Source organism: Chelon labrosus, assembly GCF_963514085.1.
Source record: "Chelon labrosus genome assembly, chromosome: 12".
Lineage (NCBI taxonomy): Eukaryota > Metazoa > Chordata > Actinopteri > Mugiliformes > Mugilidae > Chelon > Chelon labrosus.
Genome location: NC_140345.1, coordinates 23429881 through 24006596, shown reverse-complemented (window position 1 = coordinate 24006596; position 576716 = coordinate 23429881). Strand labels below are relative to the sequence as shown.

Genomic DNA, 576716 nt, shown 5'->3' with positions numbered 1-576716 from the left:
CTTCAGGCTCAGTTAAACTCATGTGGTGGGGCGTTGTGGTCTGAGGCAAGTCCGGGACACCCTGTACAATTTCCCACACATAGTTCTTTATTGTTTACACACACCGGGGTAGGTTGGTTGGCGCAAACCCCGGTACTTTTGCACCTACATTAGGAACATTTTGTCTATATATATATATATATATATATATATATATATAATTCTGTGCCTATAAGTGCACTTTCCAACTTTAGCATTTTTTAGTATTTAATTGGATTTGTGCCTGTTTTGTATGCACGCTTTTATATTTAATTTTATTCGTCCTTTTTAAATTTTTAGTAAGCTTGACTCGGGGACAAGAATTCCAATGTACCTGTGCAAATAAACGCTATTCTAATTTATTCATTAAAGCCTTTTTGTTAGAGTAGTGAGTCCGGCTTTTCTTTGGTTGTTTTTGTTATAGCAGGTAGCAGACAGACAGGCCGAGGTTTTTCTAATATTGATTTATTTTGGCACGACTGCTTGTCTCCTCCTCTCCTTAGAGCTTTAGTTTGTGGTGTTGCGATAAAAGTCATGCGTTCGTTATATAATACTGACCCTGCTGAATCGTGAGCTGTGGTGGTGCTGTCCCACAGGCAACGTCCCAACAATGCGTAACTACAGGTTCAAGAAGATGCATTGCATCTGCAAGATAACAGTATTTCTATATGCGCCTCTGTAATTATGTGGCTAAAACGTTCACCTGTGGTGGGATTTCTGTGCACTGTGTTGAGTTGTTTTAGTTTATTTTTACCTTTTTTATACTTTTCTACTCCAGTAAACAATGGCAGCTGGAGCTGAATGGATCATGTTTGTTTTGGTGCGCAGTAACTTTTACTGAAATCCCATTTCATGTCAGAAAAAAACAACACGTTTTACTCTAGAAACACTTCTAAGTCTCTAATTTAAATGTGATGAACGATTAAATCAAATTCAAGATTCAATAGAAAGACTTCTCTGCCCGGCCAGCCTTAAGCAGATGGGTTCCTCCATATGAGCTTAAGGTTCTGCTCAAGGTTTCTTTCTGTTAAAAGGGAGTTTTTCCTTGCCACCGTCGCCTTAGTACTTGTTCTGGGGGTTTCAGACCAGATTTACAAACAATACAAAGGCCGAATGGGGTCTTTCTGTGTGGAGTTTGCATGTTCTCACTGTGTCTGCGTGGGTTCTCTTTGGGTACCACGGTCCAAAGAAATCGTTAGGCTTGTTAGGTTCATTGGTGATTCTAAATTGGCCGTAGGTGTTAGTGTGAATGGTTGTCTGTCTCTCTGTGTTAGCCCTAAGATAGACTGGAGACCTGTCCAGGATGTACCCCGCCTCTCGCCCGATGACAGCCAAAAACAGGAAAAATCTGTTCAATTTAAAGCTTAAAACCTGAGTTTTAGAAGGTTCTCTGTGCGTTGTGTTACAGATACCGTCAGGGGAAGTGAGGCAGCGTTGAACGAACTGTTCAGGAGTCTGATCTCAGCCTCCTGTAGCATCTTCTCGACGGCAGGAGTGCGAAGAGGTTGAGTTCTGGTGGCTCCCTCCTCTGATGACCTCGATCCTGCACTGTCCCGTAGTGAACGGAAGGCTACACTCCACAAATGAACTGTCCAGTTTCTGAACCACGCTGTGGCCAAGGTGATGGTGACACTCTCAGCTGTACTTGGATTTTGGTCAACGTACCAAAGTACAGTCTTTACCGAGATTTTTCCAGGAGCTGCTGAGCATTGTGACTCCAGGATCCCAGGAATTTGAAGGTTTATCACCTCCCTCTCCACCCCAGTCTCGCCAAAGTATACTGGGAGGGGCTGCTCCTTCTTCCTTCTGCTCGGATCAATAATCGCCTCTTTGGTCTCTTCTCCACTTAAGAAAAGATTATTTTCCTGGCCTCTCTTCTGTATGCTGTCTCCACTCCCCCAGTGGTCAGTCCATTGATTGTCACATTAGCATACTAATGCCACTGGAATCCCCTTGAACAACTGCCTAAGTGGCTTTTTCAGTTGAAGAGCCATTTGGAGGAGTGGTAAAATATCCCACGTCTCTTTTGTTTCAGCTTTGTTTTAGACATACTATGAGCTGGATGATCTTCCCATCTTCACAGATGTACTGTACATGGCATTATTGGATAATAATAATGACGTATCAGTGCACATTTAGTACATTTATAGTTTAAACTACTCTGTACCAGTGGCTCAAAAGCTATTTAATCTGTCTGTAAGCGCAGGGCGCTTGGACTCGATGTGCTGCAGCAGTTTTAAGAGCTTCATTGCCTCATTAGACCGCTACTGTATCTCACTAACTGTTGGACTAAGGCCATATTTTAGGTACAACCACACTTTGACATGACAACCAAAACTAGACATGGATCAACCAAAAAGAGAAGGAAAAACAACCGCAAAGAAATCCACCATGACCCCAAAGACAACAAAAGACAACGCAAGAGACATGCAGTGAACACGAAGAGGTGCAAAAATACAGAAATGAAGCTCTCCCAAAACTAAAGACCTTATTCACAGTGTCACAGAGTTTGCAAACATATAAATATAATTTTATCACCTTGACGTGAGTCCCACAAGCTCCAATTAATAATTAATGTGAAAAATGATGATCTGCGTCTACGATCCAAAACCTGGCCTCAGAACTGCCCGACCCTAACCCCTTTAAGCGACACCGCCGCCGTATCTATTCTCTCTTATCTTATCTCCCACATTTGCGTTGAAGCTTCTTGGAACAGGTCACACTTTCTAGGAAAGAAATCAAGCGGCAGAAGAGAACGAAGGATGCTTGTGAATGCCGCAGAAGCTCCGCGGAGCTGGAGGCGACACGGTTTATTGCGTCACGTTGCATACACTCAGGCCTGGGTCAGGGTTGCACGCCGTTTGTGGACTTTACCATTCTTTAATGATTTTATTTTCAGCTGTATGATAAAGGCTGAGCGATTTAGGGCCTCGGCAAAGCCAGCGGCTCCACTTTTTCCACTGTAAGCATGGATTCATTAGTGTGCATTCAATTGTGTGCAACCAATGCCGGACTGTGCACAAAGCGGGGCAACTGCCCCAAAGACCTAGCGATAGCCTCACATGAAATTTGCACAGACATCATCTTCATCACCATCACTGCAGCTGGCGTTGCTGCTCGCACTGTCCCAGCATCCACCTGAACTCTGGCCTCCCCCTTCGTGTTTGCTCTCTGGCCTCCTGTTACACTCACCAATAAACTTCCTGAAACTGACTGAAATCGAGGGATTCTGTAACTTTCCACAGTACATGCAGATTCTAGTAGTTTTCCACAACTGTAGAGAGAGGACAATGTTCAATCTACTGGTCTTGTGGCAGCGCCGCTTACAGCCGAGTGGGTGTTACACAACGTTGAGTTCGTGGATGCCACATGTGCGTTTAATATCACCCCTGCGCTGGTTTCTCACCCCAGACCTTCTGAGGAAGTATATTTCAGGGGAAAGAATCCGTGCATGTGTGGGTGTTTGAGTGAGATTGCAGTTAAAATGAAAAAAATAATTGTGGTGCACCACAATCTCCACAGTAAAACCTAGTCATCTTCTAAATGCCATTTCTTCAGGTTAACTGAGATAAACAACTAAACAGTTTAATAAACTAATTTATACTAATGTTATGTAGCTTTTCACTTAAAATTTTCTGCCATTCCTTCCTAAAAGCAGTCTGCAGGGATCATCAGAAGTTCCTTTTGTGGACTCTTTTCTTTAGCAGTGAAAATATATTTGATTTTTATCTAGAATTCCAGATGGCTTAAGGTATTCGCCAAGTAAGAAAATGTAAATCTTACAATGGAACTGGTTAAACAAAAGAATCACTGTACTTTTGCAACTGAATCCAAAAGCTTTTAAAAGGAAGAATTTGTGTTTGCTGCATAATCTTCTTTACCAAAAAATAAAGCAGTAAAACAAATATAAGTAGGCTGAAGGAAATATAGAAAGCATTAAAAGGAAACTTTGCTGCGTGGCGCAGATGTTTTCTAGTCACTGTGCATCCAAAAGCTGTTACTGGGAAATTCCATGACATCAGGAGAGTCCGTCCTTCTCCGTATAAATACAGGCATCTTTCTGCAAAGCCTGCAATTTTCTGCAGGAACACAATAGAGCAGCATCACAGCTGAGACATGGCATCGAGTGTGGAGAAACACATGAACAGTAAGTGTTAGACTCATTTTCTCTGGACAGCTAGATTGTGTTTTAGTCAAACTATGTGCAAACAATGCAAACAATTGTTGCATACTGTTACTATAATGTGCATTATTACAGGATATATCATTTGCATCAACAACCACACACTGCATCTTGTGACAGTGAAAATGTGCACAGCTGCTCACCACTTATCGTATTAAAACAGTTTAACGAGTGCTTACAACAAATCTGACATGCCCTTCCCCGGGCGCGGCCCTTAGAGGCTGCAGCCCGCTGCTCCGACTGCACACTTGTAGAGCTATGAAGTAGGTCAGAGATGCAGCTTGGGACCCGGGTTCACCTCCCCCTGTCTGTGTCCATAGCTGAGGTGCCGTAAGCTAGCACCTAACTCCCAAATTGCTCCCCTGGGTGCGGCCCTTAGAGGCTGCAGCTCCGATTGTACACACTATTGTGTGAACGACTCAAAAGCAGAAAGATAATTTCCTCCTGTGGGAAAAGGCTGTATAAATTATTATTATTATTATTATTATTATGTTTTTCATAATTCTACAGTGACTCACTGGTGGTACGTGGTGGAACAATGAAATATATTTTAAATATACACTATAAGAATATATTAGTCTTGTGGGAATGTTACTGAACAGCATATAATAGCACCTGTGGGTGTTTTTAAAACATTATAGAGTCTGTATCATTCTATTTTTTCCCAGTATGATACAAGACATCTCAAACCTTAGACATAAAACTGTTGCCTGCACAACAGCTGCATTACATACTTGTATTTCAGGGAGTGCTGCGTCAGGACTCGGCTCCTTCCAAACACTGAAGGCATAATGGTCTCAGTTCAGCTCAGCGAAACCTTAGAGCACCAAACCATAACATTTACAGTACACCCTAGGGCCCAATAAAGCTCTATGACATCATCAGACATCAACTGGTGGCGTGACACCCAGCTGTATGGCAAGTTAAAAGTTCAAAAAGATAAGCAGCAGCTTGTATTGATGGGGTTAATCGGTTCATGTATTCCCGACAATTTGGATGCTCGCCATGACTAACATCAAAAGGCGGATCCAGATCAGAGGTCAGGAAGCAACCTTGACTCTCACATCACAGCGGTGTGAGAGCGACAGCTAAATGGAGGGATGACACTGACGGGACGCAAACGGAATATTAATATTTCAACTGCGATTTTATTTAGGAAATGAAAGCATTTAAATTAAATAGAGATGCAGATTATGTGTGTCTAATGGACGTTACAGAGTCAGCTGTGCATGCACAATAGATTTTGGTTTATATGGTAGTTTTAGACGTTTTAGTTACAGCAATGTTTGAGGAAATTCCAGAAGACAGAACATCCTCAAAGCAGGACAAATGAGCGAACGTGTTGCAGCTACTAGTCAAGCACTAGACTGAGCACAGGACACAGAACAGAGTTATTTTTATTTTTGTTTGTCGTGTTTTAGGGGTGAATTCCTGTGAGTCTAAGTGCTCCCCAGCTGACACGTCCGTCATCAATGGATCCACCGTGGACGTGCACACAGCCGAGAGCTTCATCCACCAAGCCATGGAGCTGATTTTGGACGAGGCAGTGAGAAAGGGCACTAATGTGCAAGGAAAGGTAAAGACCGGGTCATCCTGCTCTTCTTTCTGCAAGGTGTCACCGCGTACTGTGCATGGCTTTAATAGCACCAATAAACTTTATATCATTATCTGATGACCTTGACAGTGAGGCATTTGTCCTTGAATAGGTTTGTGAGTGGCAGTCCCCCGTGGAGCTGAAGGAGCTGCTGGATCTGGAGCTGAGAGACGCAGGAGAGTCAGAGTCCAAGATCCTGCAGCGCTGCGCGGATGCGATCAGATACAGCGTCAAGACTGGTAAGTCCTCTGACTCAATGAGACATTTATGACCTAATAATGGTCTCATCTAGATCCAAATCTGTTAACAGAGAGAGAGTACAGTAGGAAAGCAGAGGAACAATAACATATCTAAAAAAAAGAATGATTTGCATTTATATGGTGGAATACAGTGTAAGGCAGTATTCCTAACTCATTCTGTTCTGTTTGCTTGTGGTACTATCTAGAGTTGGCATGTTTTTACCCTTTTTTTAATTGTTTAATTGAAAAATTAAATGCTTAAACAACTTCTAGCATCGACAATAACATTAGCAACACCTGATAAGTTGTTATCTATTTCAAATTAACCCCTGGTCATCAAGGCTGATTCTTACGGACAAGGGGTAACACTATGACCTGTGTCCAGACCAAAATGCAACCCAAGATGTCTGCAGCGTTTTTTTTAAAAGCCATTCTTAAGAATCCTAAAATGCTGGAGCAGTGTGGTCGCTACTTATACTCATGAAAAAAAAAAAAAAGCCTACATGTCTTTGTCGTGGGAGGAAACTGGCAAAGGAAAGGCATGAAAACTCCACTGGCAGCTCTTTCTTTTTGTGAGGCATCAGCGTTGAACATGCTGTGTAGACTGATAGAAAAATACTACTAAATGTTCACTGATGTTCTATGCTCACCTTATCTTCAACTTTAGACTAGTTACACATAGATGGACTTAAAGCAATGACACAACTAAATGTATAACCTGCATAATCCTTTGTTTAACATCTTTATGACCCTTTATTTACCATCTCTATGTTTGGATTTAGAATGTGTTCTTCTGCCTTCACAAGATCATTCATTGCACTGAGGATGTTGCAAGCAAGAAATGATAAAGGACTGATAGCACTCACATCACCATGGAAACCACATACCAAGATTTTCTGTGTTAAAACTGTGTGCATAGGGGAGGTAGCCCGAGGAGCTTCTCTCCAGAGAGGACTTGTAATTAGACTCTCTGTGAGTCACTGATTAAAGAAACCTTTTTGACTTTTGACCTGAGTCACTCAAAGTTCTTTTTCTATCATAGACAGACTAGGTCTAGGTCAAAGTCGTACACTAATAATAGAATTACAATATTGTTTTTTAATCTGAACTTTGTGGGCTTTTGAAATTCAATGAGTGGAGATCAGTAAGCGTGTGCATCACCAGGCCAGATGGAAAACATCCAACGTGACATTTTCGTTTCAGTCTTAGCAAAACAGTCTCAAAGAGTCAGTGAGAACAGTGTCATTGAAGGTGGCATCTTCTATTTATTGTCATATACACAGCAAATGTTGTACACTGAGCAATGAAAACTGAGACGCAAATTAGATTTTTTGCAGAAGTGATCAGTACAAAATGTAGCAATCAAGGAGAGAGGGATTTAAAATGTGCAGACACACTTTAAGACAATAGTCACAGGACTCTATTATCTCTGTAGGTCATCCTCGTTTCTTCAACCAGCTATATGCGGGGATGGAGCCTTACTCCACCGTGGCAAGCTTCATTACTGAAGCAATCAAAACCAGTCTGTGAGTCAAACAACCCATTGTAATACTGTAAGTCACACATGGAAATGTTTCAGTCCAGTGGCTTTCACATTCCCGACATCGTATCAGACTTTGAAGTCACACTGACACTGAACATGCTGTATCTGTTAGGTACACATACGAGGTGGCTCCAGTCTTTACCCTGATCGAAGACGCTGTGCTGAGGAAGATGATCGAGGTGATTGGCTGGGAAGAAGGAGGGGACGGAATCTTTAATCCAGGTACGCCGACCGGCAGCACCTATCCTATCCTATCGAATGCTAATGAATGAGGCCTCCAACATCGACACGCAACTTTATTACTTTGTCTTGGGCTCAAATTTCTTTCCAGGTGGCTCAATGTCCAACATGTACGCTGTGAACTTAGCCAGGTACCGTTACTGCCCAGATATCAAAGAGGTCGGCCTCTCTAATGCTCCAAGACTGGCCGTATTAACATCACAGGAGGTGGGTTTCTCTGGGATTCTTCAGGGTTAAAGCATAAGGGCGGCAATGTTTGGTTATTAACTGGCTTTTCCATCCATATATAGCATAATTTTAAATAAAGAAAAAAAAGAGAGAATATCTGAAAATACACCAATCAGCCACAACATTATGACCACGGACAGGTGAAGTAAATAACATTGAACATCTTGTGACAATTCAGTGTTCTGCTGGGAAACTTTTGGACCTGGCATTCATGTGGATGTTACTTAGACATGTAGCACCCACCTAGACCAGACCAGGCACCCCCACCCCACCCCATGGCAATGACACTCCTTGATGGCAGCAGACACACACACAAAAACACTTTAGGAACAAGTAAAAAACACATGAAGAACAGCACAAGGTGTTGACCTGGCCTCCAAATTCACTAGATGCCAAACTGATCAAGTATCTGTGGGATGATCCACAGAGGCCCCTCCCCTCAACCCATAGCACCCAAAGCCCCCCCACTAACAACATTCTGTTGCCAGACACCACAGGACTGGAGGCCCTCAGAAGGCCCGTGTCCATTCTCTGATGAGTCACAACTGTTTTAGAGACACAAGGAAGACCTACACAATATTAGGAAGGTGGCCATAATGTTTTGCCTGATTGGTGTATGTATTACTGAATCCACTCCTAAAAGGAATTGAACGCTTTGAATTGAAATGTGTTTCCGAAAGTGTGATATATTTGTTGTGGTAAATGAAGCAAATCTCATTTTGTTGACATGCTCTTGTTTAATCTGTCCAAGGGTCATTACTCCATATCCAAATCAGCCGCTTTACTGGGAATTGGCACCAAGAATGTTTATGTGGTGCCGTCTGATAAGAGGTAACCTTCCTCTCAAACATACCCTATAATCCTGCCTGATATGCTGTTTCCTCCTCTGTGAAGAGTTAATTGAAAACCACTCTAAAACTTCTATTACCTTATGTGTGTGCATGTGTTTTCAGAGGAAAGATGATTCCCTCCGCTCTGGAGGAACAAATACAGCTAGCGAAAAGTGAGGTGAGGAAGACGATTCATATTTCAGACTTTGTTTCATGACTTTTAAATCAATGCAAAACTAAAGTGTGTATTATTATTATTGTGTGTGTGTGTGCAGGGTGCAGTTCCCATCATGGTAAACGCCACGGCAGGGACCACGGTGCTTGGAGCGTTCGATCCCATCGAGGAAATCGCCGACATCTGTGAGAAGCACAACCTGTGGCTGCACGTTGACGTGAGCTCAGTGATTATATCGGTTTTTATTCATCGCGCCTCTCCGTCAGCGCTCATCATAATCATTACCTCAACTTTCTTTTCTTCAGGCATGTTGGGGTGGAGGAGCTCTTGTGTCTAAAAAGCATAAAAACTTGGTAAAGGGAATCCGCAGGTAAACATAGATTCAAATTGAAAAAGACAAATCGATCGGAGATAGCTGTGTGGTTTTGTATGGAAGTGCATTTGTGCCATTAGATACTTAGATGATCAATGATCTTGAGTGGTCTCCAGCCACAAAACACTGACTGCAGCCTCACTGTCTACTGTGTTTCTTATGTCGGACGTAGAGTTGACTCTGTTGCCTGGAACCCTCACAAGATGCTGATGGCGTGCCTTCAGTGCTCCGCTTTCTTGGTCAGAGACAAAACAGTAAGTCAAGCTCCCTTACTACTCCATAAATCGTCTTCTCATCTGTTTGTGACTATTAGCAGGATAGCGGGATGTGTCTAGGTCTTCAACCAGAAGGAGATGAATGTTTTCTTTGTGACGTCTGTGCTTCCTCAGAGTCTCCTCCAGCGCTGCCACTCTGCCCGGGCCTCCTACCTCTTCCAGCAGGATAAGTTCTACGACGTCAGCTATGACACAGGGGACAAGTCGGTCCAGTGCAGCAGGAAACCGGACGCCTTCAAGTTCTGGCTCATGTGGAAGGCTCTGGGAACCAGAGAGCTGGAGCGAAGGGTGGACCGAGCCCTCGCCATGGCCAAGTTAGTCCGAGGAAAATATAAGATCTATGTATTCCTTGACCGTAAAATCATACAGTACATAAATACACACTCAAGATCTCTGCCAATCCCCAAGCCCCTACAACAGTCCACTTACCATGTATGGATGCATACTTGCAGGGGTTATAAATCTGGTAGGCTGCTAAGAGTATAAGCTCCACAGACAGTCTGAGCTAAACCCTGATTTGTGTGGCATCCGGAGGTTAAATGTGCTTTTATTTCCAGGTATCTTGCTCAAGAGATCAAGAAAAGAGAAGGATTCCAGCTGTTGATTGAAGTAAGTCTTTCAAATTCCTGCAATAATTTCAAACCAAACCTCTGAAGATCACATTGCTGTTTGTCATGAACGTTCTGTAACAGCATCTCAGCCCTATCAGTTCAGTTGCATCTTTTATGTTGTCCGAAAGGATCCTCTGAATTTTTTTTTCTCTGTTACAGCCTGAATATGCTAACGTTTGCTTCTGGTACATTCCACCGAGCCTGAGGAACCTTCCCGAAGGCCCTGACCTCTGGAAGAAGCTGCACAAAGTAAGCAGAGAATTACTGAAGAGTGGTACCTTTGTATCAGTATCCAGATTTTATGCTTGGATCCAGTTGTCGTGAGCAGTAAATCAAGGAGCAGAACCTGCAGCTGCAGCCTTTGGGCTAATACTGTGTGCACCTGTGGTCTGAGTCTGAGAATCTATAGATAGTTAGAACCCCTGTTGTATTGTTCAAAGCAGAAGTGATTAACTGCATAACTACCTGCAATGCACTCAATGCACAATTTGGCATTAACAACATATGTCCATATGTGCATTTCTATTATACACCCTGAATGTGTGAGTAAGTAATTGCGGTGTCCGATTTCGTCCTCTGCAGGTGGCCCCGGTGGTGAAAGAGCGCATGATGAAGAAGGGCAGCATGATGATTGGCTACCAGACCCATGGCGACAAGCCCAACTCCTTCAGGATGGTGGTCGTCAGCCCTCAGGTCAGCAAGGAGGACTTGGACTTTGTCCTGGACGAGATACACAATCTGGGGAAGGACTTGTGAGGGACGAGCTTTTTCCGATCAGCTGTCACAGATGGACGCCTGGGGACATTCTCCAAACGAGAGCCACTAACAGCAGCAGTAATACGAGCGAATGTATCTACCATGACAACTAAATGATTTACAAAGGTATATTTAAGAATGTAAGTGTATGTTTTTGTCCACAAGCAAATGCAAGTGATTTCACACAGAGTATTTGACCTTTAGCTGTCATATACTGTACATTATACGTACTGTATGAACACTATCTAGAGCAATTTAACATTCAATTGGGTTTCTGTGGTTTCTAGGTGAAGGTAAGCTCCATACTTACTTGAATATTTCACCGTGTTCATCTCTGACTGTCAAAAATAAAAATGAAAATGAAAAGCAGTAACAGGCCAGGTAAGCAAAACAAAAAAAATGCTGTTTCGACATTCAAAGCCCATTAAAAACTTTGCTACATTGCTTCATCTAAAAGTGATCTGTGCAGCTATACATGTGTAGCCAAGTATTTGTTTGTATGTCATTTTTAATAAAGTCCTCCATAAAAAAAAGAAATTTGCAGCTCGTTGATATTTGATTCAAACAACACAAAACTTACTCTGCAACGCTTGAGCTGCACTACACTACATTACACTTTCCCAGATCTGAGATGGACTGTGTGAGCTACATCGATCAGCCACTACATTATGACCACTGACAGGAGAAGTGAATAACATTGACCATCTTGTGACAATACAATGTTCTGATGGGAAACTTTTGGGCCTGGCATTCATTCATGTGGATGTTACTTAGACATGTAGCACCCACCTAGACCAGACCAGGCACCCCCACCCCATAGCAATGATACTCCTTGATGGCAGCAGCCATCCCCAGCAGGATGCAGCCTGACACAGGTACACACACAAAAACGCTTTAGGAACAACTAAAAAAAAAACATGTAGAACAGCACAAGGTGTTGACCTGACCTCCAAATTCACTAGATCCTAAACTGATCAAGTATCTGTGGGATGATCCACAGAGGCCCCTCCCCTCAAAGGCCCCCCACTACCAACATTCTGTTGCCAGACACCACAGGACACCCTCAGAAGGCCCATGTCCATTCTCTGATGAGTCACAACTGTTTTGGCGGCACAAGGGAGACCTACACAACATTAGGAAGGTGGTCATAATGTTTTGCCTGATCTGTGTACGTGTATGGGGTGTGTTTACAGGCCACTGAAAAATGCATCATCGAAATCTGGAAACGTTCAGTCACATATTACCTCACAACAAGAATTATTTAATGGCATAAATGGACATCTATACAAAATCACATAACTATCTTCTATCCTGATCGGTGCATACTGCTGGCAAACAGAATAAATAGTCACAGAATACTTCATTTTAATGGTGGAGGGTCTCTCTGTTTGGATTTAAACACATGGACACGTCCAGGGGCTGTTGATTTATTTCTATTTTTTATTTGAGACACATATTAAAAACTATTAACAGTGAAAAACTGCATTATACAAAAACAGTAAGAGAGCTAAAACAACAACAACAACAAAAACAGCAGGTGTAAATCTGCCTTTCTAGATCTGATAGATTCCAGCATGGAAATAGCTTACATTAATTGATTCACGTTCACATCGTTTTAACTGATTGAAAGAGAACTTAAAGTCAGTAATTGTAAACAGGTACTCTTCAGATACAAACTCTGCAACTCTACAAAGTCCGCTGCTGTCAGAGGAGTAAAGCTGATCGTCCCTCACAAGTCCTTTCCCAGGTTGTGTATCTCGTCCAGGACAAAGTCCAAGTCCTCCCTGCTGACCTGAGGGCTGATGATCACCATCCTGAAGAAGTTGGGCTTGTCGCCGTGGATCTGGTAGCCGATCATCATGCTGCCCTTCTTCATCATGCGCTCTTTCACCACCGGGGCCACCTGCAGAGGAAGAGAGAGGGCCCTGTTATGACTGACAGCCCCGACACACAGGAGTCAAAGGTCAACAAAATAAAGCTCCTTACAGCTTGGAGCTTCTTCCAGAGTTCAGGGCCGTCGGGGAGGTTCCTCAGACTCGGTGGGATGTACCAGAAGCAAACATTTGTATATTCAGGCTGCAGAGAGAAAGGGATCAACATGGATCTCAATGAAATATTTCCGTCAAATAACAATAATGACTATGAATACCGTGATTTCAGTACTTCAGGGTGAAGTTGTGCATGAACTTACTTCCATCAACAAACGAAATCCTTCTCTTTTCTTGATCTCTTGCGTTAGATACCTGCAAAATCAATCAAAGCACGATGTTTGGGTTACATTTTTATTCCTACATCTGTACAACATAACCCATTCTTAGTCCAGTCTCTACTCTTAGGTACACCACTTGACCACATCAGCAACTTGTGTCATGGCTCGTGTGCTTAGAGTTTATCCACAAGATATTGGATCACCTGCTGGTAAAAGTAAATAAATCAAACTTCATTTGACAAATAAAAAGAATGGTGTGATTGTAAGGTGTTAATAAAACCTGCAAGATCTATTTTAACCATAAGATTTATAAATCTTTATATATTTTTTTAAATCATATTTAGCTGCAAAACAAATGTCTGACAATTCATTTCAAAATGTAAGCACGCTTTCCACCACTAGGGTGCACTGTGCACCAGTTGACTTCTCTAAATCAAACTAAACCCGAGACTTGTGCTTAAGTTTTTATCTTGCAGATTATTGAATATTGCTAGTCGTGCCCATACAACTCACTGCATGTCTTTACAGGACTGCAGGGTATTTACTTTATTTATTTATTTATTTTTATTTATGAGGTGTGTTCTAGTAAAATGCAAGTGCACAAATTCTATCTTTACTCTCTTGCAGTCAGGTTTCCATACTGTCACTGAGGGTTGTCTGCAAAATGTGTGTGTGTGTGTGTGTGTTTTCCTTGGACTAACTTGGCCATGGCGAGGGCTCGGTCCACCCTTTGCTCCAGCTCTCTGGCTCCCAGCGCCTTCCACATGAGCCAGAACTTGAAGGCGTCCGGTTTCCTGCTGCACTGGACCGACTTGTCCCCCGTGTCATAGCTGACGTCGTAGAACTTATCCTGCTGGAAGAGGTAGGAGGCCTGGGCAGAGTGGCAGCGCTGGAGGAGACTCTGAGGAAGAGGAGGGTTTATAGGGCGCATAAGTGAATGAATGCACATACACTGTCGTCAAGGCAAGAGTAAACCAATGCCAGGAAGTTCTCAGAAGGGTGTTTGTCACCACAAAGAAGGAAAGAAGTTCATCAGAAGAAGCGTGCACGCACAAGAAGAAACTGTAAAGCTTTCCGGGCTTTTTTGGGCCTTCTTTGCTTTGTGAGGGGGGTTACCACATTTAGTAATAAGGCCAACGATCTCAGAGCAGTGGGCTGCTACTGCGCAGCACCCGGTTTGGGGATTAGATGCTTGATCAGGGTACCTCAGCCATGGACATGCGGGGGACGCTAACCTAACCTAAAGCTGCTTCTCTCACCACCTCTCCACAGCTTACCAGTAGGTAACAAAGGGATTATCATGTAGGTATTCAAATGCATCATGCTTGTTTTGTATATAAATTTTTACCCCACAATTTGGAAAGCAAAGTTCCAGCAATTTGTTTCAATGACATTGTCACAGATATGGACAACAGTGTTTCTATGCATTGTAATGTGTTAGGTATGACGGATGTAAACTGAGTAAACTTTGAAAAACAGCTAAGTTTGAAAGTTGAAAGATTCAAACCTTGCGTGCAATTTTTTGTTTTTTTCCCATCTGGCTCTTAACGCCGACCGGCGTCCAAGCTGAACCACTCTTTGTTTAACTTGGTCAGATGTTAATAATCAGGTCGTTAGGTTCGTTCCCAGTTGGAAACACCACAACCCCACCCACATCGTGCACAGCCACAGCTGGCTCAGAAAACAAGGCAAGAAGAAAAGGAAGAAAAAGAAACAAGAAAGAACTGTCTTCAGCATGAAGAAGAAGAAGAAGAGTCATGCAACTGACGCAAGTTCTCTGAGAGGAAGAAGATTCTTGCTTTGAAAATCTGTGTGCAAGGGGTCACACCAAATACCTGACATTTAACATTCTCTTTTTTACATCTGCTGCACTTTGCATTAAGTTAATTCATAAAACTTGCATAGTCCTTTGGTACAGTTGGTTTCTTTCTTCTTGATATAGTGATAATCTTGTTAGTTTGCTCTTGGCCCTTCCGTGCCTAATCAGACTATTTCTTTTATTGGAGTTAGCATGAATTTCCCTCATTCCTAAAAGTCTCATATACACTGCCTGGCCAAAAAAAAGTCACCACCAAAAAAAAAATAAAGATCACACACTCTGATTGTACAGGAAACAGGAAATTCACACTTTTCAGTTCCTCTGTTTTTGATTGAGTGAACCGAAAAATTAACAAATATTAAAGTACTGGGCTGCAATGTGTCTCTTTAGTCTTGTTTCTCTAACTTACTTATCTCTCTTACTTGTTTTCACAATGTAAATATATATAAATCTATGTTTGCGTATATTTTTATAGCTTTTTTTTCTGACAGTGAAGCAAATCAAGTGTTAATTCTCAAAAGCTTATATAGGTGCAGTTTTACAGGGCTAGAACTGTTCAGAAGCACGGAGTTTGAAGGCCGGAAACTGCGTTATCAGATAACAAGTGAACATGTTCTTACTGTTTTGTCTCTGACCAGGAAAGCAGAGCATTGCAGACATGCCATCAGCATCTTGTGAGGGTTCCAGGCAACAGAGTCGGCCCTTATCACAAACACACAGAAGAAAATGTGCACACGGTGAGTGTTTTATCGCTGCTGGAGACATCCGGCATTCTGCTTTACTGAGATGTAAAGATGCCTTTTCAACGGCAGAAAAAGTTCAAGGAAATGACAGCTCCTTGACAGCTGTGATGTGATCTCTCTGTTTACCTGTGGATCCCTTTGACCAAGTGTTTATGCTTCTTAGACACGAGAACTCCCCCTCCCCAGCATGCCTGAGGAAAAGAAAGTTAAAAGAATCAGAATGATGGGCACTGATGGGTCATTCCAGGAAATAAATGGGCGATTTAATTATAGAGCTCACATCGACGTGCAGCCACAGGTTGTGCTTCTCACAGATGTCGGCGATTTCCTCGATGGGATCAAACGCTCCAAGCACCGTGGTCCCCGCTGTGGCGTTCACCATGATGGGAACTGCACCCTGCACACACACACGCACACACAATCAAGGACATATTTTCTTGCACACTATCTCGAGCACCCAGAACCGGGAAGAAGAGCGCCTCACCTCACTTTTTGCAGATTCTATTTGCTCCTCCAGAGCAGATGGAATCATCTTCCCCCTGACAAACACACAAAACAATTCATGATGCAAATGGGAGTAGGCAAACAGTTGGATAATCAGCATCAAGTCTTGACTTGACAGTAATTTCATTCCCACAGATGGAGAGATGGGAATCGTCACAATGGCTGTCAACCGTCAAATGAGTCCCATTCAGGTCTCCATGTTCTCAGAGGAAGAACTGGCCCCTCAGGTTGGATTACATGGGAGTGTCAATTTACCTTTCATCAGACGGGATCGCATAGACGTTCTTAGAGCCAATTCCCAGGAAAGATGCTGATTTGGAGATGGAGTAATGACACTGGAACAGATTAAACAACGGTCAGTGTTCAAACAGAACCACAACGGAACCACAACCAGCACAAAGTAGATCTTTGGAGTTTTATTCCACTGTTTAAAAGTCACGGTCTTGAAATGAGCATTGCTCCTGAGACCTGAGATTAACTGAGATCATTAACTAAGTGAATCGGTCGCTTCAACTTTAATTTTGTGAAAAAAGCTCTTCTTATAAGGATAATGAGAGTAAAGGGTGAAGGATAGCTTCAATAAAGACATTTATATCAAGAATATTATTATATCATTTTTTCATTTAAGCAAAAGGCCTGCATTTTTTTAATTTTATTTTTTTTTGCTCAGGATTTGGAAAATGTCACCAGGGAAACTATTTCATAACTTAATCAATGTCTACGATTTCATCAAAATTAAGGCGCGAGTATATTGTGCAGTGGCATTTAGAAAACATACCTCCTGTGATGTGAATATAACGAGTCGCGGGGAAGCACTGAGCCCATTCTCTTTAATGTCAGGACAGTGACGGTACCTGGCCAGGTTTACGGCGTACATGTTTGACATCGACCCACCTGAAAGGAAAACAGCATTCCAGACGTTATGTGTTGACACAAAGATGTTAAAGTATATGCTCAGCCCTGATCTGATTTCGATTCCTAACACACTGCAGTTAATGTGTTTTGAATGGAAACATGATGGCAGAACACATGACTGTTCTGCCATCCATCCCACAAACACGATTGTGAAGTTTTTGCATATCGGGCAATGATGAGACCCATTACAGACAAGAGATCCAACATCTGACAGAGTGGTGCTCGAACAACAACCTTGCTCTGAGCACCAGCAAGACCAAGGAGGTCATTGTGGACTACAGGAGGTCCAGGAAGACAGAGCACGCTCCTCTCCTCATACAAGGGGAGGCGGTCGAGCGGGTCAGTGACATCAGATTCCTGGGCATTCACATCACATCTGACCTGATGTGGTCTGTCAAGACTCCACACCTGGGGAAGAAGGCCCAATAAAGGCTTTTCTTCCTCAGGAAGCTGAAGAGGGCTGGACTCTGCTGTCGACTATTCACTAACATTTACAGGACCACAATAGAGCCCGTCTTCTGTCTCGGTGTGACAGTGTGGTATGGGAGCTGCACAGGACAAGAGGGACTTAGCTCCGGTGATAAGAACTGCACAGGGGATTGTGGGGGGGGGTTCTCTCCCAGATTTGTACTCTTTCAACACGAACCAGGTCCGAAAGAGGGCCAGCCGGATCGCTGCAGATCCCACCCACCCGGGCCATGGACTGTTTGTACCTCTTCCGTCATGGAAAAGGTACAGAAACATCAAAACCACAACCAGCAGACTGAGAGACAGCTTTTTCCCCAGAGCTGTGAAGTCAATCACCCCCCCATCCCACCCTGCATACACGCACATCCAACCCTCCCCCTTGACATGGTCGACCAACAAAGATCACTCCAAAAGGACAAAGACACTGCTCTCCAAAAAGAACATTTCTGCCAGTCTGCAGTTTGCTAAACATCATGTGGACTAGACAGAAGACTATTGGGAAAATGTGTTGTGGATGGATGAAGCCATGGTAGAATTGATTGTTTTAAATGAGTTTGGAATTGAAGCAACACTGTATCCCAGCATCAGAACCTCATCCCGTTCATGAAACATGGGTTGTGGTGATGTCCTTTTGTGGGCCTGTTTTGCTGCATTTGGACCAGGACAGTTTGCCATCATTGGTGGACCAATGACGTCTGAATTATACCAGAGAATTCTAAAAGAAAATGTCAGGAAATCTGTCCATGAGCTGAATGGACACTGTGTGAACTAGAATATGACAGCGTACCTGGATTGAAGATCCCATCACCTCCTTCCTCCCATCCCACCAGCTCCATCATCTTCCTCAACACAGCTTCCTCCATCAGGCTAAAGACTGGAGCCACCTCATACGTGTACCTAATGGAAACCACACATACACTGGTGTTCAAGGAAAGTGCATAATATCATGTGCAGGAAAAATTGCATATTACTGTACTTAGTTACGACTGTATGGGGTAATATTACTTCTTTAAATTCCAGTGAACACATACTACAACAACATTATATCACATTTTGGTTGAACACTGGATGTGCACAAATCCTTGTAGGATTTCTACACAAACATTTGTCTTTTACTATGAGTGGTGTGACTCACAGACTGGGTTTGAGGGCCTCAGCGATGAAGCTTGCCGCCAGAGAGTAGGGCTCCATCCCAGCGTAGAGCTGATTGAAGAAACGAGGATGGGCTGGAGATAAAAGAAAAAAAATAATTAGAGCGGGTAACAATCAGATCAATGTGGCGTTGAGATGTGTGCCAATTTCACTGTACAAATTTGGACAAGGTGTACTCTTCTTGTTCTTTCTAGATTGGCGTATGCAGTATGCAGATGTGGAATTGGCGCTCTCTAAGGTCTGTTAACATGTGCTAACACGTTAACTAGCAGCGACTCTGGAAAACTCTCGGAGTAACAGGCCACAATGAAAGAAAGCGGGCCATGCGTGACCTATAGCGGAGGAGGTGGATCAAGGAAGCTTTTGGCTCTGGCTCCGGAGGAAGGATAAGGCGTGGGAAAAGAAGGATCCTAAGCAGGCTGCAGGGAGTGGTAGGGTAACGTCCCTACTGCTGCCCTACTACCCAGAGATGTTTCAGGAATAATGGGGCGAAACATCTGAGAAAGGTGGCTCCCGGCTGACGACATTGCAGCGAGCACAAAGGCGCATCGGCGACTGACAGGAATGCCAAGCAGGTGGGTTCACCTGTGCTTACATCTATTTAACATGTGCTGACAATAGCCAGCATGAGAGATTGTTCATAGCACATGGAACGGAAAGATAAGCCCCACCCATAAAGAGGGTCGCTTTATGGCTTTTGGTTTGCAATAATACCATTTGTTCTCACAAAAGAGACGCCTGAGCTAGGGCCACAGGATGCAAAATTCCCACAAAGAGACGTGCAACAACCGCAAAGACACTCAAAATGACCACAAAGGGAAGACGCACAAGGGGCCAAGAGGCGATAGCGGAGGGACACCAGACATAAACAGACACAGATGCTAAACAACTACCAAAATCTACCAGGAATCAAAGTGTCTGCAAACAGACGTATTTGTTTTGAGGCTCTTTCACTCTCATTGCTGTGCTACTTGTATGTAGAATAGATGAGGAGCCTTTAGCATGTCCATGTAAAGCCTGTTGTCTCACAAGCTACCCATGATTTAGTTGAGAGTAAGTGATTGTGCAGATTTGGTACATAAATGACCATGCTGCTTGGATAGCAGAAGAGCAGAGCTAGCCAGTCATTAAACTGAAGTCTCTACATTCTGATATCATTTTTTTTTTACAATTTCAGGACTTACTGGTCTTGACGCTGTATTTGATGGCATCTCTGCAGCGCTGCAGGATCTTGGACTCGGACTCCCCTCCTTCCCCTAGCTCCAGATCCAGCAACTCCTTCAGCTGCTCAGGGGACTGCCACTCACAAACCTGGCGAGCAGGGGTAAAAACATCTCACAGAATTTGCTGTATAGGTACATATCTACAACGGAGGGAGCAAACGCCACCATTCCTACCTTTTCTCTGACATCGGTGGCCTTCTTCACTGCATCCTCCATAATGATGGCCATGGATTGTTGAAGGAAGCTCTCTGCTGCAAGCGGATTCACCATGGGACCGTTGAGGAGAACGTCGTCGACGACAACCGGAGAACGTTTCAGTGGATGTCCAGGGTCGTTCACCAGTCCTTGGTCTTCGCTGAGATTGTCCCCTGAATAGATAAAATAAAGGTTTTAACATCAGTGGCTCTTAAACTGTTTGATCAGATACAGATATTACCAGAAAAATGAGGTCTCGGTCTTCTCGACACTAATAAAGATAGAGCTCAACACTGTCCTCTGGAGTCGTACCAGTTTGTTTCTTGAGATTGAATGATTACAACATGTCGTATCGTCTGCCTTTCTGTAAGACACTGCAACTTTTCCCTAGAAAGTAAGTGGTCACCCTACATAAATCTAAAGCTAAGATTTGACCGTGCTTTACCTGGAGCTCTGCTTCATCACATAGCCTACACCCATCATATTAAACTTTCCATGTCCATGCCATTAATCGATATCATAGTTGGGGTTCGGTGCAGTTTACAAGAAGCCATTTTTAGATGCTTGTCATATTAAAGACTATTTACTTGAACCATCAGCAATTTGCATCATCAATCAACAGCAATTAAACTGTAAAATTATTACAGTTATTTATAATAATTCATCTGTTCTATCAGTATTTAGATGTAGTCATCTGTCTTTAAACTATCCAAAAAGAGAAGAAAATAATCTCGCATCCTTACCCTTGACGTGTCTCTCCATGTTCAATGCCATTTCTTTTACGCAGCTGTATTGTCAGTGTTGGTTGCCGAGCAGTTATGCAGCATTTATAGCTTTGGCTACCTCATTATGACGCTTCAGCATTTCAACACCACGCTGCATCATAACTGGCTGACTGCCAGTAGCTTCAGAAGCTAATACACCTTTCAGCCTGGAATGCTTCAAGTAATTTTCCATGTCAGCAATCAGACAAGTCTGTGCTCACTGAGAAATGTTTTATTAACTACTTCTCTTGGAAGCCAGGAAAACTACCAGCTGGCTGCCTTACCCACAATACAGCATTTCAGTTGTTCAGCCAGCTCTGTTATATACGTTTTTGACAGATTTCTTTTTCTGTTTTGCGTGTGGCTGTGTCATTACGACCTTAATACTGGCACGTAAATGAGCTTGCACAGAGAAACCTGAATGAACGCAAATGTTTTCCAGAAATATTCCATCCTCTAATTAATTAAAACTGTGTCTTTGTTTCTAAATCAAAACAAAGACGGAAACCCACATGAGGGGCTAAAAGGAACACGGCGATGGGACACAGGTCAACGTAAGACGACTTTAAAATAATCCATTTACGTGGAGGAGCCGGATGTGTGCTGTTCTGAACTTTAAGTTGCATGACTCATCTATTTGCTCAAGTGATGAGCAATCAATGGAAGAACACTGAGGTGAATGAATTAGAGGAACAGAATGTGAAATTCTGGCACATTACCATTTCATCATGTGGCAATATACGCTGTTTGTCACTAGTGTGGTTAATTTGCAGCAGCAAGTAAAGCTAGACATCTCAAGCAATGGCCCAAAAATAAAGTCTACACTCTGTCATGAGCCAAAGCCTTGCTAATAATTCATGTATTTTACTACACAGTACATGTTCTGACTCGCTTTCACAATAATCAACGTTGTGGTTGACAGCAACACACTATCCCACAGTTTATACTATTTCTGACTTCTGCTCCGTATCACAGACCAGTAAAATCAATTTCAAGTGAGCAAACTGAGCAAATATAATAGTATGCTGTGGCCTTAATTGCGTGCTCTAAACAGATTTGATTTAACAAAGCAAATATAGTTATTACGGCCAACTAATGGTTAAAGTATATATACATAATTGTAGGATTACATTCCTATTTGGAGCCTTTTTCTTTTAAAGTACACCTGTTTCCACAGAAAGAAATCAGGCTTTCATTTAATTCTCTCTGCACTTTTTTTTTTTTTTTTCACACTAAACAATTCTCTCAGAAACGGAGGATTTGAGCAAAGCTGCCCATCCATGTATTCTCGCTTTTCGGTGTCTATTTATGACACCGCCCGCATTTGCATCTTTTGTCCACCTGCCTGCTGTGTGTGGGTTGCCCGGTAAATGTTCAAGAACAATAAGGGATCATGTTGAGTACAAATCCAGCTGATTAGCAGATCGGGAGGCTTGAATATCTCGGCCGTGGGCCGACAAGGCTGGACGTCCTCACCACGCCTCAGCTTTTTTGCAAAGGCTACCTAACCCTGATGTTGAAAGGAAGTGCGTCACCCCTTAGAATTGAAATCGCCTGAATAGACTAAGTGCTGTATGTGGCAATAGTTCTCACAGATTGCATTAGATGAGACATATTGTTGTGAAAAACTACTGAGACAAAAACCCCTCAAAGGTGTGGTCTTAATGAATTCAATCATTCTTTATGCACAAGCCTATTTTGCGTAAGCCACGTCAACATATTTTGATTTACCTCTCTGCACACACTCATTGTACCACCAAGTAGGACAAAGTACACCAAGAACAAAAAGAAAACTGTTCTGTAGCTTGTCATGATCTCAAACAGAAATGCTACAAGATGTTAATGCTTATTTTTCTACTAAATACGACGCATATTCTGCACACAGACGCCTGCAGCAACATTCAGTACTGAAAGCAAAAAGCTGACATAGGTTGTCATCAGGTGGCTGAAATGGGCATTGCAGGTACAGGAGACTTGGGCCCCAGGTATATGCACAGTGTAACACCGATAAAGATCATTGCTCTAAAATAAAAATCATTTGAACATACACTATATTACCAAAAGTATTCGCTCACCTGCCTTTACTCATTCTATGAACTGAAGTGCCATCCCATTCCTAACTCATAGAATTCAATATGATGTCGGTCCACCTTTTGCAGCTATTACAGCTTCAACTCTTCTGGGAAGACTGTCCACAAGGTTGAGGAGAGTGTTTATAGGAATTTTTGACCATTCTTCCAAAAGCGCATTGGTGAGGTCACACACTGATGTTGGTCGAGAAGGCCTGGCTCTCAGTCTCCGCTCTAATTCATCCCAAAGGTGTTCTATCAGGTTCAGGTCAGGACTCTGTGCAGGCCAGTCAAGTTCATCCACACCAGACTCTGTCATCCACGTCTTTATGGACCTTGCTTTGTGCACTGGTGCACAGTCATGTTGGAAGAGGAAGGGGCCCGCTCCAAACTGTTCCCACAAGGTTGGGAGCATGGAATTGTCCAAAATGTTTTGGTATCCTGAAGCATTCAATGTTCCTTTCACTGGAACTAAGGGGCCAAGCCCAGCTCCTGAAAAACAACCCCATACCATAATTCCTCCTCCACCAAATTTCACAGTTGGCACAATGCAATCTGAAATGTACCGTTCTCCTGGCAACCTCCAAACCCAGACTCGTCCATCAGATTGCCAGATGGAAAAGCGTGATTCATCACTCCAGAGAACGCGTCTCCACTGCTCTAGAGGCCAGTGGCGGCGTGCTTTACACCATTGCATCCGACGCCTTGCATTGCACTTGGTGATGTGTGGCTTGGCTGCAGCTGCTCGGCCATGGAAACCCATTCCATGAAGCTCTCTGCGTACTGTACTTGGGCTAATCTGAAGGTCACATGAAGTTTGTAGCTCTGTAGCAATTGACTGTGCAGAAAGTCGGCGACCTCTTTGCACTATGCGCTTCAGCATCCGCTGACCCCTCTCCGTCACTTTACGTGGCCTACCACTTCGTGGCTGAGTTGCTGTTTTTCCCAAACGCTTCCATTTTGTTATAATAGAGCTGACAGTTGACTGTGGAATATTTAGGAGCGAGGAAATTTCACGACTGGATTTGTTGCACAAGTGGCATCCTATGACAGTTCCACGCTGGAATTCACTGAGCTCCTGAGAGCGGCCCATTCTTTCACAAATGTCTTGTTTCACAGTCTGCATGCCTGAGTGCTTGAATTTATACACCTGGGGCCAGGCCAAGTGATTAGAACACCTGATTCTGATCATTTGAATGGGTGAGCGAATACTTTTGGTAATATAGTGTACATTCTGGATATTTGTTCCTAGCAAATAAAATGTATGTGTGTTGAATTTTAGAACAAAAACATCCTCTAATGGAGCTCCGCCACATGAGGCACAGTGTCACAGTGTCACAAAGGAAACATTTGAATATTTCATATCAAGATAACGTGTTAGAAATATTCAAAGCGCATATGCATATTGTTGTTATATATAAAATCATAAAATGTTTGAGTGAGGAGCTTGAAAAAAATGCACACAACATAGACTACTACTAGAGTTAAATCCATCCCAAACGGATCCATCTTGTGCAAGTGAAAATACGAAAGCTTGATCACACCTTCACTTAAGTGTATGTGTATGGTTTAACACTGAGCTCCCAGCAGAAACACATGAAACCACAAACGGCTTCCTGTGTTTCGATAGCAAGATAGTCAGTGATTCTGCAGAAAGGAAGTGTACAGTGCACAGATGTGCCTAATGAATGAGTCTGGCTCATTAGTCGCAAAGGTCACTGTCAAACACCTCATTAATTACTCTAATAGCCGGCACTGTTAAAACATGCAAAATGACATTAGTTCAATGGTTATTAATGGCGTGCTCGTTTAAGCATATTATCAGTCTTTTCACACGGGAGGCTGCCAGATGTGACGTGACAGCTACGATGGGCCGAATGATATTTTGGGAAACCTTTTTGTTTTTTTCTTTTCTGTCCTCACATGTGTAACGGCAGAGTAGAAATGCAGAAGTCGTAGATGCTCAGCGGAAATGAAAGCCGTTTTCATGAACAAACCGACACACTATTCACGGTGATTGTTCTGATAGCCGATCACTGAAAGAAGATGCGTGCTCAGGCTTGAATATTTAACAGCTGTTTTTTTTGGGTTTTTTTTTAAAAAACAACACAGTTCCTCGACCATCTGATGAGAAAGATGAAACCGATCCATCTTTGGTGTTGTTTTCACAAATACCACATTATGCAAAATCAGTGTTGTGGACACACTAGGCTGAACTCTCAATCTACACCGCCTTTACACTCACTGGGCTGTTTCTCTTGCACATTTACAAACAGAAGTATATGAACAACTTTAATGAAGCTACCTTGGACATTATGCATGGAGCTGATTTTGGGGTTTGAGATGTTACGAGAATTTACAGGTCATCTTCAAATGTCTTCTCTCCAGTAGTGTGCAGCAGTGTATTTGCATGCACCATTGGCCTACAGTGTACTATTTTGTGTTTAAATAAGAAAAGTTAACATACAAGATAAATTCTTATTCAAGATAAAAGTAGAAATGATTCATATACAGTTATTTACCATAGATGGCCTCAATCCCTTTCTCTGCTTTTCTTCAGGCGAACCTTCTAAGACAATATATACAGTATTGTTGAAGGTGAAACAGTCGGTGTCGTGAATGGCATGGGAGGACTGCGGCAGACATCACCTGCCTTCACAGTACATAACATGGAGGCAAGGCAGTTACAACACATTTTATCAGAAGTAAACTCAGCGTGGGTGCTTTTTATTAAAATTGCCACTTCAAACACCCACCAGTCCAAGGACAGTAAACACCCCACATGCACCACACAGGCATGCACATCACTCACTTGACTTTTTTTAAGAGACTTAGCATGAGCACATTTTCTGTCTCTGGTTTTTAGGACCCACGAACATGGACAGATTGTGAGACAATGGGTTCCATTTAACATCTCTTTGTGGTCTTTGTGTTCTCATTAAAAGTTATTGTTGTTAAGCCCCTCTTTGCAGTTATTTTTATTCCCCTTAGTGGTTGGTTTTCCTCTCTGTGTAGCTGTGTCTCCTTGCAGATGTTTTTATGTCTTTGCAGCCTTTTAGTCAGCAGGTTTTTCTTTTGGGCAATTTGCAGGTGAATCTCAGTGGGCGTCCGGATTCTTTAAACTCTTTAAAATAGTTTACATACTTAAATATAGCACATTTAAAAGACTGAAATTACAAAAGCCGAAAGAAATGCATAGCTGATGTTAAGCCATTATACTTTAACATGTTGCCAACCTGGAAAATTAAATTTGAGAGGACCGAGGATTGCTCCTTGTGGAACACCATGATACCACTTTTGTAAAGGTGAACGCTGCACAAAAAAAAACCACTCCTCTTTCTAGTACTGTTATTTAATTACTAAACGTTAACCCTATCAGGACTATATGTGAGTGTGGTTTAATCAGATTAACAGTTACCAAAGAAAGTGGCAAATGTCATCAGATTTTGACAGGATATGTGTCACAGCTCTTCAACTGTGAAGAGAGCAGGGAGAAGACTGAGAGAAAATTTGTGTCTGGTAGACAAACTGTCAAATCTTCAAATTTCAAACTTTTTGATGTGCTCTTTCAATTTTAAACGAATGCATAATGACAACCTTTAAGACATCTAAATGCGTACACAAATATATATAATTCATACATAAATGTTTGGATTCTCTCATTTGCAGTAAAACATGCAAACAAATGATAACTTACAACTTGCAGTCACAGAGCTCTCTGCATTAAGTCATGTTCAACATGGCAGTACAATATGTAAGTTATTTTTGTTCAGGAAGCCTCCCTTTGCTTCAGCAATACTTTGAGTTATCAACCCCTGGAGGTCCTCTCAGAGCAGCTCCTCTGCCTCAGGACTATCCCTCTCCTCCTTATGAGAGGATGGATTTTAACCAAACTTCTCTGTCTGTCTACTTGCATCCAAGACACAGATTTAATGGTCTCAGACTCCCCAAGCTGCTAGAGGAATCTGCTGTTGTTTTATCCGCCAGCAAAGATGTTTACTGGTAGAGAGAAAAAGTATTGTAGGTTTGTGGACTCATTGCTCGACCAAGTCACACATGGTATTGAGTATTGAGCTACATTTTTCTTCGGCTGAACCGCATGGTACTCCTGTTCCATAAAAAGTTAAGAAGTTATAGAGGTTGTGAAAATCCTTATAGCAGACGAGTTGTGAACGGGTAAAAGGTACATTCGAGATACACATCTGATTCTGACACAGATATATACAGGCTGGTGATGTTATTCTCCTGCAGTAGCCAGACATGGGCTCAATCAATCAAAGAATAAAACTAGACAAAATCAGATCTTCTAAAAACAAATGGTATAAATGGTAAGTTTTGTGTAAATGATGGCAAACTAAACGTTGTTCATAAACTTTTAAAGAGTTAGCTAGAATAAGTGTAGAGGCTAAATAAAACGTAAACTGGGTGGTAATGGTTGAAAGTGTTAATCGTATTGCATAGTTGTGTTAGAGTGTTAGAGTGTTAAAGTCTGAAAATAGTATTCTTCCTCTTGGTCACAAGAGTAAATTTGGGAAATTCCTTCAACATCTTGCAGATGAAACCTGGACAACTCAATGGCATCCAAACAAGACTTCCCAACATCTTAGTGATGTGTCACGCACAAAAGAGCCGGCTTTAAGAGCAGATGCTTGGTAGTGAATCCCATTGAGTAGGAGCTGGCTCCCCACTATTTTTTTTTTCCTTTGCTCATTCATCTGTGCTGTGCTCAGAGAGGCGGACAGACGCTGTGGCTGACTGATTATGACAGTGAGAAAAAGAGTATGGGGGCATGTAGTTATGAGTGACACCCGGAAACGAAGCAGCCTCTGACTGAAATTTAAAGACCACAACACTGCACAAGAACTGTTTGCTTACAGAGTTTGGTTTTGTTTTTACTGTGTGTGGATTTAATTGCAGTGTTCTGTGCATTTGTTTGCACAATTAAAGTTTGTATTGAAATGTTAAACAAAAGTTAGAATGCTTTTGTAAGAGAATAAAACTGCACAAAATGAGATAATTATTAAGCTCTTCATAAAAACATTGAATCCAAAAGGGCTTATCAACACACAAACCATGTGTATCTGCTGTGTTGAGCTAAAATATTAGGCTATAAACAATACTAAATAAAGAGCCGATCGGGAGCCAAAAGAGCCGGGTCCTCATTGGGAGCCGTGGCAAAAGAGCCGGCTCCCATCACAACAATATCTGTCTGCAACAGCTCGTTACTTCCGGCGTGAATGAGTAGCCTGCTTAATCCGGGGCCTAACCTTGGCCCGGAGCCTCTCTCGTGTCACACCGGCTCTATCTCTGCCAGTTTATTCAATATTTTTCCTGTGACATTCATTTATTTCATTGGCTCGTGCAGGCCCCGGCGCTCCTGCGCTGTTCGCGCGCCATACGCTCTTCGCGCTGTCCGTCACCTCCCGTCTCTCGCGTCGCTCTCGCGCTAGAGCATCCTCGCCGCTCGTGTGGCTCGCTCATCACTGGTCGAGGCGCCCGTCTGTCAACCCTGCCCCGCCGTGGGATTGGGCTTCTCCCGGAGCCGCGTCCCTCTCGGCCGTACCTGTCTCGACGTGAGAGGCTGACAGCTCTTCCTGCTCCACGCGCTGATCCCGCCCCCCTCTCCCCCCCTCCTCCTTCATCCAGCTCCAAGGAAGGAAGGAGGAACTGCTCGAGCCGCGTGTGTCACTTCCAGTGTGCTGCTGCAAAACCGCGTTGCTATGTGACTCCCTGGGATCATTTAGCTGTTTTTTCTTTTGCCGTCGGTGGGAGGCAAGGTTATAAAGTTTGGAATCGCCACGGGTGTTTTTTGGGGGGTGTGCGGGGCGCGTAGGGAAGGTGGTGCAAGTGGTTTCGGAAGTGGAGCGTGGCAGAGAGAAGGAAGAAAGAGGGGGGTGCTTTTCTTTCCTGTGTAACACCAGATAGCTCGCTTTGCTTTCTTTTCTTTCTTCCTTTCTCGCTTGCTCGGGACTGACGTAGAATATGGCGGAGCATCACCCGGTTTCCGACAGCAAGCACAAATCCTCGCTGAACTCCGGAGCGTCGTACTCCGGGAACGGGCGCAGCAGCACAGCGGTCGCGGAGAGAGGCAGCAACGCCGGATCCGCAGCGGCAGCAGCAGTAGGAGGAGGAGGAGGTGGTGGTGGAGGTCTGTCCGGCGGCCTGTCGCAGCCGGCCGGGTGGCAGTCGCTGCTGTCTTTCACCATCCTGTTCCTGGCCTGGCTGGCCGGCTTCAGCTCCAGGCTCTTCGCTGTCATACGCTTCGAGAGCATCATTCACGAGTTTGACCCCTGGTGAGTTTGTCTCCACGCACACGCACGCACGCACACACACAGCTGGGTTTGAGGTTGTTAGTCGAGGCGGGCTGCTACGTTATGGACATTGAGCTCCATGGCTGCACTGTCAGGAAGTTTCTTTTAAAACACGGCTCTTATCTCATCTCGTTACGCGCCACAGATAATAAAAAACGACGTCTTTGCTGACACAGAAACCCACTTAAGTCGACCTAATGTAGGAAAACTGCACGGAGAAAGCTCGTCTTTACTTACTTATGTGATTAATTATTATTGTCGAGTCATCAGACAATCATCTTAAACAGAGCTCGTGTCCTTTTGCAGGCACGAGGCTTCCACATGCTGTGTCTTTTCCTTATCTGATGCTGTTAAAAAAATAAAAATACAAGGTGAACCCAAAGTAATTCAGCCAGTATACAAAGTCGTGCAAGGCGTGTGAATGTGTTGTAGTACTTTACAAAGCCTAACATTGGAGGAGGGAGGGAGGAGGAGGAGGGGGGAGGAGGTCATGCTAGAGTAAATGAGGACAATAGTGACAGCTTCATCTGACGCGGCCTGAACCCGGAAAGAAGCAGCCATGAGGTAACCTGGCTGGAGTCCTTGTGTGGCACAGATTTGTTTACCTACCAGATCTTCTCTGTCCTGACTTGTTTATTTTCAGTTAAACCACCTCTGACTGCAGGCTCTCGTGGAGTTTGTGCGCCAGCAGCGTGCTACGGGGAACATTTCACAATGCATGTAGCAGATTTAAAGTTGTGCCCCATCCTGCACGTCATTCCTGCAGACCTGTGACGCTATGGCATCGACATGACACCCCTCTGCTCTGATTTTAAACCGTGTCTGCGCTTATTCTGTGCAGTTTTGTTCAGGTTGCATATCCCCAAAATTGCAGCGGGAACATTTTCCAGCTTAAATTGAAAGCTTTGGCAGGCTCGTGGAACACGGCGCTGGTTTTTACTTTACAGGTGTGAAAAGGGTTCTGCCTCGCCTCAGCCAACAGTTGTTCAGTGAGGTTAGCAGCCTGTTCAGTCAGGTTTTGTTCTTTTTCATGTTTCTGTTCCCGTATAAAACATATATATATTAAACTTCGCCTGAGGTTGAACAAGAAAGCACTCTGTCTAACCGGTGTTGATGCACGCTATATACAATGAACGTTATATATTTACTGTTTCATTTATTTTTTTTTTATTCTTTGCCAGCGTGGCGTCTGCCAGAAATTGTCCAAGCTTTTTTTTTTTTTTTTTTTAATACTCCAAGGGACTGTTGCCTGGCCCCAGCCTGCATTGCATCACTGAAAGCATTTAATGATTATTCTGAGACCAGCAGTGTGGATTAAACTGCCAGCTTCATGTCTGTCTGCGGAATAAAAGAGGAGGCTTGAAAGCTTTTGGCTGGGCGAGAATCCTTCAGATTTTATTTTTTTTTCTTTCGTTGTTTGTCGCTCTCTGAAAGCCTAACATGGCATGACATGGAGTGAAATTTATTCATACACTGCTTCATTGTTCTATCAGTCTCCCTTTGCTATCAGACTGGCAGCATTATGTAAACTAGATGGCTGGATGGCAGAGGTAATGTGTGAAATCCTGTGTGTGTAAAAAAAACCGAAAAAAAATAACGAGGTCAGCTAATATTTGTCATAAATGCCACTCTTGACTAATGTAAAAAGTAATCTAGACTTTTTTTTTTACTATGATTTAAACTAGATCACAGAATGTAGTACGCTTTTTAAGATAGTGGTTGCAGGGAAATCCCCCTTTTCTCGAATGGGGAAATATCTTGTGTGTGTGAGCGCACGTGCGTTTTGCGAAAGGGAAGTAGAGTGTCTTTGCCTGTAGTAAACTCCCGGATAGAGTTTGAATGTACTGTTTTCCCTTCAAACAAATATTCTCAGCCTGCAGAAGGAGTCCGATTACTCAGAGGTCAAACTACTGAAGCCTCAAGGTCATCAAGCAGGATCTACAGTAGTTTCTGATCACTGTTTCCTCACTGCAAGGTGCCTGTCGCTTATCTTTTCGAGGAGATCGCAAGAGAGCCGAATGTCACGTCAACCGTGTTTGTTCGCTGTCTGTTCCTCTCTCTCTCTGCCTCTCTCCCATGCACATCCTTTCCAGCGTCCCTTTGATGTGACTCGTTAATAGTCCCTTTCCTTCAGAAGTTCGACATCGAGCTGTCACAACTGACGGCAAAGCGGTTTCGGGACTGACATTAGGCAGCTGGCCTCGTGGACGGTTAGCTGCGCTTTGACTTCGGGCTGTGTTAATCATGCACGGAGCGGCATCGGAAAGGAAAATTAAATAAATAAATAAATAAAACGGCTTCATTAGTACCTATGTCCGCGTCCGGTGCACCAAAGGTCGCTCGCTCGTGAGCCGGACCTCCCTCGGAGCGAGGCCCGCCGTCTGATCATCAATGAATTACGCGCTCGCAGGCAAATTTAACTGCAGATTTGTGCCACTGCCGCGTCTAGTTCTCATGTGACGATATGTTATCAGTGCAGACAGGAAACCATTCAGCATTCGGTGCCGTTGACCGAAATGTGTAGCGAAACTGAACGAGGAAACAAACAGTGAAACGCCGCGGCGCTTATCTAGTCAAATTTGAAATCTCGTTTTCAAATTCTCAGCGTGGACAAATGGAAGTAGCTCTCTAACTACAGGAGGGGTTGAAATGAAAATTAGCACAGACATTTATGGTCCCCAGAGTATTAAAGCCATCGGTTTGCCTTTTTTTTCCCCTCTAGTGCCACCGTGAGGTCGGCGCGTGGTCTCGAATGAAATCTCTCCGGTGATCCCGGTTTGTGCAAACGTAAAAGTCAAAGCTCACAGACACAAATGCAAGGATGTAGCTCTCGATGGTTTAGATTTAAATAACTGAAGGACCAGCAAACTTGCCAAAACACATTATTGTAATTGCAGTGGTAATTATCTCTGGCCTGGCCTAAGCTGGGGTAGGGGTGGTGGAAAAAATTGCCCACGTACAAGCTCCAGATGTGATTAAAATTACTGACGGCGCAGGTAATGTTAAAAATCACCTCGCATCCCCAAGAGACTGAATCATTTCTGAATGGGTCTTTATCTTGTTTTAATTAAAGTAATAGACACTGAAGGTTGAACCAGATTATACCGAATAAATGGATTCTCTTTGATTCAGGTTTGATAACGTTGTATTAACACTGAGGCCGAGTTTGGACCTGACGTGTACCGAGATGGGCGTTAATGTGTAACGCATGCAGAATGAACAACGATGGACCTCGTTATCTATAGACACAGCGAGATAATGTCCCGTCTAATACGAGGATCTTGTTCTTTTTGTCCTAACATTCATAAACGGGCAATAATAGGAAACGGCCTCGTGTTTATTGAGGACGGGGTTGATGGTCTGTGTGCCGTTATTGCGCCCCGGCTGCAGAATGGGTTATCAGTCGTGCCACATTACGAGTCACTCAGAGAGCTTCGTGCTCTGTAATGAACATGCATCAGGTCCAGGTTGGCTGCTGTTGTACATCTGTCTGGAAAGACTCGGCTCTTCCTCTTTTCCTGAGAGGGAAAGGTGCTTTTTGAAGGCTTAAAATGAAATGGGAGGCAGGCTGGGGTGGAGAATTGAAAAGTGCACGCTTGAAACAGAATAGGGAAGCAGATCCCACGTTTAGCCCTCTTGGCTTCATTTACACTGGCTGTCTCTTCAGATCTATTTCCTTTTCCCACTTGTTTCTGCTTAATCATTTCATCCCTGCGCTGCTGTTCAGGTCAGATGACAGAATAAGTTATATTCCTTTATTTTTTTGTTATCCCCACGTTTCGTGACGGCAAAGAAGCTTTAGTCCTCCTCTCAGAACCACTGTGTAAAACAAAAATTGGATCCGAGTCAGCAGTGCACCGCGAGGCCCTGTCTGAATTTTTTGGGGCGATGATTCATGAGAGCGAGTGCGGGGCCGTTGTCTCCCGTTAGGCGCCTTCAGCGGTGCATTCTGCTCGGTCACGCGGGTCACAACCGTTTGCGTCTCCGGTCAGGCTGAGCCGTTCCACCTGACACCCGATTCTTCTGTGGCAGCGAGTCCTCCAAGCGTCGGTGCTTTCACCGGGGCCGGGCCAGCAAATGCGCTGGCTGCTAGTAGCAAGCGAGGAGATGAGGGGCCAGATAGGCTGCTTGGCTCGCACGCAGGCAGGCTGACAGACCCACAGACCCGCTGGGCGGCTGCGACCTTGTGCAGTTTGGACTCCACACTCATTGCACATGTTTTATTTCCTGGTAAACTGACGCCTTTATTTTTTCCAGTTCGTGGCGTTGATTTTGAGTTTTTGTTTTGGGTCTGTCTACGATATAAATCAATACTGTGCTACAGCCCTGTAATGAATCCTACTTTTATGAAGCTTTTACCGTTCATTTGTGTTAGCTGTTGAGAGCTCGGCATTAGCAGGGGCCGGATACTGCATTACTGCAGTAATATGATGCCTACCACAGAGGTAAGCTTATTACAGTTATCACAGATACTACTTCCAGTAATTCCTGTTTTCATCATAACAGCACTGAGGAAAACTGGCACTTTAATCGCAACACGTGCCAGAAAGAAGTTGACTGATGCTCAAATATATACAGCTGCAGAATTTTTCATATAAAACGGTACCGAGGCTTAATGTCATGCATAATTAAGGGCGTGTGCAGCTTTGAGTGACAGGCTGGTAGCTTCAAAACTGCACTTTGGCAATCCTGTGCAGAGGAGAGTGGTGAACCAGCGACCACGTAGAGACGGAAATGACATGCGGTCGTGTGAATAAGATAAAAAACCGTAAGAGTATATAGTTTACTGTTAAATGAAATTAAGTTGACCTATACGAGGGCGGTAGGGGAAACACTGCTGTGGGTGAGGTCATGGGCCTGTACATCTTTTATATACAGTCAATCATGTAGTGCCAGTCACAGAAAAGATCTAATTTCTCTTCCTTTTTTCAGCCCTTTTTTGTTTTCACCTGCCAGAACATTAGGTAAAAACGAATGCGTTTCAATATAACACTAAATCTCTCTTTAAGACTGTTCTAATGCTCAGTCTATGTTGATAAAGCGTCAGACAGGTGGTGATTCAACTGTACGATGATTTTGGAAGGATGTGGTTTGCGGTGCCGTGCAACTGGATTGAATTAAAAGCTAAAGTGCTTCTGGTATTTAGCCCAACCCACCGACTAAAACGGGTCTTTCAAAATAATGGAAACAATACTATTTGATAGTAATACAAACTGGAAACACAGATGAATCAATCTGCTGAATATCATAACCTTCATAATGGTGATATTTAGTGCAGGGCTGCTGTATTAAAATGCATTCACAACTAAATGTTTTTGCTTTGAGGTATTGCACGAGCATGCCTTGTATAGGTCTTATGATCTGACTTAAGAGATGAAGCAATCTAAAAAAAAAAAAAACTGCAAATAATAAGAATGAATGTAGCCTCTTGTGGAATAAAGCCAGCTAACAGCACACGTACTGACGGGGAGTCTGTGATTGCAGCGCTGCATGTTTTAAACTGAACAAAGCCAGATTCTGTTCTCTTCGAGACGTTGTCAGATTAGCCATCTTGCAACATCACCGCCTCCCTCATGCACAATAAAACAACTGCTGCCGCCGCGTCCCCGTCCCGCGGCGTACGGCGCCCGGATGGCACGAACGTTAAAAGAGCGCCGTGAATTCGTGTTTGTTTTTTTTTCCCGACCTGAAGCCCAATTCCGTTAAGTAATTTGTTTCCCTCCAGGAAATGCCTCGCCGCCGCGTACATGTGGAAGATTTCCCTTTATTCTGCTTACATAATGGTTATTCTGCTGTTTCATTATGCAACAGGCAGAACGGGGATGAGTCATTTTAAGCTATCATTCAGAGGGGAAGGTAATATAGCCTGGCGGTAGTGTAAACACAACTCTCTAACCACACTTATGTCCATTTATTTTAATAGAGGAAGGCGTACTATATATATATTCATATTCAGCTTAAAGTAGTTTATTTGAAAATGCATGAAAGTGTTTTTTTCTGTTAATATATCTCAATGTTAAACTACAAGATTGCAATCAGAGGAAGTAGATGCAGGTTTCACAGTGGATAACGCTGTGTTTGTATGTGTTGGACTATGCACTGTGGTGCTGCTGCTGCTGCTGGAGCTGTGAACTCTACGTCATCGCACGCTGCAGCCAAGCCAGACGGTTCCCCTTTCACCGCTGCGCTTTCCCCCGTCCCTGCCGGCACGGCTGACGCTTATCTGTGAGATCTGTCAACTTTCTTCCAGGCGCGGCTGGGATGCGCTTGGATGTGGCACCGGCTGTGTGGAGGATATTAACCCGAGAGCTAGATTTTCTTTGTCCCAAAGTACCAGACCCGGTATAAAGCGCACTGACAGGCGGTGATGATGAAACGGCAGTGCAATAAACTCCCTTGTTCTTGTCAGACGTCTCCAGACCACGTCTTCTGTTTTCTGTTTTTATTTTTTTGTTTTGGATTATTAGAAACCACCCTGGTTTTATTTCATAGCCTCTTTGCTGTGCTTTAGAGCTGCCCATGTGCAACTAATACAACTAATCATGTAAGCACAACTAAATCCACGGGGATAATGGTGATTCATCCTCAAATCATCGTCATGTGATTGATGATCATAACATCTGCTCCAGTTACGGCAGATGTTCTCCATCCGTGCAGCGTTCCGATCGTTTTTACCTTTCGACATTCCTGCAAATAACTTTACCAACAAACAAAGCAGCTTGTGTGATACAGAGGGAGGAGAAGTAAGGCTCACAGATGCAGTAGAATGTATTTTTTATCAGACACGGGAGGCCTGTGTGGTTTTCATTTCTAACAACTCCCTTAAGGATGCCTCCTTTACACTTAAACAGAGTTAGATTCCACTGGACCCACACCACTTCTTGGTTGACCTCCAGGAAATAACTGGAGGCATGTGGCATGAGTGTTAGGAGATCTAGCTTCGTGACGAGCGCAGACACGCTCATAAATATACAGACACACACGTCTCTGAATGTCAGTTAACTTGTTTTCCCATTCACCCCGGCAGCCTCAACTCTTTGAGCTTCCTCTTCTCCTCCTGTTCTGCCGTGTTTTCCCCCCTCGTCGGCTGCTAATTGGCTTCTCTTTACGTCTCTCCGGGACCTGTCTCCGTCTGTGTGGAGGTGTGTTGGTCTGACCCTGCTGGCATCCGAGAGGAGTCTAAGGCAGGAGCTGCTTCTCCGTCGAACTGCTGCGGAAGCAGCCCTCGTGATCTTTAAAGGCAGAGCAAACGGTTTTCAGCTCAAACTAGTTGCTGTACTATGATTACAGCTGGACTTTTTAGATGAAGGGATGAAGGACTTTTTGTTTCTGGTCATAGTAATAGATGGTTTAGACTTCTGCGTTAAATTGAGACCCTAATGCCGTAGCATGACATGCACCTCCCCAGAAATGTACCTACGCGTTGCGGCAACGCCGACCGCAAGAGCTGTGATTGGTCCACTTGGTGGTAGCGTGTTTCCGCTTCAGTATTTCCAGCTGCTTCTCCATCGCCACAATTTTCAATCAATAGAGAGGGAACATATTGAGGAAGGTTTAACTGAGGAGGTTCGGAGATACAAACATTTGTACGACTCGTCTTCGGCGAAATTTCGTTGAAAGTTTCAGTCGCCATTGTTGAGAGTGAAGCAGGAAGTAGGGAAAAAATTAACCCAACTGGCAAAAAAAGACTAGTTTTTGGGTGGTGTTTTTACAGAGCGAGCCAGACTGACGAGCGCAAACATATAAATGGCTCGCCCCAGCGTTGGCTACGTGCGGAAGTTGCGGCGTCTCCGTCCCGCAGTACTCTAAAAGAGCCTCAAGTGTCTGCAAATGTTTTTCCATTATCGTGTGATGGGTTTTATTCATTTTTCTGAGTGGCTGTGTTTCCTGACCATCCTTCTGTCTCGTGCTTTTCGACCTCTTCGTATTTTTAGCCGCCCTCTCCCGCATTTAACTAACGTGCTCCCTTGAACAATCACACCTGCCTTTTCAGTTGTAGAGGTGTAAACGTATGATTTCTTTAATAAAGAGGTCAGAGTACTTGGAGTTTCCCAAGGTTTTATTGAAGTTTCTCTTTTTTTTTTGTTTAAAGCGCCCCTCAACTCATTTACACATAATGATTAGCAAGTAAGAACAGCTCTCTGTGGCTTGAAGGGAACTCTCCCAAAATATAAAATAAGACAAAGATACCCTCGTGAAATCCTTAGGCTTTCTATTAAGTCTTTGACTCTGATGACTGTGTTATAAATTGGAGCTACGTGCAAGTTTTTTGCAAGTAAGTCTCGGGAAGTCGAGGATTCGTAATCTTTTAATTCTTTTTAGTGTCTCGAAGTCAAGTCGTCCTGGCTTCTGCTGCTTTGATTTTGGACGCTTGTGGAGCAATACTATCGGCATAGTACCTTTAAAGCCCTACAGTTGTTAGTACACTGTGTTAGTTCATATTACGTGAGCTGGATCTGACAAAATGTTAACGCCGTACTCACCAGTTGTGGAGCTTTATTGGTCATCTCCATCTTTGCTGCTCCCATGATTTTTCAAATTGCATTATTTGTTTTTTGTTTAAACAACCCCAAACTAAGCCCTGAACTTATGTTTCCTTATGTAAAAGTAAGCTAGTGAGGTGAAGTATACATATTTTAACATTGAAGCAAACCGTACTATATCCGTAACAACATTCAAACAGGAAACCTTTGGTCATCAGATCGGTTTCAGCCAACCCCGACCTTTTTGTAATAATTTATTTTAGGTCTGTCCGAAACCAAAACCACGTCCCTGTAGCGCGAAAACCTCTTTGTCCTCCTCTGTTGTAACAGTGATTGGTTAGTGTTAAAGCTGCCAAAAATAGCAGAAGAGAAACTAAAGTCACGCGGCTAAACATGTCTGCTGTGTAGAAGTACTTTACTCTGGAGTATGAAGTTTGTCAGACAGAAATTTTGTCAATTATGCGATGTAGAGGTGGTAGTAGGAGATTGCTATTCGGGGTTCACCCCCAAAAATGTAACGGAGAGGGTTACGGAGTTTATGACCAGCCCATTTCTGGAGCTGAGGTCCGAGCTGCCCTCTCTTCGCTGCTATACTGATAAGAATTGAGTCATGCTACGCCAGGCTAATGAAGACTGTCAACTGAAATAAAACATCATGCATTTGGTTTTTGGTTTTAAGAAAATATCCATAAAATCTTACAACATTGTGGAAAGCAGCCAATATTTCAGATCATTTGAACTCAAAGATAATAATGTGGTGAATGGACGATTTAACAAGGTCTTTATTTTGAGTGATTGACATTATTCTTTGAATTCTACTTGTGGCAGTGTGCCTCCGTGCGGCTAACGCATACCGCACAGTATATACGCTCTCTTCTAATCACTTTACAAAGACATTGACTACACGCAGGGCTTTCCTTCACAAGTTATGCAAACGCCACGCTCACTTAAAACGTGGAGTGCCATATGCTGGATCTTTCCTTGAGCTCACACTACATAGATTAGACTACATTTTTAACTCCCAGGGTATGCCTTCTGTAGGATTTGTAAGGGAACTCTGTGGATGGTTTGCATGAAGAATGAAGCAGCCGGTGCAAAGAAATGTGCCCAAACATTGATTCGCTTTTTATTTCAATACTTAGGGGTACTAACTATGGATACCCCCCCACCCCTCCCTCTTGTCTGCGTCTGTCCTTCTGCTGAAAAATTATTTTTGTGTACGGTCAACTTTTTAATGTGTAAATTTACATCCTGACCAATTATTGATGGGTCTCTTTCTTTCAAGTGTTAAATATAAACCGTCTGCTGCTGAGCGTCCAATTCGTTCTCACTTCACTCTAGTGTATCGGCTCTATCTGCCACCATCACATGAGTGGACAAACAGCTGTGAATGAAATTTCCTTGCTTTGATCACATGCAGGGTTGGAGCTTTTGTTTGTGGGTCCTCTTACTCGGTATTAACATAAACACAGTAGAAGAATTTGACCGACTATCATGTTAGCGATAAGGATAACGATAAGCTTCTGCAATGTCACAAGATTTATTTCAACCCAGTGTTGCATTCATTTTCCACCAAGATCTTGTATTGATGATGGGAGAGTCTGACCACTGTGCAAAGCCTTCTCCAGCACATCCCAAAGATTCTCAATGGGGTTAAGGTCTGGACTCCGTGGTGGCCAATCCATGTGTGAAAATGATGTCTCATGCTCCCTGAACCACTCTTTCACAATCTGAGCCCCATGAATCCTGGCATTGTCATCTTGGAATATGCCCGAAACAATCCATTGATGGAATAACCTGGTCATTCAGTATATTCAGGTAGTCAGCTGACCTCATTCTTTGGGCAACACAGTGTTGGTGAACCTAGACCTGAGCAACTGCAGCAACCCCAGATCATAGCACTGCCCCCACAGGCTTGTACAGTAGACACTAGGCATGATGGGTGCATCACTTCATCTGCCTCTCTTCTTACCCTGATGCCCCCATCATTCTGGAACAGGGTAAATCTGGACTCATCAGACCACATGACCTTCTTCCATTGCTCCAGAGTCCAATCTTTATGCTCCCTAGCAAATTGAAGCCTTTTTTTTCCAGTTAGCCTCACTGATTAGTGGTTTTCTTAAGGCTACACAGCTGTTTAGTCCCAATCCTTTGAGTTCCCTTCTCATTGTACATGTGGAAATGTTCTTACTTTCACTATTAAACATAGCCCTGAGTTCAACTGTTGTTTTTCTTCCATTTGATTTCACCAAACATTTAGGAGATCGCCGATCACGACCACATTTCTTCCTCCAAGACGATGGTTCTCCACTATCCTTCCAGTTTTTAATAATGCGTTGGACAGTTCTTAACCCAGTTTTAGTAGTTTCTTCAATCTCCTTAGATGTTTTCTCTGCTTGATGCATGCCAATGAATTGACACTTCTCAAACGGACTAACATCTTTTCCACGAACACAGGATGTGTCTTTCGATATCGTTGCTTAAGAAATGAGAAGCTGCTCATTGCATCAGTTGGGGTTAAATAACTTGTTGCCAGCTGAAAGATAATCACCCATGCAGTAATTATCCGATAAGAGGCTCGTACCTATTTGCTTAGTGAAATCCAGGTGGTGACTTTTTTTTTGGCCAGGCAGTGTATTATTTATTTGACATAGTTTTACCCCAAAACATAATTCCCCTTGCGCTGGCGAGGAACTATGAGGAACTGTGTATTGTCCATCTGTCCGGTCAAAAGTCACTCTGATTCACAGAATCTGTTTTTGGCCCTAATTCAATATGACAGATGCTACTCATGACAAAGTGTCTCACACATTGTTCTGCAAAAACAGTTTTCATTAGAACATGACTGGTTAATGGAGGCAAAAGAAATATGCTGTTGGCTCCAATTCACAACAAGACACAATTTTTAGAAGTGTTCTACAACTTCTACAGTTGACTAATTCATGGCAAGCTAATATTCATTATATAAAATTTCATCACACAGAATGAAGGTCATAAAGCCCTTTAAGAGGACCCGCCAGCACATGCCACCGTCGCAGCAGGGAACTCCATTAATTTCAACTTCAGTCATTTTTTTAATAATTAATTTAAAACATCTCTCCTGGAAATACATGCATATGTGTTTTTATCAAGGTACAAGTATCGCCCAGGCTTGTTAATTACAAAGGTTGAAATGAGACGGTGCCGTGGTTGGGTGCTGAAAAGAAGCTGCACAGTGGTCATGACTTAACCAAGGCGCTGAACTCGATGAGAGGTTTTTACTGCAGCTCATTTGGTTCTTCTGTGTCACGGTGTCAGTGTACTTTGCCCATCCATTTTTAATTGGTTACTCGATTCTTCAGGTTCAAAAAGGCTTCTAGGTCTCAGTTTAAATAAAATAAAGATGCTCACCAGCTGATTCATCTAAACCTGCGCTGCTTGTTTGTCGGCTCAGTTCCTTCACTCCTATCCCATTTAGTAAAGAATTAGACTTTGGATTGTCAGAAGTGCATTTGTTCAGGTGATCATGACAAGCATTTATTGCCGTAACATGCATCCCATCTCCTGTTGTTCGTCTTTTTGCCGCCCTTCCTTTCACTGTCACCCGTTTCCATTTCATCGAACATCTGCTCATGTACCCTCTCTCTTCCACGTCTTGTTCTGTCAGCGAGGAGAAACCGACAAGCTCCCTGCCAGCTCCACGCAGACAGACAGACAGACACTGAATGGGACTGCATGTCTGACCGGGTTAGCTCCGAGTTATCTTGAACAGCAACAGTTTAGGCAGAATGTGCTGCACTTGCAAATTGTCCCTTTTCATTGGGGGAAAAAAAAGTAATCTGCAACCATTTCAGTCCTCACACTATCTGCTGGGATCAAATGAGTGTTGTTGGGCCGTGTGTGTGTGTGTAAGTAGTAAGGATTTGCTATGGTTCATTTAACGTGTAAACAGATGCGGTCTGCCTGCAGGCCTCTCTCCTTCCCCGTGCTTCAAATGAAGTCCCTAGTCTGCCTCTGCTTGCTCTACCAATGTGAAACTATGTGAAAAAAGATCAGTTTAAATTTGTTGATGATCATATCTTGATTTATATTTCCAGGGTAAACCGTAATGATCACACTGGGGCCGGTCTCTGCATAGTTTATCAGATTAGCATCTGCTAAAATAAGGCTGATAGAGCTCTGGTTATTTCGCAGTACAGCACAGTTAGCTCTCCAGTGCTGCATTTCACTGTACATGGGAATGAAAATCAAATAAATAACACACGAATGCACCAATGAGCAACTCCAAATCTGGACATCAAGACTGGTGAAATCCACAGACTTTCCATCTACCGTGGTCTCATAACGAATCGGAAATATTTTTGCACGATTAAAACCATGTTTCGCTTACGTTGTTTTTTTCCTATTGCTCCCGAAAGCATCTCTCTATCCCTCCCTCTCCTCACCCAAAGCCTCCACACACACCTGCTGCTCACCTGCTCTGTACTGAATATAACCAGACTGCAGAGGAAATTGCACGTAGCATGTGAAGCTAGATTGTTCTTAAATTTGTTCCTTATCTTTAGTATCTCTGTTATTACAATAATTTAAAGACGGAGTGAAACAAAACCCATGCTCTTATTTTATGTGCATACATTGCATATACCGTATAAATAGTTTTTAATAGTTGGGATAGCATCATAATTATGGGCTATTATTAAGACAGACCCTACTCACACACTCAAAAATAACTATAATAATAATAATAATATAGGCCAGTCAAAGTTAAATCTGGTTGTTTGGGTTGTGTGTTTGTCCCAGTCTGTGTGCCAAATATTGTTTGTCCAGCAGTGTGATGGGATCTTTATCGAGCCGGTTGCATCAAGTCAGTTTCGGCCTTCAGGAGTACGTCCTGTGCCTCCGAGGAGGTTCGCGTATGGTCGGTCGTGTGCACGTTTGTCTACTTCACACAAGTTTTCATGCATGGCTTTAACAAAACCACAGAGGCTGACGCACCTTTTATACACTCGTTTGTCAAAACTTTAGGTACCCTAGAGAAAACAAATCCCTTCTCACATAACAGCCTCTTGAGTACAATGAAGTTGTCCAAACAATATAGAAACAGGTGTCGGTGCAAAATAAGCCACAGGCTGCACAATGACAACACAGTTGAATCAACAGCTCGCTCAGTTATTTCAGATTTAGTGCAGGATTGTTGTATTAGAAGGATTTGGTTTTCACTAGTGTACTAAAATGATCTGGACACTGAGTGTATGCTGACAGGCTAAACGGTGAGGTTTGTAGATGCTGATCAGGACGTCCCTAATAGATGCAGTGGTAACAGTTCACCCATAATAAACTTAACAACTAAAGGTGTTTTTTTTGCATTCTTTTTGTTTTTAATAACTCGTCCCAGGTCAACCCGATCTCTTTTAGGCTCTGTAGCTCTACACGCACTTCCTGTCGGCATTGCACGCATTGTTGTGTCATTACTTTACTTCTTCTCCTGCCTTTTGTTTTTGTGTCAGACCACACTTTACACCACACTGTTATGTTGTCATGTTATGATGCTAGTCAAAGTCAGCTGTGGTAAATTTGATTCAATAGAAAACAAGAACCGCCATGTTTTCTGAATTTTGGATGTGTGTGGATGTGGAGTATCAGGACGTGTGACCTTAAGTGTGTTGCCATAGCAGATACCCGGACTTTAGACTTGCTGCCAGCTTCAGTTGTGGTCAGACTTTTAATTAACTCATTTTAAACACAAAAACGTACCACCATGTGTAATAACTTTTGCAAACAGGAATGAATCCAGCTATTTAAGTGCAAATAAAAAAAAAATACTGATCATCATGGTAGGTTTACCAAAGAGGAATTTCCAATTACATGGACAACATAATAGATACCAGACCTGCACTGCCTAACTAGGTTTATGTTGTCCAATATTGACTCTGTAATTGTGCCTCTGCCTTGCAGCAGCAGCAGCAGTTGCACAATTATCTTATCTTTATGGTTTCATGGTTAATTGATTGGTGAACAAGCATCAGGCATAACATTATGACCACCTTCTTAATATTGTGCAGGTCTCCCTTGTGCCTCCAAAACAGTTGTGACTCATCAGTCCCCAGAATATTGTTAGTGGGAGGCCTTTGAGGGGAGGGGCCTCTGTAGATCATCCCACAGATACCTGATCAGTTTGGGATCTAGTGAATTTGGAGGCCAGGTCAACACCTTGTGCTGTTCTTCATGTTTTTTTGAGTTGTTCCTAAAGTGTTTTTGTGGCTGCATCCTGTTGGGGATGGCTGCTGCCATCAAGGAGTGTCATTGCTATGGGGTGGGGGTGTCTGGTCTGGTCTAGGTGGGTGCTACATGTCTAAGTAACATCCACATGAATGAATGCCAGGACCAAAAGTTTCCAAGCAGAACACTGATTTGTCACAAGATGGTCAATGTTGCTTACTTCTCCTGTCAGTGGTCATAATGTTGTGGCTGTTCGGGTGTATGTAATAGTTTAGACTGCAAGAGTTAAATCCTGCTTTCACATAAATGCAGGACTAATAATAACATGAGATCTACAACAACTTAACAGCTGACACTTTTCTGCGTTGAGTAAATTTACCGTTTATCACGTTTTAACGGTTTTAATGCTGTGGCTGATCGGTGAAGATAGAGAGGTGGGTTGCGTGTAATTAAAATGCAGCCACGCAGACTCGGAGAGGTGAGAAAGCTGCGGTCAGCGGCGCAGCAGAAAACTACAGATGAGTTCTGAGGCCTGTGCTTCTTAGATATTCCGCCCCACTGTTCCTCGGCTCAGATCAACATGAACGGCGTATTAAAGGCGAGCGTCTGGAGCGCTAACTTTCCATCAAAGAGACGTTGTTACCCAGATTACATGCACAAACAAAGCCGGGAATTATCATAATGGCGTTGCCTTCTTTTCACAGCTGATTAATTTTTTAATGTGACAACAAACTAGAGTCTCCGCGTGGCGTCACTGATAAATATTTATCAGGATTACACATTCTTTGTCCCAGTTTGATAGCTGACAAAAAAAGACAAAGGAGCTTATTTGCGCCGTGTTATATAACATTACCAGTCACTGCTCAAGACAATAATTGAATTGGAAAATTTAATTAAAAATGTTATTTAGTCTCTCTCTACTTAACTCGAGGCTACTCTTTTACTTCTTCACCTTTCTTTATGCTTTTTTCCTTGCCTCTCTCCTTTCGCTCCATCTTTTATGTCTCTTTCCTCCGTCTTATTCACCGTGCCGTCCCCAGCCATTAACTTCCATCTACATTAGTCCATAGAGTTATTCTAACAAAGCATTCATCAGCTGCCTATGTATGTCTTCGTGCTCCCTTTCGCTCTGTCGTTCTTTGTGACTCCCGCCGATGTTGGTGAACAGGACGGCGATGGTTTAATAAACGGATTAAAAAGATCAAAATAAGGAGACAGAAATGCTCATTGGGTGCGGCTGATTCCTGGCTGGTCACTGCAGGAGACGGCAGTGAATACACCTCATTAAAATCTTATCTTGGAGCAGAGTAATATCTTTTTTTTTTTTCATGAGGGTTTCCATTTGAAAAGTGTAGATTTATGTCAGGCCAGCAAATCAAAGCCATCTCCCACATGGAGCTGACCTGCAGCGATATAGTATTGCAGGTCTGACAGGTGTCTGTTAAAACTGCATAACGGGATGCCGCACAGGAACTCAAGATTTCAAAAGAACTGTCGGTAACTGTAGCATCCATATTATGTATTTTCTTTTCTGTTGTTTGGAGTATTCATAAATGTGAACAGATACTTGATCAGTTTGGGATCTAGTGAATTTAAAGGCCAGGTCAACACCTTGTGCTGTTCTTCATGTTTCTTATTTCCTTTATGTGTGTGTGTGCCTGTGTCAGTTTGCATCCTGCTGGGGATGACTGCTGCCATCAAGGAGTGTCATTGCTATGGGGTGGGGGTGCCTGGACTGGTCTAGGTGGTGGGTGTTAACATCCACACCACTGACTACCAGGTCCAAAAGTTTCCCAGCAGAACACTGAATTGTCACAAGATGGTCAATGTTCTTCCTTCCTCCTTCTCGGTGGTCACAATGCTATACCTGATGGGTGTATATATTGGATGGATTGAACCTAAATGATGTGGGTTTACCTGTAGATGCCCACCACCACAGCATGGTCTCTCTCTCTCATAGGGCTCCAGTGTAAGCTGTTCCTGTGGTTTCACATTCTCAGCACTCATCTTCTTCACTTCTGAAGCAAACACTGCTTCTGGAGCTGCTGTTGAGTCTATACAGTTAGCCTTAGGAGAAAAGAAAAACCTCCTCATGAAAACAAAGAAATGATCAAAACATAGAACTATGTGGCTTAATTAAGGACCTGGAAGTAAAATGTACTCTACATGAAAGCAGCGGTCTTGTTTCACTCCTCATCCCTTTTAGTCCGTTGAGAATCGGTCCAGCACCTAACTCCAAATTGTCAGAACTGGTGGACACCAATTTTTTCCATTTTTGAATCACAATCCAGCTTAAAGTAGAGGTGTGAACGCACCCAGGATGTCTGAGTAGCATCCACACAAATACCAGGTCCAAACGCTTCCCAGTAGAACATTGGATTGTCACAAGATGGTCTCCTGTCAGTGGTCATAATGTTTAAACATTTGTCTTGCATTTATACACGGTAAAACTCTTGTCACTGAATTTAGCTCTTTTTCCACTGCAGTATATCTTCACGTAGCCTTGAAGTAAATGTGGTTCCTTTTCTTAGTCTGACGTATCCCCCTCCCACCGACAGTTTACCAGTCAAACATGTTTCATCGAGCCCCAGTTGAGGGAGAAGAGAATCTTCTCTTTCAGCCTGAGAGCCAAATGACAAATAGGACAGGCTTGCCCCAGAAACCAGACTCGCTGGAAACATGTTGCCTCCTTCATCATGTGGGCGCCAACCGTAGATAAGCCCCTGACCTCTAATTTAAGAAACAAACCAGGCCTCTTTGTGGTAGAAACTGCAATTGCTCTCGTTACTTTAAATGTATTTGCATCACCTTTGCACCTCAACCTGAATGCTCCACTGTGTTTCATAATGGGCGTCATTATACTTTGCACTCTGACAGCACTTGCAAATTTGTCACACAGCAACCGTCTATTAGTATCAGTGGCCTGCTTTTAATATGAGGATACATGCAGGAGCCGTTTCTGCTGCTAAAGCTCTGTCTCGTTTATTATTAGGAATTTGACCTTAGTCTGAATGGAGGCAGGGTGTAGGAGATTCAGGATATAGGCCGAGAGAAAGAGAGTAGGCGATCGGTCCGCCCAGACTGTGAGACTTTTTCTTTTTAAAGAGAAAGATATTCTCTTTAAGAAGATAGTTGGAAGTTTGGACAAATCATTTTCTTTTTCACATTTTTTTTTTTTTTTGAAATGAAAAGAAGTAGAACACATTCACTGCAGCAAATTGACATGGAAAAATCTCCAATAACTGCCTCCATGTCCCTGGGAGCTAGATTTCATGGTCTGCATTAAATAGAGCACAGCGCATATGCACTCACACACACACACTCACACACACACAGAGTCAGACCTGCAGTATCGTCTGTGTTCTTAATACACTTCATGATTTAATGGAAGTCTTGCAGAGGAGCTGATACACAGCAGTCACAGTACGCCAGTCCCCAGGCTAAGGCTGCACTCATATGAAAGGAAATGGATTCATCACTCAGCGCTAAATATGAAAGACTAAAGCAGACACTTCAAACAGTTCAGAGCCTGTTTGCAACCAGAGGAGCAAATTTGACAAGCACAATCTGGCCATATATCAGGTTTTTATGGATCACAAAATGGGCAGTGTGTGATTTAGTTTTCAAAGTTAAATTTGTAACGCTGACATTTGCTGGAAAATGTTGTGTGCAGTAACAACATGGAGGCCTCCAAGTAGACTAGCAGCGATTCATCCAGCGTTTGTGGAAATACTAAAGATGAAGCCCATACTACTGTGACATGTCAGTCCTGAAACACAACAAAAGTACTACTGCAGTGCATCTGAAAAGGAACGGTACAAATCCTGTGGACAGCAGTCAATTAACAGCTTCACCAAACGGCCTGCGGTAACGGAGAGATGGAAGCTGCACATCAACAATTTGTTGGTGAATTTCATTGTGAAAGTTATTAGACCTTTATCTGCAGTACACGGAGAAGGCTTCAGAAAAATATGGCCTTTTGTGTAACCCAGCTACACTATCACGTCTCGCAACACTGTGGAGTCCTATTAAATTCTATTGATGGTGCTGAGGTGCTGCCTGTTTTTATACAGGCTATACATATGCAGCTCACAGTATGTAGCACATGAGCTGTCTGTTCTCGGCATATGTATATCTGTATGCAAGAATGCAATAATTGGAAAATATTGTTTGGGGAAGTGAATGCACAGAGAGAGCAGGTTGCCTCGAAGAAAAGCTTCACTTCCCAAGTAAGGTTTTGTTCTTTGCGGTGTGACCACATCACCTGTGCATTCACGCTGTTCGCTAAACAATAACTTTAACCTGATATGCGCGGTGAGTAACGGCACTGAGCAACCAGCTAATTGGAAGTCGATTTTTGCAGTGGTTGGTCAGTTTGTCTACTGTCACCCATGGTGACAACTAATCTTCCATCACATGGGAACTTTATCCACAAGCAAGTCTCTTGTTCTTGACTGTTTAATAACGTGAAAATAGCTGATGACCTCAGATGACTTGACAGGCATGGTGGAGCCGCTAATTTGTTCATCCTTAGAGATCATAAAGCCTCATGTTATGGGTCAATTAATGCACATTATATCACTTTATACTGGACTCATTATAGACTTTATTTCCGTAGAAGCTTTCCACTGTACGCTTATTAGTTCTATGCTTGGCTACCTGTGTTTTAATGAAGTGAATATATGTATTTGTTGAGCTCTCTGGACAGTTGGCAGGCTCGGTTTGTTGCAGCGACTGAATAAATAAATAGAACCACACCGCGTGGTGTCATTCATCATTTAATTATGTGTTTGTTATTTATCTGTCAGTTTGGGAGTTATTGGGAAGTACACGTTGAAAGTTTCAGTATCTCTGCTTGCTAAAGAAGACATTTTTGGACCACAGTTGCTGCATTTCAAAACTGTTACCAAAATTTAGAGCAAGTCGAAACCCTGATGGGTGAAGTAATCTACGATGTCAGCCGTGTAAATGCATCGATGTGTATTTGCAGTGTGTACGTCCATCCCCATTTATGGCGACTCCAGCTGCCAAATATGCAGAAAATTAGAGAAAAAGTTCAAACCCAGAAGTTAAAGTGTGAGAATTCTTGAACTAGACACCAAATAATATGCACACTGAGTAAATATTGCCTGACAGCAACCAGCAGCTATATGCAGGCACCTCAACAGAGATCATATGTTGGCAACCTCAAAACAACAAGATAATGGCTAGGATGGTACCACTAGTTTCCAGTGTACTTGCAAGTTGTAAGTCATTTTCCGCTAATAGGCTTCTAAAAGGCCTGTAAGACCAAACAAGAACATTATAGATGATTAATGCTTCTGGTGTTCACCTCCCCAGAAATGTAACTACACGTCACGGCGACGCAGACCACAAGAGCTGCGATTGGTCCACTCGGTTGTAGCGTGTTTCCGCTTTAGTATTTCCAGCTGCTTCTCCGTCTCTGCAATTTTCAAATTGATTGTTTTGGAACACATCGTATAAGCCAACACCTGTAAAAGCTGCAGTGTTGATATACAGCGTGCGTGGTGTTTGAAGGTAAGCTGGTAGACCTGCACTGTTTCGTGTTCAAGGTGTGGCTATAATCCTTATTTCCAGAGAGTGTAATATAACCCATGCTCTCTGTGTTTCTGTATGTGTGTGTGTGTCTAATCTCCTATTATCTGGTCCTGAGGCACCGAGATGCATTGAGCAACTGGTTTGAGTAGCAAAGCAACTCCTCATTAAATAATCATCATGACTGCAATGGGCTGAGACGGTGGTGTTGTTGTTAGCGCTGTTAGCGCTTCTGACTTGACCAACCAGCACTTCTGAAAATGAACTCCAGCCAACCCAGTGAACTCTGCGCTCATTAAGGCATCGCAATTACTTCAATCAAACCGTCTGTAACTTTTGCGTCGTGCAAATGAAAGGTTCTTCATTCTGTGTATGTGGCTAGAAATTATAATCTGCAAAAATCCTCAAAGAGAAATGAAGTTATGAATGTTGGCAGTCTGTACGTGCACATGAGATCTGGACATCCTTTGACTTCAAAGGTCAGAAGAAGTTTATAATCAATACAGCGCAGAACTTCAAGCTTCTCTGAATCTTCTCTGCAGCATCTCACGCTCCCTCCCCCCCGTCAGACTGCTGCTTCAGTACCTTATTTGACTTGCTCCAAAACTCCAGAAAGACACTTTTCCCTAATGCATATTTGATGGGGTCTCCTGTCCAGGGGAGAGGCCTTTTTAACCAATCGCCAAGGTAAGCACTTCTTGGAGGATAATGTGTTCCCCTCCTTTTTTATTTAATTATTTTCAGTTTTCTCTACAAGAGTGTGTTTACTCAAACGTGACTGAAAAAGACATTTAAGGTGTAATTTTACGCCATTATCGCCGACTTTCGAAGCTGCCCAACGGATCGATTCAACCCCGGCTTGTTGATTTTCAAGAGCAACATATTCTCCTCGAGTCTGTCGGTTGAAAACAGCAAAATGTCTCTGTAGAGAAACAGTCAGCCCCTCATGCTGAGATCTATGAAAGAGAGCAAATGCACATTGTGGACAGAATAAGAAAAATACATGGAAGGGAGAGACCAAGCACCACAGGGAACCCACAGTTGTGTTAGGCTGCTTATCAGCACCATTTCCACTTTGTACTAAATTTTCCTTGTATTTTCCTTGGTTTAGGATACTTTCCAGATGCAAAAGAAAGAGAAGAAGTATATCCATCATGTATTTAAAGAACATTTAAAGGCAGCCATATAGAATATAGAACTATAAGTTGAAGTAAAGTCAGACTTATTGTCCAATTATCATACAACTGCAGCTCAGAGATTTTCAGCCTGGTTTAACTAGTTGTCAAAGTTGCAATATCCGAGCCATTCTGACTATCGCTACTATTATGAAATGGTTGTACAGACTGGTCAACTTCATTGCTGTGCCATGACGCTTTAAGCATCATGTGGACTAGTCGCAGATCACATGACAATAATAACATGGACGCCTCCGAGTAGACCGAAGCAAACTAGCAGAGATTCGTCCAGTGTGTGTGGACATACTTCACTAAAGATGAAGCCAATACTACAGTGACATGTCAGTCCTGAAATGCAACAAAAGTACTACAATCATGTGAAAAGAAACGGTCCAAATCCTGTGGACAGCAGTCAGTTAACAATTTCACCAAACACCCTGCAGTAAAAGAGAGAAGGAGGCTGCACATTAACAATCTGTTGGTGAATTTCATTGTCAAAGTTATTAGACCTTTATCTGCAGTACACGGAGAAGGCTTCAGAGAAATACTGCATTTTATTTAACCCAGCTACACTATCCCGTCTTACTACGCGCTGTGCTACTGATGGGGCTGACATGCTGCACGTTTTTATACGGGCTATACATATCTGCAGCTCACAGCATGTAGCACAAGTACTTAGATCAAGAATATAGATTTGATTGTTGCAAAGCATTACTTTCTACTGTGTTTTTATTGGTGACATCATTGGCAACTAGTTGGCGTCGACTTAAAAACAATCTGAAGTCGCGCAAGCCCTGGTAGTAAGTAGTAGCAGCTGCAACAATCACCAAATAGCTTTAGGTGTAAATAAACTGTTTGATGACAGAACACCAGACTGATGTTTCTGGTGGTGTTTTAGGTCCAAATATAAATGAGTAGTTTTCTCCTCAGGCTCCAGTGTCACGGTCTGATCTCATGTTCATAGAAACCGAAGCTTCTCTGGACTCCGTTTTTCTTCTATCAACAATGATACAGACCGAATGAAGCCATAAGGACTGAAACGGCGATCAATACAGATGTAAGGAATCAGACCATGATTAGATGAGGGGAACAGTGGTCACGCTGGTACGCTCCCTTTTTTAAAAGTTTTCTTCTTTTTCTCATCAGTTTGTGAAATGGACTCGAAGTGCGGAGAATCAGACCATGAAATAGGCTACCAGCCTAAATGACTTTTTTTTTTTTTTTTAAGAATAGGACTTCTGAGATGTGCTTGATTTCAGTCAAATAATTTATCATTTGAACACACGCACATAGGGAAAAGAACAGCAGTTATTCAGAGTATTCACGTTGAACCCCGCCATCTGTTGATGATAAGCTCTACTCCTCCTGTAGGCTCATCACACAGACCTATAGAAGTACAAACTCGAGATCCTCTTCACCTTAGTCTATGATGTTTGGTGTGAGCCTCCTCTCCTGACTCTCTCTCCGACTAAAGTGAGTTTTTATTTTTAGAGCTGTCCCATGGTAAAAACGTAATCTTTCATATTTGCTTCTGTTTCGAGCCAAAAGTACCGCCTCCCTTCCTTCCTTTCGTCCCTGTCCTCGCCCGTGATCTCTGATCTTGCCTATAGCCTAAGACATGTACACCGAGCGGACAGTCTAATCAGTTTAGCTGGGAAATTGTTTGATTGGATTTATTTGATTTATGGAAAGCGATGGGAAAGTTGTGAGCGAGTTACGCAATTGTTGGTTTGTATCTATACTCACCCCTGGGTGGTGTTGTTTTTTTTTTTGTTTTTTTTTTTTAATCAGCCAATCACGCTCCTGTACAGTCATCCCCATTGTGTCTCCTCGCTTGCCCCTGCTTACTGCAATAAAGGATTTGTGGGAATTTGATGAGACATCCTCAGATTTTAATAAAAGCTTTTGTGTCAGATCCCACTCCTCCCTTGGGCTTTAAACCGGCTTAATATTTACTCTCCGCCTCTGACTTCCCCTCCCCTCCAAAGCTTTACCTAACCAGACAAAATATCTGGGATGTGGGAGACCGTTATTCTTTAATACTCCTTTTTCTCCATATCTCTTCTTCTCAGCTTCTTTATTTCTCTCATATGCACAATTTAACTTCTCTTGCCGTTAATTGCTCTCACGATTTTTCACGACTTCCATTCTTGCAATGCGTAGTCGCACTTTGCAGGTGGATTCTGATGAAGCAGTGAAAAGCAAACATTTTGCACGACTTAACACTGCCAGCTATCCAAACACCAGCAGTGTTTGTTCTCTCACGGCGTTTTGTGTCACTGCAGGCCCGGCTGTTGCCGAACAGCCTTTCCCCGGCTTTTGTCTTTTCCTGCAAAGAGACTTAAAACTGAACTCGAGGTTGTCACGATTCTCGCAGAACTGTGCAAATGATGGAAATTTGACAGCTCCGCTAGCTTCATCCAAGTGGAAGCTTTCTTCCCTGTGGGCTCCGTTCAATTGACTGAAAGGAGCTATTCTGATTTTTTTTTTTCCAGTTCATAGCTTTAAGCCTCAAGGAGAATTTCCACATATTCTCTTATTCAAGCTTGTCAGCTTTGAGACGCTGCTTCATGCGCTTGTGACATTTAATATCACCGTTTCACACACCGTATGCCGCCGGTCGGACGACAAAAGCAACCTTGTAGACATTTAGTAGCTGAATTAAATAAATAAATAAATATTCCACTGGCTCACTGCCCAATTGGAGCAGACTCAAGCGTCAATCAAAGGGGAGCTACATTAATTTACCCCATCAGGTGTTACAAAAATAAAGCTGTATAAATGCCAGAGTCATGTCTGCGTTTTATTTTGGGACTGAAATGACTTGAGGATTGGGTGATCAGCTGATAATAATTTTATTGTCATTTTCCGGTGCTTGTCTGTGCAGTAGGAGGATTTGCTGCTTGTCATATTCTTTTCATCTTTCTAAATGTTCCCTTGTTCTCCGGGAAACTCTTAATTGTCTCGTTTTTTTTAAATTATTTTCTAATCAAAATCAAAGAATAATTGCCAGATTAATCAATAATGACTAAATTATCTTTGATGGATGAACAAATTAACCAAATGTCTTAAATTGGCTCGGTATTATCAGATACTATTTTGTGTGTTTGCTGGGGTTGCCGGATAATTCAGACTCCTACTCTCCATCCTGTTTCTTCTTTTCATTTGGCTTGAGCCTTTCCTCCTCACGTCCTCCTTCTGCTCCTCTCTACAACCATTTAAATCTCCTCCTCATCATCATCATCATCATCATCTTCTTCTCTCCATCCCATTCTCCATCCCTCACTCCCCTGGTAGATCGCTCCTCAGCCAAGACTGAACACAATACAACAGTTTAGGAGCACAGAACCCCCTCTTTATTTTTTTTTTTCTGTCTTCATGGACTGTGAAATTAGGTTTTACTTAAAATGGGGCCACTGGAGTTTGGAGATGATGATGAGAGTGATTTAAAGGATTGTTGTTCGCAGTTATGGACAGATGGAGAGGCGGGGATGAAGTTTCTTTCATGTTGGCTGCTCCCATCTCATCATGCGTTTGCAGAGCCTCGTTCGTTTTAGACAACGTTGCCACATAGTTGCACAGAAAAATATATTTTCTGTGTGTCTTAGCCTGAGGGGGGGCCTCTGACCCGTGCCCACTCATCTCTGTGGCTTGCACTCGACCAGCATGCTATGAAGCTGGATAAACTTTCTCCCACTGCCCCTCCGACCTCAACGTCCACCCAGCTGCGATGTTGTGAAACCATGGCTACCTGTGCCAGCTCAATCTTTCTCTCGGGGGTGATTCAAACCAACCTGACTCTCTGTCAACGGCTCGTGTCTCTTCCTGACCTCATACTTTGTGAGTTATGTGAATGGTTGTCATTAGGCAGTGGATCTGTCAGTACAGCAGTTCACAAACCTCAGCACAAACCGCACATTATTTCTGGGATGACCTCGGAGGAACCTGTGCTCGCTGTATAAAAGAAAGTCTTCTTTTAAAAGCTAGGTAATACAAATACAAAACCAAGGCCATAAACCTGCGTGAGAGACGGTGTCTCATTGGGCAGGAATATCTGGAGCAGGCTATATATTAACGTATTCAATGCGTGTTTAGTTTATCATCTACTGCTGTGTGGTTTCTGTCTAATCCAGTAAATCTCTCTGTAGATTTGACTGTTGCCCTAAAAGCCTCCAGAGTTTTATTTCTGTTTGCTTGATTAAGAAGCCCCAGCGGAGGGAAAACTCAACGGCATATCCTCGTTTAGTCCTTTAAGAATTAAAACGCATTACATGAGCCAGTGGTTAAATGAATTACTGATACACAGAAGGTCAAGTGTTTATTAGTTACACATTTTTAGTGTTAAGTAGCGGGGATTATAAACCCACTGGTTTATATCACACCCACAGAGTCGCCCTCCTTTTGAAGGGAGGTGGAAAGTTCAGCTGGTTAGCCTGAGGCACTAATCTAACGTGTGTTAATTCATATTAGCTTTGACTGATGAAGAAATTTGATCGTTTACGTAAAAATGAACTAATGCCCCACTGAGAATATGTTTAGATTTTCAAAGTAAATTCACTAAATGCAGAAAAAGTGTCAGCTGATATGTTATTTTAACTCTTATGATAGTCTAAACTATCATATACACCAATCAGCCACAACATCATGACCACTGACAGGAGAAGTAAATAACATTGACCTGGCATTCATTCGTGTGGATGTTGCTTAGACATGTAGCACCCACCTAGACCAGAACAGGCACCAGTCCAATTCAATTCAGTCAGTTATATGGACTCAAATTATTGTAGAACTGCTTGATATTGTTGATATTGAGTCGTTTGGATCAAATAAATGAATAATTTCAGGGACCTGTGCGCTTCTTTCCTTCATACAGTGTATTTTTCATGCCTCTACTGCCAGCTCCTGCTGCTGCCAGCTGCTCTGCGGTAATCCAATTTCTCAAACTTCATGGAGAGTAGAAACATGGTTTCTTAATTTGGATTAAAGTCCCAAGTATAGGATTAGAGAGTTCCACGAAAAACTGTGTTGTTGCTTGTGGAGAAACGTTATTTCCTGGCACGTTGGACGAGACCACACAAACACGACAAGATCTTCAGACGCGAGTTTAAGTCTTGGGATGAGTAGTAGCTACATGTGCTGCACCCAGAAACGCTTGATAACAAGAAGAGCCAGTAGTGTGTTGTGATTCTGCAGCACATGCAGTAGCAGTAGAGGCAGTAGTAGTAGTAGTAGTAATAGTATTTGTAGTGTACGGCTCTTGAGTGCAGGGAATTGGAACAAATCAAAGATGTTTCGGGAAGTGTCATCCACTGGCCGTGCACAGGATATAAGGAGTCTCATCTTCAAGATGCTTGTTTCTGCTGTAGAAAGCACCGGCAATAAAAAAAATAAATAAATAAATAGTTTGGTTGGCGTGAGGTGGCTTTGCTAGTACTTTGCTAGTACCGATACGGGGGTTTCCCAGGCTTTAAATCTTAACAAGGTCTTAAATAACCAGTTTTCCTGAAGCACGGCCAGCGCACGAAACAAAATGTGAAACATAAGACTTGAGTCACGCTGGTTGGCACGACTGTGGAGCCGCTCTATAAAGTGGTTATTTGCTGTTGGAGCAGTTTTAAATGGTTAAAAAAAGAAAACCGTTACTGTCATGGAAGTAACATCTGACTAGGATGGCAGTAGCTGCTGCTGCTGGTGCAGTTTACTGCATGGTATCTTAAACAGGTAGTCACAATCCATTATTCTCTACAGTGAAGTGTAGAGAATAATGGGTATAACCGTGGGTATGTCCTTGAGTGGGTTAAGTTTTTTTCAAAAGAAAGGTAACGTACGTGTGCGAGGACCAATAGTTTTTATTTTTTCATTGTGTGGAAGGTGTTTTTACGTCCTCCTTTGTTGGATTTATTCATTCTCCATGTGTCAGCCTTGACTTTGTTGGACAAAATGCACAACAGTTTATTTCTTTTGGGCCCTTTTTGTGTAAATATATTTACACGCACACCTATTTTATTTGTTTGCTTCCTCGGTTGCTGTGTTCATTGTTCAGCTTTGTGTGCGTCAGTGTGTGTGTGTGACAGGAGTGTACAGCTGTGGATTAGTCTCTTTGATGCCTCCTGGTGTCGGGCTCCCACACACCAATTGAGAGCAGCGGGGAGCAGGACCGTCCTGCAGAGGCTGCCGCTGCACTGTCTGCCTGTCCTTGGGACACAAAGCAGCGCGGGTCATTAAGAGGGGACGCTGCCCTCACTTTTTGCTGCTCTTTGGCCGCCTGCCACGTTTAAAGATGCACCGGAGCAGCCGTATGGCGTACAAATATTGAAGAGGGAAGTTTCGATAATGCACGGCGCCAACACGCACTTCTGACACCTTCCTGTTCTGATCACACACAGATTAAAACTGAATCTATCCGCCCTGATTAATAGATGCATAAACAGACGTTTGTGTTTTCTTTTTATCCACGCTTGAGACTGCTATGGGGTTTTACTCCCTCAGCCCACTCGCCACTGCACTGCAGCGTTTTAAAATCCAAAAAAAAAAGGTGATTTTCAAACTCCACAGATAAATAAAATAAAATGATGCATTGGCCTGGAGGTATTTCTGCACATACACGGCATACAGGGAACTCAGTATGTATGAATACATTCAAGTTCAGCTCTGAGATCTTTATAATGCTGTGAATGACTTTTTGGATTCAGTAGGCGGCTTCTACAGGTGTTGCCATGGCGATTAGTCAGAACGATGCTGGCGTTTTTTTTATTTATTTATTTCCATTCATTGCTTCAGTGTCCTCCCCCTGGGGGCCATGCTGGGCGTTACAGTGGGCCCACATGTGGCCTTTGGTTTAAATGGATTTACCTCGGTGCAGTAAAGCTTTCAGCTGCGTGTGAATTATTAACAGACTATAATTTATCTGGGTAGCGTTTATTTACCTAATCACCATCGACTGAGAGTGATTGGTGTTTGCTTTGCAGTGCCGTGCCGTCGAAGACATATTTACATTTAACCAGGAAAGCTGCTGCTAATGGAAACTCCGCGCTGTGGATGTGCAGAATCTCCAATGCACGCGCCTCGTCAGCAATATATTAAAGTGAAAAACTGAAGTAAACAGCACATCGGGCTTTTCTCAGTGGGCTTTAACAAATGGACGCCTGAATATATTCTCCGTACACTCTGCGCACTAAAGCTATTAGCTAAGAGTGAATAATGAACCGAGTTCAGCCAGCCACTAGAGGTGTCGTACATCTTCTATTTGTTTTATTAGTTTATCATCCGAGCACATGGGGGCTGACATAAGTAGGACATTATCTGCTGTTCTGTTTCAGGAGTATTACCCTGCACTCTGAACTTGTTTTTACACCTTGTCTTCATTCTTGGATCAAACTTTATGGGGGCACTGTTTACTGATTATAATGTAATAGACTCGTCCCCCTCTGATCCATAACCGGGGATTCTACCGCCTCTTTTTCACCCATAGAGATATTGAGAATATTTTCTAGTTCCCATCAATATTACAGCGATCCAGCATAACATTATCACCACCTTCCTAACATTGTGTAGGTCTCCCTTGTGCCTCCAAACCAGTTGTGACTCATCAGAGAATGGACATGGGCCTTCTGAGGGTGTCCTGTGGTGTCCGGCAACAGAATCCTGTTAGTGGGGGGCCTTTGAGGGGAGGGGCCTCTGTGGATCATCCCACAGATACTTGATCAGTATCAGTAGTAGTGAGTTTGGAGGCCAGGTCAACACCTTGTGCTGTTCTTCGTGTTTTGTTTTAGTTGTTCCTAAAGTGTTTTTGTGGCTGCATCCTGCTGGGGATGGCTGCTGCCATCAAGGAGTGCCATTGCTATGGGGTGGGGGTGCTTGGTCTGGTCTAGGTGGGTGCTACATGTCTAAGTAACATCCACACCAATGAATGCCAGGTTGGTCCAAAAGTTTCCCTGCAGAACATTGAATTGCCACAAGATGTCTCCCATAATGTTATGCCTGATCGGTGTTATCTGGCTTTGTAAGATGGCAATTTATACAGTTTTGACTGTTGGATACTAATTTGCTTTATTACACTTTTAATATAACGAATCTTGATATAAAGTAGTTGTATATATTTACGAAACTCAAACTTTCTTAGTTCTGCTGCTTTGAACTTTTAAACCCAAACTGTGGAATTGACTATTTTGGTTTAATAGCATGACCTGGAGTCAGGAAAATAAAACGCTGCAGGCATCTGTGTGATTCAATCACGCTGCTTGAAGAACATTTATTTATTTCCTCCAACTTGAGTGGTAACCAGATTTCCTTATCTGAAGCAAAACTCCTACAAACTCTTAAATGCCTGATACTAGAAAGGCTAGCTGGCTTCTCTCTGGTGAGTCTCCGCATTAAAACAACTCCCCTCTATTAATGAAGTTGGATTTCACAGGTGAGACTGAATGTTTTAAGCCAGAGAATCAAGAGCGTGGTTGGTGAATGCTTTAATCTGTCCACTGACTGAAAGCTTTAGGATGTCGCTGGTTTTCTGGGACAGCAATTTTAAAGAGGGAAAACAAGAGGTATTCTGTCAGACCGGGCAGGAATCACAGCACCACAGACGCAGTGGGTTGCGCGTTCGTGTTGTGTGCATGCACCTTTTTCTCTTTTTCAATCAAATGCCTGAGTCTCAAGAGTGAGCATGAAAACCCGCACACATACCCTCAATCTAGCGCTCGCTCCTGAGGGGCCTGAGCGAGCCATATGCTGCAATCCCTCCATCATATTTCTGTTTCTCATGGAGCGACGGTTTGTATTGAGCACTTTAATACTTGCGGAAAAGCTCAGGGGACAAGCAGACTAACTGCCGCGTGTCAGCACAGTCTCTGTTTGAAAGCTAGGGGCTAGATGCAGGATTTGTACAATAGCAGCACTCTATCTACCAGACCCGTCTAATTATAGATGGGGCTGCTGTACTTGGATTGTTCCCCCTTAAAGTCTCTGCGGCTGTAAACAACAGGCAGACAGAAGGCTGGGGAGGGATGAAAAAAGGTGGAGAACAGACAGGTAAAAGTGAGAATGTGAGAAAATGAGGGCGTGTGTAGCCACTGGAGAGAGAAAACTGCCATGAAACCCCGTGTTTGTTATGGTGTCAACTGTGAAGTTGTAGAAAGATGTTTTTTTTTTTGTCGTTTTTTTGCTTGTTTCCCAACAAGCTTTCAATTAGCAGTAATAGTTTTGCCACCACATCAATGTGTTCCTGCTTCCCAGTCCCATAATGATCTGTTAATGACGTGCTGTACTGGTAGTATCTCAACAACCGAACTGTTAATAGCTTGATTTTTTAGCTGCAGCTAGTATCAGGGGAAAAAGACATCTTTATTTTTTTTGGTTTCTACTATAATTAGATACTGAAATGTCTTTATTCCTTTTCTTTGCTCCCTTTAAAGGGGAATTACTGTTTTTTACAACCTGGACCTTATTTCTGGCATAAAATACGATCATTTATAGCTTTGGTGTCATTTGGAGTAGTTCGGAAGATAATTAGATCAGCATATATCCATATAGTGGGAGTGAGTGGGGCACCGAAAACACAGCCTCTAAATAACGCATTATCTGCCGCGATTTCACCAATATTCTGTTGTGATACACTAGTGCTGTTCTCAAATTATCCAAACAAAATGACCACTTGGACGAAGTTCAGCTTCCATGGGCTTCCTTTACGCAACCTGGACTTACTCAAGCTCTGCCTCGTTGCACTGAAAACGGACTTGAATACTCGAGTGGAAGCATTGACAGGTGCGGATGATCGGGTTTGCAGTGTTCACTTCACTCCGGATGATTTTTCCTCCAAAGCCAATGAACGAAGGCCAGAAAGTGCAGCGTCTGAACCTCAGGAAGACCTCAGGACAATTTGGAAATACGCAGAAACTAACCATAGCAGTAGCAAATTAAGGGTAAACTAGCCGACCATCGTGGGTGCGAGCGGCGCTCAGAGATGACATCATCCAGGTCAGTCTACAGACCCTGGATAATGATAACAGGTAACTCTGGACTCAATGGGGAATAGCACTAGCGTATCATAACAAAATATTGGTGAAATGAACGAGTTTCGCGGCAGATAATGCGTTATTTAGAGGCTGTGTTTCGGTGCCCCAGTCACTCCCACTATATGGATATACACGGATGTAAATATCTTCCAAAGTTTTCTAGATATTAAATTAAATGATCCTCCAGCTGGCAGCAGCTTGCTACCTGTGGTACTGATGTTGCCAGGCATCTTTAAAGGCTCTTGTAACTCCTCTCTTTTCCTGCTCCTATCACATAAACTCCTTTCTTTAAGTTTGTCAGGAGAAGTTACACAGCCTGCACTTCAGAAAGTTGCTATTGTTTCGTCAGTTCTGCAGTAGTGCAAAATCATTTCCACGCTGCAACCGTGCTGTGACCCGGGCTTACCTCCCGACCTCCCTCGGAACTGTTATTGATGTTTGTTGTTGCGCTGTTTGTACTTTTTATATCATGTTTGTCTGCAGCTTGTTTGCAGACCCAGTTTAATTATGTTTAAACCCACTGGAGCACAGATTGTAGGCGGTAATAGTACAGAAAGTACAGAATTTACATTTCCACTGCAGCACGTCAAATCCTAAGTCTTATCCATACCATGTGTTTAAACCACAAGAGGTCTTCAACATGGGGTCAAGGTACTGCGGGGGGGGTCACCAAAGTTTTGGTTGATTTTTTTATACTTTTATATTATTTTACAGAGACACAATAAGATCATTCACACTGTAGATGCTTTAAGGCAGTGGACCATAAAGACTATAAGGTCACTGTTACTCAGAGATAAAATGGAAACATGATTCCTTATTGGCTCAGGTCCATTTCTTGTTTACGCTGACAATTACAAATTAGCCAGTAGAATCAAATTAGAAATTGAAGCCCAATGTGACTAATTTAGTGGATAGTTAAGGTTTTTTTCATATACTTGTGTGTGCTCTGTGCCGACACTCAAGACTTAAAGCAGACATCATGTGTCATGAACAAAGAGGAACAAGTAGAAAATGGAGGATGTGAATAGAGGCCCATGTCCAAAATCAGGTGTAATACGAGAACACCGGCTCTGCGTTTTATCTCAGTTCACTGTCTGATATGATATGTCCCAGCATTTCTACACAGCAGGGCTGAACAGTACTGTTTTTGTGTTTGTCTTGGAAGTTTTACCTGTCTGAAATGGAAAACACACTGATTAGGCTCAACATTACGACCACCTTCCTAATATTGCGTTGGTTTCCCCTTTTGCTGCCAAAAGGCGAGGCATATACTCCGTGCGCCGGTTCAGCACTGTCCTTTCCTTGCCCCACTTTTGATAGATCCTGACCACTGCAGACAGGGGACACCCCACGAGAGCTGCAGTTTGGGAGATGCTCTGACCCAGACGTCCAGCCACTACTATTCGGCCCTTGTCAGACTCGCTCAATTCCTTACGCTTGCCCAGTTTGCCTGTTTCTGACACATCAACTTAGAGGACAAAAACATGACTTTGCGCCCACTAACGATGTGCCGACTAGCGATGAAGAGTTGAGCCGTGGTCATAATGTTATGCCTCACTATCACTAGGATGAAATACTGCAGCTAGTAGCGCTTATGCTACTTCCACGATACATTCCCATCAACATTGAGCATTCATGGTATTGAAATTTATTCTTATGGTACACACTTGCATCGAGTTGCCACAGAAACATGGCCCCCGATTGGTCGACAGACGTCGTTTAACTTGTTTTTTTTACTTTCAAATTGATATATTTGCACTTTTAGATTAAAAGCTGAAATCTTACATTTGCTTCCACATATTCCCATGGTTTATACTGGATTTGTTTTCCTTTTTCTATTTGAAATGAAACCAAGACTCAGATGATAGGTTTGTTCCAAATTGAACCAATTCCTTTTACTAAATAGGTTTAATAGATGCATCGAGTCTCATTTGCATAAAAAAATAAACTAATAATACATAACATAATTAGTTTGATTTGGTTAGTCTGGTTGAAGCTTAAAACCAGACTGAAGCTTAATGTCTCTAATGGGACACTAGTGTCTTCTGTAAGCGCTCTGTTTGGTCTAACAGCCTCCTCTCTCTGTCTCTGTCTCTGTCACAGGTTCAACTACCGGTCGACTCATCACCTCACCACCAATGGCTTCTATGAGTTCCTCAACTGGTTTGATGAAAGAGCCTGGTACCCTCTGGGTAGGATAGTAGGGGGCACAGTAAGTATTTCTGCTTATGGTGAGACTTGGGGGTGCATGACTCAGGAGGCTGGGGAGCCTTTTTTTTTTTTTTTTTTTGTGTGTGTGTACTTCCTACTCAGCTTCACCCTTCCTTTGTCCTTATTTCTCAAGAGTGACGTTACTGTGATGAATCTTCAGTCATCTTCAACTCGCTTTCACACACACGCAGGCAATAAGCTGGATGGTTGAACAGCTCCCGGGGGACACTCAACACAGTAGATCTGTCTTCTTAACAGATAAAAGACAGACAGACAGACAGGCAGACCGGGGCCACTCTCAACACGTCATTACACTACGACTCATCTCCGAGAGCGTGTTTCCTTCGCCTCTGTATATTTATAACCTCTGTGTGATCTCTTTACGGGTTCGAGCTAATCTGTCACCCAGTGTGCACTGTAGCACGTTCACTTTAACCGACAAAACAACAGCTTAAATGTCTCCTTCACATCATATAAAACTTAAAACGACATGAAGAATAAGAATATTCCACGTGACAAGCTGCAAACACTAGTTGAAGCTGTGGCTGTAGATCTGCTTGTATTGCTGTACCGCTATAAGAGAAAACGCTATAAAGTGTTTGTGAATCTCCAGCACCGTTCGCTGTCATCAGCACTTCAGCTGGCGATGTAACGACACAGGACGGTGCAAGCACTAACCCTGTGAGCCATCTACAAGCTTGTAGTGTGATTTATTATTTTTTCTCGTCCTGTTAGCCGCCTGTGTTGATGATGTGATTTTACAGTCAGAGAAGTGAAAAAGATCTAAAGCAGCATTTACGATTGCTCAGACTTCATGCTCCCTTATCAGTCTTGCGCTTCTCGTTGCTTCAAATCGAATGACATGCTGGGAGAGGAAAACTTGTCTTGTTATATTCAGTCTTGACATTTTGGCAATAAATGATTTGGAAAAATAAATCTGCAATCTGCAAAGTCTGAATCATCACTCCTCCTCCTCCTCCTCCTCCTCCTCCTCTCTTCTTCCAGGTTTACCCAGGCCTTATGGTGACCGCAGGACTCATCCACTATGTCCTCAACCTTCTGCACATCACCGTCCACATCCGGGACGTGTGCGTGTTCCTGGCTCCCGTGTTCAGCGGCCTGACCTCCATCTCCACCTTTCTACTGACGAGGGAGCTGTGGAACCAGGGGGCGGGGCTGCTGGCGGCCTGCTTCATCGCCATCGTCCCCGGCTACATCTCCCGCTCCGTGGCCGGCTCCTTTGACAACGAAGGCATTGCCATCTTCGCCCTGCAGTTCACCTACTACCTCTGGGTACGCCCGTTAAATACTTTATTAATCTTCCCGTCGCGCTGCTTCTCCATTTTGCAGCTGTTTATAACGGTTTTCATTGCTGCTTCAGCTGGCAGCTCTTTGTCAATAGTTGAGGGATAAAATTAGATGGGCTGCATTAGAAAAATCATGTCTACGGTGGCTTAAAGCTACAAAAATCAATATATTTCATATTAATGACAAAGCAAAAGACGCAAGGTGCTGCTCCACAGAGAATTATCACCCGGCTAAGCACCGGGGTAGCCTCACGATCGAGGTGAATTGTTTCACTTCATTATGGAGTCTGACATGGATCAAGGCCTTCTGCTCTGGAGGGACTGATTTTGTCAGTGGCAAGTGACAAATCTGTTCACACAAACACACAGCAGCAGCAGGAGTGTTTGCTCGGAGCAGTAAACTAAGACACGAGCCAATTTTTAGAGTTGTTTTTTTGCTGTTAGTTAACGGATCTCTGTAGCTGCATTGATCTCATCTGCACCGGTTGCCACGCTTGCAGCGTTTTTGCAGGCGCTGGCACAAGAAGATCAAAAGTCTATTTCTTTTTTTTCTCCCCTTCTTCTTGCCTACAAAGCTGTGATTGGCACGGTTGTATTTCCAAATGGGGAGTAACTGTTAATATGCTGAAGCAGGAGAAGAATAAACAAGGGAGTGGATGTAGCGATTCAGAGGTCGTGTGTAAATTATGCACTTCACTTCTTCTAGTTATGTTTTGTAATAGATTGCAAACACATTTGCACAGATAACTTTATTAAATAATGATATAAGTTCCCCCAATTAACCAAAGTATCATTTAGACCAGAGTCGTCAAACTCATTTTAGTTTGGGGGCCAAATACAGTAAGTGTTTTAGTGCAAAGGAGTACAAATACGTCATGAAAATGTTGGATATCCTTTTGCAAAACATCTTATAAACAGTCTGACATTTCTTAAGAAAAATATCTGCAATGCCGGCGCATTGTCTCTCATGTGCCGTTTAGTTCTGGGTCTCGGTGTCGCTTTAAAGAGCCGCTACTCGAAAACTAAAACATACGAACCCCTAGTGGTCAAATTAGGAATAGCAGTTGCTTTTATTGATTGAGGTAATGTCTTCAAAGTCATTTTCACACTTTGCAAATTCATCTTGCGGCCAGTTTTGGCTGATGATAAATATAATTCGTCAGTCTGGTTCTCAGTGGTTTGTGCATGGGTTCACATGCACTTATGTTGTCCTCGGTGAACACAATCAACCACGGCATTTCAAGAATACTTTTGAGATTTAAAAGAGGAATCCCCTATCTCTGTTAATAAGAACTGACGTCAATGCATAAACTGGTGGTTTACCAAGGTGGGAAGTTGTAGAACTGGTTCTCATTTCTGTTCCCAGGCTTTAAGCAGACCCAAAACTGCCCCATGAATAAGAAACGCATGAGTACACACACGGCTTCTAACTCTTATTAGATTTGAAGGATGCTCTGACTAAATTACGGAAAGTCTCCAGTGCATACACCCTCCTCATTTTTATGGTCTTGCATCTCGTCCTCTTCCGTCCACCACATCTCATTGGCTGAGCTCCTCCCATCTATTCAACCAGTCGCAGCAGCTCCCACCTGAGCCTTCGTTAAGTTCGGGGCTTGTTAGGCCCTCGTTAGCAGCAGAAGGTAAAGATGCGTAGGGCACGGGGCTCTGGTTTGTGTAGGTCGTTAATGAGAGGGAAACATGATGAATAATTCAGGCAGTCATTCTGGGCAACACGTTGAAGTCCTCAAGGAAAAACAGAGCAGCTCAACTTAATGGAAGCTGTTGATGTAGGTTTGATTTGCATGTATAGTTAATGCTCTAATGTGTAACCTGCAGGTGAAGTCGGTGAAGACTGGATCGGTCTTCTGGGCCATTGGATGCTGCCTTTCCTACTTCTACATGGTGAGAACACACACACACAAACTTGATGTTATACTTAAAGGGAACGTTTGGTGGGAATACTTGAGTCCTAATCTGATTAAAGCACAAATTATCAGTGATACCAAGAGTAAAAGTATTTAATGAACTTTTTAATTTAGGAAATCACTATCCTGTCTAGACCTGTCTCTATAAAAGTTGCCCCGACACTCAGTGACATGTTATGGGAAAGACAAACGGCATTCATTACCTTATTCCTCTAACTTTATGCCATCATATTTCCTCCTCCTACTGAAAGTAACTGTAAGAAGCAAAAATATACACCGATCAGCCACAACATTATGACAGGAGAAGTAAAGAACATTGACCATCTTGTGACAGTTCTGCTGGGAAACTTTTGGACCTGGCATTCATTGGTGTGGATGTTACTTAGACATGTAGCACCCACCTAGACCAGACCAGACACCCCCACCCCATAGCAATGACACTCCTTGATGGCAGCAGCCATCCCCAGCAGGATGCAGCCTGACACAGGCACACACACAAAAACACTTTAGGAACAACTAAAAAAAAACATGAAGAACAGCACAAGGTGTTGACCTGTCCTCCAAATTCACTAGATCCCAAACTGATCAAGTATCTGTGGGACCTCAACCATAGGACCCAAAGCACTAACAACATTGTGTTGCCAGAGACCACAGGACACCCTCAGAAGGCCCATGTCCATTCTCTGATGAGTCACAACTGTTTTGGAGGACCTACACAATATAAGGAAGGCGGTTATAATGTTGTGGCTGATCGGTGTGTCCCACACTGAGTTATTTAAATCCCAATGTTCAATTTCAGCACCGTTCCTAATAGTGATACCGAGACTTGATAAATACAGGTCCAGGACCATAATCTAGAGGGAGAGTGACTTGTAGAGCCACAGAGTCTGAAACGTTAAACAGTCAGAAATTATCAACATGCCACTCAAGAGTCACACCGATGTCCATCAAAACACCAGGAGAGGTTTTCATGAGACAAAGACAAGAAAAGATCTTTTGGAGGAAACCGTTTCCCTCACCTGCCCGTCATTCAGACTAATGTATCCTCATGCCTTAAGCCGTGACACCTTTTCTCTGGCAACCACACACTCCGTTACACAAAACAGCACAAAGCTTAACAAAAGGAGCATGTGTGTGTGTGTGTGTCTGTGCTCTTGTCGGTGTGTGTGTGTGTACATGTGTGCGGGCGCTTTTGAGGATTCGGGGACCAACAGCATAATCTGAATGGCTGCAGTTAATGTTGCTGCTCATAATGATTTCACAGCTCTCAGGTGGGCTGTACAGCTTTGCACCCTCTCTCTTATTGCAACCCGTCTCATTATGGAAGCATGTGTGTTGTGAATAAGAGAGAAAATACAGCCACCCTTCAGTTCCCAGCCTACAGGGATTCGTGGGCTGGTTATAATACTGATTATGTATCTACAGCATTGCTGAGATTCAGCGGGGATCAGAATCCCATTATGACAAGAAGCTGAAAAACCAACCATGAATAGTCTGTTTATTCGTGCGTGCGCATGCATCTATCTCCGTGCAGGTGAACCTGTTTGCATGCATAATCTAAACTGTCACACCCCTCCATTAATGACTGTTATAGAAAAATCTAAAACTAATTAAAAAATGTTCTCATTAAATCTATTGTGTTTCACAGGTGTCGGCTTGGGGCGGTTACGTGTTCATCATCAACCTTATTCCTCTTCACGTCTTTGTCCTGCTGCTCATGCAGCGCTTCAGCAGGAGAGTCTATATCGGTGAGACGCAACACAAACTCATACACGACTTCTTTACGTGCACGCGTTAATTCAAGGGCAAAATAGACGACTTGGGAGTTTACAGATGTGCTCATTTTGAATTCACGGTCGCACGTGGAGGGTAAACAGAAACACACGGGGAAAGATGTTTGTACGTTCATGCAGCTTCACATGCAAACTGTGTTTTCTTTGCCTGCAAGAGAATCAAAACTATGTTCAAGTGCGTTGAATAGCTTGTTATTCTTTGTCCTTTTTGGCTTCTATTAACGCTGTTACTGATAATTAACACCATACATTAGCAGCTGATGTTCTGTCGGTGTACACCAAACCCCCGCAGAGGAGCAGACGGCGTCTATGATAAAAGTAAGAGATGGAAAGTGGAAATGCAGACGGCAAAAATAAAAAATAAAAGGAAAAAAAGATTAAAGCCGTCTGTCTTCAAAGAGATCGCCTCATCGTGCGCTCTGAACTCACCCTCTCTTATCACGAATCATGTCGTGACCCCCACCGCCGGCTCGCAGCTTCCTACTAACACCACGTCACCGGACCATTGTTTCAGATCCAGATTCTTTAGCCCATACATACACCGTGCTGTTTCGTAATCCTGCGAATATAATCGCATGTCAAGGCTTAAAAAGGTGCTGGAGGTTAACTTGACGGGCGAATCAAAGAGAGGCCGTCCTGAGGACTGCTGGAACTTTGGTCAAGTACAAAGAAGGAAGTCTGATGGGAGATGAGACAGGGTGACTGGTGGTTTCCGCATCTTCCAGTAGGATTTGTTGGCGTAATGAATAATTTAACATCAAGCACCCTCCCTTGGTTTCCAGCTTCCTTCATCCTTCTCCCCGCTCCGATCTTTTCCCCCTCACCTCCTGTCTCTCTCTCTCTGAAGACTGGCACTGTGCATTCTGCCTGCAGAAATAGAGTAATCGAGTTGGTTCAAAGTTGTAATAGCTCACCGTGGTCTGTGATGCATACCTTGTATTTGAAGTCCGGTTCGTGACCCGCTGTCACGCGCCACTCCCCCCTCGCTTCATCTTTCCTGTCTTATAAAGCAGAAACACCGTAATGAAATCCCATTGAAATTTCATTATCGGCAGCATGTCCTCCGTGGCGGAACAGAGAACTTAGAATAGAAACCCCTTTGATGGATTCCTCCATCGCCTAATGGGCATCCGTTTGGCTGCTGGCTCCCAGTACCACTCTGGGCACTCCGTCGCAGCGCTCGGCGTCTAGAGACCAGGTACAATGCGTCGCCCGCCGGGACGTTTTAACGGAGCGGCGCCCGGCTCATTAGTTGCACAACGGCTCCTGTAGCGTGACTGAGTTATTAGATTAGACCTGATGAGAGATATTTGGATAAGTAGGAGACCACATATGCTCCTCTTTGAAGCTTGCATCCTGTTTAGTGGAAAATATAGACATCTTTAGTGACTGTCAAAGTTAATGACGTGGAAAAATGCAGATTATTGTCAGTTTCCTGGCGGAGGAATAAATAAACACACAAATTAGTGGTGCATTAGTGTTGAGGATGAGACTGGTGATGTTTAATTCCTTTCACAAAATTCAGCAAGGAATGTACACTAGTACCATGTGTACACGGATCAGGCATAACATTATGACCACTGACAGGTGAAGTGAATAACGTTCACCGTCTTGTGACAATTCAGTGTTCTGCTGAGAAACTTTTGGACCTGGCATTCATTCATGTGGATGTTACTTAGACATGTAGCACCCACCTAGACCAGACCAGGCACCCCCACCCACTCCATAGCAATGATGGCAGCAGCCAGCCCCAGCAGGATGCAGCCTGACACAGACACACACACAAAAACACTTTAGGAACAACAAAAAAAAAACATGAAGAGCAGCACAAGGTGGCATGATCCACAGAGGCCCCTCCCCTCCCCTTATTCTGCTGCCATCATGGAGTGTCATTGCTATGGGGTGGGGGTGCCTGGTCTGGTCTGGTCTAGGTGGGTGCTACATGTCTAAGTAACATCCACACAAATGAATGCCAGGTCCAAAAGTTTCCCAGCAGAACATTGAATTGTCAGATGATGGTCAATGTTATTCACTTCTCCTGTCAGTGGTTTTAATGTTGTGGCTGATCTGTGTAGGTCTGAAGAGGCCTTTAGTTATAGGAAGTGCATAAAGCTGAAGTGCCATTCATCTGCATTTACTACCGTTAAGCTTATGTTGGCACACTTGCAAGAGCGTTTTTCAACATTTCATATGCAGGTCTTCTGCTACTCATAGAATGAATACTTTATACAACTAATGCTGGTCTTCCACTAATACTAGACTAACAAAGTCATTCTATAGTGAATCGCCTCTCAGCATGATGCGATACACTACCGACAGCTTCAGCCACAAAACAAAAACTTACCACAATTGAACCACGTTTACATTCCAATGTCAGTTTTACAAAGGATTCATCTCAGAGCTAACTCTGTTTGATCTGTTAGATTGAACGGACGCCATCAACATTTCAGTCGGCTGCAGGGCTGGTGGAGGGGGGTGTTTTCCTGCGTTCATTTACCACAGCAGCCCGTGAGACAGCCTGAATCAGCAGCAGTCTTTATTTCCGTCGTCCTCGCACTGACTTTGCCATCATCAGAGGACGGCCACGGGGGGAGAGTGGGACTGGGTCAGACACTAAACAACCTCGGCTTTTACATGTAAATAAATGATGCTGCTTTGTTGGCCCTCCTGAGTGTCCTCTCTAGAGGACTGCAAGGGGAGGAGAGAAAATGTCTTCATATTTGAACTCTTTTCTCTTCGCTCCCTCCTATTTGGTTTTGTCTTTTTTTCACAGCGAGATATACATCTATTATTGTGATTATTATTGTTGCTGCTGCAATAATAATTATGTCATCTTGTGCAGGCAGCAGTGGAGGGAGTTGAGGTTTGATTTATTGCCCAAACGCAAATTGGTGAATAAACCCCCACAGACACACAAACACATTTCAGTGTTGACGCTCCAGCCTTACAAATTAGATCTGCTGCTTTTGCTGCTGAGTGACAACCATATTGCTGTCAAGCCTTCGCTCAACGTGGAACGATTACTCATTTAATGTTCAGCTTTAATACAATGGCTGCTTAAAAGTATTATTGTGCAGTAAAAAAAAAAAAGAAAAAATCCAATGATTTACTGTAAATCGCGATTTAAAACCCATCTCAAAACAAAGGGGAACTATTGACTTCCCTCCAGTCTCGTGCCTGCCTCATTTTGTTCCATCTGTTTATTTTCTACAAGAGTCTGCAGATCTACAGATTGTAAATACAGCATAAAAGGCACACGTGTTCAGCCAGGCTCGGCTATGAATATACACTGCTCAAAAGAATTAAAGGAACACAAAACTGATGGGTTAAGGACCCTCTACGTCCCTGTCCAGCTCTCCTTGAGTAACTCCTAGAATCTCCTCCTTTCTCTTAAGAGTGTCCTGGGAGACACAGCAAAGCTTCTGGCAATGGCACGGCAATGATGTGCCATCCTGGAGGAGCTGGACTGCCTGTGCAACCTCTGTAGGGTCCAGCTATCGCCTCATTGTTTCCCCTCTAGTGCACATGTTAATTTCATTAACACCAAAGCAGCTGAAACTGATTACTAACAACCCCCTCTGCTCCTTCACTGACCAGATCAATATAATAAGGCTGCAGTCTGTTTGGGAGAATCCACCTGTTTTCTGTGCAGTAGGCAATATTCGACCCACTTATCAGGATTAGGGGCTTTTCTTATTGAGGTTTGGTTTTAAGTGAGTCTGACCCCCGGTGCCTTGTGTGAAACGGTTTTCAGGTTTAGTTGTGCCGCCGACTCCCAAGTGTGAAAATGGTTTGAACTCTGAAGCTTAATCTCTCTTAGACTGTCAGTCATGATTTAGACTCAAAAGGCATTTTGAGTCCTGTGTACTGTGTCAAGGACTTTCTGAGTTTGTGTTTGCGGCACTCACCATAGCACTGTCTGCATTTATTCATTCATTTTCTGCAACCGCTTGTCCTCTGGAGGGTCGCGGGGAGTTGGGAGCCTATCCCAGCTGTCATTCATAGGCGAGAGGCGGGAGGCGGGAGGCGGGGTACACCCTGGACAGGTCAGCAGTCTATCGCAAGGCTAACATGAAGAGACGGACAACCATTCACACTCACACCTACGGCCAATTTAGAATCACCAATGAACCTAACGAGCATGTCTTTCGACGGTGGCAGGAATCTCTGGCAAAGTTACATCGAACATATTCGCACTGTACAATTATTTACACACAGATAGTTCAACACAGAATAGCAGAATCAACACATCATCCCGCTATTTAAAGAAAATCTTGACTCCAGATGATCACTGCTGCGTTTATTATCAAGATAGATGTGCCAATGTTAGGTCGGTATGAACTCCGGTTTCTGTTCTGCATTTGAGAGGCAATTTGATTAATGTGGAAGGGATATGTTCATATGTCGTCTGTTGCCTCAAGCCTCGGGAATATGTAAAAAAAAATGTAAAAAATGGTCCAATTTATAAAAAAAATAAAAATAAAAAAATAATAATATAAAATTGTATATTTTAGCAGAAGTCACTCAAACAAGAGAGAACAGTGTGTTTAGAAAATGCAGTGTGTGTTCTTTGCAATAAAGAAACATGTCAGCCGGTGCAATGCTGTGGAATAAGACATATCAGGCTTTGGATGAAGGCTAGTATGTCACAAGTGTACGTTTATTGTTTTCTTACATTTTTGGGATTTGTTGTTGACGACAAGAATATAAAAAATCCACCAACGTGTTTCATTTATAGTCTTGTATTTGTCCTCGGGACTAGTTATACCTGGGGACCGCCAGTAATTTGTAAGTATTGCGGAGGTCGTCTGTGATCTTAATCCCGTGTGAATCGGCCGTGCCCGTAATGTGCAACCTCATCTTTTCCGTAAATTACCTACCCTATTTCTCGTAACACAGGGGTCCTGTGATAATATCGGCATCTCTGGGATTTTTCCCAAGACTTTTGTTTGGTTCGCGGCTTTTTGCTGCCTCTCATCACTTAAGAATTATGAAGGATGTGCTGTAAATCAAAGTTTGGACAGATGTTAGGGTGCAAAGTCGGGATGTTGCCAACCTGTTCACCCATTTAGACAGATGAAATCCATTGATTAAGCATAAATATGTTTATCTGCAAAGGTGGGGCTGATTTAAATACTGACAGGCCGTTCATAATTTTTCTCAAGTCTCATCTTCTTTTATTTTTAGAAATATATTTTTATTATTAATTAGTATTCGCAAAATAACTAAATCTGACAAAAAGTGTAAAATGTTCTCCGACGGATAGTAAATTAGAGTAAAGCACGAGTTTCCTTATCCTGTGCGAATGCGCCACTTGAAACACAGACGTGGGGGGGGTCGATTCTGAATCACATGACGTCCCCAGGTAAAAGTAGTCCCGTGCAAATAGGACTTAAAGGGGAACTACTGTTTTTTACAACCTGGACCTTATTTCTGGCATAAAATATGATCGTTTACTCACCCATATAACTTGTGTGTAATTTGTATTTGTTCGGGAGATAATTAGATCTGCGTATATCCATATAGTGGGAGTGACTGGGGCACCGAAACACAGCCTCTAAATAACACATTATCTGCTGCGAAACTCGTTCATTTCACCAATATTTTGTTATCGTACGCTAGTGATATTCCCCGTTGAGTCAGGAGTTACAAAATATTGGTGAAATGAACGAGTTTTGCGGCTGATAATGTGTTATTTAGAAGCTGCGTTTCGGTGCCCCAGTCACTCCCACTATATGGTTATACGCAGATCTAAATATCTCCCGAACGACTACAAAATACACAAAAGTCATATGGGTGAGTAAACGATCGTATTTTATGCCAGAAATAAGATCCAGGTTGGAAAAAACAGTAGTTCCCCTTCAATACGAGGTCCAGGTTAATGTAGGGGTGGTAGTGCGTGTCGCCACTGATATGTGCTGTCATATAATTGAACCTATTTATTTGTCACCGGTCTTAACTGCATATTTTCCTCCTGTAGCCTACAGCACCTTCTACATCATCGGCCTGGTGCTGTCCATGCAGATTCCCTTCGTGGGCTTCCAGCCAATCAGGACCAGTGAACACATGGCCGCAGCAGGTCAGTAAACAATCACCCGGGGTAGGAGTGGAAATAGCATCTGAAGCCTGTCGTACTGTATGTGTAAGGAAATAACAAATAACAGTCTACCTCAGATAATAATTTACATAATTTAAAACACAAACGCATCCTGTGACACATCAAACAGTAAAGATCAGATTATCCGCCGTGTCTGTTTCTTTGTTTGTTCATTGTTCCGCTGTGTTTAAACAAGATCTGTCGCCTGAGTGAGATGTACTTGTCTCCGCAGGCGTGTTTGTGCTGCTTCAGGTCTACGCCTTCCTGCAGTACCTGAAGGACAGACTGACCAGGCAGGAGTTCCAGACTCTGTTCTTCCTGGGAGTCTCTCTGGCGGCTGGGGTGGTTTTCCTCTCCGTCATCTATCTCACATACACAGGTTGGTTGTTTTTAGAGGGTGGGTTGAAAACCGAGAGAGCAAAGGGGCTGACTTTAGTTGTTTTGTGGTATGCATATGCACCATTTGTGCACAATTTAACACATCAAAGAGAAAGAGTGCAAATAAAAGAATGCTCTGTCAGACTGTATCGGTTTTCATGATTGTTATTAGTGGGTATTATAGACAAATCTGTGCTGTGAAGACTTAACGAACAAAGGTTGTTGTGAATGGTTGTTACACTGATGTGCTGTAGGTCTGTGGGCAGGTCAGTCTTCCAAAATGCTCTGTGAAACCTGGGTGAGGTTTTCTAAATCACTGTTTGACACGTCGCGGGTCAGAAATACAGCATGTTCTTACTAAACCATTACGCTCGGTTTGTTGAAGCTGCATGACATTGCATTACACGGGGAGGTCATTCTTTTATGTAGCCTGGCCACTTAAACATAAGTGGGGTGGATATCATAATTAAACATCACCGCAAACTGCAGCCTATAAAATTAATCGTACAACTGAATCAACAGCTCTCATTCTAACCTTCGTCAAAGAGAGGGTTTGCTCCTGCACATTTGCATTGTAATGCATTATTTTTCATGCATTACTTTTTGCTGGATGTACCTAATAATCTGAATATATATAATCACATACACACACTTTTTTTTTCTGCAGAACAGATGCTTCACTTTCCTGCATTTTTTTTTTTTTTTTTTTACTATTGACTCCACTTGAGTACTTTGACTGAGGTCCCTTTAACTGGAGCCACCTCTACGATGCAGCATGTAAACCAGCTGCTGGTCATGAGGAGCTGCAGCCACGTCTCTGTTATCTGTACATGAAAGGACCGCCCGCTGGCTCTCTGTAACGGCCGCGATTAGTTTCTGTGTTCTCATTTTTGCACCGCACCGTGCATATCTGAGAGCAATTATGTGATCGATACGTTCACGAGGAACGCCACAAACCAATTACTAGTTCGACCGGTGCGTGACAAAACACACAGATCACTGACGGGCCGCAGCGGTGCGTCTAGTCTGCCTAGGTCAATTTACGTGTCGTTCACTGCATTTGCGAGTACATTTACTTGTGTGTGTTTCACCTTCAGGGTACATCGCTCCATGGAGCGGGCGCTTCTACTCCCTCTGGGACACTGGGTAAGTCACTTGATGTATTGTGCTTCTGCAAATTACTTTAAATCTCTACAGTAGCACTTTCACCTGTAACTGTGTAAAGATGGATAGTGTTGGAGTTGAAGGTAGGTATAGGTTGAAGGTATAGTTAGTTTTATCAAAGATTTCATTCACCTTATCAGCTGTTCTAATTTATTTGGCCATGTTGCATCTCAGAGCATGTGTTTGACCAATTATAAAAGGGATAATGATTATTTTTTTTCCATTTTCAGTTACTTTTTTGGTTTTTAAAGCAGCGTTTTTGCATTTTTGTCACTCCTGACAGAATAATCCAAAGCACTGCAAGTACTGTGTCTGTGTTTCTGGCAGCCAAATTTATTATTATTTTTTTTTTGTATTGTCATCACAAACTCATTTAACCCGTCACTCTGCCACATCATAAAAATCCCAAACAGATAATGCTCCACTTCTCCTCTCCCAGATCTGGGATTAAGAGAAGCGCCAGACTGCAGCATCAGCTGTAAAAAGTGTAAAACTCTCACTGCGCGTATGTGCACATTCGTCTGTGTCTGTATGTGCACACGCCTGAGTGATTTATTCTTTATTTTATTCTTTATTTTTTTTTGAAGGAACGTAGGTTTTTGCTGCAGTGCAGTAAAAGTAAATGGGGTCATCCTCGGACCCAGGATGACTGACATCAGCCAAACTTTACTTTCTCACTTGTGTGGATCAGCTCTCCTAGGTTTAATATCGACACGAGTGGTTCATTTTAGAGAGAGTCGTGTTTGAGGGAACTGTTGCTCTTGTTTTGATTAAAGATGGTCCCTGTGCTGTCTAACCTCCCTGTGTCCTCCTCCGTGTTGTCCGCAGCTACGCTAAGATCCACATTCCCATCATAGCGTCGGTATCCGAGCATCAGCCCACCACCTGGGTGTCCTTCTTCTTTGACCTTCACATCCTCGTGTGCACCTTCCCAGCGGGCCTCTGGTTCTGCATTAAGAACATCAACGATGAACGTGTCTTTGGTAAGAGCATTTAGACTGTTGGACACTGTTGGTAGCGGTGCTCATGAAACTCTTTAAGGCTGTCGGACTAGAAACACATCTCCTAAGGCGTTTCATTCTGCAGTCAGTCTGAAAAGTCTAAAAAGCTGATAACAATAAAAACACATGCTAACACACTGAGGTCGTATACTAAATTAAAATTTAAATATTCATAAGTGACCAAAGTAGTATTTAAAGAATGCTAATGACTAAATATTACGTAAAAATAACCTTTTAGAGGTGCATTTTAGCCACTGTTTAAATCGGTTGATCTCGTGTCCATCATGCTACAATAGGAAGTTGTTATTTTTGACAATGCTCAACACTGATATTACACCACAGCCCGTAACTTGTAGCATTACAGCAATTATTTAGCTTTCAGTTAACTTAAAGTTCAAGCAGGATATGTGTTTATATTTTTTTTTTTTAGAAATTACGCACGTAGCCTGCTCCATTGTGAGCCATTTATACTTTTGCTCTCGTCAGTCTGGCTCGCTCTGTAACAACTCCGCCCAAACACTAGTCGGCGCTGTGTCTTTTTAGCCAGTCGGATTCATTTTTGTTTCTACTTCCTGCTTCACTTTCAACAATTTCGACTGAAACTTTTGCAGAAATTTCGCCGAAGACGAGTTGTGCAAATGTTTGTATCTCTGAACCTCCTCAGTTAAGCTTTCCTCCATGTGTTCCATCTTTATTGATCCAAAACAATCAATTGGAAAAATGATGTAGGTGCAGAAGCAGCTGGAAATACTAAAGCAGAAACGCACTAATTCATTCATTCATTCATTTTATTTGGCACATAAAATACAATAAAAGCACAACAGTAACAATACCAAAAGTGTGTTAACAATACGCAATTAAAGAAAGAAAAAGCATAAAGGCATGCCAGGGAAACCCCGAAAACCCCCAAGGGGCTTGAATAGGAGGGTTCCCCAAAAAGAACATTTAAACTTTAACTAAAGAAAAGCAATCGAGACATAAAACAGAATTTTTAAATGACCCACTAAGCGGACCAATCACAGCTCTTGAGCTCTAGTTACATTTCTGGGGAGGTGCACGTCAGGCTACGGCGTTAGGGTCCGGGCTGTTGCCGTAGCTACAGCATCAAATTGACGCAGAAGCATGAACTGCACATATTGTGTATGTAAATGCAGAATGATTTGCAGACCATTTCAACACTCTACCACCCTCTATCCATAAAACAGCACAGTAACAAATCAACATATCAAGCTGTGAAATGAAGACATTTTATGTTTTGTCTACATACATTTGATGCAAGCAGCACATTTCAATAAAAGGTCGGGGCAAGAGACACAAAGGTCTGAACAAAAGCACACGGTGAAACATCTCACCTCTGTTCATTTCACTGTCAGTGGGTCAGGAACTTGACTTGAACTTGAAAGCAAATAGTTCAACAACAGTTTAAGAATAAAGTGTGTGTGCTAGCCTTTCGACAGCTTTCAAACACATAAAGTAAGCAGAATTTAACTCCTGTCTGTGTTGAAAGGTGCTTTTTGTCGTCTTTAAGCTGAGAAAACTCTAACAGGTGCCGTTATAAGAACCAGTATGATTGAATGTGTTATAGTTCTGTGTTAACTCTGTCTGGAACGGCTCCAACATGTTTTAAATTACAACAATACATCATTTAATGGATTGCCTGTAATTTTGCAGCGACACAAAGCAGTCACTAGTCTGGTTTTCTGTTACTGTTTAATGAGATCTGCTGCTCTCACTTTGTTTTAGATGCGATTCTTCACAATTAATTACATATGCAATTATTATGCAACATTATTTTTATTTTTTTTAATGTTTTGATTTCTGTAATTTATATCATGTGGAGTGTTGTTTGTCATCATATTCCCGTATTTGCCACAGAGCTAATTATTTTCCACTGATATCAGTAACACTTGAATGTGTGACACATCTCGGCAACTCTTTCCAAGCTCTGAGGATATCACTGACGGATAATCCACATCCATTAGGAAAGCTTTTTTTTTCCTTTCTTTCAGCGAGCGTGTGAATGTTGTGATCTTAAACACGAACCGGTGGAGGAAGTCCAGCTCGCGGGCTCCTTCTGCGTCTCTTTCCTCTCCGATTGTTTGTCTTGTTACAGTCATCATTCATCTCATTCACAGTGTCCCTGCTCTTAACACAACATACAACGTGCTCTTCAGGGAAATTACAAAGTGGTAAAAGTAACCACAGGAGGAAGGGGAAGGGAAAAAAAAAGTGGTTCTCTCTGTAACTAATTTTCTCATCCTGGACTTTGCATATACACTCAGTCCTGGAACAGTCTGGCACTGTGCAGCGTTTATTACCGAGAAACTTTAGTGGACTGGTAGAGGAGGCCACAGCAGTCTTTTTAAAACTGTCAGCATTCTTGAACTCACAACAATGCTTTGCGAGTATCACATATTTAAAAATACATTAAAAAAAATACATGTATATACTATGCACAGCAATCAGCCACAACATTATGACCACTGACGGGAGAAGTAAAAAACACTGACCATCTTGTGTCAATTCAGTGTTCTGCTGGGAAACTTTTAGACCTGGCATTCATTCGTGCGGATGTTACTTAGACATGTAGCACCCACCTAGACCAGGCCAGGAACCCCCACTGCATAGCAATGACACTCCTTGATGGCAGCAGCCATCCCCAATCAGGATGCAGCCTGACACAGGCACACACACAAAAATGCTTTAGTAACAACTAAAAAAAAAACACGAAAAATAGCACAAGGTGTTGACCTGGCCTCCAAATTCACTAGATCCCAAACTGATCAAGTATCTGTGGGATGATCCACAGAGGCCCCTCACCTCAACCCATAGGACCCCAAAGCAGTAATAACATTCGGTTGCGAGACACCACAGGACACCCTCAGAAAGTCCATGGCCCTGTGGTTATAATGTTACGCCTGATCAGTGTACGTATCCCAAGCCTCGGCCTCCTCTGGGCTGGATCCACAGAGGCCCCTCCGCTCGACACGTAGGACCCAAAGGCCTTCAATTAACAATAACGTGTTGCCAAACACCACAGGACACCCTCAGAAGGCCCATGTCCATTCTCTGATGAGTCCCAACTGTTTTGGAGGCACAAGGGAGACCTGCACAATATTAGGAAGGTGGTCATAATGTTATGCCTGATCGGTGTATATGTTTGCAGACAGGCGTACAGTAGCAACAGCATAATGAGACCAAACACACGTCAAGGCTTTAAGAAATAAAGAAAAAGCCGACGCTGACTGTCATGGACATTGTTTAGTTTATGGAGCCCTTGAAAATTGAGACAGACAAATATTCTTGGCATCGTAAGAAGCTTGAAGAATTTGAGATCATGCTGGGATAACAGACTTGAACTAATGAGTATCGTCCTCTCAGCTCAAGTGCTGCAAAAGGAGGACGAAGTGTTACTAAGGATGACCAGAAGGGCTTGGGTTAGACCTAAAGTTGTATGAGCATGTTGACGATGACGGTGATTCCCGTGGGGACACGACTGAACAAAAGCCCTCTCATACTAGGAAAGCCACTGGTTTTCTTCTCATTTAAATAAAACCCAACCTGACTTGTTTTTAGTAGTTTCCCACAGTGTTGTAAATGATTGATAAAACTGAAATGCTCCCTGCAGATGCGAGCCTTAATGGATGTTTCTTTCAGCTTGTGAAGCGGTTCAAAGGTTTGAACTACTTGCTGACATGAAGTGCAGTCATCGTCCTCCCTCGGCTGATTGAACCTCCTTTTCTTCCGTGCGCTGCTTTCTTGTTTACTCCTTTCTCTCAACAATTTTTATCTTCCTTTCTTCTCGCTCTTTACCTGTTGCCGCCTAATCACTTCAGAGACTCTCTGATCTCATTTTAGCTGAGAACACTCCATGAATATTGCCACACATGCACATTTGAGTTTGTGTGCTGTATACTTCCTTCTGCCGTTACGTTTTCTCTTTTGACCCTGTTTCCACCTGCTATACTAGATCTACCCTGTAATGTGTTGGAAAGGAGTGCATACATTGCATTTGTGGTATAACTCAACAGCATTCAATTTAACATCCTGATCTTTCTCTTTCACCAGTGGCCTTGTACGCCATCAGTGCTGTGTACTTCGCCGGTGTGATGGTGCGTTTGATGCTGACTCTCACTCCGGTAGTGTGCATGCTCTCGGCTGTGGCGTTCTCCAGCGTCTTCGAGCACTACCTGGGCGACGACTTGAAGAGACAGAGTCCGCCTGCGGAGGACAGCAGCGACGAGGACGACAGGAAGAACGCAGGCAACCTCTACGACAAGGTCAGTGTCGGGTCATCCGAGTGTGACGCTCTGCACTCCCTATCCTTGAGGCTCTTTTAGATAGACGCCATAACCTACGTACATAGCCAATGCTGGTGGGAGCCATTTATACTTGTGCGCTCGTCAGTCTGGCTCGCTCTGTAAGAACGCTAGTCGGCACTGTGTCCTCTTTTATGGCAGCCCTTCCTGCTTCACTTTCAACAATGGCGACTGAAACTTTCGCCGAAATTTCTCCTCACGAGTTGTTGTTGTAGAGTCTTATGGCCTGAGGGACAAACGACCTCCTCAACCTGTCCTTGAAGCAGGACAGAGACAGCAGCCTGTCACCGAATGAGCTTCTCATCCTGACTATGGTGTCATGTAGAGGGTGGTGGACATTTTTCATAATGGACCGGATTTTGTTCAATGTCCTTGCATCTGCCATTGATGTCAGGGACTCCAGCTCTGTCCCTAACACAGAGGCCACCTTCTGGATCAGCTTGTCCAGCCGTGAGGTGTCCTTCTTTTTAGTGCTGCCTCCCCAGGACACCACAGGGTAGAAGAGGACACTGGCAACGATAGTCTGGTAGAACATGTCCTGCAGCTTCCGGCAGACATTAAACGACCTTAGACGGCTCTGACCTTGTTTGTATACTGAGTCTATTTTAGCTGACCAGTCCAGTTTGTGATCCAGATGTAGACCCAGGTACTTACAGGTCTGAACCACCTCTACACACATGCATGTGGGGTCCAGACCTCCTTAGCTGCATTGAGCTGAAGGTGGTTCGCTTCGTCAACATTTTCTTATCAGTCTTATGCAAGTTTTTTTTATTTATTTATCTTTTCCAGCTGCAGTCGGCAGCTTGTTTAAGAGAAAAGGCTCTTAAGAATCCACTGTATCCCGTAGGTGGGCAGGTGACATCTCGGCAGACAGCTAGCGACCTGCGATGGCACCCAGCTGTCACTTTAATAAGCCACACTCTCAATTGCGCATAAGTGTGAGCCCCCATAGAATAGAAACGGCTGAGTTGTATTAAAATTCACATCTCGTACAGCAGCTTTCATGAATAAGGAAATTAGCTATTGAGACCAAAAATGTTTTAACATGTTTTTTTTTTTTTTTTAAGGTAAAGTTGAACATTTTGTAGCATGGTGGTGTTTGGGGACTGATTTGCTTTTGAAGCCAGCCTCACTCGCCTCAGCTTCGGCTTCAGTTTTCAACCACAGAGGTTAAAAAAAAGACCTCATCTAAATATGCTTCGTTTTACGTAATCATCATAAATTTTATTAGAAGTCATTGTTCTGAGATAAATGGTTGTTTAAATTCAAAACAGGACGTGCAGTTCAAAGAAAAACAGATGTTTCTGCAGATGTGTTCTCTCACTAAGCTTGTCTGACACTGGCGAATGATTTTTACATGAAACTATTTTAAAAATGTGGAAAAAGCTCCATTTTCTGGTATACGGACTTTTATCGCCAAAACAATACGTGCAAGCAGCAATTTCCGGCCGAAAATGGCATTTTCGGGTTTCGTCCGAAAATTTTTGGTGCATCCCTCGTTCGAATCCATCGGCCGACTGGGGCCCTTCTATGTCTGTGTGGAGTTTGCATGCCATCCTATGTCATCTAATCAAACATGAGACACGATAACAAAAGCAAAAAAAATACATGGATCATATAGTCATAAGTTATGCCTATGAAAAGATGGTAAAATGTTTTATTTGACCATATTGGATTCTATCAGACAAATAAGGCTGAGGATGCAGTACTGTGGAAATAAGGCACTGCCAACCTATCACAGCTCCGCTGAAAGGTGGTGTGAACGTGATGCCGTAAAACAGCTACAACAGCTCATTGTCTGCCTGAGTATCCTCTCGGAGGGAACAATTAACTGTCCTCGAGTACATTAACGGCTCATTTTTTACTGCGCCTACGTCCTGATGGGAGTTTCAGTAACCTTCGCAAATGGTTTCTCCGCAGGCCGGGAAGGTGCGTAAACATGTATCGGAGCAGGAGAGGGTGGAGGAGGGCCTGGGGCCGAACATCAAGTCCATAGTCACCATGCTGATGTTGATGCTGCTCATGATGTTCGCCGTCCACTGTACCTGGGTCACCAGCAACGCCTACTCCAGCCCCAGCGTCGTGCTGGCATCTTACAACCACGATGGGTGAGAACTGGGGTTTGATCTCTAACAGGAACAGCGTGATTTTCAGCAATTAATGAGACAACACCCGAACTATTGACAGCTACAGTTGGGTTTGTTAAAGGGTTGTCACCTCAATACAGGGTCAGTTCAGACTACAAGACTCTGTCATGCCTGTCTCCTCTCTAATACAATGGAAAGTGACATATAAAAAATTTTTGTACAACTTCTCTCTCCAGAATTGGCTGCCCAAACATGACAGAAACAATATATACGGATCAGGCATAACATTATGACCACTGACAGGAAAAGTAAATAACACTGACCATCTTCTGACAATTCAATGTTCTGCTGGGAAACTTTTAGACCTGGCATTCATTCATGTGGATGTTACTTAGACATGTAGCACCCACCTAGACCAGACCAGGCACCCCCACCCCATAGCAATGACACTCCTTGATGGCAGCAGCCATCCCCAGCAGGATGCAGCCTGACACAGACACACACACAGAAATGCTTTAGGAACAACTAAAAAAAACATGAAGAACAGCACAAGGTGTTGACCTGACCTCCAAATTCACTAGATCCCAAACTGATCAAGTATCTGTGGGATGATCCACAGAGGCCCCTCCCCTCACTAACTGGCCCCCCACTAACAACATCCTGTTACCAGACACCACAGGACGCCCTCAGAAGGTCCATGTCCATTCTCTGATGAGTCACAACTGTTTTGGAGGCACAAGGGAGACCTACACAATATTAGGAAGGTGGTCATAATGTTATGCCTGATCGGTGTATGCCTACCAACCACATGGTAGTTCAGTGGTTCTGTTTACCGTCTTACCCCCCACCCCCCCACACACGTGTTTTCACCACACTCGTCTGTAACTGTCCTCGACAGCTCCCGCAACATCCTGGATGACTTCAGAGAAGCCTATTATTGGCTGAGGCAGAATACGGACGAGCACGCCAGGGTGATGTCGTGGTGGGACTATGGCTACCAGATAGCAGGCATGGCCAACAGGACCACGCTGGTGGACAACAACACGTGGAACAACAGTCATATAGCACTGGTGAGAGATGCCCCCACCTCTTTTTCTAAATGCACGCTTGAAATAAAGTGACGCTGCACCAGCAGACATGAAAGTCTGTTAGCGGCTTTTTGTCCACCTTCAATCTGTCTTTATCAAAGTGCAATATTAAATTCTGCGGCGGGCCTCTTTCAGACATACAGTGTTCGTCTCCCCAGGACATTTTCACATGCAACACATCTAACATATAAAGTAGCTGGGAACCGGGTGCTCATCTGTTGTCTTGGCGTATTACACCACCAAGTGGACACAGGGTTGTATCACTGCCCTGCACTGCATGCATGCATGAGAAAATGAGAAATTGAGTTTTTCATGAAGTATAAATGACCAAAACGAACTTTGTTCTTGTTCAAGCTTCTTGCAGAGCTTGTGACGAGCACTGTATGTCTTCAAGAGACACTCCACAGATTTGATACGGCACTTTGTTTATCATATAATATAATTCCACACGAACGCTGCAGGTCGATAGTGTCTTTCCTCTTTGCAAATGCCCCCAACATCTGACGTTTAAATTATTTACAGGCACTATGAACTCATTAAATCTCAGAAGTGGAAAGCAAACGCGCAGGTTAACAACAGAGACATGTATTGTATTTCATGGTTTAATAAAAAGCTGGATACATTCTCATAAACATGCAGAACCTGTATATGAAAAGGATGCATGCATGCTTGTGACATACAGTATTATCCATAGAGGAAATGCCGAACTGTTTGTTTCCTCAGTAACTCAACATAATTAGAATTACTCTGGGGTTATACTGGTTCTTATCTCAAATAGAGAAGCTTTAGTCGGTTGATGTCTCTGTTTTATTAATAGTCTGCAGCCAGAGGATAGTGGTCTACATACTAACAGACTAATTTTCACTTTGATAAACACACTGGTCCTCTGTTCCATTGAGGCGGTGTGTAGAATCGGTGTTAGCACGATGTGGTTTTGCGTTTTTCACATGGTTTCGTGTTCCTCCAGGTGGGTAAAGCCATGTCATCCAACGAGAGCGCCGCCTATGAAATCATGAGGTCACTGGACGTCGACTACGTCCTCATCATCTTCGGAGGGGTGATCGGTTACTCAGGCGACGACATCAACAAGTTCCTGTGGATGGTGCGCATCGCGGAAGGGGAGCACCCGAGGGACATCAGGGTGAGAGAGCCACGGGGACACCTCGTTGACATGTTGCTTCCATTAGACACAATCTGACCTTAACCGTCATAACTTCATGAACTTTATCTCCCTTCTCAACCCAGGAGAGTGACTACTTCACCCCCCAGGGAGAGTTCAGAGTGGACAAAGCAGGCTCCCCCACCCTGCTCAACTGCCTTATGTACAAAATGTCTTACTACCGCTTTGGAGAGATGCAGGTAGGTCTGTTTTGTAGATCATGTGCCGCCGGCTTCATGAATCCTTGATTTTAACAACTTCATCCGCTTTGTTTCCCGCTCAGCTGGACTTCAGGACGCCACCGGGCTTCGACCGCACGCGCAACGCCGAGATCGGCAACAAGGACATCAAGCTGAAGCACCTGGAGGAGGCCTTCACTTCAGAGCACTGGCTGGTCAGGATTTATAAGGTCAAAAAGCTGGAGAACAGGGACCGCGTGGAGCACAAGCTGCGGAGCACCGACAGCACCCGGCAGAAGTACACCTCCAAAAAGGTACGACGGCGCCCTCTCGGCCCAGGCCGACGCTGGTACGCTCCCAGCAGCGGTTTGTGTTATGAGCCACTCAGAAGTCCATAACAAATCTGTCAACTTAACGCAGAAGTCTAATTCGCCTTTAAGAAGAGTATAAATGGCATTAGAAAGCGATAGCAACAGACACAGGCTGCAGATGTTGAATGCATGTTTGGTTTTTCTCTCTGCAGACGGCCAAGAGGAAGCGGGGACACATCAAGAACAAGCTGTCCCTCAAGAAGGGTAAGAAACTGACCAAGAAATCTTTATAGGACGTCCACCACCATCAGAGGCAGACTGTGGACGGGGGAGGGAAGAAAAAAAAAAAATAAAAAATCTTACACGCAGAACTTTAACAAAAACACAGCAACAATTAAAAATAATCCACCGATCAAGACGAATACGGAAAACACCGGCGGTTCTCCAGACCCCCTCCTGTGACCCGGAGCGTCCTCACCCGGAGGCCCGGGCCGGAACTGTTACCATCACCCAGGAAACCGCAGAATACCCCCACCTGACCTTTGACCTTGACAAGCAGGGTCGAGGAGACGGAGGACGGGACCGCGCCGGTTTTAACCTGAGGAACTGTGACCTTTGACTCGCTTTTCTTTTTGTACTTGAACATTTTTGGGGGAGGGATGGAGACGACGGAGCATGAGAGATTAGCTGTCCTTTTGCCGGGGACTCTTGTTCGGGAGGGTTCTGGAGGGTGGGGGGGGGGTGCGCTCTATGCATCGCATCAATCACACAGATAACAGAAAATCAGCCATGTCCCAAATTCAGCGCCGCAAGCCCAAACCTTTGAGCAAACATCCTGATACACATTGACGGATCTAACCTCACACTTCTGCACTGATGGGTCTGATTTTTAAAGATAATTCCTGTTTGTTACAGCACAGCTCATATTTTCGTAGTTTTTATCATTCTGTATAAAAAAAGAAATACCACATCAGACAGGTTGCAAACAAACCTCTAAGTGTTGTGAAACCTGCTGCTCTTGAAAGAAACGTGCAGTGCTTCTCCTCGACCTCTTTTAGATTTAGCAGCCGTCACAGAGATTTTCGCAGCAGTTTAACTTTTAGACTCTGCTGGCAGATGGAATCCCCAAAACACTGATTAGCCTTTCTGAGAATGCAGATGGTAAAAAACAGCAGCATGTTGCATTTTATTTGTTTGCAACCTGTCTGAAGAGGCTGCTCGTTTCTCGACTCCCATTTGCCCGGATGCAAGTTATCGACAAGCAATGCATACAAGCGACAACCGGCGGCGTGAAAAGGACACTGGAGCAAACCAGGATTGTCCTTTTTAAGCGTTGGTTATCATCTCCAGAGTTCACACTCTGCACCAGTGGCGAACCCAGGTTGAAGCTCAGTCATTAGCATATCTGTTTTTTGGGAAGCAAAGAAGTACAGCTTATGTTTTTTGTTTTTTTTGTGTGTGTTTTTTGTTTTTTTATCAGTTAATAATGATTAATCAATGAATGTGTTGCTCACACGGTCTGATAATACCCGTCTGAATGCGTGAGCAGCGTATGAGTCCCAGGAGTAACACTGGACTGGCACATCAAGGTAGCGCTGCAGGCTGCAGGGTCACTAGATACATTAGACCACTGCTGCAAATCATGTTAATACAGCTCATGTGCTTGCTTTTTGTTGCTAGCAGCTTACGCTAACAGGGTCAAGCCTGCCAGTGTTACGGTCGAAAAGCTCGTCTCGAAAAGTCCGAAACCTCTGTTCAGCTGCCAGATGTGAAGGGGGAAGCGACACCCAGCTGTTAGCCCACACTACCTGCCGTCACGCCCCAGAAGGCGTCCATGATTTCATTCGGTCTCTCTAGATAAGCGTCTCCCTCCACTGGTACATTACCAGGGTCGAAACACTCACCGCTCAGCCTCTGGTGAATTCATTCAAACGTCCTCTGAGATCTCAGCGGTCACAGCATCGTCCCACTCCAGTGGTTCCTTCTAATTGGCTAAACTCCCGCAGTTTCAATCATTTCTTTCTTCCCTCTAAACCAAACCTTCCTATAATTTAATCTGCCTTACTCGGTTTCTTAAATATTCCAAGAAACGCGTCTTAACCTTGCGCTGACTCCGTCGTGAGGCTTTGTCAGCAGAACACGAGCGTTAAAAGAGGATCCGGTTGGAGAGGACAGCGTAGGCCTTAAGATATAACACGATTAAGATCATATCATTTCCAGAGCTGCGCGGTCAGCGGCTGTATTTATTACATGGACGATGGAGGTTGCAGTGACTAAAGCCAGCGCAGCGTCCGATCACCTAATGCAAGGATTTTATTTGGTTTTGATTTTCCAAGTCAAAGGTACTTCCATCAATTGTAATGATCTGGATGCAGGTGTGAGAATGAAACATGCCTTTTTGAATAAAGAGGTTGAAATAACTTGTGTTTTTATTTCTGGTTTGTATTTTTTTTTCCCTTTTGACCTGCAGTTGGAAGAAGAAGTAGTTACCATGTTCGTTCACCCTTTAGTTTATCGTGTTAGCATACAAGTTTAAGTTTGAACGGCAGCTTTCCACTTTTCTCTGTACTGCAGACTGCTGTGCTCTGAAAGGCCCTGAACAGACGAACCCAGTACTGACTATAGAGAGGGTCTTTCAGAGGTTGTCTGCATGCTGGATAAAGGAGTGTACAGTGTGTAGTTCTCTGGATAAATAACTAGCTGTAAAGCTCCTCTCTCAGGGTTGTGACCACTAGGCTATATTAAATTCAAGACATATCTCCACCTCCATGACTCTGGTTGCTAACGGCTTCACCATCTAAGGTTGACAGCCCCCATTTCTGCCCCATTGTGGCTTTTAACCTTGGCAGTAAGAGGTGTCAATCATCCATCTTTACATCCACTGGTGGGCAACATGGCACAAAGTGAGAACTACGCGATTACGATACAGTCGTTTTAATGGTTTATATACCAAATGTCACAGCAATAATACAATAAAAACAAAATCCACATTAAAAAGAAAAATCATAAAACCGCATTGACAAGAATGCATAGTTTCTAGATGAACTGTCACAGCTCCTTTGTCGAAGCCAGAATATATTCATACATCCGGTGCGCACGGCCGAATGTATTAAAAATTCTACAATGGACACGCCGTCAACAGACACGGTTACATTTGATCACGGATACAGATGGACGGGAAGCAACACAGGGATCTTGGCAGTTTCACTTTCAAATCAACTCTAGAGTCTACACATCAGGAACAGAGAGAGAGAGGGAGGGAGAGGGCGATCCACATGACGACCTTACATTTGTCACTGAAAAGGTAGTCACTGTTTGGATTCACTGTTACTCTATCAAAGAAGGTTTTTGAACTAACCGTGAGGAGAAAGATGACCGGTCAGTGTAAAATTAGGCGACACCCACCGATCAGTTTGTTTCAGGAATCAACCAACCTGGCTCTCTACCTTATTAGCTGCCTATGTTCAATTTAATGATAAACAGAAACCAAGTTAATTTATTGTGGCGGTAGCTCCATATCTCCAAATGTCTGAGGTGAGAAGACCTACTCTGTATCCCCTTCTTGTTACTTTCTGATTTGCAGACGTCAGAGCAGCGCTGCTCATGGAAGTCAATTCAACTCCTGCTTTTAAAGAGAAATTAATTTACTGCTCCAGCCTGGGATTTTGATTAGAATAATTAAATGTGCACCGAATGGAAAAAAAACACGAATTATATCGGCTAATTATCGCTGGCTCGATGAAAGGGAAATTAATTGCGCTCTCTGCACGCTGCTGTCTGAACTGTTTACACTTGGCTAAGAAGAAAAAGATTTGAAAAGGAGAAAAAAATAAACAATTTAGATATCCAAACAATTCCTTACGAGCGCAATAAAAATCAACGAGCTCCTAAAATGTGATTTGACCTGCAAATTAACCTAGGAAAACCTCCTTTATGGGTCTTTTTTTTTTTCGTGAATGTAAATGAGCATTAATTAGCTGCAGCAGATGGGACCTCTCCCTGGTGACGTTGATCATTTCAGCTGCTGGCTTTAAATGACAAGCTGCCATCGTCACCTGTATGTTTTCAACCGATAAAAGTAACAAGGAGGAGAAAAGAGTTCCAGAGGAGATTCTTTAGGAGCCTAATGAATCTGAATGTTATTGAATCAGAGATAAAACTAAATGATTAAGCTCCACAACAGCTCCTGTATTTGATTCTGGTGATGTGTAACTGAACATAATTGTGGTAATGCTCTGTACTATGATTTTGTTTGAAATGCTATGTTAATTTCTTTCTCTTACAGTAGCTCACTCAATCTCCACAGTTCCTCTTAGGCAGACAATCGGTTTGTGGGTGTCTGGGTGTCCTTCAGTGGACCAAAGAGTAAAGTAGTAAATCATCCCTGTTGTTCAGTGGAACAATAACAGAACTTGGAAGCAAATAGATTCTCAACAATTTGTTGCCTATAAGGTACTAAAATGAATGAATGGAACAGTCTTGAGTATCCATTGGTCTAAGACATGCAAAAATACTGGCGCTGTTCTTTAATAAAAAGAACGGCCAGGCTGCAAGGTGTCTGTTAACTTTTACCCCATTATTATTTGTCAAATGTTTCCTTTAATATTTCAGCGTCGTGGTTTTTTTTTTTTTTCTGTCTCAGGGGTTCATGACAGTCTTATATTTCAGCATTAACATCTAGTCATCCTCTTCATCCTCATCCCCTCCAAATGAAAGGAGGCTGTTATTTTTGACTTTCTTTCCAGACTTCACCTCCTTCTTCTCCTCTTCCTCCTTCTCCTTCTCCTTCTTCTCCTCCTTCTCTGCGTCGTTGCTCTTCTTCTTCTTGCTGGAGCTGGCACCGATGCCCTGGAACTTGTCTGCGGAGGAGCGCTTGGCGGGCTTCTTGAAGAGGATTTTACCGTCAGGAGGGGCTTCGTCGTCTGTGGGTCAGAGGGAGGTGTAGGTGAGTGGCAGGGGGGTAAGTTTGTGTAAAGCCAGAGCCTCGACAAAACATAACTCAAACCGTCCTCTACGTCAAGTTACATAATTTAATCGGTTATTCAGTCTCACCTTTGTCTGCACCTCCTCCAGGTTGCACGTCATCCTTGATCTTCTTCACCTCCTCCGCAGTAAGGTCTCCACTTTTAAGGACCACGACTTGAGGCAACTCGTCCTCTTGATCGCTCCCGCTGTCATCGTCCAGCGTGGGCATCACCTGGCGCTGAGATTGGGAATATGAAACACAGAGCGTCAGCCTACAAGACAAATCATAATTCACCGACCACAGATGAAAGAAGTAATTAGGAAAATGGCATAGTTTTAGAGAATGTGTCGGTGTCCTGTGCAGAGGTGGTCTCTTCTTTCAGTTATTTAGGAATGAGTGGATATTATGTTAGAATCTCATAATAACCAGAACAGATGAATTCATTGAATTGCACTGGGGGCTGTAACTTCAGACCCGGTTTTAACCTGTTGTTGTTTATATTTATATTTTATAAAAATTAGTAAGCCGAATTATCTATGAACGTTTAATTTTTTTGCTATTGACCATTCGATGTAATGACATTTACCAATAAGTTTTATTTCCAAAGAAAACGTAAAAACCTGAGATCCAGCATTCAAGTCTTGAAGCTTTTTTCCCCCCAGCGATTTCTAAGTGGATTTGTGAATGTTTATTTGCTGGCTTTTATTCGTATTGCTTGATAATGGCGTAGAATGAGTAGATAACACTAAAATTAAATTAAATACGTAGATAATGTATCAGTTCAGCTTAGTTTGACTCAGATTTTTGGCACTAAATCTAACTTCCTGCCCCTCTCACCTGGTGTGGTATGTTTACCCCAGTGTTTCCCGCTGCATCTTACATCTGATAGTTTAAAACAAATCTATCCGAACTTATTGCAGACGAAAATCTTTCGCTAATGCTGTAAACAAAAAGAAAAAGTAGCCCCACTGTACCAATGCTGCGGTAATGCTCCCATTATGAATGGGACTAGTGATGCATTATCTAGCAATTATGAACTCTACGCTCATCATTATGAGATACTATACATTAATCACACCGATTGTGTGTTTTTATTTGCACGTGCAACGCGCTTCATTGCAAAAGAGAGAGCTAATGCTAAGATTTAATACATTAAATGGAGCGAGCGTTTCGCGGGCCCGGGGCTGCTAGCTTACACGGCTAACGAACAACCAAACAACGTTACCTTAGTGTCAACATTCGGTCCCTCTTTGTATCCGACATCATTTTTAAACTTCTTCAGAAAAGACGGTTCCTCCGGCTTCACCCACGCAACGCCACTGGCCTTATTTTTATTCATTGCAAAGCGGGAAAAAACAAAACAAATCCAGACAATAGAGACCTAAACTGATTTTCTTTGGACTAGCAAAGCCTTTTCAACAAAATACAACATACGTCATCGAGATGCGCCGCTGCGCGTCGAGCGAATTCTTCGAAAGCAGCTGTGATTGGTGGATGTGCGAAGCTGCAGTCAAGGTGACAAAGACGTTACCGGAAACACGCATTTGTCTTCAAAATAAAGTAGAAATATTAAGGAGGACGTGATTAAAATCTACTGACTGCATAATAATTTGCCTATCAGAAACACCCGAATGTTATTCTCGTGGTAGTTGTTTATACCACACATGGAGGTCAAATTGATTTTGATATAGTCAAATAAAGTTGTGCAGCTGTACTGGATTATTGTAAATACACGTCGTTCGTTGAGCAGGCTTTTATTGTGAAATGTCACTTCGCCGGTCCACATCCTCTAACTCTCACTTGCCGCTACTGTCACCTGGAAGTGTCAACGGCTCCTGCCTCACACAGTAAAGTGTCTCGGCGTCCTCAGAGATGTTTTCGGGGTCTTTTTACGCGTTGATAGCGGGGTTCCTGGGTGCTGCTGCCTCTCTGTCAGCCAAGCTGTCGCTCGGTGCGGACTACCTGAGAGAGATGTGTGAGTCGGGACTGAACGGCTGGACCGAAACACACGGTGGAGCTGCTGCCTGTGACTGGGTGACTAAATATGACATCTCTGCTCCTCTCCACACGTTTTACTTTCTTTTAGAGGATTTAAAATATCTCACCATGCAGGGTCATACATGAACATTTTGTTACAAGTACAGTAAATCTGTTATATATGTAATTTCTTTCTATATTTGTCTGTTAAAACGTTAGAAGCTGCTGTTTCATCTTCTGTGGTGTGTTAGCATGAGCATACACTCATGGTTAATCACGATAAAAGAGTTTGAACTCGTTTGCAAATCTTGTAACACCGGTTGAGCATCAAAACAAAGATGGCAGCTCTCACAGCCAGGCTACAAAACAAATCCACAACTTTAAACTCCTTTTTTAAATGATGTAGTCGAAGGAGAGTTATTTATTTTTTCCTTGTTAGAAGAAACTTAGTGAAAAGTGCATTTGTGCTAGTACACAAACACTAATAAATGGATGTAAATAATATTCCAGCAGCTACTAATACAGTAGAAACCATTAAAGCTGTCATATAATAATAAAAGAAGATTTACAGGACACTATTGGTGCAGTATGATGTATTTAATCTCTTTAACGAGAATGTGGAGTTTACTTATTTTTAATTTTAGATTACATGTTGGTGTGTGACTTGTAACGCCTTGTAACACATTAGAAACACATTTTAACACTTACCTGATTCATCTGTAGCCTATAGTGTAGATATTTAAAAATATAGTTGTTAAGACTTTCAGAGATGATTCACAACCAATGACAGGAAAAGATTAACAGTAATCATGTTTGTAATTCATAATAATAATAATAATGCTGTTGTTGTTGTTGTTGCTTTTCCCTGCACTTTCAGCTCCACATCCCCCTGCGGCTGCTGTGTGGAGGCCTGCTGTTCGCCTGTAACGCTGTCATGTGGACCTTCTTCTCCAAGGCTCTCAGACACTGTTCCTCTTCAGCCAGGGCTACAGTCACTACCACTGCCTCCAACTTCATCTCCTCTGTAAGCTCCCTGCATACACACGTGGCACGCTGACGTTTACCTTCCACTTTATATAACATATACCCTAATTGGCCACAACATTAAAACCACTGACAGGAGGAGTAAATAACATTGACCATCTTGTGACACTTCAGTGTTCTGCTGGGAAACTTTAGGACCTGGCATTCATTCATGTGGATGTTACCTAGACGTGTACCACCCACCTAGACCAGACCAGACACCCCCACCCCATAGCAATGACACTCCTTGATGGCAGCAGCCATCCCCAGCAGGATGCAGCCTGACACAGAAACACACACAAAAACAGTTTAGGTAAAAAAAACATGAAGAACAGCACAAGGTGTTGACCTGGCCTCCAAATTCACTCGATCCCAAACTGATCAAGTATCTGAGGTCCCTCCCCTCAACCCTTAGGACTCCACTGACAACATCCTGTTACCAGACACCACAGGACACCCTCAGTCCATGTCCATTCTCTGATGAGTCACAACTGTTTTGGAGACACAAGGAAAACCTACACAATATTAAGAAGATGGTCATAATATTATGCTTGATTGGTGTTTATATATTTATAGAAAAAAGTTGTAGTGAAAATATTCAGTTGCTTTTATTTTATTCATATTGAATCTGCCTTGTTGGTGTGTCAAGGCCGTGCTGGGGAGGCTGATCTTCGGGGAGACCCATGCAACGTTGTGGTGGGTTGGCATCTCTCTCACTCTGTGTGGACTCCTGCTGCTCCATGGCTCCGCACCTCAGACGCTCCCGCAGGAGGAGGAGGAGAAAAAGGACAAGTGACGAATTGCTTGGCTTCTCGCGCGAGTGCTGCACGTGATCTGAAGTTGCAGTCACAACAATCTTTGAGAACTGCAAAAAAAAAAAAAAAGTCTCCCTCAGAGGGACATACTGGACTTTCCAAAGCACATAGAAGTGGAAATGTTGCTCATAAAGGGAGGTAAGTCAGTTTCTTAGGAGCTTCTTGCACTTAGGAGATTGCTTGTTGCTAAGCCATGTCTCAGAATGACAGGTGTTATTGGATTTTTACTTTGATGCCACCTCGTGGTGATTTGAAGAATAACACTGGAATAGACTACTACGCACTCATAACTTCTAATGTGAAGAAAATAAAAGGGATATTGATTGCTACCAATGCCTAAAATGGATCTAGAGAAAGCCAACATTTCCCCCAAGAAAGATAAACTATTGAAAACTTGCTGTTCTGTCTGAACACCCAGGCCATTTATATTAATTTACAGTATATACTGAAAGTGGCCGCAATGTAACACTGTGATGATCATACAAACAATGGACTAATATATGGAACAAGAGCATATATGATCTGATATACTATATGTATGGACCATTGGATTATTGTGCTGGAATATACGTACCTCTCTACTTCCTTGGAACACATAAGGTTGACTGTTCTTTTTGTTGTTTTTGTTTTTATTATCATCATGCTTCACATGTATGGCATAGCTCTGTACCCTTTGTGGACGGACATGCGCCTCCACAGAAATGTAAGTACCTGTCGCGGAGACCATGGAGACCACAGCAGCTGTGACGGATCTGAAATTCATTTCCTCCTCCATGTATCTCAGTGGGCGGAAAAACCCTCCTACACACCATCTACCACTCAGACGTCTTCTCTCTTCTCTGCTTTGCAGTGATTTAAGTAAAATTGTTCAACAGTTATTAGGTCAAACTCCCACATCAGGGTTTCCCATACAATATTAACACTATGGCAGCCTGCCAGGTTCAGATTTACTCAGCCGTGGTCTCATAACGAATCTGAAATGTATTTGCAGGTTTCCAGCTTCGAAAAGCGTCTCTTTAGCTTAACTTTATAAGCGCTAGCTAGTAAAGTTAGATTGAAAGTCAACAGTTTACTATAAATTGGATTTAATTGCTGATACTTTATTAACTCTTACATACATCTGCCCATAGAATGCCACCCCATAGACCCCCCTCCCCCCAAAAAAACGATCCGCCCAGTTCCAGTTGCCATTGTTTGACACACAGAGAAAATCAACACAGCTAACATGCTACTGACGATTTGCATTTCAGTTGCATAAATACAGAATCAATGCTTATAATGGTGTAGGTATGTAGTATATGTTGCCCCTGCATAGATCCAGCATAGATGCATAAATCTAGCTTGAAGCTACGACAAGGAGGTGGTTAGCCTAGCTTAGCATAAAGACTGGAAGCAGCCTGGCTCTGTCAAGGTAAAACAGTAAAGAGATTTAACAGTAAAGTTAAATCTCAGCTTTTGTTCAAATTCCATCAAATCTGTGGATTGGGAGACTTTAAAAAAATGCTGGTAGGTTGATTTTGTTGTCTTTGTACAAAGCCAGACTTGTTCATCTTCATGCTGCAGTAAGCTAACTAGCTGATGGCTGTAGTTTCATAGTTAATACACAGATGAGCTGAATGAGCTATTAGCTCATCAACATAATCAAAGTCTTGAGACACATCTATTTGTAATGCACAGATTAAAAAAGGAAACATTTCCATTCATTTGTGAATTTAAAAAAGTAACCCACACCGACAGTTTGTTAAAATAATGTAAACACGACGAGAGAGGAGTGGTCCCATGATAATATTCAGCACCCATTCAGTAGTTTGAAGCCCTTATCCAGCAGTTTCACTGATTACACAATAATGTCCCCTACATTTAGTCAATTTATTTTGCACCGTGCAGCTGAGTTTGAAAAATGGCAACTTGACACAGATGTCAAGAGTCGAGATGAGTTTTTAAACAAAGTGAGTCACTCTCAAACATTTTCTCTTTAAAGACAGATAAGGCACAAGGTGAGTTTAAGTCTTTAGGATGAAAAAAAAAAAAAGGCAGCAGAGACAATTAGCTTAGAGTTCCTGTTAGTGGTTTCCTCCTCAGGCAGCTCAATGAGATGAGTCTTTAAAGTCCGTCACCTCCTCTTCTCCCTCAGATGCTTTGGTCACGCTGGCAGGAGCTCTGAATCCTCGCAGCTCATTCACTTCAGCAGTCGGTGATGATCTCTGGAAATGCTGCAGTTTCTGGCTGCAAGAGTTAAGTCGTGAGAGATAATTTCCACATGATGCCACACTGCAGTTACAAAAGGCAAATACGTTGAAGTCTGATAAAAGTTGCCCTGTTCGTAGTCTTTTACATTTTAAACAAAACAAAACAAAACAATCCTTTCACTGTTTAGAAAGCCACTATATAGATTTATGTCCACAAATTCAAAGATGTCTTAAAAGAAGTCTTGCTCACCGGGCAGCTCTAGTTGAGTGGTATCTCAATCACGTCCTCCTCGATGATCTCCCCCTGTGGGACGGTGATGTGCTCCAGAGGCCTCTTCTTGCAGCTCAGCCCCGTGAAAGGACTGCACCAGGACATAGAGAACGGGTCCCCGAACGCCATCTTCATGGCCTCCCAACACGGCACCTTCCCCCACTTCCCCGTCTCTCCCTTCAGACGCTCAATTCCCTGAAGAGGACAAGACAGTGAGGCTCTAAAGGTTGACGGAGCGTTGCCGATTCAGCACTGCATGCATGATCAATCACAACATGAAACTGACGCTAACGCCAATGTGGCAACAACACGTAATGATTTTGCTTTCTGCGCTAGTCGCTCAGATGTCCAGACTAAAAAAAAAATTAATAAAATGAAAACATAGGCTTGGATCTTAAATACTCATTTTGCCATGTGTTTGTTCAAAGAGTTACTGATTAAGGTAATCATTCCTCCTGTTCGTACTGACCAGGAAGCAATACAGACCAAGAGTAAAGAGACTGTAAAATCATAAAATGAGAAACAAAACTCGCCCTGCTAATTTTGTTATCTACAAAAACAACTTGAGTATCTGCTAATTAGCAGTACAAACAGAGCACAGCCGAGGTTAATAGGCTGCTAGTGTTTTAAATAGCTATTGAGTCTGAGCCTTAGCCCAGTTTGGGATCTAGTGAATTCGGAGGCCAGGCCAACACCTTGTGCTGTTTTTGTGTGTGTGTGTGTGTGTGTCTGTGTCAGGCTGCATCCTGCTGGGGATGGCTGCTGCCATCAAGGAGTGTCATTGCTATGGGATGGGGGTGTCTGGTCTGGTCTAGGTGGGTGCTACATGTCTAAGTAACATCCACATGAATGAATGCCAGGTCCAAACGTTGGTCAATGTTATTTACTTCACCTGGTTTTAATCTTGTGGCTGATTGGTGTATATAGACATTGATTTAAGTTTGGGGATTGTATTAGGTTCAATCACCAAAACCATTTTGATAATAGATTCATTCACTACTTAAGCAGCAAACATTTTTAGAAATTAAAGAAATCTGATCTATCATCTTGATCAGGGAGCTTTAAGTGTATTTGTAGGTACTGCAGATTATATTACTCATGCAAAGAGCCAACCCAGCAGAGTGCCACTGTACAGCATATACCACTGAAGCTCTGAGCGGCTGATCAGCAGTTACCGGAAAAGTTTAGCTGCCATTATTGCTGCACAAGGGGGTTTACACTAGACACTCACAGATATATACAAATGATTCATTTTCTTGAATAAGGAAATGCAGAAGTCATTAATTTTTTTGTTTGTTTGATTGGGTTTTCTTTATCGACTTTCAGGTCAATTTCTTCGCATATATATGTAGTAATTCTGGTATTTCACATATTTAAGAATGAGCAACAGTAGCTGGAGCCTATTAACAGCTTTGACTTGATTGTGTTTTCTTAAGCGTAGTCAAGGATGCGTCGCTTAAAGGCCAGTACAGACAGGAGATGTTACCGCAATCAAAAACTTTGAATGTACATTAATACATGCGATTGTTCTATGACGTTTTAAGCCTTTTTTTTTTTTTTTTTTTTTATAAGAATTGAAATGAAACATGCCCAAGATGACAAAGTACAAAATGACTCGCATGCACTTCAAAAATAAAAGACTGGCACATACATGTGTCATGTCACATACAGAGCTCTCTCTCTCTCATTCATTCATTCATTCATTCAAAACGTTTGAGTTAGAAAACGGCACCAACGAAAAAAAGAACTGAAAGCACACCGACTGAAAAGCAGCATGCTTGTGACGTGTTAAGCTTGATGAGACAGCTAATGTGACCTCTTTAGCAAGCTTACCTCTCTGTCAAGATTATAAAGAGCTGTCTGCTTCAGAAAGCTTTTGGCAAAGTGAGTTATCAACCAAAGCAATAATGCATGAGTGTGGAGGGGACACTGCATGGGGGAGAGGCAGATTACAGACAGTAAAGTGGGAGAAGAATGGAAAACAGGGGAAATGCAGGGTCTGTGGGTCACATGGACAAAAAAACGGTATGCAAGGAATATAGAGAGGGACTCTAACATCGTTTAAACACTGAATAAAAAGAACATTTGGTCGAACGTCCTCAACAGTTAAGGAAATAAACACACACCAGAATAAAGAACAGTTGTTGCATTGCAGCTGAGAAGAATTTATTCTCTGTGCAGGTGCTGAAATATCTTCAGAATATTTAGAAAGAATTCATATTTCTGTAAAAAACAAATCTCCATCATCGCTCTCACCAGCGAGACTCGGCACCATCACGCCGGCAGTGTATCGCGTACACCACCAAGCTAGCCTTCACCCGAACCATGCATTCAGAAACAACAAAAGATCCATACAACGTCATGTAAACAAAGAATAGAAGAATAAAATGCACGCTTTGGAACAGAGCAGTTCACATATGGAAAAAAAAAAAAAAACAACTTAAAAGATAAATACAAAGTGCAATTTAGCCTGTTTTTTAGTATTTGTGTAAATGTAAGTGGTGAAAGTTAATACTGTTAAATGCTTTGATGTAGTCGGGAATATCGCAGAGAGACGGTCCAGCTGCTGCAGACTTTTTTTCTGCAGGGCTTCCCTTTTTACTTCATACAGGATTTAATGTTTCCTACAGCAAAGACTATTTTAAATCCGAACCAGTGTTTGATATCACAGCTTTCCCCAAATAATCATTTTTTTTTTTTCTGGATTTGGCACACACGACATCAAAACACCACATGGGCTTAGAGCACACGAGCTGATTCACTGGCAAGTGTTCATGCACACGGAAACAGGGAGCGCTGGTGGGACGCTAAACCCTTCTTCACAAAGAAAACGGAAGAATGAACGTTTGGTACAGCGTCACCCATTGTCGGGTCTGTCAACAGGATTCTAACGACCACGTTTTTTCTGTTTACCGACAGGTTGAGGTTTACAGTGGTAAACAAATTTGACTGAGAGCGTTTTAATTCCCACGAATGATTCGGTAAAACTTGCCACGAGCCAGCTGGCACTCCCGACTGTGGATTTGATTTGGTGGAACAAACAAAAACCTCCTGGCCTGTTTTGGGCAAAAATAAAACGCATCTCCGCTTTCTAAGCGGGGCTTTGTGTCGAGCATGTATCAGAGAGGAATCGGGGACAATGTTCCACACTTGGGCAACACGTAGATCTTAAAATCACTCCAAACACATGGTTAAACTGAAAGTGTGACATTTTTTTTGGTCTTTCATGTTGTTCTGTAAGAGGGATACCACAGAGCCTGTAATATCAGACTCAAATAATTTATGCTTGGAATTTGCAGCCCTCCTGGACTCTCAAGGGAAAACCTTTCAGTAGTGATTTAAATCAGGGATGCACAGATGCAACATCAGTGTCAGAGCCGATAGTGGCCTTTTAAAGTCGACCAGGTGTCATGAAATCAACAAAATGTTAATATCCTTATAAATATTCAGTATTTATGTGGGGAGAGAGCAATGAACTGGTATTGGAGTGGGAAGGATTAAATGTCAGAATCAGGAAAGAAACAAGTGGCATCGGTGCATCCCTATCTTACAAAGATGAGTGATACAAGCCAGAGTTGACTCTTAGCACAGGGACAAAAACATGCTAAAATTTGCCGCATTTAAAATATTTTCACAACCATAATAGACCAAAAATGTATGTGTGTCATAAATGTGTCAGAGTAAATAAAGAAAATCTCCCAAGATTAAAAATAAATAAATAAATAAATCAGTTTAAAGTGGATAAATTAGCCCTGGAAGCCAGCTCAACTTGCTCCGCCCACAAAATTTTTGTGGCAGAAAGTTGGTCTGGAGTCGCTCTTGTTGGGGATCTGATTATGTTACGATAATGATATAAAGGGTTGGGCTTCTGATTATGATCTGCAAGGATCGGGCTTTATGTGGCGACGTGTTACAGTATCAGAGCGCTGTGGAGTTGGATTTGTTTACAACAAATAGCTCTGATTGGTTGGAGGACTTTCCAGTCGTGACCAGAGGTTATTTTTTTCTGTGTATCGTTTGAAAGACCCCATAATGAATTTTTTTTTTTCACTGCAGCTTAATTATCCAAGACTACTGCATGTGATTACCATATTCTCGCCTTTTTTTCCATTTATTTTTCTTTTAATTTATGGGAGATTTTCTTTAATTAGCAGAACACAAATACAACTCCATAAAATCCACAACAACGATGACAAACCGCCGACGTTTGGGACCATTTAAAAGGGTCGGCCTGAGCAATGGATCCATTTTGCAGAATGGCTCAGACGATCCATTGTAGCGTGGACCCATTTAAAAGGTTTACTTTATCCACGTCTGGAACACACTACTGACTACTGTCTGTCAAGAGGAAGATTTAAAGGGTCAATTCACCAGAATTACAAAAGACGTTGTCCATTCACTGTCTAGTCGTTGGGAGGGGATTGGGGAGGTGGGCTGACTTATACTTTTTCAGCCAAATTGCTAAAAACATGCTGCATATACTAATATTTAAAAGCAAGTTCTACACTATTTGGCATTTCTAATAGTAAGACTCTTTGTTACAGTTGACATCAGTTTATTAATTATTTTTTTTTTGTTTACCTAAAACGTCATTTCCGTGGTTTTCCACACTGGTAAATGCAGGACCCATAAAAAGACGTACTAACAAATGATCTGCGTGGCCAGGCACCACCAGGACTGCACGATAAAATATGTTTGGGTTTTTTATGTTTTTTTTTTTTGTTTGTAATATAGTTGAACTAACCCTTTAAGTAGAAACAAGAGGAAACACAGGGCAAGAAAAAGAGGAGGCTTCCGATACAACGGGAAGAGAAGTAGATTAGAAACAAAAACAGATTCATCACAGTGTTTGCAAACAGGACTCAAAAAACGGAAAAGGGGTTTCTTTTTCTCTGCAACTCGACTCACTCAAGGCAACACAAAAGTAAACGTATAGCGCACTCATGGCATCACAAAATAAAATTTAAAAAAAAAATAAAGCACATGACTAGCTGTCCATGGCTAGCGTGGGATATACAGTGTAAAGAGCAGTGGGAGCAAACGGACTGACATAGCTGAGCTCAGTGGGGCGGGGCTGGGCTGGGCTGGCCTCCCCCTCCGCCTCGCTCACACCACATACTGGTAGGTCTCTGCCTTCCCGTGGTCAGGGGTGGAGAAGGGGCTAAACCACAATAAGGAGAATGGGTGTCCGAATACCGCCCTCATGTTCATCCACTTAGTTTTTTTAGCCCATCTTCTCTCTTCCTTTTTCAACTGCTCTATGCCCTGAAAACGAGAGACAACCAAACTTCAATTGGTGTTTTTTGCGACCCGGTGAGTCAATCACAAACCAAATTCCAAACACCCATTTTGTCAGCAAGAACAGGTAATCTGGGCCGGTACTTCAGGCTTTGAGTGATTTTATATCTGCTGGTGCTCTGTTGCCTCCCCCCGTCTGTGTGTTGTATATTTCCTAATATGTACAAGCCCTCTAAGCCCCTATGATCAAATGCCACTCATATCTCTGACCTAGAGTTGCAGACAAAAAGAAGTTCAGAGCAGGAAGAGGAACAGAGTTTGGCGAGCTACAATCCACAGGCCCACCATCACAGTAGGCTCTATAATTTTAGCACAGCACCAAACTTCACGTACGATAGTGATTCCTTCTTCAACTGATACATGGACAAAGTATACCTTTGCTGGGACAATAAATACATTCATGCATCTTTATATTTATATATAGTGCTGAAATCTGAACATGTTCAGTCTCTAAGGAAGACGTGCTCAGAGCCTACAGGTTAAATGTGGAGTGAGAATGACGTTAAACACTTCTACCACATGGCAACGTTGCGTATTAGCGATTATTCTCATCCGTATTATCATGTTTATTATTAATGAAGTGAATGCAAACATATGTGACATAATTAAAAAAAGCTATCTTTATGTTTCTCCACTGAGAGCTGCTGTAAAGCCTTTAACCTTTAACAGCGCAGACCAGGAAATCAGTCTGAAGGAGACAGAGGGCTGCAGTCTGGGTTATGGGGTTAACATCTGAATCACATATTGTGCTTTTGAGGTAACCGCCAAAGCATAGCAGACAGCTGAGTACCAAATCCTACAACTTGGGCAAAGAAGAGGAGCCTTGAAGATGCGTATTTGAGCCTGAAATAAGACCCACACACACCGTTATCCTCCATTTGTCATGGGCCAAAGCCACTCAGTCAACAGTTGTTGGCATGTTTAACAGAGGATGGATGTAATTTAGCCAAGAGAGGATGGATGTGCATCTGTATGAGAACAGATATTTCAGACGGATTTTCCGGTTTAGCAGAGCTATTTACAAATCTATACAGCATCCTGGAGTCTTTACTAAGACTCATCTGCGTAGGCTGCCTTGTTTGCCAAGGCCAATGTGAATTAAACGTGGCCAGCCTGCAGCTGCTGTGTTCTGGTTTATTTTCTGCATGCCATAAGTCTCAAGTCAGATGGCTACATAAAGTGAAAGCTAGCTGCTGAGCTAGCCCCAGCTAAAACTAATGCTAAGCTTGGTAATATACATTGTACATCCCACTGTGGGATGAATTAAAGGATTATCTAATCTTATTCAATCACATTTCTTAGTTTCAACATTTGTTTCTGATTCCCTTACACAAAAGTTGTATTAGTTACATGCCTGACAAACTTTGAATCCTGCATATAGAATATATAATCAGCACCAGAACAGATTTCAGATGTTTTGCCAGCACAGAAAACAAATGTTTCCAGTATGTTTTACCTGCTATAATTAGAGATCAAATTAAACATTTATTCCACATCTTGGTCAAAGTTTTTCTCTAGCTGTTATGGGATTTCAAAGCTAATCTAGTCATCTGATGGCTGAGTATGATACCATGCTAGAAACATGATCAGCTGCTATATATCCTTAAAAGTTGTCACTTCTCATATAAACCATCAGTTTCACATCAGCCCGAAGCAGCAGTGGCAGCACACTGTAGTCCACGTAGTGCAATAAAATGAATAAGTACGGCCGCTGAAACCTCACATTTACCTTTAAGGCACTCAGTTTGTTCCTTTTTGACAGTCACTTGCTTTTGAAGGCAATGCTGACTGTGAAAAACTGGAAGGGAATTTGCTGCGGACGCCACTTGACTTGTTAATGTTGCATTAGAGCTAGAAAGCTAAAGATGATCCTTGTTTTTAAAAAAAGAACAAAGGGTGAGAGCAGCAGGGTTACGGTCTGAAGAGCAGGAGGAAGAAGGCAGAGAAGAGCAGAAAGGAGGAGGCAGAGGATCGAGCAGGTCACTAAATGGGTCACTTACGGTCTCGTCGGTACAGATGGAGTGGACTTGGGTGCCGAACATCACAGAGGTGAAGATGAGGAAGAGGAGGCCCTCAAAGCACAGGAGTATGAGGAGGATGACTGTTGCTGGAGGAGAGAAGGAACTGCACTCTGGGGGATGGAAGGATGTGGAGGCAGAGACGTGAGAGGGCAAAGAAGAGGATCGAATGAGGAACTACTACAGTGCTATCAAAGAAACTACAGTGGTCTACTGGTGACTGGAGCAGCTCTACAGAGAGGGGTCAAAGGTCTGAAGTCAGGTATGTGCATCTGTTATCTTGTAGAAGACTAGTGTGTGTGTGTGTTTGGGATGAAGAGAGTTATACTGAACTGGAATCTAGAAACAAGATGCACTTATTTACCATGATGGTCTCCATAACATAGAGGTACAGTTGTTATAGTAGAACGCAAAAAGAAGTTAAGAAAACGAATCAAATCCTCAAACCGAAGCACAACTACATACTCTCATGTATACCGTGACTAGACTAGGCCTGCACCCAATTCATATAACACCCCTAAACCCACCAGAATCTATAATCACTGCACCCCTCGACCCCTACTACCACGGAATTAGTCATGTTATCAGCACAAGAGCTGACATACGGATAATGAATTGTGAATCACAGGCACAGAAGGTTATAAACGCCTACGTGACGATCAAGGGCTTTGAGCTCATTTGTAGGTGGGAACATTAAAACTTTGAGAAAGGTACATTTGATTAGCATTTGAGTGTAGGGCTCTGAGTAAGAGCGATGACTCATGCAGGAAAACACTTCTATCACTGCAGGAACAAGTCCTCGTTATGAATTATTTGAGACGGCAGTCAACTTTTTTGCTAGAATCTTCTAGAAAAAAGTCCTGTAGACTTCTCTGATGCTCCCCGAATTATTTTGAGAGAATATAAAGGCCCTACATCGTAACCCAGAAATGTTATAGGTCTAAAATGCATTTCCTCGTACACACCGTACAAGCAAAGAAACTTTTCCCTATAATCTGTGCTGCAGAGATTTGAGTGAAAGCAACTGTTAATCCGCATTTAATAGCTTAAACTACAACATGAGTGGCTCAATTCCACTCGCCATTGTGTGAAGGACACCGTGAAACTGAACGCAGCTGACAAGTTCACCACCTTGGGCTTTAGCAGCGTAATTACAGAACAATACAGACACATTTATGAACGCTTTCGACGGCCTAACCCCCTTGCGCAGGCTCCATGTAGACCACTTGCAGGACTATGAACCAAGCTTAAAGGACGTTCTCATCCTGACTGCGTGCCTCAGTCTGCTGATGTGCTACCATAGACTGTATATAAATATGGACAATGCATCCCCACGTCCTTGCACTGGCCAAACTGATGCTATTTTACCAGGGATATGGGCAGCGCCATCTTGCGACTTTGGAGCCAGAGCCAGGTGGTCGTCATTATGTCACATCCTGTTTCCATAGCGTTAAATAACCAACTAAAATGAAACTTATCCAAAAAATTGACACTTGAACATGCATCATTATTATAATAGCTACCGAATATGACAGAAACCATCCTTGAAAATTTTTTATTTGACGTGTACTTTAGTGTTTTAGTTCGGCCCAAGTCCCATCCACTAACATAGAGGGGGTGGAGCTTATGACCTATACTGCAGCCAGCCACCAGGGGGAGCTCTACTTGCTTTGGTTTCACTTTTGAGGAGCCGTTGGGCAGTCCATATTTATACTGTCTATGTGTGTGCTACCCACAACATGCTAACAATGGCTCTCAAACATATATAGATTACACAGTCCTGAAATTAATTCCGATCATTCTGAATGATGTAGTATGTGTTGCTGTTGAACTGTATAGAGCTATATTGACAGGGGTTTCAATTATTTTGACCCACCTATTTTATCTCAATTGTATATATTTTTATTTGTTTTATGTTTCTGATGTACAAAGGCGCACTGTAAGATTTCAAAGGCGCACTGTGAGTTCATGATTGTGGTTTTGTTCTTTTTATGAGCGAAGGGAAATGAGGCTATCGAAAAAAAAAAAACACTCACTTGTCCAATCATCTTCAAAGCAGTAGAGGAAATGGAAGACCACCATCACCAGGGCGTGGAGAGAGACGAGTGCAATGTACATCTAGGTTAAAAAAAGAAGACACAAAGAGGAACACACTTGACCACACACGCCAACTGCAAACAGACTGACAGTCAATGTGAAACTGCCAACACTACTGATTTGTGACGCACTATTGCGGCACAGTGTTATATGGCTCAAAAATGCGCATCCACTTACTGTAAAAAGCACAAAGTACTTCTGGTTGTTCTCCCCAACACAGTTGTTGACCCACGGACAGTGGTGGTCCATCTTTCGTATGCAGCGTTTGCAAACACTGGAGGAAAAGTTAAGTGTCAGTTACAAAGATTTAAATTCGACGAACATTAGATGAACATTAGTTCTCCAAGGACAACAAAAAAAAAATTATGAAACAAATATTAACCCATAAAAGTTTGGTCAACAAATAAAACATATAAGATTAGACTAAAAGGAGACTGACAAATAGAGACATGCACCAAAAACTGCATTTATGTTCTCAAAGGTTTAGCTTCTCCTCTCAACCTAAACCCTCAGAGTAAGGGCCAATACTGCCGGGAGAGCACAGATGACAAGAAGGCTGTGTTTTGAAATGATAACTAGATTTACTTTGCTGAGGAGAGTCACTGTGTTGTTATTGCAGAGCAGAGTGGGTTGGAAGTAAACAGAGCCATCCAAATAAACCTGGTCTGGTCATAGACGAGAACATGCTTGTAATCGTGTTCACTAGGGCTGGGCTTAAAAAGAAAAGTTGATTCTCAGATTCAAGGCGATTCATTTCATAGATTCGCTATCGATTCAGTCCAAAGTGATTTATTAGGTATAAGCCTAAATATTTCCTTAATAAAATCTCACCGCCATCTTACAAGAGCAGTTTCACATGAATACATTGTAAAACATTACAGCCCCATTAAATTATGTCAATGTATTTCCTCTCTTTAACTACAATCACCATGATTTTCTTTATTCTTTATGTAGCTTGCTCTATCATACTCTGCTCTTTCCTTCCTGCAACCACTCCCTGACACTACTAAAGAAACAAATACACATTAATGTCGTGTGTTTTTTTAAATTCCTTGAAATTATGACATTTATTTTCTCTCTGACCTATCCACCATCCAGACGTCCACAGGAGGACACAGAACCACAGGGGCCGTCTGTATCTGTTTGCAGTAACTATTTATTTAATCAGATAACATTTAATCTACATATACTGTAATAATATTTCCTCACTGCTTCTCTTTTGTCCTCTCTCTCACAACCCTCACCTCTGCTATGTTGTTATTGTTGCAGTCGAATCAAATCATGACCTTCTGAATCAGAAGCAAATCGATTCAGGCAACCGGTAGCGATGCCCAGCCCTAATGTTAACCGTGCAAAACAAACATGGCGACAGCTGGAGCCACAAAAGGCGCATGTGACAAAAACCAGACGATGACTAACAAAAGTCAAATGACTAAAAATGTGACTAGAAACTGAATTGTTAGAGTGAAACCAAATCAAAATCTGGTGCCCAAGGACAGCGCTAGTAGAAAGCGAAGAGGATAACATCACAAAGGGAGGACTCTCTCTTCATAAATGATCCAAAGTCAAAAGTCTGACTTCACTGCACCAAAACACAGCACTTGATTGGGCCCGCGATGCCAAACGCTGCAGTGAATATTCCATGTCCTTTTTGTCCTACCTGCAGTGGTGTGCTCGGTCAGGCTTGATGCTGCAGCACTTGGGACATTTGTAGACCACCTGCCCTGGTTTCAGCTGAAGGCTTTCTATGTATTCCTTAGTAGCATTCCCTTTTGGCACGGCCCCCTAAAAGGGAAACACGCATATAAAGCGGTTGACTGTGCAGCTCATCAATCACTATTGAAAAAGTAGGCAGAGGCTAAATGTATTATCATTTATAAAAGGTCCAGCAGCGTGATTCAGGACCACACAAAGCTAAATATCATAAACTTGTCTGCATGGCATTGAGAATTAAAGCTGTGTACATGTATAACTACCAAAGAAAAAAGCAAAAAAACACTTACAGGGTCAGTGCACATGGCCCTGAGGTGTGAGGCGAGGGCAAGGAAGGCAAGAGTGTTGAACAGAGTCCCGTTCACGATGCTGTACGTCAGATTCTTGGAGGGCAGCAGCATTACAAACAACACCACAAACTCTGCGTAAAAGACCAGCAGCCAGGTGATGACGGCACACACGATCCCGCAGGCGTCCTTGATGAACCACATGGCCGAGGCGGAAGAGGCGGTGATGACGTCTTTGGAGATGGGGATGCGCTGCTCGACCTGCAGACAGGTGGTTCCCGCCCCTGTCCCGGCCTGCCCGCGCCCGTGCTCCACGTCCCTGCATCTGTGCACCGGGCTCTTCATCCTTCATCTAAGCTGGATTCCTTCAGGCTTCAGTCCTGGTCACCGCATGCTGGGGGAGTGGAGGGTCACAAGTCATTTATTAGATCAGAATTTGTTTAAGCCATGTCAGTCATATTGTACGCAAGGCCAGTATCAGAAATCTGGGGTTTTATTGGCATGAAACTTAAAAACAAAACCACAAAGTTTGCATGTGTGTCTAGGTCGTTCACATCTGTAGCTTGCTGATAGATATTGGGGTGGTGAGGTATGTCCTCTTTTCTATGAGCTGTATTTTTCACTCAGAGACGCCATTAAGCTCTTAGGTGACAGTCATTCATTTTGTTAACTGGTTAGAAGAGAATAATAACAAACATTTCTCAACAGTGATGATAGTCTGTCTGCTGTAACTCAGAATATTTGGCGTCTGAAGTGCTGCAAGTAATTTTTAGGAGACTGCTTTAGGATTTAGAGCTTAGATGGGAAGGTCCATTGTTTGAGTCATTTGTCATTTTTATGTGTTTGCTTTATCAGGCTCATTTAACATCTTTGTGTTAGGCTGTTGGCTTGAAAAAAAAAACAAGACAAGACAAGGCCTTGGTCTCAGATGTTGTCTCTTCCCCATTCTTCCTTTAAAGACTAAGTAGCTGAAATGACGTAATAATCAACAGATTAACAAATAATGTAAATAATCAATCATTGTTTTGCAGCCCTGTCACTGTTAACACAGCACTGTGTACACACACCCTGCTACACCTGAATCCAAGTAACACATGACAAAGCAGAAATGCGAATGATGGCAAAGCCCTCGGATACAGGAAACAGACTGAAAGTAAACTTTCCGGTTCTAAATATTTCTGTGAACAAAGGGAGGATACAACCTTGTCACGCTGAAGACAAATTACAAAACCACAAAGCAGCTCGAAGCATCCCCTCAACTTTTTTTTTTTTAATTAGTATTATGATTATTAAAAGAGTGCACAAATATTCAGCTAACAAACACGTGTCAACGCTGTGGGGGATCTGATTTGTACTGGGTTTTCGTTTAATGCAAAAAAAACCAAAGTGATTCGTCAAGGCAAACATTTGGGCGGCAATCATACATCCTCTCCATCCTGGTCTAGTGGTCAGACGTCTCGTCTGGCGAGGAGCCGGAGGTGAGAGCTGGTCATCCGTCAAAGCTTTGTCACTGCAGAGGTCAAACACAGCAGAGAGAGAGCAGCACGGTGGTGGTGGTGGTGGTGCTGCGCGCCTCTGCAGACTGACTCAGTGCTACAATACCTGGAGCTGGGTGAGGCATCACGGATGAGTGGAAGGAGAGGTGACTTGAGAGGCGGTGGACTGTGACCCTGATGTCTGAGCTAATCATAACCTGGTGAGCTGATACTCTTTTATTATTATTTTTCCTTTCTTCCTCTGGCTCTGGAATACAATGTCCCCGTGTGAGTTAAAATCTTATTTAAGGTGATTTAGAGGCATGATCACTGGTATCAGATTAAAAATCGGGTTGTCATCGCTCTTTAAATGAGATGAGAAGGTGGGTCAACGATGCCCTGTCTCATCTGTTTCAATAGGTGAAGGTGTTTTCAATTTTGAAGGTGTTTTTAATTTGACTGCCACGTATGAACGGCGAGCTAACGGCATCATTTATAGCCAGGTACAGCCGAAACATACATTGACTAGTTATGTCTAATACACTAAAACCCAGTGAAGACATCTTAAATGACAGTTAGTAGGCCTACATAGGTCTGAGACAGAAACCAACACATTCCGTTCCAGCTAATGCTAACTGCTAAGCTAAACGTCTCACAGCGAGCATTTACACTGTTTGCATATTAATTATCAGCGTCGTTCAGCGCGGTAGACGGCAGGGGACGCCTGCGTGCCTCTACTTCGGATTAATTGTGATTAAAAACCCGCTGAATCTCACCTGAAAGATGAGCATCCCTCCGGTCGCTTTTCTCTGCTGCTCGGACGGTTGCTCCTCTCGACGACGTTCTCCTCCAGCCCATTCACCAACAGCAGACGTCATGACGTAGAGGGAGAGAGCCAATGGGATCACAGGAAAGGTTTCCAGCCTCTTCGCGTCAGAGGACACGATCAGACACACCTATTTTTACACCTGTCTATCTTGTTCATCCTCACCGATCAAGCATAACATTATGACCACCTTCCTAATATTGTGCAGGCTTGCCTCCAAAACAGCCTGTGAAGCTTTCCAAAAACACGTACCTATAATAAACACAACAGCTATCCACTCATAGGAGCTGTTTTGCTAAATGCACCAGGTATTTCCATTCAAGAAATTTTGCTATCTGATCTACACCAGCATACACCAATCAGGCATAACATTATGACCACCTTCCTAATATTGTGTAGGTCTCCCTTGTGCCTCCAAAACAGTTGTGACTCGTCAGAGAATGGACATGAGTCTTCTGAGGGTGTCCTGTGGTGTCTGGCAACAGGATGTTGTTACTGGGGGCCTTTGAGGGGAGGGGCCTCTGTGGATAATCCCACAGATACTTGATCAATTTGGGATCTAGTGAATTTGGAGGTCAGGTCAACACCTTGTGCTGTTTTTCATGTTTTTGTTAGCTGTTTCTAAACCATTTTTGTGTTGTGTGCCTGTGTCAGGCTGCATCCTGCTGGGGATGGCTGCTGGCATCAAGGAGTGTCATTGCTATGGGGTGGGGGTGCCTGGTCTAGTATTTTTACTTAAACTAATTAACTTGACCCTGCGATAGACTGGCGACCTGTCCAGGGTGTCTCTCGCCCGATGACAGCTGGGATATGCTCCAGCAGACCCTTAACGGGAATAAGCGGGTACAGAAGATGAATGAATGAATGAATTATTAACATGATTGAGTTGGTGCATTGAAACATATATAAAATATAAAAAATTGCATGTATATATAAAATATGGACAAGAATATGTTGTCTAATTACAATGCACCCAGCAGATATGCAATATCCTGCACACTGAGAAAGGGGTTGACACTTACATCAGTTTATTTCCCAAAGAGGGAGGGAAAGTGTGTGTATATAATCAGAGACAACATGGCTTTGTGTTTATAATGGCTGCTCATTTATCTTTGATTAAATCCTGTTTTTTTTTTTCATTTTGAGGTTCACCATGCCAGCCAGCCTGTCTTTGACTGATGGCGCCAAAGCGATAAAAGTGACTGTTCCATTTACCACCGGAGGCAGTGGTGTGGTGAGATTTTAGGATCAACTTGGGCTATTTGCTCTGTACCAACACGACTAATGGACTATTATGTTAAGTGCAATAAGAACCAGATTTTAGGCTTTTGACAAGGCTCAACTTTATATCATTCCAGGCAAAATGGGTCAATGTCTCACTTTAGTCTGGCCTGCCTCATTCTTTTTGTTTGTCTTTGTATGGACAAAAGGTTTTATTCTTGACATTGTTTTTGTTTTAAAGGTTGATGTTGATCGGCTCGGTTTAACAGTCATCACTAGAGGGCAGCGACGTACAACAACCCTTCTGCAGAACAGTACTACTCATGGCTCTTGGCTTTGGGCAAATAAAGTCCACAGACCTGTAGCCTTCATGGATTCAGGCTAATGTTGCTGCACTTTCTGACTGACACCAATTTTAACTTGTAACTGCTTATGAAGTGCTCCCCGTGATTTGGCACGTAACTGCAGTGCTCTTTCTCTGGATTAACAATTGATAATGCACTTCGAATTGCAGCCTTTGCACTGAAAAGCATTTTTGAAAAAGGCAGAGTACTATAGCAGTCAGCCTAAATACCCCGGACTCGACAACAGATCAGAGGTAAGACCGTGTAATCCGTGTCCACCTCCACAGCGCACATCCATCGAGGCTTGTCAACATAAAACTGGCAAGTAGCTGTTAAACTTTGAAAGGAATGTATAGATAGAAAAAGACTTCGTACGGATCAGTCATGAAAAGCATACATGTGTAGACAACTTGCTCCTGAGCCAATTTATAACACATTTTGTGAAGAAAGTGTAGTTACAGTGCAGTTAGATAAACACACTGAGAACACTCTGTCTGTTTTTCACCTCTGTCCACACTGCATTGATTTCCACATAAGGCATATGATGTACAGAAACAGAATGTTCAACTCAACCGAGCTTGTCTCCACGCTTAATAAGATTACTGATCATAATTTTTTGCCCTATGTTCTGAGGTTTCGCATAAAAATATAGTGCTTTTTTTTCTCTCTCTCTCTCTCTTCTCATCAGTGCCTTGCAGCTGTGTCTGCAATTCAGGGTTCACGTCAAAAAACATCCCAATCCAAGATTAAAATGGGCGAGCACACGCTATCAGAGAAATGTTACGGTAGATGTTTTGTCCTTCGGCACCGGTCCCTGATAATGTGTGGGGAACTTGCAGCTCCCTCGTCAAAACAAGACGAGATACTGACTGGCAGTTTCCATCAGAAATAGTGTTTCTTATCAATCCTCTGGGACCGTGTCAGGAGGGACTCTGTAAATCTTTTAACAACCACAACAACTCCTCGTGTTATATAAGTTAAACAGAGAAGCGAGGATGAGGAACTGATTATATGTCTTCATTTAGTTATTTATTTTTTTCGAGGGTAAGACACAACTATATTACATCTCAGTATATGCCATCTTCCACATCAGCTGCGTGGATCAGGACTGACCCTTCAGCTTTACTTAAATCAAGAAAGGATGTATTTTCTACAGGAAATGAGAAAGCTCGGTGCCTCAAATCAAATCGCTCAGCCTCTGTGAGCATCCTTTCGTTTTCCATCACATGCGCCTTCTCTTCTGCTTCCTCTTACCCAAATAGTTTCCCTTGGAGAATTGCAGCCGGCCCATTAAGAGCAGAGTCTGAATTCACAGAGGCGCTCTTGCACTAACCAGTTTTTATTATGAAAAGGCACTAGAAAGGCTGCACAAGTGCAGCTCCTAAATATTCTCCCAAGATTAGTTTCATCCTCTGCAAACTGCACCTGATTTTCCACCCGGTAACATCTCAAACGGGGCCTGCCGAGCAACCGTGCAAAACAATCAAGAAGAGCTGTAACTCTTTATTGTCTTAGTGGAGCCTTTGATATCCCACTGTGCTAATAGCTGTGTCTGTGGTTTTTCCTTTTGTGAAAATGGCACATATTACCACCTCAAGTACTCTGCTCAAAATCTTAATGTGTATAATTCTGGCTTAGTTCAACCTGGTGTATTTCTTATTAATGTGTCCATTGTGGCTCTTTGGGCCATGTGAACACTGTACTCTCCAGCTCTGTTGTATTGATTTAGGGAAATGAGGAGAATATTAGGCAAAATGGGTAACTGCACACACAAGAACTATAACGGCTGTTTTGCTAAGTGCATCAGGCATTTCCATTCAGGAATATTTGCTATCTGATCTAATCACCAGCATACACCAATCAGGCATAACATTATGACCACCTTAGTAATATTGTGTAGGTCTCCCGTGTGCCTCCAAAACAGTTGTGACTTATCAGAGAATGGACATGGGCCTTCTGAGGGTGTCCTGTGGTGTCTGGCCTTTGGGTCCTATGAGTTAAGGGGAGGGTCCTCTGTGGATCATCCCACAGATACTTGATCAGTTTGGGATCTAGTGAATTTGGAGGCCAGGTCAACACCTTATGCTGTTCTTCATGTTTTGTTTGTTTTTTTTAGTTGTTCCTAAAGAATTTCTGTGTGTGTGTCTGTGTCAGGCTGCATCCTACTGGGGATGCCTTGGGGTGGGGGTGCCTGGTCTGGTCTAGGTGGGTGCTACATGTCTAAGTAACATTCACATGAATGCCAGGTCCAAATGTTTCCCAGCTGAACATTGAATTGTCACAAGGTGGTCAATGTTATTTACTTCTCCTGTCAGTGGTTTTAATGTTGTGGCTGTATACCCAGCAGTTGCTTTTTGTGAGGCTTTGCATCACTTTTCCTCACAGAATCTGCTCATGTTGGAGTTGTCGGAGCAAATGTGATTTCCAGCACATAGAGAGACTTGTTACTTGTTGTAATAGCTTTTACTTACCATATGACAAGCTGAGCGTTTGCTCCCGTCTGCCATTTCCAGTGGATTTTAGGGATATAAAAAAAAAAATATCTCCAGGGCGGCAGCTGTTGTCAAAACCACAAATACATGTATTTTATTTCTACAGCTGGGATTTGCCTCATCCGTGGCCAGATGGAGATTTTCTACGCTTTCCTGGTGTTCAAACACTACAGAAATGAGAGTGTTCTAGCACACTGTGGTACATGCTGTTAAATGAGAGATAATTAGAAACTACAGTACAACACTTTTAGGGGATTACAGTGCTGAGACTGGCAGGAAAGTCCAGAAGTACAGTTTTAGTAACAAAACCTAACAAAAATACATATCGAGTATGGCCTGCCATATACTTAATGGAACTATCAAGTGTGTAGAGTCATATAACTATTCCCGTCGTTGTTTGGAATTTGGAGTGCTTTCTGTGACCAGGTTTTCTTTTCCTTGTGTTTGCAGTTTTTATTCTTGTCTTGTTTCACCGTTTTTTCCCCCCCTTGATTGTTAGATTGGTTTCTCCCTGTATGCTCCGCCCTCATTCGTTTCACCTGTGTCTTGTTAACCCTCTGCCCATGTGTGTATATATATAGCCCTGCCTTTCACTTTGTTCTCTGTCAAGTCGTTCTGTCATGGTTATGTAGCAGTAGGACCCAAATGCAAGATGCGGAGGGGAGGCAGGAGTCGGGAAACAATGCTAATTTAATGAAAACCTACGTAACAAGAACAAAAGGCACTGACGGGATGGTAGAATAACCCAAATACACAAATCCAAAAACTGATAAGGACCAAGACAAAAATTGGGAACGTGAGAAATCAAAGGGGGAAAAACACAGGAAGTAAACACAGGAAGTAAAACAAGACATGACACACTAAGGAAGAACTTTACAAAATAAAATCAGGAAGCACAAGGAAAACCAAATACGGTCACAAAAAATTATTCCTTTATAATTTAAAATAATGACATAGTAGGCTATAGTAATATATGATTATAAATTGCCCTGATTGTGTAAACATATGTAATATAATACGTAATTTGCCACTGCTAGTTTTTTGCAACATGGCTGAACATTTTTCCGATTCTGAGATTGTGGACAAACCATAGCAGTAGCAAATTACAGGTAAACAAGCCGACTGTCGCAGGTGCGCACGGCGCTCAGAGATGACATCATCCAGGTCAGAAGACATCACCCGGGGTCTGTAGGTCAGTCTACAGATCCCGGATGATGATAGCAGGTAACTCTGGACTCAATGGGGAATAGCACTAGCGTACGATAACAAAATACTGGTAAAATGAACGAGCTTCGCAGCAGATAATGCGTTATTTATAGGCTGCGTTTCGGTTCCCCAGTCACTCCCACTATATGGATATACGCAGATCTAAATATCTCCCGATTGACTACAAATGACACAAAAGTTATATGGGTGAGTAAACAACCGTATTTTATGCCAGAAATAAGGTCCAGGTTGTAAAAAACAGTAGTTCCCCTTTAAGCCACAGTGCTATTTCATGTCACCCACCAGCACTGTGTGTTAATTATTTACAGATCCTGGAACAGTCTAGTGTGTGACCTATAGGGTCAATCCAGTGACCTCAACTCATTTGTTATTTATTGCCGTGACACAGACACACAAGTGTACGCATGGATTAATGTAAAGTCTTGATTCCGAGTTAGTGGTTTATGAATTGTTATAGATTCCTGAGATGTTCCTTACATGTCACTTAACAACCACACATGGCTGGAAACACTGGGCACTATCTCGCTCTAGGCTACACTCATCTGTCTGTTTAACGTCCTGCATTTTCCTCCTTTAAGTTAATTTCCTGTCACTGCACTATATGGCTGATGTGTGCCAGAGAGGATTTCTGTTCCCGTCAAGACAAAAACCGTGCAACCATTTTTGCGTCTGTGGTTCCCGAGAGGGACAAGCAGGGGAGCTAGTCAGATAGTCAATGGCTTTTCTGCATTTACATGTGATATAACAGATGTGCGCTGAATTCCACAGGTGATAATGAGAGCTGTGTGAATTCTGCACATGCAGGGATCCAGGGCGAAGGTGCCATGGGAGCATGGAGCGTGCGTCTTATAAGTGGACTGGCGGTGACACACCGAAGCCTTAATTCAGCCACTTTCTGATGCTGTCTGCCTCGCTGTGTGCCTTCCAACTCCTCCTCACACATGCCTCCATTATGTCACCATTTGCTGTTATCTCTGCCCGTCTGTCTGCTTCTGCTTTTTGTTCGTTCCTTACTACATGTCTCTCACCCTCTCCGACCAATCACCCAAATTAGGACTGCCTTTTTCTGCAGTTTTCATCAGTTCTATTTAAGGAAAGGTCGATAAGCCCCAAACAAAAATACACCATATCATACACCAAATCATTTACACTGGGACACTTTGTCAGTAGAGCTCATTATGCGACTTATTCAAGCTTAGAAGTTGTTATTGAAAGTATAACTTCCAATCTGCACCTTTGTTGCTTCATCACAAGTGTGAAATGTTTTAATTATAGATCAAAATCACTGCATGACAACATGAAAAAAACGTCTCGGCTTCTCTGCAGAAGAATGGCCGGTAATTATGATAATCAACGCTGGAGTGTGCGAGTGTTTGTGTGTGTCACTGCAGTTTCACGGGGCACCATAATGAACGAGATAAGAATTCCACCTACCCTGATGGGGTATTGTCTGCAGTGTAGGACTAAGCACATATCTGTATGCGAGTTAAGATGTGTGAACCATGCACAGGAACAAAAGCTTTTTGGTTCCTGATCATAGGCAATTGTGGTGACAGTACTGCCAATAAAACTTTAACTTTAAAAACAATAGAAATCAGACTAGAATTGCAAGCAATCGTAAAGTGATCCAAGCTACTCGGATGAGTGGTGAAACATCTTCCCCAAAAACTCTACAAGTCCAGTTGCCTTTTTTTTTTTTTAAACGCTTTTTGGGTTTAATTAGCAGCTTGCGGTTACCTCATAAGCAAGGTTAGTCTGTAGTTTCCCTCCATGTCTGCTCATACTCATAACACTGTATGTTTCAGCATTAGCTCTGATTTAATGAAAGTGTTTTTGCAGGACACAAGGAAGGAATTAGAAAATAATCTTTTGTTAGGGGATTTACCATTACTACAGTACGTATGCATAGATTTGAATCTATGTCTGGATAATCAGATAAAGGCAGGAGACGCACAAATAGGAACAGGAAAGGGTCAGCTCTGACCGTCCTTGTGCTGATATCAAGAATGGAGACACTGAGAAAGAAAAACTAAAACACACCAAATAACTTGCGGTGCAGCCTTGGTCAGGCAGGCTTTCAAGGCTGCAATAACAGCTCCCTGTCTCTCCCATGTAAACCCCCATCCATTCCATAAAACCCTATTGAGCACATGTCCCTTGGTGCCTTTTATGCAGACACTCGGCAAAAAATTGCACCTCAACTTCTGAAAGGACAAGTAGATTTGTGTCAGCGGCTGGCATTGGACTGAGGAACAAGTAAGGCTTTTATCTGATTCTTTGTTTGCTTCAGGCTTTGCCATGTCTCATCAAGGATTCAGCAGGGATACTCAAAGGAAATGTTCATCAATTATTTTCTGTGTATGAGGAATATAGGAGTGCATTACTCATGCATGCTCACACAGGGATAACTAACAGAAGAGCTATTTCCTGAGTTTTCTTGTATAGGGGACTATTTCAGACGGAGGCTGACATGGCACAGGAGAACAAACCTATCAAGGTTGCATTAAGAGAATCTACTGCTGAGAAACATTTTAACCTAAGTACAAGCTGAAAACGCAGCTACAATCAGGCTCTCTCGCTTAATGAATAGATGGCAAACAGAGGTGGATAGGGCTGACACTGTCTACATGTAACCAAAGCTCCATCCATTACCATTGCAGCTTCCACTTTGTGCACTTCTGGTTGATTCATACGGCTTTGATCAAGTTTCAATGGAAAGTCCCTGTTGAGGGACGCTATTTCCATCCTCACTGCTCCCCTGAGCAATTGTTCTAATAGGAATCGTGACGGATTCCAACAAAATAGCAGCGAAATAGGCACGCAATTTTTATATCACAGGTTCATCTTTGAAAACTATACACCGTGTTTCTGGCAAAAAAACAAAACAAAAAAAAAACCATTCCCATCAATGACGCATTTGTAGCAAGGCTGGTCTTTTTTTGATGTGCAGAATGGGAGGACAACTCATGCAATCCTGAGGGACATTCAGCGGCATAACATCATGTCAGCCCCTGTGAAGCCGCTAGTTTGATCTTAGGCAGAATAAAGAAAAAGAGGCAAAGGAGAAGCTGGGAAGGTAACGAGGGGTAATAAATGTAGAATTGTTTAGTATGACAGGGGAAAGGCAGTGCAGAAAAGATGTGTGTGTGTGTGGGTTGTGGCATTGGGAAGAGGATGAGCGGAAAGGGAGATAAGAAAATATTTGCATAGCTATCTTTGTAATTGTTGAAGGCCTGTTTGATGTGGTTTTATGGCATGTTTCTGTCTTAACAATATACTATAGCTGCCTACATCACATGCAAATAGACATACACTACAAGGGTCAAGTATGTGGATAGATGGGAAGCCAACATCGCTGCTCGTCACTGCTACTGGCAGTCTCATCTCTCACACTCTCTCACAGCTGCTTCTGACAAGTGTAAAAAAAAGAGTGAAAGACTACTAGCTGTAAATTACTTCCAAAGATTTCAAAAGGTGCATGTTATAAAATTTGACAGTAGTACAGTGGGACTGTACTGTCCAGTACATGGACAGTACAGTCCCACAAATCCAATGTGGGATGCTCCAGCAGCCACCATTATGGGAGTAGACTAGATTAGATTAGATTAGATAGTTTCTTTATTAATCCCAAAATGGGAAATTTCTCTGTTGCAGCAGCAGTGTACAGGCATTCAACCATACATAAATATAACAAAAGCTAAAAATTGACAATAAAAAGAATAGAGAACTAAAAAAAGAACAAAAAGTATACACAATATTTACAAGAATTATAAGATAAGTGAATAAGTGAATATTAAAAAAGTTAAATTAGAATGCAATGAGGTGTACTGAATTTAGGTAAGATTAAAAATTTACAATCAATACCAAACAACCATGTGCAAATGTGTCATGTGTCATCTGTCACACACAGATGACGAATTGTATAAACTGATGGCTTGGGGCAGGAAAGATTTCCTGTAGCGTTATTTGAGACAACGAAGTTGTCTGAGCCTTCTGGAGAAGGTTCTCCGTTGTCTGTCTATTGTGTGGTGGAGAGGGTGGTCAGGGTTATCCATGACTGATAACAGTTTGTTCAGAGTCCTCCTCTCCACCACCGATTCAAAAGTGTCCTGTCTGCAGCCAATGATTGAGCCCAAATCCATACCCGAATCCATAAACTCCTGACTAATTTAAAAATGCTTTAAGAGGTAATGGGTGAGTGATGCCAAGGCAGACAGTTAGCAATGTGTGAGGGCACCTACAGTATTGCTGCATATTGCTATGATTAATGGGGACACTAAAACCGCTTTTGTACCAGCCTGTGAACATGCTTGTTTCTGTTTCTGACCACAAATTTGACCATTTTTGACCATGTGATGAAAGTCAATTTGACACCGACTAGTTGCTGACGTCACTACACAGTAAAACACGTAAAAACACAGCTGAATGTAATGCTCTGCACCAATGAAATCTATATTCTTGACCTGAATACATACGCTGAGAACAGACAGCTCATGAGCTACATACTGTGAGCAGCAGATGTGTATAGCCTGTATAAAAACAGGCAGCACCTCAGCACCGACAATAGCATTTAATAGTACTCTACAGTGTGTTGTAAGACGGGATAGTGTAGCCGGGTTAAAAAAAAAATACGGTATTTATCTGAAGCCTTCTCCATGCACTGCAGCTGAAGGTCTTATAACTTTGACAATGAAATTCACCATCAATAGTTGATGTGCAGCCTCCTTCTCTCTGTTACCCCAGGGCATTTGGTGAAGTTGGTAATTGACTGTCGCTGATAGGATTTGGATTGTTCATCTGCTAGAGTTAGCGGATGTCTTTCCGGATGAGTGTGCATTGCAGTAGTTCCTTTGTTGTAAAGCCCATACTACATGTCACGGTAGTATGGGCTTCATCTTAAGTGAAGTACTGCCACACGGTTGATGAACCGCTGCTAGTTTGCTGCAACGACCCTATGGGCTCCTCACCTGTCTTCTCTGAGGCATCCATGTTGTTATTGTCACGTGATCATTTGACTAGTCGACATGATGCTTAAAGCGTCATGGCACTGACCAGTCGACTAGTCTGTACAACCCCTTCTGGGGATTGATTTGCTTTTGGACGCCTTCATCAGGCCATGAGCCGAAAAAACAACTACTTTCTTTTTAGTGAATACATGATTAAGTCTATAGATCGCAGTGTGTTTCTTGACGAGCCTGATGAAGGCACGAGCCGAAACACGGCAGTCTAATAAAGATGTTCCATAATGCCGCAAGTGCTGCCGGAGTCTTGACCTTTCTACAATTTCTTTTCCTCCTCCGTGCACCTTGGCAGTAGGTGAAGTCGTGCCAGAAATAAAACATTTTCTGCAAGTCCGAACAAAGACATATAGTTTCTAGAAGAACGACCCGAAGAATTATTTAATCTCATGCTATTTGCACCATATTACACTGTAAATGTTTTTATGACATAAAATGACACGGTTTATATAACTGAAAAATGCTCGAGAATGCTTTGATCCCACTTATTCACTACTGTCCCATGGGTTTGATCACTTCAGCTATGTGGGTCAGGAACATTTGCTGAGATTACATGATTATGAGTGACAAAAAAGGACAGCTGAGCTCACGAGTATGGCAATTTTTCACCATCCAAACTCTGTTGTATGTGAACTGTACAAGATGGAACATACAAAAAAAAAAAACACACAAGCAGTACACGAGGGAGAAGAGCGTGAAGAGTGGCTGAAAATGTGTGAGCTTTTTAGCATGGCTGACATGTTCTCCCAGACTGTAGAGCTGTTTTCTGTCTCCTAATTTGCTACAACTTCTGACATCTGGTCCAGCTGTACACTGGAGACATACATCAGCTATTTCATATACAGCCTATTAGATATGAAGAGTAAATTCTTGGAAACAGCACATGGGAGAATTGAAGGGAGTGCTTGACTGATGCAGTGGCCTCATGGGGTTGAATGAAAACAGCCGGGTATGAATCATCACTGACAGCGAGGTGAAAATAGTGAAAGTCAGTTTCATTTTACAGCTGGACTTAACTGCAGTGTTTTGGCCAGAGCTTGCATTGGGCTACTGGTGGTAAGTGTTAGGGTTAGTGTTATATTACTATGCTTTGATTAAATACAAAGTAGGTGAAGTCAAAATAGAGGGGTTATATTCAGGCTTTTTCTCCTAGTCTGTGTTAAAAACAGATCATTAAAATGATCAATGAGGCGGCACAGTGCCGTGGTGGTTAGCACTGATGCCTCACAACAAGAATCCATGGGCCGAATGGGGCCTTTCTGTGAGGAGTTTGCATGTTTTCCCTGTGTCTGCGTGGGTTCTCTCCGGGTACTCCGGCTTCCTACCACCATCCAAAGACATGCTCATTAGGTTAATTAGTGATTCTAAATTGGCCGTAGGTGTGAGTGTGAATGGTTGTGTGTTTCTCTGTGTTGGCCCTGCGATGGACTGGCGACCTTTCCAGGGTGTACCCTGCCTCTCGCCCAATGTGACAGCTGGGATAGGCTCCAGCACCCCCGCGACCCTTCAGAGGACAAGATGAAAGAATGAATGAATGAAAATGATCAATAAGGCTTAAATGTTCTTTAATGACACCTTAACGTGTCAGTCTCTTGTCGGAATAAGTACCATGGTCAGTTTTCTGTGGTTGTCATGGGAACTATCCTACTTGGACCTAGGTGCATTTCCGTGTCACTTTCAACACAGAACTCCACATAAAAGGATAGGTTGGCGTGCACAAGATTACAACATGCTGGCACTGAGTGCTTTAACATACAGCGTAGAGTGCTTGGATGCTTAGAAAAGGTACAGCCTCATCTCAAACATTCAGAAGTAGCAGACTTGAGTGGATTTAATTTTAAATAAGTACAGGGGAGCTCAAAGGGCGTTACACTTTCTGCGCATTACAGATAAAGATACAGATATAGCGGCTCTTTCCCTAATGGTTTGGCAAGTATGAACATAGCTGTAAGGCACATTCACTTTATGTAATAGTCACCCATTACTTAAAGGGTTGACAAAGCCTGCAATGTTGTGTCTGAAATGGTTTTATTATGGCAGTTTTGTTAGTTTTTTGTTTGTTTTTTGCATCAGTTACGAGGTTCTGTGTTAAGTGTTCCAACGCACAAAGAAATTGATCAGCTGGTCGGTGAACTTAACATCATCCAGATCCTTGGGGAACAATGTAAAAATGTCCCTGTGGACCAGACCAAATGCCACAGTATATATATTCATGCAGGTCTCTTCAGAGTGATTAATCTATTTCATGTTGCCATTTAATCGATAATGTAGTAACAGGGCCTTGCACGTTCCCCCCCATGGGTACATCCGACCTTAAGTTTAATGACATCTGAATATTGACCATGTGCTGCACACACAGATAGAAGTACACAAACGCAGCAAATTCAATGAAACTTAGACTTTAACTGTTTACACCGCCTGTGGAGATTTCCTCTCTCTGTCATTACATTGTCAATACATCTTTTCAAAACTGCGAACAACGGAGATGCCAAACTGAACAGCTATCGGGGCTGTTGTCAGCAGGAGATCTTATTTTTCTTGTACTTATCAAAATCTAAAGCAGCGGGTCGGACGTTCAGCCGGACCTTATGGATCACGTGGTCTTTTGAAGACGGTAGGGTGAGAGTGACTTTGGGCAAAAGCCGGAATCTTAGCTCTGTTGTGCAGGGCCCAGTTTTTCCGTGATATGTAGATGAGTCCTGCTGCGTTAGTGTGAAATAGTCCTGTCTTGCTCCTGAAAGCTCATGCTTGACCAGGTACTATCCACTCTGAGTGAGACAGGGTGCACGAGGAGCACATTCTTTGAAGAACTACCTATTATCCATTTTACCAAGAGAGCCACTCAAGTAAAATCTGCAATTCTTTTCACCTACACTTCAAAGTTTATAAAGGTATCTGTTTGCTTGTCGTAGCTTTTCATTCTCAGTTTGCCCCTCCCCCCACCTCCACCCCCATCCCCCACCCTACCCCCTTTCCCAGCCTGTAGGAGACCCTACAGTGACCTCCACTTCAATGTAAAACATGAGTGTCCCTCCCCAGAGCCAGTGTTTGGTTTATCTGTTCTAGGCCTTAAAAATGAAGGTCTTCTAAACTAATGAGACGGCAGTGGTTTGTAGCGTGAATACCATACTATTCTGTAATGTGTCCCTACAACTACACACACGACCTTTCTGAAGCATATTAACTCCTGTCAGCTGCCAGAACTGCTCTCTCTCTCTCTCTCTCTCTGTTGTTCCTGCTTGTTATTAAGGTTATTTAATGTTAGGAGTCTCTCCACATCAGCCGACTGAAGAGCACACCAGTGACTCAGCAGACACCTGCAGTGCACTGTAGTTATATATCAGCACCTCTACATCTGAGTGATCTTACTCTGAAGAAGATATGCTGGAAAAGCTCTCATTAATATACCATCATCATGTGCTCCAACCTCACTTGTCATCCTGTGTCATCAACTCTTGCCGAATACTGGACGAACTGTTTTTGTGGACTCTTAAGCACCAGCATTAAGTCAAAAGTTCCCTTTGTCCAGTGAAGTTTATGAACAGATACACCGATCAGCCACAAGATTAAAACCACTAAAAGGAGAAGTGAATAACATTGACCATCTTGTGACAATACAATGTTCTGCTGGGAAACTTTTGGACCTGGCACTCATTCATGTGGCTGTTACTTAGACATGTAGCACCCACCTAGACCAGACCAGGCACCCCCACCCCATAGCAATGACACTCCTTGATGGCAGCAGCCAACCCCAGCAGGATGCAGCCTGACACAGACACACACGCAAAAACGCTTTAGGAACAACTAAAAAAACAAAAACATGAAGAACAGCACAAGGTGTAGACCTGGCCTTCAAATTCACTAGATCCCAAACTGATCAAGTATCTGTGGGATGATCCACAGAGGCCCCTCCCCTCAACCCATAGGACCCAAAGGCCCCAACACTAACAACATTCTGTTGCCAGACACCACAGAACACCCTCAGAAGGTCCATGTCCATTCTCTGATGAGTTTTGGAGGCACAAGGGAGACCTACACAATATTAGGAAGGTGGTCATAATGTTATGCCTGATCAGTGTACATGTCAAATAATAACATAGTGCTGAGAAGTTAATATTAGAATGCTAATACGCTAAACAAAAATGGTGACCACAGCAGACATGACATTATCGCTGCATTAATGGTATGTTGGTATGCAGATGTTGGCATGTCGCTCCATAAGGGAAGTCATGGAGCCTGACTAGAATGTGTTGGATTATGTGGTGTATGCGTGTCTACATTTTGAGAAGTGTAAAGCAGGAAAAGCAACAACCTTCCTTAATTATGGGTCAGTTCCATTTTATCTGACCTTTTGCCAACATGCTATATAATAGGCAAGCTAAATGGAAGGCAGTAGGTTTTATTAACAATAACAACCGCGTCTCAATCCTCAAATGTGTTTCTTTAATAGTGAAAGGTTTCTAAAGTTACTGAACAGTTTCAATATTTCTTTAATTGGTTTTAATGCAGCCGCACTGTAAACACAGAGACTGCCTTGGGACCAGCATGACAAAGAAGGATCAGAGGGTTTTGAATAAAAGCCTTGTATAATTATTGTAATAATCTTCAGTCTGCAGGCTGGCAGCGATTGAGACTCAGAGCTCTACCACAGAGCACTTTTTCATTTTAAAAGACAATGACCAATCACAAAGGTGCAATGCAACTAAACATTTTCAAGTTGAAGGGTAGAATACTCTGATATCAGGCAAGCTGTTTAACAGGATGACAAAGCTCAAAATACAGGTGTGAAGTAATAATGTGCTGCACACCACTGTATGACTCATGCTGATTTTTTTTTCTTTTTGTCTGGGGCGAAACAAGAGAAACATAATTTAAATGTACCACATTTAACTGAAGCAGCAGGACTGTTGGATTTTAATATCACACTTTTATTATTGTCTTTCACCAGGTGAAGCATCAAGAGAAAAGAGAAAACAGACAGGATTGGGTGGACGGAGCTCAAAAAGATGAGTATTTAAGACAGCTGCAGTCCTGTGTAAACCATAAGTAACATCAGAGGAGAGACAGATGTGGCCACATGACTGGAGATCATGAGTGATCTGGATGTCTGTACGTCAAAAAGACACTTCGGGACAAAAGAGAGCAGCCTCACGCCTTTGCTCAAGTAATTACCAGAGGAATTAGTCACACTTTATCAGCTGAGAACGCCCCACGACGCCATTTTGGGTCTTAAGTCCTGTGCTAACATGCTGAGCTTTGTTCATTTGTTTTTTCTTGGATTTTTCTTGAATAGTTCTTGTCAGTAAATTCTTTTTTTTTTTTTTTTTTTTTCTTTTCACATTTTGAGGTGGCAGTCGCTTATTATACCTGCTCTCTTCTTGTTCCTCACCTAGCGTTAGCATTAATATTAGCTACTTTTGCTTTCCACCTCAAAGCAGAGAATCATACTCAAACTTTTTTAACTTAACTTGAAAATCAAAGCTAAAACTTACAGAGAAGCAGTTTTAGATAGTCGACATATATCATGATACTTCACTTTGTTTATTCCCTTTAAAACTAACACTATATCCACATTCTCAGCCCGCAGTGATATTTACCTTACTATTTCCTTAAATGTCAGAGACTTCTTTTTCTATTTCTCTGCACATTGTGGATTAATTTAGTCCATAGATCTGTTTGTTCTGAGGAAGCAGTAATGCCAGATAATGCCACTGAATGTAAGCTGCTTCTTATTCACAGTATTAATAAGGGTGCAGATAACCTCTGATATTTTGTAGATTTTTTTATTTATTATCAATAAATTATCAATAGTGCATCATAGTTGTTTGTCTCTGTTCTAGCGTATCAAAACAATACGACTCTGATGTCTCGGTGGTTGTAGTTTCCATGTAAATAAGGATTTAATCTGGAAAGAACACAGTTTTGGCCAACAATGAATACTTCCTCACTGAACCAGTCGGACTGTCCCGAGGTGAAGGTCCCCTTCCCCGTCTTCTTCACCATCGGGGTAGTGAGCCTCGCCGAGAACCTCCTGGTGGTGGTGGCCGTCATACGGAACAGAAACCTCCACTCGCCCATGTACTGCTTCATATGCAGCCTGGCAGCCTTCAACACCATCGCCAGCCTCACCAAAACCTGGGAGAACCTGATGATCGTGTTTGCCGACGTGGGGCGGCTGGAGAAGAAGGGTTCTTCTGAGACCAAGCTGGATGATGTGATGGATTCCCTGCTGTGCATGTCGTTTGTGGGCTCCCTTTTCAGCTTCCTGGCCATTGCGGTAGACCGGTACGTTGGTTTGGATTTGCACATTGAAATGTTATTTGAATCCACGACGTTATTACCATATTTCACCCAAATCTACTAATACATTAGAATTTCAAAGGCAACATGATGCTGTGTCGCTAACATCAAGAGCCAAGGGATTTACACAGATCAGGCATAATATTATGACCACCTTCCTAATATTGTGTAGGCCTCCCAGTTGTGTCTTATCAGAGAATGGACATGGGCCTTCTGAGGGTGTCCTGTGGTGTCTGGAAACAGAATGTTGTTAGTGGGGACCTTTGGGTCCTGTGGGTTGAGGGGAGAGGCCTCTGTGGATCATCCTACAGATACTTGATCAGTTTGGGATCTAGTGAATTTGGAGGCCAGGTCAACACCTTGTGCTGTTCTTCATGTTTTTTTTAGTTGTTCCTAAAGCGTTTTGTGTGCGTGCCTGTGTCAGGCTGCATCCTGCTGGGGATGGCTGTTGCCATCAAGGAGTGTCATTGCTATGGGGTGGGGGTGCCTGGTCTGGTCTAGGTGGGTGCTACATGTCTAAGTAACATCCACACCAACGAATGCCAGGTCCAGAAGTTTCCCAGCAGAACACTGAATTGTCATCTTCTCCTGTCAGTGGTTTTAATGTTGTGGCTGATCGGTGTATCTGTTCATAAACTTCACTGGACAAAGGGAACTTTTGACTTAATGCTGGTGCTTAAGAGTCCCAGCAGAACATTGTATTGTCACAAGATGGTCAATGTTATTCACTTCTCCTGTCATAATGTTATGGCTGATCTGTGTATTCTCTTTGCTGCTGAGCTAGCTGTTTTGAACTGTTCCTCCATAGATTTTGGGCCCTAACATCTTTGAATGAGATCTGAGGTCTTTGAGTGCGCTGTCAAAAAGTCAGTGCACTCACAGTGGAAGTTGGGAATGTGAAAAACTCTCAGTTATAGGCCATACAGCTGAGGGTGAAATAATATTCTGGTGTTGACGCCCTGGGTTTTATTATGTTAGTCACAGAATCCTGTGTTGATTTGTTGTTGTTAAAAATGTCAGTTAATTTAATTTCACCGCATCCAAGTGAAACGAAACTGTTCTAAATTATTTGAGCAGATGATCAGATGATTTTTTTCCCCCTTCCAGTTACATCACCATATTCCATGCACTCCGATACCACAACATCATGACAATGAGGCGCACTGGGGTTATCTTGGGGGTCATCTGGACGACATGCGGGGTGCTGGCCGTGCTCATGGTGAGGTTCTTCGACTTCAACTTCATCATGATCTGCTTCGTCGCCTTCTTCTTCGTCTCCTTGGCGATCATCTGCTTCCTCTACGTCTACATGTTCATGCTGGCGCGCATCCACGCGAGGAAGATCGCGGCTCTCCCCGTCGCCGGTGGGGGCAGGTGCGGCCATCACCGGAGGTGGGGCGGCAACATGAGAGGGGCCCTGACTCTCACTATCCTGTTCGGAGCGTTCTTGGTGTGTTGGGCCCCGTTCTTCCTCCACCTCATCATCATTATGGTGTGCCCCATGAACCCATACTGTGAGTGTTATCGATCGCTGTTCCAGCTGCATGTGGTGCTGCTGATGAGCCACGCTCTCATAGACCCGGCCATATACGCCTTCCGCAGCGCCGAGCTCAGGCACACCTTCAGGAAGATGCTGCTTTGTTCAGACTGGATGTTGTGCTTATAGAGACAATATATTTACCGATATACTGTACACCATTGCCCATAAAGTTGGAATAATCTTCTTTTTAGACACATTCCTCTTTTTTTTTCTCCTATTTATATAAATCACATCGTCACAATCATGTCATGAGAAGAGATAAAAATATTTTATTCCAACTTTATGGGCAACTTTATGTGTTTTTTTTTTTACCATTATTTATTCACTGAATGAATGCAAGTCCATCTTTACCTGACGTCTTCTTTAGATCAATTGGGTTTGTCTGTATTCACACAGGGGTGACACTATCTATGCTGCCACTGAAGCCCCAATCATCTTATTGCATCTGATTACAAGTGGCCAAGTCAAAATGCAGGTGTGAACACACCCAGGTTGTCTTTCTCCCCTTACTTGGTATTAGCAGTTACAGTAGCTCCATTAAGTGCGGTTTATGCCTCTGCAGGACATTTATACGTTGTGTCTTTTTTGTATTGCCGACTGAAACTTTAGCAGAACTTTCGGCCTTATACGATGAGTCACACCTCCTCAGTTAACCTTTCCTCAATGTGTTCCATCTTTATCGATCCAAAACAATCGATTTGAAAATTGCGGAGATGGAGAAACAGCCAGAAATACTAAAGTGGAAATACGCTACTACCAAGCGGACCAATCACAGCTCTTGAGGTCTGCGTCGCCACAATGCATAGTTGCATTTCTGGGGAGGTGAACGTCAGGCTACAGCGTTAGGGTCTGAGCTGTCGCCACAGCTACTGTATGTCGTCAAATTGACGCAGAAGTATAAACCGCTTTTTAAGGTCAGCAGTAAATCTAGCTTCGTGGTTGAATGAAAACACATCTCTGTATGTTCCTTTGTGTATTTTTTTCTCGTTAAGTAACTACTGTCTGTCCATCCGAGGATACGTACATGTCATCCTGTTGCATCCACTTTACCAAGTGTCAGTCTCTCCAAATCTTCTTCATAACTCTGCACCACATATTTATTTAGCAAACAGAGAAGGAGTTTTAGACAGTTGACATATATCATGGTATTTCATGTTGATTATTCCTTTTAAAGTCAACATTATATCCACATCCACAGCCCTCAGTGATATTTAGCTTACTTCATAAATGTCAGAGACTTCTTTTTCCATTTCTCTGCACATTGTGGATTAATTCAGTCCATAGATCTGTTTGTTCTGAGGAAGAAGTAATGCCAGATAATGTCACTGAATGTAAGCTGCTTCTTATTCACAGTATTAATAACAGTGCAGATAACCTCTGATATTTTGTAGATGAAACTGTTTTACTAATCAGCAGTTATATACTAGTTTTAATTCTACAGGTCACTGATTCATTTTTTTGTGCATATATTATAAAATATATTTTTATTAACCCGCTGAGGTCTACGGTATAATTGGCTGTTTTGGACTACTTTTGGTTTTACTTTTATATTTCATCTTGAAAACAGTTTACCTTGCCTTGTTTGGTGTCATTCTTTTCAACACAACCACAGATGTGTGACTTTACAGTTATTTATTTATTTATTTATTTATTTTCATTTTGACATGCTGTATTAACACACTGGACCTAAAACCACATTTAAAAACATAAAATCCGAGTAGGAAAAACTTAGATTTTCACTGTGAAAACCACAAACATCAGGCGTCACAATAAGTAATGTCTAAACGTCACAAACGTCGCTTCTCTCTTTCGCTGTCGTCACTCTGCACTTGACTGTATATAGCTGACGTCACCATGCACCAGCAATAACAACACCGCCATATTTGCAGGAAAGTACGTTTTTAGAATTACTATTCGGTCGACAAAGCAACTAACTTGTCCTTGTACCAGTTACATCCAAACATGGTCGACAGCTGTTGTGCCCCAGGACGCCAGAATAGTCTGGGACAAGCAGAGGGGAAATCGTTTTATAGGATTCCCAAAGATCCCAGATGGCAGATGTGGACTACTGCAATAAGACCAGCAAGAAGCTGGCACGAGAAAACAGAGCGGTGGGATCCGGATTCAGCTGCAGCGACCATTTTATATCAGGTACAGAATCCAGCCTTTTCCAAATGTAATGTCTTGTTTATTTATCATGTTTTTAAAATGATGTCCAACAGATTTCTTTTCATAAAGTCAAGTTAGGCTAATGTTTATAACGTGGATTACAAAGTGGTGTTGCTCATTCAGCACTAAAACTACTCACAATGAGAAAGAAATTCGAGATTAAACAGTTGCTTGTTACTGTAGTTGCGTTACTGTCATAAAGTTGTCATAAAACTGTTCAGGAACATCTGAACCGGCTGAAAAAAGCACACCCGAGGCCTGATAAGGGTCCGTGATATATAATCTGTCCAGTTTTGCCTTGTACTGGTCAATTTCTATCTGTTTAAAGTGTGCAGTAAACTCTGACGGCCTGAAATCAACGCTAGCGACAAGAGTTTTTCAACAAAAAAGTCACGTGACGCCCGGAGCTCTTCCTCCTTCCTTAGCAACCATTGCCATATAATTTTTTGATCGATAAATCTAGTTTCCTGGTTGAATGAAAACACATCTCTGTATGTTCCTATTTTTTTTTCTCGTTGAGGAACTAGCATCTCTCCAAATCCTCTTCAAAACTTTGCACCACATATTTCTCTAGCGAACAGAGGACTTTTATAATATGACATATATCATGTTGATTATTCCATTTAAAGTTAACTCGAATTAAACTAACATTATATACAGGTCACTGATTATTTTTATGTGTTAATATCTTTAATCATTTTTTATTAACTGACAAAAAGTGTGATATATTTCACCAATAGTGCATCATAGTCTCGGTTCTAGCTTATCACCATGTTAGCGTTTCCATCTTAAAAAGTAAGTTTTTTTTTTCTCATTAAGTAACTAGCGTCTGTCCGTCCAATGATACTTACATTTCACGATTCTACTTAAGTCCAGTGATTTGATTCCGATCATCACCACCATGGTACCGCAGTTAGCTCGCGGTTTTATCTTATGCTTTTTATTCAGACACATGAAACTAAAATTATTTATTCTGGGCACCCGACACAAACAGCAGCCCTTTCAGCTGGGGCTCAGATTAAAATTTCTTCATACCACCACTTGACTAGATGAAACATGATCCCACAGCTGGTTAGGTTGCCGCCGTACGCGCGTACGTAGGACTTAGCATGTGCTTAACCTCCGACCGGTATCATATGCTGTGTTTTTGCTGCTGTTTCTGTGGGAACCAGAAATGAGCACTTTACCATCAACAGTAACAGTGAACCATTTTCGCTTGATTGCACAGATAGAGGTGAACTCACAGTGAGCAAATCTCATGTTGTTTTTTTTTCTCTCCATTAAATAAACCTATAGGGAAAAGACTCTACATACAGTGTACATCAAAGGGTTTTACGTGAAGCACTTTTCCTTGCGGTGTACATTTATTTGTATATTCATATGGTCTTTCTTTTGATCTCAGAATTACAGAATTGCAAAGGACTTACAATGAGCATTAAACAAAGCAACAGAGAGGCAATTACATCACTGAACAGAGAACACAGAAAAACACCCCAGTTTTCTTCATGTTTGCTCAGAAAAATATGTGCATAAAAAGTGCCACGGATCAGCCTGCAGACACTTAACAAAAAAAAAAACACAATTGGTACAATTGGCTTGTTCTTTTTTTGTTGCAATAAATATTAATATGTATCTCTAGACCACATTTTCTAGCGTTTACCTCGCAGCAACGATGCATAACATTCTAGCCGGGGAGGTAGGCACCACCAACACACACTTACGGCGAGCACTGTGAAGCTATTTGTACATTCATTTTTTACATTTCAAGTGTAACCATGGCAAGGGAGCAGTATGAAGAGTTCATCGGGGGCACAGTCGCAGAGGAGAGGGGGGGATAAACCGCTGTGCTGCCGAGCGCTGGCAAGAGACTGCTTGTTAACTGTATAAATAATGCGGCGGTAGGGCATACAGTAGTGGGCAGAGAATTGGCCGTTGACATCTAATGCCATTCAGAGGTTCAGCTAGCAGACTGTTCTTTTCTCCAGTCTGTCTGTAAGCCGCACAGAAGTAATGTGTGACAGGTTGTTCGAGGTGTAAACACATAATCACCCATGGGCTGGAATAGTTCTTAGGTATAGCAGGAGAACGATAACCAACGCAAAAGTGAATCTTGGGTCAGATATTGTCTTTAAAGTCATAGAGATAAGGAGGCAGGGTTGTTCTTTCTGATTGTCTGTCTCTTATATTTGCTGCAAGTGGCTGTGAAGCAAGCAGCACAAGCCATTTTACATTCCAAAATATATTTTACAAAGCATCCTTTGCAACGCTGGTTCCTCGAACTTGCACGTACGTCCCAGTCTTTGATAGTCAGGCATTTTACATTTTGAGTAAATACACCAGACAACACGCTGGAGATCTCGAGGAGGAGGACCCCACAAACCCAACACAAACTGGGACATGTTCTCGTACTACAACAACCCATCATCCCATTTGTGGGCTTCGTGGTGTGTTGAGGATAATTTTACCTACACCTTGTCATAACCACCCTCATCATCATCATCGTGTACTGTGCTGCTGATGAGACACGTACCCAACCTCTAAGCCTTCGTCAGCACTGGATTGCAAAATTACATTAACACGTTCACTTTAGTTTTTCTTTATTCACAGAAGGAGCACAGATGCTCTTTACCCAAAGTGCTTTAAAATTCATAGGGTTGCATGTATACACATCTGGGAGTCAACATAAAGTTACACCCAGACTGATCAGCTTTCTTCAGCTCAGTGCATTTTTTTTCAAGATGTGGAGGTGATTTCATTTCACCCACATGGCTCCAAATATCTGACCACCCTCCAAATCATATTGATAACAGACTCAAAACGTAATACGGGTATAGTAATATTAATAAACAACAATAATTAGCCATCCATTCGTTCACATAGTACTGTGTAGTCCTCAGGGAGAAGTTTAGGCTCCTCAGCCAAGGACATGGGCTGGACGCAAGCCTGTGACCTTTCTCTCTCAAGCAAGACCCCCCACCCCCCGCGTATGTGCCTCAGGAGCAGTTTCATTATCGTCAGAATTACACAATTAGCTTGTGTCCCTCCAAAGCATTATACAAGTTACTGTTGTTGATTCGTATTGTTATCTGCCATTACGATTGTTAAAGGTTTGTTTTGGTTTAGGCACTAAGACTCAAAGGTTAGGCAAAGGTCACAGTTATGATTGCGAGAAAGCCAACAATAAAAAATTGAGCAGTCATTAAGTCGCAGGTTTTTACAAACTTTAAAAGAAATAATTAATTCATTCATATATCTTCTTTGAAGGGGGAATGTTCCGTAAGGATAAAAATACAATCTACAGAGGCTTACGAAGTCATACACAGTAGAAATACACATTACAAAGTAATCTATAACACGCTGTACATATCTGAATGTTTTAATTTACATGTCTTCCATGTTGTCTCCAGTGTTTCTACAGTATGTACCGTTTGAGGGGACTTGGTTGTCCTCTAGGGGGGAAAACCTGGGCTGACACCAAAAGGTCTTGCTTAAAAACAAGTTTTTCATAATGTCAAATGATGTAATATGTTGAGAAATCACGTAGGCGAGGAGCCATGAAGGCTTCTGAAAGCATGGCTTACAAGAAAACTCGGCTATCATTTGAGTGCGTTACGATTTTTAGTTCGCTTATGTAAACTGGACTTGCCTAGAATCAAGTCACGATGAGAAGCTGGATAAAGAGGTCCATTATTTATTCTTTTATTTTTTTTTTTTGAACTTCTGTTTTGTAAACCCAACAGACTCTGACTCAAGTGGCATCACATGAGGATTATTAATCCAGTGTATCTTCACATTCAGAACACAAACTGAAAAAAACCCCACAAAATATAATAACTATAACTAACTATATTTAGTGTGATAGCAGATGTTTTAAGGTCTTAAATGTTGATATCATGCTGAGACTACAGATGATTTGCCCATTTTTGGTCTCATTTTACGTCGTTATTTGGTCACTGCTCCTACAATTTTCACTGACTCAGAACAAAACATTTGAATTAATACTACGCCACAGACCGACAAGGGTAAAGAACCACACATCCATTGTAAATAATAGCTCTGCATGCTTTGTCTTTAACTCTAACCCCTTTGTTTCAGCGAATAGTATTTACATAAAAGGAGTCATTTATTTTCATTTTTCTGCACACTGTGTATTAGCCTATGCTCCTCAGTGTTTGGACACAGGCTCTGATGCGTGCATTTGCAGGAGAAAATAGCAGCAGAAAAAGCAGCAGCAAGCTACAAATCTAAAGTGGCCTCTGCTGTGGACTGACTTTGCTCATTCAAAAGCGTTCATTTCCTAGATGCGGCGCTTTGAAGCAACGCTGGCCACACGTAGGGTAGCCATCGTGCGTTAATTAACAGCAGAGGTAGAGCCTAAGCACTCTTGCAACCTTTAAAGTTTACTAATGAGAGTATTGGAAAGGAAAGTGGAAAAAAAAAAGAAGAAGAATAATCTCGCTGATTAAAAAAAAGCAGGCAGGCCAAAGAAAGAAGCATAAAAGAAACGAGAATGAAAAGGAAGGCCGCAAACAGTTTTTCTGTGATGCACTTTCAGATGAATTTCAGATGATTCAAGCTGGGTTTTTGTACAATACACATAATAACCTACCCTTCTTCATGTACATGGCGGATACATTAGGAGGTTTTATGTTCCAGTCCCCTTTCCAGCTCATACTTTTCAATAGTTGCTGAAAAGAACACAAAATGGGTTTTGGCTGTGCAGTCCACTGTACGGGACAAAAAGTGGAGTGAACCAGTCCTTATTAGCGTCCCATTTTTACTCTCCACTATCAGATTCAATCAGTCCGTCCCACTCTTCCTGACATTGATGCTCTCAGCCTCAGTTTACTCATTACTTACCTGTCAGAGTACAGATGTTGGTGCAGGCATTTCTCAGGCTGTAACAACAGATGATCTCCTTAAAGGTCTTCCTCATCTCCTGACTCCTGAAGGCATATATCAGTGGGTCGATCACTGAGTTGCACATGATGAGAATGAGGTACATGTTGAAGTGGGACATGAAGCACACGCAGTAGAGGTTCCGCGGACAGGAGATCATCAGGATCAGGTGGAGGAAAAAGGGAGCCCAGCAGACGATGAAGATCCCCAGGAGGATGGTCAGCGTGATGGCGCCCTTCATGCTGGTCCGCTGGTGGATGGAGTTGTAGCCGGGCAGGGCGGCGATGCGTTTGACGTGCGAGCGGGCCAGCATGAACATGTGGCTGTAGAGGGAGGCCATGATGAGCAGCATGGCAAAGAACATGGACACCAGGCAGATGATGACGGGAGTGGTGTCGGAGTAGATGATGAAGACAATCCCGCAGCCGGTGCAGAAGGTCCAGATTCCCCCGATGATAAAGCCAGCTCTCCTCATGGTCATGATGTTGTGGTACCTCAGGGCATAGAAGATAGTGACGTACCTGCAGATAATAAGATACATACACTGATTTCTGAAGTGATCTTAGCAACTTTCAGTTCCCTTTACTACCCAGAGGTATCACTGAGAGCACAAGAAGATATACACCAATAACATTATGACCACCTGTCTAATATTGTGTAGGTCTCCCTTGTGCCTCTGAAACAGTTGTGACTCATCAGATAATGGACAGGGGATTTCTGAGGGTGTCCTGTGGTGTCTGGAAACAAGGTGTTGGTAGTGAGGGGCCTTTGGGTCCTATGGTTTGAGGGGTCATCCCACAGATACTTGATCAGTTTGGGATCTAGTGAATTTGGAGGCCAGGTCCAAACCTTGTGCTGTTTTTGTATGTGTGCTTGTGTCAGGCTGCATCCTGCTGGGGATGGCTGCTGCCATCAAGGAGTGTCATTGCTATGGGGTGTGGGTACCTGGTCTGGTCTAGGTGGGTGCTACATGTCTAAGCAACATCCACACGAATTCTAGGTCCAAAAGTTTCCTAGCAGAACACTGAATTGTCACAAGATGGTCAATGTTATTCACTTCTCCTGTCAGTGGTTTTAATGCTGTGGCTGATCGTTGCACCTGGCTTTATATTTAGTGGTGCCATGACTGAAGTTGAGCAATGGCTCCTTGGTTGTCTGCAGCCAGGAAGATTTAGTACTTAATGAGCCAAAAGTTGTGATCAGAGAGACGTTATGTTTTTGGACTGCTCCTCTGTTCGCCCTCTAAGTGAAGACAGCATGTTGAACACTGGACACTCTCCCAGTCCAGGCTAAGACCGCTGAGACGATGCTGTCAGCTTTATTTTTCAATGTGTGCTCAGAAATCAGAGAGAAAGCCAGGAGGGATTTTAGAGGTTGTGTGAATACTGCATAATGAATGTCAGTGGAAAGATGGGTAGAAAGAACAGATGAAGACACGCCGGCACTAAAAATGTGAAAAATGTTTCAACCAGAGGAAAGCATCTCAAAGTACTCCAAGCACGGTTAATCCTTTCTTTTGCTGGGCTTTGTAGAAGCAAATCTGGTTATAAGGTCAGTCTCAAAGTATATTCTTTACTACTGTTTTGACAATCTGATTTCACTGGCCCAACACTACCAAGCTAATTGGGACTAGTATCTATACAGTTGGTACACGTTGTGCACAAATGACTTCGGCAATCAAGTTCGCACAGAATCAAACTGAGTGAAATAAATTTGCCTAGGATGACTAGTGCTCCGTGTGATTAGCGAACTAATTTGATGAGAAATTAATGAGCGGTTCTTTAATAAAGAAACTGGGAATTATAAGTAGCACAGCTGGGTAGATGTGATAGAGATGTTTACAGGAGTTCCTACAGAATAATAATTTCTTTAGAAGACACTTCAGAAAATGCCGGACTATTGTCTTTCTTGAATTGTACTGAATGCACTATACTTGTGCATTCAGATTTTAGAGTTGTACGTTTTTCCTCCATCATTACCTGTCCACAGCGATGGCCAGCAGGCTGCACATGGACGCGACAACGGAGATGCAGATCATAGAGTCAAACACGTTGTCCATTTGCCTGATGAAGTGGTCCTCCACCACCAGCTGTCTGTTGTTGAGGAGGTAAATGATGATGGTCTCCCAGGCGTTGGATACGCTCACTAGCATATCCGCGACGGCCAGACTGCAACAAAGAGAATGATTAATACGCTGTTTGATGTTTGGCCGATGTGCACAGGGGCTTTCTTCATTTGCATCCAGCAGCCAGTAAAGCAGCTGCTCTGCTCCTCCTGCTGTGTAACGACACATTAATGTCACAGTGAGAGGGCCGGTTAAACGATTCGGTGATTAAGTGTGCGATCTCTGGCATTCCACACAGGTGAGCTTGGGACACTATCTTGACACCCGTGTTGAGATGCCAGTCCTAAACATTATTCAAGGCTTACACATAAAGAGCCGTGACAGAAGTACTTGAACGCTTCTGACAAGTTCACAGTCATGCTCTGTGATTCTTTTTCTGTAGTACTGCCTACACACCGATCAGGCATAACATTATGACCACCTTCCTAATATTGTGTAGGTCTCCCTTGTGCCTCCAAAACAGTTGTGACTCATCAGAGAATGGACATGGGCCTCCTGAGGGTGTCCTGTGGTGTCTGGAAACAGAATGTTGTTAGTGGGGGACCTTTGAGGGGAGGGGCCTCTGTGGATCATCCCATAGATACTTGATCAATTTGTGATCCAGTGAATTTGGAGGCTAGGTCAACACCTTGTGATGTTCTTCATGTTTTTTTGAGTTGTTCCTCAAGCATTTTTGTGTGTGTGTCCGGCTGCATCCTGCTGGGGATGGCTGCTGCCATCAAGGAGTGTCATTTCTATGGGGTGGGGGTGTCTGGTCTGGTCTAGGTGGGTGCTACATGTCTAAGTAACATACACACCAATGAATGCCAGGTCCAAAAGTTTCCCAGCATAACACTGAATTGGCTGATCGATGTATATGTGGATAAATGTGTGTACACATTGTATTTTACCATGGATCAAAGTCATGAACAAACCAGAGACACCACTACTGAGGCCAACAAGTGGCAATGGATCTATTTCCCCTCAAATAATTCTAACGTTTTCTTTCTACTTTGTGTTTTGCCAACAGTCTCCGTAAGTCATTTGAAACCACATCAAAGCAGCCGTTCCCAACCAGCTGACCAGTGATTTAAACAGACAGCAGAATGTCCAATTTGTCTTTGGAAAACACTGCTGACATGAGATAGGGTTGTTTTTCCTTGGACTCAGCAAGAGGATTAAGTCAAATCAGAAGGCCCAGATACCAAAGAAGTCACAAGTAATTGGTATTAATGTCAAAGCTGATTTGTGGATCTTTTTTTTTTTTTTGTTCTTTTTGTCTTGGCAAAGTGGAGTCACCAAAGACGTGACTTGACTCGACACATCTCTCGGTTCATCCATGTCATGTGTCCACAGTCCACATGTCTGCACTCATAACAGACACCGCATTTGTAGACAAGAGGTAAATCACAGTGTTTCCATCGACTACAATTACCTTATTACAATCCGGGCAGGGTAGAAGATTATAAGATCAAAATACATATCACAAACCCTAACGCTGTGCTTTCATGGCATATGTCTCTGAAGTTCAGAATAACTTCGGAGTAATAACTGTGTAATGAGGTAACACGATTACAAGTGGATGAACCACTTAAAACTGAGCTAAATGACTTAAGTCAGTTTTATGTTTTCTCTGGCAGCGCGCGCTGAATGTAATTTTTTTTGCAAGCAGAAATGAAGGAGTAGATTTTTCATCGCTTTCATCGTTTGTTCGAAAAATCTCCTGTCACACTCGAGGTGCATAATTATCCCCGTGTGTTCTTCATCTTTAATAAATAAGCCAGCTTATGTCTTGAGGCGTGTGTAAAAATTGCAGCGCGTAACTGAGCTTTTATTTTAATGCGGGATGTTTTCATTCAGGTTATTCTTTCTTTCTTTCTTTCTTTCTTTCTTTCAGACTACTCCTTATTCTGATTCTGATTCTGATTTTTGAGATTCTCAGTTGTGAAGCTTGTAATGAATCAAACATGAACTCTTTCTGCGTGGAGTTTGCATGTTCTCCCTGTACCTGTGTTCCTCCTGGTGACTTCCTGATCCGGCTTCCTCCCAGAGTCCAAAGACATACTCGTTAGGTTAACCGATTCTAAACTGGCTGCATGTGTCTGTAAATCGTGGTTTGTCTTTCTTCGTTAGCCTTGTGACGGACTGGCGACCTGTCCAGAGTGTACCCTGCCTCTAACCCAGTGATAGCTGGGATAGGCTCCAACCCCGCAGTCCTCTAGGACAAGTAGGTAGATAGCGAATGAATGAATAAATAAATAAACCAAATGTTGAAAGGTCACTGATAAACCAATTTAAAATCATGAGTCTGAGTGTCCGCATGAAGTCAATTTTTTCATTCGCGTCTTGTCTGCGAGGGGGTGGACGTGCGTGAAGAGTAAAGTGGATGCTCATTTTGTTTTTTTTGTCCATCTTAAGCAGCTGCACACACTTTTTTGTCATCTCTACCCAGCACAGTATGCACTGAATCTGTTCCTCATGCTGTCAGGAGGTCCCCATGGTACACCAATCAGGCATAACATTATGACCACTGACAGGAGAAGTCAATAACATTGACCATCTTGTGACAATCCAGTGTTCTGCTGGGAAACTTTTGTACCTGGCATTCATCCATGTGGATGTTGCTTAGACATGTAGCACCCACCTAGACCCGAACAGGCACCCCCACCCCATACCAATGATACTCCTTGATGGCAGCAGCCATCCCCAGCAGGATGCAGCCTGACACAGACACACACAGACACACACACACACACACACACACACACAAAAACGCTTTAGGAACAACTAAATAAAAAAACATGAAGAACAGCACAAGGTGTTGACCTGGCCTCCAAATTCACTAGATCCCAAACTGATCAAGTATCTGTGGGATGATCCACAGAGGCCCCTCCCCTCAACCCATAGGAACCAAAGGCCCCCACAAACAACATTCTGTTGCCAGACACCACAGGACACCCTCAGAACGCCCATGTCCATTCTCTGATGAGTCACAACTGTTTTGGAGGCACAAGGGAGACCTACACAATATTAGGAAGGTGGTCATAATGTTATGCCTGATCATTGTATATTATGGTGTGCACACATGCATGTGCAGACAACTGATTATACAGAAATATGAGCACGTGCTCTGTTTAGGAGTTTAAGTCTGGTGCAAATGGGAAAACACTGAATTGGCTTTTATATCTCAACTGGCAAAAGCTGTAAAAGGCACAGGAGTAAGTGCCAATATTTTCAGTCATTCTCCTCCATGCACAGAGCCCTAATCCAATTAGCTAATACAGAGAACACACAAGCAATTGGGTTCATTTGATGAAAGGCAGACTTGTTTGGTAATACTCCATGCACCATACCACCACACTATGATCTGAAATTATAAGAGTCTTAAGGGGACATCTTCATTGTTAGCTAATCATGATGCCTGAGGACATAATTTAATTCTAAATTAATCAAATTATGCTATAACGTTAACAGTGCACAGTCAGAAAAGAATCCTCGGTTTCACTTGAATTGAGAACACTGAAGAATAGAACTGTAATTTGAATGAACTCCTACTTTGCTGATAGTGCAGCCCTAGCATAGAAAAACCCACGTTAGAAAAAAATTAACTGCTCACCTGCAAACGAAAAAGTACATGGGTGAATGTAGGTTCTTGTTCTTCACTATAGCGGTGATAACCAGGATGTTCTCCAGCAGAGAGATGATACCCAGGATCAGAAAGACCTGAGGAGAGGAGAGGAAAATGCAATGGAACAACGAGGAAAGAGTAAAGATGAATAGAACAAGAACATAATTCACACCCATACTGACCTCTATAGCGATGTGGAGCTGCTCGCATGCTGCGGGTTTGGAGGTGCCGGCCTTGTCCGGCATCAACGGAGGGGCAAGGGTGTAGTTCTCGTGATAATAAGAGTAGGCCCAGGTGGAGTTGCCCACCAGAATGTCCTCTTGGTAGGAGGACAATTCAGACCTGTTCGTCCCTGCTGTGACTCTGGTCCACATCATTGCAGCTATAGTCCGGATGCCATGTTTGAAGCAGGCTGTCACAGAAAATGAAATTATATAACTTAGGTTTAGGAACAAGCCCACGCCTCAAACATCCAATTACCCGCGGCAACCTATATAGGCGCGTCTAACCCATTTAGCTCAGTTCTCAAACTCCTTCCCCACAGCCCTCTTTGTTCTTTCTTCTTCTTTACAATCTCATTGCAGGAACCACTGATGCCTCACAGCAAGAAGGTTCTGGGGCTTGAATCCAGGCCATCTGGGTCCTTTCTGTGTGGAGTTTGCATGTACTCCCTGTGTCTGCGTGGGTTCTGTCCAGGTACTCCGGCTTCCTCCCACTGTCCAAAGACATGCTCGTTAGGTTAATTGGTGATTCTAAATTGGCCGTAGGTGTGAGGGTGAATGGTTGTCTGTCAGGGTGTACCAGAGATATACCCCCACCCTGAATCTCACTCCCTGGGTTCCTCCATCCGAACATCAGAGGACCACCATCGGTCTCTACATCTTCCTTCATCCCATCATCTCGACCCCTCTCAACCCATCCCCGACCTTTCCCTCCCCCTAACCTGGTCAAAATAAACTTCTTTGTACTCATCTGAACTGTGTTGCAGCTTGACGATGAAATGTCGGAGACCTAGTGCACATGCGTTACGTGAATGTGAAGACCATTGAACTGTGTCGTTTATGCTCTTAGATATCATCACTGCACGATTATGCACCTAACCACCCTGCACTCAAGTACCGGTGCACCCACTCCCTCATTTACAGATTCTGGTGTGCACTTGAAATCAAGCTGTAATTTCGGTGACTGCGAGTGAGTGATTATGTTACTTTTCTACTAATCAGCTGCTCTGATCCTTATTTCTCATCTTCTCTCCCTTCATCTTCCTGGTTCTGTGTTTTTCCTCGGGCCTCACTCTGCCATCTCCCACCCCCAATGGTGTAATGCTCCCAGGAGGAGGTCACTTATTGATGGGGGGTCTTGTGCCACTGTCACAAAACAGAAAGCAAGACTCACAGTTGCCTTGATCCCAACATCAAGGGAGACATCTTGAAACTCCTTCACAGACAGCTAATGATCGCCTGACTTCACAGACCCACCATGGATGGACACTACAGGCTTTCAGTTTCTAGTCACTAACCCCCCAAAAACAACACTGGTCACTGGAAATATTGGTGTATTGGTATATTTTCCATACTATATGGACACAGGATACATACTGCTGGGAAAAATCTGCTTCATCCCATTCCCTTGACCCCTCTCATCCCATCTCCCTACATTTCCCTCCCCCTAACCTGGTCAAAATAAACTTCTTTGTACCTACTGAGGTGTGGCCAAAGTGGCACAGTGTTTACTATGTTGACATTGTGTCATGGGTGCCCTCTCAACGCCACCTTCAACCATCGTTAATATTCTAATCTTCAGTGTCAGCAGCCAAAAACAACGCTATGAAAGCAATGAGCAAAGCAATGAGCAACAACTCTCTATAATCCCCCATTAAGCCATTGCTTCTAGTCTGCAGATATTTAATCTGTCCAAAAATGGAGATGTCAAGTTAACACATTGTGGTTCTGGGGGGTTATGTGCCAGACTATCTTGGAACATAGAGTTTTTACAATCTGGGCTGTTTGCCTGGCAACCTCCCAATGATAACATAGCTAGTTAGTATAATGTGCGTTTAGGGAGGTTTAAATTTTTTTTTTTGGCACATTACTTTTGGACACAGCTGCGATAGCTAGATGTTTTCCCCTGCTGTACATACATTTTCCCCAACACTATTAATAATAAGTCTTGTGTTACGTGACGCGCCCCTTTTGTAAATTAAATTTTATGCACAGTCAACCCGAAATTAGTTTGATGGCATCACAGGCATAAGCTGGACATGTTTTGCAATCTGTGGTTAGCTGTTGACATTTTAAAGGAAAATCACTTTCATAAAATGACATAAAAGTGTCACAATAATCAGAAGGTTGAATTAAAATGATGTCCCACAGTGTATCAGTGAGATTGAATCTGGTCTCCACTGGCCAAACTAAACGGTGCTTTTACATTTGTTTTGAGCATTCCTTGGCCTCGACATTGATGACCTTTAGTGAGTGGGGGAAGAAAGCCTCAGTGTTTAGATCCCAGCCTCAGCTGATAAGACGTGATGAGATCAGGCCTGAAAGAGTAGCTTTAACACTTCCCTCCAGCTAAGTGCTTCCCCTGTTTTAACTCATGACCCGACAAATAGACCCTCCGGTGATATCAAATGACACTCTCTAAGTTGTTTATACATTAGTACAGGGGTAATATAAGCTGTCATGCTTTATCTGGAAAAAAAGAAAAACCTCCACACAGTCATGGGGTACATGAGGCCTTTCCATGATGTCTAGACACTAAATGGGAAAAGTCAGGGAAGCACTGATGACAAATGGAAACCATTGAAGCAATTAACGTGTTAAGCAATGAAGTTAATTCTGCGTTATCTCCGCCATAGCTCCTAATTGGACTGCAGTGTTTCTCATTTCAGCAAAATTGTTTTATCAAATTTTCTTCACAGATACATAAATTAACCTCTGCTGAAGTCTTGTCACTTAAACTTTAATTGTTACATGATTTTGCTGCTGTGCTGCATTTACTTTATATAGGTGCAACCAGAATATAATTTTTCAGTTGTAATAACACAGCAGTCATCTTAAGTGATTCAAGCACAAGAAACAACAGATCCATTGTGATTTAAATCTTGACTAAATCAATGTGGCTGCTCTGCTACTACTGCTGCTACTGTATTTTATACAGCATTATATATTTAATATCTTATGACTACATATCTTACATATCTCGCTATAAACTGTACACAGAATCTACATATCTATATTACCACATATGTTCATATATATATATATATATGTATTTATATGTATGTATGTATGTATGTGTATATATATATATGTATATATTATTTATTTTATATATACTTTACATATTGTTTATATTATATTGTATATTATTTTATTTATCTAAAATCAATACCTTATAAACTGCTAACGTCATTCAGATTCTAGTGGCAATTATAATTCAGTTATTTTTCTTAACTCTATCTGTTATTTTTAACTCTAATCTCTCAAAGCTGTACAGACAAGATTAATGAGATATCTCTAATATGATTGAAAACCTGTACTTAGTGTTTAACTTGTTTCCCTTGTTTGATGCGGTAGAGAACATTATCAGCGATCGGCCCAACCCTCACACACACTGAGGGGATTATACGTAAGGTAGCTTAAACATTTCAGGACGTAAAGGAGGCACATTACAATCATTGATACTGTCTGCTTTGTTAAAAATGACACCAATAGTTTCTGCATGCCCGTCGGGGACAATCCAAAATGTTCTTAGTAGTAAAAGCAAGCCTCGAACTCATCAGAAATCATTACAGATCATTCCAACAAATACATCATTACAATATACAAAAAAATACCATTTCTAGAAGAACAGGTCGACAAGTATCCATGTATTAAGTCTGGTCTGAAGAACAAGACATTCACTTGTGTATAATTACTGGTGTTATATAACATCCACTTTACAATAATTCAAAAGAATGTAACACTTGAAAAAAAAGTCTGCATTTTACTGTTTAGTTAACTGCATGTACCTTGCTTGGTACAAGTATAAAAGTACTCGTAGTATTCACAAGGCAATTTTTTAGGAAAAATCTACTAATACTGTTCAGGGCCTCCCTTAGCTCTCTCTTCATCATCATGATTTGCAGCACATCATTTCTTCATATTTGCCAGTTCCAGATTCATGCGGGGAATATCCCATTTTACCACATTTAAAAGGTGTTCTATTAGATGCAGATATTGCTACTGTGGAGACCGCTGAAGCCGCTGAAGTCATTGTCATGCCCATGAATTCAATTAGCGATGATTTTGCTGCGTTGTCCTGTGACTGATTGGATACTTGAATATATCTGTGTGGGGTTGTGTGTGTGTTCTTGTACAGCTATCTTTCTGAGGACCAGGTTGAGTCTTTGCAAAGTGAGGACATTTTTGGCCGGTCCTCACTTTAGCTGTTTGAGGGTTAAGACTCGGTTTTAGGTTACTATTAGGATATGGTCAGGGTAAGGGGAAAGGGAAAAGATAGCCATACCATAGCCATGTTTCTATCTTGTTATATCTAATGAACGACAGTTTTTGTGTGGATATCATGAAGGAAAAAGCTCCAGGAATGCCTTTCTTCAGTTGTAGCACACAGAAATACAGGTAAGATACAACTCTGCCTGCATCCATGTCTAGCTGATGTAACAAATGTTAAATATAGGAACAGAAGCTGTAAACACAATGAAGCCCGCTTTGAAGTTTTAAACTGTAGCTAAAAATAAGACAGGTGAGCCTTTTTTCCTTAAATGCACTGCTCGGGTTTTTCATCAGCACAAATCAGAACCCTTCCAGCAACATTTTGGAGAATGTCAAAGTAGTATTAAAGTATTATTAAATAATAAAATTCTGGAAAAAACATCTATGAGAAAACCAGTGTCATAAGCTTCAGATTTTCATATTTTGTCTGAAATGTTGCATCACACCCGCATGAGAAAGAGCTCTCAATTTTTTTAATGGGCTTCCCAAACTACTTGAAAATCTATCCGTGGGCTTTTTTGTATTAGCTGAGGAGTCGGAAGCAAGGCCCATACTGACTCATTAATAAGAGAAAGAATGCCTGAAGGAGCTTTTATCCTAAACAAAAACAAAGTCCCATTATGAAAATACTTTTGCATTCAGTTCATGTGCACGTTGCCGCCATCTGTGCTCCCTGCCAGTGTGTGTTTATAGACGGATGTTCTGTTTCCTGCTGCTCTCGTCTGAACTGTGCTGCAGCTTGACAATGTAATGTCGGAGACCTAGGGCATGCGTGTTTTACGTGATGTGGGACTGCTGCAGTGTGAAGACCACTGATCTGTGTCATTTATGCTCTTAGGTATCATCATTGCACAATTATGTACCTAATCACCCTGGACTCAAGTACCGGTGCATCAGGGACATGCGGTCAGGGGAGGCAGGTGAAAAGTAATGACGATAAAATAAATTATACTGTTGATAAAATAAATTATACTATACGTCCATTGGTCTGTAATATAAATGCAATTTCTGTATGATTCCTGTCATTTCGATCATTTTTATAGTCATAATTGCTGAATTTACATATTTCCTGTGTGAACACAGGAAGCATCACAAGCTGAGCCTCACCTCGGGCAAACTGGGTTAGGCTCGTGTCCTTGCCGTGTCCATGTGGCTAACTCTCTGTATGTCACCAATATAATGGTTGTACACACTTTTGTCATGTGTCCTAATTTTTTATAGCCTAGATAAGAGTAACATATTTAGTCTTGTTGGAAAAGCTTGAGATGAGGCAGCCAGTACTTCTGCCTCATGGAAGGGGGAGCTAGTGAGCCACAGGTTCATGCCGTTGCTCTTCTTCTACATTGAGTACGGCAGCGGTCCATTTATTTGGATCTTTTCTCTGTGTGAATGCCAAAAATAGATTATATATAAAAATTCTCAAAACTAGACCCTCAAAACAGGAAGTTCTAAATGATGGAAGACGTTTTGTTGGAACAAATCATCAGAATATAAAGGTTTAACAACTCAAAGTATTACTATAGGCTATATAATATATATTTCATTAAGGTGACAATTTGTTTTTTAAATTAAAATATTTCCATTTGTGATGTTCTCACTGGAACGCTCTTAACCACTATAGATTTGACATTGTTCCTTTGGCCAGATATGTACCATATACCTATATGTGTGTAAAGAATGCTCATTTGAGATATGACATGTAACCAGTTGGTGTGGAATGGCGCATTTAAACTATTCCACTGACTTCATAATCTGTGCATCACCAGCTCCGAACCTCACCGCACATCACTGTGGTGCACTATTTCCCTCATTTAAAAATTCCGGTATCCCCTTGAAATCAAGCTGTAATTTCTGTGACTGCAGAAGTGATTATGTGTTCATGTGACTTCTCTACTAATCAGTTGCTCTGATCCGTTGTTCTCATCTTCTCTTCCCTTCCTGGTTCTGTGTTTTTCGTCAGGCCCACTTTGCCCCCTCCAAACGCCACCTCCCACCCTCACTGGAGTAATGCTCCCAGGAAGAGGTCACTTACTGATGGGGGTCTTGTGCCACTGTCACCAAACAGAAAGCAAGACTCACAGCTGCCTTCATGCCAACATCAAGGCAGCTAATGATGGCCAGACTTCACAGTCCAGTCCCACCATGGATGCACACTACAGGCTTTCCGTTTCTAGTCACTAACCCCCCAAAAACAACACTGGTCACTGGAAATATTGGTGTATTGGTATATTTTCTATACTATACGGACACGGGATACATGGGGGGGTGGGGTTATTGTAGACCATATGGATCCGAGAAGCTTTTCCAACAGTTTATTTAAGGAAAAGCAGAGCGATGAATGCTGATAGGTGTCGAAGGCCAAATGGATGTTTCTGAATTATAATATATAAAGATAGAAATAGGTTAGGGGTTCTTTGTTCCCCTGAGGAAAAAGGCTTCGTGCTTTGTGTGTCCAGGAGGCAGGAAGGTGCCGCACATGCAAACAGTTACTGTTATTACAAACAATCCTTCAGCCCACATGTTGAGGTTTTATATTGTTGTGAATGGAATACAAGTACATCTATTAGATTTATCAGATTCCAAATTTATTTAATTCCCCTAATGAATATTGAAATATCGTTCAATATTAATTTTATGTTTTCAGACAGGAGGACAACAACAACTATGCACAGCGGCTCGAATGTAATTTAATCTAATTACATAGATATGTTAATCACTGCAAAACAACATCCTGCGAGCTTGTGCCGCTTGCACTCTATACCTCGGCGTATTATTTGAGACGCAGTGGGCCACTCTGCAGTATAGCTTTACAGCAAACAAGCTAATTGTGCAGCACAGTCAGGGCCACGAGATTAAAGGATAGAGCGCTATAACAAGATATTCTACAAACAGGTCAATGAAGTGTTGCTTGTGTCCTTGTTCAGCTATTTATGGTGTGAACATTAATGCAGTCATCTGAATTTAATTGTCTCTCGGTGCAGTCATGTGTTGGCACGCTGCTCCTGGTGTTTAAGAGCTCAATGATGTTGGTACATCTTCAAATTAAGATGATGAATATGAACAGCACACAACACATCAAGATATCTACTGTATATGACAATAATGATGTGCACTCTAGCTAAATTCTTGTACCTACAATTAGCCAGTGCAGTCGTATATATCAGCAGCAGTGTACATTAATTGTGTTTTGAAAATCTTTTTGTATTCTGTGTCGTTATATGTTGTAGTGCCACAGCAGTTGCAGTTCTAGTAGTTTTTATTAACATATTGTAGAAGTGGCAATGAACACAGCTTCAATCTTGAATCTTAAATACAATTCCTCTTCGGTCAGTTAGCAAAAAATCAATAACAGCCCTTAATATTTGTCAGTTATCACCAATCCTTTGATAACACTTGGACTTCAATATCTCCATTATCCATATCTAGCCATCAATTAGCTATGTCAGCTTATCCTTAGAGGAGCTGCAGGGTTTCTGGAGCCTATCCTGTCACTGGGCGAGAGGCGGGGTACACCCCGGGCAGATGGCCAATCTATTACAGGGCTAACACAGAGAGATTATTCACACTCATATTCACACCTACGGCTGTTTGTGGATCAATAATTAATCCAACGCGGAATGTGGGAGGAAGCCAGAGAACCCGCAGAAAACCTGCAAAACACAGGGAGAACATGCAACCTCTTCACCGAACCTTTTCGCTGTGAGGCAGCGGTGCTAATTACTGAACCACCATGCCACCCAGTTTCAATATCTCCCATGGGAGAAAAAAAATGTTATGAAAGTGTTAGGAAATTGTTGGATACAGAGCCATCGTCACTGCCAATGGCCAGGGAAAATCAGACATTTTATAAGATCTCTGCATCAACACTGGAATTAAACAATGCAATTCGCCTCAAGTTGTCATGTTTTGCAAGGACACATAAAACAAACTTAGGGTTGGACACAGGACGCAGGGTGTCAGAATTCACCACATCTACATTTTACAATCATCTAACTCCCTTTGCTCTACAATTTCAGAACAATTCCATATTGAAATCTCCACAAATTACAACTTTCCTGCCCTGAAGACAAAGTCTGTAAGGTCGGCTGTAACTCTGATAAAGAACGTGATCTGGATTTTGACAAGAGGGTTTAGTTTTGCTGGAGCTGAAGTTTAGTTTAGTCATTCTTATGGGTTTATTAAATACCTGCAGCACGATCCATATGAGCGTCTCCAAAGCAAGAGAGCTTCTTGTATTTACGCACGTGGTCCAACAGCACCAACTTAATGTCCTAATACTAATAATTATTAGCAGTATTATCTCCATCATGGACCTAACAAGATATTACGTTGTGTAACTTAATTTTATTTCAGACTGGTGAGCGGCCAAGTTTTGAATTACAGAGTTGACTTTTTTTTGCTGCGAGTCTCAAAGCTTTAGTAACATTACTAGAAACAACCTCTCCTATCATTACTAATTAAAGATAAACCTAACAATCAAACACATTTCATAGTACAATAAGTAGGTTTAAAATTCAACTCCTTTCCTAAATTCACCCCACAACGTTATGCATGCCCGATATTTCTTTTGGTCTTTTTTCTTTTAGGTTGAATTTTCTGGGTATAGCAAAGAAATTCTTCTGCTCTGGCAATTTCTACACTGATAACCCTGATGTTTGTGTACTGGATGTCTCCAGAGACAGCTCTTCATGAACACGATATTAATTCTCCTCCTCTCCAGCTCCCGGAGTCCTGAGAGTCTTTAGTGTCAGCTTGGTTTGCCCAGATGGAAGTCCAGTTTGCATTGCGATTCACCACAGGTGACACAATTACTAGAATGTGCACTGACATGCAGATAGGTCTTCTTTCAGCAATGCAATAGACGCTCTGGCCGGTGGACACAGCCATCCAAAGAAGCTTAGAAGGCTTAGGAAGTGTGAGACTAGGCTGGCAGGGAAAGTGGTTGTTCTTGCAAGTGATTGCAACCCTCTATGGGTCAGCCTCGTGGACAGAAGCTGGGTCAACACGTTCCCATGGTTGATGTTGGGTTGACCTTGTGTGCTGAACTGGCCAGCTGCTGCAGGAGATTTTGTCAACACTACATCTCCTTGTTCTGCAACGTATCAGCCAATCTCGTGCCTAGATAACAGCCGTCAAAGATAAATGCTTTCCTTTGGCAAAATTTGCATTACATTTTTCAGTCTGTCTGCTGCTTTATAGATAAAAAGCGCTTTTTAATTTAGGTTGCATAATTTACTATCAAAGAGTTCCTGCTCACATCCGCCATCTTCTTTGTCAGTCAATAAAGAGCCTCAGGAAGATCTTCAGCTGCGCCTTTTTTCATGCTACATTTTTACATAAACCTGTTGAATTTCAGATTAATTTACTACATTCTACTCCAACACTGAAGAGAACAGTCATGCTGAATGTTAGATTTTTGACAGCTCACAGTAAATCAGACCCCCACCGCCGCCCCTCTTCCTCCTCCTCCTCCTCCACCTCCTCCTCTCACTCAGATCCACCACAACTAACCGAGAACAACACGGAGAGCTCAATCTACAGCTGATCTCATGACGTGACTGAGTCCGATGACGGTGGAAGCAGACGATGGCAACATGCCCATCCCGAGCGCTTCTTCTTTCTTCTTCTTTGTGGGTTGCCATGGCTACGCTATCACAAACATACTGTTAGATAATGTTTTCTTTTTTATTTTCTCAGACGTCCACCTAAAAAAAATAAATAAAAATAAAAAATAACCGCATCATCTCCATTCGAGTCATGATCATGGTCTGCTTGGCTTGTAGCTGCGTGAAGTCTAATGCTAATTAACAAGTTCTTGGCTTCTAACAGATTCAGCAGAGGATTAATTAAATCAGGTGGCGAGATATTGAATATTCTGACAATATTCATCTGGAAAATTAAACCATCGACTGGGGTCTTTCTGTGTAGAGTTTGCATGTACTCCCTGTGTCTGAATGGGTTCTCTCCAGGTACTCCATCTTCCTCCCACCGTCCAAAGACATGCTCGTTAGGTTCACTGGTGATTCTAAATTGGTCGTAGGTGTCCATGTGAGTGTGAATTCCTCTCTGTGTTAGCCCTGTGATCGACTGGAGACCTGTCCAGGGTGTACCCCGCCTCTCGCCAGATGACAGCTGGGATAGGCTCCAGCCCCTACACGACCCTTCACAGGACAAGCGGTTATGGAAGATGAATGAATGAATGCATGAAAATTAAACCATTATATGATAATGGTATGACTTTGCAGTGTGTGGGTGAGTATATCTTTTTAACATCGGTGGGCTATTGTGAAATCCAGGTTGCTGGACATGGAGCCATTTAACCCCTCCCTGCACCCACTGTTTTGGGTTCTATCTTTACCGGATATTTCAGTCCCGTCTTTAAGCCCTTAAGTAAACTTGAACTGAAGAACACACTTGTAGCATTAGATATCACCATGATAATAGAGGACACTGACCATACACAGTGAATAAAAATATGCACTTTCATATGTTTCACTGGAGATTCTTCGGTGTTCCAAAATTAAATGGCTCGACATCGTCTTCCTTTCCGTTCATTGATGACTGGATAGTTAAGTGCTGTGTAATTTCTCGTTTTGAAACTAATTAAATTAATGCAAAAAAATTCCATCTCAACACACAGCTGCTCTAAACCTAATACATGCTAAAAGCGTGAAGGGACGTGCATGTGAAAATCTTTGATGGTGGACACATCTAAACTGATTTACAGTAAATGAGTAGATTCTCCTGTAAATTCATCCTGCGCTGCCTGAGAACTGATCCCTAACTGCGTCTGTATGCAATTAACATAGTGCAGCTGCTTTCCCGTCTTTTTCGGTCAAATCCAGCACGGTTGCTACGGTTGAGTCACTATTTACATAAGCGTTAATAAACCACCTTGCCATACATCACTACCTCTGCATCAGGAAAAAGAAAAAAGCGTTCAGAAGAGACACACCGGTCATGATGAAAACCAAATAATGGAACTGAAACATACTTGTGGTTTTTTTTTTCTTGTTCCCTCAGCAGGGGATGTGTTTATCAGGAGCAAAATACGGGTCAGTCAGTAAAAAGGCAGCTTCTCGTCTCACACTGAGCAATGTTCCCTGCTGCTGCTTTGCCACTGAGGCGACTAATCTTTGTGAGAAAATTATATGTTTTTTTTTGTTCCAGTCAGTAAATCTAGGGGTGGCATCTATTAGGTTTTCCTAAAGCTAATGAATCTGCTTTTACTCTTTCAGCTTGTGTGTGTGTTTTGCTTATTTGATCAGGGTCTCAGTGTTGGCACAAAATATGTGTTAACCAGCTAACGCATAGCTCTGTGAAATACAGCTAATATATACAGCATTTCTTGGCCTCACATTTGCAGAGTCATGCATTATTCTTGTTAAACCGGGGCTGAAGGACCTTCATCCAAAGCCAGTGCACATGGCTGCATGCCATGAGAGTGAGCAGCATCTGGACCTCGCTGTGTTTGTGTTTCCATAGGAAGTAGCAGAGCATCTCAAAGGGTCACTCTATCTGATTCAGCCTTTATCCACGCTGTAAAATCAATCCTGCACTTTTTGCAGAAGCCCCAGCATAACAGAAATAATTAATATTTCCACACCCGCTTCATTACTTAACAGACACCAGTCGCGTCTGTGCTTTCAGCAAAGTCGCCTGCAGGATGAAAGTCCTTGTAGATTTTAATTTCTGAATGCACTGCACAGCTTTGAGTCCATTAAAGACAAAAGCTCGTCATGTGTGAACTTTCAGTTCGACTCATTTCTGTTCACTATTTTCAGTTTAAAATTGTGAAAAGAAAGTGTACTGTTGGTGGTTTCTTAAATATTGATTTAAATAATAGAAAATTATGATGTGATTTATGGATTTTAAATAAGCTGTCAAAATATAACAAAAGGAACTTTGTAATGCTGTCAGTGATACACACAAAGTTCCATGTAAATAACACAGTGACTGCTCAGAGGATGATAATAATACTGATTATTATCATTATTATTATTATTATTATTATCAGGAATAATGATGCCACTGTAAAACCACTGTGTGTGCCGGTGTACTTCCAGCTATTTATGTGACAGTTTTTGGCAAAATTAATACAAAACCACTAAGATGTCTCATGACACGGTGATAGAAATCCAACACTGGGGAGACAGATATAAAGAATGACTCACCTCTCGCAGGAGCTGTGACTCAAATCCTTCCCACAAGTGGCTCAGACGAACTGGATGGTGCTTCTGTGAAACATCAGACCGGTGGATATACGCATCGTGAGAGTGGATATGTTGAGCTGCGAGACACAGAGAGACAGAGAGAGAGAGAGAGAGAGAGAGAGAGAGAGAGAGAGGGAGGGAGGAAGAGGAACTCCCTCTATAGCTCTGACAGTGTGGACACGACAGGCAGCCAATGCCAGCAATTTTTAGCCATCTCTTGCTCACACTGGAATGACGGAAGCAGCAACTGAAGGCAAAGAGCTTCCTCCATGTTGATAAAGATTCTGTGTGTGAAGAGCTCCATCTTAGAAGTATTTGGCTTCTGGATGTGAATTGGCTCAGAACTCCAACCTGCAGTGCAGAGGAAAAGAAAAGGATATTTTTAGTCCAAGTTCGAGGGGATTTTGTAGCGCCTTTTTCTTGGGAGGGGGTTATGTTTCAAGACCAAAAAATGCATATGTTGTGTGTACTTGGTGGAGTTACAGAACAATGTTGCAGATATAGGACTGAAGATTTTAGTTTTGCTCTGGTATCAAGGGATTATGTTGAAGAGTGCAAGAAGCAAAATATACTAAATGTCTTTGTCAAATAAGGGCTTCAGTTAAACTGCTGACTTTGGTTGGATGGAAAATGTTTGTACATTGTAAAGTATGTTTATACTTGTATCACACTTTCACTAAGAAAGACTACGTGTTCATTGATGCAAGGAAGTTTATTGGTAGACAGGACATGAGGGAAATGGATGGAGGAATAAGGAGGGTCAAGGGAATGGAATGAGATGGGTTGAAGGGGATGAATGAGAATGAATGAAGAGGATCGAAGGGGTTGAATGAGAATGAATGAGAAGGGTCCAAGGGGATGGGATGAAAAGGGTTGAAGAAAAGACATGAAGGAGGTGGGGTGTGTAGACTGATGATGGTTGAGGAACCCAGGGAGTGTTGACTCAGGGTGGGGGCACATCTCAGGAGAGGCGAGAAGCGGGGTACACCCTGGACAGGTCTCCAGTCTATCACAGGGCTAACACAGAGAGACAGACAACCATTCACACTCACACCTACAGCCAATTTAGAATCACCAATGAACCTAAGGAACATGTCTTAGGACGACGTGAGGAAGCCAGAGTGGCCTCCACTTCTCAATAGATTTATTTTTGTCTCAACATCGTGACAAGCTGAAGATCTTTGTGTTTTGATCAGACTGTTGATCAGATTAAACAAGACTCTCTTCCTGTTTTATGGAATAAATGACAAATTGAGAAAGTGACTGGCCAATGAATCACAATGATCCTTAGTTAAACACCCTTAGAAAATTGTCACACGTCATCTACCCACATCAAAACACAACTAATGCTTTAATCCACAATCATGTGAAAAAATAAAAATATATATTCCAGGGATTTTTTTCAACATGATATTTCAATTAACATGTAATGAATTTGACTGCAGATGAAGGCAGTTTAACACATAACATGATCAGTCAATCAATAAATACATAGAAATAGATGTATATACAGTATATTTATACTCCTCACCCTTGGCAGCAGAAATTATGACCTAACTTCTTGTAGGTGTTTTCCATAATACACACTACGTAACAACATAACCCTCCATTTCTGCTTTTTGAAATGTTAGTAGGAGGATTTTTAAAAGGTCAGAATCATTATCCTTTCAAAAGATCCAGTTCCTGTTTGATGTCACTTTTCTTGGTATCTTGATCACAGCGTCTTTATTGCTTGATCTGATACCACGCAGAATTCTTCGTAGAATCAATCGCTGCCCCTGCGGCAGTGAGAAACAAACCGCAAGTCACAATATTTCCACCACCATGCTTCGCAGCTGACAGACGGTTCTTCCCCTGAAAAAGAAAAAAAAAGAAAGAAAAGCTGTCTTTGGACTGCGCCTGGTTTTTGATTAATAAACGTGATAAAACTTTGTGTGCAGGGCGCCGATAACAATCGAAACTGTCTCAAGACGCTTTACAGAACGCAGAGCCTGAAGCCCCTCGGAGCAAGCGATATGCAAAGAAAAACGACCTTTTAACCTCGAGCAGAACCCAGTTCATAAATGAAAACAGGGATCTGGATAACAACTGTTATATTACAGGCGAGTAGGCTGGTTTAATGTAACAATACAAGATGCATCATGTGCAGAGCGGTAAATTATGCGTCGGCCTAGCATGCCTCCCATGCAGGTCAAATTTGTGACATCTCATTCTGATTATAGATGTTACTTGATGCAGATTCTGATAACCTGATATTTGATTCTGCATTCGATTTTGGTATAAATCGGTATATCTATGCCACCGATTGCTTTTTTTTCTTCTAATTTCATGGATCTGAAGGTGATATAAATGGACAGGTGTACTGACTTTTATTTCAATGGGACCGCTTGGTTAAATTATGATAACAATTACAAAAAGTAATTGGTACATCACCTTTATCTGTAGGCACAGTTTCAAAGCAGATCGAATGTTCACGTGTTCCAGAATCTATGTAATATATTTTTCAGAAGGAGGTGACACAAGTCGAGGCGTCAGTTGGCAGCTCATTAATTGGAGCCCGGAAGAAACGTTGGCTCCTTCCAATTACCCTCCAATAAACCTTAAATTGTTCTTGATGAGCAGGTGAGACTGAGCAAAATCATGGTGATGGAAAATTGATGGAAACCTCAGTCATCAATGAAGCAGCAGTCTGACTGCATCTTTTCATTTTGCTCCCTGTCTATCTAAAGGTTTTGACAGAGGTCTCTCTTTATAGATGTGCAGCCTCCAAGCCGAAGCAGCGATCTTCAATGATGTCACTGTAATATCATATATCAGGATATTTTCTCAGACTTGGGACCCTGGAGAATGTTTAAAGCTTATTTGTCAATTCGATCTGACCTGATTCGATCTGATCTGATTCATGCCTGATTGTGTCATATATGTAAATGCATGGAGAATGAAACAGAGGACTAGCAGAGGATGAGCCCAGAAGCCAGACCAACTTTCACACCTATTAATTTATTCATATTTATGTAGCCAAGTGAACAGGGATTACTGTATTTTTTTGTGTTAACTGTGCCCTTATAGAAGGTGTACTGGCACTTTAAGGCCAGTTAGGTTGAGAATCCCGTGAGAACTGGGAGATCGCGCGAGAGTTGAAAATATAATCGCGAACTGCTGTCTCCCTAACGCACTTAATGGCGCACAGGTGTATTTTCTGGGTGTATTTCTTGTCTGTGAGAGTGTGGAAATAGTTTTGAACTGTTTGAACCGTGTAACACCGAGGGAATACGTGACCAAAGTGAAAAGTTAGATCGGACTGGTAACTGAGTCGTTTGGCGAGATCTTAGTCAGATAGAGAAATTACATGGAGCAAACAAACAACAGTAGTGGTGAAGACTGGACCAGCGTGTGGTGTCCCTGAAGTGGCTGTGCAGGACTGGCTATCCACGGAGAGAAGGGTGTCTGCATCGCTGACGTGGATCACGGGAGGAGCCGATCGTCTGGTGTCCCCGTCTCCAAGACTGTTAGACTGAGAAACATTGAACTTGCTACTGCCTGTGTTATTCCCCTGCAGTAAAGACACGATAAGAGACTTTTCAAAATGTCAGAAGAAGACAAGGGAGCGCCTGCTCCTGGATTGAGCGATGAGGAGGACAGCGTCGCTGCTTGTGTGAGTGGGGATGAAGGTAACCCTTTGGCACAGCTGCAGTCACAGGTCCTGGAACTGAGTAAGAAACATGATGAAGTGATGTCTAGTATTGTTAATCTAGGTAATGTTCAAACAAGATCCATTGTTTACATTCCAAGAGAAAAACACATTGTGCCGTTCAGTGGTGAACCGGGGAAAGATGCTTACACTGTCGATGAGTTCATAGAGCAGGTAGAGAGGGCAATGAGAGTGAGGGGTTTACGCGATCAGGATCAAGCAGATTTTGTCCTTTCGATGTTAAGGGGTCAGGCCTTAGAAGAAGTTAAGTTGTGCATGAGGGGACAGGTGTGGGAACCCAGTGATCTGTTCACATGTCTGAGGGAAGCTTTCAGGGAAAAGCGCAGTACCCCACAACTGTTGCATGCTTTCTATGTCCGTAGACAGTTAGAGGGAGAGGACCTACGAGATTACTCCCATGCGCTCTCACAGCTGCTTAACTCCGCTCTCCAACAGTCCTTTGATGCAGTCGCGGATGCGCAACTAGCACTTAGAGACCAGTTCATTGAAGGTGTGCGTGACTCTCCCCTTCGACGTGAACTCCGAAGGCTTGTTAGAGAAAAACCTCAGTCTAGTTTGTTTGATGTCCGTGAGGAAGCGATCATGTGGGCTCTGGAAGACCGTCCTCGGAGCTCAAATGTAGCAAGAAGTCGAAATCTAGTTGGTGATAGCCCCAATGAGGTTACAGCACAGGCGAACCTGACCACTGACTCACCGACTGACTTGAGACTGACTCTGCAGGAAGTAGTTAAGATAATTGCACAGCAGGGTAAAGCTATTGGTGAGCTAACCAATGCAGTCCGCGAGCTCACTACACAGGACCGCAGTACAGGTGGTGACAGCAAGAGCAGTAGGCCAAAAGTTCAGCCTAAATACACAAGCGATGGTCAGCCAATCTGTTTACGCTGTGAAGGGGTGGGACACATTGCTAGACATTGCACTACACCACGTAAACCAGAGAGCAAGACTAATGTAACCCCCTCTCCTGCAACACAGGGAAACGGGATCCCTCCATTGCTATGAGCCGGGCAATGCGAGGTAAGTCAGAAGGCTCACCAGACACCTTAACCAAAGAGCGTTTTTTTAAAAATGCTGTAGGTGAGTGCCCCGAGGTAGACCTTCAGATAGATGGTATCCCTCTCAGGTGCTTGTTGGACACAGGAAGTAACGTTAGCACTTTGACAGAAAGTTTTTTCAGAGACCATCTCCACGGAGGAGAAGATGACATGCACTGCACTGCTAAATGGCTTAAATTGACAGCTGCAAACAAGTTACCGCTGCCATACTTAGGCTATGTTGAGCTTGACATTCAGGTAGCGGGGCTTACCATCCCAGAGTGTGGTTTCCTCATAATCAAAGACGATGACACAAACGAACAAGACTCTTCTCTACCGGGCATCATTGGAATGAACATTGCTAAACGGTGCAGGCAGTTAATGCTCTCAGAGTTTGACACGACACTACGAGGTGAGCTGGATTCTGTTTGGAGAGAAGCCTTCAACCGGGTGCAAGAGGCGGAGCTTATTGAGAAGATGTCTGTGGATCGTGTAGCTGGCAAACACAAAGTACATGTACCTGCTTCATCCGTTTCCACTGTCCATGTAAGGGGCCGTAAAACCCAGACAGAGGGTGGGGGTGACCTATTGTTTGAGCCAGGGAACGTTCCACTCCCTGGTGGGTTGATAGTTGTTCCTACAGTAATATCATCCAACAGTCACATTTTTCCGGTTCAGGTAGTTAACTTTTCACCAGAAGATGTCTGGCTCTCCCCAAAGAGTAGGCTTGGTACTCTTAGCCAGTGTCAGTGTGTTGAGGGTGACCCCTACGAGGTAAAGTTTCAGCGTATCTCTGCTAATCATGAGGAAGTGGTAGTTAACCGGAAAGATGATCAGGGGTCCAGCAGTGACGCACAGACTTTACTTGACCGTTTACACTTAGGAGGTACACCAGAGCAACAGAAAGAGCTAGTGGCAGTTTTGATGAAGTACGCAGATGTGTTTGCAGCTAATGATGAAGATCTGGGATACGCTGATCAAGTGAAACATGAGATCCCACTGCTGGATGAAACACCAGTCTCCCAACCGTACCGCCGTATACCACCTAACCAGTACAAAGAAGTTAAAGAGCACATTTCTGACCTGTTGAGGAAGGGAGTGATTCAGGAGAGTTCAAGCTCGTATGCTTCACCGATCCTGCTTGTGCGCAAGCCAGATGGAAGTTTGAGGCTATGCGTAGATTACCGGAAGCTGAACTCAAAAACAAGGCGTGATGCGTTTCCACTTCCACGCATTGACGAGAGTTTGGATGCCCTGAGTGGTGCGGCTTTCTTCTCAACCATTGATCTCGCAAGTGGATATCACCAGGTTGTGATGCATGAGAAAGATAGAGACAAGACAGCATTCACAACACCATTTGGACTATACGAGTACCTTCGGATGCCGTTCGGGCTGTGTAACGCCCCTGCAACGTTTCAACGTTTGATGCAGGCCACGATGAGTGATTTGGCCTTCCAGATTGTGTTGATTTATTTGGATGACTTGCTTGTGTTTTCTCCAACCTTCCAGGACCACTTGATGAGACTTGAGACCGTTTTGAAGAGATTGAAAGAGACAGGCCTGAAAGTTAAAGTGGAAAAGTGTCATTTTCTCCAACCTGAGGTTAGGTTCCTTGGCCACAAGGTCTCAGCCCAAGGTATAGACACAGATCCAGAAAAGATAAGCGCAGTGAAGTCATGGCCCATCCCTAGCACGGTAAAAGAGCTTAGGTCATTTTTGGGGTTTTGCAGTTACTACAGGAGGTTCATAGAGGGGTTTTCACAGATTGCAGGGCCTCTCCATGATGTTGTAACTGCGTGTGTCAGGGAAAGCAGCCAGGTCAGGGCTAATCAGCTGTTCAGGTCGTCTTGGACACCAGAGTGTCTACAAGCTTTTGAGCATTTGAAAGAAAAGCTAACCAGTGCTCCCACACTAGGCTATGCAGATTTCACTCTCCCTTTTATACTGGAGACAGATGCTAGCAGCCTAGGTTTAGGGGCAGTTCTGTATCAGGAACAAAGGGGAAGGAAGACAGTCATTGCCTATGCCAGTAGGAGGCTCAGAGGGGCAGAAAAGAATGATCAAAACTATAGCAGCATGAAGCTTGAACTCCTAGCCTTAAAGTGGGCAGTCACCGAGAAATTTAGGAGTTATCTTTTGGGGTCAAAGTTCACTATCATCACTGATAATAACCCTTTGTGCCACCTCTCCACAGCCAATTTAGGAGCTATTCAGCAGCGGTGGGTCGCTCAGTTGGCCGTGTTTGATTTTGATGTAAAGTATCGCCCCGGCCGGTGCAATACTGCCGCTGATGCCCTTTCTCGGCGACCAGCAAATGGTGAGCCAGAACCGGATAGTGAGGATGCAGAATATGATGGATGTGTAGCCATATGTAACACTCTCAGGCCAGGCACCGCTCTAGACTTAGATCTAGTGACAGCAGGTGCTGGGTGTTGTAGGCTCAGGCAGTTGAGTGCATCTGGGGTCAGTGAGACAGGGACAAGCAATGCGGCCCAGAATAACACTCCCACATTCCCTGGATATTCCAGAGCAGAGCTTCAGAGCTTCCAAGAGTCTGACCCAGCACTCAGAGTTTTGGAAGGAAACCAACTTACCAGGAAAAGAAAACTCTGACAAAGCCAGTCCGTTCCTTGCTGAAACAGTGGTCACGACTACAAGAGAAAGATGGACTTTTGTACAGAGTGATTGAAGATGCTCATGCAGGAACCTGCCATCAGTTATTGCTGCCGGACTGTCTTAAGGAACAGGTTCTCAAAAGTGTACAAGAGCAAATGGGACATCAAGGAATTGAAAGAACGCTGGGCCTGTTGAGACAAAGATGTTTTTGGGTGGGTATGTATGTGGATGTTGAACAATGGGTGAAGAGATGTCATAGGTGTGTGTTAACAAAAATGCCACAGCCAAAGATTCAAGCACCCCAGACTCCATTCTTGGCCACTCGCCCTCTTGAGGTGGTTGCTATGGACTATACAACACTGGAACGTGCCACAGATGGTCGTGAAAACGTACTTGTGATGACAGATGTGTTCACTAAGTTCAGTCAGGCCTTTGCCACACGTGATCAGAAAGCAGATACCACTGCTAAAGTCATCCTGAAAGAGTGGTTTCTAAAGTATGGCGTACCAGAACGTCTGCACTCTGATCAGGGCAGGAATTTTGAAAGTGCTGTGATTGCTGAGTTATGCAGACTGTATGGAGTGAAGAAAACCCGAACAACACCACATCACCCTCAAGGAAACCCCCAGTGCGAACGGTTCAATCGCACTCTGCACGATCTCTTGCGTACACTTCCTCCTGAGAAGAAGCGCCGTTGGCCTGAACACCTGTCAGAGCTAGTGTATGCGTACAATGTCACACCACACTCGACTACAGGGTATTCACCCTATTATTTGCTGTTTGGAGTTCACCCACATCTTCCTATCGATGCACTGCTAGGCTGTGAACAGGAGAACAGTGATAAACCAGACTGGTTGGCTGTACACCAGGAGCGTCTCCAGGACGCCCATGCCAGAGCGAGAGAATGTGCTGAACGGAAGGCTGAGGAGAGGCTAGCCCAGCAGCAAGAGCACGTGTACTGTCCAGATGTGGAGGTGGGACAGCTGGTTTATCTCCGTCATCGTCCACCTGGAAGGAACAAGATGCTTGGTCAGCCACGGCGTACAAGGTTGTTGAGGTCCAAGGGACCACATACACAGTGGAGCCCTTAGAGGGTGGGCCAATAAAAAGGGTGCATAGGTCTAACCTGAGGCCATGTGTGGGTCCTCTGCCAGCGCCAAGGCGACGTCGCCATTCAGCCGCTCCTGTGAATGAACCTGTTCCAAGGCACGAGTTAGAGATGGAGTCCATGGAGCCGGAATTCGTTTTGGAAGAGAGAGTGACATATCCAGCAGCTGAGCTGGGTACAGCTCAGGAGTTTGAGAATGTGGATCCAGTGATTGATGAGACAGAAAACCTGGAGGAGACTGGCAGTATGGAAAACAGTGAGGATGGACTTGGAAAGGAGATGAGTGACACGCCTGAGAAGATCTTGGAGATGGAACCATTGCCCTGTTCTCATCCACTGACCGGATCACCCTCTGCGCTTGCAGAGAAGCCAGTGGAGAGGCCTGTGCCTGCTCCCCGGAGGAAAAAGGAGGAAACCGTCAGTGGTGACACACTAGTTTCCCCTCCACGAAGGAGCCAGAGAACAACAGCTGGAAAGAACAGAAACCCTTTTAATTTACCCATGTCATCATGCAACGCAGTGTCCTTTAGTCCAGATTTACTGTCTCAGGTGTTAGCGGGTATGGTCTTTTATTCATCCCAACTTAAAGGGGATATCGGTACATAAGTCACCGAGGACGTTGACTTGTAGCAGGGGAGAATGTAGCCAAGTGAACAGGGATTACTGTATTTTTTTGTGTTAACTGTGCCCTAATAGAAGGTGTACTGGCACTTTAAGGCCAGTTAGGTTGAGAATCCCGTGAGAACTGGGAGATCGCGCGAGAGTTGAAAATATAATCGCGAACTGCTGTCTCCCTAACGCACTTAATGGCGCACAGGTGTATTTTCTGGGTGTATTTCTTGTCTGTGAGAGTGTGGAAATAGTTTTGAACTGTTTGAACCGTGTAACACCGAGGGAATACGTGACCAAAGTGAAAAGTTAGATCGGACTGGTAACTGAGTCGTTTGGCGAAGATTTGTGACTGAAGACTGTTTATTTCTCGCCGGTCGAGGGTTTGTTTATTGTCTCCGGTGTGTCGGGAGCCACCCTAGACGACCGCGGGTCAGCGTAAAGCTTGATTTAGGGTTCTGCGCCGATTTGTCTGCGAAGCTTCGGCGAACATGATCGCCGTCACTTGGCATTTATGCTTGTGCGTCGGTTTCTTTGCAGTGCGTGGTAATTTACAGCCACAACGCTAGGGGGCGCTGAGTCGCGAAATCTCCTGAATTCGTGCGTGGAGTGTTTCATTTCCGGTTCCGGCTTTTTTCTATGGTTGCGGCAGAGTGAACAGCACAGTGAACAATGGCGACTGAGCGAGAGAGGACACTTTTGGAGCTGGAGCTGATCGATATTGAAGAACAAATGCTTCTCGTGGTCCATCTTGAACTCGAAGTGCAGCTCCAAGAATTTTAAAAATGGCGCCCTTGTATACAGAACGAACCGGAAAAGCTGAGAACCGGAAATGACGTAAAGCGGACCAATCACAGCCCTTGAGGTCTGCGTCGCATGTCCCTGCTGTCGGCGTCGTTTCGACGCGTAGTCAGGATTTTTTGGAGGTGCGCGTCAAGTGACGCAGACTCTCTGCGAAGGGGGTTCGCGGCGACGCAGACTCTCTGCGTACCGACGCAGACGATTTTTCGCACGAGCATAAATCAAGCATAAGTGGCATATAGAGTACAGAAATTTTAGTTAATTACATTTTCAGTGTTAAATGTTGTTTATGAAACTGCGTGTTGTCACCCATGTAGAGGGGAGACAGAGAGCCGTATGTACTTGTGCTGCCTCCAGGGGAAGGGTGAGGTTTTCAAGCTACAGGCTAGCGTAAGTGCACATGATTTGTTTTGTATCTGTGACACTGTAGAAATATGTTTTTCCAAAAGGATATAAATATATATATATATTAGAGTTAATTCATGAAGTATAAAGTTAATTCATGAAGTTACAGAGTTAAAAACCTGATGTATGTTGTAGAATGTGTCTGTTAAAAATGTGAAGAGTGGCGTAGAAATGTATTAATGTATTGTTATTTCCTGTTTACATAGGAATAAGGCCACTACTGTTGTTTTGTTTGTTGTTACGCTAGTGTTTTGCTTTTGGGTTGCTCTGTACGAAGACAGACAGAAAATATTAAGAGAAGAAAGGAAAGAAATCAATTGAATTTATTTTTTATTTTTGTTTGACTGTAACCAACATATCTCTCAAAATTAGAGAATTAATGCTGTGCTCGCTCGAGTGCAGTCGGGGTATTAAAGATCCTACTAAAATATATTTTCTGTGTCCGGTCCCCTCCTTCATTGACCTGGCCACATTTACAAAATAACACAGATTGGTTGTAACTAACTAACCACATGCAGATATTCTGTTAGCAGAAGACAGAAGTCCCCTAGCATCCTAACAAAGGGATGGTACATGGTCACTATAAGTGGCTGATTTTAAACCTAACTTTAAATGTAGAGATATTTTTGACTGTATTTCATCCCAGTCATATGATTACTATGCAATATTAAAGGGGAACTACTGTTTTTTACAACCTGGACCTTATTTCTGGTATAAAATATGATCGTTTAGTCACCCATATAACTTTGGTGTCATTTGGAGTCGTTCATCAGATATTTAGGTCCGTGTATATCCATATAGTGGGAGTGACTGGGGCACCGAAACGCAGCCTCTAAATAACACATTATCTGCAGCGAAACTCGTTCATTTCACCAATATTTTGTTATGATACGCTAGTGCTATTCCCCGTTGAGTCTGGAGTTACCTGTGATCATCATCCGGGGTCTGTAGCTTGACCTACTAACCTCTGACCTGGATGATGTCATCTCTGAGCGCCGCGCGCACCCCGCACGGCTTGTTTACCTGTAATTTGCTACTGCTAGTTTTTGCAACATGGCTGAATATTTTTCCGATTCTGAGGTTGTGGACGACGACTTTGTTTATGATGGACGTCCTTACCGTTTTGAGCCAGAGTAAACGGATGAGGAGCTCGTTGAAAGGAGGATGTGGAGTGAGAGAGAGGAACAGCTGGCCAAAGAACAACAAACTGCTGCATGTCCGCAAATAGATAACAAGTAACACCAGACCCAACAGGATGGTACAGTAGTACTGTACGCCAAGTTAATGTCAGATAGATCTATGATTAAATTAGTAATCATTTTAACAGAGCATGAAATTTACTAGTCGTCCAGACGATTCTGTCTTGAAGACATGCTCGAAGTTTGACTAACTGATTTGTTTCATACGGCTCCATGGACGCTGAGCAGCCCTTCACATGACTAGTTCACCACTTCACGCCCGGTCAGTCATCCTCTAAACTAAAAAGGAGGTTCTACATAATAGAATGAGCTTTTTTTCCCAGACGTAATTAACCAACAAAGTGGAAGTTCAAGTGACTCACAGGCAAAGAGCTTTCTTGTTTTTCACAATTTATTTTTAACCCGCTCATCCACCAAACCAAGGTACGTATTTTTATCATCTACATGAAGCATGGGAGGCTTTAAATACAGTACAAGCACAAAGAGGCATTGATGTTCAAGTCTGCTCTAGGTGGTTAAATGTTCTTCTTGCTTATAAGTTCTGCAGCTGTAGTGCATAAATCTCTTATGCCTATTACATTTTCTTGCCCATTATTAATGCAGAATACTGAATTCATTCAGATAGAATAGGTTTGCCTTTCTTTTAATCCACTTAAATAGCAGTACTCTTTGCTCTTCAGCAAATGTTTGCATTGCCCCGAGGAAGACCTACTTGACACCATGCAAACATGCACATGTGCTCTGTCCTCTGGCTGAGTGCAGTTCCTACTCACGCTATGTCTTCTGAAGACATATTATTCTATAGATCTTTAAAAAGCTGTGAGCATAGAGTATAGCTTCAGGTTGTCTTTCAGTCCAAATACGCAGGCTATTTTTCTTCCTCTTCTTTTTCAAAAAAAAAGTCCTTTCAAGATATGGTAAAGTCACACTGTGAGAGAAAATACCAAGAAATTACTGCCTGCTGAACTACATGTTACAGGGAGAAAACACTGTTATGAAAGCATGTTATATGTAATTGCTTTAATTGACTGCCCTCAGATTCACTATTGATGAGTCTGTTTCTTTCCATGGCATTTTACTGATTAAGCACTTGTCCTTTGGGGCATTTTATTCAACAGAACTCTACTCAAATTGTACTTAATTCTTTGAACGGTACAACCTCCTTCTCCCTCACTGCATCCTCTCCACTTCTAGGAAGTTCTGTTGATTTTTTTATTTGCGCACATACCCCGATCAGGCATAACATTATAACCACTGACAGGAGAAGGGAATAACATTGACCACCTTGTGACAATTCAGCATTCTGCTTGGAAACTTTTGGACCTGGCATTCATTCATGTGGCTGTTACTTAGACATGTAGCACCCACCTAGACCAGACCAGGCACCCACACCCCATAGCAATGACACTCCTTGATGGCAGCAGCCATCCCCAGCAGGACGCAGCCTGACACAGGCACACACACAAAAACGGTGTAGGAACAACTCAAAAAAACATGAAAAACAGCACAAGGTGTTGACCTGGCAATCAAGTATCTGTGGGATGATCCACAGATGCCCCTCCCCTCAAAGGCCCCTCGCTAACAACATCCTGTTGCTAGACATGACAGGACACCCTCAGAAGGCCCATGTCCATCCTCTGATGTGTCATAACTGTTTTGGAGGCACAAAGGAGACCTACACAATATTAGGAAGGTGGTCGTAATGTTATGCCTCGGTGTAAGAACTCTTCAGTGATATAACAAGTGCTAGCGAGGTTTAATTAGAACATTTCTGTAGTCAAAGTGTGTGCGATGTTTCCTATTCTCTCCTCAAACTCCAATAAATTCATTAAACCTAACGTATATTATGAGATATTCTCAAGGGCAGCAACAATAACCACATTTTACCATCTCAAGTGCTAATTAGGTCCACCAGAAAAGCATGCAAGACATTCCATTGATCTGTTTATTTTGTTTTAAACTATTACGCTCCAAAGAACCATTGAGGGAATTTAATTATCTAACAGCCGAGGAACTTTTTTTTATTTTTACTCTGGCTTTTCAATTAGTGAGCCACTAAACCTAATCTTCTCTTTGCATTTTGTATCACAGCAACAACAAAGAGAATGTCAGCACCTCCGCCACATGCTGCAGTTCAGCAGTTATGAAAGACTGAACCTTCTTCAACCCTTCTTCTATCTATTCTTCCCTCGTCCCTTGTCTTTGAAATGTTTTCATCAAAACTGCAATGACTACAGGGAGGTGAAAGCAGAAGCTTTGTATATTATGAAGTGACAATTAAAAGAATGTATATATGTAAGACTGTTTGAAATGCACCCCCTGTACGCCTGAAAAGTGCTTTTATTGGGAAGAAACAAATCTAAATGCCAGAATCTAAATGTCTGGAATCACTGTTTTAATCCACTTTGCCACATGCCTGGAGCACTTATTACTGGGCGTCTTCTTCTGCTCCAATGCACAAGTGAATTAATTGCAATTAGAATGAGTAGGCGCCCCAATAAACGTAGAAGAGAGCAACAGGCCTAAGTGCCATGTGACAAACAAGGAGCCACGGCAACTTGACAGGTAACACTAAGGGAGACTTAAAAAGAGCAAATAAGCATTTGTTCTGCAGAAATGATACAGATACAGATACAGAAAGCTTTATTAATCCCCAAAGGGCAATTCAGTTTCTACAGTCCACCATCTAGACATACAACCATTCACACAGCAATAGTATATAGCAGGAGTAACGTGATAAGGTCTGGGTCCAAGTACAAGTTATAAATAACAAGACATCAGAAGCAGAGTAAATAATGATAAAAATAATACAAATAACTGCTTGTCCTGATAGAGAAAAATAAAAATAAGATAAAAATAAAAATAGCAGCCCAGAATAAAGATAATGTGTGCTTATTAAAAACACAGTAAGAAATACAAAATTAAAAATTGCCAAAAATGTAATAAAAATGCAATAAATAAATAAATAAATAGAAGATGGATTGCACATATCCGTAGCTCCTAAAGTGCATTGTGCCAAGAACAGATCAGTCAATAATTATTTCCTCAGCTCAATATTTAATAGCGTAATTGCTGAAGGAATAAATGATCTTGCGTAACGGTTTGTCTTTCTGGGAGGCTGCAAGTAACGCCAACCTGATGGCATAAGAACAAATTCATCTTCCAGAATATGATGTTGGTTCATCAGACTTTTTGCTTTTTGGAGGACACGTTTCTCCCAAAGAGAATTCAGGTCGCACATTTGGATTCCAATAATTTTGGAGCAGACTTTCACAATATTATTTAAACAGTTTCAGTCCTTCACTGTAATGTTACCAAACCAACAAATGAAAGAAAAGGTAAGAAGGCTCTCAATATAAGACAGATACACAGTGCACAGTATAGATCTGGAGACCCCGAATGAATTAATCCTGCGCAATAAATGGACTCTCTGCTGGGCACGTTTGACCACTGATTCAGAGTTCATTTCAAACTTCAGTTGAGAATCAAAAACCGTACCCAGATATTTATAAGAATTTACGATCTCCACATCCTCACCATGAATCCTGCATACTGAGGTATTTGTCCCTTTTTTTCTAAAATCGATGATGAGTTCCTTAGTTTTAAGAACATTGAGGTCGAGAAGGCTGTCGTCACACCACATGTAGGTCTGCATCAACAAGTTAATGTACACCTATCAGGCATAACATTATGACCACCTTCCTAATATTGTGTAGGTCTCCCTCATGCCTCCAAAACAGTTGTGATTCATCAGAGGATGGACATAGGCCTTCTCAGGTTGTCCTGTGGTGTCTGGCAACACAATGTTGTTAGTGGGGAGTCTTTAGTTCTTATGGGTTGAGGGAAGGGGCCTCTGTAGATCATTCCACAGATACTTGATGGCCAGGTCAACACCTTGTGCTGTTCTTCATGTTTTTTTTAGTTGTTCCTAAACCATTTTTGTGTGTGTGCCTGTGTCAGCATCCTGCTGGAAATGGCTGCTGCCATCAAGGAGTGTCATTGCTATGGGGTGGAGGTGCCTGGTCTGGTCTAGGTGGGTGCTACATGTCTAAGTAACATCCACACCAATGAATGGCAGGGCCAAAAGTTTCCCAGCAGAACATTGAATTGTCACAAGATGGTCAGTGTTATTTACTTCCTCTGTCAGTAGTTTTAATGTTGTGGCTGATCGGTGTATGTCAGTAGTACACTAATATATTTGATGCTAAAAGCAGCACAACTCTCAACTATTTGTACAACACTACAAACAAACACCTGAAGGCATATCGTGACGGAGTCCACGTCATAGCTTTAAATTTCAACCAGACATCCTTTAAGACTGAACTTCCTCAACTCACTCAACATGTAGAATGTCCCACTTAAGGAAGTAATACACTGGATCTATTCAAATACTAAGCATGTCTGCAGAGCTGTGCCGCTTCCACATGTGGGATTAACTGTTCCCATCACTCTGCTCCTTGCCCCAGCCTACATCCCCCAAAGAAGAAAAACAAAGCCTTCTATTAAAACTATTGAAACCTGCCCAGAGGGAGCGTTCTTCCAATTACAAGACGGCTTTGCAGCTTTGAGAAACCGGGAGGTATTTTGACATGAAGACCTGCAGACAGGGCCCTCTGCAGCACTCAAGTAGTCCCCAAAAGAGGCATTAGACATGCCAAACAGGTCTACAAGAGGGTATGGAGGATCACTTAATGGAAGGTAGCACAAGGCAGATGTAGCTAGTAATTCTGCAAATTACCATCTACAAGGGCAGCAGCACCAGAGACTCCGGCAACAAGGCTTCACTGGTGGAAGAGCTCAACTGCTTCTTCCCATACCTGGAGGAAAATCTCCACTCTCACTCTCATACACCCTGTTACAGCCACCCAGGAACATGCCGTGAGACAGGTGTTCGGATTGGTGAACACAAGGAAGTGTGCGGTTCCCGATGGTATACCCACAAAGGGTCTCAGGTCCTGTTCTAATGAACTCATTAGCATCTTCCGCCTGTCACTCGCTCGTGCCAGTGTTCCATTATCACCCCAGTCCCAAAACAGCCTGCTGTAGTCAGTTAAAACAATTACAGACCTGTCACTTTCATCCCATTACTACAAACTGCCATTAGAGACTCATTCTGAGGCATATTAAGGCTGGCCTCCCTCCCATATGTGGATCCCACCAATTTGCATACAGGGAAATCAGGTTAATTGAAGAAGACATAAAGACATTACTAGAGCTCTCCACACGTTGTAGAAACCTACGTCCAGATGCTCTCTGTCCATTACAGCTCCACCTTCAATGTTGCCATGCCGGATGTACTGATAAAGAAACCACCTGGGTTTCATCCCTCACCTCTGCACCTGGCTTTTGGACTTTCTCACAAACCACCCTCAGTCTGTCAAGCTTAGATGTCACACATCTTCCACACTGGCTCCCCACGGGGCGCTGTGTTGAGCCTCGGACTCGTCTCAGATAAAGATGAGTCCGCCGACCGGGACTGGAGGAACTGTCATTGTGGCACTCTGCAGTAAATAACCTCGATGCTGAACGCAAAGAAAACCAAAGAACCCATTCTGGACTTCAAAAAGTGCAGGGCTGCCCTCCTTCCCATCTTCAATAAAGGAGACTCTGTGGAAAGGGTTTACAGCTTCAGATTTCTGGCAACCCACATTTCTGACTCATTCTGAGGCATATTAAGGCCGGCCTCCCTCCCATATGTGTCCCACACCAATTTGCATACAAGGAAATCAGGTTAATTGAAGAAGACACAAAGACGTTACTAGAGCTTTCCACACGTCACTAGAGCACCTGGAACACAGTGAAACCTACATCCAGATGCTCTCTGTCCATTACAGCGCCACCTTCAATGTTGCCATGCCGGATGTACTGATAAAGAAACCACCTGGGTTTTACCCCTCACCTCTGCACCTGGCTTTTGGACTTTCTCACAAACGACCCTCAGTCCGTCAAGCTTAGATCCCACACATCTTCCACCCTCTCTCTCAGAACTGGCTCTCCAGGGGGTGCTATGCTGAGACCCTGACTCGTTTCAGGTGAAGATGAGTCCGCTGACCGGGACAAGGTGCAGGAACTGGCATTGTGGCACTCCGCTGTAAATAACCCCGATGCTAAACACAAATAAAACTAAAGAACTCATTCTGGACTTCAGAAAGTGCAGGGCTGACCCCCCCTCCCATCTTCAATAAAGGAGACTCTGTGGAAAGGGTTCACAGCTTCAGATTTCTGGCAACCCACATATCTGACAACCTCTCCGTGCTGTTAATGGCTCTGAACTTGCTAACAGCCCTGTAGAAACACAGCTTGTGTGATAAGCTGTCGGTGGACTTCTATCGCTCTACAATAGAGAGAATCCTAACATACAGCCTCATGGTGCTGTACGCAGGCAGAAATCACTACACAGTAAAAAAAAAAGAAGAAAAAAAAAACACAGCACTGAAAATCATCAGCTGGCCTCTGACCTCACTCCCTGACGGACGCCCGCTCATTCTTAAGAGCAAAAAATATTATGAAGGACACTTCTCACCTCAGCCACCACCTGTCTGACCTCCTGCCATCAGGGAGACAGGATAATAAAAAGATGCACCATCAGAATATGGAACATTTATTTTCAAAGCTATCCGGTCCCTTAATAAGCACTCAGTTACTATGCAACCCTAAGGCGGGAATATTAACAATCTATGTCCGATGCATCATTCAGTATTCTGAGTATGTATGTCCATAATTGTTTTATTTAAGTGCCGCTGTGTTGGGTGCTAGCCATCAAAACAAAATCTGTGACATTGTCTTCTCATTGAATACAAATGAAATGCTTCAGTTCAAGAGAAGAATGAACAATACTTCAATCAGGAGACTCTTCCTCTGACTGAAAAATAAAGATCTGTATTCAGTATGTGCAAAAAGCAAAGACCTTAGCTCTGGATTCAATGAGGAAAGGGTTCTGATGCGCAGCAACATGGTTGGCTGACTGAGATCGTGGAAGAATCTGAATGGATAAGCTAAAAAAAAAACTCCCACTGAGAAGGGTGAGAGAGAGAGTTGTGAATGGACAAGGATGAAGGTAATCTTCCTGATTGTATTACCCCAAGGTTCACTCTAATGCATTGAATCTACAGGCTTGACGCACAGAGTCTCTTCATCCTGACACCATCCAAACGTCAGATATTGGTCTACACCGTACCCAATTTAAAACCCTAAAAGTCTACAGTGTCCTTCCTAAGCAAATTTGAAGATTTACAACAGCAAGGTAAAGCAGGCTCCCTGTTCTGTTTATGGGAGTCAAACCACTTCAAGATGACTGCTGTGGCGTAGTTTCTGGTAACAGTAGTAGCAATTTAAACAGGATGAAGATAAAATCCGTTTTTTAGGGCAACTAAGAAGTGTGCAACTGCTGAAGAGTGTTTTCAGAAATAGCCCAATTTTAGGATTGTGCAGGCAGAAAATGACACAAACACAGGGGAGAATATCCAAAAAAAACTAGATTTGTAGAGTTTCTTGAAGACGTTTCTGCCTAGTTGGGAGTTGGGGTTTAAATAGGAACATCTGTGAGCGTCGTCCACCTGGAACTTGCATAACTAGTGTCTGTTATCGACTGAGTAAGTATCTGGTTGTTGACAGAGTCATGCAAGCCCAGTTGCCCTCGTTTCAACTTGTTGTTTTTGGAAATGACCGTGACCGGGATGACTGAGGACATAATACAGACGTAATACAGAGAAGATAGACAGCGCATACTTCCCAAAACACTTTGATGTCTGAGTCCAGAGTAGAGAAAATATGCGAAGGATGTTAATGAACGGTATCAGTCTACAGTGATTCATATAGTTTGAAGATGTGCCTCAGGTTTTTACTTGGTCATAGTGATGACCATGAGAGAATTACCTTTTTTAAAAAAGAGGCGTATTTTACCGAACTAAAACCCCACACTTCATTCGGGTCATTTGAAAGTCGCCGTGATCATCTCGGTACGTGTGGCTGTGGAGTGAATTTGTGTGATGACACGGGTTCGGCTTTGATTAAATATGACATGCGGCTTTGAACTGAGGCTTTAAGCAGCCTGCAGCAGAGGCGCAGTCATGAATTCAACATGACCACCATTCTGTCCCCGACACAAAGCCACTCGTCTCAGTCTGTGCAAAGGTTTGTTCTTTCAGAAAGTTGCGAGAAACCTTTTCAGAACTTTCAGTCTGAAAATACAGTAGCTCCTTGATATTTCTTTCCTCTATGAATAATTCAAGCCTTGCTTTTTAGATGATGCCTTAATTGAGTTTTTCTGAAAAAAAAACCAACAACCTTGGCCCTCGTACATGAATCGCGCGCATGTACAGATTTCAACTTTTACAGTTTGCACAGGCACTCGTCTTGAAGATCAAACTGTACGAGTGCAAGACCACACGTTAGCAAGCACACACAAAAGCCTGCTTACGTTTTATGATATTGAAAGAGCTCTAATAAAAAAAAACTTTCTACAATCATTCATTTATTTATCATTTTAATCATTTACACTAACCCTAACTCACGGCACATTTATTTCTTTGAGACCGACGCTACTGTCTTAATCTTTTGTATTTATTTAATGTTTACCTTTCCTTGTCTTGTGTGCACTGTCCTTAATTCTATATGTTGCTGCAACAGTGCAAAGGATTATCCTTTCTTGTCTTGTCCTGTGATAAAAATGGTTTTACGGTAGGATACAGATAAAGTAAAATACATATTAAGTGCATTGTTTGGTGCATTCGGTGCATCTGAATTAAATTCCTTCTGAGGATTAAAATTTTGGATTTTTGTCCCGGTTATGACCTCTGAGCACCGTGTCTTTGTCACGACTCAGCCACTGATCCAACAGCAGTGCTTGAAATCTGGCCCTCTGCAGCGCAGCAAATCAAACTCTGCTGTTCTTCCAAATTTTCATAAAAGCTAACTTCACAGGACAGCTGGTCACCTTACCTTTCAGACTAGGATGAACAGAGATTCGTCTGGGGCAGAATCTCTGATAGTCGCCACCAAAGCTAAAGAAGAAAAAAAAAAAACTCACTTCAGTCTTGGTACGGAGCCTGAGGCTTTTCAGTATGTCTTCAACCTTCAACCTTCCAGTCTTAGCTGCTATTCCAGTGGATTCAGGCCTTGCCCACGCATTTCTCTTTCAACTCAGTGTGAGTTTCAGTTTACAATCACCCTAACTCAAACTCTGTTAGTCTGCTTATTGTTATTATTATTGCTATGTACCGTCAGTATTGTTTGTCTTTGCACTGTCTCTTGTTCTTGCACTGTTGGCACTGCTTATCTGCACCGCTTGCACTCTTGGTATTGTCTGCATATGCTTGCACACAAACACTTTATGCTCCTTGTGTCGTACTCAGTCCTATGTCTCCATGGTAGAATGGCAGTAACGTCCTCTCATCTCACTATGCACTGCACCCGCTTATATGGTTGAAATGACAATAAAAAAAACTCTTTGACCTCTGGGTCTTGCATTTATTCCTCCAAAGTTTGGCTGTAAATGATCACACTGACCAAATACTCCAAGACAAAATAAAAAGTTGGAAAACTTCCCGAAACCAGACGCTATGGTTACGACCCCGTGTTTGTCATTATCAGGGAAATCGGGACACAACATGAGAAAAAGCACAATAACAGAATAATATCTTTTTTCTTCTTCCCGGCAAATGATGTTGATGTTCAGAGTATATAAAATGACTGCATCAGTGTGGGGAATAATGTGAAAATACAATGTTGGCTGTGATTGCTGCTGTACAAACACTCTCCATTCAAACCGATGTGTCGGCGGCTGTGTGCCAGCTTGTAAGGGTTAGCTGTAAAGCTGTAAAGTTGTAAAGTGAGCTCGGTATTATCTGCAACTTAGAAGTCTCCTCTGTTGCATTCTGTGAGCAGGGACAAACTGAGAATAAAAATAAGCCTTGAACTTTTGACTCACACCAACTTCTCTGAGCTCAGCTGCAGGTACCCACACTTTTAGCCCATGCTGGAACAAGGAACGTGATGAGAATGATGTGGCACAAAAACCTTAAGGTGGCTTTTTTGTTGTGCGATGGTATAATGATTATTTACAGTGCCAAATCAGATTTAGATCAAATGAAACCTAGTGAAGTTGAATACGTAAAATCTGTCCACACATTTTGTTTCTGTTTGGGCTACTTCCGCTGCCATGTTTCCTTCATCACTATCATCTGCTTTCCCAAGATGTCAAAATCATTTTCAATTTCAACTTCACTGTAATCCAATTAACCTAATCTTAAAATCTTAATTGAAATACTGTCAATCTGCTTGTGAGACCACCTGTGGTGCAGCCATCCTCCTCCCCATCTCCACCTCAGGCATCTCTAGACTCCTTGGATCCTGTCCCTCTCTACTGCCTTCGTCCAGGACATTTCTTCTCACGAATTCTTTCCCATTTCAGTAAATGTGGCTCTTTATTTCCAATTGTGCTAGACAAAATACCAGCAATTATTTTATACACCAATCAACCACAACATTATGACCACTGACAGGAGAAGTAAATAACATCGACCATCTTGTGACAATTCAGTGTTCTGCTGGGAAACTTTTGGACCTGGTGTTCATTCATGTGGATGTTACTTAGACATGTAGCACCACAAGGTGTTGACCTGGCCTCCAAATTCACTAGATCCCAAACTGATCAAGTATCTGTGGGGTGATCCACAGAGGCCCCTCCCCTCAAACTAACAACATCCTGTTGCGAGACACCACAGGACACCCTCAGAAGGCCCATGTCCATTCTCTGATGAGTCACAACTGTTAGGAAGGTGGTCATAATGTTATGCCTGATCGGTGTATGTAATATTGTGCACTACAGTAACACTTGCGTTTTCCACATTCCACTCACCGTGCACTGAACACATGAACTGGATCAGTTACAATCATCATAATTATCCGGTGTTAGCATTTCAGATGTACAGACTGTGCTGCAGTCACAAAAAGAAAACTGTTTTGTAATTCACTTGTTATGACTTTTGATCTTGTGATTACCAGTTATCCACTTCATGGCTCTGTAGTGAATTTATTATCTGTTTTTGGAGCTAGAGAAACAGCCGACTTGTGCGACTGATGTTTTTTTATTTATTTTTTTATTCAGAATAGGATCACGCTGTACAGATAAGTTTAAAACCTTAACGACAGCCTGGCTCCGATTCTGCTCCCCGATGCTTCCTTCTTGCACTAATGTGTTATTTTCTGTTATTTAGATGTTATCTGAACAAAGGCAGAGACATGCAGGACCGGCCTCATTTACAGACGTAACAGAGAACGTGTACTCTTAGAGATAACCACGAGCCAAACAACTGTTCTGTGCAGCATCTAAATTAAGAGATCTAACTATCGATTAGACGGTGTCCACAGCTACAAAATGCTCCACTGTGTGTTCTGTGTTTGCTGTTTGCTGCCGGGCAGGCGGTGAGTAGTGGCAATTTTTTTTCTCTGAATGCAGCCACCCCGCTGCTGATGAAAATTACACTGTAAGAACAGCGAGAGGCAACCAAAGCAGTGACAAGGTAGACACACATCTAAACAATGAGCTGAAACTCATTACAGAGCTGCACAAAGCCGAGGGGAGCCGACTTACGTTGCCACGCTGTGCTACACAGTTTTTTTCCCCCTATAGATTATGGCCAATGAGGCAATGAAGCGCCGAGATGCTTTTACTTCCGGGCACGTTTCAGCTGTCTCTGCCCATTTGAAGATGATATAAAGATACACTATCGGTATATCACAAATCCGTTTTTTTGATTGTTCTTGTTTCTCTTGATTGTTTTCCATTTATCTTATTTGGATTTAAATAAAACTCATTTTCTTTTAGAAGTTGCAAACAAAACTAAAATGTATGTTTTCCTTTTGGGAAAAAACTAATCTATATAAAGCAAACAGGCTTTCACTGGTTTTCTGTCTCCCATTAGTTTGCACTGAATTGTATAGTAACTATACATGCCCCGCTCTTGAGCCAAGAACAGTGTCCATAGTTTCCAAGTCAGTCCTTAGGGTTTGAATGTCCCGTTTACGAGGTCAGGTTTGGGACAGCCTCAAGTAACTCTCCATGTGTGACCCCAGTCATGGGCTGCATCCTCCGACAGTCACATTCCCAGGAAAACAGGATTCCTTCACTGATCTCAACAACCTTCGGCCTGTTGTGTGCTGGAAAGTCAGCAGTTCATGCCATCCTTTTAAATGTGGAAAATACTACTTGACCACATGGTGTTGAGTTCTGGTGGTCATGAGTTATTGGGGAGAGCATCACAAGGTCCGACCCAAAGAGGAAGCCGCTGCATGACGTAATGGCACAGCGGAAATCCTTGTTTTTGTGGCCTGTTCTGACACAATATTAACATGAGTACTAGGTAATCCCATCATAAGTGACCAGCTCATACGTACGCACGTTTAAACCGTCCAAATTCATGATTTGCTTTGGTTTCAGTGAGGCACGAACACACACTAGTGTGAATGAGTATTCGCAGCTAGATAGGAAGAAAATTTTGATTATTCCATATCATTTCTGTATCAACGAATATATAATACTCTACGCTATCTTGTCACTACACATTACAAACTGCAGGTTACACTTTTATGTGTACTGCAGATTACAATCAAGCTTATACAGTCATTGGTAGTAAATCCTATTTTCACTCTGTGTCATGACCAGTTCTCTCTAGCAACTTAAAAACAAAGGTTCTGCATCGTTGCATTCACTCTGAAATTAACTGCAAGCTGACACGCTTTAAGCTGTTGTTGTAGTCCGCTCCCAGTTCCTCTCCTCTCACCCCTTTGCCTAAACTTTGCTGCCAATACGAACAGAGTATGAAATCCTAATTAAGTTGTGTGACCACACACCAAAGCACTCCTCACACTAATTAAAGCAATGTTTCACCTCTCACCCTTTCAGGCAGACGGATTGTGTGTGGATAACATCTGTGATGTCACTATCATTTATAATTACACTAACCCTGACACCAATTAAGTAAATAAAAGTTCAAACTCAGACTCTCGTCGCTGCTCTTTTTCCCCTTTCTTTAACTGCAAATAACCCGAGGTTGTATAGCGGATGCTACGGTTAGCTTTCTGTTTGCAGGAGCTGTCTGTCACTTACCATTTGACTAGCCTAGTTGAGATTTGTGTCGTCGATATCTTGTAAGGTGGCTGCCAAAGTGTTTGTGGCATGACTTCTCACAGAAAGCTGTGGTTAAAGCTCGACTTACGGGTGTTTGTGCATCGATCCCGCCATCGATGTGTTGCTACATCCGGCCCTGGGTAGACGTGGTCGCTGAGGATGATAAGAAAAGGTTGCGAGGGTAGGGCAGATGTTCAAAGGTTGTTTTTTTTTGTTCTATTTCAGACCTCCTGTTTACTGGCTGAATTTCCTCAATTAACTATTACATATGGCCACACAGGCAACACTGATGCCTCACAGCAAGAAGGTTCTGGGTTCCAATCCATCGACTGGGCCTTTCTGTGTGGAGTTTGCATGTTCTCCCTGTGTCTGCGTGGGTTCTCTCCAGGTACTCCAGCTTCCTCCCACTGTCCAAAGACATGCTGGTTAGGTTCACTGGTGATTCTAAATTGGCCATAGACCTGCGATAGACTGGCGACCTGTCCAGGGGGTACCCCGCCTCTCGCCCGATGACAGCTGGGATAGGCTCCAGCCCCCTCGCCACCCTCCAGAGGACAAACGGTTACAGAAAATTAATGAATTAATGAATATAGCCACAGATGCAGAGCTGGGAGGAGATGAGAAAATGCAAAGGACAGGACGGGAAACATACAGAGAAGAAATTATACTTTACCGTTGTGCAAAAAGCATTCTAAAGTGTCTCATAAGTGTTAATACGTTCAGCATGCTGGGGGACCTCATGTGATGCACTGAGCACTTACCGTTTAATGTGTTACTATGGCTTGTTATTAACTCTGTGTCTTTCTCTCAGTCTTCCGTCCATCTCGCCTTTCTGTGAGTCTGTCTGACCTGGGTTTGCTGGTCTGATCTTCTCATCCTTGGTGTTGTCCTCCAGTGTTGTTATCCATTCCTACCAACATTTGTACATTGTGTCAGCCAGCAATCTCCTATAATAGTTTACATAGTTTCATGCTCTTTGCTTGTTTATTCTTACAGTAACAGTAACTTTACGAGTACATTTTATACCCGCTAAGCTTTCTACAACAAAAATACTTTTAATAATGGTTCGTCCATTTGTGTTACCATTACCTACCTCCCATGGGTCATGCATCACCAAGTACCATGTACTTTGTATCATATTTATATGCAGCATGCAGATACTGTGTTTACATCTTTTGATTTCAGTTTCAATTTAAGGCTTGATTATGAATTGTTAAACATTTAACTTGTTGATCAGTTCATTATAAACAGAGGTTTTTCTTCTCTTACTTGTTCTGGAAAGACCAATGTTAGATACTGTAAGCAAACTTTATGCCATTGACATTATTGATACGAGTTAGTTTATTGCTCAAGTTTAAATGCTTGTGCATTTTACATTTTGTTTTAATCATGTTATTATTGTCACCTGTGGCCACGGTGACCATTTTGACTTGAGTCTTACTTTAAGCATTGCACAGAACGGCTTACGTGTCAGTCGCCTGCTCTGATATAGGCGTGAATTTAAACTTAGACTGTATATTATTTTTTATTAGTTTAATTCAACAGTTTTACTGCAACAATCTTTCTTGGTCTTGTACGGGCAGTAGCTAAAGCTGGCTGGTGTTAGCTAATGTTCAGTGACAAATCTACAGACACAACAACTTTGGCGCATCAGTTAATTATGTAATTGCCATTTATAACTGCATATGAATTAATGTTAATTAACAGGTGGCATTTAGGCAATTTTACAGCAGATATGCTCTGAGTGAGTGTGATTTGATCTGGGCAACCATTGGTTAAACTTAACTTTAAGGCAAAGGACAGAGCAACAACTCCATTACCGTCTGTATCTTGGTTGTGCCAAGCACAACTCGTACCTGTTATAGACAAACTCGCATTTGTCCTCTCAGTGAAACCAGCTTCTCATTTGTTCACTTTGTGTTTGCTCATGACAGACGCAGGTGCAATGATTCGTCTTTCTGTAGTGGCTGCGTCGGACTGAAAAGGCTTGCACTTCTCAAAATAGGTGCCATGACTTGAAATATGACATGGGCGAAAAGCGCAGAATGCAGGTGGTACTTAAAAAAGGCACTGATGTGTCTTAAAAAAGATTTGGGTGCCAATTGAATGTGCACGGAAGCTCAAAACGATTGTGGAAGCTTTTACTGGCACTCAAGAGTTGGCTTAAATCACAAAGGATAATGAAGGCACTTCAGCTACTGCTAAATCATATCACAAGAAAGGAGCAGGCAGCTTTTATAAGTCGCGCACCACGAGCACAGAAAAACATGTTTGTTTGCTAAATGACTTTCATGCATTATGTCTCTTGTGAGCGGAAACAAGGAGGCTTTGAGCCTCGGATTCACAGTTACACTGTGAATCACCACATCTGACTTGAGCAGACATGAGACGCTAACAAACATGAAATGAAAATTATGCTCCCGTGATGCTTATCCAATTTATGGTAAGCATGCAAAAGCAGCGACCACCCTCATATCACGAGGCATTTGAAGTTGCCTCCTTATCACTTGATTTGCAGTGTAGAGAATTATGAGTTTGCTGCAGCTCCTGGGTAATACTATTGGCTGCTTTTAGCTCATCACAGGTAGTGAACCATTTCTCAGCCAGTAAGATTTTACACAGGACAGAAATGCCAAACGTGACATAGAAAAGTTGTCGCCATTAAATAGTGTGTCCACCACGGTCCGTTATTTGTGCACTGCGTAAAAGATTCAGAATCAAAAGGCGGGTCCAGCATCTGCTAATCATGCACTCTTGTGTGTGTATGCAGTATAGGTGCTTGAAACCATGAGCAGAAGCTCTACAACTGGAGGAATGGCGAAAGAGAGAGTGCACATTTTTTCACCCTAAAAGGATCAAAGACTGGGACAGATGGGTGGTAGAAAGTGGCTGTCAAACTAAATGCATGCGCAATAATATTTACAATAATTCAGGAGTACAGATGAAAAGCCAAATCATTCCAGCACAGAGAAGCAAATATAGTTAAAACAAGAAAAAGAAAATAATAATATAACAAAGTTAACACAGCCTGGTACATCACAGTCATTCAGAAAAAGATGATAAGGAGACGGCCTGTCTGCTCGCGTGGAGAACGTTTAAATATACCCCAAATTCCTCAAAATCCCAACTCTGAGTTCCCTTGTTATTCCTGTGAGGCTGCTGTATGAAGAAGAATGAATAAATTGAGCTGATTAAATCAAATTTGCAGCTACGACACACGCATACCCAAAAAGACCTGTCATTAGCAGGCTAAGAAATAAAAAGCGCACCAACTTTAATAATGAAACTCTTTGTAGATGTATGTGTGGTACCGGAGCAGCCTGACCCTGGCTCCCTGCTCTCGGTCATCATCAGGCTGCATGACCACCTCGGGGGGTCTTCTCCTTCATGATGGTGCTTCTGCTGTCAAGCACACAAAGTAAAAGTAGTATTATGCAATATGTCAGGTGCAGCCCTCAGCCTTGTAGCCATTAAAACTCTCTTTCATTCGGCCCAAAGGTCATTTCGGAGAGAGCCCTTTTCTAAGCCAGGGCTGCATTATAACATGCTTGTGGGCCAGGGCTGGGGAATGGGGTTGTGCAAAGGTGTCTGCAGGCACAGCCCCTGGATCATACTGACCTGTGGTGTACATGATTACTTACTGATTCAAAGCACACTTCACCCTGATTATTTGATGTGGATGAGTTTTACCAGTGTTACTGCAGTAAACTAAAACAAAACTAGGTGGCAAAAAAACCTGTGGGGTGTTGATTGTGGTAGTAATTTGCCGCAGTGCTTTTGGCCAACTGGTCTGCTGCAAGTACAGGTGTGAACGCAACCATGATAGCTTTGAATGCAGTGTCAGAGAGGAGGATGTTGGCAAAAACCCACTCCACAAGACACTGGCCAGTCTAAGGAGTTCCTTCAGTAATAGAATCATCCGACCGAAATGCACCACAGAGCGCCACAGGAGGTCATTCCTACCTGTGGCCATCAAACTTTATAATTCCTCCCGCTGGTCAGTCCTAACACACTTCAGACTATAATTATTATAATAACTAAGCATATAATTATAATTGATGTGTATTTTACCTCTGTTATATTGTGCAATATTAGTTTTTTATGCATCTTTATTTTATTTTTTATTTATTTCTTTATGACTCTGTCATCTTGCAACTGTCATTTTATGGGAGCAACTTAGACTTAGACTTTATTTGTCATTTAGATTTCCATCAAAATGAAATTTCGGTGCAATGGCTCAGAGTACAGCAGGAATAGTTAATATACAACTTACAGGAACGGTATATACAAAATAGAATAAATATACATATAAAAAACTTAAAAATGTAGATAATATTATTGCACATTTTAATTGCAGGGTAATGGGAGTGGGTGGGTGAAGAGGGGGGTACTATTTATAATGCGTTAAGCAGTCTTATGGCAACAGCGACAAAACAATTTCCTTGAAGGATTAATGAAGTAAGTTCTGATTCTGACTGATTCAGATTCTGATCCAGGAGGCTGCGTTAGAGGTCAGATAACTCGGCAAAAGATCGCAGTGCAATCGTGAAAGTATTTTTGACAAACAATTATGCTCGGTTTGCATGGAGACAGAGTTGTCCAGAGCAAAAGAACACAGGCCTTGGTCAGACTGGGTATCCTGAGTGATCCAGTCACAAGTGGACAGCTCGAAGCATGGCAGCATTTGAGATCAGATCACTTGTCTGACATTTGGTTATGTAAACACGCAATGCGTTCCGGCCACATTTAGGACCACCTACTCGACTGACATCCTCTTATAAAAACCAAAACACTGCTATTACTGTATGAGTGATCACGGGAGAGTCTTTGAACGTAATAATAACCAGAATTAACAAATTAAATGATTGAATATGAGTAGATAAAGAGTCATAAAAACAAAATACTGGGATGTGGTAAAATATTTCATATTTTATCGGTAATGATCAGTTTCTTTGGCCCCTGCTGTACTGTTTACAGCCATGGATGCTTATTTGAACTGTAATCTGATACGTGGGCAGGTCTCTAAAATTGTCAGCATGGAACTGAGTAAATAAATAAATAAATAAATAAATACGTGTTTGCTTTCAGGCAGTAAGTGAGGCATTACAGCTCATTATGTTCCACAGCTTAAATTGCGTCGCCATGCTGGGCCACAAACACACAACCATCAGTACCCTTTGTGGTTCTGATACAGCGGTGGGTAGAGCTTCATTAGAAACAACCGCCGTTCTGATATCCTGCTGCCGCCCCTCAGATGGTGCCGGCATCTGTTTGCACAAGTGGAAAAACAGTGATCGGGTCTCCAGGGGTCGCTCCAGATGCATATTTTATTTTTACACTTGCAAATGGTAGTCGAAGTCTGAATGGGGGAAGAAGAAGATATAGTCTTTACCTGACTCAGTTCTTATCAGAGTCTGGTAACACTCCATTGGGATTTTATAGATAGATAGACCTGTCCGTGGAGCAGGACAGAGACAGCAGCCTGTCACTGATCTGCCTGATTATGGTGTCATGTAGAGGGTGGTGGACATTGTTCATGATGGACCCGAGTTTGTTCAAGGTCCTTGCACCTGCCACTGATGTCAGGGACTCCAGCTCTGCGCCCCTACCACAGAGTCCTCCTTCTGGATCAGTTTGTCCAGCCGCGAGGTGTCCTTCTTCTTAGTGCTGCCTCCCCAGCACATTTGTAATCTGTTTTCTCATTGCTTTCAAGTTTTACTTCCCGTCTTTGTCTGTTATTACACTCACCTGTCTCGCCTTGTGTCTCTTGTCTGCCCTTTGTCTCCCCTGATTGGTTTCACTTGTCTCTCATTATTCCATCGCATGTGTCCAGATATATCTATATATAACCCTGCCTTTCCCTTTGTCCTTTGCCAAGTCGTCCGTGCTGTTCCCTCTGTGGAGTTACCTCTATCTGTGTTCCCGTCCAGTTCCCTGTCTTCTTGAGTTCACTCGGTTTTGGATTTGTGTTTGTGGATACCCTGCCTACGCTGATTCAGTAAGTTTCATTCAAGTTCTTTTGCTTCCCGCTCCTGCCTCCCCACGTGTCCCGCCTGTACCTCACCATAATATAACACTTAACAACAGACGCTTGCCGCTAACATTTACCGCATTAGTCAATATTTTCATTGTAACGCTGGACTAGTCAGAAAGAAAGGTCAGTTGTGACAAAGCCGCAGATAATTACGACAAAGGTCTGCACTTCCCCCTCAGCTCGATGGAGTCTTGCAGCTTCTTTCAGTTCTTAGAGCCTCGGTTTAAATATGCAAAACGTGTTTATATCCAAGAAAAAAGTTACTGGTTTCTGTTGTCATCAGCAACAATGGGCCGCTTCGGTCAGCGAAAAAAGTTCTGATTCAGCCACAGCTGCCTTCTGCACATAAACACCACTGAACTGGAGATACAGCAGCACATAGAGCTGCCAACTCTAAAGCACTGACTGTGAGACACTTACAGTCGGCACTTTTCACACGTTCTCGTCCATTTACTCACACTGTGAAAAACAAATTTATAACACAAACAAGACACTGATAAGATAATAACAGACGGACAAGATGGAACACGCAGCTCAGCATCATCAGCACAAACGTATTCAAACCAGAATCTGTCTTATTGTCATTTTTTTTTCTTGTGCATGTTGCTCACAGTGATCTCAGTCAGCAGCTCTTCTGGCAGCTGCACAGCTCTCCTATTCCTTCAGCACATGGGCAGGAGCGACACTGAGTTATGGTGGCTTAGGTAAGTGTGTCAACCTGCATACAACGTCATGACCGTGAGTAGCTCAGTGATGGAATCTAGTAAGGTAAGATCATTTTACATTGTGCATGTTTGCAAGAATACTCAATCTAAATCAGTTTCACGGTAAATAAGAGGAAGCCTGAAAGCCTTCATGTGAATTATGATAATATACAGTGCCAGACAAAAGTTTGGATACGACTTTTCATTCAAATTCGATTCTGGTAATTGTAATGAATTTACCTTCTGCAGCAGAATTAACTCTTGGTCTTAAATTTCCATTGTCCTTCAAAGTTCTTTCAAATTTTCCGTATTGACTTTTAAAGCAGGGGTGTCAAACGTACGGCCCAGTGGCCAAAAACATGAATTTGCAACGACTTAATATGAAAATTTCCATAATGTATACGTACTTGTTTGCGCTAAAACAAAGAAGAAAAATAATGTAGTTGCCATTATTCACTATTCATTCATTATTCATTGATACACCATTCATTCATATTATTCATTGTGCTATTGTGTTACTGCTCCGGCCTGGTTAGAAATCAAATTGGGCTGTATGTGGCTCGGTGGAACAGTGGTGTGGTGGTTAGCACCGAAGCCTCACAGCAAGAAGGTTCTGGGTTCTAATCCATCATGTTCTCCTTGTGTCTGCGTGGGTTCTCTCCGGGTACTCCGACTTCCTCCCACCGTCCAACGACATGCTCGTTAGGTTAACTGGTGATTCTAAATTGGCCATAGGTGTGAGTGTCTCTTTTTGTTAGCCCTAACCTGTCCAGGGTGTATGACAGCTGGGATACAGAAGATCCATGAATGAATGAACGAATGAATGAATGATGTGGCCCCTGAACTAAAAACAGTTTGGCACCCCTGTCTTAAAGTACGGATTTATGCTATTCTCTGTGGAGAACTGTGGACCAACCCTAAGAGTCTAAAATATAGAACAGATTCTGGTTTAACACCTTTTTGTTACCACATGCATACTTCATAATGTGTTCCTTTATAGTTCCCATGCCTTCGGTATTAATCTACAATGCAGAAAATAATAAAAATAAAGAAAAAACATACTGTACTTTATATCTCTTTTAACATGCAGGACAGATATTCTGAATAGTTTTCCGTCAAACACACCATCCATGTAAGACGGGAGCGCTTCACGTGTCTCTTGAATTTCACACCTATGACAAGCTGGCATTTTAAAGCCTCTTAAACAGGTTTGTCTAGACTAAATAACGCTCGCCATTAATGTGACCTGTTGGTACTGATGAAATCTACTGATCATCATGAAGTTGATGATGGAGTTTATCATAGCTCTCGTTCATCAGACGGTACCTTTAGTTTACTAACTCCGCTTTATGGATAAAAATTATTTTGCAAATTCATTTTCAGACTTTTGAGACGTTTTTCTTCTACATTTGCTTTTCGTGCATTCTCCTATAAGTCTACATTTCTGCAACAAAGAGACTGGATTTACTAGAATGCAAAAAAACAGTCACTGGAATAAATTGCTTTCTGGGGGATGATGTCTGACTGGAGGCTGATGTGCTGATCAACCATACGTATTCATTAGTAACCATGGTCATTAATTTAGCTTTTCATCCACACACACACACACACAAAAAAAAACCCCATTCAGATTGTATAACTGGCTGCAGAACATTTTAATACATAATTCCTGGGGGTGGAGGAACGAAGCGCGCCGACCCCTGCAGTGAGTAATATCACCGAATGCCTCCACATAAAAATGCACTGACTTCACAAATCTCACTTCAGACTAAATGGAAAAGTTGGCAGCCACACAACGTATATATATATATATATATATTTTTCTCTCTACATAAAATTAATTAATGCAGCTTTGAATGCCTGTGTGGAGTTGTTAAACGGGTAACTGCACTAATGGATCCATCGGGAGAAATATAAATAAATAAAATGAGTCAGCCACAGAAAGTGTTTTGGCATTACCACGGTGGCAGCCAGAACAAAATGAAAGGTTTTACATTTTATTCACGCTCTGCCGTTTCTTTTTTTGCGGCACAGACCGGCACGAACACACTTGAATTGTAAAGGTTCAGATTTGCAAACAATCCATCTTGACGGCTGGAAACAACCACTTCTCAGTAAACGGTAAGCATGGGAGGCAAACTCTAAAGCTCGCTGGAGTGTGTTTGTGAGGAGGCGACAGACTCAATTTGATCCTATTGTGCCTCAGTGACTGTGTGCTGCTGACTGAACAACCTTGACCGCAACACACAACGCAGCTCCAGACTGTGTGAAGTACAGGGAGATTGCTTAGGCTGCCATTCCACTTGGGCCATTTTCACTTTTTGGATTGTATATATATATCGCTCTGTTGCCTCACAGAAGGCTCAGGGAGCTTGCCCCGGGTGCACCAGCTTCCTTGGCACTTGTTAGAGACAGCAGCTGCAACTTGGTAACTGAAAAATAAATTGGAAGAAGCTAAAAAAAGAAAAAGAAAAAAAAAGTGCAGTTGTGGAAAACATGAAGTGATAGCAGAAAGCGTTTCCCCCGTCTCCTTCTCCAAACACCAACCCAGAGTGTTTCCCCTTTTTTTCTTCTGCATTGAACTACCTGAAGGAATATAGCTGTGCCAGCAGTCAGTGTGCGCTACACTGGTTACCGAGGCCGAAGCAAAGGCTAAAGAGGCAGTACCGTTAAGTATGCTGTAATAAAAGTCTTCCAAAAGTCTCCATCTATCCATCTCTCCGTCTAAACCGAGGCTGGTTTGCAGCACAGAACCACCTGATAAAGTCGCCCTTTAAAACGACTTGGAAAAGGGCAGACGCTTTCAAAACATGGTCTAATCACAGAAATCTGGGCGCTTTGATGGCTATTAAGCAATTATGCTAGGTAGTTAGCATGTGATTTCTGGTTAATTCATAGATTTGTGCATAAAAATCACTACCATCACACCTAAAACATGTCTGTTAGGGATGATTGCAGTGACATGGACACAGGTGTTTTGAAGTAGGGCTTTAAAATTGGTCAGTAGAATACACCAATCCGGCATAACATTATGATATTGTGTAAGTCTCCCTTTGTGCGTCTTAAACAGTTGTGACTCATCAGGGAATGGACATGGGCCTTCTGAGAGTGTCTTGTGGTAACAGGATGTTGTTACTGGGAGGCCTTTGAGTGCAGGGGCCTCTGTGGATCATCCCACAGATACTTGATCAGTTTGGGATCTAGTGAATTTGGAGGCCAGGTCAACACCTTGTGCTGTTCTTCATGGTTTTTTTTTTTTTTAGTTATTCCTAAAGCATTTTTGTGTGTGTTCCTGTGTCAGGCTGCATCCTGCTGGGGATGGCTGCTGCCTTCAAGGAGTGTCATTGCTATGGGGTGGGGGTGACTGGTCTGGTCTAGGTGGGTGCTACATGTCTAAGTAACATCCACACCAATGAATGCCAGGTTTAAAAGTTTCCCAGCAGAATACTGTATTGTCACAAGATGGTCAGTGTTATACAGTCCCTGACAAAAGTCTTGTCACTTATCCATTTTGTAGAAACAACAGTTTATAACCTGACTTTTAATTAATCCATTGGTTTTAGAAATGGCTCATATGAAAGCTAAAACCCTCCCAAATTATGTTTGATATGCTAAAATAAATTTGCTTCACTGAAGAAAGATTGATCATTTAATGAACACAGAAAGGTCAGATTTTGGCAAGACAAAAGTTTTGTCGCCTACAGAAAGTAATGTGAAAATTGAACAAATCATTTACTTCAAATACAAAAATATGATGCATAACATCAGTGAATGAAGTACTGGTGCTGTGAGATCCATATTTAATATCTTGTATGACTTCCATGAGCTTGAAGGACTGCATCCATGCGGTTCGACAATGATTCATACAATTTATTGATGAAGTCATCAGGAATAGCAAAGAAAGCAGTCTTACATGCCTCCCAGAGTTCATCAAGATGCTTTGGTTTCGTCTTCCATGCTTCCTCTTTCATTCTTCCCCAGACATGCTCAATGATGTTCATGTCTGGTGACTGGGCTGGCCAGTCCTGGAGCACCTTGATCTTCTTCGCCTTGAGGAACTTTGATTTAGAGATGGAAGTATGCGATGGAGCACCATCCTGCTGCAAAATTTGACCCCTTTTATGGTTGGGAATGTAAGAGGTAGCTAATACTTCTTGATATTTTACGCTATTGATATTGCCTTCCACCCTGCAAATCTCTCGCACACCCCCATACTGGATGTAACCCCAGACCATGATTTTTCCGCCACCAAATTTAACTGTTTTCTGGGTGAATCTCGGATCCATGCGAGCTCCAGTAGGTCTCCTGCAATATTTGCGGCGGCTGTGATGTAATTCAACCGAAGATTCATCTGAGAAATCCACCTTCTGCCACTTTTCCAGCGTCCATCCTTTTAGCAGGCTGTGGGCCTTGGCAAATGCCACACGTTTTTTTAATTGCCTTTTGTTTAGTGCTGGTTTCTGGGCCATTTCGAGACAGAATTCTACAAACTGTTCTGGTTGACACGGGGACTTGAGGTGACAAGGCCTGGTGGAGCTCTGCTGCAGTGGAAAAGGGGCTGGCCTTGGATTTTCGAGCCAACAAACGGTCCTCCCGAGCAGTTGTCTTGCGGGGTCTGCCGGACCTGGGCTTGTCAAAAACATCTCCAGTCTCTTCAAATCTTTTTCTTATTCTTTGAGGCTGTAATCTAGGATTGGGTGCATCATATGACAATCGACAAGACTTTTGTCTTTGCAAAAACTGACTCAGTGGGCTTTACCAAGCTGTGAACGTTAGAATGCTTTTCAGCAGTTTTGTTTGGCACCAAAACATTATTTCAAAAGCTGTTGGGATTGTAATTAGCCATTGCTTGTAAAACAAATTGATAATACATATATTTGAGGGGCACTTAGGGTCAACTTGTACCCAAGCGACAAGACTTTTGTCTTGCCAAAATCTGACCTTTCTGTGTTCATTAAATGATCAATCTTTCTTCAGTGAAGCAAATTTATTTTAGTATATCAAACATAATTTGGGAGGGTTTTAGCTTTCATATGAGCCATTTCTAAAACCAATGGATTAATTAAAAGTCAGGTTATAAACTGTTGTTTCTACAAAATGGATAAGTGACAAGACTTTTGTCAGGGACTGTATACTCCTCCTGTCAGTGGTCATAATGTTATGCCTGATCGGTGTGTAATCATACAGAACTTTGCAAAACTAGATGTAAGCTAAAAAACCTAAATCCAACTAGATCACCAGAAATAAAGCCAAGAATTAAAGATTAATCATCAAACAAACTTATCTTATAATAACCAGTAACCTTCTAATATTAATGTTTGCACTCCACGTAATGCAACATGGCTAAAAACAAATTAAAATCTAAATTAAGCAAACTGTGCACTCTTTAATGAGTTCAGATATAATGTGTTAGATGGCAAATTAAACTAATAAGGGCGAGAGGACTAATAATGTGCTGTGGGGATTTTATTTTTCCCTGTGATGCTCAAAGCCGCCAGTGGTTCCTCACAGGACGCAGACTGGTGCACACCTTTGTGGGTCAACCTTAAGTGCATAGCTTGAATAGATTGTCATGTGATTTTGTCACCTCCCAAATCCAGTGAGAATCCAGCTGAGTCTGGGTTGCAGTGGCTGCAGAACCATGTAAGGTTACCCAGACGTTGCTCCACTAATATCCTCCCTCTCCCTTTCTAGGCTGAAGATAATGGTTAAAATTGCTGCAGCTGAGACCAGGATGTGCTGACTTGTAGTTCCTAGTATGAGTCATCCCCTCAGCTCCCCGTAGCCTGGTATTATTTGACTCTCCCCCCGCCTACAGAATGTCCACTTCTTTCAAGTACCTTGCCCCCAGATTCAAACACAGGCTTTATGTAATCAATATGAAGTCTGAATACACAGCGTAACCCATTATCAGGGTTAGATGCTCAGACTTCCTGCATGATGACCCACAGACGATATTACAATTGTTTTCACAATCCAGACTATTCTCCGTTAATAGTAAACTGTCGTATAAATACGTGAATTATATGAAAAGGTTTTCTGTTTTCTGCATTGTTTTTGAATTGCCTCAGCCAATTACACTCAGCTAGAATAGTTTCTATCCGCATGGCCCACCTCATCTTCGCCCAGGCTTCATCGACTTTTCCCAAAGTGTTTGTTTGTTTCTCCACTAACAGACACTATAGTGTGAAGTAAAGGTCTGACAGTAATGAATAAACAGTATACATAAACTGTATAAAAGACGTATTTGGTTTAAACGGTGCAGCGTGCAGCTTAGACATTAAATGTCAACATTTGATGCACCATTTGGCCCCACTGCAGATCAAAGAAAAGAAACAGCACATCAGCATCAGGGGAAGAGGAAATGTGCACATTTATAGAAAAGCAATAATGACACACACAAAAAAAAACAAATCATAAAACTACAGAAAACATCACTTCACAAATCCGTGTTTGTCAAATCGAAGCACGTCGTGAAGACGTTCAGACAAAAAGGGAACGTTGCTGAGTGCAGAGCTGTGCTGCTTCAAACGCACTTTTCAAATTGGTTCTGAAAGTCCTGGATGAGCCGCAGGCTTTCACGTCATCAGACAAAGTTGTTCCATTGAGTTGTAGCTGTTAAAGATTGTTCAAATGCAGTCTGGGGAAATGGGATGGTGCAGTTTCATAGAGAAATATCCTCTATGGAGGATTACACTGAATGTGGGTTTCAGGCTCTGGGTTCTGTAAAGCGTCTTGAGACTATTTTAATTGTTGCTGGCACTATATAAATAAAACTGAATTCACTGAGCTTGTGTAAGTAATTGCTAGGCCATTTAAAATGTAATCAAATTAGCAGCACACTGGTTTGTGGCATTTGAAGCCTCAATGTTGGCATTTTGTCTTGGTTATTTGGAGCTAGAGGTGACAATTATTGGGTAAGAGGGTGGAGTTGGGGGGGAGTTATCAGCTAATACTATTATAGATATACTGGGATATCAATTAAGATGATAATCTCAGCAACAAAAAAGGCAGGTTTAAAACTAAATGTCCTTCCAGGAAAGAAAACAAACAATTTTTAGTGAATCAGAATGTTACAGTTAACTCTCATGAACTATCCAAGGGACAAATTTCTTAGATGAAAACACAGGTAATGTCCAAAATCATGTATATATCACCATGGATACGCATTGCAATACCTCTATACCATCTTTATCCTGATTGACAGGTTGCTGTGGTGGAAAATGTGTCTGCGTGGGTTCTCTCCAGGTTCTCCAGCTTCCTCCCATCGTCCAAAGACATGCTCATTACGTTAATTGGTGATTCTAAATTGGCCGTAGGTGTGAGTGTGAATGGTTGTCTGTCTCTCTGTGTTAGCCCTGAGATAGACTGGAGACCTGTCCAGGGTGCACCCCGCCTCTCGCCCAATGACAGCTGGGATAGGCTCACAACAGCACAAGGTGCTGACCTGGCCTCCAAATTCACTGCACCTCTATTCTTACAATTTGCTGCTCGAATGATGCTGGTTGAGCACTGTTCAGCTGGGTGGGTGCAGTGTCGGGGAAGGCCATGAAATGTGAGTCACGTCAATTTAATATCTACCAGACCAATAATGCAAGCCTCGTCTGCGTTACTGAGGAAATATGTTTTTACTCAAACAGTACAAAGGGTTTTATGATTGAGTGCGAAGGCCATCAGCTTTAGAAACATTTCCAGTACAAACACAATATCAAGACTAAAGTGAAATACATTGTTTTTATAATTGGTAACACATGTTTCTCCATAGCAAGATGAACTGTACATACTTAAGTCCAGATAAAGTAAAAGAACAGAGCTACTCCGACCTGGGTCAAACCTTTTGTTGTTATATGGTGAAACATCTGATTTCCTTCTTAACCTATGATCCACAGCTGTGTGTACAGTATGTCTGCTCTAAAATACATGTTTCCTTTATTATAAGCTCTTTAATGTATGGATGTAGAAATGATGCATACACATTGTTTACACATATACACATAAACTGCGTATGCAATGTTTTATGCATCTGGTCTTGTCAGGTTCTGTGGTCTTAAATAGTTTTATCCACCTGAAATGGAGAAATGGCCAAATGCAACATCATATCATACATCTACTAAATGTTGTGGATTTTGGCTCACTTGTCCTCCTTTCCTTTTTTGTGCCGAAGACCTCGGTAAGTGCTCAGTTTTTCTTCAAAGATCTGTTTGAAGATATCATGGAGTGGTCACAGCTCTGTCGGGGCTGTATGTCACACGTGTGACACATCTGCTGCAGATTCTTCATTTCATTTCAAAGTTAACTGTCTATATTGCTCTGAAGGCTGCTCACAGTTGTGATTGTGCGATCGTATAAAGTGGAACATTCTGCTTGCAGGCTAATGCACAATGCATGACTTGTTAACCGCATGACAATATTCTGTACATTAGGCCTTTATGCTCCTCTGTGGGCTTGTCTGAAGAATAAAAAGATTAATGCATTTGTTTTTCTTCTGAGTTATTCCTGTCTGCTGCTGCCCTTGTCCACAGCAACGGCTGCATGTGCTATTGGGAATATGAACCCTTTAGCCTCATCAGTAATTTATCTACTTCTTATTAATGTATGTGAAATTACATTTAACTCTGCTTTAGTTGTTGTGATAGAGATAATTTTACTGTATGCAGAATATGTCTGTCTATTAATACTTTTTCCTCTAACGGGAGGATTTGACGGTTAGTTGTTGGCAGCAGAAATTAACAACTGGGCCAGTACTTCAAGCAGGCGTTTCATATTTATTTATTTTTTTCATATTGTTGGCTTTAACACAGTAGCAATCATGAAAGCTGCAAATGATGGTTTCCACAGACATCTGCAGACTCAAATCAAGACGATGGACTTGCAAATACGGTCTACAGTCGTATGCATACGAAACTTGCGCATCACAAAACATAATGTCCGCCTCCTGACAGGGGACAAGAGTTGCTTTTAAAAAAAAAAAAAAAAAAAAACGAGTGTGCAGCTGCTGAATAGTAACAGGATTTGGACCAGCAGCATTTAACCATCAATGCGGAGTGTGTAGAGGTGGTTCAGACCTATGAGAACCTGGGTCTACATCTGGACTCAGTATACAAAAAAGGTCAGAGCTGTCTCTATTTCCTCAGGAGGCTATGGTTGTTTAACATCTGCCAGAAGCTGCTGCTGCACATGTTCTACCAGACTATCGTTGCCAGTGTCCTCTTCTACGCTGTGGTAGGCTAGGGAGGCAGCACTAAGAAGAAGGACACTGTGGTAGGGGCAGAGCTGGAGTCCCTGACATCAGTGGCAGATGCAAGGACCATGAACAAACTCTGGTCCATCATGAACAATGTCCAAGACACCATCAACCTCATTCAGGTAATGATTTTCCATTTGATTCAAAGGCTCCAAAGCTTATGTTGAGTCCATCCAGCGGTTTCCATTATCATTTTCAGAGATTCCTGTGTTGCGATGACAAACCTTTGCTGCTGCAGATTCACATGATGTTTTGGTTTGTGTTTCAGTTTCTAAAGAAAGAACCACAGGACCTGAATATTTTGTGGGTGTAGTTGGTTGGTTTGCCGAAAGAGCAGAGAGAAAGAAAAGAAAATACCAAAACAGAAATGTTGGCTTATTAAGTAGGATTCTTTTGCGACGGTATGTGGGCACCATTGTGTAAATACACCACCAAATGACCGTCAGCTGTGTTGAGTTTCTTGTGTAATTCAAACAATGGCAATTTGAATTTTGAGTGGATAATGCTTGAGTTAGAGCATTTAGACGTGTAAGAATAGTTAAAGAAAGAAGACATTGGGGTAGATCTAACAGAGTAGGATAAATCTAGCTTCACACTCTCCCATCTGAAGGTAAGGAGATTCAGTATGAATAAGCTGAACTGAACTTCTCCCCTCCTTTTCAGGTTTATAAGGCCTTGTCTGGGTCAAGGTATCGGGAGGCCAAGAAGACAGCTCAGGCTAAATTGCAGAAAATGCCATGGCAGTCAGTCTGAAATCAATAAATACGGCCTTCCACTATACTGATGAAGGTTGACACTGCTGGCTGAGACTGGAGTATTTTCCCAAAAGCTAACCAACAGAAGACATGGAGGAGTGTTGCCTAAACAACAAGGTAAAAAGTCCTGTGACAGACGCAGCACAGAACATTTTGTCCTGTGCCAAAACACTGCAAATTAGACATGCAATATGCACAGTCGTTAAGCCTAATTGTTTGCCTTGCCATGAATGATCTTTTCACACAAAAAAAAAGAAAAAATAATTTCACGATTAACCCAGATGCTACGACAAATGCGAAGACTGGAGCGGAAAATGATAAATGATTTAATGAGTGAATGACAGCCACTGCATTAGCACCTTCCACATGTTGTAATCTCTATTTAAGGGAGCCAGAGTGAACAGTGAGAGCTTCTTTAAACTTTTTTTAAACACTCCATTCAACCACAAATTTCAAACCACCCAACCACAAATATAGCAGCAACATGAAAGTAATACACAGATCAGCCACAACATTAAAACCCCTGACAGGAGAAGTGAATGATATTGAGCATCTTGTGACAATTCAATGTTCTGCTGGGAAACTTTTGGACTCAGACCTGTAACACCCACCTAGACCAGACCAGGCCCCCCCACCCCATAGCAATGACACTCCTTGATGGCAGCAGCGATCCCCAGCAGGATGCAGCCTGACACAGGTACGCACACAAAAACACTTTAGGAACAACTTAAAAAAAAAAACATGAAGAACAGCTCAAGGTGTTGACCTGGCCTCCAAATTCACTAGATCCCAAACTGATCAAGTGTCTGTGGGATGATCCACAGAGGCCCCTCCCCTCAACCCATAGGACCCAAAGGCAGACACCACAGGACACCCTCAGAAGGCCCATGTCCATTCTCTGATGAGTCACAACTGTTTTGGAGGCACAAGGGAGACCTACACAATATTAGGAAGGTGGTCATAATGTTATGCCTGATTGGTGTAAATGCACAATTGCAGCACAAATCCTTCACTCATAGTAGTTAAGTTCAGCTGCTCTTAATTATATTTAACAGTAAGTACTTCTATTGAATGTTAAATGAGGCTTCTATAGGCGACAGAACTAGTTGTGAGACATTATTTCTATAGAAATGTTCCACCATCACTGCTTTGAACACATTTATTCCACGGTGATTAAGTGCTTCAGGGTTGTTTTTTCTTTTTCTTTTTCCCATGGAACACAAAGGACTGAACACATTTCTTTGCGTTATTTCACCTGCCTCACTCACCTTTTGTCCTCTTCCTCATTATTATACAGCTTCAAGTTCAAATATTCTAATACAACTTGTATAACGTCAGGTACAGGGCCGCTGTCCATATAGAATGGCTGCAGCAGTTAGATCCTCATTTATCCATATTTAAAAACCAACATGAGAGGTGATATTCTTTTCATGGCCTACAAAAAAAGCTGTAAACACACCACTCACTGAGCACTTGACCCCGATACTAATACTAAGTAGGGCCTCCATTATCTGTCACCTCTTGGTGCTGTGGATTTAACGAGATGCTGGTGACTGCACGCCATTTGTGCGTAGAATCGCTCGCTCTGCCCTATCCTAGCGCAATTTAATCTACCGGATACAGGTCTGGTGACTGGGGAGGCCGCTTAACTCACCGTCATGATTATGAAACCAGTTTGTGACGCGGTATATTATCCAACTTGAAGCAGCCATTAAGAGACGATGTGTGTGGTCTGGACAGCTGAAACACAGCAGCTCGGGTTCACAGAGTCATGCTGCTGATGCCAAATTTTCATCATGCTGTTGATGCCAGATTTTGAGCCTACCATCTGCAACCTCAGAAGAAGCTGCGATTCACTAGGCTTCGTTTACCCAGTCCTCAACTGTTTAGTTTTGGTGAGGATTAGGAGCCTGGCATGCTCTTTGGATTTAGCAGTCCAACCACCTCAAGGTTGAATCTTCAGATCTTCTTTGGGAAAGAAAATCACCCCAGGCCTCACACAGTTTCATCTGCCCATTACTAGGTTTGTAGAGCTTTTTCACTGAAAGCAGACAGTTCCCTCTCGGGTCTCTCAAAAACATTTATTGGAGGAGTTTTTAATTTATCGGATTTTCAAAACAGAACATAAAGTCCCAGCAGTCACTGGCATTTAAGGAATGACTGTGTCGTGCAGCTCCGCAGGCTGGTGAACACACAACAAACATCAGAGATGAAATAGACTATAGACTGGATTGATCTTGTTCTCTGGATGAAATGGCCTATTGGTACGTCGCTGGTGGGCACAGCCGCTAACTCACAAAGCAGAGCTAATGTTAAGTCCCAGGTGAGCTTAGAGCAGATACATACAAATACGTTCACACACACAAATACACATCATGTCAGGAGGGCTTATCTGGCAGGGACTCTGGCGGGACTTGTAACCCCTCTGTCAACAACCATCCCTTCTGTTGGGCTTTGCAAACAAGATCTTGAATCCCAATCAGATTCAGGCATGACCCGGGTCACGAGCTTCGCATGTACCTCAGGTGCAGGTGGTCTGCAAGAAAAATGATCATAGTACATACTGAGAAGACTGAACCAAAATATTAAAATCACACCTTTGTGGTTTAACTATGTGGGCAGAGGGCCCTCTGCTGGTGAAACGTGTGTAGTACAAAACTTGGACTGTGATGTGCAGGGCGTCACGTTTTCTTGTGCATTGAAGTGTAATGATCAGAGTTAATGCGCACAAAGTCCTTGAAGGCTTTTAGACGTGTTAGTGATTTTTGAAAGTACTGAAACTACCAACGCCCTTGGTGTGTCTGTGATGGCAGTACATTATTTTTTACAAAAACCTACAATTTCATTTAACTTGCAAGCACAAACAGACGTGAGAAGCCCGTGTGTGTCACATTAATAATGTGTATTTGTAGAGATACGTTTGAAGGTCGCAGTTAGTGGAAAACAAACTATTGCCCAGATTCATATCTCTGTGTTGCAAGAAGCCTGCGTCGCGCTAAGCACGCCGGGAAATGGATTTCTCGCACGACTCGCGGCGTTTCAGCGCCTGTCATGCGCGAACTCCATTTCCCATAGCTCCCTGCGTCGTTGAGGTTACATGCTGCTCTCCACGCAGCTTGTACTGCAGCAGGACCAGCAGCAGTAAATGTGGTCCTTGAACGACACACGGACCAGGAACACTCGCATGGCTCTCAGGACTGCGGAGTTCTGCTTTACCCTGACATCAACACGTAACGTCCAGTGTAAGTTGTAGTCCGCTTTTCATGTCCTCTGCTTCCGTGACGGTTACTTGGCGACAACTTGCCTGCTAGGGTTAGCCGTGTAGCTTAGCTAACAGCTAACTAGCCAGAAGTTGGCATCTGATCAGAGTCTGGCCTTGGGAAACCCGTCTGCCAGACAGCGTCTTAATTAAAAGAAGACACGCCGTCTGCTTTAATAAGATAAAACCCTCTTTCCGTCGTCAAGTACCGGACAGCGCCCTAGCAACGGCGGGGACTAATGCCAGCTGCTTGTCCTCCAGACAAAACTGCCTCAATGTCAACTAGCCTAAAATAGACGCTCGAGAAAAAAACATGCACGGCTTTTGCTCGAAACTTCCTTTAGCGGATCTTAAAATAAACCTCGACACGTGTCCGCCATCTATTTTTCCATTCGGACTATTTGCGCACTTTTATTTTGGAGATCTGTGCCAGTACTTCCGGTTTAAATGCGGTTATTTTTACTTAGCTCTGGCTGTAGCTTGGCTAGCGGCTAGTAGCTCAAAGTTTTGTCACGTAACAGCAAACTAAGATTTTCTAGAAACAACAAATGATTTAAAATCAAATTTTGACATTAGATTAATATTAAGACAAGATATTCGGGAAGAACTTCCCGCACGAATCTCACGTACTAGTTTGCTTTGCGTCAGGTGATGTATATGTGGTTGCGCAATTATAACGCAAGGTACGTTGATAACCTTTAATCTGTCATAAAAACTGTGTTGATGATAACAGTATAGCAAATGCAGGAAGGAATGTAGGTCGGTCTGATTAGCATTGGTGTAATATTTCAGCTGTATTTACCATAGTTTATGCAGCTTAACTGTTTACCTACCTATAATATACCCTTTTTAGAGAATACATCCTGGGCATAGGAGTAATAGGAGGGCTCAAATCAGGAAAATCAACTATAAACAAAGATTAAAAAAAGGATTTCTTTTTGTGAAGATTGTTTCCTTACAGTCCAGATTTAGGAGTGGCTGGAGGATCTCCACCCAGACATCTAAGGCAGCTCTCCAACTCGGTCGGAAAATTAATGTCAGCATCAGAATAACAGGAAAAACTGCAACTCCTGAAAGTCTCAGCGGTGTCTAGATGTGATAAATCGTAGCCGTGCTGTGTTCATGTGTGTCTTTACTTTTTTTTTTTTTTTCTTACAGCAGGAAAGAAAGTCATAGAAAGTTCATTGTGCTGCGTTATCTCTGCGATTTCGACAAGTAGAAGCGAGTGCTGGTATTTCAGACATATTTTAAAGTACAGCCAGGGCATTTATTTATTTATTATTTTTTTCTTGGAGGAAGTTGTGCAGGCAAGATCATAGAAGTTTCTCAAAAGACATTCTACGTTACAGTACAGATGTTTGCATGTTTTTTGGATAAAAATCGTATGCCAAGTTTCAGTCTGTGAAAGACGGGATATTCATCTTCTGTAACCGCTTGTCCTGTGAAGGGTCGCGCGGGGGTTGGGGTTATCCCAGCTGTCATTGGGCAAGAGGCAGCATACACCCCCGACAGGACAGGCCAGTCTATCGCAGGAATAACAGAAGGGCTAACACAGAGGGGCAGACGACCATTCACACTCGCACATACGGCCGATTTAGAATCACCAGTGAACCTAACCAGCATGTCTTTGGACGGTGGGAGAACCGATGCAGATGCAAACATGCAAACTCCCCAAAGAAAGGTCCCAGTCGGCCTCGATTCGAACCCAGAAACTTCTTGCTGTGAGGCATCCATGCCAACCACACCACTTTGCCGTCTGACTTAGTGTTTATTTTCTTGCTTAATATCTGTGTTGACATCTCGACCAAAACCCGACTTTCCTGAAATGAGCTTTGCCAAAATCAATCAAGACGGAATGACAGAGGAATGACAGCAAAGTCAAACTCAGTTGGTTCAGTCAGTGGATAAATTATTTAAGTCACGTGTTGCAAACAATGACAAACACTATTTCCAGCTTCACGTTTTCTTTCGTTCCCACAATACGCTTCTGTATTAGATTATTCGAAAGTGGGATAGAATAAGACCATAAAAAGAGCTCCCTTAGAGGAACGTTCATATTATAATTGTTTGATCTGTGTTTTTTATTTATTTATTTATTTGTCTGATCCTATAGTCCGTTGTTGAACGTCGTAACTGCAGGAAGAGGGACGTGTAGGAGAAGATGATGATAATGCAGCGCATCTTTACTCACGGGACGCTGCGCCGGGTGGCAGCGATGCGCCCTCTGTGGGTGGGCGTCACTATCCCCGAGCCGCCGGTTGCGGTGTGTTGCTGCGCCCTCCACCTGTCACCACTACCGCCAACACCACTACCACGCACAGGCCAGCGCTGGCTCTCCACCTCAGCCTCCAGCTTGGTGGCTCATCAACCAAAACACCAGCCGCCGCAGGAGGAGCCTCAGTCCAGCTCCTCGCCTCAAACACAGGACGTCCAGAAAGAGGAAGCTGTGCCCGATGTTGTAGAGGTGGACCCGCTCCAGGACAAGTCCATCGGCCTTTTCCAGAGGTTTAAGAAGACCTTCAAACAGTACGGGAAGGTGTTGATCCCTGTGCATCTGGTGACGTCCTCCATCTGGTTTGGAACCTTCTATTACGCTGCTATGAAGTGAGTCGTGTTGCGTTTGTGGCACCTGTCATAGATGAGATTGTTCTTTTTCTTGTAACTCTTTCTGATTCAGCACAGCTTTGTTCACTAATTCTTTTCTTCCTTTGCAATTATTTTGCCTCTCTTCTTCAGAGGTGTGAATGTAGTGCCCTTCCTGGAGATGATTGGTCTACCAGAGTCACTAGTTGGCCTTTTGAGAGACTCGTCAAGTGGCTACGCACTGACTGCATACGCCATGTACAAGGTAATTAGACTCAGGACCTTCTGGTTTGAGTTTTAACTTTTTATTTACACGTTGATCATCATCAGTCAGTTTGTTAGAAGTGTTTTTACTGTTAAATACACCTTACTAATACCAGGTTGGACCACGTTTGCCTTCAGAAAGTCACTTTCTTCCCCATTCTGATGCTCAGTTTGAACTTGAGCTGATACTTTTGACCATGTCTACATTTCTAAATGCATTGAGTTGCTGTCACGTTGAACAGGCGAACCTAAAGAGGTGGCCATTGAGTGAATATCTGAAGCCGCTGATGAGGAGTCAGACCAACCTCTGTTTTCTCTGTTTACCTACAGATTGCAACCCCTGCCAGATATACCGTGACTCTGGGGGGCACCTCACTGTCTGTCCAGTATCTCCGCAAGCACGGTTACTTATCCACCCCGCCGCCGGTTAAAGAATACTTTCAGGACAAAATGGAGGAGACCAAGGAGAAACTAACAGAAAAGATGGAGGAGACGAAGGAGCGGTTTTCAGAGAAGATGGAGGAAACAAAAGAACGCTTCTCCGAGAAAATGGAGGAGACGAAGGACAAACTTTCTGAGAAACTGCAGGAAACCAAAGACAGAGTCTCTGAAGGAAAAACATTTTTTAAAAAGAAAAACGAGTAGCGAATCACATCACATCACATCCCAGGTGGTCCTGTTATCATGTTCTCTCTGATTTCTAAGACTGCTTGGACAGAGGAGGGAGACCTTGCACTATCCCCGTACTGAAATCTTGCCTCTCACATCTCAGTCGTCACCTGTTGTCTGTTCAAGTGTCATATCCAGTCCCTAAATGTACAAACCCTTCCATGATGCACTGTGAGTTTAGGCTAGACAGCAGCTTAGCAGACTGCTGGCGATGCTGCACTCAGATTGGATTTACACAGCTCAAGCATTCTGGGCTTTACCTCTAGGGTTGGCTCTAGGTCACCTGTCTAAACACAGGCAATGTTCTTGTTTCTTCTTTCACATACATGAAGAGAAAAGACACCTGCGCTTCAAAAACATAAAAGATATGCTTGTGTTTAAACTGCATCTGTTAAAGACTGACTGGGAGAGAGCAGTGCTAATCATTCTGGTAAGGTAGGAAAATAAAACTTGAAGTTCATGGCTACCTTTGTGTACTAGTCCATCAAAGCCTTTGTGAAGGCTCGGGGTACCACCTTGTGTCTTTTCTAATGTAATGAGAAATATTTTTTTTTTCTAATGTGTTTTTATCTGATAGCCAAAGCTAATATATTACATTAATTCGGTGTCTGTACCACTTAATGTATCGACTGAAAGTTGTATTGAAATGAGCAAGTCGGGTGATTGTTTGTTTGAAAGCTGCTGTTCGGGCCGGGACGGGTGAGTTGGTGGTCTCCCATGTAAACGGGGCAGTGCACAGTCGGCTGATGAAATGTCTCGGTTACTTTGGTAAATAGACAAATTTGTCAGAATTTCACACAGATGTCTGGTTAAAACCACAACTGAATAAAAGTCAAATGCTAATCCTCAAAGTTTGTGAGCTGCTTTTGGCGGTCGTCGGGACAAAATGAACACCAATTTAGATAGATAAGTCTGCATGAAAGAGGTAGAGGAGAGGTATTGGTTCCTGTATTTACAGTAAGTGTAGAAACACCAAGGGAGGAGGGCCCAAAAAGTTCAGTCTGTTCTGACTGGTAAGCTCCAAGGGCCCTAGTGAAGGTGGGAGTCACACAGTGGGTTTCAGTGGGTGCAAAATGAATATACACCACCGAGTCATCAACATTTTCTTAGTCATTGTCTAGGAAGTTACAGTTTGTCAAACCACAATTGGTAAAATAAACGTAAGACAGAAGTAGCTCTAGATTGTTGGAACCATAGACTGTATATAAATATGGACAACATATCCCCACTTCCATGCATTGGCCAAACTGACGCTATTTTCCCGGGGATACGTGCGGCGCCATCTTGCAACTTTGGATCCACAGTCTGCGTAGTACGGTCCGAGAGTGGAGCCACGATATCGATGACCCGCCCACACTTCCACCAGACTCACTCTTTGTTGTTCACTTAGAACAAAGTGTCTCCTAATTAAAATACAATGAAAACAAACGGGTTGGAAGTACTACATTGTAAATGCAGGTCTCAGAACAGAAGAAGAACATCATCAATGCATCATCAAAGCTGTAGCACAACAGGCTGCTCAGTGTCATGGTGACTCAGTGAGTTAATGTCAAGGTACACATCACTTACTGAAGACTCACTATTGTCTGACACGTCTTAGCTGTCAGTGTCCAGAAATGTTAAACAGATGCAAGCGTCGTGCTGTTAGACTTGTAATTACATGTGCCAATGCGATGGAGCATTTATTGTTATTGCTCACGTTTGTTATATGTGTGAACATTCAGAAAACACAGACTTCACTTCGTTGACCTAAATAATGTCAACTCCAGATTATCTTTTTGTTTTAGTGCAAAGAAGAACAAGTTCATTATGAAAATACTTTCAGTAATTGAACTTTCCTTTTCCTTTCCTTTTTTATGAACAACCTAAAAATAAGTGGCGTTTCTTCTTCTCTCTTTCTCCTTTTTGTCTTCCTCATCCTCTTCCCTTTCCCCTTCTTCCTTCTCCTTGTTCTCCTCTGGCTCATTCTCCCCCTACTCTGGTACTACTGAAAGTAACGGAAAGTAACAAAAGTAATGAAATGTAATGAAAAGTAACGAAAGTAACAAAAGTAGCTAGAAGTAACGAAAAGTAATGAAAATTAATGAACATAATGAACAGTAATGAAAAGTGACCAAAAGTAAGAGAAGTAACAAAAATATCTAGAAGTAACGAAATGTAACGAAAAGTAATGAAAATTAATGAAAGTAATGTAAAGTAATGATAAGTAATGAAAGGTAATGAAAAGTAGAGAAAGTAGCTAGAACAAATGAAAGTAACGAAAGGTAATGAAAAGTAACGAAATGAAACAAAATGTAATGAAAAGTAACGAAAGTAATGAGAAGTAACGAAATGTAACGAAAGTAACTACAAGTAACAAAACTAACGAAAAGTAATGAAAAGTAACTAAATGTAATGAAAAGTTACGAGAAGTAATGAAAAGTAACGAAAAGTAATGAAAAGTATCATGAGTAACGAAAATATCTAGAAGTAACAAAATGTAATGAAAAGTAACGAAAGTAACGAAAGTAACAAAAGTAGCTAGAAGTAACGAAAAGTAATGAAAATTAATGAACATAATGAAAAGTAAGCAAAAGTAACAGAAGTAACAAAAATATCTAGAAGAAACGAAATGTAAAGAAAAGTAATGAAAATTAGTGAAAGTAATGTAAAGTAATGATAAGTAATGAAAGGTAATGAAAAGTAGAGAAAGTAGCTAGAACAAATGAAAGTAACGAAAGGTAATGAAAAGTAACGAAATGAAACAAAATGTAATGAAAAGTAACGAAAGTAATGAGAAGTAACAAAACTAACGAAAAGTAATGAAAAGTAACTAAATGTAATGAAAAGTTACGAGAAGTAATGAAAAGTAACGAAAAGTAATGAAAAGTATCATGAGTAACGAAAATATCTAGAAGTAACAAAATGTAATGAAAAGTAACGAAAGTAACGAAAGTAACAAAAGTAGCTAGAAGTAACGAAAAGTAATGAAAATTAATGAACATAATGAAAAGTAAGCAAAAATAACAGAAGTAACAAAAATATCTAGAAGAAACGAAATGTAAAGAAAAGTAATGAAAATTAGTGAAAGTAATGTAAAGTAATGATAAGTAATGAAAGGTAATGAAAAGTAGAGAAAGTAGCTAGAACAAACGAAAGAAACGAAAGGTAATGAAAAGTAACGAAATGACACAAAATGTAATGAAAAGTAACAAAAGTAATGAGGAGTAACAAAATGTAACGAAAGTAACTAAAAGTAACAAAACTAATGAAAAGTAATGAAAAGTAACAAAAGTAACGAAATGTAACGAAAAGTAACAAAATGTAATGAAAAGTAACGAAAGTAACGAAAGTAGCTAGAAGTAACGAAAAGTAATGAAAATTAATGAACATAATGAAAAGTAAGCAAAAGTAACAGAAATAACAAAAATATCTCGAAGAAATGAAATGTAACGAAAAGTAATGAAAATTAATGAAAGTAATGTAAAGTAATAATAAGTAACGAAAGGTAATGAAAAGTAGAGAAAATAGCTAGAACAAACGAAAGAAACGAAAGGTAACGAAAAGTAACTAATGTAACAAAAAGTAACGAAAAGTAACGAAATGTAACTAAATGTAATGAAAAGAAACGAGAAGTAACGAGAAGTAACGAAATGTAACGAAATGCTACAAGTAACAAAACTAACAAAAAGTAATCAAAACTAACAAAAAGTAATCAAAAGTAACAAAAGTAATGAAATGTAATGAAAAGTAACCTTTCATTACTTAAAGTAACTAAATGTAACGAAAAGTAACTAATGTAACGAAAAGTAACTAAAGTAAAGAAGTGTAACAAAAAGTAATGAAAAGTAATGAAATTAATGAGCTAGAAGTAACGAAACTAACGAAAATGAAAAGTACCAAAAGAAATAAAAAGTAACACAAACTAATGAAAATGAATGAAAAGTACTTTAAATTACATTTCATTTCAGTTACTTTCTGTTACTTTTGGAGTTACATACATGGATTAAAGCATTGCAACTACAGGAAACAAAGTGTCTTGTTTTGGTGAAAGAGAGAACGAAAGAAAGAGAATGAAGACCCAAATAGAGAGGAGATAAGCAGCAAAAGAAAACTACAGAAAGAAAGATTTAACAAACACAGACTGAAAGAAACAAGGGATAAAAAGACAAGAGATATGCACACATGAATAAAAAGAAATACAGAAAGAAAGACACAAAGAAAGAGAGAAAGCCTCGTGCATTTGTGACAGTTACACTTGCACATATTCATACATCACAGCAGCAGATTTTTCTGGTGTTCTCTCGTCTTTCTCCTTCACTGTGAATCTCATCTATATGTAAATAGAACAGTACTGCTGGATGCGTGTGGGAAGTGTATGTGAGCTACAATGACCTCTGCTGTCCAAACTAATGAACAACTGTTTATGCAGTCCACGGCCCCTCACACAAACACCTGTCTGTCCTCCCACAGGGAGCGCCATGAGGAGGACACGGCGGCGCTGTGATTCCTGAAATCTTTTTAGTGTGGAGACAACCTGCGTTCCTCTGGTGGGCGTCTGTGGCCAAACATAACTCAAGTGTCAAGATGCCTCTGGATGTCTGAGGTTAAGCTCAGGTCGAGAGAGAGGAAACTGGTCAAGCTGTCTAAAGTCAATGAGTTTCACTACTTTACATCTTTTTCTTTTTTTTTCTTTTTTTTGTCTTTCCTCGAAGGTCAGTGGGAGAATTTTGAATGCTGACAGATTGTGTGTGCATTAGAAAGTTGCAGTCAAGGTCACATTTGGTTGAATTGTTGCAGCACAAATATTACTTCTAGCCTCTGCATGTCGAATTAGTTTATTTATCTATATTAACTTAACTTTATATTATTTAAATGGCAAAAATTGAGCAGAAATTATCAGAAAATCTTTATGGAACGATCAACGTTAGTTTTACCTAAACCCCGAAATGAAAACTTCAGGACACTTTTATTTCTATGTATTTTGGGACAGGCTGTTTTGCATAACATATAGATTCACTGGGTGTTTCTCCTGCAGAAAACAGTTGCAGTGACAGCAGCCGGCAGTGAGCGCTGTGGGCTATGCTAAATATTATTTACTTATATTATTACTGCTTATTTAAATACTGTACCTAAGTACATTTATAAGGTCCAAGTTCTTTTTTTTTTAAGAATATTTCTAGTTTATACTATTTTCTTCATTTAGTTGACTGTATTTTAGTGGCAGATATTGTACTTGTTACTTCACTTTTATTCAACAGCGGTCCCACATTTTGCATATGAGGAGCTACCATCAGAACACATAAGAAATGCAGAACATTAAAGATTAAACAAGTGTTTCCTGAGCTTTTTATCTTTTTAATCTTTCTTGCCAATAATCACTTTGCTTTGTCTTGTGACTCTTTGAACCCGACCCTCAGAGTTTGGAACCAATGTCCATCTTTACTCACAGGGACAAACCCCAGGCAGCCATGCTCCTTAATTATGTTGAACTTTGATCCTCGTATTTTCTTCCCATCAACCGCGCAACTTACAACCTCCCAAAACTTATCCGGTCTGTTTGTTAAAGCCTAAAATAAAATTCTTCACCTAATTCTGCGCTACATATTGTTAATATTGTTAATCAACTTCTCTTCAACTAATTAATATATATTGTACACGTCTTTGCAGAATCCATGGGCAGCAGAACATATTTATATAAAATTATGTGATATATATTTTTTTACCGGAGAACAACACGAGGGTTAAGCCTTGATAGAGTTATATAATATTTTACTACTGTAGAATTAGCTGTAGATACCCAAACTATTTTCTGAACCAGGCTGTGAACATGTTTACTTCTTCTGTGAGGTTGGATCTTAACCAACATGGGGGTTTATGTTAATTGACTCAATGCAGCCTCTAGCGGGCACTCAGGGAACTGCACTGGCTCAAGTTCAGCGACTTGGTTGAAACCACAGTACTAGACAGATAGATAGATAGATAGATAGATAGATAGATAGATAGATAGATAGATAGATAGATACTTTATTAATCCCGAGGGAAATTAAAAGACTATCAAGTATAATGATGTCTCAAATATTTTAAGTATATTTTACTCATCATAACTTATTAAGTAGGACTTTTAATGCAGGATTGAAAAGTTGTTTCCCGTCTTTCTTCCGAATGTATCTACTAAAGCTCACTAACTCGGCCCCCTGGTGAACTTTTAAGGGGCCTCTGGAGGAAAAATAAAATCTTGCAATCAATACTGAAACACTATTTAATACTGTATGCTTGGCTTATTGCAATTTGGATATGTAGAGATGTACACTAAGATAATAAAGAGCACAAAACCAGATTTTCACATGACTGGGCCAGATAATATACTGAAAATGCAGGAGCCACCATTGTTGATACTGGGCTTTAGTGGTCTGTATCTTCTTAAATGGATAAACCTGCAGTTTTTTGGGCCCCTGAGCCATTGTCCTATTTACTGGTAAAGTAATGCAATTAATTAGTTAATTGTCTATTAAAGGCATTGGGTATTTAAATGGGTCAGAGCACTGATGTATAGTTACAGCTCACATGTTTAGTATTCTCTTCAAGCTAGTTTCCAGCCAGCGCTGAACATTTAGCCTTTGCTTCCTGATAAAACATGGAAGAGGGAAACTTAGAAAACAGTTTCCTCCTCCTCCTCCTCCTCCTCCTCCTCTTCTTGTTTCCTGTCTGATGCTCAGAGGTTCAGACTGTGAAGCTGCATCGCGTCTCATCTCTGAACAAACATCAGCAGATGTGTGCATCATGATTTCCTCTGTATGCCCCACACCCGTCTGCCAGCTTTCAAGATGTGTGCGTCAGGAAGAAATGTGAACAGTAGTGGGACGAGTTGTGCTCCTTGCAGCGTTTTACAGCAGGAGGTTCACGGAAAGGACAGGAGGCGGGGGCCCGGGGCCCACCCTCCCTCTGCACTTGTAAGTGAGGCTAAGTGCTTTGAACATTAGCTTTGTTTCACTCCTGGAATGTTATGACAAGTTGCCAGATGGGGTCTGTCTATAAATAAATGGGTCTTGCTGCTGAAATATACAGAAACTTATGTTTAATGCATTTCATTACTTTGCAGGGCTGAGTGAGCCATTTGCTCCATGGCTCGGGAGGATCTTTGCCAAAGAGTCTTAAACAAAAATCGTCGACGGAGAAAGAGAGAGGTTTTTAGTGTGACCTGAATCTGACCTGCGCTGTGCCGGGAAGGAGAAGAATCAGCAGATTTGGACGATGCGGGTTAAAGGCTCATCTGTGCTTCCTCCGTTCCTCCAACATGTGAAGGAAGGGAAACATTTTCCAGAGCCAGATGAGCCTCTTTTTTTTTTTTTTTTTTTTTATTTGTCTTCTCTTGGCTGTGGCAGAAACGTAGCTGTTGAACATAGCTGATGTCCTCTGAGACAAAAGTCAGCAAGGCAGGCCAGAAGGTCTAAGTTCATTATGTAATTATTATTAATTAATCACACATTTGTTAACCACTCAAGCAGAATATGATATCCAATGATTAATTCATTCAGCTCTAGAGTTCTGGTTGGTTTCTGAGATCCTGGAGAAATAATAAATCTGACGTCCGTATTGACGGTCAACAGGGGCCCAACGGTGTATTCTTAATAAAATGTCTCCAGCAGCTGTGGAGGAGTGTTGTCAGGTCGTCAGGGTCACCCCAGCTTGGGCTTGGAGAATTTTTGAAAATTGAAACTGAATGTGCGTCGTAATAACGCAATAATACTGTTGGATCATACAGTTTTGTTTTTAAAATAATCTGCGTCACCACTACTTTCAGGCTTACTGTTCATGTCAATGTGCAAGTTGTATCACAGTTGAGTCTGAAACTTTATTATTATTATTCAACACAGCGCATCTATGTAATGGATAGTGTTACTACCAAGGTTTAATGTGAGAATAGAGGAAATCTAAGCAACTGAATGAATGGCAATTAATTAGTATTATAATAATGATATAATATTTTAAATATTTTGCTGGTCTCCTGACTTTGAGTCGTCAGGTCCATGTAATAAACTGTAACTCTGCACATATTAAGTACACTGTAAATACATATATATTTTTAAAATAATGCGCAAGTTAAAGTGTAAATGTCTGACGTAACAGAAGCCCTGAGAAAAACTTATGTAATGTTTGAACTTTAGTGTTTGTTTGTAATTATCTTCACAGATCTGTCATTTAGCCTGAATACACAGTACAGTGTCCCAGAATGATGTGTAGTAGCTTTACTTGATGTTTACTATCTAACAAAGGTCTGTGATTAATAATCTAGCCTGTGATTAAATGGTTCTACAATTACATTGTCTTCAAACTACAGTGTTCTAGGGACGTACACTAATATCAGTTTCAAGTGTTCAAGTACCTGGCTACATGTAGAGTATAGGGGTTGAACGTTCAAAATCAACTAGTCGATTTTACTGCTGTGCCATGACGCTTGAAACAGGAAGTCAACCAGTCGCCGATCACGTGACAATAACACCATGGACGCCTCCTAGAACAGTGTTTTTCAAGGTGTGCCGTGGGAAATTATCCAATTTCACCTAATTGGTCTAAAAAACATTTTTTGAAAACGAATTAATTATTATCTGAAAATAAATGCCAATGTCAAGTGTCTGTGTGTATATATCTGTGTACCTATAGGTGGCAGCAGGTAGCTAATTGCCTTCTACTTTGAGACAAGAGAATTCGTGATGCGTGGATGCGACAGGTGGCCGTGACAGTGGCATTGTGGCTAGTTAGCATTTTTCCTTTTCAGAATCTTGTCCATCACTTTCAGCATATTCTAACTCAAAACTAGGCCCTGGACCAATTTCGGACCCAGATTAAGTCCCTAGTACGAGTGGATGCCAAAAGAAAGCAAAGACGGTAACCTTGAGCAAAGTCTCTTGCGTGAGGCAATACAGCAACGACACCAACTCCCTTGTGCTTAGTGTGTGGTGAAAAGCTATCCAACAGTGCTATGGTACCAAGTAAGCTTAAATGCCTTCTCCAAACAAAACACCCTTCGCTTCAACACAAGAATGTGGACTATTTTTCGTTTTTTTAACATTTTCGGTTAGTGGTGTGCCTTGTGATTTTTTCAATGAAAAAAATGTACCTTGGCTCAAAAAAGGTTAAAAAACACTGTCCTAGAAGACAGGTGAGGAGCCCAGTCAGTCATTGCAGCAAACTAGCAGCGGTTCATCAAGGGTGTGGAAATACTTACTAAAAAAAAAAATGAAGCCCATACTACCGTGATGTGTCAGCCCTGAAATACAACTAAAGTACTACTGCAATGCACACTAATCTGAAAAGACATCCGCTAACGCTAGCAGAGGGACAATCTAAATCCTCTCAGCAGCAATTAACAATTTCACCTGTGTTAACAGAGAGGAGGAGGCTGTTAATCAATGATTTGATGGTGAAGTTCCTTGTCTATGTTCAGTTCTGTTGTGTTCTATAAGTGTTTGGTTTTTTTTTGCAAAGAGTGTCAGACTGACAGTGTTTATGGTGTTGACGTGGGCTACAGCTGACAGAAGCTGACTTACAGAAAAGCTCCATAGCTTCTTTTGTGTGAGACACTATCATATGTATTCAGGTCAAGAATATAGATTTCATTGTTGCTAGGCATTACTTTCTACTGTGTTTTTATGTGTGAAGTCATCGACTAGTCAACATGGACTTAACTTTCACCACATGTAAGTCGTTCAACCCCTAGTAGAGTATACATTTTTATATCGAAAATGTATACATTTTTATATCGAAAACATCAGACAAAATAGTTTGACACTGTCGGGTTTCACTTAATACAGAAAATGGAGCGTCTAAAAGGAATGTGTGTTGATGCAGATGTCACTTTTTTTCAGCCAGAAGTCACAGAATTTCTCAAAAAGAAGCCAAAAAAGGCCACATCTTTTTAAGAAGTTTCCACTTGTGAGCAGTGAGATTGTCTCCGAGAGCCCCCTGCTGCTTGATGAGAGGTGCTAATATCAAGCTAACCTCTGCAGCTAAAGTTGGTTATTACTGTAACACTGAGTTCTATGAGTGTAGGTGTATGGGTTGTATGAGAGCTGATTTACTGGTATCGGTGCTTCCTTTCTTTATTCTCAACATCACTGTGTAGTCACTGCTCTCGTCTTGTGTATGGAAACAAAGCTGGCACACTACCTGCAGTATCCTGACTCTACATAAACCCAAGGTTATTGAACGCACTGTGCTGAAAAGTGCACAATAAATAAAAATATTCCTTATTAGTATCATAGCAGCCAATTAACCCAGAGTGTTTTGCGTGTCAGTGCGTCAGGCTTCAACCCTGCATCATCAAGCGGCGCAGAAATCAGGCTAACAAGTCTGAGAAGTTGCTGATCCGCCTTAAAAAATCCTGCTCGCATGTTGCTCGGCTGCATCAGTGAGGGCAGATAAAGAGCTGAGTGGCAGCGCCGCTCGCGCCGACTCGCAGTAAATCACATTACAAGACCTCATTATCTATATGAGAGTACGGGAACAAACACAGGGGGAACACCAGAGTAATCACTTTTAAAGTTTTATTCATTACGCTGCAGTTTGACTACAGCATAAGTACAAGCATAAAATCTTTGACTACAACAGCACTTAGAGCAACATTTTTTGATTTTTTTTTTCTTCTTTTCTGTAAAAGTATTGCAATAACAGACCTTAGGCCTAAAACCTATTACATCACAATTGCTTAAATAAAAAGAGGCAAAAATACACAACAATTTTACCTCTGTGTTTGGATATATATATATATACACTGTATGGTTACTGAATACAGCCATATATATCTAGATTTCAGCACAGAGGGGGAGGGGGGAACGAGAAGGATTAATTTTGTAAATAAAGCAAACTGATGTTACAAAACCCATGATGGAAGCAGTGCTATGGTAACTGTCAAGACAGAGAGAGAATACCAAACGGTTGAGTTGTTATCATTGTTATTATCATCATCGTCGTTATTATTATTCAAATCTGGAACGATAAAAACAGCTACTTGTTGTCAGCAGTTGAGTACAGACGTCCGATAAGTGGAAAGAAGGAGTGCACTGCGGGGAAAGAAATCAGAAAAAGAATCTGTCTGAGCCCAAGTTAGTTCTTCAAGCTAGTGCAGGAAACCGAAAGAGAGAAAATTAAGACGGGAGAGCCGAGCGGCGCTCCAGCCAAAGTTACAATAGAGACTTTTTTTTTTCTTCTTCTTCCCAAATTAAAAACTACACAACTGCCACTTATTTGGTGCTTTGAAGAGAAAATGGCGCATTGCTATGTACATCGTCTATAGATAAGAATGAACATGCTCTGCGGTTATTGTACAGTGGAGTTATTTTTCAGTACATACTGTAAATAAATGACTGCAGATTAAACATGACTTTTGTTTCAATATACTGTGCCACATATAACATTGTAATGTAGAAAATAATTATTTAAAAAATAAAAATAATAATAATAATAATAACAAAGAGAGAAAAGTTAAATGACAGTTTTAACGGCATTTTTTTTCCCCCACTTGTTTCACACTGGCGCAACTCTCCAATCTTGTCCCATGTTTTAATGTTTTTATTATTTTTATTTTTTCACGTTTTCCTTTGATTATTTTCCTGTTCAACAACCGTGCGATTAAAAAGTCAACCATCCTCCTGAGCTGAAATGCTTTCACGACGTCGTCCAACATCCAGCCAGACCTATAGCAGTGCCGAGTGTGCTCAGCAGGTTTTATACTTTGGCAGATATACAAAACAACGGCTGAAAAGTAAATTAAAAACAGATGAGTACAGAAGAACCTTCTCCCCGTTCAGGAGAAGCGCTCTCGTGTGCAGTGGTCGTCTTCCAAACTAGACAGCTTGCTTGCTTGCTTGCTTTCGGTTCGACCATTTACAAAGCGAGCTGAAAGTCAACCGTTGGTCCGGCTGAAGTCGTGGCATAAACACAGACTGGTGTGTGTGTGTGTGTGTGTGTGTGTGTGTGATATACGTTTTTTTCTTAAAGGATCTGTGTAATAGAACTATACATTTGTTAGTCAATCGTGGTGGAAAAAAAACCACCAGCCAGCCCCCCCCCCCCCCCCCGAAAGACGGCTGGCACTGTGACAGAAGAATCCAAACGAGAGAATATCCTTTCTCAACAGCATCCTTAATCCAGAGGTTATCTCATCCTTATCATAACAGAATATTATTTATAGCAAAATATTATAAGTAGTTATTTGTATTTGTGTTGCAACCATATTATAAGCATACTTTGCAAACCATGTTTTCTCATAAAAAAAAAAAGACAAAGCGCGTTTTTTAACTGTAGGCATTTACAAAGTTGATGCTGCCTTCTTAAAATTCTTATATTGTCTATACATTATATTACATTATTCACAACATCTTTTTGTGGTTTCTACCCATTGGGTAGGATATGTGCATAATATATTCAAGTTATATACAGCACCTTACAAACAAACATAAAGAAAGACAGACTACTGAAAAAAGCACCGTTGGAAGTGAGGCACAACAAAGGTGGGAGCTTTTTGAGTGCAAGTGGGTTCCTATGTCTGCTCCACACGCGGGTCACATTACTGCCTGGAATGGCTTCAGTTGCCTCTCTGGGAGGGACCACTCCTGTCTGGCACAATGGCCGGTGAGCAAAGCTAAAATGTTCAAGGTGGAGCTGCGAGCTTTTGGAAACAGGCACGCCGTTGCTCCCGCGGATCGCTCGATGTGTGTGGTTTTCAGAGACTTTAAATGAATCTCAGGATCAGATTCAGTCGAACTGGGGGACGCAAAAATGTTGAATTCCTTTGCCTGGAAGCCAGATCAACTTCCTCGCCTACAGTTTTGTTTGAGGTGGAACGTTGGGTCTGGAAACCCTCGGTTGGGAAATGATTATGCTCCGGTTTGATCGGCCCGGCAAAGATGTGCTGGGCTAGTCAAATCGTTTGGGTGAGCTTTGAGCGGTGATGGACAGAAGAGTAACAGCTACGTAGTCATACACGTCATCTGAGCGCCGTTGGGTTGAATTTGTTTATAACTCAATGGCTGCCATTTAAGAAGCGAGCTGTTTAAAGTCCGCTAACGCATCTGTCGTTGTAGATAACTAACTAAAGCAAAGGATTATTTTTCTACGCAATAGCTGAAACTCACCCCATAATAAAATCCCAATGGAGTGTTGCCAGAATCTCTGATGAGAGTTGAGTGTGGCTGTGCCAGGCTACTGAATTCCTCTCTGTCCACGACTTTACAAAAAGACAGAAACAATCATTTTTGGCAGTCCTCACATATTTCTGTTCTGTCCTGCCAGACAGGTGGTGAACCCCGTTGAGATAGAGCACCTGCACAGATTCCGAGCAGCAGTCTGACTGAGGTGTGGTCTGCTCAAACATGAACATTAGGCACCTTATTTACTCACATAATAGTAACATGCAAACCTCCTTGTAGAAAACATAAAATTCATTTTTATATCCTCCATTTACAAGCTATGACTGCGCAGACGGGACAAGCTCAGAAAACAACAGAAAGAAGGAAGAAAAAAGAGGGGAAGGTATGCGGGTTTGAAGCGGGTTCTTGCAGTCAAAGGCCAAAAGTGTTGGGGCAATCTTTGCAGCTGTGGACACACTTCAACTTTTCTGCAATAAAAATGTTTTAACATGGGTCACATGTCTCAATACTTGTGGGTTTTGACTGCAGAGGGTCAGATTTATCTCCTTCTAGGTCTGGACTGGTTGAGGGGACCGAAGGACGTAGGGTTTCAGAGGTGAGGGCGGGCACGAGAAGCAGCAGTAGCAACAACAGTAGCAGTAGCAGCAACAGCAAATAGCAGCGATGTAGAAATGCACACGTAACTATAGAGCCAGATGAACACGAACTGACTGGAAACACACGACTGGGACACATGCATACATTCAAACACACCGATGCTAACGGGATCAGAGGGCTTCAGGTCGAACCGACCCAAACGTCCATCTTCATGACGTTAAGTCAGATGTGAGCTGAGAGTGCACAAGGAGGTGGGGGATGTATGAACGGAAAGAAACGTTTCCTGGTTCCTGGTTTATTGTTTCCACTGGAATTCACCTCAGCTGCAAGATACCTTTAAACACTCATTAATGCTGCATTGGGCAACTTCAGCCTTAATAATTACTAAATATAGGAATGATAATTGTTTGTTTTTCTATGATAAAAAGATGTGATAAAAGATGTTTAGTCAGGCGATATTTTATATTGTTCCTCTTGTCAACAGATCTCATGAAGAGACTCAAAGCCCCTACGAATGGATCAGACTAACCAGCACTGTGTGACGATCAAAGCTGGACAGATGTTATTCCTCTGAGCTACAGATCTCTACTGTTGTCCAAAAACACAACAGCGAGCCAAATTGTTGCGCTTGGCAACGAGTTCCTTCCTTTCCATGAATCACTATCCTGTTGCTGGAAACATCCACGACAACACGAAATTTGTATTAATCCGCAGCTGGAAATAGTTCCCAACAAATGTGTGATCTGTTTCATCTGGTTTGCTAAACAGGGAATAGCTGCTTCCATATTTCTGTGAAGCTGGCACTGGATATAAAAAAGAAATAAATAAAAGGTACGCCAACAACTGCCTAGCAGCAGATTCAAAAGAAATGGACGAGTGGTTTTAAATGACAAACATGGACTTTGACATCCAACCAGTTCTAGAAAATGCAAGTGATCTGACCTTGAGTCAAGATTCGTCCTTCAGTTTTTCATTAAATTATATTCGGCAACTTAAATAGAGCTATAACAGACAGGATGAGAAGATCTCCTTGTTTTCATGGGACTTGTTGACAGATAGGAAAATATAAAATACCAACAGAGGCCACTACTCAAAAACCTGCTTTGTGGTGTACTGTATGACTATTATCAAAAAAGGTGGAGTTCTCCTTGTGCAGCTTAATGGAACCTGTGTGGTCGACAGAACCGTGGCGTTAACTTTCTTTAAGCGCTTACCGTGACGCCACCCTCTCTCAACATGATAATGACCATCGTGCGTTTCTGGCTTTTTAAAGAGACGCTGAATTTCAATGAAAGCTTAGTTGATGTTGTGTTAATATGGTCAATGTCAAATAAGTAATATGTCCTTGAATCTCTAAACTCAAAGCAGCTGGTTAACAAATCACTCGGCTACACACACATGCACACACACAACGCTCCTGCAGGAGCATTAAGTGCTTTTCTGTGTTGTTAAAAGGTCTGGCCAACAAACACATGCACACACGCGTACACACTTATACAGCGAGGAGAGGACTGCACTAGGACGCTGCCAAACGAGGGCTCCACTCCAGTCTCCACTTTAAAGGGCTTAGCAGACTCTGCATCATTTGATCGCACTTTTTCTGCACAGGGATGGAAGGAGGGATGATGGACCAGTGTTTACCAGAGACACTGTTTGAAAGCAGGCATGGGAGGAAGCGGTGTTGGGGTCGAAGGGGGGGGGGAGGGGCACTGGCGTCGAACGCAAACAAAAAAGAGAGACAGAGAAAAGCGCAAGAGCAGAGGAGAAGGCAACGATGAGCAGAGAAAAAGGCTTAATTTTCAAAAAGGTTATTTGTTTCTTTTACAAAAAGGACCCTCCCATAGCCCTTTGACCACAGACAGTTTTCATTTAAAACCTGATCGCTGTGCTGGCGAATGCAGACAGGAATCTTCACTTTGTGTCGTCTTATTTTGTGGCTTTAGAGACGTGAAGATGTAGAGCCGAGCCTTTCTTTGTTTTTTTTTTCTTCTTCTTTTTTTGTTTGTTTGATTTGTGTTGTCGTCACGGCAGCGGGTTTTGAGTTCAATGTGGCTTTTGGCAGAATGCACTGTGCATGTCGAGATGTGCAGTGTGAGGGAGGTGGGTGCTCGAAGGGCTTTGAATGCGAGGAAACAGGAAAGAGGAAGTGTCAGGTGCTCAGAGGTTGGAACAGATTTGAGGAGAGAAGAATCTGCTGTGACCAGGCGGCTAGGTGGACACTTAAGATATGTTTTTAGCTGCGGAGTTGTGGAGTTTACATTTTACTTGGTTTCCTTGATATCCAACCATCTACATGCTTCCCTCAAACACGTTCGTATCACGTCGAATGTTTCCAGGCAGGAGTTAAGGACGTATCCTGGTTTGGGAAATCTACCTCCAAATCTTTGTAACAAACTACCAGAGGAAGTGAGAAATGTAATGTCTACCCAGTCGCTGGTCAGGAGGCAGATTTCTTCCCCACACAAGGCTGAAGTGAACAAAGACATGAAGCAGTACAAGGTTTTTCTCTTACTAAGTCTCACTGTGCCTGTGGTGTAAGCAGACAGAGATGTTGTAGGCTGGGTACGAGTATTTCTTTTGCGGTTTTCAAAAAAGGAAGGACATAAGCTTATAATACTTTTGTTTGTTGTTTTTTTTTTTTGTTTTGTTTTTGCTCTCAACTGTTTAAACAACTTTGGAGCCAAAGTTCAGTCAGTCAATCAGTCCATTCATGAAAAGGACAAAAAAATAAAGGAAAAAATAAAAAGGAAAAACAAACATCATCATTATTAATCATCACATAACATAATTTCCCTCTTCTCTTTTACAACAAAAAGATAGTGCAACTTTTAGATAACTTTTCTTTTTTTGTGTTTTGAATGTTAGAACGAGTCAGTTTTCCCCCTTTGTTTTGCTTCCTCGTGAACCTTGGCACTAAGATTTGGGTTTTTGTGAGTCTCTTGTTTTCGTCGTGTTCTCCATAAGTCCTTGATTCTCAGTTCTCGCTTTGTGCACAGATCCCGGTCCAAAAAAATAAAAACAGAAATGGAAAAATAAACAAATAAAATAAAATAAAAAATAAATCCTCCTTAGTTCCCGAGGACAGAACCATCATCCGAGGGGACCAAAAAGAGAAAATAGTTTCAATCTGTGCTAGCAGTGTGTTTCTTTCTCAAAACGAAGGAAAAAAAGTCTCCACGCAGTGCATACATCCTGCACCAGCAGTTTGAGTTACTAACGTCAGAAAGAAACTGAAATGAAATCAACTCTTGGTTTCTCTTTCCTTGTTTTGTTTGTAGCTAAGGTTGATATTTATTTGTGCATGGGAGTGTGGAGAGGACATGAGAGACAGAGAGAGAGAGAGAGACAGAGAGAGAGAGAGCGATAGAGAGACCACTTCTTACAGGTGATCAGGGGGTGAACAAGAGACAGTTGTCAATCTGGGGTGGGTGGCCCAACCTGCCCCCGCCCCACTTCTTCACACCAGGTCCTCTGGTTGGCCTTCCTTGGCCTTGGCAGGTACTATTGTGCTTTCTGATTGGCTCTGCTGCTGGATCGTCCTGCTCCCCGGCCCCCCTGGCCTCCCCACCCTCTGGTTATTGCTGTGCTGGTGTAGAAAGAACGTTGAGCCGGGGTAGTGACCCATCACCTCGCTGTACGCTGGCGGAGGGCCCTCCATGCGCCCGTGGCTGCTGGAGTTGGCTGCGCTGATGCCCGAGTTACTGCTGGGTGGCCTCGGGCCACCTCCGCCCAAGCCTCCCGCTCCTCCCCCCACCCCTCCCAGGCTCCCGCCTCCTCCCATGTCAATCAAGTCACTGTCGTAGATGGTCCGATTGGGCGGCGCCCTCACCGACTCACGGTTAAGCTCCATCTGCTGCTCGGGATCGCGGAGTTGCAAGGTGCAGGGCCCCTGGTACGGAGGGGGCTCCTCGCCGTCCGACAGCGAGATGGTGGGCGGCAGGTCGATCTGGTGCTGCAGGTAGGGGTAGGTGGGCTGGAAGCGGCTGAAGCGGTCACGCTGCATGAAGGAGGGAGCGGTGAAGCGATCCCTGGCCTGGGGAGCGTATAATACCTGAGAGAGAGGGGAAGGAGAAGGGGCAGGGGGGTACAAGGGAAAGTGAGGAGGAGAGAGTAGGGGGAAAGAAGGAGAGGATAAAGACAGCTGAATGAGTCAGATGGCCACAAAAATCTATCTCAACATGTATGAAAAATACATGCAAAATGACTAAATATACCCAGTTGGTGTTCGGTGCAATGAAATTCGTTCTAGTTTTGTACGGCACATAAAACAAAAACTTCACAACTCATTTAATTCATATTAAGAATTTCATTGTAATTTTTCAATTTGACTAGAATTGCTATTAGCATTCATTTAATTTCATCATTATAAATAATTTACTCGGTTAATAACAAAAAAAACGTGAAAAACATTAGCAAGTTGCTTCTCAAGTCTGACAGACAGTTCCCAACCCCTCTGTGAGCGATTTGGATGAAGGTTCATTTGGCAAACACCATGATGGGTGACGTTCACTTCTCAGTTGGTTTCATTTTAATAGTTTTAGAAACTGGAAAATGTTAAAACCCCTCCGGTCCATTTGAGAGAACACTTTGTGTGGGGAACACTTGATTCTGACATAGTGAGCGTCCAGCATATCTAAACAACAATGCGCATTATGTTTAATGTGTGATGAATATCCTGCAGTCCCTCAGAAACTTGCATTTCGACGCAACGTAATTCAATTCAATGCACCGCCGTGAACGATGGTCCTGTTGCAGCAACAGCTCAAACCAGTGTGTCACCAATTAGCTCTCGCAGACATTACAGTGTAATTACAGTAAAAGGAAGAAAAAGACCTCCCGCTAGAACACATCGGTTCATCCACCAGCTTTTGTCAGAGATCTTCACCTCAATTAACTCTTCACACTGCAGCGCCGCGATCCATTTCTATAATTCTCACATTTCTATCCGATTCCACACGTTTCTGCCGCGGCGAGTCATTATCAGACGGAGCCCATTTCAATTAGTGACTGGGGCTCTAATAGTCAACCCCCACTGACAAGGCAGTCTGGGTGGAGGGAACAACAGACTGGGGGAGGGGGGGGGGGAGAAAAAAAACCTGGGAGGCATTGAAAGGAGGGGTTGGTTGGTTGGTTGGTTGGTTGGTGTAGAGGATCGGTGCAATTGAAATAGAGAAAGAGTAACTGAAAGGATTAAAAAGAAAGGGTACCGAGATAAGGATGGAGAGAAAGAGAGAGTAAAGAAAGGAGAGAAGAAAAACCCGTGGAGATAAAGAGAGCGAGGAGAGAAACCGAGAGCCGGAGACAGAAAGGAACAGATAGAGAGAAAAGTATAGAGATAGATAGACAGACGAAGGGAGGGAGGGAGGGAGGGAGGGAGGGAGAAAGGTGTGTAGCTGATATAGGGAGCTGAGCGCAGCAGAGCAGGGCAGCTCTCAGACGGCTGTCTAGACAGTGTCAGGGGAGGTGTTGCTGATTAATGACGCACCAAAAACCATCCACCCCCCCACCCTGCCACACACACACACATACTCAGCCCCCATCCCAGCATCTATCAGCCACCCACTCTCACTGGCTGCGTCTCTATCTGTGTTTGTCTCTCCATGGCCTTTCCCTCTTTTTCCCGGTCTCTCTGGAAACAGTTTTTTTCACTCGCCTCCCGTCACCTCTCTGTTAATCCACACCTCATGCCCCTTCTCATTGAGTTTCCTTTAGTTTTGTTTACACGTGAGGCTTTTAACTGGCAGGGCACTCACAAATGAAAGCCAATTTGGTGTGTTAGTGCCTACAGGGTGCGTGCAGACCGGCCAGCCAGCCAGCCAGCCAAACGCAACCTCACTATACTGTTACCTCCAACTCATCAATACCATCACGCGACCGCTCGCATTTCCCGACGTTCCCCGGCGTCCCACCACGTCTCTACCCGCCGCGACTCGCGAGCCTCTCCATCTGGCGTGGACGCCATCAAGCGCACAGATCACCAGCCGTAATGAGCACACTGGCATTTGTGCGCGGTTTTGTATTCATGAGTCTCTGAGAAGATGCCAGTTTTGATTTCATTTGGGGGGGTACCGTGCCAGCCCGTGCCCAGCTCCAATTCCTGGATGATCAAATATTTACAGGCAACCAAAATGCAAATGTCAGGATCTTTGTGTCTTGACTGTATTCCTGTAACCACGCAACAATTATACAAAGGCGAGCACTAATAACGACAAAGAAACGGCAAAGAAACAAAGAAAAGTTGAGAGGTGATGAAAGACATCTATGAGTGGCTTCTGTCTCTCAGTTACATGCCCTTTAGCTGCAATCTTATAAGGCAAAAATGGGCCAAGGCAGCAGTTCAGTGTACCAGCTAACATATCAGAGCACAGGAGTGCTGGCTTGGACAAACACTGTAAATCTAACCATCAACAGTGCTGCCAATAAATATTTTATCACTAATAAAATGGAGTCCCTAAGAAACCACAAGAGAAACCAAAAGGGTCCACAGATGACCTAGTGCTAAAACTTAAGTTGGTCTCTCCGTGCTTTTTTTGACTGACAAATAAGAGAACATTTTCTGCATTTATCATGAATGAGATGCAGTAAATTTATCATGATCTAAATTTTTAGGTCATATTGTTCAGCGTCACCTCACACGAGATAATACTTCTTGACTTTGTGGAAGCCAGTTTAGTCCTGTAAAGAACCTTTAAACAGGGTTCTTATAAAATAAAGGGTTTCTGTGTAGTGCCCTAGCAGAATGCAGAGAAAGGATACTGCACTATATGAGATGGTTGTCTGATTTTGAGACTAGACATGTGTAGTTTTTGAGGATCTCAGTTCGGAACGACTTCGGGTTTTTTGCTGAATGTCGAGTCCATGTCGACTAGTCGATGACGTCGCACATAAAAACACAGTAGAAAGTAAAGCTTAGCCACAATGAAATCTATATTCTTGACCTGCACCTGCACATATTGTAAAAAGAAGCTACGGAGGCTTTTCTGCAAGGTTATTGAAGCTTGAACACGAGCTACTGTCGGCTGTAGCCCACGCTAACACCATAAGCACCGTCAGTCTGACACTTCTAATATGCGGCTCTCGCTTGGTGGCAAAAAGACAAAAAACAAAACACGCTGTACAACCACGGCAACAATGTGAACTAAAAGAACACAACAAAACTGAACATGACACACATGAGCTTATCAGTACTGTGCTCTGTAGATAAGTTTAGCCTATATTACTCGGCACCGTCAATAGCATTTAACAGTACTTCACTGTGTGATGTAAAGGTGGTATATCTCCGAATCCTTTTTCGTGTTTAGCAGCTAAATGTCTTATAACTTTAGACAATGAAATTCACCATCAAATTGTTGATGTACAGCCTCCTTCTTTGTTACCACGGGACAATTGGTGAAGTTGTTAATTGACTGTCGTTGAGAGGATTTGGACCATGCCATTTCAGATGAGTGTGCACTGCAGTAGTACTTTTGTTGTATTTCAGGACTGACATGTCACGGTAGTATAGGCTTCATCTTTAGTGAAGTATTTCCACACACTTGATGAATTGCTGCTAGTTTGCTGCAACGACCCACTGGGCTCAACGTGATCAACGACTAGTCGACTTCCGGCTAAAAGCATCATGGCACAGCAGTGAAATCAACTAGTCGACTAGTCGGTCCAACCCCTATTTTCTACAGAGTGCAATCTGACGTGCACTTTCCCAGATATGCGGTGATGCACCAAACAGCTGTGTTTGGCCCGAATTAGATTTTCGGCCGGACAAGCACAGAAAATTTTGTTCTGCCTCTTAAACACCAACTCCGATGTCTTCTCTATGTTCTGTTGATGCACGTTTAATAACTTCAGCTCCAGGTGCCATCGTGCAAAGCACAGTTGACTAGTCGCCACCTAGCATTTTAGTGGTGCGCCCTGATACAAATGTTTTCACCAGCGTAGGATCTGCATACATCGGCTGAGGAAGTATAAACCAAGCTTTAATGCTGCCAGACTAGTGAGTGTTTGTTCAAGTCTGTTTACAGAGTTTCTGCAGTCTCCTCTAATGCTCTTTGCTGCAACAGAGGACGTAATTCATAATCCAGTTTCCTTGTATTAACCGTGGAAATGAAGCATGGGCGAAATTGTTGCAAACTGCTTTATGGCTGAATTATGGCCGTCACCAATGATGAGCTCCAAATGACAATCTGGGCAATGTTGTCTGAAAATCATTCGAAGGGGAACGAGAGTGAGCAACTCATGCAGCTGGCTAGTAGCTACATCCATTGAGAAAGTGACGTGTGTGTACGCGACAATTATCATGGTTGTGTAGATTAAGTGTATCCACAACCACAACGCTTGGCTGGGGGTTTAACAGAGGGAAGGGTCTTACCTCTGAGGCACCTTGTCGCGATCCACTGTCTGAAGGCCACAGACAACCGTCCTGCACATCAAGACACACACAAAAAGATTGTTTAAAGATTGTATGCATGTGTATGTTTGAGCTTTAGTGGAAATGTTGTGAACTCATGCTACATAAAACACTTATTGTAAACTTTTTGAACCTTGACAACGTGTCTGATGCGTGTTACGTTTTACTGAAGCTGAACAGGAATCATTACTGCTTTGTTGTTTGGGATGTGTTTCTATTGATGTGAGACCATTAAGCTGCTGAAACAAACTTTCTTCCTAACAACAACAACAAGAAGAAATAGATAAAGAGAAGGGGGAAAAATGGCTTAAAAGTAACAACTTAATGAGGACACAAAAGATGAAACAGGAGCGCAGAGAAACGCCTGACAGCTTCAAACCTAAACTCCAGCCCTGTTTGGGAGTGAGCACAACAAAAGGCTCCCGTTTTTTAAAAAATAGGCTGGATAAAAGCTACGACAATGAAACAGAACGATCAAATAATTACAGTTTTCCTTCGTCTTCATTTGACTTGAGGATCTTTTCTCAGACAACACAGTCAACAGTATTTAATGGAAGGAGAGGGGAGGGGAAGGGGGGGGGGCAAACATGCTTAAATCCTGTTTATTTATGTGTCTTTTAGGGGCAAAGGCCACCGGCACATTTCCAAATTGCACTTCATCCTCTACAGGGCTTTGAGAGCTTGTTGCTTTTATGTTTTTTTTTCCTTCTCTTTGCATAATTTTAGCTTTGATTGGACGGAACGGAACAGAAAGTGACAGGAGAAAGGGAAAAGGGAGCAGCGTTCACAAGCTGAATGTAAATGATCTGTAAATGACAGGAGAAAGTAAGCGGATTTTCAGCCGCTGATCTAAAAGCTAGGGATCTATTATTTTGCATCATATTCTGCACCTGTGTGCGTATGCAAGCATGTGTGTGTGTGTGTTTATGTGTGTTTGTGTCGTGTCAGTGTGGGGCAGAGCCGCTGCTGTCTAGACGGCGCTGTAGTGAATTAAACATCAGTGCCCGACAGACTTTGGCTCTGAAGAAACCAATTCAGCAAGTTCACCTAACAGACTGGAGCAAAGCTGTTACCTCGGTGAAACTGGGACAAGAACTCCGACTGGGATAAAAGGATTCATTTAGCTCAGCGCAGCTTTACTGGGAACATACTGGTAAAGCTATGTTTGTCCTGCCTCAGAAATACAGAAATGTCCTCTCACAATGACTAGGCAGGGACATTCAGTGAGAACAGATGAACAGATGGGGACACACACACACGCGCAGGGTTTCACTCATTATCAGTTTAGATCAAAATGTTACTGGCACGGACGCCGGGAGAACGGCACCGTCAGAGCAACCCGACACAAATGCCGTCTCTTTTCGTGTCTCTCGCCGGTGTTACTGACCTGCTGTAGGGCATGGTCGTGCCTGCGGGCCTGGCTCTGCCTCGTTATGAAGGACCAGGTGGAGAGCTTGTAGTGGTTGAGCAGGCAGATGATCACCACCACCATCACTGTCATCACCACGATGATGATGACGATCTGAACAAACTCCAGTTCAGCTGTGTAAAAAAAAAAAAACACACAAAAGGAGAGGGGAGGGTTAGCGACGAGGTTCAAATGCAGGAAAGTTTCAGAAAGATATCGTTTAGGGCAGCAGTGTGGTACAAAGGTCAGGAAAGCAGAGATGCATCTATGATATTAGTCCACATGTAAGAGAGATGCAAAACATGACAGAGGCTCCAACTCTGAGCCGATGTGTGGCAGCATGTTGGATTTTAAAAAAGTACAATGACAGAGGAGAGGTGTCTGCAGAGACCCTGGTTTAGCCCTGTGCTAACCGGCTGCTCTAACATGTGTTGACCAGCAGGGGGTAGCACAGGTCAAACTCCAAGTCGGCCTGTCGCACAGTTACTGACAGTGAGCTTTAACAGTACATCGACATGTGTGTGCGTCTGCCTGAGGATCCTACAGAGGGAAGCTTCCAATCACAGAAAAAGATGAGTGTTGAGACCGCGGGGCCCGTCCCAGCGTACAGTGGTCTCTTTGTGGAGACGGTGAATAAACACACAGGCCAGTATTGGAGCCGATGTGGGATGACCTCCCGGACGAGGGCACCGCTGGGAGACACAACGATCGCCGCCTTACAGTCACGTCTGCCTCTCGCCTCTTGTTCATTGTTTCACGCCTTCTTTTCCATCTTCCTCCCACCGCCTCCATTTGAACCCCGCCTGTGTCTCCCAACTTGTCCCCGGTCGCTCGTATCCGTCTTTCCTCTAACCTCGTCCCCCTCTTTCTCACTCTCTCTCTCTTACAAACTCTCTTCTTGTATTCCCCCAGAATATCCACGCCTTTCATCAGTGTCTTGTCTCGCATTCTTCCCTCACCCACCATCACTCCTTCCATGTATGTCTCATTCTTCATTGTCTCCCACTTTCAGTCTCTCTCTTCCTATCCCTCCTTCCTCCCTCTCTCTCTCTCTCTCTCTCTCCCTCCTTGCCTCCATGTGTGCAGTCTGAGACTCTTTTGTTGTCCGTTTGTTCTGAGTAGAAGTCTCGACCTTGTCTGGTCTTGGCACCCAGTCTGACCTCTGACTCACACTCACTTTCTGCTGGATGAATGCACTTTCTCCATGCACACTTTTCTGCAGTTTGTGTCCTTGTACACTATGTGTGTACATATAATACTGAGCAGCGGTGGAAAGACACAAAAACAGTATGTGAAAGTCCAAAAAAGCAACACACACATTTAATACTTGTGAAAACCTGGTGGAATAAAACTAAAACTGAAAGCAGTCCGGTTCCCAGAGTTCCCAGCAACAGTAATCCTCCCTGGCTTATTATTCATCCGCAGTTAAAGAGTCGAGCCTGAGCTGAAACGTAAACCCACCCAAACCTGCCCGCGCTCCACCGCAGCAGCCACAGGGGACGGGTGGGGTCGGACTGGGAGGAACGTGGCCAACCAGCACGAACCGCGGTGAAAGGGTAAAAAGAAACGCCGCGAAGGAACGAAACCTAAGCCAGCAAAACCAACGGACGTTAACCAACAAAGAGCGCAGGAATGAGGCGCTTACTGCGAAACCGACGACGACGGACGTGCTCTGCAACTCTTCCTTTGTGAGACGAAAGGTGACGAGTGAGGTGTTGAAGAGTCAAACAGATGACTGAAATAATAAAAGCATGAGTCAAATGAAGCGAAAGGAAGAAAAGCACTTGACTCAGCCACTGTTTAGTAGAATTTAACTGACACATTCGGTTACCGCTGAAGTTGCAAATGATAGGCCTACACGTTTTCCTAACACGATACATGAAACTGAGCCATTACGTGACCTAATATCAGACAGGTGGGACTGAGGAGTCTTGTTTAGACCCGCGGTGACGGCATAAACCACACTTGAGAGGGAAGAACTGGAATAGTGTGAAGGTATTTCATTCAAAACCACACGCACAGGAGTATGGCAGCACTACGGGGAAAGTCGTTAGTTGTCATTATGACTTACACCGATCAGCCACAACATTAAAACCACAGACAGGAGAAGTAAATAACATCTTGTGGCAATTCAATGTTCTTCTGGGAAACTTTTGGACCTTTCATTCATGTGGATGTAACTTAGACATGTAGCACCCACCTAGACCAGACCAGGCACCCCCACCCCATAGCAATGACACTCCTTGAGGGCAGCAGCCTGACACAGACACACACACACAAACGGCTTAGGAACAACTCAAAAAAACATGAAGAACAGCACAAGCTGTTGACCTGGCCTCCAAATTCACTAGAAACTGATCAAGTATCTGTTGAATGAACCACAGGACACCCTCAGAAGGCCCATGTCCATTCTCTGATGAGTCCCAACTGTTTTGGAGGCACAGTGGAGACCTACACAATATTATTCCCAGATAGATTTCATGTCAGTCCAGTCGTTGAGACCCCAACACCCGCACTGCTAGCTATGGCTACGGTGTAAAGCAAATGCATGAGCAAAGAGCCAGACTCCCGGGAGGCGTCCCAAACCCAAAGCTTTGGAGCCTCTGCCCTCTGTGAGAAGAGGAAATGTGCTGGAAAGAAGTTCTGTTCTATTCTGTCAGGCTCTTTTGTTTCATTCGAGAGCTTCATCCACTACCAGCCCGGGCCTGTGCGCTCACCACAGCGGCCGCAGGGAGGGGACTGAAGAAGGCTTTCATTCAGAGAACTGCATTCTGGGCAACCAAGTCAACCAGGCCCCTCCTATAAGCCGGCTGGATAAATATCACATACTCTGCCTTCTGCTATTGTAAAAAGCCACACAAACCAGACGGCTGACTCAAAGATGGCTTACTTCTTCTGAAGTACAGGCGGGGATGTTTTTACAGGGCAAGTTTGTGTTTATACAGTCCAAGCAAAATAAAAGAATAAAAAAAAGAAAGGACAGAGCTGCAGTTATGGGCCTCTCCTCTGAAACGACGAAAGGAAGGAAGCCAGAGGAGGGAGTAGCGAAGCAGGGAAGGAAGTGTGGGTAGGAGGTGGAGAGATTAAATAAGAGAAGAGAGAAGAGGCAGTGGAGAAGGGAGGCCGCCCCTGCCTGAACCGCTGTATCCACTCCAGAACATAGTGTACAGTAAGGGCTCCACCACAGGCCAGAGAACAGTCTGCATTACCAGCACCAGTCTGATGTTATTACAACAGTAATCCACTTGTCAAAACAATATCAGCCCAGCGTCTGCAGCGCTCTTATTCCTTCAGCAGGCTGAATCACTTGCACCGCATCCAGCCGTCCCTGCCTTTTTTCTGCTCTGGTGACACAACGGGTCATCGGGTTCATTTAAGTCATCAGTTGTTTTTTTCTCTAGGTAGTTTTACCACACAAAACACATTTACTGAACAAAATATATCCAAATATAAACTCATATCTAAGAAAACCGCATGAAATTTGGTTCCTAAAAGACTTAATTTAATTGGATAGCGGGTAAAAAAACTGCTTCGGGCAGCAAATACAGCAAACCTAATTTATATGCTACTCAACTGGCATCCCCTTAACTATTAATAGGCGCGCTCCAATCAGCACTTTCGCAGCCGATCACCGATGCCTGATCGCGGGAAGCACTGTCGGCCGATACTGATCACAGGACACGTCTGAAACCACTTAAAAAAATTATTATTTTGATTCATTTATATGAACAGAGCTGCCAATAAGAGGCATTTTTTTTGTAATATCTAAATAGGAAAGTGTGCACAGACCGCCAAGCCAGAAAATAAATTAAATTAAAGTCATAAAAATAAATTCCAGTAGGCCGATTGAAAGAAGGAAAAAGAAAGTCTTTATCAAATTTACTCCTTAATTAAATCCCTGTAGGCAAACAGAACAACATTAACCTGCAGAGGTGGAAAGTTTCTCACTATCTTAACCCGCACGGAGGTAGACTCGTGCGGGTTGGGTGTGCGCCTGGGGATATCATCTTGTGACGCTTGCGCCATCTGATCAGCTTTTACGATAGGCCGCGCTATATATGACGCACATCATACTATTGACGTGGAGAGTTCCTTGACCTGTAGACGCTGGAAGACTAAGTAGGTGAATCTTGACAGGAGCTGCAGCACTCCTGTTGGCATCAAAGCCACGAGTCCAAAGGTGTTTAGTTTACTGTGAAATATAGCAAGGAGAAGCAGCACATTCTCCCATATGAGAAGCTGGAAGCACAGTTCTTAATCTAATCAGTTAATCAGCTACTTTTTTTGGTATACTTCCTACTTTTGCTAGATTTTTGATGTGTCTTTGAGGATAAAAATCTTTTATTTTGATAATCAACAATAGGGAAGTCAGGGAGGGAAGTATGTGAAGTCCAGCCACAGAAGAGTCTCTGGCTAGGACTTGAAACCTACTGGCTTTCAGTACTCAAACACATCTCAACCGAAAAATACTGGGGTTTGATGCCCGGCCCTATCAGGTACAAAACAGAAGAGCAGCTACACCAGGAGCTTGTCCCAATTCAAAAAGCCAAACACTAAAAGAGAGGGTAAACAGCATGGAGAGTGAGAGAGAGAGAGCGCACACACACACACACACACACACACACACACACACACACACAGTGACCCAACAGCGGCCCTTTGACCTTTTTCTGTGTGTGAGTGAGAGAGGGAGGCCAATGAGAGGTCAAACAGTTCAGCTGAACCGGCGGCACAGCAGACAACAACAGCAGCAGCAGCAGCATCCACTTTCAGAGCACAACACAGTCTGAAGACGCACACTGACATGGAGGTTTTTGTAAGGATGTGCACCTCAAAGGGTTAACTGAGTTTATTCCCCTCCCGAAGAAACAGTTCTGCTGAAAAAGTGATGACGGGATGTTCTGCAAACACGAGGTAAACCAAGGTAACCAAGGTAAAGTTTGAGGAAAAGATATTATTGTTGAAAATGTTAAATATCTTACTTTTTCCACTATAAAAAACAATATGACTTGAGTGGATGGCTAGCACCTAGAAACAGTGAAAATATGGTTTGTATAATGCACGTGCATACACCGATCAGGCATAACATTATGACCACCTTCCTAATATTGTGTAGGGAACAGAATATTGTTAGTGTGGTCCTTTGGGTTGAGGGGAGGGGCCTCTGTGGATCATCCCACAGATACTTCATCAGTTTCTAGTGATTTTGGAGGCCAGGTCAACACCTAGCCCTGTTTTTTATGTTTTGTTTTGAGTTGTTCCTAAAGCGTTTTTGTGTGTGTGTGTGTGTCGGTGTCAGGCTGCATCCTGCTGGGAACGGCTGCTGTCATCAAGGACACATCCGCATCCAACATCAGCATGAATGCCAGCTCAAAAAGTTTCCCAGCAGAACATTGTTTAGTCACAAGACGGTCAATGTTATTCACTCCTCCTGTCAGTGGTTTTAATGCTGTGGCTGATTGTTGTAAGCCTGCAGCAGGAACAGAAGCATGCGCACACAGAGAGCAGTCAGAGGCCTAGACACATGCATCAAAACTAGAAAGCGTACCGTGTATGACAACATACAGCCTGGGCTCATTAAAAATAAAAGGCAACGCAGACATGATCAGATTTATCTAACTGCCTCTGCATAGCACACTGGCTTAGCAAATAGCCCGCTTCATTGCCAAGTTCTCCATAACGTGAACCAAATAGCACTGTATATGTGCTGCAGATTCCTTCCTGCTGGCAACAAGAAACAGTTAACACTGGGGGAAACTAACTCCTATGACTAATGAGGGCATACAGGCTTACCCTGTTCGGTCCTGAAATGAAAATCAGGCTAATGGCTATCTATAGAGACTGCACACACTCAGCTGGGGCCTCTAACATTGTTATTGCTCAATAAACTTAACATTTGAGCTCGGATGACCTTAGACGCTTCCGTGAGAAAACCGGGTCTGGTGGGTTTAGTTTGCACAAAGGGGCAGTCTTTTGTCCGGGACCATGAGAATGTATTCTGTGAATTAGGTTTGAAAGTGGATGTAGCTTGACAGTAGAGCCCGAGCGTGCAAGAACGGCTCGCTAGTCGCTTGCTAATTCGCGGTAGGAGAGCGACTACTCCCACCAGCAAAGGAAATTCCTTTTCTCTCTCTCTCGCTCTCTCTCAGATAGAAGAGAGGCTGAGCTTCAGCTGTCATGAATCCTATCCTTGCAGCCAAGCAGCGCACAGTCCCAGAGCTGAAAGCAGCAGTTTATGGAATCTGCAGGAAAACACAGGCCGACTGGGTGCGGCTCTGAGAGAGAGGACGGGACCAGCAGAAAACAGATGGAAATGACATTTGAATCCTCGTCTAAAAGACTGGGATTCTGTAAAACCTATTACGTTACCTAGCACAAGCTAAGCTCATCAAAACCCTGCAGCTGGCTTATTTCCTCTGCAGTCATTTCCTGTTTCCTGCTGCACTCCAGATCTCAGTCCAAAAAAAAAAAAAAATGCATTCACACAGTTAAACCAGGCAATCAAAACTGCACTTGACTGTGAAATGCTGCACTACATTCGACATGACTGGTAGCAGAAGCGTTCGAAGTGCTGAGTCACCGAGATGGTCCCAGGGTGCTCGAGTCGTGTGTTCCCCCCGTCCAGCTGACACGCACGTATACGGCTAGACTCTGAACTCGTTTTAATAACGCGTGCGCCAAAGTCTAAGGAGAAGACAAAAATAAAGGACGCTTTCTTTGCTCCAACTTGCTCGTCCTTCTCCTGCTGCCCAGCTAGAGGCCTGCTGAGTTCACAGCCTGCTGCCCACCACACTGGGCCCACACACACACACACACACACACACAGTACTCCTTCGACACACACACACACACAGACGCACACAGCCCTGTCTGCTGCCACTGCCGTTGCTATGGTAACCCTTGGGCACGGTGCCGTGATCAACAAGGCCCGGAGCTGCTGGGGCGCCATGGCAGCGACCTGGCTGGCACAGACGCACACACACACACATGAGCGCGAGCACACGCACACACACACTGTGGCAAAACAGAGGGATAGAAGGAGACAAGGAGGGCGAGGAAACAAGTACCGCACATACACTTTAAAAAAAGAGAGAGAGAGGGAGAGAGAGAGGGAGTAATGAAGGGACTGAAAGAGTTGGGAGAGAAGAAGGAAATGAGGTTCACACACATACACACACACACACCCTCCTCCCTCCTACCTCCCCAGGGAGACGTGCACTGTAACGTCTAGACGGCTGGTATCAGCCTGGCAGCAACAGTCGACCACAGTATAAGTGTGTGTGTGTGTGTGTGACACAGCATGTAGTAGATATCAGCCTAGTTACTCCCCCGACACACACACACACACACACACACACACACACACACACACCCACACACACACACACACACACACACACACACACACACACACACACAGTCAGTCAGTCTCTCCATGGAAATAAATGAACTAGTTTAGTGCTGCTTAACCCTGAGGAGGGGGGGGGGGGGGGGGGGCTGTTTATGGTTGTGCATGCATGTTCATGTGTGTGTCTGTGCATGTGCATATATGTGTGTGTGTGTGTCTACACTAAGCCCATTAGACAGGTATCTTGGAGTCATGAAAGAGATGGAGACAGTGAGGAAGAGGAAAAAAGGGAGAGACTGATAAAAGAGAAAAAGGATATAATGAGTGTGTCAGAGAAGGAGGGAGAGAGGGAGAGAGAGACAGAGAGAGAGAGAGGTGCCAGACATGCTATGGGGACTCAGGGCAACAGGAGAACAAACAATTACAGCTCTGTCTCTTTTCTCCACTCTCCCTCCTCTTTCTCTTTCTCTCTCTCTCTCTCTCTCTCTCCATTTATCCATCCCTTCTTCTTTCGCTCACACAGCACAGGGGAATCAGACAGCCCGTCTATGCTGCACCACGGAGACTAAATGGGATTACAAGGCAGGACGCCTCCGACTTGCGCGTCTGTTAGCCGAGACGCTCGCAAGAACTGACGTACTGAAAAGTGAAAAACAACGCCAGAATCACAAGATCAAGTTACACGATTAAGATCAAAGTCTTTTTTTTTTTTGGTTTTGTTTTTGTTTTGCGTTATGTGTCATGGTTACGGTCTAATACTACTCGGATCATCTAAAACCACATAATTTAGAGGTGAAACGGAGCACAGCCACATTTTGGTTAACACCTCTGCTCACAGGAAATCTATGAAACGCATATAGTAGGTCAAAGCTGAACCGGGAAGTTGGTCCGTGACACTTTTATTACTGGAATTCATTTGCTAGTCAAAATAGGTTCAACTAACCTGAGGGTTCGCCTGTCTGACTGCTCAAGGGTTTAGACTTATATGGCACATTTATCTTTAGAAGTGACGTCCAATACTACCAAAACAAGACAGGGCATGTATGTAGACCTGAATTTCCCTTAAAATAAGTTTGACAAGGGTAAAAAGTCTCCGATGCATCAACTTTTTATGAGAATTAAAAGGATTCCAGTTGTTCCTGTAAAGTTTTCTCACAGAGCTCCAGAGCCGCAAACGTATCATCCTGTTAGTTGAGAGACTCCAGAGCTCTGAAAACTCACTTTATCAGCACAAAACCAGTCATATAAGACTAATATAATGTTGATCAGTGCATGGTTTCAGCCTAAAACCCACAAACACCATATTACAAGCTTTATTTCTATATTCAAACACATAGGTGGAAGCTTATGGATCGACTTGTTTGTTCTAATACGTGGTATCCAGTGGCTTTTATACATTATATTGTATTATATTATATTATTTATGTAAAACACATGGACAGCTTTTAACTTTAGCCTCCTACCATCAGTTTCATCACATAATTTCCTAGTGTTGTGTTCCTGCTAATTGTCTTCCGCGCACTTTCCCCTAAACAGAGCTTAACTTTGATTATTGCTGATGTAGCTCATAATAATGAGACCTGGTGCTGAGCCGGCAATAAATCTCCACTTTGGGTTCCTGAAAAGGACCAACGTAGCCGTATCATCTCCATCTGCATGAATAGAACATGAACAAAGATAGGGGGAGAAAAAAAAAAAACACGCAGCGCTCTGTGATAACATATCATGAATATTACAATATAGTGAATGTTATCAATATTCCGGTGTTGTAATATTCATGAACAGCGGTAAAGCAGAGCGGAGGGCGGCGTTAAAGAATTCATCTGCTCGGTGAGATGGCGGGCGGACGGACGCGCCGCCGGCTCGACATGTCACTTCACACGCACAAACGCACTCGCCTGCAGTCAGAGCCGGAGCTGTAGTCTCTCAGGTGTGCGTCTGTGCGTGTGTGTGTGGACATTATCAGAGCCAGACAGACAGGATAGCGTCTAGACACCCCCACCTCCCACCTCCCACCTCCCCCACTGCCATAAAGCCAGTCTGACTCCACTCTCACTGAGTGGCTGAACCAGACTGGAGGGTCAGACTAATGTCAGGGTCAGTGAGTGTGTGTGGGGCATTGACTGGGGTCAGCCAGGATCACTGTGTGAGTGCCTGTGTTGGAAAGGTGGGGGGGGCGTTTTGTATGATGATGAAGGCTCAAGGTGCTGCAGCATGTTGCTCAAAGCCTCAACAGGCAGGGTTAGACTGGAAATGCCTGTTACACTCCGTATAGCTCATGCCGTGTGGACATAAATCTGTTTATACTCTGGGGGGGAACCACCACCCATTTGAAAACAAGCCCTTTTAAAGTAAATCATTACAAATGAGGACTTGGTTCAAGGTAAGATTTAAAATTAGGCTTGGGATATTGGTTTGAATGCAACTGAATGTAACGCCCTCTGAAGGGACAGAAACATAACTGTGTGTGTGTTAGCTAAGTGAGTGTTTCTGAGAAAGTGGAGACAGACTCAACTTAAGTGAACTGTAGAATCCTTTCTCGCTAATGCGGAGAAGAGTCTAGTGCTTGCCACTTGAGATCAACAGTCTGCCTGTCTCGCTGCTAGAAGATGAAGCTTACAACTATTGCTTTAAAAGGACAGTGGGCTGTCCGGTCCACTATTTCCGAGCTTGCCGGTTTCTGGTATGATATCAACAAATGACCAAAAGACAAGACGGTGAACATGACGCAAAAGCCCGCAAGTACGTCAGCAAGTGGAAGGTGCACGGCCATAAATGGTGGAAACTATGGTGGAAACTATTTATTTTAGGTCTGCCATAAACCAGAACCACGTCCCTGTAGCGTCAAACCATCTTTGTCCTCTTCTGTTTTTATGGAAGTTGCCTGGAAGCAAAGCTGCCAAAAAACAAAATGCAAAATGAAGAAGAACAACCTCTTCTTCTTCTTCTTCTGTTTTAGAGGCGGTTGGCTAGCCAGCGTCAAATCTGCCAAAAATCGAGCATGACCCAAAATCCTGTGACAAATCATGTCAGCTGCATGGAAGTAATTTACTGTGGAAAAATGAAATTATGCAATGGGAGTGTTTCATGAGGTGGTAGTAGGAGATTGTTATTCAATCCTACCAGAAAGCCTGCAAGCACGTCAGCAAGTGGAAGGTGCAGGGCCATAAATGGTGGAAACTATGGTGGAAACTATTTATTTTAGGTCTGCCATAAACCAGAACCACACCCCTGTAGCGTCAAACCATCTTTGTCCTCTTCTGTTGTAATGGAAGTTGCCTGGAAGCAAAGCTGCCTAAAAGAAAATGAAGAAGAGGACTTCTTCTTCTTCTTCTGTTTTAGAGGCAGTTGGCTAGCCGGTGTCAAATTCGCCAAAAATCCGACAAGTAAGACAGTTTCGTGAGGTGGTAGTAGGAGATCTTTATTCAATACTACCAAAAAGCCTACAAGCACGTCCACAAGTGGAAGGTGCAAGGCCATAAGTGGTGGAAACTAGGGATGTCACAGATCGGTATTGGGAGAACGGTGTCAGGGGCCGATCCAGGCATTTTTTAAATCTTTGGATCGGTTCGGCATAGAGCTTCAGCTTAGCCTGATCTTTTACAGTTATTTATATTAGTTCTGCCATAAACTAGAACCACGTCCCTTTAGCGCCAAACCGTCTTTGTTTTCTTCTCGGCAGTTGACCAGCGGCAAAGTGGTAGAAAAAGGTGGTAGTAGAACGAGATCACCACTCAACAGTCAGGCAAAGGCTGCACCGAATGACACTGAATGCTACGTTTAAAAAAAGTTTCTTAGCATCAAAACAAAATAAGATTACAGAGAGGGTTATGGAGTTTATGGTGTTATATGACCAGCCCATTTCTGGAGCTACCCTCTGCTTACTACATTAGCTCTGACAGCCCTATTTATTGGACTTAATACAGTCAATACAAGTAAAATAAGAAAAGCCTTTATGAATCTGCAGGAGAGGACACTTTAGTTTATTTAAGCTCGGATCGAGACTTGGATCGGGGCATACCTAGCGGAAACATTGTGCCGACAGTGAAGGGTAATGTTGGTGGTTGTGGTGGTGAGTGGGCACCAGACAGCGTTAACCGACAGACTTTAATAACCTGGAGCAGATTGGGAGGATGCAGGGTGTGTGTAGTAATCTGCTCTAACCAGGAAGCAAAACTAACTTCCGTCGTCATCATCGCAGTCATCACCGACAGTCGGAGGAGACAAGACACATGGCAGTGGGCTGTGGTGACAGCATTAGGGTACTGGCCAACAGGACACACACACACACACACATACACACACAAGCATGCATACAACCAAATGACAAAGCGGCCAAGAGGCAGACGGATGTATGCTGGTGGTACTGATACGATGTACTACTTGTGTACGGACCAGTTTTGCAAACAAATAACAGGCCCAATATTCTCCAAGGAAACAATGAAGAGAACCAAACCAACAACGAACGGATTTACTAACAAGGACTGGGTGAGCGTCCAAAGCCTGATAGATGCCACGGAGCTCCACTGTCCAGATTTGCAAACGAATCAGTGAGCCACACTGTTGCACTGGCTAACGTGTTCCTTCAGTACCATGAGCACACACTGGAGTTTACTCGCGCTCAGCCCCACACGCGGCGTCTTCATGCCGCAAATACTCGTCTGGAAATAGTTCCCGATAAATGAGCTCCACCCTCCTGATTGGAGTAACTTTTGCAAACAGCTACGGAATATTTTTGCATTGTGTTTCAGAAGAAAATAATGAGTTTGAGTGTCAAAAACAGGATCAGGGAAACTCTGACCGATCGACAGACAGACAGACACTTTACTGCCTTGAATGTTTTTTATGGGATTCACTAACAAGAAGAGAACTAGACAATATCACAGATGTTATTCTTTATTATGGCAGTTTAAGATGTTTTCTTTTTGGGTTTTGATGAACTTACATTCCAGACGTTACCAAATTGAATAGAACTGAAAGCACAATAATAAAGAAGGCCAGCTCCGACATTAATGGAGATTGCAAACACACACACACAACATCACCCTGCTGACTCCTATTAGCCAGAGGCAACTCAGCCAGCCGTCCAGACACATAGATCTTTGTCAACTTAGCAAGGGAGGGGGGTTATGAAAATTATTCTGCAGTGTTCATTGCACTGAACAGGTCAACATCACAGGTTAGCCACGGCTGACGGCAAATGAAAAGGTGAAATCACGCTGAGTGCAAGGCGTAGAAGAAGAAGAAGGAGAAAACGGGAAAGCAGAGGCAGATAGTTACCACGGTGTCAGAGAGAAATGGAGAAGGGTAAAGAGAATATAACTCAGCTTGAAGAGAGACTGAGAGATTGGACCCGGGGAGGAGACAGGAACAAAGATAAGAGCAGGAGAGGACAGGAGAGAGCAGGGGGAAGAGATTGAGAACGTTGGTAAAGGCAGACAGATGTTAAAGGCAGACAAACAACAAAGCGCAGCGTCTTGTGTCTCATCTCTGAGGCTGAACAACAAAACAGCGCAGCGGTGGAAAAAAAAAGGAAAAGAACAAAACAGAGGAGATGAGAGAAGGGTGGAGGAGGAACAAATGAGTGGGCTTTTGTCGGTCTGTCTCTCTGTCTGTGCTTCCTGGCACGTGTTTGTTTGATAGAACACAACCCCCCCCCCCCCATCCCACCCCGCCGCCGCCGCCCGACTCCCCATCCCCAGCCCTCACGCACCTCACCCCCACAGGGGAGGTGGATTTACCGTGCAACTCTGAGTGGGTTCTCGACATCAGTAGGGGTAGCAGACACCTCCCAGACATGGGCTGTGTGCTGCATATGTACTGCAAACTCTCAGCGGCTGCTGTGATCAGCCAAACAGAGACAAGCACAGGACGCTGTGGGTGGAATGCAGGAAGAGACAGGGGACACGTCCACGACGGAGCCGGGCTCAAACTGGATATGCTATGGTCTGTGTGACAGTGATTATTTGTATGGGATTCGGGAGGCTCTAAAAGAGAGCCTTTGCTTGAACAGTATGTGGCCAAAAGTATGTGGACAGTTCATTTTCCCAGCTAGAAATGATCGTTAGCAATCCTGCAACAAACACTTCTCGTTTCAGGCTTTTGCATCAACATCTGGACCCAGCTGCAGAGATTTGCTTCCATTTGGGAGCATCAGGGAGGTCCAGCACTGGGCCAGAGCTCTGTTTTAGTCCGGCTAGCTCTTCAACACCAGAATTATCTTTTAGTAATGGGCCTAGTTTCCTGTTACGGCATGACAACATCCTCTGCAAACTGTTGCTGCAAACCTGGACGCACTCATTAAACATTTGGCAAATCAAAATTACCAAGAGACCAAAGTAGTTGGATTGTTGGTGATGCATGATGTTTTTTTTTTGTTTGTTAGTGCTTCACAGTCTAATATTTCAGACGTTTTCACACCAATTACCCGGCAATCAAGTACTCAACAGGAAATTAATGAAGGAACCTTTTGTAGTAGAAAGCAAAACAAAAACACCAAATATTCTTTAATTGCTGCTTCTTAAATACGTCACCTTAAGCTCCACTAAAATTTAAATTTTAAAAACTTCATGATTGACTGATCTAACCGCTGCCTGATTGTGGACAGAGTAGGTAAAAAATAAACTTCACAAAAACAGCTAAAGGACATAATCATGACTAACTGCGTTCTTCTTCTCTGGTGCGTAATCCCGCTCTTTGAGGTTTGTAATAACTCGGTTTTTAACCTGCTGTGTTTAATTTCGCCTGCAAAATCATAACTGGTTTCCATTTTAGAAAAAAGATGGCTCCTCAACGGCAGCATATGCTTCTGTGGCGTTTTACTCCGCTATGACTCACTGTCATACTGGCTGTCTCTCCGCAGAGATGGACTGTCTCTCTGACTCTATTTTAGTCTCCTCTCTCCTCTCTCTGTCTCTCTCTCTCATTATGTCTGTCTCTTCTCTTCTTCTTCTTTTTTTTGTGACACTCCTCTCACTCTCCTCCAGCCTGTATTTACCCAAGTGTTTCTGCTTTTTTTTTTTATTATCCATCTATCATTTTCCTTTCATCGCGTACCCCTCTCCTCCTCCTCTGTCTCTTTCAGCCTCCTCTCTGTGTCCCACCTCTTCTCTTTCTATTCACTATATATATATACTTTTGTCATCACTTCTGCCTCCCTCTCTCTCTTATCCCACCTCCTCTATGTCTCCTACCTTCCCTCCCACTTTTTCCTCCTCTCCCACTCCCTGCGACTCTCAGATGAAGGGGTGTAAGCATGCCTTCCACATGCGGTCTCATTGTGCCAAGCCAACAGAGCAAAACAACCACGCTTAAGTTGCTCAATAGGCTTCACCAGATGACTAGTGCCTCCTCCCCTCCCTCCCTCCCTCCCTCGCTCTATTTTTTTTATTTTTTTTCTTGCCCCTTCGGGTTGAGATGCTTAACAACCATGAAGCAATGCCTGGCAGGCAGGATTAGGCAGGAGCGAGAGACAGAGGCAGAAAAGAGGAAGGAAGAGAGAAAGACCAAAATGAAAGATAAAGACGGTGAAAGTGAGACAGGGATAAAGAAAAGCCAGAGAGAGTGAGAGAGAGAGAGGTGGTGGTGGGTGGGGGAAGCGAGCTGTGCATGTGTACGAGGAGAAAAATGCAAGATAAAGGAAAGTACGAGTAAGGGAAAAAAAAAAAAAAGTCCTATCAAAAAAGTTTTTTCCTCACTGGAACACTTGGCCGTGACCGCAGGCTGAACTTCAGAGCGGTGCTGAGCAACAGCTGCCGACAACAGAGGAAACTACAAAAAAAAAAAGAAAAAGAGGCTGCAGATGAAGAAGAAGGAGAAGAAGAAGGCGCAGTGTGGTTGTGGGTAGCGGCGGCGGCGGTGGTAGTGGTGGTAGTGCTGGTGGTGGTGGGAGGGGCGGGGGCACGCGCTCTAAGTAATGGCGGCGGTGTTGTTTAGACGTTTTAGTCTCGTTGAGAAGGAGGAATGGAGGTATATAAATAGACCCCTGGGTGGCGGAGATGAGGAGGGGTTCAAACGGAGGGGAGATGGTTAAGAGCGGAGAGCAGCTCGTGTCTTGCTAAAAAGAAAGGAAAACTCTACTCCTCTGGGCGAAAGACCAACCTAGACGCTGCAGCATTACAGTACACCTCAGCAGCCGGCAGCGTCTTCACTCAGCTGGCATCAAAGCAGTGACAACAGCTATTTAAAGGCTCAGTTCGCGATATTCACAAGAGTCAAGGGTAAAGAGGTCATGACATCACATCCAGGCGAACCTCAGCGCAGTCTGTGCTTCAGCAAAAAAAAACGGCACCTGCTGAAGGAAAGTGGAAAAACTGACACAAGAACCTGAAACCTCTTTACGAGAACAAAGAGATTTCTGAAAACAACTCTCAGCTCATTCATGGACTTCCTCTTCTTCGAGCTGTTTGTGTTAAAGGCAGCAAAAAATGAACACTGAGCAAATAACAATATAAGATGGTAATGAAATCCTGCACTCCTTGTCTAGGCATACACCGATCAGCCGCAACATTAAAACCACTGACAGGAGAAGTGAATAACATCGACCATCTTGTGACAATACAATGTTCTGCTGGGAAACTTTTGGACATGGCGTTCGTGAAGATGTTACTTAGACATGTAGCACCCACCTAGACCAGACCAGGCGCCCCCCACCCCATAGCAATGACACTACATGATAGCATCAGCAGCCATCCCCAGCAGCAGGATGCAGCCTGACACAGGCACACACACAAAAAACAGTTTAAGAACAACTAAAAAAACACGAAGAGAAAGGCGTTGTTAGCGTAGTTATAGTTTCTAAATTAGGTTTTGTTACTTGCAGAACAGGAACCGGTTCCAGTTTCACTTCATCTTTATCTGTCCGTGCTGACAGTTTTATTTGACCTGGCCTCAACACACCCATCTGGAGCATCAGCAGATTGTAGTCAACAGCTTTTTACCGGAACTGATTTCCACCAAAGAAATAGTCCCCGTTAAACTGGTCACAGTCAGCTCTGTAGATTATCCACAGCGATGGGGTCACTAATCCTAGGAACTGATGTTGCACTCTATTCCTCTGCTTTAGGGTAGCAGCAGAAATGATGGAGATGGATGGCTCCAAAAAAGCGGAGGGTATTTTAAGTCTGGTTCACAGAGCTGGTGCTGTTTTGAAAGTGTTTACTCCAAAATAGATGGATTGCTTAGATGTTAAAACGTTAAGTGTCTGTAAAGAGTAATGTAAAAAGCATTCAAGTAGCAGCTTCTCATTTTAAGAGACAATTCCTGCTGGATGGATGGATCAATCCAGCCGAGGTCATGTACGTGGAATAAAATGAAGTGTTCCTCTTACATGTTTCATGAAATCATCTTGAAAATTCACCTTCCAGAGTTGATACGGGGAGCAGCCGAACAACACAGACTTGACATCCCCTTCTTTCTTTTGCCCCATCGCTCCTTTCTTCTTCCCTCTTGTCACATCTTTCCTGCCGTCTCTTTCTTTCTTCCCCACCCACGCCACCCTCTCCCTTACTTCTCTCCTCTTTCTCCGTCTCTGTTGAAACACCACTTGGGGAGTTCAGCTCAAGGCGAATATTGCCGAGTGAAAAGAAACCCCTGACTTGACGAGGAAAAACTCTTTCGGGGCGACCAGAAGACGGGGTGTAACCAAAAGATATAAACAACTTAGCAACGCCCACGCGCGGATCCACTTTTACTACACTATATTACCAAAAGTATTCGCTCACCTGCCTTTACTCATTCTATGAACTGAAGTGCCATCCCATTCCTAACTCATAGAATTCAATATGATGTCGGTCCACCTTTTGCAGCTATTACAGCTTCAACTCTTCTGGGAAGACTGTCCACAAGGTTGAGGAGAGTGTTTATAGGAATTTTTGACCATTCTTCCAAAAGCGCATTGGTGAGGTCACACACTGATGTTGGTCGAGAAGGCCTGGCTCTCAGTCTCCGCTCTAATTCATCCCAAAGGTGTTCTATCGGGTTCAGGTCAGGACTCTGTGCAGGCCAGTCAAGTTCATCCACACCAGACTCTGTCATCCACGTCTTTATGGACCTTGCTTTGTGCACTGGTGCACAGTCATGTTGGAAGAGGAAGGGGCCCGCTCCAAACTGTTCCCACAAGGTTGGGAGCATGGAATTGTCCAAAATGTTTTGGTATCCTGAAGCATTCAATGTTCCTTTCACTGGAACTAAGGGGCCAAGCCCAGCTCGTGAAAAACAACCCCATACCATAATTCCTCCTCCACCAAATTTCACAGTTGGCACAATGCAATCTGAAATGTACCGTTCTCCTGGCAACCTCCAAACCCAGACTCGTCCATCAGATTGCCAGATGGTAAAGCGTGATTCATCACTCCAGAGAACGCGTCTCCACTGCTCTAGAGGCCAGTGGCGGCGTGCTTTACACCATTGCATCCGACGCCTTGCATTGCACTTGGTGATGTGTGGCTTGGCTGCAGCTGCTCGGCCATGGAAACCCATTCCATGAAGCTCTCTGCGTACTGTACTTGGGCTAATCTGAAGGTCACGTGAAGTTTGTAGCTCTGTAGCAATTGACTGTGCAGAAAGTCGGCGACCTCTTTGCACTATGCGCTTCAGCATCCGCTGACCCCTCTCCGTCACTTTACGTGGCCTACCACTTCGTGGCTGAGTTGCTGTTTTTCCCAAACGCTTCCATTTTGTTATAATAGAGCTGACAGTTGACTGTGGAATATTTAGGAGCGAGGAAATTTCACGACTGGATTTGTTGCACAAGTGGCATCCTATGACAGTTCCACGCTGGAATTCACTGAGCTCCTGAGAGCGGCCCATTCTTTCACAAATGTCTTGTTTCACAGTCTGCATGCCTGAGTGCTTGAATTTATACACCTGGGGCCAGGCCAAGTGATTAGAACACCTGATTCTGATCATTTGAATGGGTGAGCGAATACTTTTGGTAATATAGTGTACCTCTTTTTTTAGGCACCTTTCAGCGCTGGATACGGTGGAGGAGGTCGAGATCACATTCACATCCTGCTTCGCCCAGTATTTTGGACGGCTACAGTTTGGTTTTTACTTGGTTTCATTTCTAAATTAACAAATGGACATTAGCCATAACATTATGAGGGTGTCTTGTGGTGTCTGGCACCAGAATGTTGTTAGTGGGGGGGCTTTGGATACTTGATCAGTTTGGGATCTAGTGAATTTTGAGGCCAGGTCAACACCTTGTGCTGTTCTTCTTATGAAGAAATAAGAGGACGTTTCATTCACAGAGTGAAACAGCAAACGCAATAATGGCTGAAGCTCTTGGCAAGACCTGCAGGTCAGTCAGACAGCTATGGTTTTTAGTCTGGCATGCAGCCCCACTTCTCACACACTGCTTTGACGTACCCTCAACCTGCCCCGGCGTACAGGACTGGAGGCCTGGTTCCACGCATTAATTTAAGCCAAAATCCTGCAGCTTACCCACATAACGCAAGTGGGTTGTATCCTTTTCTGGTATCCATGTGCCATAGAAATTGTGGGCAAAAGACATAAAATTAGCACAGTTTAGGATGCGGAGCTCCCACTGCGCACTATCACTGTGCTGCCAACTTTGTATACTCTTGCCCTGCAGTTAGTTTGCAGATTGTGCATAACTGTTCCCACTTCCACGCTCGCTCAAGAACCCTTTGAGTCGGTTTTAAAACACAATTAAGTGTTAATTGTCGTCCCGCACATCATAATGAAAGTGACTTTGGCACCTCAGGCCTATTTAACAAACTACGACTCCATATAGAGAAAAGTACTGCGCCTTTTTTTTTTTTTTTGTGTGTAAACCAGTTTACATATTTATTGCTCCCTTAAAAGCACAATCAGACCATATTGGATTTAGGCTGATTCAGTGCCATCCAATGCTGAATAGAGCTGCAGTGTGACTCTCTCTGTGTGCTCCTGCAGACAAAAAACAGCTGAGAGGGCATGTCTGTCTCTGTTTAGGGGCTAACACACACACATACACACACACACAGCCACAAGAGTAGACAGTGACTGCAGCAACAGTCACATATTAACTGAGGGAAAGCAACCTGGCTCTCAAAATGGGACTCCTGAATAGTCCCACCCACTTACTCACACACAAACGGATGCAATTCATCATTAGAAGCATCCTTATGAGGAGCAATAAACTTTTTGTTCCATTAATTGCTGTAAATGGGCATCCCGGGGTTGTTTGAACTGGTTGGGGACTGCGTATTTATGAAAAGAGTCATTCTTAGCAGAATTTTTAGATATTAGAGGTTGCAACTTTTTAAGGATTTCATTTATAAACTAAAACATGCGACACATGATGGCATGGGCAATTCTTGGTGGCGCCGTGTTACGAATCCTCACCCGGTGCAGGCCTCGGTGTAGGTGATCCGCTGGGTTAATCTGGCCGACAGATGGGGCAGGCAGTGGGTAAGCAGGGGTAAGCAGGGGCCGTGTATTGCGATAGTGGCGGGACGGCACTGGGCTGGGCCAAGCCGGATGCTGTGACTATGACCTATATTAATAATTCACACACAGGATCTCCATGCTGCACAGAGCAGGAGCCCTAATCATCATTAGCAACGCTAGCCAGGAGACATGCTAGCTTCCAGCAAAATGTCAAGCGTGAAGATCAGAGACGGAGACAGAAACTTCACCGTCTTCCACTCTACAATTACAACCGCAAATGCCTCCTTCAAAAATAACATGTAATGGGGAAAAGGCTACGTGTCGCCAGGGTGTGAAATGTGAACACAAAAAGCCACTTAAAATATCAGCCCTATTCTTTCGGTTTCAGCCTACCACGCTGACCTGTTATTTCCATGACGACCAGTTTCAGCATGAGCTTCACCAGCTAGTTTTTTGGCACTAGACAAGTGAACATTGGAGGACAGTGAATCAAAACGCTGTCAGTGGAAGTGCTTTGATACTCCGAGGTAGATATGGATGCTTTTGGAGCATCTGTATTCACCGGAAAAGACAGCACATTCCAGAATAACTACTAGTCAACGTGGAGTAAAAATATGGAATAACTTATTTTTATTACCCTCTTTTCTCCTCCGCTGCCCCAACATCTGCCAAATAGTCACTTATACAAAGTGACTTGGAAAATTGTGAATTGCTTGGGGACTTTTTTTTTTAAATGGCAGATTGCTCCAGACAGTATTTCTGGTAGAAGGTACACCGATCAGCCACAACATTAAAACCACTGACAGGAGAAGTAAATAACATTGACCCATCTTGTGACAATACAATGTTCTGCTGGGAAACTTTTGGACCTGGCGTTCATCCGTGTGGATGTTACTTAGACATGTAGCACCCACCTAGACCAGACCAGTCACCCCCACCCCATAGCAGCACAAGGTGTTGACTTGGCCTCCAAATTCACTAGATCCCAAACTGAGCAGGCCCCTCCCCTCAACCCATAGGACCCAAAGGCCCCCCCACTAACAACATCATGTTGCCAGACACCAAAAGCCCCCCCTAGAAGACCCATGTCCATTCTCTGATGAGTCACAAGTGTTTTGGAGGCACAAAGGAGACCTGCACAATATTTAAGAAGGTGGTCATAATGTTATGCTCGATCTGTATCTATATATGTGAGATTAAACAATCCAAAAACTACACAATATCACCAGCCCCATATTTGTTGCCCTTTCCTAAATGAAGACAACGATATATCCATACGTCATAGACATGGATGCAAATGGATGTTGATGAAGCTTAGATAACTTGGTTAGCGAGACAATGCCAATCCAAAACACTTTGCATAACAAGCATCAGATACATCTGGGACCTCCATGGAGTCTGCGTGAAGGGAGGGGAGGAAAAGATGAATAGAGAGCCACAGAGAGAGAGAGAGAGAGAGAGAGAGAGAGAGAGAGAGAGAGAGAGAGAGAGAGATGGAGAGGAGAGCTGCTATGTTATGGTTGGGGGCTGGGAGTCAGAGAGGCAGGCCAAACCAGACCAGACAGTCTCTATCTCCCTTTGACCCCCTGTCTGAGTTTGTGTACGTGTACGTGTGTGTGTGTGTGGGGGTGTGTGAGTGTGCGAGCAAGTGTCCCCCTCTCCCCAGCCAGACAATAGAGCAGCCCTGCGCCTGATTGGGGTCAGCTGGTGGCTGCCGAGGGGAGAGGAGGAGGAGGAGAAGGAGGAGGAGGAGGAGGTGGTGGTGGTGGAAGAGGGGGAAGAGACTTGAGGGTGGGTGGGTTGTAGGTATCAGACACCGCTGTCTGACTTGTGTGTCTGGACTGTGAGGGAGAGACGCACCAAAAAAAAATCAGACAGCCCCCCTGAATCGCTAATGAAGAGCGAGCTCCACTGAGAGGGGGACAACAAGGAGAAGGCACTGGGCAACCAGAGGCTTCTTTTACTGACACCCACACACACATCCTGCACCACTTGACTCCCGGCTGGGAGGTTAAACTGGGTTAAAATGTAAAAAATAATAAAATAACCCACAGACATGACTGGCTCGCTATAAAATGCTGAGCTACAGGAATGCACGACAAAGTTCCTGATGGATATATGATATAGTATCAGTGCTACGGCCGCTACCTACACCTTACATATATATATATATAGAAGGCTGCATTTAATCCTGCAGGATCACCAGGGATGTTTTTCTTTTAAAACAACAAAGCTACCTCCTCTCCTACACATCTTTATCTTTATCTCCTTCTCTGTTTCCCTGCTTCTTGTGTAATCCCTGTAATTTCCTGTGATAAGGTCAGATCCAGAGCAGGGCCTAGTTAGGGCGCAACCAGCACAGCTCAGCTGGCACAGGCTGGGGATTTAACCCCGGCCCAGCCCTACCTCCTCTCCGACTTTGACAGGGGCGGGCGAGGGGGTACAGTATTGACAGTGGGGCTGAGGTGGTCCAGAGTAGGAAGGGGCGTTTACATAGCTTAGATAATGAAAATTAAGACAGATAGCACTTTTTATGTCAGCTGTAGACATTGACGAACAAGCAAAAAGTTCAAAACTCTTGACCTGATCCAACTTCTTGGAATTTTTTGGAGTGGAAAACTAGAACTTGCTAGCATGTGTGCCAACTGTAAAACAAAAAAAAAAAAAAAACACGCACATTAAGAGGATAAAAACATATCACGCCATTTAAAAAGGAGCTAATTAAAAAAAAATAATTATAACAACAACATCAACCAGCGCCGGGATAATAGTCCACACGGGCGCATACGGGAGGATTGCGCAGTAATGGCCTCTCTGTTGCTGCTAACCACCACAATAATCACACGATAAACGAGCTGAAGTGAGGTGTGTTTTTTCGTTACGGAGGAGTCCTGCTGGTGCTAGGCAACATATCCATCGCACGTCAATCACTACACATAGCAGCAGTTGAATTCAGGCAATTAAAAAAAAAAAAAAAAAACAGCAAAAGAGCCACTTATCGTCACAGGAGGAACTCATTCACTCATTCACACGCAGTGGTGCACTAAATGTCTTCCTCCTGCAGGAAACGTCAACTTCTGTCTCTGTGTGTGTGTGTGTGTGTGTGTGTGTGTGTGTGTGTGTGTGTGTGTGAGATCTAGGATGACGGTTTAACCTTATAAACCAAAAAACAAAAAAATCTAGTTAAATATCAGCGCCCCAAACTTTAAGACTTCCTTTGCCATCATTCAACAAGTCTCATGCGTCTCCAATCCGGACACCGTCTACTTGGAGTTTCGCCGTTACATTATGAAAACATCTGAGAAGTACCATGCAGCTCCAGGAACACGCAAGGAATTTACGGCCGCAGTTTCACTGTGTGTGTTTCGTATGTTCGCATTCCTGGAGTCTGCAGCTGGAACTAACCTGTAAACCTGTAGCATTGAGCTCCAATGACATACACTGTTAATGGACAGGATTTAAAGCAGCAGATCCAGAGATATCAGCTAGCTTTATTCTTCTGTGTCTAAAAACATGGCGCCTACATTACATATCTGAGATTCTTATATTAAGTGCTATAACTTGAAGCCCAAACGTCCGACTGCCTATCGAAGTCTGCTCTTCTGTTGGAGACTATTTGAATGTCAGGGAGTCATGCAAAAGGCTTCCTTTGTATCTGGCATGAAAATGGTTGACCAAGTGTATCTGCCTTGCAGTAAGACTTTTAAGTGCTGCCAAAAGCACTAAAGTGCCCATCCTGAAATGAATGTACAGCCCTCTAAACCACCCCCACACAAAGTGCCACCCCTTAGGAAATTTTTACCACGTAAGCCTCTTCAAAATCCAAGGAAAACCCTGCAAACCACTTGAAGAGACATGTCATTATTCCACTGTCTGGGTGTTCCTGCTCACATAAACAAACGGATTACCCAAAATCTGACAAGCAGCGGGCGGCACAGCATTTCAGCTAGATTTTTTTATTTTTTTATTTTTTTTGTTTTCGTTTCGTATGATGCGAAACGGCATTTGTAATTTCAAAGCAGTAATGGCTGCTTTGTTTCATGTGAGTAGGAAGGCAAGACATGCAGTGGGTGGGGGGGGGGGGTTCACAAAGGGTAATAAACATGCCAACCATTTCGTTTGTGCGAACGCTGGGAAAAGCAAACCGGCCTGCCAGTGTGTGTCTGGAGAGCCGCGGCGGCGTCTTGTTTGACGGCGATGCGTCCCGTCCACGTCCACAGACTTTTGGAGTGGAGAGACGCGCCGCAGACAGTGGGGCAGATTCATTCACCACAGCTCTTTAGCATCTCAGACAGTCGGACTGTGTGTAAATAGATGCTGACCGAGACAGCAGACTACTAGCCACCCCCCACCGCCGTCACATACACACTTGACGGATGGCCTGCCTTCAAACACACTAGGACTACAAATCTGCCCTACTCCCAAGGGCATTTTGGGAACTAGGGGAGGAGGTCTGGGGTGTGTGTGTGTGTGTGTGTTGGGGGTGCAGAAACTAGACACAAAGGGAGACCCAGCAGCCAGGGAAGTTGTGAATGCTGCTCAGGCTGGTCGCAGTAGCAAAGGTGTTGCAAGGACAAGTAGAAGGACGCTGACCTTTCCACTCACTTTGAACTTAGGGAAGTTGCCGCCTCAACTTGACCCGCTCGACTAAAGTGACCTGAGCTGCAGAGCTCCGGCCTACGTCGTCCACGGTGTTTGTAGCTGCAAGGGTTGTCAGTTTGATTCCATGAGCGGTGGGTTTACGCAGCCGCAAGATAAGAACGTTGGGGGAAAACTGTCGACAGTGGTACAAAAGCCGATTTAAAAAAAAGTCAAAAAGAAGAAAACCAAATCCGCAAAATCTCCCCGCGTCGCGTTAGCTCCCCAGAATAAACAGCTTGACATAGTGGACACTAGTGAGAGACCAAACAAACAAGAGAAGGTACACTTCAATGACAAAAGCTTCTACGCATACTTCATTTCAACGCTGCAAGGCTACAACATGAAATATTTTATATACACACACTGAGATCATGTTCACGTGCAGCCACGGTGCAGCTTTAATGTTGCCACTGACAACATTTCTCTTTAAATTATTAATAAACACGACAGAATTAGATCATTTACTTGAAAAAAAACTACTACAAAGTAGTTGCAACATGGCAAAATACCTAGAAGTTATTCTAGTCATTTAACTAAATTAAGTTTTAACTTTTAACCTCACCAGGATGCCACCAGGTCACTCATTACTATACAGCTATACGTTGTCTTCTCCTGGATTCACTCACTATCATCATAAAGCTCCAATTAAGAGCTAGGCCGAGCTCTTAAGAGAATGTAAGAGCTCTTATTAATCTGCTGATTATTCTCTTGATTCACTGACTGATGCAGGTTGAGAAAAAGAAGTGAAAAACACACATTGCAAATTTCTAATGCGCAGTTAAACAACTAAAGATGATATGATCACGGTTACATTAGACAAGAACTGAGAAGCATAAGCCAGAAACTTATTGACAATATCCTTAAAAAGACCGTAATTTGCAGTTTATCAAGTCAGACTAGTTGCCAACGGTGCCACAGGGTATGCATGTGCTACAGCTACTATACTGCATGCTTTGAGCCACAATTTGAGCAGGAGTTCATCGGGTTAGCGGAGTGTGTCTGCAGGTCAACTCTGTGGTGTAAAAAAAACGGGTCTGGGGACCTCCTCGACACACCTCCTTAAATAAAACAAGGAGCTCTTTCTTAACGCCTGCGAGTTGAGCACCGCTGTTCGCCGCCGCTACGAACCCTCAGCTCAGGAGAAGGTGGCAGACTAAATAAGGCTCCACCGAGAGAGGCACTAACCAAGTGCAGAAATTCCCTGTGAAATTAATTACAGGAGCAGTGATCGCAAAAGAAATTTGGGAGACGGGGAAAAAAAAATAAAAAAGATTTCTTTTATTTTTTTTTAATGGTCTTGTTTTGTTGTCTTTGCCACTCCCCAAGCTCCCAGAAATTCTATTCAAAGTCTTTTATGAGGCTCATTATTTGAATTCATTAATAATAAAACTAAATAAAAACCAAAGTAATTCCAAATCAACAAGACGTCCACAAACAGACCCAAAAAAAAAAAAAAAGAGGCAAAAAAAAAAACCTCCAAACAAACAACAAAGAGCTTAGTGAGAGATTGGATTGGCTGTCTGGCTGGAGACTGGAGGGTAAATATTGGCTGAGCCTGAGAGTGCTGTCTGTGTTTCTGTGTGTGTGTGTGTGTGTGTGTGTGTGTGCATATATCTGGGTGTAAATGTGTGTGAGTGCGCCTATGTGTACATCTTCTTGTATGCGTTTCGGGGAGAGTCAACAAGTAGCCGTGTGCGTGTTTGGCTTGAGGTAGTTGACAGATGACCCTGCTGCCACCTACACACTAACACCACTCATACACGGGATTACAGATCAGGCCCGTTTACATCCGTCTGGCTGGCTGGCCCCTGCTGCAGGCTAACTGTTACATACACAGAGGCGCAGACAGTTACTCAAGTCTCTGACACACAGACCCGAGACTTTCCCTAAGAGAAAAATGCATGTATATAGGTATGTATGCAGCTAAAAAACATGTTCTAGGAATATTTTGCAAAAGGATTTTCTAGGGTTTTTCTGTTCACGTCAGGGCTCGGGGTATAAATGGAAGGTTTTCCAAAGTAGCCGAGGTTATGAACCTAACCAGACATTCAAAGGTAACTTGTACTTGGCTCTGGACTAAACGATCTCTGAAAGAACCCCCAAGATGTGCACAGTGTCAGATTTTCTGCGACACACCGCACAGGAGAGGGAAAGACGGGCTGAAGGGATTGACAAGCCCTCCCTCGATTGTTGTTTTATTCCGAACACGAGAAAGGGAGAATCATTCACACGTCACTTTTATCCACAACTCCTTCCCTCTTTTCTAAACACGGCAAGTTATGTCCGGTCAGGGATCAGCATCTACTCTGTCACACCTCTCCGACAACTCTATAACCACCTAACATCGTACCAGACTCCACACTGAAAGTCATCAATAAATGAAAATACTTACTTTTATTCCTAGCGGTACCCGAGCTGGCCTTTCTGCATCCTACTTCAACTTTTTACAGGAATCCCCAACAATTTATATTACAAAAAAGCCGCTGCATTGCTAGCAAGACGATGTCTCTTGATTGAAAAGAAAGGGTATTTGCGTTAGATACAGGTGCAAGTGACCCCACGCAGTTGGCACACAATATTTCCCCACTACCATAAGAAAGACTGATAGCACAGGGAGTCAATATTAGATTAAAATGACTTAAGAGTGGAAAACGTTTGCAGAACCCACGCCTGTAGGTTGTCACCCTGCGGGGACTATACCCCCGTGAAGAATGCGAGCAGCTATCCAGTTAATAGCCTCTATCTCCGTGGTCAGCCAGGGAGAAGTGACTCTCAGCCTCCTCTGTCAGCCTGCTAATGCGCGTTAAAGCTAAAGAATGCACGCGCACAACTGGTGCCGTTTGACCTCGGGACTTTATTATACCACACCTACAGTATGAGATAACTGCTGCTGCACAATGAATCCAAACGCAGCGGCAGCAGCGGCGGCGGCGGCGGCTGGAGACTAACACTTGTTAAAAGGTCTCTCTGCCTTTCAAATCCTCCATGTGCATTCCAGTGTGTAGGCTGAGGTTTGGTTCCTGGCCGTGACACACTGTCTGCGCTGTGATCCCTCTAACATTCGTGGTCCCTTTCAATTTTCCTCCTCGTCTGAATAAAAAAAAAAAAAAAGAGGAAACACACCAGCGAGGCGGCCTGTTCCGCTTTCACAAAAAAAAAAAAAAAAGAGGAGGAAAAAAGAAACGAGGCAGACTGTAGCTCTTTTCTTCAGCCAGAGAAATCATCAAAGCATGAGCTGCATTATTCAGCCTTGCCGAGTCTGCATGACAACACAGCCGACAAACAAGAGCTCTTTTCAAACCAGACGGCCACTACAGTAGGACACGGCTATTTCAAACCACTTGTGAATGGAGCCCCCCCACCACCACCACCACCACCACCACACCTCCCCGCAACTAGTGAGACGTTCAGATGAGAGACGAGAAATGCTCTGAAAATACCAGGCCAGCATTTATTCAAAGAACCAAACACAGACGCATGCGTAGCCTAAATACACTGCGCAGCTTGTTTTGTAGTTTGATACCCTCCGAGTGTCAGTCAACATAATCATTTTTGAGTCTCTTTTTTTTTTATTTGCAGCGCTGCTCAGGTTAGAAGTCTGAGACACTCCTCCTGGATTATCTAATTAGTCTCCGTGCTGTATCAGTCTATCTGTGCATGCACCAGTTCATTCCTGACTGTGTGTGTGTGTGTGTGTGTGTGCTTTTTTTCCTGGCTGGCAGTGAGATGATGCCACAGAAAAAAAACGAACGGTGGAACACCAGTCCGTCTGCCAGACTAGCGCGCGCACACACACTTCTTGGTTACAATGTGGCGTCAGCGCAGCCACACTCTGCTGCCAAATCTAAATCTAATATCCTGCGTTCACCTCATGTTGCCCATGCCTGGCCCTCGGCCCCAATGGAAATTACACATCACTGTAACCCTGTCTGTCTGTCTGTCCGTAGCTTGTCTGTCTGTCTTGTCAGTGTATCTGCCCGTCTGGCTTTTGGATGTGTCTGTCCACATCTCTGTTTATATCTCTGTCGGTACTTGTCTGGATGCCTGGTTGTGAATCTACCCGCCTGTCTGCGTGTCTGCTATGTGCCCGTCTCCTTTGTATTTGTCTTCCTCTGTCTGTCTGTTTGTCTGTCTGTCTGCGGATCTGTCACACCGCATGCATTGCACTCACTGTCCGGCTGTCCTCTGCATTTCTACCTGTCTGCCCGCCCGCATCTGTCTTGTCTGTCTGTCTTGTCTGTCTGCTCCTCTGAGCGCTCTCTGCCTCGGCCATAAAGAGGAACATCTGCAGTGGATCTAGCAGGCAGCGGCATTAGGGCAGAGCTGATAATGATAGTTTCTCTCTGGGCTGCTCACAAGGCAGACAGACATAACATACCATTCCAGCGTTTCCTGTCTGTGCTGACAGGCAAACTATTTAACCCTCTGTGGTGAGCTCTCGCAGCATATGCACAGCCAGCCAGCCAGGCCCAGAGGCCAAATATACAGTATAGACGAGTTATTAATATAGAGCCAACTTCAAGTCAGAAGAACTGTGTTTTGTTTGAGTCCTGGAAAACTCAAAGTAGCAGTGTTAAATGTGTTTAAAAGCTTTAAAGCGTTTGTAAAGCTGATGTATAAGCAACTCTAATGCTATAGGAGCATATCACTGTTTAACAGATGGGCACCACACTATGTCAATGTAGCATAAGAGCTCAAACACAAGCTAAAGCATGGTGTAGTCACTAGAAAGTCAATACTGTGGGCTGCACGGACACTATAAAGCAAATAAAGGCATTAAACAAGGCTATAAATACCACTAAAAGTGCACTGAGGTCACCACAAAGTTCCTGTTAGACTGAGACAAGATTTACTGTGGGTTTACTGTAAGGGAGCGGGCCACGGCGAGGTAACAGCAGACTTGGAGGAATACTAAATCTGATTTGTTGTCCTACACATTAAACGGGATTACAGGCACCTTAAGGTTTCTAAGGTCAGCGGACCTCAAAGAAGAGCAGCAGCTAATGTTACTCACATATCTCCATTCCCTGTGGCTGGGAAGCGGTGCAGTTGCAGGAGCAGGTGACATTGGAGTTGCCGGGGCCGCCAGGGGCCGTTAGGTTTTGCATGGGGCTGCGCAGACCGGGACACCGCTCCGGGGTGAGAGCCGCCTCCGCCGCCACCGTCGGGGCGCCCCCGACGGGAGAACAACGAAAAACTTCCAGGCAGCGGCAGCAGAGTCCGCCGCTACGAGTAACTCCCGACAGTTTCGCACTTTAATTCCCCCCAACGGCTTTTTTTCCTCACGCCATGTTTGTGTCCTCGAAGCCGCTCGGAGAGTGAATTTAGAAGGCGATGCGGGCGAGAAGAGCCATTGCCCTCAGCTAACGCATTGTAGAGTTTTTCTTTTTTTTTCTTTTTCCCCCGTCCCTTCCTCCGCCGCTGAGAGCAGCTGTCCTTCCCCTACTACAGCAGAGCAGACACAGCGGCCTCAAGCCCCGCCCACTAACTGACAGCCTGCCGCCTCGGCCAATCAGCGGGCTCCGGGGGGAGGGCCCGCGAGGAGAGAAAGCGTGGTGCTGCCTTCAGGAGCGGACGGAAATATCACAACTCTGACTTCAACCAGCAACAAATTATCTCCTTCGACAATATTTTTGATATACTTCATAGTGTAAAATAATATTCAGGACTAAATCTTAGCAAACATTAATACACAGGCCTCTTCTGTCCATTTCGTTTGATATTTTTCTTGCCAGAGGTTTAAGTGACAATGCCAAGGTCTGGACAAATGAGCAAAGGGCTATTTTATTTATGCAGGAGCCTCAGTTACAGACAAGCTTGGCGTTGTGCTGTCTGGTGTCAGTAGTTAATATTCATGAAGGCCCTTGCATATATTAGCCATAGAATGCATTAATTGGCTATCGTGCTGGCAGACTATTCATAAGTATTACAATTTATACAGCAGAGGGAGCTGCTCTTGTTTAGTATCTAAGTCCAGGGTCATAAAAATACAAAATTAATTATAAAAAAATCACTATATTTAAAGTAGACAGTTCACCAAAACATAACTGTGTAAAGTGCAAGGTCTTTAATTAACAATTCTCACTAAAAGAAGCTTAATCTGCACCAGATAGTCAGACACAGCTAGGTTACAGGCCCGTACAAGGAGTACATGAAGGCAGCACTGGAGAGAGGATGGGACAGGGGTTATATGTATGTGTGTGTGTTTGTGTGTGTCTGGGTTGCAGGGGGATGGTTGCACATTGGTGGTTTGGAGGGGAGGGGGGGCTGACCTGACTCAGAAAGCTAGCAGACGGCCCGGTCGTGGTTGACAATGGCTGTGAGAGAGCAGAGAAGGGGAGAGCAGGAGGGGGGGAGAGAGGGGGGCCTGGACTGGTTGGTCTGGTGTGTTATTTGGGGAGGGTGGGGAGAGCGCTTCGAGTTTCACTCCCTTGTTACAGCAGGCCACAGCCAATGGAGACGGCTCTTTGAAGGGGCTAACCTTGAGGTGACCCCCTGCACCAGTCTTGTGGTTCAGGGGCACATGTGCAGCAGAGAAGGAAGACCCCACATCCACCCCAACCCGCCTCCCCTCTGAATCCAACCAACGGTGCAACCGTCCCACCTAAAACACATGCACACACACTCTCTAGTACAAAACTGTCTGCAGTCTATAAATAAACTAGGCTGTTCTGCAAATCTGAGGCTCTGAATGCCGCTCTAGACCAGGAGGTTACCAAAACCGGGGCCTGGGGACCATGAGAGGTCACTGCAGAGCTTCCAGGCGGCCATCCCGCAAAGCGAGCGCCGTATTGCATTTACCTTACGTGTGCAGAGGATGAGGATGCGAGAACTGGTTAGCATTCTGTTAGCTTAAGTGATGCTGGGTTGTGTTGAGCGGGTGAAGGGGAAAGGGGGGAGGAGCTCGCCCAAGCAGCAGCCAAGGAGAAGTTCCTTCCTGCAGAGGCTGCGCACTGGCCCTCACTCTTCACATTCAATTTAAAATTTAAATCTTATTTTTCCGATGTAACTAAGACTGGGGAAGGCGACGAGAGTACTAGAGGAAAGATGATACCATCAAGGCAGTGCGACCGGCCCGAGCAGGTAGTAGATGTAATGAGGCCGAACCCACAGCCTGCTGCAAACTGTGGCACCTGGTGATATGTTGAATACTAAGCATTTACATCAACACTCGTCCCGACTTTTGCCATATTTTACTATTTATGGCCAAGAATGAATAACTTCCCATTTGCCCTCTAACAAAGCACACACTGGTTTATTTTTATTTGTGCACAGCAGAAGGAGAGAATATTACAGGAACGACTCTTCTGATAAGAGGCTCGCTCGCTCGCCGACCACTCGTGCCGCTGCAATTCAAGCAACATGGGAGAAAATCTCATCATGTATGCCGTGTGCCTCGACTGAAAAATGGGAAACGCTCGGAGGGGGGTGCAGTTTGACCCTTTTCATTCTGAAGACACCAGTAACCAGAGGCAATAAAATGAAATGGACCTCTGTGAAGGAAAATCAGTAAATGGGAAAAAAGCAAAGACCTCCGACAGATGTTCTGCATTAGGCGCCGCATCACTGGCCAAGTTCTATATCCAATCATGCAAAAATATTTTCCTTGACGGTGGTGGCGGCGGCGGCGGCGGCGGCATCCGATGAATTCCACACTCCTTCACGAGCGGACTGACACTTTTGGAAGGGGAGAGAAAAAACAGACGCGTGACCCTGATGCAATTTGCCAACGCCTGGCAGCTGTCATAATTTTATTGAAGCAACAAATTGAGGTGCCGCCGTGTTGCAATATCAATCGAGACACTGAGGAGCGTGTTTTATTTATTTATTTATATATATATATTTTTTAGTCTGCCTTGATGTGAGGTCATTCTCATGCACACGCACCTCAGACAAGCTCTTATCCACAGACACACTCAGACATCGATTCTGACTCTCGCAACCCACCTCTATTCACTCATGAGCACCACAGCCGCCACTAAATGCACACACACACACACACACAGTCTGTCTGGAGCGTCAATTTAGTCCCCCGGGGAGCACGCAGGGTGACACCACTAACAGGCCAGACCAGACTAGACAGCCAGCAGACAGATAAATACTAGGCACGGCTGAATACCAAATGCACTCTAGTCTACCAGCTCCCCTACCATCCCCCCTGCCTGCAGTCTGCACGCACACACACACACACACACTGTGCGCACACACACAGCCTCTCTGCGCCTCTCTCGGGAAACGTCTGTCTCATCGTGTATTTGAGGAATACTAACTTTAGGTTGATAGGTTTATCATGCCTGGCACGTGTGCGCGTGTCTATTTTAGGAACTTAGCGTGGGGCTTTCCTGCTTTTCAGGAGTTCACTGCATTATTAGCGTTGCCGCCGCTGTTGTTTTGTGACAGTTTGAATTAAAGCGTGATATGCTCACAGTGTGACCCTCTTAAAAGATCTAAAAAATTAATAAATAAATATATCTTTCATTATGTGAAACGCAGGCAGGAAAGGAAACACCACCACCGTGTGTCTGCACGCACCAAGAGTGCAGACTTCACTTGAAGCCATGGGAATTGCGCCACGCGCGTCTGTGTTCAGATGTGCGGCATTTTAGAGGAAAAGGTTAAAGAGATTAAAGATTTCCTGACTGTATTACCCCCCCGTATGCGGCAGATAAATGACTGAAACAATGAAAAAGGAGCCACGGATAAAAGTTTAGCTGACATGTTTGTGATGAGACCATAAATCCATCCACCGCACTGGGGAATAAAAAAGCAGCACAGCAAAGGACAGAGTGGAAGTTATCTCCTTTACTTCTCCTCTACCCTCTGTAACTTCTCCATCTGAGCCTGTGTGGTGCTGAGCTGGAGGCTACTTCATAGCGCCATCTTGTGGCTCATCTTGAGAAATAAAAAAAAAAAAAAAAAAGAACGAGGGCCCTGCTTGGTGCACCATCCCAAACACGGAGTGGAAAAACCGTGCATCTTCCACCGCTGCCTGCTTCACTTCTCATCGCGCCTCTGTTCTGTCGCTCCATTACTTCTGAAAACCAAAGCCGTCTCCCGGGCACAGGTTTAAGCTTTGAATCAATTACGCCTCGTCTTCATCACAAACCACAAGGGAACACTGGGGACACGGGGAGAAATGAAAGAGTCCCATCCCACAGCTTATTTTATAGAGATGTGTTCCACTCTTGCGGAGACTAGAAGGTTCACAGTGAGTCGTTTGAAGAGGAAAAGACCGTTATAATGCTAAATACGCTGTGTGGTATTTATCCCTTTCACATTATATAGATGAAAGTATAGAACACATCTTAGGTTTTTGTATTTCATGGTTTGGGCTTGGCCTTTTAGTTCCAGTTATTATATATTTATATATAGCGGCATAGTGGCGTGGTGGTTAGCACTGATGCCTCACAGCAAGAGGGGTTCGAATCCAGGCTGACTGGTCCTTTCTGCGTTTGCATGTTCTCCCTGTGTTCTCTCCAGGTACTCCAGCTTCCTCCGACCGTCCAAAGACATGCTCGTTAGGTTCATTGGTGATTCTAAATTGGCCGTAGGTGTACATGTGAGTGTGAATGGTTGTCTGCCCTGCGATAGACTGGCGACCTGTCCAGGGTGTACCCTGCCTCTCGCCCGATGACAGCTGGGATAGGCTCCAGTCCCCCCGCGACCCTTCCCAGGACAAGCAGTTACAGAAGATGAATGAATGAATATATACATCCATATATATGTATACATTTAGTAAAAATATAATAAAAAACTAGACTGTGCGTCTTTCCTGACTTAAAGGGGGACTCCATTGAAGTTCAATATACTGTGTTTGAAGTGTTTAAAGTGTTTTTAAGTCGTGTTATGGCTACTGAGGCTACTTTCTAAAGTCTGAAACATAACCCTGATTGGGACATTGTGGGTGTCCAGTGCCTATGAGAAACACCAAAAGCCCCATATGACAAACTGTAGATGTCCTACCTACAGGTTTCCATCACAAATGCTTCTGAATTACATAATGGTAAATGTAAAACTCCCACAACAGGGGATCTCTGCTAGTTTAAGTACCTCTAGAAGTCGTTTTTCATTCAACATTTTAAGCGTCCACATTCTCAAATGTAGAGATTTAATGTGTTTCCCTTTGGCTGACAAAGGAAGAGAATTAAAGATGTCAGTTTTGGGCTAACAATTATCATAATTTCGCACTACTTTAAAGATCAAGTATTCGGAATATTCACCCTCATCCATGATGAAAATAATCTTTAGAGAAGACTTGTGTGTATAAATAGCTGAAAATGTCAAAAGTGAAAATCAGCCTTTAAAGTAAGGTCAGTAACAAGAGGCATACCATATATTCCATACCGTGCTGACAGTACTTTCCCCTCCTGTCTGTGAAGACTCTCAGTCGTCCAGGGCACGCTATATTTACCACGGGCGCCGAGGACTTGACGGGCCCGCACAGAGCCACGACCTCAGCCCCAGTGAACAAACACCTAGAGGGACGATTAGTAATGCAGACTGCGAACCAGAATTAACGGAAGCCTCACTAATGCTCTGCTGGTTGAACGGAGGCTAATTCTTGGAGCCAAGTTGCAAAATAAGGCAAAGAGCCTTCCCAGAAAGACTGGAGGCCGTGGCAGCAGTTTAAAGTCCACAGTCATACTCAGATCACAGAGCAACATTTTCATGTCTTTATACATTCGGTCCTTAAAAGTTCCAAGAGATGGAAAGGACATTTTAGTGGCAAACGTATAGATTACAGACTATATATGAATTAACCTGCGAAACCATAAATGTACACAGTGCACTTAAAGCCAAAGTGTAATCTAAAGAGGATCTAATGTCAGGTTATTTAAAAATATATATATCTTTCTGTGGGCACTGCCTCTATCATGAGACATATGTGGTAGGAGTGCTAGCACACGACGAAGATCCATTTTGACTCTAACATAACATTTTCCGTCAGACTAATAACTCAAAACGCCCCGTGACTTCTGTGTGGAGTCAGTATTACTGAACGCCATTCCAAATGTCAGAACAAAAGATAGATATGACTCAGCCTTAATACCGAGGCTGAATGGGGCTCACGAATTAACCGCAATGCATCTCACCAGCTGACAACGCCGGAAAGCCGGGAAATAGAGAGTGTGGAGGGGCGGGGGGGGGGGGTGGGGGGAGAGACCGAGCGAGCGAGCGAGCCAGCGAAAGGAGTGTGTTTGCTCAGGCATCGACTGTAGCCCGGCGTCTTCAGCGGAGAGCTGAGTAACAGAAAGGCCACTCCAGACAGTGAGATTGCAGAGTAGAGAGTTGCGTTCAATAAAAACGTCTGGCATGCCACATCATATTCGCTGCTTCCTGCCCTTGTCTGGCTGCAGTGCCGTGTCATTTCCTGTCCGCACAGGTGCACCAGCTGTCTGGCTTCCCGCCCCTGTCATCTCTACACACACACACACACACACACACACACACACATTTCCTCATTTCCACCTCTGTCATTTCAAAAAAACCACCCCTGCCTCCCTCCCTCCTTCCCTCCCTCCCTACCTCCCTCCCTACCTCTCTTACTGCCGCAGGCACCACTGCAATGACACCACAGCGCTCACCGAAAAGTTGTGTGTGTCGGACACAGACAAGAAGAAAAAGAGAAAGAGAGAAAGGATGGAGGGGGACGGCAGCGTGTGTGTGTGTGTGTTTGTGTCACGGAGGAAAGACGGATTGAATGAGACAGATTGAGAAAGAGATAGACGGAGCAGAGGGAGAGAGAGGTTGAAGGACAACTGACCGAGGGAATGGGCAACGAGTGAAGAAAAAGGAAGGAGGAGGACAGACAACAGAGAAGAAGAAGAGGAGATGCTACGAGGGATAAAAAGAAAGGGAATGGAAAAGAGAGAATAGAAGGGAACGTAGAAGAAGAGACAAGAAGAGAGGAGGAGAAGAAGAAGGGAAGATAATGGAATGCAAACCAGAAAAGGAGACGAAGAGGGGAGAAGTTACGGTGGAGAGAAAAGTGAAAAAAGAAAAAAAAGAGCAGACAATAAGAAGAAACAGAGCGAAAGCAAAAGCCAGTGAGTGAGAGAGAGACCCAGACGGAGAGGAAGAGAAGATAATCAGCAGGTATTGAGCTCTTTTCACCCCTGCGGTAGGGCCCTGCTGAGCATTGTAATGGGCTGTCTGCCCAGCTGGGCCGATGAGCTCATGTCTGGCTTTAATGCCAATCTCCTGAACTGGCACAAGCCGCGGCAAGGCGAGCGCAGACGCAACGCGGGCCGCTCTACCGCCGCCGCAGGAAGGACGGGGCAGAACTGGCGGAGAAGGAGGAAGAGGAGGAAGAGGAGGAGAAGAAAGGCAAAGGAAAAGTGACGGCGAGAGCCAGCGAGGGCAAAGGAGCGTTTGAGTGTGTGCCCGTGTGTGTGTGTGCGTCTCAGTCAGCCACTTCCGTCACAACACAGATAAGAGCCCCGAACCAGACGGCAATAATCACACAGCCACTGAGACAGCAGCTGTAAATGTGTGTGTGTAAAAGTGAATGAAGGGGAGATAGACGGAGGGAGAGCGAGAGGGAAGAGGGAGAGAGTGTGTGTGTGTGTGTGTTGTTTTATGCAGCCATAAACAGCAGTGATTACAGAGTGTGGATGGTGCAGGTTACAGCCTCCTGCTGTTAAAAGTACATACATGGTTATGGACACACACACACACATACACACACACACACCCCCATAGAGAGAGAAACACACATCAGCATACACTGAACAGCCATATTAACATAACATTATGACCACTGACAGGAGAAGTAACATTGACCATCTTGTATTAATTCAGTGTTCTGCTGGGAAACCTTTGGGCCTGGTATTCATTAGTGTTACTTAGTTACTTAGACATGTAGCATCCACCGAGACCAGACCAGACACCCCCACCCCATAGCAATGATGCTCCTTAATGGCAGGATGCAGCCTGACAAAACGCTTTAGGAACAACTCAAACAAACATGAAGAACAGCACAAGGTGTTGACTTGACCTCCAAATTCGCTAGCTATGAAACTGATCAAGTATATGTGAGATGATCCACAGAGGCCCCTCCCCTCAGCCCATATTACCCCACTAACAATGTTCAGACCCACAGGACAACCTCAGAAGGCCCATGTCCGTCTTTAATGAGTCACAACTGTTTTGGAGGCACAAGGGAGACCTACACAATATTAGGAAGGTGGTCATAATGTTATGAATGATCAGTGTATAAAAAATGGACACCATGACTGCTCCTCAAAAGTGAAGCCAAAGCAAGTAGAGCTCCCCCTGGTGTCTGGCTTTGGTATAGGTCATAAGCTCCACCTCCTCCATGCGAGTGGAAGATACTTGAGCCAAATTAAAACACTAATAAATCAAGGTTAGTTTCTGCCATTTTAGGCAGTTAAAATAATGCTGATATATGCTTAACCCTTTATAGAGCACTTACTGAAATACTTGGAAATTCTACCCTAACACCCCAAGTGTTACTGTAGAGCACAAGAAGACTTTTTTTTACTTTTGTAAGTTTTCTGAATTTTTAAATTTCATGCAGAAAATCAAGGTCAATGAATTCACCTTATACTATATATGGTTCCTTGTCCTTACGTGGTAAACAACAACGGTAAACCATTAGAACATAAGTGCTGATTCAGGCACTTGTGAACATAAACATTATCACATTAGACAACATTAGGACACTTCTTCTTCGTGGTACCTGATAAAGCAGTTACGCTCAGCGTTCATGCAGAGGTGGACCTTGCAGACCACATTTGACCCTGATTTGATTTGTTGGATGTTGTCTTGATCTTCTCTGATTGGCTGCGTGAAAACCAAATGTTTCTAAACCTCGCTGAGAGGCACCGGGACGCAATTTAAAATGCGTGGCGGAAGCAGGGGTCGTGTTAACCGAATATTTTCCGTCATTGACTGTTTTTTTTTTTTAAAATGTGACGGAAAAATCTGAAGGCCATCTGTTATTTTGACAGATTGCAATTCAAACCCCTGACCACTTGGTGGCGAGTAACCTTAATAATTGGCTCTCGTCTCTCATCGCAGTTTGCGTTCCAAACATCGCGGAACTTTTGTTGGTGCACGATTTCCTGGTACACCGATTACACTGATGCACACGTCAGAGCTCGGCTAACCATAGATATACAATATATATGTATATATGTCTATGTCTACGCAGCTAACGGCTACCAAAATAGAATTTGCATACCACCGAAGCACTTCAATCCTACGGTACCGTCCAAGAGCTGTTTATGCTAGCAGTGCCGTTCCAAGTACGGACAAGACGTGTCGGCAGCCGAAACTTTTTTTTTTACCATTTAAAGTCAATACTGTTCTGAAAAAAGTACTTACAGTTAATGAAACTTTAATGAAAATTAAATGCTATTGAATATGTCTTTATTATCATTTAAAAAAATTAAAGTTAAAGTAAAGAGTTACAGTAACTCTTCTCCCAGGGAGTCCTTGCCACCAGTCTTGGCCAGGACTCCCTGGGAGAAGAGTTACTGTAACTCAATGGGACTTTTCCTGGTTAAATAAAGGTTAAATAAAATAAAACAAAATAAAGTGACGGGTAAAAATAGATTATGACGGGATTTTTATGACCCTGTCAGTCAAAATGACCGACAAAGAAAAAGTCTAGCACAACCTCTGGGCGGAAGTTACCATATATGGTTCCTTGACCTATAAAGGGTTAAGAGTTCATTTTTCTGAGAAGTTTTGTATTAATTAGTTATTTGACGCTATAGAAACAGGATGTGACACCATGTTGACCATGAGAGTTGAGTCTGGCTCCAAACCCACAAGATGGCCCCGCCCATATCCCTGGAAACCTAGCGTCAATTTAAGCAATGGAGGGCAGTGAAGACGTGGCGTTCATATTTTATACAGTCTATGTCTACATGTTTATCAGTCCCTGGCACTGTACGTGAGGATCTTATTCCTCCTTCGGTCTAACCCCGTTACGTACCCATTACCTACACACATACAGGACAAAACTTAGATTATCCCCTTTCGCTAATTAAAAAATTATGACTTTTTTTTCAGCTTTTCTCTGACTCTTTGTGGGTGATACTGTGGTTTGTTTTTCAGCACACCAACTGCTCAAACGACACCCCAAAAACACAATAATTAGCCGCTGTTACATTTCACCCGATCCAAATTGTTGAAACACTCCCTAATTAAAAATAATACAGATGTTTTATAAAGAGTAATTTAAATTTGATTGTAAGAACTAATTAGGATCATTGGTGCTACTTTTTTTTATTCCTTTTATTTTGGTGCATTACTAGATTCTTCCATTTCTGTTGTTTTGAATTTATAATTTGCCGATTAAAAGAAACCCAACTAATTTCATCTGAGGTAGTCTGTTTCTCATTAACATGTCAAGAAATCCTTTGAACAACAATCCACCTCAGCTCAGGTGCTACCACTTTCATATATCATTCCTTACATTGGAAAATGATCATGACATGAGCCGCTGACTGCGAGGGCAGCAGGTTTGGAGCAGATGGACGCTCATATGAACAAGTCGCCGCGATCCAAACGCTCCAAGCGCTCCTCTTCTATGCCTGCCTGGCCATGCCACACGAAATGCTATAGCTTCCATATTGAGGAATATAATGAAAACATAACATTAGGTGAGAGATGCTGCGCTCGGAGCAAGGGCTGACAGATGGATGCTAGTGGGAACATGTTGCAGCACCCCAGATCTGCTACCACCCTGGCAGAACTTAGTGACACGCAGGTTAGCACAACCGGCGAGCTAACGCTGCCTACACTAACACAGCTGCTTCCAATGGACTCCAGCCTGCACTGGCTGGGTTTCATACATACAGTATATATGTTATCATAGCTTTGTTAGCTCCCACGTTGGCCATACAGCTCATAAACAGCACAGACCGTGACAGCTTGTACCGGCCCAGCCAGCGCTCACCACAGTCCTACTACAGCTCTGTAGCAGGACCGGGGAGTTAACAGCTTGTACCAGGCCAGCGAGTGTCCCTGCTCACAGCTTGCATTGCTATCGTATCCCCACTCCCCTACCCCAGCCTTCCTTTACAGTAGTAGCAAGCGGGACTATGGGGAGTCAACAGATCACCCCACAACAGCTTGTAACCGCTGCGTTCACTGCTGAGGTGCTAAAACCAAAGGCAAGGCTACACAACAACATTAACACTGCAGCATCGAGTCGACACCGGTATCTCATTCGCCGGTGGATAAAACGTCTGACAGGATGGAATTAGCAGCAAAAATTATGCTCGTTTGATTCATATCCCCATATGTGAGGAATCCTGGCAGAAGCTAGCATGATGGGCCATAACCTGAAGAATCCGCAACATCTGATTCAAAGCACAAATATGTTGAAATGCAGATAGCCTGAATATGTTATGATGATCTAATATGTAGATTTTATTGCCTCAACCCTTCAGCTGTGATTGAGCGTACATATAAGAGAAATCCCTCAATACCTTCGTCTTTGGTGCAACACAGTCAGTGATCTTGGATTGTCCCACCACATCTCTCTCTTGTGAATGTTTGGGCTGGAGCTACATTAAACACAAGGCAACAAGGGTATAGCATGTTGTCTAGACAGAGTCCGACTCGTCCTGAAAGTAAGAGCTGAACCATTTCTTACCATTTGCCAGTCAAAGAGTGTGTGATATAATACTTTATGTAAGGATGTCTTAGGAACCTTTGAGCCATCGGATATGTTTGAAAATCATTTTGCAGCAAGAAAAAGTCCAAAACAGAGTCATATCCAGAAGAACAAGATGGTCTGGCTGCCCAGAGCCCCAATCTCAAGAACAATTCAATTCAATTCTATTCAACTGTATACTGTATTGACAAATAAAGTTCATGGATTTCTATTTGAAAGTGTCTTCATTGTACGTTCAACTTCAACAGTACAGCAATGCACACACAGAGTCATAGCTTTGTGCTAACCTGAAGGTGAAATAAGCTCGCCGAATTGAAATAACACCATCACTCCTCTTTCGCTTTGCCGTGTCTTGAGCATGAAAGCATGAAAGTCGTCTCTGCGCTCATACCGGTAGTCTGTACAATGTTCCAGCGTTACAGAAAACATCGCAGAAGCTGTCAAACTAAGCAATAGAAGGCAGAAGAGAAAAAAGAAAACCCTGACACTGACACGCAGCATTGGCTGTCACTGTGACTCACTACATGGAGCATTACGCCCGAAGCTCGTTTTCACTGCAACGCCCTACTGTTCATGTGTTGGGGTCGTAGGCTCTGATGGGTGTGGTTGGCACAGCGATGTCTTGTTCCTCCGCTTTTTCTGGTGAGATATATTTCAGTGCCCGCTCCTGCTGGCAGCACACAGCTCTGTCACGGCTTAAATCATATATGAGCGTCAAGTTTCTGTAGAGATGGAACATGTCAAATATATATCTGATCTCCAAGCAGCAAGCACAGGGTGACACAATCCAGACGGTCAGCAGCACAGAGCTGGAGATATCTGGCAATGGTCTGGAAAAATGATTTGTGCTGCGATTTAGTCAAAGTCCTCTGATTTTTTTTTGTGTGTGTGTGTGTGTGTGTGTGTGCGTGTTGTCTGCCCAGTGACACCCAGTGAGAGGCTGCTTCCACAGAGAGTGATTGGTTTGCTGGCAAGACAGTCTGTCTGTGCAGGTGGGAGAGCTGCCCATGTCATCATTTCATTTTCTGTCTGCTTTCCCTACCGTCCAATCCCTGTCATTCACTATTTTCCAAGCCGCTAATGAAGCTCGCCTCTCAGTCACCTCCGTGTCTCGCGCTCCCCATTTTAGGTTTTGGTGCTTGTTGTTGGAGAGAGAAAGATAAAAAGGCCATTAAAGACGCTCTTAAGTGAAACCCAAAAGTGATCATCAACGAAAGTGAAAAGCTGTCAGACACACTCTGTCACACTGAAGTTCATACTCCATAAATGTGCAAATGTCTATAGCTCAGGTGGTAGAGCAGGTTGTCAGTCATAGCAGGGTTGGAAGCACTGGTGAAGAAATGTGTGAATAGCTGAAGGATAGTAAAAAAAAAAGTATAAAGATTGTGAAACATTTTACAAACCACGAGGACAAGAAATGGGCACGATTTTCCACTTAAGTAAGGAGTAGAGTCAGTGGTTGTTACGCAAAAGCACAGTACATTCAGTGCTGATTGTGTATTAATGTGGACATGTGGCCGGTGAAAAGCACAAATCCCTTTTTTTTTTAATGAAGCAATAACAAGAAGGAGGGTTGAAATGAGAAATACTGACACAGCTGTGATGGCCTATAGCTCCAAACTGCCAAATGCTCTCTGACATCCTGACCTGGTGGTGAAAGTTTACTGATAGTGTTCCAGTTTAAACTATTCTAATACCTCAATGTGTCCATGTAATGGATTGGTAAACTGATCAGGCATAGCATTATGACCACCTTCCTAATATTGTGTAGGTCTCCCTTGTGCCTCCAAAACAGTTGTGACTCATCAGAGAATGGACATGGGCCCTCTGAGGGTGTCCTGCGGTATCTGGCAACAGATCGTTGTTAGTGGGGGGCCTTTGGGTCCTATGGGTTGAGGGGAGGGGCCTCTGTGGATCATCCCACAGATACTTGTCAGTTTAGGATCTAGGGAATTTGGAGGCCAGGTCAACACCTTGTGCTGTTCTTCATGTTTTTTTAAATTGTTCCTAAAACGTTTTTGTGTGTATACCTGTGTCAAGATGCATCCTGCTGGAAGTGTCGTTGCTATGGGGTGGGGGGTGGGGGTGCCTGGTCTGGTCTAGGTGGGTGCTACATGTCTAAGTGAATGCCAGGTCCAAAAGTTTCCCAGCAGAACACTGAATTGTCACAAGACGGTCAATGTTATTTACTTCTCCTGTCAGTGGTCATAATGTTGTGGCTGATCGGTGTATGTTGGGTACATAGATTTACATTATACCATGCTACCATCAGTTTGCCTCAGCAGAAACATAAATTCAGACCAGTCTACGAATGTTACGGTCTTCAGCTGTCTGGATTTCTGCACACGCCAGCCTCTGATTTCTGGTCATGGCTGACAGGAGTCAATGCTAACGTGCTCTTCTGCTGCAGGCCTTTCACCTCTGGGTTTGATGTGAACATTAACTGAAGCTCCAAACTTATGCATGAGTTTCTGTACTGCTAACACCTGCTGCATGGCTGGCTGGCTGGATAATAGCATGAATAAGCGGGTGTACAGACATTCTTAGCAAAGCGCTTGGTGAGCAGATGCTGGAACTTGTTTGCAACGTCAGTAAAATGTACCAAGAAGAAGAAGAAGAAACTTCATGTGACTTGTCAGCACTGTGTGAATGAAGCTATTTGTTTGTCCAATTTGAGACGCTGCAATCTCCATCCAACAACAGATCCTGGGCCATTAAAACAACTACCCCACTTTATTTTGGGAACACAAAGTTCCTAATAGGGTTCAAGGGTTCCTCACAAAAGTTTTGGACTTCTTGAGGTCCCCTTCATTTTGTTTCGCAGGGCTGACTTAACCACCCGTGTCAAAAGATCCAACACGAAGAACTACTTGAGTAATTAATCATGCCAGGATTGTTTTTTTGAGTCCTCGAAGCATTTTCATCACACATCCACCTCCTCTCTCTCCATCACCGTCTTCATCTCTCATTTATCTCCCTCTTCCTTTCTCTCTCTCAGCAGGACATTTGCCTCAGTCGCAGTCCGAGTACAGCCCCCCTCGTCCCCGCACAGCACAGAGAAAACAACCATCCAGGCACACACACACACACACACACATATTCATTAACAAATATACTCATGCTGGTAAAGTGAAAGGCATACAGGCGTACACACATACACACCCTCTCACACACAGAGGCTCCAAACATGAGCATTGAGTGGCCACATTAATTACATGAGCTGTGGGGGTTTCCCTCCCTGCCATGTCCACTGTGGGCTCTGAGATATTTAATAAACCTGTCACAGATAGGACTCCCTGCCTTAACCCAGAGCTAATGAGACACACTACCACAACACACACACACACAGATGGAGTGGAAGATAGGTCGCGGGGTTTTGCCACTTGCAGCTGAACTGGAAGCTGGTGTGGTGCCGCAATGTCAGGCAGTACATCCAAACAGTCCCTAATCCTCGATTAAGCTGGACAGACCAGGTGTTCAGTACGGTTTCGCCCAGCTACAATGAAGATCTGATGAGGGCCTCCAACACTTGCTGGGAGAAAAAGCCTTCTTTATCCAGTCTTCTGCTCTAAACACTGTCCCCATAAAGGCGTCACTCCTGTATTTGTCTCATTATCTTGAGAATTGGGAGGTTCTTTTATTGCACTCACTTCAAAACAGCTCTATAAAGGCATCGCCTTAAACACCGGTTGTCCTGTTGCATTTAAAAGATTCGACAGGAAACAGCTAGAATAAAAACAATGCATGGGTGTCACAGGTTCCTTAAACATCATGTTTGTAGCGCATATCTCTAATCCGGTACTTGGGTCTTCCACAAAACGCAGAAACAGTCCCATTTTGAATGTGACGTCTACAACACAGTGTCCCAGGACAGAGATCTCTTCTCAGTCTTTAACGTTTAGGTTTACGGCAACCATGAACCAAATATAAAAGATCCTGTCCTGGCTTCGTGCTCGATGCGATCCGACCCAATCGAATCGCTGACGCCAATTTCCAGAAGTACCGTTTGGGACAACCCTACAAGTGGGTGCATGTGGTTACCAGTGAGACAGGGAAACAGCATCTAAGGCTTCCAGTTTGAGAAAAACATCTGAGTCTGAACACTCACCAGATTTAAGATGGAAAGTTTTATCTTTCACTGAAGCGCTACAAAGGCATTAACCAGGGATGCACGCTTGTATTAGGTTCACTGGGGAGAGTAATGACATGTTGGATGATGTCACAATGTCACATTGCAGCAAAAACTGAGCTTGTTTCGTTTTTTGGGGGCGTTTTTTTTTTTTTTTGCCCACGACCTTGTATTGTTTTTCCTAGTGCCCACAGTGCTGGCACCCCCACTGAGCTGCCAGCCTGACCTCATTCAAATGTATTCATGATGTTTTTGTTTTTTTCTCAAACACGGCTAATGTCTGTCTGAACACAACCTCAGCGTGTCTAATAACCCATGGGAATATGGGTGGCCTCGCCACCGCCGGCGACCACACCGTGTAAAATAATCATGTCAGTGTGACTTTTCAATAACAGCTGCCAATTTTCGGGTGGCGCATCAAACTCCCCCGTGTGTTCTCTCCCCATGTGCTGGGTCTGGTCAGCTCAAGCCTACTTGCGATCACCTCCCCTAATTTTCAGTGTATTAACCTTTCAACACCTATGCCTCAAACTGCCTGGACCTTTTAGTCTTTTGCTTATTTTGACTATCAGAAGGGTCAGCACTGATGCTTAACAGCAAGAAGGTTCCGGGTTCGAATCCATGGGCCGACTGGGCCTTTCTGTGTTGAGTCGAGTTTGCAAAGACATGCTTGTTAGGTTAGTGCGAATGATTGTCTGTCTCTCTGTGTTAGCCCTGCGATAGACTGGAGACCTGTCCAGGGCGTACCCCGCCTCTCGCCCAGTGACAGCTGGGATAGGCTCCAACCCGCCCGCGACCCTTCACAGGACAAGCGGTTACAGAAGATGAAGATGACTATCAAAAGGTCAGAAAATGTCCTGTGAGTAAGTGCCTATGCACATTTTTTCAAGAATACCTGGAACTTGAAATATCTGGCAGTTATTTACAATTTACTGCATGTTATAAGAGAGGTGCAAGAGAAATTACCATAATGACATGTCTCAGCTTTCAGAAACCATTGGAACTTTTCCTATAGCGCAAACCGTCAAATAATTACGGTAATCCAAATCGTGCCTGCACAAACGTGCCGCTGCCGACACATTTGGCATTAAAGCGTTAAGAATGGAATTATGAATCCTTTGGGTTAAGTTTGAGGAAGCTTTCTGCATGTATATTGCAGAAAGTTTTGGTACCTTGGATGCCTAATGTCAACAACAACCAGAATGTTAGCAGAGTGGCAGTAACTGTCCCGGTGCTTTGTCTCTGTCTGCACAAGATGCATTCAGGCACAGTACGGAGCTACAGTACGGGTCACCCAGTTTTTGTAAGTGCTCAGAGCTCAGTACAGTCGGTGCAGTTACACATGTAAAACGCAGGTAAAGCTTCAATTGTTAGAAGCATATCCGCTGAGAACGAGGGGTGAAAGGATTTCTGAGTGGATACGGCACAAGAGCTGACATCGCACACATCGTACGCACGCTGGTGGCAAAAAAAATAAATCAGTCAACCTACATCTGTCACACTCCAAAGCCCCGTGTGTGCAGAGAGCTACTGCAAACCATGTCAGGTATCTGTGTGACTCTTCACCTGAGAGTGCGTGTGAGCGAGAGGACGCGATGCAGAAAGGCGAGTGCCTACCGTGAAGTATGTGAACGCAAAAGCAAGGAGCAAGAGATGGAGAGAAAGTGTGTGTGTGTGTGTGTGTGTGTGTGTGTGTGTGTGTTTTCACCCAGACGGGTTTTAGACTGATGATAGGATTAGATTAGGCTGACTGTAGCAACATGGCCAGCGTATGTCTGAACCTTCAGCTCTGACAATCTGGGGATTAAGGTAGAACAGAGATTCACACACACACACACACACACAGACACACACACAGTTTTTAACTCAATTGTCTACAGATAAAACACTAACACAGTGTATCCAAAAATTGCATATGGGTTAAGACACACGCACACACACGACTCCCTCTCCCCATTTATAAAGGAACTCACATGAATACTTTTTTGTACACACTCATAGACAAACATGTGCAGCTGCAGTGCGACACAATAACCTGATGAATTCTGCCTCTCTGTTTTCCTGCCATCAAACTAAATCCCATATCCCCTAACTACCACCTCATGTCTCACAAAGCCACGCTCAAACAAATCAACCAGCCACCTACATGCACACACACACACACACACACTCTCCGATTATGGGTCCTGAGGCCCACCCAGAGGTGGCAGGCACCATACCACACAGTCAGCCTGTCTCCTAAAATTGTTTTCTCTTCAATCAACCTAGCGGGGCCAGTTTGTCATGCAAATGTGGCCCTGGCTTGCGTCCCTTTGTTGCCGTGACAGATTAGCGACTGTGTGCGTTTGTGTAGGTGTGTGTGGGATCCACGGCACAGTTTTGCTTCAGATTTTTTTTTTTGTGTGTGTGTGTGTGTGTGCTATTATCCTTTTACCAGTAATCCACGTAGCGCATTACATTATTTGCCATTATCTCAGCTACTGTCGTTCTCTCATCCTTCTCCTTCCACTGGCTCGGAAACCATCCTTTGTTTGTTTTTTTGTTGTGTTTCTTTTTTTCAAAGATGTGCAACAGCTTGGTAAGACGTAATTTTACAGTAAATGTCTTTATGTACAATTCTTGCACCTGTTGCCTGTACGTGGATAACATAGTCAGGTTGATTTGATTGTTGACTGAGTCTGGATTGTCTTAAGTCAATAGAAATTACATTACTCCTGCCTATTCTAGTCAGTTTGGCTGTTTACAGAAGAACGAACACTCACATTTCACACGCACCATATGCAATTGAATGCCCGAAGCATCTATTTAGGCTTTTTTCTTCTCTTTATGTCTATTTTCTTCAGTTTTAGGCACATTTCTCCAGTGATTGTGTACTCTCCGAGCACTGCCAAAATGCAGATGATTTACACTCAGTATTGCACCTGAACACATCTTGTGCAGACACAGAAGAAGCACTGAATCTGCTGCACGAAGTAAACTTTTTGTGCAGACACAGAACACGACCCAAAACTTTTAAATTTCATGCCATTCTAAACCTGCAAAACTCTTACTCACGCAATCATTTTCAGACTCACCAAAACTTTTTATTGTTATTATATTTTTTTTATTATAAGGCTAATTTAACCAGAAATTATCCCATTGTGATGATCCCATTTCAACATTTAGATGTACAAAAAGTTGCGTAACACATTATAAAGCAGGTTTCACTGCACAATTATGATAATAAACTGCATCTCAAGAACCAAGTTGGCCAAATAAGAATGAATTAAATGTGAATAATTAACTTCAGATGGCAAATTTTATGTGAGGAAGAAAACTAAGCTCAAGTTCAAATAAGACACTAAATCAAAACGGCAAGCATGTGGTGGTAAAAAATAATTTATTACAGGATTAATAAATCTAAACTCTAGCCATGTTAGCTGGATGAAAATTTTATATGCTTTCACCATACCCTACACCAAACCTGATGTGCATGGGGCAGCTGTGAGTCAGTAGGTACAGTGGGTTGTCCATGAACCGGAGGGTCAGCTCACATGCCAAAGTGTCCTTGTGCAAGACACCAGTTGCTCCCAATGTGTGTGAATGTGTGTGAATGTGTGTGTGCTTATGTGAGCGAACGGGTAGATGTGTCACTGTGACTGTAAAGCGCTTTGAGTACAATAGGTAGAAAAGCGCTATATAAAAACAAGACCGCTTACCATCACCACCTCCCCCAGAAATGCATCACACCGACCACAATTGCTGTGACTGGTCAGAAATTCCTTGATTCATGCGCTTCAGCGGTCGGACGGGCACAGAAACGTCTCCCTTGTTTGGATGTCTTCTATGCTGCAGTGATTTGAGTGAAGGTAACCGTTTATCCACATTTATTGGCTCCAATTCCAACATGAGTCACCCAATTCCAGTCGCCATTGCGTCAAGTACCGAGTGAAACTCAACACGTCTGACCAGTCACCACCACTGCTTAGTAGCATAACTACAAGACAATGCCAGCACACCAGCGCCGTAAGAGGAAATGCTTCCACTGGTGTAGCCCCACATGGCATAGCCATGGGTCATAGACATAGGAATACACTAAGAGCAACGAGTGACCCATGTAATGAAAATCAGCGAGTTGGACCCATGAAAGACAAAAACACTTTTGGTGATGAGAGGTGGGCAAATAACCAGTCGAACTAATCTCAACTTTGATACGACAATGGATTAACGCAAACACGTGCAGTTCCAAACATTTACCACAAGGAAATACCGTGCACAACTTCAGTTCCTACCACCAAATTCGCTCCAGTAGCAATAAGTTTATGTTCTGCTTTTTCACTCCAAAGCTCCACTAGCAACCAGCTGCCAGCTACAAAGAGATGGCCGTTAGGCAAAATGCTTTATAAGGAGACGATACTTGGTTCTACCGGTACCCATCGACCAGGGGTTGTGTTAACCTAATATTTTCCGTCATTGACCGTTTTTTTAAAACTGTGACGGAAAAATCTGAAGGCCATCTGTCTTTTGACAGATTGCAATTCAAACCCCAGACCACTTGGTGGCGAGTGACGTTATTAATTGGCTCTTGTCTCTGATCGCAGTTTGCATTCCAAACATCACGGAACTTTTGATTTCTCACGATTTCCTGGTACACCGATTATACTGATGCATACGTCAGAGCACGGCTAACGGAGCAATCGGATGAAAGCAATTTGCTAGGACTGATGGAAGGCAAATTTTATTTAAAAAAAAATAACTGATGGAAGCCTTGATAAAAGCGGAGTTTTGTGCAAATTTTTGCTAAAAAAAGAGTTTGCATACCCTCGAAGCACTTCAACCCTACGGTGCCATCTAAATGCAAAGTATGTTGCAGTGAGCACAGAAATCACCGGAGCTGTTAGCCGTTAGCACTAGCAGACCCAGTCCGAGTACAGACCAGAACCAGGACCATTTTTTTTTTCATTTAATGAAAGAATATTGAATATTATGAATATTGATTAAAAATGAATGAAAATTTATGAAAATTAAGGTGACGGGTAAAAATAGATTATGACGGGATTTTTATGACCCTGTCAGTCAAAATGACAGACAATGAAAAAGTCTAGCGCAATCCCTGCCAGTGACAATTAATTAAACGTGACTTCAATCTTTCTGGTTGTGTATGTTGGGAGGCTAGCTGATGAACCCTGATAAGAAAACATTGCTCTACAAATAATAAAGTAAGCCTGGCATTATGTTGCACCTACTAGGGCAAGGTTGAAAGACATTTCTATAAAGGTCTACCCATTGCCAAAAGTGCCCCCTTTTGAATCCCACATACAAGTATCCTACTGAGATTTAGTTGAAAGTGTAAAATGGTGACATGGGCGCTTCTTTAGCTTTATCCTCAAATGACAGCATGAAATATTGCCAACATTAGCCGAAGCAAAAGGAAAACGACGTGCCCAACAACACACTGAACAATCACTGAAAGACCCTTTGCATGAATGTGTTCTGGTGAATGTGCTGAGTCTCACATTGAGCAACACTGTTGATCCCCATCAAGCTGGCTAACATGATAATTCACATTTTTGTGGCATTTCAAAGGTGTGCGTTAAATTAACTTGACAGCTAGATGAACACATATCTTTGAAGGCTTCTTTGCTTTGTATTAGTCTTCCCTGTTTTCACTTTTCTACCCTCTAATGTATCTGTCACCCACTTTCCCCCTCTACATCCCCTTCATCTATCTGCCCCCTTTTCATCTTTTCCCCTCTTTCTTCATTTCATCCTTCCCTTGCACCCCTTTCTTTCCTCTTCAATCAGCCCCCTCTCTCTGCCCTCAGTCATCTATCTACTTCTCTCTGTGTCGTAGCATTACAGAGCCGTCAGAGTCAATTGTGTCCCAGTCAGCAGCACAGGTCAGGTAATGAATCTCTCCCTCCTCTGGAGCCCAGTGACATGGAGCTCTTTTATCACCCATCTCAGTGGGGGCAGGACGAAGCGGGGTGGAGATTTGTCGGTGTAGGCCCGGGTTAGTATGGAGAGACCACCATAAAGTCACTTCATCAGCCCGTGATGTGGGCTGGCACACAGCAGACTGCAGCACACGATAGGGGAGTCAAAGAGCAAGGCTGATATATAGCACACCCCTGAGTCTTTTTTATGAAAGATAAACGCTGGAACTCGAAAATGCATCCAGTGATATATTAAAAGCATACAAAATAAATTAATAATAATGTAAACTAGTGAAACTCGAGGTGCAACAATCCACAGTTGGCCTCGCATTCCTTGAAAACTGGAGCATTTCACCTTTGTAACTGAGCTCAAGTATTAAACTGACCATATTCTACTTTATTTTAAAAAGTCTCACAATAGTCAGGTTCGGAGCACGTCATATGGCTAACACGGAGACAGATCTGCACTGCTGAGGCCTTCAGACCTTCTTGATATGAGGTGACAGTGCTAAGGGGGCCACAGGATTTCCAAAACATGCCCAAAGGTGTATCGCGTAGGACTTCTTTTTTACAGTTACAGGTTACAAGTCATAACATCCAAATGAAAGGGGAAAGAAAGCCTGATTAATGTTGTGGCTGATTGGTGTATGTGTGTACTGCAATATTTATTTATTTTTTTCCCAATTCTGGTGATTATATTGTGAGAACCACTCATTGGTCACAATGACATCTCATCATCTTTCGTGATCTGCATGATGTGGTACGATATGAGGCAGGAATCATGTGCATAGAGACAATTAGGTGGGCCTGGCCCGTCCAAGACTGATCATTCTGCTGAAACGCACATTTTAAATCAAAATGGCCCATTACAGCTCTAGTGTACTGATCGTGCAAACCTCATACATCACCAGAGGTCATGTTATAGGCACTGGAAGAACATTAATAGCATCACACAGCCAGGCACGGTGCTCATATATTTACATGCACACAATTCCCTGAGGGTTGACAACTCTCATGTTTTTGGCATTAGTCACATACTTTCAGTATCATGCTGCCCAAAGAGACATTGTGTTAAACAATCGTGAAAAAATATAGGTCATACAGATTTTCTCTGCATGCAAGACTGACATTTTCTATATTTCTCCACCATAACTGGTCCACAAACATCAACAAAACAACGTGCACAAAACTCAGCAGAAGACCGGAGGCGCTTACATGGATATTGATGCATATTGAGTTTTGTTTAACTCACTCCTGACGATTTAAATGTCTACACAACTGTCTGATACAACTTTACCGCAATGAAGACGTTAAAGTGCCGTAGGAACACATTCATCAATGAGTTAATCGTAGTCTCTTGTATTCAGTGGTTGTAATACATGGATGCAATGCTTTAAACACACATGAGCCTAACCTCAAAAACGTCGTACTGCAAAGAACTGGGGCTTGTCATACCATAAAGTCAATCATGAACGCTCATGTACTGGTGGAATATTTGGCTACTGTGAGCTGGGGTTGGTTTTGTTCATGCAAAGACTGCATGGAAAATTACTGCGTGGACGATTATCTTTCAGCTGGCAACAAGTTATTTAACCCCAACTGATGCAATGAGTAGCTTCTCATTGCTTAAACAACCATGTCGAAAGACACATCCGGTTTTCGTGGAAAAATTGTTAGACTGTTTGAGAAGGGTCAAATCATTGGCATGCATCAAGCAGAGAAAACATCTAAGGAGATTGCAGAAAGTACTAAGGATAGTGGGGAACCAGTGCATCAGGGTAAGAAGAGAGACAGACGAAGTGATGCACCCATCATGCCTAGTGTCTACTGTACAAGCCTGTGGGGGCAGTGCTATGATCTGGGGTTGCTGCAGTTGCTCAGGTCTAGGTTCAGCAACATTATGTGTCCAAAGAATGAGGTCAGCTGACTACCTGAATATACTGAATGACCAGGTTATTCCATCAATGGATTTTTTCTTCCCTGATGTTCACGGGCATTTTCCAAGATGACAATGCCAGGATTCATGGGGCTCAGATTGTGAAAGAGTGGTTCAGGGAGCATGAGACATCATTTTCACACATGGATTGGCCACCACAGAGTCCAGACCTTAACCCCATTGAGAATCTTTGGGATGTGCTGGAGAAGGCTTTGTGCAGTGGTCAGACTTTACCATCATCAATACAAGATCTTCCATCCATCATCTGGATGGAAAGTCTATCGACTTCGAAACAATGCCACATAGTGTGTGACCTTTTTTTGGTGTCGACTAAACAAATGCTGCTATGAACCTTAGGCCTTAGACACAGCCATCGAGAATTTAAAGAACCGTGTCTGTTTGAAGTGTCCTGCTGCGATAAAGCTTGTTGACTAAGTCGTTAAAAAGCTTTTGGGAGACGCCTAGAAAAAAAACCCTAAACACAGTTTGCCCCTTTTGAGTCACTGGCTTCCAAGTAAGTTCAACCTCTTAATACAGAGTGCAGGCTGGTGTTGGCTGGGCAGTGGACAGACTGAAACCACCCACCACCTCCACCCCCTCCACCCCCTCCACCCCCACCGTCAGCTGGAATGACTCCACAACATGACTAGCACTGAGTCAGTCAACTTTTCCCCCCTCTCCCTCCAGACTGCCTCCATCCCTGCCCAGCTCCCTCCTTCTCTCTTTCACCATTCTCCCTCACCCCCCCCCCCCCCCCCCCATTAGATTCTATGCTTCTTTTTCTCTCCCGCCTCTCTTCACGTCCCCTTTTTCGCTCTCCCTCTTCCACCAGCCCCCTCCAAACCCCTCTCGTCGCGCTGCTTCTTCTGGCACAGTTAGCAATGATTACTCATCCTGGATAGCAAAGCCTCAGCCTCTGTGCCCTTCCTGTCTGCTCTACCCACAGTCAGTCAGTGTGTGTGTGTGTGTGTGTGTGTGTGGCCATGTGTGTGCATATGCATATCTCACAGATTGGTACGAGGGCAGTGCGTCACACCTTCTCGTGTGAAATGAGTGATGAATAAATGACTATATAATTCAATCCGAGCCCGGTCAATATGCAGAGGCTGAATATTTAAAAGCCTCTAAGCTCATCTGTCAGTGCCGAGCCATTAGCAGAGGAGGAGGAGAGGAGAGCACTGCTGGACATATTGGACACACCTCACGAGAACCCTCCTCCTAATGTAGTCAGCCTCTTTGGCCATCTGCGCATATATGTGTGTGTGTGTGTGTGCGCGCGCTTTCCAGTCGACGCTACGGCATTTTGTTCCGGCGCGTGTTAACGTGCATCTAAAGGTTTGTAGGTATATGTGCGTGTCCGCGTTTAAATAGTGCTTGACTTTTACCAATCCCACTTCTCTGCTGCCCCCCCAAAAAAATAAATAAAAAATAAAAGACGAGACAAGAGAGGTGCTTAGTTGGTTAAAAAGAAAAAGAAGAAAAAAGAAAAAGCAAGGCTATGTGCCGGATCAGACAGGCTGAGTGGGAGGAACAATGACCTAGTTTCCAAAAAACACTCGGCATCTCCACCGGCACCACGAGCGCACTGGAGAACTGATCACGCAATGTGCTGCCTCCATCTAATCTGTCTAAGTGTGTGTGTGTGTGTGTCGTTCTGTTTATCTGTTTATCTGCATTTTTGGTTTTCTTAATTCTTTCATCTTTCACGTCCTGCTTTTTTTCCCCATCCCTCTCTCTTTCTTGCTCTCCTTCTCTTTCATCTGTCCTACTTCCGGCTAGAAGGGCGACTGTGTGTGTGCAGGAAGTTAGCGGCTGTGTAGCTGCACTGCTGGGAGGCCACAGGGTCCCTGACTGCTGTCTGAATCCGAACAGGACAAGTCACAGCATGCGAGCACCCTTCGTTCTCTCCCTCTCTCTCTCTCTCTGTCTCTCTCTCTCTCTCTCTTTAACACACACACTCCAGTTAACTGGAGCTAACTGACCCGTCGCCCCTGCAGACAGGAGGTGTGTTCCATTGCCGCTCGGAGATCTCGCTCCATTTTTTATTTTTTTTTACATTCAATCCGAGGACGTTCACGTGCCTTAGCAACACACTCGTCTGCTGTTCCCAGAGAAGCCTGTGAGCCGTTTGATATGAGACCGTAATGTAACATGATGAAGTGTAATATGACACCTTACATGCACTTTATCTAATTGAAGCTACTCAATTATTGATCCCGTTATCACTTGTTACACTTACAGGTCTACTCACCGCGCCGGGCCTAATTGATTTCGGATTATGTCACTGTCACAAGTAATTGGTAATTAATAGAGACTATAAGGTGTCTACATGTGTAACTGATGACCACTCTTGTTTTTGGATCCGCTTTTTTATTCTTCTGCCGATTCACAATTGGCCGTTCAGACTTAGTTATTAGACTGCGTTTTCATTGATACGATCACAAATAACCAGCTGAAAAGACTTTGTTCACACTAGGCATTTTGAATGTGTCTTAAAGCGCGCCTCGAGACACGATTACAGTTTCGCACAATAAAATGTTCTGCTGGGAAACTTTTGGACCTGGCATTCATTCATGTGAATGTTACTTAGACATGTAGCACCCACCTAGACCAGACCAGGCACCCCCACCCCATAGCAATGACACTCCTTGATGGCAGCAGCCATCCCCAGCAGGATGCAGCCTGACACAGGAACACCACACAAAAAACGCTTTAGGAACAACTTAAAAAAAACATGAAGAACAGCACAAGGTGTTGACCTGGCCTCCAAATTCACTAGATCCCAAACTGATCAAGTATCTGTGGGATGATCTACAGAGGCCCCTCCCCTCAACCCATAGGACCCAAAGGCAGACAAAACAGGACACCCCATGTCCATTCTCTGATGAGTCACAACTGTTTTGGAGGAACAAGGGAGACCTACACAATATTAGGAAGGTGGTCAACACCAACATCTTTTGGGGTGGAAGTATAATACGGCTATAACAGCTGCTGCCTCAAATGAAGCACTACCTGCTGCCATTTGTTGTGAGTGCGTCATGACATGGGGAGACGATACATATTTTTAAACGTGTTTCTCACTCACTGAAAGCACACGCATACCTCAAGTTACTATTTATCGTTAATATCCACCCTGACGCTAGCCGTTTTAGAGACCTGCATAAAACTAAAATTAAAAGCAAAAATCTCCATTAATAGACTAAGAAACTTTCTCAACACTAATGAACAGACATCACATAATGATCACCAGGGCTTTTCCCTTTTCTGGCGATCGTTATTTTTTTATGAATGAACGAGGCAAAGCTCTGCCTACGTAGGTGATCTTTAATGTTGCTCAGGAGGACACTGCCAAAGAATATGCAGATCACCTCCAAATGGGGCCTGAGAAAGTCAAATGCGACATCAATATACCTGTACTGTAAGCTGGCCACCTACGTTGAGATCATTCAAATAACTGGGTCTGAACAACGGGGCCTTCATTATCATTGGTATCAGACAGCTTCATGTGTTTTGGTTTTAATTTTGCTAACAGATACAGGGTGCGCATGTTTTGTCTTCAATAACTTTCAAATCTTTTCAGCCATTTATTCCACTAATCCTGGCTCGAGATTCGAGGAGGTCGTGATTAACCGGGAGAACGGACAGAGGGTTAATGTGATGTTTTGTCGTGCACAGCTTGCACCAAAGTCAGACACAATACAAGCAACTTGATAAAAAGACCAACAGCCAAGCGGACAAAAGTGGCACCAGTAGTATAGTGTGTATGCAGGACTCGCTGTAACCGTGGAAATACTGGCTCTCATTTTGGAGGAGGATGAGACAATACAGAGATCATCTCATTATGGGGTTTCTCGTAGACCTAATTTTGCTCGGCTAGCAACTATTTTCAGTTGTGTCAGAGTCACTGTTTTGTTTGCCCCGGCTTAACCTGAAGGAGTTATTGAAGGCTTGTGTAACACGTTTGGCTGCCACAGACGTTATTAATTCATGACGGCTGAAAACAAATTCATAGCATCATGATGTGTTTACTGCAGAGATGAAGCATCGCAGAAACACGTCCCAAAAAATAAAATTTATTCTGACCGCTTTAAGAGCTTGACAGGAAAAGGGTGTGAGTCTATGATTGATATAGTGTGTAGTACAGTACAGGCCAGTTTTTCTGACTTGTTGAGCCAAAACTCTGGCACGAGTACGCGAAATTTGGATGTTGAAACGTAACTTAGACCAAAAGCATTTCATCCGAGCAAGATTTAAAACGCTGCAACATGAAAAGTTAGATAAAACCCAAGTCTGATACCAGCAGCTTTTGATGCAACATAACATCATATGACATCTGTGTTTATACAGAACATTCGGTATTATCTAGGATTTCCCAAGCAAAGTACATTGTTATATAAACTGCATAGTTACACCACAGACGAGCCACTCCCCAAGATGAGCGGCGGAGGCTGGGAGGATTTTTTTTACAATAGATCCCATCGCAGCCTAAGTGCAACGGTTTCAGTGAGCAGTGGAGTTAGCTGACCCTCTAACTCTCTAGTCGTTGACCTATAGCTAGAGCAGCGGCTTTTGCCATCTGTCCCTAAAATGTCACAGCAATCATCCCTTAAGTGTGGACATGTGCTGCAGGTTGTATGTCCTGCATGCTATTTTTTTCCGTCCCTTACACCGCTAATGCATTTCTCTGGAAAAACACAGATCATGTGACTGTGGTTAAAATAACGAAGGGTTACAAACAGTGAACGTCGCTTCAGATGATTTCTCCTTCCTTGAGAAAGGGAAAGACAGAGTCAGTTTGGCCTTGTTGACCGGACTGTGTTTTTTCGGCTCGGCTGGTTCCCATAGCGACCAGTGCCACTGCCGTGGTTACAGCGGCTGGCACTTCTTCCTGGCTGGCACCCTGAAGACACTTCCTTGGCCTCTTTCTCTCCCTTTTCTCCCCCGTCTGTTTTCCTCCTTTCCGTCACTCTCTTTCTTCATCTTTTCCTTCCTTTCCCCCCCAACGTTCTTCGAAATGTCGAAGCACGCCTCTAATCTCCTTCTCCCTCTGTCTGAGTTTGTCTTTATCTTGACAGCCCCACTTCCTCTCTGCAGTACTTATCGCAGCATCTCTCTCTCTCTTCCCTTTCTGCTTCAGCATCCCCCCACTACTCTCTCTGCCTCCATGCTTCCCCCTCATTCTGCTCTCTTCCTGTCTCTAAGCCTCTCAACCCTTATCTCTCCCTTCTCCTTGCCCTTCCTCTACTCTCTACATTTCGAACTCTTCCTCCTCTTGTCTCCCACTTCAGTTTAATTCACAATAAAACAGTCCTGCATTTAGAGAGCGAAAGAGAGAGAGAGGACGAACAAGACTTTTTCTCCCCTCCTTTTTCCATATTATTTCAAATCACGAGCACAGGCCATTTTCTTTCATTTTGCTCTCAGAGTAGCTCAGCAGCAGCACTTGAGGCAAATAAGCTGGCCGGGCTGCAATTTTCCTGATATGCATTTTGTTGGGTTGAATAATAGGCACTGGTTCAAGCTGTGATTCCACAAACTAAAAAAAGAATTCTCTATAAATCTTCTATAGGTTGCTCTTTGGATTCCAAACCTCCTTCTACCTCTGTGACAGAGGCGGAGCCCAGGACTATTCGATGCACTGTAATGACAGCGAATCTGTTAATGCGATAACTCAGCTGGAATGTCACGACGGATGACATGTCTCAAATGATGAATGATTGAACGAAATGACTGATCGCTGAAGGGTCACATTCACGCTCATTACAGCACTAAGCATGTTCTGATAAATGACATTTCCCCATCTCATTTGTTACGCCGATCGAAGTCGGGGTAAAATAAATAGAAATATTCCAGGTGTGACTCGGGTCGTTTTTGACAGCAAGACTGCCAATGATTGTCCTAAGACTTAAAAGAATAAGTGAAATGAAACATAGCTTAAAAAAGCAAAGCTTCAGCAAATTACCTAAAACTACTTTCAGTATTTTTACATTCAAGTGAAAAGGGAAAGGCCAGGTGTGATAATATCTGCAGGGAGGAGGCTGGGTTGGATGGATGGGTGCACAAAACATTGGAATGATTTCATGAGACTGGTGTCTGTTTTTTAAGTAAGTGTTGCAAAGATGAAACGTCATACACCAAGCATTATAGATTCATGCCATGAAATTCGGGCAGAAATTTATGTTAAAAATCTGCCTTTCCAAATAAACCGATCAGGTAAAACATTATGATGGGAGAAGTAAATAACATTGACCATCTTGTGACAATACAGTGTTCTGCTGGGAAACTTTTGGACCTGGCATTCATTGGTGTGGATGTTATTTAGACATGTAGCACCCACCTAGACCAGACCCAGCACCCCCACCCCATAGCAATGACACTCCTTGATGGCAGCAGCCATCCCAAACAGGATGCAGCCTGACACAGGCACACACACAAAAGCGCTTTAGGAACAACTAAAAAAAACATGAAGAACAGCACAAGGTGTTGACCTGGCCTCCAAATTCACGAGATCCCAAACTGATCAAGTATCTGTGGGATGATCCACAGAGGTCCCTCCCCTCAACCCATAGGATTCAAAGGCCCCCACTAACAACATTCTTTTGCCATTGTATAGTTGTGCATCTCTTCTAAGGAGTAGGCTACAGCTTAGCTCCATGGACTACGAGCCTGACAAGCACATCCCCAGAAAAGTAAGCCAAACTATAAATCTGCTGTAAATCTAGTGGCTGCTACAGAACTTCAAGTCTTCTTTGTGACGGGTGGACCTGAAGGTCTGAGTTATGGCCCAATGATGGCACAAAGTTTACTAAATTCTTGGTAGCTACCGCAAGAAAAGCACCAAAAAAACAATTACTTGATAAATCAGTAAATCAAGAGAAAAATAATCGTCAACACATTTGATAATTAGTTTATTTAAATCAAAAAAAGCAACAAGACTAAGTCTTCAGTCATGCTTTTGGTTCCGTGAGTTTGTACTAAGGTACAGTTGTGCTATAAATGCTATTGTCAGAATGTTAAACAGGAGTTTGAAAATAAAATGTCATAATTTTACGGATGATGTGGTTCTGTCAGATTCATCAGATCCAAGATCTTCTGTCTGTAATGCAGTGTTTTTTTTTTCAGCGACAGGAATGAACCTGAGCACCTCCAACCTGAGGTCATTGTTCTGTGGATTGTTTCCTGCCTTTTGAGACAGTAAACTCCCTCTTAAGTGAGAAATATCTCAAGACTTTGTCCACAAATAAGTGCAAAATGAGAGGAGATTAATGGGAGGATTGGTGCGGTAATGCCGGCCATGTTCCGGACCGAGGATGTCTGTCTATTGTCTATCGCAGTCTATTGCCTTATCTTTGATGATGTTAGGAGATAATCGAATGAAAGAAATAACGCACGTTCAATTATTTTTCTCCCCCGAAAAGGCGTAGTTAGTTTGTTTGCTTGTTTGCTTCGAGTTCGCAGTATTATCTCAGCCACGAGAAGTGCCTGCATGTCTTCCTCTCAGGCTGCAGGTACTACAAAGCTGCACCGTTGGGAGAGTGAACTATCGCATCTAAACGTCTGCAAATGAATTTGCTATTGATAAACAACATCTTTTAACAACCTGCTCATTCTGTCACTCCTCTGGGTTTTAACAGCTTAACAGGATATTGGTTTTGGATTTCAGTGTCTATAAGTCAAACTGAAACTATAACACGGATCATTTTAATCCCTAGTAACTAGGTTTGTGGGAAAACACTCTGCCACCACAAACAGCAACTAGGGAACACAGCCAACAGCTCTAGAGCTTGCTCAAGGACAAGGTCAGCAGAACTGAACCCTGGATTTCTAATCTAATTGTAATTGTTGTGCAGTGACTGTTGCACTTGCAGATCACTAAAGTGAGCGTCCCTATGTGTGTGCCAAAAAGTGTGTGTGTTTGTGTGTGTTTGTATCACACTGCGTTTTGTCCTTAAACCATGAAGCTCCACTCCGCATCTCAGTCAGCAACTCTTTCCCTGTTCATCAGCACCCTATGCAGCTGCTGCCACACACACACACACACACACACACACACATAAAACACATACAATGTCAAACGGGTATTTCCACACACACACACACCCTTCACGTCCTTCCCATCTCAGCCAGTGTCTCCGACGAACATCTGGACCGTAAAGAGGAGATGATGGCGTCCCACAGCCCATAATGATCGGTCTGTCGCCGTGGAAACCACACACCTTCAACGCCCACGCCACCGTCGCCAAGGTGTGATACGCAGGGAGACGGAGGAACGCGGCGTACCGATAAACAAACAAACCGCGTAAAGTTTTCAACGTTCACCTCCAACTTTGTGAGCTTTGCTTTGATGGCGTTTGAATTCGTCGAGTAAATCAGAGGAGAAATATAATCATATAACAATGTCTTCATTATGTTTTAGAAAATTAGCAGCGATTCTCAGTGATGTTAATAGCACATTTAATTAGGATTTTGTGCAGAGACGTGTAAGAACAAAGACATTATGTCTAAATAGATCTTTTTGCTAATTGCTGTGTGTATTAGACTTCAATATTTTTATTCGAACATTGTCTTGCAACATAACTCACATATTACTGAAATAAAACTGCAGCAAAGATCGTGTGTGTTATTTTAAACCAGTAGTCAGACACCACTGGGCTGACGCTGCTGGTTTTGATGTGCGAAACGTGGTGCGAAACACCTCATGTCTGGAGATCTGTTTCTTTTCTGACAATGTCAACCACACTTCAGTCACACTGTACATACCACAGTTATGAACATGGTGTACCCTGGGTAATCTCTGGGCTGTATTTGGAAAATGTCCCGATTGGTATCGGGGCCAATCCAGGTCCGATAACAGAAAGTGTTTGTGAGAAGCAGACACGAAGAAGACATGAAGAAGATACAAAATGCAAAAACGTTTTCTTCCTTTTCTGTTTCAATGGCAGTTTCTTAGCGCCAAAACTGCCAAAAAGAAAACTAAGAAAAAGACTTATTCTTCTTCTTCCTCTTGATCTGTTATAGTGGTGGTTGGCTAGTGTCAAAACTGCCAAAAATCTAAGAACAAGATGGCCCAAAATTACGTGACTAATCATCTCTGCAGTGCGGAAGCACTTTATTCTGAAAAATTAAGTCAGTCAGACAGAAAATTGTAAATTATGCAATGTGGACGTTATTCAAGGTGGTAGTATGAGATCGTCATTCAATGCTACCAACCCTCCCCCCCCAAAAAAGGCTGCACCAAAACAGCATTGAATGCTACATTTAAAAGAGAAAAAGGTATCCTGTAGGCAGCCTCAAGGCGGAATATATTCCAGAGAGGGTTACAGAGTTTACGGTGTGTATGATCAGCCCATTTTTGGAGTAGAGGACACACGTTTTCTGGAGCCAAGGTACGAGCTATCATCTCTCACTACATAAGCTCGGACAGCCCTTTTTATTGGACTTAATACAGTCGCATGGTGCACACGTGATCTAGGAGAATACAAGTAAGATAAGAAAAGCCTTTATGAATCTGAAGAGGAGGACATTTTGTTTATTTAAGGCAAACAATCTGGACATCCCTACCCATATACAGTGCAAAAGTCCAATTACATAGATAATGACCAAGATTTGTCAAGTTGAACCTAATACATGTTTGGATATAAATGACTCCTTTCATTTAAAACCAAATGTTATGAATACACTGAGAAGAATATACAATCCAAGTGTAGTTTACCATGTCTTTACTAAAAGAAAACTACATTTATGAATATTGAGACTAATGGAATCAGAAAACACTGAAATGAACAATAACATGCTGACGGACATTTGGATATTTGTGATTGTGAATGAAACACTAACATGTATCAAATGTTGTATTACAAAATGGATATTGTAGGTCTTTGTATTTTTTTTAATTCTTCATTTTTGCCACATTAAAATCTGTGTTTAAAGAAGCAAGTCAACTGGATGGCAATTAACATTATATCATTCGAGTAATATAATTATAGAGAAAGCCGCCCTAGATTAATTATACACCAATGTAATCAGTGACTGAATGTCAAGAATAAGACATCTTTCAGCTGCACCAAAGACACTAAGACATTTGGCGATCTGCTGCTGAAGCCTCCCGCGGACAGAACTGAGTCGTCATCAATACCAAACCGCCTGTGCGTCTGTCCACTCGTCTTTCTGTCTGTGCGCTTCAAAAAATCTGGAACAGCAGTTACAGGATGCTGCAAATCCATCAAAACATTTACAGATACAGATACCACCTCAGGCACCCACACATCTCAGTCGATATCTGAGAGCATCACAGGCTGGACCTGCCCTCCCATTGATTCTCAAGTTCAAAATCATGTAGGATGGAGGGAGTGTGTGAGTGTGCGTGAGTGTGTATGCGCTGAACTACCTGATGTCTTTGAAGAGAGAAGGTTCATGCAGACAGTCTGCTGGAGACGCTGAAGGTTACACATGCACTTACACACAGACACACACATCTACATGCACACAGAGCGCTGTAGTGGGTAAATATTGGATTTTTTTTTTCCTGACTCCAGACAGTTGATTCTCAACAGGTGAAGGAGTCGGGACATGAAAGATTTAGCAGATTTACTGACAGATCTACCGTGATGGATGGACACATAATAGTGCGTGTGCAGCATGTTTGTGCTTATGATGGAAGGCTATGAGAGGGTGACAAGAGGGTCTCTATGAAGAAGAATTGCTTTCTTTCTTTCTTTCTTACACGTAAATGCACACAATCATACAGGTCCCTGAGTGTGTGTGTTTATGCGGTCTTGTTTTCATGGAGTTGTGGGGGCCAAATTCTTGAGGAACACTAACGTTGTGCTTGTGCAAGTTGTCATTTTTGAGAGTTAAACACTGTTGAGACTTGGTTTTAGGGTAAAGGTTACAATGAGGTTATGGTTAGAGTTAGGGTAATGGTTAGGGTTTGGCATTTAGTAGAGTTGGCTAGCGTTTTGGGTGAGGGGCTAGCGAATGCATTATGTTAACATAAAGTACTCATAATGATAGATGTGAGATGTGTGTGCATTTGTGTTCCTGTACAGCTATCTTTCTGAGGTCCCATTTTGAGTTTTAAACTGTTGGAGTGAGAACATTTGTGCAAAGTGAGGACATTTTGTCCAGGTCTCAAAGGTCGCAATTAGGTTACATTAAGGACTAGGGTTAGGGGCTTGGGAATGCATGCACAAAGACAGCCATACAAACGTGTGTGTGTGTGCATACTCTTGTACACCTACCTCTTTGAGGACCAGTTTGAGTTTTACACCATCGGCGTGAGGACATTTGGGCATTGTGGGGACATTTTTGGTTGAGGGGTTAAGACTTGGTTTTAGAGTAACTGTTACGATTTAGGTTATGGTTAGGATTAGGGTAAGGTTTAGATTTAGGCATTTAGTTGATTTGGTAAGATTTAGGATTAGGGACTGGGGAATACATTACATCAATATATGTCCTCACTAAGATAGCCATACAAACATATATGTGTTTGTGTGTGGTGTTGTACAGCTACCTTTCTGAGGACCAGTTTGAGTTTGGAGTGAGGACATTTTGGCAAGGTGGGGACATATTGGCCGGTCCTCACGTCTTAACAAGGCTGTTTGAGGGGTTAAGACTTGGTTTTAGGGTAAAGGTCACAATTAGGGTAAAAAGTTGAAGTTAGGATTAATCACTTAGTTGAGATGGTATGGGTAAGGAGCTAGGGAACGCATTACGTCAATGAATGCCCTTACAAAGATAGCCATAAAAACGTGTGTGTGTGTGTGCGTGTTTAGACATATTAAACATTACAGATGATGAAACGGCCCATAGATTAGCCTAATTGCAGGTAGCCTGCCTGCATAGGAAAAATGAAAGGTAGCCGAAATCCAATTTCAGAAGAAAACAAATTTCAAAAGCAGCTCACGACAGCAACAACCTCCGCCAAATCGATTCATAACAGCACCCACTGCGGAGGGCAAGTAGGGGGAGGCGTGCGATGGTGGGTAGGGGGAGAGAAGAGAAGAAAAGAGAGAAGGAAAGACGGAAAGAAGAGAGAGAGAGGAGAGAGAGAGGTACCCAGGTGAATCATATCGTTTTGTCTGGGCTGCAGACCATTTGCCAGTGTCTTATTGCAAAATTTAGGCTAAGAGTTGGCAATTTCTCCTTGAAACAAAGAGAGCCAGTGTTAAGCTGAATACTAATGGGAGCCCGAGGCGTTCGAAATAACTTTGAAAAGGGCAGCGCAAAAAAGAACAACTCAGAGAGGAAGGAAAAGAGAGGGAGCCAGACGAAGTAAGAGGACTGGGGTGAGGGAGATAGATGTGTGTGTGTGCATTGCAGAGAGAGAGGCAGAGACAAAGGGAGGTGACAGTATTATAGGCTGTCTGGTGGAACTCCCTTCTCTCTCTACAATGAGATTAGAAGAGAGTTTGTCTCATTTCTTACTTGGACATCCTGTTCTTTTTAATTACGATGATGAATAGTGTTTGTCAGGAAGTGTGTGTCTGTGCGAGGCTCAGACACAATCCATGACTTTCCATACGAGCTTAAGCGTGCCTACGGCATAGGTGCAAGTGGGTGAGTGTTTGTGTAAATAGCTGAACCCTGCCCAGTAGCAGCAGATGATGATAGCACCCTTGCACGGTACACCTTAACCACAAGCTGTAATTAGGACCGACTGCACAATTAACGCAGTCCACACACCCATACAACTATGCCTCGTTATGCCTTTCATCTTCTACGTGACCTTTTCTTAACTTTCCTCTGTCATGGGTTCATGTAAATGGACAGGTCTGTGACTAACCTTTGTCAAATAGTCTGCCATGTAGAATTACATTTAAAGTTTCATAATGTCAACTTACCCAATTGTCCTGTGATAAAATAGGAGTTATTACCTATTTACACATTCAGAAGGACACGGAAAATGATTAGCATTCGTTTGTTCGGCTTGTTTCCTGTCCACCAGATGAATTCAGTTCAATACTGACTATTATTTTAGATCTGCTTTGGTCTCCGCCACCTCCTGAGAACCACATTTGACTCTTTAATTCCTATTCGATCTTCACTAGGTGGTCGCTAACTTCTAAACTGCAAATGTTTTGTCCGCTGTGGGAACTATAGGTTGGGTTTATCACGAGAACAATGGCCAGTAAAAAATATATAAAACCAAGACAAGGAGAAGAGAGATGGTAAGAGAAGTTTTTTTCAGCTAATATTCCTTTTTGAAAAAACCAATTTCGGATCTATCCAAAAAAGGTTCAAAAAAGTCAACTGGACTTGTAGAGTTTTTGAGAAGACGTTTCACCACTCATCCAAGTAGCTTCTTCAGTTCTAGGGGACTGGTGGAAAGTCTGAGGTTTAAATAGGAACTCCTACTGAAACTTGCTTGCTGTGTTAACAACCAGAAACCAGTGCAGCTAATTTCCATTAACGGTTGGGTACTTACCTGTCGTTGAGGGGGGACAGTTTTTGTCCCCATCCTCTTCCTTTTTTGGATATACCATCATCTGGATGACTGAGAACCTTCACAGACATGATTTCTGATCTTTTCCTAAAAATATGATTTTTTTGACGTTCTCTGTGTGACTGTTTTTCATCAGCTCCATTTTATTCCTTCCCCTCCATTTATTTATATGTGATAACTCAACATAATGTCTGCATTTTCTGTCTTCTTCATGTCTGCTTCTCCCAAACACTGTCTGTTATTTTCTCTGAGACGAACAAACCTTCGTGTTACCTCAGGCGACTATTTTTATAATAGGAAACAGACCTTCCAGTCAGCTTTGTTATCACCGCTCTGTATTTCAGCTTTGTCCTCCCCTTTAGGTGCAGAGAGACTGCGTGACACTGTCTGCCACGCTACACGCTACGTTTTGTGCTGACTGCAGCAGTCCGGTGTCTTTTGTCTATTACAACCTACAACAGCATCCTTACCTTAAGAGCCAAATGTGTTAGCTAACTAAGAGTACTAATGTTACCGTTAATCGTCTGCAGTCTAGTACTGTGATCGGTTCTTCTGTTCTGCACACAACACTGGAGCACAGCTCTACTGCTGCGGAACCTGTTTGAACATTTTATTCTCTTTCAGCTGCCAGAAAACACAGGGAATCTTCTGGCAACCTGCACACTGACTAATTTTGTGCTGCAATGCAGCAGATCTCCTTTGGTACAACAGCCTAGAGGCAGAGGATGCTCCCATGTGACTGCAGGGTTGCTAGTTTGAAATCCTTAGAATTGAATCATGCATTTCCTACTGTGTGTCTTAAAAACAACAACATTTAAATGTTTTTGCTAAAACGACTGTGAGAAATATAGCATTGTATTCCTGTCTGATTATTTGACTATTTCTTTAAATATACAGGAACTTGTGCACCACGGTTTTGTTTGCAGAGATCAAGTGGATTGGTGCATTCAGTGTTCATTGATCTGACACAATAATCTACATAATATCATGTAGTGTGTGTTGCACTGTTACCCTTAAATCCTCAAGTATGTGATGCAACTTGATTTCAGCATTGGGCAGAATGAGAAAACTGATCTTGACCTTCAGCCATTAACCAACATATTATAAAATTGTCATCTTTCTGTCCAATTGAACATTTTAGACCAACAGACCAGATGGACTGATGAACATACAGGGATAACAGTTCGAATTTCAGATATGGTCTAGATGTGATAATTGATAACTGAAGCAGAGTCTAAGGCTGCAGGACCCTCCGGAAAGATCTCGTACCTGTGGAAACTGGTGGCGTTCCAGTGCACGCTCGGCTTACGACTGAGGAGGAAAAGCCGTTGATGCCAGGTAGTCTGTAAACAAACCAGTGTGTGCAGGTGCAAGGGTAGAGTGATTAGTTCAAGATGGATAGGCCTTATGCAGTTAGTAAAATGGTTCCAGGTGGGTAATTTCTGTGTTTAGTTTCAGTAACACTCAAAGAGGAAACTTTTTGCCCCAGTATATCTCTACAATAGACGAGGGAAACATAAACTTGACCCATGCAGCTATTATGGTCATAATAATCATGACAGCAACACACCAATTACACAATAAACAATTACATCAGATTGCTTTCCAAAAAACCTACCGTTCTTATCTAAATAGTTGAAACTCAAAACTCTAGGTTTAGTTAATAGTGAAGTTATAAATGTCGTTGGTGTTTTGAATGAGGTTTTCTTTGAACGAGGTTTTCACTGATCAGCCACAGCATTAAAACCACAGACAGGAGAAGTGAATATCTTCTAAACTTTTGGACCTGGGATTCATTGGTGTGGATGTTACTTAGACATGTACCACCCACCTAGACCAGACCAGGCACCCCCACCCCATAGCAATGACACTCCTTGATGGCAGCAGCCATCCCCAGCAGGATGCAGACTGACACAGGTACACACAAAAACGCTTTAGGAACAAAAGTTGTGGTAAGCTGCACTCACTGAATGACCTACTGCACCAGCTTAGCTGCTCAGGGGCCAAGAAAACACCAAAAACTTTAGTTTCAAGTCAGCAAAACTTGAATGAGAATCAGGACGTGCCGCTCAATTAACGTTCCCCGGATCAATAAACTTTTTACAGCATTTAAAAAGCACCGTGACAGAAGCGGTGACACGGCCCGGGCGTGACTGAGACTGAGCGCCGTCGGTCAGCAGAGACTTGAGAGTCCATTTCGTGCACGGAAGTGACAGTTCGCTGACACGGAAGCCAATCAAATGTCACACACTGTCACCTTTTCACTTTTCATCTGATAAGCAGCGGATGAAAAAGGGAAAAAAGAACACACACACGCAAACACACACCAACACAGACACAAACACAGCTGAGTGTTGAAAGCGGCCGTGGCATGTATGACAAATGAGTTTTAACACTAGGGGTTCACCGCTTGATACAGAAACATGGCAACGCAGTGTCATATCTCTCTGTCTTCCCCGCACTTCTAGCACACACACACACACACACACACTGTGCCACTGCAGACCCCCCGGGGTCCAGCGAAAGGAGCTTTTGATTTGCATACCGAGCGCACATTTTTAGAATCACAAGTGTTTGCTGGGCCATCCTAGGTGGTAAGGAGGGAAGAGAGGGAGGGACGGAGGCAGAGTAAAAATGACATTAGTTTTGTCCATGGGGATTGTCTCTCTCTCTTTTTCCTTTCTCTCTGTGGCAATGTGACAGTAGAGGATGCAGATGGAAACATACCCCACACACACACACATACACACACACGGCTGACTGACTGACTGACTGCTGTTCTGCGAGGCCTCCCAGTCTGGGAACCCAGAGGTGTCAGACAGTTATAATTATCACTCTGCTTCCACACACACACAGTCCCAGTGTTGAATGGCATCCAGTTAAAATCTAGGCCTAGTGCACCAGTCTGAAGTAAAAAAGAAGAGAGGAGCCCTGGAAGGCTTGTTTTCCCATCGTTGGCGTAAAGGGATGTCAGTTCCTGGCTTTCCTAATTTTCAACTTCTGTTATCACATTTTTTTTTTTTTTGGGGTGGCCATAAATAATTCATACATAATGTTCCAGCACTGTGTGGAAGCTTTTTGGTTCTTTACGCGATCCCCCTACAAATCCACTGTTAGGACTGCGGAAAAGCCAAGCGCATAAAAATGTAGCGCATTCATCGAAAGGAGTCTTTGGTTCGCCGGCGGCATCCCGGAGTAGCGACTGAATGTCAGATGAACCACTGAAGTTTTAAAACATTTATCCGTATTTCAAACGCTTTCCCGTATAAAAGGCAGGCCTTTCAAGAGCATTAACTTAAACACACTGTTAAACTGTGATAATCATCTAAGTGAAAAGCCTCATTAGTTTTAAATTCAGCAGTAAGTCTATAAAGTCACCTTAGGAGCATGAACGCTACACATGCTCTGCTCATTTTTTCTGGTATGCGTGCACATCAGCACCACTCAAACAAACAAAAAAAAAACATTGAAAGACAAAGAGCATCCTCCGGCAGAAAACTGAATAGCAGACTAAATGACTGCTAATGTAATTATTGTATAAACATTAGTGACATTTATGTAGATTCAGATGCAAAGGCCTTCATCCTTGGCTTGTGGGTATTTTCAGCTAAAAAGCTCCCCAAAGTGAAATGAATGGCGGCGTTCTTAATGCAGGGGATGTGGCAAAGCATTTGCGGATGTGCCATTTCAAAAAAATAATAATAAATGCTCCTCTACAATGAGGCCTACCAACACCACAAAAAAAGCAGCGGCCCATTTGCACAGCCTGAAAGAGAAAGAGCCAACAGCAGAACCCTCACTGTGACACACAACACTTTCCCTTCGTAAAGGCCATACAAACAAACAGTAATGTATGTAAATGCATGGATGGAGTAATTCACTTTGAGGAGTCACTCTTCATTTGAACATAATGGTTTGTGTAATGACTAGATTACCCTCCAGAGAGACTTCTTATTTACAGTGTTTAGCGGTGAACTAAGGACTGAGGCATGCTAAGGTAATTATCAATGTAAACTTAGCTAACTGCATGCTAATGGCAGATAAAGATCACAGCTGCACACACGCATTAAATCAGCCTTTAAGTTGCGTAACTCAACAAGGACAACAAGAGGAAAAGAAAATATTAAAAAGAAGAAAATACTCCTTTAGGAAGCTGTAAGGAGTGTTAAGGAATAACGGTGTTGAGATATTGTATAAACTTAGCTTTGTGCAAAATGGGACACTTCCAAGAATTTTAGAAATTCCTTTTTAGAAATACCTTATCCTAAAATTCGCAGGGAATTGAAGTGAAATTTGAACCATTAAAGGTTCCTTGTACAAAAGTACAACTGAATATAAAATGCAACAACACCCGGGTGTTAAGGATTCAGTGTAGTAGTACAGTATCATATACTATATGTATTTGTGTAATTTTTGCTTTCTCAGACTGCTAATGCTTTAAATATTCTTCAGCTGAACTGTATTTTTGCACAATATGACAACTGCATGGTTGTCCATTTTTATAGCGGGCATGCTGTAATGGGAATCTGTGTCAGCATGTAGAAGAATAAATCAGTTGCTCTACCATTGTACATATAGCTTGTGATAAAACAGACTAGAAAAATCAAAACGAAAACCTTTGCTTGTCCCTTTAGTCCTTTATTGAGGATGCTATAGTCAATATTATTCAACGTATCTTTTGTCGGGTAGTGCAATCAAGCGTAAAGCTTCCATGTTGTTGGTGAGTTGCTAGCTAGAGTACCGCATTACAACAATTATAACAGGAACGAAGGAGAAAATGAGGTAACGTACCGCAGTTGGACTGTAGAAACACAAGGCGAGGAGGTTGGGGAAGATGGATGGGTCATTTAACATGGGAGGCCAATATTCACTTTTGAAACTGATCATGACCATTCTAAAAATTAAAACAAAAAACATTCCCTTTCGCCTTTATTCCTTTGTTACTACCCTTATTCTTAATCCTAATATGTGGTGCTAATGATGCGCACTTTCACATCCTGTTTAACACATATATAGTAAAGCGTACATGTGTCTTTAACTGCATAGTGCAATCAAGTTTAACTGTGCCATATAGTGAGTTACTGTACTGTACAGTCCAGCTAGAATAAATGTTACCATAACAATTATAACAGGAGCGAAGGAGAACGTGAGGTGACATGGCTGTAATATAGAGCCACTAAGTCAGCTTAGCGAGGAGGTTGGGGAGGATGGATGGGTCATTCAACAGTGGAGGCCAATATTTGCTTCACTTTTGGTTATTTTGGTCATCCTACCGCGTGTTTATTGCTAAAAGCATGTCAGCATTTGTCCTATATCCAAATTATCAGGCTATATTTATCTAAACCTTATCAAGCTAACGACAAAACCTGACCAAAGACAGGTGAAAGCTACCGTCGCTAATTTAGGCAATGCTCCTACGGGATAAATCAGAGGTTGGAGGGCTTTTGGCAAAATTTGAACCTTTAATGGTTCTTAATAAAGAGGTAAAATTAAATACAAACTGCAGAAACCTTCTGTTAAGGATTACAAGATATATTGTCTTCATATTGCTTGATAGCTATGGTTAGCTGCTGAGCGGGCCATACAAGCCAGCAGCGTTAGGTTAGCTTATGATTCGCAATGTTTGAATTATCCTCTGCTCCTCTGTGGGCCTACAAGCCAGCAGCATTTACTTAGTTTATTTAGATTTTAGGTTAAGCTAGCCAGCAGCATTTGGTTAGCTTATATTTCACAAGGTTTGAGTTAGCGTCTGCTGCTGAGCGGGCCATACAAGCCAGCAGCATTTACTTAGTTCATTTAGTTTGTAGGTTAAGCATCATGTTAGCGTCATAGGTTTGTTAGGGTTTCTCAGCTGGACAGGGTCTCTAAATGTGTTTTGCCTGGGATTTTGGCACAAGGGATTGTTACATCTAATCCTGTGTATTAATGAATGCCATTCACCATATCATAATTTTGCTAGCTTAGACTGCTTCAAGGCTTCTGCATTTTAGAACAATATTAAGACTGTATTGACATTCATTTTTAATTCTAGTAGCACATATTGTGTATCTCATGTAACATAGCAACAGTAAAACTTATATTTGCACTGTATATGTTCACTCATTCAACTATTTATTCATTCCTTCATTTTGTATCGGTCCTCTTAGCTAAATTATAATCCGAGCTGCTGCGTCAATCCACTTTCTACAGGAGAAAATGCTGATTGTAGGACTAAACAATTAGCCCTACATGGACGTACCTGCTTGTGTGTGCGTGCGCGCGAGTGTGTGTGCGCACCCAGCTGCCCACCCATCTCTTACAGTAGACAAATGCACATGTGAATGGCGGGTGTTTTTTAAATGAAAACGCCGGACCACCCAGGACTTCCAGCATCGCCCTGTCGACCTCCGCGGCTGACAGATGAAGGCTATTCACGTTGAGCTTTAACACCTTCAGTTTCCCCCCCTTCACACGCACGCACGCACAATAGTCAATACAAGTCTCGCACAATCCCCTAAGACAAATGGACGGACTTCAAATGCGTACATACACAACCTCCGAAAAAGACGGAGTGGGAGGGCCGTTGAGGGAGAGGAGAAAGACACTTGTGGGTTTACCAGAGAGAGATAGAGAGACCTAACTTGAGCTCTCTCCCCCTCCCACCCACCCTTCTCCCCAGCCTCCCTTCCCCTCTCTCTCTCTCTCTCTCTCGCTCCTTTTTCGAAAACAAATGCACAATCCTCATCTAGAGAGAAATACTCAGCATTAGGGCGACGGCTCCATTTACTCCTGCGGGGGTTCATTTGGGTCTTTTCAGGCCGTGTGTGTGTGTGCGCGCCAGTTCGTGTTTGTGCATGAGTGTGTAGGAGAGGGAGAGAGGGGGTACGGGGAATGAAAGGCGTGGGGCGCTGTCAAATAGCCCCCCGCTTTTAATGGCCCAGCTGCATCATTACCTAGCACACACACTGGGCCCAAATAGACTGAGAAGGGGGAAAAGGAGGAGGACAGACAAGTCTATCAAACTAAGTATGAGGGTGGGTGTGTGTGGAGGGGGTGAGTGGGGGGGGGTCATCATTACCTAGCATACACTACGGAGTTGAAGGAACCGAAAGAAAAAGCAGGAGGAGTGCGGGGAGAGGGAGGTGGCGGGAGGGTGGGGGAGGCTGACAAGCAGCTAACTACAGTACAAGGCGTGAACTATACACTCAGTGTGACACACACACACACACACACAAAAACTCAAGGCCTCCAGGGAAGTTTTACAGGGGCTCCTTGTCATGAACAGTGATATAAAGCCCCTGTCGCTGTCAGGTGTGTGCGCTGAAAGCAGGAGGTGAATGACCACACATCTCCCTTAGCAGGGTGGACGGCATCGTGTGTGGGAGAGACATCAGCGGCAGCGCGGCGACACACATACTGTATAACATCACAAATAGAGGCGTCGATGCAGAAAGAAACGTCCTTTATTTCCATTATTTGCACCTTTAAAGCATATTTAATCATAAAAGTAGCTATCAGCACGTTCCTAAGAACAGCAGAGCCTCTCTGTCTGTTGGTTAGTTGGCCGGATGGTCCGCAAACTTTAAACATTCACTCTCCAGATGATGAATCCTGCAGATAATTTGACATTCATGGTCCCTAAAATAATGCCTCAGCTCTTTCAGATCTCTTCATCTACAGTTTAGCCCCAGTCTAAGGTTGAAATGGTTGTTTGTCTGATACAATGACTTTTTTCCGTCTCTACCCGGCTGGCCTTAGGCAGATGGGTCCCTCCATACGAGCTTAAAGGGGAACTACCATTTTTTACAACCTGGACCTTATTTCTGGCATAAAATACGATCATTTACTCACCCATATAACTTTGATGTTATTTGACGTCCTTTGGGGGATATTTAGCTCCAGTGGAGCGCCGCATATATCCATATAGTGGGAGTGACTGGGGCACCGAAACACAGCCTCTAAATAACACATTATCTGCCACGAAACTCCTTCATCTCACCAATATTTTGTTATGATACACTAGTGCTATTCCCCGTTGAGTCCGAAGTTACGTGTTATCATCATCCGGGGTCTGTAGATTGACCTACTAACTTCTGATCTGGATGATGTTGGCGTGTTTACCTGTAATTTATATGAATAGTAATTAATCTACAGACCCCGGATGATGATAAGAGGTAACTCCGGACTCAACGGGGAATAGCACTAGCGTATCATAACAAAATATTGGTGAAATGAACAAGTTTCGCAGCAGATAATGTGTTATTTAGAGGCTACATTTCGGTGCCCCAGTCACTCCCACTATATGGATATATGCGGTGCGCCGCTGGACCTAAATATCTCCCAAAGGACTTCAAATAAGACCAAAGTTATATGGGTGAGTAAACGAACGTATTTTATGCCCGAAATAAGGTCCAGGTTGTAAAAAACGTCTTGCCACCATCGCCTTCATGCTTGCACCGGGGGTTTCAGGCTAGGTCTTGTAAAGCGTCTTGAGACAATATGTATCATTACTGACGCTATATTTATTAAATAGAATTAAAAACTGAATTAATTAGAAAAGGTTGACTATCATAAATCATTGTACTACTGCTACTGCACAATTTTCAAACTATTTGCACTACAGTTGTCCCTCGCTATAACGCGGTTCACCATTCGCGGCCTCGCAGTTTCGCAGATTTTTTTAGTGCAATTTTGCATGCCTTTTTTTTTTTTTTTTTTACAGCGCATTGTTTTCTGCGTCCTGATTGGCTAAGGGACTACAGACCATTGTCAATCAATCTCCTCCGTACGGTGTCTCTTGTACAGTACAGAATGCGTTCAGCTTGCCAAATTTACATATACAGTATCTTTGATCGCTGGCAGTGTGACTGAAGTGCGGTATGTTTGCAAGTTATTGAGAAAAGTGTATAAAGTGTGTAGTGAGGGGTTTTGCAACCTTAAAACATTTATAATCATTGTAAAAAATAAAGCTGACTACTTCGCGGATTTCGCCTATCGAGGGACCACTGTACTGCTAAACGCCGCATATTACTTTATTTGCACATTTTATCTGCTGAATTTGTTCCTTTTGGTTTTTACGCAATACCCTATGTTGTACTGCACGCTGCACACTGCTATCACTGTACCCACTTCTATACATAGCTAGCCTACTGTTGCATATTCTAATACTGTGCTGAGCCAATGCAACCGGACTGTCCACTGTGTCCGAGCACAGCCTCACACCGCCTGTAAACTTCGTTCAGACGTCTTATTGCTCACTGTTGATGCAAAATGAATGCTTCCTAAACATTATATCGCCACAAGTTTAGCATTCGATTACCAACTGTCTTGATGTCAGTACAAAAGCCTCGAGACCAAATTTGAAGTTAAAGATCTTGCAAAACTCTCTTCCAATTCATGGTGAACTGCAGTCGCAAAAATGATTCATGGTGGATTCTGAAGTTGTTTCTGAAGTTGTGTTTTTTAATTTACATGCACCCATTATAGTCGTGACTTTAGATGTGATAAATCACCATAGAAACAAGGCATTCAAAACAATATTATTCATCTAAGGCGTTTCTCTTACAAGGAAATAACAGATCACAAGAAAATAGAAAATAGAAAATGCCACGGGCGCTTTCATGACACACAATGATCACCTTAAGTTCGGGGTGGAAATTTACTTTTCTAATACAGATAACCAGTTGTCTGTTGATTACAATTTCAAAAGTCAGTATTTTTCTCTAATGTGTCTAACCAACCTCAATACACCCCCTGCTTTAATTAAAAAATCACACTATTAATTTAAAAGTAGGTGCTTCAGATCATGTCACATTAAACTGAACCTGCAGTGAGGTGGAGGACAACTTTTGAATCTCAGCTTTTTTTTTTTTTAAGCACAAATGAGACGACCTTAAGGGACCAGAAAAAAATGAACACTGATCACTACGGCAGGATGGCTGGTTACTAAATGGACGCTGAGGTGACTTTCTTAACTCATCAACAACTACGTATATAGAAAAATATTATGACAGTAGCATAAATATAGATTTTTAGCAGAATTTAGCATGTGAACTAATAAAACACAGGTTGTATAGGGAGCAGTCTTTAGTTTTATATGTTTGCCACGTCCTCAAGAGAGCCTGAAGTTACTGGAATTTGCAGTACAACCATAAATACACACAAATCTATGATCTAATAGACCGAGTCACTGTCAGATTACGTGCTGCAAAACAACTCGACAAAAAAAAAAAAAGTAACAAGAGCTTCATGACATTAGTGTCAATGTTTTTCTTTTGAGCGTAATATTACGGAAAGACAAAAAAACAAGAAATACTACTCCAGTGTTGAACTTGGCCCCATGCTGGGGCATAAATTAAAAATACATCATTGTGTGGTGAGAGGAATGTTATGACTAACAAGACAGTGGTTGTTCATCACGTCTTCCCGGGCAGGAATGTCAATAGCGCCCCGACACCTACGAGCTCCGCCGCCCTGCTGCTCTGCATCCTATTTTATGCTCGCGCAGTACTTACAAAAATCCCCACTCCTCCATCACTCTCTCTCCCTCCCTCCCTCTCTCTCTCTCTCCCTCTCTTTCCATCATCCCCATCCATCCATCTCTTGTCGAAGCCTCTCAGCGGGGCTCGGGCCGTTGTGTGCGAGGCATACTTGGGCTGTGGCGTCAGTTTTTTGGAAATGAGGCTCGTTTGCATTTAAACACTCTGCTCTCTGGGCACTTGGTAAACTTGATGAGAGGAGGATGAGGGAAGCAGAGGGGGGGAGGTGGAGAGAAGAGAGGGGAAGTGGAAAGAGAGAGAGAGAAGGAGAGAGCAAAGGGAGTAATTGCAACACTGAGGGAGAGAGAGGAGCTGAAGAGAGAGGGGAGTGAAGGAGGGAGTGTGTGGAGAACACTGGCTAATATAAATTCATTATGTAAATCCGCAGCTCAAACAAATTGACAGGCGGGTATTACACCCGAGAGGAGCTGAATCAAGAGCATGAAAGCATTAGCTCCACTCACCCTTGACCTCCAACCTCGACCTGTTCACCGGAGTGTGCCTGTCATGCATACTAACGACTCAGGAGGGGCCGGCCCCGGACAGTAACATCGCAACCCCGTTACAGTGGTAGCCGAAGACAAAATCCCCCATCCTACTTCTGCGCTGGAATGTAAACTATGCTGAAAAGGAACACACTGGAGAGGAGTGTTTTCTCACAGAAGTAGACCCACATACCAGAAACAGGCTGCGGCAGCCGCAGCTGGAGCCTCGTCTTTCTTCCAGCATCTGAAAAAGAATATTTGAATTCCCAACCCTGGAAGCAAAAGAAACACAATCAGCACTTCAGCAAAGCCAGCAGCAGCAGAGAGGACTGCGAGGTCATAGGCATACCAAAAGAGGTTGCAGCACGCCACTGGTATTCCTCATGTGCACCGCCGGGGTTAACAGTTTCTGCCTCATCTTTCTAATCTCTATTTTCTTGTTACGCTCATATTAAAACAGATATTCAGCTGAAATAAAGACAGAAAAAAAGTAAAGAAAGAAGAAACGTTGGCGTCAGAGAGGCCACAGAGAGACCAAGATGTCACCCGGCACCAAAACCGCCACCACCACCGCCACCCGGCACCAATCTGTTGATGATTTCTGGGTGGGTTGACGTGACATGAAAAATTACTCACAGTTCATTGTCTGGCTGGCCATTACTCATGTTTGTATTGTGAAACCTTCAAAGGCATTATGACGCTACGAGGGACAATGCATTACATTACGCATGAATTATTAATGAGGGCAAGCAAGAAGGTTTATCTTGATGTAAAGTTTCATTCAGGGACGCGAGTTTTCATCAACCCCTAAGAGGCATTTTCATTAAGGTGGGAACTTGTAAAAGAGATGAATAATAGAAGGTGAAAATGAGAGCAGCAATGACCCCGGACATGTGTGGTAATAGGTTTTGTTTGACCCGGGGTAAACACACACATTTTTCAAACTCCATGTCCCAACACAGACTGACGCCACTTGATGAGACTTTACAAAGCTCCTGTGAGGCGACAATAGGCACCCCCTTTTCACAAGCTGTGCAAAACTCCTCATGTCAGGTAAAGGGCCCCCTTTGATGGTTTATTTATGCAAAAAAAAAAAAAAAAAAACTTCAGTTTAGGCAACACATGGTCATTTGCTGAAAAAGAAATCTATGACAGACACTTGAAGAACCTATGAACTGCTCTCCACAACCTCCAATAACCCCAAACAATGAGCAACATTCAAGCGAAAGTCCGAGCCTGTTTTTTCTTAGCCGGGGATATTTTGGAGATATTTTGGAGTGCACTCAATTAACCACGCACTCCACCGCCCTCCAACATAAATCAAGCACATCTCCTATGTCAAACGCTCATGAATATCCAACAAGGATTCAACAGTCACTTCAGCCGTCTCTGTCAGATCTCCCCTCTCTGACTCAACGGGCGGTTTGCCTTCAGAGGCAACCATATGGAAAGACGAGAGTCTGAGTCGTCACCATTTAGCGGCGGCGGCGGCGGCGCGGCGAGGGCGACGGCAGTTGTGGTCTGACGCATACGCAGCTGCTGTCAGCTTTAACCGGCCCGGGCGGACTTGCATCCAGGCGCCACTCATCTCGGATCTGAGCGCCGCCGGAAGAACCGTTAAACGGGGCTTCAAAGGAAGAGCGGCTGAGAGACAAAGAGAGCGACTTGGACGACGGCAGAAACAGATAAACAGATTAACTACAGGAAAGTTGGAGCGAGAAAGCAAAGAGAAAGGAAGAGGGAGGTCCTGATGAGAGTGTTTATGCAGCGCTTTCCCCTGTGTGTTTTTTTTCTTGTTGTGTCTGCCCGGGAGTAAATCCTTTAACCACACGGAAACCAGGCTGCTCCACAAAGAGCCTGAGGACAACAACTGGACAACTTCACTAATCTGAATCTTAATGAGCTGCAGCCACCCTTCCTCCCTCCCTCCCTCCCTCCCGAATCTCACACACAAACATATTCAGAGCCTCATTTCGTTGCATTCATTTCTTGGAGACTCACACTAACCCTAATCATGACTACCACTTGACTAACCTTAAGCAGTAGGTAAGCATGACTAACACCTGAGTCACACACAGGAAACCAGGAATCAGGACCTCATAGTAAACACCGAAGATGACACATTCAGTCCTGCATTACATTTGTGTTAATCACACGCAAACCTAATTAATCAGGAGTTTATCTCAATGGGATCTCAGTTGTGTGCTGTAACAGTCGTTGCATCTCATCATGGGGATTATACCGAAGTTAAGACACTAGAAATGCCAGCCAACATTTGCCACTAAACCGGTCACATATGCACCGATCAGCCACAACATTAAAACCACTGACAGGAGAAGTGAATAACATTGACCATCTTGTGACAATTCAGTGTTCTGCTGGGAAACTTTTGGACCTGGCATTCATTGGTGTGGATGTTACTTAGACATGCAGCACCCACCTAGACCAGACCAGGCACCCCCACCCCATAGCAATGACACTCCTTGATGGCAGCAGCTATCCCCAGCAGGATGCAGCCTGACACACACACAAAAACGGTTTAGGAACAACTAAAAAAAAAACACGATGAACAGCACAAGGTGTTGACCTGGCCTCCAAATTCACTAGATCCCAAACTGATCAAGTATCTGTCGGATGATCCACAGAGGCCCCTCCCCTCAGCCCATAGGACCCGAAGGCCCATGTCCATTCTCTGATGAGTCCCAACTGTTTTGGAGGCACAAGGGAGACCTACACAATATTAGGAGGTATAAGGTGGTCATAATGTTACGCCTGATCGGTGTCCGTACATTTAGACAATCAAAATATCACACATCGATCGCTGTAAGTGGCAGTAGTTCAAACCTGAAGAAAAATAAAGCAGTTCGCGTGAAGGTGCAAGGAAGTCTAATGTTACATTTTCTGCAGTAATACAACTATTAAGTCGTATGTGTGCAGGTCAACATCGGGTCAGTTTGCCAATCAGAGCGCGGAGCGGAGGAGCTTCAATTATCTGTGAACTGTGACTCGTCATTTAAAAACATTTTTGTCTGGCTGCGCAAAAGGAAAAATGACTCCTGGATTGGGTCGAGAACAGCAAAACATATCCAAAAATAGTCAGCTTGGTCAGGTTTACTCACATAATCTTGCAAAATATAGACTAAATGTTATATACAACAATGCACCTTTAGCCTGCGTGAATGCTTATTAGGTTAATTGGTGATTTTGGTTGTTTGTCTTTCTTCGTTAGCCCCATGATAGACTGGCGTGTACCCCGCCTCTCAGCCAGTAACAGCTGGGATAGGCTCTACCGGGGCTAAACCCTGGTCCTCCAGTAAAAGGACAGACATGCAGGTCTAGACCTCATCGAATCCTTTGACAAAGTGATAAGAATCAATCACTTCAGTCTTCACTGTCAATCATTCTGTCTCTCTAAAGTCAAACCACACACATTTCATTTGGTTACCCCATAAAAAAGTAAGTGAATAAGTAAAAATCTTGACCATCCAATGACAGCTAGGACAAGAAAAGGATTATATATATTTTTTATCTGTCCCAATTTAATAAAAACTTCCACCTGGAAATGGAATTTTTTCAGACCGAATCTTATGAGGTCTTCTCATTATCAGCAGAGGATCCCATACGTGAATATACTGCAACTGGCCACGTGTGAAAGGGCAACTCGACGTCGAGACCCGATTCTCCAGACATTGTCGGGAGTTCATATGAGAAACGGGCCAACGATTTAAAGTCAGGGCCAGGGAGACATGTGTCACTTCTAACAGGATCCAGTAGATTTATAACCATACAGCTTGCTACCCATTGGGTGGCCATGTAATTACAGGGCTTACCCCTTTGCACTGACACCTCCAGTTGATGAAGTAGTTGGTCTCACAACATGAGCGAAACAGAATTAATTAATCTGTATTAATTTAGGAAGAGATTAAGAGATTTAATATTCTGGTTCATAATACGGCGGCGGAAAGGCTTATAGAAGAGGCTGGTGTCCGCTGACAACTTCTTGATTGATGTAAGTGCACTTTTAAAACTTCTACGGGATAGACGTAATGATTATAATGATGTAACTGAACCCACTTGGAGCCAAACTGAAATAAATTTAAATTAAATAAAAAGAGCTTAAGTTGATATCTCCTGTTTTTACATCGTCCTCATCCTTTGCCCACACGTTTAACCAATGTTTCTGCAGTTTATATTTACAACAGGTTTAAATTGCTCCACTGTTCAGCTATTCTCCAATTGCCTCAATAGGTAACTGTGTTCACCACCATTGTCTTCACACATTTAAGTGTTGTCTGTCTGCACCTTTTGCCTTTTCCACACACAAACCTTTTCCGTGCATGTCTGTGGTCTGGAGGTCACTATCATCTAACCATCCCTCTGCCATCAGTGCCTAAAACCCGATGGCATCGTTCAATTAGCAGCATCCCACAGCTACATTCACTTGCTGCCTAATTGAACTAGCCCTGGCAGTGGCAACAGCTGCAAGACCACCAATGGCGACACCATAATCACATAACAGGTCACCCAACATGGGCTTTGGGGTCAAAACTGGGTGAAAAGGGAGGATACGGTGGCAAAAGAAGGAGACACATGAGATGAGAGAGTAAGACATAGATGATGGATGAAAAAAGAAGGGAGGAAAGGCAAAGGGAGGAAAGACGACAGCTGACTAGAGGCCCGTTCAGCCATGAGATCAGGCTAAGTGACGAAAACCAGGGAGGAAATAGAGACAGTTGGAGAGCCTCGGGTGAGGAAAAAGCATGGGAGAAAAATGCTTCAGAGATGCTTTTAAGAGCGGGCTGGGCGAGAGCACAAAACAAGATAAGATGGCTGTACGATGTTCGCGGCCAACTCTGGGACAGGAGTGGCAACGGGGACGGATCTATTAACGGCGTTTGATGAAGAGCGTCGGCTTCAATCACGGCACACGGCGAAGCAGCACGGATGTCTGGACATGTCATCTGTATAAAGGGTAGCGTCGCTCCAGCTATTGAGGAACATAAAACAAGCTAATCTAATCTGGGAGCCGTATCACAAAGCCAGACAATATAAAGCAATTAACATGAAACTTGTATGATGATACATGAAAAGGGGAGGATTTTGAGAAGTTCAAACTCTGACTTTTTTGTGAAATAGCTTTATTTTTCATCTACTGAAGTTGGAAAGATAATCTTCAGACACCACTAGATGGTCATTATGTTCACCAGCATCCAACGGCCAAACCCTGGTCCTCCAGTAGAAGCATAGAAAGACCTCATCTAAACATCTGAAGTGATAAGAATCAATCACTTCAGTCTTTTAGAGAACTACACTGTATTTTTCCAAGATATGAACAAAAGCCATTTAGGGGTTTGGTATTGTAAGACGCATAAAGCTACCAATGTGCTTGAATGAATCCTCTTGAGCACAATCATTAACAGCTTTTATGCAAGATGATTTCCAGATGGGTGAAAAAAGAAATACATGTTCTTCTGTACCCATTTGAGTTTATTTTTTTATTTTTATTTTTTTTGATTTGCAGAAAGAAAAAGAAAATCCTAAAAATAAGGTGAATTATTTTCTTACAACTTTTGCTTCGCAGCAACTGGCTTTTACGGGATAATGGCACTTAATTTCTCAAGACTCTTGGTGGCTTTAAAGCTGCGCTAGCCAATGTTTCCAAATCAACAATGAGTGAAATTACTATGTGCAGTGTGAAAGGGGTCACTCATTGTGATGGACCCACGGAGAACTGTCACCAGTCCAACAGCATCTGAGCCTCTTTGTGCTCGTTATGGTACTTTAATGGCTTTACAGTCCTTACTCTTATCGACACTCTTTTTCTTTTTTTTTCTTTTTTGTTGGCCGAAACGGATGAAGAAAAAGCATCGACAAACTGACTTGACTGTCACCAGCGCCAAACACGGGACAGACAAAGCTGGTGGACATGCTTGAGCTGCTATACAGCCAGATATTTGTGCTCAGGAGTCGGTGGAAACCGCCAAACCGAGCTAAAAGGATAAATAAATAAATGTTGTACTCAGACTTGTCACTTTACTAAAAAACACAATCCTAAATGGATGCTAACGTTGCTTTTTACCCACTTAAACCTTTATGAAGCGAGGAGTTATTATTTGGTAACATCCACACACATTTTAAATGGCGTCCCGGTCCCTCTCAGTGAGGTTTAGCAGCATGTGGTTTTCACGAAGCCAATCAAAGCAACGTTCTCTGATCAAATCGGGGTCAAATGTGGTCTGCAAGGTCGCTGAGCGTAACTGCTTTATTAGGTACCGTGAAGAAGTGTCCTAATGTTGTCTAATGTGATAATGTATATGTTGACAAGTGTCTGAATCAGCACTTATGTTCTAATGGTCTAAATACATGTTGACATTAGTTTATCACTGAAGGGCAAGGAACCATATATGGTAACTTTATTGACGTTGATTTTCTACATGAAAATGAAAAATTTAGTAAAAAAGTATTTTCACACCCTACAAAAATACTCTAGGGTTGAAATTTAGAATTTCCAAGTATTTCAATGAGTGTCCTATAAAGGGTTAACTCAGAGAAACTTTACAAATGTAATGTAATAGTTGCTATAGGGCTTAAAGCTATCCTATATAGCTGTATATATATCTATACAGCTCCGGTAGCTGACATCACCCTGCACCAGCAATCACAACACCACCATATTTGCATGAAAGTGCGCTTTTAGAATTAATTACTATTCGGTTGACAACTGCAAGCAAAGGGGAAACTGTTTTATAGCATTCCCAAAGAACCTGCAAAACGGAGTGGTGGGATCCCTCAAGAAATGGATTTCACTTGTGTAGCAATCACTTTATATCAGGTACAGAATCCAGTGCTGTAATGTCTCATTTATTTAGCAAGTTTTTAACACAGATTTCTTTTCATAAAGGCAAGTTAGGCTAATGTTTATAATGTAGATTATAAAGGGGTGTTGCTCATTCAGCACTAAAACTACTCACAATGAGAAAGAAATTCGAGATTAAGAATTTTTAATTTTGAAGTCAAATCACAATGTGTTTATTTTTTGGTTTTATGCTTGTGACAAATAAAAAACAAAAAACTTTGATTTGAAATGTAGTCTAGTATCGCAGTTCTTTAGTGAGAGAAAAGTCATTACTCATTACTGACAATGACATAGCAACATCTACAGTTTACTTTTCATTTCCATTTCTTTTTATTTGTGAATTGTGAATTGCATCGTTCTGTCTCTCTAGAGTTACTTTAACTAGTTTATTTCTTTGCAAACTCTGTTAAAAAGATGCAAAAATAGAAACCAGACAGAACTTTGGTTCATTTCCTTGGTTACTGCATAATAAAGTAAGTGCTGATAGACTGGATTTACATGCAGAAGAGTGAAAACACACACACAAAAAATGAACTTAACTGAAATGAATTAGCAGAGCAGAGATAGTCTTCCCTCCAAAGTTTTTCTCAGAAAATAAAACAAAACAAAAAAATTAAATAAGAAATAAAATGTTGAAGCTATCAATGGTGCACAACAGCCCTGTCTAAGGTACTCAGACAGTCTGGAAACGGAGGAGTAGTCAATAATGAGCCTTCACAGTTATGAATCTCCTACACAAACGGGATCAATCAGCCGGCCTGAAGCCTTGCTAGATGCTATTGAAGGGGCCGTTCACACTGGACTGGGATCAATGGCTAAGCTAGAGTTGACAATCGATCCAAACTATCCTCTGGTCTCCTTCCCCTGTCCCTGCCTTACACTTCAGCCGAGTCTAACAAGGGAAGAAAGCCAGAGACGTGGCCGGCCGAAGTCAAACAGCAGCATGCAGTGTTCACCTTGTGATCTGTAGTGGAACACACTCTTAAAAACACGCAATCTCCCTGAAGGTTCTCCGCCAGCTAAATGGTCCTTTAAGCAGCCATTACTCTTTCAAAGGTCACTTAGACCTCTATAAGGGTCTCCCCTGCTATTTAGAGATAAAATGTTACTTTAATAGGCTTGACACTGTCTACACGCGCTACTATCCAGGTGCTTCAACAACCATCAGACTGAAAGGTTGCCTGAAAGGTCCAGCGTGGCACACACATAGAAGCAGGCGGCGGCTTTTCACTGATCAAACGCTCCTCACGTGTAGCCGACAGATCAGGAAGTGGAGGAAGAGCTTTGGTAGCTTTCTAAAGGTTGAGGTTATGTGAAATGACCGTCATACTCTATCTGAAGCGTTGATAATTTCGCTTGCGCCTCGAGACATGAACTTCCATCTAATGTTCACGATAAACAACCTCTACATGGCCACTTTGGTACACCTTGAATACATTTTTAAAAGTAAATTAAAGACTGCAGGTCGATAATTGTATGCATGTACTGTATAAGCTGACAGCACTTGCCTAAGTGTCAATGCAAGTGTATTATTAACACATCAGTGCATACATCAGGAGCTTTATGGGCTTGGACTGTAGCATGCATGACACATAGAAAGCACGATTCAGGTATTTTCTCTTTTGCACTGCAAACGTATTCAGGTCTGTTCAAACTGGTTGTAAGCTGAGTATAATATAAAGGTTATATAGTGCGTATGATAAAGCAAAGAAAAAACAACCTTAAATGGGAATTACTGTTTTTTTACAACCTGGACCTTATTTCTGGCATAAAATACGATGGTTTACTCACCCATATAATTTTGGTGTCATTTAGAGTCGTTCTGAGGATATTTAGATCCTGTAGAGCGCATTGTATATCCATATAGTGGGAGTGACTGGGGCACCGAAACGCAGCCTCTAACAGCCTCTATCTGCAGCGAAACTCAATCTACAGACCCCGGATGATGATAACAGGTAACTCCGGACTCAACGGGGAATAGCACTAGCGTATCATAACAAAATATTGGTGAAATGAACGAGTTTCGCGGCAGATAATGCGTTATGTAGAGGCTGTGTTTTGGTGCCCCAATCACTCCCACTATATGGATATATGGGGCTCCACTTAATCTAAATATCATCTGAAGGAGTCCAGATGACACCAAAGTTATATGGGTGAGTAAACGATTGTATTTTATGCCAGAAATAAGGTCCAGGTTGTAAAAAAATGGTAATTCCCCTTTAAGAGTCAGTTTTTGCCTTTAACATTACTCTGACGTCTGTTTCTAACGAATCTTCAGTCACATTATAAAATTATACGGTGATATTACACATAAGGAATTAAGCACAGCGTCTCCAGAACGCAGCGTGCAGCTTCACCCAGATTCAAAGATAACATCCAGCTCTAACTTGTGTTTTGCTACAGTTCCTTTGAGCCACACCGAGCGCCGCAGAAAACATTTCCACAGAAAATCAATTCCACTCACTTGATGTGTTGTGGCTGCTCCAACGTAAGGAGAGAGGTACACATGTTTTGTTGCGTTGCACGCCGTGACTCTCGCTGAGCAGGAGATGCGACAAAGAGCGTGGCATTGTGCGGCGATGCTAAATGCTCCAGACTCTAACCTGGATGATGAGCATTTACACTTTTGATTCTTTAAGTTTGCAATCATTAGCTAAATCTAGCCTCTGTAAGCTACAGGTCTTACTAGACAAACAAAGCTTATGGTGGCAAAACCCTTTATTGGCACAGAATATTACTTCTTAAAAAAACATACATAGTCTCACTCTAAAGCGGAACAACCTGGACCTTATTTCTGGCAGAAAATATGTATATCGTTTACTCACCCATGATCAGAGACGACATCATCCAGGTCAGAAGAAATCATCCAGGGTCTGTAGGTCAATCTACAGACCCCGGATGATGATAACAGGTAACTCCAGACTCAACAGGGAATAGCGCTAGGGTATCATAACAAAATATTGGTGAAATGAACGAGTTTCGCGGCAGATAATGCATTATTTAGAGGTTGCGTTTCGGTGCCCCAGTCACTCCCATTATATGGATATACGCAGATCTAAATATCTCTCAAACAACTACAAATTACACAAAAGTTATATGGGTGAGTAAACGATCATATTTTATGCCAGAAATAAGGCCCAGGTTGTTAATATCAGTAGTTCCCCTTTAAAAGGAACTTTAACAAGTAAAAATATTTTTGCATGGTGCTAAATGGAGCGCCATTCATTTAAGCTGCAGAGCTTTGACCAGCTGTTGTAGGAAAAGGGACAAGCCAGATCAATAGCGTTAATAACAAGTGCATTAAACGTAAGGAAGCCAGTTCTGGAGCAGTTTCCGGAGCTAATGTTAAAGTTATTAGTGACACTTTGATGAGTTAAAATGGCTGCCACAAGAAAAAAAAAGCCTAATGCGAACTATAGTGTAAGTAGTAGAAGAAATGTGCCTCATCCGACATAAGATGCAAGGTTTTTTTTGAAGGTTTTGCTCTGATTTAGAAATATACCTAGAGGTAAATTAACTATGTCTAATATAGAAGCATTATCAAGTGAAAATGTGTTTGTTGTGATAAACTGCAAAGGGGGGCAGTTTTGAGAAGAGGAGAGGAGAGGAGGTGCAGGGAGTGAGATGCAGGGCGTCAGACTGCAGTGTGTCTAGACAGTATTCATGATCCATCTGTCTGCCACCGCCACGGCAACAGCCAGCGGCTGCAACAAGATGGCAAACTCCATTACCACAGAAACATTTTCTCTGTCCCTCTCCCTTCCCTCCTCTCTTTCTCCCTCCTCTTCCTCCCTCGCTTTCCGTCCGTCCATGCACCTCCATGTTTCTGCCTCTGTGTCCCTTCCAACCCCTCTTTGTCTCTCCTCTCCCTCTCACGCTTTCCAATCCCTGCCACTCTCTCTTTCTTTCTTTTTTTTTGTCTTACTTGGCAATCTCTTTTTCTTTTTCTGTCTCCTTCCTCTCCCTCCATCCATCCCTCTCTCTCTCTCCCCCTGTATCTCTCAGGCATCACCAGAATATGTGCACCGGCTCAGAAAATTACAATCATTGTACAGCTTTCCGTAACGCCAGCCGCAGACACTTAAATTAACATTCGCTCTAGACAGCTAAATATTTTAAGTACCTGGCTCAGAATTCTATCCATTGGAAATGAGCCCCCCCATACACACACACACCAAGTAACCTACCCTCAAATAAAAAAAATAAAAAAAAGTTTGCTCCCAGTAGCTTTTGGCGCGGCAGAAAGGTAGACAGACAGAGAGAGAGAGGAAAAAAAAAAGTGAGATAAATTCACAAAACAACAAGGTTGGATGGGTTGGAGAGGTGAAATGCATTTGAAGGAGGGAGTAAGGGGGCGGGGGAGTGAAAGAGGAAGGGTGGGATGTGAGGAAGAGATGGAGGGGAAGGTAAAGAACCCGCCAGACACACACACACACACACACACACACACACACATAGCCAGACACACACACACCAGAGCCAAGGATGAAAGTGCTGCTGTAAAAAGTTTTCCCTCTCCTCCTAAAAGTTGTTGAAAGAGAACGCTGCAGCACATCAAAGTGGCCTGGCAGACAGCCATCGGAGCCCATTGGTGTCCTTCACCCTCTCTCTCTTCCTGCGTCTCTCCCTAAATCTCCCCCACTCTGCGTCTCTCTCTCTCTCTCTCTCTCTCTGTGTGTGTTTCCATTGATCGTGACGAGTCAGGGGAACACTCTCATCTCGTTCCCTGGACGGCGCTGCCTCGGCGGGAGGTGTGAGGAGGTGGCTGGTGCCGTTGGTGGGGAAGTTGGAGGTGTGGCGGGGTGCTTATGAAAGACAGTTTCAGACAGAAGACTGTACAAAAATGGAAAAGGGTTTGAGGAAGACGTTTGATGGATGTGGAAAAGAGTATAAGGTGTCTTCTCTAAAGCGTATTTAGAGAATTTAAACTGGGAGTTTTTCTTGAGATATGTGTATCTTCTGAGCTTTAGCAATATACACCGATCAGCCACAACATTAAAACCACTGACAGGAGAAGTGAATAACATTGACCATGTTGTGACAATTCAATGTTCTGCTGTAGCACCAACCTAGACCAGACCAGGCACCCACACCCCATAGCAATGACAGGCACACACACACACAAAAACGCTTTAGGAACAACTAAAAGAAAAAACATGAAGAACAGTACAAGATGTTGACTTGGCCTCTAAATTCACTAGATCCCAAACTGATCAACCATCTGTGGGATGATCCCCTCAACCCATAGGACCCAAAGGCCCCCAACTAACAGCATTGTGTTACCAGACACCACAGGACACCCTCAGAAGGCCCATGTCCATTCTCTGATGAGTTATAACTGTTTTGGAGGCACAAGGGAGACCTACACAATATTAGGAAGGTGGTCGTAATCTAGTGGTGGTCGTAGTCTTTTCTAACCCCATCTACAAGCATCTCATGTGAACATACCAAAACTACCATGTCGTACCAAAATCAGGAAGTGTATGCTGTCAGTCGGTTAAGCTGCTCATGATTTGCCAAAGAGACGTGTCGTCTGATCTCGGGTGTTTCAACAAACGTAGCTTCAGTGTTTGTGTGACACTGTTGGTGTCACACAAACACAAACAAAGATGCATTCAGGCATTCGTACATTGCCAAATGACATGATCTACACCAAACAGATCCCGATGAGAAACAAAGAGTCTGGATCAAACACCATAACGTGTTCCTGTCCTGTATCCTTGGGGCAACGCAGCTCCTGATGCTAACCGGCACCATGACTACTGCTGCTGGCCCTATACTGGTGCAGACTGGGTGCTGAAAACGCCCTCCGCTGGTGTTTCTTTTTAATGTTTTGAACTAATATGTGTAAAATTATGTATATATTTGTATATGGATTCATTATTGTAGGTGTTTTTTGTGATTTCACCCACCTGATTGTGAATTCAAAAGCAGTTTTTGTGTATTTGTGAGTCCTCAATGCCAGTTGAAGGTGGATTCTGAACCGAGTCTGATGCTGACACGGCGCAAAGACATTTTTTTTTCCTTTTTTTTTTTTCAAATCTATAAGACACAAAAGAAAACAAGATCTATCCCAGAAAATTATACTCTATAGAAAGTGTGCCACTCCTGCAAAGAGGACTGTGCAACCCTCAGACTGCACATCACCGCCCGCATCATTTCTGCCAGGAAAGACAAGGAGACCCCCAGGGAGAGACAGAACCGAAAAAGCAGAGAGAAGAGACGAGGAAGAGAGGGGAGGACGAGGGAGGAAAGAAGAAGCGGCCGTGGAGAGAGGCAGAGAGGTGTAGCAGCATCCTGCAGCACTCACAGTTGAAGATGCCCGGCGGAGGGTGCTGGGTGACCACAGGGCAGTTCTCCTCATCACTGTTGTCCCCACAGTTATTCAGCTGGTTGCAGATCAGCGAGCCCAGACGCAAGCAATTCCCATTGGTGCAGTGGAACTTGCACTCTGTACAGCAAGGGAAGGGGTGGTGGTGGGTGAGGGGGGACAAACAGAAAGAGTAAGTAACATTTCTTAGAACAACTATTTCAAACATTTAGTTCTCTGAATAGGGCTGAGCGCGAAACATCAGGGCTGAGGCCAACACTGCACCCAAATATGCATCCAAACAGAACAAAATGTTCGGTTTGTTCAAGGTCCTGAAGTCGTTGCTGCCCATGAGGAACGATAAAAGAATCGATCCGGCTTCTTCTCCGCAGAGGAGAATCGTCGAATATCGCGATAGTGTGTTTAAAATTAAAATGAAATCACGTTTCGAGAGACAGCGAGAGAAAATGCAAGCTGAAAAATGTACGCCCACGCACGCGGACTCAGAACTAAAATGTGTAAAAGCATTGATAAACTTCACGGACAATAAAACGCTCAAACACTGACCCGTTATGTTAAGTTCTCCCTGTTATCTACGCTTCAGAATGTGCAAGGTCACATGGAACGATTTATTTTTTTCCTTCTTCTACCTGTGAGCTCGGAGTTAATGTGTTGAGTTCGCACAGAAGCAAGGTCAGACAAAAAAATAAATAAATAAATAAATAAAAATGGCCTCCCGTTCAAAACAACAAATAAATAAACAGCTCTTTCAAACGGGTCTTTGATGTGCTGCAGCCCCGAAACATAATGTGCTCCTGTCACGGTTATTACCGAAACGCTTCTTTCCCTCCAAATATTAATATGCCTGATTAGGACTATCCAGCGGAAAGAAAAAGGCGCAGAGCTATAAATATGAGGACGAAAAATATATGTGTGTGTGTGTGTGTTTGTGAGGAAGGAATAATCGTGCAGAACTTTAATCAGAATAAGTGACAGTAACAACAACAAAGTGTTTGGTGCACTGGAAATGTGGGTTTGGTGAAGCCAGTCTGTGAGGGCTGCACTTGCACTGATACACCATGAAGGGAGAGAACCAATGACATAGAGTCATGTAGTCTACACCAGTCAGCCACAACATTATGACCACTAAGAAGTGAATAACATTGACCATCTTGTGACAATTCAGTGTTCTGCTGGGAAACTTTTAGACCTGGCATTCATTCATGTGGATGTTACTTAGACATATACCACCCACCTAGACCAGACCAGGCACCCCCACCCCATAGCAATGACACTCCTTGATGGCAGCAGCTATCCCCAGCAGGATGCAGCCTGACACAGGCACACACACAAAAATTCTTTAGGAACAACTCAAACACAGTCAGAAGGCCCATGTCCATTCTCTGATGAGTCACAACTGCTTTGGAGGCACAAGGCAGACCTACATAATATTAGGAAGGTGGTCATGATGTTATGCCGGATCGGTGTAGAATCAAAGCCTAAGCCGAAGCTGCATTTGTTTGTGTTTACGACTGTTTGACTGAAAACCCTAAAGTCATTTGATTTGCAATCAGAAACCCTCTGCCAGTGTCAAGAAGTAAAATTTGGGTCAAGTTTGAATGGAAACGCGATGGTACACTCTAAAAAATGCAGTCTATTAACCTTTACGGTTTATTTGTTGACTTTTCCTTTGTTTTTGACGATGTGGTTTTACTTTGTATATTTCAGTCTGTCACAGTTCCTTTTGTGTCACATGTACGCTGTGATTCCATGTAGGAAAGATGCATGTATACCGACTGGAAATATCCATATTGTCTCTTTGTTTACTCTATGGAAGGAAGAGGATGGCATCAGAAAGTTAGTACTGCAATCATGATGGACATCAGAGCAAGTGATAGCCTGTTTTATTCAGTGCACTCTTCATTATCTTGTATTGTTTGCATTACCCACAATGCAACGTGGACACCAACCGTTCAATCTGATTCAGATATCAAGGGAGGTGGTCACTTGATGTATTTTACACCCCGCTGACCAAAATCATAGGATAGGCATCTTTGGATTTGATTTTTTTTTTTTTTACATGAATTTTTAATCCAGAGATCCAGAGATTAAATTATTTATTTAAAAAAATCCTCCTACATGAATATAAGGTTTATGGACCAAGCAGGAGGCCATGATTGAGACCAGCAGGGAAGCACTTTGTTGTGCCATTTCGTAGTGCTGTATCCAGTAGTTCTCTCCTTAGTACATCCATGGTTATTCCAGCAGAGGCAAATATAGCCTGCAGAGCAACAACAGAGGTCTATTAAGAGACTGTCTCATTTCCAACTCTTCCCTGAACGTTGTTGAACCCTGAACCCTCCCACTCTCACCAGCACCTCACCTTTATTAATCACTCAAGGGGAAATTCGGTCCTCTGCATATAACCTGTCCTACACACAATGGTGAGCTCTCTCGGAGTAGCCATGCATGCAGCATTTAGGGGTTTAGGTGCGTGCCTTAAACCACCTAAACCCCTCAAGATATTCAAACTGGTGACCTTATGGTGCCATGTCACTAGACTTGTTGCATTGGAACCAGGATTTGAAATAGAAGAAGACTGTGTGGAATGAAAAACCTTTACCTCCAACTGATTTTAAGGACATTTTCAGTACCAGCGCCTTCAGTTTTCCTCTTGAACTACATACGTATCACCCTAAATACTTGAGCCGATGAACAAGCTGCCTGTATGTAGCCTGAAAGGCAAAAAAATAATGCCTGCTAAGCGCTGTCTGCAGCACATTTAGGCCACTGCAGTGAGTTCAACGAATATTTGCAATTCATTTTCCACCCAGTGGTTTGGTAACTTTGGTAACAGGACCAGGTATGACAAAAGGCCCCTGTCCTTGACTGCTGAGTTTTAGTTTCTTTATAGAAACGTGTATTGAAATGTTGCACATCTGCTTCTGAGACTTGTGCTTTTATTAAATTCATTATCAGTCTCTCATGTAACATGCATTTTTAATGTGTATAGATAGTCAGATGTTTGTATCACCTTGCTCCAATGCCTGTTCTGTCTCTACCCAGCTGGCCTCAAGCAGATGAGTCTCCCCATATGAGCTACGTCAAGGTTTCTTCCTGTTAATAGGGACTATTTCTTGCCACCTTTGCCTTATCGCTGTTCTGGGGGTTTCAGGCTCTGGGTTCTTTAAAGTGTCTTTAACGGTACCCAATAGGGGTTGTACAGACTAGTCGATTAATTAGTTTGTCGAGTTCACTCCTGTGCTTTAAGCATCTTGTCGACTAGTCACCGATCATGTGACAATAATATCATAGATACCTCCTAGAAGACAGGTGAGGAGCCCAGTGGGTCATTGCAGCAAACTAGCAGCGGTTCATCAAGTGTGTGGAAATACTTCACTAAAGATGAAGGCCATACTACAGTGACATGTCAGTCCTGAAATACAACAAAAGAACTACTGCAATGCAGACTCATCTGTGCACTGAGTGTGCTAACGCTAGCAGAGGAACAGTCCAAATCTTCTAGACAGCAGTCAGTTAACAACTTCATCAAACACCCTGTGGTAACAGAGAGAAGGAAACTGCACATCAACAATTTGTTGGTAAATTTCATTGTGAAAGTTATTAGACCTTTATCTGCAGTACACGGAGAAGGCTTCAACAAAATACTGCTACACTAACCCATTTTCCAATACGCTGTGGAGTACTATTAAATGCTACTGATGGTGCTGAGGTGCTGCCTGTTTTTATACAGGCTATACATATCTGCAGCTCACAGTGTGTAGCACATGAGCTGTCTCTTCTCAGCATATGTATTCAGCTTTCTAGCTTGTTTTTATTAGTGACGTACCAGTCAACTTGACTTTCATCACATAACAGTCGACTTTAAAAAAAGCTCTAGAAAGCAGGCTATTGGAATCGTTATTGACGCCATATGAATAGAATTTAATTGAGCCTCTGGTCTCCCTCTGAGTGAGTAAATGGAATTCAGCTTGTGGCTTCCTACAGAAGGACACCTTCACCATCGATACCCTGGTTACTCTGATTAATCCACAGACCACACTGTCAACTGCTCTCCCATCATAAAATAACAGCTCCTAATGCAAACTGTGGTCAAATATGTGGGTTACTTAAAGTAACCCCGTCATTGTTTCAGAAGGGTGACAATGAGTTTTCCCATTGCATCAACACTAAGCAAGCACACACCAGTTGGACTGGAAGACTGTTTAATAATTTAGTGTGTGAACTGTGTGTGAATTAGCAATTATATCGTAGCCGGAATAACAACTCATTAGGTGTACAGAGTATTTACTTTAGCGCTCAGATTCTGCGGTTCTCCTGAACACACGCTGAACAAACACGGCAAAACTACACAACTTCATTTCAAGTAAAGCCACAAAGATTCTCTGTTAAATCGGGCTCTGATTTATCACCGCCAAAATAATTATTACTGTAATTAAAACTCACACATACTTTCAGCAAATAATAATTGAGTGGCGGAGGCGTGTTCACCTGCATGTCATCTCCATGGATACGTTTTCTAACTCGTTTTATAATTTTTTTTTCACTCTGGAAGAACAGAAATATTATTTTTTTTCTGCAACAGATAATGCAGAGAGGAGAATCTTCCCGTGATCCTGATAATGAAGGAAAGAATTGGGACAAATAATGTGAACCGCCAAGACGCTTGTGCAAGTTTGGCGAGCAAAGAGTAGTTTGCATTCATTCCCTTAAAAACTGTGTCAGGGAACATGCTCCGGGAAAGTGCAATATCAGTAATGACACTAGCGTATATTTGGTGGACTAACAGAAGTATTAAGAACTGAAGCTTACGATTCGTACTAACTTCAGTACATGCTGCACATTCCCAAACCAAACATGCCCTAAAAAGCATCGTGGGTATTCTTCCGTTATACATAATGAATGCATTTAATCTGTATTCTATTTTGCAAAGCTGAATTCTGGAGGAATGTGAACCCTACATCACACCCGCTCTCGTGGTATGAACAAGCTGGCAAAAGAAGAGCAATTGATGAGAATAAACTTTTGAAAACCTCTGGAAAACTCGTTAAAAAGTGTCAAAATCTAAAACAAATACATTGATTTTTCAAAAAAGAGAGAGCAGGTATGAGGAGAACTTGAGCGCAGGGCTGTGGGGTTAAGAGAACTAAAGCAGAATGCGGTCAAACACCTACAACAGCACGGTGCAGGACCTCGCATTAACATCCGACCTGGGCAATCCAATCGCAACTGGCCAGCTTTTAGCGCCCGTGGTCACACTTAAAATTTACTCCGAAAGCGTCTCCAGCCGGCTCTTCAGATCCAATCTCAGTTTCGCTCTCTGTATGTAAATAAACACCGACGTCATTTGGGGCGGATCAGAATAGTATAACAGTGTATAACTGTCTCTAATGGAGCTCTACTGCTGTTTCAGAACCAAGAACGGCGCTGTTTTTTTTTTTTGTGCGTGCATCATGACTTGGGCACACACATTAAATTATTATGGCGGTAGTAATTTAACTACATCCTTATACTTAAACATTACCGCATCAATAATTAACCACTTGCCGACACGTTATTTAATAACAGTATCACGCACAGCCTTCCCATATTCAATCACTGTCTTAGTTAATTCTTGTTTAGTTTTATTTATTATTTAGTTAGCAAACAGCTTCAAGGACAGAATATTTTAAAAGGCTCTCATTACTAATGAACGGGGATCACTCACGGTGTGTTTCTTGCCTTTATAACAGAGTACCAGAGCACCCCCGTCGAGCAGGTCGCCTTTAATGTGACTCAGGACGCGTTGTACCGAAGGAATGCGGACAAATGTGACCTAGACCACGTTCAAATGTGGTCAGAGATCGGATCTCTCAAAGATGACCTGGGCGTGTTCACACCTGTACTTTGAGCTGGCCACTTGACGTGATCTGATTCCCCGGGACGGATGCTAATGCATGGTCTAATATTGTAATAACTATAAAACTAACACAAAAACACTAAACCTTGGTCCTTACAGTTCATGATCTTCTCACATAAAAGGGTTAGGGTTAGGGTTAGACTTAAGAAAGTATTATTTTTGATGGTTTCTTTCTTTAAGGACAGTATTCATTACTCACAATTGCTGCTGTTACAAACCGCTGATCTCAAGTGATCCCATGTGCTGGTCTGTCTCTGCAGCATAAATGTGCACTCAAGTGCTCAAGACTAAAGCTCAAAACTGTCTGCATCTGGCTTCCTAACAGTGTTCTCCTGTCCTACCGTTGTCGATGCATTACCACAGCAATCGCAGATGTACAGCTGAGGCTTGCTTTCACTTTCACTTACTTTATATAACTTTACCGCACAGCAAAGGTTGGGGGCCACTGCAATCCAAGCACCCTATAAAGTGTCCGTGTCGCATCCCAATGTGGCAAGTGCATAGCAGCCTATCAGCTCATTTTAGCCTCAGGCCTCCTGGAAGGATAAACCGGATGCAAGACAAAATCTGAAGTCGTTCACCGTGCTAGTTTTATGTGATTTAACTCCAGAAAAATGAGGCACACCGTGCTTACTTCTGCCAAATGCTTTAGTTTGGAGATATAAATAGAAACAAAAGAAAGTTCCACATGTTTAGCCTCACAAATGGGTCCTGTTTGATTTACGAGCGGTACATGAAGCAGAGAAAATTGGACTTATTTACAAGACTCCAACTGAAATATTCAGCTAAATGATGTGTTCGCCATAGTGACAAATCAGCTCTGACTCTTGGGCGCCAAACTCATTACTTAATGCGATTACACAGGTCTAATCGAGCGCTGTAATCAAGTCTCAGCCAGATTCTCCACACTTCTGGTCCGGATTCTTCCTTTTTTTTGTGGTAACTATTTGTCCTTGGAGCCGTAATAGATGGAGGGAGAAAAACAAAAAAAAAACCTTCACAGGAGAGGTGGAGGGAAACGTTTTAATGAAATTCATTAGAGTGGTTGGGAAGGTGGGGCGCCGCTGTGTTTTGTTGGACCTAATCAACACACACAAACGCAGGCGGCTCGTACCTGCTCGCACTGCCCCGCACCGAGCAAACACCTCGAAGGCCCGCTCCCGGTGCGAGTCCTTCCGATTTGCTCGGCTGCCAGTGAGCGACCTAATGACACTGCACATTTTCTCCTCTTCCTCCAATAACAAGAACAGCTTGTTCTGGTCTTGTCTAGACGGCGGCAGAGGGAGGAGGGGCAGGAACAGAGATCCGATTCAAGGAACAGAGCAGCATGACTGTTCTTTGGAAAGAGCCCTCTCCCCTTCTTCTGAGTGACAATTAGTGAAGCCTCAGTGACTTGCCCAGCCTCTCCTCTCGTCTCTTTGGCTTTCATTTTGTCTCCTCTATTACTCTGATCATCTGTCTAGCCTCCTCTTTCAATCTCATCCCCTCCTTTGTCTATCCTCAGCTCTCCAGCTCTATTACTCTCTATTACTCTCACATCTTGTCTGTCCCATCTTGTCTTCCTCCCCTCTCCCATCCTCGGGCCAGATCCCCCTCACGCCCCACCCCCCCGTCCTACTCCGCCACGCTTCTTTTTCTTCCTCTGAGGCAACGCTCCAGATAAGCTGTCACATGAATTTGAAACAAAACTTGGGAAATGTCAGGAAATGTGAGGCAACATTTAACCCGTTCCCCCGTCATAACCACAGACACACACAGGTTAATTTGTGTCGTATAAAAATGCCAGAGAGAGAAGTTCAAGTTCTGCCAAGCTCAAGATCAGCACATACTTTAACATGATGGATAAAAAATGAGCAAGAGGAGGAAAAAAAAGACATTCATAAGAACATTCTTAACCAAGAAGTCAGAAATGTCATTATTTATAAGAAAAAGACATACTCTACTGCTGTTATTTCTATACATATAAAACCGAGGCGGTTTGAAACCTCGTGGAAGTCTTTTGAAAGGTGTCTTTTCATTTAGTCTTTTGATTTCACTCATTATATTTAGCACAATCAACACTCTTTCCACTAATCTTTCAGAAAGTGGTCGAGACCAAAAGGCTGCACAACAAAACGAGGAAAAAAGTCAAATACGAATCTTTCAAATGTGCTGTTTTGGAAAATTTCTGATGAAGTCTTGTTGTAAATGTGTATGCCTTGTTCCCTTGCTCTTACAGGCTGCGGTAAGATATGGATACAGAACTGTAGAAAAGTTTTCTATATTACCAAATACGAGACTATTGTGTCTCCCTTGTGCCTCCAAAACAGTTGTGACTCATCAGAGAATGGACATGTGACTTCTGAGGGTGTCATGTGGTGTCTGGGAACAGAATGATGTTAGTGGGGGCCTTTGGGTCCTATGGGTTGAGGGGAGGGGCCTCTGTGGATCATCCCACAGATACTTGATCAGTTTGGGATCTAGTGAATTTGGAGGCCAGGTCAACACCTTGTGCCGTTCTTCATGTTTTTTTAGTTGTTCCTAAAGCGTTCCTAAAGACTGCATCCTGCTGGGGATGGCTGCAGCCATCAAGGAGTGTCATTGCTACGGGGTGGGGGTGCCTGGTCTGGTCTAGCTGGGTGCTACATGTCTGCCAGACACATGAATGAATGCCAGGTCCAACAGTTTCCCAGCAGAACACTGAATTGTCACAGTATGGTCAATATTACTTACTTCTCCTGTCTCTAGTCATAATGTTGTGGCTGACTGGTGTATATGAGACAGACAGGCAGTGTGGTATGACACTACATCCGCGTACTTCACTTAAAATTAGCAGCAAACATCATAGTCCTTACAAAGAAGATATTTCACAGACAGAAAATCACAGGTGTACGTGAATGAAAGTCATAATGGCAGCTCCTTTGGCTGCTAATTATTTGACTTTCTTCACAAGCTGCCTGCTAACCTTGTCTGCTGCGTAGGTAACTCACAGTGAGCACATCAGATCTTTTGTTTTTTTTGCTGAAATAAGGTGCCTGCTGTGGCTGGAAACAGGGGTTAGCTGTTTTCTAACACTCCTACATAAATCGGCTAGATAGCGACCTCGGAGTTACACAAAGAAACATAAAGCCATGTGAGTGAATATCATACTGTGTACAGCCGTTATTTAATTTTATGTTCACACTGCCTCATCTTATCTAGATTACACAAAAGCAACTCTCACGGGAGCTTATCAGAATCATCAGGGACCCTGAGGGACAACTTCATTTCAAGAGACACTGTCATTAAAAGGTTCCACTATCTAACGCACTCTTTTCTGCACTAAACCCAACACCCTGGCGCCGCACCATCATTCCACTGTTTGCTGTTTATTTATTCATAGTAACATTGAGGCAACAGTGTCGGCAACAGTGTCAGCGTTTTATTCACATAGTATTGGGCATCAGCATTAGGTCAGAGGAAAACAGTGAACCAAGACAGGGAGCCAAACAAGACTTAAATGTTCCGTTTTAGCCAAGTGGACCTGCAGGGACAGGCGATGCTAAAACGAGGGGAGTCACAGAGACGGATAACTCTCTCTGTGGGGGCAACCCCTTGTAACAGTCACTTGCAAATTTATTATGCCAGGCTTTACCTGATGCTGTCTACTGTAACAGTCCTGCACTCACACCCAGCTGACACCTGAGAAGGCCAACCGACAGAGAAAAGAGGATGTGACGACACTCTGCAAATGTTTCTGTGTGAAACCCTAACCCTAGGAACAAGAAGGTTCTGGGAAGAGGTGGCCTATAAGATTATTCGTTCGTTCATTTTCTTGTCCCTTGGAGGGTAGGGTCGCACGGGGGCTGGAGCCTATCCCAGCTGTCATCGGGCTAGAGGTGGGATACACCCTGGACATGTCGCCAGTCTATTGCAGGGCTAACACAGAGAGACAGACAACCATTCACACTCACACCTACGGCCAATTTAGAATCAGCAGTTTATGAGCATGTCTTTGGGCGGTGGGAGGAAGCTGAAGTACCTGGAGTACCAGACACAGGGAGAACATGCCAATTCCACACAGAAGGGTCCCTTAATGTTGTGAGGCATCAGTGCTAACCACCACAATCACTGTCTCACCCCCCCCCCCATAAGATCAGATTTTCTTAAAAAAGATGATAAAGGACCACTTTGAGGAAGTGTGAGGAGCTGGAGCTGGTGATCAGGAAAAAACGACAAAGTGATTATCAGATTTCAAACCAAAACGATGGCTCTGACTATGGAGCACCTACAATACGAAGCTTCTTCCAACTGATCTAAAAGAACAGGTTCCTCGTCCAAAGAGAGAAGCAGTGGAGGAGTCTGGAAGAAGAGCAGATCAGGAAGGAAGAGAGAGCTGAGAATAGCCAGCTTCAGGTACACCCTCCTTTAGAGGCCAAATATAAAAGTACATTGTTTGTTTTTGCACCTACTTTGACAATAAAGAGAAAGAAGAATTATTCAGTTCCCAAAAGAAGCTTGAAAGCTACATTGTTCTTTATTTGTTTTAAATGTTTTCGTTAGATCAGACATTCATTTAACTGAACCTATGCAGCAGACATGAACTTAAAGTAACCTGAGACTGAATTCGGTTCAACCGGTAGTTTATTGACGGCTGTTGGCACCGGTCAGTCCATTGTTAGATCCAAAACTGTTGGGTCGTCCAGTCAGGACAAACACTGGTGAGTCTTAACTGTTGCCAAAAACAGGTAGAGGTAGTCCTACACCCTTCAGATGAATGGTTCCAGACCGTCTGTGAAGTGAGGTTGACAACACGGGGGTGAAAAGAACGCAGCTGTGTTCCTCACTGATTAGTGGTTTTCTTAAGGCTACACAGCTGTTCAGTCCCAATCTCTTGAGTTCCCTTCACATTGTACGTGTGGAAATGCTCTTACTTTCACTATCAAACATAGCCCTGAGTTCTTCTGTTGTTTTTCTTCTATTTTATTTCCCCAAACGTTTAAGCTATCACTGATCACAATCAGTCAGGATTTTTTTCCGACCACATTTCTACCCCAAAGACGATGGTTCTCCACTATCCTTCCAGTTTTTAATAATGCGTTGGACAGTTCTTAACCCAATTCTAGTAGTTTCTAAAATCTCCTTAGATGTTTTCTCTGCTTGATGCATGCCAATGATTTGACCCTTCTCAAACAGACTAACATCTTTTCCACGACCACAGGATGTGTCTTTAGACATGGTTGTTTAAGAAATGAGAAGCTACTCATTGCATCAGTTGGGGTTAAATAACTTGTTGCCAGCTGAAAGATAATCACCCATGCAGTAATTATCCAATAGGAGGCTCGTACCTATTTGCTTAGTTAAATCCAGGTGGCGACTTTTTTTTTGGGCCAAAACATGCAAGAAAACATGAATGTTGTGTTTCCACTATTCACTTCATGACAAAAGATAAAATAAGTCCAGCAGTGATAACTTTGCAGAGTTATTAATTCTTGTCCGTGTGGCATTTCGGTTTAAATGCAAAAAACATTAACATAAAAAACTGTTATTTCTTTTTAAATGGACTTCACGGACTGTGCCGCACTGGTACCTTAAATAACACGACCCTGCCAACTCAGCCCTGTAAGATTTTTCTTTTACAGATCGCAGTTCATTATCCGAGACTGCACTAATAGGAGAATGAGGAGATGTCCTTGTGATTTCGTGCGCTCCTGATGAGGCAAATGAGGTTGACTGAGGTCCGCAACGGTAGGTGAATGAGAATGGCATTGTCGTTATTGGCCGCAATCTCAAGGAGAAGGCACGCAGGATAAGTGAGACCATCTGTGTGGGTGAACCAAAAAGGCTTCAGAGATTCTCAAACACTTTATTTCTTTGAGAAATTAGAGTTGGATCCTGACACAGTTTGCAGCAAACTCTATTTCGCACTTTGTATTTGACAAAATGCGACTTTTTGCTTGAATTCAGCTGATCCTGTATAAATTGTTTGGATAAAAAACTTCTGTGCCCGAAAGAGATTTAGCTAAACGTTGCTATCAAACGTGGCTATCCAATTACTGCTCATCATCATTTGCATAAGCCCTTTCTTTTCTTCATCTTCTGCCTCTCCTCTTTCGCCTGTCAGTCATCTCCCGTGATGTCGGTCTGTCATTCAGCTGATCTGTCGGGCTGTCTGCCTCAGCAGGAAGAGGAGGAAGAGGAGGAGGACGAGAAAGGACGACAGAAAGATGACAGATGGCAGCAGCGACAATAAACAGGAAGAGAAGGACATGGAGAAGGGGGAAGTAGTGTAGCGAGTAGGAGCAGGAAGAAAAGGACGGAGGGGAGATGATGAGGAGCACGGCGATGATGAGATTGTGGGCAACGAGAGAGCTGAGGAGGAGGAGGGTGATAACGACTGCATCATAACGAAACGGGAGAGGGAAAAGTGGGAAGATTCTTAAGCTGCAGAGCGCAAGAAGAAGAAGAAGAAGAGCAAAACTACAAGAACTACAAACTTGTCCGACCTCTCTGTTACGACAGCAGCAGACAGGACGTGTGATATTGACAATCAGCCGGCTGAGCCTCTGCAGGACTTAATGTCTCCAAAGGGAATCTCTCTATACTGAAGAAATTACTGCTATGAAACAGACTTTTCGTTCTGTGCCATTTCCTGTTACTTTCATCTCCTGCACTGTTCTCTAACAAGGAGAAACCAAATCCCGCAGTGGGGAAGAAAACTGCTCATGCAGACTCAGACTGAAAATGTGTGACGCGAATTGCACTTTGATGAGTGTGTGTGTGTGTGTGTGTGTGTGTGTGTGCGGCTGTGCCTGTGATATAACCGAGTGTTGTAGTCGTCGCTTGCCAGTGACAGACCGGGGGCCGGATATTCGTTTTTAGCAGTGACAGCGTGTTTCTATTCGTTTGCATGTGGCGACCAAAGTGTCCTTGGGCTTTTCCGTGTGTTTCCATGTGCATGTGTGTGTGTGTGTGTGTGAGCGTATATGGGATTCGGTGAACTGTTGCTCCTAGAGCAGTAACATTATAAAGCATTTAAAAAACATCTGTTTGTGATGTAACGTGCTGTGCTGCATGGCTGATACAGTACAGACTGTGTGTTGCCGGTAAATAGTCCCATTAAAGGAAACATAGGCCCCTCTATGTCCTCCAGTGTTAACGCTAATGCTTTAATGCAAGTCTTTTACCATCTCGCTAGACTGACTGCAAGACTCCCCTTATTGATTTTCTATGTGGAGAAAACTGATTATATAGAGTCATTTTATCATTCCAATGAAGTGCTGACATTAATGTCGGTACGCTAAGACAAGTGATATTTCACTGGGAGTGGAACAAGAACATTTTTACATTACCCTCCTCTCACCAGGGCAATCCCTTTTATCATGTGAGATCATTCTGGAGACAATTAAGCTTCATCTTAAAGGACTCTAAAGGGCTCTATGGAGCAAAAAGCAGATTTGTAAGGCAGCCGCCGCTTTAGTCCGGAGCTGGTTTGACAAATGTCGGAAAGATTGGCGCACAATGTGGTACGGATACTCATAGTTACCAGAGGATGGATTGTATTGATGCTGTTAGTGCCCTTGACTTCTCTTCTAGTTCCAGGGAAATGCATTATGTCAACACGTATTAAATGGACTAATTTCATTCAGACCCTCATGGATCCCAGAGGATATAACCTCATGACCCTTTGAACCCTTAATTCATCCAAAAAATAAAGCATCAGGTCAACACTTCTATCTATTAGTTTGATTCATCCACTCTCTACAAAACTATGGAGATTGCCATCAAGGAGCGTCATTGCTATGGGGTGGGGGGTGCCTGGTCTGGTCTAGGTGGGTGGTACATGGACATGGGACGTCTGAGCGTGTCCTGTGATGTCTGGCAACAGAATGTTGTTAGTGGGGGGGCCTTTGGGACCTATGGGTTGAGGGGAAGGGAGCGAATTTGGAGGCCAGGTCAACACCTTGTGCTGTTCTTCATGTTTTTTTTGAGTTGTTCCTAAACTGTTTTTGTGTGTGTGCCTGTGTCAGGCTGCATCCTGCTGAGTATGGCTCTTCCATCAAGGAGCGTCATTGCTATGGGGTGGGGGGTGCCTGGTCTGGTCTAGGTGGGTGGTACATGGACATGGGCATTCTGAGGGTGTCCTGGGTCTTTGGGACCTATGGGTTGAAGGGAGGGGAGTGAATGTGGAGGCCAGGTCAACACCTTGTGCTGTTCTTCACGTTTTTTTTTAGTTGTTCCAACATTGTTTTTGCACGGGTTTCCAAGATGTTCACCTAACTACTCATATCTGGACTTAGCTACTGCCTACGTCACCAACCAAAGGGTCTAAGGTTTTATTTTGTCAGTGTGCACCTCACTCTTTCCTCTCCATGTTTTCATGGGTTGACGTGGTGTAACTAAAACAGCCACCTCCTCCTGTTTTTCCGTTCCATCCAAGCCAGGGATGCATCAGGAAGCTTTGGCGTTGACACCTCAAAAGATATGCGGTCAAACATGTCCCGGACCACCTTGGCAAGTGGTTTAGCGATCGAATGACAATGCACCTTGGTAGTTGTTCGCACTTGTATTTGGCGTTGTCCTCCTGTTACAGAGTTACAGAGTTACACAGTCAGCGGGTCATGATCTGCATAACCTGCACAGTGGTGGAAGGACAGGAATAAATTGGGCTTTTGTTCTTCCACTAACCACAACGTGACGACAGAATTTTCATTGGACCCTTCCTGTTTGGTAAACACCTGTGACTTTGAAACTCCATAGCTCCGGTTTGTAAGAGCGTCTCCGAACTGAGGCTCATGTTTGGACTTGACCAAACTCTTTGAGAGCCACAGAGAACTGGTGCAGAGCACATTTAAATAACACCGTGCTGCTCTAAATTAAACATCACTGCAACATTTGATCACTGCACAGGCAGAGATCAAACTGTGGCGACGTGCTGCCGATTATTCAGGTGCTGGTCTCTGCATTCTCCATGGTAACTGTGAATTGTTCGTGTCGGGCTGTTTAATGTCCCCTCGGCCTCCATCACTCTCTGTATTTCGGGTCTTTTCTTGTCCCGCTCTCTGCTCCGTCTCTGCCCGCCAAGGCGAGCCGCAGCTTTGCAGGGCAGTAAGGTAATAAATGTGCTGCAGATGCGTCTGTGAGCCATGAAGGATCGGGGCGTCTTTCCAACTTGCCGTCCCTCTGCCTCGCTCCTCTTTTTTTTTTTTTCCTTTAACCTCCTCTCTCCTCTTTCGTCTCTCTTCATCCTTCACATTTTTTTTTTTTACCCTTTCTTTCCTTCTTTCTCCTTGTCTCATGTCGTCTTCCCTTCTCTCCCCTCAGTATTTCCTCCTCACTCCCCCTGTCTCCCCCATCATCTCCTCTCCCCTATCTGGCTCTGCCGTGATAATTAAGCATGTCAAAGATGTGCTGACTTGGCACAATAGGCATCCATACTGAAGGGTAGAGAGAGAGAGAGGGAAGCAGTGACAGAACGAGGAAGTAGAGAGAGACCTTCAGGCTGTGTCTCCTTTCTGCAGTCCAGACAGTGCATCACTATGGCTCTGCTGTGTGTGTGTGTGTGTGTGTGTGTGTGTGTGTGTGTGTGTGTTCTGGGCAGGAAGTGAAGTGAATGTACTTGTGTATGCCTCCGGGAGATGCAGTCACGCTGTTCGGCAGCAAAGTTACACTGCGTTTTAACCTTGTCTATGCATTGCTTTGTCTCGGGGCCGCCCGCTGGCCCGGACGCAAACACCGGACGCTTCAAGTGAATTTCCGGGGAACAAGAGATGAAGACAATGACATTTTTTTTAAATCTGAAACAAGGTGCATTCACGAGCATGTGACGGCGGCACGGTACATAAAAGCGCAGCTCGAAAAACTGATGTTAACAGTGAATAACAAACTGCGAGACAGCATTTAACTTTAGTGCACGCTATACATCAGCCGGCAGCACGGCAGCAGTCTGACGCCGTGTGCCATGAATATAAATTTTTATTGTCCTGCACTGTTAGACAGAGTTTTATTATGTTTATTGAGTCCCATTATTAAGGGACCCTGGAGTCTTCCAGCGGTGGAAGAGGTATTCACATCCTTTAGTTAAAGCGTCTCCCCAGACACTTCTGGAGATGTTTAAAATGCTCCGCTTTGAATAATAATTTGCGTTTGATATGATTTTTCTTCAAAAATAATAATAAAAAAAAATGTTAAAATTAGCTTGTTAGAAATTCTTTACATGCCCTCCCTGACTGAAAGATCTGTGAACATGCAAATACTCATTCATTCATTTGTTTTCTGTAAGCGTTTGTCCTGTGAAGGGTTGCAGGGGGGGCTGGAGCCTATCCCAGCTGTCAGCCTGGACAGGTCGCCAGTCTATTGCCAATTTAGAATCACCAATTAACCTAACGAGCATGTCTCTGGACGGTGGGAGGAAGCTGGAGTACCCGGAGAGAACCCACGCAGACACAGGGAGAACATGCAAACTCCACACAGAAAGAAAGGCCCCAAATGGAATCGAATCAGTGCTAACCACTACACCACTGCGCCGCCTGCAAATGCAAATATTTTCAGTTTCAAAAAGTCCCACTACAGGATACAAGATGTTCCGTACATAAAAATGGAAGAACACTCAGTTTCAGTTTCACACAAATTGTCAAAATAACTCAAAGTAAGAGAAGAGCTGTGAATCAATCAACTAATCAAACGCTGAGACACTGAACCCTCTTCAAAATAGTAGCGTGAATGGCAGTGTAAAGCAACATCTATTGGCCTCAATCACAATGGCAATTTTGCCTGAGCTGTCGATTAAAATACTGGCCTCTGAAGCAGACATCGCAGGCAAGAAAAGAATCACAGCATGCGCTGTCACAAGTTAAAATCACTTATCGTTAGCCGTTAGCTACCTTCAACATGCTCAAAAGGTGTGTGTAAACATGTCAAATTTAGTGAAGCAGAGGGATGAACCATGTTCAGGTGCTTGTATGAGCCCATGCCAAACACATCAGCTGGCGATGCGAAACCCCCGACAAGTGATACAGACAATCACTGATTTCAAGCCTCATCGGTATCCCAGAAACTTTTCTCCTTGGGGCAGGACATGCAATTAAAGGAGAATCGCTGCAGTTTGAAGCTGAATACCAACTTGGAAATTTATTTTGCAGGTCTTAGTGCAACAGCTATTACTTAGGTTTTTGTTAAATGATTGCAGTTAGGTTTTATTTATGATATTTGAGCCTTTTTGTAACCTAAATTAGTTGACACATAGTAAACAATTGTTCAACTTGTGACACGTGCATCGTGCTGGACGGACAAGGAAAATAAAATAAAATTAAGACAAGTAGGAAGAAGTAAATACTTTTATGGTCCTACCCGCTTGCTAACTGACGCATGTCAATAGTATTATGTCTGTAATAATCCTATTAATAGTAATGGTGACAATGATGATAAGGCTGTATTTGTATTTGGAGTGATTCATGCTTGGACATTGGTTAAGCTCTGTATTCCTGGAGTTTTACCTCAGCAGCTGATATAGAGAACCTTTTCTTTGTTGTGCAAATTATCTCAGTTTCAAAGTTTGATTTTCCCTTTAAGTCGTACCCTCCATCTCTTTCCCGAAACATTGTCTGTACATTGTATGGTAATAGGTTGTTTCTTGCTTTGTGGATGTATATTGCTGATTGAAGTTGCACGACGTCATGAAGCTCAAGTAGTTTAGATTTCATGAATAATGGATTAGTGTGTTCTGATCCACTGACTGTAAAGAAAACAGATTTCCATTGACGTTCTACATTATACGTGCACATACATTTAAAGGAGAAAGACCTTGTAGTTTTGAAAATCATGATTAAGTCACATGGATTTCAGCACACGGTTAGCATCCACGATTTTACCATATGTTGTACACTTACAAGGAATTTAAAACATTTTCTGGTCTGTGGTCCTTTTGCTCAGGCTGGAGATAAATGGACCATGAGAGCAGGATCATTTCAGCCCTATGGAGGTTAAAACGCTACACAAGTAAAACCTTCAATTTTGTCTTTTTCAAACCCGTTCACTAAAGCCTAACCAGCATGCAGGTGCAATCTGTCACTCCTCCACTCTGTGTCTGCTGAGAATAACAAAGTAGAGCAACACGCTGTAACCGATGCTCACAACATTAAACGCAGTGTCCCGCAAATACAAATTTCTCTTTGTCAAGACTCGCTGCCTATTCTTTTACTCCGAGGATTTTGAAAGCCGTGTTTGTTTTGTGTCTATATTCTCCAGCTTTTAAAGACATAATAATTTCGCCTAAGTACATTTTAGCACGCATCAGATGTAAATAGATGGGAATAAGCTCACGGGCTGAGCTGTGCTGAGCTTACGGCCTCGTGGAGTATTTTAGGAAGCCCTGAGCTGATGCATAATAAGGCGTACATGGATCTATATTCATTTAGATACACGATGGATGATATCTTTATCTTGATGAAATCACCTGACAGCAATAATGGCACAGCATGACCTCGCCCTCCTCCCATTTTCTCTGTGCACTACTCCTCCATAACAGACTTATCAGTGCATTACTCAGATGAGAAATTTGAAAATGTGGGCTCTGTGTGTTTTGCAGCTTAAGGTGCTGAGAGAGCATCAGGTTAATATTCACTGGTTAGCGTTGACAGAGAAAACCTCATAAATATGTCCTCAGGTTGCCTGCTCACTGTCAGCTTTAACGCTCTGCCCACGCATCCACCCACACACACGAATAAGGTACAGACACGCACTCACGTGCACGCAAAGCAGGCGAACACACACGGAGCACGCGAGCGGAGACGCACACAAAGAAATACGCATTGGACACACATGCTCGCACACACGCCCACGCGCTACCTAGCCTGGATCTCAGCAGGCAGGCAGCGCCGACAGGCTGAGCCAAAATAACGTCTTAAACTCAGTAACCTCAGCCATCATATCAACAACTGAATCAGAACAGATAGGCAGTCTGGCTGGCTGGCTGTTCAGCTAAACAAATCACGGCTGGTTAAATGAACACGCAAGGAAAACGACGTGTCCTTGCCCCGCAGAGGAGTCTGCGGTTTGTGCTGAAAATGTTTAGAAACGCTTGTAAATCATTTTCTGGACGCCATTGTCCATCATCATCCAGTTTGTTCAATCATCCGTCCGACGCATTAAGGGCGGGGAGAGACACGGAGCAGGAGCAGAATGGCCCGGAGGAAGTGTGCAGCGGGAACTTCTTTTCACATGAATCTAATGAACCCGAGAGAAAGCAGCGACCGAATGTGTTTCAGAGCTTAGCTCATGTCACCAGTGTGTTTAGGTTTTTGTCCACACATCCAGAAAACGTACATTTGACACAAAGTAGACGTATGGCGTGCTGCATCCTCCTTAGGTCATGCTCACTACGCAATATCTGTTTAAAGACCACAAAGTCAATGTACATGTTAATTATGAGCTTTAAATGAAGTTTTACAGCTGCATTCATGATTAGTCTTGTCAACAGACATGCACACATGCTCTAAACATGTAGGCTCTTAAAGGTTATATTTTATATTATTTATGACAATACTGCTGCAAATGGTAATTTTAAAAGAAATGATCGTTTGTGCTTTATCACCGCTGCAACTTTAAAAGCATTATTAATAATTTGTCTGGTTGGATATCATTAACTTTCAGGGTCAAAGAGCAAACGCTGCGTACATGCAGCTGTCTAGTCAGTTAATTGAGGGACACATCTAATACCTCTAGACACAGCTAACTCATTAATGATTACATCTTACATACCCTTTTTCGGTAATTATTGTGAGAGTGTCAGTTAGCGTTAAGTAACCGATCGTCGTTCTTCTCCAGCGTAATAGGTGAACTTTTGTTTTTATCACGTATATGAGAAAACTGTTTTCTACTTGTTCTGTGAAAGTGCTGACTTAATGTGCGCACTATATGAACGTGTCAGCCAAAGTTAAGGCTCAAGCTGACCCTGACACAAAGCAGCCTTTAAACATCCAATCAAGTTTGTTGTTGACGCCACTCGTTCAAAACGCCGCCGCTCGAAAACAAGAGCACATTACCCCAATTTTGGCAGCAGCAATTCATTGGCTCCCGGGTTCGTTTCTCGGGATTAATTTGAAAATTCTTTTATTTGTTTTGTTTATTTCTTGATGGCCTCGCCCCTCAGTATCGGTCCGACCTGCTCCAGCCGTGCGCTCCCTCTCAGGTCGGCTGATCAATCATTGCTAGTCGTCCCAAAAACAAAGAGGAGGCCGCGCCTTTTCAGTCGCTGCCCCGAAACTGCGGAGCGACTTGCCTTTGCACATCAGGCAGGCCATCTCACGTCCGCGTACAGCATTTTGGCCGGCTGTGTTGTTTTTAAAGTGAGATTGATTGATTGATTGATGTGAGTTGTCGTCTAATTCATGCCGTGGCGCGTGTCTGCATAGGAGGGGTTGCATTAGCAGCATATTAGCAGCATTACGAGCGGCACGTTCAGTCATAACACGATGATGAGTCAGTACACACGTCCACAAAAAGTTAAATCAGAACCTTGACTCTCATTCATCTGTATGAAAGCTACTCAGCAGTGCAAAGAATTTGCATCCTTCTGAGTCAAACGGTCAAGTAGAGAGAGCACGGGCGACAAAGACTGATTCTTGTTTACTCTTTGCACACGTAAAATGAAATACTTATGCGGCTCTTCTAGACTCTTCTCCCAGATTATGCATATGTCACTGAAGCAAAGAGATGAAATCTGAATAATCGTGTCATCGTGGGTGATCTGATAACGTAGCTGTTAGGGCAGCTTGTCCCGTTCCATTTCTCACTGTTTCTACTAAAATTATCCAGTTAAAAAAAAAAATAATTCTTTAAATTAAAAAATTGCTTTCTCACCAAAATGTATTCCCTTTTGCATGGAGGCTCCTTCTCCAATGATTGTGCATAGGATAAAAAAAGTGTGCGTCATGTGATTAAAAAAGAAAAAAAGAGGAAGAAGAAAGCCCAGCTATTTTCACGGGGTCTTCTCCTGAGCAGGAAGTGCTCCGGCACTCCACTGGTTTGTAGGTCACCAAAGCAGTGCTCAAAGCTCATTATGCAATCACTGAAGTTACATAGGGAAACCGACTTAAAGCATACAAATGTGCCTCCAGGAAAAAGCCCGGATCGATTAAAATACTATCTGTTCCGACGTACATGAGTACTGCTGATGTACTGTATATGAAACCATTCCTGCTGCTGAAGATTCGCACTAAAAGGTTTTTTTTACCAGCAAACTGTCGGGATGCTTTTATTGAAGAATAGATTGTGTAGTTTTTTTGCAGAGTTGGCAGAGCTTCAAGTAAAATGTTGTAGCGTAGTGGGAAAACACTCCTGCACGGCTCAAAGTGATTACAGCCGTTCATGGTCCAGGTCGGCGCGACTAAGAAAGATTCACTCACACTAACATTAAAAACAAATAAATAAAACGTCGGGAACAACACACTGTGGAGGCTTCACCTAAATATATTTTCCCAATAAGGTCTCCAGCAGAAGAGAAATTAGATTTCTTCAGGGTGCGGTAATAAGGTTACTACATCGTCCAGTAACCTGGGTTCTCCGAATAACCCGGTTTAAAAGAAAGATCTCAGCTAATGGTGAGGTCAGTCTTCTTCTCTGCCCTTCGCTGGATCAATTTTGGTCAATTTGTTTTCTGCCTCTACTTTTTTGGAAAATTGTCTGCTTGACTACAAGTTGTTTTTAACAAGTTTAATATCTTCAGTAAACCACACATGCTATTGTTTTAATTAACTGAACCTCTTCTTTCTCTTGATAACCAAACAAACTCCTACCGTGAAAAGCATCGTTTCAGGGCTGGATACTGATTTATTTATTTATTTTCAGAGGACACTTTTCCAACAAAAAGGGAAGCTGGTTCATACATGGGTATCAACTCTTCATAGGTTTTACAACTGTGTAAATGGATGCTATGCCCTTCAATATAAAATTCCAGCTACTTTTTTTAGCTTTGTGTTAGAACTGGGACAGAAGCTGACAAACTTTACACACCACAGGGTAACGGTTTTACTACAACTTTGCAAAAACTGAACAATTTCCATAATCCCTGATGTGACATGGCTACCGTCATTTAAAGGGGAACTACTGTTTTTTACAACCTGGATCTTATTTCTAGCATAAAATGCGATCGTTTACTCACCCATATACAGTAACGTTTGTGTCATTTGTAGTTATTCGGGAGATATTTAGATCCGCGTATATCCATATAGTGGGAGTGACTGGGGCACCGAAACGCAACCTCTAAATAACGCATCATCTGCCGCGGAGGTCAGAAGACATCATCCAGGTAACTCCGGACTCAACGGGGAATAGCACTAGCGCATCATAACAAAATATTGGTGAAATGAACGAGTTTTGCGGCAGATAATGTGTTATTTAGAGGCTGTGTTTCGGTGCCCCAGTCACTCCCACTATATGGATATACACTGATCTAATTATCTCCAAAGCGAGTGCAAATGACTATGGGTGAGGAGTAAATGATCGTATTTTATGCCAGAAATAAGGTCCAGGTTGTAAAAAACAGTAGTTCCCCTTTAACCTATTTTTTTTCCCACAAGCTAGCCACTTTACACATTGTGCAAAACCAAACTAATTAAGTTCAGATAATTTGTTTAATAGACCACTCAGTCACATGTTTATATGGTGGATCTCTGCACTGCTGCCACAATTCAAAACTTAAGCAAAAAGAAACACGAGCGAGGAGGCCGAGTGCAGCTGGATGGAGACTTCGTGCTATCTGAGGAATCAGAGGAATTTAAGGAGTGGAGATTGAAGCGTTAATATAAACGTAGTCTCAGCTGCCAGCTACAATGACACCAACACAAACAGACACACACACACACACAGAGAGAGAGAGAGGGATTCATGCCATTCACAGTTGTAGACATTGGTACAAATAGACATGGACACAGATGACCATATACACACACACAAACACACACACTTGTACCCACGTGCCTATTTAGGTCAGTGTAAACGTGGACTGGGTGGATGTCTGACCGACTGGTAAATAAGCTGGATGGGAAGTAAATAAAGCGGACAAAATCAGACAGCAGGCAGCCATGCACGAAGACACAAGGTAAACACACACCAAGGCTGCATAGCTCCACACATATACACACACACGCACAGACCATTGCCTCACAAACTCAAACATTACAGAGTAGACATCTGCATATTGAGACGCAAGCTCACAACGACACACAGACGAAGAAATTAGGTGGGAATGATGACTCACTGTGTCTGTCATGGACACCAACACACACACGTGCACGCACACACACACACACACAGTCGCGTCTCCAACCTTGTAATTATAATGAATAAATATGAATGCACATATGCGCACATTCGCAGGCACGTGCATTCAATTATCATGTCGTAAAGCTCATAATTACACGAGCTGCGCATGAACACACATATGCTCGGACACACGCGCACACACACATTCCTGCATTCAAACACATGCAAACACACATGCAATTATCTTGTCATACATCTGGTAATTATATCAAACTATGCAATCTGCACACACACTGAGGTCCTGACCACTAGCCAGCATCAGAGCGTAAGAGCATCTCAGCTGCAGACGTATCACTTCCACCGGATCCCGAAACCGTCACTGATCTGATTTAACATGTAAAACTGAGCATTTGCATCAATTGCTTGACTTCTTCCACAAAAGGCGCTGCAGAGGTCAACCTACACGCAACGGGGCAGACTGGGACATGTGGTATTCAGCATCATTCAATAACGAGAGACAAAGGTTACGCATATACTGTATAAGCCTGTGTCTGATATACATATATTCATCGGGTACATTAGGTCATATTCCGAACGTCAATATCACTGAATCAAAAAACATAAAAATTAATAATAATAAATGCAGCCTTCACATTCATTCTGAACACTCCAGAAAGAAAAAAAGCGTCGTGTGAAGCCCTCGTAGTAAGAGCCATTTATTTATTTTGCTAAATGTATTATTGTAATGTTAAATATCCTGCCTTAGGGAATCATAAACAGCTGTTTAACCATCTGATGAGCCTTTAAAATGTGTCAGCTTCGCCAGAAAAGAAGGAACACACCTTCCAGTATCTTCACAGTGGCCTTGCTTAGATGTTGGGTGCTATTTGTTCAGGCTTGGACAGTGCACATACCCTGTTCACAGTTTCTCAGCTTTCTGTTGATGGTGAGAAAATACCTCTCTTTCTTGTTTTTTTTTTAAATTATTATTCTTTCACTAATATAATAATACAATATCAGTGTTTATGCCACGATGCCTGAAGCTCACGCAGTAGCACTGAGATTAAGGTTAGAAGAAGTGGTCAATGGCAAGGTGGTAATGCGCACCTTTCCTGGAGAGCGGAAGCATACACCGATCAGCCACAACATTAAAACCTAAAATTTGGGATCTAGAGAATTTGGAGGCCAGGTACAACTCAAAAAACATGAAGAATAGCACAAGGTGTTGACCTGGCTTACAAATTCACTAGATCCCAAACTGATCAAGTGTCTGTGGGATGATCCACAGAGGCCCCTCCTCTCAAAGGGCCCCCCACTAACAGCATCCTGTTGCCAGACACCACAGGACACCCTCAGAAGGCCCATGTCCATTCTCTGATGAGTCACAACTGTTTTGGAGGCACAAGGGAGACCTACACAATATTAGGAAGGTGGTCATAATGTTATGCCTGATTGGTGTATATAAAAATGTTAACACTGCTTGTTTGAGGGAATACGCTACGTACTCTATCAGCCTCATGCACGAACCTCTTGTGGGAAGTATCAGTGATTTAAAAGAATGTGTTTATGAGAATGGCACCAAATGTCAAGTAAGCTGCAAATGAAATTTACAAATGGTCCGTGTTTGTCGTATGATTCTTGCGCAAAAAATTGGTTTGACATGAAATCTAAACGTAATCTGAATGACTAACTATACACAAAACAAGACTAACTTCATCCACATGCCTGACAACGTCTGGAGTCTTAGATTTAAGGTTTTTACTGGTGTATTTCGGCACAGCATCTTTTGAAGTTTACTAGCCTGAAAGCCGCCTCAGGGTCTATGTCCAACACGATCCTCTGTGGTACCTCAGAGTCTGTGATCAATTACTGCAGGGTACTGTCTCTGTGAATGTCGATCATTTGATCACATCACGTTAGAAACGGGCCGCATTTTTATTTATTTATTTATCGTGGTGTAGCTGTATTTTAACCCGTTCCTTTTTACGTCTGTCATTTTTGCGCCCTTGAGAATAATCTACATTTCTGCACAAAAACGACGCAAAACATCAACAGACTTCCACAAATGTGTTGTGAAGAGGCCTTGAAATTAACTTGCAATCACAGAGGTGCACTTACTTCTCGCAGATATGTAATATCGGCTCATTTTCCTCCATAAATCTAACATAACGTCAGAATAATTAGTTTGATTTGGGTTCTCTTTGTCTACTTTCAGGTCTTGTGTGAAAATCTGCTGATATTCAGAAACATTTTTATGTAGACAATTCTCAGGGCTGCAAAAAAATGCACCTCTGCACCTTGATTCAGCGCCACAGCCTGTGGTTTCCAGCAAACACTACTACACTACATCATATGAAAGACTCATGTTCTTAAAGGGGACATTCTTCTTTGTTATAAAAAAAAAATCATATTTTCCCTCTTAGCCAGGACTCATCTGAAGAAGAAAACTGCTTTGCTACTCTGAACCCATTTCCCCTGTTGATTTTACACCTAACTGTGCCCCATATGTGGTGCTCTACTTGTTCAGAGGATAGTGTTCCCAAGGAATTCCTCAAAGATATCTTTGAAACTGATTCTACCGTAGTAGTATCCGTTCTAAGCATCTCTCCGGTCACTGGTACACTCCACTGAACTGACTCTTTTACACATGCTCAGGTTTAGAGAAGGAACAGCCTGGGTTTGGCTTCCCAGAGATTATACAGTGCTCCTCTCTGAGCGTGATTTGGAACTATTGTATTCAACTGTATTTTGACTAGAATACACTACAGGGTTGGCCGCTTCTGAGTGCAGTATCTCTCATGGCATAAGAACCAAGTATGCAAAATAAAATAATGTTGAATTTCAAGCAAATTACTGTTTTTTATTAGTTTAATTTATCCTTAAAAAGTGAAGAGATTGAGGAAACATTAGGCCAATATCACACTCAAACACACAAGATAGCAGAAAAGCTCAAAAGTATGCAAGTGTAAATTTAAAAAAAAGCAAAAGACTGTTACATTTGGTGCGTTTTTTCAAAAAGAAGAGGTGCGTGATTAATTAAATAAGTCAGAATCGTGCCGAACCTCCTCTGGACAAATTCCAGACCCTTTTGTAAGGTCCTGAGACCAGAATCAAGGAGGAGAATTGGGACATCAGTGCAGGATGTGGCTATTTAAGCTGTGCTTTTGGATTCGTTGTACAGAACATCTGACCATGATTTTAAATGAATGGCCTGATATTTATATTATGCAAATGGTTTTAAATTGCTGTGTGTACGCCCACAGCTTAATACACAGTAAGTGAGCAATTGAGTGCATAGCATGCTGTTTTCAGCACCGTGTTCTGTACTGTGCGCCTGCTCGTCACCCCTGCACTCTCACTTCATGTTCTGGCACCTTGTGATTTACAAAATGAGCACAGATATAAGGAATATACATTTTTCTTTTTTTACACCTTAGCGCAGAAGATCATGAAATTTTAATTGAGCCCCATTAGCATATTTGTGATACTCTCTTGACTGGTGCGTTTTTTGTTCACGACGCACGACTCATCGTTTCTCTCAGCACTCATCACCTGCAAGATCCCGCAGGGTTTAGTTCTTTTCCTCCCGACCCGCTAATTTTCATACCAGCTCCATTAAAGGTGCCATCCACTGACTCCAAAACTCGCACGACACATCGGGCCTAGAAATAGAAAATTCTGAGATTTTTTACCATGCAAATTCGGAACATTTCACAGTCTTCAAAGCAGACCCACGGGGGGAACGCCAGGGCTGTCACCAAAAAAAATGATGACTCACTTCAGAACGAGTCGACTTGAATTTTGTGAGTCATGCAGCTGTACTTTTTTTGCTTTAGCCGGTGTCCTGTGGTGTCTGGCAACAGGATGTTGTTAGTGGGGGGCCTTTGGGTCCTATGGGTTGAGGGGAGGGGCCTCTGTGGATCATCCCACAGATACTTGATCACTTTGGGATATAGTGAATTTGGAGGCCAGGTCAACACCTTGTTTTGTCAGTGGATCATTGGGGTTCATATAAAAAAGTCAAATTTTAGTGATCCATTTTCTGGATCCATAGCATCCGACTGATACTGCCTCCACCTTCTTTTCATCCTTGCTGGAATATGGTGGCCAAATCAGAAGAGGTGGAGTGTCAAGGGCCCTTGATGAAAACGGGTGTGAGGTTTCCCCCAATCAGAGCCTTCATGGGTGACCTGACCATCACCACGACTTCAGTCCAGCAGCAGGTGGACATTACAAGAACTTTGCACAGGCAAGGATGAGTTTAAAACCATCAAAATCAAGATCCTTGGTGCAGTCACAACCGAGGGGAACACCAGTGATGCATCTTAAAACCTGTCTGCAACCTGTTTGATGTTTCCCACAGGAATATTGATGACCTCTGATACTGTAGGCTGCTCTTGGATTGCATGTACCTGCACCCATTTGATTTAAATTAAAAGATGGATTCATTTGAAGTTGTGAAAATCACAGCTCTACAATCACAGAACACCATGTCGGATGGATTTTCTTTTAGACCACAAACTAACTTCGCCAAAGTCCCAACCGAGGGCCATTGTTTTCACCTGACAGCATAATATTTGATTATCTCCTAAAACTGCATTCATGAACATCAGTCTCACAGCTCCCAGCACATCTGACTGAACTGACGCACAGGTAAAGAGGCGGACAGATAGACAGACATCCACCACTGTGTCAGAAGCCTCAGCCTCAGTCTGGAGGCAGAGGGGGCAGGAGGGCCTCCTCTAATAACCCCGAGCTGTCAGTCATTTTATGGATGGGCGAGGGCTCCACATTAGTACAGCTCAATATGGATCGACTGCGGCGGGAGACCACACTGCGAGAGACGGAGCAGAGGAGGGAGGAGGAGGGGATGACAGACGGAGTGAGATAAATGGAGGTGGACAGAAGAAGGTGACCGCCGAGGGAGAGAAAGAGTGCGAAAATGTGTCAAACGAGGAAAGGGAGAAGACGGGGAGGATGAAAAAAGGGGAGGCAGATTGGGATTGAAAGTGACTCCGTGGTATGGCCTCTCTGTATCTCAACTGCCGCAAGGGGGGTGTTAGAAAATGTAGGTGAAGAAAAGTTGACACTGGTTAGATTTAGTGGGAGACGAACCTCCCCGCGTTTTGAAGGCACCTCTACTTAATCTTTTGGTTCTTGTCAGAGTACGTTGCTTCTCTTCTTCCTCTTTTCCAAAGAGGATAAATTGGCAGACGTGATTTTATTTTATTTTTTTACATCGGGCTTTCACTTATGGAGCCATCTACCGTGAAAATCAGTATGAAAGTTGCAGTCACATTGTGATCCAGCAGATTTACGACAAATGTCATCTCATTTGTTGACTGTACAGAGTTTACAGTGGTTAACAGAGGTGTCGGAAGAAGTGTGGGAACGGGGTGGAGGGCTTAATCCAGTTATGCGAGTAGATTCTGGGGAACAAATGTAGACAGATACGCCGATCAGGCATATCATTTTGACCACCTTATTGTGTAGGTCTCCTGTGTGCCTCCAAAACAGACTCATCAGAGAATGGACACGGGCCTTCTGAGGGTCCTGTCCTGTGGTGTCTGGCAACAGAATGTAGTTAGTGGGGGACCTTTGGGTCCTATGGGTTGAGGGGAGGGGCCTCTGTAGATCATCCCACAGATACTTGATCAGTTTGGGATCTAGTGAATTTGGAGGCCAGGTCAACACCTTGTGCTGTTCTTCATGTTTTTTTAGTTGTTCCTAAAGCGTTTAACACGCATTTCTGCCTGAATTACATAGCATGAATCCTTAATGCTTGGTGTATGCCATTTAATCATCGCAACACTTACTTAAAAAACAGACACTGGCCTCATGAAATCAGTCCAATGTTTTGTGCACCCATCCATCCAACCCAGCCTCCTCCCTGCAGATATTATAACACCTGGCCTTTTTCCTTTTCACTTGAACGTAAAAAATACTGAAAGTAGTTTTGGGGCTTTTGCTGAAGTGACTGATGTCGTCTTACATGACCAGAGAGGTCAGTTGTGAAACAGTGAAAATGAAAAAGTACATGTTTCAGAACGCTGCCTGCACAAACAACCTGTGGTTTTGTTGTTATGAAAGTTTCCTTCATCGCATTGCGGAAATAGAAATATGGATGATTGTAGCTTCTAAGATTTAAAAATATCAACTGCCTTTCTGTCCCTGGTATTTTTCATTCCGCGTAGGAAAGAATGCTGGAATTTTATAATAATAATAAAGTTTATTGCACCTAGAGTGCCTAGAGTGAAAAATAATTGTTGGTCAGTTGTCAGTAGTCAGAATTATTAGCATAAATTCAAAAGGGAAGGGAGAAGTGAAAACAGGCAAAAAAGAATGAAGGAAATAAAATGGACAAAAGGAAAAGATAGAAGTTGTTTAACATTATTATACGTTCAATAAATGTGATTAGGGGATGGACCAGAGGAGTTTCTTGATGGTTAGGCGCAAGCGTGAGGCCGAGAAGGGAAAACACGTGAGGGGAATGAGTTTGGTGTGAGTTAAAAGTTATTTTTTTAGTCCTGATAACATGGCCTTGGTCCTCAACTGTCTTGAGCTAAACACTCTCCTCCTTCAAGGTATTACCTGAGAGCACCATACATACAATAACAAGTCCACCGTGGAAATCAATGTGGATTAAAATGCACTGAACACAGACAGTTTTCGGGTTCATGAGGACCACTGTGAGTTTTGGACCTTGAGAGCGAGGATGCACGTGGAGGTCATTTTCACCACATTCAGTGTTTGGTGGTGGTTAAAGTTAGGGCGAGCAGCAAGGGAATGCATTATGTCAATGAGTGTCCTCACAAAGATAGAACGCAGACACGTCTGAGGGTGTGTTTCACCTGACGTGAAGTCAGCAGCGGTAATCAAACCGAGCACCGGTGTCTGCCTACATCTGAATAGTGCCGCGTTTGTTTACTACCGCTCGATGACTTCATTCCCCTCTTCGCCCCCCGCGGGGCCCCGGCGGAGACTGACCAGAACAAACCCAGACACGTACACTCATGCACACAGCTGATGAATTATGTAATACGTGTGCTTTTTGAACACACAGACAGAGCGTGAGAGACAGAGAGAAGGCTCAGCTCAAGGAGGATTTCTCCATATAGTAGCTGGAGTTGAAGCATACACATATCTACAGATCTTACAGACTGCCTGTGCAGGAAAATGTGAAGGCTGTGCATTAATCAGAATCTTAACCACGCAGCAAATACACGCCGCATGCCAGCCCCACTAGGCTCCATGTTCAGTTTAATTAACTCACGGGGAAGGACTGAGAGCAGCCAGTTGAGTTATAAGTCAATCTGTCAGTGACTCAGTCCATCAGCGCTCACAGAGTGGGATGTCTGTCCCGGAGATCCCATCTTCCTGAGAATAAAGGTCCCCGTCAGTCGCTCCGTGCTCTCTCCGTGTTTAAGCGACGGAGCCGGCCTCAGCTGCGAGTCAAATTGCTTTGACAAATCAGCGGTGAGTGGAGGCGGGAAGGGGGGGCACGGCACCTACGTGTGCTCCAGTTAACATTGCCAATGGTAAAACATCACAGCAGGAACTCCGAACTCCCAGCAATCAAAGAGAAAATGACAGTACATGGAAAATCCCCTTGCAGCCGCTTCAAATTCTGGACTCAGACGCAACATGAGTCAATATGAGAGGACGGCTTCGTGCTGGAAGAGGCCGTGTCACGGCAGCACTGAGCCAGGCTAACAAAAGCCAACCATGATCATTTTAGCCTTTTATGAGCATGCTCCTCATCTTAGTTTAGATTTTATGAGGTTTGATAATGATGATGACTGATGCTAGAAAAAGTCAAATGGTCACCACAATTTTTACAATTCACAAACAAAAGCCAAAGTTAATACAAAAAGTGATAATTTAGTAATATAATAATAATACATGTAATAATATGAATAGTCCTAGAATCCAAAAATGTGATTAAAATTTACATTCGAAGTTCAATGCATCATTAGCTCACACAAATGTACTTAAGAACCTTAACTGTAAGCGCAATATTACAGCCAAGTGCACTTCTACCAAGGATATTGTTAACACATAGAAAATCACACACTTTAAGTCCATTAATCAGAGGTGACTAATGTATATGATTAAATGACGCATTTGAACTCGAACAGAAAAACGTGAAAAAATATCCTCTGCTGGTTTGAATGAATTTTTATTTGAGCAGATTTTAAGATCTGGGATTTGTGAGAGTCCTCTTCCACACACCCGGAAAGTTCAAGGCAACCTCTGCAGCCGCGCAAGCTGCACCGAGAAGAACATTCCAACATGGTGATGTTAAGCAGGTACAATGTTCACCACGCTCAACTGCAGGCTCAGGTTATGTTTAAGAGGATTTTTAATTTGTCGTTTGACCTGATGATGGTACTCGGTGAAAGGTCAGGGTGGGCAAAGTCAGTGGAATTTTGATTTTGGTGTATCAATACCAGGGCCACGCATCCAACAGATATGTCACTAAAAACTCAGTTTGCTTGCCCCAGATCCGATACCGATACGTTGATATTCAGTTATGATCCGAGTCCGGATCCTATTCTTCTACAGCATGCATGTACCAGCATATTCGTTAAATTTTTTTGTGAATGAAGTTGGTTCTACTGAATGACAATCTCCAGCCACCACCTCACCCAAACATCCACATTGATTAGATTAGATTAGATTCAACTTTATTGTCATTACACATGTACAGATACAGAGCAACGAACTGCAGTTTAGCATCTAACCAGAAGTGCTATAGGCAGTAAGTGCATGTTGCATAAATAGTATGGTATATAAGTAGCATGGTACAGGTTGTCTTTTAAAGCATATGGACAATATTTACAGATGTCCAGGTGAGACCATATATAATGAGCAGGATATACACAGTGATTGAATGAATATCCAGCTCATTCACCTGTATATTTATCCGACTGCATAATTAACAAACTGCTCTCTGACTGACTTCATTTTCCAGTGTAAAGCACTTCCACACAGCAGACGTGTTTAGTCACGTCATTTTGGTTCCTCTTCTACTTTGATCTTTGGCGGCTAAAACAGAAGAAGAAGAGGTCGTCTTCTTCTTTGCTTTGTTTTTTGCAGCTTTGCCGCTTGGTAACAACATTTTTACACTATACGGATATGGTTTTGGTTCATGGCAGAGTTTAAAAAATAACTACAAAAGGCTGAAGGCTGATACCGATCCGATCATTTTAAAAATGCCCGTATCGGCCCAGACACAGATATCAATCGGGGCATCCCTACTTAAAACGCAAATGTCAACATCTTGGTGGATGTGGCTGAAAAATCAGGCCACTGCCAAAGACTGCGTCATACAATAGCTGTCACTAGAGATAAGGCAAAAATCTCACTCATTCATTCTCCTGCTGGCTATGCTGTGCCTCACAGGGCTGAACACAGTAGACCTTCATAAGTTATAGTATCAGCCAATCCCTGCTATTGTTAAATAGCAGTTTCGCAAATGGCTTCACGTCATCGTCCGAGTTGTTTACACACGTCACTTTCTAGAAGAAAGAACACAACCAACTTCCTAGGAAACGTGACACTTTCTTCAAACATGCATTGACAGCTGATTGTTTTGGGTGACCCTTTCCTTACAAACCAACTATGATACGTGAATACGTCATGAAGAGTGAAGTGTTATATCAGAATTTAATGATGCCACGGTGAAGTTATGGCTAAAATCTGATTTTAGTGAGATCCCAGTGATCTTCTGACCGCCGTAATCCAATCAGGTCATCCTGGAGACGTGGCTGTTGACGGTGTGGAGGCATAATTAAATGAGAGATGAGAAAAAAATACAATAGAACGCACCATAAGTCAAAAAAAGTGCACATCTGTCTCATTCTTCAGTTATTTATAAACTGTAATCTACTGACTGTAATCCTTCAGCTAACACTGTTGCTCGAGAATTCTGTATTTGCATCTTTATATCTGGATAAGCTCCACCGTACAGCAGGTTGCACTAATTGTGAGAGCATTTCTGTGGATTTAAAAAACACGTTTCATTAAAACTTTCTGATGTGACTTCACGTAAACAGATTTGAGCGAGTTATTGATTTGAACTCCTTCATCACCAGTCAGTTTGGATGTTCAGCTCGGCTTTTGTCGCCAGCGAAATGAGGGAAGTTACCTCGCCTCCTCCGTATGCCCGCGTACAACGTCAATTACAACAGTTGTAATTAGAGTAAGTGATTATGTTTTAACGAGACGGCGTTGAGCTCTGCATCGTCTAATAACGTGGACAGGAAACATCTACTGTTTCCACCAGACGACTGATTTTCTCTCTGCGGCGGCACAGCGAGTTCTTCACCTCCAAGAATACGACCTGTCTGATTCCCTCATAAATGTCACCGCGCGCAGGAGTAATAGACGCTCACATAAACAATCCTGCATATACGCGCGCGTAAAGGTTAAGTCTCCATACTTGAGGTTTTTCACGTTAATGCCGACACGTCTGTGCTCCAGGTGTAGGCTTCGGGCTGTTCCGCGTACGGAGGTGCTGCCTCTGCGCTTGGAATGTCGGTTTTCTTGCACTCATATCCTCACTTGCAAAGTATTTTCCTGAAATAGTTTTATGGGCCTGGACAGAAATGTTCTCATGAGAAATAAGGAATGTAAGGAACGTGGTTCAATAAATCACCATTAAATCAGACTCCAGGTCTGTATTTGTTCTCTTCATGGTTCTGAATAAGTTCAGCTGTTACTGGTTATGTGCTTCTTGATACCAATTCAGCTACTATGATAATGCACCGATCAGCCATAACATTATGACCGCCTTCCTAACATCATGTAGGTCTCCTTTGTGCCTCCAAAACAGTTGTGACTCATCAGAGAATGGACATGGGCCCTCTGAGGGTGTCCTGTGGTGTCTGGCAACACGATGTTGTTAGTGGGGGGCCTTTGAGGGGAGGGGCCCTCTGTGGATCGTCCCACAGATACTTGATCAGTTTGGGATCTAGTGAATTTGGAGGCCAGGTCAACACCTTGTGCTGTTCTTCATGTTTTTTGAGTTGTTCCTAAAGCGTTCCTAAAGACGGTATCCTGCTGGGGATGGCTGCTGCCATCATTGCGTGTCATTGCTATGGGGTGGGGGTGCAGAATATTGTCCATGGTCAATGTCATGTACTTCACCTGTCAGCGGTTTTAATGTTATGCCTGATTGGTGTATGTCTGTATTCATACAGAAATAAGTTCAGCAGCTACTGATTCTGAGCTTCTTGGTCTTAGTCTGACTGCACCTGTTTGGGGCAGAGATCTTTATTCTCCTTACTCGTTAGCGACGTTTGGTGTTAGCACGTCTCCATCTAACTTAAAAACGAGCATATGTCTGATAAACGTAAATGTCTGCGTGGGTGTGTAGCCTTCTATAACTGAGAGATCCTGACTGCTGTTCATCCAGCAGCCGAGGATCATTTACAGTCGTCGTCTACTGATGAAGTAGCTGCCAGCTCCCCGTCTTAAGGTGAGGCGCCATTATATTTCTGGTATATGGATATTCACTCTGTCTCCGCTTCACGCTGCCAACTCCTGCCATGTCCAGTGGATACTCAGGTCACATTGGACCAGTGGTATCACAGCTCCTGTCTCCTCAGTTCGCAATCCTCAGTCAGCCCTCAGTGTATACCTTTCACTAGTTATTTGTCAGATTGTCATTTTTTTTTTTTTTTTTGTTCCTGACATCTGGCCCTTGCCTAAAGATAAGTTGGCCTGGTTTGAGTCTACACCCGGGTCCATCTTCTTCTTCTAGTTCGTAAAGCAAGACATTTGTAATCTTGTATTATCTCATTACTTTTAGTGACACCTCTTCCCACTGACTTGTCAGATATTACAATTACACAGAGTGGTGTTAATTCCTTTAGAAAAACATAGTCTCTCTGAAGCAGAGAGGATTTTAATCAGATGAGAATTTTCCTGCAGCTCGGCCAGTTCAGTGGATATAAACTGTCCTTTGAGCAGCTCAAAACTTGATGGTCATACTGTCTAAACAATCTCTTATTTACGTTGTGGATCTTAAAATTTGGAATTGGTGCCAAATCAAATGATGTTCTTTCCCTAAAACAAATATATTTCCAACAGTCAGGGTCTGGGCCTTGCGTCTTTTGAGAAACTTTGCACATATGGTGATTTACTTAATACTTAATGTGGATATAAGAAGAAAGAGACAATGGGACTAATCACTGTCCTCACCGTGCCTTTTGAGTTTGACGATGAAACATATGAAGCTTAAAACATCTGCTCTGACTTTCTTCAAGTATTAAAATGTCCTGCTGCCCTGGGGATGATTCTGATCATGACATGACATTGTCAGCCTGACCGCCACACACACACACACACACACACACACACACACACACACACACACACACTGTTTATTCTCCGTGTTTACCTTTGAAGGCATTCGTGGCCGGTAAATCAGTTTCCTGCATACTGCTCCTTCCCACGCTCTGCCAGCTGCTGCCGATGCTGCGATGGATGCCAATAGATCAACCTCAACCGGTCCGAGCCGCGGCTGCTGGGGGGAGGGAGGGAGGCCGGGTGGAAGGGGCGGAGCCTGCCAGTCTCACTGCCATCTTTCTTCATCAACAGTCCATGTGCTTGAATGAAAGGCCGCTGTCTGTCGAACCCTGCGGTGGCGGTGCTGCTGGGCCGTCTCTCCTCCGCTGAGCAACAGCTTGTACGACGACCCTAGACTTTGCTGCTCTATATGAGGGTTCAGCTGTCTTCTGATGCTAGTCTCAGTGGATACAGTGATGGCTGAGAGGAAGATAAGCCTAAACACAAGTGATAAATGGGCTGTTTAGAGTCTGAGACAGTTTATGGGTCAGGTCAGAAGAGGATGGAGGCTGCAGTGTGGATGTGGATGATCTGAACTCTATCCTCCCAGCAGCAGCAGGCCTGCAGCCATGGCCAGTACTGGATTCTTGGCAGTCTCTCAAGCTCTCCACCTATCCGGCTGCAGATGAGCTAAAGATCTAACTGTCTCCCCTCCAGAGTCCGGTTTATCTTTTAAACTCAGCTCTAACCAACATGCTGTCTCCTCGGATTCTCCCTTGCTCTCTTGCCGTCTTACTCTCCCTTTATTTTGTCCACTCTCCTTTGTCCCGTCGCTGCAGTCCCAGGCTCAGCACGAGCTACTCAGGCGCTCTCACGCTTGCACCGCAGCTAGGGAGAAGAGGGGGGGGGGGGGAACACAAACAGAGGGAACAGCTCAGTGAGTAAAATCATGAGATACCAAAAACAACAGGCGAAATGGATACACCCTAGCAAAACACGGCAGGGCGAGCCGCTGGCCTGCAGCGACCAGCTGAGAAAAGTGCACGGAGACGACGCTCATCCACGTCCATCCACGCACACACACGCAGCAGTGGACACGCTGGAGTGTGTGCCTCAGTTTGGATAGCGGGTGGGCGGCTGGCTGGCTGGCTGGCACGGCCCCCCTTTGGTTCCTCTTACCCACTAGGTTCTTACATGAAAGGGAAAAGTTTTTGTGAAACCCGAGTGCTGCCTGTGACCCTATTTCACAGAGCAAGCGAGAGATAGAGCCACATGTCAGTGTGCCACTTTGAAGTCTGCCTGATAAACAGGGCTGGAGGAGGCTACGGCTGAGGGAACAACAAAACTTTATTTACATTTCAAAAGTGCCAAGTGCTGCTTTTTTGTGTCTGGGAAAGGAATAAAATCTAAAAAAAAAAGAAAGAAAGAAAGGGGGAAGCGGAGGAGGGGAGGAGGAAGGCTGGGGTGAGACTAGTTTTGGTAAATAAATATAAAAAAAGGTAAAACTACAGCTTTTCTTGTTGTTGACATGTTAAAATAAGGGTGCTGGGGAGATACATCACACGGAGGGATGGAGCATGACGGGGGAAGAAAGGGAAATCACAGAGGAGGAAAGCCCACGTTAAAAACATAAAGGAGGAAGGCAACCTACAGGAAGCGGAGCCACGAAGAGAAGCAACAAAAAAAGAAAAAGGAGAAAGAGAAAGAGATGAGAAATATCAAAGAGAAGAAGGGGAGAGGGGGCGGCGACATTAAAGGGACCGAAATCAAACGTAGGATGAAGAGACGCGGGTTTATAAAAGTTCAAGAAAAGAAATGACACGGGACAAGAGAAGGAGGGAAGGAATCTGTTGAGCACGCAGACGGTAAACAAACACACGCCCTGTCTGAGGTTTTGGAAAGGCTCGACAGATCTCAGTTAGTCTTATCGCAGCTCCGTTCTGCCTGTTCTTATCTCGATGCCTTATCGCAGCTCGGATACGCACAACGGCTTGTACCCTGAAGAATGGAAAAGTAAAGGCGAGAACTGGGTCACCGTGACGTAGGCGGCGGCGGCGGAGCGCGCTCTTTCGTCACGTGGCTCGCCGGTGATTCGTCGTTTTGTCCGAAGTCTTTCGAAGTGACGTCTGAGAAGAAAGTGGACCGAAATTATGCTGTGGTAAAATTTGGGTGGTTTGAGTGACGGACAAGACTTTAGCCAATCAGAAAGCTCATATGATTGAGCAAAGAAAGGAGAGGAGAAATATGGAGGGAAAGGGAGGAAAGGAAAAGGAATTGATAGAAACAATTAATAAAAGAATAAAGAAAAGAGTAAATCTAATGAATGCCACGTAAAAGAAAGAAAATCGAAGGAAAGGAAATGAAGGAAAGGGGAAGCCAGGAGGCCTCCACACTGGACAAACTGATGACAGTGTCAGAGCAGAATTATCACAGATTAATCCTGTGTTTGTTATTGAGAAGAGCCGTCTGTGTATCGGTGCAGACAGTTATTTGTGCACTCTAAGTGTGTGTGTGTGTGTGCGCGCGCGTGGTAATCTTCAGTTTATCTCCGCTCAGGCTGTTTCACAGTCTGAGAGTTGATGCAGCAATTTCGGTTCCATCAGAGCCGCCTATCTCCAAAGTGTCGCAACATTAACTAAGTCTTCTTTACAAGGGGTTTTATCTATTTATTCATTTTGGTGTTTTTTTTTTTGTTGAACCGAGTTTGGCCGCCGCGCAACATCACAAGGAACTCTGCACAGATGCTTGCGAGCACACGTGTTCTTTTTTTGGAAAAGAAAGATCAGCGTGTGCTTTTCAAAACGGCATCGTATCAAAGGTCGCCTTGTGTTGCCGTCCAATGAAAACCTCATTCGTGTGTTTCGAACGCATCGGGCCGACTGGGCCCTTTTGCATGGAGTTTGCATGTTCTCCCTGTGTCTGCGTGGGTTCTCTTCCGGTACTCCAGCTTCCTCCCACAATCCAAAGACATGCTCGTTAGGTTGATTGGTGATTCTAAGCTCGTCTGTCTCTCTGTGGTAGCCCTGCGATAGACTGACGACCTGTCCAGGGTGTACCCCACCCAATGACAGCTGGGATAGGCTCCAATCCCCCCGCAATCCTCCAGACGAAAAGCGGTTACAGAAAATGCATGAATGAATACCGTATATCATACTTATGCAGTGTTTCCCCTTGGTTTACAGCTTTGAGGGGGCGGGGTTGGGGAGCGGGGACCATTAAACAAAACATCAGTTACCGCGCCATATTTTCCGAGCAGATAATTGTAAAGCGCGACTATGTAAAGAAAGAAATGACATGCTGTCGTGCAAATAAGATAAATAAGATATGTCTGTTTAGTTTGTTTAATACGAGAACAAGGTATACCTGTTGTATAGGAAAGGTAACCTTAAATGACCTCTGTTGTGATCTGGCGCTATAAAGAAAACAAAATTAACTTGACCGTCAAAGGGCGTTGGTGATTTATATGATGGTTGGAGAAGCACTGTGATGTAACGGCAAACCAGCTGTCCTAAAGCTGCAGCAAACTGACCAAAATAATTATTCATGACATTTATGAGTAGAAAGTCTTAGGCTGTATTTTTTCTGCTGAGAGTTTCCTCACGTATTCTCCTCAGAGTTGAGCAAACTACAATTCTGCACTACTGCAGGGAGCAGAATTAAAAAATAAATAAATAAATAAAAAAGAAGTGGGCTTTCCACAACGTGTGCATCTTCCAGTAGTCGATAAGGACATTATTACAGTGTGTATGCATTAAATCCCCGAAAAAGAACATTCTGTTCTGATGGAGAAACTAAAACAGCATACGGTCTATTCAGGACTCCAGGAGCAAGCTCTTATATCAGATTCAATTATATTACAAAAGCTTTATATGTTATATAATTTGGCCTGTAAAGCTATTACATTTTTACAAACTTTAATGTCTTATCAGGTGGAAAGGAGAAACTTTTCTATATAAAAGTTTGTCCTATCTGGCACGGGAGCTTTTTCTGCTGACTACCTGGCAAAGTCAGTCCAACCTGACCCCAATAATTATCTATTTGGACAAAGAGACTACTACTACTACCACTACTGTCTGTTTGTCTGTCTGTCTGTCTGTCTGTCTGCTCGGTCATCTGAGGACAGCTCGTCGTCATGGCCGGCTGTGGAAAACACGGCTCCAGGTGGATGTTTGTCCTGCGGTCATTTAAGGACAAATCCCAGTCTCCTGTCTTATCTCCGGATCTGGCTGGCTGTAAGACGTCCAAGTGTGAGCAATGCAGAGAACACAAAGGTCTGGACAAACATCACAACAACAGAAGAGGAACACGGAGAACTGACGAAAAAAAAAAAAGAGTGGAAAACAAGCTGCTGTTACATTTTCTGTCTCTGTTTGTCACTGAAAAAAGAAATGGAAACCCACAGAAAAATGCTTTAGTTGCTGCTCCAGTACAAGTGTCCCCCTGGTCACTGTTCTTTACTGAGTGCAGCCGCAGAGCCAATCATTGTCTCCAGGCTTATAAACTGAACCATATACTGTATAATACATACGGAGCACGGTTCTCATGGTGCAGAGAGGCTTAAGAGGCTCCCAGTTGGCGCACATTTGATTTTTATTTCACATGAAGCTACGCAGCCTCTTCATAACAGCTTCTGTGTAACGAATGAACGCCATCGTCTTTTCTGTTTTTCTGTAATCTTGACAGATGGTCTGTGGAGCTAGTTTTGTTTAAAAAAAAAAAAGAAAACAGCAAGAGTCTCATGAAAGCAACCTCAGGCTATTATCAATAGAAAGCCAGAGTCCTGCCCCTCCAGTGCACACAGTGAAACCTTATTTTGTTAAGTATATGGCGGTCAATGGAAAGAGACAAAAAACATTTTCTGATACCATTTGAATGACTTTCTATTTTTCACAGATTCTCACAGTCTTAATGCTCTTTTAGAGTTCAGCAGGACATACACGCCGTAACCTACGTACGTAGCCAACGCCAGTGCGAGCCATTTACACTTGTGCACTCGTCAGTCTGGCTCACTCTGTAAAAATGCCACCCAAACACTAGCCAGCGCCGTGTCTTTTTTGCCAGTCGTGTTCATTTTCTGTTTCTACTTCCTGCTTCACTTTCAGTAGTGGCGACTGAAACTTTCGCCGAACTATCGCCGAAGACGAGTCGTACAAATGTTTGTATCTTCGAACCTCCTCAGTTAACCTTTCCTCAATGTGTTCCATCTTTATGATGCAAAACAATCAATTCGAAAAATGCGGAGATGGAGAAGCAGCCGGAAATACTAAAGTGGAAACATGCTACTACCGAGCCAACCAATCACAGCTCTTGCGGTCTGATGCCGCGACGGCGCGTCGTTACATTTCTGGAGAGGTGCACGTCAGGCTAAGGCGCTAGGGTCTACATATGTTCTGTGCTGTCACCGTAGCTAAGGCCTAAACCGCCTATTATTCATGAAATAGTTTTATGACAAAAGGCTTATGACTAATATTCTTTTTAACACTATGGGAACCAAAGGACAGCATGTCTATACAAAGTAGGATAGCAACATTCAGTGAGACGGAGAGTTGTTTGCCACGTAGTTTCACTTCTTATTTTAGTTTAACAATGTGTTCATTTTAAGTTGTTTTTTTTTTCTTTGGGAAAGGAAAAGTGTCCCAGGTTCAGATTTTTTTGAATGCCGTGTCTGCTGAAAAATTCTGCACGATTTTCAAGCATGAGACACGACTTATTTGTGTTTTATTGGAGCTACAGTCATTCCCTAACCTTCAAAGCGCTGGAAAACAGCATCTTCCTTCTTCCATCAAGACCTTTTTGAATTGATAAAAAAAATAGAAATGTGCGCAACAACTGGAAGATCTGAAAGTATGCTAGGAGAGCAGAACAGAAGATCACACAGAAGCTGTATCCATGGAACATCTGACTAAAGCATCAAACCCAAGGATGAGGTAACCTGCAGCTGAAAAGCTACGTGCTAATGTGAGTAGAAGCTTCACCGTGGCTAAAATAACAGTCAAGTGACTATAGACGGCAGCATATACACTGATCAGGCATAACATTATGTTAAGACTCATCAGAGAATGGACATGGGCCTTCTGAGGGTGTCCTGTGGTGTCTGGCAACACAATGTTGTTAATGGGGGGCCTTTGAGTCCTATGGGTTGAGGGGAGGGGCCTCTATGGATCATCCCACAGATACTTGATCAGTTTCTAGTGAATTTGGAGGCCAGGTCAACACCTTGTGCTGTTCTTCGTGTTTTTTTTTAGTTGTTCCTAAAGTGTTTTTGTGTGTGTGTCTGTGTCAGTCTGCATCCTGTTGGGGATGGCTGCTGCCATCAAGGAGTGTCATTGCTATGGGGTGGGGGTGTCTGGTCTGGTCTAGGTGGGTGGTATATCCACACGAATCCCAGGTCCAGAAGTTTCCCAGCAGAACATTGTTTTGTCACAATATTTACTTCTCCTGCCAGTGGTTTTAATGTTGTGGCTGATTGGTGTATGTGTCACTGTCTGACATCCATAAAATGAAGCCCGGTATTACAAATAAGACAGAACAGTGGCCTTGAGATGCTTAACGAAGAAAGACACCTACCTTACTTATGACTACTATTTGCATAGCTCCGTATTACATCGCCATGTGACCTCTGACCTCGGTAAAGTGAGAAGAGTTTGCATCATACAACTATTAGTATTGAACCACGTTTCTGCATCCAGTGTCTGTCAGTCATTGTAACATATGGGGACAACTAGCAGCTCTAACAGCCTGCTCCGACGCCTCCGCCGGGTCACACAGGGACATGTGCTTATCAGTGAGACAGCAGTCAGACAGACAAACATGGACTGGGGAACAGACTATTTAACCACGGGGCTGGTCGCATCTGTTACACTGAAAACCCAAGCATGCTAAGAATGTGACTGCATAACAAATAAAGAACTGGGGCTGCTAAGAGCTCTGCTGCAACAGACGTGAAGGGAGAGGAGGAAAAAAAAAATGTAGCTTTCATGGACTGCGGCAAATGTCTCAGTATGTGTATATTTTTAAGGTTTTTACCTCTTTGGAGTCGGATAATGAGGCTAAGTGTTGACACGCTGCCCGTCCTACTTCACATGCAGCAAGAAAACACAAACTGTTGAATAAGCCCCGCAGCCGGCGCGAATGCTTCTTGATCCGTTTGCTTTTGATAAAAAATGTTGAATATTCATCGCCGTCGTCTTTAATTGTTGATCACAGCGTTCAGCCTCTCAGGCAGCGTACGGTCCATCATATCGTCAAGATGGAGATTCTGGAGCCATATGTAGCCTGCAGGCACTACTCAAGGTAGAAAGGGCTACTTCAACTTGCTCTGCATGTTTTCCAGTTAAAAAAAAAAAAAACGATCTGTCCTGCAACTGTGACCACAAGGCAGGGGACTGTTTGACACCTTTAAAATGCGCCAGTACACTGATCAGCCACAGCATTATGACCGGTGAAGAAAATAACATTGACCATTTTGTGACAATTCAATGTTCTGCTGGGAAACTTTTAGACCTGGCATTTGTGTGGAGATTAGGGCTGAACGATTTTGGAAAATAATCTAATTGCGATTTTTTCCCCCCAATATTGCGATTGCGATTTAATATGCGATTTTTTATTTTATCCTCTGTTTTTTCCCACCAAAACATAATGAATGATTTAAATATGAACCACACAATATTACATTACAGAAACATCTGTGGCTTTGCCACTGTGCATTTAAAGGGGAACTACTGTTTTTACAACCTGGACCTTATTTCTAGCATAAAATATCATCGTTTACTCACAAATATCACTTTTGTTTCATTTGCACTTGTTCAGGAGATAATTTGATCAGCGTATATCCATATAGCGGGAGTGGTCAGGGCATCGAAACGCAGCGTCTAAATAACGCATTATCTGCAGCGAAACTCGTTCATTCCGCCAATACTTTGTTATGATACGCTAGTGCTATTCCCCGTTGAGTCCGGAGTTACGTGTTAACATCATCCCGGATAATGTCTTCTGACCTCTGAGTGGCGCGCGCACCCGCTACGGCCGGCGGTTAGAAAATCGCGTTTTATCATATCACGATATTATCGCAAATGCAATTCATCGTTCAGCCCTAGTGGACAGGTAGCACCCACCTAGACCAGAGCACGCACCCCCACCGCATAGATATGACACTCCCAGCCCCAGGAGTGGATAATGGAACAACTAAAAAAACATGAAAAACAGCACAAGGTGTTGACCTGGCCTCCAAATTCACTAGATCCCAAACTGATCAAGTATCTGAATCCCAGGCACAAGATATTAGGAAGGTGGTCATAATGTTATGCCTAATCGGTGCATTATTCAACAATGTACGTCAGAGTTAATGATCTGCTTGTACCCTTAAACAATATTTGCTGTCTGCCTATGTTCTCTATCATGTGGACCTCCTGATAATGTACAGTCTGTGTGTGCTGGCAGCAGATGAGAGGTCATTTAGGAACACATCCACTCTAACACACACGGGCAGTTGAAGATTACACAAGACCCCAAATGATTAATGGAAGATCCACTTTACTGTGCTTCATTAGTCCCATCCATACTGTACTCCACTTTGACAAGCTTGGCTCGCGGCCAGTCCTCAGCTAAGGCTCTTTAAGGTCGAGCCCAGCAGCCTGCGTCTCACACCTCCATGAGGTGGTTTGGTGGTTTTACAAGAAAAGACACGCTACACTCGTCCTTGTAAACATTATCGCAACGTTTACTGAAAAGAAGCTGAATGGAGAGCTGCTCATTATACAGTATGACAAAATAGAAGCCTATGAGGAGAAACTTGGTGAGCGTATCAGCATTTGGAAAGGTACAAGCAATGTCCTTGAGTTTACATATACATCTTCCAACAGCTCTGTTTAATTGTAAGTGGCAGCGACAGTCCTTCCAGCTAAATGGCGTTGAGTTTGTGTACACACGGGTTTTGGACACCTTTCGTCCACTGCTGTCCAACAACAATGCTTTCTTTTTCCAGATTCTCACACATACCATTTAGCATTGTCAGGCTGAGGCACTAGGCCTGTGTGTGTGGCGCAAGAGACTAAGTGATGTTTTAGCCACATTTATGGTGCTGTGACAGATCTGCAGCGTAGGCGCCTCGTAGGGACGGCGTAGCTCTGAGCCCTACAGCGTAGCCTACACCCAGTGGCTGTGGACCAGAGAATATTGCCTGTGAACCGGAGGGGTAGCAGGTCAATTCCCGGTTCATAAACCAGATGCCATCAAGTGTCCTTGAGCAAGACACTGAGGCACTGTGTGTGTTTGTGTCAACAAATGTGTGGATGAGTCACTGTGACTGTAAGTGCTTAAAGTATCAATAGGTAGAAAAACACTATATAATAAAAACTGTTTACCAGTTACCCTAGACTGATGTGTACCTCTCCACAAATGTAACTACGTGTTGCTTCCCCATGTTTCAGTGGTTGAATAAATACTGAAAATTCTTCCTTGATGTCTTCTCTCGATGCAGGATTTAAGTGATTTTAGTAAAAGTGAAAAAGTTAAGCATATATAAGTTCCAACTCCGACATGAGCTGCTCTGCTCTAGTCTAGTTTTGCCCCCCCGATCCGATTCTGATCTTTTATACATCAAAACTTCCCGGAAGAGTCAAGTCGGTAGTATCACCAACTACCACCTCGCCAAACATCCACGCTGCACAATTTACAAATTGTTGTCTGACTGACTTCATTTTCTAGAGTACATCCACACAGCAGACATGTCTAGTCACATGATTTTGCTTCTTCTTCTACTTTGTTTTTTGGCAGCTTTGATGCCATCCATAGGCTGTATAAAGATGGATGGGAGAACAGCTCCTTAAAAGTGAAGTCAAAGCAAGTAGAGCTCCCCCTGGTGTCTGGCTGCAGTATAGGTCATAAGCTCCACCTCCTCCATGTTAGCGGATGGGACATGGGTCAAACTAAAACACTAAAATACACGTCAAATAATTTTTTTTTTCAAGGATGGTTTCTGTTATTTTATGTAGTTAATATAATGTTGATGTGTGTTCAAGTGTCAATTCTTTGGAAAAGTTTCATTTTAGTTAGTAATTTGACACTACAGAAACAGGATAATGGCTACCAGTTGCCATGCCAACCACTCCGTAAAGCGGTCCTGTGGGGCCGTGAGTGTTAGACGGTTCTGCGCAGACTCTGGGTCCAAAGTTGCTATTATCCCTGAGAAAATAGCATCAGTTGGGCCAATGCAAGGACATGGCGACACGTTGTCCACACTTATACAGTCTATGATGCTAGCCAAAAGCAAATTAAAAGAAGACGAAGATGTTTTGCTGCTACAGGGACATGGTTCAGTTTAAAGCAGACCTAAAACAAACAACTACAAAAGCAACTACCGAAGCCCGATTCGATCTGATCACTTTAAAAATACCCAAAATCGGCGCCAATACCGATCTCCCAATACCAATCGGGACATCTCTATTTGCTATTGTGTGAAGTACAGAGTGAAGCTAAGCACAGCTGACTAGTTGCAGACTAGTGCTCTATCAGCATAATAACAGAAAGATGCCAGTACACCAGCCAACAGGTTTATACTCTGGTGTATGTATTGCAGCCAAACTTAATTATGCAAGAAGCGTGAGTAGATCCTTCAAAAAACAAGATCTTAAATTTGGGAGCATCTTTGTTTTTTATCTTACACATTAAAATGTGACCATTAAATCTGCTTGTGTTTACTTATTGCATATTTTAGTGCTACCACTGCAGAGCATATGTACAAAAATGCATAAGACGTACGTCCCACAACAGAGAACTTGACTTTCAAGAGTATATTAAAAGATTATGAGCTGATATCACATATTCAAAACTCTCAACTCTCAGTGTGGGTAATGATATCCTGGATCGTGGGCTTTTTGATGAAGAATACATGAAATACAGCATTTAACTTTATTATTGACCAAAAACGAGCACAGTACAGACTCACAGCACCACTAGTGCATATCATCCTCTACTTTTCTTGGGTAATAATGAAACAACAACTCTATTTTTCTTTTATTTAGAGGAATTATCTCATGGAGTGAAAAAAAAAAAAACATCTGAAAGTGTGAAATGATGCACAAAATGACTGGCAAAGCAAAAGCAAACAACGGTAGGCTGAAGGCATCATTCGTCACATCCTTGTCTGGTCTGGCTCTGTGTCACACTGACTGCCAGCCGAGTGTGACAAATCTGACAGGCTTAATCTGGCCATGCATCAACTCTAGTGTCGAGAGGCTGGGCACACAGACCCAGGCGGACACCTACAATAAACCATGGAGAGAGTGGCAAACGACAGACAGGAAGTGGGGTGTCAGTGACATGGAAGCTCTGTGATCTAAGCAGCTGCCAGAGATGGACACGGATGGTTATAGTATAAGCTCGAATATGTGTCTGCGTGTGTTGTGTGTGGTATATACGAGTGCACATTGTTTAAAAACTATACGCCTAATCTGACAATCCATACTGACAGGGAGCTCCACACAAAGACTAGAAAGAGACAAGAGCCATCGGGCAAAATTAGCCTACACTTCCATAAAGAGACAATTGATCAAAGGCCTCTCCCTCAAGAGCTCTCCAAGGATTTACTTAAAATGTCTCTTGATGTGATATTTAGTAGCCGGGCTGATTAGCTAGCTGTCCGATCATCAAACCGAGACAAAAGATGGGGAAAGCCTGGAAGGATTAGAAGGGGAATCAAAACAGAGATTGTCTGCAGGGGTAAACACTGGGCCCATACACATGAAGCGCCAAACAATAGACGCGAGGTGGATGTTAATTGATGAGCATGACAAAGCAACACTGCAAATCAGAAGAAAAGCTCAGCGTGTTGCTGGGGCTTAACCAATGTTTGCCGTAATCGGCGGAAATCAGAAATCCTTGCCACCTGAAGGGAAAGGGAAAAGGTTACCTGAAAGTGAAGAAACACAAACTCTCCCTGGGCGAGCAGGGGAACTTAAGCGTTTAGCAAACAAGACGGCGTTTCAAACAGACATTTGTTCCTCGTTAATGGTGGCGGCAAATGTAGAAAATGAAATGTGAGCAGGCAGCAGCCCACTTTACTACTGGAATGTGCCGCTGCCAACTGCGCTGTGGCATCATACAGCCAATAGACTGCTGTTGCATGTCGTGCGTGGTTTATAAGTCCCGCGTCTTTGAGGTCAAATTTGGCATCAATAAATGTGATAATATTTGATCACTGGGTGCAGCACCTGATGGAAAACCACTTAACACCTGGTCTACAAAGAATCCTATCCTGCTTTTTTTGTCCATTTGTTGTTTTCCATTTCGTGCAAATGTTTGTATCTTCAGCCTCCTCAGTTAACCTTTCCTCCATGTGTTCCATCTTTATTGATCCAAAACAATCAATTCAAAAATTTCAGAGATGGAGAAGGAGACGGAAAAACTAAAGCGTAAATTAGCTACTATCAAGCGGACCGATCACAGCTCTTGCGGTCTGCGACGCCGTTACATTTCTGGGGAGGCGCACGACAGGCTACGGCGTTAGGGTCTGCGTATGGTCTACTCTGGGCTGTTGCAGAGGTAAAAACTACACATTACTGGATGCTGGTTGAAAGCCAAGAGTGGCGTTTGCTTCTTGGTCTGTCAGCTCAGAAGTCTCAGTGCAAAGTAACACTGCGTGCACACGTTAGAAGTGTTCAGTGTGTTCCCTTTCTCAATTCTTTGGTATGAAACAACACAGAGCAGATGGGTTGGGAGACATGAACGTACTGAGCGCAGATTACGGACTTTTACATGATATCTGGGAAATGAATTTTGAACATTTTTCCACACAGCATGTGGCGCCATGGGAAGAGAAGATTTGCCATTTCTGCTCATGTTTTCCATCCTCTTAATGTGTATTCTGGCAGCTTTTTACCTACACGCGCTGCGATTAAAGGCTTTTTTTTCCTTTTTAATGGTTGAGTCTGTTCACATTTCTCATGCTCTTTTACTCCAAATTTATTTCCAAATCGCACAGAAACAATTTCAGACTCTGCCTCTTAATTCTACAGCTAATTGCGATGTATCTCTGTGAACAAAAAAAAAGCCGACAAACCAATTCTGCAAAGTTGAAGGAGAGAACTGTCGGCTCTTTTGAACTTTCCCTGACTTCTGTGAGCTTGAGAAAAAGCTGCGAGTTGACAGTAGGGGGCGTAATACTAAGGCTTATGTGTTTGGTGTGCAAAAAGCCAACTCTGTAGCAGCTTAACTAACTCAATCCAAAACCTAAAAGTACTTGAAAACACACAACATTACATTGAAAATGAAAGATTAACAGAACACAAGGAGAAAATACTGCCCTATACAGTGAAACTACAATCCTCAGGAGAAGCTTAAACCTTGTTACCTTCTACAATAAATACATGAATACACACACAAATACAAACCATAAAAAGAAGCATGTAAACATGAAAATATGTAGGTGCAGTCGAGTACAGACACACGCATGAAAAAAAAAGGGATCACACAAAGAGGCACAGCGTGTGCAAACGCAGCAGCTAGAGGCAGCCGAGACATTACAGGCAGCAGTCACGCAGCAAAAATCCATCTTGTTCTCTCTGACTGGGGAAAATAAAAAAATAAAAAAAGTGTAAAGAAAATCAGACAGCACAGCGAAGGCAAACAGAGCGACCTGCCTCCCCAGAGAGAGCTCTGGCTGTCTGTCTGAGGAGGAAATTAATTCCTCCGGCACACACAAAAGAAGACGTCGAGACATTCATACACCTACGTACGCAGTCGCACGTGTTGCATATACGTTAAGGTGTCTTACAGTCAAGGCACACCATCACTGACAATGAGGAGTAGAAATGAGTAGAAGACAGGTGTTCGAATCATGATGCCCTTTAACCTAGTAGGCATTTGTGGTAGTGCCCTAGATAGGCTCAGGTCTTATCTGGCAGACAGGACTATGCGTGTCAGCCTTGGTGGTTCTGAGTCCTGCTCGCCTCTGCTGTCATATGGGGTTCCACAGGGTTAAATTTTAGGGCTCCTGCTTTTTTCATTGTATCTACTGCCTCTGGGGTTCATCCTAAGAATCTGGACCTGGTATTCATTGGTGTGGATGTTACTTAGACATGTAACACCCACCTAGACCAGACCAGGCACCCCCACCCCATAGCAATGACACTCCTTGATGGCAGCAGCCATCCCCAGCAGGACACACACAAAAACAACTAAAAAAAACATGAAGAGCAGCACAAGGTGTTGACCTGGCCTCTAAATTCACTAGATCCCAAACTGATCAAGTATCTGTGGGATGATCCACAGAGGCCCGTCAACTCAAAGGCCCCCACAAACAACAACTGATTCGGAGACACAACGTAGACCTACACAATATTAGGAAGGTGGTTATGTTATGCCTGATTGGTGTATGCTACTGGATTTCCATACAAATGTGGTCCAACTTTTAACCAGATTTTGAGAAAGATCTACCAAAGAAAATGCTAATATTAGGATTTGTTTGGTTTTCCAGACGGTGCCTTTAAACCGCTGCAGAGCAAGAGGACATAACATTTTACAAGTTTCCGCTTTGTGAGCAAATTCAAAACTTGCTTACAAATGTGCTTACAAAACCACACGTAAATGTTCACTGCCTCGGGTTTTCAACGTTATCGTGTTACATACAGCCTTAAGTGTGCATAATTAGATTAGGTATACTTAAGAACGACAAGACGGAAGGATAAGGCCAAATACTGTCGCAGTCAATTAAGAGTTACTTAACATTTGATGCCCCTTTGAATTCGTTAATAATACATGCAGTCACTTTGTTAAACCATCAACTGACTCCTAGTGTGACGATTGTTTGATAAATCGGCGAGGCCTGCAGATGCTGCAGATAAACGGATCCCTGCGTAAGCGACGGCTGGTGCGTCACAAGAAACTGTAGCACATGCGGTAACAGGATCCACTGGCGGCATTTATTCATGTGTTTTAGCTCCGTTCTGTCCCATATTACATTTCTCGCATGTCTTGTAAAAATTCCTCATTAGGGGAAAAAAATTCTTATTTACATTCTTGTCACATATTTCATCAGTCCCGGTCTCCTACTTGTCTATTGAAGATGCAGCTACAGCCACCAGCCAGTCGGAAAAAATGGAAGGATGTCATTACAGCTGATCGTGAAATAGTCGCACACGTAATTCTTGTTTTTGTACATTTTCAACTCTAGCCTTCAAGTATGATGTGCTGCAGAGATTCTACGATTTCGAGTTTGTGACTTTTTATTTAGTTAAACACTCTGCAACAAAGTGAATGTAACACTAGTACACACTGATCAGCCACAACATTATGACATCATGATGCAATGTTCTGCTGGGAAACTTTTGGACCTGGCGTTCGTTTATGTGGATGTTACTTAAACATGTAGCACCCACCTAGACCAGACCAGGCAGTCCTCCTCCTTGATGGCAGCAGCCATCCCCACCAGGATGCAGCCTGACACAGGCACACACACAAAAACGCTTTAGGAACAACAAACAAAACAAAAAAACATGAACACGGGCAGAAGGGGAGAAGAACAGAACAAGGTGTTGACCTGGCCTCCAAATTCACTAGATCCCAAACTGATCAAGTGGAATGATCCACAGAGGCCCCTCCCCTCAACCCATAGGACCCAAAGGCCCCCCCCAACAACATTCTGTTGCAAGACACCACAGGACACCCTCAGAAGGCCCATGTCCATTCTCTGATGAGTCACAACTGTTTTGGAGGAACAAGAGAGACCTACACAATACACTATGAAACAGCTGTACTGCTTAAAAGGGACAAGGGACAGTCCAGGGTAACCTGGATCCATTGGTAAATGCACCTTTTGCTTTCACTATGAGCTCACTATGGGTCCAGACAATACCTCTAGACATTTTTCTACCTCAGAAAGTTGCCTTTTTCAAACTGGCTACAGTGAGTAAATCCCTAAATGCCACCTCTAAGTTGTAGGGTGTGTGAAAAGCTGTCACATTAACGACAAATGACACGTTAACGACAATTACCCAAAATAAATTCAACTCCTGGTTGTTCTGTTACAAACCCATAACTCAAAATGTGTGAACTGTAATGAGCTTGCAATCAACTGTGTACTCTAAATGGTAAGAAGCTGTTTAAGGAGCACAGTAGTGGTTTTCTTGTGGCTTTTTTTGCGTGCATGCTCTATAGGAAAGTTACACATTTCTGTGTATAAGTGTGGATGAAGCTATTTGCAGATACAAGCTAAAACGCCTGGAAGCCTAACGTCAAAGCGTTGAGGGGGTGGGAGGTGGTCATGGGGTATCCGCTGGGATTTTGTGGATTTTTAATACACATTTTAAAGTTGCAAAGGGAAGACATGACAAAAAAAAGAGCTCCAACTGCAAATATTCCACATATTACGAGGCATCCCCGGGTCCTAGAGGTCCCTCGACCTCATTCTGGGAGCCACTGCTTAACAAACTACACTGGACCACAGTGACATTTCAAACTGAATCTCTACAGAAACCAGGGTAGATAGGTCATTCCTAATGGCTCATTTCATTCTGCTGTAAGAGGACATTAGAGGTGACACTCTACATGAAACAACTTGTTATGAGCCCTTAATCTCTCGGTTCAGTCTCTCAGCAGCCATAAAACTGCAGTGAGACAAGAAGCTGACTAAGGAAAATGAGTGTGATAATAATGCAGTTAAAGTGCGGCAGCCACGAGTCCATTCGGAGCTTCCCGGGCACTGTGCACTGATCTCGATCTGCATTAATCAGCCAGAGGTCACTCTTACTATACATTAGAAATACTTTTCTTTTTTTTTATCCCCTCAGATTTAATGAGCCGGCGTGTTCTCTGTTGCTCTGAGGCCCAGGCTAATTAAGTATGTCACCATATGTTGACATGAGAACCACGTCACAAGGGACAGGAAACAGTTTAACGATCTTTACACACTTGCAAACTGCAAACCACTCAGCGTATTCAGGCTCACTATCAGACCATTTTGTATGACTTAGTGCGTGAAAATGAATAATCTGTCTAAATATAGAAAACGTCACTGCGTCTTAATGTTTGTTTAAAAAATTTTTTTAGAGGAGATTTTTGCTCATGCCTCATTTATTTGAAAAAAATAAAGGCATGTTTCATTGTTTAATGTAGGATGACAATACACGCTAATGACTAATGAGTTTAACTGTTGTCAAACATCGGTGTCCTGAATGACCGCAGTTTAACGTTGTCATCACGCAGACACAATAACACAGCTGACAGCTAGGCAACCTGTCTGTCCGTCGTGACATAATTGCATAAGTCCGGATTACTTGTCATGGTTTAAAAGCTGTGATTGTGTCTGTGTGTGTGTGTGTGTGTCTGTGTGTGTGGTGCTAATCTAATCATGTTGGCTAATTGTACAGCCCTGCCTCAGCCTGATTCTCTACCCCGTCTGTCAGTCTACCTCTCAGGACGACTTCTATCACTTATTTCAAAAGTCAAACTTGTAAAAAATACTTTCAAAATTCAAACTTGTCCATGTGCATGACTGTAATATAAGTAATGACAATACATTGTGCAGTTGACTGGTCATTTTTAGAGTACGGGCAAAAAACGTTTTTTGCATTTCTTAAAGCTGCATACTATAAATGAAACATACTATCCATGTACGTGGGACCAAAACAAATACATCATTTTGTAATTAGGGTGAATTTTAGAATATTTTGCAGTCTAAATCCAGTACTCAATTAATTTATTTGATCCCATAAACTCCCTTAGTGAACCAATTTGCTGATCAAATGTAGGAGAATTACTAAAGTACGGTTGGAAGAACCATATGAAATCTTTTTCAACTGAGAGGACTGTCTTCCTGGGCTCAGGGCTCAGACGACCTAATGACAGTGTGATTACTCTTCTGTCCATCACCACAAAGCCAGCCCAGATGATTTGCAGATCTTCGCCAGAGCATGCTCAGTTCCCAACGGACAACTTTGCAAAAAATATTTGTGGACGGGGGAAGACGGGCCGGTTTCCAGGCGGGACTGCGACAGGCTAACTAACTTTCAATCAGAAAGTGAACTAAGGGCTAATGCTTTCACTTTATTCATAGAGAAGTTTCTTTGTTTAAATTGTTAGAAACTGTCAGATCTGAGGATATTTGTTTTTTGTAAGCCTAAAAAGTAGAGGGAGCAGAAAAAAAAGCTTAATTTGGGTGAAACTAAGTCCAAAATATTCCAAAAAAAACACGGGCTAGTGAGACTAGCTTGCAACTGCTAGCACTAACGTTCAACAGATGTTACTTTTTTCTAATATTAATTCAAGATGTTGAATCACTGTAAGCTCCTGCACACAGAATGTCATGTCACTGGTATATTATTCATACTTTATTTATTATTAAGTCCCTGTCAAAAAAACAATAAAAAAAAAGTCTTCTTGGAGGGAATGCTAACGTTAGCAAACCAGGTTTATTAGCTTCCACTTGGTGCTGACCTGGTGAGCCTCGCTTGCTGAGATATTAACCCAAATATTTGTGGGAAAAATATTTAAATACAGTGAGTTTTGTCTTTTTATATCAAGATTAGGCCTAAAAATAGTCAAATCTATTTGTTCAGTGTTCCTCCCACACAGAACAATGAGGTGTAGCATTAGCCACATTAGCAAAGTCGTTGTGTTTTGAACACTGAGCAGCGTGGCATTGTTATTTGTTTTTAGCAAATATGAATTTTAATTTCACTTTAACTTTTATTGATATCTTTTTTTATTTTTTATGAAACATTCTGCCTGTTACACCGTCAGGAAGAAACTCCAGCAAGCTTCCTTCATATGAAGAAGGGAGTGGAAGGAGGAAGGAAGCGATGGAAGATGAGCCACTACTCCAGCGCCAGGCCTGAGGCTCTAGTCATTCTGTATCACACCGCAATCACATCCTATATGATGACTCATTCTGTTTCCTATTACCTTCACAGGACCCCGGTAATGATACAGTATGTTTGCCCCGTAATAAATACCTCACAGGGACTCGGGCGGTGTGTGTGCATTCGTATGCTCGTATGGTGGAAGGCTGCATTTACACACATGCACGCTAAATCGCACGCGAGCGCACAGGTTGTTCCCAGCAGCCTGATGCATTCGACTCATCTTACAAATATAAACAGGGCTTCTTTACCTCAAGCAAACATAATCTTTAAACACGCATCCTCCCCCTCTCTCTCTCTCTCTTTCTCTCTCTCAAACACACATCCACAGGATCTATCCATGGAGTGTCATTAAACCACATCCAACCCCAGCCTGCATATGCCCATAACAAAGGTTCAGAGATGTGTTATTAGTGATAATGTGTACCTGCGCTGAGAAATTCCCACACTGATCCCATGGCTCCGGGCTATGGCGTCGCTGAGTGGAGCTATAGATGGTTATTTTCAGACCATTCCTGCAGTGTGAGATAACAAACAACTGAGCATCAGGGAAGAATGCGAGATAGGAGAATAGGTTTCTTTAAACAGACAGAAACACCAAATTATAGACAGGTAAGACACCTTTAAAGGTTCAGTTTAAGAAATAACACACCTTCAGAATGGAGTCCCTTCCCTAGGGGACGTGTCCGCTAAGGTTTGTGACTTAAATTTTTTATTTGTCTATCTAACCCCTCCCTAGGAATAATTACAGCTGAAAATGTTTTTTAGTATACTCACTAAAAACTCTACTTTAAAGTGAATAGATCATTAACAGCTTGAGAACAGCTGGAAGAAAACGTAAAAATGTGACCGTCTGAAGCATCTTTTTCTTTCTAGTATTTCTATTTGTGGACTTTCAACTTGTCCTGCTTAAGGTACACATCTTTTACGGGGATATATCCTGTAAGTTTAGCAACCCCAGGGAATATTTCATCCTTTACATCCAAACTGTAATGTCCAACTGTCTGAGTGGGGCTTCAAAACTATACTGGGATTTAATTGTGAACTAGTCACACGGAAGAGCTCTGTAATAGTACCTTCAACATATCTTTGGCATTTCAAGAATTCAATCCATTGGGTATTTGCGATCAACGCACGTACTGGTTTGACGTCAATAAAAGTGTAAAGACTGAAGTTGGCATCATCCTGGCATCACGCCTGACAACACAACCGTCAGATTACTGAACGGCGACACGTGTTGAGGACCCTAATCATGCGAAAAATGAACCGGCTGCAAGATCCCCATCCAAACGTGGCCGAGACACTTATCTATTTATTTTTAATTCATTGACCTGCATGATTGCAACATTTCCCAGGAGTCTGATGACTATCTTCCAATCCTGTTAGTCGGCATATGCTCTTTAGGTATCTTTGCCTTATTACCAGTAATGGAAGACAAATGCATCAAATGGTAGTCAAGTCTCACAACTTCACTTTGTCTTCAGCATCACTCATATGATATTAATATGCACAAACACATCAAGAGGATGCTGCAAACTATGACACATATCCTCTCTGCAGACGTCCCCGATGGGAAAGTAGAAACCTTTCCTCCGGTAAACATCAGAATAATGAGCTAGTTCTAATGTGCACTTAGTTCTGTGTGAATGATTAAAGTAGCATCTCAGAGCCAAGAATTTAGGCACCTGATTACCTAATTACCATGTTGAACACATATTCACATGTATCTGCCTCATAATTTTTCCATCTTTAAATTTTAATTGCAGCGGCCCCTTTTTTTTTTTCTTCCACTTCTTTCAACTTGATGTGCCTTTTCCAGTTTGACTTTGATTAGATATTACTTTGCAACGCGCAGACGCCAAAAACACAATGGCTTTGTCTTTCGGCATCAGCTTAAACCGAGCGTGTAACAGCAGGCAGCAGTGAAAGAAAGCCCTGGGAGAGGAGCTGGATAAATGCGGAGAGTTCCTTCCCAATCTGAGCCGGTGGGAAGAAGCTGCTGTATATGAGTCTAGCTGGTTGATAAATGAAAACAAATGTCTTGCGGATGTCAGAAGGAGAAGACACAGAGATTGTCTCGGTGCATGCTGCTACAAGACACACACACATACAGGCAGGACTACAGCCCCTTTTGTACACACATCATATTTTTATATATATGTATATTTACACACATGTATAGACAAGTTAATCCAGACTGCATTCACAGCGAGGCACGCACACATGCATGGGTTTGCAGCAGGAAAGCTATTTATACAAACAAGCCAATCGAGCTCAGACAGGGTGAACTGCAGAGGTATAAAAGATGAGGCTTTGGAGACAGGATAGGATAAACACTAACAACAGAATAGAGAGAGGCTGCTGAAAATCTCATTAACTGTAAATTGAAAAACAGACTAAAAATGTCTTCCAGAGCAATAGCCGAGGCGGGCGCGTCGCTTTTTCATCTTCTCCACAACTTTCACGAGTCGATACACCCCCACTTTCACTCTCTCGCCCACTCTCCTTCTCTCTCTCTCTCTCTCTCTCTCTCTCCCTTTCTTGCACATAAACACATATATTCTCAGTGTGTGCTTGCGTGTGTGTAAGTGTGTTTGCGTGGTCTTCTTACAGTTTTATCCGTCTCGAGTTTTATTCCTTCGGAGTGGAGGATGTTTATTACACAGGCAGCCGAGCAAGTGCAAATAAGAGAATCGATAGCCAAACACGGGCATCTGAGGCAGCTATTAGGGTAACGAGCAACGAACCACTTCTGCCACATTTATTATCACGAAAAAAAAAAGATTGTATGTACAGTCTAACAATCACAGCTCATATTGGCCTCTTTTCTAAACATTGCAGACGGTTACGATGTCATACTACTAGTGAAAGATCAGCTCGGAGAAAGAATATCACAGAACGTCCTCTATTGCTGTTAGATCTTTCTGCCCTTCACAAATGCAAAAAAAGTAATTGTTTCTGTACTCTTCTTGGAATTAGCCTCTCAATACTTTATATTAGCATCTTAAATGCTAATGAAATGTATGTTTTCCTTACACCGAAAACACTTGTGACTCATCAGAGAATGGACATGGGCCTTCTGAGGGTGTCCTATGGAGTCTGGCAACTGTGGATCATCCCACAGATACTTGATCAGTTTGGGATCTAGTGAATTTGGAGGCCAGGTCAACACCTTGTGCTGTTCTTCATGTTTTTTTGAGTTGTTCCTTGTGTGTGTGCCTGTGACAGGAGTGTCATTGCTATGGGGTGGGGGTGCCTGGTCTGGTCTAGATGGGTGCTACATGTCTAAGTAACATCCACATGAATGAATGCCAGGTCCAAAAATTTCTCAGTAGAACGCTGAATTGTCACAAGATGGTCAGTGTGTCTGATCGGTGTATTTCAATGTATTTCAGAACCCTTCAGGTCTGCGTAGCTGATGGACACAGAGTTCCGACTGTGGACTTGTTCAACTGTGCATAATGGGAAACAAGCATCCTTTAACCCGTCTACGACAAAGAACTGCAGACAACGAAGGCCGACTGTCTGTCTGTCTGTCTGGGAAGAAAAGCTGCTCTTGAACGCACCACAAAGACTACAGCAAACGGCCAGCTGTCACGTACGCTCTCTGAAGTCGTCCGTGTTTGTCATTGAGAAGGGGAAACTGGAAGAGCTGCTGCTATTACGGTAGTTAGGAAACCTACGAAGAGCCATGAACATGTATTTGAATATTCAGACGAGCTGAAGATGAAAAAACGAGAAGAGCCCTCTGTGTTTGCCGTTCAAACGTGGTTGCTTTGTTTACTTCCGTCACTCCTCTGCCTTTGTTATGGTTTGCTAAGCTGATCGGCCAATTAGAAGAGCTCTCTGTCACCAAGTCGCCTACATCACAAGTCCTTTGTGTTCCCAGAGTCCCAAATAGTGCAAATGTAACGTAAGGGGTAAAATTGAGATGTACTTTTTTGTTTAACTATATACAAATGTCTGTACGCCAATAACTCCCATGGTTGACTTGTCGTTTGTTGACCTCTCTGGTATATTCAACACGTAGGGTAGTATCAGCATCATATGTCCGATTTTACATGGTCTTTCCAAACTCATGGAATGACTTGGCGTGGTGGTTAGCAATAATAACTCACAGCAAGAAGGTTCTGGTTTCGAATCCACTGGCCAACTGGAGCCTTTCTGTGTGGAGTTAGCATGTTCTCCCTGTGTCTGCGTGGGTTCTCTCTGGGTACTCCAGCTTCCTCCCACTGTCCAAAGACATGCTCGTTAGGTTAACTGGTGATTCTAAATTGGCCGTAGGTGTGAGTGTGAGTGTGAAAGGGACAAGCGGTTACAGAAGATGAATGAATGAAATGACTTTGAACTTCAGTTTACACTCATTTCTAAATGATGAGCGGAACTTGAGTTTCTACGCTGAATGAGCTTGAAACGATTCACAGCGTAACGAGTGCTTGGCGAGGGCGTCCAGGCGATGTGTGTCAGTCACTGGTTCATAGAGCAGCCGGTGGGCAGCGCTCATGAGGCTGAGGCGAAGCGTATGTCAGCGTTTCAGACCGCGCACAGACTGCAGCTCTCAGGTAAAGCAGCAGACGGCTAAAGCGCACCTGTCAATCAGCTGGTTTTCTCTGTCTGAGGCGACCCATTCTTACCCCTCCCTCCCTCAGTCCTCATCCAGCTACCAACCCCCCCATCCCCTGCTCCTTCACATGCACACAATCCCACAATATCATGTCACTGTGGGCATTTTCCATCCTCCCTCCTCCTCTCCACCTCTCCTCCTTTTTCATTCGTCTGTCACACACTGACCACGAGTTTCACTTCTTTTTTTAGCACTTTCTCTCCCACTGTCTCTGTCTCTCTCTCTTTCTCCGTTTGTCTCTCGGTAGCTGACTTTAGTATTCACAACCGCTCTTACTCGTTTGACTTTTTCTCTATCCCTCTATTAATTTCATTTTGAGCACCCCCCCCCCCCCCTCGCTCTGTTTCTCTCTGTGTCTCTCCCTTGCTGAGGTGGTCTGGATGGTGGATGAGTCACTGCAGCTTTTGCCACTCTGCGGATGATTTATCTGCCCACAAGGAAGCAGAGACGGGAATGATGGAGGTGTGCAGAAGTCAGAGAATACGGGGGGGGCATTCAGGAAAAAGGAGTGAATGATGGAGGGAATGGAAGAAGGATAGAAGGTGAGAGGAGGCCGGTGGGAGAGGCAGCTAACCTGCTGGCGCCGTACTCTTTCAGAGCAGGAGAACAGAGTCGAGAAAAATAAGCTCCCGACCAATGCTGGATTCATTAATTCAAAGAACCCCTGACGATTTAATAAATTAAATATCTTCCAGAGAAATGTTCTAAACACAGATCAGACTCCACCAATTTCGATTTTTTTTCCCCCCTCTACTCAGCACCTGTGGCAAGGTTTTTGTTAGGTTTTCGCTCCACTTTTTCAGAAAGTGTGTCTTTTTTGACATGACCAACTTTTCAGCGAGTTTCACACGTTAAACATCTGCTGTTACTAACATGTTTGTAACAGCAGCAGGAGGAGGAGAGGAGAAAGGAGTGGAAAGAACAAGAAAGGAAAGGTAAGGAAAAGAAAGGAAAGAAAAAGGAAAGGACAAGACAGCAAAGGAAAGGAGAGGAAAGGAAAGCAAAGGAAAGGAAATTAAAGGAAAGGAAAATTAAGGGACAGGGCAGAAAGGAAAGGAAAGGAAATCAAAGGGAAGGAAAATTAAGGGAAAGGGCAGAAATGGAATGGAAAGGAAAGGACAAGACAGGAAATGAGAGGAAAGGATGGAAAAGGAAAAGGAAAGGAAAGGACGGACAAGGAAAGAAAGTGAAAGGACAGGACAGGACAGGAAAGGAAATGAAAAGAACGGGACTTGAAGGAAAGGAAAGGTAATGACAGGAAAATTAAAGGAAAGGGCGGAAAAGGAAGGAAAGGGAACACAAAGGAAAGGAAAGGAAATGGACTTGAAGGAAAGGAAAAGTAATGACAGGAAAAGGAAAGGAAAGGAAAGGGCAGAAACGGAAAGGAAAGGACAAGACAAGAAAGGAGAAGAAAAGGATGGAAAAAGAAAGGAAAGGAAAGGAAAGGAAAGGACAAGACAGGAAAGGAAAGTGAAGGAAAGGAAAGGAAAGAAAATGACAGGAAAGGAAAGGAAAGGACGAACAAGGAAAGGAAAGAAAATGACAGGAAAGGAAAGGAAAGGAAAGGAAAGGACAAGACAAGAAAGGAGAGGAAAGGATGGAAAAAGAAAGGAAAGGAAAGGAAAGGAAAGAAAATGACGGCAAAGGAAAGGAAAGGAAAGGAAAGGACAAGACAAGAAAGGAGAGGAAAGGATGGAAAAAGAAAGGAAAGGAAAGGAAAGGAAAGGACAAGACAGGAAAGGAAAGGAAAGGAAAGAAAATGACAGGAAAGGAAAGGAAAGGAAAGGATGACGGGAAGAAAAAGGAGAGAAGCACACCCAGCCAGAAGCACCAGACATCACGTAGAAAACCCAAGCAAGGAGTCAGAAAAAAGGAGGGATGGAAGGAGGGAGGGCTGGATGATGGAGGGAAGGAGGGCTTGATGGATGGAGGCGGATTGGGTGGAACGGAGGGAGGGAGTGTTTGATGTAGGGAAGAAGGGAGCGTGATGAAGGGATGCAGGGGAGGAGAGGAGAGGATGCTGAGAGAAGCAGCCAGGAGGGAATTTATTGCAATCATTACACTTGATGGACTCACTGAAGCTGCACTTCATACACACTGTCTGGCCCTGTTGTGTGTGTGTGTATGTGTAAATATGAGGCCTCCCATCACGCACAGATATACAGTATACACACACACACACACACACACACACACACACACACACTGTCTGCTGTCTGGTCCAGCCCTTCTGTTTTCTTTAGCGAGTTAACATTTACGAGGGAAAGGAGGAGACGCTGAGAGAGGCGGTAGGGGAGACGGGGTGAGGGGAAATGGGGAAGGTAGTCTGAGTGTCATTTTCTGTCTGGCCGCCTCTTACAACAGGGTGTCCCTTTTACACCGATGTATTTTATGGCAGCTATTTCCCACCCTCTCCTCATTTTCCTCCCAGACAAAAGAAAATCACGTCTCTGGATGCGCCGTGTGCCGCCATCATGGCCGTCCTCCGTTCACTCTCATCAGGTCCATCACGTCTCCTCCATTGGTAAATCAGTTTTTGTCTGTATGCGCTCGTCTTCGTGGCAAAGCACTACGACCGGGACATGTGTCACGGCTCATAAGAGCCAGAAAAACATACAACATGCGTTCATGCTTTCCACTTGAAGAATTTGAATAATTGATTATCACAAAAAGTAATTTATCACAAAAAGTTGTCGAATACGCTGTTTAATATAGAATAACTGGGGTTCTGTAAAGAGTAATGGTGATTTTCTGACATTATAGAAGTATTATTTAATTAGGTTAACATACACCGATCAGCCACAACAATAAAACCACTGACAGGTGAAGTGAATAACATTGACCATCTTGTGACGATTCAGTGTTCTGCTGGGAAACTTTTGGACCTGGCATTCATTCATGTGGATGTTACTTAGACATGTGGCACCCACCTAGACCAGACCAGGCACCCCCCATCCCAAACTGATCAAGTATCTGTGGGATGATCCACAGAGCCCCCCCCCCCCCCCCCCCCCCCAAACAACATCCTGTTACCAGACACCACAGGACACCCTCAGAAGGCCCATGTCCATTCTCTGATGAGTCACAACTGTTTTGGAGGCACAGAGGAAACCTACACAATATTAGGAAGGTGGTCATAATGTTGTGGCTGATCGGTTATAACTTAAGACAAACTAATATAATATAGGCCTGTGTTACGCGCCTCTGAATCCCTGTGGCAGGTGTCTTTGGGCGGGGCATGGCCTTGACTGTCTTAACCATAAAAGGCAAGACTGTAGAGATATTTTGCCCGTTTATGTGATTTATTTCCATTTTCTGTGAACTCTGGTGTCTGGTTTGCATTTTACGTTGCGTTCAGAGTCTTTTTACAGGGTGAGGGAAGGGTGAGTTAGGATCTCCCTGGTCAGCTGAGGAGTAAACCACTTATGCGGCAACAGCGTACTTATGTAGTTTTTTTCAGCATTTCCAGTGTCATACACCCAACAGTAACTATATTTTGACTCTTAAATCAACCATAACTAATGTTTTTAGAAGAGATCAGATGACAACGTGAAAGTGTTTGCCTGTAGTGATGAGCCCAGAGAGAATTATCGGCAGAGTATGCACCTCTTCTTTGGATTTAAGCAGCTTTATCGTCTATTTAAACTCATTGTCTGGCTCAAAAAGTTAAAACTCACTGTAAAATTTGCTCACCAAACCTGCACAGAACAGCAGACAGACACAGTTAGAGATGAGCTAATGAACATGGTAGATCAATTAAACCTGGTCCTTCCGCCCACAAAAGTCCAAAAAGGACAGAGCTTTAGTTACTCAGTGTATTAGAGTGATATAACTGCCACTTTGTGTAGTGGTTTGCCTATCTCGTGTGGCTCCCTTGTAACCGCACCCAGGGGATTCACAGGAAACAATCACATGTCGATTAAGGCAGAAAACTAAAGTGTCTGCATTTACTTAAAGTGGAGGCGGGGGCTAGATTAAACTGTTAGCTGTCTCCTTTAGTCTCCCATTGTAAACACACGCCCTGTTCTGAACTTAAAGCTGTAACTGTTCTTAATAAAATGCACTTTGTGTTACCATCTGTAACTACAGGGGTAGGACTGGGTAAATAAATTCTGAACACGGATTAATTAGGATTTTTAGATCAAATGAGGGAGATGCTCCACCAGTGTTCACCAGCTGGTCTCTTCTAGTTGTTTGTTGCTGGGTAGAATACTGTGTGTAGAAGGTGGAGGGAGATTTTATAGCCTTAGGTAATAACAGGGAACTGGAATGGGAAAGTTGTGGGCCATGAGCTAAAATGCATCTTAGAGCTGAGGGAGACCGAGGGAAGCATATTCTCACTGGGGTTGTCGATACGAAAGAAAACATTCATGCTGCGCAGTCATTTGATGCATCGTATGAATGCAACATTTGAATTCAAGTGTAGAAGATTCCTTGCAAGATGTGCAGTTTGATTGCTATGACTAATAAAGACCAAATATATTGTTTTTTTCTGTGTTAAATTTTATGATCCTCAATCTATTTCACGCATTTTGTTTTGCCAACGCCAACAATTACAACAAACCTGACAAAAGAACAAGACACAGTGGTTGCAAACTTACTAACACTGAAGTGACTCCAAACTGTAGCTGAGCCGCTTAATATTTGGACGTTTATGTTAATGTTTCTGATTGTTAAAGGGGAACTACTGTTTTTTACAACTTGGACCTTATTTCTGGCATAAAATACGATCGTTTACTCACCCATATAACTTCTGTGTAATTTGTAGTCCTTCAGGAGATATTTAGATCTGCGTATATCTCATAGATGTGTAGAGTGACCTACAGACCCCGGATGATGTCTTCTGACCTGGATGATGTCATCTCTGAGCGCCGTGTGCACCAGCGACAGTCGGCTTGTCTACCTGTAATTTTCTACTGCGAGTTTTTTGCAACATGGCTGAATATTTTTCCGATTCTAAAGTTGTGAACGAACCGTAGAAGTAGCAAATTACAGGTAAACAAGCCGACAGTCGCGTGTGTGCGGCGCTCAGAGATGACATCATCTAGGTCAGAAGACATCAACCGGGGTCTGTAGATTGATTGATAACAGGTAACTCCGGACTCAACGGAATAGCACTAGCATATCATAACAAAATATTGGTGAAATGAACGCGTTTCGTGGCAGATAATGTGTTATTTAGAGGCTGTTTCGGTGCCCCATTCACTCCCACTATATGGATATACGCAGATCAAAATATCTCCCAAAGAACTACAAATTACACAAAAGTTATATGGGTGAGTAAATGATCGTATTTTATGCCAGAAATAAGGTCCAGGTTGTAAAAAACAGTAGTTTCCCGTCAGCTCGTCAGTCTGACTCGCTCTGTAAAAAAGCCGCCGAAACGCTAGTTAGCGCTGTGTCTTTTTTGCCAGTCAGGTAAATTTTTGTTTCCATTCCTGCTTCATTTTCAACAACGGCGACTGAAACTTTTGCCGCAATTTCGCCAAAGACGAGTCGTACTAAAATGTATCTTCGAACCTCCTCAGTTAACCTTAATCTTAATTAATTACACTCAATAAATCTGAACTTGTTTGCTAAAACCTCAAGTTTAAAATGTTTTTTTTTTTTCCATTCATAGATTGTGTTTCAATAAGTCATAGTTATGTTTGAATGACATTTATTAGATCCTTTGTTGCAGCTCTACGTATTTTACCAGTCAATCAATCAGACTTTATTTGTACAGCACATTTCATGCAAACAAAATGTAGCACCCCTCTCCCAACACAGACACACCCACACATACACAGACGCACACAAAACTTAATAATCCGCGAAGCACTACAAATAAGAACAGCATTCATTAAAACGAGAGCAAGAACTGTGGAAACGCTATCGTAGGTGAGGAAACACCAGAGGCTGGGTAAAACCAACAACGGCACGGTGGAATCAGTCAATAAATATAAACTCCAAAGTAGTAGTAGAAATGAAATAAAACATAAGAGCACAAAGTGAGAAAAAAAAAAATCAAACTAGAAATAATAAAAATGCTAAAAGGCAAACAGGAAAGAAAGTGATAAAATTACATTAATAACAGGATAAAAATGGCAATAAAAGAGATCCTTTATTTATTCATTCATCTGGAAAAGGTAGGTCTTGAGTTTGCTTTTAAAAATATCAACACTCTCTGCAGCCCTCAGGTCTTCAGACAGGCTGTCCCACAGATGGGGACTGTAGTGATAAAGGGCTGCCTCACCGTGGGTTTTTGTTCTGACTTTGGGTACTATTAAAAGGCCACTACCAGAAAACCTGAAGGTTCTAAGGGGTTCGTATGATAAGAGCATATCTGATAAATAGCTTGGACTAAGACCATTAAGAGCTTTATGAACAGAGTTTTTGAGTTTGTTTTACGTGCACAAATACAAGGCATTTATCATGAAGTAAAAAAAAACAATCAGATAATTACAGTTGACCTGAATTACCTTTCATTGCAGCCCTTCTTTTCAATCTGCACTTTAAAAAAATATATTTTGTTGTGCCGATGTAAACAGCACAGGAAAATCTCAGCTGTCACTTCAATGCACGCCACTGCATAACACACACCTCCTAAATGCTCAGCTTCATACACAGTTCATATGTCACTGGCTTAGTACGTGTTTTTATAAAGTCATGCTCTACCCACTAGGGGCTGGGCTATTTTCTGTCAGCACGCCGCAGGTTAGCTATTCCCAGCTCCTTGCCCAGCCAGCCAAGCCAGCCAGCCAGCGAGCCTGCCACTCACCCAGACAGCCAGACACTCGGTGTATCCCTGAGCAGCAGTCGCCCAGCGGTGCTCGGGTGACAGCGCTCAGATTTAAAACCCAGCCGTGGCGTTTCTGTTTCTGCCCCGCTGACTCTTCCAATAACCTAACCCGGCTTTATCAGCCCCACGCAGGCTGCAGAGAGCTGGATTCAACACCTGGCAGAAGGAGGGAGGGAGGGGGAGAAAGAAGGGTAACGGAAACAGGGGCAGAGAGATGTTAAATAGCAGAAGATAGAAGGTGAATTGTGGCGGGGGTAACGAGGAGGGGTGGGGTCGTAATGGAGCAACCGGGGAGCTCTTTCACACTTCACCGTGGTCTTGCCCTACCAATGACCCTGTCATCTGTGTGTGTGCATATGTTTGTGTGTGCGTCACTGCTTCTGACAGGTGTCCAATATTGAATCCAGCTACCTGACACACTGTCGACCCACAACTGAATCACAGACACAAATGTGCATGAGTTAACCAGAGATGGTTTTATCCCCGGGGTGGGCCACATGAAAAACGACATTGCCTTCTGGGATAAGTGTACATTTGAGTCCAGTTTATTCAGGAGAGCTGTGCAGTGAGAGGGTGTGAACTCAAAGTCACCTTGTCTGGCTTTTTTTTTTTTTTATCTTTCTTCTCTTTAATTGCTATTGATCAACAAGGACGAGAACTTCCCAGATTTTTACTGCAGATCAAAGATCCTTGAGCGAAACCTAGAAAAATATGACTGAAGGAGAAATGCCCAGCCTTCCCTGATTTGAGCTGAATTAAACATTCATGAGCATTTGCCTGAGATCTGGCAATAAGCAGCTGTTTCATGAGTATCGGGGTGATCCTGAGCAGTTTGCAGTCGTACGGCCCACAAGGACTAAACCCAAAAGTCGCATTGTCAGTGTTATTCCGCAGAATTTTAGTGGTGCTGTGCTGCTCATGTCACTTTGACAACTCTGAGGAAACAAAACGAAACCAAGAGGTTAAAGAAACTAAACTGACTTTATCAAACTCAAGCCATGACTAAATGGAACTTGACAAGAAATAAAAATTTATAGACTTTGGCTCCTTGTCATTCCTACAGCACACCTGCAGTGTTTGGACTGCAGTAATTATGCACTTCAGTCTAGAGCTTGTCCAATATTAGCTCACTGCAGATATACAGCCGATAAGTAATAAGAAACTGCGGGATAGAAATGACATGTTCGAGGTCATTTAGAAAGAGTGTCGCAGGCAATAGTTTGTGAAATGTAAAAAGTCTGAGGATTCTTTTTAAGAGAAAATCTAAGGGATCCTCATAGAAAATTAGTTTTCAGTTGAGTTTTCATTTATATACGAGTGTATTTTTATTAGACTCGAATGTAATGTCTTGGTTTGACACTGGAACTTCTCACTTCTAAAGACGAGAGAGTAAAATACATATAAAAATCATTGATTCTGTTCAGAAAATAATAAAAACGCTCATCACAAACTCCTAAATCAAGGGGAAATCAGCCACATTAAAACCACTGACAGAAAAAGTAAATACCATTAACCATCTTGTGTAAAATCAATGCTCTGCTGGGATTTTTGGACCTGACATTCATGTGGACATTACTTAGACATGTAGCACCCACCTAGACCAGACCAGGCACCCCCACCCCATAGCAATGACACTCCCAGCAGGATGCAGCCTGACACAGGAACACACACACAAAAAAAACGCTTTAGAAGAAGCTTTAGAACATGAAGAACAGAACAAGGTGTTGACCTGGCCTCCAAATCTGAGATGATCCACAGTGACCCCTCCCCTCAACCCATAGGACCCAAAGGTCCCCCACTAACAACTTTCTGTTGCCAGATGCCACAGGACACCCTCAGAAGATCCATGTCCATTCTCTGATGAGTCCCAACTGTTTTGGAGGGACTAGGGAGACCTACACAATATTAGGAAGGTGCTTGCTTGTCCTTTGGTATCCTAAGATGCGCCATTGCACCAAACCATTGCAATGAAGAAGGAGATGAACCAGAAGGCTCTCTTCTTTCTGTGATCCAACCCTATTCGATCATTGTAGGTTCTGAGTAAACTCATCTTTGAGATTACTTAGCATAACCCAAGAGGTACTGCAAAGAATTGCTAGGCATAGGAACACCTGGACTACCGTGTTTAGCCTTCTGCGACTGTGACCCAACTCAGGATAAACTTTGGAAAACAGTTTCATACTACAATGAAGCAATTGAGAGTTGTGAAAGGACAAGAAAATAACAATAAAGATGTCAAATTAAAGAATGCTTTCCCACGTCCCCCTGCCTCTTTGCCTCCCAGCAGCAAAGCTCTGAGCTCTGCAGTCCCTCTACCAGACTCGACCAGCTTTTCTCTGCTGAAGGGCCAACACCTCCTGCTCTGATTCAAACCAGCCTCCCTGACCTTTCACCCCACTCAAATCTTGTTGTCAGCGCTCCGTCTCCCACTTCTTTTTAATCTCTCTTTATGTTTCATCTCGGACCTGAAAACTTCAAAAGCTTCTGTTTAAAAGGGGGCTCTGTGACTCAGACTCTTTTAGTTCATTAAAGACTAGCTTACGTGTGTGTGTGTGTGTGTGTGTGTGTGTGTCTGTAATCTCCAAAATGCTGGCAGAGCGTAACAAAGCACTGGGTTCGACTGATCTTTTCCCGTGCTGTGGCGGGTGTGAAGCCATGCAGTGATGCAAAACTGCATGACCATGAAAAACGTGCCTCTCACACACATGCACCTCCTCACATCCCGGCTCTCATGCCTGATGGACAACTGAATCACAAGCTTTGCTCACACTGTCCGCTTTGCTTTCAACTGTGGTATTAAAATGTTTAATAAAGCCTTGGGCTCGTGGCGCTGGCTTTGATCCTCAGCAAGGTTTGTCGCTGAGTATTTTCATACCAGCACAAAGTCGGTTGTTCTCAAAATCAATGCGTATATCTTCTCCTTACTCCCAGTGTTCATAGTCAATGAGTTCTTCAGTTTTTGACATTGGGTTGCTCTACTATTTCCATGATCTCCCTCCTACCATTACACACCAAGGAGTTCAGGACAGGATGTGCCTCACGTCAGCCGTCAAACCCCGGGTTCTTCTGTTGCGCCGTGGTAAAGAGCAGCTAAAACCCAGTCCTGCTCTGCCAAGACAGCTGATGTGTTCTGAACGAACGAATAAATCACCTTTTTAAAAAAACGATAACGATTACGACAGAGGAATGCTCAAGAGCTCGCTGCCATCTCCGCTCAAGAACTGATCTGTTTCTCACTGCGCAAGAATGCATCATATTTATGAAAGATAACCGTGCGGCGCGAGAGGAGAGAGGGTTCACTATCAGACATTTGGTTTCCGTCTGCAGAAGTCGTACGCGTCGACGGCGAGGCAGGTTCAAGTGTTGATCTGATAGGGCCAGACAGGAAGCCAGAGCACGGGGATGCTTTTGCCAATCAGCGTCATGATGAGACGTACACACACAGGTGCACAGGTCCACACAGACAAACATAGAAAAAGGCCTACCTACAGTAATCCTGTGTGTGTGTGTGTAGTGAAATGATTTGTGCTGCTCTAGGTTTTGCCGCCTGGTGTTATCAGAGTTGTCAGGCAGGCAGATCTGCAGCACAGGAGAACGTGGCTGGGGTAGAAAGCAGAAGCACTGTCAGGATGAGTGTGTGTGCATGACAGAAAGTATGTGTGTGTACTGTTAAGTTACAATAAAGAACTTTTTTTTTTTTTTTTTTACCAGTCAGCCATTTCACTGTTTTGTGCTCCTTCTTATCTAATATGTTCTGAGCACAATTTGAGTGCTGGAATCAAAACAGTCAGTGACATTCCTCCAACCAAGACAGGCCAACATTTATCCTGGGGCCTAAAGCAGGTTTTGACTTTAACATGTAGCAAAGGGCAAATGTTAACCTCCTTGATTAAAGTCCCTATGACTGGGATTTTAATGTTTTCTTTGGACCACACCAAGTGGCAACATCATTCTCTCAATAACTGGCATATACACCAATCAGACATAACATTACGACCACCTTCCTAATATTGTGTAGGTCTCCCTTGTGCCACCAAAACAGTTGTGACTCATGAGAGAATGGACATGGGCCTTCTGAGGGTGTCCTGTGGTGTCTGGCAACAGGATGTTCTTAGTGGGGGGGCTTTGAGGGGAGGGGCCTCTGTGGATCATCCCACAGATACTTGATCAGTTTGGGATCTAGTGAATTTGGAGGCCAGGTCAACACCTTGTGCTGTTCTTCGTGTTTTTTTTAGTTATTCCTAAACCGTTTTGGTGTTTGTGCGTGTGTCAGGCTGCATCCAGCTGGGGGAGCAGTCTAGGTGGGTGAGAAATGCAGCTGTATTACTTACCTGTAAGAGGTTGCGTACCCTCACTTTAGAGTGTAACATTAATGGAAATCTAAGTCGTCCAGATGCCTATGAGCTTGCAACTTAAAGCAGCATAGTAGCCATACTAGCCATTATCATCTGCCATATGGAGGCTTTGCCCAGTTATTGCCCGAAAGCAAACAAATAAGGACACAACCATGACTTACGGGGACTGGCAACCGATCAACAATGAGTCAAAACACTCGGTAATAGTCCAGATACTGACACTGCTATTTTGGTTTTAGAGCTCAGAAGGCCAGCGGATCTTCTCTGCTGCTAGGGTATGGCTTTTTCAGTCATTTTCTAGCATGTCTGGCAATGGGAGCTTAATTGGGGATGAATGTAAACACTGCAAAGACTGAAAGACTATTGAATAGTTGTTGAGATATTTCGGATTGGACCAAAATGACCGACTGACCAAATGATACTGTACCTTGCCTAAAACTCCCCAAACTTAGCTCACACCCAATGTGCTCATGAATCCCAAAGCTTGGCATAGCTTTGGAGATAATTTTAAATATCTGATGGTTCAAGTGGCCGAGGGGCTCTAAGCAACGCTCTAACTTTGAGCAACGACTCAAGGTGGCTGTGACTGTGTCTAATGGTTGCGCTACACATGGGAAATCTTGCTGTGGAACAGAGTATGCTCTGTGCTGTATGCACCAAAGGTTTCGTGTCATTCAAGTCACATTTAGATTACACCATCTGTGAAGGTTTTATCTGAACTGCAGAATGAGCACGGAACCACCTGACTGAACAGAAACAGGAACTGCTGACCAATGCACATCCACCTCGGCCAACTGGACTTCCACCATTTGTTCTAAGTCGACTCTTTCCGAGCCACTAAGCAGCACTGGGATATTTTTATCATTCAAACAAAGACTGTAAACTATGTGGGAAATCCTGAAATGATGTTTCCTCTAATACAATGTGAATTACCCGAAGATATATGCAAGGGACCACCTGCAACAACTGATCTTCAGTTAAATGCAAAGAAGATTTATTGCCTGAGGTAAAAGGATAATTTTGGATTAATTCAACCTTCAGTATTTCCATAAATGAAACTATTGTGGTTCTTCACACACCACCTCCGTTCTATAAATCTGGGGAAACTGGGACCTGTGTAAAACACTGTATATCTGAGCATTACAAGCTTCTAACAATTTCCAAATATACGAGATGCTTCATAGGAATCACTTCAAATTCTTGTCTTTTGAGTCTGACTCCACAAACAGAGAAAGTACAGTAGCTGTCCAGATAGACCCTGAATGGAAATGACTTTCCCTGCAGGCTTATAGTCTTCAAAGGAAACTCAAAAGCTAAATGTAAATGTGGATTATTCCACATATTATAAAGGAGGATGTGAGGCATTTCACTTTGACGGTTTGATCTTTACCCAAGTAAACATCATGGATCAAATGGAAGAGGAGGAGGATGAAGGACAGGAGCAATAAACCATGAAGACTGTCCTCGAAGACAATCTATCTTGGCCTAATGAAACCACTCTTAGGTCACTGCCCTCGACAGCCAACCCGAGGAATAATACTCTGAAAGCAGAAAATGGGAGGAGAAGATGGATAAGAGTGATTCCGACTTCGTCTCTGAACCAAATAAGTTTTCAGAACTTATCAACATTGTCACCCTGCAGACTGCATTTTCTCTACCCCAAAAACAGCTTAAGAAGAGGATAAGGCCCTCTGGATTAAAAGCAAAGCCCTCTCCAAACTCACATGTAAGTTTTAGCACTGATAAACACCGACATCCTGTCATATTCCTGGACCTACTAAGTTTGGAAATTGTAATGTCAAACAGTGTACAAGTTGCCCAGATGTGCGTCTCTAAGCTTGTCACAATTTTTTTCTTGTTCTCAAGGTGAGCAAGAACAAGAACAAACTTTGTTGTGGCCAGGTCATTTATACTTCAGTGCCGAAGTCCTCACAGGACCCTCCCACTGCAGCATATGTCACACGTGCTAAGCATTATGGGAGATAGACAACAAGAGGCACTTTTCTTGTTATTTTTGTCACTGGATCACGCCGTTCATTCGGCATGCTTCCACACACAGTATGCCGATCTCTACCCAGGAGATATTGGCGGTCACACTGCGAATATTAGAATCTGGGAGCTAACAGAGTGGCCGCTAACATTTCTGCTTTTCCGCATTTACTTCCGATTTCTGAAGTGGCCATCAAAGAATCACAGAAAAGTTGCCGGACACCGCACGAGAAAAAAGTTCTGGTCGGCTGATGCGTCGAGAACAAGATGCCACAACTCCCAAACGAGGGCTGCGAGAACAAAATTCTCGCTTCTCTCAGAGTATGTAACAGCCAGAGAATAAAAAGTGCAAAATAACAACTAATACTAAAGTTCTCATTTGGTACGGTACAAAAAAAAAATAACAGTATTTTGCATGAATCTATTTCCCTGAATCTTTAGGGTGGAGGTAGCGAGCACAAAGTGTTCATGATCCATAGAATCATCCACAACCGCCACATTTAAGGGAAATATTTCAGGTTAAAATAAACCAGAATGATGATTAATACAGAGATAGTGGTCAAGGCTTAACTGATAAGAACATCTGGCTCTTTCTTCTGCTATCTCTGTCTATATTCAGTGTAAATACAGATTTCTGGTTTAAATGCTTTGTTCAGGTTCCCCAGCTGATATTGTTTTAATATCTCTCATCTATATGCAACAGTACGTATCTCCGGAGTATTTTAGCCTTTATATTTCGCCTGGTGCTGCATGATCTCCTGAAAAGAAGTAGCTTAACACAAACCTTGCAGAGTAACTGTTACTGATAGGCTCGCTGACTGATGAAGTCTGGTGAGCTACGACACTTAATATACTGCATTCACTTTCCCCCCTCTAAAGACTTGCTGTTGTCTGGTAAACAGATGTGAAGGTTTTCCAGATGCCCAACATCCCAGGTGAGCTCTGACAATAAGGTTCATCGGTGCAAGAGGAAGACACGGGACGCAGACCGAGAGAGAGACTTTGCCGGAGAGAATGAAACTGATTAGTTGTGTTGCGCGGAGACTGACGAGCTATTTTACTTCTGCTGTTCTCAAGGGCTGAACGCACAGTTTCCAGCCTTTGTGTGTTTAACAGCACCAGAGGAACTGATGAATGGCCTATTTAACGCAACCTCCCCCGATGAGCACAGTGAAGCCGCGAGAACAATAGAAACCGACCCAAAACACAGTTCGGTTCATGTATGTTATTCAAACAACCTTGGTTGGCTCACACCAAGTCTGTGAACGTGAACGACATGAAAGGAAGAAAAACTCACAGCCAGTGAATGGGACTGATTGATAACGAACACCAACTCATAAAGGCGTGGGGCTAAAATAAGATCATCATGGCCAGCGGTAAAACAGAATCAGTCGCACACACACTGAGTCCACTGAAGTTCGAATGAAACGTGAGTGAAAAGCGACAGCCGGCACTAGAAGAGCTCCTGATAGATTTATTGATGCCCAAAGATTTAATTAGGGCTGGGTGTCGCTGGAATTGTTTCGATTCGAGTCCCAGTTTGATTTGATTCAATTCAGTATCAATTCATTTTGAGATTATTTCAGTTTCAAAACTATTTTATTTACTCATGAAAGAGATGTTCACACAACTAATGCTGTCATTGGTTCCAGAGGTTTGTGGCATTTCTAAAATATTTAACCTCTAGTTTCACATCACACATCTTGTCTAGCTCTTCTCTGTCATCGTACTTTTAAATCCAGTCAGCTTTCAGGTGTGACGGTGATCTCAGGGTTGGAGCGTCTGTCGATGTTTTGGATCTCCCTCAAACATGGATTTACACCAATCAGGCATAACATTATGACCACCTGCCTAATAGTGTGTAGGTCTCCCTTGTGCCTCCAAAATGGTTGTGACTCATCAGAGAATGGACATGGACCTTCTGAGGGTGTCTTGTGGTGTCTGGCAACTGAATGTTGTTATTGGGGGCCTTTGGGTCCTGTGGGTTGAGGTGAGGGGCCTGCGTGTTCTAGAGCACCCCACAGATACTTGATCAGTTTGGGATCTACTGAATTTGGAGGCTGTTCTTAACGTTTTTTTTTTTTAGTTGTTCCTAAAGTGTTTTTGTGTGTGTGCCTACATCAGGCTGCATCCTGCTGGGGATGGCTGCTGCCATCAAGGAGTGTCATTGCTATGGGGTGGGGGTGCCTGGTCTGGCCTAGGTGGGTGCTACATGTCTAAGTAACATCCACACCAATGAATGCCAGGTCCAAAAGTTTCCCAGCAGAACATTGAATTGTCACAAGATGGTCAATGTTATTTACTTCTTCTGCTCCTCGGTGGACATCATTGTGCGGGAACATGCAGGAAGTGGTGTGTATTTGAATCAGAAAATAAATTTTTTTTAACCCAGCCCTGGATTTAACCCGTGATAAATCAACAGACTTCAATAGATGATAAATTGAAAAAAAAATCAAAAATCGATAAACGAAAAGACTATGGCCAATTGAAAAAATAATTCATAGACTAATCGATTGAAAAATCAATTAATCATTAGTTACAGTGTTAGCCCTATGAGGTAATAAAGTACAATTGACAGTATAATTGCTAGAAAGTAGTTTTGTGATTCACAAATGTGTCATTTACATCAATATCTCTCCATTGGATTCATTTGAATTATAAACCACAGTATATGAGGGTGTTACTAAAACAAGACAACTGAATATGTGGTTCATTCATTTTCATAATCAGGCCGAAAGGTGTTAAAGGAAAATAAAGATCAACATGACGTTTTAGTACCACAACACTAAACTATGAAGAGTTTTGAGTCATTCGTTGGACTGTTATCAGCATTCACAGTGGCTGTGTATGAAAGATGGATTTCACCGTGTTACCAACAGACTTTTTTTCTTTTTGGCTTTATCATTCACAGAGAGAACAAGATGTGTTTTGCTAAATGAATTACATTTTTATTCTCTTCTTAATTTTTTGAAGCCTGTCGGATGAAAACCCAGCCAGAGAGAGGCCAACAAGCGTTATTCTCAGTGCCGTCTGAGCGAGAGGAGACAGCGGGGATAGGAGCTGCCTGCACCAATAACACCAACCATCTGTTGGATGCCAAAGAGGACTCGTTTCTCTACACCTTCCTCCTCCTTTGTGTCTTTCTCTCTCCGACACTGTTTTTGTTATATCTCTACCCATCTTCCTCCATACGGTATCTAATAACTCGGTCTGTTTCCTCTCTCTTTGTGTGTGTGTGTGGCCTTTCCTCGTCTTCTATCATCTCCTTTTCTATTCATTTAACCCCCCCCACTCTCTTTCTCTTACCGAGGCCAGCCAGAGAGCAGGGTGGGGCTGGGTTTGTGAAAATAAAAAGATGTAAGTGAAAGTAAAAGGACAGAGGGACGCTGTGTACGTGTGCCGTCTTTATTTATACAATTTGTGTTTGTGTGTCTGCGTGAGAGAGAAAGAGTGAGACGTCTTATGTTTGGTTTGAGCACACCTGACAACCAAGGCACACCCACTACCACAATAAGCCCATTGTGCAATCTACTGCTGTTTGTATGCAGTTACGTTTTGAGTACGTGCATGTTTGTGTGTGTGTGTGTGTGTGTGCGAGGAGTTTGATTACTGACTGATAGCGACTCCTGTCAACATGTCAGCAGACGAGAGGACAAGGATGGAACGAATATGCAGAGTGTGTGTGCAGGATGTGGTAAGGGTTGTGAAATAAGAGGTCAAAACAAAAGCCAGGTGTCTGTCGTAATCCCCGTGCGGACGTATCTCAGCTCTTTCTGTCTGCTCACAAGCTGCGCATGAAGATCTTGCTGCTATACTGCAGCTTTTGGTGAGGACCCAGCAAAGCAGAAAAGCTTCCAGCAAGATACATTCTTTTTCTGACATATCTGGCCATGTGAGCGCTTGGACGCGGACCACAAATTATATAATGACAAACTGGGGTGTCGGCTAGTTCTCCCGGGCATGAAGGGAACCGAGTACAACTCAGTGCATGTGCTTCAGTGAACTGAACGCTTCACAATCCTTGCAGCATCTAGCTTGCTTAGCGCGATGTTTGCAGTCTCTAGATGGTGATTAATCTAATCCATCGCACCGGGGCAGACCCTGACGACAAGTCGGCACAGGACACAACACGACAGCAGTCGCCATTATCGTTTCGTCCAAAAGACAATGATGTACCGGAAGTGGAAGAGGAAGAGGAAGAGGAAGTGTGCTGCTGCCATGCTGCGTCTAGGCCTGTGCCTTACTAATATTAAATCATGCTGACTCTGTGAATGAGATCTAATATTTTATTCATACATTTGAACTAATACAATAACCCAGACTTCAGCACAAAGGATTTTAATATAGTCCAATTAGCCAACCAGGTTAAACTCCTGCATTCCTGTGGGAAAACAAAGGGGGGTACTTCTTTTTTTTTGTTTTTTTAATAAAGTTAATATCAAAAAGGCACAAGGCTAGCTAAAGCACCGCAGCTGAACAAAGTGCACCTCTGGAAATTAGCTAACATTAAGCCAACTTTAGTCCATAGCTATAATAATAGACATGTCAAAGGTAAGAAAGCAGAGTGCATTAAACAAGCGTGACAGCTTTGCTACTTCAATTAATCTACAGCTTTTCTTGAGTTACTGAGATGAGCACTGATAAAAACAGAGCCAACAGACTCTCAGTGAAATCAGGCGTCTTCTCAACTAGTTCATTTCTCCACGGAAAGCACGGCCAGCGCGTTCAGACGTCCCAGACTCATCGTGTTTCACAGTAATGTCTTCACGAGCTAACCCGGCCGCTCCGGCAATCAAGAAACAAACTAAAAACAGGTTAGGTAAAGCGAAAGCGTGTCAGTGCAAGCCCTCCCGGAACCCGTTCAGATCGCAGATGGTCGAGGAGATGAGAGCGAGACGAGAACGACCTAGGTGATTTGCAGCCACAGTGAATTATATTCAAAGAGTGACAGTCGCTGACAGCTAGACAAACACTGAGGTTGAATGCGGTTGAAAAGAATCCTGTTATGTCTCCCTTTGACGGGGCGTCAACCCAGTCCCATGTAATTGGATAAATTTAACCTGACGAAGGCGCTATATGAAGAAACAAGGAATCACAGAAATCTACTACAAAGTACACAGATCAGGCATAACAGTTGTGACTCATTAGAGAATGGACATGGGCCATTGTTAGCGGGGGCCTATGGGTCTTATAGGCTGAGGGGAGGGGCCTCTGTGGATCATCCCACAGATACTTGATCAGTTTGGGATCTAGTGAATTTGGAGGCCAGGTCAACACACTCTAGGTGGGTGCTACTTGTCTAAGTAACATCCACACGAATGCCAGGTCCAAAAGTTTCCCAGCAGAACATTGTACTGTTGCACGATGGCCAATGTTAGTGGTTTTAATGTTGTGGTTGATCTGTGTATGACTGTGAGGTGGCACAAATGCCAATTTTGTCAACCCACCTGACAGAAGATGAGATATTTCAGTAAGGATAAAAGTGCTGGGTGGACAGTCCTCTGTGCCAATGCAACACCAACCAATAAGTGTGTACAGTATGGTCCGATGGCAGCATGTCAATATACCGTTCAGTATAACAGCTCAGTGATACGTGTTATTACTCTGCAAAAATTTCATGCAAGGGAAGAAGCCTGTGTGGCAAAAGTGTTTACTGCTGCAAGATATTATCATGCAGCAAATTCATCTCCTCCACAATCAGCTCATGTTGTGTTCGGCGCAGTAAAAAGAAGTATGCAGCAGGCTGTGATCGACAAGATAAAGAACAGTCGCGTTCTGTTCTAAATGCAGGGAGGTGCCGCTTTCTGTTTCAGTAATCACATAAAAGAGAAGATCGGGTCAGTGCCTGTTGAAAAATGTTTCTTTATGTTCCTTTTTATTCCTTCTCTCTCTCTCTCTCTCTCTCTCACTCAGCTAGCGCATGATAAAGAGTCAGCAGAGAGTCATGTTCACAGGTCGCTGTTGCAACTTCGTCAAATTTCAAAGTTAACGAGCCTTGCATTACAAAGCTGGGAGACGTAGCCACGGGGCAAGACTATAAATCAAAGTGACTCACAGGAAATTATAATATTTATTACATGATGAAGAGAGTATTTATTCAGACACTCCAGGATTGACAGTGACTGTCACAAGTCTTCCTGTAAGACTTAAGGACTACAAGCGTGCTGCCCTGATTAAAGAAAGCCTCGTAAATGGAGGGGGTGGAGGTAGGGAGGAGTAGGAAAAGGAGAATATGAGTTATGGCTCCACCTCTGATCCCATTCCAACGCTTAAAATATCTGATCAGCAGATTTAATGAGAAGTCTTCTGTCAGCAACACGGCAAAGGATGGATGCGCATTACACGTCGATGCAGAAAAGCACACATCCACACATATCAGTGATAGAGTGCAGTTTGTTGGGTGGTCAGTGCAACAGTGCAACTGCTTTGCAGCAGGTCTGTTTTTTGTGGGTGGTGGGGCCTTGGTAGCCTCTACTTTAACTGTGCACAAGAGGGAGCCATTTGGGTTTTCAAGGGAAATATTGCAATGACTTATGAGGAGTGACGAAAGTTGTACAGATGGAAAAGGTGTGGTAGGGACCTACAAAATGTCTGTCATTGGAATAGACTTTCTAAATTAAACTGAGCTTGATTTGAAAGATCCAATACTGATTCATGAAATCCGCAGACTGATTTTTTAAATTTTTTTTTTGGTAAAAGCCGTTTCCCGTATCATCTCGCTGCGGTCTTGTGAGACCGGTTTCTCACGACAAGTCTCAGAGGACCAAATGGCGAGATTAGTCCACGCGTAAAGGGAGATCCAAAACGTGACAGAAGAGCTGCACAAAAGCAAAGCCATGTGTACGACATGACAACAAGGGGTAAAATATAGTTGTAAAGTACCATGAATCTCTGAAATGCCCTTTATCGCTAGCAGCTTCGTCACGACTGAAGACACAGCCACGCTAAATTTGCTAGCTAGTACGGTCTCAGTTTTGAGTATGATTTAATTTCAATAACTTGTGCTGACAGTTTGCATGTTCTCCCTGTGTCTGCATGGGTTCTCTCCGGGTTCTCCGGCTTCCTCCCACTGTCCAAAGACATGCTCGGCAGGTTTATTGGTGATTCTAAATTGGCCGTAGGTGTGAGTGTGAATGGTTGTCTGTCTCTCTGTGTTAGCCCTGTGATAGACTGGAGACCTGTCCAGGGTGTACCCCGCCAGCTGGGATAGGCTCCAGCCCCCCTCCGCAACCCCTCATAGGACAAGTGGTTACAGGTCACTTTGAGCTTCCATACATACAGCAGTAGAGAGTGAGGTGTAAAGATGATTTTTCACTTCGCTGCAGACTGCGCCTCAAATTTATTCTCTAATAATCTTTACCAACGACTTGCATTGCCCCCGTGCTATCTACAGTATTTTATTACGCCGCTCCCGTGCGGCTGAACACACAGAGCTCCACTTGTCTTGTCAGTGGGTGTAGCGAAGCCGCGATATCTCTTTTTATTTCCAATTAATATTGGAAGTTATTTGTCACGGAACATTTTTCAGTCGTCCTATTTTGACAGAGCAACGCCGTCGCGCGAGCCGTGACTATAAGTGAACGGAGTCATTTAACAGTTCATTTAATCGTTTTAAAGCGCGCGCCGCGAGCACATGCACGCGCTTGCAGAACAAATTCAACAAAATCCTTAAAAGATTATTGCCAAATAGTTGTGGTATAAAAACAAGAGGCTTGCCTATGTCTGCATGAACTGAACCGCTGACCAGAGAAAACAATGTACAGGGATGCAACACACACGACTAGTGTGTCAAACAGGAAGCCGACCAGAGGGTGTTATGATTGTGGGAAGAGAGGAGGCAAAAGCAACCACAGGAGCCTAACACTGTCCTGTCAGCTGCTACACACACACACACACACACACACACACCATCATCTCTCTCTGCACAGACTTATTATAGGTCAATTCCCACCCTCACCCTATATCTGACAAATAGGGACTATAACACTCCAACACTTCTGCCATACTTCCACAGACACACACACTATATAGACCTGCATGCACCCACAGACACAGACACACCACCTCTAATGTAGAAGTGAAGGTCAGGTTTCTCGTCGTTGTCCTGTCTGAGCGTGTAGACCACAGTGAAAACCACACAGCGCGGACACACTGTCCTGTCTCTACAGCTGGAGGGGCAGAGCTCGGCCTCTGCAGGGAAGCAGGCCGTCAGCGGGGGGAGAGGACAGAGGAGCGGCGGTGGCAGCAGCGTTATACCGAGGGGACGACACAATGCATACACGCACGTAAAATATTCAGGGGTCACTGGATTGCAGTTAGAAGCAAAGTGGTGCTGTTTAAATGTCCCATTCTTATTTTACAGAACTGCCGATTACAATTCTGAAGCGCTACGAGGGCGCACCTTTGGCGTTTACCTACATCTCCGCTAGGACTTTTTCTTTTTTTCTATAGCTGAACTGTCGTTTGCAAAATGTGATTAATTTGAAGGTTGAGAGCTTTTCATCGAATGCAAATCAAAACAGAAATCCTCTCAAATCCCTTATAAGATAAAATGTGCTTCAGTTCCCAGGATTTGCAGGAGAATGGAGTTATAATTAACACAGAAGTCAAAAGTTTCAGTTTGATCTGTAACTGTGTTTTGTAAGCCACAAATATTAAGGGTTGCCAGGTATAAGTGATGCTAAGTGTGCTTAAGGGGAAATAATATTTAGAATAAAATCAGAACGGAAAAGAATAAATAGGGATTTCAAGATGGTAATAACACTGATATTATATTTTTATCTGTGCTTTTTCCACAAGCTACCTTCTCTAAATACAAAATCTAGAGCAATTAACCCAAATATGATATACAGAATATAATATAAGCATGAAGGTCTAACTTGTTAGAGATACTCTCCTGGAACTGACATGATCAAGTTCCATATTGCTGTGTATCGGTGTCACAGAGTTAAGTTTCCTTTCCTACACGAATAATATCTGCCAAGTACGAACAGACAAAACATTCATTTACATCCTCAAATAAACATAATCAAAGTCTGATATCATCTCCTGCTGCAGGTTTGTCACTGTCTCTGTGCTGGATAAAATGAGAGGAACGCCAGCGACAGTAATTGTTTTCTACATTGCTATTAGTTAATGACATACAGCAAGAAGTTAAACAAGGATGCAAGAGAGATAAGTGCAAACTGATTTAAAGAAAACTGAGATTCAAAACTGTATGAATCCTATAGTCACTTTTATAGTCATGTTAACCCCTAAACCGTCCCCAAATTCGGTCAGTAACAGCTCCACAGCTCCAAGAACGACACACAAAACCTTGAACTCTATGGATGAGAGACTCAAGGGAGGATTTTGAAACACAATAAGCCTCGGTATGTCCATCACCAGATCTAGAAACTAGTCCTCTGGAGGGTCGGGGGGTCGCTGGAGCCTATCCCAGCTGTCATTGGGCGAGAGGCGGGGTACACCCTGGACAGGTCGCCAGTCTATCTCAGGGCTAACACAGAGAGACAGACAACCATTCACACTCACACCTACGGCCAATTTAGAATCACCGATTGACCTAAAGAGCATGTGTTTGGACGGTGGAAGGAAGCTGGAGAACCTGGAGAGAACCCACGCAGACACAGGGAGAACATGCAAACTCCACACAGAAAGGCCCAGTCGGCCCATGGATTCTTAAATAAGCCTTAAGCCTTCAGTTCCTGCAGCACCTCTTTTCACCCTCTGAAAAGCTAGTGTCTCTTTAAAAGGTAAGAACACACCAGTGTTGCCAGATTGGAAATAAAGAAATCGTATCGTATTTTGACCCAAACTATTGTAAAATCACAAACTAGGACAGTGCATTCAAAATCTATGAGCATGGAACTGCAATAACCTAAGGAATAAACACGGAGGCTTGGCCATTTGAATGAAACAACTGCTTTATTCATTGTCAGTCAAATGGCAAACTATCTGGCAGCACTGGAACACACCAAACCAACGACAAAGAACTATGGACATCTACGACGTTGGCTACGTCTGGGTCAAAAAGGTTGAACTTAAACACACTGAAAAGACAACAGCCAACAGTCAGCTGCCACGTACAGATAGTTCTCTAACATCCCTTCATTCTAGCAGGTGGCTGTTTTCTGTATGTGCCATTTAGGGAGGCTAGGTAGCTAGGAAGACCTACACGCCATTGTCCTGACTCAAGCTGATCAGTTGGTCAGTAGGTGTTACTTGTGTTACACAATGACAAAGATAAGCAACAGAAAAAAGAGGCTGCACTGCTAACAAGGACTTCTTAAGACAGTTCACTTTTCTGCAGACTTTTGTGGTTTGCAATGTTAACACACACAAAAAGCTGGAAAGACGCTGAAGGAAAAGGAAAAACCCTAAAAATCATAATACGGCCTCTTCAATAACGGATCAAGCCTGGGTCCTGGTACAGACACATCCAGAGTGGAGATTGATAAATAAATTATTTTTTGGTCCATACATTTTTAAATCAGTCAGATCTGCAATGAAACCTTCTCACGTAAAGGCCAGAACAAAAGCTGACACCGTTTGATTTGCAGGTTATAAGGTGTGGATTTAAGGCGGCACTGTGGCGTGGTGGTTAGCACTGATGCCTCACAGCAAGAAGGTTCCAGGTTTGAATCCATGGGCCGACTGGGCCTTTTTGTGTGGAGTTTGCATGTTCTCCATGTGTCTGAGTGGGTTCTGGCCGGGTACTCCGGCTTCCTCCCACCGTCCAAAGACATGCTCGTTAGGTTCATTGGTGATTCTAAATGACTGTGACAGACTGGCGATCTGTCCAGGGTGTACCCCGCCTCTCGCCCCATGACAGCTGGGATAGGCTCCAACCACAGGACAAGCGGTTACAGAAGAAGCTGTGGATTTAAAGGAAAGCTGCACAATTTCGAACATGGTTAAGACATGGTTGTTGTTTTTTTTATTCCCTCTGATTTATTGCTCTGTGGTTTATCGATCAGCTTGAACTGAAAACTTATTGGCAGCTCTGCAGGCGACGTAATACTCCAAGGAACATTAAAAAAACAAAAAAACTGACATTATTTAGCTCTGTTATTGGATTCTCATTAAAAACAATGAGTGATGCTAGCTACAGGCTAGCAGTGCTTATGGAATGATCTAATTAAACTGTCATAGCACGCTCTTTTGTATGCTACTGCACTGTGTTGAATAAAGAAATCATAAAAGAGAAAAAGGAAACAGGCTAAACATGTCGTTTTAAACCTTTAACAGAAAAAAAACCAAAAAACGAAAGTGGCCATTTCAAAACAACAAATCCCGAAAGAAAGTCTGCTTGCAAATGTCACTCTAACCCTGTAATCAGCAACACAATGCGTCTGCACAATGCCTAAATAACGTTAAACCCAAAATAGCACGAATGCAAAAATGTCACACCAAACTTTGAAGAACACGTTCCACTTATTGAGTTACTCCACTGTCTTTTTAACAGCATTAATAGAACAATCAATTATGTCATCAGATAATTACACTTCAACAGGGGGGAAATTATCGTGTTCTGTGTTCATTATAACAATGCTGTCTCTGCTGCCAACTTGTGACAGCGGTGGAGGCCGTGTGACAGGTAAATATGGGCTTTGAAAATCACTTTTGTACCTGCAGACTCCCCTGCGTAGAAACAGAGTTTAAAGGGACTGCTTGTGCACGAGTATTAAGCAGCAGAAATTGAACTTCAGATACAAATAAACAGCTGATAGATACAGTGCTGTGTTAATGTGTTAGATGTAGTGCAAAATCTAAACTGTAATTTAGATATAAAATGCATTTAGTTTCCAAATTAATACAAAACTTGAATATAAAACTGTACAGAAACAAATATAGCCCCTACACTACTACAGAACAAAAACAATCACGTGTGGGGCATAAAAAAGGAGATATCCTTCCTGACTGCGTGCTGTATGATGCATATTGTACTGTAGGAAGGTGTGCCTTGTGTGCTTTACAACTTTACAACAGGCACCATTGCCAATTTAACAGCTTCCTCGCTAGATCTGGCAACTTTTAAGATCCTTGACCTCAACTGAACAAGCTGCAATGTGCATGCCTAAAGAACAATAGCATAGTTTGTTCCAGGGAAGTCTTTCTCCTTTGTTTACGTTGTAATTATTTCGGTTTTATCACAGAATCATTAGAGTTTATGATATAAATCTACATATATAGAAATCTACCTAAAAACAGTCTCTTCGTGTAGATTTATACGTTAATTCATTGATTTATTCATTCATTTTCTGTAACCGCTTGTCCTCTGGAGGGTGGCGAGGGGGCTGGACCCTATCCCAGCTGTCATTGGGCGAGAGGCGGGGGGAAACCTTGGCTGGACAGGGTGTCCCCAACCATTCACACTCACATGCACACTTACAGCCAATTTAGAATCACCAATTAACCTAACGAGCTAGTCGTTTTCAATCGTTTGGATCACCATCTATTATCTCAATCCCGTGCTAATCGCCACCGTCCATAATTTCTAAGGTAAAACTGACACTGCAAATTTCATCAGCAATCATCAATCTGCATCTCTGCGATCTGGGGTGCGTTTTTCGTTTTTGTATGAAAGAAAGTTTGGACAGTAGTTTGGACCCAGCCAAACCCGTCAGAAGAGTTCAATCTTGAAGGATGATGAAACGGAAGCCACGCCTGGCAGCATATTTTGATGTATTGGATTTTACTAAGTGATGCATTAATGCGTTCACATTGTTTTCCATGCCAGACGCTTGGTCATTACTGAAGATGTTGTTCATAAACAGAACACTGGTTCATGAACTACATAACAGAAGTAAATGACAGTGCCCACACACCCATGCTCTTTTGCTTCATTTTCAATTTGATTACTAACTAATTTCCTAAAATCCGATTTTCCTTCAACATTATCACCAATTACGGAGCCGTTTGCAAGAAAGTAGCATCAGAATATTGTCTTTATTGTTGAGAACACAAAGTGACCCAAGGTTAAATGCAATGCTGTACGAATTTTGCATCAATTACTCCCTGAATGAGAACAAGATACAGGTGTAAAAACTACTTCCAGCCAGGTAGCTCCTGAAGTCTAACCCAAGCTGCAAAGTAACTAAAGCTGTCAAAAGAGTAGTGGTATCAAAGGTACAGTATTTACCTTTGACAGTTAAGGTAAATAATGTCAGTTAGTAAAACGCAGCTTTTCCTGGGTGAACATGGAACAGGCGTGGTGAGGTGATTTCTAAATCACATGACGTCCCCAGGTACTGCTAATCCAGGGCAAATAGTGATTAAGATGTCCAGTTTTAAAACAGTTGTGCTGTATAAGTGATTTACGGAAACACACAAACAGTTCATTCTCTCTTTATTCATCCTCAGCTGGTCAGTCACAGCCAACAACTGGTTGGACTGAAGCCCAGCTGACCAAATCAGTATCTCATAAATATAAAGCTTGGAACTGTGTTTTTATTGCACTCTGTAATCACTACATGTTAACCACAACATGGTCAAACTCAGGCTTGTGTAATCAGCAGAGCAGCAGCTTTTCTCCTGCCATTATCTTCCACCGAACGCCAAGAAATGTTCCATATATGAGTCACAAATATACAGTATACACACCGATCAGGCATAACATTATAACCACTGACAGGAGAAGTAAACAACATTGACCATCTTGTGGCTATTCAATGTTCTGCTGGGATACTTTTGGACATGTAGCACCCACCGAGAACAGACCAGGCACCCCCACCCCATAGCAATGACACTCCTTGATGGCAGCAGCCATCATCCCCAGCAGGATGCAGCCTGACACAGGCACACACACAAAAACACTTTGGGGTGGGGGTGATCCACAGAGGCCCCTCACCTCAACCCATAACACCTCAACCACTAACAACACTCAGAAGGCCCATGTCCATTCTCTGATGAGTCACAACTGTTTTGGAGGCACAAGGGAGACCCACACAATATTAGGAAGGTGGTCATAATGTTATGCCTGATTGGTGTACACTTTAGCTACTGCTTATTGCAAATAGTTAAAAAACACTGAAACCATAATAGTTTAATTAGAGGTAACTCATTTTGACATTTGCAAGGTGTAGCATGTTACCATAGCAGTTGTTGGCACTCAGCGGCGGCCGCCTCACATTCACTGTACTCATGTGCTTAAAGTGAAAGAAAATAGACTTTTGCAACATCTGTTATACACATGTTTAACAAGACGTCTGCAGACAGCTGGATTTACTTAAAGAGAAGCTCATCTGTTCAGACATGGCTGAAGAGCCTGCTGTTAGACGAACCGATTACGATATAATCTACCTGGAACGTGCAAAATCTCCCGTTGGATTGTTGCTCTGAACACTTAAATGGAGAAATGATCAACATTTAACGTTTACAGCTGTGATTTTACAGAGAGTCGCAGGTTTGGTCAAACATTCTGGGACTCTGTAACGCTGGAGGAAACGCTGCAGACTTCCCTGCAGAATAGGGGAAATGTATAATTAATGACGACAATCCGTCACCTGAAAATACTGTTCCTTTGAGCAACAGCGGGGAATCGCCTGCCTTTTTATCACACCTGCGGCCGTCTCAGAAGCACACACACTTTTACACACAGCTGCTCCGGGTCATATACAGCTGAGGGTTTCACATTGTTAAGCACCACAGTCTAAACCTTAAAGAAAGTAGGTTTAGTGAGTTTGCTAACCCAGAGATGAGGGGAAAACTCCAACCTAGAGAGAGAAGTAGCGTAACCTACAGGTCAGTTACCATGGTAACTGTCTCACTGACCCTAACCTGCTCGCTGCCAGGTAATTGTTTCTGACTCCTTCCTGCTGCTTAACCTAAGGGGGTGAGACACAACATTTCCTTATCCATAAAGTCCGTATCAAAGCACAAAACGAGCTGCACTCGTTTGCAGAAAGCTTTGAGAAACATCCAACTACCGGTTAGATTATTAGTTTATTAGTCTTTTGAGTCAATTGAGGACAGACAGGTCTGTGTACATCATGGATTCAGCCTCTGCTCAGAATAAAATCTATACATCGTCCTCCTCTGACATTAAGGCGGCTGTCCGGTTGTTAATCACTTCCCGTGCAGAGGAAAATTAACTCTACATTATACAAGATGTAGACGCTGATGCACTGATAGGAACAGTCATTTGTCATGCTGGGATTGGCCGCACTGATGGGAGATGGGAATACTTCCTACGAGGGAGGATGATTGTGGTGAAGCTGCGATGACTTCACCGGACGCGATTCCTATTGAGCATTGAGAAGTGAGCTTTTGAACACAGCTATCTACACCGATCAGGCATAACATATTGACCACCTTCCTAATATAATAGTTGGGACTCATCAGAGAATGGACATGGGCCTTCTGAGGGTGTCCTGTGGTGTCTGGCAACAGGATGTTGTTAGTGGGGAGGCCTTTGGGTCCTATAGGTTGAGGAGAGGGGCCTCTGTGTTCTAGTGCATTGCACAGATACTTGATCAGTTTGGGATCTAGTGAATTTGGAGGCCAGGTCAACACCTTGTGCTGTTCTTCATGTTTTTTTTTAGATTTTCCCAAACCATTTTTGTGTGTGTGTCTGTGTCAGGCTGCATCCTGCTGGGGATGGCTGCTGCCATCAAGGAGTGTCATTGCTATGGGGTGGGGGTGTCTGGTCTGGTCTAGGTGGGTGCTACATGTCACAAGACTGATCGGCGTGTATTATTTCAGAAGTATTTCGGAGATCGACGACTTCATTCCTAACTTAATTTACCTCCAGTGCTATAAACAGACACTGCCCTGATTGTCCTTCAACAGATTATACGTATCCTTCGAGCGACTTTACATCCTCCTGGCCTGCCACCTGGCTGCATACAGCCTGAACCCGGCTCCCAAACGACGGTTCCTCCATAAATCTGAAATTAGACCTAAGGCACTCAACTGTCAAACGTACACCGCCACATACTGGTATCACACACGGCGAGCGGCAAAAGTTCTCTCTTCAGTCTAGACATGTGGGCAGAATAATGACAGAGGAAGGCAGAGGGAAAGTGACAGAGTGAGAAAAAGACAGACTGAGACAGAGCGAGAGATAATGAGAGCAAAAAAAAAAGAAAAAAGAAGAGTGAGACAGTGGCAAACAGGGAGGGAGGGGAGAGCAGACAAGAGGTGGGTGGGAATGGACGGATAGGGTGGAAGGTGAGCTCTCGCTGCCTCCGTGACCTCCGGCTATTTGTAAGGAAGACACTGAGCAGGTGTGTGTGTGTGTGTGTGTGTGTGTGTGCAGAGTTTGCAGACTGAAGTGAAGACTGAAGCAAAAAACAAAAATAACTTTAACACGTACAGTATGACCACTGACTTCACCTCCATGTTGCCTTTACGACTTGGACTAAAATCACTAATGCTTCCCCAAGCCCAGAGGTTAAACGTTACGCCATTAAAATGGAAATTAAACCCACTTTCTAGTGATGAACTCGAGGCTGTTTAGCTTGTGAGCGAGTGCAGACATAGTTTCCTCAAAAAAAAAAAAAAATATATAAATAAATACTTCAGAGGAAACTGTGTGTCTGTAACTTCAGATCCTGAAGCTGAACGGCAGGAAAACAGATGCTTTGGTTGACTTTTTCAGGAGGTGTTGAAAATCTATGCAGCGGAGCGTTCAGGCGCAGTATCAGCTGTAGGTCACCTGTCTTTTGTAGGTCACACACAGCGACGTGTTGTTGCTAATGCTGGATTTGCACAAACGGGGCATATAGCGTTTAGTATGGAGTCAAAGGAAAGCCTCAAAACAGAATAAAAAGACAATAAATGTGGAAATAAAAAGAAGAACTGAACGTGTAAATATAGAGTAATGAATAAAAGAATATGTTCCAGTACAGCGCTAGAGAGAACACTTATGACTTGACCTTCTTAAGCACACGATGTTGACAGCAAAGTATTGATACTTATATAGCACTGCTGGTTTTAAAGGATCAGCCACAACATTAAAACCACTGACAGGAGAAGTAAATGACATTGACCATCTTGTGACAATACAATGTTCTGCTGGGAAACTTCTGGACCTGGCATTCATTCGTGTGGATGTTAGACATGTAGCACCCACCTAGACCAGACCAGGCACCCCCACCCCATAGCAATGACACTCCTTGATGGCAGCAGCCATCCCCAGCAGGATGCAGACACACAAAAACACTTTAAGAACAACTCAAGCGTTCAAGATACTTGATCCCAAACTGATCAAGTGTCTGTGGGATGATCCTCAGAGGCCCCTCCCCTCAACCCATAGGTTTAGTCACATGTCAGTCTTTACATTTATAACAAGTTTGACACGTTGCATATCAGCAAAAAAGTTGTGTATATGCTATTTACTCCTTTTCTGTCCGACTGCGTGACATTTGAGCATAAATTTACACTTTGGATTTGAGCACTAGAATAAAACTGCTGACAGTAAATATGCAGCATTATGTAAAGAGTCATTTTGGCTACAACCTGCACTATGAAGGTCAGCGTACATCATGGACAGCAGAGCTCCAGACTGCAACTAGTCGTGCATGTGCGGCCTGCAAATTTGTTCACAAAACGGCATATTGGAATTTCTGTAAGTCAATCAAATCAAATTATTTGTCACTAATACAGTTAAAATGGGGATGAATGTGAATCACTAAGGTGATCTAAGGTGTTTAAATGTTCTGCTTGCACTCCTAAAATCTTCAGCTGGGCGCCACGGTGCTGGAAAACAGATCTGGATCTCCGGACAGAGAATGCAACAATCTCAAAGCTGAAGCTTGACATCCTCTCCAACATGATTATTTAAAGCTTTCTGAGCGTTGAAACCACACAAAAGCTTTTTTAGAAAAAAAAAAGTCCAGTGACATATTTTTAGCAGCTTTTTCTCAGTCTGGCAACTTCTTCACATTTTGTCTCTGCAGTGCAAAAATGTGCACTTAGCAACAGTGACGTCAATTTTAGCCTCCAGAAGAGGTGTGCGGAAGGCCGGGTTTGGCTTTAATGCTCGTTCTGTCTTTGTCTCTAACTGGAACCGTAAAAATCTCGATCGGGTCAAAAGGTTAGGGTGCTTGCGTGGAGCTAAGGAGGTTATGAGGGATGGCGAACCGTAAAAATCCACAATCAGGAGCTGGAACGCATCAGAAGTTATGGATTAAGTGACGGCTGCCTCTTCTTTGAGCAGGTTCTTGCATCTCACCTAGCAGAGAGAGATGTACAGAGGCAGATCTTCACCCAGTCAGGGAAACGCTTTGACATTTAGCAGACGCTGACATGACAGCTTCACGCCCGCCGAAGCGCCGCGTAACCATGGCGTCGACGTGATTAAAGCGGAGACATTGTTTGTAGTTGGATGCAAGTTCTCTCTCTGATTGGAGTTCAACGCGGCCACCGTCTGTGAGTAACCGCGCTGTAGTTAGTCGACTCCCACGTGGAGAGAAAAGTTGCGTCGGTGATGGAAGCCCATTGATTCAACATGACAGACTGCGTGGAAAATACGCCGGGGAAGAAGAAGAGGAGGAGAAAAGTGCATTTGCTCCTAGACGAAAGCCAGCTTATAGCTTGTACGCACAATTTAACCCGGCTTATCTCCGAAGGCTTTGCATCTCCCCCACATCTGCTCATACACACACATACAGATATATATAAATATAACATTACACTCCTATTTACAAGGAACACCTCAACAGGCTCTAGTTGTGGGTAATGCCAGAGTCTTTTTTTTTTTTTTTTTTTTTTACATCTGACTGCCCTCAAGCAAGAGAAGTAAAGTGTTATGGGAGAGAGATAAGGGTGAGAGACAGAGGGAGAGAGAGAGAGAGGGAGAGCGGAGAGGACGACATAGTGCTGCATTGCAGTAGCGGAGCCAACAAATGTTCCTAGTTTGTGGAGCCGGGGCCCTGTTTAGCTGCGACGATCCTATCTGAGGGCGACCTTAAAGTTCTCTCCTCCCTCTGAAGATAATCACGCGTGACCCCCGCGGAGGAAGAAGGACGCCCGGTCAGACACATCACACGGCCCCCCTTTATCGGGCCGTGAGTGCGCCGTCGTAACTCGGGAGTCGTTTATCTTTCCCCCATCACTCCGGGGCAGAAAATAACAACGCGGCGGGACGAGCGCGCCGTCTAGCCTCCAGCCGCAGACGAAAATGCGTTTAAACCTCGTCGTCTGAGGCGGTTTGAGCGTCGGAGGTGATAATGATAACTGTATTTGTATCCCGCTCTTTTAACAGACAGATAAAGTTTTACAGAGTGCCAGCAGAAAGAGAGAGAGAGAGAGAGAGAGAGGAGAGAATAAAAAAGGACACAGACTCAAGGTTAGACGAGTAAAAGGAGAAAACAAACAGGATTTTACATTACAACGAGCTCCTGTGTTATTCTAGAGGAGATGCTGAGAAAAGACAACGCCGAGACATCTCCGCGAGTCATTTTTTTTTTCAAGAGAGACGTCGTTTACCGCCACACGGCCTTAAAAACACCACCGTTAGCAGCTATTTTTAAAAAAGAAGAAGAAGAAGAAAGTCACATCATAAGTATTCTCTCTTATCTAGATCAACTTAATGCTGCATTGCTGAGAGACGGGGAGAGGGAGGGAGACGGAAGAGGGAGAAGACGGAGAAGAGAAGGGCAAAGCTGTGGGGAAATTATCCAACCAGACAGCCAGTCATACAGTCAGCAAGCACCAACAGGCAGACAGACAGACAGACAGACAGACAGTCAGTCAGTCAGTGGTGGGGCTATGGCTGTCAGTCAGTGTTGCTGCTGCAGAGTGGCGCAGTGCCACACTCTCCCCCGTCTGTGCTCGCTCTCCCTTTCCTCTCCTCGACACCCATCTCCTCTCTTAAGCCGTCTGTCCTCTGTCCAACTCTCTCCATGCCCTCTTAAAACTCTGCACCTCTGTTCTTTTTCCACCCTCCCGTCCTTCGCTTTCTTTTTTTTTCCCTCCCCTCCATATTCATACCCTCCCCTCCTCCTCTCGTCTACCCCAGCATCCCCCGTACCGCTGCTCTCCTCCCTCCCCACCCCCCCGTTTGCACTCCTCCTTTCCTCTGTAGATCTCCTTTCATCTTCTCCACCAAACATGTTCTTTTCTCCTCACTTTCTCATTGCTATTCCGTCCTCGTCGCCGTCCCAGTTCCCGTCAAAACTCCTCATCTCCTCTCCCGTCTCTTCCACTGGCTCATTTCCCCGCGCCCGTATGTATATTCGTTTGAATGCCTCTGTGTCGTAGCCCGATTATCAAACTCAGGTGCCGTTTCGGTTTTGTCGTCTTCCTGCATCGGTTCGGTCGGCTGACGGCATGCCAGGGGTCGCCTTCGAGTTTGCTGATGTGGTCTGGTTTTGGCGTAAATGTGCATGATGGGAGGAGTTATTCCAGGTGCACTTCCAAAGCTAGAAGATGGATCTTAAACTAACCTGGTTGAATCACACTTACAACAGACAAGCAAAAGCGAAAACATCTGAGTCTTGGAGACAGTTGTTGAGAAAAAATCTTCACTTTAATCTGACTCAAGGTTAAAACTTGCACTACGTTTGGATGCAAAACATCAGCTGGCAGTTTTAATCACATCATTTTTGGAGACTGTGGTTCTGAAATTCATACAACTTTGATTCATCCTTGTTCTCCTCAACGACAGCAGCCAAACTAAAGGAAAAAAACTAAATTTATTTCAAAAGTTCAAAGGAATTTTAAATACTTTACAACATCGCTCAAAACCATAAGCCATCAGGACGGTTACAGTCCAGTGTTTCTGTGCAAAGTATGCAAAAACTTGCGATGGGGAAACTTAACGGCCAATCCACAGGAACGTGGAAGATGAATTAAGGTGTTCGAACCCATGATCACATCCTTAAATGACCTGTTTTATCAACTGACAGTTCAAAGCCTAAAGATATGCGGGTTCAGATGTTAAGACACAGACAAAAAACAGCAAACTGGAGGACTGAAGTTTTTCCTAATAAGGCTTGAATTGATAACCAAACGTTGCTGGAAAAAATCTGATCAGAAAACTGGAACCGCTGCGACTTTTCTTCTCTTTTTTTTTGTTGGACTCCATTCTTCTGCGACCTTCTCTCCCTCCTCCATCCCATCATCTTCCTATTCGCTCTCCTCCAAAACCGGCTCTCCACTCCTTTCCACATTACTTTCTTTTCATCTCCTGCCCCCTCCACTCCTCCCTCTCATTTCTCTCCACATTTATTCTGCTCATTTGCCCGCTCATCTCTCCTGCCCTGTTATTCTGTCCTTTTGCTCACAAACCCGTCTTTCCATTTCACTTTTTCCCCACCTCATGTCCCTTCTCCAACTCCTCTCTTCTTCTTCTTTTTTTTTTTTTTCCTTCGCCCTCCTCTTAGGTGAGCCACGCTCATCTCATCTACTGAAACACTCTGGTTTCTTCTCTCCCAGGGCAGGGATCAGCCACAGCCCATTTCACACATGACAGAGTGTGCTGTATGCCAGTGATGTATGTATGCTGCTCGAGGTGGGTAGCAATGGAAATAGGGTAATGAGCAGGGTATGCACACGTGTGTGTGTGTGTCTCTTGCAGGTTTTTCTACAATCATGGGTCCAATTACTTTGGGGAGACATAAATCCTTAAACCCGTAACATTTCAACCATTTAAATGAGGGTTAAGACTTTAGGGTCAGTGTAAGGCATTCAGTTCTGAAGGCTAGGGTTGGGGTAAGCAACCTGTCAATGGACGGACTCTATGAAGAGTGTGTGTGTGAGTTCGGAGGCAACAGATCTGACTAAAGTGAATTTCATTAAGATTCCCCTCACGTATCCAGAGATATTCTCATCAGGATCGGGACGTTTACTCTCCGTTCGGCAGCTATCGATATGTTCATTTACCCCACGCCGTTAAGAAAGAGGAAAAGCGAGAAAGGAGTCGCGAAGGTGCAAGAGAGGGAGGAAAGCGAAAGAAGAAACAGGAAAAAAGTGAGGGAGGCACTACGTTACACTTCTTATTAAGGGCAGGAGGTGAAGACGGAGTGGGAGAGACAGCTTACACCGCTCAATCACACACGAATCAAATGAATCAGTTCTGCTACACGGCGGGAAAAAAAAATACACCTCTATATGAGTGCAAGTTCAGCGTGCGACGGTGTTCGGCATGTTTGAGGGGGAACGCAGTCAAGAGTCAGACTTTCCGATTGATGCTGTTCGTCTGCTGAGACAAAGTCTTTAAACTGCAGCCCAACAACACGGTCGGGGACGGCGCCAGGAATCGGCTCAGGTCTTTTTACAGCGGAGGAGACCTTGAACTTGAGCTCGTCTGTACGCTGCACCATGTCATCCAAGCTAGCCGAGAAGACTGGATTTCCGTCGGGCCACTGTCCTGAAGCGTGTGCTCTCCGTGCGTCTCACAAAGACACGAGAACATTGGCATTATGCTTCAATAAGCACAAATCCCAGAGGCAAGCTGTAACTGGGCGTCTGGCTTTAAAGGGGACATCGGACGCCCATTTCCACAAGTTGATATGTTTCTTTATGACTTGCTGGAATCTCTGTTACCTGCTTTGGTTAAAAACTCTCAGTGATTGTGTTAAACAGGCCCCTATTCACCAGGTCAAAAACAGCCGTTCTTCTTCTGCAGTGCCCCTCCCTGTAACCCCACCCCTCTAGTAATGTTACCTTGGCAACCGTTCAGCATATCGGTAAACTGCAGGTAGCGCGACGCTCTGAAACCACATAAGTCCATCTCTTTGTACCAGAGCTGAACCGAGAACAACAGGAAACCCTCGAAGGCATTCAACAATAAACGTTTCTGAATGTTTGGTGAACTTAATGCTACTTTGAGTAGTTTGCTACCTCGTGAAGTTTACTTTAGTACAGTTGACAGCTACACTACATGTCTGTAGTGCAGTTATCGGTCATGATAAGCAAATTTTCCAGTAAATGTACGCCAAGTGTCGCCATTTTGTTCTTGTTTCTCCTTCGGTGTAAAGAGTCGTTACAGCCGAGCAGTTTCATTGTCAATGTGTATCCAACACTAGCTAAAACAAAGTGTCATTGCCGCTACCTGTGTATGGGATAAGGAGAGGGAGGTCTGAAGCCGTGTAGGGACCTCAGATTGACAGGACACAGGGGCGGGTCTTATGTTCAAAGCAAACTATCTACATCACACATGGCTCAAATGTGAAACGGCTCACTGAATGACCCTTTTTCTCTCTACATGAGTGACTGAATGGATTTTTATCAGCTTTTCTGAGCTGGCAGACATGACACACGCCCTACTTAATAATAGAAAAAGCTCCAAAAGCGAGAACTATGCTATGTCACCTTTAAGTGTGACTACCTTCACGTGACTGGACAATCTGGACAATATTAATTTATAATAGGCAGCAATAGGTTAAGGTTGACTCAGATTTAGCAACTACAAACAACTACAAAACTGATATGATAGTCATAAAACCGCACACATGCAGTTATAGAAACAACAAATTCACAGGTTAGGATGTAAATTCTTTGTGAATTCATCAACCTGCCACTATTTAAGATGCATTTCTAACATATGCAGTGCACTCATCGAATATGCCGATACCTCAGATGTTTGGAAGAATACAAAAACTATAATGACATTAATTAAAATTTTAGTAAATCAATTGCCTTTTATATTCCATGCTAAATATTTTGCACACTTGGATGATAAACTAATAAAACCCACGAGGCGTGCGCTGATTTGCCAAAGACGTATCGTTCCAGCGCAGGTGGAAAACCGCTGCCAGGTGATTATTTTATCCTATTCAAACAGCCGAACCACACCCAGCGAGGTAGTTGGACGCGGTTCTCAGAAAGCATTCGTAGTTATTCCAGCACAGCTATAATAAACGGCCGACTGAGAAGGCAGATTTAAATATACGAGCGACACAGATGGGCCCTGTCTATGCTCTGAAGATACAGTTCTGAGGGTGTGATCACAGCAGTAGGTTTGGTTTGGCCCCTTCCCAGCAGAACCAGAGATTGTAAACAAAAACAAACAAAAATAACATGTTTACTGTGGCGTTATATCATCACCGTTTAACAGCCAGTAGGGATGGGAGATATGGCTGGAGTTAATGATGTTTTGAATAAGAGTGTTTATTTGCACAGCTAAATGATATTTCTAATGTCTTCAACTCCATTATTTCTCCAATTAAAGATCCACAGTACAGTACACGCAGCTAATTTTAACACGTGTTACCATAACTCCTCGTTTAACACTGAATTATTTTATTATCAGCCGACTCTCTGCAGCCTCAGGTGAGTGATTAAACCGGGCTAAGGTGTAAACGTTGTGCATTTCAGGTTGAAATCTCCACCGCTCACCATTCAGCTTGGATGGAACCCCAATTAAATCAGAGTCCACCGGCTTTACAGAGGAGTTCTGGCATGTGAGGAGGCGCTGCGGGAAAACAGGCCACCAGGCAGACAGGAAGAGCCAAGGTAAGAGGACGGAGCGGGCCGAGTATCTTGAGCAGCACAGTAGCTCTTCGGGGCCCAGTGAGCAGCCATCTGTCCTGGGGCTGTGGAGGCCAGGCCAGGAGACGAGCTCCCCTGACAGCATGTCACCGCCATATGCTTGCTGGAGCAAGTACATGCACAAACTGGCACGGCTGAGAATGGCATGGGATGTATGGTCGGCTTTGCACCAAACTGAGCTGACCTTATCTGCTGTGGTCTGATTTGCATGGTAGAAAATGTCACAGATGAAACGAACATGGTGAATAATCTATGCTGGGGCTCAAAGAAGCCTGGGCTACAAAGAGCTTATAGTCTTGTACTTGTAATTGGGACTTGGCTGAACAATATGTTACGCAATTAGCTCCAATAATTCGTTTTTTACAGTGTTTTACTTGTTAAAACATCAAAAATTATTTCGCTGTCATATAAAATGCTAGAAACCAGAGGTATGTGATCGGTGAGGTTCACCAGAGAAACTTTACGGAAGGCAACGTTGTCATTTCCATGTTCATCTCCATGTTCTTATGCCTAAACCCAGACACAATGACACAGCAGTGTGTCTGTTCGCCTTGCTGTCACAGCTGGTCACGGGTTCTGCTGCGTTATTGGAAGTTATTGACTATCACTTCTCTGCAAATGAAGATGTACCTGAAGCTCCTGACCGTAAATGATCTAAAATAAGAACCGGAGGATGAATATGTGCTGCTATAAGTAGCTTTTCAGGCTAAGACCAGAAACCAGAAGATCTATGAGGGTGCTTTCACACCTAGTTTGTTTGAGCATTTGAGCAGGTGTGAACATAGCAATTGCACTCTGATCTGGAACAAATCAACCGAGCTGAGACCCATAAAAATGAGGGGAGTCTCTGCCCGTTTGCAACTTCTGTCTGGAGACCAAACTGATTTACTATTTATAAACTTATAATTAGATGACCAAGCAGTTTACCTGGTGCTGAATAGGTCATTGTAAGCCTCTAGACCATGGACTGTATAAATATGGACAACGTGACGCCATTTCCTTGCATTGGCCAAACGGATGCTATTTTCCCGGGGATACAGGCAGCACCACTTTGGAGCCTGGCCCCAGCTGAGTTTGGAGTCTGAGCAATAAGTCTAAGTCTACGTCAGTACAGTCCGAGAGTGGAGCCATGTGGAGCCGTGATATGGATGACCTGCCCACACTTCCGCCAGCCTCACTCATGTTTTCATTAAGTTAATACTGCGCTCTTCTCTACCTCCACCAGTTACAAAGCAATGTTGGATTATACACTGTACTTATTTTAAAAAAATATTTTACAACTCTCACTGTCCGACGGGATTATACATCCTGTTTCTATAGCGTCAAATAACTAACTAAAAAAAAAATATTTGGCATGTATTTTAGTCTTTTAGTTTGGCCCAAGTCCCATCCACTAACATGGGGGAGGTGGAGTTTATCACCTATGCTGCGGCCAGTCACTAGGGGGAGCTCTACTTTCTTTGGCCTCACTTTTGAGGAGCTGTTCTGACGTCCATCTTTATACAGTCCCTGCTCCAGACCTTTGGGGTGTCTGGAAGTAGCAGTGCACCTTTTTCATCGTGTACAGTAGATGCTGGCAAATCCAAACTAAACACGTTGGTGATTTACAGAGCTCAAATTCATGACCAATCAGAAAACAGTTTGCAAGCACGCAGAGTTGAGGGCGTGTCTGCTTCAGTTGCTTTGTCTTGAATGCCCGGAGAACACATATTTGAACCATGCTTGGGTGAAACACTATAACAATTTGGAGTGAAATAAACGTGCGAAAGCAAAGCTTAAGCTGCTGAAGTTTTCCCTCTCAGTTTAAAACATCTCTCTCTCTCACAAACGTACACAATGTTCCATGTGGTTGACTACTGTACATTACGCTCTGCTAAAACAGCATTATTCATCGTTTTGTGTGACGGGAACTGAACCAACTTACAAATTCATTTACGTCTAATGCTTTTGGACTCAATGCTCAGCACCCCAAGATGACTGAAACGCTCATCTGTCGTTGTTCGTAGATGATTTAGGGCTGAAAAGCTCACATGAAGCACTGCTCACTGGTAACACAATGGCTTTAACAGCTCATGAAACACCTCCTTGAATGGTTCTAGGGACACTACAAATTCTAGAAGTGTAGTAAGCCTCTGCATGTCACTTTTTTCTGTCCTCTCCAAAACTCTCTTGATCTGATACAGCTCGTTGGCCAAGTCATCAACATTTGAATCAGAAATCCTGGCAAAGGAAAAAAGAGCCTCTTCTTGTAAAAAAGTGATGCTTTGAGGGTGAAGTGCTTGGATTCCCTTCCTGATTGTGCAGTCGGGCTTAGAGAAATGCCTTTGGAGTTCACCGGTCATTGAATCGAGCACTGGATAGAAAGCGCGTCTCTTAAAGTTTCCCCTGACGTTTCCATCAACTCTACGCTCACCAGTTGATGTAGTAAGTATGTAATCACATAGCCGCCTATTCATCCTGGGCTGCCTCCTCTCGGTCCTTTCCAAACTTAGATCACACTTTACGGCCATTTCCTCCTCCTCTATCCACACAACCTCAAAAAAGGCCTCACTCCTGTATTGCTGCAGTGTGTCAAGTATTGACTCCACAAGACTGACCGCTGCTGCATGTATTCAGCTGAAACCATGTTGTCTATAAGATCATATTATTATTTATTGAAAACTGAAGGAAAGGTTTGAAAGCTTGAAATATAAAAGTGAGTTGTGGTAGATGTGGTGATAACCCAAATGCGAAATACAAAGAAGTACATGAATTGGCATTACATTTACTGGCGAAATGCTAACGTTCATGTCTAAACACAAGTAGGGCCATGTTAGCTTTACTTCTTAATTTAATGTCAGACTTAAGCTACGTGACAGCTGTAAGTAAAAAGATTTATGACTTACCAACAAACTGCTCAAAACGTAGACTACCATCAGTTGTCGGTTGGAAAAACTTTCTCCGCAGGGTTCGTTCAAATCTTCTTCTTCTTTATTGAAGAAGCTTTATTGATGCTGGACATTCCTATTTGTCTCATTAGCGCCACTAGTGTTTAGGCATGGAATTGCAACCACCTATAATCTGATCATGGCTCTTGGACAAAGGACAGATGAGTGACAGGACAGGACAGGGGCACTTCAGGGTGCCAATCAGATTTCAGCTGGGGCCAATGCCCCTACAACAGCTCATAGTCCAGAATCAGAAACGCATCCAGTTAAAAACTTCTTTCCATCCAAGTTTACCGCAAAAAAACACTGAGGGGAAGTGTAGATGCTCTTGTGCAGTGTAATTCACCTCAATAGCTCAATTCCACCTGTCAAATCAGAATGCGCTCCATAATTGGGCCTAACAGTGATGACTAGGCAGACTAATTTGGGTTTGTTGGGTCAGAAGTTACAACGGCTCGTGTGAAAGACAAGTCAGACACATGATATATTAGGGCGGCATCCAACTCCGATTGTGCAGCTCAATAAGAGATCTGACTATCTGTTCCTTGTTTTCATAAAGACTATCTGGCAATCTGAAAAATCCACTGGCAGGAGTTTCAGTGTTGATTATCATAACATATATATAGCACAAAAGAAAGCAACATATGATGCGAGCTTTTAGTTGCTCGCTATTTGAATTGCCTTACAGATGGGCTACCATATGTATTTTCTGGAATAATGAAAGCTTTTATAGATGGCTTTTTTTTATTTCAGTTTAAGCTTTAAAAGCAAGATGCAACTGAATGCATGAGTTTACAATTAATTCACAGCATTGCCTATTTGTATTCCCAATTTTTACACATCTTATACAGAGATTGCATTTAAATGGGTTAGGGTTAAATTAGTAAGTTTGAAATGCCCCATACTTTTGACTTCTTCTGGTCTTATCTAGCCTTGATGACCAACCATTTGGGTTTTAGCTTCTTCTTTTGGTTAACTGCAAAAACACTAAATTTGCAGGACTGTGACTGTGACTAAAGCCACATTAGCAATGGTCAACTTTAATACACAAGTGCTTTAAACCATTAAAAAAAGAAAACTATTTCCTAAGTCAGTGTCTAGGGTTTGCTGTGAAATGCAATACACCCATAGCTCAAGGGAGGCAGTGGAGCATTGTGTTTGTGTGATTTGTTGATTTAAAAGAACTGTCTGGCATCTCAAGAGACAATTAAAACTTCCTGCACTGAATGTCCAGCACTCGCATCCATCACCTGGCAACGGCCGCGCACACAGTGAAACATGGCAGCGTCATGCTACGGGGATGTTTTCCCAGCAGCATCCCAGAGACGAGCAGACTGGCCACAGCTGAGGGACACACGGACGGAGCCATATACACAGAGATCCTTGAGGAAAAACATGTGCTGAACCAAACATGGCCAAGATTGAGTTTTTAGCAAAGCAGCAGCAAACCGAGACACCGCCCAGAGGACGAGGTCCAGCTCTCTCCAAGGCATGATGTGGAGGAAGCTGATGTTCAAGATGAGCTGAAAGAAGGGCAGCCGGAAGACGTGAGTGAGCAGGCAGCCAGGTGAGGACAGAAGTAGACGTACAGACAGGAGGGCGGACGGTTACACAGCGACAGATGGACACGCAGACAGCAAGGCTGGAAGGAGCGTTCTGGAGTCAGGTAGGTTGTATATAAAGGGAGGCGACTGCCAGGTAACCAGACTGTTAGGTCTTATGCACACGTCACACACAGCGGGAAAGAGGAAGCCTGCTCTGCAGCACTGCCGCTGCTGATGTATGCACCGAAAGCAAACCTCTCCCCACCTTTTTTCCTTACATCTTTGTTGGTTTATGTCCCTAATGTCTCCATGCTTCATTTGAACTTTCAGTGCAATATTGTTTCCTGTCTTCTGTTTCAAGATATTTAAATGTACTCTGTGCTGTAATAATTACACATATCAAATAGGAAATTCAGCAATAAAATAGTGTAACTCCACCATCTCGACCTTTACTCTATCATTGCTCCTAATATATTTTATCCAAGTCTGTGTGAAACATGCAAAATGTCCTCAGCATGTTTCTTTCACTCTATTCCGTATTGAACACAACCTGCTGCACGATCTAGAAGATCAGCAACCGACAGTCGGACAGACCAACTCGTGAGGCAAACGCCGGTCACTTATTGCCAAAGAATGGGAACAAAAGACACGAGTGAAAGTGACGGCAATATGAGAAAGGGAAGCAAGAGAGAAACTTGCAATGTTTTCAGTCTCACATCAGCTTTAGAAATCTTGGGAGACCCTGTGGAGTTTTTGACCGCTTGCGTTGCTATAGAGACGCGTTTTCATGAGCGGGTTACCTATTTGTTTGAGAGGATGCGTGAGCTTGAACTGAAACGACACACATCCTTGTGTTCAAACAGATGGTTGACGGTAAAAAAAATAAATAAAAGGAGAAGTAAAGCGCCAGAAAACATAGGAAGACTGAAGATGGACGTAAGGTAAGCAGTGAAATAGTGTCAGACAGGAGTCTATTCATATCTTCATGACGCCAAGTCCAATACTAGTATTTTAATAGCCAATACTACACAGATCAGTCACAACATTATGACCATCTTGTGACCATTTAATGTTCTGCTGGGAAACTTTTGGACCTGACATTCATTTGTGTGGATGAGGATATGTAGCACCTAGACCAGACCAGGCACCCCCACCCCATAGCAATGACACTCCTTGATGGCAGCAGCCATCCCCAGCAGGATGCAGCCTGACACAGGCACACACACAAAAACACTTTAGGAACAACTAAAAAAAACATGAAAAACAGCACAAGGTGTTGACCTGGCCTCCAAATTCACTAGATCCCAAACTGTTCAAGTATCTGTGGGATGATCCACAGAGGCCCCTCCCCTCAACCCATAGGATCCAAAGCCCCCCCCACTAACAACATCCTGTTGCCAGACACCACAGGACACCCTCAGAAGGCCCATTGTCTCATCCTCTGATGAGTCACAACTGTTTTGGAGGCACAAGGGAGACCTACACAATATTAGGAAGGTGGTCATAATGTTATGCCTGATCGGTGTAGGACCCAACCAAAAAATAAAATAAAATCCAGGATTAAAAAATGATAAACTACACTAGAAATCAAGACATATGTACTCTTGACTGCATCTCACACACCTTTTATTGCCGTGCTCTAAGGATTTTCACTGTAGGTCTCAGTGGGAACTCAACAATGATTGGTCCATTAATGGGTTATAAACGCTGAAAGAGGTTTAATGTTTGGGAGAATCCTGCTTGGTTTCCTTCGGGATCAATAAAGTATCTATCTATCTATCTATCTATCTATCTAAGATAAGGTGAAAATCACATTGTGCCTTCACTGTATACGCCCTTGATGTCCAGAGTCCTGTTAAAACTTTAATAATATCACTGTGGTTGATCTGGTGGAGCACTGTCGCAGCGGTACCTGACACGCCTGCGGAGTAAATTATGACACAGCCTCGGATCATATTTTTAAATTTAGTCAAGATGCTGTGTGAAGAGTAATGCATGACAGATGGAGGGACAAACAGACCCTAATCCTGACACTGCGGAGGGCTAATGTGAATTAGCACCCATCTGCTAGCATAAAATGACTAAATATCCCCAAACAATATGCACCACCTAATGGCCACGACAGCTCGGCAGGTCAGCCGTGCATAGCTGCCATGTTGTGTCTGATATTTCTAGTTGCTGTCGTGGACAAAAAATAAAAAATAAAAATTAGCATTTCAATTTATTCACACGGGCCTAAAACCGTGGCTTCATCTTTACTTACTCAACAAGTTTGACTGTGCATCGAAATTCCTTCATCAGCAAAAAAAAAAGCTCTCACCCAAACAGTAATAAAAACTTCAGAAGGAAATGTTCTATTTCCTATCAGCTGCTACAATTTGATACACGATGATTTACATAATAATACTCGGATGGAGCCGCGGCTACAGAGACAAACAGACTGAGAACAAAATAGGAAGATAAGATGGGAAAAAAAAAAAGAAAGAAGAAGATGCAAAACAAAGACACAGAGGGAGACCAAGTCAGATGGTGTGTGCGCGTGTGTGTGTGTGAGAGGGTTATTTCCAGAACATGGTGCATGTGCAGACAGAGATGTACACACACAGACACATGCACGGTTCCACGCGACAGATCGGCTTTTATAGTCCATGGGATTTTATGGTGCACACGTCGCTGAAGAGCGCACACACCCCCCTGGTGGCACTAAGCTCATTTCAGCCCCACTGACAGATTTATGGCATTTCCATCACCTCATGTGTCTGAATGGGAGTGTGTGTGTGTGTGTGTGTGTGTGTGTGTGTGTGTGTGTGTGTGTGTGTGTGCATGCATTCGACTTGACATCCCAGAAAGTACTGTCACACTTGGCCAGGTGCCAACTTTTGAACAGTTGGCAAGACAAGACTGCAGTGCTCTGCACAAACCAGTGACACACACACACACACACACACACACACACACACACACACACACACACACTGCAGAGGTGAAACCATTCTTACTGAAGAAATACATGCCTCCAGCGCTGTATTAAGTCTGCGCAATTATTTTCAGGTCTGAGCTACAACTCGGTGCGAGAGAGCGTCCGCACAGTCTTCCACGTACAGTAGGACGACAGGGAGACGGCACAGTGTGGTACACGCGGTATGCATGCGTGGTTTGCTGAAGGGATACACTGGAGGTTTTCCTTTCAACAAGATCGCTGTCGTTTTCATGTCTGCGCGTTATCAGTGCCATGGAGAGCTTAGCTTACCATGCGAGTTATTGTATAGCAGTGGGTGGCTGTTGTCACCTTCAGTGATCTTCCAGTCAGGAATCTGCCACAAAATTAAAACCGCTGACAGGAGAAGTGAATAACATTGACCATCTTGTGCCAATTCAGTGTTCTGCTGGGAAACTTTTGGACCTGGCATTCATTCGTGTGGATGTTACTTAGACATGTACCTAGACCAGACCAGGCACCCCCACTTCATAGCAATGACACTCCTTGATGGCAGCCTGACACACAGAAACACTTTAGGAACAACGAAGAACAGCACAAGGTGTTGACCTGGCCTCCAAATTCACGAGTTCCCAAACTGATCATGCATCTGTGGGATGATCCACAGAGGCCCCTCCCCTCAACCCATAGGACGCAAAGGCCCCCCCACTGACAACATTCTGTTACCAGACACCACAGGACACCCTCAGAAGGCCCATGTCCATTCTCTGATGAGTCACAACAGTTTTGGAGGCACAAGGGAGACCTACACAATATTAGGAAGGTGGTCATAATGTTATGCCTGATCGGTGTATTAATAGAAGAACTGTGCAGATTGTGCATTACTGAGCAAAGTGTACAAATACAAAATGTGCAAGAACAAACAAAGTGCGTCAATGTGACGACTGAGGGGGTTATTGTCCAGCTGCAGATGGGACGAAGCTTTTTCCTGTGGTGTGAGGAGTTGGTCCTGATGGACTGCAGCCTCCTGCCAGAGGGGAGTGGCTCAGAAAGTTTGAGTATTATGTCTCGAACTTGTTCCTACAGTGCAAACAGCTGCCTCGCTGATGAGATGCATCCAAACAATGACGCTATGCAACATAAAACCACAACAATTAGCTGAAAGATGCTAAAATGCCCTGAGAGGAACTGCAGTCGTTTGGGAGTTTTATCAGTTTCTCATCAGAAGTTATATGTTTTTACATCCCGTTTTGTCATTTGATAAATAGTCAGAGAGAAAACATGATCAGAGCTCTTTGCGTTACTCCTCTCAGTAACCTGAGACATCACGACGGGATGTTTTAACGCCGTCCACATTAAAAATGCACCGTTTACTCAACGACCTGAACACCAGCGAGCACAATCAACAGGTCTAATTGTTCAACGTGCCGAATCAAACCACCTTGTCTCTCTCTCGCACACAGGAAGCAGCCGCTTTAAAGACCTAAATGAGGCAAAAGAACAATCCAGCCGACACAAAGGCTGCCAGAAAACGGGAATCTCCTCCAAAAACACTTTCGTAATGACTTGAGAGCGCCGCTAACCGAACCACTCACCTGCCACTACCTTAGAGTTAAGGACGTAAACACACCCAGGCTCTTTGATGGGGCAGGAAAGGAGAAAGGGACATGAAAAGAAGTGGGAGAGAGAGAGATGGAGTGAGAGACTGGAAGAAAGGGAGTGAGTTAGTGCTATCCCTTGGTATGCACAAAGACTCCCGGCAATTAAAGCTGTGGATTCAGAGCCAGGGAAACTTCCTTGAAGGTCTTGGCAGTGGCTCTGAGGCTATTCCTTCTCCACTCCAACACATACACTCACTCACACCCCAGCCCGTAACCTGAACTAACCTCCGGCAGCCTCCGCCGGCCCACAGCAGCCCACCTTATCTCACATTTACATGCACAGAGCGATCCTACCCGAGCCTACATCGGCCTACACCAACCCACACCGGCTGACTCATTACACAGCATTAGTGCACAAAAAAAACACACACACACACTCACAAACACACTTACTTAATTTAGTGCAGCTGCCTAGTAACAGGTAGGATATTTTTACCTTTAGTAAAGAGTCTGTGAGAATTTTTATTTTTTTTAGTCTTTGAAAAAAATACACTCCAAACTTCCAATTGACCTATTCATTTATTTATTGACTGGCAGAAGCACCCTGTGACTTACACCAATCAGCCACAACATTATGACCACTGATAGGCGAAGTGAAGAACATTGACCATCTTGTGAAGATACAATGTTCTGCTGGGAAACTTTTGGACCTGGCATTCATTCCTGTGGATGTTACTTAGACATGTACCTCCCACCTAGACCAGACCAGGCAGCCCCACCCCATAGCAATGACACTCCTTGATCCCCAGCAGGATGCACACAAAAACGCTTTAGGAACAACTCAAAAAAAACATGAAGAACAGTACAAGGTGTTGACCTGGCCTCCAAATTCACTAGATCCCAAACTGAAGTATCTGTGGGATGATCCACAAGGCACAAGGGAGGCATACACAATCTCAAGAAGGCGGTCATAATGTTATGCCTGATCGATGTAAGCAAGCTGACTCAGGTCACGGTAAGTACTGAATACAACAGATTCAATACTTGCTCGCAAAGCCATTCATCAACGCTGAACCGTCTTTCATTCTTGCTTTGGAAGCTAACGCTCAGTTTTATGTGCTGTTGTTCTGTCAAGAGGTAGCCGCAACCAATAACCTCATTGTCAGAGACACTTTAGAGACTATTACGTGCTTCTTATTAACGTCAATTTAACAGGTCAGCTGCTGTGGAACCAGAGACACTTTGGGTTGCAGAGTAAACTTATGCTGCAGGTCGCTAAATTAAACATTTCACTGAAAGACTAACTCGTTCATTTATCACCTTGTATAGAAGGCGTATATTATATAGAAGCTACTGGAAGAAACATGTGTGTGCAATTATGTGATACCGAGTGGCAGACAAGAGCCAACAGCCACACTTTACCCGGTTCTTCGTTTCGTCGGTTTGTTTTGCACTTTTCAGCGAGACATGAACAACAGTACAACCCTAGGCAGCCGCCACTTACCAGGGAAAGAGTGGCAGGAGACAAATTCAAATGATTTGCTGCGAAAAAGGCAGCCAGCAGCCTTACAGCGGCAGACTCAAAGACGTGCCTTTTGTATCTCGCCATCAAGCTTCTTATGAGAAGTTAATTCAGCGTTTGGAACGAGAAAAGCAGCATTAGATAAAAACGCTGCCCTTCTCTGTGGCGCCAAACGCATTTACATAACACTAAATGATACCCAGTCTTGTTAGGTGAATGAAGGGCGACATCGTTCATAAAAAAAAATGTAAAAAAAAAAGGGACTCATTACAGAATGCCTACTGGGAGATTTTTTTTTTATTTTTTTGCTCCTGATTTCAAAATGTTTCTCTTGTCCTGAGGGCACGGTGACGTCTTCTGCTAATTAGCATTTCTGTAGCATCAGCAGTAGCAGTTTGAGAGGGTCTGCAAGTTTCTGGGAGTTTCCTGATGCCAGCTGGGATCTCATACATTCTCCAGTCAGATTACAGGAACATATCAAACTTTCACGTTTGTATGAATTGTATGAATTCTGATCTGAAACTAATGTGTTCAAAGAAAGATTCAAAGCAAGTAATAAACACTATTTAAGTAGTAACAAGTCGGGGGTATTTTACCGGTTCAGTTTGGCCATGAAAACTGCAGCACAGCTGGAGACAGGGCTGCATTAGAAGGAACACATTATAATAAGTATGGTAATGGATGGCAATCATGCATGAGCAGCTAAATCATCTCTTCTCTTTAAATGCAGAAAACGTTTTCTGTCAATTTCCCTTTGGGCAAAGAAATGGCTCTGGAGGAAATACAGCGAGGTCCTGAGCTGTTCAACGTCTTATATTGGTCACACAAAGAATATAAAGACAGACACGGTGGCGATCTACGGGCACCTCACATTTATTTGTGTCTCATTCAGGAACATTCATGCATAAATTTCTGTCAGTCTGGTCAAAATTAGCCACAAAAAGATAGAAAGTTACTAAGGAAGGGATGATACATGAACATTTTTGCAACAAGTACCTTAAAAATACCTGGAAATATCAGAAACAGCTCTCCTCCGTAGACTGTAAATAACGATGAACAACACAACAGCTCCTGATGTGAAGTCTAGGGTTTAATCCCGGGAAACGGGATTCCCGGGAAATCTGATCAAGACCATTTCCCGATTCCCGGGAAAGGTTATGACGGGAAACGGGAAATATATATTTATTTTTTGTTACACGTGCGCTTCTATTGTTGTCTTACGTTAACGTTGAATTCAGTGCAGCAGTAGGCTATAGCCTAGAAATCCACGCACCCTAGGGGCAGCAAATGTCATTTGCAGCAGTAGGCTACCAACCTCCTAATGATGTCTGCAGCCAGCTTTGTTAGGCCGTAAGGTGAACCCTGTTATCGTTTCATCCCGCTCCACAGTCTGGCATCTACACAATCTTTAGTTCATAAAACATAACGAGTCATGCTAAGCTACCCAAAAAAAGTTTGTCGCAAAAATTCCAGTCGATTGCCGATGCGTTTATGTTTTATGCAGAACTAGTTTCTTCAGAGCGTAATAAGATCTTGGTCGCGGGTGGTGGCACGGTTGGTCACGTGATCGTTCTGCACCAATACAGTAGCTGCTTTTTGGCAGATAGGCTGTCACGCACGCAGCTCACTTGATCACGCAGCAGAATTGATCATTGCAAACTTTGTTGATATGGACATAAACTGTGTTTCTTGCCCTAATAATGTTACAAATAATATAAAACATGCTGGGAACGCATATTTGAATGATATCGATACATTACTTGGGCAAAAACAACAACAACAAAAAACTGCTGTTTCCCGGGATTCCCGGGAAATGGGTCGTCTTTTCCCGGGATCTGATTCATCTAATTTTCGGGAAAAATATTAAACCCTAGTGAAGTCAAAGCAAGTAGAGCTCCCCCTGGTGGCTGGCTGCAGTATAGGTCATAAGCGCCACCCACTCCATGTTAGCAGGTGGGACTTGGGTAGGGTTGCAAAATTCCGGGAATTTTCAAAGTTGGAAATCACATGCACAGGTGATTTCTTGAAGCCTGGAGGCCACACTTTTGAGCTCAAAGCACAAGACTATTGAAGCCACACATTTGAGCCCGCGGACTATATAAAGTCAAGTAAGTTTTGATAATATCATGGGGTAAATATATTTGATCTATAACGTTATTAATGTTTAACTTGCAAATATTAAATACAAATGTATTAATACAGTAGCTAACTATCTGGTAAGCTAGGTGCTAAATGAAAGCTATTTTTGAAATGTCATGTTTTTGTATTATTTTGCATGGATGTCTGCTTATGACAAAAAATATTTACATTTATGTTTGGATATGATACAGTTTGTTTAAATTACCCCCAATTTCCAGTTAATTCCCATAAATTCCCAATAATTCCCATAATTCCCATAATTCCCATGGAAAGTTTCTAATTTGGAATATTTCCAAAATTCCCCAGTTTAACTTCCCATGGAAAGTTTCTGGAAATTTACCGGAAATTTACCGGAAATTTTCCACCCCTTTGCAACCCTAGACTTGGGTCAAACTAAAACACTAAATATATCAAATAATTTTTTTTCAAGGATGGTTTCTGTCATTTTAGGAAGTTAATATAATTCTGATGCATGTTCAAGTGTCCATTTTTTTGATAAGTTTCATTTTAGTTAGTTATTTGACGCTATAGGAACAGGATGTGACCTCATGATGAATATTAATTAAGCGAAAACACGAGTGAGTCTGGAGGAAGTGTGGGCGCGTCATCGATAACGTGGCTCCACTTCTGGACCGTATTGCGCGGACTCTGACACCAAACTCGCAAGATGCCGTTCCCCGTAAAAAAGTAGCGTCTGTTTGACCAATGCAAGGAAGCGGGAACGCATCATCCATATTTATATACAGTCTATACACTCCTCTCTCAGTGCGGCCACAGCTGAGTTCACATGACGTGGTCAAAATACCGTCTACAGTAATTTTATAAAAGAAGGTAGCGAGATTTACATTGCAACGAAAGCACCAAGAGGTTTACACACGTAATACGGATGTATAACAAGACACTGAGGAGTATTATTAGTCTGTGACAGCGACATCCTGTGCGGGACACATCCAGTGAGGGATCTTTGCTGCCATCTAATAAAGATAAAATACCCCTGAAAGTAAATCCATTTATATCTTATCTCACATGTCTATCTAATCTGGCATACATTTCCTATGCACACTGTCACCTAACCTTGGCCACTGCTCTCCATCACCGAGCAAAGGAGATAATATAAATGTGAACACTTCAGCCGTGCACAATGGTGCCGCACAGCTTAGTCTTTCAGCAGCTAGTAATATGGTCAAATCTTCCCATTGGCACTCTGCACAACGAGAATAAAAGCCTGTAAATAGATCAGTTCGCTAACATATCGGACGAATGACACGGCTTGAGGATGCAAATCTACAAAGAGAAGCGTGACATCTATCTACAGCATCTATATGTTGTCGTTTCACCATGAAAAGACACAATCGGCCTAAATACTTAAAAGATTTTACACATTAGACTGCACGCCACAGTGACTTCTACCTAACCTGTGATTGTGCTCTAACGTGCAGTATAAAAGGACATTGCTATTGTGTAGTAGTGTTATTAGTGGTTACTCAAGGGAGAGTTTCAGTGTTGGTATAATAATACGGTTGTCATCAAGGCCATTGAGGCACGCGACCTCGCAATAAACCACAAACTGGCCTTTTTTTTATTTTTTATTTTTAACACAAACAACATGTAACGTGTTAATTAGCGAACTGTGCAGGGGTTGGAAGGTGGATTTACTTTGGACAGTCTGAACAAGAAAGGAAATAAGATTATTTACCCAAAAATAAGTCAGTTTTTGACGAGGGCTTTATGCCACAAGGTATTAGGATAATGGAACTGGGGTGATCTACTACTTTTGGTGATTTAGTCACAGCTCACTACTTTTTATATCGGAATATCGCATTTCAAAATTAGACTAATTAGTCGCTGAGTCAAATGATTTTACTCGGTGTAACTGATTGAATGATTCAAGGCAGCCTGTTTAATTCCCCTTTACAATGATCAAAATATATTTTTTTCCATCTAGTCCACGTGTCCACTATGTAATTCAGCTTCTATCTAAGGCAGAATGTCTTCAGCCTCCCCAGCCCCTGATCCAAATTTAATCATCTCCAGTCCCGCTTTGGGACCCGAGCTCATTAAAATGTACCGGTAAACTCGTCATGTCACCGGAATCAGGTCGTCTCTCAGCTCCCAGTTGAGGGCATCTCCAATTTAGAGTGAAGCCAGAATGCCCCCCCCCCCCCCCCCCCATCCCCACGGCACCCACCCACTTTGTCTCTGCGGTATCCTGCTAAATTCCCTTCGAGTTCAGCCGGAGTTCACGCTACCTTGTGATGTTTTTTAAGTTGTAGCCTATGGCCTGCGCGGCCCAGTCACAGTCTGCATCAATAATGCAGGGACCACAGCCTGCTGACATCTCAGCCTTTAGCGAGAGGTCTCCTCGAAGACACGGCGCTCGAACAAAGGCCGGCCGAAGACGTCTCAGAGTAGCGCCACTAAAACCAGTGAGCGCACAATCCCTTTCACGCACACAACCGTGCACGAGTACGGGTGAAGACGGGATTACGCAGCGACCCGCTCTCAAATAAGTACACAGATAAATGGATAAGTGTGCAGCGCGTACATGCACATGCGGACATAATTTATTGAATTACCACACCGAGCAGGAAGGTGCTTTCACCTCACATACAGAGTGAACGCACAGCAACTCATCACAAAGATGCAGGAAAACATCTCCAGCTGTCAGATGAAAAACATCTCAAACTATTCCTGAATTGAGGACAATGCTGGTTTATTTTCCCCGCCGACTAAGTTCTTATGAAACCGTGTTTTTTTAACATTTTCAATGAGATTCATTGTCTGCAGAGCTGCGAAATGCTATGCATAAAGGAGCATGTAAATCTTTAATTTTAGTAAAATGGAGAAAAAAAAGAAGAAGAACTCAGAAGTGGAGGTTTTCAGGGTAACTGCATCTGTGTTTGCATCTCATTCTCCGGTCTTTTCTCCCATGCAGGGACTTTACTGAATTATTAAATCGCTACTTAGGCTTCGCGGTTAAATGAAGCTATGCAAACAAGGACGAACTGTATTAAAAAGCACTCCGGCAGCAAGCAAATGCACTGTTTGACAAAACTGTTTAAATGTCTTCTGTGAGACGCACTTAAAGAGTAAAACAATATCAAATCGCTGTCTCCAGCACTTTCCGGGCTGTTCTGAGGGACTTCTTAACTACTTAATCAACGCCTTAATACCGCAGTTTCTGGACCGCTCCTAATCAGTGTGGGAACTGCGGAGCCATTAGCCAAATGCTGGGGAGTTTCTCCTCCATAAAGCTTGAGGGGTTGAGAGATACGACAACCGGGGTCCCAAAGACGCGAAAGGCAAGATGAACGAGGAGACGGGAATGGCTCCTGGTGGAGACGAATGTGTGTTTACTCATGATAACCATCGTAATAATGGCAAAGGCAGCAGCGACAGCAGCCTTCCGCCATGGATTATTCAGCCCTCCTCTCTACCAAATATTAACCAAACGTGCCACCTCCTTTCTGTGTAATTTCCAAAGTGCCAGATGAAACGTAGAATTTGCCCAGCTTTTGTCAAAATCCAATTTATTTGCTATGTGCGATACCGCAAGCCAGAATAAACAGCGCAGCTCCACGCGCAGTTCAGTTCTATCTATCACCGGGAAGATAAAACATATAGCTGAGATGACTTAGCCTCACCAGATCGTATCAAAAATATGACCTGCAGTAAGAAAGATATCACACGGGACAGAGAAACAAATAGTCGCCAGAGGCCTGTAGGAGAGCACAGGGCCAGAGCCAGATATTTAGAAATACTGAGGTCGTGAGAAAAGACATCAACAAATCTCAAATCACTTCTGGGTGCTAAAAAAAGAAAAATCCAATGTCTTTTACTTTACAGTTACAAAAAGCCTCCAGTGCATTCAGCGTTATCTCCGGTTATATGAATGAAATGATGCTTCTGTACACTGCTCAACACAGCACGTCAGTGTATGGCATCCCCACATTCATGAGTCTAAAACTTACCTTATTTGATGCCACACATAATGCATGCATACATTGATCAGCCACAACATTATGGCCACTGACAGGAGAATTAAATGACATTGACCATCTTGTGTCAATTCAGCGTTCTGCTGGGAAACTTTAGGACCAGGCATTCATTCATGTGGATGTTACTCAGACATGTAGCACCCACCTAGACCAGACCAGGCACCCCCACCCCATAGCAATGACACTCCTTGATGGCAGCAGCCATCCCCAGCAGGATGCAGCCTGACACAGGCACACAACTCTAAAAAACATGAAGAACGGCACAAGGTGTTGACCTGGCCTCCAAATTCACTAGATCCCAAACTGATCAAGTATCTGTGGGATGATCCACAGAGGCCCCTCCCCTCAACCCAAAGGACCCAAAGGCCCCCCACTAACAACAATCTGTTGCCAGACACCCCCAGTGTTGCCAACTTGGCGACTTTCTCGCTAAATCCAGCGACTTTCCAAATCCTGTTGCCGACTTTTTTTTGTCAAAAGCGACTAGCGACAAATCTAGCGACTTCCTCCTAAGTGGAGCACGAGGTTAGAAACTAAACCAAACTTAAGAAAGCTAAGTAACTCTGCCAGAGTGTCTCTTTTGGGTCACTTTGCTGGTCCCAAGCCCAGATAAAGGAGGAGGGTTAACAATGCAGGACAAATTTCTAAATTATGTAATGTGTGTCCAGGCAAAGCATTACTCATGAAGTTATTTCGAGAGGTGATGGCCTATTTCAACGGTAAAATAAAAAAAATAAAAAAAACAAGAATCAAAAAAACAAGAATGTTCATTTGAAGTTCTAAACATTCATTAATTAAGTCATCTTCTGTAACCGCTTGTTCCTGTTAAGGGCCGCGGGGTCTGCTGGAGCCTATTCCAGCTGTCATCGGGCGAGAGGCGGGGTACACCCTGGACAGGTCTCCAGTCTATCACAGGGCTAACACGGAGAGACAGACAACCATTCACACTCACACCTACAGCCAATTTAGAATCACCAATTAACCTAACCAGCATGTCTTTGGATGGTGGAAGGAAGCTGGAGTACCTGGAGAGAACCCACGCAGAAAGGCCCAGTCGGCCCGTGGATTCGAACCCGGGACCTTCTCGCTGTGAGGCATCAGCGCCACTTTGCCGCCCAGTTCTAAACATATTTAGGGTTTTTTGACTCGCTATTTGTCTCTCCCACAATGCTATTCTTCTCTCCTACAGCGTCCATTGCAATTACATCCAAATGGCCAATTATGCTAATTAGCCAATGGCATCATTTAGCAACTTTTAGGACAGCCAATAGCTACTTTCCTTGCTGAGGAGTTGGCAACACTGGACACCACAGGACACCCTCAGAAGGGCCATGTCCATTCTCAGATGAGCCACAACTGTTTTGGAGGCACAAGGGAGACCTGCACAATATTAGGTGGTCATAATGTTATGCCTGATTAGTGTATGTGACAATAACCGCATCAAACTCCCATAAATAATTGACGCTGTGAAAATAACTGAATTATTCATCTGATTATGAAAATAGTTGGAGATTAATTTAACTAAAAGTTTCAGCTTTAGTTTTATTATTAAACCCAAAGCTCTGGCTCCACATCATAAAGCTCCAAACTGTATTATTTCTAAGAAGAAGAAAACAACTCCAAATGTGCCTGAATCCAGCAAACTGTTTACACAACCTATTAAAACTACAATAAAGGTGAACAGGATTGTGTGAGGTTGCAGTCCTGGGAAAAAAAAGAAAAAAAAGAAATCTGAACAGAAATATCTCTGAAAGGCTGTTCTGTGTTCAGTTAATGACTGAGATTAACTTTCACACGCACCTCAGCGCCGGGATTTCTGCAGGGTAGCGAGAAGAATATGCCGTTTTTTGGCAAATAAGTTCTTTGATCAAGTTATCGTGGCACGCCAACCGGGGTTAAAAATAAAACCACGGCTTTTCTCAGAGGGGTTCACGCAGCACTTTGATCTTCCATTTGACTAGCACAACATTTTTGGATGTATTCAGTCAGAACGCAGCGAGACGATTGGTTCTGGCCCAAAAAAAAAGAAACCTTAAATAAAAAAAATAAAAAATAAATAAAATACTGGAATTGGATGTTAAAAATGTTTTCTTTTCTTCGGCGAGAACGTGAAAATCTCGCTTGTAGTGCTTTTCAAAGGATGTGCTGCCTCTCAGACATGGATTTTTATTTATTTTTTTTATTTTTTTTAAAGGGTTGCCAAATTACTTTAGAGAAATTGTGGTATCAAGCTGTTTTTCAAAAAAACAAAAGTTGTTGCGGAGAAAAAACATAAAATAAACCGTGCTCGTAGCATAAATATAATAGACTTTTCTTGATTAATTATACAGCAGCGTGATAAATCAATTTAAGATGATGACTTTAAAAAAAAAAAAACTCAGTAATGGGGGGAAAAAAGTTTGATTTGTGGGTATTTTTGTTTGTTTGGCGCGCACCAGGACGCCGCTGCGGTTCAGTCCGTTTTGCTTCAACATCCAGCCACATGCTTTTTACATTATTTTCACTTTGTAAAGTCACACACACACACACACACAACAGACAGTGGATTTGTACATATAAAGACACACAGTCCAATGAGCACAATGCAGACAAAGACACACACACACTCTCTCTCTCTCTGGTGCAGGCTGGCACTCGTCGTTGCCTGTCTCGCGCCTTCGCTCCACCAACACAATACTGTCACATTTTGGCGTGTCACATGGACTCGGAAACAGACAAGGCTGCATTATCAACAACTGGCTGGGGCTCAGACTCAAGTGTGTGTGTGCGTGTGCGTGTGTGTGTGCGTGAATGAGAAATAAGGAGCGTGAGAGTTCAGGTTAAGGCTGAGCCGTCAGCGGCAGACAAGCCCTGTCAAGTCTCCCTCCTCCGTCTAACGCACACTCAGCCTCTCGCCTCAGGAGGTGAGAAGCCGCTAATTGGCAAAGGGCGAAGACACACACACACATGCACGCCTGTGCGCGCGGTGCACACACATGGACTGACGGTCAGTTGCAGCCGCGCACACACATACATACACACTGGCTAGTAAGAACAAAGAGACAGACAGAAACACAAACAGACAGATGGACACAGAAGTCTGGCTCTGAGAGGCAGTCGTACAGTGTGTCTGCTTCGCACAGCTCCACCTGGTAGCTAATAATACACACTGTCTGCTGCCCGCTGACTGTCTCCTCAACTTTCCCACTTTGTTATTATTTCATATTTACCAGAGTCTGCCTTTGCGTTCCAGCTGATGGCCTTAAAAAATGGGTAAGCTCGCCCTCTGTGTGTTTTTTGGTTGAAATTAAAACTCTCGCCCAATTTTGAAATCGAGCTGCGTCGCTCGCTTACAGAGAAACTGCATGGATGGTCTTCTCTCCATCTCACACTTCCACAAAATATGAAAATAACTGCAAGGCGGACATTATTTGGATTACGGTGCCGGATCAGAAAGCACTGAATGCAGCACCTCATGGGATCTTACAGGCTTGCGGATCAACAACTTGCGGTAAATCTACTGATCAACACGTCGGTCTGGTAGGTGGCCAGGAAGCACCTGCAAGCTGGGCTGCCAACTGCTGATGAAATCAAAAGAAGAAGAAGATGAAGAAGAAGAAGAAGAACTTGCTGTAGCTCTGCAATACTTGGGAAAATGAGGAGCAACATCATGTTGATCCACACTCCCATCCACTAGGTGGCAGTAATGCTAAACCTGGAAGCTGATTTGCCAATAGCCAAAGTTAGTTAAAAAAATAACACTAAAAACTAAAAGCAGAAGTTGAGGATACTCTGTCAACAATGGGTGTCTGTTCTTCATTCAGGGCTGGACATGAGATTTTAAATGTCACTTTTAATCTCCGTCTCAGTCTCCAGTTAAAACAGTATAAAGACTGACGCCGGAACTGCTCCTCAAAAGCGAAGCCAAAGCAAGTAGAGCTCCCTCTGGTGACTGGCTGCAGTATAGGTCATATAAGCCCCACCCCCTCCATGTTAGTGGGCGGGACTTGGGCTGAACTAAAACACTAAAATACACGACAAATACATTTTTTCAGAAACCGTCATTTTAAGTAGTTAATATAATGTTGATGGATGTTCAAGTGTCAGTTTTTTTGGATAAGCTATAGAAACAGGATGTGACATAATGGCGACTACCAGTTGCCATGCCAACCGCTATGTAAAGTGGTCCCGTGGAGTTAAAGCTGAAAAGAAAAGAAAAAAAAAACTCACAAGATGGCGCTGTCCGCATCCGTAGCATCAGTTTGGCCAACGTAACAACAACAACGTTACAACTGGCTAAAAGTCTCAGCTAACATGAGTTCGGCTCTGACTAAAGAAGTTTTAAAAAACCCTATCGCACACTTAAGGAGAAACTTTAAAGATATTATTCTCCCCAATATCCAGCTTGCACACACTGCAGGATATTATTTGACAAACCGGGTAGCATTGATCGCACCACCTCATGTAATCTTCCAGGAAGGCTGATGCAAACACGAGGAAGACTGCGGAGCAACAACTTGCTGTAAATCTCAACACTGCAGTCCAGTGGGTGGTGAAGCCAACCCAAAGAAGAAGAACCGCAACAACTCAATTTAAAGTTGGAATGCTTTGCAGCGCTGACACCCCATGTGTCTTTGTGTTTTGGGGAGACACAGGGTGCCAGACGCCATGCCATGAGATCAGCCTGAAAGAAACAACGCGTGATTTGTACAAGCACACATTATCACTAGAACTATTTAATAGACAATACTATTACATGTGTTATTTCCAACATACGTGTCGACTGCACTGATTTAACTTTAAATGACAACCTCCACCTAGAGATGAAGAGTACGTGATCAACTTGGTCACAGGTTCCATTTCAGGCCATTTCAGCTGGTTTCTTAGCACTTTACTGACATCAACTGACAATCAGTGCTATAGCGTGCAAAATACTGCAGGTTTATGATAAAACACAGACCCACACTGTCAGAAGATACTATTTCTTTGACTTTTACTAATTGTAAAAACAGATTAGAAGACTGTTTTGAGTTGTGTTTGTTAAATGAATGCATTAAAGGCACCGGACAAGCATTTTCTTGAGGACGACACAGTGGCGAGGTGGTCAGCACTGGTGCCTCACAGCAAGAAGGTTCTGGGTTTGAATCCGGTCCTTTCTGTGCGGAGTTTGCATGCTCTCCCTGTGTCTGCATGGGTTCTCTCCAGGTTCTCCGGCTTCCTCCCACCGTCCAAAGACGTGCTCGTTAGGTTAATTGGCGATTTTAAACTGGCCGTAGGCGTGAGTGTGAATGGCTGTCTCTCTCTCTGTGTTAGCCCTGAGATAGACTGGAGACCTGTCCAGGGTGTACACCGCCCCTCACCCAATGACAGCTGGGATAGGCTCCAGCCCTCCTCGTAACCCTCCTGAGGACAAGTGGTTACAGAAAATTAATGAATGAATTTCGTTGCTGAGTTCCTTAATATCGTCAAGTAAAAGTAAACCATTAATTTATTGATCCTTTTTTTTTTTTTTTTTCATCTCTGAGGACAACGTGCTTTTAAATGAATCACACTGGAGAATGATAAACTCATCAGAAATGCAAGCAGCTGATGGAAACTGTTGTCAACAAACTAGCTGTAACGATTTCACTCGCAATTATCTCTTCTTGAAAGGGAGGGGTCTGATGGTGCACAATTACAGTATGTTAATAAAACTGACTTCAGAACAGTAAACTAATTAGAAATCTTTAAGATCTACACAGAGTTTAATGTAGCACCGTATAAAGCTGAGGAAGCCTTAAAAATCTTTACATGGTGTACAAGTGTAAAGGAAGCCAAGTGGACTAATGCATAGCCCTTTTAAATACAGCCACAAATAACTAGTATAATAAAAAATATAGAATAAATTCAGTATATGGACACTGGTGAAATCATGTGTGAAAAGAGCATGCATGAGATTTTAAAGAATCTTCTTATGTTAGAGGTCGGAATATCATGACCCACATTCATCCTTTAACTTGAACCTAACTCGGTGCTGCAGCAGTGAGTAAAGCTACAACAGCAGCCGCTCCACCTTCTTACACTGCTGCACTCTGCTGCCACAGCACGGACTCTGACACCGCACCCGATCTCCACAAACGCACCGGTCTGGGCGTGCGTCACCACTCTGTGAAGCACGCACGTGACCAAAAGAGTGTGTGGTGAAGGCGCAAGCGCAACAACGCTGGAAGTTAAGAGCGTGTGTGTGCGTGTGTGTGTGTGTGTGCATTAGGGAGTCTGGTGTCACAGACAGGTCAACAGACAGGTCAACAGAAGGCAGAGACAGGGAGATACCTGACTCAGAGCTGCAGCACTTGAGGGAACTGCATCCTCAAGGGAAAGCAGAAACCCAGAGCTAACATGCATTTGAATTCTCTCTATGATATGCACATAGAAGAAGAGGGGATGAGGGGGGTCAGCCTCCTGCACTTCTTGCAGCAGCTCACAGGAGAACAGAGCTCAGTAATCGAATTAATGTAAACCCGATCAGAAGGCTGGAGTACAGCCAGGCGGCACAGAGAGGACTCCGCTGCTGCACAGCATCACTTATAGATCGATGTTTTGGAGATTGCATCGGTCTGAAACTTTCTGGTTTGCAAGCATTTTTCTAAAAAATGTCTAAAGACGGCAGAAAGCGTTAGGAATTTCTGCAACAGAATGAGAGCTAAGATGTTACTCTTCCTCACATTTCTCTGTGTGTTCTTGTTCCTTGTACTTTCTTTTTTTTTTTTTTTACTGTAAAGCGCCTTGCAACTTTCGAGAGGCTGCAGAGAAAGAAAGTTTCATCACTTACTTTCAACACCATCTGATCTCCTCCTACACCTACAGGTTCGAAGAGGCAGCTTAATTCAGAAAGCACACAACCTTTTATAGATTCCCATGCATGCCGATTCTAGTGGATGCCGAATTTAAAGCATCTGTCTGTACTTTTGACAAAACCGTGCACAAAGTCACTTTTAGATGGATGTAGGACATATGGAGTGATGTGAATCATTAGTTTGACTCCATCTTCTTAATCTTAGAGGCGATAAGAAAGGGAGGACAGCGTGCATCCTGGGAGGACGTGGTGGAGGCAACGGGAATCCCAACATGAGTATGAACAGAGAAGACAACAGAAAACTCTTCCTCATATTTCTCTGCATGTGGCAGCTCCCTGAAATTCTTCTTGTTCTTGTATTTTTAGTTATTATCTGAAGCACCTTGCAACTTTCCAAAAGGCTCCACAGAAAGAAAGTTTCATCACTTGCTTTCAATACCATCTGATCTCCTCTTATAGGTTTGACGAGGCAACTTAATTCAGAAACCACACAACCGTGCTTCAATGCATGCTGATGCTACTGCTGGATGTTAAATTTCCCTGGGGATCAGTGTCTATACTTTTGACACAACCATGCAAAAAAACCTCACTTTTAGATCAATGCAAGACATACGAGTGTTTGACTCCATCTTTTTAATCTTAGAGACAACCAGAAAAGGAGGAGACTATGCATCCTGGGTTTGGAGGAGGTGGAGGTAATGGGATTCCCAACATGAATATCACAACAGAAAACTCTTCCACATATTTCTCTGCATGTGGCAGCTCCCTGAAATTCTTTTTGTTTGTTTTTTTGCTTGTTCCTGTATTTTTAGTTGCTCTCTGATGCACCTTGCAACTTTCCAAAAGGCGGCACACAGAAAAAAAGTTTCATCACTTACTTTCAATACCATCTGATCTCCTCTTACAGGTTTGATGAGGCAACCTAATTCAGAAACCACACAACCTTTTATATATTGGTATGCATGCGGATGCTAATGGGTGCTAAATGTCCCCCGGGGATCAGTAGAGCATCTATCTATACTTTTGACACGACCATGCAAAACAAAATCACTTTCAGATTAGATCAATGCAAGACACATGAGTGTTTAACTCCCATCTTTTTAACTCTGCAGACGACCAGACAGGGAGGAGACCGTGCATCCTGGGTTTGGAGGAGGTGGAGGTAACGGGATTCCCGACATGAATATCGACAGACAAGACAACAGAAAACTCTTCCTCGTATTTCTCTGCGTGTGGCAGCTCCCTGAAATTCTTGTTATTTGGGTTGTTGTTTTTTTCTTGTTCCTGTATTTTTAGTCATTTTCTGAAGCACCTTGCAACTTTCCAAAGGGCGGCACAGAAAGAAAGTTTCATCACTTACTTTCAATACCGTCTGATCTCCTCTTACAGGTTTGATGAGGCAACTTAATTCAGAATCTACACAACTATTTATATTTTAGTATGCATGCTGATGCTGGGGATCAGTAGAGCATCTGTCTCTAATTTTGACACGACCATGCAAAACAAAATCACTTTTAGATCAATGCAAGACACATGAGTGTTTAACTCCCATCTTTTTAACTCTGCAGACGACCAGACGGGGAGGAGACCGTGCATCCTGGGTTTGGAGGAGGTGGAGGTAACGGGATTCCCGACGTGAACATCACTTTTAAACCGGCCGTGGTGAGAGGATGTTGCAGGGATGGGGATGGTGTTCCTCTGTCCCACTGTGGTCCTCACCCCACCCTGCAGCGTTTAAACACGCAGCTCTGTTGCAGCTCATCCCACATGCAGCTGCTCTGTGACACCCCGCTCATTTGCATATATACATTAAAGGAAAATAAAGTTGGGTGGAAATATGAGTGATTGCATAGGGTATTTATTTATTTATTTATTTATTTATTTTTTAATCTAGCGCCCCAGCTAGCGTCTCCATCAAATCATAGTCAAGAGCTAGCGACACAGACAACAACATGCCTCTCTCTGCGTCTACTCAGGGTGATAAATGTTGGAGCAGACGCGGAGGTCACGGTCAGAGGGAGGGAGAGGCAGCGTTATTGCCCCGCGCAGGGACAGAGACATAGCGGACTGGTGCTGCTGCTGTGGCCCCCGCGGATGGACCGGTGCCAGGGCTAGCCTGCCTGTCTGCCTGCCTGCCTGCCTGCCCGCCTGCCTGCTTGCTGCTAACTTAGCTCACTTAGCTTAGCCCCGCTGTCTGGCGCAGCTTGGAAAGCGGCTTCAACTCCAAACAGCAACTTCCACGGTCTGGGCCAAAGTCAGACCCCCCCCTCCTCCTCCTCCCACACACACACCGGACACCCCGACTAGCGCGTAGCCGCTCCAGCTAGCACAGCCAGAACATTCCTCCCGGCGCCCACGACCCCAGCAGCAGTATGCATTTAAATAATAACACACCGGTGTATGGGAATAACTAAGAGGAGCGTCGCGGGCTTCCTACCTGTAAAGATGCAGTCGTCAACGCACTTGGCCGCCGTGTCTGCTTGTTTAAAGTCTGTGATGTTGTGTTGCTAGACGTCAAGTCCAACTGCACTACAGTGGTTTCCAGGCTGGGAAGCAAAATAAAGCCCAGCTGTCCTACTGTACGGTACATGCTGCTGACAGCCGGCCGCTGAGTGAAGCTTTGGCGACACCTGCAGGACGCATGGCGCACAGCAGCCTGTACCAGCAGCATGATTACAGAGCTTGACTGTTTTCAGAGGTCATACAGGTCAGGATCAGACATGCAGCAGCAGTTCAGTTTCTAGTTTCTTGCTGAAGGACATTTAAAAAAGTCTTTCTTATTTGTTCAAAGCGTCTTTAGCGGAGGAGAGCAGATCAGAAGTATGCGATGAAACTTTCTTGCTGTGCAGCCTTTCAAAAGTTGCAAGGTGAAAATACGGGAACAAGAAATAACAAAAGAAGGGAGCCGCCAAACACAGAGAAAGGACATGAAAATAAAACACAACTAGAGAGGAAAAAATGATAGTGGGCAGAGAAGCAGCTTTAGGAGCAGCCTCCGTGTCCATGGCTGAGGAGCTTTGAGCAAACACCTAACCCCCCGAAATTGCTCCCAGAGAGCTATACCAAGTGGCAGCCCTCCACTCTGAGTGCACACACTTCTGTGCGAACTAATGGACGGCTCAAATGCAGAGAAAGAATTCCCCCATGTATCTTATTATTAATATTATTATTTATTATACAAACAGAAAAGCTGCAATCAGACTAGGCTCAAGCCTGGACTGTGGAAGATCTGTCTATACAATCTTAAATCCAAAAGGACTGAACAAACAGGACCCTCCGGACGTGTCCTGCCGTGCCGGCGTGACCGTTTTCATGCTTTGGCCACGGCTGTCCAGTCAGGCAGTGCAGGACCGATCCTCTCTTCTGCAGCTGTGTGCAGCACGGTACCGCACGTGAATACATAAGTGTTAATAAAACACTCGTCGGATGATCTTCTTTGTTCTTGTCTCTTATTTGCAGGTTTGCAATGTGTTTAATTGTTAGGTTTGGTTACAGCTAAGCCAGATCATTAATTTAGCACGTCACTTATGTTTAAGAAATTCTAGTGGCTTAAGGAGATCCGAAGAAGTCTGACCTACAGGGAGTTACCATGGAAACGCTGACCCGGTCAGGCTGTCAGAAATCTGTTTACAGATCATGCAGGTCACATATTCACATATTGTGCAAACCAAATGATACAGAATTAAGTTTCTGGATAAGGTACTTGACCTTTCCAGATAAAGCATCAGTCAACTTATTCCCTACAAGAGCTTACACAGATGGAAGACAGGAAGTGAATTAATATCTAGCAGTCAGCAGTCAGCAGTCAGCCGAACTCATGCTAGCTGAGACTTTTAGCCAGCTGTCAGATACTCCAACTAGCATACAACTCATAGACCATCAGTTCATAGCAATAAGGTCCCGGGTTCGAATCCAGGCTGACTGGGGCCTTTCTGTGTGGCATGTTCTCCCTGTGTCTGCGTGGGTTCTCTCCGGGGTACTCCTGCTTCCTGCCACCGTCCAAAGACATGCTGGTTAGGCTCATTGGTGATTCTAAATTGGTCGTAGATGTGAGTGTGAATGGTTGTCTGTCTCTCTGTGTTAGCCCTGAGATAGACTGGAGACCTGTCCAGGGTGTACCCCGCCCAATGAAAGCTGGGATAGGCTCCAGCCCCCACGCAACCCTTCACAGGACAAGTGGTTACAGAGGAGAAATGAATGAATGACTTTTATATCCCTCTGCAGCAGTGTGGGTTGAAAAAACATACTCAGAAGCAAAGCTATTTATCACAAAACTTTATTTAAAAATGTGTACAGAGGAAAAAATATATTACATAATACATTTAGATCATGTGCAAATTGTAAATCAAAACGTGTAAGGGTGGTCGCAGACAGAGGCTCGCCTTCATATTAAAACGTGTTGCACAAAATAATGCTCAACGCTAGTGTTTTTCAAAGTGTTGTCACAACGTGTGGCATCTGACAGGTTAACAAACACATCCCTGATGAAGTTCACATACATTTCCCAATGCAATGCCAGCTCCAGAACTGATAGTGGAAGCAGATCCAATACCCCCAATACCCCCCCGCACCCCCAAGCAATTTTGGCCAATTGCCTCGGAGCCAGAAGAAGAAACAGGGAGCTAATTTTCTGTGACTGGAACAGTGATTAACAACGTTTTGCCATGGTAACCATACTGAGCAGGCCTGGCAAGCTGCCGAACAAAAGCCCCACCAGAGGAAACTCTTTTAGCATGTAATAACAATCATTAACCATCCTAATGTTGCTGTGAGCTGCCCTGATCATGACTAAATTAAGTACATCTGGACCGTTTGGAACAAGTCTTGGAAGGTTGCTGGAAGTCAACACATGGTGCTCACAAAGGCCGCTGCGCAGGTGGGTTCTGCATGTTGAGGAGCCATCTCCATAGAAACCACTCCAGTACAAGAAGATTAGGGAAAATCTTATGAAATGTAGACAGAGCTAGAACGTTCATTTAAAAAATTAAGCGACTCCAGGAAAACAGAATCCTTAAATCCTGTGGTCGTTCCACCACAATCAGGAGTCAACAGAAATGACTGGATCAGGTTTTTTTTTTTTTTTGAGACAAAAGGATTCTTTTTCAGACTTCTACCATGTAACACGGCAAAAAAAAAAAAAAGGCAGCACAATGTGGCTTTTCCAAAAAAAGAAAAATCCCTGCAGCCATGTTACCAAACAAAAGACAAAGGCATTCCTGTGTGACCAACTCCAAGTAATCCCCAACGTATCTAAACTGGTGCCGCTATTGTCTGGCAGGAGCCGTGGCAACAACAATCCTGCCTTGTGACATGACTCAGGGATAAAGCAAAATACCAAATCCAGAGTCAAGTGACAAAAATCATTAGTGCTCCGAAATGCCAGACTAATTGTGAGCTGGTCAGACGCAAATCATTCAGCTTCAGGCACAAACAGGCACAGTCATTTTTCACGGGCCAGCTGAGGACACCTGTGCCTCACTCAGAGGCAGATGGGTCTGTGTTGGCTGTAGAGACTCAGTCAGTTCCACTTAATCAGCTACAGACCACATCTCCAAATATGACGACTAGAAAGGATTTAAATCAGTGGTTGCTTTTATTTGATCCATGGCTGTTTTGCTTTCTCTTCTCTGCTGCTCTCATCTGTCCCACGATGAATAGAAGAGAGGCGAGCATCCACCCAAAGCCAGGCAACAGGAGGAGGTGGTGGCGTAGGAGGGTGCATGGTGAATTCAAGGCAATGCCTCACCAGTCAGCTGAATAACAAGACTTCCACTTGTTTCTGACTGGATGAGCAGCAAGCCGGCGTGTCTGCCTGCAGAACTGGGCTTGAACTGGACGGGTAGCTTCAGGTAGTGCTGTGATCTAATGAGTGGGGGAGAAGAGCAGCTGTTAAAAATAGACAATTACACCGTATTCTTTTTAACGGTTACACCATGATTACATAACGCATGCACCAACACAAATACTCTTGATGGAAACGCCAAATATTGTACGAGGCACGACACACACACAAAAAAAAAAAAATCTACCTAAACTCTAGTTCATGTAGAAACAGATTTACAGACCCAACCATAACAAATGGTGCATCATGGGTTTATGATACAGGGTTTCTGCAGGGTTCACCACGATGTTCAGATGTTCAAACAGTATGGTTATATAATGGATATTATAAAGTATGAATACACCAATCAGGCATAACATTAGGTCTCCTTCGTGCCTCTAAAACAGTTGTGACTCCTCAGAGAATGGACATGGGGCTTCTGAGGGTGTCCTGTGGTGTCTGGCAACAGAATGTTGTTAGTCTTTGGGTCCTATGGGTTGAGGGGAGGGGCCTCTGTGGATCATCCCACAGATACTTGATCAGTTTGGGATCTAGTGAATTTAGAGGCCAGGTCAACACCTTGTGCTGTTCTTCATGTTTTTTTGAGTTGTTCCTAAAGTGTTTTTGTGTGTGTGCCTGTGTCAGGCTGCATCCTGCTGGGGATGGCTGCTCTATGGGGTCGTTGCTATGGGGGTGGGGGTGCCTGGTCTGGTCTAGGTGGCTGCTACATGTCTAAGTAACATCCACATGAATGAATGAAAGGTCTAAAAGTTTCCCAGCAGAACACTGAATTGACACAAGACGGTCAATGTTATTTACTTCTCCTATCAGTGGTCATAAGGTTGTGGCTGATCGTCGTGAATATCAGTGATAACCAGCAGGGACAATAAGAGCATAATATTTTATTCATCTCACTTTACTTGTTACAACTGACTGAGTAATAAAGAACTGAATCTTTAGTCAAGCAAACATTTTGTTTTATTTGTTCCTTTCTTGTGACTTGTAACTTTCGGACATCACCTTGACCCCTTTGTTATATATTTTTTTATTAATACGTTTTCTATTATTAAATAGACCAAACAATCAATAATGAAAATAATCATTAGCTGCAGCCCTAATAGCTCCTAATAATATCATTAATTATTCATTCGCCACCTGGGCGTAGATAAGCAGCAGAAAATGAATGGAAGGATTAACCAATTAAAAAGTATAACCCGTTTAATTGAAGGCCCGTGTATAAATTTTACATGAGGTCAGAGGAAAAACTGCACTGGCCATCTTCCAGCAGGTTTTAGCATAGAGGCATTTCATAACTAAAGATTGTGTCACCTGGGACACGTATGAGAAAGATTTAAAGACCTTTATAGACTTTCAATACCTTCTAAGAAACGGTAAAATTAAAGCTTCATACATTTAAAACCTGCAGGTATAAATGCCACATGCTGGGAACATCACAAAGCCATCACAAATCCACAGAACGCAGGGCTCACAACACACCCACTGCAGAGCTGGGGCAGGGTCACTGCAGGTTACGGCAACACTGGACATACAAACATGACAAACATGACGATGTGTAATGTTTGTGGAGGAAGTCAAGTGTTTTTGCTTCGTACCACTCTTACTGTACACAGTTTTCCCTACATAGAACAACACAGCTGGTACCTGTGGCCATCCAGTCCTCCCAAGGCTCTTAGTTAGGCAAACATCACTCCCCAAGACCTCAGGAGTATACCGTATATAGTAACATCATCCACCTCCCAGCGTCTCACGGGACCTCCCACAGCGAGCATTCACAATGGGGAAATGACGTTATATCTTATGTCTCAGTTATATCACTAAACATGTTTTGACCAAACAAGCTACTTACTCTTTAATTTATACTCATGAGAAATCAAAGGGTGCATTTACATGTACCCGAATCTGATCGGGTTTTTGATATGTCCCATTGTTGTGTTTACGCATTTAAATAAATAAATAAATAAATAATCCAGATTTCAGAAACACAGCTAAGTCCTTATCCCAGTTTTGAGAAACCCCGTTATGCTAGCTGGAGTTCTCTGGAACATGGAACATAAACACAGACAACGGCTCAAGTGATCAAATCCAAACAATCTCAACAAATAGCACTATGGCGCCAATTCTCAAAACTAAATAAGTGTCTTGAAGCCACTACAAGAGACGCATCAAATCCACGTAAGTTGCACAGCAGACTTAAGCCGATCAGGCATAACATTATGACCGCCGTTCTAATATTCTGTAGGTCTTCCTTGAGTCTCCAAAACAGTTCATCAGAGAATGGACATGGGTCTTCTGAGTGTGTCCTGTGGTGTCTGGCAACAGAATATTGTTAGTGGGGGGGCCTTTGGGTCCTATGGGTTGAGGGGAGGGGCCTCTGTAGATCATCCCACAGATACTTGATCAGTTTGGGATCTAGTGAAATAGAAGGCCAGGTCAACACCTTGTGCTGTTCATGTTTTTTTAGTTGTTCTTAAACCGTTTTTGGGTTTTTTTTGTGCATCCTGCTGGGGATGGCTGCTGCCATCAAGTAGTGTCATTGCTATGGGGTGGGGGTGTCTGGTCTGGTCTAGGTGGGTGCTACATGTCTAAGTAACATCCACACGAATGAATGCCAGGTCCAAAAGGTTCCCAGCAGAACACTGAATGGTCACAAGATAGTCAATGTTATTTACTTCTCCTGATCGTGGTTTTAATGTTATGCCTGATGGGTGTATTGCCCATTCATTCATTGCTGAATGTAACACCTGGGCAAACAGCACACCGTAATCAGTTACCGAGATACTAATATTTGTCAGGCGCACAGGAATATGATAATCAAATGTTCCTTTGTTCCCAAGAATGACATATCCTGAATGTGGTAAAACAATTATAACAGGGATACTACCATGACACTGCTGTAGAGAAGAGAGCTAGGCAGTCATTGTACACTACAAGTTCATAACATCTCTTATTTCCATGTTGCTCCCAGCTACGATCAGAAGGGCAGAATGCAGAGTTTCTCTTAGGGATAATGATGATTGGACTCACCTCAGGGAATATTTGGAATGCTTGATGTGGAAGGGCTCCCTAGGGTTTACAAATTTCAGCTGCAAGTCAATTAGAGAAGCCACACATCAAATCCATGCAAAGCATAATAACACACGTTAGGGGTTGTTATTACATTGGTTATTCAGTACATATGCGTTGAGTCAGTCATGCAATTTCTTTTATCAATACGGAGTAACAGCACAAACATGTAGGCTGGTATCTGCACTTTAACATCTCAGGTCACGAAAACTCAACTTTGAGATGACAAGGTCTCATTTCCAGAGGCAACTTAAGAATTTATTGTTTTTTTTTTAACAGAGTTCCTTTCTTGCTTTAACTCTGACAGCCTCTCTTTGGTGAAAAAAAGATAGTGCTGCATATGTATATACTGTATTTGAGTTTCTGCTGCAGTAAGCAAGGAAAAAAACAAACACTTCTTCTTATGTCTTATTGAGAATAAAGGTATGCCTCACCTCATGTGTGTCGGACGAGTTGTTGCGGATGTTGACCTTCAGTGTGCTGGACTCACCCACCCGTGTGGAGGAGAAGGTGTACAGATCCTGCGGTGAATACACACCCCTTCGTGCGGTCTCCTCGTGACTGAAGATTACAAATAAGGACCATTATAATAGGAAGATAATAATTCTAAAAACTACCATTCGAAGGTGAGACAACTTGATAAAGACTCCACGCAATTAAGTTGTAAAGCTCTTAAACCAAATCAATTTAAAAGAGTGGCATCTGATTAAGAAGAAGATAGGAATGATAGATTTCGAGTAAAGCTGGGCTCAGGAATCAGGAGTTTCAGTCCGTTGCAAGTCTGAAATAAGGTTGCACACTTAAGGAGACACCTCGCAGATAATCTTATACATAACATCAAACATGCACACACGAATGCATAAATTGTAGTTTATGCACAAAATGATACCACAGCTACAAGACCGTATATATTTTTATCATAATGTCAGATCAGGGAGCTGCTGAATGCATCGTCTCACGTGACCTGACTGGGAAGTGGATGTAAACAGTGCAGAGACTGCTGAAATAAAAGCTGAACGCTGAGCGAGTGAAGATAGGGAACTTAGAAGTGATCAACACAGCGTCTCTGAACTCAAGGTGAGAACTGTCAATGATCCTACAACATTAAACATATTACTTGGGTGGAAGGAGTACTCTGGTGCATCTGCAAGCAGCTTAGGAGGTTTAAAACCAGATAATCTGCGCTGAATTTCTGCACAGAGGAAGGTTTCCTCAGGAGGGGTGAACTGGAGAATAAATTGGCCCAAAACTCCTGTAGTCCGAGCACAGCTTTAGTCATCATATTTATATATAAATTCTAAAACAATTTATTCTTTTCATCTTTTATATGAATCCCAAGAGATGTCTTGCAGTGATCGGTTATTCCACTTCCTCTCCACTGGCTTCTAATTTTACATACAGAACCATCCTGGATCTGGATTTAGATGGACTCACCCGGTTTTGCCTGCTGAGGCATCAGCTCTCTTCCTGGTCTTGACTGTAGTGTCCGTCTTCACCAGAGAACAGTCTCCTTCCTGTGGTCCTTCTACCGGTCCAGACTTCGCTCCCTTTAGAAACAAATAACATCACTAAGATTTGTGCTGCTAGCTTCCACTGGCTGGTGCTGAGAGCCATCGCTACACGGTTACACGTGCGGAGATTAAAGCAAAATGTGAAACACATTCCGTCAGGTACATACAGTATCCAAGTCACTAATTAGTGTTTAACAAGGTTTTGTCATTCCACTTGCCACACTGCATCTACAAATGATCACGAAATAAAGCAATAACAACAAAAGCGCTACCGTCATAGCCACTTAACCTACTTACGTGGAGCTATCTATCCGACATCCCACTTGCTGTGCATGTATGCTCTTAAGTTAACTGGGTCTGTCATAACACTTCACATTAAAGCGAAGCCCGCAGGCCCGTCTCAGCAGGGTGGCTCTCGTTTCCCATCCCACAACCTACTTTTCCCATTTGTTAATTCTGTCACTAACGCTACAGAGCCACAGTCAAGGCACTTACTTACATGTTTTTTTTTTGTTTTGTTGTTTTTATAAAAAATGTTGAAATGCATGTAATGACACATTATATTTGTTTTAGAGAGAGCACTACATTAGCCTTGTGCCCAGGCTTTGGAGCATTAGTGAAAGCAGAGTTTGGGCTTTGATGCTTTTGATGATGGGAATAGAAAGACCGTATTTTAGAAGTACCACGAAATGTTAATGGATAGCCCAGGGCTGTTATATTTTTTATATAAACAGATGAAACTTGTTTTGAGCAAAATGAAACCACGACTGAGGTGAAAAGTTCACTATAGAGAAGCACAACTTTTGTACAGCTGCTCTCATTACGGTTTCCAGATTCCAATCCCAGTGAAATCCCACAGAGTCAACTCACAGTGCCGCAGAGTTGGAAGCGGATTCTGGTTTTCTGCTGGGGCTCAGAGACAGGGTGGCACTCTAAGTCCCAGAATTGGGCATAGTCCCCTCGGTCCCTGGGCAGGAAGGTAATAGGCACCTGGAAAAAATATAGGAAGACAGGGTCAGAATGTAAATAGAAAAGCATGGACGGTGTTGCAGAGGCAGACTTATAGATGGAACTTGTTAAATGTCTTGAAAGGATTAAAAAAAAAAATAAAAAATCAACCTTTTTCCTGCACCTGTATTTTTCCACTGACAATATAAATGCCTTGTTTGGTCTGACTGAAGAATTCTTTGCGTGTCATGGTAAAATGGACTTTTGAACTTTCTATTTGATGAGGATTTTAAGCTCTCAGTACTACTCAAAATCAGTCGAGTGTCATGAAAGCCGTAACTTGGGAATAACACAACCAATGGCCTTCCCCCCCCCCCCAATACATACATTTCATTGCCAGTGTTTCCTCACTCTGGATCATCTAAAAAATAACAAGTCTAATTTTCATCTGGGGTGTGAATGGACTAACCTGCATCTTCTCATGGGCTCCGAGGGTTCCCGAGACCCTGGAACATCTGAAAGCAGTGTAAGTGGCCCGGTAAACGTCTCCAGAGTTATCAACCCCCTGAGGAGAGAGCAAGGACCACGGCTGGAGTTAAGCCACTGCTATCACTGTACAACTACAGTATCAAAAACAAGAATGTGAAAGAGCAACTAAAAACACAAGCAAACTGAAAAACAAACTGAAACATCTTCAAGAAACTCTACAAGTAGCTCCAGTTTTTTAACATGACTACAAAGACTGAGAACCTTCACAGACATGATTACAAAGTGAGTAAAAAAAGTAAAATAATCTTGTTACACTTAATAAAAACTAAAATAAGGTAAATAAACTACAAAAGCAGTGAAAGCATCTGTTCCACAAGGTGTGATATTAAAAGGAGAGAGATAGAAAAACAGTAAACAGCACAAATCAGTAGACAGATGAAAGAGATAATGAAGGGAAAAAAAAAAAAATGCACCTTGACATATGGAGGAGCAAATGATGACAGGTACCACCGCACTTCCACTTCCCCATTCTGTACCTCCAGCTGGGCCTCTGAAGCACAGGAACAACAGAGTTTTAATCTCCCGCAGGAATACACACAAACACACACACACTATGTGCTGCCTACAGACTTAAAACTTCAAGAGTCTGCATGTATTTCACGCTTGTAAACCTTGAAGATAATTAGTATAAGACTGTTCAGAGCTACTTTTATCCAGTGGTTGCTCACATCCCTACCTGATGTCTCCCCCGAGGGAGTGGTGGGGAAGATGATGGTCTTGCTGCTGATCTCCACCAGGTCTTGAAATGTCTGTTGCATTAGCGAGGACTTGGTGGCGAGCCTGGACACAGGCAAGACAGGAGTAGCAGCCTGAGGAGGCAAGGCCGACAGAGACGTATCTGGTGGGGCGACGGACACATCCAGAGCAAGGTCCCGACGTATCTGGACCTTAATAAACTGAACCGGGAGTCATGTTAAAAACAGACATGGGTCAGATGATTCAAGAAAGTATTGCTTTAAGAGGTTGCACAGTACGTCTTCTTTGTCCCATACCTTCTGTTCACCGTTGCATTGGACGTAAATCTGACCACTCCAGGGTAGCAGGGCGGATTTGGTTGCTAGTGAGGGGTTGGGACTGATCAAAATCTGCAGGTGGCACCTTAGTTTGCATTAATAAAGAAATTAGTGGAATTAATTAGTACAGATTATGACTTTCTGATTTTGTACACAAAGATAATATATTTTTAGAAATGTTTGCACCATGTCATTTGACTCTGAATCTAATGTATATGTACTCAATTGTCCAAAATGTTATCTTGATAAATGCAAACTGAAATATAAACAGAAATAACCCCAACAAGCATCACAGTCTTACTGCAAAACAAACTCTAGACTCCCTGCATGTATCTACCATTGCAAAAAAAATATGAAGAAATATAAACAACTCTTCAGTTTTTCTTACTGAGGCTCGATAACCCCATGCTGTGGGGTGATGGTGAGACAGTGAGCAGGCCAGGACAAATCAAAGCTCAGCTCTCTGGAAGTGTTGTTCCGGATCTGAACCTGACTGGTGGGGGATGCACCATCTGAAAAAATAAAAAATATACAAAAACATGAAATGATTGCATGTAGTCAAGTTCACAGAATACTGAGCTCACAATAGAGATTTGACTCACTGATGGTGGGAGCTGCAAGGACAAGTTGTTCTGGATGGATGGTCCAGGACTCAGACTGTTTGTGTAATGGCTCTGAAGACTGAGGGAGTGAAAATGTAATTTACAGTTTAAAAAAAAAAAAGGCACTAAAATAAACACTCATTGTAAGAAAACATTAATGGTCACAAAGACGGTCTTACAGTACCTTTAAGGAAGGCTCCCCGACTCTCAGTGCTGGACCCTGGGGACCTTTCACTGGTAGCACATCCAGAGACACGTTGCCATTTACCAGAACACTGGGAATTACACAACAACATGAAAGCGTATATAGTGTTTAAATAGTATAGTGAGCTGCAACATATAAACATAGCAGAGATCCTTACATCAGGCCTTTTACTTCATTGTGTTCTTCAAAAAATAATAATCTAAATGAATGTGCTGCAATAAGTGGGATCTATAACTTTGCATTTCCCAGATTTTTCCCCCCAACAATTTATCTTAGTATCCCCATCTTTGTGTTGTCAGTTCAGAGGACCGGCGGTATATTCTAGTAGGTTAATCATGTTTGGTATGTGTGACATTACCTGTCTGTCTCGGAGCCGTGCCGAGCAGAGGGCAGCAGAAGCTCAGTGCGCTCACTCTCCTCCTCACCATCTGTGCTCTTGGTACTTCCTAGCAACGACACCACCACCTTGCTCATGTTGCTGTAGAAGATGTGGGCCTCATTGGGTCGCTGGGGCAAGTCATAGGCTGCAAAGTGAAGCGAAGTCATTAGACAGATGGAAATTTAAGACCTCAGTTTGTCAGATATAAGACTTGCTCAGAAGCAGAATGATGGTAACTTTGCAGGTTTTGTAAAACTGTTAAAAAGCATCTTTGTCATTCAGACATGGGTGACTTTTAAATTATTATTCCTTATGCGTTTATTCAGACATGCCAAGGCCATAAGGAAATAACCTCAATATTTGGCATCTGTCATTCAAGGCTAGATAGAGTTGCTTTATGATCGTTGTAGTCCGTTGCAGCCGCCTGGTTATCCCAGTAAGTCTGCCGTCGTGAGCCTTGTTGGAAAATTAGACTGCTGCTAAGTTTGAAAGTTGACACAGAAGCTTCCCTTTTCCTTTTCCTTTCCTGAAGGGGAGGAAGTGAAAGGGTAACTTCTGGGTTCAACAGTTAAATCAGCAATAGAGCAGCAGACTGAAATGCGCGGATGCTGCAGATTATTACTCTCCCCATTATCCACTGAACATTTAGGCTGAATTTTAGAAAAAGTCCTACGCCGTTTTAAGTGAAGAACAAACGATCTTACTCTCCGCAACATTTTCTTCTCCCAGGAACTTTTCATTGAAGTCCACATTTTTCAGCAGACTGTTTTCAGACAGGGCCTTCTGCACAACGTCTGGTTTGATCTGAAGCAGTCTGAAAGAACAAAACAACAACGCTGTAAAAACAAAAAAGGGGAGAAAAGCCGCATTTCTGACAAAAGAAGAACCATCTGGAATCGGCTCGACAAACTATAAGCACTTTTAATGATGCAGAAACAATGATCGTTCATCTGTTGGCAGCAGAGACACATAAATAATGCTTTGTGGTAACAAAGCTGGACACTGAGAAAATTACTTTGTTTGCTGCTTTTGAGCTTTACTGTGGAAATGAGACAACTTTAAAGTCATTCAAGTTTGGAATAAAAGCAATACAGATGGACTGAAACTGTTCATCAGACTAGCAGTTTCTTAAACAGTAAAGAAGTTGATTTATCAAAGTTTTTTCTAGCCTTTATTGAACACAATAATACTTGAACACTGAAACTAAGTGACACAGATACAATCATGTGAGTCCATTATTTTAAAACTGGACGCTTTTATTACATCCAAGGTTTAAAATGGTCAAAACCTTAACATTAATACGTAAATAACCTTTAAATATGCTAAAAAAAATATCCCTCACCTCCTGTACTGCTGCCTGGAGACCTCATCTCCACAAAACAGACAGACGGTAGCAAGCAGGGAACTGGACAACTGGCACAGGCTCTGCTCTCTATGTGTGGACTTCATCAGCACTGTGATCACCTGAAAACACAGATATTATTAACAACGTCATGTTCTGTTCAAAGAAACTCTACTATTATACGACTATAATTCTAGTTCCTTGTGTATTACTGCCCGTCCTTTTACCTCTTGTGTCCTTTCCTTCAGTATAAACTGTGAAGGAGCGATGCTGATGACAGAAGGGTCCATGACCGTTCGGGTATGCACATCAGAGAAGGCCACGGCTTTGATGAAAGCTGCTCTGGAGCCAGTGTTCCTCACGCACAGACACACTTTGCTAACGTGACCGACGGCGACGTTGGTCAGTGTTGCCACGTAGCCGTCTGACTGTTTCCTCTGGTCCTCCAGGATGATGTTGCTGGTCCCACCGTAGCCAGACAATGGAATCTGAGGATGGCAAAGACAGGAACTGAATTAAGCTGAATGTGGTTTTGAAAAAAAAAGCGAACAAAAGAAAAATGCATAATGATTGATGACTTCAGAGAAGGGCTTTGAACGGTCACATCCTCACAGTGAATTTGACCCCTGGCTGTGAAGGTCGGACTCCAGACTGTTTGATCTCCAGCTTGGCCAACATGCAGGCCACCCTTGTTGGAGCAAAGAGCAAGTGGACGGTCACATCCTCTCTGGGGCGAATGGACAGCTCTCCGTGTCGGGTCAAACGCTCCTCGGGACTGAACATACTCTGGAGCTGATAAGAAAATCAGTTTACACAGTTAAACTAAATAGCTTTAGGATAAAGCTGATGCCATGAGTCGGTCAGCTAAGCATGTGGGGTTGAACATTTTCTGCAGATTGCCGATTTGAAACAAGTATAATAAGAAAATAAACTCTTCATATGGTTCCAACCAGGATGTCAATTCAGGAAAAATGAGTTTTCAGTTATGAGAATGTGACAGCTTACCTGAAAACAGTCCTGGTCTTGGCCACGAATAAGCAAGCGCAGCTGCTGTGTGGTGTTGGTTGAGTTGTTCCTCAGAACCAGCTTCTGCTGGCTAAAAAAAAAAATAAACAAAGAACACAATGTTGTTGGCTGTTGGTTATTTCATCAGTCAAGGTATAAGTGTTTCATGTCAAACTTGATATCTTTGACTTTGCATAACCAACGTTTTCAAAATGAGAGTCATTATCCTAAATTGTCTAGAAAAGCCAAGTCAAACCTGGATCTAGATACGGCTTCTTACTGCCATCTGTTCTTTACCTCCCTTCAAAGAGTATAAATAAATTGTGCATTATGTTGAAATAGCTTTTGAGGAATAACACTCCCCGTAGACACCTCTGTCCCTTCTCATGAATAACATTACACAAGCCTTAATAGAATAAGATGGACCACTGGGCCTTGAGTTTTTTTATTGATTACATTCCAATGAATAATTGATACCCAGAAAGTGTTTTTTTTCCCCCCTGTAACCAAGGAGTAGTGAAATTAATGAAAAACTGAAAAGTTGCTTACACAGCTCGTCCCAGGGTGACTCCTCCCCAAGCTACGAACTGTTTATTCGAGAGGATCGGTGGAACGTCATTGGTCAGACTAGAGCCACAGGCAGCAGCGGCGGCAGAGGGCAGTTTTCTTAAGTCTTCAGAGATTACTTCTCCTTTCAGCGTCACCTCGTACTGAGGGCCAGACGGCAACACCAAGATGGTGAGAAGACTGTAAGATAGTGACAAAGGTAATTCCAGTGAGTAGATGTTCATTTATGTCCAGCCCCCGGTGTACATGTATTTCAAGTCCAGCAAGGTGTAATTATTTATTTTGCCGCTCCTTTCAGCAGTAGTTGGACTGGAGTAGAGGTCGAGCAATAATAGTGTTTTAAAGGCTGATATAAAAATGGTAGTTTGGAGAAGGGAAAAGCTGAGCCATTTAATTGGCCAATAACCAAAAGCAAAACAGACAATTAAAATCTGCTGGATATGAATAAAAATGGTATACCATCATCAGTATAATCATACTTATTATTAATAAAAGAAAGCTGTCTTAATAAAATTTCCCACCAAACATAATAAGCTAGTGCACTTCTCCATTCTTACGCTTTCTAGTTTCAGTCCTTGAACAAACCACAACCTGGGCTTGATCCTAGTGTTCTTATACCAGTATCTAAGTTGACATGACATTTTTATCCAAGACTGTTGTGTTGAAAAAGTAGTTTCAACACAACTGACCACCAACTGACTTTTAGCACTGACGGTCAAATTTTCAACAGGATCTGGTTTTTTAACTCGTCACAAGGCTGAAACTGCTTCATGTCTCCAACGACTTGCTGCTTGATACAGATGTAGGTTGTAGTTGCATACTGATTTTGATAAGCCATAGCTTTGTCTTTGACAATAAGAAATTTAATGTTGGGGCGTCACAGTGGTGAGGTGGTTAGCACTGATGCCTCACAGAGAGAAGGTTCGAATCCATGGGCCGACTGGGCCTTTCCGTGTGGAGTTTGCATGTTCTCTCGGTGTCTGCATGGGTTCTCTCCAGGTACTCCAGCTTCCTCCCACCATCCAAAGACATGTTTGTTAGGTTCATTGGTGATTCTAAATTGGCCGTAAGTGTGAGTGTGAATGATTGTCTCTCTGTGTTAGCCCTGTGATAGACTGGAGACCTGTCCAGGGTGTAACCCGCCTCTCGCCCGATCACAGCTGGGATAGGTTCCAGCAGACCCCGCGACCCTTAAAAGGAATATGCGGTTACAGAAGATGAATGAATGAATGAAATTTAATGTTGTGTTTCTCGAGTGTCAAATAGAGTGCCCCACCTACTGGTTGATATTCTCTGTTATAGGCGGTTTAGACTTCCACGTTAAGTTGACACAGAAGCTACGGTGACACCGCCTAGCGCCATAACTGATGTGAACCTCCCCAGAAATGCAACTATGCGACGCAGAGAGCAAGACCTATGATTGGTCCGCTTGGTAGTAGTGCGTTTCCTCTTTAGTATTTCCGTCTGCTTCTCCATCTCCGCAATTTTTGAATTTAATCTATGTTTTTTTTTTAACCCAATAACAAGAACTTACTGGTTACTACAGAAAGCAAACTTTATCCCAATAGCAACATTTAAACGCAAATATAGTTTTTTATACCTTTCTCTACATTTCCTGTTTCCCTGTGCTTTGAAAGACACCGCAATGCCTTTTTCCTCTCCCACTCTCAGGGACAGCTCATCAGGCGTCACAGAAAAACTGTCCTCGGCGTCACTGCTCTGTGAACAGAGGAATGAAAGCAAACAGCAAAGACGTGTTTTGAATGTTGAGGTGTCAACAAGGAGGCAAAGAAAAAGAAACAGGAGAAATGGAGTGCAGAGAATACAGTGGGTGAGGCAAGAAAGGAGGGAGCAGAAGAGGAAAGGAGCAGGGAGGAAAAAGAAACATAAAGTGAGAAAGCACAAAAAAAACTGCAAAATATCAATGGATCCCCGAAGTATGTGGCACATTCTGAGCCCAAAATGTCACAGTGGTTTACTCAAACCCCAAATCTAATAAGAAAAGTAAAGGTCAGAATTACCTTGAGTTTTAGCTGCACATCAATGTTTCCTGCGTTCTTTAATGGCAACGTCTGTTGACAAGATTTCCCCAGTGGAGCAGACAGGCTGACAGTCTAGACAAAGGAAGAACAAAAAAGCCACCTCACTGCCAACTCCACAAAAGCCAGGAAAGGTTGAACAAGTGATAAATTAAACATGCAAATAAAAAAGAAAAGTCGGTTTTATTAAATCTAACAAGTCAAATACAGCTGAATGTGTGCATTGTTAATTAATGATTTCACTTCACTGCTACAAGTCTTGACATTTTATGAAACCAATTCTGCTCACAGATGTGCGGTTACATAAATTTTACATTAAGTTTGGAACACTGAACAAAAGAGCAAGATTGTCCTGTACTGCAGTACTGAATTGCACAATATCTTGAAATTTAAACTTGCATTTCTCAGAAACTAGCCATGTGTGCTTAAATGTACTAGATGAAGGAAGGTTCAAAGTGTTCTGCAAAGTTCCTGTTCACTCTTCACTCAACATCTGCTCGCTCCTCCAACATTCAACCAGACTAACCCTGAAAAAGCAGAGTTTGAACACTCTAAACTAACAATTATTTCCCTGTCACTTTGACTCTTAGAAAGCTGAAGATTGTATGTTTGATTGGCTAAATATGTTAAATGTCACTGATTTCAGTCTAATGATCTTCCACAGTGTGATCATCTCATCCAAGGTAACTTAAGTTGACCCACTGCATTGCTGGGACACCTTTCTAATCTCTAGAAATGCATTCAAATGTAAAACGAGTACCTTACACATGAGGTAAGGCTAAAATCGTATGAAGCTAAAACTTAATCAGTCTGAGTTTAGCCATACTGCAGCCAGGATACCTGGAGATCTTTAGGAGCATGGACCCTTGCAGTTCCAGACCTGGCCCTGAGGGGAATACTCCTGATCACATGACTTGGACCAGGAGAGTCCACTTCAATGTCCACCCGAGCACTGTACTCATCAGCTGGACCAAGTTCTCCTGAAAGGAACAACCACAAAAGAGTTTGTTAGACTAAAAGAAAAACATTTGTGACTGTTTCATCTGAAAAGTGTCTCTAATAATTCTTAGATTACGGGTAAAGTATTCAAGGCTGATTACCTGAAGAAGCTGTATACTTCTGAGGAGCCTTGAAATGAACCCAGACCATGAAACTTTCTGGATTCTGGAAAAGAAGTTAATCATATCATACAACCAGTTTAGCAACTGTATGTGTGAGATTAAAAAACAAACAAACAAACAAACAAACAAAAAACACTAATACTGGATCTGCGGAACTCTTACCCATAATATCTCAATATTCAATCTGACTTGCCTCTGCAAACCTTAGACTAATTGTGTAACAAAAACATGCAGAATGGAATAATTTAAATGAGATGCTGACTAAGGTAAGAATTTGGCAACTCTAACCTCTCCATAGCTGGCATGCATCACGTGATTCATCACCGAGGGAGACGGCACCGGGGTCATGTGTCCGGCCTGCTGCGTTCCCTCAGATGTCATGGTAACGGGGTGCTTGGAAAAGGTGAAGCATCGCCAAGCTGTGGCATTCTGGAGGAATGTGGAGAACCACTCAACCATTACAGTATTTTTATGCCAACTAGCAAGAATGGGTTATTAAAAGGCCTGTTCTGCTCCACTGTGTTCTTGATAACAGAAACACACCGAATATAAAATCAAGCACGTCTAACCATTATAAAAACATCTAATTCACTTTATGGGGAAAAACGTGTCCACCTTTTATTATGTAGAAACAACACTAACACTCTTTGGCTATTGCTTTGTCATCAGCTCAGATGTGATGTTAACTAAAGATCACATTGTATTTGAAATCCACTTGCTTAGTCCTCAGAAGCTGCATTGAAACGTGCAGCAGCGTTTTTAACACAACATGCCACTGGAGGTCACTGTATCGCTTTCACAGCTCAGCACGAATGCATGAGTAAGTGGTCTCAAAATATGTAGAAATGTTATGAAAATGTTGCCAAAATATGCCATGTTGACTCACTGCACTGATGACCAGACGAATGGGTACGGTGGCATGAGTCCTGTTGAGCAGTTTCAGAGGAAGAGATCTGGCACTGCCTCCTGGCAGGTCTCCAAAATCCATACAACCAGATTTGCTTACTTCAATCTGAGAAAGAAAATGTGTTTCATTTAATTTATGGGTAATTTGCTAAAGAATGGAACAAGAAATCTCATATCTGCTTTATGTCAGCTTATTCTTTTTGCATCCTTTTTTTTTTTTTTTTTTAAATATATTTTTTCTCAGGAGTGTCAAACTGGAGGCCCTCACCTCTAGAGCGGGGTTCTCGGCCATGGCAACAAGCACAACCCTTTTAGCAAAAATATTTGCTCTGGCAGCCACCTCTGCCTCAGTGGAGGCAGGCCAGGAACAAACACTGAGGATACACTGGTAAACACCAGCCTGTGGAGGGATGAACAACACCTTCTGCTCCTCAGTACTCTTGGGGCCAATGATAGTCTTGTTCTTCACCATAAGCCACTGGTAAGGCAAGCTGTCCACCTGTAAGGATTGGCATGGAAGAATGAAATGAGTGCCGAGTGTCACCCCCTGAATCGTGATTGTAGTTCTGTCCGTTCAGTCACAACAGGCAGTAGATGACGTTATAGTGTTACTAGACAATATGTATTTGATATTGTACTTCGTACGACATGTGATTTGACACAAAATCCCTTCATTCTCGCACGCATCACCTTCTCTCCATCAATGGCCAGGCTGGTGACAGTGATTGACACTTGCTGCCATCTCTCTGAGGGGTTGAAGAGGCTGAGGGTGGTCTGCGAGGCGATGCCCACACAGCAGGCATGAGGGAACCGAAGCTCCTCTGGCACCACCACTTGACCTGAAAGTGAAAGTGAAATACTGAGGGTTGATACAGAGAAACACGCAGTCTCTCTATGCTGAAGAAAAGGCAGGTAATGTCATTAGTGGAAGTAAAGATAATTAGATGCAGCAATTAAAAATGCCAAAATGTATGCATTAGCAGGCCCACAGATATGATCAGCTAGGTATGAAAAAAAAATTGATCTTGCAAAATTATCAAAGTTTTGTCTGTAATTCCAAGACTTTCAATAGTATACAGAAATAGGTAAAGGGGACCTTCACATAAACACTCCTACCTCTCAGTTCATCAAGACCACTCGCCACCAGTGGTTCTGCACCATACTGGTTGTAGGGTTTGCCCGTCATCCCCATTTCTTGTTGGCTCTGGGGTCTAGGAAGGTGGTGAGACCCAGTCGGACCAGAAATCCCCAGAGGACCTGATGTGGGGTGAATGTGTCTCACCGTTAGATCACCATTTGGTATACCTGAACACAAGTGCAGAAGGAGGACAACAATTTAAACAAATGTATTATGTGGGTCATGATGTGCCGACTTGTTTAATAATAGTAATATTTAAAGTTTTTATCAGATTTAACATATAAAATAGAAGACATGCCTGCAGAGGACATACTGTAGAGACCATTTCCTGTTGCTCCCACATGATAGGCACCAGGATGTAACGGAGCATCTGGTCCCAAATACTGCTGAGCCAGCTGGGAATTAAAGAGAGAGCGTCCAGCGAGGAGGGACTGAATATCTCCTTGGTGGGGAATAATGCCGGGACACTGAGGCTTAAAGCTGGGGATAGGCACATAATGAAGTCCTTCCACGGGGTAGGACGGAGGCATGCCGAGCCCACTGGTATACACAGATGACGCCGAGCTAGCAGCACCCCAATGCTGGGAGCTCTGAGGAGCTGCAGAGGTGCTAGTTTGTTGAATGTTCTGGTTACTGCAATAACCGGAGTCCACTTTAGTGAGCTGCCTTACGCTGGACTCGGACAGATGCGTGTGGCTCCTGCAAACTCCTAACATGTCAGCAGTCCTGTCCACAGGGCAGTGGTAGTTACATTCACTCTGGCTGCGGGTACAGCTCAAAGCAGAGCCGCTACGTGAGGGATCGGGGCTTTTACACTGCTGCGCTGGTAGTGGATCAAGGCTTTTCGAATGCTGTGGTGGAACCTGATCAAGGCTTTTGGGCAGGCCAGGAACGCCCAGGTTAGCGTCTCCATCTGGTTCCACTGGTGGGGTTGGACTGAATCTGATGATGGTGGTACTCAGTGCCATTGTACAGTTGTTCTGTAAACAGCAAAACAATCAAGAATAATAAATGACAAAATCATAATTAATCAAATATTCTGACCAATAATATAAGTAACATACCAACATACATACCATTTCATCTATTTAGGTCAGAGAAAGAACATACTCCTGAATACCCTCACATCTCTTAAAAGGACTTTTTTTTTTTTTTTATTTAACTATATTATATATATATCAAGTGTGCAAAATTAAAAACACTGCAGCATTACAAGTTAACCTTAGTGACCTGGCTAGATCACAAACATCAAACCAACCTCAACTACTGCAGCTTTATGTTAAAGTAAAAATAACATGCATACTCGTCTTTGTCCTACTGTACCTTTTGCCTCTCAGGTGTAGGTACAACAGTGCCATCATTCATTGAGATGTATGTGAGCCTGCTGAGGCTGGGACTGGAGCAGGGGGACTGAGGTGAGAGGCTGAGACCTGGACGTCTGTCTACCAGACCTCCGCTGGACGAGGAAGGAGAATGCATACTGAGAAGACAACAGAGGGAACAGAGTAATAAATGATGTGTCTGCCAGAGGTAATCTGCATCAACTAAGTAACACCACAATACTAAATATAAATAAATAAATATTATAATAATTAAAATTAATGTGACAATAATTTTTAATCACTCTGGGACTGAATTTAATTTCAAGCCATAAATAGATCAAGGCTAACGATACTAACAGTACAAATAACAGCTGCAATTACTATTTAGTACATTTACAGACATCATGTGAGAGACAGTACCCATCAGCACTGGGAACGGAGGTCTGGCTTGGAGAGGAGTGGGTAAGAGGAGAGGTGGATGGTCTGAAGTTACACTGCGTCTCCTCCACACATGGCTCAGAGAAACCTTTTGGCAGGTCTATGAAAACCAGAATTAGATGTTAACAGATGTTCATGTTATCTCTAGGTATCGATTAGCAACTGTGGTGACTGTTCTCCAAACTCGTTGGGTGTCTTTGTAGCTGCTTTATGTGTAATGTTTACATCAGAAGTCATACTTTAGGTTTTTACTAACCAGATGCAGGATCTTGTAGGGGCTGGACACTTTGGCTAGCGAAGCCAGTGTGCCTCTCTACCGAGCAATGAGGTAGCGGAGCAGCATTGATATTAGCTGGTGGTGGTTTCTTCCCTGGAGAATCTCTGAGTCTGTCCTGCTGCAGTTGACCTGCACTCCTCAACCTCTGTGTGGGGGGAGAGGACCCTTTGAGGCAAGGGAGGCCTGTCTGCCCTTTCCTCCAGCCAGGAGATGTTCTGGGCAAGCTTTTATCTGTCTTTTGTGGGGTTTCTGAAGGCCTATTGTTGGATGCTTGTGGGTTCAGTTCTCTAGGCTTGACTCCATTTTCAGTGAGGGTCTCTCTTACAGATCCACTCGTTGTGGTTGAAGAAGCAGCCATGTTATTATGCAATGCCGTTTTGTCTACAGAAGGCTTGAGTGCAGAGGCCTGCCCTGAACCCACAGACCTTCTAGCAGAGCTGAAAGACATACGAGGTCGAGGAATAGAGCTTCTTTTTGAGTCATTCCGGTTAGTTGGTGATAAAGAATTGGGAAGAGGTAATGCAGATGAGCTTTTGTTTGATAGTGTTGTTTCTGTTACGCCTTTCTCCATAGATTTTGTACTCGTAGGTGACTGTTGAGTCTCACTGTCCAGTGTCTGAGCTGAGTTCTCCCGTTTGTCAGGATATCCTGCCTGAGGGTTCCTCTGAGACCTGCTGAGACTGTCAGCCCAACCACTCAAGTCAAAGGTAGTATGTGCCACAGAGGCATCACTGCTGCCAGACAAATCAGTTGTCTTCAGGTATTTCTCCATGTCAAACACACTCATCTCTCCCACACAGGTACTTCTCTGCAGCGTGTCTAAGAAGGATCTTTGGTCTAGTTCCGGTTGGATCTATGTGGAAGGCAAAACAGTGTTTTTGATCCAAAACTAGATAATACATTGTGAAATCTTGTGAACATACTCTGTATTTTTGTTGTGCATCCAAATAACCAACTAAAAAAAAACATCCAGTAAAATAAAAAACTCCTTACATGTTCAGCTAAACTGGGTTCCACGGCAGATCCAACGGGTCTAGAGGACTGTTGTCGATTCCGCGCCCTACTCCTCTTGGACAACTCCATGATCATAGCAGCCAGCTGTGATGGGTCAGTGCTGATGGAGGCATCAGCAATGGCTGAGGCGATTGTACTAATACTAAGCATCAGATGACTGTTGTTACCGTCAGGAGACACAAAGCTTTGGTTTCCCATGCTCGACTCCAAGCACAAACCATCAGTGTGGTCAGGCACTGCAGATCTTCTAGCATGGTCCTGATGAGGACATTTTATAAGAAGTCATTATATGTCATCATGTCATTAAGCTATACATGTAACTTACATCCAAACTTCATACATATCCACATACCTCCTGTTCACAAGATTCAGGATCAGTGTCCCCTTTTGGTGACATCCTTTGACCTGGAGCTTCAAGAGTTTTGTCTAGGTCCTCTGCAAGGAGACGCCATCAGTCAGGAACACACAGCAAATTAACAAAAAACAGCAAAATGATTATTCAGCGTCAGCAACAGCACAAATATACCTGCACTGAGTGTTTTGTCTGCTTCGATGAGTTCCATAGTGTCATTGTGAGTAGAGGTGTCTCTACATGACAACTCTGGGGGATGAATCAGGGCAAACGGTTCCCTCTTCTCTGGAGAGGTAATGATGTAGCCAAAGGACGGCTGTAGGGGCACAGAATAAATTTTTGATTAATAATTAAATACAGGTCACAGTTTTTCTTCAGACAGACTTTAACAGCTAAGAAAAAATAAATTAAATCTCACTTTTACATATTCAAATTAAACAATCTAGTTCCTCCAAGAAACAAAAAGGTCTCATCTCCACATTTGAGAAAGTACATTTTTAATTTCTGCGGAGTATTTTTTTACTGACCCGTTTGATCACATCGGCATCATCGAGGCCCAAACAGCCCAGAGCTTCAGAGCGTTGTTCAAAAAACTGCCCTAAAGAAAGTCGGAGGTAGCTTTCATCTCCCTGCATGAACTGAGAGGAGACCTGGGAAGCCCTCATCAGGACGTGGCTGTTGGCGGGGACCTTCCAAGACGAGTCACTCTGAAAGGTGGCGTTGCTGCTGGCGGGTTCAATCTGCTCCTCCTGTGTGAACAGTGACCCAATAAACCACCACTGCAAGCGTTATGGGTATCTGTGGTGTTATACCACTGTCTGGGTGAAAACTCTATTCCGATTGGCTGCAGCGTGTCTATTACATCCCAATAAAGACACCTAAAAAGTGACTTAATTTCTTTCAAACTTATTTGGAGAATTTAGAGAACTGGAATGAAACATGAATTATAAACACACAGGAGAAATGGCACACTGACTTAACACCAGAACAGTTCAATCTTGTTAATACAAAGTTCAAACTTCCAAATAAATAAACGTTAACAGACAAATTGTCAGAAGTAGGCTACACTGCCCATTTGAACCCTAGTTATACCATAATTGGATAGACAGTGTACATTCTGTACCGTTATTCTAATGGTGTGCTACGACATGCAGTCTTATTGGGTTTGAATCTTGCTAGCACAATATTAGCTTTATGGCTTATGCAGTAGCTGAGCCAAAGGATACCTGCATGAATTGGTGCTCCTTTTCAAATTCCTCTTGATCCTTGACAATTTTTTCCAAAGCATTATCTGCAGGAAATATGGAAATACCATCATAAATGCGTATTTACTGTATTTTGTAAACAAAACTAAAAGAGCCATCTAGTTGTACATACTGGCAGGAACAAAGTCCTCTGTCTGAAACTGTGCCTCATTGTCTGCCATCTTCCCGTCGACCTCTTTCTCAAAGGAGGAGTAATATGCCAGGTCTGTCACCCACTTCCCTTCTTCATTCTGGTACACCACATTATGTGTGGCATCAGCGCCTGAAGAGACAAATTGAGAATTAATGTCAAAGCATATAATGATTGGGTTGTACATACAAAGGGAGAGTTACTTCCTATTTAAACATCATAGATCAAGACCACTGACCTTGCTGAAACTCTAACTCCAGGTTGTCAGGGCAATGGTTCCAACCATCATCTGAATCGTCTTGCTCCTGGTGAAAGCTCTGGGAGAAATACTTTGGTTCCAGTGAAGTAGACAGGGGATTGTTGCCGTCCTCACTGGTACTGTCTGAGGCCTCAGCAGCAGTCACGTCCCCACAGGGCCCTCCCCTCAAGCCCAAGGATGGCCTGGCACCATCAGACTCATCAACTCCATCATCATCACTCTTTTCATAACAATCTGGGAGCAGCACCTGGGATAGTGTTTAGTGACAAATGTATGTAACTGCATAAAATCTAAAATTGTGTACATTTCTTTTCAAAAAGAGTTAAACTTTGATATTGATACACCTGTAAGTTATTTTGGGTGCGTGTAGTCAATAATATAGTACCGTTGGATATCAGGTGATTTCCTTTTTACCTGGGAGAGATGAAAGCTCCCCTGGGTGCCTTGAAGAGAAAAGGCCGATAGGTTTGTTGTATCCTGAGGTCTCCTCAGTCCAGATCCACCCCTCAGGTAGACTGAGTCCAACAGACGGTCAACTGTAGGTCCAGAGTCTGTGCTCTCCATGGCATCCTGGCATTTGTATGAGAAAGAAAGAAGCATGATCTTAAAAAGGCCAGCATACCTGGTGGTGCTTTCACAGCTTTAATTACTTTCTAAACCCAGGAGGAAGTACTGAACAGCTTGTTGCTGTTGGTTGTGAAAATGTGAATCTCACAAGAATTGCTTCACAAAGAATAAAACCACTGGGATCAGTGGTCCTGGCGGTGTGTGCTGGCACATGACATTATTTTTACAATATCTGTTTCTGAGTATGGACGCCATCATGCAAATATGACACTGAATGAGATATCCTTTAAATAAATACAAACATTTACTAATTTAATCTGTCAGCAAGCATTACAATAATGCAGTTCAACGCAGTATACAACATGACGCATTTGCGCAATATTACATTCAAAAGTACATGGTGCGACAGCTCTCAAACATCTGTACTCACCAGTGCTTCTTGTCGGTCCAGGACCATGCTCCAGTTGACTGGAGAAAGTCTCTGAGATCCTGATGCCCCCACAGAGGAGCTGGCCTCTCCTGTTCCAACAGGACCAACGCGGTCACCCATCTGTTTAATATATGAAGAAACACATTATTATTCTATATTCTATAAATACAGTGCCAGATGCTCAATGTCAAGCAAGAAGATAAAGACTTCTGCATAGAAGATATTTTGGTTCATCATAGCAGGTAGGCAACAGGCGTATCCAACAACACTACAGCACTGCATTTCCTTATAACAACACACCCATTGATACTATTATAGATATTATTAAGTTGCAAGGCCCTTGCACAGTTAGCAGGCTTGCTTAATGTTATCAATTAGGAAAAATACTGATTATATTTGGGTCTTATAAGCGAAGTCAGCTGTGCTTGGGTTGGATCCCAGCACGTGGCCAATGTCAGCTTGTGTCAAGGTCTTAAATCTTGACAGGTGTCACAGGTGTCAAATGTAGACTCATCCACGCAGGATGAGGTCAATAAACACCAAGTACTCATTTGTTGTGTCACTCAGAAACACAAATGACAACGTCAATAGCACAATGACCTCTGAGAACATTCTGAGCAGAATCAATGCTGCTACTAGCAAATGATTATGCAGGACAGACACCAAGATTCAATCAGCTCAGTGAAGACAATCTGTCCTGAGGTATATTTGTCAGAGTTATCTAGTCTGAACAGTCTTAGTCATGTACTGACCGAGCTCTTTGGCTTTAAAGGAATCAATAGTGTAGAAATAACTAGTCACCCAGGAGTTAATGCTGATCCAGCATCTTGTTTTTCTCACAAATAGGGAAACAATACTAGCAACAAATCCAGGGTCATTGTGTCAGAGCTGATGATAACTTGGATAGCGATCTTACCTCTGCATGTCTGGGCACGCCGTTCCTTCCATGTCCAGGCAGATTATTCAGATCGTCGTCTTCATCTTCACCAACACTGCTACCCACAATTCCCAGCCCACGCAAGGCATCATATGTGGTCTGGACATTAGCGACCGGAAAAGGGATGGTCGAAACTCCCCCATCATTTCCGCTTTCCTCACTGCCACTGCTCCCGTCTCCACCTCCTCCATCCCCTGGTGTTGCACAGTAACACAAAACAAACCAGTGGTTACTCAGATAGTTGAAGAGAGACTTTCTCATCAAATCTTATGGAGCTGGTCCCTTGTTTCATTAGTATTCATAGACATTTATGTCAGTAAAGAAGAAAAAACTCCACACGCCAATAAGAATATATAACAGGCAGTGATAATATAAAATAAATCTCCACCTGTAACAGGAGGGTTGATGACTTGTCCTTCAGCAGATCGTCTGTGTTCAATTCCAGACAGAGATGGACCACCACGGCCACTGGAGGCCTCATCATCAGAACTGCCTCCTTCCAAGCCTGGCCTGAAACTGGGACGGTTACTTTCCCCAACCTGCACCAGCATGTAGATAAACATAGAAACACAAAATGAAACATGAAGTAGAATTCAGGCGTGGAATACATCTTTATCAGAATGAAGTTACAGGACACACAAAAAAAATAATAAAATCAGATCATTTTGTTATTCTGACCAGCTGTCTGGATGTGCTCGGTAGTAGACGTGTCCTAGCAGCAATACTATTCCTTCTCGCAGACTCCAGCTCATCCTCTGTGTCCTCGTCACTGGCTGGACAGGAGTCCATGCCTGTAGCAGCGAGGCGAACATCAGGCATCTGGAAGTTCTCCTGAGGAAATGACACACTGCTGTCAGCGTTCAAACTGAGAAAATTTGAACCAAAAATAAAAAAATAAAATACTGGTGCTGGGAAGCAGTGTGTATTTTAGAGACATAAATTGTGATGACTGTGAACTACTTTATGACTTTACGACTGGGATTTCTTTCTGCAGGTGTCTGGAGTTCCCCAGTTTTGTCTTACAATAAAAAGAGACTGTTTGAGCATGAGGTTGTTTTAAAACCCTTGAAATCAATTTACCGACATCATAAACATTTAACTCTGATTTCCATCGCTTCATTAGTACAAAGAATGCTGACACAGATTTTAAAAAACAATTATGTCAGACTAACTATAGGGGACATCAAAACTAAATCATGTTATGTGTACACATGCGAAGATTTTACAGATTTTTTTCTTCATGACTAATCAGATAGTCTGTCCATAACCAACATACTCTGACCTGAATATATGACTCAGATAAGTCAGTTTAAGACGGCCCCTAAAGAAGAACAGTGGTGCTCAACACATCAAACATTTTGGTGAATAATTACGCGAACATTGGCGCCGTTTATTATACCATTCTCCATGCAACCCAGCAGAAACAGCACATAGCCACAATGCGATACCAGTAAATATGCTTACCTGATCATAGTGGTCAAGGAACTGGTGCCTATAATGTTCTGGCTCGGTAGAACTTGGGTTTGATAAGTCATCAGCAGCGCCCAGCACTCCCTATGGCAATGAGAAAGCAGATTATGTGAATACACGTGGAATTTTGGTGTTTTAACTCAAATTTCTTGCCAACATATTGTGGCTTACTAGTTACAGGTCAGTGAAATTAGAGAGCAGCCCACAGGGTAGAGCAGTCTTACTGTTGCAGGAATCTCCTGGCCCTCCACTCTGCCTCTCTGCATTGCAGAAGGGACCAGCTTATTGAAGTACAGCTCCAGCTCATCATCAGGCAGGTTGTTTAGATCAATGTCATCATCTGGAGACCAAGTTGTTTAAACCGAGAAAGTGAGCTCCATCAATCACAAACAAAGCCCAAGCTTCTGTGCATATTGTGTCTGATTAAAATATAAAATAACCACGATACTAAAATCTTTAAATGATGCACGAGTAAAGTTCAGATAACGGAAGATAAAGCTGGGTCATACCAGTGATATCGCTGTTCATGCTGTCCACAGACATGAGCTTCTCATTTGCCAGGAAGCTTGAGTTACTGCCACTAAAATGGTCACTGTCCACTCCCTCACTCTGCACGTGGTCCTTGAAATCTGTAGCTGGTGAGGCCCGAGCCTGTACGGACAAACGAGAGGAATATAATGGAAGGGACCAGTTTGCAAGTTTGTTGAACATATAAAGGTAGTTTGACTGGAAATATATTTGTGCCTTTTACGCTTAATTAATGTTACATTGCAAAGTACTGAGAAAAAAGATTAAATGGTGGAAAGATGGTAACATATTAAGACAGAAATGAATGGAAAAAGACAAAAAAAAAAAAGAGGTTGCTGTGACTAACACAGAAAAAAATAGGAGCAAAACTAATATTGAGACAAATCTAATGGAATCAGGTTAACATGTATAAAAAGGAAATGTGAAGGTACCTTTATATCTGTGCTATCTTTATGTCCAAATTGGGCAAACGTCAGAAGGCCTGTTGACAGTTCTATTGTACACAAAAGAAGTCCATTAGTATTAGAGAGAATTGCTGGCATTTTCATATATATTATATATATTGTAAGTAGGAAGGGGTTAAAAATCACACCAAGTCAACTTTTAACTGTAAACCACAAAAAGATAAAACTGTACAAGGGTTGGACTGAGCCAGCAATACATACAGTCTGTGCAAAGAGCTCTGCCTCTAGGCCTAGACAGGAGCTAAAGCATTTACCTGTTCCAAATTCTGTGGGCCGACCGTACACCGAGCCTGTCTGCATGGGAAGAATACCCAGCATGGAGCCTTGGTTTCTGGATGCACTCTCATCCAGATTAATCTTCACCAGCATGTCCGAGAGGTGTTGGGCTGCGATAAAGTCGTCTGCGTTGTCCCTGTATGGCAAGCAGGAACAAGGACCACATAAAGAAATTAAAAATACAGAATAAACAATGACTAATATGTCTATTAGTAAGGTCAATTTTATTATTACAACCGTACCACATATTTGTCTCACTGGCTTTACAGTCTGTATAGCATAGCCTCTGTCCTTAGACCCTTGACTCAGGTAAGAGTTAGTTAAAAGTCCTTTAAAAAACAATCTTCATCTGGTTGACAATCCCTCTACCAGTATGGACAGACATAATAGATGTTGTGTATATGTATCTATCATAATTTCCAAAATTTCTTTCTATAATTCAAAATTCATCCCAGCAATAAATATATGCTTACCTGTATAACTAGCTCTGGACTTTAACATTCCCACATCCATGCTTTACTGTACCCTTATTGTAGGCTGGCTGGAAATCTCCCCCTGACTTTTCCAGGCAAACTTTCCACCATCACATCAGCGTATGGTGGATCTGTGCGTGTTCTTTTATGAATTTGAGTTTTTTTGTTTATCAGTGGTTTCTGTAGCATCTATCTTCCTCCATGCCTCTGCTCATTGTTCCTGTTTTTAATGGTTTATGAACTTCAGTAGAAATGTTTTTGTTTCTAGCTGTACTAAATGTACTCAAATAATAAGCTCAAATACGAGTTTATTTAACAACTGCGTGACCCATTTGAAGTTGGCTGCATGTACTACCGGCACCAAGAAAACACTCAAAGACAAACATTCTTAAGATCTGGAACGTAACATATTTCGATAGATTTGCGTCACACATGCGACACCCCAGAACCGAATCAGTACTGTGAACTACATATACTCACAAGTCGTCTTTGAAGCCAAGAGAAAACTTGGGATGCTCTCCCACAGATGATTGTGAGCCGACGTGCTGCAGCTCCCTGCCCTCCAGATATGACGCCTCAACTGGATCCCCTCTGTAAACAAGCACATAGCACTGCTTTCACAAAGGAACCGATTGTCAACGTTTGAAACAACTCTAGAAAAGGCAGATGCCACAAGAGAGCGTTGCATATCGTGTGTTCGTATGTCCCGTAGCAGCTAAAAAGCGACTCAGAGACACAGACAGCACTGGCACTCCGATTAATCAAATAGTCTGTGTGATGACTCAGATAACGATGCATGGGTGCAATTATAAAGAGACGCATCTGTCCAAATCAAGGCATTCTCCCACCTGTTGTCAGACACGGGTCTAATTTTAGCCACTGTAGAAGCAGCCACTGGCAGCCCCGGGCCTGAACCCAATGTCACATTCCCCAGCGAGCCACAGGCATTGGTGCTGTCCAGAGACTTGCAGAGGAAACTGGGGAAGGCTTCATCTTCCAACTTGTAAAAACTGTCTGCCATTTTTATTTTATTTTTTCTGTGAATGGAGCAGACTAACTGCCAAATGTGGCTTGGCTTCAGTTCAGGTGAAGGACCATCTGTAACGTATGGGAGAAATTAACAGAGTTACTTCTGAAAAGTCTGAAAACTGCACAGCACAATGGTAACAGGCATGGTTTCATTTCATTTGAGTGTCGATGCAGAAACGATCCGTTAGTTAATACATCCTTACAGCGGCGAAAACATGTGGTGAAATTAGGCTTTTCTGTTGTTTTCACGTACTTGTGTCGCAAATACACTTATAAAACTAAACGAGATAAACTAAGTAGCTGATTATGCTAGGTTAGCTAACTTTTTAAGCTAACTAGCTACTTGCTAAAAACAAGTGGGTTTGTCAAACTCCAAATTTGAGCTAGTCCACTATCTTTCGTCCATTAAGTTAGAGATAAGTTTTCCATTAAAGATAAATTACAAGCAGCAAATACAATTTAAGAAGTTACACCTGCCCACTAAGCCACTTCTTCTAAGACTATTGTGTTTCAGCAAAATAATTAAACCATAACGTAAACGTTAGTTGGACTTCAGCTCACATTCAGTGCTCCAGAAGCGGGCCGAGAGACAGCTGGTTCTTCCCCCAACCCGAGTTTTTGTCTTCAATAAAACTGGCTCAGACACGTTGCAAATGTAGTCAGGTCCCAAACGTAACTTCACAAACACTTACGCTTTTCATTGTTATTTTAAATCAGGCATATCAAACAAACCGTGCAACAGTTCTCGGCGAACCAAGCAGCGCCCAGCAGCCACAGGAAGCCCGCGTGAGCGTCATATTACGCGGGGCGGGACTTAGCAGATTTTAAACAGCTGTGATTGGCCGACGCAACTGCGGAGGGAGGAAATGGTCGACCGTGATAGGACGTGATTGCTGTCAATCAATTTAACTTTTTTGTATGGGTCAGTTTGGCAATCAGCCCGTTCATGTATCAGTCAGATGTTTGCCTTAACACGATGAATGAATGACACCCTCTGTATCTGAATATGACATTATTAACTACCGGTAAAGAAAAAACAGCTTGATACGTTTATAGGATTAAACATTTAGACTTTAGTAGTTTCAAGTTAGCTCTATATATTAAATGTTTTTTTGTTTAAAGGAGAAAAAGAAGTCAGATATGTGCTGGAGTTGCTGGCCAAGTGAGCATTTTATAGTATCATGTGTTCAACCAAGCAGCTGCAAGAAGGCTTTGGTTAGCAGACAGCTGCCTGCTGCGAGAACTGCCACCCATGCATTCCATGTTTTTTGAGTGAGCCACAAAATGAAATTATATCCATCCTGTCATAACAAAAGGACGTGGTGTTTTCTTTCATTTTAAAGTAAATAAAAAAAACTGTCTGGAGAATCACCCCAAATTCTCATGCAATCATTAACTGATCCCAGCGAGGAAATATTCACAAAATATCTGCAGAATTACCACGCACTGAGGGCAAATGTTCACACCAAAAGCAAGGAGTAAACAAAGATGCTCAAAGGAGCTATGGCAGTTTCTATTAGCTAGACCATTTTACCTCAAAGTGTTACAAATGACAGCGATGAAGTCTAGCTCCAGATTCAAAAACCCAAAAACCAGTGTGACAATGAATCATGTATTTCCAGAGGGAAGTTGTTTCACATGGTAGTCAGTCACCCATGAATGAATCCTATGTGTTTGTGTGAGGGAGAATATCCAAAAATAATATTTTCGTGCTCAGTTTAACTTCCAAGTGCAATTTGCAAAGTCTCCATGACCACACAGGGATAACAAACATGTCATCCGAAGCTACTAATGGTTGAAATAAATAAATAAATAATCTAATTTACCCTCAACATTACAACAAAACCAAAGCTCTTTTTTCATTTTAAAGCTTTAATTTTGAAAAGCTTTCCAGCCTAAATAAAGCATCACGCTAACAATTTCCAATACCTTTATATGATATGCACAGAAAAAGAACAAAGCATTGAGAAAACACAGAAAATTAAGTTCTTTATTAGAAATTAATGGCAGTTTTGTCACTTATCCTCACCCCCCAGCTACTCTATACACCATGTTAATATGCACACATTTAAAAAAATAAAATAAAATAAAAATCATTGCCCATCAGCTTCTGGTAAGGGCAGCAGCGATCTAGAGGAGAGTCTGTGAGGAAGAGCCTGTTGCTGAGGCTGAATGGAGTCAGCATCACAGTGCTCTATGAGGGAGGAGGGAGGCAGCAAGTGACCATACCTGGTCCCTGCTCTAGGGGGGTCCAGAGGTGGAAAGAAATACCTGAAGCAATGAGAAAAAAAAAAGGAGACGCAGACAACAAATATGTCGACAGGGGAGGGAGGAAAAAAGACAACAAAGGAATATACGGGGGGAAAACACATAAAAGGAAGATGAAATGAGAATTTTAGAGGAGAATGCATGTATGATGTAGAAACTAATAAAAGGGAGATAAGGATGGCAGGCAAGGTAGTGACAACTGTTTATTTTTAAACGGCGTATGTGAATTTCTGTCACATGAAGGGATTGAAACAAAGAGGAAGCTGTAGTACAGAAGCGTGCAGGTTTCATGGCAATAACGGAGGCTTTGAAAACAGTGATACGCAAGTGTTCGGCTGTAAAACTTTAAATGACACGAGCAAACGGTAGCCGATGCACAAGAGACATTAGTAATATGCAGGATGCTGGTATATCTTTGGAGAAGTCAGCTGCCGCAGGGGAGGAGCAAAGGGAGCTCTCTTGCCAATCCTGCATGCAACAAGCAGTACAATACCACATTACAACAACAAACCCCACTTCACATTCATTTTTGTCAACAGGTAACTGGAATGCAAGGAAACCTAGAGGTTATATCATCTTACACACTGCATTACAAAATCGGATTTGCTTGCAAAGTTATTCTGTGACAGAATGTCATACAGTACATAGATCTTGTGTTACTCAGGTTAGAGGTGAATTGAGAGTTAAGTTAAAAACAACAAGAAATACTGGAGTTTTGTTAAAGTCTGAGGTTATTAAAGTGAACCCAAATACAGCCACATACCATATCTAATAAAAAAGCGTTTGCTCAAACACCATTTGTTTTAATTTCTGCATCACTGAACATAAAACTGGCTCAGCTAGGAATTTATCACACCAAATTGTAAAGCGAGACCAACGTAACATCTGCTGCCATTAACAATCATGGAAGTACAGAAGTTAGTGAGTCAGCAAAGTTACTCAGACTAAACTGGCTGAATAAACAAAACCAGTGTTATCTCTTCGTTCAGAAGTTACGTTGTTGTGCTTTCGTAACTGTAAATGGCTGTATTCATGCTCACAGGGTATGTGTTTACAGTTGGTTAACAAGGTTCTTTCAAGCTGTCCTTCTGCTCGGCAAAGAGTTCGGCAATAGTTTTCCAAGGAAACATTTAGACTGATAAGATAAACTTTGCTGAGCTTTACTTGAATTCCTTGACTGAAAATGGAAATTCTCATGGATGATGTAGACTGAATCTAATCAAACGTCTTAGTATCACATAAGGATGTTACCTGGCAACGTAATGATACATCTCCAAAAATAGCTCTAATAATTGAAATAACGGCCACATATCAAATTCATATAAACAGATTTATTTGTCTTTTTTTTTCCTCCACTAAGAAAACAGTAAGCCCTTTACACTGACAATGCAAAGTTGAAACACAATTAAACCACTCATATAACATGGATCAGTACAAATCCAGAGGAAGTTACTTATAAAACAACACATCTGGCTCCACAGGCTCGACGCAGACAACCCGCACGCTAGAAGCCAAGCTCTTTCTTTGCATGAGTGCAGCATTGGGTCAGTGTGAGTCCAAGAAGTTTTGTCAGTGAGCAGCTGCAGGCCCGGTCAGTGTGTAAAAAAATGTTATCAGTTCTGACTGGCTCGGGTCACGCTGGGTGAGTGGCGTCAGACACACCACACCACCTACCTTCCTGCAGACATCCCGTTCAGGGCGTTCTGGGAGGTCTGAACGGAGGAGCCCACCACGGTGCTCATGGCTGTGGGCTGACCTGATGAACCTGTCAGCGGGCTGCCGTCTCCCTTCAGGATGCCTGTGCACTTCCAGTTGTCCATGTAGTTAGCTGCACAGAGACAGATGGTAGAGTCAGTGTTCATTTATTTCCCTATGCAAAGGTAAAAGAGCTGATGGAAGAATGTGACTTTTCAGTGTCATAGGTTTTCCGCTAGTTTTCCTTCTACCCCATTTTAAATTAGGCCCATATGCAAATGCTCAAAGCTTTGATGCATCACCACACTTCTATAAAGCAAGAAATTTACTTTTAAATGGTGCAGTGTAGGGAGCCACACGCCGGGCATACAAATGAGTCAGAATGCGTAGTTTTTGAAGCAGTTTCAGACAGACCCTGTGATTAGTATCGGCCAATAGTGCTTCCCGTGATCAGCCATCGGCATCAGAGCACCCCTAACATGATAATATGTCACACTTGTGCTCATAGCTTTCTATATTAACATATTTGGGCAAACACCACCACTACACACTGGACAATGGGCCGAGATGTGACATTTATAAACTCCAGGAGCCAAAACAGTCACAACTTACGAATTATTCTCATTAGTGGCAGGGTGTGAAATAACTAAGTAAGCAGAAAGTGTAACCACTGATAAAATGAATAGACCAATATTACAGAAAACTGCAGCTCAACCACAGTTAGTGTTATCTGTGTAACCACCAACAACAATCAAACATAGGAGGACCGTGAAGCTATTAGCCCGTGGGACAAGGGAAGGGGAAAGGAGGGAAGACCTGAGAGGAAATTCAACCAAGCTGTAAAGAAATTAAGAAGATGAGGAGAGGTTACAAGTAACAGAGTGACAATGAGAAAGCGAGAGAGAGTGAATCTGTGAGAGAAGGCAAGAGAGAGGAAACCTAATATAATGATAAAATGCTTCACTGTTGTCTGATCTCCAGACTGAGAACAGAACCCAACAAAAGCCTCCCACCTTTCCAGAGGCGCACACAGCCGTCATCCCCGGAGGAGGCCAGCAGGGTGCTGGTGATGTTCCAGCTCACGCGCCAAACCTGAGAATTATGGTTGTCAAACTGAGCCACAATCTGCACCTCGAACTTGGTGGGTCCTGAAGAAGAGCTCTCCTTCCTGTTAAGATATAGAGAATCTAATTAATATGTGTTCAATGTTTATGCAATTAGAGTGTAAATACGTTTCTGATTTATTACAAGGTAGGTGCAGGATGTCTGTGTGCACTATGAGAAAAAAAACAAAGTGGTTTACCTAGGAACAAGCTTAAATATTCTGACGTCTTTTGTTGCGATGGCGAGAACGTGGAAAGATCTTCCCAGGTTTGGAGCAAATGCAATGTCATGGACCGCATCGGTGACCGTCATCAGTGTCTCCGCTTTACCGTATTTCCTTTTAAACATCAGTGAAAAACAAATCAATTAAAGTTTTTGCTTATATTGGCATTTGGTAATATTACAGTAGAATATTCAGACAGTACTAAAAAAGGAATACCTACCTTGTGTTTTCATTATACTCATAGATCTGAACTTTTCCACCGTAGGCTACGTTGCTGTCGTCGCTCCCCACAGCAAACATTGGAGGATGGGCACGAGAGCTGGAGGGTAGGGAGAACACACACAAGATTACTTCAACATACTTTCAAAGCCACTGTATTATCTTGACAAGCTGCCGAGAGGTCACAGGTCATAGTTTTAAAGGTCAGAAAACAGAAAACCTTACATATAAAGAGGTCACGGTACAGAATGTCGTGAAGTTAGCACAGGCCTGCCAGAATCTTTGAAACTCCTCAGAGAAGTGAACACATCTAAGGTTTGGGAGTGTGTACAACTTGAGGAAATAATACAAGAACATCTGAACAGAAAATAGAGTAAATAATTAAACTAGCAACTTGCACGCTGCAAATGCAATTTTCACTTATTTCCTGCACAAAAGAGTGATATTTCAAGCTCTACTTCTTTTTGTGAGATTTGTGACCGTCATCAGTGTCTGCAGAATGAGACAGAGCGTGGAAATTCTAGGCAGTAAGTACCAATAAAACGGGCATTTTTCACAACAGACACTGGATTTGCTGGAGCAGGAAAAGCTTGTTCTACCAAACCAGATCTCAAGATTTTCAAACCTCTTACGCGAAAACTGCTGTCGGATTAAGAGCTCGACTGAGAAACATGAGCAAATTTCAAGCACACACATGTCCCCCAAGAATCAGATGCTATGACATCAGTCACTATGACAGCTTCCAGAGAAGGAAAACCTCTCGAGGCTACACTAGTAAATGACAGGAGCTCTCTGTAGCATTAATGCTGGTTTGTATGTTACTATGTGTGATATTCTGAATAAATTAATGTAAAGCTATAATATGAAACAGCTTTAATAGCCATGTATTATCCTCATCCTTTTTGTCAAAGTATCCAATTAATCTCTGCAGACGCTGCACGTACACCTTAACACAAGGTTGTCAGCCTGTTGATTGTTTACATTTGTCAGTTTTAAGCTTGCATTCCTGACAATTAACAAGCGTTATGTTTAGTTCAAGGGTCTTAGAAAGCGATAACGATGTGACAGTAAGCAGGCATGCACAGTACTGCCTTGAAGCAGCTAAAGAGAATTCTGTCCTAGTATCACTCGCATCTGTGCTTCTGTAACTCTCACATGTCAAAATATCTTTAGTTAAAGAGGCCTACAGCCTAGTATCACATGATGTGAATAATACTGGGTCATTTTATTACAGCTTCATGCTTTTAAAGTTGGACTGACAAAGATGTAGTATTCACACAGCACTGTTGGTGGCATAAAGACCACTGGTAGTAACTGTCGCTCAGAAGTGAGCATCTGTGATAACTGATCATCTGACCAGTTTAACAAAGATCCTAGATCTTAGCAGAAGTGCCATCTTAACATTTTTTTTCCTTCACTAAAAGGCTTAATTGACCAATTCTAATTTTGTGTGCATAAAAAATAAAGCCTGAACATTTGTTCTCGATGATGAGCGTATTCCACGAAGACACCATTAGATTCATCATATTATTCCAGACAGAGACTTTAAAAGTATGGGGCTTTTCATATTATATTCATATTCATATTATTGCAACTTAACAGTCACATTTATCTCCGTTTTGGTCTGGTTTATCAACAGTGACGGTATTATAATTGTCTTTACCATAGAGTACAGTGTCCTATGTAGAATTATATAGGATATGTTATATATTATACAAATAGAATTGCAACAATTAATCAATGAACTGACGTAAAGAACATGAATAACTGAACTGTAAACTATTTTGAGAATGCATGAATCATTTTAGCCATTTTTAAATGTAAAATTAATGACAGAAATGTGACCCTTTTATTGCACTGGAAATGTGGTATTTCACAGTTTTTCCCCATCCAAAATAAACCTGGAGACTAACCTGGAGGGGTTCCAAGAGATGCAGCTGCAGCTGAGCTTGCAGGAGATCTCGTGCTGCAGGGACCACTGACTCAGGTTCATCACATCGGGAGCCTCATAGATCCTCACCACTCCATCAGCAGAGCAGGTGGTCAGCATCAGACCCATGTGTTTAGGGGCAAACTTCACATCTGTCACCGAGGTCCTACTGTCCACTAGTGTGGTTCTCTTGATCTAAATGAGAAAAACATTAAATACTTGGTTCAGACCTAGTAGAAAGCAATATTATGGAAAAGTGACTACCACCACCAACTTAATCGACAACTACAGGAGAGTTTAATTTGTATTATACATGTATGTGTAGCATAATTGCGTCATAAACTATAATGCTGCAGGAGCGACTGAAATGAAGACGTGTCCTGCACTGACCCAGTGGCTCAGTCCCCTCTGCTTGTCATTGGACTCCCCTACGATCTCCTCCCAGACGGCAGCTGTTCTGTCAAACGAGCAGGATGCCAGAACCTGCCCGAATTCTGGATGAGCCCAGGTCACTCTCCACACTGATCCACTGTGTGTCTGCGCAGAAGACACAGTCAAATCACTGTATGTAATGAATGAGTTCAAGACATGCAGTAGTACATGCAAATATATAAGGAAACCATGCCACTAGAATATACTATAATGCAAAGTAGATGACTGATAACACTGCATTTTGCCAGGAGAGCCTTCTGGTTAAAACTGATGAAGCAGCAGCAGGTGGTTTACCTTCCAGCTAGCTGTGCATTGCCATTCTCCGTTTTCACTTTTGTCCCAAACCTGAGAGGAATAAAAATCATAATGTTAACAAACGTTGCTTCTATTTAGGAGTCTGTATACACATTTTTTCAACTAATAAACACAAAACACTCAATGTAAGTCTAGAACCTACTAAAAAAAAACTACACGTAGGTTTTGCTCCCAATGCATTTTAATGTTTGTCTACAAACTTTACAGTGTTTTAATTACACTACTGTGCAATCCGGCTTTTACCTCAAGCTAACCTAGCTTGTATGCTACATACACCACTGTTAGCTAACTTGCTACATTTAAGTGCAGCTGCCATGAACTAAATGTTGGAGTAACAAAACAAAAAAAACAACAACAAACACAGTAAGCAGCCGTATATTGTGTCCAACAGCAGTGTTGTAAACTAAGTCAATAAGTTCAAGCGTTCATGAGGCAATGCTAACAAGCTAGCCGCGACTGCTAACGCTAACATTAGCAAACTACTGTGATGTGTAGCTCACCTTGACACTTTGGTCACTGGAACAAGTTGCCATTCTCCGGCCGTGGAAGTCATAAGACACATCGTGAATTAAATCCTTGTGGTCCGCTGCGATGCTGCGCGCTACAAACATGATTCCGACAGCAAATATGCCAACAACACTAGCCACACTGGTTAGCTAGCAGCCGGGCCTGTCATGTGTCTCACTTGTGTCCGTGTGTGTTATGTTTGGCGGGTCCTCCTCGTAATGTGATCATCAGCGAGTGTGTGTAGTGCACCGGTGTTAGCCACAGAGGGGCGCATTCACACAGATTTTAAGGAGCTGAAGCGCAAATAGTGAAAAACAGTCAAACAAACAAACAAACATTTACATATTCACTTCACAGTAAGAAAGAAGGGTTTCAAAACGACAGAAATCCATTGCTACGAGGTCAAAATTAGTAAAGCTATACGTGCATTTGTGCAGCCTCTGATCAGTTGGGTTGCCAGGTTTGGTAGAATGTTACACTTTTGACCCTCGCATACTTGAAGTGTGGACAAAAGGTGCTGCAAAATATTAATTTTGTGCCGTGATATAAACTCTATACCGTAGACAAACAACAAAACAAAACGTTTTAAATGTAAATTAGACTTAGATACACTTTATTGATCCCCAAGGGAAATTTCTTGGTCAAAGTAGATCAGTTGCACATAAAAAAAAAAAAAACAACTCTTGTAAAACACCAGTAAAAAAGAAAAATAAGTGTAAGCTAGTTATAAACATGGTTGCATATGTACACGTCTACAAGAAACAGAAGCAGAAACAAATGTGACAATAATAATATATTAATAATTATTCATCCCAGCTGCCATCAGGCTGTACAACACCAGCCTGGGTCAATAGTAACTTTTTGCACAAATAAATCCGTTCTTTTGCACTGCATTTTTGCACAAAACCACTACCTCACCAACTCATAGTTTAAGCAATTACTTATTTGTAGAGTTTTATCCACCGTTGGCAAACTGTACATACAGAATGTCTTTATATTTCTATTTTTTTCTATATATATTTTTCAGAGCATTGTTATTTTGTATATATTTTTCAAATTTGTATTGTGTCGTTTTGGTAACTCTTTTTTTAACCATGTCGAAGTCGTCATTGTCTTCTGTATATATATATTTGCCAAATTCCGTGCTACTGTGACAAGGAAATTTCCCACACGTGGGATTAATAAACATCTTATATACGGTAAGATAAATGATAAGGTGCAATAATATGGAAGGAAGAGCATTAAGAATTAATACGATGGACTTATCTGTTACAGGAAGGTGAGTCGTTATCATAGTTCAAATTTACCATAGAAGACGAACCCTTTTAAATATGTAAATTAAGACGCACACGTACAGCAGTAAGTGACCGGAATTATTCTTGTGGTTGGCTGTCATAAACACGTAACTGGCAACCCGTGTCAGTCAGCGTGCATGCAGTATTGTGCAGGAGCAGCAGACTCCCCGCAGGGATCCCCAGGGTTACACACGGACACCGCTGCTTAGATGGCTGACAGACAGGACTAAGTTCGTGAACGGTGCTACAAACAATCGGAGATCGTCCAGCAAGTGTCCCGGTCCACTCGTTACCACACAATGGAGCAAGAATTTGAAGGCATTGATTCGTCCGGGGGATGGCAAAACCTTTACAATGTAAGTCGGGACTCTGGGCCTCTGGGTTTCTATGACAATCGGTTGCTAACTTACTTAGCTAGCTAATTTGGTAGCTATCCCGTTAGACAGTTTCGCTAGTATTTGGCTACTTTTGGCCTTATGCGTGACATGTCTAAGTGTGCCGAATTAACCGCTTTGTCACATTCCACGTGAGGTTATATAAAATTATAAGCATTTTGTAGAGACGGAGGGAAAACTAGCAAACCGCGCTAGTAGTCGCCGACTTCCGTAGCAGGAAAACGTGCAGCGGCAGAGTCCTGACGGTTGAGCTCGGTTAGCTAATGCTGGCTGACGCTAGCAGACGTCAGCTGCAGTTTCTGAGAACTCATCAGGACTTCCAGAGAAAGGCGCATGTGTTTTACCACCAGCTGCCTCAGCCAGCCGAGCATGTAGTTTATGATAATGCTGTTCAGGTTTATATTTGGCTGCGAGCGTGTAATGTGTAGCTACACGCTCAAAGGGGATCGTTTTCTAGCGAACGATTACTCTCGCGGAGAAGTTTGCGAGAAACTGTTAAAACTGCCGGCGTCCCACTGTAAACAAGCCTTGAATCTTGACACATTAAAAGATTATTAATCTTATCATAGCAGCCAAATAGATCGTCTTCATTGGCTTAGTGTGAAGGACACTTGTGGTTGATGTAGGGGTTCGTTTAATGAGATGTTATTTCCTATTCTGAGACAAGCCTTAGATTATGAAGTTTGAAATGTTGCTGAGGACTCAGTGTTCCTGAGTGTGATTTGTATATACTGAGAAGTGGGACGGGTTTTGTCATGTTTACATTGTGTGTGTGTGTGTGTGTGTGTGTGTGTGTGTGTGTGAAGCTACTCTGCAGTGTTACAAAGTCTGTTTTATCGTGTAGCTTCTTTTCCTTCAACGAACCGCTTCTGATTCACTGTCATTTAAGTTTTTCTCTCTTTGGCTGCACCCACATACACAATACAACTGTAATATACACCGATCAGGCATAACATTATGACCACTGACGGGAGAAGTAAAAAAAAAACAAAAAAAAACATTGACCATTTTGTGACAATTCAATGTCCTGCCGGGAACCTTTTGGACCTGGCGTTGCACCTAGACCAGACCATGCACCCCCACCCCATAGCATCGACACTCCCCAGCAGGATGCAGCCTGACACAGACACACACACAAAAAATATTTTAGGAACTACTCAAAAAAACAAGGTGGTGACCTGGCCTCCAAATTCTCTAGATCCCAAACTGATCAAGTATCTGTGGGATGATCCACAGAGGCCCCACTTCTCAACCCACAGGACCCAAAGGCCCCCCCCCCCCCCCCCCCCCCCCCCAACAACATCCTGTTCCCAGACACCACAGTAAACCCTCAGAAGGCCCTTGTCCATTCTCTGATGAGTCACAACTGTTTTTTTTGAGGCACAAAGGAGGTCATAATGTTACGCCTGATTTGTGTACACAACAATCTACACAATTGCAATATGACAGTTTGACAAATGGCAATCAAAACAAAGCCGAGCAGTCCCAACTACTCTAGCACAATAGACTTCCTGAAGATCTTTTATCCCTGTGTGGTATTTACTTTAATGTAATCAATATTACTGTCCACCACTTCAGTGAGCAGCTGCATTGTGTCTCCTGTTGCTGTGGTCCACTTAATCAAGCCGGGCTCTTCCTGACTTTTACTCTGTCTTCCGCCTGCAACAGGAGATTCGCACCCAAGCCAATGAATACCCTTACAAAGTGGCGAAACTTCCAGTGAATCGGAATTTGAACCGCTACAGAGATGTCAGCCCATGTAAGTGTTCCGACAAGTACGGCCGCTAATGACTGTCTGTCTGTGTTATCGAGAATGACGTCTTTGTAATTTTCCCTGTTATCTCTGATTTGGTTTCAGACGATCACAGTCGGGTAAAACTTGAAAACTGTGAAAATGACTACATCAATGCAAGTTTAGTGACAGTGAAAGAAGCCCAAAGAGCTTACATTCTTTCTCAGGTATGTAGGCTGTTGGACAAGCTGCAACTGTTGTAAACTATCTGTACAAATACCTAAAGGAAAAATGTTTCTGGAGGAAAAAATGCAGAGTTGCACTTTAAATCTTTTGTTAGTTTTCGATAATGGTTGTTTTACTTATTTTCTTTTCTATGTGCATTTCTTCCTTTTACCTGTACAGGGGCCTTTGAGGAATACCTGTGGTCATTTCTGGCTAATGATTTGGCAGCAGTGTTCCAAAGCTGTTATAATGCTCAACAGAGTCATTGAAAAAGGATCTGTGAGTACACCTCAGCCCTTGCTGATCAGTCAGTTCTAAAGCCCTCTTGCCAGCGTGTTAATCTCAAAAGTTCTCGGAAACATATCCTGATATTATTAGCAGTTGCTGTTCTTGCTAGACACTTGCGTACATTGCTTATGACTTTCTTTGTCAGTGTTCTGTCTATTTGGATGTCTGTTCTTTTATACTGCACGTATTGAAGGTATTTTTACATGTAATAGTTATCTAATTTAAACTAGTAGAAGTCATGTTTGCTTCAGATGTAAACTGTATTTTCCTAATGGAATAATTTGCAGATACGGTATTTAGTTATGTCTTAGGAAAAGAAATAGACCTGAATGCCAATCAGTGGTTTTAATGTTGTGGCTGATCAGTGTATATAAATGTTAAAATCTTTAAATTATATCTGCTACATAAGCTCCATTAAAAAAAAATAGATATATTTTTTTAATCTTGCATCTATCAACACATTTCAAACCCTGTGACCTGAGACCTTTGGCAGGTGAAGGTGAAAGGAGCCCTTTAGCGTCTTCGTACCTCATTCTGCACAGTACACTTAACAAGTACTCAGTTCTGAGTCCAGTCCATTGTTTATGATTCTTATGACCTATGGGAACGCGCTGCTAGGTTCATTAGAGTACAGCAACAAGCTGCTATTGACTAAATGACCCTGGGGACAAGTAACACAATCAGATATGTTCTTTGTACAAGCATTGTACGTTGTTAGGTGGAATTCCTTGATAAAGATGGCTTCTCTGTTTTCTTGGAATGGCTGGTAAATAAAGTCTGCTCAGCCAGTAACAGACATCCAGTCAGAGGTGGACAGAGTACACACCTTCACTACTTGAGTAAAAGTACAGATAATCCTTGTCAAATATTACTCCAATACAAGTAAAAGTAGCTTAGTCAAAATATTACTTAAGTAAAGTACTAAAGTATTTGCTTAAAAAAATACTTAAGTAAAAGTATTTAAAAAGTATCTCAGGTAATACAGGAAAGGAAAGTAGCTTTATTGTCATTATACAATCCACTCTACAATCCACAGCCTCACTCTTTCTCTTGCAGACAGCTTCTCTCTCTCTCTCTCTCTCTCTTTATACAATCGCGTTTAAAATGTTCATCAGCAATTTATCAAACATTAAGCTAGCTAACGTCAATAGCTACTTTACATACTGCGACATTTTTCAGGTTGGAAGACGAGTTCTTGTAGGCTGTGATATAATTTGTTCGCGGTAAGCACAACAAACATTTAAACTGAAACAAATCAGTTTTTGTGGCAAAAATCTCAAACATGGGTTTGAGATAAGGCCACGGGTGCTCAGTGGGAGTTTCTCCAGTTTCTTCCTCCATTGTATGGATTGTATGATATGACGTAGTGAATCAGCAAATCAGCAAAAACCGTTTATTTTCTCTAGAATTTTGAAAAAAATAAATAAATAAAACGAAAAAATAATCAACTGACGTAAGCTCAAAAGTAAGGAATAACTAGAGCATCAACAGAAATGTAGCGGAGTAAAAAGTACAATATTTGTCCTTCAAATGTATTGGAGTGAAAGTAAAAGTATCCCCAAAAAATGATACTCAAGTAAAGTACAGATACTCAAAAACTGTACTTAAGTAAATTTACTTCGTTACTGTCCACCACTGCATCCAGTCCACGTGGGTCCATCCTACAGACAAAACTGAAGTCAAACGCGTTGTTCAGAACACCAGTGGCACAACGCTTCTTAAACAAAAGTGAATTCATTTCTATCTCCATAGGAAAAGTGTGCACAATACTGGCCCACCACAGAGGAGCTACAGATGTCTTTCCCAGACACAGGGTTTGTTGTGAGGCTACTTTCAGAGGAGGACCAATGCCATTACACGATCCGAGTGCTAGAACTGCAAAACACAAAGGTGAGCACGAGAGTGTACGTCTTAGGTAGCATAACTATTTTAAATTCAGGGAATATTGGAAAATATAAACTCTTCTCATTGCTTAGACTCCCTGTGACAGGCTTTATTTTCAGATCAGCCAGCGGTTGTTCATCTAAGGCAGATTTTTTATAGATGAAAAATGTCGTGTTTTCGCAGGACTATGTAATGTCTTTCCAGTGAAGAGCCAGTGCAGTCACGCAGAACAGTCTCTTACACAATGCTCCAGTAATGGTGACATGGCGCGTTCTCTGTTCTAGACCGAGGAGACGAGAGAGATCTACCACTTTCACTATACCACGTGGCCTGACTTTGGCGTTCCAGAATCTCCCGGCGCCTTCCTCGGCTTCCTCTTCAAGGTTCGGGAGTCCGGCTCCCTGGGCCCAGAGCATGGGCCCTCGGTGGTGCACTGCAGTGCTGGGATTGGACGCTCAGGGACCTTTGCTTTGGTGGACACCTGCCTGGTCCTGGTGAGTACGGGGGGAGAAAGGGTATTGTAAAATGCCACCAAAGTTAAATGGGACTGTTGCCCTATCACAACATTGACAACAAAGAGATAAAGTATTGCGTAAGAGATTCCTGTTTCGACATGAAAGTGAAATTAATTGTTCAGTATGGTTCATAGCTGTTGGTATTATACTTGAATGCATGAAGCAGCGAACCAGAAAAAAACTGATGCTTGTGAAATTCCAAGATTTTTTTAACCTTATGCACTCCCGTGAGTTCCATAAACAAAAAAAAAACTAATTATATAATCATTGCTTTTTAAGTTTAAGTTTAAAATGATAATCTTCCCAGTTGTATATGAGCTGCTGTGAACGTTGTGTTTTGTTAGATGGACCAGACGAAGAACCCATCATCAGTGGACATTCAGAAGGTGCTACTGGGCATGAGGGACTACCGCATGGGCCTGATCCAGACCCCCGACCAGCTCCGCTTCTCCTACATGGCCGTCATTGAGGGAGCCAAGCTCATCCTGACGGGCAACTCGGCAGCACAGGTAGGAAAACGTTGCTTGTAAAACGCCGGGGGCTCGTTGAGAACAACTGCGCAGGACAGAACATATCAAAAACCTCCCATGTTAAAAGGATTCAGGATCTGTGTACGTGCAGCTGCCTGTTTTCGTCTGGCTTGCTGTAGTTGGCAAGATGAGGCAGCTTTAAACTTTTTTCCAGAATGTAGTCAAGCTACACCCAATAACATTTGGATTACAATGCTTATTTTACTCTTAGTAAGTTCAAAATATAGTCATAAATTATCTCTGCTAGTTTTCTATCCTACTGTACGTTCATACTCTGCTAGCTTGATCGTAAAAAGAATACTAAATTGCATTCACTGTTTAACAAAGATGGCTTCAGTGTCATCCATTTGTATCTAGACTGTTGTCTTCAAACTTTAGGTTTGGTATTTGGTTCTCCCCATCTTGGTTTTTTTTTTATGCGAAAAGAGTTCGATTTGGGTGAGAGGGAAGAGCTGAGGACAAGTGCACAATAGATTATAGTCCATCTTTAGGAAAGATCACATAAAACACAGCTCTTAAGATGCCAAAGCCACAGTAGTTTGTGCCAGCAGTTGTCTTAAATCTTGTGTTACAGACTTTTCTATTTTGTATCCTGTGTTTATAATGTGATCAGTCATCTGTTCCATTAGCCGCGCTGGGCAGTTAGGCACTTGTCATATTAGGAATACCAGAACTAATAACATGAACAAGAGTCCCAGGAAGCCGTGACCGTGAGCCAGCACACATAACACCCAGACCCTGAAACAGAAGGAGCTAAATAGAATTCAGCCATCGTTCATTTTATTTATAGTATTCCTCGAAACATTTCTCCGGGTCTTACTTGTCAAAATGTCTTCAGTTGACGGTGCAGTGTGCAGCATTATTTGTAAGCCTCATATTTTAGTGCACAGCTGTTACGGAAAAAGCAGGGTATACTATTTTATTAGCTAATAAAAAATGTTTTTAGACAGCTCAGAGCACAATTACTCCTAAGAAATTCAAGTGGTTGCCACGGTTAATGCAGTCATTAGTTTAATTGGTAGACACTAGAGCCATTCTGATAAACAATCTGTAAATACAGGAGGATGAAAGTGGTCTTCAAGTGCAGATAATGGCAATCTTGGACAGTTCAAAATATTTTTTATTTTTTTCCAGCAGATGCAGTTTAGTTTTCCTCTGTGACATACATTTCAAAGAAAACTTATTTTTCCCTCTTGGTTGTGTGTCTGTGTCATGTCCCCTGCAGCATTACGACCTGAGAGCGTTGTGCAAAGAGGACTTGGAGCCAGATCTGCCCCCTCCACCACCTCCACCCAGACCTCACCTCAACGACAACAGGCCCAACGGACCATGTCTAGAGCCACAGGCCACCTCAGGAGACCACCTGCTGGCAGGAGAGCAACACAACCAAGACCACAGTGTGGCAGACAACTTGGGGCAGTAAGTAACAGCTCAGCACAACTTAAAGTGTCAGATTCAATTTAGAAAGGAAAAAAGAAAACTATTAAATTCTGTGTTGCTTTCAACCACATGACTGTGATTCCAGCTATACACTAAAATACTTTTTGGCCAGTGAGAAATAAAACACGCTTCTCCTTCCTTCAGTTTCACTTGTCATTCTTGTATAGTAATTTTTGAAAGATTGATAGGATTTTCACATGGTTTCTTTGCTGATTTTTTGACTTATACCGTCTCTTATTTCAGTGTCAGGAAGCGAAACCGAGAAGAGAGGATCGCAGGCACTGCACAGAAGGTCCAACAGATGAAAAAGAGACTGACGGAATCAGAGAAGCAACAGGAGAAGTGGCAGTACTGGAGGCCCTTCCTGCTAAACGTCGGTGCTGGGGCAGTCTTTGTCGTCGGCTTGCTGTGCTGGATCTACTCCCCGTGAAACTCTCTGGGTCACTTAAAACTGACTCCTATTTTGCACCGGTACCTGGGATTAGGTACTTCTTCTCTTGGTAGATTTAGACGGTAATATGTGCATAGCTGAGGGTATTTATTTCTTGAGGTCAAAATGCAGAGCGCTAGATCAAATGAGTGTGTGTATATTTTTCATGTAAGATCATAACAAAAATAGTAACATCTCAGGATCTTGGTGCCAGCACGATGATTTAATTTCCTTTCCCTCTTGTCACTGTTGATGAATGTACTGGCTTTCAAAGAAACTTAAGGTGCAGTACAAAGAAAATCTGACAGGTTTATTTTTGCATTCTTTATTTGTAATGGTCGGATGAGTGTTGTTCATCTGGACACGTTTTGCATTTCAGGATCATTTCTGTTGACTGTTCATCCTACCATAGATATGTAGGAAGACTCCAGAGCATGGAGGCCAGCGATGGGATTTTTTTTTTTTTGTTTGTTTGTTTAAATGTACTGAGATGCATGCATTTAGAGTTTTTTTTCCAGTGCACCACTTGTTCTTCCATTCATATTTAGCAGGGCATCCCAATATGGCCAGATATATATTTTTGTGTGACTGGACACTTCATAGGGAGCTGCCTTGCAAACGTTTCAAATTCTGCTAGAATGTTAACCTTTAATTTTCAGTTATACAAGCATGTTTATTTTTGTTCTTTTTGATAGATTTTGGTTGTCACTTGGATCTTACAAGCTGTCGGGTCCCTCGCCGATAAGTGCATGAATTTACCCACTGGATGGGTTCATGTGTGTACGTTGAGGTTATCCCACTGTTGTTTTTGAGGAAACCAAAGCAGAGCTGTCCGTTTTAGGAAGGTAACAGCCAGGCAAGCTGTTAAATGACAAGTACTCCCTTTATGTGGAATGTATTTTCTGTTAACTGACACCTGTATTTCAGAATAATACTGTTAATAGTACCATTGCATTGTGTGTGTGTGTGTGTGTGTGTGTGTGTGTGGCTCATTAATTTGAACCTGTAAATCACACGAATGGTTTTCAATTGACTGGGACCAATCAAATGCTACAATAGTGCAATTTAGAAGTTGGAGCAGAGCACCTTGAATTGAACGCAGAGTTGAGAAAGAGAGATAGCAATCACATCTGTACCTGTTTGTTTGCTGGTTGATATAGCTTTTAATGTGCCTTGAAGTGAGTTAAAATGGTGCGTTCCAAGATGTCCCAGCATAATCAGTACAGAAAAAGGATGACGGGAACCATTTTGTCCCACAAAACATGAATAACACGATTGCACTGCAATGACTGATTTATAGTAACTGAAGGTGTTGTACAATAAATTATATCTAAGTTGACTGGATACCAAATGTGTCATTAGCATGTACTGACTCCTGAAATGAAATGTTTGATTGGCAAATGGTGGAGACGGCTCCCCCCCCCCCCCCCCCATGCATTTACTCCTTTAACTCAGAAGACATACGGTACATTTGACCATAACATTCCATTCATTCTTGTTTTCCACATAGAATTTCAGAGGATTTTTTGTACCCTGCTGCGCTGCAGTGAGAACATGAATGATGAGGTGTTTTGAAACAAAAAAATGCAAACAGAACATGAAATACTTAAAAATAAATAAAATGTTCATCTGTTTTTTACCAAACCCTGCTCGTGTGCGTGTGTTTTAAGTCGGTGACAGTAAAGCTGCTTCATAGCGAGACATGTCTACCCATGGCTCCCTCATCCCTTCACTGCTGTGCTGTTACAGTCATAATTTCATTCTGACCATGAGCTAAATCAATGCAGCCAGACTGGAGGCCTCTCGCTGTGGATTCCAGGAATTAATTCAATATTTCAAGTTTAGGCCTTGCTCGTATTGACTGCTGCAGTAATTTCATTTTCCTCTTGTCTGGGATGTGTGGAGGAGGAATTACTGAATTGTATGAAGCTATTCACTAAAAGAAACTATGCTGTCTTTCTTTTTCTTAAAAGCAAACAGAATAATCATATACATACTGTGTTATATTTAGATCTGGTTAGAAAAAAAAAGTAAAATGTCCTTATAAACTTAAAACTGATTGGTTTTACGTAAAAAGAAAAAAAAATTCAAACTACAATTTAGCTTGTTTTGGGGTCCTTTTAGGGGTTGTCGCAAAATATGACGTCATAAGTGCAACTAATACTATCCTTGAATAAAATGGCAAACATTTAGTCAATAACTTAAATAAAACTCCAATAATCGACCTTTAAACTCGAATATCAAATAATTAATATCACACTGGATGTGGTAAATAAAAAATAAATGGTTTTAAGCCAGTATTGTTGAGTTTTTGTTTTGGCGTCAGGCTTCCGCGGGGACGCATTCGCGGTTGCTTTTCCGCCACCGTTTAAACTGTCCGTTGCCGCTGTCAATAATGCGAGAAACTCGCCTGAGGCATAGATTGTGAATGTTCAGGACTACCAAATATACCCCCACACAAGAGAGAGAGAGAAAAAAAAAAGTTCTTTATTGTTGTTGCTAGTGACATTTAGCTAGCCCAGCTGACTATTTTCGGCTGCAAACTGGCCGCAGCTAATCAGCTGTGATGTCTCTACCTCCAGAGAAAGCTCTCGAGCTGAAGCAAATCATTCATAACCATCTGCTCAAGGTGAGCAAACCGCGTAGTCTTTATTTCTATACACGTTGTCTTTTTGTATGTTGTAATTCTCAACATGCATTGTTTAACGGGTGCTGTTGTGGTTAGCTAACTGTCTTGTAGCTAATGCTTGTTGATAAAAGTACACATATGACGATGTGGCACCTTTAAACTGCATCTGATATTAATCTCGGCTGTACTGACTCCTCATTTACGCAATTATTTAAACCAATTGATTGTTTTGCACTGTAGGGCACGTCCCTGATCTCTTATCTTTTCTTACTAGCCAATATAAAGTTCCTTCTACCTGTGAAGCCCAGCTAGGTCGGTGTGCAGACTCCTCTCTTGAATACAAACACAGTACTTATCTTGCATTTGTTATTGATTCTAACGAAATATTCAGCCCTGTCAAACCTGTTGCTCTATAAACAGTTTTTTTTTTAAACAGAGCTTTTCTTTGATGGGGATTTTTCACATACCTACAGTTAGTGAGGCGTATCCTGATGGTATTTCCTTTTGGCTATTTTAAGAGTTTAACTTCTCAACAAACAAAACAATGAGTTTTCGTAAAACACACAGAACTGAGGGATGCATAGCACAGGCTGTACACAAATCCCACATTCACATACATCTTTCACACATAGGGATAAGCAGCAGAAACACTGACAGGCACTGATGCGTCACAGCAAGAAGGTTCCGGGTTCGAATCCAGGCCGACTGGAGCCTTTCTGTGTGGAGTTTGCATGTTCTCCCTGTGTCTGCATGGGTTCTCTCCGGGTACTCCAGCTTCCTCCCACTGTCTCCCTACTGCTCATTAGGTTAATTGGTGATTCTAAGTAGGCCGTAGTTGTGCATGTGAGTGTGAATGGTTGTCTGTCTCTCTGTGTTAGCCCTGCGATAGACTGGAGACCTGTCCAGGGTGTACCTCGCCTCTCGCTCAATGACAGCTGGGATAGGCTCCAGCCCCCCCACGACACTTCACAGGACAGTCAGTTACAGAAGATGAATGAATGAATGAACTATGAGTTAGAACAGCTTTACGTTACAACTGTACTAGATTCATGTCAGTTGCATTTTAAGTTCAGACTCTTGGCGGACAAGATGAATAAATGAATAATAATAATAATAATAACCTATTAAATATACAGCTAAGCCATTTATGCAAAGGGCAAAAGTTCATTGTCGGTAGTGACTCAAATCACAATGTCTCTAGGTGCTGTTGGAGAGGGCACAAGATCCTTATTCATATTTATAAGTTTCCAGGGGTTCCCCTTTAATCTGTGCAGCATAGACTTGTAAGATGCAGTCTCTACTAGTGCATCTTTCTTGGTTTTTATTTAAATTTTTTTTTTCCTGTGTTTCAAAATAGTTCTGGATCCGCTCATTAAGCTGACCACAATAATGGAAAATGCATTCTTTGACGAGTGTGACGCCAGAGGATTCATGAAACCTCGGCAGCTGTTTAGCGTTCCCATCTCTGTTTTACATTTCTAATAAAAGTTCTCCTTCATCAGTTTCATTCCTTATGTAAACTTCCCCTTTGCTTCCGTGAAATATTTTCCACAACTTAACAGAATATTCAACCATCTCTACCGCGTACGGTCCGATCCCACTTCCCTCTGCCGCAACAGTTTCACATTAGATGACTCCCCTCTTACACAACCGCTGACTGATTTGTAAAATTAATTTGGGAAGCCATGTGGCACCCCCGTGGCCGTTTAAAAAGAGGGTAGGATACTGTAAATGAGCAATCTGACTATTTCAAGAGGATATTCAGTTAGCAGAAATGACATCTCTTCAGAAGAAGTGACTGTGAATGTGACGTACTGCTTTTTCCGGCTCGTCAGATGGATATTCATGGGAAGATCCGAGAGGTGTTGGCTGAGACTATGAGGGAGGATCGAGGCTCGGCGCCTAGGTCTCTGTCTGAGGCAGATTTCCTTCGTGCTCTGCAGCGCCGGGGCATCGTGGATGATGTGATGAAAGACCTCCACTTTACACAGGTTGCAGGCAGTTTCAGCTTTAACTGTGTAACTTCAAAACTTACAATATTCCCAGCCAATAGATCAATATTTACAAGGAACTGAGGATATATTTAATCATTTGTGTCTGTACATTGTAACTTATACTCCTGACACTCCTGACTCCTCTGTACTTTAATCATGCCTTGGTAGGACACAGGTGCAGAAACAGGATCTCCTCCCAAGCCTGCTACTCACTTTATTGACAAAGATATTACTCAGCTGAAGAAAAGTAAGAAATATAATCCAAAATCAAGATTGACACAAGTGTCCTGTTTTCTTTCTGTGAAACCATTCTTATTATCTAAACACATTCTGTTTCCTCCTCTCAGCAAACATTGACCCATCAAGGCGGTACCTGTATCTCCAAGTGCTTGGAGGCAAGGCCTTTCTGGAGCACCTCCAGGAACCGGAGCCTTTACCCGGTCAGGTGTGTTCTACGTTTACACTCTACCTACACTTCCGCAACCAGAGGTTTCGCTCAAAACCAGTGCCCTGTGCCTGCGAACCTGACCTGAAGGAGGGCTTCCTCTTGGAGATACACAGGGACAGCACAGGTATGTGTAAACAAAGGCTTGTCATTTGTCACATCACTCACATGTACTGAGCCTATAATTTCATTCCTATTCCTTCTGGCGCTACAGGAGAAGGCAGTAAGATGGCAGATGCGACCGCAATGCTGTCTCTGTGCGACCCAGTGCACTTTGTGCTGATCAAGACGGACACCTCCAGTGAGACGACGCTGGTCTCGTCCTACTTCCTGGACTGGAGGACTGTCCTCAGCTCGCCCAGTGGCAAGACCTGCTTTGCTGTAGAACTGATGGGAGTTGGTGAGCAACTCTGATTCTGCTGGAGTGACAGCTTCCAATAAAAAAAAAATCTTTTTATTATTTAAAAAAACAAAAGAAAAAGAAAATATATCCTTCCTCAAGCGAGATTGATGAGCGCAGTTCCTTGGTAGGGCTGGGTAGTTGTCTCTTAAATATAACATTATTCAACAAACAAAAACCTATGTATGTATCTATAATTTTTATTTAATAAGTATTAAGTAAGTGCTCATCTTTCAGAATGACACATTTCACTGTTCTGTAATTACTGGATTATAATTTCAGGTTCATTAATGTGTGCATCCTTTTTACAGTTGCAGCTGATAAAGTCCCACTATGAGTACTTAGTAATAACATTACCATTGCAACAGTGATTTTCAAAACTTTTAATTTTCAGATCAGATCTTAGAGATTCACTGATATCGCTTCTGTTGCTGCATCTTATCCTGCCACAGACTTGCAGCTAGCTAACGCTACAGTGTCATAAAGTGGCTGTGGTTTAGCAGGTAGAGCAGGTTGTCCTCGAAGGTTTGCAATGTGTGAAAAAGAGAGCGCTTGTGTGAGCAAGTTGGTAAATGTGGCATTGTGACTATAAACCCTTTGCGTACCAATAGATAAAACCTATAAATACAAGACCGAGACCATTTGGGTGTTGGGTGTAGCTGTACAGGAGCACAGTATTTGGGGCGATGCTGCACCTCTGAAACCTTGTGAGCCATAGGTTTATCTTACGTCATAATGAAATGATATGTTTGTTTTGTGTATTGCATTTTGTTTTAATGCAATAACTAGTAACTAAAAGTGTCATATATGTAGTAAAGTAACAGATGCTTGAGTTTAAAGTAGTAGAAAAGGAAGTAAAGTACAAGAATGGTGAAAATATAGTTTTCTCTTTTCTCACCTAACATGTTTATATCCCACCAGGAAGTGAAAGCAAAGTCCCAGCTGGAGTCCTGACTGTCAGTCTGGAGCTCTACCCTCCGCTCACAGAGACTCTGAGCGCCGACATCATCAGCACACAGGTCAGCACACCAGAGTCCCTTTATGTCTCTGTCTGTTTATTCATGTGCCTCATTATTCATGAATGAGCACCTGTCAGCTAATAATGAATCATTACAACAGAATCCCATTAAAGCCGTCAAGAATCAGCCCTCCTCAGAGTGGATGTAAAGACTGAGCTGTGTGTTTCTCATTCAGCAATCACTGGAGAGGCAGAGGACGGCAGAGAAGGAGAGGCTGTTCCTGGTTTACGCCAAACAGTGGTGGAGGGAGTTCCTGGAGATCCGGCCGTCGCACCAATCCAAACTGGTTAAGATCTTTGCTCAGGTTTGTCTGAAAGCATTTCATCAGATAGACATTCCTCCTCTCAATCACAAAGTTTCGCTTTTATCAACAAACCTCTGGAGTGAATCACATAGGGGTTTCCATACACTGATTAGAGAGTTCCTTGGAGCTTTATCTGCTGGTACTGATGCAATAGTTTATGCCTTTACTGATTTGGGGATTTACAGTAATACATCTGGTTGTGTGTGTCTGTGCACAGGATGAGAACGGCGTCAACAGGCCGGTGTGTTCTTATGTGCGCGTCCTCCGAGCGGGCCGCCTCATGGAGAGCCCCCGCCAGGCGGCCCGCTTCGTCAGCCTGTTGGCCCACGAGAAGGCCCCGGTGGTGGGAGGAGGGGGAGGCAAGCAGGAGCAGTGGTGCACGCTAATGGCTTTCCTGTGTAGAGGGAAGGTAAGGGGAAGTTTCTGGTTGCTTGGTTGCCACAACAGGAATGAGTTGATTTTCATTAATGTACGTACCTCACTGCCTGATACTTACTGTCAAAGAGAAAGCAGATTTATAGCTTTTCTGACCCAACTTCCTGTAACATACTGGACCTTCAGTTTCAATAAAGACTGCGAATTGTCTGTCACTCATCCGATTCAGTGTATACTCAGATCTCTGAGAGTAGGGTAACCATTCAATTGTCATTTATTATTTACATTTTAATTATGAACCCCGTGACTCTTTTGTCTTAACTGGATGCCAACCGATCAGCCATAACATTAAAACCACTGACAGGAGAAGTAAATAACATTGACCATCTTGTGACATGTATCACTCACCTAAACCAGACCAGGCACCCCCACCCCATAGCAATGACACTCCTTGATGGCAGCAGCCATCCCCAGCAGGATGCAGCCTGACTCACACACACACACACACACACACACACACACACACACACACACACACACACACAAAAAGAACATGAAGAACAGCACAAGGTGTTGACCTGGCCTCCAAATTCACTAGATCCCAAACTGATCAAGTATCTGTGGGATGATCCACAGAGGCTCTTACCCTCAAAGCCAATCAGCCAAACAGCCGATCAGCCACAACATTATGACAGGAGAAGTAAATAACTTTGACCATTTTGTGATAATACAGTGTTATTTAGACGTGTAACACCCACCTAGACCAGAGCAGGTACCCCCACCCACCCCATAGCAATGACACTCCTTGCTATGGGGTGTTGACCTGGCCTCCAAATTCACTAGATCCCAAACAGATCAAGCATCTGTGGGATGATCCATAGAGGCCCCTCCCCTCAAAGACCCCCCCACTAACAACATCATGTTGCCAGACACCACAGCACACCCTCAGAAGGCCTGTGTCCATTCTCTGATGAGTCACAACTGTTTTGGAGGCACAAGGGAGAAGGGAAAAAAAAGTTTAAAAAAAATCATCCAGCTGCAGCAAATCAAGAAAACTTGAATCATATACACATTTGTAGAAGTATTCAACATCCTGTCTGCAGTTTTTTTTTTAAATGAGGTTATAGATTTTTAGCTACAAAAGACTTGCTGTCATATTGTCTCTGGTTGGACACTATGCTTTATACCTCACATCCAATATTCTGGACAGAAAATCTTGCTTACACTGAATCTCATTGATGTTTTAGGATTGATCTGAAGCGTCTCCTGAAATTCTGCACTGCCAGTGTAATAAAACATTAGTGATTTTCTCTGCTTTGAAACCAAGAAAATTGTGAAAAGTAGGGAGATCTCTAGCAGAGTTGTTTTGACAGATCCACAGATACAGTTTCTTTGTCAATTTATTTCAGTGCATTTAATCACAAGAGGCTGTGAACTCTGCTTAGTGCTGCAGCAATCTTTGGCCTCATGTTACGTTCTATAAAAATAATTCCAGAGAGCTGCACTCAGCGCAGAATGAATTTTAAAGAGTACTGGTGAAGAGTCTATCCTCAAATAACCTCTGACTACATCGTACGGCTGCACTGAAGCATCAGCTTCCATTGTGTTGCCCTAAAAAGTAAAGTTTTGTTCCAGTCAGAAAGCATCACGTCAACTCGGTTCAGCTGCATTTATGCTAACTCCATTTCCGAGTAAGGCCAATTGTGTCATTTCTGAGAAAGGAGGATTTGTGCAGAATTGACTGACTGTTGCATTTTCATCTCTGGACTTGATAGCGGGGAATTTCCCAGACCACCGCAGGATAAATGTTCCCTGCTTCTCCTCCGCGAGCGACTGGCAAGACAGACACAACAAAAACTCTCACAAAGTGGCCCTTGTCAGCTGTGATTTATGAGTTTCATTCCGGGGAAAATTAATTTAGCCTCATCAGTCCCCAGCCTGTTCCGATGCTGCCATCCATATTAGCACTTCTGGGGAACATCTATCATTCTGACTTGCCCGTAGCCCGAGCCAGCACGCAGCAGTCTCCAGCTCAACCCGGGCCTCTTTACCGGAAAAGTTGCGCGAGTGAAATAAGAGTTGCTTACTGTCATGGACAATTTGATGACTACAGAGCTTATTTCCTCTCCGGCAGAGTTTTCTTGTGTGTGTTCAACACTTCTGAGAAAGGCTAACAGTGCCGCGAGAACAGGATATTGTATTCTGTTTAAACAGATGTGGTGATGTACTGAGTGTTGCTTTTCAAATCATTCTTAGATTCATCATGTCACTACATCAGTGCATCACCTCTAGACTGTAGCGGTGACACTTAAACAGTTTTTTTCCCCCCACTTATAAATATTCTTCAACAGCTTTCGCAAGTTTTACGGGAGATTGCAGCAGAAAGTGTAATTAAAGGGAGAAAACAAAGAAGCTAGCTGCCACAAATCAAAGCAGACGGAGTTGAATTTGAAAACGCAACGCTGATATTTTAATGACATAGTGCATTACATCAGGAATATTTCATCAGCAGTCTAGGGACCAATCCAACCGACAAATAATTGAACTATTCAGTAAAGCAAACTGTGGAATAAAGTAGATAATATTTCAGAAGGACTGTCATAATATTTTGAGAACAGTTCTATAATTTGAGAGAATAAAGTTTTAGTATGAATGCTTTAGGAATGAGGAAATCATTTGAAATGTTGCAAGATTAAATATCATAATTTTTCAAGAAAGACTTCATTTTTTGACTAATTCATAATATGTTTGGAAAAGTGGGAGCATTTTTTAAGCATATTTTACAAATAAAGCCAGAATATTTCTAGATTTAAATCCCCGAGCTCTCTGCCAGGCTCTTGAACTTTGGGAATTTGGATAAGCGCAAAAGTCCACTCATAAACTTGCACAAACTGCAGACGCATGTCATTATCTTATGGGAGCGTGGTAGAGGTTCATTATTTCGAGAAGTCACACCCCTGTTTAAAGAAAATTGTGTGTAAACTGTGCTGCTCTAAAGACACGTGACTAATGTGTCCTCCCCAGGGGGACTGCGAGGACCACGCCACCCTGCTGTGCAGCCTCCTGCTGGGCTTCGGTCTGGATGCGTACGTGTGCGTGGGCACCAAAGCCAAAGGAGTGCCACATGCCTGGGTCCTGACCCGTGGCACTGATGGGAGCATCACCTTCTGGGAGAGCCTGACAGCACATAGGTCTGATTTCCTTTCTCTTCATATTATCCTCCTACAGAGAGCTTTAATGTTTCAACCAGAATCTCCACAATAGTACTCTAAAAACATATTAAACATTGCAGGGAGCTGATCTTTTTGAATGCCTTTGGACTGGAGGCTTTCGATGCCGCAAAGAGAGAAAAGCCTGATTCAGAACAAGTCTTGTTGATTGAATTTGTGTCTAAAACCAAACAACATTTAAGAAACATTTTGAGCTACAGTGAGCTTTTTGTTTGTGTCTGATTAGACAGCGCTCTTTTGTCTTTGAGGGAATCTCAAAATCCCATGACAGGATTTCCATGAAATTTGGTGGCCAAGCTTAGAGCCAAGGAACAATTGATTGCATTTTAATCCCTTAAAAGGATTTTCCCACCCCCGAGCCTCGGCCCGATTTGATAGTGCTACAGAATGTTTTATCTCTAGATGTTAAGCTTTGTTTTACTTGTGTATAATTGTGAAAAGATCCAGTTCTGCAACATGATATGCCACGTGATGCACATGCACATGTATACCGATCAGCGACAACATTATAACCACTGACAGGAAAAGTAAATAACATTGACCGTCTTGTGACAATGCAGTGTTACTTGTAGCACCCACCCTAGACCAGACCAGACACACCCACCCCATAGCAGTGACACTCCTTGATGGCAGCAGCCATCGCCCGGAAGGATGCAGCCTGACACAGACACACACACACAAAAACAGTTTAGGAACAACTCAAAAAGAACATTAAGAACATCACAAGGTGTTGACCTGGCCTCCAAATTCACTAGATCCCAAACTGATCAAGTATCTGTGGGATGATCCACAGAGGACCCTCCCCTCAAAGGCCCCACCCACTAACAACATCCTGTGGCCAGACACCACAGGACACTCTCAGAAGGCCCATGTCCATTCTCTGATGAGTCAGTTTTGGAGGCACCAGGGAGACTTACACAATATTAAGAAGGTGGTCATAATGTTATGCCTGATCGGTGTATAATGTGACATACATATAAATGTAATATGTCGGTGCTGATTAGGCTCTTTGTCCAATATGTGTGGTCAGGTATCTGCACCGGGCCATTGATCCGGACGCTCCGCCGCTGGCCCCCCAACCCAAACCCTCCTCCCCCTATCGCACCGTGGGCTGCGTCTTCAACCACCAGACCTTCCTGGCAAACTGCCAGCCCTCTGATGCCGTGGAGCTTTGTGTCTTTGACTTCCAGGTAGAAGCGTAATGCACCTCAACAATCGCTGCATGGAACGGGCCATAGCCGTAATGAGATCATTTCACGTACACACCTACTGTACTGATACATAAAGCATTGTTTCATTCATTCTTAAGGCACTTAAGTGTTGAAAGAGTGCCAGAGAAATATCATTACGCTGTTCACATTTGTTTTGTTGGCAGGTATTGTGTTCACGTTCAGGCTTTGGTGAAACTTCAGTATGAAAATATTAATTTATGCTCCATATCAGATTGGCCAGCAAAAAAAAAAAAAAATCTAATCAAATAAATGTGGTGATTTTAAGTCAGGCAGAGGGCAAAGGTAGCCTGGAGCCAGAGAGCTGTGGGAACAGAGCTTGCTGGATGATTGCCAGCTTCAATAATCAGACCAGGACGCGAGTTGGGGAGAGAAATTGAATCTGCGACAGTTCCATTTATCAGCAACTCCTGTCCTGTCATGTTGGTCTAAAGAGAGGCACCGAGCTCTTAGTGGACACAGTGTAGTGGGACTATGCTTGGAAAAAGTAACCCTGAATGAGACTGTTGACCAAATGCCTCTTTTTATCCCTCGCTCCTTCAGAATCAGTCACGGTGGAAAGCGATGAGCGAAGAGGCTCTTAAGTCTGTTTGTGCCCCGGGGTCCACCACCTCCCTACCCCCTTTGCCTCCACTCTGTGCCCCGTCTCTGGATCCCGCTGCAGCCAGCAATCAGTTGGAGCTGGAGATGCGCTACATGATCTCAGAGCACAGGAAGGTAAAACATCTAGCTGCACAGATTAGATGAGGTTTAAGTTAGGAGCCTGCTGAAGGCACCGTGCCAGGCGACAACTGTCCAGTTCCAACTACTACGCTGCATTTTCTCATCCATAAATCAAGTCAATAAAGCGATTAAATCGTGGAGCGCATGACCCTTGTGACTGAAACGCTTAAGAATTGTGTCTGACTACACCAGGCAACGTTTTAACTGGTGTTCTGTTTAATTATTAATAGTTATACGTGGGAAAATTAGCAGATTTTATAGTTGCTGTGGTTAAAATTTGAACAACATTTGGACAGAAACTGTATTAATGTGCCAAATACTGCTTTTAAATGTCATAGGCTAAACACCATGGATAAGAAGTTGATACTTTATTTGAAAACAAAGAAATGGAGAAATGTTCTTTAGCTTACTGCCGTGCCTTAGAATTTAATCTCTCTCCTCAAGGACCTTGACCTGGCCACAGTGTGGGACGACCACCTGTCCTACCTGCTCTCCTCAGCCCTGTCTGCCTATGAGCTGGAGCGTTGCACCGGCGTCTCCTGCGGTAACGAGGAGTTCCAGGACGCGGTGAGGAGGGCCGTGCCAGACGGACACACCTTCAAGGGCTTCCCCATACACTTCCTGCACCGCAACGCTCGCAGGGCCTTTGCCACCTGCCTCAGGTAAGATACAGCTGCTTGTTTCTGTTTGAGGGTCCTTGAGTGCTGTTGTACTCAGCGCAGCTTCTGGCTTGTTTGTTTGTGGCATCTATGTCAGATAAAGAAGGCTAAAGTCCTTAAAAACAACAGAACTGGATGAGTACGGGGAAAAATTAATCTGTTCCCCCATTCTCGAGAGCTTGTGCAAAAATTCCGACAAATTCTGAAAGGTAATTTGTGCTCATTGCAGTGGTCAAAGCCGAAGGCGGCGCTGCAAGCCCACCACTTTGTCTTCCTTTGCACAATACTTCAGATTCAGATGCAACAGCAAATAAATGCTTGCCCACACTTCCATTCTCAGACCCAGTCCTTCCGTGTCTCTCTATTAGAAATGACCCGTCTATCAGAGCTGGACACACATTGCTCAGCTGTGTCCTGAGCTGCTTGCGAGTTACCACAGAGTTACAGTTTGAAAACTGGCTCAGAAATCCAGTCTCTTAATCGCATATTCCTGAATGTACGGTTCTTCTTTTTTTTTTGTCTCAAGTTACCAAAAATAATACACATCATTTTGCATCAGTACTATTTCATAAAGCATGGGCATGCTCTGTATTCTCTTGTTGTTTGTCGCGCAGGTCTCCGTTCTGTGAGGAGATAGTGTGTTGTCGTGGTGACCATGTGAGGCTGGCGGTCCGGGTCCGGGTGTTTGTATATCCTGAGAACGTGTGTGCGGTGTGGCTCATGTTTGCGTGTAAATACCGCTCCGTGCTCTGACCACCGGAAAGGCGGTATCCAAAAAAAAAAACTAAACTACCGGCCGATTGCACATTGTTGCACATTGATCCCAGAAAAAAATGTTTTATATCCTCAGGAGGACACCGAAAGGGGAACACGGTGCTTTACAGGTTTGTCTGTGTGAGACTAAATTAATTTGCACAGCTGCGCAGGTATTTTTTGTGGCTTGCGTCACTATTCTGATGCTCGGGCCTTTGTGGTGCAGTAGACACATTTGTACAGATATTTATTTTTGCAAATAAACAGAACTTTGTTCACCTTACTGTGGAAGCCTTATTAAAGACATTTTAAGTAGATCACACCTATGCTCTTTTGCTGTCATAAATATTAATAATGATTCCTTTTGGCTGCAGAGTCTGACTTTATGGTATATCCTCCAGCTCTTCAATACATTACTGACCGTTCTTTACTTCTTCAGTTTCCATTTGTAGTCTCACATAAATTAATTAAAAGGCTGCTACAGACAACTGCCGCCAAGAGTTCTGACTCGTCAGGCATCGACTCCAAGACCTTTAAATGTGTGAGTTATCGCGCACCAAGATGTTAGTCCGGTCTTTTAGTTGCAGGACGGGGCCCCCTCATGGATTGATGCATTGGACTTGGATGGATTGTTTTTTCCAGCACGTCGTTTGATACGATTGAGGAATTTGTTGGCCAAGTCAACTTGACTTTCCAGTTGAGCCCATGTGTGAACAGATTGGTTCAACAGTTCTACTCGCTCCACCCGTCATTCAAACCATACGGCGTTCCAATCCTATGAACCCACGCGGCCTGCACAATCTCCTGCTGTGTGCAAGGGACAGTTCTTAGGACAATCTGGACATCATCTGGAATATATATGAGAAAATGGCTAAAATCTAGGTAGGTATCAAAGTAACATCCTCATCCGACTGCCTCCTCTGGCTATCCTTCATCCTAGAGCGCATCCTGCTGCCATCCTCCCAAAGTAAATGATGCACATAAATCCTGCTGTCCACCTAATGTAGGCCACCTTCTTCCTTTGCGCCATGGTTCCAGTTCTGACACTCGCATGTCCGTTATAGGCACTTTTGCTAGTAGACAAGATAAGCATGGGAAGCATGCTTCTACAACAAGGTGCAGTGCAGACACCTTTTTAATATCCAACGTTTTGTGCTACACTGGCTCGTCTTTGAGACTACAAAAGCCAGACCTTTGCTCTGCAATCGCATCACGTTTTTCTTCCCTTTAACTCCAATAGTCTTGACAAGTTTTTGATACCGAACTCAATTTTATAACTTTTCAAAAATGAAACTTAAAGTAATCCATTGACTGAGCTTCGTGTGAGTTTTGTCTGTGTTGATTTAACTGGTGTTTGCAAAATAGCAATGGGGGAAGAGGAGTAGGGGTGACATGATGTGAATACTGGGAAATATAGAGGTCGCTACCATTTTTGCATTTTTGAATTAGAATTACTATAAAATGACTCTTGAAACAAGCCACTGTATTACAACATCGGCAAAAATATGGGCAACATAAGTCTAATGGATGGGTGGATTTTAGAGCCTGTTTCAAAGTGACTGTTGGTGGATCACATAAGGTGAGGGCACTGTTTCAAATGACAATACCAACCTTTGTGCAGCTTGTCAGCATATTTTAAATGTTGAAATCTTGACCAGACAAGATGTGAATTGAATCTGTATGAAGTTTAGGTAAAAAGATGAGAAGTAGAAACTATTTAAAAGCATTAGTGCTCCCAACTTGCAACTGATATGAATCTAGTACAGCTGTTTAGCTGAAATAGTGAGGAGCTGTGAGTTAATTTGACAAGATAAAATCAGTTTTCTTCAATGGATAACGTAAAGCTGTTCTAACTCATAGTTCATTCACTCATTCATGCATTCATCTTCTGTGACCGCTGGGGGCTGGAGCCTATCCCAGCTGTCATCGGGCGAGAGGCAGGGACACTGGACAGGTCTCCAGTCTATCTCAGGGCTAACACAGAGAGACAGACAATCATTCACACTCACACCTACGGCCAATTTAGAATCACCAGTGAACCTAATGCGCATGTGTTTGGACAGTGTGAGGAAGCCAGCCCATGGATTCAAACCCGGAACCTTCTTGTTGTGAGACATCAGTGCTAACCACCTCGCCACTGTGCCGCCCTCTAACTCATAGTATTGAGTTGAAACAAGAAAAGATTATTAGCTATAACTTTTCAAGATGAGTTTACCTGCACTTTTAAAGCAGCAGCTGAACTTTTGTCGAGGTTTTACCAACTTCAGATATATTACAATGTTGTACTTCTTTTTTGGGGGGTTGGTACAAGACCTGTAATTCTGGAGATGCTTCGATCCAGTTGTAAAATGTTCATCTTTTAGCCCCTTTGTCAAAGCTGTCAAAGTACAAGTGATACAGTAGCTTGTGAAGTGATGTGCTGTGGAGTAATAATATTGCTGTATTTAAAGGCAAGAATGTATTAGGAATAACTTGTAATACATGTACCCAGCACTAGATGGCATATTAAGACAAATATTGGCAAACTTGATGCCGCTGCAGCTCTGTTCGGTTCAGCAGACCTGTAAGATTTAAAGCACTTGTGATCATTTTTACCTGACTGAGGTCATCTCAACGAGCCTGTACAAAAGTTACCGCGACACTTGATGTCATGCATAAAACTAGATTTAACCAGTAGAGACTTAAAATAGAGAATCTAATAATCTAAAATTAAATTTCATTTACAAAATCTAAAGAATATTTTCCATTTTTATTTGCTGTAGCCGCAGTCACGCCATCATTTCAGCGACAGATCCTCTGAAACCCCACAAGCAAACGCTGACTTCTAATTTGAGGCTGACTGTGAGACTACAGAGGGCAAAGTGACAGCCGCTGGGTTGAGTGGGTTATTGTGCGGCGAGGAGAATCCAACTCCTAGGAAAGTTTTGCCCCGATTGAAGTGCTCCGTTAATTGACACGCGGAGGGTAGGGGTTTTGTTGCGCGGGGCTGTTTCTGGAGTTGAATCATGGAGCTGAGAATCGTTGACACGTCAGCCCAAAACTTTGACAAGAAGCCTGCGAGGATGCGGCCAATTAATTCGATTTTCCTGGGAGCTAATTTGCAATTCTGCATTTGCCCTAGAGTTGTTGAACACGAGGATCAGGAGGGAGGCTGAAAGAGCGAAATAGAGAGCTAATGAATAATTCCTCTTTTTTCTCCTGAATGTCACACACACACACACACCCACACACACGCACAAACACCTCCACTCCACTCATCACTGTGTACCACAGGAAGAATATACAGCAAAGGAAGTGTTTGATGCTGGGAACCCAGGTATGTTTTCAGCCCATATAAAACAGCAGCGCTCAGGTGTAATTGACTAATGGGTCCTGTGGGACGAGGAGGAGGAAGAGAAGAAGAGGGATGCTGGATCCTAGCAAAACTGAGCACAACAAAATCATCACTCACACCTTGAATCTCAACGCTGCTGCTGTTTGCGAGCAGTGTTTGCACTCAGGTGAGACTTTCAAACTGAAGACTTCTATAAAAGCTGTCAGCGTGTGTCAGTGTCACCTTTTATCCCTCGTCACGCGCATAAGTGGAATCAATGTACATTTAAATCAAAAACAAAACAATGAATTGATTATGGGACGTGACTAAAAGATCAGTTTCACAGTATGAGTAGCCTTGCAGCCAGTGTTTTCATAATTAGCAAAAAAAAAAAACCTGTGTATAAGCTGAACAGACTTGCAGGAGGAAATTGTGTTCTGGTTGAGTTTGAATTGTCGTGCATTATCTTTCACACGTGCTCTCATCTTCCCCTTCTGAGTGGGCACGAGCCGATAATGAGTATTTTCCACCCGCAGACATTTCACCTGCACTTCGCAAGTATTGTCAATAACTGCGTCATCAGGCGTTGGGTGTTGATTGGGAGAAATATATTGTAGCTTGAAGCCATCTTTAGCATATTAGTGTTTATTATGCCTGCAAGTCAAACAAGGACTGAGAAATAAGACGGGTTACAGGAACTTTTTTTTTTTTTATGCAGAAAATACTATTTTTAAAAACATGTCATGTTTCATTTGAAATTTGTGATAATATACATATAATGAATTGTTTTATGTCCCAAAATTCTTTGAGGAGTTTTTCACAGCTTGGATAGCGCTGAATAAAACACATCTGGAAAGACTAATATGAAGTAAACACACAAAAATGTATTTAACTAGTAAAAAAATAGAAGCTAAATGTTCATAAGTTCACCAATCTTCCTTTTTCTTTTTTAAATCATACTAATTTTGCAAGATTGCATGTGGCTACTACATCACTGAAACTTGAGTAATATTACGTGGTATAGATATCTAAACCACATTTAATATAATAATGTTTAGTGTGTGTTGAATGGCACTTTGTGATCTTAGTTTATTTATTTTATTTCTTTCTTGTTCTGTCTCTTTAATGTTCTAGATTTTTTACTTATTTTATTGACTTGCACTGTGTGTCACTGATGAGAAAGAGTATTTCGTTCTTCTCTGGGCACAAAGGTACTCAGTGAAAAATGACAACAAATCTTGAATCTTGAATCTTAAATGAAAATAAAAAAGATCATTATTGAAATGTTTAAATGTTGTTTCGGTGCAGCTCCACAGGCTTGACCTCTAATCAACCAGGATCATCTTCAATAACCTTGCACTGTCCAAGTTTTTGTTCGGTTTCTTCTAGAAATGCTTGTAAACCTTGGATTTCAACCGTGTTTTTAAATGAAATTTAATTTAACGTTTGCGGCGTGTTTTTGGAAAGTGAAATATCTCAGCTATATTTCCCTGGAATTGTGACCCCTGAGGATCTGAAAGTCTTTAGTGATCTGTTGCACAACTGCTATTGATATTTGTGACCTTTTAATATTGTTTAATATTGTTTAATATTGCTGCCATCATCACCGAGCCATTGTTTTAGTATCTCCACTACTTGTTTTAATTAATTACATTCACATCAGCCTCAGCTCTAGTTTGCATTTAGTGCTAAAACGCAAACTGTTAACATGCTAGTACTTAGCATGCTAACAGGCCAAGCATTAAAACTGCTAAACATCAGCATGCTGGTATTGTGTGCTGTGTGACTGTTAGCATGTTGCTTTGCACATTTCTATGTAACCATGCTTAATGCAACAGTAGTGCAAATGGAAAAGATAAATGAACAGTATGTGCTCAGTAACATTCCCTGTATATTAGCATGTAGCTTGGTATATGTTCCTAGCTTAAAATCAGCAACCATAGGTTATTGCTCATAGTCGTTGTCAGTGAAACCTTAAGTGTTCTGAAGTCACTGAATTGAGCATATTTCTCTGCATCACATCAAACTGTGTTATTTCCTCTTTGAAAAAGTTACATCTAAGATGGATTATCAATCAGCAAAGTAGCTCCAAAAGCCCCTGGTTTAAGCTACTCTGTTTTATTTCAATCATTCATTCATCCATTTTCTGTAACCGCTTGTCCTCTGGAGGGTCGCGGTGGGGCTGGAGCCTATAACAGCTGTCACTGGGCGAGAGGCGGGTTACACCCTGGACATATAGCATCAAATACAATGCAAGACGCTTTACAGAACCCGAGCCTGAGACACGTTTCTGTCTACAGAACTAGAGTCAGAAACTCAGAAGAAAAAAAACAGTGTTCATGTACAATAATTGAAAACAGCTAAACTGGAACATTTTTGCTTAAAAGATAGATAGATAGGTTTTATTTGTCACATGCACAGTTATACATAGTACAATGCACAGTGAAATGTATTGTTGTACCTGCAGCCAGTAGTAAAAAAATATATGTACTACACTAAACAGTAGTTTGACACTAAACAGTAGTTTGACACTAAACAGTAGTTTGACACTAAACAGTAGTAGATAACCTAAACCATCGATCAGTCGTCAATATTGTTGCCATGACAGCTTTCAGTGCTGGTTTCTGTGCCACTGAGGAGGTAATGAAATGTGTTGCAGAGAGTCCAGCAATGAAATTATTGCCCCTGGGGGCCTCCTTACAAACTGAATACAGCATCAACTCGCAGCCGCACAAAATAGCTAGTTTAACAATTGTGTTAACAGTTTTATTCAAGCCGTAAATTCCTTCACACTCTAAATAATAATAATAATAAATAAACGTATTATAACAGGCCTACTACCAAATGCTGACCAGCCAGTCCAGAAACAACACGAACAATCGTGTCTCGTGTCTGCTAATGATCACTAACTGGAATCATCCCTGAAAGTCATCTGCACAGAAAGCTCACGGAGCACAGGTGCATCTGAGCTTTACCGTTTCCTCTGGTCACGGCAGCAAGATCCAAGAGTTCCCAGTGCCTGTCCTCGCAGCTGCAGAGCCACCTCATTATTTTGTTGTCACTGGATGAACCTAATTCAATGCATAGGCCTTGGGCTCTGTTCATGTTTGTCAAGTAAATGAGAAGACTAATGGCGCATCTCCTTATCGGTGGTGTTTTTCAATTGTGGTAATATATCTACTGACAGACACTGATGTATCAACTAATTACCGCATTTTAGCCGCTAAAAGAGGAGTGTTTAGAGGTTGGGCTCGGCAGTGAGTTTACAGTAGGTGTGCGCGCGCTTGTTGCCGTTTGCCTTCTCTGACAGACACGGGTAGTGATTAATTAAAAATATTTAAACGACAGAATGGATGTCACCGCGGCGCCGAGACACGTAAGAACCAGATATGCTTTGTTTTATACCTCCAGATATGGAGATTACACTATTATTAAAAAAAAATCCAATTTTGATTGCTTCTGCTTTTACTGGAGACGCCCACTCTCACGCTGCTCATGCATAAATGACTTGAAGCTACTAGTTAACATAGTCATTGGGGTGCACCTGTAAATCTATATCTGTTCAATTACTATATTGCTCGTAATATCCTGCTGCCACACATCGTCTGCACGGTCTCTTGCTCTTGTCTTATTTCTATTTTTGAAATGTAAAAATTCCTGCAGGGGATAACAGAAGAAGTGGAAGCGAAAGAGAGAGAGAGAGAGTGAGAGAGAGAGAGTGAGAGTGGAGCGCTGGGCATTGGAGAAAAACGCGTTGCATGGCCTGGAGCCTAACGAGTAATAAAGTCATTAATTCAGCTGATTAAGTTGGCCTTTGGGTTAAAGAAAAATCATATCCGTCTCCCTTTGAGATGTGACTGGGGAAGCACAGAAGAGGGAGAAGCCAGCTAATTAGTGCTGAGAAACAGGAGGGGGGCCAGAGAGGGAGATGGAGGGTGAGATGGAAAAAGAAAGAAACTGTTTGTGTGTGTAACAGGGAGGAGGTGGTGGGGTGGGGCGGGGCGGAGGGGGGGTCTGCAGATAGGTGTTTCGACTGAACTACTAATGAGGCATGTTTGGGGTGAGGGAGTGACAAGCTCATCAAAACGCCCGCTTGCCAGGCGAGCCATTTCTCTCAAAGAGTTTGCCCGGCTACCTTTGAGCCTGACGCTGCCACTTAATGATGTGAAACAAGAGAGAGAAAGCGAGCGAGAGAGGGAGAGGGAGAAGTTGGGGGTGAAATGTCAGTTTGCTTGCAGTTTAATGAGCTTGTTGTCGGATGCGGGAGAAGAAAGCGCTGGGAAAAGAGCAACAGGGGACGCAGGCATGCACCACCCCTCTGCCCGTCACCCCCTCGGCACAGACGACAGTTTGATTATTAGCTTGTAAAATTATGGTGTAGAAATATTTTGCGACTCTACCAATAAGCGCATGATTCAAAATTAAACCTCGACGTGATATCTCTTTTTATTGCAGACATAGTTTATCTCCAGTGACTCTCTTGACTCTCTTGATTCTATTTGTGGGTTTATGGATTAGGAGAAATCATGTGCAAAACCGGATAGCATCAAATCATTTTACATAATATTACAGTTTTCTTGTACATTTTTTATTTTTTTTGGTGAAACAAGATTCTTTATAATATTATCTTCTATTGACAAAATTGTGGCGCGTGTCATATGTGAGGCATTTTGGCTCCTTTGCAGCTTTCAGACTCGTGCAGAACAACATAGATTAAAACGAATCGTTTAATCGTTTAAAGCGAACTAAATGAAGACAACAGCCAACCATAACCAACATGAACCTGGAAGCCAAGCACACATGTGGTAAGAGTAAGGTGTCCGGTTCAAAATCCAGACTTGCAACATCAATATGGATAAATAAAGTAAACGAAGTGCGTGACTGGTTCCTGTTGATCGGGATCTGAGGCAACATCTTTGAGGTGAACACTTGGAGAATCAACAGTCCAAAAGCTTGGTTAATCCTTTACAAATGCTTAAAAATTCAAGTTGCTTGCCCTTGAGCAGAGTTTATGCCTCTTCAGGACTGGACATCATAATGTCGATGCATTATCGCATTCGACAACATTAGACCGCTTCTTCATGGTACCTAATAAAGCAGATACGCTCAGCGTTCATGCAGAGGTGAACTCGGCAGACCACATTTTTACCAGAGAACATTGCCTTGATCTTCGCTGACTGAGAGGCACCAAGACGCAATTTAAAATGTGTGTGGAAGTCACTACATTCCTTGCCCTAACAAAGGGCTAAGACCGTTTTTCCATCGGTGATGTTGTGCGGCGCCCTTCAGAATTTTCTATATTTCTGCAGGAAGATGACTCAAAACATGAGTCGACTTTCACGCAAGTTCTGAACCCTATCAAACAAGTATTACAAAAAATACTTGTGCATTTGCTTATTCAATTTTTGATGTAATTGATGCATCAAAAACCCTTGTGCATCAATAACAGCAGCTAAATATTTCCGGTAACTGCTGATCAGTCGTCTACAGTGTCGTGAAGAAATTTTAGCTTACCTCTCACTGACCTGGCAACAATTGAGGTATAAGATATTGCATATAACTGACACTGTCATAACCACAACGATGGTGATGGGAAAATAATGCACAAGTAAATGTGGAGATAAATGGTCTGGTTTCTGTTCTGTTATTCCCCATTGGGACATTATCATCATCATTCTGGAAGAAAAAAAATTAGAACACAACACCTCCTGAATGAAACAACAGCTTGGAATGCACTCTTTTCCCCTTGGCAAGTATGAGAAAGGGTGAAATTGGTGTGATCTTCTATGTATATGCCTAAATAAGCATTACTGCACAACAAACACTGTTATCATTACATCTGTAGATTCCTGCATTTGCGCTTCAGGGGAGACAGCGTCATCATTCTCTGCTCCCTCGTTGGCCAGCAGAGGCATCACATCAAAAGATGCCAGCTCCTCTCACAAGGGAACTGCTGACCCCTGCATGACTTCCATCCGACTCCGGGATTGTTTTCTATTGTGTGCATCAAGCAGCGGGGCTACGGAGCTGCACTGTGAGCCGGTGGCAGGAGTCAAGCCTTTAATACTGAGCAGGATTACACTGCATGTAAGAAGTGAGGAGGGAAAGTGATTCCTAATGGGACAAATGATGGTGCCTTAAAAAGTGGGATGATTCCATGTCTTTTATCTCTGCATGACTCATTTAGCAATTACTGCTGATTATGTGCTTTGAATAGGTTATAGGGAAACGGTTATACTTTGAATACAATGCATAGTTATGATAGGAGGGGAAATGCATTAGGATGCTAATGAGAATTTATGGATTTCAGCCACTGTGTCTGGAGATGACCACAATTACGAATACTGTATTCAGATTTTTTGCTAATGGATCCTGCTAACTCCTGCAGGAAAAGAAAAATACACAGAGCTCAAATAATGAATATCAAAGAAAGACAGAAAGTTCTGCTGGCAATAGGAGAAATTCACATAGTTCACATAACATGAGCAAAACTGGATTGTTGAACATGTCAGAATAAGACACACTGACACGTCTGAGACTGTAAACTCTATGCAACAAGGTCTGTGAGTTTCCAGTCTGCTGCAACATTTGTTGTGATGTTTCTAAAGATGTAGTTTGTGTTGAGGTGCATTTATGACCCTTTATACTATAATATTTTGAAGCATGCAGTCAGTGATGGGGTTGTAGTCATAGTGAGATGTGTTTGTCATGCAGGTTTCAGTAGTGCATTGGATTCACAAAAGAAAACCCTTGCTCAGAGCCTGCCTAAATTTCATCAGAATCACAGTCATCCAGTGACAGTACTACCAATGTAACATAAAAATAAAATGTACCATTGGTAGTACTGTCAGTTGCTATTTCCATGCACTTCAGTTTCCACAGTGTAAATGCCTGTAGAAATCTGTAACCTCTAAATCCAGCTAAATCCTGGTCCTTTAAATCAGGTAGTGACGTCTTACCTGTATAATCATGACAGATAACCACCTGAACCCTTTCTGGTAATTATGGATTTTATAATTACTATTAGGAGATGCTTCCATAGTATAAAAATAACAACAATGATATTGCAACATTTAGCTAATTCAGCACAGACCAACACCAAAACTACAAACACTCCAAAACCAAGCATCGTGAGTTTCATGGAGTCAGGATTTGTCACAATTGGAATGTATCATATGTGCTGTTTCAATTAAGATACTAAACGTATTAAAATGGTGCATAACGATGCTGCAAATCACATTTTTATTGTTTAAACCGTAGACTGTATAAAGACAGACGGCGGAACTGCCCCTTAAAAGTGAAGCTAAAGCAAGTAGAGCTCCCCCTGGTGGCTGGCTGCAGTATAGGTCATAAGCTCCACCCCCTCGATGTTAGTGGATGGGACTTGGGCCAATCTAAAACACTAAAGTACATGTCAAGTAATTTTTGTTCAAGGATGGTTTCTGTTATTTTAGGTAGTTAATATGATGTTGATGCACATTCAAGTGTCAATTTTGTGGATAGGTTATTTGACGCCATAATAACAGGATTATTTATATTATTCATAAAGCAGTCCTGTGGGATCGTGTGAACTGTTAAAAATAAAAAATAAGTACAGTGTATAATCCAACATTTCCTTGTAACTGGCGGAGGTAGAGCAGGGCGCAGTATAAATTAAACGAAAACACGAGTGAGTCTGGAGGAAGTGTGGGTTGATCATCGATAATGTGGCTCCACTCTTAGACTGTACTGATCAGACTCTGGCTTCAAACTCTCAAGATGGCGCTGTCCGTATCCCCGGGAAAATTGCATCAGTTTGGCCAACGCAAGGAAGTGGGGACGCATTGTCCATGTTTATATACAGTCTATAGTTTTAACCCCTGTACTCAGTGGTTTTATGACAGTCAGCAACAGATAGTTAGGAGTGCTAAATTCTTCAGAGATCAAACTGTGCTTTTGACTTCCATTTGAACTGGAAAAACACGCCTATCTTATTAGTTTAAGACCCACTAGTGTGACCGCAACAATGTGCAGTAATTGAGTCTTGGTACAGAAGTAGCATTCCACTCATCAAGTTATCCTCACATGGCTTTTTAATGACTGGTGACGAGTCTGCTGGTGTTGAAATGTCTTCTGTTCAAGTTGATTTAGAGCCGTGCAAACATACCGCATTGACTCCTCTCTGGCCAGCTTTCAGCATGATATGGTATGACACATTCTGTCCATTAATCAACAACTGATCATTCGTCTTCAGTGATTAACAACCCATTCAATTAAACTATTCGATTAAACAAACAATGTGGAGATTTACGTGATTGCTTATTTTCCAACACCACTGAAAGCTTAGCGCCAGCTGGAAACGTTGCTATTTGCACCCTTTCTGCATTTGATTGCTTTTCTGTATTTGCAGCTCCTTTCTGTACTTGGCTGCCAACGTGCAAAGCTGCTGAGTGTGGCTTTAATGTCCTATAGCAGGAGGAACATAAGGGCTTCCAGGGGTTAGCATCCTGTCCACTGCCTGGGTACATCTGGTCCCATGGCAAACACTGAGAGTCTCCTTTGTCAGCGTCTACAAAGGCAGAGAAGGAGAGAGGAAAGGGAGAAAGAGGGACTCCGCTGGCCTTCTTTATAAACCAATTCAAAGGACTCTCATCTGGAGTCCGTTAGAATAGCAGAGTGTCTTCTTCAGTTGCAGAGAGGGACAAACAAATGTGGTCTGTGGCGGCTGCCAAATAACCTTGGCCAATGCTATTGAAATGGTGGTCAATCAAAAGAAAGGGAAAGAGATCGGAGGGGAGAGAGAGCTGTGAAGTAGCAGGGAGGAGCAGATATGACGGTGGAAGAGGGGAAAAACATGAAGCAAAGACAGGAGAAAGGGGGAATGGAAGAGGGTGAAAGAAAAGAAAGGGGTTAAGATAAAAGCAGGGAAGTAGTATATGAAATATTTGAAAGAGGTGTGATGATCTCTAAAAGAAAAATATAACAATTAAGGGTGTAACGGTGCATTTATTCGTTCAAGCCGATTGGTACGCCATGCTCAGCCCAGCTATTGAACTCACAAAATCAAACTCCATCCAGAATGCTTTGGCAGGGGACAAGCTATAACACTCACATTGAACTTATGCCTCAAAAATTAGGTTGTGTTTGCCATGTTCGAGAGAAAAGTCCATATGGATGACGCCCTCCTGTATTCACAACCCCGCAAGTTTAAATTTTTGATAAGGTTCAGGAGTTGTGGCGTGTTTGTTGGCGTTACTGAGAAATGACTGAGGGAAATATTCCCGCCTGCTGAACTGTTAGCCTCTCCGCCAGCAGCAGCAACAGCCCATAGCAGCAGAGGCGTTCACAGGCCTCTTGTGTACACGGCTTCCAGTGTCATAACCACAAGCTCACAGGTTCCATTTGAAGGCACCAATAAACACCAAGCCCCAGCTCGCTTCGTCCATTGACAATTCCAATAACGTTTTTTTTTGTAAAACAAGACGGCTGCGTCCTCAGTGTTGACAGGCGGGGCTGAAAAAGGCTTTGACGTTTAAACTCATGCAGCTTTATGAAGCCAATATATACAAAGTCAAGACTGTAGGCAGGGCGTGTCCTTTTAGTTCAGGGGCCACATACAGCCCAATTTGATCTCAAGGCAGCTGGGAGAGTCACGTAATAGCATAATAACCTATAAAAAAAACAAATCTCCAAATGTTTATCTTTGTTTTAGTTCAATGGATGAAGTACAAGTAAATTATGTATACATTTATGTAAAATTCCTGCACATTGCTGTCTTCTGTGTAGTTCTGAGTGTTGCGTTCTGTTCGCTACTCTTACAGAAAAATTGCTGTTAATGTCTTTACATTATTTCATGCCATGGGCCAGATTAGACCCTCTGGTGGGCCGGTTATGGCACGCGGGCCATATGTTTGACACCCCTGCTGTAGGCTAACTTGGGACTTGAAAAGGTCCTATTGCATGTTGTCATGTAATATCACAGGTTACCATTACAATACATTGATTAACTGGATAATTCACTAGTACATGTGGAAGCTAATTTGTATATCCCCCCATGTCTCAGTTCAGCATTCAGCATCCAGTTTGATGTCCACTTTCTGACAAGAGGACAACTTTTGTTTCTACTTCCTGCTTCACTTTCAACAGTGGCGACTGAAACTTTCAGCGAAATCGGGCGAAATTTCGCCAAGTCATATACAGTCCCTGACAAAAGTCTTGTCACTTATCCATTTTGTAGAAACAACAGTTTATAATCTGACTTTTAATTAATCCATTGGTTTTAGAAATGGCTCATATGAAAGCTAAAACCCTCCCAAATTATGTTTGATATACTAAAATAAATTTGCTTCACTGAAGAAAGATTGATCATTTAATGAACACAGAAAGGTCAGATTTTGGCAAGACAAAAGTTTTGTCGCCTACAGAAAGTAATGTGAAAATTGAACAAATCATTTACTTCAAATACAAAAATATGATGCATAACATCAGTGAATTAAGTACTGGTGCTGTGAGCTCCATATTTAATATCTTGTATGACTTCCATGAGCTTGAAGGACTGCATCCATGCGGTTCGACAATGATTCATACAATTTATTGATGAAGTCATCAGGAATAGCAAAGAAAGCAGTCTTACATGCCTCCCAGAGTTCATCAAGATGCTTTGGTTTCGTCTTCCATGCTTCCTCTTTCATTCTTCCCCAGACATGCTCAATGATGTTCATGTCTGGTGACTGGGCTGGCCAGTCCTGGAGCACCTTGATCTTCTTCGCCTTGAGGAACTTTGATGTAGAGATGGAAGTATGCGATGGAGCACCATCCTGCTGCAAAATTTGACCCCTTTTATGGTTGGGAATGTAAGAGGTAGCTAATACTTCTTGATATTTTACGCTATTGATATTGCCTTCCACCCTGCAAATCTCTCGCACACCCCCATACTGGATGTAACCCCAGACCATGATTTTTCCGCCACCAAATTTAACTGTTTTCTGGGTGAATCTCAGATCCATGCGAGCTCCAGTCGGTCTCCTGCAATATTTGCGGCGGCTGTGATGTAATTCAACCGAAGATTCATCTGAGAAATCCACCTTCTGCCACTTTTCCAGCGTCCATCCTTTTAGCAGGCTGTGGGCCTTGGCAAATGCCACACGTTTTTTTAATTGCCTTTTGTTTAGTGCTGGTTTCTGGGCACTGATTCTACCATGGAGGCCATTTCGAGACAGGATTCTACAAACTGTTCTGGTTGACACGGGGACTTGAGGTGACCAGGCCTGGTGGAGCTCTGCTGCAGTGGAAAAGGGGCTGGCCTTGGATTTTCGAGCCAACAAACGGTCCTCCCGAGCAGTTGTCTTGCGGGGTCTGCCGGACCTGGGCTTGTCAAAAACATCTCCAGTCTCTTCAAATCTTTTTCTTATTCTTGTAAGACTGCTTTCTTTGCTATTCCTGATGACTTCATCAATAAATTGTATGAATCATTGTCGAACCGCATGGATGCAGTCCTTCAAGCTCATGGAAGTCATACAAGATATTAAATATGGATCTCACAGCACCAGTACTTAATTCACTGATGTTATGCATCATATTTTTGTATTTGAAGTAAATGATTTGTTCAATTTTCACATTACTTTCTGTAGGCGACAAAACTTTTGTCTTGCCAAAATCTGACCTTTCTGTGTTCATTAAATGATCAATCTTTCTTCAGTGAAGCAAGTTTATTTTAGTATATCAAACATAATTTGGGAGGGTTTTAGCTTTCATATGAGCCATTTCTAAAACCAATGGATTAATTAAAAGTCAGGTTATAAACTGTTGTTTCTACAAAATGGATAAGTGACAAGACTTTTGTCAGGAACTGTAAATGTTTGTATTTCCAAACCTCCTTAGTTAACCTTACCGATTCTTTATTGATCCAAAACATGGAGAAGCAGCCAGAAATACTAAAGCGGAAACACACTACTGCCAAACGGACCAATCACAGCTCTCGCGGTCTGCGTCGCCACGGTGCGTAGTTACATTTCTGGGGAGGTGCACGTCAGCTACGGCGCTAGGCTCTGCAAAGGCTCTGCGTAGGTGTCTGCGTTGTTGCCATAGGCTCTGCATCAACTTAATGCAGAAGAATAAACCGCCTATTATATACTAAGCCTAGGCTTCAACTTTCTGAGTGGAGAAAATACTTAACAGCACAATGGGTCTTCCCCAAACAGTGAAGACTGTAAAGAAACAGATGGCTTAAATTGTTTATTTGCTGTGAAAAACGGAAAATGCCTCACATCAAAGGTCACAGGGATATAAATAACGAGCACAACGTACCACACCTAGAAGTTGGGGTCGCGTCTCCTTGACCAAAGAAAGGGAAACACATGGACGTGTGTAGACTCTAAATGGAAAGCGGTGGCACTGGCTGCTAACAGGTGATGGTGCTGGGTCAGGGCCAGCTTCAATAATGGGTCACACCAGCAGGGACAGAAAAACTCCCTGTGGTCCTGTTTACTGAGTAAGAGAGGCACAGAGAGAGGGACTCAGAAAGAGAGAGAGAAAGAGATGGTACCGGCCCAGGAGATCAATAGATGCCCTGAAAGAAGTTCCAACAGGCGCTGGCATCAGAAGAACATCAGTTGATTTGAGGCCCTAATGGAAGTCTTAAAAGGATTGGCTGCAGAATAAAGGAGCCGACACAGAGAGGGACCCGAGAAATGGAAAGGAAAGGCGCAGTCGCGTTTAAGAGAAAGGAAAAAAAAAAAAAAAAAAACTGGGATTGTTTGGGAAAGTGAAATTTAAAAGCACTCTGCACCATCTCTCCATTTGCCCCCTCCCAGCCTTGTAGCAGAGGGGGAGAAATGAAAAAAGGAAAAAAAAAAAAGAAAAACAACGTTAACGGATGAAAGCTTTCCAATGAACCTGTTACGGCAAAGTTGTTTTGCTCAGCCCGGTTTATATCCTCCTCCTCCTCGCCGCCGTCCGTCCGTCCCTGTAAGAGTTTACTACGGCAATTAGGGATTTATATTTTCAAGGGGGGTTTTAATGCCATTTCAAAGGAAGTATTAATTAACAGTCAGCTTTAACGTTTTGACACCAATTTCACACACCTTCAGTGACAGTAATTGCTTTAGGGTTATATGAGAAATGTTCAAAGTGCGGTATCTGGTCATAATTAAAATGAATCTATTTTGGTGTGTGGGTATGTAAACTTTTTCTGTTGTTGCTGCTGATGCTCTTGTGGGTTTTTTATTTACGCACGTACGGATTGGAAGGAAAAACACAGACCTACGATTGCTGATCATCCGTTGTATCTTTCAAGTTGTCTCCTCGAATTAAAAATATACATACAGTAATTTATAAATTATCACCCAAGGAGAGATGCGTTGAAGATGCTCATCAGAGATACATCTACTTGTTCTACAATAACATAAATCTTATGTTTAAAGAGATGCAGTATGGGGGGGGTTGCCGGTTTATCTTGTTACTGCATATAAAATTAATATTTAATCAGAGCGCAATATAAGAAATAACATTTTGTGCCAGTCTTTTCAGCGTTTTAAACTGTTAACATGTTTTTTTGCCCCCACTGCTTAAAAAAGATGATGATAAAGTGATAAAGGTGTTACAAAACAATCCTTCTACTTACAGATTAAGAAAAATATATATATAACACTGGGAAATTCTCCAAATTCTCCAATCTGATCAAATAAATTGAGTTGATAAGATTATGGGGTGAATATTTCATATTCACTAAAGATTGTGCACCTGAAACTTTTATTGTGTCTCGTTTTAAATGCCTGCATCCAGGCAACAATAGAATTTCATTGTGGGGTTAGCGTTAGCCTAATCCCTAATGCCGTACTGGGTGAATCATTTCCGCAACAAACATTTAAAAGACATGTAAACATCATGTTTAGTGTTGACTTCTTGTTCCCCTAAATGTCCATATTGTAAAATGAGAATGCAATTTATTCATTAAATGCAGTCCATGTTGAATATAACGCTAGTAGCTGTTAACTTAGCGCATACAAATGGAAAACTGCTAGCATGTGTGAAAACAATTTGCAGATTTAACCTTTTGTACAGAGTCCTGTAAATACAACATTTTACACTTTCTACAAATTAAATTACAAAGTTGACCTTAGTTGGTTTCTCAGTTGCTGGTGTTGGTCAGAATCAGAATAACTGCTAACACATTCAGTTAGCATTGCTTAGCTAACCTCTCTAGGTTCATATTTATAGCACAAGCTTGAGAGTAGTCATTCTTCTCTTCTAGTTCTCCATCAGAATGTGCAAAATGTACCACTACTCCTTAAAAGCTGTTCTGAGAATGGACATTTAACGCAAAGTGAATACTTGGACGTCCAACTTCCTTAAGAGACGTGTTAGCTGGAAGCTCGTGGTTATCTGGGGTGAGACTGACAGAAATTACAACATAACAAAAGCCTATCAGCATCAAAACGTGTGAGTCTGTATCTAACATTTTAAAGCATAATAATTACAAAATAATCTAATTTCTTATCGCACAAATATCCAAACCTTTCTCTATCTCGCTGCTTATCTTCAATTCTTTTCTTGGTCCCGTGTTTGGAGACAAAAAGACAGCAGTTAATAGGACATTTTTTTTTTCTGATCATCCCAGAAGAATCCAATTACAGCAGTGTTTGGAGATCAGGGAGATTACGGTGTATCTAAGAAAAAAACAATCAGAGCCTATCTGATTCCTGGCTTTAGCCGGAGACACGTCGCCCGTAATGAAGTCTCTCATTTCCCCTCGTTCTCTCCCGCCTCTCTACCTTTTATCCCTTTGCCTCCATTTTTTTTTCTGTTCCTCCGTCTTTTCTCCAGATTTCTTTTGTCGCTTACATTTTTCTCTTTTTTCCTTTTCCTTCTGTTTCTCCTTTGTTTTTTTCCCCTCCTTCCTCGCTCTTTCCTCTCCTCTCTTTTTGTTTTAAACCTCCACACGTCCACGTACATGGATGGAAAACCTTCCCTCTTCCTTTCCCCTCCATCATGCGTGACACTAGCACATAATATTGCCACCGGGGATTAACTGCAGCAGGCCTGAAGGTGGTGCACGTACACAGAGAGCCGAGTGCGGCAAAGCAGGCTTCTCTCTTTTTCTTTTTCTTTTTTTTTTTTTTTTTTACCTCAGTAATGAAAATATCACAAGAGACCCGGTGGGTGGCGATGACCTTTGGAGAGCGCTGTGTTTGCGCCTCGCTTGCTCGCTCTTTCGTAAAATGCCTGGCCACCCGTCCCAGCCCACCCCTTCCTCCGCCCCTGGGCGATGCGGCTCAGCAACTGCGACGCATTGAGAGCTTGTAGACCCGTACTCTGGGTAAATAATTTATCGCTGAAAAGGGGAAGAGGGAGGACAGCATTACTAATGATGATGATGATGATGACGGGGGAAGGGAGTAAACTACTACTTGGCACTCTAGGAAGATTATATGATTACCAACTAACTTTATTAAAGTTTGAATAATCATTTCCCTGTACTACGATATGCAAAATTTCCATCCATCAGTAAAAAAATGTAGCTGCAACAAAAGAACATCAAACCCACATTGTCCCCTTTTACCTTTCCCATTCCTGTGTTTATTCACATGCCATGAGTCAAATGTCTCCCCCCATCAAAGATGCAGCAGCAGCAGCAGCAGCTTGAGGTACACATCATGATATTGCTCCTGACTGCTCGTCCATAAACAGCGAACAGATGAATGCATTATCGGCACCATTATGTTGAAATGTCAGCGTGTCTCGGTGCCGTACGAAAAGGGAAGCGTCACAGCGGCGCGTCCTGTCAGCTACCCTGCAGGTAATGAATTGTCTCAACCGTCCAGATATGTCACCGGGCTGGGGTGGCAGGAAACATACACTAACCTGATTCTTCCTTCTCCAGAAAGCATCTTCCATGCGGCGGTTTTTACTTTGAGGAATGGATTCACGACCAGTGTGTTTTTAAAGAAGCAGCGTGAACCGTCAGACTAACTGAGGCGCTGCAGCTAAAATTAATTTTTGTCCTTCTTTCGCTCTCGACCACTGTGAAGTACTTCAAATCAAACTAAAACTTAATTATGCAAACAATGAAATTCTGTCAGTCGGGGTGAAGCTACACAAAAAAACAAAATCTCTGAAGGTAAAGTGTCTGTTTGGGGACACCAGAGTAGGGAGAGAGAGAAAAAAAAAAACTACATCAAACACAATAGATTGGTGAGTTTTGTTGCTCCAATATATTTAATTAGTGAAAAGCAGTTTTGAAAATCATGGAAAAAAATATCACAAACGTCAAATTCAGCTTGGTTCAAAGTCAAACAATCATCTTTGAGAGTGTGGAAGTGGTTCATAAACATCTCTCTCATTACCACAGACTTAAATCCTGCTTTTTAATTAAAGCATTTCCCCTCTACGGCTAGTCTACTAGTAATAAATCACCTGTACTTCAGTCTTTTTTTTAATCCAATTTGCCATAATCTGGTTCCCAGCACCATTTGTGCCCGACTTCAGTGACCTATGGAGATTGATTGCAGTATTGATGCTCGTCTCTTCCTCTGCTGATCAATGTGCTGTAATGTTGATCAGGAGGCTCCGTCGGTGGTAAAGGTCAGAGGTGGAGGATGGTCGTCGATGAGAACTGACAGAGATGAGAAAATGTAAAAACATCACGACGCGACAAGCTGCTGCCCTTCTCTTCTCCAATCCTATTATCTTGACCTTTCTTTGGTTTTAACCCGTTTTTTCTTTTCTTGTCTTTCATCTTTTTACGGTCTTCCCTTATCCTCCTCTCTTCTCTTGTCGCTACTCCTCGTTTCTCACGTATGCTGAAGAGAAAACTGCTTTCCACTCAGAATTGTGCCTTCCATTCGGTTTCACACCACGTTAGAGCATAGCAAAATATATGGACGACAGACAAAGCTTAAGGAATGCACTTCTTAACCATAACAGTTTACAATCAAATCAAAAAGAAGAATTTTTAAATATCCCGACTCCTGTTTAGCGTCCATGCACTGACTGCACAGCTAAACATATTGTGCGATTGCCAGGCGTTATCCCTGGGTAGTTATCCTCCATTACTATGTAATGATATTCATGAGCTGGGCCCACCATACGGCTGTGTGAGTGTTGTATGTGTTTCATGCTATGGATCCAGCCAGCGGCTCCTCGGGGCCATTCGGCTGAGGCCTAATGACCGAGTCCGAGCTAATCCCCCGGAGGGACGCGCTCTGCACTCTCCTTTGTTGGGGGAAAGGCTCTGATGAGGGCTTTGAAGGAATGTCACACTGGTGTCTTGCCTTTATGTCGCCTCTGGCTCACCCTAACCCCATCCACACACACGCACGGCCTACCCTGCAGACATATAGGCAGATTTACACAAATACACAGTCTCCCTCTTGCATCTACACACATTCATAGATAGCGGCACGCACACATCCGCTGTGGGGCCCTCACAGTAGGGGCCGCAGTAATAGGCACCCCGCCATCTGGAGACCCCGTCCAGGGGGCCGTAAACAATAGAGGCCACTCAATATGGCAGAAGACATCATCAGTGTACATGAATATATGCGCGTGTGGGTGATGCTAATATAACAAAGAGCAACACCGGATCTTCCCCACCTAAACCAATGTTTTCTCACCCCCTGCATCCACCCCGAGGCTGTTAGTTACTGCTGCTATCAATGGGACGATGGGCCCATACATTCTGAATAATGCAAGAAACTCATTTATTCTGCACTTAAAAGATGGACAATGTGTGTTTGGAGCATATGTGGCTTTATTATTTTTTTGGGAATGCGTGGAATGACGTGTTTTTTTCAAGAGGAGAATTTCTCCTTTGACAGTTCACCAATTGTGCAACTGAGGCGTGTTTCTGTGTATGCCTGCTATCTCTTGCGACTTTGTCTTTTTGCCCGTTTTTTAATAACTATCCACTCAAGAATGCTGCACTTGCAACCATGGTAGCCACTAATTGGAACAAAAGCAACCTGCAGCATATAAGAGCATTAGTGGAGAGAGAGGCAGATGCGGGCTCAATCAGCTCTGTGTGGAAAAACAAGCTGTAAAATATAGCTCTGTGGTTGTGTATTAAGTATAATTAGCGATTTAAAAAAAAAAAAATTATTGTTAAAATGGTTTAACATTCTACTTTTTCCAAAATAGGTTGACTCAGGCTATTTAATGCACCTACTTTCTTATCAAATCCTTGTGTTCAATAATTCCCAAGTGGCGCAATCAACCACACAATAATGTGGCCATGGCTGTTATCTCCTCTGACACCGTCCCGCGTATCCAGAAACAGCAGCGTCCCTTTTGTAATTTACGAATCAAAGTGGATTCTTTTTGGTGATTTTCTTTAAGGTGCAGAATACTAATAACCATTTATCCTTTGTCCCCGTTCTATATAGCCTATGAAAAATAATTGTCATAACCAAACCCCCCTCAACCACCCACCACCACCACGACCTCCTCCTCCTCCTCCTCCTCCTTCCCCCCCGAGCCTTTTATGAAAATCAGATCTAGAGAGCGCCTAATTAGGCGTGATTCACGGTAAAGGAAGGGGAAAGAGAGGAATGTGAATAAATTGAGACCAGGAGGAGGAGAGAAAGGAGCGACAGACTGGTGATTAATGTGAAGGCTGTGATGCACGTCAACGGCGAGACAAATGAAAGGACGGGGAGAGGTTTTTCTTTGAAAGGGAAAAGAGGTATTGTAACATTTGAGCCTCTGAAGCACAGTTAAAGCATACGACACACTGTACTCACTTACATTAAGCATATATACCATACTGGACATTTTTTTTTCTTGGTAATAATAACAGCATTACTGTCAGTGTGTGACCCCTTGCCACTGACTATTTCTCCAGTTTTGCCTAACAACCTGCACAAGACTAGAAACGTCATGTTATTTAGTAATTAGTGCATGAAAAAGCAAAGAGAAGAAACATCTATTTATTTATTTATTTCCCTAATCTCGTTAATCATCGGAGGAGCCTTCAGATTTATTATGGGGCCCTGACCTGTGGAGGTCTTAACCAGTGGGTATAAATTGCAAAGCCAATAATATGTAGCACTGACGTTTGAGGAAGCAAATTAGGTGCATTTTACTTTCATAGTATTTAATTGTAATTAACAAATAATTTTTTTGCTGTTGTTTTTAAGTATTGCCACAAAGTCATGACTGAATGCTCAAAATTATAAAAAAAACAAGTGGAATTTCTGCACAACTTAATCAAAATAGCTGCTGGTTAATTTTCCGATATTTGATTAATCAATGTGTGGACTAACTGAATAATGCAAGAAACTCATTTATTCTGTTTTTAATATCTATCCACTCAAGAATGCTGCACTTGCAACTATGGGCAGCCACTAATAGGAACAAATTACACACCTACTTGTATTTACTTAATAATAATAAAACAAAAATGCATATCCAATACAGCAGTACACTGCGAATTGATCCGTGCATTTAGTTGCGCACCTTGGCGACGTCTTGCAAACCAGGAAAACCCTTCATCGTAATGCTGATCTCTCCTAAAACCTTCCATCGCAGCTCATTGAATTATGTCGGGTCTGATTTATTCACTGCATCTGAAGAAGCTCTCTTAGCATGCAGGAGAGGCTGATTTGAGAATGTATCTGTGGTACACGTCAGAGGACCGCGTCAGTTTTGCAGATAGCCTTGCAAATCAGTGTCTAAGAAGCCTGGCTATGAAATGTTGAGATATCCTGCAGATAATTAATTGAACACTCAATGATTGTATCTGCCTTGGTGACTTGGTTTGCTTGATTTCTAACTGGGCATTGGCTTTACCTTGCTCCATCTTAGCCCCGCTGACTCAACCAGAAAGTAAAATGCCGCCGTATCGACTGGCTGGTTTTCTGGCTGGCTGCAGCTCCTTCAGCAATCAGCAGCGCTTCTCCGGTTTGGCTGTTGTACTAATTGATGGAGGGAAAGCAGGAGTCCTCTCCCCCACCACTAATATGGGAGGCTTGCTCTTTCTCTCTCTCTCTCTCTCTCTCTCTCTCTCTCTCTCTCTCTCTCTCTCTCTTGTTCCCCTTCATTATAAAGCGCAGGCTGAGGGAAGGTCAGGGGAGATGTTCACGTGTCACACAGGAACGATTGTTTCCCCCAGAACGTCTCCTAGAAAAAGCAGAACTCGTCTCACAGGTAAAGCAGAAATGACAGGTTTAGAGATCACTACGCGGCCTATTTTGTTGCACGATGTCCCAGTGGCAGGGTGGAAACTGGGAGGGTTGGAAAGCATCCTAGTGCACTGGTGAGGCTTTTTGAATTCAGGTTGCAACCAAGGCTGCTGCAGGAAAGCAAAGTGGCACGGTCCCACCTTGACCTGACCTGTTGAGATACAGTGCGTATTGTGCTGAATTCTTTTATATAAAATGACAATGAAAAAGGGGAAAAGTGGAAAAGCTGCAGATTAAATAAATCCTTTGCCAGGAAGCTGCCAAGTGCACTAATGAACAGGATATATTCTGTGGTTGTGGGCAGTGAGAGGACATCTTAGTGGCGTATTTCTGTGGCAGAGAACAGTATTTGCAGCTCGGTGTAGATCAGGCTGATTTTGTCAAAAGGATTGTGACCCCAGTAATCATGAATCATGATCCTGGACAAATTAAAAAGGCAAAAATAAAAAATCAAGATTTTAAATGCCCCTTAGGCATTTGAAGACAGTATATAAACAGTTAATACATGAGTTATTACACATTATAATGCACTTAGAAGCAAATATTTGGACAAAAGGCTGCAGAATAAATATTTCATGGATGACACTAATGCAAAGCTGTTGTAATATGTAATATTCAATACAAATAACATATTTTTTTCTTAATACATTTTTTCTAAAGTTAAAAGACAACATGAGTTCACCTTGTTCTGCAGCATTGTCTGTTATTTAGATGCTGGTGTCTACAAACTGCTCATTAACCAAATCTAAAGTCATGCAAATACAGCTCTCAATGTTATTACACATATACTACAAACATATGGAAGATTTCTATATAGTTTTAAATAATTTATTCATTTAACATGATATGTGCTGATACATTGAAGTGTCTGCACAGACTGCTGCTGTATCCACAGACTCTGGGCTACGATAAAAATTAATATTCTGATAAATAGGTGGGTTGTGGGTGGGTGAAATAAAAGCTTACATCCTTTATGAGGGAAAATACTGGCTAATTACATGCTCTAAAAACGTGGCACAGATCAAAGCTGTCTGTGTTCGGGACACGGTGGAAATGTTACCACCATTTTACCGGAGAAGAAAGAAAAACTTCTGCTTTAAAGTGTAAAATATTCCATATAATCTACTGAGACATAATGGCAATGGGAGACTGGATGCAGGTCTCTTAGAGGGAGGGAATACTTTATCCAGGTGGCTGGATGATTTAGGTGTGCATGTAGATTTGGATGGCGTCATATTAGGAAGAGTAGAATCAGCCAGAAATAGGGCAGGGACAGCTCCTACACAAACAGGCCTTGCAGGGTTTGAACGTAAACAAAGCTATATTTTATTTGTCAGTCGAGTGTGGTCATTTTGTTGAGTCCAAGTCATGAGTCAGCACATAAACGTCCAGCTCTGTCCCAGTGATGACTCAGCACCACGCTCTGAGGTTACACTATGCCCTGCAACAAGGCACGCGGTTCAGTTTTATGAAATGGATTGGCTCTTTGCCACAGAGACCCTCTGCATCGCTTCTCCTTCAATACTTTGGGGGTCACATTGACTGCTCCTGTCTGTCTGTCCCGCGTTTACCCACAATGCCTCCGGTTTCTGTAATCAGCGGCAGACTTCGGCCGAGTGAGTTCGTTAACAGTGAGGCTTCTCCGCCGTCAGCTCCGGGGAGTGATCAGTGTTCCTTTTCTAGGTCACCAGTTATGCGATGTGCTGAGCCACTGGGAGCCCCCCTCATATTCCTGTTCTCCCTCCGCTGGAGAAGCCAGCCGCATCTCCAATTAAACCATCCTCCACCGGCTACACCCATCCGCCATCAGATCTGGAGCAGTCATCTCGCATTCAGACGTCTTCCCTCACACTCTGTACCCAGAGTCCCTGAAGATGCCGGGGAAAGACAAGGAAAGATTGTTTCCTGATTGTCGGCATGAGGAAAAAGGAGGAAAGGCTTTTGAAATATTTAACAGCAAAGCGGCCTCGCTGCGACGAGGAGGTTTTGTTTTGTTTTATATTTGATGCTGGTAAACTTCGGAGGTACACAGGTCTTCCATTTAAATCACAGAGATGTCACAGTCAATGAGAATTAACCGTGACTCTGAGCATGACTATTTCAAGACTGGTACTACTGGGGGAAAGACGGAGGGGGATGTTTACATGGCATCTGCTCACGAGGGAGAGCTCGGATTTATGCAGCAAGTTACTGTTTAATTTAAACATCAGAGCTTTCAAACTTTTTAAATCTGCAGATCAGGATTTACACTGCTTCCAAGATCATAAGATAAAGTTTTAAGGAATAAAGACACATTAAGATTGAGGCCAGTCTTTATTGTTGACATATTGTAGTTTAACAGATGATGCTAATAATCTATACAGTTGCAAATATGAAGAAAACGGTAAGGCTTTCTTTCTTGACACAACTATTAACTAACACAACTAGTTTTAATATTCATGCATGTGCTAGAATTTGTAGGAAAAGACATGCAAATTGTTGCTGCACCTTTTGACGATGTTTGTTTACACAACACTCGGCATATTAGTACAATTCTACTTTTTTTTTGCTCCATTTTGGTATCCACCAACTCCTCAGAAAAATCTCTGACTCTCTAGAGCACAGGCGTCAAAAATACGGCCCGTGGGCCAAAAGCGGCCCATCAGAGGGTCCAATCTGGCCCACGGGATGAATTTGCAAAGTTCAAAAATTAGACTGAAGACATTAACTGCAGTTTTTCCAATAAAAGTGTTATTGCTACTCCAAGAGTTCGCGCATATTTAATAAGAGTTGCGTGCATAACACAACACTGTGGCCTAGAACTAAACAGAAATTGCACTTATTTTTCTTAAGAAATGTCCAGTTGTTCATTACATGTTCTGTAACAGTGCAGTTCATTAATGTAAACACTTTCATAACTTCTTTGCACTGAAACGAAGGGAAACATTTGGAGTTATTTCAAACTCATTTTAGTTCGGGGGCCACATAGAGCCCAGTTTGATCTCAAGGGGGCCGGACCAGTAACACAATATTAACCTATAAATAATGACAACTCTAATTTTTTTAGTTTTATTTTGTGCAAAGAAGTACAACTATCCTTGAACTATCCTTATACAAAAAAAGGATATTGAAAAATTGCCGTTAAAGTCTTCTATGTAATTCATACACTTGTGTGTATTTGTGCCACGGCCCAGATTAGACCCTCTGGCGGGCCTGTTTTGGCCCGCGGACCGTATGTTTGACACCCCTGCTCTAGAGGCCAAATTCTCCACTACTACAAGTTTAGCAGCTAGTTGTCTTCACCTGGCTTCAAAACCAAAACAACAAGCTGAAAGATGCTTCGTAGCATTGTGTGGTTTTGAGGGGAACTGTAGATCTGGGTGATAATTTGTCTCTTATACGGGCCCTTACATTGCACATAACTGTTTGATCCTGTATTAAAGAAACTATTGATGATAGCTGCTCTGCACAGTTAAATTACTCAGTTGTCTTTACATCGTGTGCTGTATCAAGACTCGATTACCAATCAAGAAAAAATAGGCAGCTACTCTGAGGGCCCAGAATCTGTGGGAGCCTGAATGCCTCACAGGGTTTATCCAGTCCCACAGGTTTTGCCAATTTGATTTGTGAACGAATGTAAGTTATTCTCTCCATTTATTGCAGTCTCAAGTAAGGTAAGTCGTGCAATATCAGCGAGACCTGTTAAAAAGTGAAGTATTGTTTCAGGAGAGGAGATTTGGCAGCAGAACTTAATGGGAACTAAGAGGCAGTAGGTGAGGGCTGTTAGGGGCCCACGGTAAATTTTTAGGAGGGGCTGCTTATCAGGTTGGTCCAGCCATGCTGCCAGGGATGCAGCTCTGGATACTAAATCATTACTTTCTCTCTCTTCAACCTGTTCCAAGTATTCTCAGTAAGCCATATACTATATACTATATAGCTCATTTGGATGAAATGAACCGTAAGTGATGATTATCATATCATAGCAAAGCTGCACTAATATTCTTTCTTTTGCCATTGCTCTAAATAAAGACAAACAGACCTTGGGAAAGTTGTGAAACAAGAATGTGTCTCCGGTGCATCAGAGAGTTGAATCCATATCCTCTGCTCACCTCAGCTAACCTGCAGGAACAGATGTCTCTCCTACACACCATTTGGAGTGGGCCACTTCTTTTTTCTTTTTTTTTTTCAAACCGCCTAATTGTTATTCATTTTTGGAAAGGCTCAGATGTTTGCTCAGCTTCGATTCACTCAAACTACCTGCACTCCAATAAGTCTACTCAACACTCTTTGACAAAGCCTCTGGATTTTATGCTGCTACTTTCCGTCTGCGGCAAACTTCCCGCGCTGAACCTACACAGTATTAACACCGCGCAGAAAAAATCACTCAGTGCCGACTTCACTAGCAAACTCCTATTTTACCCCCACACACCTTAGTGTTGACTTAGAGTTTAGCTAGTTCCTCTTCAATACACCAACATCCATGCAGAAGAAGGAGCAGAAAATAAAAACATTAAAGATTAAAAGCAGTTATTGTGTATTGCTTCAAAGTAAAATCCTATCATATGATTTTAATACATGTGACCAATATAATCAGTCAACAGGTACACTGATCAGGCATAACATTATGACCACCTTCCTAATATTGTGTAGGTCTCCCTTGTGCCTCCAAAACAGTTGTGACTCATCAGAAAATGAACGTGGGCCTTCTGAGGGTGCCCTGAGGATGTTGTTAGTGGGGGCCTTAGAGGGGAGGGGCCCTGTGGATCATCCCACAGATATTTGATCAGTTTGGGATCTAGTGAATGTGGAGGCCAGGTCAACAACTTGTGCTGTTCTTCATGTTTTTTGAGTTGTTCCTAAAGCGTTTTTATGTGTGTGCCTGTGTCAGGCTGCATCCTGCTGGGGATGGCTGCTGCCATCAAGGAGTGTCATTGCTATGGTGTGGGGGTGTCTGGTCTGGCCTAGGTGGGTGCTACATGTCTAAGTAACATCCACACAAATGAATGCCAGATCCAAAAGTTTCCCAGCAGAACACTGAATTGTCACAAGCTGGTCTATAAATACTACTTACGTTGTAGACTAAGATTTTGAACAGTGCCTACACTGCAAAAGTTTGCATCTTACTATGAATTCTTTCCTTTATAAAAGTGGGATTAAAAAAATGTGATTTAAAATGCAAGACATTCAGAGAGAGTCAGGGCGACCTGGTGGCTGAATTTTTGGGCACATACTAGATGGGCTGAAGATGCCTCTAGCTGCAGAAACCCCAGTTAAATTTCTGGACCTTCGCTTTAAAACATTCATTTTCTTCATTCCACCGCAGCAGTCTCCCTCTCAAGATTATCACACTCACTAAAAGAAAATAATTAGTTAAAAAGAATAATAATTAAAAAAATTAAAAGAATACAATGATGGATGATGGAGCCTTTTTTTTCTCAGTGCAAAACAAATGACTAGTTAATAAAAGATGACATTAAAGACACATTGTTGTTGACTAAAATATTCAACAGTGTGGAAAACGGTTGAATTTAGCTCCGCCATGACCAACCAGAATATTATAATGATGATAATAAATCAACATTTAAGTACATTTTGACTGTAATGGTGTATTTGTACAGTAATAGTTAGTAAATGGATTCAACATTCTATTCACAATGGGGCTACTAGTAGTTATATATATATATAGTAATAAATCACATGATATACCTCCGTCTTTTGATGATACAAAGCTACTTAATTGCTCACAATTGCAGTTTTATCTACGATCAAACACCACTACAGTCTCAGCATGGTGGCATGTCATCCGTTTCGGGCCAATTATGCACAGAAATAAAATAAATAATAAAAAATAAAACGCCCACACACAGCGAAGTGAACCCATAAACGCGAGATACAATTGCAGTCCCTTTAATACCGCTGTAAACCTTTAAGAAACCTGCAGCAAAACATATTATAGCTGCACTACAAACAGCCTGAATCCTCGTCTCCCCTATTAGAGAGCCAGCATGGCTGTGGCAGCAGCAGAGATGAAGGGCCATCAGGGGAATTCATCCATCCATCCATCCATCCATCCTTCTGCTTTAGGGGGAGGCAGCTTTTACCAACAGCCTCCGAGGGCGAGAGCAGGTTGTTTCTCATCTAAATATTAATAATGCCTCGCTGGTGCACCCATCATATGAAAAAACAAGAAGGGACAAGTGTGGAAGGGGAGAATCTAATTAAAAAGCTGCCTAATAACTTCAGCGTTCTGTTATCATCCTAATGTGACGCCTCGGCCATGACGGCTCAGAGCGGGTCCATAAAGGAGGGACAGAAAGCGCGGAGTGCCCTGTCAGAGGATGAATGGACTGAAAGTGAGAACGATGTTGCATTTACAAACACTTATAGCGAGCGTAGCATTGTGTGAGCGAGCTCTGATTTGTTTGGAAGCGGGGGTTATAAAAAACATTCTGTCCCTAATCCTAGATAATGGTTTTTCCATTTGTGAGCCACATATTATGCTAATATGATACATGTATCTGCCATTTATTTGGAGTGTTTGTCTTTGTACTTGACGGTGTGCGAGTCAGGTTGTGTGTTGCTCGCTGCCGTGCGCGCGTGTGTGTGTTTTCGCGTGTGTAGGTTGCATGCCCAGTTTCCCTCTTGTTTTTGGGCCATTGATAATTCCTCCATTTACTAACTGGAAAATAGCTAATTAAAAGCCTCTTCAACTAACAGGCTGTCTGGGACAACGCTAATGTGGCTGTGTGCTAATGCCTGCTTGCCATTTCCGCTCCCGTACACCATAATCAGCGACTGTTACCCACCTCCCTGCACCGCACGTAATGATTCAGATGCACAGAAATACAGCGCTGTGAGTACACACAGTAATAGAGAGACCATTGTTGCCATATTCCGACGCGCTATTGCCGGCGTTTTCGCTGCAATCATCGAGTTACTCTGAGAGTAGCTTCATTGCTTGTGCAAGGAACGCATATTGGCACATTACAACGTCCACTGTTTCCTTTCACTCTGGTTTGGCTCTAATGATTCCTTGCTGTTTTAGTGTGTCTGCACAATCTCCGTAACCCTGAATACGGTATACAATACACTATGCTTTTATTTTACCTTTAATTTTAAAATGTACGTGGGTAAAACTAAGATATGAGGAAAAATGCTGCTATGGCATCCTGAAAAAGCACAAGGTCAGTCAATGTTGACCAGATATTGATGTTAAGTTATGTAAAATTTAAAGTTTCTTAAATAATGTGATCAGGAACATGGCATGGCACAACAATTTAGAAATACTGAGGTCATCAGTACAAGTCTGTTAATCTCAGAATTTAATATTTCCGTCAAAACGTTGTTTAATGATTATATATATGTTTTTTTCTGTTTCTCTGTTATGAAATATGTGTGAAATATAAATACACTGTGTCCTACAAATCACATGATGCATCTTAGTACAATTTTTCTTACTTATCTAATTGCTTGGTAAATTGTCCAGGTCTTTTAAACTCCACTTCTTCTGACATCTGACCACATATATAACTGATTTCCATTTGTGTGTAAAATAATTCATTTAATGCACAACCCCATCCTGCCCCAACACTTCCCTAGTAAAAAATAAAACATCTAAATATTACCCATTTCCTTTTTTTATTTACTCAGATGACTGCTAAGTTATATATTCTGTGCATTAAGGTTAAATATTCTTTCAAAGACCATTATTGCTAGGAGAGTTTTTCTTTTTTAAAAGTGCGTATTTTTTAAGATTTCCAAATTAGAAGGCAAAGTTTTTATCAAGCAGTTAAAACTACTCCTCTAAGGATCTAACCTCAGCTGATCACTTCATATTCAGCGTTGCATTACAGAGACCGTGATCACATCCTCCAAGATGTTTCTAGATGAAGGAGGCTGGTTTCCTCCGTCGTAAATATTTTAGCTGTGGAATAACTCAGCAAATCCTCATTAAAAAATCCTACATGAACGTACACGAATGCAATTGTTAGGAGAATAGATAATTTGTTTGTAAAGTCAGGTATTGTTTTCTGGCATTTCCCTATTATCCCGGCTCGGGGGCCCCCAGAGTCTGTGAGAGGAAATGCACGGAGCCCGGGCTGGTTTTGTTAATTAAAGCTGTCAATCAGGAATCTGACTGGGATTGTTTTTTTTTTTCTTCTTCTATTTTTCTCTCTCTGGGTCTGTTTGTGTCACTCTGATCAAAGCCGTGATGAGAAGAGAAGCCCATTTCTTCAAGTAAACAAGAGGATTTTTCATGTCTATTTAATGCAAGACTCTTTAATGCAAACTTTCAGTGTGTTCAAAGTTCCTTCTTCCCCCCTCCTCCTCCTCCTCTGCATTATTGTTTCTTCATCTTTTATTCATCTTGTTTCTCTCAGTAGGTTCAGCCACTAGCAAAACATTTGGCTTCATTACTCAAAGAATATTGTTTTCTTCACTCTGGAAGACTTTCTTTTCAAAGAGTTTGTGAAAATCTCTGGTTTACGAAACGATATAATCCTCTTTCACTCATAAATTACCTTTTGAATCGCATTTTTCTGATAATTAACATTACATCCTTTCAATTCCAGCATGCACTGCAGCGTAATGTGCAAAGCGAAGCAGTGCAACACCGGAAGCGAGGCAAAGTGCTCGGTATTAAATGCAACAGCGTATTTAAATACAATATGCTGACAAGAACACGAGTTATATACGGGGTATGAACAGAGCAGGGTCGAGCTGCTTAGAGAAAAGGAAAGAAACAGAGCAATCAAGAAAACAAGCTGCCGATTTAGACAAGTGTGAATTTAATACAGTGATGAAAAAAAAAGTATGTGTGCCCAAAAATAGTAATCCTCATCTTTAGAAAAAGAATAATCTTCATTATTTTACACATTGGATATTTGTTCTCTGCATTTGTCACAGCCATTTGTACACACGAAAAAACAGTAGTGAGCAGAGTGCTGCACCCAGGGAGCAGTTTGGGGGTTGGGTGTCTTACTCAAGGGCACTTCAGCTGTGGATGTTGAGGGGAAATCGCTGCTTATTCACTCCACCCACACACATTTTGTGTCAGTCCAGTGATTCCTACCAGTAACCCTATGGTCCCGATCCTCTCTCTCTAACACACAGGCTACAACTAATTAATATATCTGAAGAGATTTGTTGCAACATATTGACACGTACGATTTTTCCATTTGGAATATAAAAGTATTGCATGTGCAAAAGAAACATGAAAAATGTAGGTGCATTTGTGAGGATATGATTGTACATTTCTGAATGTCTGTCAGTTAGTTAATTTCTGTAGGTTCTTGCGCATTTTGCATGCCCATCTGTGCTGTGTTTAGATTTGTGGGGTTGTGGGGTAGGTGGTGCCACGGTTTGCGTTGAAGTAGGACCAGGAAGCAAAATGATTTTAATAAAAACCTAGAAAAAAAAGGCGCTGCAGGAAAGGTGGGGTATCCAAAAACACAAATACAAAAACAGGCGGGGATCAAAACCAAGACAAGAACTTGAAAACCACGAGGAAATGCACAGTAGGAATAAACTGGGGGCAACATCGCAGATGGAAGGCAGGGTTACATACACATATATTTTGCTACAGGACATCATTCAGCATATCATATCATTCATACCATTCTCAATCCAGCTGTACAACAACTCATCTTTCTGTAATAGATAACTCCAAGTTATTAATGTTAATGCACATAATTGCACCTTATTAATTCATCTTATGTAGATAATATATATTTAATTATGTCTCTTTTTCTTGTACATTTGTTCATATGCAAATTTTGTACATTTTGGCTTATACTATTTTATTTTATTTTACTAGATTTTTATTTTATTTTATTCTTATTAATTTTTTATTTTATTTTATTTTTATTTTATTTTTATTTTATTATTTTTTTTTATTTTTACTAGTGGTTCTCAAGAGTGTTTTTTTATGTGCAACTGAGCTACTGTGACCAAACACGATGAATAAAGTCTAAGTCTATGGGCAGAGAGGTTCACCAGACACAGGTGAAACTAATCGGGGGGGAGCAACACAAGGAGAAACTAATCCAACAATCAAAGGGGGGAAAACACAGGAAGTAAAACAAGACAAGAAACACCAAGGAAGAGAAAAACACCAAACAGGGCCACAAAAAATACTCAAAAGACCACACCATGGCAGGTGAGATAGTTTTCTGCCGGGCCAATCAAACTGTTCGGGTGGGTGATGGACAGAAATAGTCGTGCTCGTCATGTGAGCACCGTTGGGTTGAATTTGTTTACCACAAAATGTCTGCCGTCGGAGAAGAAAGCTGTTTAGATTCCACTGTTGCGTGTGTTGTAAAAGATATTGACTGCAAAAGAAAATTAAACTGGTTAAGGCATTTCTTAATCACTTAATGTCATATACCTTCTCTGACTGATATACTTGCTCTGACTGCTTGTGGGACTATCCAGCTGTGTGCAGAGGTATTTTTTCTCTGTATCGGTTAAAACACGCCCCATAATGAAATCCAAATGGAGTGTTACCAGACTCATATTATGAAAAGAATTGAGTCTGGCTACACCAAGTTTGTGCTGATCAGCTGTATGCTACTGTAAATGCTATGCAACTGTGTTCAGTTTTTATCGTGTACTGTGTATGTTTGCATTTTAATTGACAAATGAATAGTTGCAAAGATACGGAGGAAACTGGATTCTGCATCAATCACATGAAGACCTACATATTACTACATCCTGTAGATGACCCATTAAGTTCTGCTGTAATGTTCAGTGCAGGTGTCTGGACTGATTGACTCGGACATCAAGTGTAGACAGGAGTAAAAGTGTGTCTTTATGTCTGCACTGACGTGTTTCCTGGTTCCCTGGTGACTGTCTGTTTGTCTGCCTCCTGTCTATGTGTCTGTCTCATGTTCTGCAGAGAGCACAGAGTCCAGGCTTCAGAAACGCCCCCCCAGAGAGCGGCTCGACATGGCTGTTCGATTAGAGAGGGAGAGCAGCCCAGCAGGTGTGTGTCTGTGTCTGGGAGTGGAGGTATATAATCTCTATCCGCCCAGTCAGAGGCAGGTAGGGATTCAAGCAGACAATTAGTTCAGTCCACTGAAGAAACTCTTATTGATTAGCTGCTGACCTTAGTCTCTGTGTGGACCCTGCTGAGGCTCACAGGACCCCGAGTGGAGCTCAGTTGACCCTTATGGTCTGTACAGTGTGCAATTTGGAAAATATATTTAGAGAAAATAGATGTTCAGTAAATGTTCAAACGTTCATCTTATGTATCAGTATCGGTTTTGTAGGGTTGAAGTAAAGTAAAGTTTTAATCACTTTATTGTAACAATCCATCTTCTTCCAGTTCCTGTAGCCACCTCCCTTTTACGTATTCCCGCAGCAGATGAAAAATATACAATGACAGCAGTAATTTCTCACCTCTGCCAACAATCAGTGCTATTGAGCGAAGGCCTGATGAATGCACTCGTGTCTGTACTTTGTCTGGAGGTTAGCAGAAGTGTGAATGTGTGCAGAATGATGTTACTTGAAAATCTCCGAACGTGCTCTCTCCAAGATTTACACAGAATATATCAAAGCTTAAGATGCCGCGGTCCGATAATGGGGCCGACGCAATTAGAATGACTTTCGTGGATGTTCTCCGAGATCCTGTCAAGTTGTCTTCAGCTCTATTTTTCATCTGAGATGAACTCCCTGACTGCTGTTTTTTCTGCTGTAAACCACACGAGGTTTTCTTCGAACCGCTCAGTGATACATGAGAAATGCATTTTTAATCGCACTCTGCAATTAATTTTTTAAATGCACGGCATGGATCATTACAAATTTGACGTCTGGTTGGATTTTCATAGCGTCAAACGGTTATCTCACGATGCTGGTTAAATCTGCTACGCGTGGAACATGTTTGGCGAATATGCGAAAATACAAAACAAACAACACAACACAAAATCCTGAGCTATCAAAACAGGTAAAATCATTTTGTCTATATTTATTTCAGCCCTGTCTCTTTCTAATGATATATTTCCTGGTAGAGGTTGGGGTGGATGATGGATTTAAAAGGGAAAGATGGTGATTTTCATTTAAAGTAAAATAAAAGCAACAGTTTTTATGCATTAATTAAGACCCTATAGGTGCTGCTGGTGCATAAACAAGCACAACATCCACTGGTAAACACTACAAGTAGATGCTAACAGATTGAATATTTTCATGGAAAACAAATATGTTTTAATTGGATATATTAATGCAAATATTTTTGTTATCAACTTTTCTTCTGAATTTCTGCAGCAGGTTAGATCTGAGTTTAGCAGTTTAGTTGTGTCTAAATCTAGTTGTTGACAGGGTTGTTGATGGATTGCAGCATGGTCCCAGCTGTTATAGTGTGGCCTCATTTAACTTTCTGTGTATCCCTTGTGTGTTGTGTTCATTTTCAGTATTGATCACAGGAAAAAAGGTACAATGCTTTTTTTTTTTTTGCTGTCTGGAACTGTGGCCTTGTTTTTTTTTTATGTGAAAAGCATTTTAAAACATCTATTTTCAGTAAGTACACACATAACCATTAACCACCTAACAACTGGAAGTTTCACAGTATCAGGAAGATGTGACCAATTCTGAATATTTGTGAATGATTTTGAAGAAAAGCCAATTGAATGTTCACACCAGGAAGAGTACCCCAACCTTCAACAAAGAGAACAAGAACAGATCCTCAAAGAGCACATACGTGACAGGATGGACAAACCTTTCTATTTACACTGTACACGCCATCCAAACCAGACTTATATGAAGTTAACATTCATGATGGAAAATACAGAAGGAGAATCCAGGGAACGTACACGGTGACTGACAAGACATATGGACTTTTGCACATCATACTACTGTACATCACTGATAAGAACATGATGTTAATGGACTAATGGCCTCATGTGACAGAGGTCAGTCAACATTATAATGCTAAATTCATCACTGGAGGCGACTAGTGGCAGAAACAAGAGAAAGCATAGCCAACGGAGAGTAAAGGAGTGCAAACATTTAGAATATGCATCAACATCTCATCAGGGGAAGTGAGAAAACCTAAACACATATGTATATATATTTCTAATTTGTTTAGCCCTCACCTTTTTTGGCTTGAAAGCTACTTTTACCAAGTCAAAATGATCTACCGTCAGTAAACTAAACTAGCTTCTTTGTCAATTTGGTGTCATAGCTATGGTGACAGCCCAGACCATATGCAGACTCTAACGCCATAGCCTGATGTGCACCTCCTCACAAATGTGCTGCGCAAGCGCTGCGGCAATGCAGACCACAAGAGCTGTGATTGGTCCGTTGGTAGTAGCGTCTGTAGCCTGCACCGGTGCGAGCCATTTATACTTGTGCGCTCTGGGCCACCTGCTTTAATATTTCCGGCTGCTTCTCCATCGCTGCAGTTTTCGAATTGATTGTTTTGCATCAATAAAGATGGAACACATAGAGGAGGAAAGATTAACTGAGGAGGTTCAGAGATACAAACATTTGCACGACCAGTGTTCGGCGAAATTTCAGCGAAAGTTTCATTCGGCGTTGTTGAAAGTGAAGCAGGAAGTAGAAACAAAAATGAACCTAACTGGCGCCAACTAGCGTTTGGGTGGCCCAGAGCGCACAAGTATAAATGGCTCGCACCGGTGCAGGCTACATGCGTAGATTTCGGCATCTATGTCCCGCAGTACTTTAAAGGAGTCCTAGAATTCAAAACCACATTTACGTTGTTCCTGTTGAATTTAGGCTCCGAGTGGTGTCTAAGGACCACACCAAAAACTTCACCGCCTTCTCCAGCCTGCTTTCGTATGCAAATTCAAAATTAGAAATGGCCGTGTTGAAATGGGCAAATCTGAACAGAGCTCCGATATTACGTAATAGGCGCCCAGCCCTTTTAGATACACCCTCTCTCATTTGCATGTTCCAGCCCACTGTAAGGGCGGAGGCGTTAGCTAGCTAGCCCCAGCGACAGCTAACCGCAGTTTCTGTCAAGAGGGATACGGTATGTCGGACTATGCGTGTAATGTTCCAGGATGTTTGGGGCAGGTCAAGACTCTACACAGACTTCCCCAAGAACTCAACTGTCAGCGGGAATGGTTGATGTTCATTTACAACCGCGTTCCACAGAGCTTCAACCCGAGGTTGGTAGTTTGTTCTGCCCACTTCACCCCGGAGTGTTTCTCCAACCTCGGACAGTATCAAGCCAGCTGGGTCGCCGGGATAGCTCAGTGGGTAGAGCTGGCGACCCATGTGCCGAGGCTGAGTCCTTGCTGCTGCAGCAGCCCAGGGTTCAAGTCCGACCTGTGGCTCTTTGCTGCGTCTTATCCCCTCTCTCTCTGCCCCCCTTTCCTGTCTATCTTCAGCTGTCTCTATAATAAAGGCAACAAAAAGCCCCCAAAAAATATATTACAAAAAAAAAAAAAATAAGTATCAAGCCGGCTTTGCACAGCGCCTGAAATTAAACCCAGGATCAGTGCCAACGATTTTGACACCACAGCAGACATCCGTAAGTATCACGCTAGGATTTTGTGTGTTTTGTGTGTCGTTAATGACTAATGTATCAGCTATTAGCCATAGTAGCTATCTGTATATGATTTGGCTAGCTATCTCTACGGCTATCAGTTTGACGTCTTGCGTTTTTGTGACTAGTTTGTATGACAAATGGCCGGTTATGGTTAAGGATATGTTTTTCCCTGTTTTTTCCCCGTTTGTGGACCATTTGTGGCAATGCAATTGATCACCTGTTGTCATTATATGGATTGAAAACTAAGTTTGCCCGGCTCGAAAAATACAGGGCAGAATTAGTGTTGCTAATTGGTATAGCGTTTGCTAACGCCGACGAATTCGACTAATTTCTTTCTCAGCAGTAAACGTAGTTCGGTTAGCTATCGATGGCTTTGGCTCTAGCTTCAGCCCGGTGGATTAGGCCAATCAGCTTTCAGGATATGTGGGCCAATCAGCCTTTGGGTAAACTGGCCAATCAGCACGCAGCTCATTTCATTATTCATGAACTTGCTGAGTGGGCGGGAAAAACAAACTGTTTCATTGCAGGGCTTATTTATGACCTTGTATTAGGCTCTCTAGCAGTGCTCCTGGGGCGTTTTCAGCCCCACAAATTTACATATGCCATTATTTAGGCTCAAAGATCAATTCCTAATGGTCAAAAAACGTGTTCTAGGACCCCTTTAAATGAATCATCACTTGCATTGCACATGTTTCTAACTTGGTCCAGCTCTTCTTTAGTCAATATAAATTAGAAGGCAAACTAGTTTTGCAGCAACTTGGGTGTGGGGACATCTCAAACTGGCCACCCGTCAATCCGTCATTGTATGTTACGTCAAAACAAGTGTCAAATAGTGAGAACAGATGATAGACTAACATCTAAAAAAATTTTTTTTAATAGCATGCAATCTCCCCGTACTACCCTCGTGATCTACTGGTTGATTGGGATTGACGAATTGGACACCCCTGGTTCAGATATTAATTAGTTGTTTTCCTCTATGTTTGGGTGCCTTTTATACACCTGGTCGTTTTTTTTCTCTATTGATCAATGAGCGCTGACGAGTAAGACCTCCAGCTTGAATGACCAGATCCAGTGAGTCGTGTTAAACTACCCTCTAAACAAATACTACTTTGTTAGAGAAGACACAAAGGGGCTGAGGGCGCTCAGGAGACTTCAAAAAATTTGTAGCTTAGGTGCTCTTCTGCGATGGGTGAAGTAATAATCCAAAAAAAGAAATTACAGAGGCACTCTGAAGTGGAAGAAGTATCAAAAAAAGCCTTTAATTTAACATGGCACAGACAGATTAAAAGCACATGAGCCTACCCGTTGCGGCCATCTTGGCCTTCATCAGGGCATAGACACAGGAAGTAGATCACAGCTTAAAATGGACACCCTTGGGTGTTTAGTGGGTGGAGCCTTCCCATTATGTCACACACCATGTGACCAACTACTTTGTTAGAGTTGGAAAAGACGTGTTGGATTGACTTAAAATATCTCCACCACATTAAAGTCAACGCTTTGTGTACTCATCCATCCACCCCAACCTCCTCCGTTGGCACTGTCACGATGAAATGTAACCATGTGCTGTAATGAGCTATTTGCACATGCAAACATGGGGTCACATTCACTAAAGAATCGACTCAATAACACAACCATAAATCAAACGAATTAATGTTTTCATAAACACATTAAAATGGAAAAGCCAGCCCGTTCAAACTGTTTCTATCTCGGCTGAGATTAGAAAGTCTAAATCACGACGTGAGATTATATCGGGAATTTTGATAGAAAGAAGAAGAATGCTGACATTTGCAGTACTCGAGCCACGCAATGACGTTATCTCCACATCTTGTTAGGAAATGTATGAAACGGCAGGCTGATTCAGATTGCTTCTATAAATTTAGTGTCACAAGGGAGTGGACAATGCATGGCACTTAACGTCTACTGCTCTGTGAGTCAAATGACAGCACTGAAAATATTCTCTCTCCGTCCCCTGTTAAATGTGAGCGTTTGCAGGGCTGGAGCAGAGATAAGGGTTGAGAAATGACTGTGAGTGAGAATCTGTTATGAGGGGAAAAAGGCCAGAGAAATGCCAACTCAGGCTTCTGTCTCTGAGTGTCTGATTGTTCAGCGAGACCCCTTTCTAAGAGCCTGCCAAGGCTGCTCTGAATGGATGCCAATTATCACGCCCAACAATGTTTCTCAACAATACTTTAACGACGTGCCGTTTGTTGAAAAGCCACCAAGCCCTCAGGAGTTAATTGGTTTTTAAAAAGCAATATAAAATCCCATCGCAATAATCAGTTCTCATAGACTCGTTTCTCTCCTCCATCAAACAAAGACGCTAATTGTTTTAAGGCCGACTGTGAGCGTTTCACGCGAAATTACCTAGAATCTGTGTCATCATATGCACAGCTTGGGCATTTGACGGAAAAGAGTTGAGACGGTGTTCCTCTTCGTTTTTCCATTTAGTTTTTTTTTTTTTTTACTGTTTACACAAAGAATGTCTGAGGTTGGAAAAGAATTAGACAAGGTTAGCTCGGTTTCTGAAGAAACGTTAGCTCATAGATGGGCCTGTGTGAAAATGGTTTGGGTTGAGGGAACAGTTTATTTCTGGTTTGTATTAAGAATTACAAGTTGCTCCAGCTTTATTAAACATTTCAGTGGACCAAAAAAAGACTCCCACCCTCTCACAATATCATAAAATGATAACAAGAGTGCAGCTTATTTAGTCATATAAAATAAAACAGAAAGGAAGGCTGCTGCTGACGCCACATACATTCAGCACATATTCACAGGAAGTTATATATTCAGATTGTGATTCTAAACACACTTTTATCGTTCTCTAGAAAGCAGGAGTTATCTGACCACAATTCTATATTTTAGAGCTGCCAGAAATAATAAAAGCCTGTTGCTTACTGTATGAATGATAAGACTAGATAGATAGATAGAGCGATACTTTATTTATCCTGTGGGAAATTCAGTATCCAGTAGCATCATTACTCAGAGATGGGAAGAATTACAGTCAGCTAAAAGGGTCAAAAAAAGAGATGTAATAATATGGATTTGAAGACATATAATAATATAGTTGTATAGATATCATGTACAGTATCTGTTTAACTGTAAACGTTAAAGATTGTGATATTCCAGAGGTCGTATAAACTTTACAAAAACGCTAAGATAATTAGATAAATCACGTGAAATACAATATAAGATGATTAATAAACTTCACCTGACTCCTGAAACGTGTTGTAAATCACACGAAACAATAATGTGTGTGCGACACGCAGCGTCGCAGAGGTGCCACAAATGAGACGGAGCTTATTTTGAATTAACTTGGTCATTGCTCGGCGCAGTAGTCTTCAGAGCATTCCTGAGAAAATGTCTTGTATGTGTTTTTGCTTTGTATGTCTAACTTGTCAGGTATCACAAAACACTAAATTGCTCTGTATCATTCTATGTATTTTACAAATTTCACTGCTGCATGTTTGGCTTAATGTACGTCCACCTAGTTTATCCGTGTGATATGATAAGTTATTATTGGAGAAGATTGAGCATACTTTGTTCACATTAGTGTGAATAGCCACATTTATTTTTATGAATATTGTTTATTGTATATTGGCAAGAACAGCTCTATAAACAATAGGTGTATTTAATTAGATTCTACTGGATACGTAAGTGCTGTCCTTGGCACATTCTTGTTCAGTGTCTCACAATAAAACCAAAAGAGGAAAGAAAGCTGTTCCAAAAACGTTAAATATATATCCTAAACTCTACATACCCCTTCTGATAATTTGCATTCAGTCCCTAGCTTTAGCCATTTTGCAGCATTTAAATGGAACTGAATTTATCAAAAATCAGCAAAAAACGAAAACAAAGCACCTCACACACGTTTATTATTTAAAACTGACATGCTAAAAAAAAAAAACTAGCTAAGCCCCGTCCTTCAGCCCATTCCACACGCCACTGATAATTCACACTGAAGCAGTGTTATTCCGAGCCACTGACCTCTGTAACGAGCCTTGTTCCGCCATACAATCCCAGCCTGGTGTTAATGCTCATTTCCACTTTAGGGTGAAGGAGGCTGCAGCGGTGATTGTGTTCCTTGACATGTGACACATAGAGGGTTAAGGGGATACAATAGCTCCATCATGTAAGGAAGTCAGAGACTGGCTGGGAAATATAAAGGAGAGAAGTGGGCTCCGCATTAATGCTCAGCACGTACTTTATATCTCGAGCCTGATCCTTTTTTTTTTTTTCTCCCCCCCTGTCCTCTGTCCTTCAACAACAACAGTGCAATTACATTTCTGATGATAATAAAAGCACTTGCACGAGGCCAAATGCTTCCTGGAGGGAAAGGTGGTTTTGTTTTTGTCAGCTCACATCTCTCAGTCCTAAATTAATGTCATTTAAAAGGTGACGTGATGAAAGACTTTTCGAAAATAGCTGTTATTATGTGGAATCATTTTAAAAATCAATCCAACAAACTACAGCTCTAAACAAAGAAATGTTTTATTTGCGCCCGACCCGGTGACGTCACCTTCTTCTCAAAAAGGCGACAGCGTGTCCTAAAATCAAATAGTCGAATTCCATATTGAGTCCTGGGTGCGTTGTTTTCTGCTTTTTTTGAAAAACACAGCAAGCTACGTCTCTCCCAGCCTGCGGTCCTTGAAATCAATTCGTCAGATATGAGCAGAATTAGTGCTGGATCAGACCGAATTTAGCCTGATGAAAAGGCGTCTTGTGCCGTCACCACAGGAGCGCCCGTGTCTACAGGACGAGGAGGAGGAGGAGGAGAAGGGTGGAGGGGGGAAACAATAGAAAATGCATAATGCTCAGAACAGTGGGATCCCTGCTCCCTCTCCACCTGGGACTCAGTGTGGAGGATCCCCTCTGACCACAGCCCAATTAAATCCCGAACACACACACACACACACACCTACACACACAGAAACGCTCGCATCTCCACGTGGAGTGACCCGCTTCCATCATGAATATGGATGTGTTGGAGGAATGCAAATAAACCTAGGCCGGCTACAGACAGACAGACAGACAGACAGACGGGCGGACAGACAGCAGCGCAACAAAGAGGTGGTAGAATAAGAACAAAGGACCAGCACAGGTTGAAGCAGCAAGGATGCCTTCACTCCCAGCTCTGTCACAGCCACAACCAGGAAGCACGTGTGTCGCAATTATCCCAATAAATGACTTTATATCACAAAGAGCAAAACTGCTTGTGCGTTAAAACGCTGAACGCTGCGTTTTAGCCATGCACGTTTTCATGTTTTTTTTTGTTTTTTTTTTATCCACAACAATAAAAAAAACCATCAGAGCGATAAACTCACAACTCACTCAATCAACCCCCACCCCCACGGAGCCTGTGGATGTCTCGTCATTTAGGGAGAGACGGTGGAAGACGGAAGGCGGACTCGACGTCGAAGACGAATGTGACGGTAAATGAATCATTCTAATATGTTTTTGCAAATATCTGCCGCTCTCAGTCATTGGTCCGTGGACGCCATAAATATTAGATGAAGCAGTGGGGGGGGGGGGGGGGGGCTGCCCAGAGGACACTGGTGATCCCAGCTTGCAAACACACTAAAAAATAGCCGTGAGAGTGCAGGCAGGGACCATTAGGGGACCGTTCATGTCTGTTTAATGACTGGTTTTTAAAATGGGTGGGCGATGTCTTAAAAGGCACAATGGTGGCTGGTTGTTCCAGTATAAAATAGCCTTTATTAAAAAGGGAAAATTGTTGGCCCTAGATGTAAGAACGCCATATGAGCTAGCGCGCGGGGCGATGCAACAGATTTTCCTGAGCGCTTAAATAGAATAAGCAATAAAACGGATGGCTTCATAGATAGTGACATTTAATGCAGGAGAAGTGCCAAGCCAGACGTGGTGTACAGGGGTCTGCTTGTAAATAATTAATCTTTGCTCTTCATGTCTTCTTGTCAGTACAGACGAGGGGCTTGTATCCTGGCAACGCGCCATGGTTCCCACATGCTGCAGGGAGAGAGAGGCCCTCAGGGGGGAGACAATCTTCAACCTGCCTGCAGCAGCAGCAGCAGCAGCCACACACACACACATGCAAACAAATACACACACCCGCACAGCAGTCTGCTACACACAGGCATGCGAGAGAGCACACCAGAATTGGTACTAACTAGATATTTGCACATGTACATGCTGAATACACACCACACGCTTGCCCACGTTGGTGCACGCACGCTCCCTCTCCTCTCTCATGCAAAATAATTCATAGCTGCACTGGCGCACAAACACACACCAGCCCAACAGAAGCACATGGCCTGTACACACAGAAGCATATGCAAGGATTCATGCATGCATACTGTATACACAGTAGCCACTGAGAAGACAGACGGAGGCTCTCATTGAAGACACGCATTTCTCTAGAGTGCTCCTATTAGAGATGCTCTGTTTGGTGCCTCCAACACCAGGCATGTTTCACTGAAACTCCTTTTGTTGCAGCCCTCCTCATCTAATATACAGCAGCCTCAAAGGTTACAGTGTGTGTCAGAATAAAACGTAATAAGCTACGGTGAGTCCTGCTGTGAACTCATTCCTAGCTATATGGTCATCATTAATAATCGCTGTAGCTTGAGCCAAAGTGCTCTCTGCGGCCTGAGGATGAACTCTGTCTTACCTCATGTTGGTTCTATTTATCAAGATGCAATACAGAAAGATACATAGCATCTGTATGATTAAAACCAGGGCTAAGCATCGCTACTGATTTTCTGAATTTATTAGATTCTGATTCAATATCAATTCATTTGCGGATAATTCAGTTCTGAAATAAAGCTAGTTGTGGCATTGGTTCTAGAGATTTGTACTATTTCTGCAATATTTCACCTCCAGTTGAAGCGCATCTTGGCACATCACATACTTTTTTTTTTTTTAAATCCAATGAGCATTCAGGTCTGACAGTGTTCTCGTAGTTGGAGGTTCTGTCATGTTTTGGATCTCACCCACAGGTGGGATCATCTTGTTGCCTGGCCTTTGCTGCAAGCGATCGAATGATGAATCACCATTTTTAGCTGGAAATCAGAGTCTACACTGCATTCATCTTGTTTTATCCTGAATTCCATTCTCTGCAAGCCCACAGGTTTAAAGGAGGTTCAACCCATGTCCTGTGCAGAGCATGTAGGCTCTGTATGACTTCTATAATGCTACTCTTTTAAACAGGCTGAGGTACTAGGTGGGAATATCAGGGACAGCCTTTGACTAGTTCTCCTCATATTTATTAGACAGAAGGTTTTATGTTACTGTAAATAATTTTAAATCATCTGTGTGTAATATGAAATATGGTGTTCCTCAGGGGTCGGTTTTAGGACCAATTATATTTTCTTTATACATGCTTCCTTTGGGAGACATCATTGACCGGCACGGTGTCTCCTTCCACTTTTATGCGGACGATTCCCAGCTATACCTGCCTTTTAACTCATCAGACACGGGAACCCTGAGTTCATTACACAACCTGCCTACAACTCCCTGCTGTTAAACTGATTATTATTGGACCCCAACAGCTGCCAAAACAAGTTCTACCCTTGTATGGTTCCTTCTGCAAGAACATCAGTACTGTTGTGAATAACTCTGTGTCTGGAGTGACTGTGACCTAAGTTTTGAGTCCCATATTACCAAGACAGTTCAAACTTGTTTTTACCATCTGAGGAACATTTTTCCATTTTATCTTTTAAAGACACAGAGACTATTTTACATGCTTTTAGTTCATCACGTCTGAATTACTACAGCAGCCTGAACCAGAACCAGGAAAAGAGATCACATCACTCCAATTTTAGCAGATCTCCACTGGCTCCCAGTATTTTTTTTTAGAACCGATTTTAAGGTCTTATTGATCACTTTCAAAGCTCTTCATGGCTGTGCCACGGACTACGTCGCTCACCTTTTAGCACCATACAGGTCAGCACTTTCCTTGAGATCCTCGGGGTCCAGAGGTCTTCTGTCTGTTCTGTTTATGTACATGTCAATATTAAAGCTGCATCAACTGTTTTTTTTTTTTCTTGTTTGTTTGTTTTGCCAACTGAGGGACACACAGCCCTGGCATCCCCTTTAGAGCTGTCATGACCAGCAACACTTGTCTGTTTTGACATCCTGACTGCTGGTTGGTAGAATTGGTGGTAGGTTGTAGTTTCCTCACCGAAAGCAAGTAACAACAAATATGGTTTTAAGGCCAAGTTTAAGCACATTATTATGAAACTATTTTACACTGTTAATGGATTCAATAAGTTTTTAAACTGTAAAGAGAAAATTATCACCTTATTATGATGTTACATTTAATGCGGTAGAGAAACACACTAGCATAGCATCTTTAGCGTTCATTTATAGATGTATTTCTGTTTCACTTCTAATACTCCACTGTGTCAACCACTTAAAACACGGACATGCATCTAGCAGCAAGCTTCTCAAACACCTGCTCTTTTAGGTGACCTTTTTTGGGGAAGCCTTAACATTTTCCCAACTCAAAATCTGTCAATGTTCAAAGGAGCTCTATAACTTCTCCCTCACTGGTTCCGTTAACACATTTCAAGACATGTTTTGGAAGTGGTAAACTGTGTTAATATATCTCCATTCCTAGAGGAGGATTAAGCTCCTCTATGCACCGATCAGCCGCAACATTAAAACCACTGACAGGTAAATAACACTGACCATCTTGTGACAATTCAGTGTTCTCCTGGGAAACTTTTGGACCTGGCATTCATTCATGTGGATGTTACTTAGACATGTAGCACCCACCTAGACCACACCAGGCACCCCCAAGCCATAGCAATGACACTCCTTGATGACAGCCGCCATCCCCAGCAGGATGCAGCCTGACACAGGCACACACACAAAAACACTTTAGGAACAACTCAAAAATAAAACATGAAGAACAGCACAAGGTGTTGACCTGGCCTCCAAATTCACTAGATCCCAAACTGATCAAGTATCTGTGGGATGATCCACAGAGGCCCCTCCCAGTGTCCTCTGGGCAGCCCATCGACCTTTCTTGCATAAAAGCAATAGATGGACACTGTGAAGTTTATCCAGTATGAAAGTGTAGTCTAATCCTGCGGTACTCCTGCTCTCAGCGATGCTCAAACGCGACTAATTATTGGTGATTATTTTTGCCTTCAACGTGAAAAATCGCCGCCCAGGCCAGAGATTTGTACATTAATGCCATAATGAGCCCATTAGCACATATCTGCTAAAAGCATGTGATACCCATTTTTCATCTCATTCATACTCAGGAGTGCATTGTGCCACTGTGAAGTACTATTAGTTCAACAGTTTCATTTTAAAAAAAGGAAAGAAAAACACATGCGCAGTAAATTCAGAGTAATTTCAAGGAGATTTTCTGACAAGTCATGCTACATTCTCTTGTATTCTCTCTACCGTCGCCCTTCTCGTAAACTGCGGCATCGCCTGAAGTTTTCATGCTTGGTGATTTCACACACATGCAGAACCACAGAATATGAAACTAAATAAAAACACTCAGGCCCACCTGACCACAAAAATGTAAAATCCAGAAATCTTATTTGTGCAGACTGATTGCGGAGACGTATTCAGCTAATGGAATTACATGTTATGTGTTGGCCTCGCTCTCTGTCAACTGGCAAAGTGTGTGCGAGTGTGTGTGTGTGTGTGTGCCTTCAGGCTGGTGGCTGGTTTTGAGCTGACGAAGGCCTTCCCTCTCTGGTGGGTCAGGCTAATTATTATTCTAATGGCCTCTCAGTCAGATGCAAATAGCTCTAATGGCGAGGCTACAGTAGAGCTGGGGGAGTGAGAGGAGGTGGTGGCGCTGGTGTGTGTGTGTGTGGATATGTAGGGGGTGGAGGGTTAAGGGAGGAGAGAGGAAAGATGGAAGTGCACAAAATTAGATTAGCATTTTAGTTAGAGAAATATGCGAGTGTTTTCAAAAGGAGGAGGAGGAGGTGGGGTGTGTGTGTGTGTGTATGTGTGTTTCCTTTGGGTCTACTTGAGTGGTTTATATTTCCCTTTAGTCTAAATTCTTCACTTCAGCACCACAAACAGATTAAATATATTGAAAAGCATCTGGTAATAAAATCTTCTTACCTTCGGGATCAGGTGGTCAGATATCCGAGGTCTGTCTTCTGTCTTTTTCTACAGAAATTAAGGAGACTTTCAAAAATGAATTCGCATTGTATCTATACACTGTTGTCCGTAGAGTGGAAATAATTCTGTTTTCATTTTGTATTCCTGTTCATACACATCAGTTATACGTTTGGAAGAGATGGACCAATAAGGTTTTGAGAAGATGTACAATTTATGACAGTGTGTGTCATTACAGACGCCCAACCTGTGCATTGTTTTAAAGCTCTTTTGTCATACATACGATTGAGTTTTCATACAAAAAGAAAAGAAGCCGTGAAAATTCAAAGGTTTTCCACAACGCCCTTGACTTCGATCATACTATAACCTTTGCTTCAGTCCGTTAAAGTGCAGAAAAATCTGGTGTTATTGTGTGATCACATGGAAGATGGACAACAAGCAGGTACTTGACGAACACGGTACATCCGTATCAAATCATACCTCTGCATGTTGACCAATGGTTTTGGGAGAGCGTCCTTTAGGCAGGTGACAATGAATGAAGTTGTGTTTGGTCGCTTTCCTGCATGTGGCCTCAAATCTGCACAAAACACCAGATATTTTACCTGGAAAATTCATCAGAAAAATGCCGTAACACACATCAAACTAAAAAATAAATAATAAAATAGCTGATTAGGGGAGAAAAAAAATGTGGCCACAGTTACTTAAAAAAATCTTTCCCTTCTCATTGCTTCACAATAGTATCAGCTAACCACAAATTATGAGCCGGCTAACAACATTAAAACACTATTATTCTAAATCAAATACACAGCTTATCACTCACTGCAATACATGACACCCAGCATAAATTCTGTAATTGTTGGTAGGTGGAAGGCAACGCTGGGGAGCGACCCTGTCGGACTATTAAAAGACCCTGTCACGTCAGAAGAACAGGGCGAAGCTGCTCAGAGACAAACAGACGGAGGCTGCGTGCTGCGTTGTTTCCATGCCCTCTAATTGCCTCATCTTTCCCGAGGTTCGAGAACCTCCCAGCGGAGGAGACTTTGTAGTCCTCCAAGGCCTTTTTCGGGGGGTGCCAGTACATTGTTGTTCCCGCGCGGCATTGTGCTACAAAATGAGATCACTGCTGAGGAATGCGAGGGGTTTGGCCATTATCATAATAAGACGACGGGGAAGAGAAGGGGCCGGGCAGCGCGGGCTGCAAGCGGGACACATGTGGTCGAGATCAGGGAGCAGCGGTGGAGTTATTACAACACAGTGACTGAGTCAACGGTTAGAAATGTGATTTATGATTTATGGTTTGATTTCAAGGCTGCAGGGAAGAAAGGAGCTGCTATTTTATTGTAAACACGCAGGAAAAAGTCAGGAGGAATAAAGAAAAAAAGGATTTTTGACATACGATTCACCATTTATCATTTTAATGATCTGGATAATAGCGAGAGTCTGACAAATGCTTTATCCTTTATTTATTCAAACAAGTTTTTTCATTTCAAATCAGAATTTGAATCAATTCATTTCAAAGGTGGGTGTTTAAAAATTAATATTAGTGTGTCAGACTCATAAAAGTGATTTCATTTAATTCACTGTCACTGCGGGCAATTATTTATCAACTCTGCACCTGCGTTTTGTCCTTTCATGAATTTTCCTGACTAGATAATAACAAAAAAAATCACACTTTTTTTTTACTGATTAAATCAAAGACAGAATTAAAATGAATGAAAGCAGGATTAAAAAAAAAAAAAAAGCTGCAGAGTTTCCCTGCCTCCGTGTGAAATAAGATTTCCAGTTGATTCCCGGTAACCATGGTGAGACGGAGGATGGGAAGCAGCATTCCTTGGGCGGGATGGGAAGCTTTCGCCACAGAGGCAACGATTGTTTTATTCAAGTTTGGAGTTTAGAGGACGGAAAAGGTGAGATGTGAAAAGATGGAGAAACGCAACCACAAAGAAAAAGTTTGAGGAGTTTCCCGGTAAGAGTGATGGAGGAGAGTGAAAACGAAAAGCGCGTGATGAGGGAAGAGAAGCTAAGAGAAGCGTGTGAGTTTTTTTTTAGTTTCCACATCGAGCCCTCTCACAGCTTGCCATCCTTAAGTAAAACACATATCTCCCTCTGCCAGCTCCTCGCCATTGAACTCTCTGTGGCAGAATTCAAGTCCCCAGGCTGCGACAGCTGTGGGCCCTGAAGTGGCGTTTCCCAGAGAGCCGGCCAAACATTCCTCCCTGCTTTGTGACTTACAATGGGCACAATAACTTCAGCAACAGCACGGCACTCAGACGACGAGAGGAAGAGGAGAAGTGGTGGCTTGTTTTCCTGAGAGTGTCAATTATCTGGCAGGCTATATAGCGTGCTCTCCCACCCCTCCTTCCACCCCTCATCCTTTCTTTTTCCCTTTCCCGCTCCCACTTTCTCTCTCTTTTTTTTTTTTTTGTTGCTTTGACCGCATTGCCTCACATTTGAGAAACATTATATGGTTTGAAATGCAACACTTTCCACTTTGTCATGTGCTTGGCAGCGCTTGCCCACGCATTGTGCAGGAGCTTAATTTCCATCCACTCTCGTCTTAAGTGCGGCTCAATTCATCTGGAGAGGATGTTAAGGCTTGCTCTGAGAGTTGAAAGAATACTACGAAATGAGCGCAGACAAAGAAATGCAACCTGTTCTATAGAAAGAGACTTCAAACTGTTTCTCACTTCTTCTTCTTCTTCTTCCTTTTTTTTATTATCATTGCTTTGACTGGGTCTTACCCAGCGGCCTCACACATATCTTATTCCCCCACTTCAGATCACATATCAAGCCAAAGCATTCTTCTTCCGCTCCGACTGGCTTTGAAATGTCACATCCAACCTATCAGTGCAGGAAGCCTTACACTGACACACACCTCGAGACGCTATAGGAGCCGACTCCTCTTACTCTGCTGTATACAAAGCAAACTGGCTTGGTGGTGACTTTTTGACATTCGATTTCACCGTCGGACGCCATGGAATAGTACATTATGAAAAAAACCAAAAAACAAGAATATAAAATGAGTGTGCATACACACGTAGTCCCCTCACTGGCTACTGCTGCTGTTTATTGAAGGCAGTCCATCAGCGTGGCTTCTACACAGAAGTCACCACCTGGATTTAACTAAGCAAATAGGTAGGAGCCTCCTATTGGATAATTACTGCATGGGTGATTATCTTTCAGCTGGCAACAAGTTATTTAACCCCAACTGATGCAATGAGTAGCTTCTCATTTCTTAAACAACCATGTCTAAAGACACATCCTGTGGTTGTGGGAAAGATGTTAGTCTGTTTGAGAAGGGTCAAATCATTGGCATGCATCAAGCAGAGAAAACATCAAAGGAGATTGAAGAAACTACTAAAATTGGGTTAAGAACTGTCCAACGCATTATTAAAAACTGGAAGGATAGTGGAGAACCACCGTCTTGGAAGAAGAAATGTGGTTGGAAAAAAATCCTGGTTGATTGTAATCGGCAATCACTTAAAGGTTTGGTGGAATCAAATCAAAGAAAAACAGCAGTCGAACTCATGGCCATGTTTAATAGTAAAAGTAAGAGCATTTCCACACGTACAATGTGAAGGGAACTCAAAGGATTGGGACTGAACAGCTGTGTAGCCTTAAGAAAACCACTAATCAGTGAAGATAACTGGAAAAAAAGTCTTCAGTTTGCTAGGGAGCATAAAGATTGGACTCTGGAGCAATGGAAGAAGGTCATGTGGTCTGATGAGTCCAGATTTACCCTGTTCCAGAGTGATGGGGGCATCAGGGTAAGAAGAGAGGCAGATGAAGTGATGCACCCATCATGCCTAGTGTCTACTGTACAAGCCCGTGGGGGCAGTGCTATGATCTGGGGTTGCTGCAGTTGCTCAGGTCTAGGTTCAGCAACATTATGTGTCCAAAGAATGAGGTCAGCTGACTACCTGAATATACTGAATGACCAGGTTATTCCATCAATGGATTTTTTTTCCCCCTGATGTTCACGGGCATATTCCAAGATGACAATGCCAGGATTCATGGGGCACAGATTGTGAAAGAGTGGTTCAGGGAGCATGAGACATCATTTTCACACATGGATTGGGCACCACAGAGTCCAGACCTTAACCCCATTGAGAATCTTTGGGATGTGCTGGAGAAGGCTTTGTGTAGTGGTCAGACTCTCCCATCATCAATACAAGATCTTGGTGAAAAATGAATGCAACACTGGATGGAAATAAATCTGGTGACATTGGAGAAGCTTAACGAAACAATGCGACAAAGAATGAGTGCTGTAATCAAAGCTAACTGCCACTGTGATGCACTGAGTGATTAGCACAAACTAGCCAGAACACTTCTAGCGATATTAGTTTAGTTTAGTTTTGTTAAATGTCACTGATAAAGTTTTCAGACTTTTCTGTTATTTTGTCTGCAGTCTTAGGTATTCAATCAATAATGGACCCTTATATTGCAATATTAGAAACTTCAACTCACCCCTCGCACATTAAAAACATAAAAGCAGACGATCCATGCTTCACTTCTTTTCTGGCTAGACGTCCTATTTTTGTAAGCTCCATCCATTTCTCTGTGGTTCAAGGATGCTATGTCCTACCTGAAGATGGAAAAAAAATAAGCTTTTCATTAAAAGCTAAATGGAGGTCTTTCATAAATTATTTTAGTTCTTTGTCAACACCGCCTGCTGACTAATTGGGTATTTTTTTTTGGTAGACGGTAGCTTTTTTAATCCATCATGTGCCTCTAGCTGTGTGTAATTTCATTTTGTACAGAGACAAGTTAAGTAGTTTGGTACTTCTAATGTCCTACTTGACATAAACAAGCGGCATTTGTACTGTTAGTGTTGCAATTCCCCTCAATAAAAACACTGCTAAAAAAGAAAAGGAAAAACGAAAGCATCAAGTCAAGGTTTCATGATATTCTTTTACACAGTCAGGCTCGGCTAGGAGGAATCAAACAACCAACGTATTTATTTTTTTTCTCAGCTTCACCCGCTTGTGTAGTTGCTGCTCTCTGAAACGCTTTTCTTCTTTCTTCATCATTCTTCTCTGTTCGCATGACCTCGTCAGATGACCCCACCGTTTCCATTTGGATATTTATAAAAGCAACCTGGCCTTTTGTGCTCCATCCAGTCTTTATACCTGCAGCGTGCTAATTTGTCTCCGGGTAACAGGACTTTCAGAAAGCAGGCGGGCAGGCAGAGCGCTAGGCAATTTATTAGTCTAATTTAAAATGTCTGTCAGCAAAACGCTATGGGAGGCAGTAAGCGGCTCCATGATGACAGCGCTCTGAATGGAGAATGTCATGTTATACAGGGGATGCATACAGCCACTGTTTATTATGTTGGGTTTAAGATGCTGACCTGTGGGAGCCAGGGGTGGGGAGGTTCATGTATACAAATTCACTCAGATATAAAAAACAGACCATCAGACTCATTTATTATGAGCTGACCTGAACTACAACTGGTCTCATACACATTCATGATGACTCATTTCTTGGCGGGGATCTTTACTGTCACAAAACAACTCCACAATACTCAGGTATCACCTTTCTAACATCCCCCTCTTTCTGGACACCAGAGCACATTGTTATTTCTCTCTCTGGTGGGCCTGCCATTCACCTTATTTTGGTTGTAGTAGGAAAGCTGTGGTTGGAAACGCTGTGTGCGTCAGGAGTGAAGACACTGTTGCTCTATAGGCGACCCATAGAAGCACTATATCTGCTTGTTTAGAATAGAACAGAGGATAGATAAGAGATAAAGAAGACAGTAGTGATCAGCAACGGTATACTTAGATCCACCCCATTACTATTGCACATAATATTTGGAAATCTTGTTGCACAATTCTGACTTTCTGTCTCATAATTACAAGAAAACTAATCTAATTTTTATGAGATAATAATGTGAAATAGAGTAATGGGACACAGGAATTGGAATTGTCTTGCATTGTAGTTCAGAGATAGTTGTAAGTACATGCAATGGTGCATAACAAAAAGTTGCTATTTAAAGCCAATTTGAGGGTCTTAATGAACCAAAATATAAATAAATACAAACCTTTTTAATAGTTGTATGCTACTTATACTGATACTGATAGTTAGTAAGTCCTTATAAGATGGAAACCATCTTGGCAATGATATCAGGCAGTTATTTTGGATTAATCAGTCAAAATAAAACCCTACTTTACTGTCATTTCAACATGAATACAGCTTTAATACAGACAGTATGAAATGGCGTTTCTCTCTGGGATCTGTGCAGACTTAAATAAATAGGTAATGAGTCAGTTCAGCTGTCCAACAGCTTGTGGAGCAGGATGTTCGTTCTGCTTTTAATGCTCAAAAAGTTTATTGACAAGGGCGAGAGGGGTCAATGTTCAGTGCCCTCACACAATCCATTTAGTAGGAGTCAGAAACTTACATACAGCCCAAAGTGGAAAATAATCTTCCATGCTTATTACTAAAGGATATTAGCATAACGTCTTTGAAATTATGTATAGAGCTCAACTCCCTTGTTTCATAGGTTTGTGTGCTAAGTGTGGTACCAGCCTGTTCCTCCCCACTGCTGCGCCTTTTCAAACTCGCTCAAGGATGCATCAATGCCGTCATGGTTGTCCTGCACGGGCATCTGTGCTGGTTGGCCGGCCAGGAGTGTGTACACGACGGTATACGTTCACTCAGAACTGTGTGTGTGGCTCTCCCTTTTCAGCTGGTGGGTGGCAGGGCTGAGCAGGACCAGCTGGCCAGCTGTACCGGGCACCACGGTGCCCTCCGACCCCCGGCCGGTGGGGGATCCGGGCCGACGGTGGCACGGCCATAAATCCACGGACGCAGAGCATGTGGAGGCATTCAGGAGGCAGACACATCACCTGCTGCCTCCCGGCACGCTGCCTCCCTCACCTCCCTCCTCCACCGCGGCGCCTTTGCTCTCTGTCAAGTGCAAATTGTTCCCATGGAAATAGAGAGAAACACGGTGCTTTTATTAAATGGAAGACTTTTGAACAATAGAGTTCACATTGCAGTTGTCAGGCAGCATTCTCTGGTTGTGTTTGTGGTTTATAAACACATTTGCATCTAATGTTCCGATGTTCCAACCCTGAAAAATTACCATTTCTTTTTTGTCCCCCACAGTGAAACCCCAACGACAGAGGAACAAAATAACGAATGACAGCTTCAAATCCATAGGAGAACAAAGGAACAAATGAGCAAACACCCCCCATGACTCACTCTTCTATTTGTCAAATGTGTCACATTCAAATCCAAGACTGTGCTGATTGGAGTTTAATGAAACTTCAGATAATGACGCATCTCACCACAGCATTCCTGCACTTTTCAGACGATCATTGTATCACAGACCACTGACTGGATTTTGACAACAATGCATCTCAACATTTCACTCTCACAGTGACACACATTGTTGTAAAAAGCCTTTTCAGATGCACCAAAATAAGCCGATACTGCCTTCCAGTTTACGGCCAAACGGCGGGCTACAACCAACCAACTTTTTCTAGATTCGAGGCAAAACTAAACATTTAATGCTTAAATGTCAGCTGCCCTGCTCATTACATGACATTTCAGAGAGCACTCCCGAAATGACATGCCTAATTCTGGTATTTGGAGGAGTAAACAAACACAAGCCTGTGTAATTACAGACTTAATTAACTCAAGTGCTTGACTGGAAGACAGGGACCGAGCGACCAGGGGCAGAGAGGAGAGGTCCTCCTCTCCATCGATTCCCAATGTGTCACGGTGGGTTTGTGTATGTGAACAAGGGACACGCCCTTATGAGCCTTGATGTCCAAACAAAACACTGTTTAGGATATTTAGTAGAAATGATTTATTAATTCAGACTTGTCTTTGATTCAGTCTTTCTTTCAGATTCTCTTTCAGTCTCTCTGTGTTTTATCTTCATAATAAAAACTGTATAAATGAATATAGCTACACAATGGCCAACACTGAACATTACTATAAAAACCTCTTGGTACCCAAGGGAGGGTTTCTGTTTTTAATGCTGTTATAAAGACCATGGTTCAAAGATGGCAGGGTTTGAGCCTGCGGCTAATGTTTTCTTTTATTATTAATGATAATAATATAAATAGGGCTGGTGAGTTTCTTAATTAATCGATGAATTGTTTGATCTTTAAAATGTCAGTGACAGCTTAATACAATATAAAGTAGCTCCATGGAACACAAGAAAACCTCAGATCAGTGTATTGATTTGGTGGTGCTCAAATGACATTTGCTCTTAAGTTGTGAGGTAATCATGTGACGTGTGTATACGCGTCCACACAAGACTCGACTATTATCGATATTTCACAAATGTCTCTAACCTACAGTCTAATTTCACATCCGTCATTTTCAATTTGAAATAGTGTCATATTCAGAATAATAGTGAAATACCAAGGAGTTTGCACGCATCATCCATAACTGTTCTTCACCTTGTGTCAGTCACTCCTAAGGTCCTTAGTTCTTATAATAGACTCAATTTTTATTTTCAATTTTCATTATTCCTTTGTAATCCATCAGTCCAACGTCATCAACCAAAGATGGGTCATGATAAACTGTGTCCCTAGGGTAGACATGGTGTTAGCTGCAGTTCAGGACCGATTAGATTGCTCACATTGGTCTTCTTTTTTTCTTTTTTCTTTTTTTTTCCAACAATAGTTTATTGATTTTTAAGCATATTAAACACATACAAACACACAATAACACTGACAAAGACAGTTTACATATTAAACAAAACTAAAATGACAACAAACAAATAAAATAATGAAACAAGAAAATAATGGTATAACAAAGACACCACAAAGCACTCAGCTCCTCACAACAATATCAAAGTTGTGCACGTTTATTACTAAGAAACTCCAGTAACGGTCTCCACACCTTTTCAAATTCTTCTGCCTTTCCTCTAGTTATATAAGTCAACCTCTCCAGTACAACACAAGATGCCATCTCTTTCACCCACACATTTATCAAAGGTATATCCATTTTTTTCCAAGATAAAGCAATAAGTCTTCTGGCCTGCAGAAGACCAAAGTCAATCAGAATTGATTGTCTTGAGTTAACAATAAGGTTGTCTGGATATATGCCTAGTATACACAACTTTGCTTGGTGGGGGACCTTCACTCCAACAACCTCAGATATCTTCTCAACAACAGTTTTCCAGTATTTATTTAACTTTGGACACTCCCACATGCAATGGTATAGTGTGCCCTTCCCTTCTAAACATTTAATACAAGTGTCCGGAATGTCAGGGCACCAACGATTCAATTTGACTGGTGTAATGTAGGTTCTCATTAACCATTTGTGCTGTAATAATTTCATTCTTGTATTGATTGATTGTTTTTGAGCTTTTAAGCATGCAATTTCCCAATCAGCTGTACATATATCTTCTTGAAGATCTCGTCTCCATGCCGCTAGTTTGTCCAAAGTGGACTCCTTATCAAATGACATTAAAGTCATATAGAATAGGGAAATCTGTCTCCGCCCATTTAAATTTGAAAGAATAAGATTTTCAAAATGTGAGAGTGGTGGTGGTTCAAATATTTGCTTATAGTTTGACTGTATGAAATGTTTTAATTGTAAATATTTAAAAAAATGTTTTCTTGGAATGTTATAGATCTGACATAGCTGATCAAATGTGAGAAGGTTGCCATTCATGTAAAGGTCCTCTATTTTACATACACCTTTATCAGACCAGATTTTAAAACCACCATCCGCTCTTCCTGCCTTGAAATATGTATTACCCCATATGGGGGAGAAGCGGGATATAGGAGGTGTGTCTTTAATATACTGATGTGCTTTATACCAGACGTCAATAGTGTTTTTAAGAAAAGGGTTTTCTGTTGTTTTTTTCAACTGTTTTGGGTCTGCAGAATATAAATATAGTTTAAGTGAAAGATTTAGTATTGATGCTTGCTCAATATTCACCCAGGATGGAGAAGTCTCTGTTGAAAAGTAAAACATTGCAGAGCGTAATTGAGCAGACCAATAATATAGTTTTAGATTTGCAAGTCTTAGCCCTCCCCTGTCATAAGGCAGGTATAGCAGCCCAAGTCTTAGTCTGGGTTTTTTATCATTCCAAATGAATCTACTAAAAATACTATTGAGCTTTTCAAAGAATCCTTTTGGAAGCGGGAGAGGAAGTGATTGAAAAAGGTATAAAAATTTAGGTAAAATGGTCATTTTAATCATGTTTATACGGCCAATCATTGATATGGGTAGTGTCATCCATCGATCCAATGTCTCCTTTACCTCATCTATTAATGGGTCATAGTTTGTTGGGACAATTTTATGAATTTCAGGGGTAATTTTTATACCAAGGTAAGTGAATCCTTTCTTTGCATTTATAAAGGTGGTATTTATGACTGGTTTCAGTCTTTCTTCCTTATTCAAAAATAATATTGAGGATTTTGAGTTGTTAATAATGTAACCAGAAAATCGCCCAAATCTTTCAATCTGTTGCATTAAGTTTGGGATACTAACAGATAGATTTGTTAAAAAAATTATTACATCATCAGCGTATAAAGAAATTCGATGTTCCTGCTCCCCAATCTGGATGCCCGACAGACCTGTCTGTGTTCTTATTGCCATAGCCAGAGGCTCTATGGCCAGTATGAACAACATCGGCGACAGAGGACATCCCTGGCGAGTGGATCTCTCCAAGGTTACTGGTTTAGAAACTGTACCATTTGTTAATACACTAGCTGTTGGATTTGTATACAGAATTCGAATCCATTTCAGAAAGTTATTTCCAAATCCGAATCTAGACAGGACATTTAATAAGTATGGCCATTCTATTCGATCAAAGGCCTGCCGAGCATCCAGTGACAGCACCGCCGTATCCTCAGTATCAAATTTTTCATGAAGTATGTTGAGAACTCTACGTATATTGTGAAATCCTTGGCGTTGCTGTACAAAACCGTTTTGATCATTATGAATTAATTGTGGAATATGAGGGTCCAGTCTCATCGCTAGGGCTTTGCAAAGGATTTTTGTATCCGCTCCAAGTAGGCTTATTGGTCTATATGAGGAGCACTCCGTAGATGATTTACCTGGTTTCAAGATCAGAGTTATAATTGCTAGTCTCAAAGAGGATGGGAGAGTTTCATTTTGATATGACTCATTGTACATACACTATATTACCAAAAGTATTCGCTCACCCATTCAAATGATCAGAATCAGGTGTTCTAATCACTTGGCCTGGCCCCAGGTGTATAAATTCAAGCACTCAGGCATGCAGACTGTGAAACAAGACATTTGTGAAAGAATGGGCCGCTCTCAGGAGCTCAGTGAATTCCAGCGTGGAACTGTCATAGGATGCCACTTGTGCAACAAATCCAGTCGTGAAATTTCCTCGCTCCTAAATATTCCACAGTCAACTGTCAGCTCTATTATAACAAAATGGAAGCGTTTGGGAAAAACAGCAACTCAGCCACGAAGTGGTAGGCCACGTAAAGTGACGGAGAGGGGTCAGCGGATGCTGAAGCGCATAGTGCAAAGAGGTCGCCGACTTTCTGCACAGTCAATTGCTACAGAGCTACAAACTTCATGTGACCTTCAGATTAGCCCAAGTACAGTACGCAGAGAGCTTCATGGAATGGGTTTCCATGGCCGAGCAGCTGCAGCCAAGCCACACATCACCAAGTGCAATGCAAGGCGTCGGATGCAATGGTGTAAAGCACGCCGCCACTGGCCTCTAGAGCAGTGGAGACGCGTTCTCTGGAGTGATGAATCACGCTTTACCATCTGGCAATCTGATGGACGAGTCTGGGTTTGGAGGTTGCCAGGAGAACGGTACATTTCAGATTGCATTGTGCCAACTGTGAAATTTGGTGGAGGAGGAATTATGGTATGGGGTTGTTTTTCAGGAGCTGGGCTTGGCCCCTTAGTTCCAGTGAAAGGAACATTGAATGCTTCAGGATACCAAAACATTTTGGACAATTCCATGCTCCCAACCTTGTGGGAACAGTTTGGAGCGGGCCCCTTCCTCTTCCAACATGACTGTGCACCAGTGCACAAAGCAAGGTCCATAAAGACGTGGATGACAGAGTCTGGTGTGGATGAACTTGACTGGCCTGCACAGAGTCCTGAGCTGAACCCGATAGAACACCTTTGGGATGAATTAGAGCGGAGACTGAGAGCCAGGCCTTCTCGACCAACATCAGTGTGTGACCTCACCAATGCGCTTTTGGAAGAATGGTCAAAAATTCCTATAAACACTCTCCTCAACCTTGTGGACAGTCTTCCCAGAAGAGTTGAAGCTGTAATAGCTGCAAAAGGTGGACCGACATCATATTGAATTCTATGAGTTAGGAATGGGATGGCACTTCAGTTCATAGAATGAGTAAAGGCAGGTGAGCGAATACTTTTGGTAATATAGTGTATTTAAGAGTGGGATAAGTAATTTTTGCTGAAATGTTTTATAAAATTCTATTGGTAGGCCGTCCGAACCTGGTACTTTACCGCTATTAATGTTCTGGATAGCCTGTGATAGCTCTTCAACTGTTAGACCACTATCTAACTCATCTTTTACATCCTCTGCAAGTTTTGGAAATTGTAACTGACAAAGGAACTGGTCTCGTTCTTCTGAAGCTTGAGTGCATTCTGATCTATATAAATGTTCAAAAAATTCTCGAAAACAGTTATTTATTTCCTGTGGATCTACTGTTAGGTCTCCCGAGGAATTATTTACACCGTTAATTGATCTATCGGACTGCATTTTTTTAATTCTCCATGCCAGGAGTTTCCCAGCCTTTTCCCCCTGATCGTAATAAGATTGTTTCAGCCACAATAAGCTGTTAGCGGCTTTATCGGCAGATAATTTATTATATTGAGTTCTCAAGAGTAATAGTTCCCTTTGTTTTGTTGAGTCATCTCTTTCATTTAGATCCGTCTCTAGAGACTTTATTTGTTTCTCCAAGTTTTCCATTTCTATTCTTTGTCGTTTGGCTTGAAAGGTTGTGTAGCTAATGATTTCCCCCCTAATGTAGGCTTTAAATGCCTCCCACCTCATGCTAGCACTGGTTTGATCTGTGTTAATTTCAAAATAACAATCTATTTTAGTTCCTACATATTTAACAAAGTCGGGATTCTGTAGCCATCTAACCTGTAATCTCCAATTAGGGGGACTATGGATGAATTTTTCTATATGAATACTAAGTGAAATAGCAGCATGATCACTAATTACAATGCTATCGTACCAACAGCTTTTAATCTTAGATAAGAGCCCTCTTGAGACAAGAAAATAGTCAATACGAGAGCAGGATTTGCAAATACTGGAGTGACAAGAGTATTCTATTTTGTCGGGATTCTGTTCCCTCCATACTTCAACCAAATTTAAATCCATGATGTACTGTTTTAATGATTTTCTAGCTTGTGTCTTAGAGGTATCACAACCTGTAGATCGGTCCTTTGCTGGATTTAGAACACAATTGAAGTCACCCCCAATTATATAAGAGCCTCGTAAAGTGGACATGGTCAGGAAAAGATCCTCAAAAAACTTGGGGTTATCCTCATTTGGGCCATACACACTAACTAGGTTTAATGTGAGGGATAGAATACGACCATGCGTAATAACGTACCTTCCGGCTGGGTCTTTGATTATTTTTACGGTCTGAAATGGTATCATTCTATGAATAAGAATAAGTACACCTCTAGCATAATTATTGTATGACGCATATATAACCTGACCAGGCCATCTACGCTCTACCAATTTAATATCTGAGTCCGTCAAATGAGATTCTTGAATAAAGATTATTTTAGACTTAAGCTGTTTAATCCTGGCCATGACCTGTTTCAGTTTTGTCAATTTTCTCACCCCCCTAACATTCCAGCTTGTTATTTTTATATCAAAAGTTTGTTCCATATGTAGTATTTGTCAGTTGTACCGAGTCCATGGTTTTGCAAGGAAACGTTGTTGAAGATAATATTGCTGTGCTGAATGTGTGGTAGACATAAAGAAAAACAAAACAGAAATATACATTTACATATATGAACATTTGAACACTTGAAAGCCCCTCCCCTTATTCACTACAAGAAAATCGTAGGGCTTATGCTGATCCACCATCTGGAGGAGCAGCTAACTGTGCAAACCCAACTCCACAGGCAACAAGTAGTGTCCACCAACCGTGCACCTTGTCTATTAGAATACCATGTATTCAACCCACATGTTATAAAAGTAACATCAGAATAACAACTATGTAAGTCAGTAAATATTCATTTAGGTCTGGTGAAATTAAAGTTTTCAGAAGCAACAAAGGTTGCACAAATAAAATTTTACTACACTGGCTGCTCAGAGGTCCAAGACGTAGTACTCTTTTAAAGAAGACCCATTTAGTATAGTCTTATAACTGTAGAATAGCCAGTGACAGCTGATAATAATAATAATAATAATAAAAGTATACACCAGCTGTAATAATAATACAAACAATGAAAATAATAGAGCTACTGAAGCTACCCTGGGGGTAAAACACCCACTAAAATATAGTGTCTTTTCAAAAAATAGATACTGGAAATAAAATAGATTGAAAGAAAGGGTCACCCGGGGTTCAGTATCGTTACTATGATAGTCAATGTCAGCTGGTTCTTATGTGTAACAAAGTAGAAAATTCTCACTGTTATCCAGGTCTTAACCGTGTTCGCGATGGAAATCCTCCGCTTCTTTTGGTGATGCAAACAGGTGTATTCTCCCATTGTGAACGATCCTCATCTTGCATGGATTGTATTGAAATCCACGGAAAGTCCCCCTTTCAGCAAACACTTTCCTGGTCGCATCAAAAGCGCGTCGCTGCCGTAGGGTCTCAGCTGAGAGGTCCTGGGCGAAAAACAGACGGTTCCCCTCGTATGTGATGATACGTTGTTTAGTGGACCGGAAAACAAATTCACGATCTTGAAACTGCAAGAATCGGATGAGAACCGCTCTGTCCTGGTTTGGTTTCGGCGGTGCTAGGGTCCGATGAACCCTCTCCAGGACGAAAGATTTTCCGGTGTCCAAGTTCACCCAGCGAGGTAGCATCTCCTGTATGAATTCCAAAAGCGGTCGGTTGCCTTCGGCGCCCTCCCGGAGTCCAAACAGCCGCAGGTTCTTCCTCCGGCTCCGATTTTCCAGGTCCTCAACTTTCGACTCCAAGGAAGAGATTTTTTTCATGGCTTTGGTTAGCTCTGTCTGGTTTTTCTCTGTAAGCTCCTCCGCTGCTGCTAAACGATTTTCAGCCTCTTCCATTCGTGTGGTATTGGAAGTAACATTTCGCTTCACCTCGGCCATGTTAGTTTCCAAAGCAGCGACGGAGCTGGCCATCTTACCCAGACGGTCATCTATGCTGTCCAGCTTGGATCCAAAACCTCCGAACTCAGCGTGGAGGGACTTTAGCTCAGATAGCACCGCCGTCAAGTTCGCCATGTTGCTAGCAGCTAACTTGTCTTGTTGCTCCGTCGATGTGTTGGTTCTGGGCGTTTGAGGACCGCGTTTTCGGTTGAAAATATCACAATCTTTGACTGCAGCCGTTTTTGACATTTTCAGAGTTTAGTTGCCGTTCTTAATTTTGGGTTTTAAAATTGTTTAGTGCAAAGTTGCCTGGAACCTCCACCTCAAGCTGCCATCTTGGTTCGTGGCTCCACAGCGCCCCCTTGGTCTTCTTTTTAATAAGTGGTTCAAGTATTCCTAGCATCATATCAGTGTGGACCGCTGAAACCCAGAAATAGACCTGAACAACATCAGGATAATTTCCAACCCCCTATACCAGCAGATGAAACTCTCTTTGCTGGTAATGTGTTGCCAGTTGTCAGGACTGGAATGGACCCAGTATTTTCTTCTTCTACATCTAAGAAGTTTTTCCACCAGAAAATCATCCTCAGGGCTTTACAGCTCCATGCTGCTGTTTGTGTTTTTTGCAACAAATAGAATAAAAAAACAATCAAGCTTAGTTGCGTGTCATTTCTATGGTGAGCTACGGACATTACGCTCTAACCTACGGTGTAACTTGACGTGCACCTGCCCAGTAATGACCAAGCTGTGATTCTCCCTTGTTCAACCAAAATAGCACAGGTGTAACTTGTTAATGATGGATCCTGGTTCTCCTGATTCCTTATATCTACACCGATCAGACATAACATTATGACCACTGACACAAGAAGTGAATAACATTGAGCATCTTGTGACAATTCAGTGTTCTGCTGGGAAACTTCTGGACCTGGCATTCATTGATGTGGATGTTACTTAGACTGATGAGTCTCAACTGTTTTGGAGGCACAAGGGAGACCTACACAATATGAGGAACGTGGTCATAATGTTATGCCTCATCGGTGCATATTTTCTCTAAATACCTACAATGAAAAAATGGTATTATGCTCAAAATCCTCTTTACTTTAGAGCGTTAATTTCCAAACTGTGTGTTTTCAGCATATTTCATAATTGATTTCATTACTTCCATGGAAACCCTAACCCTAAACCTCTCTTACCCAACCTAAAACCAAACTAACACCTTAAAACTGAACTATTTATATTCTGTCACATCTCACCAAAATGTGACTGTGTGAACAGATTTATGTCTGAGTAATACAGACACACACAAACACACACACTGTATACAGGTGCAGGAATGCACAACAGCTAAGTCAACAGAGTGGGTGACAGGAAGGCACAGGCTATTGCCCACTAGCTCAGAGTCATACAGTCTAGACTCCAGATGTTGGCAAAACATAACCCAACACACTGTTACCCACTCACCCACCTACACACACACACATTAACTCACAGACATAGTGAAAATACCAAGCGGGCGAGGTAGAGCCTGTCTTCACCAGAAGCATCCCTTCCAGATGTCACTAAGTGCTGATAGACTCTCACCACCTATGGAGACCGCCCTGCGTGGGAGTATTTGTATTCGTCTGTGTGTGTCCGTGCACATTTGTGTTTTTTTTTTTTGTGCTACAACGTTCCTGTGTACCTATTTAAATGTGCTCTGCATGTCTCTGTGTGTGTGCACACTCCTCCTGCTTGTGTGCATGTGTACACTACATATAAAGCAGAGCCCGGGAGCAGCTTGAGAACAGTTGCGCCACACAGCAGGAGCCGGCGCAGACAGAGCTGCTCTGTTTGACGAGGTGCTAAATGTTTGTTGTTCTTTTGAATGTCTAATTTGTTGCCATAACATATGCATGTCTTCAGCTGCTGAGTGATGATTATGCACGGCAAACCGTGCTAGACTGTGTTCTGTCGGTACGAAAGGCTTCAAACCGCAAATATTCTCGACTTTTAGCGGCGACACAGCGGGGGATATGAACTCACCGACAGTGACTGATTGATAGGCGGGTGCTGTATCAAACCGTCAGTGTCTTCATTTATCATGTACAATGGCTGTCAGCTGTCTTTTAATTGTAAATTGTGCTATAGTTTTTCACAGTGAGCTGTCTCATTTTGGAGTACTACACAGTTTAGGCCACTCAGGGATTACCCACAGCTTTTTAATCCACTGCACCACTTCAAATGAACACTCACAGACATCATACACCGATCCGGCATAACAGTATGACCACCTTCCTAATATTGTGCAGGTCTTGTGCCTCCAAAGCAGTTGTTACTCATCAGAGAATGGACATGGGCCTTCTGAGGGTGTCCTATGGTGTCTGGCAACAGAATGTTGTCAGTGGAGGGCCTCTGTGGATCATCCCACAGATACTTGATCAGTTTGGGATCTAGTGAATTTGGAGGCCAGGTCAACACCTTGTGCTGTTCTTCATGTTTTTGTTGAGTTGTTCCTAAAGCGTTTTTATGCGTGTGTCTGTGTCAGGCTGCATCCTGCTGGGGATGGCTGCTGCCATCAAGGAGTGTCATTCCTATGGGGTGGGGGTGCCTGGTCTGGTCTAGGTGGGTGCTACATGTCTAAGTAACATCCACATGAATGAATACCAGGTCCAAAAGTTTCCCAGCAGAACATTGAACTGTCACAAGACAGTCAATGTTATTTACTTCTTCTGTCAGTGGTTTTAATGTTGTGGCTGATTAGTGTATAATTATTATATACATTTTCAATCTATATTTTATTTCTTAACACATTGAAATGGAGAGTGTGGCTTTGTGTTTGTACTTCATCATCATCATCATTACTATTACACTGAGAATACGTAGCAGAAGACTCTCTACCTGACAGCTTGAGGCGCTGTAGGAACACGTTCTTCTTTCTTCATCCACAGAAACGGATGAATTCCATTAACTTGAAATTAAAAGTGAAATGGGTTTTCGCTCAGATTAAAAAGCTAAACTTATGCCATGAAATGTTTGTCTAAAAAAGTGATGAATAAAATGAGCAAAGCGCTTTAGGTATGATATTCAGTTTTATCAACTTACAGCTAAACTGACCCTGATCAAAACAAAGAAACAAAGGCAAACTGGACGATCCGTGTTTGGACGATGAGTGATAACGGTGTCAACAAGAGACACGCGGAGGATCACGCCTGCATCTGCCGCCATGTTGACCTAACAACACACAGCAAGCCTGCCAGGCGCACACACGAACGCACACAAACACACACACACGAGCAGGAGGTGTTGTTGTCTGGCCTCCGCTACAGTCCATCTGTTGTCCAGCCAGGAGGTTAACCTTAGGAGGGGGTGAACCTGGGAGAAAACACTCCCAGTATCGCTCATGTCCAACAGCAGGGGGTGGAGCGGGCGTGATGGCTAAGAGGAAAGCCTTGTACCAAGACCTGAATTCTAACCTGGGCCTCCCTAACTTTGTCTGATTGTGACTTTGTCTAGCTGTGACCTAGTTCCTGAACAGGTGGCGTGAGGCTCCGCTGAACAATCTCACAAACTTGGTGATGTGTGGTAATTTTAATCTTACTTTTGACTTGACCCTGCTGTTCTGATCTGAATTACAGTGAGGAACGCAAACACACTCACTCCAGATTGTAAAGCATCGACCATGTCATACCACCACACATGCCGGGACCTTGTACTTGCCTCTAGAACATGTACCCTATGTGAATGTTTACGAGTGAGATAAACGTCATCTTTCATGAATACCGAGCAGATGTATGGGACGCTGCTCTGATATAGTTTTTCTGATCCTGCTGCGTGTCACCATCTATCTAACTGTGACAAGGCAGGCGTAATTGAACCGTCAAAGGTCTCTGACCTCAGCAGGGTGCTCTGTTAAGGAGCTCTCAAAGGATCACAAAAGTAATTGATTAGGCATTAAGCTCACATTCATGACAAGCTGCTGTAAAGCCTAAAGTATGTATGGAATGCAGGGCGCACATGACCTCTTAGCATTACACTGAGGACAAGCTATTATTAGTGGCCCCTTACTCTGCTGTTGGTTACTGCTGGAAAAAAAAAAAAAAAACCCAAACAAAACATTGTGGCTGGATAAAGCACCACCTGCATTCATGCATAAAATTATTTTATTGTCAGTTTCTTTGCTGCCGTCTCTCCTGTTTTGGAATCCGAGGGTGAGTTCACCACAAATTCCTTGTATGCATAAAAAAAAACTAAGATGTGCTTTATGTTCATATGCAGTGATTTCCCCTGCAAACTGTGCACTGCTAATACAAGAAGAATGATTAACCCTTTCCCCTTTTGGGACTATGGTTGTATATGGGACCCAAACCAAAATGGCTGCATCAAGAATGGTAGATTAACGTTTTAGAACAGGTTCAGTAAAATTAGTCATATCATGGTTATAAGTATGTTCTTCAATCTAAATAAGTAAAAAACTTAATGTTTGCTGCTGGTGTTTAAATTGCCTTCTTGATTCTAGTGCAGTGATCCATAGAGCTGGTTTAATCTGGGTATTTGTTTTCAGAAATAACCTAAAGCATAAAGGGTTAATGCCCTCATAGACCACCCAGATCACTTGTTGTTACTATGGAGCTCTTTGGACTTGTCTACACCCAACGACCCACCTTCTTCTCTCTTCCCCTTCTGTGCTGGTTTGAGAAGAATATTTGTAATGAATGTCACACAACAAGATTCCTCCAATGCATATGTGATGAAGCAATAATAACATTTAGTACTGACTTCTTCTCTACCTTCATCAGTCATCTTCATCCCTCCTCCTAAATCATCTTCTCTGTCCTTGGGCTCCACCTTGCCTTTCCTCCATCCACCTCCACCTTCATTCTCCTCCCTTCTTCGCCCAGACCTCCGTCCTCTCACCGTCCCCTCTCCCTCCAACCCCTCTGGTCGGTGTCGACACATCTCACCTCCCCACCTTGTCTCCTTCCCATTAACTTTGGAGCAGATGGCAGGGCCCTGCTCTCTCTGTGTGAGCTTGACTGACAGCGGCCGGTCATCAACCTTCGTAGACGACCAGTCATATGCCGCTCCACTCTGTCTCTCCTCTCCGCTGTCCTGTCCTTTGACTCTCCTCTTCCGAGTTCTCCTCCAAACCTCCTCTGTTCTTAACTCTCCGCCCCGGCTTTATTTTGCCTTGTCCTCCAGTCTTTTCTGTTCTGTCCAAGTATTCTACCCATCAACTGGGAGCTGGTTTCACAGGAGAGGGGCCTGGTAGCTGAAGGCTCTGCCTCCCATTCTACTTTTTCAAACTCTGGCAACTGAGGGTTGTACAGACTAGTCGACTAGTCAGTTTGTCGACTTCACCGCTGTGCCATGACCCTTTGAGCATCACATTCATCGATCGTGTGACAGTAACATCATGGACGCCTCAGAGAAGACAGTTGAGGAGCCCAGTGGGCCGCTGCAGCAAACTAGCAGTGGTTCATCAAGTGTGCAGACCGACTTGACTAAAGATGAAGCCCATACTACCGTGACATGTCAGTCCTGAAATACAACAAAAGTACTACTGCAATGCACGCTCATCTGAGACAACTGCTAACGTCAGCAGAGGAACAGTCTGAATCCTTTCCACAGCAGCCAGTTTACAACTTCACCCTACAGGAACAGAGAGAAGGAGGCTGCACATTAACAATTTGTTGGTGAAATTCATTGTCAAAGTTATTAGACTTTAGCTGCTGTACACAGCACGGCGGCACAGCGGTTAGTGCTGGTGCCTCACAGCAAGAAGGTCCTCCCTGTATTTGTGTGGGTTTGCTCCGGGAACTCTGGTTTCCTCCCACCGTCAAAAAACATGAGTGCTGGGCGCCAGGTCAGGGTGGCCCACAGTGGCAGCACGCTCTGTCGCCAGAGCTCAGGACTAACCCTTCATCTGACCATGTGATTTCGTTGTATGATGTATAGTGTTTATGTTGTATAAGGACTTTTACCTTTCCCATCTTATAACACACCGAGGAGAACTATTAAATGCTATTGTACAAAAGATGCTATTGTAATTATGCTAAATGCTATAGTTCTATTAAGTACTATTAAATGGTGCTGAGTTGCAGCCTGTTTTTATACAGGCTATACATATCTGCAGCTCACAGTATGTAGCACATGAGCTGTCTGTTCTCAGCATTTGTATTCAGGTCAAGAATATAGATTATATCGTTGCAGAGTATTACTTTCTACTGTGTTTTTATTAGTGACGTCATTAGAGACTAGTGCCGACTTTCATCACATAACAGTGACTTTAAATAATCTGAACTCGTGCAACCCCAAGCAGGAACCACAAGTAAGCCCGTACGTTGAGAGCAGAGCGATCCATTAGGATGATATGGTACTATGACATCTTTAAGATAGGATGGAGCTAGGCCTTTCTTTTCAGGGAGAAAATGAAGAGAAGCTAAAACTGGAGAAATAAGATCTCTTGCCAATTACAATACATGCTGTTTCTGCAGCATTTTGAATCAATTGGGGGCTTTTTAGAGAGCTATTCGGACAAAGTGACAGCAATAAATTACAGTAATCCATCCTGGAAGACACAAATGCATGAGCCAGTTTTACACCTTCACTGTGAGAATGCTCCTAAATTTCACAATATTACACAGGTAAAAGAAGGGAGTTCCTGGTCCCTTGTTTTGTGTGTGAATTAAAGAACATGTCCTCATCAAATACTGTAAAACCTGAAGGTTAATTTCTGACAGTAGTACTGGAGGCTGAGGAAATGCGTAACAGAGAAACTGTGTGATTAGACAGTGAATTCAGTTTTGGTTCAGTTACAGGTCGTCTAAGCCTTTATGTCTTTAAGGCACGCTTGGAGTTAAAACAGCTGATTTGTTTTATCTGGCTTCATGGATAAATATCGCCGGACCTCATCTCATAGCAAAGGAAATTTATGCAGTGTTTCCTAAAAATATTGCCTGAGGGAAGCATGTATAATGTGCTCTGCTAATAGCATGCTAGCTAGCAACACTCTGACTCTGACAGCTGACCTAGTGTTGTTACATATCAGCCCACTCTGTCTACCCAGAGCCCCAACCACTGACTATTAGTAGCCTACTACCTGGTCTTTATACAACATAGATTCAGGAGGCTATGCATCATTAGCTGCCTTGATTCTGCAAAACAGAGGAGTACACACAGGCTTGCCGTCACTGTCCTGCTTTCCAATACATGCTGTACCCGAAAGGCGTCTGTGCCGCTAACATTAATTGACATTGACAGGTGTTAATATTAAAGTCACGGAGTCATTGTCTTTGCACCCCTGTAAGCTAAGTTGCGCTCACACGGTGAAGTAATTCAAGTTTCACACACTGGCCGATGAGCAGCGCAGCGGCAAATGCACATTACTGACGGGAAGAACTTTCATTAGTGCAATTTTAGTAATTCCATCTAAAAAAATTAAAAATTAAAAAAAGCAGTTTTAAATTTATTTTTAATGCAACCAGCCACTGAGTTACTCTTTGGCATTTGCATGTCTGAACTGTTCGTACTGTTGCCGTCTGTGCACCTAAGTCACCACTCCACACTGTTGTTGCAGCTAGTTGTCTATACATAGGGGTTAAAATCAAGTATTTAAGAGCTACTGCTATATTCTTCCTCTCCTCATTTGCTCATTGAAGATTCACTGTGCAAACTCTGCTGTTATAAACTGAGGATGTGCAGGTCATGTTTTGATTTTTAGATTTTAACGTGTGTGTATTTCCAGAAAAAAATGGAGAGACAACATTTTTTTGTTTTATTTGCTTCCAGCTCAGTTCCTCCTGACCCCCAGAGCAAGAAATAGAAAGAATCTTTTAATTTTCTCCTCTCCTCTCCTCTCCTCTCTCCTGTGTTTTCTAAGTGACAGCTGTGGTGAGCAGGGGGGAGTCTTCAGCTACTGATGACAGACCAAAACATCCACATCACCAGTAAAACCCGGCTCCGGAAAGACTTTCGGCTCAATGTCAAATCTGCAGTGTCAGAGCGGCATCCGAGCTGTCACAGCTTCATCTCCAAGAAGCATCTGAAAAAGCTCATTTTTTTTTGTTGAGATCTATGCAAAATAAAAGCTGAAGGAGACGCTTGACACGGCTGCATTCTGTTATAGAAAAGTGTAGCTCACCGCAGTTATTGATCATTAAGTTGAACTGATTTTCTTTCGGTCTCCGGTGAAGAAGTAGGTCTGTGCCCCTCCGAAGGCAGTGAACTAGCAACATAAATAGAGTGGCAGGATGGAGAGGAAATGAGTGAGGATCCATCTTCAACGCACCGCAGAGAAGCAGCTGTTTCAGGTCACAGCCAAAGATAAGCCACCTCATTCCTCTCGCTCTCTCTCCCTCCTTCTTGTTCGGCCTCTCTCTCTTTCACACACTTTGACACTCCACCCGGCCGTCTTTAATCAATCTCTCGCAGCCTGTTTCACTCCCACTCCGTCCCTTTCTTTCTGATCCGGGGCTCTAATGGGAAAGTGCTCATTGTGCCCATCCTCTCTTAACCTTCACAGTCCCAGGACGCTCCGTTTAAACACGGCACAGATGGAACACTCTGATGACTAAGCTCAAATTTTCCCCCCTGCAAATAAAAGAAGTTTTCAACATCAGGACATGGGTCCAGAGTAGGTCATGAAAACGACCTTTAAATCATGTGTTGGTTGGTCTTGGATCTCTGGAGGTGTTTGTGGCGAGGTGAAAGCGTTACAATGAAAATGTTTTACCAAAGAAGTTCCATACGCTGTGAAAAATACCAATCCTTTTAAAGGAAAAAAGGAAAGATGGGCGCACCAGATTTAGCAGAAGCTAATTTCCATCTGTTGTCCTGCATAAAAAATAAAATAGACACCACATAAAAACAAAATGCACGCAAGATAACCTTAGGTACACACTCAACCTAGAGCTAAACAATGAGTACAAGTACCAGCACACAATACCACACAACATATACATACTGTGTGCACCGTGAATGCCGCGCTGCACGCCACACAGCATGGGCAGCCACATAGTAAAAACATCATAGATACATTCACTTGCTTCTGATGATAGGTATGAGATAAAACAACATGGGTGGTATCAGCAATCTACCTGTTATGCGTATATTTAAATTGTGCATTTTGTTGTTCTCCTATGAAGTGCGAAACCCCAAAGTGCAATACTCATATAAAGTGCTATAGCAAGTGTAAAGAGCGGACCATTTTGAAGGTCTTGCATTAGCTTTTAAATATGGTAAATCAAAAAATTTTATAAAGTTTTTTTTAAGTTGTCTGTATTTCTTATCACTTTTGTGGAGTTTGCATTTGTGCCAGTGCCATATAATGAGTGACAAACACCAAACACTTCACCTACAACCACCGTGTAGTGAGTTTTACTCGTGTAAAAGTAACGTGCAAAACATTTATTAAGTGCTTTCAACTTTTTATGCAGTTAGCTGTGGATTTGTACCCTTAATTGAGGATTATTCTCTTGACATTTCTTTATTAATGACTTTATTTGATAAGGACAGCAAATAAAACAAGCGAGAGTTTGGACCGAACCATCCGCTGCTCACGGCATGTGTATGGGCTATGTATGTGGCCCAACCACTTGGCACTGTTCACCGCAGATTGCTTCTTTTAAGAAACCATTTAAACCATTTATCCGCTGCATTCAGCTTAACGTTTGTCCATTGTCTAACTGCAACCATTTATCCAGCTATTATTTGTTCCACTGTGCACAGCTGTCCGTAATTTTCCAACAGCTTCCCCCGTTTATCATCCCATTTAACAATTTCATTAGTTTACTCACTTTTAACTCTTTCAACTTAACTCCCTAACCTTCCTTAAAGTAATTAGCAGTTCTGACTTTTCTGTTCATTTGTTCTCGCACTCTCAAATTATTTTTTAATCTTTCCACCCACCAATCTTTATACTTTCTTTGTACAGAATATATACAGTATATGAAATATTAGTTTTTATTGTCAATCTGTCTTGTCATGTACATGCGGTTAGGATTCATGCTGAAAATATATATCAAATGAACTTTAATAATAGTCATCTGTGTACTTTTTATTTCATTAATCTCCTTTAACCAAACTTGCTAATGTTTTTCTAACAGGACTGACAAAGAACGACTTTTAAGTGAGACAAACTATGTTCAATAGTCGTATGCTCTGATGCTTCTATATGCATGCACCAATCAGGCGTAACATTATGACCACCTTCTTAATATTGTGCAGGTCTCTCTTGTGTCTCCAAAACAGTTGTGACTCATCAGAGAATGGGCATGGGCCTTCTGAGGGTGTCCTGTGGTGTCTGGCAACGGAAAGTTGCTAGTGGGGGGCCTTTGAGCTGAGGGGCCTCTGTGGATCATCCCACAGATACTTGATCAGTTTGGGATCTAGTGAATTTGGAGGCCAGGTCAACACCTTGTGCTGTTCTTCACGTTTTTTTGAGTTGTTCCTAAAACGTTTTTGTGTGTGTGCCTGTGTCAGGCTGCATCCTGCTGGGGATGGCTGCTGCCATCAAGGAGTGTCATTGCTATGGGGTGGGGGTACCTGGTCTGGTCTAAGTGGGTGGTACATGTCTAAATAACATTCACATGAATGCCAGGTGCAGAAGTTTCCCAGTAGAACATTGAATTGTCACAAGATGGTCAATGTTATTCACTTCTCCTGTCAGTGGTTTTAATGTTGTGGCTGATCAGTGTAATGTACAATGATTGAATTTTTACAACACAAGTGAAGTAGCTTCACGTCCAACCCAGACTTTTCCCTGGTAGTGCTGCATATTCATGGTAGGGGTGGAAGAAAGGCTGCAGTTGAACTGAATACTTCAACGTCTTCAGCATTAAGAAGATTATGTGTCTCATGTAAGGCGCATACTGACACATAAAAACCTTCCATCATCAAACTCAGATCACAAAAATAGAGAAAAACATCTTCCTGGAGAATTCATCATGGACACAATACATGCCGGTAAGTGTGCTAACAGTCAAACCTGATCACGAATTAAATAAAGGAAAGATCGGCTTTAATCAGCTCGTTACAGATCAGTGCAAGTTAATAGACTTGATTTCTCAATTATAAGTTCTGGAATTGTTCTGATGTTAAAACTGCATAATTTGACCTGACTTGAACCTGACAAATTTATCTAATTGCACCAAAAGTTAATGATAAAAGAAGAGCTGATTAAACTGAACGATGAGAAGTGGAAGTGTAGTCTCGATACGTGCTCTAGCCGAGCTATTTGCCGTGCTGTTTGCTGTCTCGCTGAAAGACAACTTTTTGTTCGCCCAAAGTTTAACTATTAGAGCAACATAATGTCAGGATTGAGATACACTAGATGTAGTAATATCTTCCTTGCTGCATTCCCTCCCTTTCTTACTGATAACGCCGTGTGCCTGTGCATGTGCTGGATTACACTGTAGACAGCTTATTCAGTGTGAGTGTGCAAGCGCACTATATATATATATGTGTGTGTGTGTTAGTGTATGTGCGCTGACCTGGACTGTGGAGACCTCTAGACAGCTTATTCACAGCAGACAGATAGCAGCAGAATTCTTATCTAGCCTACCTTCTCTGATAGTGTATTGATGGGCCAATCTGCCTCAGACTGCTGAATTCAGGAACAAAGCCACTGATAAGTACGGAAGGAGAGTTCAGAGGACTACGGGGGATTTAAAAATAGTTAAATAAATTAATAAAAAAGTAGAATTCTCTCCCTGCGTCTGTGTTGTAAATGGTTGGATTTGTGAAATCACAAAGCTCAACCCCAGGCTGAATTCCAAGGCTGCGGCATAAAGAAGCAGAATTGCTGCGATTGGGTCAGAATGGGTCGCATTCAGCGTGTCATCACATAAAGCGGGTGTTAGAGGTGAAATGAGAGCTCAGAGCGTTCTGCTTCACCTTCGCAGATACAACGGCAGGACGCTGAAGGCACGCAGAAGGCTTTTAGGAGTAAAGGCGTGGGTGAAGTAATGAAATGAGAGTTCATGTAAAGCTGAGCTGAGGTCAGAAGGAATCTGATGCATACTGATGTTTAAAAAAAAAACATAATTATCCTCAGCCCTTGACTTGGTTTTAAAAAACAAGCAAAACAG

At 42.8% G+C, this 576716-nt stretch overlaps 14 protein-coding genes across 21 annotated transcripts; 7 read left to right on the top strand and 7 right to left on the bottom strand.

Annotated features, from left to right (window-relative positions):
* Positions 1-4099: 4099 nt before the first annotated feature.
* LOC311496414 (acidic amino acid decarboxylase GADL1-like) lies at positions 4100-11600 on the top strand. The gene is made up of 15 exons (XM_084556276.1): positions 4100-4165; positions 5623-5777; positions 5908-6034; positions 7470-7560; positions 7690-7799; positions 7909-8024; positions 8797-8876; positions 8999-9053; positions 9151-9267; positions 9356-9420; positions 9596-9677; positions 9813-10012; positions 10256-10307; positions 10469-10558; positions 10892-11600. The coding sequence occupies exons 1-15, from the start codon at positions 4135-4137 to the stop codon at positions 11063-11065; spliced, it is 1545 nt and encodes a 514-aa protein (XP_084412402.1). The 5' UTR covers positions 4100-4134; the 3' UTR covers positions 11066-11600.
* LOC311496415 (acidic amino acid decarboxylase GADL1-like) lies at positions 11407-22402 on the bottom strand. Its single transcript, XM_084556277.1, has 14 exons — positions 20273-22402; positions 20060-20186; positions 18859-18949; positions 18511-18620; positions 17119-17234; positions 16596-16675; positions 16321-16375; positions 16117-16233; positions 15963-16027; positions 15714-15795; positions 13976-14175; positions 13257-13308; positions 13052-13141; positions 11407-12968 (listed from the first exon to the last, which is right to left on the bottom strand). The coding sequence occupies exons 1-14, from the start codon at positions 20366-20368 to the stop codon at positions 12795-12797; spliced, it is 1455 nt and encodes a 484-aa protein (XP_084412403.1). The 5' UTR covers positions 20369-22402; the 3' UTR covers positions 11407-12794.
* Positions 22403-28798: 6396 nt separating this feature from the next.
* On the top strand, positions 28799-86576 carry LOC311497150 (dolichyl-diphosphooligosaccharide--protein glycosyltransferase subunit STT3B-like). Its single transcript, XM_084557316.1, has 16 exons — positions 28799-29419; positions 62963-63071; positions 64076-64363; positions 66214-66279; positions 67951-68050; positions 74076-74174; positions 74425-74571; positions 75668-75716; positions 76563-76717; positions 80804-81015; positions 82975-83162; positions 84040-84211; positions 85197-85370; positions 85475-85588; positions 85672-85881; positions 86091-86576. The coding sequence occupies exons 1-16, from the start codon at positions 29109-29111 to the stop codon at positions 86169-86171; spliced, it is 2475 nt and encodes an 824-aa protein (XP_084413442.1). The 5' UTR covers positions 28799-29108; the 3' UTR covers positions 86172-86576.
* A 2038-nt stretch (positions 86577-88614) lies between these two features.
* Positions 88615-92279, bottom strand: kiaa1143 (KIAA1143 ortholog). The gene is made up of 3 exons (XM_084556884.1): positions 92070-92279; positions 90931-91081; positions 88615-90800 (listed from the first exon to the last, which is right to left on the bottom strand). The coding sequence occupies exons 1-3, from the start codon at positions 92181-92183 to the stop codon at positions 90556-90558; spliced, it is 510 nt and encodes a 169-aa protein (XP_084413010.1). The 5' UTR covers positions 92184-92279; the 3' UTR covers positions 88615-90555.
* Positions 92280-92645: 366 nt separating this feature from the next.
* Positions 92646-95223, top strand: tmem42a (transmembrane protein 42a). The gene is made up of 3 exons (XM_084556885.1): positions 92646-92878; positions 93699-93845; positions 94494-95223. Exons 1-3 carry the CDS (start codon positions 92717-92719, stop codon positions 94638-94640), a joined length of 456 nt encoding a protein of 151 aa, XP_084413011.1. The 5' UTR covers positions 92646-92716; the 3' UTR covers positions 94641-95223.
* A 612-nt stretch (positions 95224-95835) lies between these two features.
* On the bottom strand, positions 95836-110846 carry zdhhc3a (zDHHC palmitoyltransferase 3a). 3 transcript variants are annotated; one of them, XM_084556643.1, is made up of 8 exons: positions 110784-110846; positions 108536-108926; positions 108193-108317; positions 106710-106806; positions 106472-106553; positions 104418-104548; positions 97099-97314; positions 95836-96885 (listed from the first exon to the last, which is right to left on the bottom strand). In XM_084556643.1, the coding sequence occupies exons 2-7, from the start codon at positions 108875-108877 to the stop codon at positions 97108-97110; spliced, it is 984 nt and encodes a 327-aa protein (XP_084412769.1). In that variant the 5' UTR covers positions 108878-108926; positions 110784-110846; the 3' UTR covers positions 95836-96885; positions 97099-97107. The 3 variants fall into 3 exon arrangements, with proteins under 3 accessions (XP_084412769.1, XP_084412770.1, XP_084412771.1); XM_084556644.1 differs by lacking the exon at positions 110784-110846 and adding an exon at positions 109957-110280; XM_084556645.1 differs by lacking the exons at positions 95836-96885; positions 97099-97314 and adding an exon at positions 99280-102384.
* A 16221-nt stretch (positions 110847-127067) lies between these two features.
* mc2r (melanocortin 2 receptor) lies at positions 127068-129101 on the top strand (the record flags this gene model as incomplete). Its single annotated transcript, XM_084556435.1, has 2 exons — positions 127068-127420; positions 128543-129101. The coding sequence occupies 2 exons, from the start codon at positions 127068-127070 to the stop codon at positions 129099-129101; spliced, it is 912 nt and encodes a 303-aa protein (XP_084412561.1).
* A 6310-nt stretch (positions 129102-135411) lies between these two features.
* On the bottom strand, positions 135412-142152 carry mc5ra (melanocortin 5a receptor; the record flags this gene model as incomplete). Its single annotated transcript, XM_084557045.1, has 4 exons — positions 135412-136564; positions 138023-138211; positions 141764-141870; positions 141958-142152. 4 exons carry the CDS (start codon positions 142150-142152, stop codon positions 135997-135999), a joined length of 1059 nt encoding a protein of 352 aa, XP_084413171.1. The 3' UTR covers positions 135412-135996.
* Positions 142153-198016: 55864 nt separating this feature from the next.
* Positions 198017-203500, top strand: fam210ab (family with sequence similarity 210 member Ab). The gene is made up of 4 exons (XM_084557389.1): positions 198017-199076; positions 201207-201697; positions 201830-201941; positions 202271-203500. Exons 2-4 carry the CDS (start codon positions 201255-201257, stop codon positions 202583-202585), a joined length of 870 nt encoding a protein of 289 aa, XP_084413515.1. The 5' UTR covers positions 198017-199076; positions 201207-201254; the 3' UTR covers positions 202586-203500.
* Positions 203501-213057: 9557 nt separating this feature from the next.
* Positions 213058-439274, bottom strand: LOC311497196 (low-density lipoprotein receptor class A domain-containing protein 4-like). 2 transcript variants are annotated; one of them, XM_084557387.1, is made up of 7 exons: positions 439172-439274; positions 371492-371579; positions 352323-353098; positions 316777-316917; positions 226128-226282; positions 224702-224752; positions 213058-220387 (listed from the first exon to the last, which is right to left on the bottom strand). In XM_084557387.1, the coding sequence occupies exons 3-7, from the start codon at positions 352360-352362 to the stop codon at positions 219794-219796; spliced, it is 981 nt and encodes a 326-aa protein (XP_084413513.1). In that variant the 5' UTR covers positions 352363-353098; positions 371492-371579; positions 439172-439274; the 3' UTR covers positions 213058-219793. The 2 variants fall into 2 exon arrangements, with proteins under 2 accessions (XP_084413513.1, XP_084413514.1); XM_084557388.1 differs by lacking the exons at positions 316777-316917; positions 352323-353098; positions 371492-371579; positions 439172-439274 and adding an exon at positions 255545-256504.
* Positions 439275-441000: 1726 nt separating this feature from the next.
* cep192 (centrosomal protein 192) lies at positions 441001-471480 on the bottom strand. Of its 3 annotated transcripts, none has more exons than XM_084557010.1 (52): positions 470757-471480; positions 470015-470264; positions 469647-469757; positions 468672-468829; positions 468385-468446; positions 467935-468076; positions 467650-467765; positions 467420-467509; positions 466634-466786; positions 466344-466494; positions 465935-466149; positions 465019-465138; positions 464436-464591; positions 464001-464268; positions 463745-463894; positions 463594-463658; positions 462895-463116; positions 462542-462683; positions 462368-462450; positions 461995-462273; positions 460981-461854; positions 460707-460824; positions 460288-460444; positions 459278-459944; positions 458943-459131; positions 458517-458665; positions 458095-458325; positions 457807-457932; positions 457209-457349; positions 456900-456963; positions 456640-456779; positions 455782-455874; positions 455361-455479; positions 453743-453940; positions 453194-453284; positions 452801-452980; positions 452416-452676; positions 452189-452310; positions 451551-451660; positions 450826-450991; positions 450447-450537; positions 450263-450341; positions 450049-450172; positions 449640-449745; positions 449324-449543; positions 449061-449137; positions 448568-448663; positions 448021-448140; positions 447074-447186; positions 446074-446200; positions 445601-445659; positions 441001-442596 (listed from the first exon to the last, which is right to left on the bottom strand). In XM_084557010.1, the coding sequence occupies exons 2-52, from the start codon at positions 470185-470187 to the stop codon at positions 442464-442466; spliced, it is 8397 nt and encodes a 2798-aa protein (XP_084413136.1). In that variant the 5' UTR covers positions 470188-470264; positions 470757-471480; the 3' UTR covers positions 441001-442463. The 3 variants fall into 3 exon arrangements, with proteins under 3 accessions (XP_084413136.1, XP_084413138.1, XP_084413137.1); XM_084557012.1 differs by having other exon boundaries at positions 460288-460420; XM_084557011.1 differs by lacking the exon at positions 470757-471480 and having other exon boundaries at positions 470015-470269.
* Positions 471481-472185: 705 nt separating this feature from the next.
* On the bottom strand, positions 472186-479101 carry seh1l (SEH1-like). Of its 2 annotated transcripts, none has more exons than XM_084556807.1 (9): positions 478882-479101; positions 478361-478411; positions 478025-478171; positions 477618-477829; positions 475706-475804; positions 475462-475599; positions 475172-475326; positions 474138-474291; positions 472186-472466 (listed from the first exon to the last, which is right to left on the bottom strand). In XM_084556807.1, the coding sequence occupies exons 1-9, from the start codon at positions 478990-478992 to the stop codon at positions 472289-472291; spliced, it is 1245 nt and encodes a 414-aa protein (XP_084412933.1). In that variant the 5' UTR covers positions 478993-479101; the 3' UTR covers positions 472186-472288. The 2 variants fall into 2 exon arrangements, with proteins under 2 accessions (XP_084412933.1, XP_084412934.1); XM_084556808.1 differs by having other exon boundaries at positions 472427-472931.
* Positions 479102-480327: 1226 nt separating this feature from the next.
* Positions 480328-489383, top strand: ptpn2a (protein tyrosine phosphatase non-receptor type 2a). The gene is made up of 9 exons (XM_084556809.1): positions 480328-480539; positions 482247-482337; positions 482437-482537; positions 482716-482814; positions 484576-484713; positions 484992-485201; positions 485567-485731; positions 486978-487171; positions 487436-489383. The coding sequence occupies exons 1-9, from the start codon at positions 480483-480485 to the stop codon at positions 487620-487622; spliced, it is 1242 nt and encodes a 413-aa protein (XP_084412935.1). The 5' UTR covers positions 480328-480482; the 3' UTR covers positions 487623-489383.
* Positions 489384-489930: 547 nt separating this feature from the next.
* Positions 489931-501916, top strand: cep76 (centrosomal protein 76). Of its 2 annotated transcripts, none has more exons than XM_084557575.1 (13): positions 489931-490251; positions 492087-492242; positions 492414-492492; positions 492593-492817; positions 492905-493090; positions 494012-494109; positions 494285-494413; positions 494631-494822; positions 497813-497979; positions 499049-499208; positions 499791-499964; positions 500415-500632; positions 501244-501916. In XM_084557575.1, the coding sequence occupies exons 1-13, from the start codon at positions 490189-490191 to the stop codon at positions 501380-501382; spliced, it is 1986 nt and encodes a 661-aa protein (XP_084413701.1). In that variant the 5' UTR covers positions 489931-490188; the 3' UTR covers positions 501383-501916. The 2 variants fall into 2 exon arrangements, with proteins under 2 accessions (XP_084413701.1, XP_084413702.1); XM_084557576.1 differs by having other exon boundaries at positions 492087-492267; positions 492421-492492.
* The last annotated feature ends 74800 nt before the right edge of the window (positions 501917-576716 follow it).

Coding starts and splice junctions, on each gene's coding strand:
- zdhhc3a (XM_084556643.1), bottom strand. CDS start 108,877: ATGAAGAGCCCGGTGCACAGATGCAGGGACGTGGAGCACGGGCGCGGG. Junction 106,807..108,192: donor GACCGAGCACACCACTGCAG/GTAGGACAAAAA, acceptor CTTTTCCTCCAG/TGTTTGCAAACGCTGCATAC. Junction 106,554..106,709: donor AGTACTTTGTGCTTTTTACA/GTAAGTGGATGC, acceptor TTTTTAACCTAG/ATGTACATTGCACTCGTCTC.
- LOC311496415 (XM_084556277.1), bottom strand. CDS start 20,368: ATGGTGAATCCGCTTGCAGCAGAGAGCTTCCTTCAACAATCCATGGCC. Junction 17,235..18,510: donor TGATGGGATCTTCAATCCAG/GTACGCTGTCAT, acceptor TTTTCCTTTCAG/GTGGGTCGATGTCAAACATG. Junction 14,176..15,713: donor TCCTGGTCAGAGACAAAACA/GTAAGAACATGT, acceptor CCTCTTCCTCAG/AGTCTCCTCCAGCGCTGCCA.
- kiaa1143 (XM_084556884.1), bottom strand. CDS start 92,183: ATGAATAAAAATAAGGCCAGTGGCGTTGCGTGGGTGAAGCCGGAGGAA. Junction 91,082..92,069: donor GACCGAATGTTGACACTAAG/GTAACGTTGTTT, acceptor TCCCAATCTCAG/CGCCAGGTGATGCCCACGCT. Junction 90,801..90,930: donor TGGAGGAGGTGCAGACAAAG/GTGAGACTGAAT, acceptor TCTGACCCACAG/ACGACGAAGCCCCTCCTGAC.
- LOC311497150 (XM_084557316.1), top strand. CDS start 29,109: ATGGCGGAGCATCACCCGGTTTCCGACAGCAAGCACAAATCCTCGCTG. Junction 68,051..74,075: donor CAGCAGGAGAGTCTATATCG/GTGAGACGCAAC, acceptor TTCCTCCTGTAG/CCTACAGCACCTTCTACATC. Junction 83,163..84,039: donor GCATCTTACAACCACGATGG/GTGAGAACTGGG, acceptor TGTCCTCGACAG/CTCCCGCAACATCCTGGATG.
- LOC311496414 (XM_084556276.1), top strand. CDS start 4,135: ATGGCATCGAGTGTGGAGAAACACATGAACA. Junction 8,025..8,796: donor CCGTATTAACATCACAGGAG/GTGGGTTTCTCT, acceptor AATCTGTCCAAG/GGTCATTACTCCATATCCAA. Junction 9,268..9,355: donor ACCTGTGGCTGCACGTTGAC/GTGAGCTCAGTG, acceptor TCTTTTCTTCAG/GCATGTTGGGGTGGAGGAGC.
- cep76 (XM_084557576.1), top strand. CDS start 490,189: ATGTCTCTACCTCCAGAGAAAGCTCTCGAGCTGAAGCAAATCATTCAT. Junction 490,252..492,086: donor TTCATAACCATCTGCTCAAG/GTGAGCAAACCG, acceptor CCGGCTCGTCAG/ATGGATATTCATGGGAAGAT. Junction 492,493..492,592: donor TATTACTCAGCTGAAGAAAA/GTAAGAAATATA, acceptor TCCTCCTCTCAG/CAAACATTGACCCATCAAGG.
- fam210ab (XM_084557389.1), top strand. CDS start 201,255: ATGATGATAATGCAGCGCATCTTTACTCACGGGACGCTGCGCCGGGTG. Junction 201,698..201,829: donor TTCTATTACGCTGCTATGAA/GTGAGTCGTGTT, acceptor TCTCTTCTTCAG/AGGTGTGAATGTAGTGCCCT. Junction 201,942..202,270: donor CTGCATACGCCATGTACAAG/GTAATTAGACTC, acceptor GTTTACCTACAG/ATTGCAACCCCTGCCAGATA.
- LOC311497196 (XM_084557387.1), bottom strand. CDS start 352,362: ATGCAGGAAACTGATTTACCGGCCACGAATGCCTTCAAAG. Junction 316,918..352,322: donor GGCCACGAATGCCTTCAAAG/GTAAACACGGAG, acceptor CTTGCTGTACAG/AGTGCAAGTTCCACTGCACC. Junction 220,388..224,701: donor CGCGACAAGGTGCCTCAGAG/GTAAGACCCTTC, acceptor CCTCTCTCTCAG/GTATTATACGCTCCCCAGGC.
- tmem42a (XM_084556885.1), top strand. CDS start 92,717: ATGTTTTCGGGGTCTTTTTACGCGTTGATAGCGGGGTTCCTGGGTGCT. Junction 92,879..93,698: donor GAGCTGCTGCCTGTGACTGG/GTGACTAAATAT, acceptor CTGCACTTTCAG/CTCCACATCCCCCTGCGGCT. Junction 93,846..94,493: donor CCTCCAACTTCATCTCCTCT/GTAAGCTCCCTG, acceptor TGGTGTGTCAAG/GCCGTGCTGGGGAGGCTGAT.
- seh1l (XM_084556807.1), bottom strand. CDS start 478,992: ATGTTTGTAGCGCGCAGCATCGCAGCGGACCACAAGGATTTAATTCAC. Junction 478,412..478,881: donor CCAGTGACCAAAGTGTCAAG/GTGAGCTACACA, acceptor TATTCCTCTCAG/GTTTGGGACAAAAGTGAAAA. Junction 472,467..474,137: donor AACGGGATGTCTGCAGGAAG/GTAGGTGGTGTG, acceptor TCATTGCTTCAG/GTATTTCTTTCCACCTCTGG.
- ptpn2a (XM_084556809.1), top strand. CDS start 480,483: ATGGAGCAAGAATTTGAAGGCATTGATTCGTCCGGGGGATGGCAAAAC. Junction 480,540..482,246: donor GATGGCAAAACCTTTACAAT/GTAAGTCGGGAC, acceptor CGCCTGCAACAG/GAGATTCGCACCCAAGCCAA. Junction 485,202..485,566: donor TGGACACCTGCCTGGTCCTG/GTGAGTACGGGG, acceptor GTGTTTTGTTAG/ATGGACCAGACGAAGAACCC.
- cep192 (XM_084557010.1), bottom strand. CDS start 470,187: ATGGCAGACAGTTTTTACAAGTTGGAAGATGAAGCCTTCCCCAGTTTC. Junction 468,447..468,671: donor GCCCACAGAATTTGGAACAG/GTAAATGCTTTA, acceptor TGTGTACAATAG/AACTGTCAACAGGCCTTCTG. Junction 448,141..448,567: donor GAGCCCATGAGAAGATGCAG/GTTAGTCCATTC, acceptor TATTTTTTCCAG/GTGCCTATTACCTTCCTGCC.